We start from the raw sequence: 499,282 nt of genomic DNA, 5'->3' as shown, positions 1-499,282 counted from the left end.
TCTTTGCTTGTATAACACGTATGCTGTGTGGCATGGCAGAAAGGAAACAGCACGCTAGTCATCCCTGGCGCCGGGCAGGATGAGAGGGGCTCCTCAGTGCAATTAGTCAGCCAGTCTTCATGGATGGTGGGAAGGGGTGTCATGTGAACGGCATGATTCTGGTAGGGTGGATCGCAAGGGAAATCAGCAGGTGTGTTGCTGTTTTGGAGAGCTGGGCTGGGTGAAATGGCTGACACAGGTCAGCACGATTCTCACATGATGCGATTGTCGCTCAATAAAGGCCCAACTCTAGGATCTGCCTGAATCAGGAAGCTGACAGGAAACGCAAAAGTAATTTTTGCTACTTAGCAAAATGATTAGCCAATCCTTTTTCCACTTCATTCAGAAAGAGAGGATCAAAATAGATTGATGCCAGCTTAAGACTTTTACAGGAACAAGAGATTTTAAAAGGCAATAGGTACCTTAAGTACCTGCCTGTCCAGCCATCCCCCACTCCAGGTTAGAGGCTCCTAAGTTTCTAAGTTGCCTAGACTCCTTTGGGAGGAACCGCAGGAGATACATTTAATTAATAAAAAAAATGGAAATGTCCTGCCTTCAAGTCGATTCCGACTTATGGCAACCCTATGAAGAGGGTTTTCATGAGGCTGAGGGGCAGGTCACCCAGTGAGCTTCATGGCTATGTGGGGATTTGAACCCTGGTCTCCCAGGTCGTAGTCCAACACCTTAACCACTATACCACACTGGCTCTCAATGAATAAATAATAAATAAATAAATAAATAAAATGCTTTTCTGACTATCCCATCCAAAATCATTATTTAAAGCTCAACAGGTCACAATTCAAAATGTGTAAAAGTTACATATGAACCGGCCATCTGTCGGGAGTGCTTTGATTTGGATTCCTGCATTGAGCAGGGGGTTGGACTTGATGGCCTTAGCCCCTTCCAACTCTACTATTCTATGATTCTAACCAGAGCTTGGAAAAGTTACTTTTTTGAACTACAACTCCCATTAGCCCAATTCAGTGGCCATGCTGGCTTGGGCTGATGGGAGTTGTAGTTCAAAAAAGTAACTTTTCCAAGCTGTGATTCTAACTCATGGAACCTGAAAAAATGCCTTGACTCAGATAAAATCCTGTATTCATAATTCCAGAAAGTTGCAAATCTCGCTCAATACTTATGGAAGTTTTCACAATCACAACCAGCTTTTCTGGCATGTGTTAAAACTTGACCCAGTAAGGTTTTAAAAAAACAAAAAGATGACCAAAGTTCTCCTGGGAATTTATTTCATCCAGTTAGAAGGTAGAACCCCAAACTTCATTGGGGTCTGCCTGCTAGAGGCTACTCTCCTTCTGTGCCGGAGTGGAGTGATGTTAAAGAGGAGAACTTTCTCGCTTGCTGTCTTCCATTGTGAATCACAGCCGCATCTGGCTGTTGGCCTCACCTGTCCCCATAAGGTATGTGTGTGTGTCAGGAGATTTGCTTGAGGACCCTTCCCTGGCAGGTATGTGTGCGTGTGTGTGTGGGAACCAGCTCCACCCTGCCGCTGGTGAGGAATGGAGTGCGGTGGTGGTGGCAGGATTCCTGTTCTGTCTTGCCATTGGCCATTTCCAGATGTCATGCTTGCCCTCTGAGCATGTAATATTTTTGCACTTTGTCCGCAGGATGTATATTCCAGCTTCCGACATATCCCTGTACAAAAACAAAAACCCATCATTGACAACAGCAGCCTCCGAGTACGTAAATGCTCTTTTTATATTTTGTCTGTTTGTTTTTCCTCCTCTATGTATCACTTAATTTTGGTATGGTTCAAAACATCTTTGCAAGATGCCTGCCTTGTTCTTCTTTCTTTACTTTCTTGTTTGGCTTTATTTTTTTCTCTTTCACTTTCCCTGGCAACCCACTGAAAATATGCATTGTTCATTAAAGATGCAGTACCCGTTTTGAGACATCATCGTCCCAACGAGACCCTGGTGTTAGCTCAGTCCAGCTGCATATTGAAGGAAATACACCCACACCCAACCCACAGAGAGAGAGAGAGAGAGATCCAAACACACCACTTTCTTCCTGCCAATCAATCTTGTGTTGCTGATCTGGTGACCAGGTTTCACACATGGTGATTTGATTGCCCTCTCATCCATGTTTATATCTATTGGGACTAATTTCTGCCCTTGGTGTCCTTCACCTTGAACGCACATTTAGGATGTATCCTGTTTATTTCACTGTCTGGCAAAAATCCCACTGCATGGCTCCAACAGACAACCTATGTGGCTCCATCTCCCTTCCAGGCGATGAGATGTAGGGGAACTAGTAGTATGTGCACAGGTTCTACTGTCTACACAGAAAAGTATGGGGCTGACATGAAAATGCTCCACAAGGCCCACTTGCGCTCTGGGATTCCAACTGCAGGCCAGAAGACATCCTGGGGGCCCTGCTTGTGCCTGCACTCTGGCTTGCCAAAGGCAGACAACTTAGGAGGGGAAGAGGCAAGCCCTTTGCAGAACTATCAAGGGCTGCTCTTAGCTGGGAAATGACCATCCATCTGTGTGGACAACTCAACTTCCCGTTGTCTTGCTGCCAGCTTTTGAGTGGGGGTCTTGGGTCTTGAGTGCTGCATTGGATTGCTACATTTTCAACCAGAAATAAACTAAAGATTCGTGCATGTGCCCATTAAATTCAACTCCTTCCCTGCACACCCACCCACAACACATCCCTCCATCTCCAACAACAACACCCTCTCCATGTCCTTCAACAATTGCTGGTCTACTTTTGGGGTTGTGTAATATAGGTAGAGGGAAGAGCAGCTCCCCAGTCACCTCTTGAGACCATTTCACCACCACTCCCAAAATAACAGTTTATGCGCTCCCCACTTTGGATTACCGAACCATTACTGCAGACTGAATGAAAACCAAATGCTGGCCTATCCTTAACTGGAGCACTAGGTCTGCTTCCAGGCCACAATCTGTGTTCTGGCTTTCCCGTTGCAACTCTTTGTTTAAGAAAGAAAAGCAACTAAACGCCAGATAACTGATTTTAGTTTAGTTTCAAAAACAGAAGTACATGTATCAAACAGGAGAACCAGGCCTCGTGCCCATGCACAGCAGACAAGGTTATCCATCTGTGCTCGGACTGCACCACTTCAGAATATGAGGGGGGGAATCACATGATGAAATGCTCCCCCATGCAATACAGTATAGTCCCTGCACATAGAAGACTAGTGTGTCAAGGAGAAAAATTCTTACCAGCCTTCACATTCTGCTTCCTATGTTGAAGAGTCTTTCCCACACCAACCCACAAGAGCATGCTGTCTTCTGAGCCTTCACCTGCATCAGTTCTGTGTTGGAAAAGCAGGCTTTAGTTAAAGGCAAAACATGGGCCAACATTCTGGATACAGTCCCCCAAAGGTTCGCATGATCAAACAAAAGAGCCGTGGCTCCATTGCTAGCTTGTTCAGACTGGTGAATAGGAATTTCGGTTTTTGAGGGAGTTGGAAGGGTCCTGGCCTCCTTCGCTACATTCCATTTTATGGTTCTGGGAGAAGAAATGGGGCTTGGATCCACTTCCAGAGGAGCAGCTGCATTTGTTTTTGTTTCTTATTCCTTTACTGACATGTTTATATACCGACATTTCATAAAACATCAGAACAGTGCACAGCAATATAAAAACATTTTTAAAAAAACCATTCAAAGCAACACAATACACAAAACAAACATTAACGTGCATAAAACAAATCGTTGCTAAAGGAAATGTTTAAACAACCGCATAGGGCTGTCGGCACAGCAGACACAGCCCAAGTTTACATGCAACACTGAGCCAAACCATAGCTTAGCGTGAATGAACAAGCGGGCAGGCTCATCAGGGAGGGGATTCAGATTATGGCTGCTTTGCTCCGCCCTGGTCGTTTTGCTGCTGTGCTGCACCACGTTAAGCCATGGTTTGGCATAGTGTGATGCCTCAGCGTGGGCTTGTGGTTTAGCTCTCTCCCAACAAACCATAAGCTGTAACCAAGAGTTGGCCTATGGTTACGGCTCTTGGTTTGTCCAGTAGAGTTAATCGTAGCCTGCGTTCAGGCAACACGCTAAACAAAACCATGGCTTAAGGCAGTGCGGCAGAGCAGCAAAACAACCACTATCTCCTCTCTGGGAGCACATTTGCGTTAAGCCATGGCTTGGCTGAGCGTTGTGAGCAAAGTAGTCCAAAAAGTCTTCTGGCACCTTGTAGCCTAGCAGAGTTATTTGTAGCTGAGAGCTTTGCAGACTTAAGCCCTCTTCACACATGCATGAAATTGACAGCTATTGTGTTGTTATATATATTAGACATCAATTGTTTGTTATCCAAAGGTCTCAAAGTGACTTGCAACACATTTGTAAACATAAATATAAATACAGAATGCCATAAATATAAATACAGAATGCCATGTGGGAAGCTTTTGCAGCACACGACTGATGCCGTCTCAGTCTGTCAAATGCCTACAATGAAATTGTTAGGCTTTAAAGTGCCACGGGTCTGTCTGATGTTCTAGGGTTTGGATCTATGCATCTTCAGTGCCGCCTCCTTCTTCAAAAGGTGTATCTAATGAACATGTGAACTGGCTCAGTTCTAGCCTGGGGAAGTCAGTAACACAAACAGACTACGAAATCATATTTAGGAGTTAATAAAAGCGAGGAAACCAGTCTGCTAGGAAGCTGCACCCTATGTCTTCAAAGCTTGTAACACTCTCACACATGCCTATTTAACACCTGATGCTGGGCTTCGATGCTTGAACCTGCAACAGAACTGCCGGGCCTCCTGCAGCGACCATAACTCAGATGTGGAGATGTTTTGGCTCTCCAGATATTGCTGGACTGCTGGCCATTAGCCATGCTTGGTGGGGCTAACGGGAGTTGGAGTTCAGCAACATCTGGGGGGGTTAAAAGTCCCCATGCCTGCCAAAATTACAAGGCTCGCCAAGAGCCTGTTCGCACATGCACTTCGCAAATCACCAAGGAGGGCGCATGGAGAGATGAAGCAGCTGTTCAAGCTACTGTTGTTCCATGTTGATGAAATATGTGCTGAATTGCAGCTGACGGATGTGATTATCCATATATGGCCATTTACCTGTGAACAGGGGAACGATACCACTTCAGAAGCCGAGGGGCTGAAAGGTTTCAAAAGGCACCTTCCAAGATGGCCCCTGAATGTGATCAACAATAATGAGTGCTTTGATTCTTCACAGTGCGTTGAGCATGTCTATCTTGTCTCTGCCTTTCTCCATCTCTCCCTCTCTCTCCCCCAGGCACCCAAAAATAGTCTGACGACATTCATCCAGCAATACAAGCAAGGAATTGGCTTCTCATTCCAAAAGGGTCACTTCTTTGTTCTCCCATCTTTTTTCATAGACGTCCTGCATCTGCACAGCTCCTCCCCACTTTCCATTTTGGGGTTGTACACTGACCTATATGGGAACAGCTGCAGCATGCTCCAGTTATCCATCTTGCTGGCTGCATGGTAAGTTTGGTTTCCGCAAGGCCAATAATGCAGCTTTTGAGACATTACTTTTACACCCCACCTTTCATCGTAGAACTCAAGGTGGCATACATGTGGCTCCCAGGCAGTCTCACCTTCTGGCGCTGTCCAAACCCAGACCTGCAAGGTGGTGGCCTCATGTGCCTTCAGACGGTAGCCTGGGACTTGCCCTACTGAAATGCCCACTTCCACTAGAGTAACCACTCTAGCAATTACTGTGTCCACTGAGTGGCCCCACATTTTCTTGCAACAGGGTGGGGCACCTTTGGCCCTTCGGATGTTGCTGAACAATAACTCCCATCATGCCTGGCCGTGCTTGTGGGGGCTGATGGGAGTTATAGCTCAGCAACATCTGGGGAGCCAAAGGTTCCCCCACACCTATTTTATCACCTCGGGCAACCATTCAAGCCAGTTATTGTCTCTTAATACTCTCACTGTGTTTGAACAGGGCACAGCAAAACAGGGAGGCCACCGTCAGAGACTTTGCCTAGGCCTAGGCTATGATGCCTGTTGACTGTAAAGCCTGAGGCTGTAGTTGAGGGATGGGAAACCTGGGGCCCTCCAGCCGGACTCCAGCACCCATCATCCCTGATCATTGGTCACGTTGGCTAGGGTGGGTGGGAGCTGGGAGTCCAACCACTGGTGGTCCACTGGTTCCTCAACCTTACCTTGGACATCCCCTTCATTATGTCCCATTCTGAATTTCTCTAGGCCAGAGGATACTCTTTCATTTGTTCCACCACGGGCCAAAGTTTGGTGGCAAGGGCCCACAGGCATTTTTGCTGGAGGGAAACTGCCTCTCCATCCTGGCGGTCAATGGAGACAAGCAGGAGAGGTTGTGCATTGCTGGGACACTCAGCAGAGTAATTTTTTCCCCTGTTAAGCAAGGGGAAAGAGGGATGCTAAACCAACATGGATTTAAAGCATCAGCATGCAGCCTAAGATGCTCAAAAGTATGGTGGTTTAGTAGCTGCACCAAGTTGTAATCTGTGGGGCTGTAAATTCATATCTCACCATCTTCCCTGCTGGTTTGGGCACAGCAAGTAGGGCCTTGAACCTTCACTCACAGATCCACACTCTGCATTTAAAGCATGTGGCTTTCCCTAAGAATCCTGGGAACCATAGTTTGTGGAGTGCTGGGAATTTTAGCTCTGTGAGTGGTGAACTACAATTCCCAGGATTCTGTGTTTTAGAAGTGTGGTGTGGATGTGACCTAAGACGTTAGAACACCTACTTTGCACATGCAGGATCTCATGTTCAATCCTGGCCCTCTCAAGGGGGTGGGGGGGCACTTTTCAGCCTGAGGGCCACATTCTCTCATGGGCAGCCTTTGAGGAGCACAGGCCAGAGGTGCAAAAGAGGACAGAGCAACAGATATGGCTCTTACCTTTGTACAGCAGGCTACATTCCAGCCATTCAAAAGTCAGTCTTTTTACATGCACATGCACACATGCACACTCTCTCTGTAGGCAATCAAGAGTCATTAGCCCGGGTCAGGGCCACATTCCAACCAGGCAAAAGCACTTGAGGAGGGTAAGGGGGTGTGGCCTGGAGAAAGACCCAAGGGCCAGACAGAGGCCTGGGGGGCCACATTCAGCTCCTGGGCCCCAAGGTTCCTTACCCGTGCGTTAAAAGGCTCTCAGGTAGCAGAGCACGGGGCGGGGGAGAGGACTCCCTGAGGCCTCACAGAGCATCAGTGGAGAGGAGGCAGTCCTATGCTAGACAGTACTTTTGGCCTTAAACCGTTTTTCAACTGGGGGGGGGGAGTCAGGGCCCTGCCACCCATTTTTGAAACAAAGAAATCCCACCCTATTCTTCTCTGAGTGCAAATATTATTTTTTTAAAAAAAAGGTTGACAAAGGGAGTGCAAAAGGGAAGCATTCTGCAGAGGATCAAACAGTTAGCCGTTGTATCTCATGCCACCCACTTCTGCAGGGCAGGGTGCCTTGTTACCAGAACGATCTCCACGGCTGATGGATATCCTGCCAGTCAACAGCCGCCGGCTTCTTTCGGTGCCAGGCCCAGGGCCTGCTCACTCTTCCCTTTCTCACTCTCTCCTTCTGTGGTCAGAGATCTTCCGGCACCACGTGGCATCTCTGGGGTCAACTGCAACACTCGGTTGCAAAGTGAATAAAATTGCTAGGCGAAAATGGGTGGGCTATTTAAGCAGGAACATGCTGACTGGGCGCCCAATTCAAGTTTCAAATTTTGTTTTATTTCCAAAAAATAGTACTGAAATATATTAAACTAGGCTATTAAAAATGATTAAAATTAAGTGTACAGTTCCATGCCAAATGAATTAATATTATCACCTCACCTAGTAAAATGTCAGTTGACACTAGTTCTTTAGGTCTATATATCAATTCCAAAAGTGAGTAAATAAAATCCAGTTTTACTGAAAGGCTTCTGATTTACACAGGCTAACTTGGAAGAAAAGCTCACAGATTTCCATGGAACCTGTTTTGAAATATATATATTAATGGCCAGGGTTCGAATCTCCACACAGCCATGAAGCTCATTACCTTGGGCCAGTTACTGTCTCTCAGCCTAACCTACCTTGCAGGGTTGTTTTGAGAGTAAAATGGGGAGGAGAACCATGTATGCCACCTTGAGTTCCTTGGAGGAAAAGTGGGATATAAATATAATAAATAAATAAATATGAAGCAACCTTAGCCCTGAGCTAGATAACAGATAGGCTTGCATCAGGCTCTGACTGGCAACAGCTCTCAAAGTCTCAGACAGATGGCCTTTCCCAGCTCTATTCCAAAATGTTTTTCTATCTAGGGATGTCAGGGATTGAACTGGACATCTTCCATCTGCAGAGCACACACTGCCCAAGATCTTTCCATCCTGGGGCCTTTTAACAGGAGCTGGGGGGGGCAGAACCTGGGATTTTTTATATGTGAAACAAGAGCCTGTCCACAGAGCTAAGTCCCCTCACTTGAGGTTATGATCCTGAGTGGAGAGCAATTTATCACGTGAGCCACAAAAAAAACCTCTGCAGCCACTCATTCCCATCTGACGTTAACAGGACAAAATCAGCTTAAATCCAAGCATGCAAATCCTTCAGCCAGTCATACCTTAGAGCTCTAGGCTAATACTCATCTATTATTTGATCAGTTACTGAAAAACTACAACTTTGAAAGGGCCAGTTTCTCCTGCTTTAGGGTTGTTCTTGCTTTAAATATCTTTGACAGGGACGGTTTCGCTTTTTCCAACGAGATTTTTTTTTTTAAGTGACATCTTAGGAAAAATGAAACTGTAAATATTTGTAGGAAATGGTTCTCACAACACAGTCAGTCCAAGAAATGCCTTCTGTCTCACTGACACCTTTTTTAAAAATGTGAATGTCATATGAACCAGATGATGGACTTTCCACACTGGGAGGGGTTTGGGTTCAAATCCCTTCCATCCACTCCCACCACCGCCCCCCCGAGATATCTTTCTTCTATGAATCTGCAACCAAGGTAACTAGACTTTATTTCTGCAGTCTGAAATGACAGAGGTTAGGCAGTGATCTTGGGGAAAACTCAGTCCATGCATTTGATATGGTAACCGACAACACTCTAAAGCCAGCACGAGGCAGCTTTCCTAGGGAGGTGGTGGGCTCTCCAACTCTGGAGGCATTCAAGAGGCAGCTAGACAGCCACCTGTTGGGAATGCTTTAACGTGGAATCCTGCACTGAGCATGGGGTTGGACTCAATGGCCTTACAGGACCCCTTCCAACTCTATGGTTCTATGATTCTATAAGCATGGTGAATGGCTGGTTTGATGCTGGCACAACTCTCATGGGCCTAACAAGGTGTGGACTTGATACACCCTGGCTCAAAAGTTTCCCATCTATGAAGCAGTCTGTTAAGGAGAGAGCATCCTAATGAACAAAAGTACTTTTATTTATAAAACCTGCTGAAATGGTAAGTCCTAATTTCTGGTCTGATGGCCAGAGTAGGAAACAGAAGCATCCTCGAACCCTCATACATTTGACTGTATCAAACACAAATCAGCTTCCAACAAGAACAGCCAAGCTTTTAAAAGACCTGCTCCCTCAAATCCAAAGTCCTTCACAGTGTGCCCCCACAGCCTCTACCATTCCCCTCTCCTCGTTCCCCCCTCCCTTTATACCAACAAGTCGCAACCAATCGCAGTATCTGCAGGAAACGTCCTCCAGTCCGGAAGGATCAGCGGCGCATCATAAATGAGCAGGAGGGAGGGAGGGAGAGGTGGTGCAAAGGTACCCTCCTCTACATTGTAACTGCATTCTGCTCCCTTGCAGCCAATTGAAAAACAAGGCAGAAATCCGCACAGTACAGCTTCCCTCAGACGACACCCTTCAGGCTGCCGATGGAGAACGGCATGCTTCAATCCACGTGGGGGAGAAACATATCCCTGGGCAGAGAAGGCTGAGCACACCGAACAGAAAGCTAACCTGCCAAAGCTAATTTTTCTATCTGCAGGGGAGTTTTCCCCTTCCACGGGGGAAGCAGTCAAGACATCACTCCCCCTCACTGTTATAGTCAAGGAAAGTTGTACCATGAGATCACCCAACTGTGCGGGGTGGGTGGGACTGGCTCTTGAATCAATGCAGCCTGTTTAAGAACAAGCTTTCTAACGAATGACCTCCTTGATGGCTCAGGCACACAGAGACCAGCAAGACAACGGATCAACACCCTCACAGCCACGGGGTCTCTGAGCTCCTGCAGCCCACCAGGCAAGCCAGGAAGAGGAGCATCACAACCGTCCCAGTTTGCTTCGAATTACATCCAGTGGCTCCAGCAGGTGTCCGACTCTCATTTAGGGGCAGGGAAGCCTCATCTAGGCAGGCCCTTCATAGAAGGCCTTTGCCATCGCGTGCCCCACTTTTGCCATCTTCTTCTCTTTGGCTTCAGGGCCCATCTTCCGGCGGGCCAATTTCACCCAGTATTGCTCCGTCCTGGAGAGGTAGTCTGTGTACTTTTCATCACACTGCACAGGGGGATGCTCCTCCTCTTCTACAAGGGACAAGAAGAGAAAGAGATGGTTACACATGGGGGATGCACGGGGAATTTGGCGAGTCAGAGCCAGGAGCTCTTTTCTTCAGAGCGCTGACATTTCAGCCGCGGCCTGGGCATAGATCCTGTCTTCCTGTGAGCCTCAACCCTTACCCAAAAACCTTCCTTCTTGTTGATCTATTTTGCGGGGAGCCTAGCTTGAAGCATTGACTCACACACGCACACACACACACACTTAAATTCCAGGCACCAACTCTCTTCTGTAGCCTTGGCTGAATCACTTAACCTCCTCAATCCCAGATCACGTCAGTGTCTACAAAGACAGCATTTGTAAAATGGGTTTGAAAGAGAAAAGCAACCACTTCTTTGAACAGCGTGTGGCATCCTATGGTTCCCCACCAAACCCATCAAAACAATCCCCACTTAATTGACGTGCTGCTTCTTTACGGTGCAGATGCAGCCTGAACAGTGCAATTCATTTCCAAATCCACTTAAGAAAAAGTCAAGCAGATGACATCAGATCCATCACTTGGCCTGCAACGCCAAGACAGGAAACAAAAGCAGCTCCTTCCCAACACACAGCTGACAACCCAGGCATGCTTTTCCAGCCTTTTTCTGTGTTACTACCTTCATCTCCACTCTCCGCATTGTCAGAGTCCTCTTCCTCCTCCTCTTCTTCTTTTTCCTCCTCCTCTCCTCCCTCTGCACCTTCTACATCTCCCTCTTCCTCAGACTCCGATTCTTCAAGCCATTCCTGCGTTTCTGCCACAGCCATTAAAATTCACAGGCATAAAAGGAATCACAAAATTAGCAACAGGAACAGGTTCCCCTCTGGCCACCTTATGCAGCATTTCATCACCAACTGAGTAACTATCAGCAACTTTTTATATGCCTGGGATCACAGAGGTGGTTTTCTAGGGCAACGGGCAAGACGTTAAGGCAAGCTTGAGAGCTGTTCTCTCTCCGTTTAGAAACAAAACGCCGAATCTAGATCTTGGCATTTCACAGCTTTGATCTCGGGGGCAGGGCTGTTTCTGTCAGTGAAACAAGGATGAGGAAGAAGAGAAAGTGATGATGTGAGACAGGCCTCCGGAATGCAGAGGGGGAGAAGCACCTCCTCAAGGCTCAGAGTGAACTGGTTGTGGACAAATTATTCATTGGGGGGGAGGGAAAGGGAATCAACACCTCTCCAGAACACCAACACAGCCAGAAGCCCTGAGAAAGTCCATAGCTCAGTAGCACATCCTTGCATGCAGGAGGTCCCAGGTTCAACCTCTGGAATTGCCAGGGGGGTTGGAATGCCCCATGTTCGAAACCCTGGAGAGCCACTGCCAGCCAGTGCAGACAGTACTGGACTGGATGGGCCCCTGGCCTGACTTTTACTGCCATGGATGATGGGAGAGGCGTTTGAGGGATTGGCTGCTTCAGGTGCCAAAACTCGCTTGACCAGCCTTGGGGAAGGAGCAGCGCTTAGTGGCAGAGCAGCTGCCTTGCATGCACCAGGCCCCAGGGCCAATTCCGGGCGGCGTCTCCAGGTAGAGCTGGGAATATCCAAGTCTAAAATCCTAGGGAGCACTGCCAGTCAGTGTAAGCAATACTGAACTAAATGGACCACTGGTATGGCTGAGTACAAGGCGCTTTCCTACGTTCTACTACGTAGCTTGACTTGGGAGGGAGGGACTTTGGTGGGGTTAAGGCAAAGATTTCAAGGTTGAGACACCAATGAGGGCAGATAGCTTATAGCCACAGAGCATGGAAAAAAGGTTTTCCCAGGGATTAAGCCGGGCTGAGATTAGTCTCTGTGTGTGCATGTGTGAACATGCAAAGAAATCCAATGTTATTCCCAGACCCAATAATAAAAAAAATAACATGAACTTTTCTCCTACAACATTGTTGTTAAAATTAAACATGATTTCATAAAAATTTATAAAACTCATCAAAACTATTAAAAACCGCATACAGCACAGCCCTCCTTTGAATGGAACTTTTCAGACAGCATGCTGGGGACCACTTGAGTTTGAGTGCTCCCTCCTCAAAATGTCCACGCACAAGCAAATATAGCCTGTCAGGGAGAAGGGTTCAAGTCTAGCCTTCTACCCAACCTGCTAGATTTCTATGTATCAGGAAAGAATTTCCAATTCTATCTTCCAGAAAGAAACCCCCAAGAAAATTATGCAACTCAAGCTGGTTTGCAGAGAATTGTACATGTCATTTTGTGTCTACCACCAACTGGGAAGGGCTAGAAGCCATTCAGAACACCAGTGGTGTGGAGTCTGATAACTGGAAATGTTGTCCAGGCTCGAAATGCTTCTGGGATTTCGTCAGGAAGCACCAATAAACATCAGCCATAAGGCCTAGGAACTTGGGTTGTTGGTTTTTTTTAAAGGAAATGGAAGGGATGTTGAATTCCACACATCAGTAACAGTTGCAACTGCACGGTATAATGGCAGAAGTACAGCATACAGCACTGCCTGCAAGAGCTCAAAGGAAAATATGGCCAGCAGCTTCAACTTACTTGGGTCCATCTCCACAAGGACCTTCCATTCTTCCATCTTGTGGAGGTCAATAGCATAGAGGTCGTTGAGAGTGAACTGGCGGTCGCCAACCTCAAACATTCCCCCGTAAACAAAGAGCATCCCGTGCTTCACTGCCAGCATGGCGTTTGAGCGTGGGCACGGCTCCACCTGCTGGCTGGAGGCCTCGTCCCCCACGCCATCCTCTTCGTCCTCTGACTCCGACCTCTGTGGCTCCAGCTCAGGGGCTGAGATCACCTGCTTGATAGTCATGACTGTCCCGTCCTCTGCCACCACCTCCTTCACGATCTCCACGGGCCCTGGAGGAAGCCGTCCCTCACGCTCACCATCTTCACCGCCAGCCTCAACTTGCAGAGCTGCATGAGAATCCTCCATCATGGGGCCTCGACGCCTCTTCTTCTTCTCAGACTTTGGGCCCTGTTCAAGTTGGTGCCGGGGGGTGGGGGGAGAAGGAAAAGATAGATTCTTTACTAGAAACAGATCTAGTAGTGAAGGTCTGCACAACCTTTGAAAGACAAGGTAGGATATAGCAACCACCTTTCTGACAAACCCATGAAATTTGGCCAGAATTTGTTCTTTATCTAGTGTGCTTTTCTACTTACATTTCTCCAGTTCTGGTGACAGGGAGCTGAGTGTTATTTATTTTATTTTATTTATTTATTTTTTAAAACTTATATACCGCCCGACTAGCAATAGCTCTCTGGGCGGTGAACATAGATACAATAAAATACAATATAATACAAAAACATCAGTCTAAAATCAAATTTCACAATCTAAAAACAGCAAAGGCTAAAATCAAATTACAAACATTACAATCATTAACAAAAAATTAAAATGCCTCGGAGTAGAGAAAGGTTTTAACCTGGCGCCGAAAGGATGATAGTGTTGGCGCCAGGCGAACCTCCTCGGGGAGACTATTCCATAGTTCGGGGGCCACCACTGAGAAGGCCCTTGATCTTGTCACTGCCCTCCGGGCCTCCCTATGAGTCGGGACCCGGAGGAGGGCCTTCGTAGCAGACCGTAGTGTACGAGCCGGTTCATAGCGGGAGAGGCGTTCCGACAGATATTGAGGTCCCGCGCCGTATAAGGCTTTATAGGTTAATACCAACACTTTGAATTTGGCCCGGAAGCGTATTGGAAGCCAGTGCAAGTGGGCCAAAACAGGTGTTATATGGTCAGACTGCTTTGTTCTTGTTAGCAGTCTGGCTGCCGCATTTTGCACCAGCTGTAGCTTCCGAACCGTCTTCAGAGGTAGCCCTACGTAGAGCGCATTACAGTAATCCAAACGTGAGGTTACCAGAGCATGTACTACTGATGTAAGATCCTCCTTACTCAGGTAGGGATGTAGCTGGGCTACCAATCGAAGTTGGTAGAACGCATTCCGTGCCACCGAGGCTACATGAGCCTCAAGTGACAGGGAAGAGTCTAGAACGACTCCCAGACTACGAACCTGTTCCTTTAGGGGGAGTGTAACCCCATCCAGGACAGGATATGTATCCACCATCTGATTGGAAAAACCATCCACCAACAGCATCTCAGTCTTATCAGGATTGAGTCTCAGTTTGTTAGCTCTCATCCAGTCCATTATCGCGGCCAGGCAACGGTTCAGCACATTGACCGCCTCACCTGAGGAAGATGAAAAGGAGAAGTAGAGCTGCGTGTCATCAGCGTACTGGTGATGCACTCCAAAACTCCTGATGACCGCACCCAACGGCTTCATATAGATGTTAAAAAGCATGGGAGACAAAACCGAACCCTGCGGGACCCCACATTGGAGAACCCACAGTGTCGAGCAATGTTCCCCAAGCACTATCTTCTGGAGACGGCCTGCCAAGTAGGAGCGGAACCACTGCCACGCAGTGCCTCCAACTCCCAACTCCGTGAGCCTCTCCAGAAGGATACCATGGTCGATGGTATCAAAAGCCGCTGAGAGATCAAGGAGAATCAACAGAGTTACACTCCCTCTGTCTCTCTCCCAGCATAGGTCATCAAACAGGGCGACCAAGGCCGTCTCAGTGCCAAAACCAGGCCTGAAACCCGATTGAAATGGATCTAGATAATCGGTTTCATCCAATAGCGCCTGGAGCTGGACAGCAACCACTCGTTCCAAGATCTTGCCCAGGAAAGGAACGTTCGCCACTGGTCTGTAGCTGCTGAAATCCTCTGGGTCCAGGGAAGGCTTTTTCAGGAGTGGTCTCACTGCTGCCTCCTTCAGACAGCCAGGGACCACTCCCTCTCGCAAGGAGGCATTTATCACTTCCCTGGCCCAGCCAACTGTTCCCTCCTTGCCAGTTTTTATTAGCCAAGAGGGGCAAGGATCTAGTACCGAAGTGGTTGCACGCACCTGTCCAAGCACCTTGTCCACGTCCTCGAACTGAACCGACTGAAACTCATCCAACAAAACATGGTAAGACTGTGCACCAGACACCTCACTAGGGTTAACTTCCAGAACAGTACCACTTTAAAACACAGGTGGAAAATGCATGACTGAAGGATCCCCTGGGTTTTTTGTTTTTAAAGCCTTCCTTTACATAGAAAATGTCCACACTGGGACACAGGCTTGACTAGAAATCTTAACCTGAAAGCCTAATTTCCCTTTCGCAATGGCTCTGTGAAGACACAGGAAGCACTCAAACACGGAACTCCCAACGTGCTTCCTGAAGTGGCGCATTCCAAGTAGGGCTGTATCACATGCCTTTGCAGAATGTGCAGATCAGTTCACAGAGATGATTGCAGGTATCCTTATCTGTTACCTACATTACGGGAGTTCCTTTTTTTTTTTTTTTTTTTTTTTTCAATAATTTTTATTCAAATTTTCATAAAACATACAAGACAAAATCATAAAACATTCAAAGACAAAAAACAAAATCAAAAATAGTTAAACAAAAATAAAAAATAAAAAAAATAAAAATAAAAATAAAAAATAAAGAGTAAAATATTGACTTCCCATTTGTCAAAGATCAGATCAGTTATAAGTCTATAATATATAACAATCCTGTCTCTTAAGTCATATTATAAAATCACTTTCCTCCAATAGTTATCTTACTTAATCATCAAATCTCATAAACATTACTTTATTCTTTCCACAAAAAGTCAAAGAGAGGTTTCAATTCTTTAAGAAATATATCTATCAATTTTTTTTTCCAGATAAGCATATCGATTAACCCATCTCATTACTAATTATGATAATCTTATTGTCATAACCATAGTCAAAATAAACATTTCAATTAATCCATCACATCAGAATCTGTTAGGTTCAGTAATTTCAGTAGCCATTGTTCTATTATCCCTATTAGTTCCATTTTCCATCTTCCATCTTCAGTAGTCTTGTTAAGTCCAGTAATTTCAGTATCCAATCTTCCATTATCAGTATTCCATAATAATCTTGCTGTCAAAGCCATAGTCATATAGTAAGAGTCTGATGGGAATTACCTCTATCCCAAATATTTTCTTGCCATCCATTCTGAATAGGTTGCTGAAATACTGCTGTAAAATCATATCTCTGTTCTTTTTTTCAAAATACACTGGGTCATCTCTTGAAAGTTTTTCCATTGTCACATGGCTGCAGTTAATTCCATAGATTTCCTCTATATTGGGCTCCATCACATCATTCCAGTCCAGAAGATTATCCATGCCATTGATAACTTTATCTCTAGAATCTTCATTAATTTCTTCAGAGATAACATTGAGTTCCAAACAATAGATTTTATTTCTAAAGTCCATAGACTCCAAATCTTTTTCCTGTTCCACGTTTGTTCCAATCTCCGGGGTCTCCTCTCTCACAGGGACCCCTGTTCCAGTCTCCAGGGTCTCCTCTCTCACAGGGACCCCTGTTCCAGTCTCCAGGGTCTCCTCTCTCACAAGGACCCCTATGTCTTTAATCTCCTGTGTCTCCAAACAATAGATTTTATTTCTAAAGTCCATAGACTCCAAATCTTTTTCCTGTTCCACGTTTGTTCCAATCTCCGGGGTCTCCTCTCTCACAGGGACCCCTTCCAGGGTCACCTCTCTCACAGGGACCCCTATATCTTTAATCTCCTGCGTCATTTTACTCAATTCAATTTTCAGCTCCTTACAACCCTGTCGCAGGTTTTGTTTCGTTATCTCAATCTCATCCATTATTTTCTGAAACATAGTTATTTCCAGATTCTCAGCCACTTTCTTAATTGCCATTTTAAAAGAAAAATATAGGAAAACCACTTCTTATTTCAGCAACAATTGGGTTAATACTCCAAACTTGGTGACATCACAGTATAAACAGAGCAGACAGCCTTATCTCTCCATAGTTAAGTAAACAAAATGCAGTTCCCAGGATCGAAACAATTAATGGCAGTCGTCAGAAAACAGATTCGTCAAAATAAAATAGACCAAAAAGAGAGTAGTCTCAGACAATATAATATTCTTCAAAATAAAAATCTGGAATAGAAATCCCTCTTCTGTGTATATCTTTAGAATGCAAATCCAGGACAGCTTTTTGCAACAAAAACAGAGATAAGCTATTAATTAGTGCGTAGCAGAGAGAAGTTATGGCTCCCCAGTGAGATGTCAAAAACCGATCAATCTGGCAAATCTCTTTTAAACAGCAACAATTTAAGTCAAGTAAAAGAAAAATATAGAAAGAAGGGTGCTTGCCTGTTAGTGCGTTCTCTCTTAGAAGATAAGGTGAACGTTCGCTTTATCAGATAGAGCTTGCTGTTGAAAATCCGTCCCACCTTCGTCGGCTGGACCTCGTCCCATAAATTAATGAGATCTGGTCGTCCCAACAAAAATAGGCTTTGAGGTTAATCTCTTCGTTTCTACATTACGGGAGTTCCTAATGAGTTGAATTGAATTGTACCGCAGATGGAAAGATGAAATCTCATAAGAACGTAAGAAGAGCTTGCTGGATCAGGCCAAAGGGGGCCCCTCTAGTCCAGCATATCCTATTCCCAAAATGGCCAGCCAGGGGCTCCAATGGGAAACCCACAAGTAGGACCTGAGTGCAAGAGCACTCTCCCCTCCTGCGGCTACTGGCAACTGCTTTTCGGAAGCATCCTGCCTCTGACAGTGGAGGCAGAACATAGTCATCAAGGCTAGTAGCCACTGATTCTTATTCTTGTCCATTCCTCATTTAGAGCCATCCAAGTCGGTGGCCTCCACTGCCTTTTTCTTCTCCATCACGTGGAATGTTTTTGCATCCTTGCTGCAATTCATGCACACAGCTCCGTCTCCTCAGCAAGACCAGAGTATCCCAATTTGTATCCCAACTGGCTTGTATCCCAATTCACAAAACATTTAGCCTTTATACAGCCTTTTAAAGTATTCAGAGCACTTTCCTCTGCGTTAACTTCCTACAAGACTCACAACTCTGCAAGGTAAAATGGAAATGGACTGCCTTCAAGTCGATCCCGACTTATGGCGACCCTACGAATAGTGTTTTCATGGTAAGCGTTCAGAGGTGGTTTACCATTGCCTCCCTCTGAGGCTGAGAGGCAGTGACTGGCCCAAGGCCACCCAGTGAGCTTCATGGCTGTGTGGAGATTCGAATTCTGGTCTCCCAGGTCCTAGTCCAGCACTCCAACCACTACGCCACACTGGCTCTCTCACTCTGCAGGTAGGGCAGTATTATCATCCCCACATTGCAGAGGCGGATTAAGAGCAACTTGGCTAAAGGCTACTGATAAAAAAAGGGGATCCACTGGGAGTTTTTTTCCAGACCTTTAACTGTCCAGGAAACCACCGGTTCTTTGCCAGGTCGTAGAAATAAATGTCATTGAAGAAGTCTCCCTCAAGCTGCTCCTCCTCTTCCTCATCGTGTACCCCGCCAAACAGAAGAGACCGGTTGCCAGGACCCATCGCCACCGAGAAGCCAGAGCGGGGAGTTGGCTTCACACCGGAAGGATTAATCCGAGCCCATGTCCATTTGTCTGGGAAACAGAAAAGAGCGACAGGCGGCTGGGGTGAAGGCGGGCAGCTGATGCAAGTCCCTGGGAAAAGGCAACCTCTTGAAGTCTAAGCCCTGCTGAACAGGGGCAGCCCCACAGCTCAGGGGCAGCCCCACAGCTCAGGGGCAGAGCATCTGCTTGGCATGCGGAAGACCCCAAAGGTCAATCCCCCGGCATCTCCAGTGAAAAGGAGCAGGTGACAGCAACGATTTCCCTCTGCCAGAGACCCCAAAAAGCCAGAGGAGACAATATTGGCCGAGATGGACCAACAGCCTATGTCATCGATTTCGTCTTTAAATATCAAGCACCCCCAACATTGGCCACGTTTGCTGGGGCATCTCTGGGAGCAGAGCAGGCTGCCTTAGACCATTGGTCCATCTAGGTCAGTAGTGCCTACACTGACTGGCAGTGGCTCTCCAGGGTTTCAGGCAAGGGTTCTCTCCCAGCCCTGGCTGGAGATGCCATTGAAGGCTGAATCTGGGACCTTCTGCATGCAAAGCAGGTGCTCCGCCACTAAACTACAGCCCTGCTTGATCTCTGTCCTTGAAAACATTTCGGGGAACACACACACACACACAGAGTGTTTCATTCTACATGTGGTGAGCACCGCTGCGCACATATTTCTGCTTATTACAAGGTCTTGAATTGCACAGCTTTGTGACACTTTAAAAAGTTTTAATACATCCCAGAACCAGCCTTTAAAAACTTGCCTCCACCCCTCTTGTCCACCCTCCCTGAAACAGCAGCTCTGTCACCCATCCACTAGACTCTCCTGCCAACCTCATTCAACTTACCTGTTGAGGGGCACCTGAAGAGCAAACAGCTGCAAACATCTCATGCAAGTAAGCTGAGCCACTATTACCGTGAATCAAACCCAGGCCAGGACCAGCTTCTCGTTCAAGGACATTAGGTTGATACCAAGCCCCTGGCTTACCTAAGCTTTCGGCCTTCAACAGTGACATGTCCGTATGGAGAGTGCCTCTGTCAACGTCTTTTTTAATCCGCTGGAGAGACAAGAAGCGTCTGAATTATTTTTATTTGTTTATATACCGCTCAATAATAATAATAAAAGGAAGTCCAAACAATTATAATATTTTCATTAAATTAGCAAATAAAAACAGATGCTAAAAGAGTAAACTTAACAAAACAAAAAGCCTAAAAACGACAGATGTTTAAAAACAAATGAACGATAACATTATGTGTCTGGGCAGGCCTGCCAAAACAAAACAAAAAAACATTTTGACTAAAGGCTTTCCCTTCTACACCTGGGACAGAGTTGGAAGAAGAATACAAAGGGTGAAATTTGCACAAGCATCTCCCCAATGCTATTTAACATCTATATAAAGCCGCTGGGGACTATCATCAGGAGATTTGGGCTGCAGTAGCACCAATATGCGGATGACACGCAGCTCTATCTCTCATTTAAATCTTCACCGAGGTTGGCTGTAGAAACCCTGTCCAAGTGCCTGGAGTCAGTGAGTGGCTGGATGGGAAGGAATAAACTGAAACTGAACCCTGACAAAACTGAGGTACTGTTCGTGGGAGACAAGGGAAGGTTAGGGGACTTGGACCTGGTGCTCAATGGGGTACAACTGCCCCTAACAGACCAGGTCCACAGCCTCGGGATCATTCTTGACTCCCAACTGTCCATGGAAGCTCAGGTTTCGGCTGTGAGCTGGACAGCACTGTATCAACTCCATCTGATACGGAGGCTACGCCCCTACCTTCCCAACCATCTGCTCCCACCGGTGGTACATGCCCTGGTCACCTCTCGCCTAGACTACTGTAATGCGCTCTACATGGGGTTACCCTTGAAAACGGTCCGGAAGCTGTAACTGGTACAGAATGCGGCGGCTCATCTGATTAAAGGCAGCCGCCGGCAAGATCACATCACTCCAGTGCTCAAAGAGTTGCACTGGCTACCAGTTGCTTCTTGGGCCCAATTCAAGGTGTTGGTTTTGACCTTTAAATCCCTACACGGTTTCGGCCCAGCCTATCATCAGCAATGCCGCCTAACAAGATCAGCCTCAAAAGACCTTCTCTCTATCCCACCAGTCAAAACAGCTAGACTGGTGAGGACTAGAGAAAGGGCTTTTTCAATTGTGGCCCCCACCCTGTGGAACTCCCTTCCAAATGATCTCCGCCAGGCCCCCTCTACAATGAGTTTCTGCCGGGCCGTGAAGACCTGGCTCTTCAGGCAGGCCTTTGGGGTGGGCTAGATTTTAACATCATTGCTTTTAGATTTTAATGTTATTGTATTGATGTGTAATTTTGTGCTATTTTGCTTATTTTGTACGTCGCCCAGAGTGACTGGTTAGCCAGCCAGATGGGCGACTAAGAAGTCCAATAAATTTAATTTAAATTTAATTTAAATCAATGCTTTGAATTGGATTCCTGCATTGAGCAGGGGGTTGGACTTGATGGCCTTATAGGCCCCTTCCAACTCTACTATTCTATGAATCTATGATTCTATAATGATGAGGGCTAGAAGTGTGGTTTTCAGAATTTAAAAATGGGGGTGTACTTAGACATGTTTCAGATTGTACCACATAAGAACATAAAAAGAGACTGACTGCTAGATCCGGCCGTTGGCCCATCTAGTCCAGCATCCTGATCTCACAGTGGCCAGACAGGTGTCCCAAGGGGAGCCCAAAAGCAGGACCTGAGTGGAACAGCAACTCTCCTCACATCCCCGCCTGCAGTTTCCGGCAACTGGTATTCAGAAGCATTCTGCCTCCAACCATGGAGGGACAGCATAGCCATCATGGCTAGTAGCCCACATAAGTTTTCATTGAGCAAAAATACCCAGCAAGATTTCGGACCTTCTTAAAACTACCCTACACACATCATCGTGCAGAGGCTGTAAACTCTTGCTAGGGCTGTAGACTGCAACTGGGCACCCCCTGCTGCAAAAGCACCTAAAGGGGGGGATGTGCAAGTCCACACACAGCAGGCTGAAATGAGCAATCAGCTTGAAATTAGGCTCATTACATCCTTTCCTGCTCCATGATCAGAGAAGCAGAGAGGAATAGTGGCACTGTTTCCCTCTCAAAACCACATAACCCGTGTAGTAATCACACTGAGTGTGTCTTTTAAAACACACGCACATGCCTTGCAATGCTTTGTGGGTTGCAGGCAGGCAGAGAGGGTGGGGAAAGCGGGAGAAAAGAAGAGAGGGGGAAATAAGCAATGCCTTCCAAGAACGGAGTTCCAATTCCTGCATCCAAGTAGGTCAGGGGTCTCCAACCTTCTTGGGCCAGTCGGCACATTTGGAATTTTGAGAAAGTGCCGTGGGCAGCAGCCACAAAATGGCTAGTAAGGGGGCGTGGCATATTACAAAATGGCTGCAACAGGGGCGTGGCATATCACAAAATGGCTGCCACCTCTAAAAGAGCAGAAAAAATAAGAAGGATCACAAATTGCACAGGCATGCCCCCTATCAATGGAGTAAAGGCACCTGTACCAGCCACTGCCATGCTCACTCACAGGGAGAAGCTCTTTTCAGAAGGAATAGTCCTTTCTCAGGGGACAGATGACAAAGCAATGGAATGTTTCACATAAAGGTGTAAAAGGCACCCCTTACCTGTTTGGAGTAGCCTCCATAGACAAGGATGTTGCCTTCAGGAGTGGTAGCCAGATGGCAACCAGATCTTGGAGCAGGGGCAATCCCAGAGGGAGCCAGCTTGGTCCAGGCAAATGTGTCCAGGTTAAAGGCATAAACATCATTGTAGTAAATGTAATCTCTGGTTGAAACAAAAACAGCAGGCAGAAGCAAAGATAAGGAGTGTGGGTCTGAAGGCACAGGAGGCCAGTATCTTGTGAAGCTAAGCAGGTCTGGGTCTGGTCAGGGCCTGGATGAGAGACCACCATGCTTTGGGTTCCAGGATGGAAGAAGAAATCCATAAACATAAAGGGGGAAATCATGTTTGGAAAGGCCTCAAAAGTAAGATTCCCGGCAAAACTGAGGTATTTCACTAAGAAGTGGGTGACAGGCTTCTGCACCATTACAAGCCTCAACATTTCATCTTGTCATCCAATGATCTCCCAGTGTGATTGTGCACACTGCCAGTCATTTGCAGTGCAGCACATGTGCTTCCTTATTTTGCAACTGCTGCAATCGCCCTGGGCCAAAATAATGTAAAAAAATGGCTGAAGAGGTGGGTGTAAACAGAATATCCCCTCCCTTCCTCGCCCTCGCCCTGCTTAAAAGGAAACAGGGAAGGACCCCATAAGGTAAGGAACTGAATTTTAAAACACTTCCTGGAATGACTGTACGATTCACTGTGGAAAGTTTAATCAGGTACTAACATACTTAGGGAGGGGAATAGCAAGTAGAGCACAGCTCAGGGAGAGTTGGATGGAAAGATGGTGCAGATATACACAAGACCGCAGCCCACAAAATGGCATTATCTTCGTTCCTTCCTACATCCCATTTTTTAATCCAAGACAAAGTGTGAGAGTTTAAGCAAGTAGGAATACTTCATTCAAGTCACACACATTTTGGGTTCCATTTATGCATTTAAGAGACCAAAGCGCCATCTACTCCACCCTTCTGCATCGCAGATAACTCCTGGCAAGTTCCCATGCTGAGCCTGACGGAAAAAAGCAATCCTCTCTTCTTGATTTCCAGCAAGCAGTAATCAGAGCTGTGGATCTCTAAACATGGCTGATCCACTTTTTATTTATTTATCTATTTTATTATTTGATCTACATCTCGTCCTTCCTCCCAGCAGCAGCCTGAGGCGGCAAACAAAAGCAGAAGCAGACACTTTTAGTTACCATTAGTGACAAACTAACTCACAGAGCGTAAATCCAATTCTTTTTTAAAACCCAAAACATTCTAGTGATTATTAAACACCCAACATCTTGCTTGGAGCACTAATCTGGGTATCTGCCCACATCATTGACACTTCCAAGATTTGTGATGTACACATTATCATTTGGAAGGCAAGACAAAAAATTACACAAAAACTGGCTAGGGATTATATTGATTCCTAAAGTCACTGTCCTTGGTGCTGAATGCCCTAAAATCTCTGGTGAGTAGTCAGTGCCAAGACAGAAGAATCACTTCTGGAAGCTGGAGCAACCAGCCTCAATTCTTCTACTGGCATTTTTTAAAAAAGGAATCACAGAGTTGTAAGGGTCCTATAAGGCCATCGAATCCAACTCCCTGTCCAGTCCAACTAGCAATACTTCTAAAAAATACTCAAGCTTGGGCTTAGATGCAACTTGTAAGATCAGAAGAATCCTGCTTGATCAGACCAAAGGCACAACTAGTCCAGCATGCTGTTTCCACAAGCAGGGTGTGAGAACAATCGCTCTCCCACATGGTACGCCTCCACTATCTGACACTTAGTGATACACTGCATCTGAACATGGAAGTTCCATACTGCCATCATGACTGACCGCTACTGATAAACTACCCTCCATGAAACCCATTTTACAGTCATGTAAGCAAGTGGCCACCTCCATATCTTGTGCCAGCGAATTTCGGATGTTTATGGTGTGAAGAAGACATTTCTTTGGTCCCTCCTGAATTTGCAGCTGGTCAATTTCTTTGGATGACTCCAAGGTCTAGCGTTACAGGAAAGGGAGAGAAACTTTTATCATGTCCTGAGCTCCTTCCGCGTCCTCCTTCCCCACCTCCAGTGAAAAGGGATTTCCGTAGCAAACACTTTGCTCACTGTGCCCTTGTCATCAAGATTTGGCACAAGGTGGAGCAAATGAGAGAGTGCCCTCCCTCAGTGACTGGAGACATTCAGCGTGGGGGGCAATAATGAAGGAGATGGTCTGAGGCAGGGATGGGGAACTTGGTGAGACACAATGGCAGCTGGGCTCATCTGCAAAGCCAGAGGTTAGCAACCCTTGGTCTACGGTCTGTGGGACCCAAGCCAAGCGAACTTAAAGCGCAGCAGACTAACCTCGCACTTTCGTGGAACCCTCCGAAGACAATCAGTTGTCTCTTGCACACCACCATGCGGTGCCCACTCCGACCCGAAGGACCCCCGGTGGCCCTGAAACAGAAGCGAACAGACTGAGCGGTAAAGGGGGCTGACGGGAGGAGGCCTGAAGTTCGCCCATCACCAATTCCTGTTCTGTACCATTTGGGGCCAGGGACGGGGAACCTGTGGCAGCTACTCAGGTGCTGTGGGACTCCCAGCAGCCCCCACCAGCAAAGCCAATAGTCACAGGGATGATGGGAGTTGGAGTCCAGCAACATCCAAAGGTCCACACATTCCCCACCCCCAATTCAGGGAACAGCAACATCTGTTCCACTCAAACCCTGCCTGTCTGTTTTCCACAGGGCACACGTTCACCCTCTCCGCTCAAATACTACTCCCCCCTTCACTTTCCCCTCCCTGGTGCTTTTTATCAGAAACAATTCTCCACCCATCCTTGGGAAGAGTTCCAACATCTGTGCTGATGAGAAAATCTGAGGGGGAGGCAGCCTGCCTGTATTTTAATGTTATCCTGACAGAATGTGTGTGCATGTGTGAGAAAGACAGAGAGGGAGAGAGAGACCCATCAGGGCAGGAGGACCACGACAAATCAACCTTTAGCTTCTCCCTCCTTTGGCGTTTTGACTGCAGTTTCTAGAAGGCCACAAGGAGAGTGAGAGAGAGGACAGAAGGGCCAAGGAGGTCCAACTCAGTGGTGGGGCAGAAGCTTTACATGCAGGAAGTCTCAGGTTGAATCTGTGGCGTCTCCAACTGAAAGGCTCTCACCCAAGAGGGCTGGGAAAGAATTTTGCCTGAAACCTTGGAAAGCCTTTGCTGGTCCGAGTGGCAGCTACTGGAGCGAGATGGTTTGATTTGGTAGAGAACAAGAAGACACTGTAGAAGGGCCGGAGCACCCGCTTTGCCCCCCGGTTGAATCAGTGGTATCTCCAGGTAAGGCTGGGAGGGATCCTTGCCTGAAACTCTTGGAAAGCTGCTGCCAGTCAGTGCAGACAATACTAGATGGACCAATGGCCTGACTTAGTATACAGCAGCTTCCTCTATTCCTATTTGTCCATTTGAACACAAAAATGTATTTTTGTGTTTTAACTGTTTCATCCAGGGAGGAAAAGGCAGGTGCATCATCGCTTGATCATGAAACGTACATATCTTGTTGCAATTTCCGTGCAATACATGAAGAAGCTCTTCCTTTCCACTCTTAATTATATTATGAAGCCAGGATCAGAAATCCATGACTCAATGGCTTGCATCTAGTTAAGTTCAACTCAATGTGGACCCTCTGATATTAATGGACCTAAGTTAGCCATGTCCATTAATTTCAGTGGGTTTGCTCTGAGTGGAACTAACATTCGATGCAGGCCAGTGATTCTTCTCCCTTTTCCGCCTTTAGACTGAAACAGGTGTGGGGAACATCTGTGGCTCTCCAGATGTTGCTGGACTCCCACTTCCATCAGCCCCAGCCAACAACATCTGGTGGGCCACAGACTTCCCATCCCTGGATTCTGGCAACCCTCGTGCACACAAGCAGCTTAGGCGTGAAGGGGCACGTTGCTCACTTACTTGATTTGCTCCCAGGTTTTGCTAGCCAAATGCAAAACCCAGAGGTCCTTGTAGTGGTAGAACTGCTCCCCGTCTGGCGAAGCAAACTCCCCGCCGAATACCCACAGCTGTCCACCACCCTGAGCTACCACCACAGCCTGCCAAAGAGAAAGAGAAATATGTATATATAAAAATAAATTAGGGCTGCTTTTGTATCATTTTCGACATGCACTGCACATTACACTCTCTCTCATTCAGCCTTACCAAAAAAGCAGTGAGCTGGGTCACGCTTGCCCTCATTTTACAGTGGGGGAAACTGAGGCTAAGAGAGCATGCACAAGACTCCAGGGCTAGTAGCCCAAAGCTCAGAGATTCAAACCATTTCCAAGCCCAAACTTCCCATCCATTGTTAGGATTTCCAACTCCTTCTCTGGGAAAGGCAATCTTGTGATTTTAACGGGTGGGAGGGGAGAGAGAGAGAGAACAGAGAAAGAGGAGGTGGAAGGCTGTGGGGGTTTCACATTCAGCAACAGCAGGTAAGCTGTGGTGCTCCAAACACTGGGTGTATTGAGGCTACAGCCTTCATTGTCCTTGGTAATTCAGAAATGACTCAGAAGGCCAACCATGTCACAGGGAATGGTGTAGAGAAAGTGACAGCTTCTTTCTCTGCAGCAGTGTACAGGAAAATAATTCAGCAGACAGCCTTTTTCAGTGGTGGCCCCTCATCTATGGAACTCCCTGCCGCAAGAGATACATCTGGCCCCTTTCCTTGTCTTCTTTTAGGCAGACCTTATGGACAGTTCTTTTTCAAAGTGCCTTTCGTTAGGGAGGTTGGAGTTAAGATGTTAATATATTGTTGCACTCGTCTTGTACTGGGGTGACTGGGCTAGATGAAACAATTTCAGATGGAGCAATGTACATACGTGAAAGTCTACTGCAGCTGCAGACCAGGGGTCTTCAGCTGCTGGCTTGTGGCCCACAAATGGATCACAGTTGACCCAAAGGCAGGCAACTGGACCAGAAGCGTTTTCTTCTCTTTCACTTGGTTACGGTTTCAGAGAAGGAGGGCGTTGAGAAAACAAAGGCACACCCAGGAAAACAAAAATAAAATGGGTCCCAGGTTGCAGGACGGGGCTTAAGAGTGGATCTCAGCAGATCTGTACAGGTTAACAGCCTCCTGCTCCAAACAATGCCTTGCTGTGGAAAATTACAGTTTGTTCAAGTGCCACCTGCTGGGCACTGATGACCTGCAGAATTTTGCAGAACACACATCCCCCCCCCTTTCCTAGGCACCAGCATCAAACTGCATGGATTTCTCTAGGGCCATTTGCGCAGATGTGCTTATTTCTACATCTCCTGTAACAACAACAAGAGTGCAACACTATATATGACTAAAATGAGGCAACACAATGAACGATGTGGTGGTGGTGGGGACGTGAGGAGGGGCCTCTGCGTCAGCAGAGTCACTGGGGTCCCTCTGCGCACACGCACCCCGCCTTCTGGAACTGCTTGAGGGAGCTGAGCACGTTACCTGATGAGCACAGCGGCGGGGAGGCGGGTTCGGGATGTCGATTCTGGCCCAGCCGTTCTTCCGAATGCTGTAAACAAGCAGCTCATTGTACAGGAACGTCTAATGGAGAAAGATCAAGGAAGGAGGCGGGGCTGGTGAGAGCATGCAGCTCACTCCAGAAGCAAACAAAAAAGAGAGGGCATTTTGTCTATTCTCCTGTTTCCCAGCCCAACCCATCCTTTAGGTTTGGGCCAGGTAAGGAGAGCAAAGGATTATTTTAAAAGCCATCACCCAGGATTTCTACAGGTCCAGACAGGCGAGCCAGCAAGCTCTTCCAAGAGGGACAGGTGCTCTTCTTCATCCCAGACAGGGACCAGTGCAAAACAGACGCTTATTACGGTACTAAGAGGGTTAGTTACTAAACCAGGAACTTGTGTAGGTATTTGGCATTGGGAGGTGGGGATGCAACTCACAGCAACTTCATCCACCTCAAAAGGAAATCCTGGTATGAAGGGGATAGGCATCTCGGGGGAGGAAATGGCCCAACATTTTTTGGTAAAAGCCAAGCACCCCCCCCATGATAGGACCTTCAAGGGATCTGGTGCCCCACACTGAGAAGCTGGGAATTGAAGGATAGGAAAAGAGGCGGCACCCCTGCTGGATCAGGCCACAGGGCCACCTCCTCCAAGGACAGGGAAGCCCGTGGCCCTCCGGATGGTGCTGGGACTCTCCACTCCCGTCAGCATGGCCAATGGTCAGAGATGGGAGCTAAAGGCCAGCAACACAATGAGGGGGTTGGACTTGATGGCCTTACAGGCCCCTTCCGACTACTATTCTGTGATTCTATGAACACGTCAAGGGCCCTCTCAGCTTCCCTATTCCTGATCTAGCCCAGCACCCTGTATCCCACAGGGGCCTATGAGAGTATCTCTGGGACAGCATGAGGGCAACAGCCGTTATCCCACCCCCAGGGCCCTACTGTTCCTCCCAGGAAACTGGTATTCACTGGCCTTCTGCTGTAGACTATCGGAGCTTCATTGCAAAGCCAGCTAAGTACTGGTGCAACTAGGGCTTGCCCCACAACCCCCCACCCCATAACAACCACCCAGAGAATGGCACATGATGGGTGGAGGGGCAAATAGGCCCCACCATCACCACCCTGGGCCGACTTGGGCATGCCAAGCCCCAACAGGGCGGAATTCTCCATCTGCCTCTTAACTTGAAAAACAATCGTTGTGGGTGGGTGGCCGGGTGGGCACACAGTTGCAGATGCTCCTTTTCTTCTTTTTACTTAAAAAGAGAAAAGTATCTTTCAAACTGTAATGTTCCATTTTAAAGTCATATTTATATTTTATTATATATCTTAAATGTTTTATAGACTGTTTTCTTTTATCTGATGATTTGTCTTATTGGGTCTGTGACCGTACAACAAATTGTTGTTGTTGAAAAGTATCCTTTTCTACAAGAAAATGGAGCTTATAGTAAACATGTTTGGCACCAGGTCAGCAGAACCAAACTCCATTTTATGGGGCTGGATTTTAAGTGAGTTTAAAATGTGAAACTGCGCATGCTCAGAGTTTGTTGTTGTTATTATGTGCCTTCAAGTCAATTATGACTTATGGCGACCCTATGAATCAGTGACCTCCAAGAGCACCTGTTATAAACCATCCTGTTCAGATCTTGTAAGTTCAGGTCTGTGGCTTCCTTTATGGAATCAATCCATCTCTTGTTTGGCCTTCCTCTTTTTCTGCTCTCTTCTGTTTTTCCCAGCATTATTGTCTTTTCTAGTGAATGTCTTCTCATGATGTGTCCAAAGTAGGATAACCTCAGTTTCATCACTTTAGCTTCTAGTGACAGTTCTGGTTTAATTTGTTCTAACACCCAATTATTTTTCTTTTTCGCAGTCCATGGTATGCACAAAGCTCTCCTAGGGATGTTGAATAATCAACAGGGGAACACACTGACTGATGGAGATGCTCAGAGTACTACTTTGAAAAATAAAAATCAGGGTTAGCAAGGTTTGCTTGTTTGTTTTGCTCTGACAGATCGGGAACGTAGAAGCAGTTGTAAAGCATGGAATGAGAGCACTGAAGAAAGGGAGAGATTTTAAGTGCATGTTTCGCAACCAAAGGCATCCTCATGGCCGTTCGAAGAGGGAGGGGGTGTACGACCATTAAGTGACCAAAAACTGGGGATGGGCTGTAACTTGGTGGCAGAAGGTCCATGTTCAGTCCCCGATATGTGCAGGTGGGGCTGTGAGAGACCGCTGCCTGAAACCCTGAAGGAGCCCCTGTCAGTCAGGGTAGACAATAGTAAGTGAGAAGGACCAGGGGTCTGACTCAACACAGCTCAGCTTCCTACATTCCCATCTGAGCCCAGGGCCATCAGCACCTCCCATGCATCAATTATGCGTTGAGTGAAGATGTTCTCTCTCTTGTCTGGCCTGAATCTACTGGATAAACGCTGAATTCAAGTGATCAGACAGGAAGAAAACCTTCTCTCTATCCACCTTTGAACACACGGCATGATTTTATGGACCCCGATCACAGTCCCTCGGTTGCCTTTTTCTCAAAACCAAAGTGCCGCATGGTTGGCAGTTTTTGCAGTGAGTAAAGGATGCAACACCTGACCATTGTTGGTGCTTGCCCCTCTTTTGCAGCTCTACAATATCCTTTTTGAGATGAGAGAGACAGAGCTCGCTGCGGCATTCCTAGTGTACCTGCACCACAGATTTGGAAAAGGCAGCTTTATTTTCAGCCCGTTTCCTAACAACCCCTAAAGTGGAATTTGCCTTCCCTCCACCAAAGCACAGGGAGATGAAGAAAGTCAGCGACTGGCTTGATTTATATCTTGCTAATTTGAGGCTACCATCAGCCTGTTCCCAAATACCTGACTCTGCCTTTGCAAAATTCGTAAGCCGGATGTGCTTAATTTCAACAGAGGAGAGACAAGCTCTTTTTGGACAGCAGGAGGGGGGCTGTTTTGTGCGCACAGGGAATCAGGTGCTGTTCTGAATCCACCTCCAGACATTATGAACTCCTGAAACATTGATGACGGTCAAGCAATCACTCTTGACCCTTTTAATGGAATCTGCCACACCTGCTGGCAGCTGCAACATTATTGCAGTGGGCAGCACAGACAGGCAGTTCATTTACTCTGGGACTAATGCATATCCTCAATGGCCTCAACTTTTCATTTAAAGAAAATAATTCTGCATGAAATCACTGGGAGGCAGAAAGTCCAGGCAGAGTTTATAAGCAGGATAAAAAAAAACCAGAGGTTAGAGCAGGGCTAGAGAATCAGCAGCCCTCCAGGACCACATTCACACCATACATTTATTCCACTACTATTCCACTTTTTACAGTCATGGCTTCCCCAAAGAATCCTGGAAACTGTAGTTTGCATGAAGGGTGCAGAGAGTTGTTGGGCAACTCCCATTCTCATCACAGAGCTACAATTCCCAGAGTAGTTGAACAGTCAGCCCCTCTTCTGGGGCTTGAAGCTCTGTGAGGGAATTAGGAGTCTCCTTCACAAATGACCCTTCCCAGGATTCTTTGGGGGAAGTCATGCTTAAAGTGGAATAAACGTAAGGTGCGAATGTGGCCCAGATGTTGCTGGACTCCAGCATGCATCGCCCCTGACCACTGGTCATGCTGGCTAGGGCTGATGAGAGCTGGAGACCAGCAACATCTGGAGTGATGCCAGAGGTTCCCTATCCTAGGGTTAGGGGAGGATAGAGAAAAAGGATATACTTTACTTTTTGGCCATTGAAATATTCACCTCCGAACAGGATTAGTTCATCTTTTTCGGGATGCGCAGACAGAGATGCGTTGAGCCTGGAGACCAAAAAGAAGGGCAGGGGTTAAACGGGCTGAGACAGGAGGGCAACTGAGGAGCTGTTTGGTGTGGGCTTGTGGTCCAAGGAGCCGGGCTGGCCTTTCAAAGACTTTGCTTTGATTCGAACAGAGACTTTGGGGCCCATCCTGGACGTGATGGAGGCAGAACACCATGGCTTTTGCGTACGCTCGCCTCTTTGCATATGAAGAGGGGTGTGTGTGTGTGTGATGTTCTATTTAAACAGTCAAAGGAGCCTGGTGGGACTTGTGAGCGGGGGAGACACTGAATGGCCCCACCTTCATGCCTTATCTCCTTTTAGTCCAATGTTCCAAGTACTGGAGAAAGGTTCTGTGAGGGAGGAGAAGCAGGAAGACGACAGCTCCTTCAGTTATTATTGTTATTAATTTACTAAATAATAATAATATCTTGCCCTTCCTCCCAGAAGGAGCCTAGGGCAGCAAACAACAAGTGATAAAATACTAAAAACATATTTAAAAACAAAACATCTTTAAAGCAACTTTTAAAAACATATTAAAAAGTAATTCCAATACAGATGCAGACTGGGGTGAGGTCTCTGCTTTTTGTTGAAAGAGGAAGGTCTTCAGCAGGCGCCTAAAAGATGACAGAGATGGTGCCTGACTAATATATTTGGAAATGGACTGCCTGCAAGTCAATCCCGACTTATGGCGACCCTATGAACAGGGATTTCATGGTAAGCAGTATTCAGAGGGGGTTTCCCATTGCCTCCCTCTGAGGCTAGTCCTCCCCAGCTGGCTAGGGCCTGCTCAGCTTGCCACAGTTGCACAAGCCAGCCCCTTCCTTGCCCGCAACTGCCAGCTGGGGGGCAACTGGGCTCCTTGAGACTCTGCTGCTTGCCCATGGCTGCACAGATGGCAGGGCACGCAACCCCTGAGCCACTCCCTGTGGGGGTGATCTTTAGCTGGCCCTTGACGCCTAGGAGGCACGAGCAGGGATTTGAACTCACAGACTCTGGCCTCCCAGCCAGGCTCTGCTCCCCACTGTGCTATACCAGCTGTGACTTATATTTAAGGGGATGAAATTCCAAAGGGTCGGTGCCACTACACTAAAGGTCTGCTTCCTAGGTTGAGCGGAACAGACCTCCTGGCAAGACGGTATCTGCAGGAGGCCCTCACCTGCAGAGGATGACGGCTCCTTTAGGCAGATGGCCCTTTGCACAGCTTTGGGCAAGCTTCTTCTGCCTATTCATTTCTGCATCTCAGGTGAAAGCAGCTTTGCCCACACCGAATCTAGCAGGGTGAAGGGACCAAAAGAGCAAAGCGAAGCCACTTCAGCTGGGATTGCGCACTGGGTGCATCGCTGGACTCAGACCACAGGACGCTCAAATCCCTGCTCAGCCATGAAGCTCACTGGGTGACCTGAGGCTGGTCCTTTCCCAGGGGAAAGGAATCTTTTCCAGACCAAGGGCCACATTCCCTTCTGGACAACCATCCAAGGGCCAGATGCCAGGGATGGCCAGGCACACCCCTCTCTACCCTCCCTCCAGACGAACAAGACGCATCATCAGAGTTTCAGGGCACATCCCAGCCCGGCAGAAGGGCTCAAGGTGCAAAAAGGAGGGCCAGCAAGGGGTGTGGCCTGGGGGGAGTCCCAAGCGCCACAAAGAGAGACCTGGAGGGCTCCATTCAGCCCCCAGGCCTGAAGTTCTTCACTGCTGCCTCAGCCTAACCTACCACATAGGGTTGTGGTGAGGCTAAAAGGCACAGGCCGCCCGTGACGTCTCTGGAGGAAAGTATTGAATAAGAAATTTCAACTGGGCAGGGATTGCCTAATCCGAACCCTGTGTGTGTCCGGCAACGAAGGAATTTGGAAATGAGGACGCAATACCGGGAGCCCCAATGGCTTTGGGGTCCCTCTCCCTTCTGCAGGGGTGAACTGTGGCTCTGTTTAATTATCTATATCTATTTCTTAGCCATTTTATTCTTTGGAGAAGATTGGATGAGCTGTTTGTTCCATTCTATTTAGTTTTGCATTACAGCTATAAAACTGCCAAAAAGAAGCCGTAATTTAAAAACTTTCAAAAGATTTTTTGGATGGGCACTGCCCCCCCCCAAAAGACTAAATATTTAAGGATAAAATAAAACTCCTGAAAATGTCAACTTTTCCCCCCCTCTTCTGTTTTCCAGAAAGCTCTCAAGTTCTGAATGTTGTAACTATCTATAAATTCAGCCTGCACCGCTTACAGTGACACGTGAACGCAGCCACTTTCTGTCATGCACAAGCACAGCCACAGTATTGACAACAGCCTAAGTTCATTCCTGTTGACCATACTGTTTTCCAAATGTACAGTTTAAAATGAACATCGAAAGGATAAGACTATTAAGTAAAAACAAGCTAATTCAAGAAAAAGTTACCAGAGAATCTCTAGATAAGAAAGCAGTACAAGTCAGCTCTGATCTTTTATTGATCCTTAACACAACACAGTCAATGACCGCTCCTTCAAGGGTGGTGAAAATTATGGGGGGTTGTCTGAAGCCCACATTTCCAGAATAATAAGATTCCCGGTGCAGACTCATACCTTGGGGAGGGTGGGGGGCAGGTTGTCTCAACCACCTGAGTCTTTTTAGCATCTAATGTCTGGAATTCAGCGATCAGAGCTTCAAGATCCTCCTATAAACAAAGAGACAACTTATTAACAACCGGGAGAGCCTTCCACCCTTCACCAAGATGGTGCCCTCCAAATGCTACTGGACTACAGCTCCCGTCAGCCTCAGCCAGCCCCGAAGGCATTCCCCATTCCTCACATGATTTGGGGGCTTATTCTATTCTCTCTCTCTCTCTCTCTCTCTGCCACAACCCCCAAATCTTTCTCTACCGAAGGGCTGCAGCTCAGCCGCACAGCATGTGCTGCACAGAAGTTTCCAAGTTCGACCCCGAAGGAATCTCCAGGTAGGCCTGGGAGGGAGATCCCCGAGCCTGAAACCCTGGAGAGCTGCTGCCCGTCAGTGCAGGAGCCACTGAGCTAGCTAGACCAACAGCCCGACTCACTCGGTGCAAGGCAAAATGAATTGCCATCTTTTTTCACTCTCTAACAAAGCTCCCGCATCTTTTTCTGGCTGGAAATTGCCCAGAAATCCAGCCCCAGAGGCTTTCCCCAGGCCAGCATCTGTTGAACTTCTGCCTGCCATGAGCCCTTTTAGAGGCCCAGGAGGAGCCCGCCAGGCCCTTCGGACTCGCCTGCTCTTTCTTGGCCCTCTTGGAGACCTTCTTATCCATCTTGGCCGCGGTTTTCTCCGCGCCCTTCACCTTCCGCTCTTTCTTGCTCTTCTTCCCCATCTTGGCAGCTCGGCAGGCGCGGAAGGGCCCGGGCAGGGCGGCGGCGGAGGCGGCCTTGCGCGCTCTCCCGCTCCCGGCACTCACGAGGCCCGTGCCCGCCACAGCGCGCTCTCCTCCCGGGCGCCCAGACGGCGCTCATTTCCTGCCGCGGGGAGGAGGAAGGGCCAGCCCACGAGTGTTGCCATCTGCTGGGGCGGAGGGCGCCTCACACGGGAGTCCCATAGGAGCCTCTCCGGGGCTGGAGGCGCCGCGCACTGCGCTCTTCGGGGACAGCCGGCGGGCTTCGCGGGGTCACGGCGCGCAAGAAGTGCCGCGAGGGCGCAAACGCGTCCAACGACAAAAGAAAGGCGCAGCAAGAGGCCCCGATGGTTTCCAGAGAGGAGCCGACACGGCCTTCCAGGATGAGGCACTCAGTGGCTACTATTTATTTATTTATTTATTATTTGACTTATATCCGGTCGTTCCTCCCGGCAGGAGCTCAGGGCGGCAAACAAAAGCACTAAAACACTTTAAAACATCGTAAAAACAGACCTTAAAATACATTAAAACAAAACAACTTTAGAAACATTTTTTTAAAGCGTTGAGGACTTTTTTTTTTAAGGTTAAAAAACATATTGCTTTAAAAAACAGGTTTAAAAGCATATTAAAAAGCAATTCCCAGCCAGACGCAGACTAGCGACAATGACCGTACTCTGCCTCCAGTCCACTATCGGAGGCAGGGTGCGTTGGGAGACCAGTGGCCAGTAGCGGCAGGAGGGGAGAGTGCTCTTGCACTCAGGTCCTGCTTGTGGGGTTCTCATGAGGGCACAAGTTGGCCACCGTGAGAACAAGAGGCTGGACTGGAAGGGCCCCCTTTGGCCTGACCCAGCTTCAGATTTCCTGTTAGGTCCTTAACTGGGCAGGTTTGCTCAGCTGCCTGCCAGTGCAGGCCCTGTGCAATCATATTCCAATGAAGTCAGCTGGCATCTCGGTGATGCCTTCAGAGCCCCCCATCCCTGAGTGGGCCTTGATCCTCCTCCTCACTGACTTCCATATTGCCCATTCATCCGCCCTCTCTCGCTGGACCCAACCTCCATTACTGCTCAGTGAGAGAGAGAGCAAGAGGATTCTTCTCTTTCCTCACTCTTTGTGTGCTCTGAAAGGCCAGGAGAAGAGGGAGCGACCGTGAGGAGTTGACAGGGCCTCAGAAAGTGCCGAACAATGCCTGCTTCTGGTGCCGGCTCTGCTAGCCACTATACTGGCTCCCTTCCCAGAGGGGGTCAAATTGACTCCCCCTGATCACATCTTACTTTTTCAAGAAAAGGAGAAGGGTGGTGGAAGATCTCATCCAAAGATTCCTAGCGGAAAACACCCCAGACTTCTTCACTGTAACCAGGCTAGAAAAATGGAAATGGACTGCCTTCGAGTCGATCCCAACTTATGGCAACCCTATGAATAGAGATTTCATGGTAAGCGGCATTCAGAGGGGGTTTACCATTGCCTCCCTCTGAGGCTAGTCCTCCCCAGCTGGCTAAGGCCTGCTCAGCTTGCCACAGCTGCACAAGCCAGCCCCTTCCTTGTCCATAACAGCCAGCTGGGGGGCCACTGGGCTCCTTGGGACTCTGCCGCTTGCCCACGGCTGCACAGGTGGCAGGGCACGTAACCCCTGAGCCACTCACTGTGAGGGTGATCCTTAGCTGACCCTTGACACCCAGGAGACACGAGCAGGGATTTGAACTCACAGACTCCCAACCAGGCTCTCTTCCCCACTGCTACCTAAATTAATTAAGCTGCTGAAAGCTTCTTAAGAAGCATTAAATTTCCACTGCACATTAAGCTGTCGAGGATCAGACAGTCAAGGGGAGATGCACAGCAGGGTTGATAAAATTATTTATTTATTTATTGTTTGATTTATATCCCGCCCTTCCTCCCAGTAGGAGCCCAGGGTGGCAAACAAAAACACTAAAAACACTTTAAAACATCATAAAAACAGGCTTTAAAATACATTAAAACAAAACATCTTTAAAAACATTGTTTTAAACAACTTTCAAAATGTCTTAAAACAAAATTAGCTGTTTTGCTGGAGGTGGGATTTGTTGCTAGAACAAGTTTATTAAAGGGAGGGAGGTGATGAAACCTCTAAATAAGGCTCAACTTCGTCTTTGCAAATTAGCTTCAAAATAGCTAAACATTCAACTAAAATAGATCATCAAACTAAAGAAGGCCTATGCCACCCCCGGTCAATGTAAGTACTTGTATTTTAAAAAATTAAAGCATTTGTTGTTGCAAAATCTGTTCGTCTGGGAGCCACCTTTTTCATCAAGCAACCCTCTGCCACCCTAGTCAGAGGCAGCATGCTTCTGAAAACCAGTTGCCGGAAGCCTCAGGAGGGGAGAGTGTTCTTGCACTCGGGTCCTGCTTGTGGGCTTCCCCCAGGCACCTGGTTGGCCACTGTGAGAACAGGATGCTGGACTAGATGGGCCACTGGCCTGATCCAGCAGGCTCTTCTTATGTTCTTATGTTCTTAAAAGGTTTTGAAGTCAGTTAATCAATCCTGTGAATCAAATACCAGTTGCAGCCCTAAATAGGCAAGTATATAATGGAAAACACATTGTTTATTAATTATAGTCGCCTCCCTCTAGATCAGGGCTGGGCAACCTTTTTTCTGGAGAGTGCAACGTTCCCTCAGGGCAGGGCAATCTGTTGCCGGCTGCATGCCGATTGTGGGTGGGGCCAAGGCCATAGTAGTGCGAGGCCATCCTTCTCCCCACATCTCTCTTTCTGCCCCGCCCCCCATTTCTCTCCGTCTTTCTGACACTCCTCACACTTTCTCTCCACGGTCCTCCCCATCTAGTGGGCTGTATCCCAGTGGGTAGAGCATCCGCCTTGCATGCAGAAGGTCTATGGTTCAATCCCCGACATCTCCAGGTAGGTCTGGGAGAGACTCCCTCTCTGAAATCCTGGAGAGCTGCCGCCAGTCAGTGTAGATGATACTGAGCAAGATGTACAAATGGCCTGACACATATGTTACAAAGCCATTTCCCCTAATGAATGAATTTGTGTATGTTATTTTCACAAATATACACATTTGTATGCAGGCTTTAACCTTGCATATGCATTTTGTAAACATTACTGGGCTGGAGAAATCACTACAAAATTCAGAGAAGTGCCAATTTTGAAGTATGCTATATTTTTGTGTATTGTTTTGGAGAGTGCAGATTAGGTAGATTCACTTTTAAATGCACACTGAATCAGATTTATGCTCCATCCCCAGCACTGGCCCAACATGCATTTATGGATGACTCTCCGGTGTTGACGCAGGAGTTCCGGCTAGAGCCAAGCTTTACCTTTGTGTATTGGCCACAGGGCTGATGCAATTGGGGCTTGGATGTGGTGGACACAGCTTCCTGCAGTGCCTGCCAGTCCACGCCAGGTGTCAGCATTCTGCAGAGGACGGGCCGTTCGGGCTGCACCCCCAGCATAAATCATTCTGCACCTCTGCTGTTGGGATGGTGCAAGGAATGCTGAGGAGTTGCATCATACCAGGGGGGCTGGTTTTGCTGCTGCTGCTTCCTCCTCCTCCTCCTTGCCTCAGAGCCAAACAAAAGCCCTTGAGTGAAACAAAAGCATATCCCTGGCTGCATGAGGCAGAGGGGAGCGCACCCTTCCAGACTCTTTGTCCCCCCAAAAAACGTCCTGGTTTATTGAATCAGCACTTCAATGGCAAATGCTACACAGAGGCCAGGCTGCTCATTCCAGCAGAGACTTGCATCTCAGTTGTGTGTTTTTTATTTTTCAGATGTGCAAACCCCATTTGTTACTAATATGTTAACTGAAATAGGTAATCCACCAGAACAGAACATTGCTTTGGGGCTAAGCTCTCCTCTGCTCGTGGAACGGGGGATTTCTGCCTGCTCGCTTCTGTCTGCCCTCCAGTAAGGTTGGATGACTCTGTGTCTCATTTTTTCACTCTTAAATTCAGTTCTCCATATTTCCGTGAGTTTGCAATTAAAAAAAAAGTCCTCTTGAAAATTAATCAGCATTTTGTGTGAATTGCTCCTAATGCACACATTTTGTTTGCTGTTTTGCCTAATATACACATTTCCCTAATATAATGCATTTTTGTATGTTACTTTCACTGATAAGCACACTTTCCCCCGGTATATGTATTCTTGTACACGTTACTTGGCAGGAGAACTGGCAGTGCACAATTTGGAGAAGTGCAAATTTCAAAGGATGCCTGCACTTTTGGTTTGTGTGTTGTTTTGGAAACTGCAAATCAGGTAGGTTTGCCTTTAAATGTGAACAGAATCAAATTTCTCCCTCATCTCTAGTCTACAGCCCTGTGCACCATAATTCCACACCATTCCCAAGAGTACCTTATCCCCCAGAAGAAGGCTAGGACTGGGGAGGGCAGCTATGAGAGAACTAGAAGAGGTCCTCCAATGCAAAGATGTATCACTGAACACCAAAGTCAGGATCATGCAGACCATGGTATTTCCGATCTCTGTGTATGGATGTGAAAGTTGGACAGTCAAAAAAGCAGATAAGAGAAAAATCAACTCATTTGAAATGTGGTGTTGGAGGAGAGCTTTGCGCATACCATGAACTGCGGAGACAAATAATTGGGTGTTAGAACAAATTAAACCAGAACTATCACTAGAAGCTAAAATGATGAAACTGAGGTTATCATACTTTGGACACATCATGAGAAGTCATGATTCACTAGAAAAGACAATAATGCTGGGGAAAACAGAAGGGAGCAGAAAAAGAGGAAGGCCAAACAAGAGATGGATTGATTCCATAAAGGAAGCCATAGACCTGAACTTACAAGATCTGAGCAGGGTGGTTCACGACAGATGCTCTTGGAGGTCACTGATTCATACGGTCACCATAAGACATAGACTTGAAGGCACATAACAACAACAATAGCTGTGAAGCGAAGAGGGAGCTGTGACTGTTCCATTCAACTGAATTGTGAACATTTGTTTTGTTACATCCCAGTCACTAAGATCTGTAGATGAATGTAGTTGATAGCGCTCCATGCCTCTCTGCTAAAGCATGCTGCTGTGGCTCAAACATGTGCTTTTAGTGTTGTGGCCCCAGTTCTCTGGCATTTTCTTCCCTGGAGAGTGGCGATTTGAACCCTGGTCTCCCCGCTCCTGGCCTGACACTCTAACCACTACGCCACACTGGCTTTTTTTGTCTGTATACTGCCCTGAAATCTTGATATGATGAAGGTCAGCATAAAAAAAACTTTCAGGTGAATAACAACAGCCAAGCAAGTATCCCACTGTTGATGTAGAAGGTGGAGAGGCTTCTACCAGGGCTCACACTGGTCCCTACCATGAGGTCCATCAATGGTGCAGCTTCTCCAGAGCCAGATCAATCCCTGTGTTGCAATGTCAGTGTTCTCTGCCTGTGATCTCTCTGGAGGACCAAACAGCATAACCACATCTCCACAATAATGGCAACACCCTTGTAATAACTTGTCATTAAGCTATTTATAAATGTATTTCAACTTTCAACAGAGAGGAAAGAAGCAGAATTTCCAGAGGCATAAGAGCTCTCTGGGAACATGATCTGAATGCAAAGTTCACTGATTCAGAATGGAACAACATGTGGTCCAGATCACGTTTAAAAACAACCTTGGCACAGGTCAAAAAAGCTAGTCTGAAACTAATATATAGATAGCACTGGACCTCTGTTCATCTTAGCTATATTAATACGCAACTGTCTCCCATGTCTGAAGGCACATGAGGCCAGCTCCCAGCTGAAGCTAAGCAGGGTCAGGCCTGGTCAGTGCCTGCATGGGAGACCGCCTGGGAACCATATGTAAGCCGCCTTGGGTTTCTAGCATGAAAAGAACGGCGGGGTAAAAATGTAATAAATAATAATGTGCTGGAAGGGTTGCCCAGTGAAGGGTATTCTGTTCCATCTTCGGTGGCCTTGTGTTCATGTGAAACTTTTTTGGGTAGCAATTTTTGAATTGATTAGTCAAATCACACAGCAAGTTCTCCTGGTAGATCCAGTGCTAACACTTTCATCTATACATGGAGACGGGCACTGGTGGTCTAGATCACAAAGGTCTGATCCTAAGGTTGTTAATCCCTGCCAGAGTTGAAATTGCTGCAGGTTGGAAGGAGCTAAAATCAATGTCAGTTACCAGTTGGTATGTGAGAATCTGTCAGTCCCCTCTTAATGAGAAACTGACATGGGAATCTAGGAAGACTAGGGGAGCAATTAAAAATTGACAGTTTTCTACTGTGTGGTTCCAATTTATAAAGTACATTATTAACACCATTGATAAGACTGCATTGATAAGATTGATAAGACTACTATTGGTTCAGTACTCCTTTTGGTGACTCGATCAATATGGATGCAACTCCCGGTAGAGAAGATGCTTTGTAATGGAGTTATGTTTTTACATACAGTAACTAAAGTTTAGTGATGTACTTATTGAAGAAGTGACATTACTTGTTTTGTTATTGTTTAAAAATTTAATAAAAACTATTTACAAAAGGAAAGAAAGGAAAGCAGCAGCACTGCGGTGCAATTGGGGCGACCACCCAAAAGCTACTGCGCAAGAATAGGCCCTTTCCCTATGGTTAAAGGAGAGGGCATCGGGAAGGCATTTGGAAGCCAATATTTGCGCTTTCTGGCTGCTGTTGACCCTTGGACAATGGGTCCAGGATGTTCACGCGAGTCAGAGTTCTGCATTAGCTGCTGCTTGTCTCCCATCCAGGTTGAAGCATGACGAGGCCACCCCACAAGCCTTGGGAATAACCGGGCAGGAGGCACAAGATCAAGGGCGCAATTGGGGCAGACGACAGGGATGGGGGGGCAAATGCAGCGGGGCTGGTTTACCACATTCAGAAGGAAGTGGACATAACCAGGACTGGCACCAAGAGTCGGCATGGTCAGGCATCTCCAGATGGTCCACATTCCAGTAAGGGGCCCCGGCTGAAAAGATTTCCTCTTTGGCATTGCAAGGTGGTTGTTTGCCTACCTCTTGCTTTGGCCCAAACAACGTGTGTATGTGCATGTGTGCATGCATGCATGGAGGAAGAAGAAGGAGCAGTAGATGCCATTGCCTGCTGGCAGATTCCCATTCTGCTTGGCAAGCACACACGCATGCACACAAACAAGAGTAGTGACTAGTGCCCATTGGGACTGGTAGGGCAGAAGGCGGAAAGCCCAGCTAGTAGGTGGAGTCAGAGCCAAAGACAGGCAGAGCCAACTCAGTTCTTGTTTTGCCCCCATCCTCCTCCTCCTCCAAGGGGCAACACTGAGACCAGCTGACTTGCTGCACCACCTCCTGAGCTGGTTGTGAGAAGGCAGCAAGGTGGGGGGCTGACTGAGGGCAGAGGGAGGCTGGCAGGGTACTGCCCCAATGGACCAGCCTCTACTGGCAAGCAGGTGGTACCAGTGAGGAGGAACGGCGGCAGCAGCTGATCATAATGGTAATGACAAGGAGGAATCACTGAAGAAGAGGAACACTTAGAGGATGATCTGCCCAAAGCTCTTCCCAGAACCCACAGCCGGCTGTACTCATTTCTAAAGGATTTCCCCTCCCTTGCCTTAAGTCCTGAGTCCAAAATTACTGAACAGCCCCATTGCATAAGAGACAGGAGAGGCAACACGAGGGTAATAGCAGAGGGTGTGCAAGATTAAGGATGCGAGAAGAGAGGCAGGGTCCCCCTGCTAGGCAAGGCCCATCCAGTCCAGCCTCTTGCTTCCTAGAGCGGCCAACCAGATCCTCGGTGGCTGTCATACAAATCCGTGGTGTGGCCATTCTTGGAGTATGGTGTAGACTTCTGGTCCCCTCACCTCCCAAAGGATGCTGCACAGCTGGAAAAGGTTCAGAAAAGGGCAACCAAAAACATAAAAGGAGCTGCAGCAACTCCCCTGTGAAGAAAAGTTAGAACATTTGCAGCTTTCCAGTTTAGAAATAAGGTGGGTGGGCGGGGGAGGGGAGAGGTCTAGAATATTGTGCATGGTGTGGAAAAGGTGAGCGGAGGCCTGGTTCACATGTTATGCTAAGCCAAACTATGGCTAAGCATGAAGAAGCAGGCGTGCGCTTACACAAAGCCAACATCGCAGCCCCTTCGCTCCTTCTCCAGGCCTGCTGCCACTGCGCTAGCAGGGGTGAAGCCATGGTTTGGCTTAGCATGGCATGCATACGCAGGCTAAGGTTTGTCTTGCTTCAAGCAAACCACGCGTTATAGCCAAGGTTTGTCTTTTTGCTCTCTGTGCTGGCACAGGAACCTGTTCACCCTAACCCATGATTTGGCTTCATGCTATGTGTGAGTGCTCTCTCTCTCTCTCTCTCTCTCTCTCTCTCTCTCTCTCTCTCACTCATAATAGGAGAACCTGGGTTCATCCGATGAAGCCGAATGTTGGAAGATTCAGGACAGACAAAAGAAAGGATTTTGGCACACAGCACACGGCAACACTATGGAATTAGCTGCCATAAGATGTGGTGATGGCTACCAACTTGGATGGGATTGATTTATATTTATATCCTACCTTTCTGCCTGAAGGAGCCCAACGTGCCAAACACGTCAATAACAGAATGCAAGTAAAACCTCTAAAAACCACCTTCTAAAAACAGTTAAAAACTTCTTAAAAAAGGTATCACAGCTAATAACTTCAGGGTTGCCAGGAACAGTTCAGTTTCAGCCACCAAATGCCTGGGTAAACAGGAATGTTCTTATATTCTTTCTAAAAGTTAATCATGAGGGAGAGACAGATGCACCTCACTTGTGAGGGCATTCTACAAATGGGGAACCACCACGGAGAAGGCCCTGTCATGAGTCACTGCTAACTGGGCAACACCAAGTGGTGGCTGTTTTTTTTTAAAGGGGGTTTAGAAAGAAATAATGGAGGCTAAGCCTTTGAAAGGCTACTAGCCACTATGGGTACCTCCAGTGTCAGAGGAAGTATGTCTCCGAATATCAGTTGCTGGGGATCACGGGGGCAGGGATAGTGCCGTAGGTGCTCAGGCCCTGATTTCAAGCTTTCCATTGGGGTATCTGGTTCGCCACTGTGAAAAACATGCCGCTGGGCTAGATGACCCTTTGCTCTGATCCAGCAGGGCTCTTCCAACAGAGATCCAGAGGCAGAACATGAAGGCAACCACCGTCTCTCTTGCCTGCCAACAACTGGCATTCTGGCTTTGTACATGGAAGCTCCATTTAGCCATCCTGACTAGCACTGATGGGTCCACCCTCCATGAATTGTCTAATCCACCCTAGCTAGCGACTATCACCCACATCCTGTGGCTGTGAATTCCATAAACTAATTAACTGTTTTAATTTATGGGCTGTGTGAAGAAGGCTTCTTTTGCCAGCCTGGAATCTACTGACAGGCCATTGCACTGAGTTGCAGGATTGATTACAGGAGGGATAAAGAAGAAGAGATCTAGGCCTGCTTACCTTTGCCATGGAGATGCTGCTGGAAGGAAGGATTGCATTGCCAAAAAAGACTGCCTCCCTGTAGCAAGCCCGTCAAGAGTCCCCGCGGCCCCATCCGGCTTTCCCAGCAGCTGAGATTCTTTATGTGACCTCAGTGGCAACCTGCATGTTAAGCAGCGCTGCGGGTGGGGAGGTTCTCCTTTCAGATCACACTGCACTAGAGAGGGAGGCCTTGTGTCTGTGCTGGCACCATCCATCACGGGGGCCCCAGCCATCCTGTATTTCTGTGCATTCATCATGATTTGTGCTCATGATATCATCGTGATTATACGTGATCCTGCTTTCAACGCTGTCTGCAGCTGTAGAAGTTTCAGGGCAGGACAAACTGCTTCGTTTGCAATACGCATCTCCCATGGTTTACTGCTGAACTCTTGTAATTTCTTTTTAACCACAAATGTTCCAGAGTGTGTCTTTTTTGCCCTGCTATAGTGCAGAAGGGAGTAGAAAAAAAGAGGAAGGCCAAACAAGAGATGGATCAATTCCGTAAAGGAAGCCACAGACCTGAACTTACAAGATCTGAACAGGGTGGCTCACGACAGATGCTAGTGGAGGTCGCTGATTCACAGGGTCGCCATAAGTCATGATCGACTTGAAGGCACATAACGACAACGACGACGACAACAGTGCAAGAGTGCCCCTCCAGATGGCAATAACACAGTAATGCTGCATTGCAGAACAGCGAATAAAGCAGAATGATAAGTGGGCTGCCTAGTGTAACTCTGCACTAATGTATTGTTATTGTGTCAATGACATGCCGCAGAATAAACGGACAAGAAACCCAACACCACCACTCTGGTGGGACCCACAGACTGAACATCCACACTGCCTTTCATGCTGCATAGTCTTGAACAAGAGAGGGGTGGAGATTTTAAAGAAAACCCTGTAAAGTTAATTTTTTTTTAAAAAAGGCAAATTAGACTGGACTCATTGAAAACCAAACTGAACAAGCAAGGACAGTTCTCAGAGTTTCCAGGCATCCTCAGATTGTTCACTGCCATTCAGCCTCAGGGATTTCCCACTTATCACTCCCTTCATCCAACTGCCGCCTGGGCCTGCTGAATACAGCCCATTCTTCGCCAGAGGCTCCCCAGCCTAACCTTGTGTTGGCTTGTCCGTTCTCAGCTTGCCTCCCTCTCCCTCCGTTCCCCCAGTCGTGTAGCCACCTGTGTCGCGGCTGAATCATACACCCATCCCTTGCCTTTGAGGATAAAGGGCTGTGTGCCTCGTAAATCCAGCCGTCACCTGCCCCCCCTTTGTTTGTCAAGTGGGTGAAGGAGTTCCCCTTTCCCTTTGTGGTTTTCCTTTCACCTCCTTGACAAGCTGATGGCTTTCTGCACTGCTACAATTAAAAGGCTTGTGGGCTGGTAGAGGTCTCTGATGCAATGCCACGGCGATGTTCAAGTCGCTCTGTGTTCCTTCCCTGGCAGTTGGCCTCTCCAGCAATAACAAGAAGTCTTGCATCATGAGATCCTGGGCCTCAGATTGTGATGGAGCAGCCGTTGCGATTGGAGCAAGATTTCTATGCCCAGAGAAACAACAATGCAGGCACATATGTCTGAGGAAAGGCACTCCAAAAGCAACAAAAACACCAGCCAACTCTACTTTTCTTATTTTAATCCAAGTCCACAGGTGAGCAATGCCTTTATTACAAACCACGTGAATATGTTCCTTATGTCAGGAAATTGTGGCAAGCTTTTGGGTCCTTTAGAATTCTTTACTGGGTAAGATGTTACACAAAGAGTGGAGGGGGCTGTCAGAGAGAGAAAACAAAAAAGTTGGACATCAGGAAAAACTTCCTAACTGTCGGAGCCATACGACGATGGAACCAATGACCTAGAGAGGTAGTGGGCTCTCCGACACTGGAGGCATTCAAGAGGCAGCTGGACAGCCATCTGTCAGGACTGCTTTGATTTGGATTCCTGCATTGAGCAGGGGGTTGGACTTGATGGCCTTATAGGCCCCTTCCAACTCTACTACTACTATGATTCTATGATTCTAAGTACAAAAATTAGACTGAAACTTATAGCCATAAGGAAGAGACTGTAAGAGTTTAAGAAGAGCCTGGCTGCTGGATCAGGCCAAAGGCTATCATCAAAACCAGCATCCTGTTCTCACAGTGGCCAAGCAGATACCTCTGGGAAGCCCGTAAGCAGGACTGGAGCACAACAGCAGCTCTCCCCATTTGTGGTCTCTAGCAACTGACCTTCAGAGGTTTACTGCTCTGCTTCCGACAGTGGAGGCAGACCGTAGAGATGGAGAGTGCAGGCTGAATAAATCTGGTGTTACAGATGTCAGGTTACACACCTAGGATTAATTATCAGATTAAATAAGTAATGACTGCTCCCCATTTCTGAGAAAGTAATGCCTGGTTTTAGTCCAGATCTCTCCTAATGAGGAACATGGAATCATAAGGTGCACACAAGCACACACTCCTTTCCCCCTCTCTATTTCTGAAGTTAGTGAACTTTGCTTCATTTGTTATTAGGCTGAAGTTGATCACTGGCTCCCAGTTCAGCTCCTTATTCTGGAAAGCTAAGAATTTTCTGCACCTGTGTGATGAATTTCCCACCAGGCACTGAAAAAGCTGTCACCCCCTCTCCCCCCCCCCACTTTTGCACACAGCTGCCTACTGTGGTTTTCTGACCACAGGTTGTGTGGTATAACTTGAAGCACATCTTACCAAAACGGGGGTGGGGTGGGCAGAGGGGTTTTGCACACCCACATTTGCAGAGTCTTACCCGTCACTGCACCTGCTGTGGGGATGGGGGGGATGGAAGATCTGTGCAAGCAACTTATGAAGAGCTTGGAGTTGCTCATTCAACAAAAGGCCTCCTATACAACCCCACTCCCATCTTAAATAGGACTATCAGTAGTCCAGCCATTGCTTACCATCTATTAGAAGTGCATGATACATTGGGGCAAAGTGTCAACAGCACGCTGACGATACCCAGCTCTACTTCTCTGTAATATCTGAACTGGGAGAGGCCATGCAAGCCCTGGACTGCTGCCTGGACTTGGTGGTGGGCTGGATGAGGGCCAGGAAACTGAGTCTGAATCCTAGCAAGATGGAGGCACTGTGGGTTGTTGGTTCCCGAGTTCGGATAATTGGATAAGTTGCCTGCTTTGGATGGGGTCGTACTCCCTCTGAAAGATCAGGTCTGTAGTCTGGAGGTGCTCCTGGATCCATATTTGTCGCTAGAGGACCAGGGGACCTCAGTGGCTAAGAGTGCCTTTTACCAGCTTCGGCTGGTAAGACAGCTGCGGCCGTTTCTGGACCAGGAGAGCCTGACCACTGTTCATGCACTGGTAACCTCCAGGCTGGATTACTGTAATGCGCTCTATGTGGGGCTGCCTTTGAGGTTGGTTCGGAAGCTGCAGCTGGTGCAAAATGCAGTGGCATCACTGCTCACTGGGGCAGGGTATCGCCAATATGTCACCCCACTGCTGAAAGAATTGCACTGGCTACCTATTAGCTGCCGGGCTAAGTTCAAGGTTCTAGTTTTGGTGTACAAAGCCCTATACAGTTTGGGACTAGGATACCTGAAATACTGTCTTATCCCTTATATACAGTACCCAGTCGAACACTGCACTCTGCAGATGAGGGCCACCTGCAGGTACCATCTTATCAGGAAGTCTGTTCCGCACAACATAGGAAGTGGGCCTTTAGTGTAGTGGCACCGACCCTTTGGAATTCTCTCCCCTTAAATATTAAACAAGCACCACCTCTGTTATCTTTTCAGCACCTACTGAAGACTTTCCTCTTTCAACAAGGCTTTTAAGTAGAGACCTTGTCCCAATCTGCATCTGGGTTGGAATTGCTTTTTCAGATGTTTTTAAAGCTGTTTTTTTAAAAAAAGAGATGTGTTTAAATAAGTTTTGTTTTAATATGGTTTAAAGCCTTTTGTTTTTAAGATGTTTTAGAATGCTTTTAGTGTTTTTGTTTGCCATCCTGCTCTCCTTCTGGGAGGTAGAGAGCGATATAAATTTATGTGATGTCAGAGATACATGACTGCATCCTGCAGCATGCTTTTTTGAGGGGAAGGGTAACTCAAAAGTAGATGTAGAAGACCAGAGCGGGCGCACAATGTGCATTTATATACCTATATACTCTTATAGGATTGTGGGGTTGGTCTGGATGATATCAGTGAGTCCCCTCCCAGCCTATAATCCTGTGTCTGTAAAGGATTCAGTTTGTATAAGAGGGACTTTCTGGTAGTCAAAACAGTTCCTTTCATAAGGTAATTGTTCTGACCAAGCCAGTTTCTTTGTTCACTTGATGGTCTGATCTACATGCCTAATATGATGTGGTCCAGAGAAGTCCTGTTGCTATAGGAACTCCCCACCCCACCCCTGGATGCAATTTTTGTGTGAGAGAGTTAGTCTGAAGTGGAGAGTCTCCTAGAAACCTACTGGGGAAGCAATATCTGTTGGAGTGTTATTGCGGTGTGAATGGAGTGTTAATCCATCTTATGCTCAGGTTGTGTATATGGGTAAATAAAACTACATATCATAAAAACACCACAGTTTCCACTGACCTTCATTCCAAAGGAAATCTCACGCTGCTCGGAGATTTGGGTGCACACTGCACTACATAATATACACAGTTAACCGCAGCCTCAGTAGTGGGTTGGTTTGTGGTTTGAGGAATCACCATGAGGGGTGTGTTTAATCCATGCCACAGCTGTGATCCTGAGCAACCCCCTCAGAGCTGCTTTTAAACACACACACACAGGTCAGGAGACATCAGCCAACCTACACATTACTTCTGATAAAGTCTTTTTTTAAAAGTACGCTTACATTGGCCACTTTCATTGTGAAGAAAGCGCAGCTGCTGGTTCAGAACTGCTCCCCATGAGGATTGGGACTGGTTTCCTACTGGAAACGCTTATCCCTTCCCCTCTTCCCCAACTGGCCGCTATTTGCTGCTGAAGCTGCTGTTTACTGCAAACCTGAGACAAAAGGAGAGGGGGTCTGCTGTGGGAAGGGGAGGAGAAAACTTTGCACTATCCGGGAGAATAAGGATAGAGACATACTTTGTTATTTAATTTATTTATTATTTGATTTATCTCCCGCCCTTCCTCCCAGCAGGAGCCCAGAAGAATACCTGCTGTTCTGCCAGTTCTACTGCATCTCTGCCTCTTTCTTCTTAAAACGGGGGCACACAACACTAGTCAAACCCTGCCCTTTTTGTTGTAAAAACCTGGTGGGATCAGTTCAAATGCTTTTTTTTTTTAATCACTTCAGGAAGATTTTGCAGCTGATCAGCAGATCAACCTATTGCCCCCACAGGTGTGACCAATGGAAACGCTTTGCTGTAGGCAACAAGTGCGCTCACAGCTTAAGAAGAGGAAAAAGAGTCGAAGGCATCCTAGGAGAGTGATTTTTTAAAGCAATTACAGCTTCAGGGAGGTAAAAGCAAGTAAGAAAATGTGAGATATGAAGAAGATTAAAGGTGGTACTCAGCTAAGTCCTACTTGGAGTAGACCCATTGAAATTAACTTTGTCCTGTGCATCAACTCCAGATGCTTTGCCCATTCCCCATGAAGAGGGCATATGACAAGTGCCACAAAGGGGACAAAGTGAATGCATTCCCTCCTCCCTTCCTGCTCCCCCCTGCCGCTAAAAGGCCCTTCTGCTCCCCTAGGAACAGGAATACTGCGCGGCTAGGAGATGGGTCTTCCTCCTGCCTGGGAACAGGGAGGAGGAAGCAGACAGTACGACAGCTCAGCTCCGTGGTGGTTAGAGACATTTGGAGTCATACGACTCGGGAAAATAAAATCTCCCTAAATATTTGTGATGCCTTTTCTATGTAGCAACTGCAGGGGGTGGGAACGCAGGACAAAGAACCAGGAATAATTGAGGGGAGGAAATGCCTCAAGGTCTCCATTCTGGCCGGCCTGTTATCTTGATGTGCTTTTTATAACATGCACAATCTCTTTTATCTCTGACATTTGTGTTTGCCTTGGCTCCCAGAGAAAGGGACCAGTTGTGGTGACACTGGATGTAATTAACTGATCTGCAGGGAGCACAATATGCGAACGGGCCAAGCGAAACAGGCGCCTGGGACCTCGGGGACAAGCAGTGATGGCCTCACAGCTTGCATGCTCCTTCGTCCAACAACAGGTGCTGCTTGTTTGTTTTTTAAACCCTTATCTCTAAACCCAGACCGTCATCTTCAGGTGGGAAGATGCAGGTGAGTAAACAGTTTGAACTGGACATGCAGGAGAACACAGAATCAAAGAGACACTGAGGGGCTGGAAGGCTTTCCAAGAGAAGCCCTGAGACTATCCTCCCACTGGCCACCTCTCACATTGTTCCCTCTAACAGCAAACTCAAGTAGTTGAGTGACAACAGGACTGAACCAAGAGCTATGGAGGCATAAGAGGGAGGTGTCAGCACATTCAGGCGAACTCTGAGGTACGAAGAAGCACAAAACATTTTTAAAAAACACAAGGGGCACACATACACACAGTTGTACAGTTAGGGAACTTTAGACTTTCTAGAGATGGGGGAGAAATTTGACTCCATTGGCATTTAAAGGTGAACTTACCTCATTCTCACTTTCCAAGTTCCTCTATGTGAACCAAAACTCCTCCCTCCTTTGAATTTCGCCTTCCTTCCAATGCTGCCATGTAGTTCTCCAGCCAAGAAGCAAAAATGTGTACACGAGGTTAAAGTCTGCGTATAAATGCATACCTTCGTGAAAATAACAGAAAAATGCATCATATTGGGAAAACTGCTTTGCAAAAACGTGTACTAGGCAAAATTGCATACAAAAATGTGAATATATTTGGAGAAAAATTGCACTAAAATGCTGGTGAATTTTCATGAAGACATTCTTTTTATTGGAAACTGGTGTGCAAATGCAAAGAGCTGAATCTAAGACTGGAAAAATGGGAAATGGAGAGAAACCAAAATGGACAGATTTGCCATCCCTACTCTGGACTTAATGTGCACGTTTATTACTTCAAAATGAGACCCAGCTGCCTTTGGAGCCGCTCCTGCTCAAACTGCTGAGTGGAACCCTAGACCTCTGCCCCAATGTCCTCCCCTGACAGCACCGCTGGATCTCCAGTGAGAAGTGAGCCATGCTCAGGGGCTGCCAGGAGCCATGGGATGTTGAGCATCTGTTGGAAGAAACAAGCAGAAAATGGTGGTGGGGAAGAGTAGAATGAACTTGTCTGTCTAAGTCTCTTTCAGCTTGTAGTATCTTCGAAGATGGCATGGTTGGATGGGTCATGACATGAGCAGGTGTACTCGTGTTCAGGGGCAAGGCTACGCGGCAACATTTTGCTGCAGGCCCCACTTATAGAACTATATTGCTTCACTAGCCACAAGCTGAGGAGGGGGGCAAGGGAGAAAGTACATTACAGAGCAAATGGCTGGAGGTGACTCATGCAACTGAGCATGGGTCATAATAACCAACATTGTGAATCCTGCCCAGGAACGGATCTGTAGCCAGTTAATCTGTTGTTAACATGGAAATCACACGCTCCCTATAACTGGCTCTAGTGTTCCCAACCAGCTGAAGTTTCTGAACACACCTCAAAAGGCAGCCCTGTGCAGAGAACACCATTGTCTTCCCGAGATGCAAGCAACTAAGGCATGCATCACCATGGATTCGTTTGCAGGAATGGGCACTGTTTGTTGATGCACCTACTGTAGCTTAGCAAAATTCCTGGCCGCTTTTGAAACCTGGGCACCCAGGTGCAAAGCTGAATCTAGGAGTACACCGAAATTGCAAACCAGAGTCCTCAAGGGGAGGGCAATATCCCATTCAAGAGATGTTGAACACCTACTGCCCAAGCGGACTTCCTATTGACCAGGGGCACCCTCTGCCTTGTCCAGATGAATTTCAATTTGTTTGCCCTCATCCAGTCCACAAACAATATCAGACATAGATTCAGAATGTTCAACAGCTTCCTTGGATTTAGATGGTGTGATCAGAATATTGGTGACATTGAATCCTAGGCATTTGATGTTAAACAGCATGGAGGACAAAATCAAACTCAGAGAGACATTATAGTCCCCAAATCCCCCAGTGCGCCCCCTTCCACATTCTCTACCCCCAAATTTCTCCTCAGCTAACTATATACACAGGTGCAGTGATTTCCTAACCACCGTGAAGAGTTCCTTGAAAGAGAGACGTTGTTAACGGGTCGATGTGCTGACCTCACAGGGGATCCTAAAGAAAGGTGAATGATTAGAAGGCAGATCTCCAGCCTCACCCAGCCAGGGGCGAAATTGGGCATTCAGTGTAATTTAAAGTCCACAACAATTCCACGTATTCCAAGCATAGCACATCTCCTTTTCTGGGGATTTCTTTGGAAATATTTATCTTTCATTTTTAATGCTACTACGCCTGCCCTGCCCTTCATGCAGGCATTTCAGCACTAGACAAACCGGATCATGTATGCCAGCCACCAACCGGACACCGCTCCCTCCCCACAGACAGCCACCCAAACATCCCTCCCTCTTAGCAGTTTGCCAGCACCTGGGGCTTCTAAAAGGCAGAGTTGATTGTATCTGTAAGCAAAGCATGGGTTAGGGTGGTGAAGCAGCAGCACCTGTTTGAACCTGCATCTATTTACACATCAGCTAAGTTTCTTCCTACTCTGGAAGTGCAGTTGCATTAAATTATTGGGTTTAAAGCCCACCTTCCTTTATATCTCTTGTCTCCTGCTCCTTCAGCAGAACACAAACTCACCTGAGATGGTTCTTTTCCCTTCATCTCCTCTTTTATTACTATTACTATTGTTGTTGTTGTTGATTTATATCCTGCCCTTCCTCCCAGCAGGAGCTCAGGGCAGCAAACAAAAGCACTAAAAACATTAAAACTTCATAAAAATAAACTTTAAAAAGCATTAAAACAAAGCATCTTCAAAAACATTACTTTAAAAAGCTATTATGCTGACATTGGTTCTCAGTTCGTCATTTGCATGAAAGTTTAAAGCACAGCTACATCGAATTGGAAAACCTTTTTTTAAAAAAAGAACTAAAGTTTGTATGTCCTTGGACATCAAAATATGCCTTAATATAGCTCCATGACTGGGGGAGGGGGTCTGTGCTCTTTGAGATCCATAATAATTTTGTCCAGTCAAAATTATTGTGTTTGTGTGATGTTCATAAATGTGGTGACCCAGATGACAACAGATAAAGAACTGGGGGTGTGCACTCCAAAAGAAACTTTAGATCACCCCAAATCATAGATCTGCACTTTCCCGAGATTTCTGAGACTTTCCTGATTTGCAGGAGGAACTGCTCCTCTTGCATCACTGTCCGTGACCCCAAACAACAGCGAAACCACCACCTAGTTTAAAGCCTGCGCACGTTTGATACGTGTATAGTTATTTCTTGCAAAAGAAGACTGCTGAGTGACAGCAAGGTACTGTTAGATCCGACATATAATTAAGCTACTTGTCATTGTACAGGGCACAACTCTCTTAACAGTGTTGCTAAGACATGCTGGAAGGTTTTGGTCAAACCTATCTTATTATTATGAATAATAATGGCTGTTCATTTTTTCCATCAAAAATGTTTTGCCTGAAAACATTTCTCTTCCTAAAACAAATAATTTTAAAGGCCAAAACATCATTTGATGATTTCCAAAACAAAATTTCCATTCCTCCCCCAAAACACACACTGTGAAACAAAACAGAGTAACGGTCCTCTGTGCACTACCCATCCTTCCTTGTACACATTTTCAAACAAGCAAACCCCACAATTCTGGATTCTTTTCTGATTTAGGGATGGGAAATTGCTTTGTGTGCAGAAGGTCCTAGATTCAATCCATGGCATCTAAACATAGGGGTACGAGAGACCCTCACCTGGAATCCTGAGAGCTGCTGCCGGTCAGTGTTGACAAGACTGAGCTAGATGGACCAAGAGTCTGACTCAATATAAGGCACCTGCCTATGTTTCTATCTGCCCCAGTCAGTATGGCCAATGGTCAGCACCTTGGACAGCTCCTTGAAAGTTCAGCCAAAAACCTGTGGTGGATTCACTGCCCCCCTGGCATGGGCGCCACCAGTCTTCACCGGCTCTGGTGCAGCATCACACGGTGGGTCACAGGTTTCTACCCCCCAGTCCAACATTTGCACTGCTGGAAGTGCTTTTCCAGCTTTTAGAAGCTATCGTAAGGCTGGGGGTGAAGAATCTAAGCTGTGAAGTAGGAGGAGGAGGGCAACAAAGATGATCAGGGGACTGGAAACAAAGCCCTATGAGGAGAGACTGAAAGAACGGAATGTTTAGCCTGGAGAAGAGAAGACTGAGAGGAGATACGATAGCACTCTTCAAGTATATGAAAGGTTGTCACATACAGGAGGGCCAGGATCTCTTCTCGATTGTCCCAGAGTGCAGGACATGGAATAATGGGCTCAAGTTGCAGAAAGCCAGATTTCGACTGGACATCAGGAAAAACTTCCTGTTAGAGCCATACTACAATGGAACCAATTACCTAGAGAGGTAGTGGGCTCCCCGACACTGGAGGCCTTCAAGAGTTAGCTGGACAGCCATCTGTAGGGAATGCTTTGATTTGGATTCCTGCATTGAGCAGGGGGTTGGACTTGATGGCCTTATAGGCCCCTTCCAACTCTACTATTCTATGATTCTAAGTGGCTGGTTCTAAACTCACCTCTACTATAACTATTATTTTAATGAAGTGAGAGCCTCTCTTCAGCCCCCCCCTTTTCGATACGGGGATAATACTGATCCTACTAACAAGGATCTTGCTAACCTCCCTTCCATTACCAATTCCCATGCTATCCCCCTCTAGAAAAGCTCCTTGGTCTTCAGAGCACGGGGCAGATTAGGACCAGCTGTGAGATGATCTGCTGGGGGATGAGTACACACCCAGAACCTCTGGGCGCTTCCAGCCATCCACACCTCATCTCCTCACACACACACACCCTGGAGCATGACCACTTTCCTGTGCTGTTTGTGAGTCAGTTCTGCTTTGCCCTGCTTGCCTGCATCATGGCAACATGTCTCCTACAACCATGGTGGAGGTTGGTGTGTGGGTGTGCAAAGTTTCTCTTTTCCCCTTTGGCCCCATGTGGGGAGGAGAGTCTGGCTGGGTCCAGTCTGTGAGTTCAAATCCCTGCTCGTGTCTCCTGGGTGTCAAGGGCCAGCTAAAGATCACCCCACAAGGAGTGGCTCAGGAGTTACGTGCCCTGCCACCTGTGCAGCCGTGGGCAAGCGGCAGAGTCCCAAGGAGCCCAGTTGCCCCCCAGCTGGCTGTTGTGGACAAGGAAGGGGCTGGCTTGTGCAGCTGTGGCAAGCTGAGCAGGCCTAGCCAGCTGGGGAGGACTAGCCTCAGAGGGAGGCAATGGTAAACCCCCTCTGAATACGGCTTACCATGAAAACCCTATTTATAGGGTCTCCATAAGTTGGGATCAACTTGAAGGCAGTCCATTTCCATGTATTGAGCATTGATATGTGCCCCCCCCACACTCATAAAGAGAAACTCTTTGCACCTCTCTTCTGTTCAGAACAGAAAGGAGAGTGAATGTCCGATCCAGGCATCCAATGACACGTGGGTATGTTTAAGGGGTGGCGTTCAACCTAAGAGAGGCTGATCCAGTGCAAAGAGGAACTGAGTGGAAACAGCGAAGAGTCTCTTGTGCATGATGAATTTTGGAGGACCTATTTACTGAGATGTTTCATGGGCACCACAGGAGGTACTGGCAGGCACAGTAGAGTCCGTGTGCACCATGATGGCAACCTTCACTCTAGGCAATCCCAAGCTAGATGGACAAATGGTCTTAGTATAATGCAGATTCCAATGTTTCTAATTAAGTATGAACTGCAAAGCCCTATTTTGCCAATGCAAAATTTAAATGTTTATTTTAAATCACAGGCAGGGAACATTTTTCAGAATGAAGACCACATTTCCTTCTGGGCACCCTTTGCAGGGGGTGGGTGGGAACACACTTCACGCCAGTGGTGGGTGAGGTCAGAGGCAAAAATGATTGGAGCAACTGATGTTAATTTTAGCTTTGTATAGTGGGCTAGTTTCTACACACACCCTTCTCCATCCAGACAAGCATGAAGCATTATCAGAATTCAAGAGCGCATTCCAGGAAGGCAAAAGCACTTGGTGTGGCTTGCAGGGAGTTCCAAGGGCCACATTTGGACCTCCGTGGCCCGTGGTTCCCCACCCCTCTCCTAAATCAATCTCTATCATTGCAAAGTATTCAGAACCAAGACCCACAGGGTGGGGGATCTTCTTGAGAAGTTTCACGCTTAACCAAGCTCCTGCTAGAGAGAGCAATGAGAGTCTATTCTGCCAGGCCTCACCACCTTGGCACACGGTATTTGAACCACGATTAGACGGGCAGAAGAGCGGAAACTGTGCCTCTCCTCCACCTCTTCCTTGTGGAGTCGGTTGCTTGCTCACTGCACCACAAAAGCCCAGGCATGCCAGCTGATCTGGACAAGCACCTCATTTGTCATAGGCAGGTGGAGTCTTAAGAAAGGCGATTAAGGAATAAACCCAGGATTGGGTAAATTGCTAGCTAAGCGCAAGGCAGAGTTAATTGCAATTTTGGAATCTGTCAGAAAAGAACACTTGCACCTGGAGCTGCCAGGCCACTTTCCCCCCCCCCAAAAAAAACCATGGTGTAATGGAAGAGGCACTACTCTTGCGTAGACAAATAGCAAGTAGCCGAGGCTGTCCAGGACTGTTTGCAATTGCAATTGGAAGGAGACTATTGCAGAGAAAAGCAAGCTGGCACTGACCTGCAAAAAGAACAAAGGGCTCACTCTGGCTTGCGTCTCTTGCCACTATGAAAGCCTGCAGCGTGTAAGGGTTTGTCTGTTCCCTCCCCCTTCCTTGCTTAAGACTGGAATGCTCAATATTTGGCTAAGAACCCAGTGCGATTAGGTGACAAAGCACAGTGACACCAGAGTGAAATCTTCACTCTGGTGGGAAAGGATGCATTTTCTTAGAACCTGTGTTAAAAACTCTGCCAGCTCAGCAGATTCACCCAAATATCTTCAATATACATTTTTGTTAAATAAAAATAAAACACCTATCCATATGTAGAAGCTGAAATTAAAAGATGTCTTTTTAGCTTTTAGTTGATTTTAATTATCTTTTGATGGTTGTTAAACTTACGAGGAAAGGTTGCAGCATTTGGGGCTTTTTAGTTTAGAGAAAAGGCGGGTCAGAGGAGACATGATAGAAGTGTATAAAATTATGCATGGCATTGAGAAAGTGGATAGAGAAAAGTTCTTCTCCCTCTCTCATAATACTAGAACTCGTGGACATTCAAAGAAGCTGAATGTTGGAAGATTCAGGACAGACAAAAGGAAGTACTTCTTTACTCAGCGCATAGTTAAACTATGGAATTTCCTCCCACAAGATGCAGTAATGGCCACCAGCTTGGACGGCTTTAAAAGAAGATTAGACAAATTCATGGAGGACAGGGCTATCAATGGCTACTAGCCGTGATGGCTGTGCTCTGCCACCCTAGTCAGAGGCAGCATGCTTCTGAAAACCAGTTGCCGGAAGCCTCAGGAGGGGAGAGTGTTCTTGCACTCGGGTCCTGCTTGCGGGCTTCCCCCAGGCACCTGGTTGGCCACTGTGAGAACAGGATGCTGGACTAGATGGGCCACTGGCCTGATCCAGCAGGCTCTTCTTATGTTCTTATGTTCTTAAATGCCCATTTTTAACTGTCTTACTGATCACTTTAATGTTTTATATATTTTTGTAAATTGCTCAGAGGTTTTATTACAATCAAACTGTATATAAATTTTGTTAAGTAAAAATACATAATTTTTGACACAAATGCTCCTCCTTTGCCATGATTTCACATTTAAAAAAAGGCTCATGTGTCTTGAGCGGAGTTTTCCCTGGTTTCTATCAACATGGACTTGCTTTCCACTCCAGCAAGGAAGTCAGTCATATCTGCCAGTCTGGTTTGAAGGACCCTTTCAGATTACATGGGAACATAGTTGGCTTTACCACTCCACATAGGAAGCTGCCTTGTACACAAGCAGCCTCTTGGTGCATCTAGTTCAATATTTTCTCCACTGGCTTGTTCTCCGCATAAAGCAAGATACCAGTCCTCATGGTTCTGAATGTAGGGCTGTTGTAAACAGGAATGTAGGAAACTGCCTTATACAGAATTCAGACCTTTGTTGATCAAGCTTAGTGTTGTGCATTTCTGCATCCATCTGTTTTACTGATTGATCAATTGATTTTTAGCTTTTTTTTGTTTTATTGATATTGTACGCCTCTTTGGGATTATTTTATAATGAAAAGCAGGTAACAGGTTGCAGTGGCTCCCCGAGGTTTCAGACAAGCACATTCCCTAGCCTTACCTGGAGATGCTGGGAAGTGAACTTAGAAATTTTTGCCCATAAAGCATGTGTTCTATGTCACACACACGCTCGCTCGCTCTCTCCACAGACAAATGTGGCTCTGGTGAGTGTGCCTGGGATGCACATATTTTTAAACATCAGTCGTATTTTTAGGGGTGTACACTTAAAAACAGTAAGAAGGGGCCTCTGGTAATGGGATCCAATATTTTGTCTGCAAGCCAAACCAGCAGCCCCAAAATGCAAGAATTCTACGCTTTTGTAAGAGGACCACTAACTGTAGCTTGGGATACACAGAGTGTGCATGCAAAAAGGCCCTTTCCATCAGCCTGAACCCCAACAAAAATGGAAATGGGAAGAGAAATTGCTGATATCCGCTTATTCATCCCATGACTAGAACAGAAATCAATCCAGTGACTATGATCAGTATTCACTGCTGTTGTTGCTTTCAGTCTGCAAACGATATTGATTATATCCCATCTCCACACACACACCCCAATTTGCACTGCACTTCCTTTGCACTGCAATGAATGGGGTGGAATAATATAGCAGATAGTGAGATGCATAATGTCGTTTTTGGTAGAAGACGGACTGGAGCAGAACAGAAACAGTGCTGCACGTGACAAATACAGGGAAGCATGATAAACGCTGCCTTCTTACATCGTAGCTGCCACCCAAGTTCTTTGAGAGGAAAGGAGCAGCCAATCACTTTGCACAGGAGATTTTGGGATGGGGCTGAAAAGACCGCTTCTGTGACTACCTAGCAGTAGTTGTCCTAGCCACCTTGATTGCCCTGCTCCTACACCCCCAGTGGAAAAGGCACATGGGATATAAATAACTAACTTAATCAGAAATGAAGACTTGGTTTGTGACAATACCAAAATCAGGATTTAAAAATATAAAAATACAGAGCATCCACACCAAAAGACCAGCAATAGCAGGGTTGCAATTCAGAACACTTTTGTTCAATTAAAAACCAGAAGCATTCGAAAGGTTTCAATCAGAAATGGTTAAGCATGAACAGTCAAAAGAATCCCAAGGAAAAACACAAGGAGAACAAGAGAACATGATATATTGTACATCTTTTTACAAGGCAGAATTGACCAAGTTTACTACAGAATTAAGAGGAGGGAGGCAGGGTGTGTGTGTTGGAAAACAGTACAAATATCAGAACAAAGTTATACGGACAAATGCAAATGCCATAAAAACAGTGCTTTCTGTACTGAAACACTTAAGATATTTATTGTTTACCCATTTAAAATCTAGCATAATCATTAAATTAGTAAAAATATCTTCTTTAAGTGTAACGAAAACTTTTAAAATTATGTTTACATTTTTCTTACTTTTTTTTCAAAAACTATGTTAAAAAAGATTCCTAAGGTGTCAAGATTATATACTCAGTAGGCATAAAGATCACCCCCTTGGTTGAGAGAGCTTGTGCAAGGTTTGTGCAATGAATTTGCTTCTCTATTTTGAGGGATTAAAACAAGAGAGGTGACCTACAATGCCATACATTGCTGAACTGAAGGGCTTTCTACTCTGAAGAAAGCCTGCAAAAGATGAAGACTCTTTGGAGTAAACTTCCTACAAGACATGCTCATAGAGCACCATGCATACTGAGGCTTCGCAATCACTCAAGACAGTAGCATTCCATCTGCACACATGGGGATTCCCAGCTATGTGCATGATGTACCCACAGCTCATATATCAGGGTAGTTGCCTTGCTCTGATTACATCTCGGAGAAGATGGATCATAGCCATGGACTCCAATGGGACTAAGTCAGCCTACAGAGAGACACTCAGCTGCCCCTAAGAATACCCTGATTTCTTGGGAGCCATGTCGATTTCAAGACCCTGCAAGTGTGCAAGCTTCTATATAGAGCAGAACTGACATCTAATGAAGTCATTGTGCAGAAAAGGTTAGTTATATATACTAAAGCATTCCAAAAAGATCCATCAGTGATTTAGCGGGAGCCCTCCAGTTTTGGAAACTGAAAGCAGCCCTCAGCCTAAGCCACTGGGAGCAAACTGTTTTAACAACAATAACGTGGATTTCACCCACTAGGAATAAAGTAATATCAAGTTGCCTGGCTTTAATCATAGTGCTAAAATTAACAGGATTACAGCTGAAGATGGCATCTGTAGGCACACATGCAAGAGACAAGAGGAGCTTGAAAATTTAACGCAGGAGGCGGACTTCCGGGAAGGGTGACTTAGCCTGTGCCTGCTTTTGAGACGGGCTCCTGCCTCAAAAGAAGCTTATTCAGATATATCAGTCAGTTTTTTCTTTTTTTTTTGACTGATTAAACTTCTCCCGGGTAGGGAGAAACGAAGAGATTAACCTCAAAGCCTATTTTTGTTGGGACGACCAGATCTCATTAATTTATGGGACGAGGTCCAGCCGACGAAGGTGGGACGGATTTTTAACAGCAAGCTCTATCTGATAAAGCGAACGTTCACCTTATCTTCTAAGAGAGAACGCACTAACAGGCAAGCACCCTTCTTTCTATATTTTTCTTTTATTTGACTTAAATTGTTGCTGTTTAAAAGAGATTTGCCAGATTGATCAGTTTTTGACATCTCACTGGGGAGCCATAACTTCTCTCTGCTACGCACTAATTAATAGCTTATCTCTGTTTTTGTTGCAAAAAGCTGTCCTGGATTTGCATTCTAAAGATATACACAGAAGAGGGATTTCTATTCCAGATTTTTATTTTGAAAAATATTATACTGTTTTGAGACTACTCTCTTTTTGGTCTATTTTATTTTGACGAATCTGTTTCTTGACGATTGCCATTAATTGTTTCGATCCTGGGAACTGCATTTTGTTTACTTAACTATTGGAGAGATAAGGCTGTCTGCTCTGTTTATACTGTGATGTCACCAAGTTTGGAGTATTAACCCAATTGTTGCTGAAATAAGAAGTGGTTTTCCTATATTTTTCTTTTAAAATGGCAATTAAGAAAGTGGCTGAAAATCTGGAAATAACTATGTTTCAGAAAATAATGGATGAGATTGAGATAATGAAAATTGAATTGAGTAAAATGAAGCAGGAGATTAAAGATATAAGGGTCCCTGTGAGAGAGGTGACCCTGGAAGGGGTCCCTGTGAGAGAGGAGACCCCGGAGATTGGAACAGGGGTCCCTGTGAGAGAGGTGACCCTGGAGACTGGAATAGGGGTCCCTGTGAGAGAGGAGATCCCGGAGATTGGAACCAACGTGGAACAGGAACAAGATTTGGAGTCTATGGACTTTAGAAATAAAATCTATTGTTTGGAATTCAATGTTATCTCTGAAGAAATGAATGAAGATTCTAGAGATAAAGTTATCAATGGCATGGATAATCTTCTGGACTGGAATGATGTGATGGAGCCCAATATAGAGAAAATCTATGGAATTAACTGCAGCCATGTGACAATGGAAAAACTTTTAAGAGATGACCCAGTGTATTTTGAAAAAAAGAACAGAGATATGATTTTACAGCAGTATTTCAGCAACCTATTCAGAATGGATGGCAAGAAAATATTTGGGATAGAGGTAATCCCCATCAGACTCTTACTATATGACTATGGCTTTGACAGCAAGATTATTATGGAATACTGATAATGGAAGATTGGATATTGAAATTACTGGACTTAACAAGACTACTGAAGATGGAAGATGGAAAATGGAACTAATAGAGATAATAGAACAATGGCTACTGAAATTATTGAACCTAACAGATTCTGATGTGATGGATTAATTGAAATGTTTATTTTGACTATGGTTATGACAATAAGATTATCATAATTAGTAATGAGATGGATTAATCGATATGCTTATCTGGAAAAAAAAATTGATAGATATATTTCTTAAAGAATTGAAACCTCTCTTTGACTTTTTGTGGAAAGAATAAAGTAATGTTTATGAGATTTGATGATTAAGTAAGATAACTACTGGAGGAAAGTGATTTTATAATATGACTTAAGAGACAGGATTGTTATATATTATAGACTTATAACTGATTTGATCTTTGACAAATGGGAAGTCAATATTTTACTCTTTATTTTTTATTTTTGTTTTTTTTTTCTTTTTTTCTTTTTGTTTAACTATTTTTGATTTTGTTTTTTGTCTTTGAATGTTTTATGATTTTGTCTTGTATGTTTTATGAAAATCTGAATAAAAATTATTGAAAAAAAAAAAAAGAAAATTTAACGCAGGAAGCATGAAAAAGATGCTTTGCAGAAGATATTCTGGGAATAGGTTTCTGCACCTTGGACAGCTCCTTGAAAATTCAGACTAAAATTTGGAGCAGATTCCACTGCCCGACTAACACGGAGCAGCCAGTTGCCATTGCCTGTGCAAGCCTCAATGGAATGAAGACAAATTGGATATGTGAGTTCCACTGCTGCAATGACGCTCCATTCAGTGACGCTCATGCAGAACTCCTTGGTGAGGAGCTCCCACTCTTAATGGCACCCCAAGTCTCACTTTAGACCCAAAAGCCAGATCTTAACAGCCGTCTTATAGGAGAGAGTGTTAGCAGACTTCAAAGGAAACAGAACAAAACCCACAAGAACAACATTTTCTCTCTGGAGGGGCCTACTAGCGTTATGAAAGCAACCAACTTTAGTCATCAACTCCAGCTCAGATCTTTGAGGAAAGCCATTTCTCTTTGGCTACATTATTTTAATAAAAAAGACGTTCTCTTAAAATGTTGCTCAATTAAGGTGGCTTCACAGTTCGTTAGCTATAACATTTGATGTCCTGGGGGGAAAAAAGGAAGACAACTTACCACAGACTTTTTGTCAGGAATGACAATAATAAGCCCCCAAAGTTAATGAAATATTTCACTACAGACCAGAAACAGCTGTAGTGGCTTGCATAATAATAATAATAATAATAATAATAAAACAAAAACTTATGAGTACCTTTGGAATTACTGGCATATTCTGCAATTAAAAGGGGGAGGATTCTATCAAACTGTCCAGTGGTATTGATCTTGATTCTTTTCCCTTTCTTTTAGACAGATATTTTAGAAAAATTTAAGCTGCCAACAACAGGGATTGAAATATTTTGAATTGTACTTGCATATGATCAAGAGGCAGACACAAACACTGAACTGGACAAAAACAAGCACATTTTCTCAAATCTAAATTTTCAGTGACGGGTTAAAAGGGAAGCCACAAAAGCCTGCTTTTCTCCACAATTTTGATTTTATGCTACATCTTGCTCTCAAAACCAATTTTTCAGTGGGGCACCTGCATTGGGCACTTACTCTAGTAGCTAGTAGTATTCATCAAATATATATTAAGGATGAACATGTCACAAATCACGCTGTAAAAAAATGAACTACCCCCTCCGAAAAGGGTAATCACCCACAGGGCCTTCATATTTCTGACCTGCCCTGCCATTCAGAAACAGAAAATACCGTGTCAACTAATTTCCTTTAAGCTGTTTTTTGGGGGGTGGGGTGGGGGGAAGGACAGAGCCAAGCAATTTTGCAACACAAAACATGGAAAACAGACAGAATGTTTGGTACACAACCACCCACAGAGCTCTATAAACAATTTGCGGCTGTCATAAAGACTTAGAAATACATCCCATGATAATATTCTACATCTGCGGCCCTTCAGTTATTATTAGTCAACCATTCTTGGCAAAACAACAGACAAGAAGCCAAGCCACAATTCTGTGCCCGTACTGCTTTTACAAAATTACTTCACCAATTTGGAAAGAATGGTTACCGTATTTCAACAATACATACATGTTAGTATGTTCCAAGCAACAAGGAAAAGCAATGGGATTGTTCTAGTGTATGTCTGAAGACAGAATAAGGTTGAGGTCACCCTCTCTGACATTACCCCAGAATATACAATGGGGTATTCTTAAGTGCTAAGAAGTTTTCATAGAACCCAGGTCCCTGAAGAGAGTTCAAGAGACATCAAGAGACATCAATTCTTCTGACACCCCAACTTTGGGCCTGAAGAGGTAGCACCTCTTTCCTCATGGAACAAACAAAGGATGATCATTACACTCCTTGGCAATGAGATCCTCAAAAGCATTCGTGGGTGGGCACTGCAACACACACATTCCTTTCATCCAGTGATTTTTTTGGTATTGTCAACATGATTGACTTGTCCAGCACGCTGGCAAACAACAGCTACCGCTGAACTTGGAAAGAAAACAAAGAAACCAAGGCTGTCAGAGCAAACAATCCAGTTAATTGATTAAGCAGCTTGACTAATAAGGTGAAAATCTTTTAAGATCAACTAAAAAGACATCCAATTAATCAGGCAGCACATTTAAAATTATTATATTAAATGCAAATGCAAGTTCTTCTAAGACCTGAAGGTGGCAGGCACCATCTTAGAAAGGGCCAGCATCCATTCTCTTTGCTGTCTCACAAAGACTGTGCTCGTTGGGACATATACATACCCCATCTGGAGCCGGAGAGGCTGGCTAGCCTGTGGTCCTTCAGGGGATGTGGTCCTCCTATCATTCCTGAACCATCAGTCTTCTTGGCTGATGGGGAGTTGGGAGCCCAACATCTCGAGGGCCACAAGTTTCCCACTTCTTCAAAACAATCATGTGATTGTACACAAATGTAACTAAACTACTTTGATTAATCAATTAAGACTTCTAACTGGGTGACAGCCTCAGGAGAAAAACCTACTGGAGTATTCTGCACTGCTAACTTTCCCTATCTCATATTCTCCAAGATTAAGACAACATCATTATTAAAAACATTTAAATACACTAAATGCCTGTTCCTCCTCTACAAGGTCTCCTTGTACAAAGCAGGTACCCAACAGCAAAACCTACAGCTTTAATAGCGCAGACACTGGTACATCAATCTGTGTTTGGGGCATCTTAAATGCCATTATAAAAGGCAGACATTTTATTCCTCTATTGTAACAAAACTGGTAAAAAGCATAAAGTGAGGCTCCTCTAAGATTGTTAATACCTTCTTCCAATTTCCTAGAGGACAACTTGAGTGTTGGGTTCAGTTGCTTGCTGTTTAGCTAAGGAAAAAAGGATACTCAACAAATTGTTTGCATGAGCCACCTGCTGGGTTTACACTTATGCCTCTGAATACCACCAGTTGCTGGAGATCACAAGCGGGACAGCACCGTTGCGCTCATGCCATGCTTGTGGGCTTCCTATTGGGGCATCTGGCTGGCCGCTGTGAGCACAGGATGCTGGGCAGGGGGGAGAGTAGATGATGGCCATGTACTCTGCAATGCCTCTCCCCCCACCCCAATATCCACGTGGTTAAATGGCCTCTTCACAAGGACAATCCCCACCCACTTGCCACAGATGTGGCCAATGCCACAACTTCTCTCTTGTAAAATGTTTGCCACATTTACAGTGAAATGAGACAACAAACTGCGTAGCAGCTCCAACGTCTCAAAAATGGCCCTGTCAGTTGGATCGTAACAGTCCTAGGCCCCGTCTGCACTATACATTTAAAGCAGATCGTAACAGTCATGGTTTCCCCAAAGAATCCTGGGAACTGTAGTTTGTGTAGGTTGCCGAGAGTTGTTAGGAGACCCACAGTGGCTTACCAACCCCTCTCTCCGTGGAATTCTGTGAGGGGGAATAGGAGTCTCCTAACAACTCTCAGCATCCTTCCCAAACGACAGCTCCAGAATTCTTTGGAGGAAGCCATGACGGTTAAAGTGGTATCATATTGCTTAAAATGTATGGTGCAGATGGGTCTGTAGTGCGACAGAACCAATTCTTGGGTTGAGGAATGCAGGAAGTTCTGTTAACCTGGGAGGCGGGACTTCCAGGCATCAAGTTTAATTCCCAACAAGAGAGAGGCTCTCTTTCCAAGACATTCTGTTCCCCCAGGAACAATGGAAGTAAAACATTAACATTGAAATGCGTACAAGCAGATCCCTGGGGAACGGACACACTCCCCCCGACTCCTTGGTCCCTTAAGTAGAGAAGCAACATGGCTGCGGCCAAGACAAAAAAGATTGCAGCATACATCCTAAGCCTCCCTGCTTTAAGTTCACAAGCACTTGCCATTGCCTACTCAGCCACTGGCAAAGCCTGCGCGGGACGCTATGCCCGCTTAACTAGAGCCAGGTACATAAAACTGTCGCAAGCAGCAGCCCGCCCAGAGCTTCTGCTTTTTGCTAATTTTCTTCCCAAGGCAGTGAAAGTCTTCCAGATTCACCACTGTATGGAGCTGTCATTCCCAATGCACTCACCGCCCACCCTAAGAGCTAACGGATGGGGCTGAAACATATTACATTCTGTGCAGAAAGGTGGGAACGATGCAAACTGGCATAACCATCGATGCAGCCGGGAAATGCCAATTTTCTTCTAGAAGGTACAGGATGATGCCAGGCAACCGAGCACCAAAACTGGCAGCGTGTGCCGCCACATCTGCTAACGCAGGCATTTTGGTTTTACAGCAGAGATTTGTTGTCGTGGATTCAGAGAAAAGTCTGGGGCAGGGGTGGGCTTTTGCACCAAAAGCCATCAACTTAAGAGCCGCTCAGAAGGAATGTTGCAAGTGTGACAACATACAAAATGTTTATTGCAAGTCAAATACAAAGCAGAACTACATGGCAATCTTAAAAGGAAAAAATAAAAAGTAGATCCCTTAAAAAAAATAATTAACAAAAATAATTAAAAAGTTCATGTCGGGACAGCCAAGTCTGTTGCGAGTGAAACTAGTTAATATCTGTGCAGGTCCACAGTGATGGATCAGCATCACATTTTTCCTTTGCTTGTGTGTGTGTGAAGCCTCTATTTGCGGTAAGGAGTGTAATGGCTTGGGGGGAGGGAAGCAAACCTTACCCCCAGCCCCGAACGCCTGCATTTCCAGGAGAATTGGTCATGTTGGATTTTCGTTGTTTCTGAAAGAGTGTGGAGTGGCAGTTGTGGGCATGCTGGTGGCTCCTGGCAACTGGTTTTTCTTTTATCAAGGAGCTCAGGGTGCCAAAAGAGAGAGCGCCAAATGACAAACAGACCGCGGAGTTCAGCCCACTGTCGCACACGTCAACGGTGATGTCCTGTTGGCTTCCCTGTTTGTGGACCTTGTCAAGGCCTCCTGAGGTTCCCAGCAGAAGCTTCTCTTCCCGGATTAGATTTGCACCTGGAACTCTTCTCCTCCTGCCTCTGGTCAGCTGCCTAGCTTAGGGGAGGGAAGGAAGTGGAGGGACGGGCCATGCGGGCGGCAGGGGTCTAGGGACTGGTCACTGTCAGGTCCCCAGCTTCGAGGTTTGGCTTTTTAAAATGAGGAATCTGACATAGTCGTGTTTTCAAAATAATATTGTGCGTTGGCTTGAACTGAACGTGGATGCTTTTTCCTTGCTTTAAGACTCCTGTGGAACAACCTCCATCAACTTCTGGCACAGGACCGTGGTGGAGTCTGTTTGAGGAAGTGGGTGGCGGGGGGGGGGAAGGGGAGAGAAGAGAGAGAAAATGAAAAACGGAATTACCAAGCTGCGTTCTGAAATGCCTGGAAATGACAAAAACCTCAAAGGAGCTTTAAGAACACTTAATTGCCCAACTGTTCCTTGTTAAAAGCAGCAAAAGTGTGTTGCTCTCTCAGACCCATGCCTGTCACCTGCCCTAAGTCATCCAAGGTGCCTACAGGCAAAACTGGAAGGTGGGGAGGTGGTTTGAACAAGGGATTGCTGCTCATGGTGCGTGTATGCGCCCTCTGGTCTTGCCTCTGTCCAACAGGGCTTGCAGGCTTTCCTTTTTCAAAAAACCTGTTCCACCTGTTCGCCCAGAGGCAGCAGCGGGACAAAACAGAAACGTGGGTGCATCTCAAGGAACAGGAAGCCTCTCTCAAAGTGTTTTCCATTCACTGCTCCCTGCTTCCAGCTAAAGGGCTGAAGACATGTGTTTCTTGGGCTGCTGGTGGGAGGGCAGACAAAGACTAGGAGGGCAGTAAAACCATCAGTTTCCAATTAAGACGCTTGCAAGATATTCATTCTGTTTGCCTTGGAATATTCCACGGGCCCTCCCCCCAATCTCTGTGGGGGCGGGAAACATTTGTTGAACAGGACACAATTAATATGCTAATTTGTCACCCGGGGCTGTAAAAAAAAAGGTTTTTCTAAGCACTGAGACCAATACTTGGAACAGGAAAAAAGTTGGGGGGTGGGAGAAGAAAGAGAGCAGAACACCCCATAGCCCTGTAGACCCCTGGAAAGCTCTTTCGCTCTCCATCCAAAAGCGCAGAGATAAACCCTTTGGCGCTTCTGCTAGTCTGCATTTCTAGGTCAGCCTGTTGTTGTTGTCATCTCAAATGCTGGAGAGACAGATGGCAGTGTTTAGTTACATGGACACCATCCAGGAAGACTTTTCATGAATCAGCTGTTCAAACAGAACTTTGTTTCTGAGGCTACAGAGAAAGAAGGCAGACTGGGACAGCCAAAATGCCCCTCGACGCTTGCTCTGGAGTGGTTACATTCATCCTGGCTGCGTCCAAGTGCACATGGTCTCCACGGGGCAGCAAGAGAAGAGAGAGTGAGAGAACTGTTACCGGGAGCTAATTAACAGTGCATTTGAGTTGTGTTTATGTAAACTAGATTTTAAGCTTTCTGCTTATACATCCTAAGAACAAGGGAAGCTGGTCCACGTGGCTCAGTTACTGGCTCCCCAGGATGTCAGTTAGGAGATTTTCACAGCTTTACCTGGAGATGCCAGAGGCTGACCCCGAGACCTCTGGCATGCAAAGCGTGTGCTTGGAGGGCATTCTGCCCACCCGTAGCACTGCCAAGCAAGCACAGACTCTGAAAATGTGCAAGCACATGTGAATTTGCTCAATTAGCGTGACGTAACCTACCCACAGAATTCAGGCTTCCTGGGAGCAAAGAGTTGTTGGGAGGTTTTTTGGGGTTTTTTTTGAGGATGCCAAGAGTCCATGCAGCAGAAATACCCAGTGCTTAAAACGTAGAATTCCACCTGCCCACACGGAGCCCGACGGGTCCTCCTTATCCAAGCCGCAGCTATACTACTGCTGCAGAAAGAGCACACCTCTGGGATTCAGGCAGCATCTGGAGCTGGGGTTGTAAATAATGCAGACAGTAAGTGGCTGGACTGGGAAGTTACTGGAATTCTGCATTCTGGACACCTTATTCAGCTACCTGCCTGAGATGTAGAGAGGTGCTGCCCATACACTTTCAAGCATGTCTATAGAATCATAGGGTCTAGGAACTTGGTGTTCTCTCTCTCTCTCTCTCTGTGGAGAGATGGACAAGCAATCAAATCTGATACAAGGCAGCTATCTGTAACTGTCAGCAACCCGCTTCCAATGGAATCACAGCAACACAAAGCCCTGACAAGAGTCTGCTGCACAATAAGGGATGCCTTTTGACAAAAACTAGCAAAGGGGGAAAAAATGTTACTCCATTTAACAAACTTAGCACTGCTAAAACAATAAACATGAATGCTATTACGGTGAGATCAAGAGGCTGGACTACTGCTCTCGCACCCACCTAGGCCCACGCAATACCCTGTTGCCCCACAAGACAGAAACTGTACTCACATATGATCTGAAGAAGCCACTTCGGTTTTTTTTTCCACCAGACACCAAAGTAGTACACTGGGACCCCACTGAGGATGATGGCAAAGCCAATGCCGCACTCCTTTGGGGTCATCCAGAAAGAGACGACGATGAGGAAGATGCAGGCCAGGATGAAGAAGACGGGCAGAGTGAGGTTGACCTGCGCAAGAGAAACCAGGCAGGAAGAGAAATAAGGAAAAAGAGCCCAGCAAGGGTCAGACCATTTCTACACTAAAAGCAGAACAAAAATCCACCAGACTGGATTAGACACTCGTGGCCTCATCTTTTATTTATTTAAAAACCTTTCTAGACAACTTTTTGGTTTTAAAAAATGTATCTCAAAGCAGTTTACAAAGAGGGCAACAAAGCAACATTACAAAATATCATTAAGAATATTCCCAAAGGAAGCTTGGAAACTGTTGATTGTGGGTACTGTAGTTGTTCAGAAGAGGCCAGGAATCAGCTCTCCGCTTCCTGGCCACATCACAGAACTACAGTTTCCAGTTCCTCGTAGGGCAGCCACAATAAATCAGCTTAGCTTTATAGCATCCTAGCAGGGAGTGCCCAGCACTGCTCAGGAATTCTAAGAACCCCACTGACAATCAGTGCAGTTTGGAAAGGTTCAAAATGGCCTCCATTTTGATTCAAAATGGCCTCCAGCGGTATTCAAACACAGACCAAAATCTGCTCCTCAACTTCAGGGACCATCGTGCCAAATTTGGTTACGCTATCAATAAAATCAACAAACAGACTCCTACACTTCCTCCGCCTCTTGCTACCACCACATCACCCTCACCCTTATTGGCCTCTCCAACTCCGGCTTCTTGTACCGCAGCCACAACATGCCAATGATGGCCAGGGCCACGCAGAGCCAGTTGAAGAAACTGAAGAAGTTGATCACCGAGAATATGTCATTGGAGAAGGCGTAGAGCAAAGTCATGAGGCACTGGAGGATTGAGGGGGGAGAGGAGAGGAGAGAAAACAGATCAATACAATTCAGGAGTGACCCAAATAGCAATTATTCCCTTTTAACGCCCACCCCCCACCCTTGCAAACGTGAAAATGTAATTAATGGAGGACATACAATACATGCAGTGGACATTTTGCAATCTTTATTTATTACATTTGTGTCCTGCCCTTCCTTCCAAAGGTGCTCGGGGCAGCAAACATCAATACAGTAAAACAACACAACTTAAAACATTTTGAAACAAGAAGAACCATCCCAAAACCACAATTGAAAACATCTGAGCATCAGCCACTGAAAAATGTGGCTACTGAATAAACAGTTTCAAACCTCTGACCGTGGGGAACAGAGGAAGGTTTGGCAACCAGCACACAGGTGCAGGAAATTCAGAAAGCTACTTCAGACAAGCAAGGCTGCAACTCCTTATCATTTTCCCCAACCCTAAAAATCCCCCCCCCCAACAACATGGCTCTCCATTATCAATGAAATGAACCTTTCTTGCTCAGAGCCACAGGCTACCACAATTAAGCACACGTAAAAGGAAAATACAAAATACATAGTAAAATACAAGTCATATTTCAACCAAACACAGTTCAACAACGTACAGTAAAAGAACACATCTCAAATAAAATTTCCTCTCCCAAGCAAAAGATACCCTGACCCACCCCATGTCTTAGTGTATAAATACTACAGTCATGATAGCTCTGGGCACATTCCACTCACCCCACAAGGTGTTTTTGGTATCTAACTCTTATTTTTCCCGCAGCTAGAGCAAATTTTATTTATTTATTTATTATTTCGATTTATATACCGCCCTTAGCAAAAATAGCTCTCAGGGCGGTGAACAAACAAAGTAAAATACAATATATCATAATAAAAAACCACAAAAACATATATAAACAAACAACAAAAAACACGACAAAAATGAAATACAGCACAAATTAAAGAAAATACAGATTAAAAGATTAGAAAGGTTAAGAAGATTAAAAGATTAAAATGCCTGGGAGCATAGAAAGGTCTTCACCTGGCGCCGAAAAGATAGAAGTGTAGGTGCCAGGCGTACCTCTTCGGGGAGGCTGTTCCACAACTCAGGGGCCACCACAGAAAAGGCCCTAGATCTGGTGACCACCCTCCGGGCTTCCCGATGGGTTGGTACCCGGAGGAGGGCCTTAGATTCTGAACGAAGTGAACGGGTAGGTTCGTAGCGAGAGAGGTGTTCCACAAGGTATTGAGGTCCCACGCCGTGTAAGGCTTTATAGGTCAAAACCAGCACATTTTGCCACCTGAGTAATTATAAATATATCATTCCCTGCTAGCAGAACGCATATCTGCTCCGGGGAGGTCTATTTGACAAGGAGCGGAGGATGTAGGAAAGAAATTTTAACCTTGGGGACTTATGTATTTATTTACTGTAAACCGCCCAGAGAGCTTTGGCTATGGGGCGGTATAGAAAGACAATAAATAAATAAATATATAGGGGGCAGCTTAGTAACTAATGCATAAGGTCCTCAACTTCACCAGACTGACAGATACAAACTTATCAATAAATGAAAGCCACTCTCTGGAAAGAGCTGCCCAAGGGTCAGCCAGGGGGCTTGAACTCCCTTGCTGGGCTCAGTGCTCTGGTCTCTCCTGCAAAAGCTTTGCTTAACACAGTGGGGGGAAGCATCGGTGGCTCTCCAGATGTTGCTGGACTACAACTCCCACCATCACACCAACCACTGGCCACACTGGCATCTGGGGCAAATGGGAACGGGAGCCCAACAACATCTGGAGAACCATGGATGTTCCCTTATCTGTGGCTCAACCTCACACACCCACTTCCTGATTTGTCAGCAGAAAGCCATTCCCCCTGCTGATCAATAATAAATAATAATAAATTTTATTTGTTAGTCGCCTATCTGTTCGACCGAACGAACACTCTAGGCGACTTACATAACATTTTAAAATGCAATATAAAACAACATATTCATCAATCAATCTAACATCATAAAAACAGCAATTTATAGATACAAAAAACTACTCCACCCCAATATTCTTATAGGCCTGCCTGAATAGCCAGGTCTTTAAAGCTCGGCGAAAACTCATCAGGGAGGAGGCATGTCGTAGGTCGTAGGGGAGAGAATTCCAGAGGGTGGGGGTCACCACCGAGAACGCTCTCTCTCTGGTCCGCACCAGCCTAGCTGCTTTGACTGGTGGGACCGAGAGAAAATCCTGCGTGGCTGATCTTGTAAGGCGGCCTATTTGGTGATACTGGAGACGGTCCTTCAGATAAACTGGACCGGAACCGTATAGGGTTTTAAAGGTCAACACCAACACCTTGAATTGGGCTCGGTAGGCCACTGGTAACCAGTGTAGATCTACCAACACCGGAGTGATGTGATCCCGGCAGCGGCTATGCTTAATCAAGCGTGCCGCCGCATTCTGTACCAGCTGCAGTTTCCGGACCGTTTTCAAGGGTAACCCCACACAGAGCGCATTACAATAGTCCAAGCGAGAGGAGACCAGGGCATGTATCACTCGTGGGAGAAGATGTATAGGAAGGTAGGGTTGCAGCCTCCGTATCAGATGTAATTGATACCAAGCTGCCCGACTCACTGCCGAAACCTGAGCCTCCATGGACAGCTGGGAGTCAAGAATGACCCCTAGGCTGCGGACCTGGTCTTTTAGGGGTAATTTCACCCCATTAAGCACCACGTCGATGCCTCCCAACCTTCCCTTATCACCCACGAGTAGCACCTCAGTCTTATCAGGGTTTAGCTGCAGCCTATTCTCGCCCATCCATCCATTCCCCCTGCTGATCAAAGCATGTCCCTTCTCCACCTCCCTCCTGCCGCCTCTGAAAATCATCACAGGCCCTTGCGCTGCACAGCAGGGGACGAGGCTTCTATCTAGCCCTATCCCAATCAAAAGCAGATTCCAAAAGCCCCCACAAACCATGTGCAATTCAGCAGGTGATCTGGTCCCCTGGCCCCGGCCCAAACCCACAGGCACTGAAGACAATACACTGCTGCTCTGAGAGATGCAGCCGGCTTAAGTCAGGGCAGGGGAGAAAGCGGGGCAAGAACAGCTCTGACGGCCTCGTCATCACAGGCTCTGGAACAAGAACTCCGGCATCCTCCTGGGTGTGCCGCTCGAGTCCTCAGAGCAGGAAGAGGCAGCCAGGACTGCTGCAGAGCGCTCTTTCCAGCTGGGCATCTCTCTCTCGAAAAGGAGAGAGACCCTGCTCCCTCCATTGCCTCTCCTGCCTCAGGCACCTGTAACTAACTGCACCTGCTTCCCCAAGCTACTGAGGAGCACTCTGTAAGGAAAAGGGGACCTAAGGCCCTACCTGCACTGCCCATTTCAGGCAGCTATCATACCACTTTAAACAGTCATGGCTTCCCCCAAAGGATCCTGGGAACTGTAGCTTGCTGAGGGTCCTGAGCATGGATAGGAGACCCCTATTCCCCTCTGAGAGCAGAAGTTCCCTGAGTGGTTTAACAGTCAACCTCTCTTCCCAGGAAACTCCAGGAGTTGTAACTCTGTAAGGGGAATAGGGGTTGCCTATCAACTCAGCACCCTCAACAATCTACAGCTTCCAGGATCCTTTGGGGGAAGCTGTGACTGTTTTAAGAGCTGCCCTGCTCGACCAAACCAACGGTTCACCTAGGCCACTGCCTGGATCAACCTGGCCCTGAGAACAGATCTAAAACCAACAGGCAAAATAACATTACTGGAATACCTCCCAAGTGTAAGGGAAGCTTATCCTAGGACAGTAGGAATGATTTACAGTCGTGCCCTGTCAGTTGTCAGATGTATCATTTTACAACACTGGAAAAGTAAACGCCATCCATCAGCGGGCAGAAACCTGTCCTCCTACGCCAAGCAACGTTTGCAAGTAGCATCATATCACAGAGAGCACAGAGCCTGGATGTTTACCACGCTGTATGGCAAGTCTGTCCCAAATTCTACGTCTAGTTGAACACAAAAGGTATTTTCATAGAATCCTAGAATAGCACAGTTAGAAGGGCTTATAAGGCCATCGAGTCCAACCCCCTGCTCAGTGCAGGAAATGCTTGTGACACTCCCATAAATTGAACACTTGGGGAATGAGCAAAACCTGATAAGGTGGACCTGCACCCTCTTCCCTTCCAACACCACCAGCCCTTTTCATTCCGTTTCTGCCTTTTTGGTGCGACTGTGTCGATACAACTATCAGGGGTTGTGATAGTGAATGTGTGCGCATTCCTGTGAACATCCTTACTGTGAAGACGAGGGAAGGCACCGGCGTGAGCAGCCTGGGGTGGATCATGGACAGGACAGAGGGCAGGTGCCCCTCACGAGCACCAACGAAGAAAAGCCTGAAAGAGAGAGCGAGAGAGGAACAACTACAGTTAATCTGCATTGCTTTAAACAGCCTAAGAAGCGTCACGCAGCGATTACGGGCTCCTTTGCAATCGTTCCATCCAAAACGACATGTCGGAATAGAGGAAGCGGCTTCACCAGTCGATTAAGTCCATCTAGCTCAGTACTGTCTACGCTGACTGGCAGCAGCTGAGCTCCAGGTTCTCTTCTAGCCTTACCTGGAGATGCCAGTGGGGGTTGAACCTGGGACCTCCTGCACGCAAGGCAGACGCTCTGCCACAGAGCTACAGCCCTTTCCCAAGCAGTAATCACAGGGCCTCCCTGGGGAGACTTAGAGATATAAGAACCTACCTTATACTGAGCCAGACCACTAGTCTAACTAGCTCAGTATTGCCTGCACTGACTGGGAGCAGCTCTCCAGGGTTTCAGGCAGGAGTCACTCCCAGCCCTACCTAGAGATGCCAGTGGAGGTTGAACCTGGGACCTTCTGCACGCAAGGCAGACGCTCTGCCACGTATGAGCTATGGCCATTCCCAGGCAAAGAAAACTAACCCTTCAGGCCCAACCAGGATGGCTCTGCAGAGGAAGAGAGGCGGACTCGTACGATATTCTCCCACTGGACCCAGGGGCTGTAGCCTGGCATGCAGAAGGTCTGAGAAAGCCACTGTTGGCCAGAGACGACCGCACTGGTCCAGATGGACAAGCCTGACCTGGCTTAAGGCAGTTTCCTACATACAGCCTATCAATACAATCTTCCTTTGAGGAAGAAGGGAGGAAGGTATTCCAGAACCAATGGCCCCACGTGAACGGCCCAGGAGGAGGTGGGCGTGTTCTCCTGTATGATCCCGCAGAAGTGCCTATGGCTGTCTTGCCTCTTATTCGGGGAAATGCCGTCTCTGCACTGAGGTCCCATTTCTACCAGAAGACTCCGCTGTTCCTATAGTGCAGGAAGCAACGCACCTGGAGGAAGTAAAGAGCGACCCGTTGACTGAGCCAAAGCATGACAAGCCGACAAAGACAGGGATGATCCAAGCCATGACACCCAGGTGATAGTTCCCAAAATCCTATTGGCAAACAGGGAGAGAGACACTATCAGAAGTTCACCTAGGAGATGCTGGTAGCTTAGCATGTGAACAAGCAGAAAGCTGGTGGTACGTAGGTGGGGCAGCAGGGTGTGCGGTGTTCTGGACTGGCAAGCTAATGCGATTCACCTACGGCCTTGAATCCAGGAGACCCACAGCCCAGCGAGGCACTCAAGTGATATGGCAAACCGGCCTTGGTTCCCCTGTAGCTGGAAGCCGAGAGTTCCAGGGATCTCTCTCGCAGGGGAACAAACATTAAGATCGTGATGCATTTTGCAAAAAAAAAACAAAAAACACACACCAACAACCACCAGAGAGCTCTCTACCACATTTTTACACCACCCTTCCTCTAAGGACAGTGGGGACCGTTTCTACACAGCCCTCGATTTGAGCCTCAACAACCAAGCTGTGCGAGTGGCAAGGCTACGAGACAGAGACTGCCCTGTAGCCAGCAAATGAGCTTTATGGCCAAGCAGGCATTCAAACCAAGGCCTCTCCAAGCCCTGATCCCAACGCTCTAGCCCGGGGTTCCCATGCACTGTGGTCCATGGCCCATCAGTGGTCTGCAAGCTTCACTCAGGTGGCCCGCAGCAGGTCTACATTAAATACCCATCCTGATTTTCAACTGTATTCTTGTTGCTTGTTTTACTTCTTGTATTATATTGTAATTTGAATTCTATGGAATGCAAACTGAAATACAATAAAATACAATTAATTGTAGTTTACAATACAGTTAATAAAATGCAATTCATAAAATTAATTGATTTAAAAGGACAATTAAGATCATACAGCCTCTAGCACAACATGTTACAGTTGCTAAAACAGGCAGTAAAATTATTAAGTGACCCACCAGGACCATCAGCAATTTTCAAATGGGGCATGGGGGAAAAAGTTGGGGAACCCCTGCTCTAGCCGTTATACCACACTGCCAAATAAATTAGTAACAGCTCCATGCTCTAACAGTTTAAAATTTCAAGCAACAGAAAAAGAGGCCATCTCACATCAATACTGCCAGATCACATTCCCTGAGAGGTGTCACTTTAGCAACTGATCATGAGATTACACAGTCAGCACACGGCATTTATTTGCTTTTATAACAAGTGATGGTTTCTCAGAGAGACATGTAACTGGGATACCTGCCCCCTTATTCCAGCTCATCCTCATATGAGCCATGGGGGCATCTTCCAAAATTGGAGAGAGAGACCAGCACTGGCTGAATGGTGGAGATGGAGCTGCAAGGTAGCACAATGCGCTCAGCCAGCGCACAGGGAAGTGTTTAAGAAACCAGAGCAGTTAGCTAGATAAAGAGCAGCCATTTCAGAGTGAGTCATTTCATATTTTACCACGGCAACAGCTTCGGACACCAACATCTCATTCACTGACAGGGTTGTGAAGTAGGCCAAGTTGGTCAACACGTAAACCAAGGTGACAATAGGCAGGGAGATGATGATGGCCAGAGGCAGGTTTCTAAGGGAAAACCAGACATGTGTTTAACACCCTGGGAAATGGCTAAAGAGTTTTCTTGAGCAATTCTAAGATTGCCTTTTGGTGCCCCGATGTATAGCTTGTGCACCCTCTGACTGCAGCCTTAACAGCAGAAAAGACTTTACATTTAAGTCACATGCATGCTTGACCAACAAGGCTCTCGCATCCAAGTTACAAAGAAAGGAAATTCGAACACAGCGACAGAGCCCCACCGCACTTTGGATAAAGAGACCATGTGCAAGCAAGCAAGCCAGCTATCTCCTTCCCTCCCTGGATCAGAGCAACTCCCTACAAAAATCTATTTGCTAAGAATCTGTCAAAAGCAACCTCATACTTATCATAAGATCCCAAGGAGAGCCCTGCTGGGTCAAACCAAAGGTCAATCTAGCCCTGCACCCTCGTTTCCCACAGTGGTGGATGAGATGCCTGTGGAAAGCCCACAAGCTTTGCCACCCCTGGGAGAAAGGGAGGGATATAAATCGAATAAATAAATAAAGCTGCCCCCCCCGCCCATACCACACTGTTAAAAATCTTCCAATACTTCTAATATTGCCGGTCCCAAGACTGGAGTTTCTTGGAAGAGCCTGCAAGTCCATTCACACGCTACCTTGACACACACATTCTGTATGCTTTCAATGGGGCAAATTCCCAGCTGAGCACGTACAAGCAGGGTGGGCAGAAGGTAGACCAGAGTCTGCTGGTTCCTTTGCAATAGATCAGCGACAGTTTCCGACTCCCAATTGTTTAACAATAGCAACAATGAATTGATTTTTCCTCCCCCAACTAAATTAGGCATGGTTTAGTTCTGGAACTGGAAACAAGTTCAGGATGTGCTCAGGGGCGCCCTGTACTTTAATGCAAACTGTGTGTCTTTTGCACATGGCCCTGGTTGACAGATCTTGGGAGTTCTAGTAAAAAAAACAGAGCAAAGTACACCTGGGTTGGTGTACCGACGTTCAGCCTAAGTGTGACCCGATTCCTGCTGGCTTGGTTTGCAGGGACTGTGCTTAGAGTTATTCAAAAGGGTTCATGGTTGCCTCCACGCTATCTTGTGGAATTAAACCCCGCAAAGCTACCTGGCTCCAAATTAAGAACGTGTCCCAGGTTCTGGTAGGAAACTTTTTAACTCCAAAGGATTGGCCAGGCCAGCTCTGGCACGCGGGGGGAGAAACAAACCCAAGGGGATAGTGTTGCCTTTCCCAACATGGTGCCCTCCAGATGTTTCGGGCTACAACCCCCATCAGACCCAGCATCAACCTGGATGGGGCTGAAAGGAGTTACAGTCCAAAATACCTGGAAAAACAGAAAAGGGAGACGTACTTAACGCTCCACGCAAGCCACCAGCAAACCAGAAAGCCACAAGAGGCTGATGGATTGCTGCTGCGCTGGACAAATTCATTACAGCCGCGACACACATACTTTAAAAGGGATAAAGTTTCCAGGTCAGATGAATTGAACCTCAGCAAAGCTTTGTAGTTCAAGCCAAGCACCGCAAGGGATTTGCGGGTGGGGTGTCAGCTTCCAGGAAGGAACAACAGCACAGACTCCCACAGGCTATCAATGGTTTTGTTCTGCCCCCGCTGTCAGAGACGGTATGCTGGGAATCACAAGTGAGTGTGGGGGGAGTGCTGTCGCACTCAGGTCCTGTTTGCAGGCTTCCCACTGGGGCCTCTGGTTGATCTTTGTGGGGAAACGGGATGCTGCCCTTTGTTGTGATCCAGCAGCCAGGCTCTTCTCCTGTCCTTAAAAAATGCCAACACTCCTCGGGATTTCTTTTTGAAACAATATATGCGGCGCTGCTCATCTAATTCACCTAAACTGCCTGCACAGAATTGTAAGGCTGTTCGTGTTCACGGCGTCTGGTTACACTCCTTCCATGGCATACCGTTGTACAGAATGATGTGGTAACACGGGGGGTTAATATCAGGATTGCCAAGTTTTTTCTGACCGTGCTCCTCTGCTTTTTAACAACTACATGTTTGAGAAGCAGAAACCAGCAGGGTGCTCATTTCCCCATTAAGACCACAGAAGAGGTTTACCAGATGAGTTTCTGCATGCTGCCAAGCTGTCAAGAGGCACAGGAGCATTGCCAGAAACAGAAGCTGGCAGTCAAAAACCCAAAGTTTTAATAAAAACTGAAAACTGATAAATACAAGCCAGTAAAACCCTTAATGAAGCCTCAATGTTAGGATTCTAAAAGCAGGACTTGCCCCAAGTGTTGCAGTCTCGAGCTCTCCTGTCCTTTGATCCTTCCAGCCAGCCATGCCCTCTTTCACAATACTCCATTCCATTCCACATCCTGACCTGATTTTCTGTTCCCCCACCCCCCAACAGTGTCAATCAGCCTTCCGTGGCAGGCTCATTGGGTTGTTCTGGGGATTCTTCTCTTAGATTTATTTTGATCTTCTGCAATATTCCCCCCCCCTGCAAGCTGCCAGATCTCCCTATTGTGTGTGGATTGTTTTGGATGATTAAGGACTGGCAGTGGAAGAATTAAGGTTGATACTTATCAATTTATGGGTGGGTGGGGGAGATACTTAATATATTTAAATCATATTCTTGTGTTTGATTAATTTACTTTATTTTCATTGCCTTATGTTGTATTTTAATGGGGGGGGTTGTGTGCGCTTTGGGGGTTGTCCAGACAAAGACACAGACAGCACAGGACATCCAAGGCTCAGAACATCCTAAGTAGCTGTAGAGACTTCAGGTGTTACTGGGGAATAAAGTGAGTGGCTTCTTTCCATTGATTCTGTCTGAAGAACAAAACTTGCCCTTTTGGGGGGAGGGGGGAAGTATCCCTCAGTTCCCCGTCCTTAAAAAAAACCACTATCAAATATAGGCCTATAGTGGCCCCTTACCTGTAAGGGTTGATCATCTCTTCCGTGACAAAATTCAAGTAATTCCTGAGTTTAAAAAAAAAAAAAGGACAAAGATTTTAAAAAATGATTTAGTTTTAACACAGCAGTAGTTGTACAGCAAAAGAAACGTCCTGACCCAAAGCAGAGCAGGAAGGAGATGTTTGAAAAGTTCTCACCCTTAAGTCTCCTTTGCCCAACGCAGTAAGCCATAGAGATTGATTGTTAAACCACTCTTGGCATTATAGCTCTGTGAGGGGAATGGGAGTCTGCAAACAACTCTCAGCACTCTTAACTAACTACCGTTCCCAGGATTCTTTGGGGGAAGCTATGACTGTTCAAAGTGGCATGGTACTGCTTGCAATGCGCAGCGCAGATCTCAATAGCCAAGCACTGATGCTAACGTCATCCCCACTTTTTAAACAGCCCCCCTCCGCTCACTTCCTCCTGCCCAGTTTTGGAACAGGAGGCAGAACGGAAGCAGAGTGCAAACAGGGTGGAATCTAGTCAGCTCCAAGCACACACAAAATGCCAACAGCAGGACAGGGGACTCAGGTTTTCTCTCGTGCACACACAACTTACCAGCCTCCATAAGCAAAGAGACCGCTATACAAGGCTAGGACTATGTTCCCAACTTCTGTTTTTGTGCCGTCAAAGGAGTGTTTGGGGCTCAGGGTTCCAACATCACCTGCGTAAGATAAAAACAGTTCGGTGGACCCTTCTCAGTGCTGAAGGTGTACGAACACAATTCCTCCGAGATCAAAACCAGCACCTTGGCTGAGCACCGTCTTTCCTAGCTTTTCCTGCAGACATTTGGGATCAAACTAGGGACCTTCTGCATGCAAAGCAAAGTGCAAAGTGGTGGTGTTTTATCTGCAATCGCCTCCTCACGTGCGGAAGTCTTCAAGCGGCGTGGGCCAGGCCTCAGAACCATTGCACATGAGCAATCCAACGGCACTTGGAGCATCACCCTACTCCTTGGTCTGTACCAGGAGTTGAGGGGCCTCAGGCCCAGGGGCCACACGTGGCCCTCCAGGCCTCTGTCTGGCCCTTGGGAGTCTCCCCGGGCCAAGCCCCCTTCACCGGCCCTGCTTTGCACCCTGGCTGCAACACGACCTTGAACTCTCGTGCCAGGGTGTGTAGGAACGAGCCTATTATGCAAGGGTAAAAGGTACATTCGTGGCCTCATCCACTTTTACTATTTATTTATTAATATCCCGCCCTTCCTCCCCGTAGGAGCCCAGCGGCAAACAAAAGCACTAAAAACACTTTAAAACAGCATAAAAACAGATTATATTAACACAAAACATCTTTAAAAATATTTTTTAAAGTTTTTAAAACATATTAAAAAGCAATTCCAATACAGACACAGACTTTTGCCTCTGGCCCTGCCCACCACAGGCATGTGGCCCTCTGAAAGTTGTTCAGGAGGGAACGTGGCCCTCAGGTTGAAAAGCTAGGAGGGGCTCCAGTATCCAAACAGCAAGAGAGCACCTAGCATGGCAGGTCTATTCCAAAACACTGTCCTTCAACCTTGGGTCCCCAGATGTTCTTGGACCACAACTCCCATCATCCCTTTTCTGTTCCATACCAAGGAAACCATTCCCTCTCCCCCTCCCCCCATGACAGAGGAACCCAAATACTTGATCACGTTCGCTAGGTATCTCGAGCGACTGCACCCCAACGTACAGGTGCCCCGAATGCCTGCTACAACCGTAGCCAAGGAGCAATTCCTTCATTCCTCGACTGAACCACCAAGGCAGCTTCTTGTGGAACGACGCAGGGCGCAATTCAGTTCCAAATATCAGCCCCACCATATTCCAAGCAAGGACTTTAGAAGCCACAGAAGCACAGTGATTGCCCCGAGGTTCAACCAAGGCATTGCCTGCCCAGCCCACCACCACTGAGAAAAGGGCTCCTCCCGTTCCAGAGGCGCCCAGAGAGAACCCTCAAGAGTTCGCATCCCTGTGAGCTGTGGGAAGGACCCAAGGATCTGGAGTTCCTGTAATTCACCCGTTCTTGAATGGAAACAGCCCAGGAAAAAATATGCAAGGGGAGGGGGGGTCTTCAACAGTACGCTTGTTGAAGCCATGTCCAGCACATTTGCAGTGTTTATTTTAGTTTTAAAGCAGTTGAAATTTTGTTTCATGCCTTTTGATCTGAAGGCCAAGCCCAGATCAGAGGAGAGGGAGGGACACAGAAGGGGTGGGGGGCTCCCATTTCCTGGCTCTCTTCTGGAGATGGTGCCACAGGTGTGTGCTGGGGGGGCGGAAAGGGGATCTTGGAAGGTCACTGGGAGCCTCCTGACCTCCCCACTGCCTTGCATGTGACTCATCTTAGGGTGCTAAGAGCTCGCAGAGCCCAGCAATCACGTTTGCTTCTGCCCACACTTGGCGCTTTAACTCTTTGCCCTTTCCCAAATGCCACATTCCAGCGGTTCACAATGAGGAAAGGGAAGGGGAAAAAATTCACGACAAAAGCAGCTTTCTCTCACGAATGAGACTGGTTTGCTAGACATTTTCCTACTAAGCAGGCAGCTGCCAGTGTCACTAGTTAGAACAAGAACGCAAGAGAGAGCCACACAAGAGAGCCCAGCAGGAAGACTAAGAAAGCTTTGTTGATGGAGATCTCTGGGAACCTGCCCTCTGCAGACCTTCCACGGGCCCCGCAGGTGCCAATATGGCCCACGGGGGTGAGAAGGAAAACTCACCACCAGTGACTCAACTGTACATCACAGGTTCTGTCCAGTACAGCTTTGCTGCACTTAGTCGGGATCCAGCCTGATGAATTTCGTATTTAGAAGATACTGGCTTCAGTCCCCAATCTCCCCAGGTAGCAGGGCTAGGAAAAACGTCTCCCTGTAGACAAACCTGGTGCCCTCTGGATGTTTTGGACTACAGCTCCCATCAGCCCAGGCCACCACAGGGCACTAGATTGGCAAGGGCTTCCTCCAGAGCACCAGTGCCATCCAGGGAACCAGGGGAGGGGAGGTCGACATCCTGCAAACAGGAAGACAGGACTTCTGCACCTTAAATACTTGTCTTGCAGAAGGAATTTCTGACGGTGCAACTCTGTGGTAGCCCCACAACTTTGGAATTCGCTGCCTGCAGACCTCTGTAACGCTGCTACCACTTCTTATGTGCTGCATCTGTGGGTTGGATGTGGATATTACTATTGCTGGTTTTGTCCATGTTGCGAGTTTGATGGGGGCTTTTGCATTGTCTTCTATTACGCAATTGTTGGAAATTGTGTTATTGTCTCTCATGTGTAAGCTGCCTTGCACTGAGTTTTACTTATGGCAGGGGAGGGGCTGCAATTTTTTAAAATAAATAGGCAACACACGGGCGAGTAGCTGCAGCGGCCAAAAGCCTGTCTTTGATACGCGAGATTTGTGTTCTCCTTGGAATCTCGCTACAGGAACAGAGGAGCTGCCTAACACACAGTCAGGCTACTGGTCCATCTAGCTCAGTATTGTCTCCACTGACCGGCAGCAACTCTCCAGGTTCCAGACAGGGAGTCCTGCTTGCAGTTGCTGTGGATTGAACTTTGGGCCTTTTGCATGCAAACCATGCAGTCCATCACTGAGCCATGACTCTTCCCTCAAATTACTTATAAACCGCTTTTCGGGGCAGCATAAGGAAGCTGCCTTGTACAGAGTCAGACCACTGCACACGGACGGGAAGCAGCTCTCCAGGGTTCCAGGCAGGAGCCTCTTCCAGCCCTCCTGGGAATGCCAGGGATTGAACCTTTCACCGTCTGCATGCAAATCATTTTGAGACAGCTCCCGACACGCCATTTGAAGACAGCGCCTTATGGAAAGCTTTTCAAATATGTCTTGCAACTAGGTACTCAGAGAACACCCCTGATCTAATAAGCATATGCACTCTGCCACTCAAAGACAACAGGATGATGGTTTTTGCAATTGTATTCTTTTTAATTGTATTTTGCCGTTGACCAGCTTGAGCTTTTTGGGTGGGGTAGGCAAGATATAAATGTTTTCAAACAGACCAACAACTTGCTGGGATGTTGCAACCAATCTGGCTTCCCCTTAGACGCCTGCTGCTGGCTCTCATCTACTTTCAGTCAATCGGTTCCTTTGCTGACCAACTTGCTTAGTTATGTTGCCAAAGGAAAAGATGCTAGTGGCACCGCAAACCATAACTGTGGCTAACATGGAAAGCTTAGAGGTTGCTGCTCGCTATGTAGCCATCTGCACTGAAGGCCGTTATGGGCCATGGACACTTGACATGACTCCCAATCATAGGCAAACAATTAAATCCAAGGAGGGTGGCAAGAGGCAGGCGGTGTTTAAATTGCCACAGAATATGATGCCACCAGGTGGGTGTAACCCCCTCCTGGCCACTTGCTGTAGTTCACAATGGTCTTCTCCATTTACACACATCCTAGGCTGTCTCCCCCCCACCCCCGCCGGGGGCCCTCTTCTTAATTCAACCAGCTAACCATAAATGCAACAGCTGCTGGAGCAAGCCCATGTTCCCCGGCCATGGCGCCAGGATCAACATACCTCTTCAACCACACTCAGCTCTAAAATTAACCAAATTAAAATTAACGAGCTCCAACACAGCCTCCAATCCGCAGTTCTTAAGCGGGCAAAATTCCTGGAAAAAGTGGCCTGTCCTTTTTAATCACCACCCCAAGGGCTCATTTTGGAGAAGGATGGGAGGGAAAAAATGAGAAAAGGAATTGTTCATGTTCTGAAGACTTTGTTTTCATGTCGTGCGTGCATCAGGACTGGATAGGACAGGACCAGATAGGTGGCAGAAAGGGGACTGTATTAATGTGGATTATTAAAATGAGCACAGGTACGGCTAAAATGGGAATGTGCAAGGAAAGGAGCAGTCGATATAATAATTCACAGGATAAAAGGCAACAAAGGGGAAGACTCAAAGGGTGAGCTACGGTCTGAAAAAGCCCTTAAGTATTTTAATCTCCGATGCAGGAAGATTGGGGCTGGACCAGTTCTCTGCCCAGGAGCCAGGGTGTATTGGTCTTGAATCCTTGGAGGAATTTTGATGGAATATTAATGCCTCCAGAAAAAATTCCAAGACACCTAGTACTGTATAGCACAGTGGGGAGGAGAGCCTGGCTGGGAGTCCAGAGTCTGTGAGTTCAGATCCCCGCTCGTGTCTCCTGGGCGTCAAGGGCCAGCTAAAGATCACCCCCACAGGGAGTGGCTCAGGAGTTATGTGCCCTGCCACCTGTGCAGCCGTGGGCAAGCTGCATAGTCCCAAGGAGCCCAGTTGCCCCCCAGCTGGCAGTTGCAGACAAGGGGCTGGCTTGTGCAGCTGTGGCAAGCTGAGCAGGCCCTGGTCAGCTGGGGAGGACTAGCCTCAGAGGGAGGCAATGGTGGACCCCCTCTGAATGCCGCTTACCATGAAAACCCTGTTCATAAAACTAGAGACCAACCAATGGCTCCCATGGCACAGTATTACACTACTCTGCACCAGGGGTGGATGGGAGATTTACCAACCAGAGGCAGATGCAAAAAAAGATCTAGCTAGAATTAAAGAACAGAGTCCTTTCATTTGAGGTCTAGAATTTGTTTTCAGTTTAGAGTGTTTCTGTTTGCTGCCTTGGGCTCCTCCTGGGAGGAAGGGCAGGCTACAAATTTAATAAATAATAATACAACCACCAGAAATGAAACAAGGTCACAATCCTTTGGGGCCACAGCTCAGTGGAAGAGCATCTGCTGTGCATGCAAAGGGGCCAGGTTCAATCCCTGCAACTCCACGCAGGGCTGGGAGAGACCCCTATCTGAAACCCTGGAGAGCCGCTGCCAGTCAGTGTAGACAATACTGAGCTAGATGGACACCACTCGTCTGACTCAGTATGAGGCTGCGTCCTCTGTTCCAAAGGCCGCTCGTGGTTAGCTGTCTCCATTTCAGCAGCCTAATTTAGATGAAAATGTCCTTTTGTTGTTGCGGTTATTAAACAAGGAGTCCAAAACTCTGGCGTCAATCTATCGCAAATCAGACTGCGGCCTACCAGTAAGCTGGTCTCTACTTGCTGCCATTTCTGCAGCTCTCCGGAATTTTAGATCCTGAACGGGGGGCTGAAATCAAGACCTTCTGCATGCAAAGCGTGTGGGCTCTCCAACACTGGAGGGCATCCGAGAGGCAGCTGGGCAGCCCCATGGCAGGGATGCTTTAAGTTGGATTCTTGCACTGAGCAGGGGGTTGGGCTCGATGGCCTCACAGGCCCCTTTCCAACTCTACAATCGCAGGATTCCACCACTGAGCTATGGCGTTCCTTTGACGGGACCCAACTGTAATTCACCCGGTACTGCCCAGACTAAAAAGTGGAGAGAAATTCCGGATCCTGATCTATGACTGCCAAGACCACGAATGTAAATTCAGGGGAAGAACAAAAATGGACTCTTCCCCCTCTTCCCTTATACGGAGAGATGACTAATACCTCTCCTCCTGCCTTTCCCTGCAGATTAGGAGTGGTGAGCAAAGTTTGTTAACAAGCAATCATAAAATACTATTATTAAAATTTGGCAAGACAAGCGCCACAAAGAAAAAAAAACCAGAGGGGGGAGAGGCGTTGGCTGCCAGATTTCCTCCTTTCCTGCTGGGCTAAAAATGCACTATTAGCTCAAGTTGAAGAGCTCATGGTGGTTGCACAAGGCCAGTGCCTGTCGGAAGGAAGAGCTGGGGTCCCAATCCCGGGGAGCTGGATCCCGGAGAGTTGGGAGAAGAGTATTCCGATGGATGGCAGAGGGAAGGGGGAGGAACTTCCCCCCTTTGGAGCGAAGACGAAACAGAGGAACTGCCAGTGATAAGGTCGCTTAGCAATGGGGAGCCTGAGCCCTCCCTGGACATTCTCACGCCTCCCCCTCTTTCAGGCTCAGAGCAAGAGGGGGAAGAGGGAGGGCTGCTCACAGCCGAAAAGCGGGGAGGCAGTTTACCATCAGCCCCTCCCCTATCCCCCATCCTGGAATCGGAAACTTCAGAAGAGGAGGGGGTGATGCTTCCCCCCTCACCGCGCACACGCAGACAGCTGAAAAGACAGGAGAGAAGGGGGGGAAGGCGGGCAGTACCTGAGGGGCAGTTAAGGAGGAGCGAAAGATTGCGCGCCCGTTTGGCCCCTTCTTAAAGAACAGGCGGGAAGAAGTCCCTTGCTCTGTCAACTTTCTCCCAATGCCGCAGGACCTGTATCCCTGTATTGATTCATGAGAAAATGCAGTCTTTGTTTGGACATTACCCTAATAAAACACGAATTAACTACAATCGTTGGTCTGGTTCCTGAGAAACATCCTGGGCCTGACAGTGCCTGGGAAAGAACACCGGGCACCTTGCCTCATCCCCACACGAGAGACTTTATCTGGAAGGGTTCTCACCAGCAAGGTGGGGCTGGTCCTGCCCCAGCCCAACTCTCCCAGCCACCACATCAAACCCCCGAAACGAGATTCTTCCTCATCTGATAGCTTTTCCCTCTCTGCCTCAACAAAGCCCAAACCAGGGCACTCCCAGCTTGCCTGGACCCCGTTGCATCATTCTGCCTGCTTGCAAAACATTTGGGGTTGTATGCAATGCCAGTCCTACTCAGAGTAGACCTACTGAAGTCAGTAGATGCAACTAACCGCGGTTCATTCATTTCAGTGGCTCTGCTCTTGGATACACCTCTCTCTCTCTATCCTCCGTCCGGGAAAGCTAGAGGCTTTATTCCAGTTCAAGGACACATTGCAGCCAGGCAAAAGGAGGGTGTGGCCTAGTGAGAATGCCAAGGCCCAAACAGAGAGGCCCCCAGGCCCAAGGTCCCTTACCCCTAGTCTAAGGCTACCACTAGCTCCCTCTTCATCCAGCTCTCAACCCTGCCAGAGAAGCCAAATGTTGAAGGCTTTATCAAGCGTCACGAGGCACCGTTACACAGGAGATTGGGTTGTATAGCCTGCCTGCTCTTTAATTACAGTCCTCAAACCATCCTATCTGAGGAGGAAGAGTGCGCCGTGGGGCCAGGCGTACCCAGTTGGCAAAGGTGGGTGCCCACGGCACCTGAAGCCAGGAGGGCACGGCAGAGAACACGACACAACATGTTGCCCAGCTCAACTTTGCAAATGAGGGATGATTTAGGGCTTGGCGTTGCCAACTCCACCTTATCTCTTACTCTGGGGCTTTTCATTGCAGCTCCAGCTACAGAAGCCAGAGTTTCACCATCACTGAAGGTGGTTGGTTGGCAATCGTTTGTGGACGAGTAAGATTGTCTTCCAAGATAATTTGGTTGGAAGACGCCTGTGCGTGAATTTGTTTTATGTGGGGAGATCAGCGTACAATGATCAACCCACAATCTTGACAAAAAAAGACTCTGATCCAATGGCATGGGTACCACGACGATTGGAAGTCTTTTATCTGCTGCAGCCTTCATCCGCCTTCACAGCCGTTGTAACGTACACATTGTTATCCTCCGCCTGTTCTGCTGTTGAGACACTCTTGGATCGTTCTTTGTCTGGTTCCTCTCTCTTGACCTTACCGCCATGGGTGACCCCGCTGGGAGCACATGACTCCCGACAGCATCGCTCACCGGGTTCATTGGAACACGCAAGCCCACTCACCACTACAAGGTGACGATCCAGCGAAGGACAACCTCAGAAGCAGACACTGTGAGCTTGAGCTTCCAAAACCCTTTTGGTAAAGTTCCTTGCCAAAGACTCCCGTGTAAGCTTAGCAGCCGTGGGTAAGAAGAGAGGCCCTCTTATGGATAAGGTACTGGCAGCAGAGAGCAGGAATGAAGGGACTGGAAGACGTTCTCAGGCTATGGTCTGAAGGCACATGAGGCCAGCACCCTGCTGAAGCTAAGCAGGGTCAGGTCTGGTCAGTGCCTGGATGGGAGACCGCCTGGGAACCATATGTAAGCCGCCTTGGGTTTCCCTCATGGAAAGAAAGGCGGGGTAGAAATGTAATAAATAAATAAAGTTGGGCTCCCCAAAGCATCTGAGGTGGCTCCAGCCTAACATTAATACAAATGAGCTAGCTCTTTGGGAATGTGTGCAAACGTGCGCAAGTCCAGTGGTGAGCTTGTTGTGCAAGAGCGCTCAGCACAGATTGGCCGGATATACCCCCCTCTCTCCCGAACTGAGCTCAAGGAGAACAGGTCCTCCTACTTCACAGGAAAAACCAGCAGTTTGTACAGCGCTGATTAGCTGGAACCAGCGACAACAGTTCTCCTCTAAGCAGTTTGTAAAATGTTTAACTTTGCTTCCCCCCCCAAAAGATAAAAGTACATTCAGAATGAGCAGGTGTACATGTGGATGGTCCGAGTTATTGAAGTAGATATTCTGGCCTATTGTTGTTGTTATCTGCCTTCAAGTCGATTACGACTTATGGCGACCCTATGAATCAGTGACTTCCAAGAGAATCTGTTCTGAACACGGTGGTTCACATCTTGTATGTTCAGGTCTGTGGCTTCCTTTATGGAATCAATCCATCTCTTGTTTGGCCTTCCTCTTTTTCTACTCCCTTCTGTTCTTCCCAGCATTATTGTCTTTTCTAGTGAATCGTGTCTTCTCATTATGTGTCCAAAGCATGATAACCTCAGTTTCATCATTTTAGCTGTACCCGTCAAATGGATTGCACATATGAGAACCGCAGTAGGCCCTGATCGCATATGGCGGCTTCCTGTGTTCTCAAGTCAGACCATCAGCCTGTTTCGCTCAGCATTGTCTGCCCTGACTGGAAGCAACCCTCTAGGGTTTCAGACAGGGGACCTTCCCAGCCCTCCCTGGAGAGACCAGAGACTGAACCTGGGGCCTTCTGTATGCACCTGTACAGAAGGGCCTTAGCGCAGTGCTACAGCATCTGCTTTGCATGGATTTTCTGTATGCACCCTGGCACAGCAATGCATCTTGCAGGTAATACTGAAGGCAACTTATCTGCCCATTTTGGAACTGACCCTCCACCAAATCTACGTGACACGTAACAAGAGCCTGCTGGATAAGGTCAGTGGCCCATCTTGTCCAGCATCCGGTTCGCACGGTGGCCGACTGGTGGAGAGCCCACAGGCCGCACCTGAGTGCAACAGCGCCCTCCTCTCCTGTGGGTTCCAGCAACTGCCCTTCAGAAGCATGCTGCCTCTGACTGTGGAGGCAGAGCATAGCCATTGTGGCTAGTAGTCACTCATAGCCTTCTCCTCCATGATCGTGTCTAATATCCTCTCTTAAAGCCATCCACATTGGTGGCCATCACTGCCTCTTGTGGGAGCAAATTCCGCAGTTTAACTCTGCGCTGTGTGAAGAAGGACTTTCTTTTGTCTGCCCTGAATCTCCTGAGACCCCTCTATGGGACTGCATCCTGAATACAGAGCAAAAGTTCTGGGGCTGCAAAACTTCAGGATGCAGAACTTGTTATCAGGTGCAGATGTCAAAAGCTGGGTTTCCCCAGATGTTGGTTTAGTAGTTAGAAAAAAATAACCAAGTTCCTAGTACTTATGGAGGAACACAAGCAAGTGCTTGGTGAAGTAGGTAGCCGGGGTGGGGGAGGAGATAGAGAAAGAATGAACACCACTGCCAACCGTTTCGAATCCTACACTTGGTTTACAGCTGTCAGTCTTCAGACTTCTTGCTTGCGTAACCATGACCCGAGATGTGGAAGAATCCTTCGAGGCAGATTCCTGTGGATGAAAATGGACTCTCTGGAGATACTAAAGGAGGACTATTATTAGCAAAGAACCAAAGATTTCTTCGCCCCAAATGCAGAGCCTTCATCCCATTGCCATTAACGGGAGCAAACCAGCAAAGCACCCTGTGCAATAGGGAGAGAGAAGGAAAGGTGCGTTTTGCAAGAACAAAAGCCTGCAGGCATGATCTGTGGGTGGAAGATCACCACTGAAAAACTACCTAAAGGTCAAGACAGAATTATGGGGGAAGAGAGGGCAGCAAGAGAAGAGGAGGAGGAAGAGAAATAAGACCTTGCAAGGACCAAAGAGGAGGAAGGGGAGAGGAGGAGCCCTTTGTGGCTAAACAAGGGCTGCTTATTTTGCTCCAAAACTGAAGGGGGGGCTCCTCCACCGCTCTGTCTTGTTTTACAGAAGGAGTTCCTCCCTCAAAACTTCCCGTCTGCTTCTTATCCGTTCATCAAACAGTTTTAAAATGCTGAGTGGAGAGATCTGTGCCGACACCAACCAGCTCCCTGCTGGCAAGGCACTCTGAGCAGTTTGTGTCACGAGGCCCCATCATTAGGAGGAAACAAACACAATTAACAAAGTTAGCTTTATTCTTTAAAAAAGCTGAAACACTGAAAGAAAAAATGAGGGAAATCTTCCAAATGGAAAGAGGGGAACTCAGGAGGACTGAATGAGCCTCCACATCCTCCCTCCCAAGACTTAATCCTTTTGCCTCTTCATTGTGCAAAATGGCTTTGCTGGAGACTCTGCATCACATCCTGAGAATCTGCACCCCATGGGGAGGAAAGGCAGGATACAAACTTAAACAATAAATAAAATTTATTTGTTGACATTTCTAGACTGCTTTCAAGTGCTTGAAAGCAGCTTACGAAGTTAAACACACACAAAAATGAAACAATAAATAAATAAAAGTGTCAAAGGCAGAGAGGGCAGCAAAACAAGCTCTGTTTGTAGAACCCCCCTGGACACTAGGGCTGAATCTCCTACAACAAAATCCATTAAGGCCACTGCAACCCTGATGAACTACGCCCGAGCAATCATGGTTAACTCTGTCTTAGCCAACAGGGGCCAACCAATCAGTTCAGTTTACTGTTATACAGTCACAGACCCAATAAAACAAGGTAAGATACATAATCAATAAAACAAAAACATATTTTTAGTATTTTAGCTTTTCAGCATTTTTAGTATTTTAGCATTCTAGCATTTTTGCATTTTAGTATTTAATATGCATTTAATATGTGTTTAATTATGTCTTAACTTTTGTATAATTAACTTTTTAATTGATGATATGTGGTTTTTAATTGTATGTTTATTTTGTCTGTTGTAAACCGCCCAGAGAGCTTCGGCTACGGGGCGGTATATAAATTTAATAAATAAAATAAATAAATATTTAAAACACAATAAAAATAAAAAGGATAAAATTAGGGTTGCAGTTAGGGGCCATCCAATGAAGCTGACTGATGGGAGATTCAGGACAGACAAAAGAAAGGACTTCTTCATACTGCGCAGAGTGAAACTATGGAATTCGCTCCCACAAGAGACAGTGATGGCCACTTACTTGGATGGATTTAAAAGATGACATTTCATGGAGGATCAGGCTATCGATGGCTCCAGAAGAGCCCCGCTGCATCACACCCCATCTAGCCCAGCATCCTAGCCTTACGGTGGCCAACCAGATGGCTAATCACAGTTAACAGCTGTTGGGACACTTGTCCCACTATGTTGGACTGCCTTCAAGTCGATCCTGACTTATGGCGACCCTGTGAACAGGGTTTTCATGGCAATTGGTATTCAGAGGGGGTTTCCCATTGCCTTCCTCTGAGGCTGAGAGGCAGTGACTGGCCCAAGGTCACCCAGTGAGCTTCATGGCTGTGTGGGGATTCGAACCCTGGTCTCCCAGGCCGTAATCCAACACCTTAACCACTACACTACACCTATGTTAGGAACATGGAAAGCTGCCTTACATCAAGTTGGACCATGGGTCCACCTAGCCCAGGGTAGACTCTACACTGACTGACAGCAGCGCTCCAGTGGGCCAGGCAGGGGGACCCTCCCAGCCCTACCTGGGACTGGAGCAGGTGTTTTGCCAATGAGCTGCAGCGCTTCACCTGGGCCGAGGACTTGCCTCCCTCGTTAAAAATAAGAACACACAGTCCTCTATGTATACTGCTCCGGAAAAACCTTCTGCTCCCTTTCTAGATTTCCCCAAAGAGACGAGAGGGGGCGCAGTCTCATCATGGAGAGCGTTCTGCATTTGCAGCCCATGGATGTCACTCATCTGCCTGCATATCCCTTCCAGGAATCAAACGCCCAGCAAGTGGGAGCGGAAGGGGGGGTGCATATTACTTACTTTGCACCAAGCAAGCCCCTACTCGCTTGCCAAACACACACACACACACACACACACACACACACACACGAGGCAAAAGGGAAATACCACACCAGCATTTGATCTGCTTCCAGACAAGCAGGAGAAACAGAATTGGGCTGCCACAAACCATGTGACCACCCTGGCTGCATCTCTGCTGAATGCAGGGGAGGGCTCAGGTGCCCACGTCCCACCAGGCTATAAACAACGGCAGCAACAACACCACAAGGAAGGGCAGAGGGTACATACAGTCAAGAGGTGGGCCTCAAACAAGATCTCAGCCAGGAAGACTGGGCTTTGTCAAGGGGAGTTCAGCTCCTCACAGGTGTCATAAAAGGCTGATGCGTAGGACGGACCACATCCCAGTTACAAGAGCTTGTGCAGAAGGAAGAATTTGCGGAAGAGAAAGCTGCTAGTCATTAGGGACGTTTGCATTTGAATGAGAAACTACCTAATTCACACATCGCAAAACAATGGGCAAACTGAAAGACACTATGCTTTAAATGTGCATTTCTCCACATTTTGCAATGCAGTTCTCCAGTCAGACAATGTGTGCAGAAATGCATATATCAAGGCAAAGTTTCCATGCATTTGTGAAAATGACATACAAGAATGCATTACATTACGGAGAGTTGCTTCCAAAACGTGGGTGTTTTGTCAAAACAGCACACAAAATGTGTTTATTCGGAGAAATTAGCACTAAAATGCTGGTGAATTTTCATGAGGATTTTTTAAAAGAATAAAACCCACAAATCCCTGTGGAAATGTGCAGAACTGGGAAAATGACAGAGAAACTGAACAGAACAGACTCGTCCATCTCGCTCCGGATCCTGAGCGGGAGGGAGACAGTTGCTCTCCTGCGCTGCTTGCTGCCTTCCCAGAGCAGGATTTGGGCTGATCCAGCAAAGCTCTTGTGATGTTTTTATTTGTGAAGACTGACTTCCTTTTGCTTCTCCTGGGTCTACCGCTGGCCAGTTTCATAGGGGCCTCTTGAGGTCTACCAATGGCTACTGAACCTGATGGCTCTGCTCTGCCTCAATGGTCCGAGGCAGTCTGCTTCTGAATACCAGTTGCTGGAAACAGCAGGAGGGGAGAGTGCTCTTGTGCTCAAGTCCTGCTTGCGGACTTCCCATTGGGGTACCTGGTTGGCCACTGTGAGCACAGGGTGCTGGCCCAAATGGGCCCCTTTGGCCTGACCCAGCTGTAGGGCTCTTTGCATGTTCTTCACTGTCTCCATATTTACACAAAGAAGCAGAACGCAAACTCACCTTTTCCAAGCTGAACAAAGCCAAGGATGATGATCAAGGTGAGGGCCAGGAGCTTTGCAGCCGCAAAGCCATCTTGCACGCGGGTGGCGGCTCTCACACTGTAGCAATTGATGGCCGTGAGCAGCACTGAAAATGAGCAGAGAGGCAGGTTAGATCCCCGCTTGAGCAGGAGCTTTGCAATCCCCCCCTTCAAAAAGACACCAATCTCAAGACTGGAGGAGGGGGCAGCTGCCCTTACGTGGAGTTTGGCACTGAAGGGACGCACCTTAAGCACAACGCTCCTCAAAGTGGCCATTCCACGTACGAGCCACACTTAAAAGGGATCCAGGGCAGTCACACACACCCCATCCCCTGGCCCGCACCAGGAAAAAGACAGAGAGAGGCCAGCATTGCTCTAGCAGCCCAAGATTTTGGAAGCCTACAGTGGCTGGGGCGCCACTTGGCAGGCTCTGTCTTCTGAAACCATCTCTGCTATAAATACACCCAGGCCGCCAGCACACAAACACACCCTCCTTCCAATACACTCTCTCCTCTGCGCAGCCTGATGGAAGAGTTTGAGCTTCTCTGGATGGGCAGCCATGGAGGGAAAGGCATGGAGTCTGGTCTCTTCTCCAACTGGGGAACCCTGGAGCACAGGTCTGGGGGGCTCCTATTTGGATCCCTTTCAGAATTCAGCTTAAGGGAGGCCTTATATTAACGTAGAGAGCCAGTGTGGTGTAGTGGTTAGAGTGTTGGACTACAACCTGGGAGACCAGGGTTCGAATCCCCACACAGCCATGAAGCTCCCTGATAAGAATACATTCACTTCCTAAGGCAGCATCCACAATAGCACTCAAAATACATGCTGAGAACCCCAGGATTTGAAACGGAGGACCAGTGTTGCATCATTCCTAGCTGGGGCATTTTTACTCCAGAAAGAGTGGTCAGAGGCAAGGCGTGTCTTTCTGATGCAGTAACACACGTGGAAAATTCGAGTCCCACTCAAGTGCTTGACATCTAGGAACTCCTGCCTCTTACTGAATGAATGAATCAACTTCCTTTGCAGTTTCCTGGATGATTCAAAGCAGGGCGGCAGTTGCATCATTCACACCTACGCTCACCCTGTTCAGTGGCTGCCACCTCCAGCATCACTGATTGGCCCTCGAGCAGCAACCTGAAAGGCCAAAGCAGGAAGCTCCTTTGCATAATGTCAGCTGCGCACACCTCCCCAAGGACATGACATTTGCGTGCCAGGCTGGCATTGCCTCCCTCCCAAGAGCAGAGGAGCCCAGGGTTAATTTGCATAAGATCATTAACATCTTATCTGGAAGACGCTGGGTACTTTTGGCATCAGGCTTTTATTAAAACATTTGCATGCCATGAGAACTGAAGTGCACCGGTGTGTGAACCCTTCATATGGCTCAACGCCACTCACATTTCCCCATTTAATCTGGATTTGCAGTTTCTATCACCTCTAGGATGCACACCTTAACGTGGTGAGGGGGTTTGAGAGTGTTGAAGAAGCTATCAACAGGGTGGTTCATGACAGATGCTATCTGAGGTCACTGATTCATAGGGGCGCCGTAAGTTGTAATTGACTTGAAGGCACATAACAACAACAACAACAACAGATTCCATGGAAAATTAAAAGGAGAAGGGAGGGGAGTAGGGAGCAGCCTTTTTTATGCGGATGGTGTCATGTGGGTGCTGTGAAAAAGCTTGCCTGCTTGAACAGCACGAGTCCTCAATAAACTGCAGAGTGGAAGCACTTTTACCCCACAGTAAGCATGTGTAAGACTGAAATGAATGAAGACATAAAGGGGACAGGGCACGGCTCAGGTGCAGTTCTGCAGATCACTTTCTACCTATTCACTCCCTCTGGAACTCCAAGAGGGGTTTTTTTGGGGGGGGGTTGGGAGCCTTTAAGTCAATAAGCCAGTGTGGTATAGTGGTTAAGGTGTTGGACTACGACCTGGGAGACCAGGGTTCGAATCCCCACACAGCCATGAAGTGCACTTGGCCAGTCACTGCCTCTCAGCCTCATGAAAACCCTATTCATAGGGTCGCCATAAGTCGGAATCGACTTGAAGGCAGTAATTTACATTTAAGTCAATGACAGACTATCTGCTTTGCAAGCAAAAATGACCTTTACTGAAACCCTGGAGAGTCACTGCCTGTCAGCGTCAACAGTACTGAGCTAGATGGACCAGCAGTCTGACTGGCTACATGGCAGTTTCATGCAGTCTTCTTTTTATTGCACTTCGTATTGAAGGTGTTGTTGCAGTGCAGTTTTATCACTGTTGCAAGCTGCTCTGGGTGATGCATGTTCACTAGCAGGGCAGGATACAAACATAAATAAATAAAACCCTGAGGGGCTTAAAGAGCACCAGGGTTTAGCCCCAGAACCTTTCTCATGAACTCACTAGGCAGCTTGAAGCAAGTAATTCTCTCTCAGCTCAGACTCAACCCTCCTGTTTGCAAACTGGGCGATACTATACTGGCCTACCTTGAGAGTTGTTGTAAAGGACTGCAACAAGGCAATGCGTGTTACTTTGAAGCACTCACAAGTGCTACATCGTTGTCAAGGATTATTATGACAGAGGGCCTCCCGGCACGTGCAGACTGCATCTTTTCCTCACCTGAGTAAACACAGCCCTAGCCATCATAACATTTGAACCATATGGTTCCATATCAAAAGGGTGCCATTCCCAGGCTGGCCTGAGCACCTGTACATCTCAGTACAGAAGACGAGAGCGGCCAGACGGAAGCTTTCGAGGCTCCTATCACAACAGCCACATGTAACCAGGTGCACATTTTTGATAAAGTCTGCCCTCATCCCCTTGCAAGACCTCAGCTGCAGGAAACCAGCTGTGCTGGCTCAACAGCCAAAGAGGACACCACAATTTGTCTTCCCTGGCTGTAAAATCCAGCAGAGAGGCTTGCAAGGGTGAGAGAATCCCACACTTTGGAACTTGGAAGTGCCACACTGGCAAGACACCTTTGTCACTGGCATCATTGCCATTTGGGACACCCTTAACTGGTCTACTGCAGCAGGAGAGGAAGGATGAGGCAGCCGCTTAAGCCTCGCACTCCACTGGGAGTGGCAAGCAGCCCCAAACTGGCTGTTTCATTCCTTCAGCCATCCCCAATCTGGTGCCCTCCAAACGTTTTGAACTACAACTCCCAGCAGCCTCAGCATCATACAGTCCTACCAGCTGGGGCTGATGGGAGCTCTAGTCCAACACGCCTGGAGGCCACCAGTTTGGGGAAAGGCTACGACAATCAATTTGTTTTGCAATAACTTGTGTTGCTCCCATTTGTGCTCTTAGGCATTTGTGTCATTTAAAAAATATTTTTAAAGGTTCAAAGGCGGGGGGGATGGTAGCCTTGGAATCAGAATAAGCAACAAGTTCTTCTTTGATGTTAGAAACCACTTGGGCTATGAGAAGGGGGAGCAAGAACAGATAACTCCCCTCCAAAAAACACAGAAATGCAACAAGAAACGTCCCAATTTTCTATTATATGCAAGACTGCTTTTTAAAAAAAAACTTTTATAGATGCTTGCTAAAAAAATGTTTTAGCTACAAAATTCTGCTGGCAAGGAGAGGGTTGTTCACGGCTTGAGATTTAGACATTCCCACTATGAACAGATAACAGTGAGACCAAGGCACTGTACACAGATCATTTGGATAAGAAAGCAGATAGACGGTTTTTATCTCTCACACAGTAACTTATTTGTCTATCTCTTTGCATGCCTGCACAAGAGGACCCAAATTTGTCACTTTCAAGTCAAACAAGTAGTTTAAAAAATGTCAAGTATTTGGGAGGAAGAGACGAGAGTAGCACTATCAGAGGCTGCTAGCATGATTCTGGGTGGAAGATAGCTGTTATCAGCACAGAACAAACTAGAGGAAGAAAATGCGTCAAGAAAAGGGGCGTGTGTAGTGCATGTGTGTAAACAACTTGACTCCACTTCCCTCCCCAAAATTGTCAAAGCAGAAGTCCGTTTCTCCTACACACGGAAACCCTCACAGAAACAGTCTGTTTCGCTTTTTCTACTACATACACACTTAACTCCATGCTACTTAGAAACATATGGCACTGCCTTGCACAGAGTCAGAGAAAATGGAAATTCCAACTTATGGTGACCCTATGAAGAGGGTCTTCGTGGTAAGCGGTATTCAGAGGGGGTTTACCATTGCCTTCCTCTGAGGCTGAGAGGCAGCGACTGGCCCAAGGCCACCCAGTGAGCTTCATGGCTGTGTGGGGATTCGAACCCTGCTCTCCGAGGTCATAGTCCAACACCTTAACCACTAGACCACACTGGCTCTCACAGAGTCAGAGAACATTGGTCTAAATAGCTTAGTTTCATCTACCGGGCAGAGTTCAAGGTGTTACTATTGGTATATAAAGCTCTTGAACAGCTTGGAACCAGTTTACTTGAGGGATCACCTGCCGCCATTTGTGTCCACTCGAACATTTCGCTCTGTGGAATAGGCACTGTTACAGATGCCACACAATACTCATGCACACTTGTAAGAAATCAATCTTTTAGCGTGGCAGCACCTACTGGAACTCCCTGCCTATTGACATAAGGCAGGAATCTGTTTATTGTAGATTTTAACTTTTTTTATTCCTGTTTTTAACTCTGACTTCTATTGATAATTGTAAATGTTTGTTTTATTTTTTTTTTGTAAATCACTTAGAGGTTCTATTTACAATCAAGCAGTATATAAGTTTTGATAAATAAATAACTAAAGTACTCTGACCACCAGCAGCTCCCCAAGATCTCAAGAAGAGGGAAGTATTCCCCCTGCCCAGTCATACCATCCCACACACCCTTTTAACCGGAGATGCCAGGGGGCAGGAGCTGGGACTATGTGTGCATACAAAAGCAGCAACTCGGCAGGTGACCCTATGGCAGCCCCTCCAGAGGAAAAGAAGTCTTGCCCATTTTTACGCTTTTTCACCCACGGGAGTCACATGCAAGCCAGAAACTCACACAGAACATCAATGCAACAGCCTCCCATTTAGAAAACCCCTGCTTTGCCATACTCAGCACCGAGCAATTAGCAATGTTCATATTCAGATAGCAGCTGCAAAGCGAAACGACCCAAACACAATGTTTGCTAAAACAAGCGACAAGAAGAACCAGAACATTCAAAGCCATGAGCTGCAACTGCACAACGATGTAGTTATACCAAAAATGGTGTCCTGATGGTCAGGTGGCATGGAGCTGCCGGAAGAGGGGCAAAAGTGGGTCTAAAAAACAAATATATTAAAAAAAACACAGCTAGGTTGGAGGCATCTGCTACGCTAGGGACAGCCAAAGTGGTGCCCTCCAGATGTCACCGGACTCTAACTCCCATCCAGAGCTTGGAAAAGTTACTTTTTTTGAACTACACCTCCCATCAGCCTCAGCCAGCATGGCCACTGGATTGGGCTGATGGGAGTTGTAGTTCAAAAAAAGTAACTTTTCCAAGCTCTGCTCAAGAGCCTCCTGAGGAGGCCAAAATAAAAAGGGATGAAAAAGTAGAATTAAAAGAGAAATAACTCTGCTTCCCACTTCAGTTGTAATCCAGTCTGCAAGCCTTCACATTGCACAGGAACAATCTGCCTCTCCATTAAAGGCTTTAAAGCAAGTGACCATCAGAGATCCCTTCCAACTCCTTGCTGCCCTGGGCTCCTTGTGGGAGAAAGGGTGGGATATAAATTATAATAAACTCTGAAGAAAATAAACTCTATGATTCAACCCAAACTGGTCAAATTTGCTAGCTGTCAAAGTTGCTTTTTATTCTCCCAGGCATTTTAATGTTTAATGTTTATTGTTAAGTTAATTTTATGCCAAGTGGTTAAATGCTCAAGCTGTATGTTTTTAGTGATTTTACCTGATTTTATTTCACTGTATTGTATTTTATTCCTTGCTGTGAACCGCCCAGAGAGCCATCAGCTAAGGGCAGTATAGAAATGGAATGAAATAAATAAATAAATAAAGAGAATTCCACAACTGAAGGGCTGCCACAGATTATCCTGGGCCACCACCATCAGCCCTGAACTTGTGAATGGTTATTACACTTATATCCCACTTTCTCTCCAAGAAGCTCAAGATGGCACACACAGTTCTCCCCCTCCTCATTTAATCCCCACAACAACCCTGTGAGGTAGGTTAAGCTGAGAGGCAGTGACTGGCCCAAGATCACCAGTGAGCTTCATGGCTGGGTGGGGATTCAAACCCTGGTCCCCCAGGTCCCAGCCCAACACTCTAGATACTTATCACACAATGACTTAGGCTGCATACGCACCATACATTTAAAGCACATTGTTTTCCCCCAAACAATCTTGGGAATTGTCCTTTGTTAAGCATGCAAGATATTGTACCTCTGTGAGGAGTAAGCTCCCAGGATTCCTTGGGGGAAATAATGGGCTTTAAACACATGGCGTGTACACATCTGAAGCTCTTTTGAGTTCCCTGTTCATTTGGACCCACATCCTTTACAAGGAGCTGCTAATGAGGAACCAAATCAAGAAGAGGTGATGACGCAACAAGGAACAAGGTTCCAAAACCTGCCGCAGAAGCGAGAGAGACGTTCCAGCAGCCAGGAAATGAGCTTCACAAAAACTGAAGAAACAGAATAATCATGCATATCAGAAAGGTGCAAAAAAGAAAATTAACTGGAGAGACAAGCAAGGAGATTAGTGGCAGTGACACCACAAATGAAGGTTGCTGTTCTGTGGCATTTAAAGACCAAGAATGAGTTTAGGCTGCAAAGAGGACTGTCCACCTGCCACAACCCACAAGAATGGGAAACCCACAAAATGTGCACTGGGCATGGGCGGACGCCAACACCTGGAGAATCTCTACTCTCTTTTACACGAAGACGAATGGTTGAGCTGCCACAACTGCAGAGACAGGCTTTGTGGGCAATGGGCTTTGGAAGCTCAATCATTCACAGGAATTTCGGCTGACGACATCTGCATCAAATGGCATATGGGGGAAACCCAAGAGTTCTCAAGAAAGACACACAAAAAGCAAATGGTGGCTCAGGGCAGAGCACCTGCCTTGCATTCAGAAAGTCCCCGAAACTCTGCATAAATAAAGCTGCTTCCTAGGTGCCTACGCTGTTTAAAAAATATATGCAAGCACACGCAAGTCTCTCAGGTGCAATCTCTGAAGCGGGATCACCCTTCATCCCTCACCCCCACACACGAGAATGCAGCCAAGAGTGGTGAGCCAGACCTCCTGGGACGCGGTGCAAGGCAGCCTGAGTGCCCCCGACGAGAGGGGCCTATCCTGCATCCCCTCCCTCCACACCCCACCAGGCTGATGACTGCAGGATGCAAAAAGGTTCATGTGGGAGGAGACCGTCCTTCAGATAGCATGATACCAAACCAAAAAGATTTGTGCCCTACTTCTCTGCCCCCGGAGGCGGGCTGGAAAGCTTCGAAGTGGCCGAAACAGCTCCTCCAATGCCAAGATGCATGTTCTTGGAGAAGGCAAAAGAAGCATCACAAACAAGGATAAAGGCAAGACGAACAAGAGTCAAGTCACCTGCTGCATCAAAAAGCATTCTTAGAGCATAAGTCGGCAACTGTTCCTGGGCAGGAGCTATTTGGCCCCCAGGCCTCTAACCCCTTCTTTGGCCTGCATTGCCACATTTCTTGAAAGGATAGGCAGGGCCTTCTTTCTTCTCACCCATTCCTCTTTTTCCCCAGGCTGGCCATCCTAGAAGATCACTTTATAGGGGGGTCTTGACCAAGCCCACAAAAATAGCCTGCCAGCAAAACTAGTTTAAAGCCAGGACCCTGGGAGGTTACTGGCTTGCAACGCAAAAGTTCACAAGTCCTAGGGTGATGGGAAGCAAATGGGCTCTGCTGCAGGCAGGCTATGTTGATGCAAATCTTTCAGGATCTGGATGGCAAATCTCAATCATGCTGAGTTCCTAATATGGTCAAAGCAGTATTATTGCTCCCTGGAAACGCACAAATATTTATGATCCTTGGCATCGTGGTCCAAGTGCCGACCCACCGCACGAGCCCTGGATTTTGCAAGATGGGAGATTGTGGGTGCGGTTTGTATCCTGCCTCTGCAGAGAACCATGAAAAGCACATCAAAATGGGCCTGGTTAAAAAAGTATTAATGAAGGGGCCTGTTTATTTATTTATTTATTTATTATTTCAATTTATATACCGCCCTTAGCAGAATAGCTCTCAGGGCGGTGAACAAACAAGATAAAATACAATATATCATGGTAAAAAATCACAAAAACATGTACAAACAAACAACAGAAAGCACAACAAAAACGAAATACAACACAAATTAAGAAGGATACATGTTAAAAGTAGAAAGATTAAGAAAATTAAGATTAAAATGCCTGGGACTTCCGGGAAGGGTGACTTAGCCTGTGCCTGCTTTTGAGACGGGCTCCTGCCTCAAAAGAAGCTTATTCAGATATATCAGTCAGTTTTTTTTTTTTTGACTGATTAAACTTCTCCCGGGTAGGGAGAAACGAAGAGATTAACCTCAAAGCCTATTTTTGTTGGGACGACCAGATCTCATTAATTTATGGGACGAGGTCCAGCCGACGAAGGTGGGACGGATTTTCAACAGCAAGCTCTATCTGATAAAGCGAACGTTCATCTTATCTTCTAAGAGAGAACGCACTAACAGGCAAGCACCCTTCTTTCTATATTTTTCTTTTACTTGACTTAAATTGTTGCTGTTTAAAAGAGATTTGCCAGATTGATCGGTTTTTGACATCTCACTGGGGAGCCATAACTTCTCTCTGCTACGCACTAATTAATAGCTTATCTCTGTTTTTGTTGCAAAAAGCTGTCCTGGATTTGCATTCTAAAGATATACACAGAAGAGGGATTTCTATTCCAGATTTTTATTTTGAAGAATATTATATTGTCTGAGACTACTCTCTTTTTGGTCTATTTTATTTTGACGAATCTGTTTTCTGACGACTGCCATTAATTGTTTCGATCCTGGGAACTGCATTTTGTTTACTTAACTATGGAGAGATAAGGCTGTCTGCTCTGTTTATACTGTGATGTCACCAAGTTTGGAGTATTAACCCAATTGTTGCTGAAATAAGAAGTGGTTTTCCTATATTTTTCTTTTAAAATGGCAATTAAGAAAGTGGCTGAGAATCTGGAAATAACTATGTTTCAGAAAATAATGGATGAGATTGAGATAACGAAACAAAACCTGCGACAGGGTTGTAAGGAGTTGAAAATTGAATTGAGTAAAATGACGCAGGAGATTAAAGATATAGGGGTCCCTGTGAGAGAGGTGACCCTGGAAGGGGTCCCTGTGAGAGAGGAGACCCCGGAGATTGGAACAAACGTGGAACAGGAAAAAGATTTGGAGTCTATGGACTTTAGAAATAAAATCTATTGTTTGGAGACACAGGAGATTAAAGACATAGGGGTCCTTGTGAGAGAGGAGACCCTGGAGACTGGAACAGGGGTCCCTGTGAGAGAGGAGACCCTGGAGACTGGAACAGGGGTCCCTGTGAGAGAGGAGACCCCGGAGATTGGAACAAACGTGGAACAGGAAAAAGATTTGGAGTCTATGGACTTTAGAAATAAAATTTATTGTTTGGAACTCAATGTTATCTCTGAAGAAATTAATGAAGATTCTAGAGATAAAGTTATCAATGGCATGGATAATCTTCTGGACTGGAATGATGTGATGGAGCCCAATATAGAGAAAATCTATGGAATTAACTGCAGCCATGTGACAATGGAAAAACTTTCAAGAGATGACCCAGTGTATTTTGAAAAAAAGAACAGAGATATGATTTTACAGCAGTATTTCAGCAACCTATTCAGAATGGATGGCAAGAAAATATTTGGGATAGAGGTAATTCCCATCAGACTCTTACTATATGACTATGGCTTTGACAGCAAGATTATTATGGAATACTGATAATGGAAGATTGGATACTGAAATTACTGGACTTAACAAGACTACTGAAGATGGAAGATGGAAAATGGAACTAATAGGGATAATAGAACAATGGCTACTGAAATTACTGAACCTAACAGATTCTGATGTGATGGATTAATTGAAATGTTTATTTTGACTATGGTTATGACAATAAGATTATCATAATTAGTAATGAGATGGATTAATCGATATGCTTATCTGGAAAAAAAAATTGATAGATATATTTCTTAAAGAATTGAAACCTCTCTTTGACTTTTTGTGGAAAGAATAAAGTAATGTTTATGAGATTTGATGATTAAGTAAGATAACTATTGGAGGAAAGTGATTTTATAATATGACTTAAGAGACAGGATTGTTATATATTATAGACTTATAACTGATCTGATCTTTGACAAATGGGAAGTCAATATTTTACTCTTTATTTTTTATTTTTATTTTTATATATATTTTTTTTTTTGTTTAACTATTTTTGATTTTGTTTTTTGTCTTTGAATGTTTTATGATTTCGTCTTGTATGTTTTATGAAAATTTGAATAAAAATTATTGAAAAAAAAAAAAAGATTAAAATGCCTGGGAGCATAAAAAGGTCTTTACCTGGCGCCGGAAAGATAGAAGTGTAGGCGCCAGGCGTACCTCTTCGGGGAGGCTGTTCCACAACTCAGGGGCCACCACAGAAAAGGCCCTAGATCTAGTAACCACCCTCCGGGCTTCCCGATGAGATGGTACCCGGAGGAGGGCCTTAGATTCTGAACGAAGTGAACGGGTAGGTTCATAGCAGGAGAGGCGTTCCACAAGGTATTGAGGTCCCACGCCGTGTAAGGCTTTATAGGTCAAAACCAGCACCTTGAATCTCACCCGGAAGCAAATAGGGAGCCAGTGCAGACGCGCCAGAATAGGTGTTATATGCGAAGACCGACTGGTCCTCGTCAATAGTCTGGCAGCCGCGTTCTGCACCAGCTGAAGCTTCCGAACTGTCTTCAAGGGCAGCCCTACGTAGAGCGCATTACAGCAATCCAGCCTAGAAGTTACCAGAGCGTGGACAACGGAGGCGAGGTCGTTTAAGAAGTTGGTCTCAGGTACAAAGTGCGTATAAAGAGTGGCTGCAGCGAAGGCCTCCCTTGACAATCCTGCCAGGACAGGGGAAGGGCTGAAGGAGAATATGGGCATGGGGTGGGTCTGCGGAAGGAACTGCAGGAGGTGGAGGGGGGCAAAGCCACAGGGCACCGTGAGCTCCACTTCCAATGCAACCCCTTTCACTGCATTTCCCGGGAAGCCACTTCAAGTTGTGTCTGAGGATTTCAAGAAACTGATGGACGCAGTCAGAAACACCCAGGCCCTTTCATAAGAACAATAAGTAATATTGTCAGCCTGCCTTTCCTCAAAGGAGCTCAGGGTTGCCCTATTTTATCCTTGCAACAACCTTGCAAAGTAGGCTAGGGGCTGAGAGAGACATACCCAAGGCCAGCTGAGAGCTTCCTCGCTAAATAGAGTTGCGAACCCAGCTCCTCCCCCCCCCCCAAAATCAACATTTTGGCAGGCCACATTGTAGAGCATTTTTTAAAATAAATAGTTGGAAGCAACCTTATACTGAGGGAGACCACTGCTCCATCTAGCTCAGTACTGTCCACACTGACTGGCAGCGGCTCTCTGGGGCTTCAGTCAGGAGTCTCTCCCAGCCCTGCTGGGGACTGACCCTCAGACCTTCTGCCTGCACAGCAGATGCTCTGCCACTGGCCTACAGCCCTTCCTCAACACCATCCGCCACACTGCACTGGCTCTTGATCAGATGCATTTGAGTGTTAAAAGTCACTTCTGAAAGATCTACACATCGTTTGCTGCCAGTTTAGCATGCACACACGGCTGGATTGCAATGGCGTCTGCCTCCTTGGATAAAGCCAATCACAGTGAGACAGGCAGGCATCCTTAGGGAGTGCCCTGAGCCTGCTAAGGCAGAAGGGTCCTCACTGCTGCCTCCAAGGGAGCATCGCGCCCACTGAAAGAGCGCGGAGGCGTGTCCCACCATCATGCAGGTTTTCACCCTGAGCTGGCCGGGATGAGACAGGCCTTTGTTTGCGTACAATAAATGGAATGGGCTGGGCCGGGCGAGGCTCAGAATCAGGGCAGTTCCACATTCAAGGTATCAGCGGCTGCCTGTCCCCCCCACTTACACACAAGACAGGGTGTCACGAGGCTTGAGGGGGAACCTCTCTGTGAGGAGTCCCCAAGGGTTGACTTCCAAAGGGGGGCAAGAGAGAGGAGAAGCAACAGGCTGGTCAGGGGCAGGAGCGTGCCAGGAGTGTTGTCTACAACAGCCATCCCATCAGGCTACAGAGGGAGGAAAAAAGAATTAGAAAGACCAGCCACTCCCACCTCCTCTGATAGGCGCCTTTCCATTCCCACTGGCCATTACAAAAACTTCACAGCAAAGAAATAGTGCTTGAGGTCTCTTTTTCCTCATCCCTCACAATCCCTTTTCATTTTGTGCCATGTCTTTTAGTTCGTAAGGTTTAGGGCAGGGACTGTAAAGATAAAAATGCTTTACAAAAAGCAATAAATAAGCGTGCTCAGGACTTTACCCTGGAACCTTTGCGGGGGGAAAGGGAGGACTGAAGGGTGGGGAGGAGGCACCGACAATGACCCCGGCCAGACACAAGAAACCACAGAGAATAAACGAGACTAAATCAGGAACCATGCAAGGAAAGAAACCACCACCCAGTAAGTGAAAACATAATTGTGCAACAATCCCTGCCCTCCATAAAAGCTTCTGGGTCAGGGTCCCTGGCTCTTTAATCTGAGCAAGTGCAACATTTTGCTTACTGTGGTCCCCTCTATCACCACAGAGCAGAGCTCAGCTATGTGATCAAGACCGGTGGAGTTCAAAGAGCCCAGCTGGGCAAGGATGCAGAGATCTACCAGAGCCAGCCTCAGCCACGTGGAAGGGGTGTTGGAAAAATGTAAGCAACAGATCCCAGTGGAGAGGCACATGTTTTACATGCGGAAGGTTTCAGGTTCAAGGGCCTGGCCTCTCCGGTTAGGACCAGGGCCCTTCTCTGCCAGAGACAACAGAGAGACACTGCCAGTCAGAGTAGTCAATACTGGGCTATCCTGGTATAAGGCAGCTTCATAAGACCATCAGAAGACCATGTAACTGGATCAGGGAAAAGGGCTATCTAGTCCAACATCCTCTTCTCACTGTAGCCAGCCAGATGCCTCTGGGAAGCCGGCGAAAAGAACCCAGCGGAATAGCTCACTCCCTATTTGTGTGCCTCAGACAACTGTCCTTGATCCTTAACGTCGGGCTTGCGGCACTGCATTCAGGGACATGCCACCTCCGACACTTCAAGCAGTACACAGTCATGACGACTAGTAGCCACTGCTGGCCTTATCCTCCATGAATATGTCGTCCAAACTGGTGGCCATCACGACATCTTGTGGTAGCGCATGCCAGAGGGTCACTGTGCGTCATGTGTGAAGAAGTTCCTCTAACATGTTGATTTAGAGCCCTGAAGTCATTTCTGTTTTGCTCCTAGGTTCAGGCAAGCTGGCTTGTGATTGATGTATTTACCGCCGGTGCTGAGAGCTCTGGAAGAATGTCCTGGATTTCCAAGTATAAACAGTGCAATCTTTGCTGTCTGCCATTTATTACCGTCCACGCGTCCAATTGGAGCAAGGGAAAGATACAAGTCAATTTAAAGCAGCCAATTCTAAGCTGCTGAAGTAAACATTTCTCAAGCAAGCTCCACTACCACCACCACCCCGGACCAAAATGGTTTCCCTCAAACACTTGGGAGAGGTTCTGAGTAGCAGTGGGAAAAACACACAGCCAAGTGGAGCCACTTGCCTGGGAAGGCAGAAATGGCAGAGGAACAGTTGGGGGGGGGGGGGAAGGAACTGCGCGGGGTTTGCTCTCGATTGCAAAGGAGGAAAAGGCTGGCTGGTACCAGCTGGACAAGGACCTTGGTGATCCCTTTGCCCTGGACCCACTCCCACCTTGGGCACCAGTCAGCTCCGTTATAAGCAGCTGCAGGCAACAAACCAGATTCGGAAGAAGAGTTCACACAAAGCCATCCCAAGCACAGAACGACAATCAAAACACTTCGGAAACCCAGCTTTAAAAGCTGTTTTGCAAAATGCTCTTCTCCCTCTCAAACGTTGTCATGTCTGGGCTGGGTCAGCAACTGGCGGCCTGTGGGCAGAACCTGGCCCCAGAACAGCCACCACCTGGCCCCCTAAACACAGGTAATGTCTCCCTTCCATGCCAGCAGTCCCCCAGGCAGCCGCCTGCCATCTTTATCAAGCCACTGGGGAGGGGGAAAGGCAAAGTAGCCTTGAACCGGAAAGAGATGGGGGAAACAGCAGAGAAGACACATGCACAGTCGCTGGGCAACCACACAATTGTCTCCTCTCAATCATGGGGTTGCCTGGCAACAACATGCGATCTCCACACCTCCCCCCCCCACGTCTCGTTCCCTGTCTCCACTTCCATTTTTCAGCTTACCAAACCCAGCCAGCTTGAAGCCGGCACCTCTTCTTGCTGTCGCTGCAATACCCGACACTAAAATGGCAGAGCTCAGGAAAAAGCCGGCAGCAGCACCACCCACCCCTCGAAAGAAGAACTGGGGCAGTACGACACTGGAGGGGGGCAGGCAGCACCCAGCACAAGACTGGCCTGGGCCACCACCGTGACAGGCACCACCCACAGAAACTCCAACTGGAGCAGGTTTCCTCAATGACACCTGGTGACAAGGGAGATGATTCTCGATGGGGCTGAGCGGGGTGCAGTGGGGTGGGAGAATTAGGAGCCGGTACTCGTAGCTTGATAAACGTGCCAGTATAAAATGGCTGCCATGGGCAGCAAAGGAAAAGGTGCCCGTACTCCATACCGGCGGGCAAGCATCACACACAAAAACACACAACTTGCGTTATTTATGTACTTTAGATTATTTTTTTATCCTTGCTTTTTAAATATTTGTTTTTGTAAGTTGCTTTGAGTTTCACTTTTCTGGGGAAAGAGCAAATAATAATAATAACAACAACAACAGGCTGTTCGCCCAGGAAGCTCTTCCACCATTGCTGATCTCCCCATCTGAAGGGCTTGTGAAGAAGCTCCCTGGAGAAACACAGTTCAGAAACCTCCGGCTGGAGATGGGAGGCCTGCAACGTTCTGTAGGGATTCCTGCATTGCTTCCAACTTGGATGGCTTTAAGAAGGAGGTTACGCAAAATTATGGAGGAAAAGGCTATCAGTGGCTACTGACCCAGATGGATATTCTCTCCCTCCACAGCTGGAGACAGTTTGCCTCTGAATGCAAGTTCCTGGGAATCACAGTTGGGGAGAGCTGTTGCCCCAGATCCTGCTTATGGGCTTCCCATTGGGGCACCTGGCTGGCCACTGTGAGCACACGAGGCTGGTCTAGACGGGCCCCTTCTGGTCTGATCCAGCACCTGGGATTCTTCTTACTTTCTTACACTTGTGTGCTGGATTTAGACCCGATGCCCGGGGAGGTATTTTGCAGGCTACACCGGCAATGGGAGGCAGCAGCAGGAGGAATTAGAGGCTGGCTCCAGCGCTCACAGAAAAACTCAAATTTGGTTTTAACGCCTCCTTTTCCCTCTTGGCTTAGACTCTGGGTTGACACAAAGCAATGTGGTGGCGCATTTGGGGTGGCATAAAGTGGGGCAGGGAAGTGCCAAGGACCTAACCTAGGGGAATAGCCCATGGCACAGTTCTACTGAGCAAGCCTAGCTGAAATTAATGTCGCTTTGTAGGACTACCTCCCAAATGACTGAGCCCTGTGCTAATTAACAGGGGAAGGTGCCTTTTGGATTTTTTCAGGTGGCCTCGCTTCTTTGCACAAAGAATGGGTAAACATTACCCCTACAACAGGAGGAGTTTCTCTATTTGCCTGCTCTGCGTGATCACAGCAATCCCAAGTACACAGGAAAAAGTTACCCCTGGCATGAAACGTCTTGCATCAAGGTGTTAAGACCTGGCCCCAGGACAGCACTGCCTTCCTGCTGAAATTCTTGTGGGGGGGCAGTGGGCCTTGGATCGCTAACCTCAAATGTTCAGCCTAGGAACAGGTAATGATTAGGGTTGAGATAATCCCTGTGAACCACACAAAAGATTTAGCTGTTAACTCAAGGGGGGGGGATATCAAAAGGCACCAATGAGCAAGGATCCAATAATCTCTCAAAGCAAAAGGCAACATATAGAAAGGAATCCAGAGAGCATTTAGGGGTGGCTGTCTGAAAACCCCGCTCCTGATAAAGCAGTGCCATAAAAAAGGGAAGGTATGAGAGCCAGTGTGGCCTAGTGGTTAGAGTGCTGGACTACGACCTGGGAGACCAGGGTTCGAATCCCCACACAGCCATGAAGCTCACTGGGTGACCTTGGGCCAGTCACTGCCTCTCAGCCTCAGAGGAAGGCAATGGCAAACCCCGTCTGAGTACCGCTTACCATGAAAACCCTATTCATAGGGTCACCATAAGTCGGCATCAACTCGAAGGCAGTCCATTTCCATTCCGTGTCACCCACAGAACTCTTGATTATTCCCTCCTGTTGCTTCGAAACACACAGAAAATATATTTTGCATTCGTACAACACTTACAAACATTCCAAGCGCTTCAGATGCATTAGCTTGTTGTGCTCCTTACAACAAGCCTGTAAGGTAGATCAGTGTCATACGGCAGGTGTTGTGTGAATCCGTTAGAACGAAATCCAGAAGCCACGGCTGGGCGACACCTTGTGTGATATTTTGGTTGGTCCTAGTAAAGGTACTGACCTACCATGAATCTTGGAATTCTGCCTCCCAGAGCTGCTGTAGGGTGGGGAGACCCCACGTGCTGCTCTCTGGCACTTGGGGGAATGGAATAAAAAGAGAGCAAATCCTGAAGAGTGGAGCAGGATCTGTTTTACGCAGGGCTGTGGAGTCGGAGTCATGGAGTCAGAAGCAATTTTGGGTGGAATCGGAGTCGGAAGAAATGTACCGACTCCGACTTCCAAATAAATTTTTACTGACAAGAAGCAATTTGGGGTGGAGTCAGAGTCGGACAGTAGAAAAATAGAGGAGTCAGAGTAGAAGGTTTGGCATACCGACTCCACAGCCCTGGTTTTACGCAAGTGCTGCTCCTTCTCCCTGCAACCATACAGAAACCCTGCCTGTTCCCCCCACTTCTTAACCCTCTGCAACTAGAAAATGCCAAGGTAGCCTCCGCCCCACCCCGGCTGCTTTTCCCTCTCCACGCTCTGCCCCTTCGCCCGGCACACTCCAAGAACACCAAACTCAGGCCAAGGGAAGCTAGAAAACTATTCTCCTTAACAAGAATTAAGCATCAGAAAGAGGGTTAAGTCCCCATCCAGAGACAGAGAACAGGGTCTACCTCAATGGAGCAAGCGCAATTCAATCTGAAACTATGAATGTTTAATGCCAGCCACAGCAAGCTGGGTGCAGTACTGCACACATAACCACCTGGGGAAAGTTCTACCCATATGACCACACCCTACAGAATATTACAGGGCAGTGACCCCCAAACAGGCACTTTCTGCTGTTGCCGCTGAATTGTGGAATGCCCTTTCCCTCTGTCACACGTGAAGCAGCCCCCCCCCCCGCTGCTTCAGACACCTTGTAAAGACATACCTTTTTGCCCTGACCCCTAGGATCAGACCCTAACCCTTAATTTTGTTTCAGTGCCCTGAATTCCTCCTTTTATACCACTGTTTTTATTGTGTTTTTGTCTTTAATTATACTGTTTATTATCTTTTATTCTGAACACTGCTGAAGAGGTTTACTAAAATATTAAGTGATTTGTAAATGCTTTTAAATAAAAATAAAATAAGGTAAAGCAAGTGATAGGTATAGCTCTCCCCCTCGACACAGGCCAGGGAGTATGTTTGGAAACATGATTGGGGGGGGGCAGAAAGAGACGTCAGAAACTGACAGATGAGCCAGAGACAATGGAGTCTAGTGGGAGTGGTGATGCCTGCAAGGGATCACTTGAAGCATCACCAACTGTTCTAGCACACACCTACTCAGAACACAATTTGCCCCAGGCTATTTTCAAATGCATTTAAGCCGGAAGAACTGTATGCAACAACAGCCCGGATCCTGCTGAAAATCCTCTGCGGGCTGAAAGGAACATGAACTGAGGCATTCTGCCAGCAGCCAGGTAACCTAGACCTAGTGGAAGGCTGCACTCTCTGCCTCCTAGGAGAATGGGAGGGCAAGGGGGAGGCCACTCTGGCCCCATCCACTGACCAGTGAAGGCTCCGTTGATCCAGTGCTTGCTTTCCTCTTCCCTCCACATTCCATTTTCCTTTTGTATCATGCCTTTGTGAGCCTGCAGGGAGGGGCAACCTCATCTTTAAATATACATACGCTGGACCATAAAAACCTGCTTTATTCCAAGTCAGACCACCGGCCCATCTACCTCAATACTGCCTACACTAACGAGCAGCAATTCCCTATGGTTTCAGGCAGGGGACGTTCCCAGCCCTAGCTGGAGGTGCCGCTGATCGAAGCAAGAACCTTCTGCATGCACAGCGTGACCCACGGCAGCGAAGTTTTAAGGTGCTTAATTAATACGGCTGCTATTGTTCAACACTTTTAAAGGACAGAAAACAATATTGAAACAGCAACATGACCAAGCACACGCCCTCACTGAATATTCTTTGACAGTGGGAAAAGATTGTTTGCTAGGAAGTGGAACAAAGCCAGGGAAGGGGACACCGCAGCCCTCCAGACGTTGTGGGACTCCAACTCCCATCAGCCCCTACTACCCATGGCCAAAGCTCAGGGATGATGGGAGTGGGAGTCTAAGGGCATGTGGAGGGCCAGGCATTCCCCACACCTGAAGCAAAGAATGCATTCAGGAAACAGCTATCCTGATCCGCAAAGCATAGAATCGTAGAGTTGGAAGGGGCCTGCAAGGCCATGGAGTCCAACCCCCTGCTTAATGCAGGAATCCAAATTAAAGCATCCCTGAGAAATGCCTGTCCAGCTGCCTCTTGAAGGCCTCCAGTGCTGGAGAGCCCACTACCTCTCTAGGTCATTGGTTCCATTCTTGTACTGCTCTTAACAGTTAGGGTTTCCTGATTTTCAGCTGAAATCTGGCTTCCTGTAACTTGAGCCCAATTATTCCGTGTCCTGCACTCTGGGACGATTGAGAAGAGATCCTTGCCCTCCTCTGTGTGGCAACCTTTTGAGTACTTGTCGAGTGCTATCCTATCTCCCCTCAAGAGAGGCAGAGTTCTTTAACTCAATGCATTTGCAACAGACTAAAGCACAGGCATCAGTCACATCCAGATTATACCCTTGAAGCACACATATACCACTTTTAACAGTCACGGCTTCCCTCAAAGAATCTTGGGAATAGCTCACAGAGCTACAATTCCCTGCACCCTTACAAGACAGTTCCCAGGATTCTTCAGGGGGGAGCCATGTATTTTCAATGGGCTTTAAAGGTGTGGTGTGGAAGTGATCCACGTTTCTTTAGAGCAACACCCTCCTTCGCCTACCGGAGCCAGACACTTGCCCAATGTACAAGCAGCAGAAAATGTAAAAAGAGAACTTTACAACAGACAAATCACCCACCGGCTGATAAGAGGGTAGCTGGATTAGAATTACACATACTCTTTAAAAAAACAAACCCTACTTTGTTTTTAATGTCAAGGAGATTTGCTCTCTAGAGTGAAGCGGAACCAGGACCACATTCACCCAAGATGAAGGAGCAAGTGCTTTAGGTGCTTGTGCGTCTGCAGAAGTGCTTTACCTGTCCTGACAAGGGAAGAGGCGCTTGTCTTTTCTGTTGCCACAAGGCAGAAGGAAGCGAACGGCGCTGGTGGTTTTCTGTCCTTTGCAAGTTTGGGACATTTCCTCTGCTTGGGGAGCCAACCCTTTCCACAGGAATTTGGGGGGATGTTGCTGTGGCCTCCCAAACGTTGCCAGACTCTGACTCACCATCCCTGACCGCTGGACATACTGGCCACTGAGACAAGTGGAAGCTCCAGTCCAACAACATCTGGCCACAGCAAGATGCCCCCCACCCCTGCTTTAAAAGAAATCCCCCCCAAATCAGGCCACTTTCTCTTTCTTTCCCAGAAAACCCCGACCTCCCACAAAGGCAGCTTCCTTACCCCACCTACCGATTCCTTACAGCGGCATCTCCCGCCCCACCCGCCCCCCAAGGAGGCTCTGCCAGCTCCCCGTGAGTCAGGCTGGACCGGCTCTGCGACTCCCGTGTGGTGCGCTCGCACATGGCCTCCCCACAGGGCGGGTTTCCGAGCACCCCCCATCCCCACGGATGTCTGCCTAGCACGGCTCGCCTTTAAACGGGGGGTAGCTCGTAGGTCGCCTCTTCTTTGCCTTGGAAGCCACCGCGGCTGCTGGCTCGCCTAACTGCTGCATACCCGGGTTTCCTCTTCAACGAATCCGACCAAGGGGGCCGAGTCATGCCCCCAACTCTCTCCCCTTGCCCCTCTCCTCCCCCCGGTCCCAAGAGGCCCCTTTCCCTCGGGCTTCTCCCGCGATGCCCCAGGCGTGGAGGACCCTCGCCGGTGCCCAAGGCGGCCTTACCTCCGCCCGCCATCCCCAGGTTACGCGGCGCCCTGTTGCGGCTGCTCCGCGGCGTCAGAAAAGCACTCTGCACATGCTCCGCGAGGGTATCCGCTGCACGTTGGGGACGGCCAGGGGGAGCGCGTCGCCCGGCGTGCGTCTGAGCGCGTGCAGAGCGCCTTTGACAGCAGCAGCAGCCTTCCCCGCTCTCCAGCTGTCCCCTCAGGCGGGCGCCCCTACTCACTGACGCAAAGGCAGGCGACGACCTTGGCGGCATCGAGGGGCACCGGGCAGGTGGGAAATACGGGCTTGAGGAGGTAGGTGGCGAAGACGAAGGCGACGATGTACTGCGAGGAGGGCCGGATGATGAGCAGCTCGATCCAGAGTTTCAGGAAGGCCGGCAGGGAGCCGTAGACCTCCAGCATGTAGGCGTAGTCGCCGCCGGACTTGGAGATGGTGGTGCCCAGCTCGGCGTAGCAGAGGGCACCCACGATGGAGAAGACGCCGCAGGCCGCCCAGACCACCAGCGAGAGCCCCGGCGAGCCGGCCTCCTTCAGCACGCCCGTCGGCGTCACGAAGATGCCCGAGCCGATGATGGTGCCCACGATGATGGCCACGCCGTTCAGCAGCGTGATGTTGCGCTTCAGCGCCACGCCGCCGCCGGCGCTCCCCTCGGCCTCGCCGCCGGCCACGGGAGAGGGCAGCGGGGCGCAGCCGTTCTCGTGCGCCACCAGGCCCGCGTCGCCTGCCGCCGCCGCCGCCGCCAGCATCTGCTGCTTCTCCTCCGGCGACGAGGCGCCCGAGCCGCGCTTCTTCACCGCGCCGGAGCCCCCGCCGCCGCCAGACATGGCGAGGCCGGCAGCGCGGACCGCCTGGAAGAGAGGGACGCCGACGCCGCTGCTGCCGCGCTACTGCCGGCCGCGCCGCTGGTGAAGAAGGCGGAGGGCCAGCCGGGCCGTTGGAGCTAACCGAAGCGGCAGCTGCTCCTGCTGGCTTTTTCCTGCGCGCGCCCCGGCTCTCTGCGATGCCGCCCCGGCGTGGCGCGCTCCGAGCCGGCGCCCTCTTCGCTCGGCCCTTTTATGGCGCCGGCACCTCCTGCTGGTGGGTGGGGAGAAGGGAGCGGAAGGCCCCTCCGCAGCACGTGCGCGCGCGCCCCTCCCCAAAGCCAGGAGGTGCCAGCTCGCGCCCTTTGGGGGGAGAGGAAGAAGGGGGCCAGTTGGGGGCGCCCCAGTCGCGGAGGGACGCTGGCGGGGGACGCTGCACAGCCTTACAGCGGCTCCCGTGCTGCCTGCCTGCGTGCCTGGAGACTCGCCGCCGCGCAATCCCGGGTAGAAACGGCGGGCGAGGGTGTCTTTGTCGCGTCCCGCCTGCGCACCGGCCCAAGCACAAAGGAGACGCCGCCTGGGGGAGACCCCAGTAGGAACCCTTGTGCCGCCCACGCCCACCTGAGCTGCCCCTTCTCGGCAGAAGACGGAGGTCGCCCCGTCCGACCAAGGGCGGCTTCGGACGGGCGCTCCGGGCCTCCGTTGACGCCTGCCTGGGGCTGGGGGCTTGCGCAAACGTGGTGAAGTGCCTCGTAGCCTCTTGCACAGGGCATCAGGCTGGAAGCGGCTCCTTTCCGACGTGTGTTATTTATACTGATTTATAAACCTATTTATATGTCACCAGGGGTGTAGTCCTGCAGGGTCTCGGGCTCTTAGACCTTTTACTTTTTGGGGAGCAGGGTCCCTAGGCTCCAAGCCAATCAGCACCAAAGAGAGTGTGCTAGCCACTGAGAAGAGTCTTCTAACATGCTTTCCTGCTGAATGGAGCCAATTGGAATGAAAGGAGGCAAGTCAGCCACTGAGAAGAGTCTTCTCGGTGCTAACACTCTCCTTATTCATGCTGATTGGTTCCTAGGCATTAACAAATATCTCATTCTCAACCCCACAGCAAAACAAAAAGCGGGGAGGGGGCATGACTGTGATTAACATGAAGGGACCCTGCACTTCTTAATTTGCCACTACGCTACTGTAAATATCACTCTCCCCCAAAACATCAGGGCAGTGTACAACATAAAAACATTTAAAACTATACAAAGCAATCATTAAAATGACTGGCTACTCAAAAACATTATTATTATTATTATTATTATTATTATTTATATTATTATTCCTCCCAGTAGGGGCCCAGGGTGGCAAATACCTGCCTAGGCGTGACAGCACCAAAAAGTCTTCAAGAGACCCCCGAAGTCAAAAGGTGGATGCCTGGTGAATCTCTGCTGGAAGAGCATTCCCCAGCGTGGTCAAGGCCAGTTAGGCCTCTGCAGCAAGGGTGATGGCAAAGAGCACTCCTCTGGCTGATCTCAGTGATCCGGCTGAGAAAGGAGGACTCAAGCAGCCTAAGAAGGCATCCTGGACCCAAGTGGTTGTGGGTTTGGTATATCAACACAAGATCCTTGGCTGTGGCCCAGTTACACACACACCTGTTACTTGGTGATCATGGTTAACACTTTCTATATGAATCTCACCCAGGTGGAAACTAGACAGACAGAAGAATTATAGCTTCTGTAAGTTAAATATGTGCAATGCCATTCTGACTAAACCAACATGCAGAGAGTGTCCTGGAACAGGGCAGTTTGAAGCACATCATACTTTCTTCATGTAGCTAAGGTTGCAATCCAAGACACACCTGGGAATAAGTCCCATAGAACCCAATGGAGCTTACTTCTGAGTAGACATGTATTGGATTGCACTGTAAGTCCCCAACGGTTCCCTTTTTCAAGTTATATCCTGGGCATGTCTGACAGCTTTTGGGTTTAGCATCTTCACTTCTGAGGAGGGCCCATCCCAGCTTGTAACAGTTGCGCAGTGGAGTTGTGTCATAACACACATTTAACTTACATTAATTCAATTATATGCACTCAGCAAAATAATAATCGTGCCGGCAATTTCGACTGCCATTCCGCTCAGTGAGCGCATGCCCCAGAGTGAGGTGGGAGACCTGAATCTGCTGTTCCCGCAGTCGGTCTCAGTCCTCGCAAGCCTCTCTGAGTATCTCACTGCGCTGAGTGCGATTCTAGTGTTTAAAGAAACGTATTTTTCGTACTATATTAGCGATTTAAGGGATTTTCAAGGGTCATTTTGACTATACGTGATTATCATCTTGCACACTGACTTTAGAACCTAACCCCTGCGTAGGATGAGACTCCACTATACAGCACCTAATGCTTTAACAATCATTGATAATGCTTCTCCCACATTGCAGGTGAGAGCATCCTGGAAATATTCGCCATGTGGCTTGGAATCCCAAGTCACAACCTGGATCCCCAGGCCAGGATCCCCAGGCTAATGTGTCCCAACCTATTTAAAACAAGGGTGGTGAACTTCAGGCTCAGGCCAAATCCAGGCCCCCCTCCCTCACGGACTTTCCTTCCAGGCCACCTCCCTCACCAGTTCCGCTGTGCCCAATGCCTTCCCCCTTATGAAGTGCTTGTGCCTGCATAGAAGGTGGTGGCCTTGAATGGTGATGATGCCTGTTTGCTCAGTACCTGGATGGAAGATGCAAAGAAATGTGTGGACCGTAGCAGCCTCTGGTTTTCATGTGGCCTTCTGCACAAGGCAAGAGTCACCTCTGTGGCTCCACCCACTTCTGCCTCCGCCTACCACTAGCATGTGGTCTCCGGCAGGATGTCCACCAGCGAATGCAGCCCTTGGGCTGGAAAAGGCTCCCCAAACCTGATTTAAAATGTCAACTGCATAAAGTGAAGAATGAAATGAAATGAACTGCCTTCAAGTCAATTTCGACTTATGGTGAACCTTTGAATAGGGTTTTCATGGTAAACGGTATTCAGATTTGGTTTTACCATGGCCTTCCTCTGAGGCTGAGAGGCAGTGACTGGCCCAAGGTCACCACGTGAGCTTCATGGCTGTGTGGGGATTCAAACCCTGGTCTCCCAGGTCAGAGTCCAACACACTAACCACTACACCACACTGGCTCTAAAGTGAATAATACCCCTCCCTCCAGATGCTGTTGGAGGTCACTGATTCATAGGGTCACCATAAGTAGTAATTGACTTGAAGGCACATCACAACCCTCCCTCTACCCGCTTTGTAAATAATTTCTGCCCTGGAGAGTACATCAGCCTTCTTAGTCCTTCTTAGTCTGGGGGCCTGGCTCACTGCTGACACTGTTATACCTGCTAATCAACAATAAGGTTGACAGGCACTGAAGTGTTGTTCTCTCTGCAGTCTCCTTATCTACACTAGAATGGAGGCTACCATTTTGGTACTTGCGAAATCCTCCGGCTGGGCTCAGTTCTTCTACACCCAATGTTCAGGCCACTTGAGTTCATCTCTTACTTCATTTGTTTGGGGGCTTTTCCTTTATCAGCTCCTGCCCCCTAGCGGCCCTTCCTCTAGGCTCTAGGCTCAAGGTTCTAGTATAAACCTAAATATGCTCACATACAGCAAGCTTAGAAGTTTTGCTCTCCACGCACACGCACCCTGGCCTCCTTTTTGGTCTACCCTCCTGCTGGTGTAGCCAGCCACCATAACCACAGCACTCTGCTTCCCAGCTGCTGCAAGGGTGTGAGTGTGTGCGTGTGTTGGCCTGATGATGTATGTTACCTAAGTGCCTGAACTTCATTTTTCCTTCCTTGGAAGCTTTCTGTTATGCAAAGACACACAGCACTAATCTTGGCTAACCTCTGCAGCTTCCATCTAGAGAGGAGAAGGGAAAATGCCTAAGGAAGGAGGAAGGTGCACCAGGCATTGAGGTGGGGAGGTGGGCGTCTCAAGAATGTCGGGCAGGGGGCAAGAGAATAATATTATTCAAGATTGGTCTGGTGGAACATTTATTACTATTACAACAATTTTAAAACACATAATTAAAAACAGTTAAAAGCACCTAAACTGCATCACAGAAAATAGGGTGGGTTCCAAAAATAAACATCTCTCAGCTGTCAAAGGCCAGGATAAAGATGTGTGTCTTCAGCAATCGCTGAAAGTTGCACAACGAAGTTGCCAGGCGCACCTCGGTGGGGAGGGAGTTCCACAGCCTAGGGGCTGCCGCAAAGAATGCCTCTCCTGGGCCACCACCACCCTGAGCTTCTGAGGGTGGCGGAACTACCAAAAGGGCCCCTTCTGCTGATCTCAACACCCCAGAGGGTCAGAAAGGAAGGAGGCAGCCTTTCAGATATTTGGGACCTAAATCGTTTAGGGCTTGATGTGGTTCAAGTAAGGGAGCTGAGCATAACAATGCAAAGTCTGGAGATTAAGGATTGCTAAACGGGCTCGGCAACAGAGTTCCTTCCAGCATAAAGTATACTTCATGGTTTTGTCTAATGATGTAACAAAGTGAGGCTGCCCCAAGGAACTTTTTTTCTTCACCCTCTGCTGCAAGTCTACTTTTCCCATCTCCCACCATCATAGGAAGCTGCCTTATACCAAAGTCAGACCCTTGGGTGCTCTAGCTCATCAGTGCTGTCTCCAACACTGACTGGCAGCAGCTCTCGAATGTTCTTTATCAGCTCATCCCGGAGATGCCGGGGAGTGAATCTGGCAGGGCTGTGGAGTCATGGAGTCGGAGTCGGAAGCAATTTTCGATGGAGTTGGAGTCGGTAGAAATGTGCTGACTCTGACTTAAAAATAAAATTAATATTTTAATATTAATATTAATTTATTAATTTATTAATATTAATACATTAATATACATTTGCCATTTATGAAGGAGTCAGAGTCAGAGTCAGACAGTAGAAAAATTAATATACATTTGCCGTTTATGAAGGAGTTGGAGTCAGACAGCAGAAAAATAGAGGAGTCGGAGTCGAAGGTTTGTCATACCGACTCCACAGCCCTGGAATCTGGGGCCTCCTGCATGCAGATGCCATGCTTCCCCCCCACAATGGTCCATCTCCAGTCACAGGAGCTTCTGATGTGCAGAGACACATTCTGCTCCAAGAGCTGCTTCACGCGTGCACATATGTTGCTTGATGACTGCAGCAATGCATAAATAACTTGCGCCTTGTTCCTTTGGGGGAAAGCATTGCTTAGAAACTCACCCTCAGGGAAAGGATCAAAGTGCAAGATAGCAACTGAGGAAAACTCACAAGCAACACTCCAACAGCACTACACTTGGTGTAATGATAGTGAAAATGGATAAAAACTGAGGGCGATCCCTACATCAAGGTTTGGCACCCTTTTCCGTCAAGTGCAATCTGTTGGGGACTACAAGCTGGCAGGGGCCTGGAGGCAGTGGGTGGCACCAGAGTCGAAAGTAGGTGAGTAACCCTCTTTTCTCCCTCTCTGCCACCCCCTTTCCCCATTTTTAACCTCCTTTTTTAACCACCCACATGAAATTAGGCCAAGGACAGAAGGGTACACTATGAAATTTGGTTCAATACAAGTTCAACTCTACTGAAGACTATGAATGGCTGTATTATAATACCCAGGTCTTGGGAAGAAGCACAACAGCCAAACCAAGTGATGATTGTATGCTATCGACACTTTATAGACCAGGGGGTCACCAACCTGGCACATTTGGGTGCTACAGTAGCCATGAATGCATTCATTGGCACCCCCAGGCAGGGGCCCCAGACGCTGAGCTTTCATTTTTAAAAAATGTAAGTCTCTAGCCCTCCTAAGCAAAATGTGCAGGTACCTTTTTAAAGCTGCAATCCAGTGTGGCGTAGTGGTTAAGGTGTTGGGCTACAAGCATGGAGACCAGGGTTCGAATCCCCACATAGCCATGAAGCTCACTGGGTGACCTTGGGCCAGTCGCTGCCTCTCAGCCTCATTAAAACCATATTCAGAGGGTCGCCATAAGTCGGAATCGACTTGAAGGCAGTACATTTACATTTTCTAATCCAATACATACCTACTCAGAAGTAAGCTCCATTGGGTTCAATGGGACTTACTCCCAGGTAAGTGTGTATTGGATTGCAGCCTAAGTGATTTCTCTGAAGTGAGCCAGCCTGGCTGCTACCACCTGTCAGGTGTTTTAACCAATGAGTGAAGTTAGACCTGTAATTGATAACTGAGTTGTTTGGACACCAGACAACAAGAATCCCTAGGGTCTTAAAGAGCTCCTGTTTTCCTCTCCCCTTTAGAGCACTTTTCCTACTTCTGCCTTATTTTCTAGTATCCCTTTTTCCTAGCAACCAGGATGCATCTTTCCTGTGGTGAGTTCATCTGAGATCAGGTATTCCCTAAAAGTTATTCTCCAAACACAGCTACACAGGAAGTGCAGATGGATGTTAAAGAATCCCCTCCCTACATGGCAAATGCAAAACACGAACACTTTGCAAAGAGGTTTAGGCATGTCTCCGGCTGTGCAGGAGCTGATGTCTAGGCACTCATTAAGAAATTACTGTATAGTTGGCTTACACTATAATGGTATACATGACTACTTCTGAAGTAAGCCTCTTTGTGTTTAATGGGGCTCTCAGGTAAGCGGGAGCCTAGGCTTCGAAAACATTCTAAATATCGAAGGACACTGCTGTTCTTAGATCCTGAGAGAGCATTTGACAGTTGAGTGGTCCTATTTACAGAAAACTTGAGGTATTTGGAATAGAGGTTCAGTTTTTGAGTTGGATTCAAATTATTTACAGGGCCCTTCGACAAGGATTAAAGTTAACTGGAAAATTTCAGAATTATTCTCTAAAATGAGGCATAAGACACAACTGTTCCCTTTCCCCACTCCTATCTGCAATTGCAATGAAACCCCTAACATTAGGACATGTAATGAAATTAAAGAGGCTAGATTGAACTTGCAGAAGTTGAAGATTTGTCACTCACTCCTGACCAGCTGCAAAGGCTAAGACCAAAACAACAGACACCTCTTGGAGGCTTTGACAAGCTGCTGGTCATGTTCAACGCACTCCAGAGAGATAGCTGCCAACACTGAGACCTCCATCCACCGAAGCCAGCCCTCTCAAGTGTCCTGCTTGCTTTGTATCAAGCACAAGCTCCCCCTTGTAGTTTGACTCTGAAGCCACAGCAGAATGCAGCCCGAGGGACCAGGTCCATGCCAACCATTCTTGAAGGCAAAGCTTACCGCTTTTTCTGGATACTCCAATACTTGGTGTATTGTTTATTGTTACTGGCTTTCTTCTTACATGTCCCTGAATGTATTTGTGTGGTGCTTATAGAACTATTTTGGCTAGTCAGTAAATTACTATGTGTAAGAAATAATTCCATTTTTGTATCTAGGAGGTAGCCTGTGGGAATAGCCCTTTGAAAAGAGGCAACATGGCCTGGGGGCCAATATAAGATTTATTTGGACCAGCAACTTTATTTTCATGATTCCAATTTAGTTCCTGCCAGGCTACAGCCAAGACTTGCAAAACAACCATTCAGGTTCTGTTGTGTTTGAAGATGAAATGGTTCAACTAGGTTTAGTGCAGTTCTGCTTACTGTTTTCCATTGTTTAGGAACAGCTCAGATGAACTGCATTTATTTATGTTAACAGCCTACCATAACCCCAAGACTCAGGGTGGGCACAGAGGTTTCCCTTTCTCATTCCTCATCCTGCAAAGGCAACAGTGATTCCCATTTTCCAGATGGAGAGACACAGCCTGAGAGTGTGAAAAATTGCACTATATGCCCTCTGATGTGTCTGTGGTTGGCAGTGATTTGAACTCTGGCCTACCACTCTTTCCACCTGTTCACACGGTAAAATTAGATTATATCCATTACCAACCCTTTCAAATTTGGAAAGGAAGAGGGGGTTGTTTTGGACTCAGAGCTTTGAAGTTATCACACAAAACACAGGAATAACATCTCTTGACTGTTTTACCTATTATCAGTGCCACGGAACCTTTGAAGAAAATTTGATTATAGAATCAGTGCCCCATGTGCTAATGCTCAGACAAGTGGAGTTTGTCACATCAAAGGGACCCCTTTCCCCACATGGCATAATTATACCTGAAGCAAAAGTAAAGTGGCCCCAAGGCCACGAGATAAGGCATAGGCTACATCTAACTCAACTGTCAGGATAACTGCCTTGTTCCAAAATGTAAGCTATTTGCTACACACGCAAGGTCTCGCTTCCTAGCCAATATCTGGAGCAGATTCTAGCCTTCAATAGCTGTATCGTTTCATGCTTTCTTTACGACACAATTCTGCAACAGATGATTTGTACAGAACAAAGAATCTTCACTCGCCCCAGAACATACTGCAGACAAGTTCTGTTCTTGATGCAGCAGCAGCTTCATCACTGGGCAGGATTTGAATGAGAGTCCCACACAGCAGAAGATGCTGTTCCCATAAGATCCTTCTGTACTTCACAGGCATTATGACAACTGGATGGTATAGATTCTTACCAAGCCTCGATTCCTTCCAGCCAGAAGTCGGGCATGCAACAGGTGGAAGATTGGAGGGGAGCATTTTGGTAGGGTTGAGCCCACCAGCAGAGGTGGGAGAAAAGAGGCAGAGAATGTTTTCACTGTTTTATAATAGGAAGCATCCACAGAATGTCTCTTCATGGAGGGACAAGTCAGGAGGAAGTGGAAGAACTGAGTTATGACTATTAAATAGGAATGGGAGGAATGAAAGGTGCCTGAAATTATTAATATTGAGGAGGCATAATTACAAATTCACAACAGCAGTTGACTCCTTTGGCTCATGTGCAATGTGTGTAAACTGGCTACCCCATTAAATCAAAAAGGACAGACCTTTATCTGGTTAAAACAGACAAACTTTTCACTTGCCACGTATTTCATAGCCATTTTATATGAAACCAGTTCTTCCATTCTGAGATGCCAAGCCCAATTTTTTTTTGCACTATTTTTTTTTAACATGGGCTTTTATGTGCTGCTTTCCTGCCACATAAGAGGCCACCAAAGTAGCTTACAAATTAGCGCTGTGCACCTCTCATGTCCTGACAGGTCCAAATACTGCTGGGCCATTTCAGAAATCTCTGCGTTCTGCAAGCATGAAAGGGACTGCTTGGCTTACAGATCCCACAATGCTTCCTTGCCCCAGCACATCCGTGAGCTGCCTGTGGGCCCAACCAAGACATTGCACTGGAAAGAGGGAGGGAGGAGGCCAGGCAAACCCAGCCTCCACCCAGATCTCCCCTGGGAGGCCCCTCACACCTTTGAGAACCAGCAATTTGCAGACTTCGAAGAAGTGCTCAGTAGACAGTTTGCTTGGTATTCTTTATGGTTACTGCTCAAGTGAACAGGCAAATACAATGGTATTCAAAACACACAGTTTGCTTTTGGAGTGCATGTTTCATGCACTCCAAGAGCATAATGAACCGTTACATTATTCTTCAACAAGTACTGTTCTCAACACAGCGGCCTATTGTTCTTCCGTTCAAAGTACAATGCAATTCAGGAGAATTTTTATCTAGTCATAGGCTCTCTCCATGCATTGAAACAGTTTATTTTTTCCCCAAAAGGAGGATAAAACTGAAATAACTTCTGGCAACAGAAGAAGTTTGTAAATATGTATTGTGCTTAACCAATTCACCAGCTCAAGTGTTTGGTGTTTTTTTTAAAAGTGTAACAGCTTATATAAATTCTTTCTGCCTGGTACCTAAGCACCAGGGAGACACGTGTGTGTGTGTCTGTGCGCACACACACAAACATATATACACACACACATACATATATGTATATATATATATATATGTATAGTGTGGTACAGTGATGTATGTTTGTATATATACACACACACACACATCACTATACCGCACTATTACTAATTTGAAAGCAATTCTTTTAGCAAATTAGGAACAGTAACATAGGATATACAGTGGAAGATTTTATCAGTATACAGGCACAAGGACTATCGGGGAAATAAACGCAGTTATCATAAAGATAAGTCACAAAGACAATCCTGAAGTGTTGAAAATGATCCTGTTTCCTAAAAGTTGTGTAAACACTACCTGGGCGCTCTTTTCACCAGTATCACAAGGAGAATCAAAGGGTTGATCTAACTAAGTAGACCCGTTGAAATTAATGAACCTAAGTTATTCACGTCCAGTAATTCCAATGGGTCTAACATTCGATATAACCTCAAAGTAATACAAGGGACAAAATAATTTTGCGTGCCAAGTTGAACTCTTACCTTTACAGTTTCTTAAAATAAATTAGTTTGAAGATATGCGGCTGATGCCATATTCTAATTTTTGCCAAGCTCAAATTATATTTGGCATGCAAGATTGCCAGACTGTGTCTAAAGAGAAGCATGAAACAAACTGTGTGCTTTTCACTATGATGCTGAAGACAGAGCCACTCCCCACGGGTGGGTGGGAGAGTAGGAAAAGTAAAATTAATCATGCTTCTGTGAAGAGTGATAGAACTGCACATAGGTATGTAAACAAAAACTGTGATGCTGGCAGAAAATAGTTTCCAGTTTACCCTGTAATTTAAACAATATGTTTAACTAGACTTTAAAAAAAAACAGTACAATTTATTTCTGCTTCTGAATTTTACACGCTAAAACTGTAACAGAGAACTCCCTACTACTATCATATTTGGAAAAATCTGAACAAGACCTCAGTGCTGAAAGCTGCTGATTAGTTCTGGCACATGGCAGATCTGAAGATAGCCTTAGCGGAAAACAGATCCAGCCTGCAGCTTGCTATCTATATTCCATTTGTACAAAAGCTCTACAAGCTCTGGTTTAAAAATACAATTGGGACTTGAGCTCAGCCCATAGAGTGAAAAGAAAACATATTTACAGGTCTGCTCATAGTGAAGTGTATGCATAAGAATCCCAATCATATATTTATGGCATGTACACTCACAGCCCAGTCCTATGCTGATTTCCCTGGAAGTTGGCCCCACTGATCTTAATTTAACTTGTTTCCAAGAAAGTATACCGAAGATTACAGTCCAGAACCCATTTAAATCCTCGTTTGTGGAAAACCTCATTCCCTGCATCCAAAATAGTGCCAACAAAATACTTCTAGTACAAGATACTAGTAAAACATACAATGAAAAACATCACACAACTGCTATAAATTTTGAGCTTACACATTTCAGAGGCAGACAGGATTGGACCATCTGGACCACGAGAAGGACCAGACCCTTCAGAGAAAGTCATCACCCCACACAAACTATCCATTTCCTTTTCCAAAAACAGCCATACTTTTGCCCAGGGCTGTGGAGTCGGAGTTGTGGAGTCAAAAGCAATTTTGGGTGGAGTTGGAGTCGGAAGAAATGTACCGGCTCCAATTCCGACTCCTTCATAAATGGCAAATGTATATTTACTAGTAATAACAAATTTACTGTGGTAAAATGGTGGCACAAGGCATTTCATCACCAGCGCGTGAATCCAGAGCTTGGAAAAGTTACTTTTTTGAACTACAACTCCCATCAGCCCCAGGGATTGGGCTTGTGGGAGTTGTAGTTCAAAATAAAAACTTTTCCAAGCTCTGGATTCATGTGGTGGTGATGAAATGCCTTGTGCTACCATTTTACTACAGTAAACTTGTTATTACTAGTTAATATACATTTGCAATTTATGAAGGAGTCGGACAGTAGAAAAATAGAGGAGTCGGAGTCGAAGGACTGGCGTACCGACTCCACAGCCCTGCTTTTGCCCTTCTTTCCTTAAATGTATCCTCTCGTGGACATCTTTTGCCACTATACAGCCTTTGGAACCAAGGATCTGCCAAAGAGTAGAAACAGAGAATCCTTGATGATGGGCAGAGCTTGGGATTCTAACTTAAGCATCCTTTGAACTGCTACCTGCAGGAGGGATTTAGCCAAAGCAGGTTCTTATGTTACAGCCCATTAGAAGAGTAAAAGACTAAAACACAAACAAACCCAATACCCTTTAAAGTAACTGACCTCACATCCAGATACATTCTAAACAACACAGAAAGTGCTAATGAACATTTTAGGTTTTTCTCCCCTTAGAGATGCACAGATCCCTTGCGAGGCAAGTGCTGATGGACATGGTGAATCTGTTCCTTTGATCTTGTTTCAAAGGTCAGCTGGTGGTGGCTTGGAAAAGATGAGCGGACAATGCGATCTAATATCGGCTGGAGCGGACGGAAATTGTCCACCATCCTCTTCTCTTCTTCTCCAACGGGGGTGAAGAGCAACATCCGAAACACCTCGAGCTGGGAAGGAGAAATGGCAAAAAACAAAATTGCTCTCCTTCTCTCTCTCTCTCACACACACCCTCTGAGAGCTTTACTACCCAAGTTTGACCATTAATCAACAGCTGCTGACAATGGTTCTCATGCAGAGGTGTGTAAGATGAGATTTGTCTGTCCTTTGCCATCTGGAGACAAAATCTATCTATATCATTTGCAGATTCTCAGCCCTGAGAATGTGATGAGTCCTAGATATTCACAGGATGATGGCATGCCATCTCTCCATCAATCCTTCTGCATTCTTAATTTCAGTTTCCACGATTCAAACACCCAGAAGTTAGAGGCCCAGTTTGGTCATAAAGCTTAAACCATAGTTAGCAGTAACCATGGTTTGTTGCCTTAACCCTGAAGATCCCAAATGTACAGCAAAACCAACCATGGTTTATCTCACCCAGCTAAGCCCTGCCTCACCACCAGAGGCCATGAAAGGCCTGGCTGCTGTATCTTGCAAGTAAGCAGAGGACCAGCTTCAACCATGATTTGCTCAACGGCAGGTATGGTTTTTGTTGTTTTGATTATGTTATACATTTTTAGTTGGTTTCGCACTGGTCTTTCATTTGACTGAAGATACTAAGCTCCTGGAAAGCAACTTCCCGGCTGAGATTGCATCCTTCTTTTTGTTTTCCCATATTCATCCCCAGTAATATACCAGTCACAGGCGGAGAGTTTCCATTTGATCTACCTGATCGTCATCAACCTCTATCGCCTTCTTCTTGATGATCCAGGTGACAGACTCTGAAAGTGGCGGGGTAGTCAAAGATCCTGCATAAGTCCAATAATCAGGACATGATGGCAGCAAGCAGGATGGGTCAAACTCATCAAACTCAACAAGATCATCCTAGCAAATTCAAACATCAGGAGTTATTTGTCATGGCATTACCCGTTTGCAATACCAGCCTCCTGGGCTCCAAGCATGACGGATGGAGAGAGAAGCCACAATTCAGTACAGCCCTGCTCTACCACAGCACCCACACAAGAGATTCCACTACGTGTAGGAGGCCACTGGAAGAAAGACACACACACACACGACTCCCAAACAGGTGATAGTCAGACTGCTCAACTTTCTAAAAGAATCCCTGGCCCACAGTGGGAGTGAGGGCTTGCAAAATTCTTGTGCTCTAGCTGGCTGTGGCATAGGACAGGCATCGTACGGCTGCCGGGGTAAACATAACAAATGAATGCATCATTCAACACGCTGTTGCCAGAAGGGAGTGATTGGCTACAGCTCCCTGTGTGGAGCATAAGCTTCATGGCAAACCTGTTGATTGTTCCCGTATATGGTGTGAAACAGATACTGAATAGTAATTAATGTTAAGATCTATATTACCTTGTGTTTAATTAATGGTAAGGCATCGACTAACTTCTGCAGCCCACTGTGATTGACTCCAAGCTGTTAAGGGAAAAGACAGAAAGAGTAAGTTTTTACTTATTATATCCAGAAATTAAAGGTTTCATGCAAATGCCAATGATGCTAAGCCAGCATGTGCCAGCTGGGGCTGCTGGGAGCTGTAGTGCAAAACATCTGGAGGGCACCGGGTTGGCCAAGGCTGTACTACGCCATTAGTCTCTGAAGAACAAATGTCTGCTGGCATCCTGCACTTGTTTGTTCTTCCCCATTCTCCCCAACAATTGTATCTCACACTGGACCTGTGGGACAGTGCACTGGAAAGTCTAAATAAGTAAAATAATTAACTCTCTACAGAGAGTTTGGTAATCAATGCTGAAAGGTCCTCACTACTTTTCCCCTTTTTTCTTCCCTCCTTCCTAGAACTCCTTTTTGTTCCCCATTTAGTCCTTCCTCCTGCTCGTTTCTGATGTCTGTAGTTAACCAACAGTACATATACTTGCATTACTGCAATACTAAAAAAATGTTACTTACAGTGCACTCCTATAAATGTCTACTCAGAAGTAAGTCCTACTGAGTTCAATTGAACTTACTCCCAGGCAAATGTGCATAGGAGTACAGCTTTAAAAGTGCTTAGCGTGTCAGGGAAGCGTCTCTACACTTTTAAAAATAACAGTTCAGAATGAATTGCTGGAAAATTGTAGTTTTACCACCACTATACCTTCAAAAAGACTCCAATCACAGCCAAACCATTTTCCTCCATTAAAGCTTCTTCAAAACTGTCATATTTGCAAGAATTCCAGTGTACTAAATGCAGCTGAAATGAAATTCAATCAGTATTTAAGAAACATAAAGAAATGAGAAGAAACAATCATAAACTTTTACTTGAAAAAGTCTAGTGAATTGGGTATGAACCTCAAAGATCTTGCAATGGAGTCCTAGGCCTTCTTTCTTGGCTTCCCAAGTGTGCCACCCCACCCCACCCCAGACACATGGCCATGTGGCTACTGGCCAAATCTGTCCACATGTAGACAGAACACAGCACAAGAGTGAACATAGATACAGAGACAAAAATGCCTCTGTGAATACACCCAAGCAAGGCTCATTCGTGCGTAACATCCTAGGATTTTGCCTGCAAAAGCATCACATACACAGCACGATCCTCATTCTTCAACTTACCTCTGCTGGGAAGACCCTACAGTCAACTGTGTGCTCCGAGCCCCATTCGTTTACGGCCCCCCAGTGGAAGTGGAACTGCTTCAGCCTGTAGTTGTTTTCTAAAGGGCCTCCTGTAATAACTTACATACATACAAAAGAAAACGTCAGGAGGCTGACACTTAAGCTGCAAGCCTATATTGGGAATAAGCTCTAATGAAATAAACGGAAATTATTTCTGGACAGACAAGTATGGGATTACACTGTTAAAAGTGCATCTCTCTCATCCCCCTTCTAACATTGCAAGTAGCAAGACCAGAACCAAAGCAACTTTTAGCAAACTGACACCTCAACTTAAAGACACCCAATAAAAGGGAGGCAGGGGACAGAATTTGCCTGGCTTTCCCGAAAATACATGGATGGTGCAAAAACTGCACTAGCACAGAGACAGAAATCAGGTCTGAAGCAGATCTTGGCTTTATATGCAAAGTGCATTGCGCTGGTGGTGGGAGGGAGGAGGGAGGGGTGTTGTGGGATTAGCAAGAATCTTACATCCACATCCTTCTAATGGAAACAAATGTTCACACTTCAGGGAGGAAAACCACTGTGATACTTGCAAAATCACAGTGAGGATACACAGTAGAACTCCTCTGCTTCTGTGAACAAGTGCCTCTGGGCTGGCTCACTGTGGGTGCTTACATCCACAGGGTCCAGACATAGCCTCTGCACTGATCCCATGACCTGCCAGCGATACTTCTAGAATCCTGACAAATATTGCACCATCTGAACAAATGTCTTGCACATTTACAAGGAAGTTAGACTTGCTGATTATGACTGACCTACATCCTATTAAGGGTACTCAGGATCCTAAATTAATTATCTTTCTAATCCATATCTGAATACCAAGAGATTGCTATCAGTATAACACAAGAGTTGTTTGTTTAGGAGAAGTAAAATCCAGTAGAAGGTTTTCAACAGTAACAACTGAGTAATTTACTACTGATTTCCACAATTGTTCTTCTTGGCTAGTTCCTTCTTTCAGACAGAGGCAGATACCACATGCATCTGCTGGATATATATAATGAACGATGAAATATCTAGCCACACCTAACATGTCACCTAAATGTTTTTTCAGTGCAAAACTATTGCCAGATCTGGATAAATCCTTCACCCCCATAGTTTTTTCAACACTAGGATGGCAGCTGAAATTTCTATCGAGCTCACATATGAAGACAACCTAACAGGCAACAGCTAATTTGTAATAAAGCCAAGTCCTCTGTAAGAAATTATAAATTATAAATTGATGACCTGTGGTGCCATGTTTAGTCTGTTACTTGCTAGTGGCTATTCCTTTGGCTGACTAAAAAAAAGGAGCTAATTTATCTATGTGGGCCCAAGCCCGCCTACCCAAGACATTGTCCCTTCTCCCTCCTTGCTCATAATAATTTCACTTCTAGGAGATACAAAGAAAAGAGTTTGAGCGAATCTGCAGAATTATGGAAGACCATAACAAAGGAGGAGGCTGAACATGACTGCCCCCTTGTGGTGAAAAAGCACTGTGTTCCTATGTGCAAGTAATGAAAAAAATCACTGAGCTGTTTCCATTCATGTATGACTACAGAATAAGTGTGTCCTTCGAACAAACATGCATATGCACACGTTAAGCAAAATCCCGAGAAACTTGCTACACCTCCCATGCCATATGCCACTAAATAAGTAGTACCTGAAGTTTTAAATTAAGGGGAGAGGGAGAAAGAGTACCCCTGGACCTAGATGCCAAAGTCCTTAGCCCCTGCATAGTTTCACATTGTAACTGCAGGCAGCGATGTAAGAAGGCCTTGTTTTGCATTCCGCCCTGAATTCTCAGTCTACAGCACTGTCTCCATTCTGCTGCAATTCGCCTTCCTCCAAAAACGTTATTTATCTTGCTGCCCGCTGTGGTGAACTCATATAACTTACATAATTTATGTAATTAATTATGTAAGTTACTTTGTCATTATGTTATTCCACCCCACTCATTTCCATGAACAGGAAACACAACACAAAAGGGGGAAAATGTAATCAATTACTTATCATTTGTGGACTAAAAGCAACACCAGCTGCAAATACAGGTCCTGTTGGCTAGATAGGTTTCCGTTCCAGACACGAGATAAATAAAAACATCAGCAATTTCCACTCCTGTTTTCATTGGAATTCTCTGCAGGTAATCCACAAGGCACAGGTAAATCCTCCTAATTGCCCTTTGGAATTGCAGCCTGACAGCTACAACAGAGGATGCCAATGCCACATGGCAACCAGCAAGTGGCAACAGCATACACACAACCACCATTACATACCTGGGTGTCATGTTCTCTTTTGTTTTGCTTTCATTCTATGTCCAGCAGCGCAACTAGCCTCACTCTTGGCACCAATCTGATTTAGATCTTGTCTTAGATGCTGCCTCCTTTAAAGGCATGCTCCTCTATTCAGTTTCAATCCATTATTTTTCCTCTTCTCTATCTCTGTCTAGTGTTGCTGAATGGCAGAAGCAAGGAGAAAGAAAAGAAAGGAAGAAAGGAGCATCAGAAGCAAGCGAGAAAGAAGAGTAAGTGAGGCATTCAGGAGTCTAAAGCATACAAAGGAAAAAAGCATTATAGTAAAGCAAGAACAAACCTATTGCTTTAGTGCCATCCTAGTCCAACCTCCACTGGAATTAACAGGGTTTGCCATCAGTAGAAAAGACTGAGGACTGAAGCATAAGGAAGATACGTTAAATCAGTTTTTGACTTGAACTTCTAAATAACGTAATTACTTTTGACTGAAGGTTAATCAAGCATGTTGATATTTTTACGTACTAGTGCAAACATGCATTTATTTTACGATCTCCACTTAGCTATTGAGAAAGAGGGAGAAGTCAGAGGCACCACAACATTAGATTTAAGACATGGATCAGAACGACTTCAAAGCAAATCTAGAGAGGTCAGCAGTCAAAAGAGGAAAGCCACAGACAATCTGTGGATGTTTTCAGCTCAAGTTTACAGAGCAAAAGTTTCCCGCATGATGGAAGGCTGGAAAACTTGAGCAAGAGCATCTGGATAGAGAATGCAGAGGAACCTGGACAGCACCTGAAGCCAGCCACAGCTGTGATAATCATCAAATGAGATTTGGTAAGAAAGACCAATGTGCAATTTCTGTTAGCAGAAACCAAAGAACAGTGTGCAAAGGTACAGGATAATAGGAAAATTGAGCAACATCAGGACACTAAGATAGCAGAGATGTATTGCAAATGCAATGCCAGACCATTTCTTTCTCCTGGCAAATCTGTTAGCCTTGCCCAGTATCTCTTTCCAGTTTTAATATATGAGAAGCCTGCTTGAGGAACCCACACGCACACAAACACATAAAGATGTCTTAGACTGAATCAGCCCATCTAGCCCTGTAGTAGCTACTCTGATTGGCAGCAGCTCTCCAAGAGAGTCCGATGGAAGTTTCTCGAGCCCTAACCTCTGAGATGGTTTTCCAGGTGGAGACTGCAGGGAACTAAGCCTGGGAGCATCTACATCCAAAGCATGTTCTTCACCACTGAGTTACAGGCCCGTCACAAAGACGGCAACGCTACTATTACTACACACTCCTACTGCAGCAGAGCGATTACATTTTAATTCTCCTCCACAGAAATTGTACAACAAGCAAAACCTGTAAACAAAAGATCTGCAGTATGTATATAGCTTTCTTTATATACCTACGCATAAGCTTCAGCCCAGGAAGGTCACTACCACATAATTATTATTTTCAAAGAGCTGTGATGGGCAACATCAGGCCCATAAACAGCGGCCAATTAGGATCAAGGTTAGCCCTTATTAGGATGTTGCCTTATACTGAGTCAGACCATTGGCAGTGGCTTTCCAAGGTTGGGGTATTTCTCTACCTGAAGATTGAATCTGGGACCTTTCGCATGCAAGGCATGTGTCCTACCAGAGGACTCTGCCCCTTCTGTAATTCCCACTTCTCTTTGCATAATGGGTACTCAGATAACTGGACTTAATCAAAGTGCTGTGTAACTGACATTTTGGAATTCCCTCCATGTGAATATCAGACAGGTGTCATCTGTTGTTATCTTTTCAGTGCCTACGGAAGACCTTCCTCTTTCAATAAGCCTTTTAAGTAGAGACCTTATCCAGTCTGCGTTGGAATTGCTTTTTAAGATGCTTCTTAAGTTGTTTTTTAAAGATGTTTTGTTTTAAAGTCTTTTGTTTTTAAGATGTTTTAAAGTGCTTTGAGAGAGAGTGAGTGTGTGAGTGTGAGTGTGTGTGTGTGTGGTGGTGGTGTTGTTTCTGCTGCCCTGGGCTCCTTCTGGGAGGAAGGGCGGGACATAAATTTAATTAATAAATAAATAATGTACAATTTACTAAATGAACGCTACTAAATTTTCAAACCACACAAACTATGCAATAAAATTAAAATCACAATTTTAGTTATTGGCTAAACAGATTATCAGTGAAGGGCTTTCAAGGCAATATCTTACCTGTCTAAATGGAAACACCTGCAACAACATTAAGCATAAAATCACTTGGTTTCTGTCAGCTAATAAAGTCTGATCTTTCTTTTAAAGAAAAAACAAAAAGAGCTCTTCCAATGCCAGAGAAGGTAGTTGTTTTCCCTTTACTCAGGAATAAGTAATTCCAAGGAGAATAAGAGAACAACATGCTTTGCTAAAACCAAGCAACTACCTTGACTTCTAGATATTTTCAAGGACATTATTCAAAAGCTTATCTCTTAACACAGCCAAAGAGATAAGTAACCTTTTATTTCATTAATGTTTAATGCTGGCATCATACCATTCATCTGGGGATGCGCAAGCATGAAACATACTCGGTGTATGACTGACATCAAGGGCGTCCTCTCCAAAACGGACAGGTAAAAGCTGAGGGAAAGAGCATCATAAGCAATCCAGTACAAAGGACGCCCACAGCTCCCCAAGTCATGTATGGATTACATTTGGAGCGACTTTTAGCAAGAAGAAAACAATCATGGAAGTCATATTGAAAAGAGAGGGAATTGGGGACTTTCCTCCAGCTGTTGCTGGGCTCCCATCATCTCTGACCCCTGGCCATGCACACTGTGACCCGGTAAGAATTGTAGTCCAAAACCTCCTGGAAGGCCAGAGGTTAGCCACCCCTCTCACAAACCATGACACCACACTTTCTCCTGGTAAGCTAAGTGGGTAACTGTCACTCTTACATTTTAAATAGGTGGCTCAACAATCACAAGTGTATGCAAGCAAGCATAAACACAAGAATGCCCACTCACACAACACATATTTGCCTAGATAGTGAGAAACAGGAAATACCTCGCAGAAGATTTCTTTTAAAGCACTTGTTTTCAAGCTCTGTTTTTGCAATACAGTGGGTGACAAGAGGTACCTGCAAGGGCCAGAACTCAACAGCATTATCTGGGTCTTACTTGATTTGTCTGTGGAATCCTCAAACTCAACCAGGAACGAGTACCCATTGTTCCACATATGGAGGCAAGTGGCTGGATCATAGCGTATTTCAAGAGGTTTAAGATGGGGGTCGTAGATGCTGTCTCTCCACTGGATATTGATTGGAGACTGCCGACTGCCCCCCGGAATTGTAATCGGGCTCTGCCACAGTGGATGCACTGAAAGAAGAGATGGACAGTTTCTTACAAGCTGTATGGAGCTCAAGGGCTGCTTGATCAGTAGGAGATGCTTGGAAACTAGTGCTGCATGCGCAGAGGGCCTTTGGTCGCAAAACAACACTTCCCCAGTTTTGAAAGGAAGGAGAATTTCAAAAGCAGTTTGAAACATGGCATGAAGGGTCTGATATTTAAAAGTTCCAACATTGTTGGGAAGTTCCTGAGCTCGCCTAACGTAGTTCTTTGGTTCGTGGCCATAGCCTTCCAACTAAGAGTAATATTCAAGTCAGCCTGTTAAACAAAAGTTTTCAATCAAAGCAATACAGAGTTGTAATTCGCCTTTACACAGAGCAGCTACAATTAGATTTGCACATTAACAGTATTCTGCATCTGACTCCTTCATGCTGTAATGTGTAATCAACTCTTTTGCACTCTTCAAGAATTTATTAGGTTTCTGTAGTTTCTTTTAACAAAATCAGTTTGATATGCTGTTCTGTCACATTCCTTAATCTGTGCTCATTCCCACCACTGCTAAATACATACCAGCACAATTTCTGAGATAACCTTAATGTTAGTGTAAAGAAATGAAACCTATTTTGGGCAGAAAAGACTTTAAATGGATTTTTACCCTTTTGCCATCCTATTTTTATGTGATATGCAACTGAAAGCAAAGAGGAAGGCAAATCAGCTTGAGAATGCACTGCAAAAAACAACCAAAGGCCACTCACAATCTTGCGGCCTAACCTCCCTCACAGGGTTGCTGTGAGGATAAAACAGAGAGAATCTCTATGCTGATAAAAGTGCCACCTGTTGAATTTCTACTGGTCATATACTCAAGGCAACATGTCATTCTGTCCCAAACATGTGTGCATAGCTAAGAGGATACCCAGGCTTATGACTTATTTTAAAATTCATTAGCAAAGTAAATGCTGGTTGGAGGGATCATATGAAAACATAGTATCCATCAAGATTATTTATTTAAAACATAAATTGCTGCCCTGGGCTCCTACTGGGAAAAAAACTAATTATTTAATCTAATAAATAAATAAATAAATAAAACATTCATACCCCACTTTTCTGTTTTTCAATGTCCAAAGCAGTTTATGTAAAATCATTAAAACATCAACGAATATACAAACCAAAATCAATAGCAGATGAGAGCCAGAGGAGTAGAAAAGGGTTAAGGAAGTGAATGGCTGCCTGAAGGCAGAAATCCCAATTTGGAAGGGGGGCGGTTGATGGTAACTCAAACCTGGGAGACTAGGGTCCCACTCAGCCATGTACCTCAGCGGGTGACCTTAGGCTAGTCACTATGTCTCAGCCTAACCTCCCTCACAGGGTTGTTGTGAGGACAAAATGGAGTGGAGAGCCATGTACACCACTTTGAGCTCCTTGGAGGAAATGAGGGGGGTCTAAAAATGCAATATATTTATACATACATAAAAGAACGGGGTACAAAACACAAAACAAACAATCCACGCCATAATCCACCATACAAGGATAAAAGGATCACCCACCAGGACTGTTGTAGGGAGAACCCAACTAAGGGACCGCACTGGACTGGAAACGGGGTGCAAAGGCTTTGGGGAGTTTTTTTGGATTATTTGGGGAGGGGGCAGAGACCAGAGCAGCAGCGGGCAGGCAGGTGGGAGATGGGGAGGGGAGTCTAGGGCTGGGCTGGGCCAGGGTGGAACTTTAGGCTTACTTGCTGTAGCCAGCCCAAAATCGGGGGGTGGCCTTCTGGACCCCCCCCCAAATATACAGCAGAATTTGGGGTGGGCTCCTGCTCCAACAGAAGGGGAGAGGCTTCGGTTCTCCCTCAGGAAAAGGGGGGCAGAGCAGAGGGGCGTATGTCCCCAGAATGGGGTCTTTTTCCGAGGAGGACCTTCTGTGTCCCCGGGGGGGCCTGCAGCCCTTTTCCCGGGGGGGGCGCAGAGGGCCGGAGGGGGGCCTCGCGGGCCGGTCACTCACCGCCGTCGCGGAGGCGGTAGGAGGCGCAGGCGCCCAAGCTGCACCGCCGCGCCCCGCTGCCGAGGGCGGCCGAGGACGGGGGCGGCGGGTCCCGGCCGAGGAGGCGGAAGCGGCGGCGGAGGAGCTGGCGGGCCATGGCCGAGGAGGAAGAGGGTGGCGCTGGCGGCCCGGGCGGCGGGCGAGCGAAAGGCGCCCTCCGCGCCGGCCCCTTCCGAGGCCTCGCCCACGTCCCGCCCCGGCGGAGGCGAAGCGGTCCCGGCCGAGTAGATGGGGCGCGGTGGGCCGGAGCAGGAGGCTTCCCCCGGGCCCCTCCCGAAAAGGCCCTCCTGCTGCTCCTCCCGAGGAGGCCTCGCTTCGGGGGGGGGGGGTCCGGAGCTTTGCGCCCTACTGCCCTAACCCACCCACCCAGGATTGTGACCCATAATATACTCTGAGCAGGGCTTGTGTGTGTGTGTGTGACAGCATCCACCGGCGTGGAATTCATGTGCATCTCTTTTTTTGCCAGCACCCACAGTACTTTTATCGAGTTACTATTAATATAAGGTTATGAAGATTTGCAAGGAGCCAGTATTCATCTTCATTTTCTATGTCTTTTTATCTTTTCTCATCTATTCCTTTTTTTTAGAAACTACCTAGCTCCTTATTAAACCTCATATGTGAAGCTGCACAGAAACTTACTTCACACTGCCCAAATCTTTTTGACGCTGCACAAAATGTGACTAGCTGCACCTTAGAATAAACTTTGCCTTACTCATCTCCAGCGGTGTAAAACAAAATAAGATACAGGGATTTTATATATAAAGGCAGAAGCCAAAAAGTTTTGGCAGTACAATTAAAAACCTCTGTTCTGTTAATCACAATTACAGCTATCTATCTATCTATCTATCCATCTATCCATGTCATTTGGAACCAAAGCTGGGGGACAGGGTTCTATCCATCAGGCAGACACACTTATTGTTATACAGATATTTGTATAAATAAATAAACCCATGCTGTGGATGCAAATTTAGAAGTTGTTCCAATGATTTTAAAAGGCCTGCAATACATCTCACCATAGTGGGGGATTGTGTGGCCAGGGGAAGCTTCTCTGAGCCTGCACAGTCTGCTGTCCAGGTGCCGATCACTGTTTATGGGCAACTTCAAGCCCCCTCCCCATCACAGGCCTCAATTCTTAAGAGTTCTTTATCTTTAAACCAGATTTTGAGCAACAGCCCTCAAAGAGAGGACGGTCAGCTGAAAAGTAGGTCACATGGCCACTCTATGGAGAGAGAAATCCCACTGAACTCAGTGCAACTTACTTCTGCATAGACATGGCTAGGATTGGACTGGGGTTAATCTACTAAAAACATCCCCCTGATCAAATACTCCTAGGACAAGAGGTTTGTTTTTTTAATCTATCTACCTATAATTTTGCATCAAGAGATCTCCCTTTTTTCAACACACAAGGGAAATGCTGCTCCTAGAATGACACCTTCTTGGACATGTAAATATGCTTGTTCCTTGAAAAAGTGTCCACACAAAGGTAGATCAAGCAATTAAAAAACCTACTGGTATTAAGAATTTAAAGGAGCAAATTACAAATTGTAATATCTCTTTGCTGTCCGAAAAGGCTTGTCCATAAGTGATACAATGGCATCTACAGCTTACTTATTGGAAATTTTTAAAAAGTTTAATTCACTCACATGCATTCACACAGTGCCATACAAAATAAGTGTGCATAAGGCAGAGAGTTTTTTAATGGCCCAGAATGGTCACTGACTGACTGATAGAAGCTTACAGCTAGAGAATACCTGGAGATTTGTTTTGTGCTGAATCTGTCAACTAGGAAAAGCGGATGTGTGCCTGTAAAGTAATGGCAGTTCGCTTTTTTAACAGAGTTATCAAAAGGCAGCATGCAGGTGTCTCTGAGGTAGCTGATGTGGGGTAGCTGATCTTGGTGCTTTGTAGAAATGCAGGCTGCTTGCTTCCACTTTATACTTAAATATATTTATAAATAAATAAATGTTACCAAAAAAAAGTATATAAACATCTAGTGTTTTTGCCAAAACAAACTAAACCCATGGAACATCATTCCAGGAACATTTTACTGCCTAGAGAGACGAGGAACAGTCAACATTAACTTGAAGGCCTTTGCCACCTACAAAACACCTTGCAGAATTTCATGCAGTGGAATCTCCTTGCAACTGGGAACAAAAAGAAACTAGACATTTGAATGGGATAATATGGGAGAAAGAGCAAAGGCAGTTTTAAGTGAAGCATTTTATAGTCTTTCAATTCCATGCTGTGGAAAAACTTCAAACTATGAATGAAACTCTTCTATTAAAGGAAATTCTACCCCTTTCTCCTCTTTCCTGGGAATGAGATTAGGAACATGGTTCCCCACAGAGTTAAATGAAAATTTACAGTGCAATCCTATACACATCTACTCAACAGTGACCCCCTCCAACAAATTCAATGGGACTTACTTCTAGATAAGTACGTATAGGATTGCAGCCTGAAGATGGAAAGTTCCTCTAATGAGGAAGGACTCTTATTAGTAAGCTAATTGCTTACAGGTGTTCTGATGTCAGGATGTATAGCAAGCTATAACATCCAGGCAGGCTGCTTACTGTAGTTTGTTAAGAGTACTGTAGACTGTAGTTCTATTGGGAAAAGTATAGTTCCCAGGATTTTTGGGGGGAAGCCAGGTGCTTTAAATGTATGGTGTGGAGATGCGCTTAGCTTGGATGCTCTATTTCTTCCTTGTGTTTTAACTGTAAGTAAAATATTAGATTAACAATGTAATATGGCTACAGTGATCAAGTTTAGTATCTGACTATTTAGAATGGGGTTTCTTGTACTGTGGGGCAGTCAGTCAAACCCACTCCCATACAGTTATTGTTATAGTATGATTCCAAGTAACTTTACCTAGATGTAAATTCAACTGAGTTCAATTGCCTTTCTCCCAATGCCAAGTAAGTGTATAGGATTACATTCTTAGTGAGTTCTTAATTATTAAACACCTGTACTATAAAATGGAAATGGACTGCCTTCAAGTTGATTCTGACTTATGGCAACCCTACAAATAGGGTTTTCATGGTAAGCAGTATTCAGAGGGGGTTTGCCATGGCCTCTCTGAGGTTGAGAGGCAGTGACTGGCCCAAGGTCACCCAGTGCGCTTCATGGCTTGTGTGGAGGTTTGAATCCTGGTCTCCCAGGTTGTAGTCCAACACTATAGAGGTAGATATTTTTTAACTCTCTAGTCTATGATCATCATTAGAATAATGTTTTAATTCTATGCACACTTACCTAGGAGCAAACTCAAATGCTTATGTCTGAGAAAACACGCAAAGGGCTGGGTTGCTGTTATGAGTTTGACCAAATTCCTACTAAAAAGGATAATATGAAACATTTGTCTTTAGCTTAGCCTATTGGTCTAATGCCTGATTTGTTTAGAATCTTTTAATGGACTCTGTGTTTTCTATATATGTTGGATTCATGGTATAAACTTGAAATATGTGCTGTTTATGATGCATTTGTACAATGACTTCATCAAAAGGCTGCTTGCTTAAAATGTATTGGATGTTAATAGTTTTGGAAGAGTGTGTGCTTTCCACAGTTCAAAACAATGTGGATTTGGACTTTATACTAGAATGAGCCCTTTTTGTTGTGCCTTTTTGAACTTGGAAATTAAGTCAAAACTGCTGTTATTACTCTCCAGGGCAAGGATGGCAACTGAAGGATCCCTCAAGGAGCTCTTTGATGCCATGACTTGTCCCATCTGCCTGGGGCATTTCAAAGATCCTGTGCTGTTAGACTGTGGGCATAATTTCTGCAAAGCCTGCATTGGCCAGCCCTGGGCTGAGTCTGCTTACCCCGAGTGCAGAAGGCTCTTTCAACCAATGGATGGCCGGCCAAACTGGCAAGTGGGGAAAGTGGTCCAGCTTGCCAACAAACTGAGGGAGGAGAAACGACGAGAAAGGAATAGGGATGTGTGCAAAAGGCATCAAAAGCCCCTGAAGTTATTTTGCAAGGACGATGAAGCCCCCCTCTGCGTGGCATGTAAACGAACCAAGGCGCACAAGGGCCATCACATTGCTCTGCTGGAAGAGGTTGGCCGAGAACTCAAGGTAAGCAAATCGGACATAGGAAGCTGCCTTATATTTGCTAGCTCCATATTGCCTACACCGACTGGCAGCAGCTCCCCATGTTTCAAACAGAGGATATTCCCAGACCTACCTGGAGATGCAGGGGATTGAACCTGGGACCTTCTGCATGCAAAGCAGATGCTCTGCCACTGAGCTATGGCCCTTCCCCAGAAAGCTTTTTAGGAGCCTGCATTATACCAAGGTGGACCATTGTTCCATCTAGCTCAGTATTGTCTGCACTGGCTGGGCAGTGGCTCTTCAGCTCTGCCCGGAGAAGCTAGGGATTGAGCCTTGGTGGGGCCTTTTGCATGCAAAACAGGTGTGTTGCCACAGAGCGATGACCCTGTTTATGACTAACTGGTGGGATCTGCTGTCACAAAATAAGATGGAGGGATGGTTACTCACTTGGGTGGCTTTAACAGGGGATTGGACAAGTTAATGAAGCAAAAATGAGGTCTTCCCGCCAGAGCAAAAGCCTGTGTGTGTTTGCTCAGGAGAAAACCCAAGCCCAGCTGAAGGCCATGGAGGAAGGGAAGAAAAACCTTGGGGGCTGCAAAATGACTCAAGAGCCAGAGAGCTCAGAATGGCTGCTGGTAAGTGTTTGATTTGTACAGCTTTCAAAACCTTCATCCTTGACCCGCCTCCCTCTACTCCTCTGGCCCCAGAGAGCGATAACACAGAAGGGGGCTTCTCTTCCTGCTTCTTCCAAGGCTTCCTTCCACTTGGACTCCCTGGCGTCTCGTTTCCCTTTACTCCCAAAGCAGAGTGAAACAAATATGAAATGCACCTTGCTATGCGGTCTTACTTTAAATGTTGCTCTTTAACAAGGGATTTCATGTTAAGTGAGGTCTTCACCCCGCCATTGGTGTACGATGCTGTCAAGTTAATTGTCGTCCTTTCCCCTCTTATTATTTTCATTTTATTTATATCCTGCCCTTCTTCCCAGTAGGAGTCCAGGATGGCAAACAAAAGCACTAAACACACTCTAAAAGATCATATAAAATATATTGCAAAAAAAACCCTTAAAAACATATTAAAACAAAACACATTTTTAAAAAAGCTTTAAAAACTTATTAAAAAGCAATTCCAACACAGAGGCAGACTGGGATAAGGTCTCTACTTAAAAGGCTTGTTGAAAGAGGAAGAGTATTCGTAAGAGTCTTGGGAGGAAAACAGTGGAATAAGGTAATCTTCTGGCATTGACCAAGAAGGGATACATTGATGGGTGATGGTGTCTGGGACAGTGTTGAGGAGGAAACCTCTCTGCAAGTCTTTGGTTACATCCACACCACCCATTTAAAGTATGTGACTTCCCCAAAGAATCCTGAGAACTGTTTGCCATCGTGAGAAAAGGATGCTGGACTAGATTCGGCAGAGCTCTTCCTATGTAGTTTTCCCTGGGCTCTACAGTTCCCAGTACACTTAACAAACTTCAGCTCCCAAGGTTCTTTGGGGGAAGCTATGTGCTTTAAATGAGTGGTGTGGATGTGACCCTTAGCTTATACGTACCCCACCAAACATTAATCCATTCAATCACTTCTCCTAATAGTGAATGCAGGTGGTGAGTGCCAACAGAAATTGAGGCTGTGAGCTCACTAATTTCTTCAAAAGCAGCCGGAATGGTTTTTCTGGCTGTCTTTTGAAGTGACTCTGCCCCCTGCTGGCCATACCTCTCTTCCCCACTGCTTACTTCAGACCTTTCAGGACCCCCACAGCAATTGTTGGGCCATTCATTATCTCTGCCTGAGCCTGCAGGAAAGCGTTTCCATTGACCATACCTGGAGGGGCAACAGGTTGATCTACCAATTGGTTGCGAACAGGGCTGGCACCAAAGGGTGGCCAGGTTGGGCCCTGGCCGAGGGCCTCTGCGGCCCAGAGGGGGCCCTGAAGGGGCCCTCCTTAGGGTGTGGGAGTAGTAGTGCTCCCCTTCCACAAACCTTGGCAGGGTCGAAAGTCGACCCTGCCACAGATTGCAGAGATGGAGCTCACAGCCCCCCCCGACTGTGTGGGCCTGCAGCGTCTGCCTGCTCCACCTACCTGTCCTCTCTTTCTCTGAGTGCCCTGAGCACTGTGCATGCAGCTGCTATCAACCAAGGTAGCAACAAAGGCTTCTCTAAGGGGCTGAGGCCCCTACCGCCATCTTGATTGATGGCAGGCATGTGTGCACATGCAGTGTAGAGTGCATGTGCGCAGCGGCAGAGAAGCCTCCACCACCATCTTGGTTGATGGCAGTGACCTGTGCACCCAGTGCGCAGGGTATTCACAGAAAGAGAGAAGAGGTAGGTGGAGCGGTCCCACATGATCTGGGGGGGTGGTCACTGCGGGCTCAGGACAGGCTGGTGCCAGCCCTGGTTGCAAAATCTGTCTGAAACAGAATTTTTAAAAAGCACTCAAGCTGATCCAACTAGGGTTTTAGGGTAAAAAGGGACAGAGTTTTATTAGTGTCATGTGACCCCATTTTCAGAAAACAGACATGGAGACGCACTGGAACCGGCACAGCAGTAAGTGTGTCTGTACCCTCCCTGAGGCAGTGTAAGGCCACTGAGAAACAAGAGGGAAGAATCGGTTTGCTCCAGGGAACCCCAAGGCTTGCAGAAACTGTGTATGTTTAAAAGGAAGGAGCAAAGATCCCCTCCGCGCTCCAGAACAGCCCCGTGAGCCTGCTATGGAGCCACATAATGTTGCATGGCCATGGAGTGGGGGAAAGTGGAGTGCTTTGCCCCTGGCCCTGGGGGAGGAGATGGGACTATAAATTGCTTTTGGCCTGTCCAGTTCTAGAATTAAACCTGCTTGATATATAGCCTAGTAACTAGCTGACATGCTCCCTTTGTCCTTGAGCTGCCTCTGTTTGCAAGAGTATTTTCTGCCCTTGGCTAGGCCTCTTGCCCATATCCAAGTGAAGCCAGAAGAAGGATGTGCTGCCAATCTGTTTGCTGCAGTTGAATGCTGATCCTTTTCTCTGTCCTGCAGAAAATGTGACTGGATCCAAGTACAGCACCTGATCCCCTTCATTCTGCCTGAGGACCCTAAGAGTGTGAGACGAAAGATATAAAAGACAAGGAGCCTGCCTGACCACCCAAAGACCCTGGATGTTGTGCTGGACACAAATGATGAGCTTCAGGGGGATGCTAATGGGGGCCTAGAGGTGGAAAGGACACACCAGGCTGCAGGTCCTGGGAGACTCTAGTCCCATCCAATCTTCAATGTGCTGTCCAATTAATATGTACGGGGGAGATGGCAGGCTCCATCCCCCGCCTGTAAAGGTTCATCTGAACTCCTAAGTAGAGCCCCATGTACACACAGGTCGGGCTCTGTTCAGGGGTTCAAATGCACCCATTGTGTTACTAAGCCTGTGTACCTGTCTGGGAAGCCATGCTGTTGTTCTAGCCTGGTTGAGTCTGGGTTCTTGTATTCCCCTGCTAAACTGACCCATTTGCTCTGGGGAGAGCTTGCTTTGCCTAGACTGGAATAAAGATTCCTCATACTTTCCTTTCAGCCCTTGATTTCTGAGGTTAGGATCGATCCCTAGAACAAACTGTTGGGAATAATTATTTAACATATCTCTGTGGGGAGGAAAAGAAATATACTCCAAGTTACCCGTGAGGCGTGCTAGTCCTACCCAGAGTAGACCCCTTGAAGTTAATGGCCACGACCCACTTGGGTTCCTTAATTTCAATTGGTTTTCTCTAAGTAGGACTTAGCTGAATGCAAACCAATGTCTCCTCTATGGTTCTTTGAAAGGACGGATAAGTATTATAGTGAGACTTCATCCATGTTCCATTTTGATTGGCTCAATAGAGGCTTCGTTGAAGTGGCATCGTTCTGCTGAATTTTGTTCTTATCTGTTTGTGGGGGGGGTTGGTTACATAGTAGGGTCTTTGTAAAAAAAAACCCTTCAAAATAAAGCTTTTAGCAAAAACAAAAGTGTAGCAAATGGTTGTGTGCTGACGAGAAACCACACCCTTACCACTTTGCCTCTCCGTGCAAGAAGCTAATCCTCCGGCACTCATCATCTACAGCTGCTTGAGAGGTAGGCCATCTTGAGAGGTATCTATGCTCCTGGAGCCATCTCTCCTGATTGTAATCCAAGTGAGAGACCCACTGCAGGGGGGAGGGAGAAGCACTTGGTCAAAACGCTGTGGATTAGACAAGCAAGGAGGCCAGGCTTTTCTAGGGAGGGACAGCAGAGAAGAGCTGTTGCCTTCATGCTGTGCTTGTGAGCTTCCAGTGCTATATAGCACCTGCTCTCTGCATGCAGAAGGTCCCTAGTTCAATCTCCAGGCAGGTCAGGGAGAGACCCTTACCTGGAACCCTGGAGAGGCACTGTTGGGCAGTCTAAACAGTGCTGAGCTAGATCAACCAATGGTCTGACTTGGCAGCTTCTCAAGTTCCTATAAAATAGCCACATGAAAGAAGATTAGGTAGATTTTTGGTTCAATTCTAGTTGGGATCTTTTGTTTCCTGGGAAGTCCTTTTGTAGAGAAATGCCTGCCTGTGAAATCAGCTAAATCCTTTATCTGCGAGATGATACAGTTTACTATGACTTAAACTTCCCTGGACTAGAGGAGGTATAGGGAGCCTGTGGTACTCCAGATGTTGCTGAATGACATCCCATCAGCCCCAGCCAGCCTGGCCAATGGCCAGGAGTGATGGGAGTAGTAGTTCAGCAACAGCTGGAGGGCCGAAGGTTCCCCACACCTGGACTAGAGAGTGTACTTCATCAGAGGCATGAAGTGCAATGCTCAGCTGCGGGTGTACACACTTGCAACAAATCTTTGCATTTACTGCCTTGTTGTTTTCTATGAATGTGCAGTTGATGGTATGTAAATAAAATCCTGCCTTGTTACAGTTCTAGATTCAGCTGGGATGCTAAGCTATCCCCTTCCTGTCTTATTTACCCACTTGCGCCACAAGAGGAGCAAAGTACTGCCAACAGCTCATGCACAGTGCAGTTTATGAAGCCAAACATCTTGGCTTTCCATTATGTGAGAGCCGCAGATCCATGTGATAGCATCCATGAACTTCTACAGTTGTTTTCCATCCTGTGATATGTGGAAATGTCCACGCAATGTCTTTAAAACATGTTGGAGTAATTTCTTAGGATGGAAGCCTGAAAAGGGAGTGACCTCAGTGAAAGAAACACATATAGGCTTAGGAAAGGAGGAACATGTTTGCTTGCTGGGAAGACACAATGTTGTAAAAGCTTGCCTAAGGGTAAAAGTAGGGGAGAGGGCAGGATTGCGCCATTAACGGATAAGAGGAGTTGTGCTCTGTCTGTCCATGTAAATAGCTGAGGACATGGGATCACTCCAGGCATTTTCCTGTCATATTGATATAAAGGAGGTGGATTTGTCCACTCTACTGAAATGAACAAGTGTAGTCATAGAATGGGTCAAAAGTACTTTGGTTTCCCAGTAGGAAGGAATTGGCTGGTTTTCCAAGCTGTCCACAATCTGACAAAGATATCTGTTATGTGGTATATTGCTTACATATATATAATAATTTGCTTTGTTTGTAGGTTGCCTAGTGATAGGAAAAAGTAGAAGCTGACTCAAATAATTTTTCTGTTTACTATTTCCTGAAAGCAGTGGGAAGTGGTTTTATATAGTTATATATATATTGTTATATGCCTTCAAGTCAATTACAACTTATGGTGACCCTATGAATCTTTTTTGGATATATTCATAGGTTTTTCATGGGCAGAGGTGGTGTAAAAGCAAAATGGGAATATGGCAACATATGTTTGGTCACATATCCCCTGAAGCAAAAGGTGCCGTAACATGCAGAAGGGACTGTTCTCCTCCTCAGGGTTTTGAGAAGAATATGCACAGAACAGGCAATCCAGAAGAGCCACATTCTAACACCTGCAGCACACGTCGTTCATTTATTTTCGAAACGCAGGCATTCATATGATGCCAGGAAAAGGTGCTCAATGAAGGGAGTGTTCTAGCGTTAGACCAATAGTCCTGAACAGTGAACACTCTTCCTGAAAGAAGTCTGAGCAGTCAACTAATGGACACCATTATCAGTTCTGATACTCTGGGATAGCCTTGCACAGCAAGTTTCCCTTCTGATGATTTGAACTACAGCTCACATCAGTCCTGGCCCCAGGCTGTCCAGGGCACTTCAGCTGCCTTTGCCTCCAATAATGTAAAGAGAAGCAGATATAAAGCTGACCATAGTGCCAATCCCTTATGGACTCTTTCTAAATCCCTAATTTGCTATTTTTCCAAAAGAGCATTTATATAAAGATGTGCATATCACGTGACTCTCCCTGTCTTGTACACTTTTTATTTACTGTGCAGAAATGAACCGAGGAACTCACAGCTACAGGAAAGGCAGATAGAATAAATTAGTTTGGAAGAAAAGGACTAGCTACATTTATTAGAGTGTTGTTATGTGCCTTCAAGTCGATTACGACTTATGGTAACCCTATGAATCAGTGACCTCCAATACATGAATGACAGACTGATCAAGAAGATGATAAAGACAATGAATCCTCTGTCTTAGGGTTTTTCTACATCTTAACGGCTGTAGGCAAGAAGGAAGCCAGAGGGAACAGGGGTTTCTATGAGGAGCAAGCAAGGTTATGCTGCTGCAGGTTTGCTTGAGAAGCTGTATTCTGTCAGTGCCAAAATTCAAGTGTAACATACAATTAGCCTGACTCATTAAAGGTGTGTTTTAAGTTTTCTGTACTTTTGCATGTTAATGTGAATTCATCTTCACCTAATAGTGTGGGTAGAAAATAATGGAAAGGATATTCACTTTAATCTTCTGCCAGAGCTGAAAGAAATAATCGGAACCAAATGCTAAATTTGGGGGAGGTGAAAAAAGACAGACAAACAAAGGCAGGATTTTTGAAAAGACTTTTCAGATCTTACACCAAAACAAACCCCCGAAAAGGATGTGGGCAAGGCAGCAGGAAACTGCTCCCAGCTGACAAGGAGGCTTTTTGACAGAGGCTGAGTTGCTAAAATTGCCATGGCAATATGTTCAAGTGGACAACAAATGTATAGGACTAAATAAGCTGTTTCTGTGTATTTTTTTCCTCTTCATCTGCATATCCAAATCAAGATATGTATTTTTGTACCTCCCACCTCTGCCCGACTGCCATTAATATCTCAGACCATCCCTTCTCGTCTAATCTGATTGTTTTGTAGAGGCAGATTCTGAGCTAGGTGCCACCCAAATTTAAAAAACGATAATAACAAAATCCAAAAACTAGTGGGTTGGTTGGTAATTAGCTAAGACTGCTATACTAAACACACTTTACTAGGTGTAACTGCCAATGAACACTGAGAATTTGGCTGTGTACATACCATATACTTGAAAATGAAAAATGAAATGGACTGCCTTCAAGTCAATCCTGACTTATGGTGACCCTCTGAATAGGGGTTTCATGGTAAGTGGTATTCAGAGGGGGTTTACCATTGCCTCCCTCTGAGGCTGAGAGGCGGTGAATGGCCCAAGGTCACCCAGTGAGCTTCATGGTTATGTGGGGATTTGAACCCTGGTCTCCCAGGTCATAGTCCAACACCTTAAACGCTACGCCACACTGGCTGTCATACCATATACTTAAAGCATGTAAAAAAACCCACCCACATCTATGAATAGGGTTTTCATGGTAAGCGGTATTTGGAGGTGGTTTGCCATTGCCTTCCTCTGAGGCTGAGAGGTAGTGACTGGCCCAAGGTCACCCAGTGAACTTCATGGCTGTGTGGGGATTCGAACCCTGGTCTTCCAGGTTGTAGTCCAACACTCTAACCACCACACCACATTGGCTAAAATTCCCTGTACCCTTAACAAATGACACTTCCCAGGATTTGGGGATGAGAGGGGAGACATAATTTTGATGTGCATTAAATATATGCTGTGTATACAGCTTTGAGTAAAGATGCATAGGATTCATCCTTTGCTGTTCCTGTCTCTCCCTCCCCTCCCCTCTCCTCCCCTCCCCTCCCCTTGTGTTATATAAGATGTAAGCTCTTTGCAGGCAGGGACCTTTCTATTTTTGCCTATGAAGGTCTGGAAGGTGCCATGTACACTGTATAAATAAATAATAAATACATTTTCTTGCTGAGACACATCTTGCTATAATCAACATCGTATGGTTGCTTGGCAGAGTTCTATTTGGGAGGATGTCACTCTTTTGAACCAGGAAATTGCTTGCTTCAGTTGGCTAAGACTTTAATCCCTTTTATGCCACATAAAAAGGTAAAGGTAGCACGAGTCGTTTCCGACTCTTAGGGTGATGTCTTGCAACGTTTACTAGGCAGACCGTTTATATGGGGTGGGATTGCCAGTTCCTTCCCCGGCCTTTCTTTACCCCCCAGCATACGCCGGGTACTCATTTTACTGACCACGGATGGATGGAAGGCTGAGTGGACCTCGACCCTTTTTACCGGAGATTCGACTTCCTCCTTTCGTTGGAATCGAACTCCGGCCGTGAGCAGAGCTTCCTTCTGAAGGCACACTGGGCTATATCTGGGGGTTCTTATGTGCCTGCATCTCCAATAAAACAGGGAACTAGGAGAGAGGAGGAGGTGAGTCTCTGAAATTAGAAATGATGTGGTATAGGATGACTCAGACTGGTGAGTCAGCAACACTTATGCCATTCCTAACCACCCCGTTCAGAAGCCAACTGTGGGGTGGCATTAAGAAAAAGGGGAGGCTCAGCTACAAGACCTCTAAAGTTCCATGCAAGTGATGTGTGATGCGATGCACATGAAGGACAATGGCTCTGCAGTTTAATTGACACCAGGGTTATTTCTGATTTGTTTTCTCTAGTGCTTTCTGTTGGCATTCTACAAGCTTCCTGTTTACGGTCTGAAACATGGGCTGTGGTTGGGGTGGGAGAATTGTTCACCAGCCATGACTTGGGGAATAAAGGTAGCCCCTTTTCCTAGACACTTCCCACGCTCTAATTTCTGTGTCACAGAAACTGGAGAAGGGACTTAGCTCAGTGGTAGACAGCACACGCTTTGCATACAAAGGTTTCAGGTTCAAGCCCTGACATCTCTTGGTAGGGCTGGGAAAGAGCCTGCCCCTGCTGGGAGGAAGGGCAGGATATAAACCTAATAAATAAATAAATATTGGAGAGTGCTGCCAGTCAGTGCAGACAGTCATGAGCTAGATGGACTAGTGATCTGACGTGGTATAAAACAGCTTTCGGTGTTCCGTCCAAATGGAAGCCAATCTGGGATCTTGTTGTCTGAGCATGTGCAGATAAAGTTGTGCAGGGGTATGCTTCTGGAAGAAGATTGGCAGGGTTGAAAGAAAACTAAGGGGATTTCATGAGCTAATAATCCTTGACATGTATGCCTGGCTTCCAGGATGCCTGCTCCTGAAGGATGGCTCTGGTCATCTCCTGCAGCCCTTCCATCAGGCTATAGGAGAGTGGGAGGGGACTGCAGGGCCACTCCATTGGCTCTGCTGAAACAACAGACACTTCTGGCTCCTCTTCTCTTTGAACTCTTTCCATTCCTGCCAGTCATTACAAGAACTGTGTAGCAAAGAAACAGTGGCTGAGTTTTCTGTTTTCCTCAACTCCCCTCCCCCTTTTGTTTTATGACTTTAAAGATTATATGCCTGATGGCAGGGACTAAAGAATGGTATAAAAATGCTTTCTATAAATGAGTAACAGAGATTCAGCAGGCGCCTTCTGTTTTAACTTTTAAGTGCCTGCTGAAAAACTTTCTGTTCTGCCAGGCTTAAGCAAGTAATTAAGAAGATGTCTTTTTGCAATTGTTGACCTTTGTTTTTATTGCATTTCAAATGTTTTTATCATATGGTTGTTTGTTGCTTTGTTTTAACTTGTAAACCGCTTTGAAGTTTTTATACAGGACTCCAACCTCCATCTGCTCTGCTGAAAGACCAGTTTTGCTTCATCCCTTAAACTGTCACCTGCAGCAGCCATTCCATCAGGCTACAGGAGAGGGAGGGAGGTGTGACCGCAGGGTCTCCTCTGGCCACTCTGCAGAAAGACCAGCCACTTCTGGCTCCTCCCCTCCATGAGCTCTTTCCATTCCAGCTGGTTCTTACAAGAATCAGCCTCGCAAGACCTTCTCTCGGTCCCACCGGTGAGAACAGTTAGCCTGGTACGGACCAGAGAGAGGGCATTCTCTGTTGTGGCCCCCACCCTCTGGAACTCCCTCCCTTTCGATCTCAGACATGCTCCTTCCCTGTCCAGCTATCGCCGAGCCTTGAAGACCTGGCTGTTCAGGCAGGCCTACAAGATTGGGACAGATTAACTTATGTTCTGAATTAAAGGATGGTTTTTTAGCTTAAAATTTGATTATGTTGATGTATATGGATTGTTTTTATTCTTGTTGTTCGTCGCCTAGAGTGTCCCTAACCCGGACAGATAGGCGGCTGAAAAATAAAATTTATTATTATTATTATTATTATTAAGTCTGTAACCAAGAAATAGAGCCTGAGGATGCTTCCAGATGGGAGTTAATTGTGGAATCAGTGCTGCTCATATACACTAGGGTGTTGTTTTTTGCAGTGTCCACACAACATTCATCATCACTGTCATCAAAAAGCCAGCCAATACTCTTTTTTGTTAAAATTTAAAAGGATTTCCTTTTACTGTGAAAAACCTGTTTAAGTCAAAATAACCAGTTACACATTCACAGTCACAGCTGATGTGGAATCTTATTAATGCATAGGGGGGCAGTCTGTCCTGTGTGGGGTGGGGTTTAGGCTGATGGCCTGTAATACCCCCCAATTCTGTTTGCTCCTCTGCTGAGCACAACCTATGCCATTTTTCTTTCCCAGCAGCCCAGACAATCCAAGCATGGCTGTCTCCACCAATTGCCCCATGCAGTCTGCTTCTGTACTGGAATTCTTTTTCAATGTTTGTTTTAATTGTTGCATAGCTTGTGTGTGCACTGCCCCAGGGCCCCTTTGGGAGGAAGGGCAGGATATACATTTAATAATAACATAATGATGAAGGCATGTATGAATTTCAGAAACATAAGAAGAGCTGCTCTCTCAAGTTCTCTTAATACTAAGCTTTTGTGCAAGAATAATATTTATCTCTCTTGTCATGTATTTGTGAAGATCAAATATTATTCTTGCACAAAGACTCAGTATTAATTTAAAACAGTAACATACAAATGGAAATTGATATTGCCTGCTCCAAGCACAAGCCTCACAAAGATGGAACCCTAACCATGTCTACTCAGAAGTGAGTCTTATTGAATTCAATGGACTTACTCACAAGTAGAGATAGAAGGATCAGTCCATTTCAGTTCTCTGTTTTTAATTTTTTAAATCTTAAATTCAGTTCTCCACATTTCTGCAGCAATTTTTTAAAATCCTCATGAATATTCTTCAGCATTTTGGTGTGAATTTCTCCTAATAAACACATTTTTATGCAGCTTTGACTAATGCACACATTTTGCAAGCAATTTTTGCTAATATGCATTTCTGTGCATTATTTTCACAATTGTACTCACTTTTATGCACACTTTCCCATATGCATTTTTGTAAAAATTGTTTGGTTAGAGAATTGCATTGCAAAATTTGGATAAGCGCAAATTTCAAAGGATGGCTGTTTTTCGGTTCTCATGCTGTTTCAGAAAGTGCCGATTTGATAGATTTGGCTTTAAGTGTGAACGGAATCACATTTCTCCCCCATCCGTCCTCCCAGGTAAGTGGGGTTAGGACTGCAGGATAAGTCTGAAAACATTTGTCATCGTACACTTCCTGGGATTTTTAATTTTATTTAGGTTTACACACATAGGTAAATAATACTTGTGCACATAATGACAATTGAAGAAGGTAATGCAGGGTGAGAGCTGTGTTACTGAGGGGAGGTCAAAAATCTAATCTTGATATATTCTGTCAGGCTCTACGGATTGGTAAGTGGCGGAATAGCAATGAGTATCTATGACTGAGAAATGTGTGGAATGTGTGGAAACTAATGTCCCAAATATGCACAGAGAAAAATTAGATCTGAACAACATGTTTGCAATATAAGCACACACACACACACACAGTGTGCAAACACCATGAGTTTGCCCTTTTCCTCCTCCCTGTCAATCCCTTTTCCTTTTGTGTCATGTCTTTTAGTTTGTAAGCCTGGGGCAGGGACTGTCTTATCAAGATATTTGTCATCCAGTCTGGGAGCCTTTTTTGGCTAAAAAGCAGGATTGTAAAAATGCTTCAAATAAGTAAAGTTCCTGTTAGCATTGGGTGACCTCCAGATACCAGAGCAGAGAAGGGATTGTGACATTTTGCAGCGAACTGTGACAGCATCCAGTACTTCCACAGTGCTTTGTGGCCTTTTGTATTCAAAATTTTAGTGCCTCTTTTATTAGGTCGCATAAACAGAGGCCAGCCTTCGCCAACCTGGTGCCCTCCAGATATTTTGGACTACAGCTCCCATCAGCCCCAATGGCATATGGCTGTGGTAATTGGCTTCCTGTAGCTTGAGCCAATTATTTTGTGTCCTGCAATCTGGGACGATGGCGAAGAGATCCTAGCCCTCTTCTGTGTGATACCCGTTCAAGAACCTGAAGAACGCTATCATATCTTCCCTCAATCTTCTCTTCTCAAGGCTACATTAGGTGTAAATGTGGCCTGTGGCTGACATACTGGTCCTTGGAGGCTGCTCAAAGGAAATGAAGGGTGTGTGCGTGTAGAGAACTCTTTGTCTTAGGCACTGTAAGAAAGGGGGAACTGGCCAGGATGGACCCAAAAGTTCAAGCATCTTTGCTAAGTTTCAGGAGTCATGTTCAAATGGTTTTACTCCAGGAGGCCTTTGCACCATGAATGTAGTTCTGTTCTTCCACTTTCTGTTGTTTTGATCTATATTTTTAATTTTCTGTATTGTATGTTCTCTTTTTTCCCTGTACGCTGCTTTGACATGGTGAAAAGTGGGATATAAATTGCTTACATAAATAAGAGAGCCAGAGTGGTGTAGAGTGTTGGACTGGGATCTGGGTGACCAGGGTTCAATCTCCACTTGGCCATGAAGCTCAGCTCAGAAGAATTTCCCCCCCCCCGTAACCAAGCTTAGGATTCTGTGTTCTGTCTCTCCAGCCCCCTGTTTCTCATCTATAAAATGGGAACAAAACAATTACCTACAGCAGGGAATTCCCAAACTTTTTTTCCCCACAGACCAGTTGAATATTGCTGAGGATCTTGGCAGACCATTAATGGTTTTTTTTTGGTCTTATTTGTTTCCTTGGTAATTTGTTATGTATGACTGATTTCACGTTTACTATTGGATAACATATTTTGTTGTTGTTGATTCTATGTGATATAACTGAATAAAAAAATAAATGCAGCCCTCCCATGTGAATATTTAATGTGATAGATGTGCCATCCCCAACCTTCAGCCACAAATCCACAGACACGGTACGGGCCACCTGAATGAAGCTCATGGTGGTTTACAAAACACATCTTGGGGATCCCTGACCTAGAGGGCTTTGTGAAAGCGAATAAGATGTAGACTGCAATGTTCTTGGCTCATTAAGACTGCAATCTGAAGCATGTATATTTAAGTTCCATTTAAATTAGTGGAATATAGTTATGAGTAAACATAAAAAGGATCACGCTGAAATGCATTGTTTTTAATCATTATTATCTGGTCTAATTTAAAACAAAAACGTAGTAACAGAATAGCCCAGGCTTCCTGAACAAAATTCTAGTTTGAGAGAGCAGCAGGGCATGGGAAGTGAGGTTTGTTAGGCTGTTGGCATTGGTTTCAGAAAATATTTGGAAAAGCTAGGAGAGGAGAAAAACACTGTCAGAGATACATATTGAGTCATACAAACTGTATGTACTGCAATGGGAACAAATGAGTAGAAATTTCCTATGGATTCGCTTTAACAGTAAAAAGATCTGGAGGCAATTGTGCCTCTAGAGGGAAACTGAGAAACAGAAAGATGGTGAATGATAGCGAAAGTATGACATGGTATACCTTTTATGGTTAGAAACTGTATACTGTATCATGCTTTTAACTTGTGGGAGGCTTTATAAACCTTGATCTTGTTTTCTAATCAAGAGTAGTTTTTGCAGATTAATCTTTTCCAGGAAACATTCCAAAATCCAGTCAAGCAATACCTTAGGACCAACCCAAGTGTCATGAACTTGCTCACTATTTTGTCCAAAAAGCTTAAAAACTCACTCACTATTTTGTGACATTTTGATTGACCTTAATGCCAGACTGTGGATTTTGGATTTTTTCTTATGGATCAGTACAGCTTGTTTTGTTTTTCAGGCTTCCAAGATATATGTTTTTCTTAATGAGATTCGTTAGTGCAATTTGTTCCACTTCATCAATTGACTTTGTTCTGAAGGGATTTAGTGCAGCTTTGTTCTGTGTTCAGGCTTTTCCTGAAAAATAAGCCTGTCAGTTTTAACTTCTTTCTCTTTCATGGGTTGGCCACAAAAGACCCAAATGTTTGTTGACCTGGCTGCAAATGCAGGTTCCTTAAGTGAACGATGCATCTGCAGATCTTATACAAACTTGGATGAATCATGCTGAGTGAGTAGCAAGAGGTCTTGTTTGTTATTTGGTAGAAAAGATTTCTATCCTGGGGGCAAACTATTCCCTACAATGATGTGGGATAAGGTTCCAAGTGCAGTGACATTTTTATAGGAACTACTATTTATTCATTACATTTATACCTGGCCTTTTTTCATTATAGAAGCCCAAAGAGGCATACATGTGGTTCCCAGGCAGCCTCCTATCCAGGCGCTGACCAGACCCAGGACTGCTTAGGTTCTGTAAGGTGGTGGCCTCATGTGCCTTCAGAGTGTAGCCTGGGACCAATAATGTGTATTGCTGAACATCATCCCATGTCATGGGCCAGAATGCCAGACAGCCAATGGCAAAAGGTTTATTCTGAACACCACAAAATAACCATTGCATTAACAATATGTATGGGAAAGTCCTATCTCAGCCCTGGAACAAGTAAACTAAAGAAGAGGATCCTTCTGAGCATGCACAGAGTGCATTTCTGTCCCAGTGATCAACCATAGCCTGCCCTTGCACATCTAGAATTGGGGAAGAGGTTTTCCAGTGTGTTTTCTAGGTAGTTTCAGCCCCAGCACCCGTTTGTAGAAATCAGGCACTGGAGGGAGTTCCTGTTCCAGAGGCAATTTCAACCGAGCTCTTGCTGGAGCATGAACTCTTTGTTTGCAATGGTACACTAGCCTTTTCCCCTCTCTGATATTCTGAAGAACCTCAGTATTTATGCCATTGGTATTCAGAATGAATTGCAAGAAAAGAGAACTTTTCCTACCCAATTTGGCTCCTATTAAGATAGCTAATGTCTTACATGCATTTTTATACTGCATAACTGTTGCAGATGAAGCTTTCACCAGACTTACAGTTACTAGCTCACACATACCAACAACCTCAAACAGGTGACATTTTATTCCTATGCATCTGGCAATGTTAGAAATCATCTGAACAACAGTAGCCGAAGCACCCAGAAAAATATGAACCTTCATAGTACACAGATATGTTCCTCTGGTTATATGAACCAAAATTTGATGTCTCTAACATATGCACTACGTTCCCTTTTGCAGTCATTTAATGCCTCTTTTTATATCTTCACAACAACCATGTGAGGTAGGTTAAGGCTGAGAGTTGGTGACTGACTCAAATTCGGAAGTGAGAAAAAACAATGAGAAGTGAGATTAAAATAGGAAACAGCATATGCTGCTCAGAATATTTTCTTTTTGTTTATTAATGTTGCCAAAATGTTTTTGTTTGTGTTTTGCTGAGAGTTGTGGAACTACACATGTTCAGAGTATTTTTTGCAGTCCATGAAAGCTTATGTAATAATAAATTGGTTAATCTTTAGGATACCTCAAGATGTATTTTCTGGTACTTTATTTCAAGCATTCCTTTTTTGGGGGGGGGTATTTTGGGAACCTCACCAGGACCCCCAATCCCTGGCCTTGAGTGAATCTTCTTTGCCACTTCCATTCCTCCTCTTTCTATAATCTTCTGAAATTATCTTCTTTTGTTTTCTCAGATCATTCACAGTATAAAATTCCCTCTGCTCATGTGAAAGAAAAACAATCCCCACAATTTTTCTTACATTTCCATAAATGACTTCCACCCTCGTGGTTTCTGCTGATGTGATACCCCACACTCACCCAGATGCCAATGGAGCAGTTTTAATAAGAAGGACAGCAAATAAAGATACTTACACGATGCATATCTGTTTTTATGGATGCAGGTAGCCAAACTGCATGGCCTTGCAGGTATCAGCAGTTGCTGCCCCCAGAGGGTTGTCAGTTGCTTGCTCAGATGTGCCAAATTAATTACCTTCTGGTTGGTCAGAAATACCATTTTGGACCAGCACCCAAGGCCTCCAGTTTGGTTTAAGGCCAAAGGAACAAGCTGTAATAGTACGCTGAGAATGATCAGACTTAAAATAAACCCATTTCTGCTTATGGACTATTCTGATTGCACAGGGGCACACCCTTAAAAAAAAGCCAAACAAATAGTTAAACTTCAACCCATCTGTCGGCAGGATTCTTCATTGCTTCTAAGTTTTGGTGGAGAAGCACCACTGGCTGGCAGTTGCCCGCAACTCTTTGAGCTTTTCACGCAGAGGTGGCCCTGAGAAATTCTCTGCCTCATCCTCATGTAGAACACTCATCTTCTCCTTCCGTTTTGTGTCCTGTGTGATGCTTTTATGTTTTGTGGTACCTTACATTTCTTTTGTTTCTTTTTAAAGATAATTAAGCTTGTTCGGTATCCATCCATGCTATGCAGTTTACAGATGGCAAACAGGCAGATGAAGGACAGCACAGTTGTAAAGAGCAGTGATGATGTGAATGTGGTGAATGCTCTTCTTGGGGAGAGTGGTTGCAATGTCAGTGACAGAAAAAGAGGAAAACAGAAAGGTTGCTCCCTTCCACATCAGTCTCATCATTCTGCTTGTCGCTGCTCTTTCACAATAAGCTGGAAGCAGAACTCAAACAGTTAATTCATGCAGCAATGCCCTCCTCAGGGCTAAGACTCACTCTTCTATAAAGTTTACTCCCAAGTGAAGTCTTCTTCAGCAAAGGTCCCTGGCAACTTTGCTTAATTTTTTTTACTTTTTCTTAATTTTTTGGTGTTCAATGGAGAGTTTGCTTCTCCAGATGGGGAGCAGGCAAGGATCTCTGGGCCTTACATTTCGTCAGCAAGACCTGGGAGCAAATAAAGTATGTGAGGCATTCCTTAATGCATGAACAGCTGGAGTACAAGGGTTGCTAGAGGGCCAGGATGGGAAACCTGTGGCCCTCCAAATGTTGCTGTACTATAACTCTCAGCAACCCGGACCATTGGCCGTACTGGCTGGAGCTGACGGGAGTTTGAGTCCAACAACATCTAGAGGGCCACAGGTTCCCTCCTCGGCCAGAAGCAATTATGTCCCAGATTTCAAAGGGAGCACTGCCAGACTGGGACAAAGCTTTTTCTTCCTTGTCAAAACAAACACCTTTAAAGGTAACTCCACCATTACCACCCAAAAGCTCTTTGATTTTGCGGACTCCCAAAAAGCCAGTGATGTTTCCCCTCTTCCACTTTTTGCCAGGGATGAATGGTCCCATGAAAGTGGTGCGTGTGCAAGGTGGGGGAATGTTTATTCCGGTTTGACTTTATACAGACGGCATTGAAACATCAGCTGAGAAATAAAACCAAATGAGAAACAGGGTATGCTTAGAAAACGAATAATTTTAAAGAGAAAGCAGCTGCTAGCCATACTTGCCAGGAGAATTTGGCTGTGCTTTGGGATTCCAGAGGATTTAAACAAGGTGAGTTGTGAGATGTTTGTGCAGCAACTAAAACATGCTGATACCCTTTCAAGCGGTATTTTTGGAACACGGAAAGCGGCCTTTTGACAGGGCCACTTGATTGGTGAGGAGGTTTTTTTGCAGATGTGTTCTGCAACATGTCATTGACACAATAATAGGCCATTAATGGTGTATTTATACTGGAATGTCTACATATCATTCCACTTTCTTAGTGGTTCTGCAACGCTTCCCCAGTGTAACAGCATTATTGCCATCTGGAGAGGTACTCTTTGTGCCATAGCCCAGCAAATGCAGGACACTCTCCACCCCCACCACTGAACATTTGCACAATGAAAAGTTTCATAGTTTTAGCAGGAAACTACAGGACATGCACCTATTTCCACACCAAAACGATTGCAGGCACAAAGGGTATTAAAAGGGGGATTGTGTATAATCGCCCAGATAACATCATGAGCACAAATCGTGATGAATGTCCAGAGGGGGCCTGTTTATCGATCCAACCCGGTATTGTCTTCTCTGACTGGCTCAAGGCAGGGTTCAGGCACAGAGAAGAGACTTTTTGTCCCCTGCTGCTACCCAACCCTTTTAAGTGGAAATGCCAGGGCTAAGCCTGGGATCTTCTGTAGGCAAAACAGGAACTCTACCGTGGAATATTGGCGCTAAATATCGGCTTGCATGCATTTCACAGAGCTGCCTGTGAGTGTCTTCCGGGTCTCAGTGCAAACATGACCTGGCTGTTGCTCCCAACTTTGGAAACTGACACTGTGCTTTAGTGCTCGACAACACGCAAAAGTCAGAAGTGAACCCTACATGCAACGACTGGGGGGAGGACATTTGCAGTGGGGCATGCATCCATGCCCCACCTCCTTCACACTTGAACAGGGCAAGAATAAGAATCCCTAGGTAACTTTACGAACTGGTGCCCAAATTTGCTTGCTTTTCTGATAATTCTCCCTCTTCCCTTTCATGTCATGTATCTTAAAGTAGAGGGCCGTGGCTCTTTTGTTTTTTAGTCTTTGTACAGTGCCCAAGAAACTTTACGCACTTTATAAATTAATAATAACAGTAATAAGAATGCACATATATGCTTTGGACACATAATCTGCTGTACATTCACTCACGCTGTATATAAATGCTAACTTTTACGACAATACTTTTAAATTTTTCTGGTCTGCGCTCGCAATCTGAAGACACACTATTTGTGTTCCATGGGAAATTACTGCAGACTGTGAACATCTATGATTTCTTGACCTCTTCATGTGGGGCAACCTTTGCTCTGCCCCGTGCAAAATTGTGTGCACAGAGAGTTAATTTTTTACCTTAAATTATACATCAGGTATCTAGAATTTGCCTTGACTAATAATAATAATAATAAACCCACCCTAAGCTGATAAATGAGACTCTGGACAATGTGTGTCAAACACTGATTCAGTTGTAAACAGCAGGGAATCCCATGGCTCTGTTAGGGTAAACAGCCACTTGCAAGACCAACAGAGCAATTTAACTGAGGGGAACTGTATTTTTATTTCTTCTGTTTCTTATTTAGTATTTTATTGTATTATAATTTGAATCATATGGAATATGATAAAATACTGTATTCAGTGATAGTTCATTTAACAAATCCTCCAGGAAAGAAGCTTCTTTTAACAAAGTCTTTTTTGGGTGCGTGGGTGGGGGTGCACACTCTGACATAGTCAGAATATGGCTCCTTGTCTACTGGATTGCTGCTGCTGCAGCCAGCTCACTCACGTGTGGCTGGAATGGCGCTCCTTGCCAGGTGGCGCTGGTGCCTCCGCAGCAAACAGTGCTTTGGGTGCCCTGGAAGTGCTGTTTACTGCAGACATGTCTGCTGGCATGTAGGGGAGGATGGCAGAGAGAGACAGAGAGAGAGAGAGAGAGAGAGACCAAGCACAGACTGCCCCTTGCCTGCCTCCTCGAGTGTAAGGAGAGGAGAACTGTGCCCAAAGCTTTAGATTGCTAGCAAGATGCTCCATGATAAATGACAAAGGCAAGGCAGGCATCCCTGGATGCATTTTGGAAGAAGTCTTCAAGGGGTCCGCATGCAAGGCTGCCCTGACCTAGTCGTTTCATTTCAGACATGCGGATTGTCAGTTTTGAATAAAAAGTTTGCTGAACTGTGTCGAGCTACTCTTCTTTTTTGTGGTGTAGGAACCGATCCCTATTCCTTCCATGTTATCCCTACCTCTGGTACCAAAGTTTCTGTTAAAAAAGTACTGTCCCGGAAGCATCTCCTTCGCTGAGTGAGGCATTACTGTATAAGAAAGAAAAGAAGCAATAAAAATACAATTAAAATCACCTGTCATCTAGGACAGCGCATTCCAATGGCTACAACAGGCAGAGAAATCGGGGCCCCCAAGACCCTCGACCGTTTTCAGGGGGGGCGAGAAAAGCAGCAGGATTTGGGAAGGCCACCCCACTTGCTTTCTGAGGCTTTGAGCAATATTTAAGCACGGACCGATGAAACTTCCTAACCATCTTGCCGCCTAGTGGCCTCGCTGTGACTAAAAAGCTTTCAAAAAGCCTGAAAAGAGAAAAGGCGTCCCTGCCGTTCGAGGACTACACTCCCCAGCGTGCACTGCCTCTTTCCTTGGGTCCTACAACTCCCGGCAAGCTTCGGGGATCAGGCTTCGCGCGCAAGGCCCCACGGGATTCGTAGTCCGGCCCGCTCGCCCGCTTTCACGGCTTTGGCGTTGGGTTGGCTGCCGCGGAGCCAAGGCGGGTGCCTTTCATTGCGCCTGCGCGGCGTCTCGGGGCAGGCAAAGGGGAGCGGCGGGGCTTTGCGGCGCCTGCGCGGTGGCGACTCCGGAGGATCTCTCGCGAGGAAGGACGCCATTATCGCAGCCGCCCGACCAAACACCACGAGAATTCGGCAAGGCAAACGGTAACCTCGCTTCCCCCCGCGGCTGGCCGGCTGGCTGGGGCTGGAGCTCCTCGGCGCGGCGCCCTCACGACGCCGGAAAACCTGCCCGGTTTCCCTCACAGCGCCTCGGCCGCTGGGCCGCCGGAGGGAGGGAGGGAGGGAGGGGCCTCTGCCCCCCGCCCCCCGCCCCCCGCCCCCCGCCCCCCGCGCTGCCGTGAGCCGCTTAGCCCCTCCCGTTCTGGAACGGGAGGGGGAGGAAGGGGATCCCTCCCCCTTCCACGAACGTATATTATGTTCTGTATATTTATTATATATTATAAATGGTTAGGTCTGTGCGTGTGTGTATGTATCTGAGTGTCAGCTTCCTGCTTTGCATATATTTGCATACCTTAATAAATAATTAGCATTTTAAAATTTCTTTAAAAAGTAGGGCTGCAACTTCTTGACCTCTCTTAATAATGTATATTTACTTGATCCATATGGCGCCATCATAGCACGTGGGGTTTGGGTTTTTTTTTATTAAATTGTTAATATTTTTAGGAACCACCCTATTAGTGTGATGTTCTTAAGGTTGTTTTTAACTGTTTTTAATTATGTGTTTTAAAACTTGTAACCTGCCCTGAGACTTTTGGGTGAAAGGTGGGTAATAAATTCTGATAATTCTAATAATAAAATAATTATTTTAACAGAGCGCCAGAAGACATGTCCTTGGCCCGAAGGGCTTACATGCTAAGAGATGGATGCAAGAGAGACAGTAGATTAGATTTTAATTTGTATGCTGCTTTTCCACAGAAGGAATGATGATCAAGGTGGTTTGCCATATAGGACGTGAAAAGCAGTAATGGAGGGAAGGGAGGCAGGAGCAGAATGTGGGGCAAATGTGTGTAATTGATTAATAAGTTTTTTAGTGGATGGAAAACATTCTCCTAATTAGGTGGGCAGAAAGGCCTGCTTCTGTCTCTGTGCCTGCTGTTTATCCTGCCACCTGTTGAGGGGTGGTGGCTGGGGCAATGGGCTTTCTTGGTTGCTGAGCCTGGGCTTTGGATGCAGCCCACCCTCTCTCCCTTCCTGATAACATTTTGTCATCACTTAAAGACTTTTCTTTGTTATTACAAACTTTTGGCCAGCCTGGTGTGTATGATGGGATTACTGTTCTGCTGCTGCTTTGTTAATTACTTGCTGTCTCTGCTTTTGTTGCATTTTTGGTTTAAGTATATATTTTTGAAATCAGCCTTGACTGCTTTAATAAAGTGGAAAGGCAGTTTATTAGTGTTTTAATAAATTTTAATTCAGTATCTGCCATCAACAGTCACTGTATCTTAAAAGAGGCAGTTAGTTGCTCCTCTTGTCTTGCCTGGGAGGAAATGCTTCTGTCAAGATACTTGCTATGGGGGCATGATGAGCCCATTAGCTAAAGAAGGTTCTCTCAAACTGAGTTCTACTCAGAGTAGACCCATTGAAATTAATGGATCTAAGTTAGTCATATCCATACATTTCAGTTGGTCTACTCTGAGTAGAATGACCCTGGATACAACCCAAAGTATGCTGCTTAATTTTTTATCCATGTACAAGGTTATGCAAATGAATAAACAGATTAATTGACTTAAGATTTTTTGAATTGGACAATGGCCCTGATTTTATGAGTAGACTTTCTGCAAAAAAAAAAAAACCTGGCGCTCCTGAGGTGTGATTAAAAGATAGAGAAAAAGATAAAGTGAATTCAACAACATCACAAATAACAACATGGTAAAAGCTCTTTTAAAAAGCAAGCAATAAAGCAACTAGTGGCAAATGGCAAAGAAGGGTTTTGAATTGGTGGCAAAAAATATAAGGGATTTACTTAAACTGACCTCATATTATTTTTACCTATTTTATGCACGTTAAAACACCAATAAGGATGCTTATTCCCCCTTCCTAAAGACTCCTTGAAACATGGCTACCCGTTCTTTAGTATTTGCTCCACCACCACCAACAGAAATGGCCATCAGAAAAACTAGTTTTTGCCAGGTTACTGGGAAGTGTAGGGCATTTCCCCGAAGCCACAGATACCTCTTCCCGTTAAAGAGCGTTGAAAGCATTTTTATAAACTACTATCATGTTGGTAGTTAAAACAAGCCTGGAAGATAGGTCAACAGATGAGTGGGTGGGTAAAGTGAAAGTAGCCTTGGTCAGATATAATCCAGTATCTTGTTTTAATGCCCCAGGAGCACCCCTGCTTCCTCCCTCCCTTCCTCCCTTGATATGCTTGGCTTCTGCAAAGCTGTCTTGGTTTCTTAGACCATAATTTACTGTGACCTCCAAACTGGAACTGGCTTAACGAGGGTTTCATATCCTGGTTTGTTAGGCTCCCTTAAACATCTTTTTCCCAGCTTGGATGTCAGTGGAAAATGTGTTTTTACAAAACCAAGGTAGCTTTATCAAAGCTGGGGGTGTGAGGGAAGGGGGCAATGGGAAAGAGGAAGGGGAACATGCAGGTGCACCACTTCTTCCCATGCAGAAAAAACAAAGGTTATTGACATGGGATTGTTAACATCTGAATCAGCCCAGGGGGTTGTCTAAGAAGCCACCTCATGCATTCATGGCAGAGAGGAGATCGAATGAGGGACTTTAATGGTTCACAGCTCTGTCTCCGAGCCACAACTACGTTATGCACTCTTACTGGGGAGTAAGTCCCATTGAACACAACGGGGTGCTCTTTTGAGTAAACATGTATAGGATTGCCATGTAGCTCTCACTAGTTAAGTGGAGCTTCTAAATTTTAAAAATGATAGTGTTTAAAACTACATAGTTCGTTTATCTGTACTGCCCATTTGTAAAAGAATATAAATCAACAAAGAATAATAATACATGTATTGTGTATAATATACATTGAAACTGACTGGAGAGAGGGGGGTGATCAAGTTGAATCTGTGTCATTGTATGAGGGTGAGAGTCAACATTGTGCCATCAGATGTAACGGGACTTCCCTTTTCCTCCCCCACCCCCAATCTGGTCTGAAGGATCCCCCAACCTTAGGACTTAGTTCATCTGATCTTGATGGTATCAGAGTGGATAACATTTTAGAAACACGGTCAAATTACCTCTGTTTTTAGTCTTAACTCCCAGTTTCTTCCTTGGCTACAAGTGCTTGGCTCGGGGTCTGCAGTGAATAAAAACAAGTTTCATTTATTTTGATCAGATGTCTGACACTTGTTCAAATGTCAAAAACCCGATTGAATGTTAGAGCTTCAGTAACGCACCCATGTCCACATACGTGAAATTTGATTGTGATGTGACACAGAGAAAAACATCTCATGAAAGAATATTTGATAACATATTTATTCTTAGCCAGGTCTGATATTTTTACATAAGTGTCCACTCCTTTTGATATGCTTAGCCTTCTGGATAAAATACATATAAAACTCTTATGTAAAATATATAAGTCAGTATAGCGTTAGGACAGGGATAGGGCCTCTGTTGGCCTCTGGATGTTATTGACCGCCGGCTTCCCTCAGCTCCAGCCAGGGGGCTGTAACAGGCAAGCTCAGCATAGAACAGGGACACGCAACTTGATTATCACTGTTGGGGGGGGGGGGACAGTGGAAGTATACCACAAATGTATTATATGCAATTGACTATTAATGCCATTTTGATGGTTTTGCATGACCTAGTTAAATGCCAGGTATGGTGGTAGATACATTGCATTTCTCTGTTCTTTGATGCAGAATTTGTTTATATGGTTCTGTCAGTAAATTTGATAATAGGATAACAAGAGCAAAAGGCAGCTTACTCTTTAGCCAGCCAGGACAGGAAAAGCAACAGTAGGGTGGAGATGGAAGAGGCAAACCATAGCCTTTATCTTCATAGATCACAATGTGGGATTAGAAGTGGATTCTTGGGACCTTTCACAGATTACCAGATCCCTGAGCACCCTATTTACATGTCTGAAGGGGTAAAGTACATAAAACTGTTACAATTTTTAGCCCAAAGCACAGAACCACCAGCTAGTTGCTGTAATAATGAAATGGGATTAAAAATCAAAATAATTAGTTCAGCTGGCGATACTAAACACCCTTGGAACCAAGGTCTGTGGAAACCAGCGGGGCTTGCAAGTATGCATATATTTATGGTCTGAAGGTACATGAGGCCCCCACCTTGCTGAAGCCAAGCAGGCCTGGGTCTGGTCAGTGCCTCGATGCATGACTGCCTGGGAATTGCATGCACGCTATCTTGGAAGAAAGGTGAGATATAATGTAAGAAAGTCAAGTAAATAGGGGCAAAGAGGCAGACTACTGGTCCTTTAATATGGAAGAGTTGGGAAGGTCCATAGTTCCGTGATTTGCATGCAGAAAGGCCCAGATCCAGTCCTTGGCAGCTCTAATTGAAAGGATCAGGTAGGAAGTGGTGGGGAAGGATTTTCCTGGCCCAAGAAGAACTGCTGCCTGTCATGAGAGACAGTGTTGGTCTCAATGAACAATCTGGCCTGGTATAAGGCAACTTGCTATGTAGACAGTCAGTCAGTCTGTGTGCGCCTCTTGTTGAAAGATGACTGAGCCCATTCTCCCTTTTCCCGCTAGAATCCATTCCACCATTTCCCTGTTGGAGGGTCAGCTGCTTTTATTCACTGCTTCTTTCTGTTCTCATTATTATCCTTTCATTTTTACCATCTTCAACAGAAAAAAACCTATAATGACAAGAGTTTGCTGTTTGGAATTGCAGTGGCATAGCCTTTTGCTTTTGCTGCTCAAGACACTCTTGATTCCTTTTGTGAGGACATATTGGTTTTTCACTAGATGGCGCCCTTCCCTTGAAAATCTTCTAACCATCTTCTGTATTATCTTGATAATGGATACAAGTTTGACATCTTAGCTACTCAATGACTGTAGCAATTGCTTCCAAATAGCTTTTGTCTTGTCGGTTTTTTTTTTTTGGTAAAACTGTTGGAAATCTTCTGAAGGATATCTGAAGTACAACCTTCTTTAAAATAAATATTTAAACTCAGAACTGTTCTGCTGTGTAATTTGTTTTGATGATGTCAATCAAATCAGTTTGGCAAAGTTACACCATAATCTGTGTTCAGATTCCCTGAAGCATATTTACAAGTACAAGCAATCTCTATCTCCCTTGCCCTGTGATCTGTATTGTTAAAATAACCAAGCATAGTCCAAGTGTGACTATGGCAATTGCATTCTGTGCTTGCTTACTTATTCGTAAGTCTTGCTGAGAGAAATGAAAGTTTCTCTCCATAGCTATGTAGAGGATTACAAACTTCATTTCTCTTCTTGGTTTCTTCATTTTGTCCTGTTTATTAACTTGGGGTGAAAAAGAGTTAGACATATGGTTTAAAGTGTTGAAACAGTATATTGGAAATGTAGGAGAGCACGCCCTTGGCAGCCTCATACAGTAACGGCATCTAGTGCTTGGGTTTATTTTAGATGGCTGAGATCTGTGAAGCAGGCTGGAGTGCTGGAGCTTACCTCCCATTTCCCTCCTTTTCCTGTGGGGCTGAGTTCCAGTCCTGCAAGATTCCCTGCACAGGATAGGAGCTCAGCCCCTTTGCCCTGCTTACTGAGGGGTGGGGAAAGGCCATCTGTATTGCTGGCTCCTTTCTCCCAGCCCCATCCATATATGCGGGCCAGGATGTGGCTCAGAGTATGCAAATGCCATTGGGGAAAAGTTCTCTGGCCTGGCTTGCTGTGTGCTTCTCCCAGTCCTTTGGTTTCAGCTTCATACCCAGATGGACAGGGATACTCTCAGTGCACCAAACAAGATACCATCTTTTACTTTTAATCCCTGCCAATTGATAAAGTGTGTCAGGTGAAAATTTATGGAAGTGGATAACTACATCAAATAATACACCCTCCACCCTGAGGAATTCCATCTTAGGTTGGCAGTCTTCCTATATTAGTGTAAGGTTTCTACAGTTCTCTTCCAAGCACCGCCCCCACCCCTTGTATGTGACAAACAGCAGTATTACTTCTCTGTGGTATTCTAAAAACAGCCATCACCTTTATTTTAAGAGTTAGTCTAAATACTTCGGGTAATTCGAGGTAAGATGTGTCCAGGTTGTTTGCTCTTGGATCAGTGTGCACAAACATTTTGACTTACAGACCAGTTTCCTACTGAGAAATGTCTCTCTGCTGTGAATATCTAAATCCTTGGTCAAGAACTTTGGGTAAATACAGATCATTTCGTCCACTGCACCCCTTCCCATTTCCATGCTAGTCATACTATCTTATTTTCTGCTAATATTTTATGGGTGCTCCTGTTGGGAGGCTGTTTGCCTTAGGGGCCAGCGCTGCAGTCTCTGCAAAGAGCTGAAATGGGGCAGAGCTTTTGTCTGGGTTCTTCCCATGTAACTGAGCCAGTGGCTGTGATGATACTGGCTGCTCTTTCCCTGTGTCCATGGGTCAGTGTGGGGAGGGGAGACATATCTAACCATGAGGCCATGTAGATCCATGGTAGACTTTAAAATTGCAGTGAGGATCCTAAGAAAGGGCAAGTGATTGTGAAGTATGTAGACAGGGAACATGTTTGAAAAGGGTGGACAGAGACAACCAGTTGCCAAGCACATTATCTGTGGCATATGCACGTGTAGCAAGGAGAACTTGAGTTCATGTTGGACCCGGCAAGTGGCAAAATTCTTACCATGTGGGCGGATGACTGGTTTCCCCTCTGTATGTGTGCCTTCCATAGTAAGTTCACACCTTCTTTATTGTATTCACTTAAAGTTGAGGATTTGGAGGATGTTTTTGAAATGGTCACTTTGAATGGAAACAACAGCCCGTATTTGTATGGTTAAAAGAATTCCACAGTATTTCGGCCTCAGTTCTTCGCTCATTATTTTAGGTCAGCAATAGCAGTGCTTTTCAATCAGCAGTTCTTGTATCATCTGGCGCAGTATGAAATACCACCAATTGAAAAGTACTGATCTGTGGGTCACTTATCTGTCACAGGAGACCACAAACCCTGTAATTTTCACGTTCTCTTATCTTGGAATGAACTTGTTCATCTTCTGATTCATTCCCTGACCACGTAAAACAATTAGCAGTGGGAGTCAGTCTAGTCTTTGCTATCTCAGTCTTTCTCAGTCTTCCTCAGTCCTCCCCCCAAAAAAGTATTTTTTTAGAACTTAGGGTTGTGGTATGGAATACATAAAAGGTGTGCTCTTTGCCCAGAGTGAAAATAGGCCAATTTGAAATAAACCACCTTCAGACTATGAGTATGAAGCTGGCTTGTTTCAACAAACCATAGTTAAGATTAACCATAGTTTAGGTTTGGGAACCAATGGCAAACTGTGGTTAATCAAAAACAAGCAAAGGCTGCTGATCTAATGGGAACAGGGAGGAGGCAGTGTTCAAGCCCAAGGTTCACCTAAGCTCGTTCTCATCATAAGAAGCTGTAGTTTCCCAAATGCACACACTGATTTGGAAGGGTTTGTGATACCCCATGGCTACTGTGTCCTTTTAGATTGTCCACTTAATAATCCGAGAACTACCCAGACCTAGAGGAAACACACAGTTCTTCATTAAACTTCATTTTCAAACTCAACTGCATTTGATACTTTGTCTTTGCGTAACTGTAATTTTTATCTCTTATTTTTCAGGAGTTAGGGATTTTGTTTGAAGGCTTTCAGCAACCAATGTGATCTGCTGCCTTCCTCTGCTTGGCATCTGAGCTTGGGTCTTTGATCATTGGCTTGTGTGCTTTGGAGGACTGATGTGTGCACTTCGTCTATACCAAGATGCAGCTGGTTTTTGCATTCCCAAGTGACGTGGAATGAGAGCATAAAGGACTCAATAACTTGTTTGTAGGGATAACACACCTTTAGATTTCTTCATAGGACTGAAATGGCATTACTTTTTGCACAAAGAAATGTACAGGGCAAATGTTTTTTGCCCTTAAGGCAAAATAAGGTAAAGACGGCAAAGGATGATTGTTGTTAATAAATGGTTTCTTTTAATCACATGTATCAACTTGGTTGAGAGATACTGACCTCTTCAAGATCCACCAGGGAGCTGAGCTCTGTGGTTGAGGAGAAGCAACATGGAACATTTATCCCATACTCTATCCGCGGCATCATTCTCCTTTAGCCCCCACCCAAGACACCTCTACCTTGGATAGTTGGACATTCAGATAAAGTAGACCATTGTATCCATATATTCCAGAGACTTCATGCAAGATAACACAATAAGAGGCAAGGACAGCATAAATACTGAAAAAGTACAATGCATTTATTTTTAAAGGTTGCCATACAATAGATGTTTTCATTTAGAATAATGTGTCTGCCATTTTAGGGAAGATACCACAGGAAAATGTCTAGAAAAAAGAGCAGCAAAAATCATCAAGGGAGATCAGCAACTTTCCTCTGATAAGAAGCTTAAGAAGTTAAGGATTTGTTTTTGTCTTTCAAAACAAGAAAATAACCAGTTAGGAGATACGTTAAGAGAGTGGGAAAATACTAGAATTCAGAGTAATAAAATGAAAATTGATAGGACAAAAGGAAGTACTGCGCACAATTTATGGTATGGGATATGATTATGAACACTAGCTGACCTTATAAAATAATTTGACAGTTTCATGGTGGGGGAGTCATGCAGCCATTAGTTGAAATAGCTAAATACCCCCTCCATGTTCAGTGGCAGGGTGCTCCAAATACCAGACATGATAAAGAATAGTAGATGGCCGTCATCATTGTGTCCTGCTTGTGAGCTCCCAGGAGCATCTGCCTGGCTGCAGATCAAAACAGAATGCTGGTTTAGATGGACCTTGGTGTAATCTTTCAAGGCAATTCTTGCATTACTGTATTTTGCTGAATGCTCAGTAGCTGTGTAAATGATTTGACCCAGTCTTGTAAATTAGCCCACAAAGGCAAAAATGTTTACTAGACTTTTGTGGTCTGGAAGAGGAGTGATGGAGAGCTCTATCCCTTTCGCAGCTGTCTTGTTGCATTCTGCTTGTTTTTACACTTGGTGCAGAGGAGGGACTCAGCACTCCATCTCACTTGCATGCAGTTCCTTGCCGCTTACCAGGCTAGTGCTTAAATGCAAGAGTGATGTGTATTATAGTAACATTTGGCTATTTGCCTAAAAATTAAACATAGACTTGTTTTGGCTTATTCTGGCCAGGAGATCCCAACAGATTCACTTTAGAAATAACTTGATTGCTGTAAGTCTTGTGCTGAAGTCCTGTGCACACTTACTTGGGAGCAAAGATGTCAGAGAATTCTGTCAAAAAGAGAAAGAGGAGTGGAAATTGTTGATGTTGGCTTATTAATCCATGTCTGGAACAGAAATCAATCCACTGAATATGATTGCTATTTGCTACTGTTGCTTTCAGTCCACAAATGACATGCAATTGATGCTCTCCCCCCCGCCCCCCTTTGCATTGCATTTCCTTTGCATGGAAATGAATGAGGTGGGATAACAACAATTACGTAAATAACAATTTCGCCAAAGCGGACATTGAGATGAACAGTGTAGTTTTGGGTGGAATATGAACTGCCGTGTAACTGAAACAGTGCTGCATGAACAAATGTAGGGTGGAAAGGAAAATTGTGCTGCCTTACATCCCTACTTGGGAGTAGGCACTAACTTCCATGTAGGCTGCATGTATAGGCATTTGTATCTTTCTGGCTAATCAAGGTCTTTGGACTACCTATACATGGAAAGATTCCAAAGAACAGGTCTAGTTTTACATAAGAAGAGCCCTGCCGGATCAGACCAAGGCCCATCCAGTCCTCCATTCTGGTCTCAAACTGAATGATGATTCATGCTCTGGACTATGCAATATTTTGATGATTTTGCGTATTTTTAATTATTACAATTGTTTGTGATTTATGTTAATAAGAATGTAAAGTACACTTCAGATTCCAAAGAAGCAACATCTAGTATTTAGGAAGTTGTGCCATAAGGAACTGAGAAAACACCAACATGGCATATACGGAGTAAAGGAATAAAACTGAGTCAATATCCGTATTTTAGGCTGCCGGGCAGGGGTTGCCAATCTTTTTGGACCGGAGGGTACATTTGGAATTTTGAGAGAGTGCTGGGGGCGCCAGTCACAAAATGACTGCCATGGGGGGAGGGCGCATGGCATAACAGAAAATTACAGAGTAGTCATGGTGAACCTTTTCCTATAATTGTATTTCCATGCTAGAAAAGGCTTGACCTGTTGAATTTCCACCTGCTATACAGCTGTTAAAGGCACAGGAATCCTGTTTCTCCTCAATGTCAACCCTAAATGAAAGCCTGGGCTGCCATCTTGAACCCACTTTACTGGAAGTAAGCCCCATTAAATGCAAAGAGACTTACTTCTGAGTAGATATGTATACTGTTATACTGTAGGTTAACTATATATTGAATTCTTAATGAGTCCCTGGTCTTTAGCTCCTGCAAAGCAGGAGGTACATCCAAGCCTCTGCAAAGTTTTCACATTTGCCTGTTGAGGTGAGAGAGATTCTTTAACATTCACCCACACTTAATGTGTAGTAGTATTTGCAGAAAATAACTTCTAGACATTTCCTGATCTCAGGTGAACCCAGGACGGGAATGATGCATCCTAGTTGCTAGTGAAAAAGGAATGGCAAATTATGGAGATTCCAAGGCCTAGAAAAAAAGACAGAAGCAGGAACAGGACACTAAAAGGGAGGGCAAAACAGCAGCTGTTTAGGACCCCAGGATTCCTGTTGCCTAGTGTCCAAACAATTCACTTATCAATTACAGCTCTGACCTGACTCAGGTAATAAAACTGCAAAAGCAGTGAAGCTGTCCCATTTCACATAAATCACATAGAAGGGTACCCGCATATTTCCTCATAACTTTCTTTCAAGGAGGACTAGAGACTTCCTTTTTAAAAAAAATGAAAGCACAGATTCTGAACTACCTGCTGAGGGCACCACTGAAGGCCTTCACGGACACCATGGTGCCTGTGGGTGACGTGTTGGCAACCCTCATTCCTGGGTGATTAGTTTCCTGGGATTTTCCTAGTCCAGATGCAAGCAGTCTTAAAAATAGCTCTGAAAGGGGCAAGAAGGAAAAGAAAAAGTGACAGAAACTACAGTTAGTAATCTTGGGCTTGAACACATACGGGTTCCTCTTTGTAGTTTTTTGAGGGTGCCTGTGCAGCATGAAATCTCCCTTTCCAGTGAGAATCCTTTTGAGATTTTACATCTTGATGAGATCTAGCTTTAAAAGTGGCACACAAACGATCCTCTGAGAATTGACAGGACTCCTACTTATAACATGGTTGACCTCTTACTAAAGGGCTGTTTTTTATTACATTATGCATATTAATCAATGTTACAACATGTTGACATATGATGTCATGGGTTAGGGAGCATTGGGGTAGCATAAGATGACTAAGATCTAGCTGCCAATGGATCTGTAGATAAGAGCCAAGTTTAGGGCTTTTGAATTTAGAAGAAATCACGGAGGTGGCTGGGTTTGTAAAACCGTTGTTAGTTGTCCACGTCAGAGTTGGATGAAGGGCAAGTGGGCTACTAAAGGATGGGGCTGGAGCTGGCTGCCATTTAGTGCCTGAGAAAAGAAAAATGATGCATTAAATAACTGTGACAACTATGTTGCAGAATGTTCATAATTTTTCACTTTTCTCTAGATTTATTTTACTCTCGTTTTGAAAGCGTTGTTTTCATCCAAAGTCTTTTTTTTAAAATTACTGGAAAAGAATTTGTGTTTGTGCAGTAAATTGCTTCAGTACCACAAACATGCCTGATAGAATAAAATTGGTTCGGAAGGCAGTTCAGTGACTAGAAAAGCCAAGAATTGCACTTCAAATAAATACCCTTTAAGGGTCCTGGAGAAATGTTCTTCGTATCTTGACTGGTACCTTCATTTAAGTAATTTTTACTTTATTTTGTATGTTTTATAATAACTCTGTCAGAATTCACGTGTTGAGTACAGATTTTAGATTAAGATGTTGACGTTTTGGGGTGAAAATGTTACAATTGTATTTTTTACCTATAAAAATGTTTGGGCAGTTCTGTTTTTTAACTGAGATTGCTTTTGAGACCGGGTTCTACTTGGGATTGGAAAACAATTACATATTCTTTGATGCCATTATGAAATATTTAGGTGCCCACCCTGTGAGATGATGGAAGAAACATGTCTGTACTTAGGTGCCTGGGATCTGTCTCCAGGCATGTTATAACCCTTAAATGGCAAAGGGTGCCAATCTTGAAGGATATACAGGGCTTTTGCACTTTTCTATATTTCTATTTCTGTTACAGCTGTCACTTGAAACAAGAGTTAATAGGCAGAGACATTGTTGTAGCTATGCATTCTGAGCCAGAGTTTAAAAGCAGCCAACTACGCAGTAACATTTATAGGGCATGGGCCAGTTTTCAAAAATATGACTGTTTGAGTTTTAATTGACTTTTTCCTGCTTTGTCAGATGTCACATAGGGTTACACCACAATAGCCATGTGATCCTAAACATGCTTCCTCAGAAGTAAATCCCACTGAACTGACTTACTACCTAGTGAGTGTGTTGAGGACTGAAGCCCTAAATCTCTTAAATCTTTGTTTTTCTCTGCAACAGACTAACGTGGCTGCCCCCTGCATTTGCTTTTATTGTTTCTCTTAACTCAGAGGTGGGAAACCTCTGGCTGGCAGACCGGTCTTGGCCCACCATGGGGTCCAATTTGGCCCACAAGGCCATTTCCCCCAAATCATGTCCACCTGTCAATCAGCCGCTATCACTGGGTGTTGCCAGTGGGGGAGGGGGGTTCAGTGCTGCTGGGTGCTGCAGCTCATTCCCTGCAGCAAGTAGGATTGAACCTTCCGCTCATCAGTTTATGAGTGGAGAGTTCAGTCCTGCTGGGTGGTGATGCTTCATCAGCACATGCCTTGTGGGGAACGTGCTGGCAAAGCAGGCACCTCTCCCACCCCATGGGTCAACTGACAGGTGGGTGGGATTACCCATCTATCAGTTACCTGATGTCATGACCAGCTGCCAAAGTTGGCCAGTGGAGTGAGGGAGGTAAAGATGTTGTGCCGGGACAAAAAAGGACCCCTCCCATTGCTTAACTTAACATGTAAGCCGGGAGTGGGAACCCTTTTCAGCCCCAGGGCTGCATTCCCTCCAGGGTGGGGAGAACATGCTAGTGATGGGTGGGGCCAGGGGCAAAAATGGGCAGAGCCATAGACGCAACTCTTCCTTTGTGCAATAGATAATGTTCCAGCCATAAAAAAGCAAGAGATTTCTACCCCCCACCCCCTCCGTCTCAAGAGGTGGCATCACAGTTCAAGGAGGCATTCCAGCTAGGCAAAAGCCCTTAAAGGCTGGAGTGGGGCTGGTGAGGGGAGAGGCCTGAGGGTCCAAGAGGTATGGAGGGTTGCCTGGGCTGAAGGCCCTCGCTCCTCCTGGAAGTGGCCATTTTAGTTTTGCAAAAGGTTCCAAGTAGAGAAGGAATTCCTAGAAGGAATAAATGAATAGAATTCTGTGTTATGAAAAAAAAGGAAATGGACTGCCTTCAAGTTGATCCCGACTTATGGCTACCTATGAATAGGATTTTCGTGGTAAGCGGTATTCAGAGGGGGGTTACCATTGCCTCCCTCTGAGGCTAGTCCTCCACAGCTGGCTAGGGCCTGCTCAGTTGGCCACAGCTGCACAAGCCAGGCTCTTCCTTGTCCGCAGCTGCCAGCTGGGGGGCAACTGGGCTCCTTGGGACCGTGCAGCTTGCTCACGGCTGCACAGGTGGCAGGCACGTAACCCTGAGCCACTCACTGTGGGGGTGATCTTTAGCTGGCCCTTGACGCCCAGGAGACACGAGCGGGGATTGGAACTCACAGACTCTGGACTCTCAGCCGGGCTCTCCTCCCTACTGTGCTATACCCCATTGAAACCATTTGCAGAATACCTGTTTATTTTCACGTATTTCAATTGTTTCGTGTGATCCAAAGCATGCTTGCTTGAAAATCAGTTCAGTTTAAATCAGTGGGGCCTATTTCCAGATCGCATATGTTTTTAAGATTGAGGTTCCAGTAAGGAATGGGTAACTGACAGCTCCCAAATCAACTCTGGCTCAATTTTTCTTGGCCTTTGGATACTTAATGAAATAATTTTTAGTTTTCATTACAATGAAAAGCAAGCACCTTGGTATTGCATAGAATAATAAGCTATTTTTGTGGCTTTGGAGCAAAGCATGGAAAACGCATCCGTGACAAAGCCCAAGGCAAGTTTTTTGGAATTCAGAAAAAGACTCAGCTGAGTGCTATCCACATATGGTACCAAGCTGAACTTGAAATGGATAAACCAATCTAATGCATAAAAATCATCTTACCATGAAAAGGAGGAAAGATGCCTTTCTTACTACTAAACAAACAAAGCCATGCATGGCTAACAAAGGAATGTAGCATTCTCAAAACATTTTGGGAGTTATCCCAAAGCTATTCCATGCATTGCTCCAAGCTACCTCTGTTGGGGGTGGGGTCTGCCAAATGCTCGTTGCCACATTTGGTCCTATGCACTGGGAAGTTAAGCAGGTAATGCCAATGATGGCTATGTAGGAACCTCCTCCATCTTCAGAAGCAGGCGGCCTCGGGTGTGGGCCTTCCCAAGAGGCTTCTGGTTGGACCTAGTGGACCTTTGCTCTGACAGCAGGGCTCTTCTTATTTTCTTTAGTCCTGTACAAGCCCTGCTGAAAAAAGGGAGCTGCACAGGACCCTGGAAATTCCACAAGAGTTCTAAAAGTTCTTCGTTCATATAGGAGATATTTTGAATACACCTGTAAGACTGCAAAGGGTACCTGACATGAAAAAGAGCTTAAACTGAACCATGGAGAAGGGCCAGCTGGTTTTACTGTGGAGTTCAGTAATATGCTGCATATGATTCAGTCTCCCAAATGGCTTTCTTTTTATTTTTAGGAAATGTAGGAGACTAGGCTGAATTCTTCTCCCTTGGCAGGGATCAACATGGATTCCTAAGCTGGATAATTCCCAGCTTCGCTTGAGACCTGACTGCCTATCTCTTTTCTTAGTACGGATGATAAAATCCTAACCTTTGCATTGAATAAGATATTATTCAAACAGATTAAACTTTGTTTTCCAGAGAAGGAACATTTTAAAAAACCATAAAACATTTAGTGGTGTTTGTAGATGCCGAAAAAGCCTTTGATAGGCTGGAATGCAAGTATGTGGGGAATGTAACTGCTTCAAAATGATATCTTGATTATCTTTTAAACATAAACGCCCATGATGAAAGGTAAATTTTCAAAGTGTGGCTAATTTCTAACTAAAAATCCAAGGATAAAGGACATGGCAAAAATGGTTGTGACCTCAAGTTGAGGTTGGCGTGTGCGGTGAATTGCTTGACACATGGAGCAGTCACCACAATGTTATATGATCTTAGAGTTTTTTTATTGGTCACCAGAATACACAGTATGGTGATTGTAAAATACACGTGCATGCATATATCAACATTATTTTCAAGTAGAGGAATTCTATTGAGTTAATCTGTGTGTGAATTTTGATTTGGTTTGGAGAAAAGGAAGAAAAACTGGGGCGGGGGCAGGAGGAGCACTTGGTTTTGTCCTTTTCTAAATGTGTGGATTAAAAGATTCATTCCCTTCAAGCTCAGGGCAGGGCTTTCAATAGCGTTTGCAGTTAGTGACATTATGAAACAGTAATCCCAGCACAGCTGTTTTATTATGTTAAGACTGGCTGGTTCCCAGGACTTCTGAGAAATGGCAAACTTAATTTGCCAAAATGATAGAAATGGCAACCACATGCCCTAAATCTCTCTCTAGGTTGCTTGGGCATGTTGCCACAGTGAATGCAATCATAATAGTTTTCACGGTGATCTGAATTTCAAATGAATCTCTCTTGGCAGCCGAAGTGTTTTGAGTAAACAGCTCCAATACCGTGTGGTGTCCTCATTTGGAAGAATTTAGAATGCTTTTTTTTTTTGTAATGAGAAGCTGCTGCCTTGGCTGGTCTAGAGGCCTCGGCGATGCTGTGGTGTGTGCATGTCAATTGTTCTCCACCTGCCTGTTTCAATTGCGTTCTGATATTCGAGTGGAAGAAGGAAAAGCAGGAAGTAGTGTGCAGTTGGCTTTAATTCAGCTACGGTGCTTAATGATGCATTGCCATTTCTACCGGCAAACCAGATTTATCCTGCCAATGTTCTTTGCTTCAGGTATTAAAGAACACACCCTCAGTCTGCCTACTCTTGTGTCTCTCTGCCCCCTCCTGATTCTCACTCCCCTCTCTAACTGTGGGAAATGCAGATGTGGATTGCTCCAGTGATTTTAATCCAGTTTTTGGAGGCTAGAGATTTCCTTTAATAAGACCTGTAACAATTCCTGACAGGGAACTCCAGAGGGACAGTGCTGAAAAATGTTTGGCTCTAGAACCACCGCCGAGGCTGAGCTTGGAACTGAATATTGCAGGAGCTGAATTGTGGAAACTCTGGAGACTGAAGAGAGAAACCTGATTTAATTCAAACCAAAGGAGCTTCCAAATCCCAATTTGTGCTGACAAAGAGAACCTATAACAGCCTTCCCTGACCTGGTGCCCTCCAGATGTGTTGGACTACAACTCCCATCAGCCCCAGTCAGCACAGCTGTATTATGTTGTAGCTGATGGCAGGTGTGGTCCAAACAATCTGGAGGGCACCAGGTTAGGAAAGCCTGGCCTGTGGGAATGCATCACTCTTGGGCATCATTTCTCCCATCTGTCTATGTAGATTTATTTTATTTTATTATTAAGAAGGCTCTGTGTGAGTTCTAAAACATAAATGTACTGCCTTCAAGTCGATCCCGACTTATGGCGACCCTATGAATAGGGTTTTCATAAGGCTGAGAGGCAGTGACTGGCCCAAGATCACCCAATGCGCTTCATGGCTGTGTGGGGATTCGAACCCTGGTCTTCCAGGTCGTAGTAACCACTACGCCACACTGGCTCTCATGTGTGAGTTCTAAGTACATGTAAATGTCAAGCCTGAATCAAGATGCTTAAAAACAGAGGACACGTCCAGCCCACTTTAAGCACTGCTAAGGCCTGTTGATTTCAGTGTGTATAACTCACTCTAATTGAAATCAGTGGGATCTAAAAGCCAATCAGGTTGACTGGACTGTGTTTATATTTGTGAAGAGTAAGGGCGGGGGGATAGATAACGTCCTTGCCTGCTTACCAGTATTAACTGTGGTCCTGAAAAGCTTTCCTCAAAAGGAATACTTCTGATTCCTCAAAAGGAATTCCAGGGCTTCTGGAAGTGCCGTGAACCGCAATGCATCTCTGGGAGGGAGGTGGCTCTGGAGTTGTGCGATAGCCAACATCTCCTCTCTGTCCTGATCCGTGGGTGGAACAGGCAAGAGGACACCCTGGGTCACCCCAGGAGAAGGAAAGGGACGTGGTGAAGGAGGTGGCGGAGCACCAGCCACCCTGCCAATTTTGGCTGCAGTGTTGACTCCATAAATACTAGGGTTGCAGCACTTAACTGAATAACCTGTTAATTTGATTGAGTAAAACAAACAACCCCCCTTTAGTCAACTTTAAAGGTTTCCCCAATTAATTGGTTAGCAGATATAAGATATATATATTTTAATACAAATGCTTATAAAAACTGCAGATGACAAGCACTGTCTTATTCTCCCTTTCCTCCTCGAGAGGCAAGGCTGGTGTCGACTTGAGGTAGGGCCTGCTTGGTGGTGCCTTGCTGGATGAGATCTGACAGGCCCGATTGCTATATAGCTTCAGGCAATTAAAGAGATCTTTGGTTAATTAAGCAATTTTCACTGGTATAGCTTTATCTTGTGCTGCTATTTTTGTTGTTAAATGTAATTGTACTGCCTTCAAGTCGATTCCGACTTACGGCGACCCTATGAATAGGATTTTCATGAGGCTGAGGGGCAGTGACTGGCCCAAGGTCACCCAGTGAGCTTCATGGCTGTGTGGGGATTCGAACCGTGGTCTCCCGGGTCGTTGTCCAACACCTTAACCGCTATACCACACTGGCTCTGTTGTTGTTATATGCCTTCAAATCTATTATGACTTATGGCAACCCTATGAATCAGCGACCTCCAATAGCATCTGTCATGAACCACCCTGTTCAGATCCTGTAAGTTCAGGTCTGTGGCTTCCTTTAGAGAATCAATCCATCTCTTGTTTGGCCTTCCTCTTTTTCTTCTCCCTTCTGTTTTTCCAAGTATTATTGTCCTTTCTAGTGAATCATGTCTTCTCATGACGTGTCCAAAGTATGATAACCTCAGTTTCATCATTTTAGCTGCTAGTGATAGTTGTGGTTGAATTTGTTCTAACACCCAATTATTTGTCTTTTTCGCAGTCCACAGTATGCGCAAAGCTCTCCTCCAACACCACATTTCAAATGAGTTGATTTTTCTCTTATCTGCCTTTTTCACTGTCCAACTTTCACATCCATACATAGAGATCAGGAATACCATGGTTTGAATGATCCTGACTTTAGTGTTCAGTGATACATCTTTGCATTTGAGGACCTTTTCTAGTTTTCTCATAGCTGCCCTCACCACTCCTAGCCCTCTTCTGATTTCTAGACTATTGGTTGAGATTCAGTGGTGCCTGTGTGTGAGTGGAACAGACTTCCACTCATGCAACAACACCCCCATCCCCTCCTCTCCGCTGCAATCCTCCGCGTCCTCTCAAAAATCTGCTCTAGAGGGATGGTGGACCCTCCAGGACAGCCTGGGAGTGCAGGGATGCATGGGGCAGGAGAAGGAGGGGAAGCCCACTGGTGCGATGTTGGATTTCATCCCTTGCTGGTATCATTGATCTGCTAGCTGCCTTGAGTCTCTTTGGTGGGATGAGGTGGGATAGAATGTTAATAAATAAATAAATATCCTCTCACTTAGAAGAGAATGGCAGTTTTAAGAGTATATCTGTTATAGCGGGCACATAATCTAAAAACATATAAACTTCTTGCTTTAGAACTATTGCTGATTCCCATATACCTCCAATTCTCTAAGTCTCCAGTTCTCTACAGGGAGTAAGTCCTACTGAGCTCAGTGGAACTTAACTTCTGAATAGACAAGTAAAGAATTGCAGTGTTAAATTAAAAAAGAAAAAAAATTAGTCAGCTGAGATTTCTTTAACTGACTAAGAATCCTAATAAATAAGCATTGGAATGGTGGAAAAAATTCATCTTTCTACCACTATTATGTGCCTCTTACGGTTTACATTAGAAGGTGATTGTGCAAGGTTGTAGTGGTAACAATCTAATCTCAAGCTGAAGTGCTTTTGAGTCTGTCCTCAGAATGTGTCATCGAAGAGTTAAAAAGGGTCGTTTTCTTTCTTATGAGTGCAGTGGGGAATTCTAACCTTAGCATTTAGTAACTGTGAAAATCATGTGCAGCAACTTCGGATTGCAATAGTAATATAGTTGTGCATGTACAGCATAAATTAATTGCCTGTTGTTGCTCTCAAGGACAGTGCTATGTTAAATGACCAACGGAAACTTGTGTTGTGAGGATCAAGTGGATGTCTTTTTTGAAAAATGAATCAAAATTATTTTTTAAAAAGCTCATAAATATGATTTGAACATAGTCTTGCCTCCAGTGTGACATGTGGTGAATCTTGCTGCCACTGTATGATTACAATTTCTTCTTCTTGATGTTTTGCAGGATCAGATTTGCATGAGCTGATAGAACGTATTAGGTCCAACGCTGTTGCCTGTTTCTGAATGATGACAGAACAGGATTTAGCTGATGTGGTTCAGATTGCTGTGGAAGACTTGAACCCAGACCATCCAGGTATGTTGTTAGAGGGACACAAAGAAGAATGAATGCAAAGGCATCCTGTGTCTTGCTGTTGGTCGCATGTGTGTTCATGATACGTGTTGTACAAATGCAGAATTATAAAGAACTGCCTTTGGGGCTGAATCAAATAGTGTTGTTGCAGAGATAGGTCACCTCACACCCTGAGTTTCTGTCCTCTTTTCCCAGTCTCTACCTTCCTGTATACCTCCTGGTATTTTACTATCTCCCTAAACGTGGCCTTTGTTAATTTCCGATACTGAAGCATGGCAGCCACCAGGAACAGACTGAGTTTTAGGGAACAGCATGATGGAAGAGGATTGTGCAGGCCTGTTGTAGCCTGTGGTCTGTTCTGTTCAGGAGGCTGAATCTAGAGCTTCTTACCAAGCTTGTTACCGTGAATCAGCTATTGAAACACCCTCAGATAGCCGCTAGTTTCAGTTTTTTAAAGAAATAAGTCTGGGAAAAGGAGTTTCCCTGCACGTTTTCAAGCTAGAACTCTTCCTTGCAAGTCTTGAACATAGTCTTGCCTCCAGTGTGACGTGGTGACATAATTGTATTTGACTGTATTTATGCCATTTCTAGAAACACCAAAAATGGGTTGCTTTGTTTTTGTTCTACAGTTGTGTTGGAAAACCATGAAGTAACAGACGAAGATGTAGACCCACCTTTAAAGCGCCAACGGATAGAAATTAATTGCCAGGATCCCTCAATTAAGGTGGCTATGGACATTTTTGTTTTTCACAAAATGCCATTAGTATTGGATCGACAGGGATGTATTCTGTTACTACAGGAATGGGGGGCCTGTAGCACTCCACGTGGTTATTCTGTTATTTATTTATTTGATTTATTTTCTGCCGTTCCTCCCAGAAGGAGCCCAGGGTGGCAAACAAAAACACTAAAAACACTCTAAAACATATTAAAATAAAGCACCTTTTAAAATAATAATTTTAAAAAGTTTTTAAACATCTTTTAGAAATAATAGCTTTAAAACATCTTGAATAGCAATTCTAGCACAGATGCAGACTGGTATAAGGTGTCTACTTAAAATGTTTGTTGAAAGAAGAAGGTCTTCAGTAGGCATCAAAAAGATAACAGAGATGGCATCTGTCTGATATTTAAGGGGAGGGAATTCCAAAGGGTAGGTGCCACAATACTAAAGGTCTGCTCCCTATGTTGTTCGAAATGGATCTCCTGATAACGTAGTATCTGCAGGAGGCCCTCACCTGCAAAGTGCAGTGATCGACTGGATATATATAGGGTAAGATGATCTTTCAGGGATCCTGGTCCCAAGCTGTGAAGGGCTTTGTATACCAAAAGCAGAACCTTGAACTTGGCCTAGTAGCTAATGGGCAGCCAGTGCAATTTTTTCAGTCATAGGGTATGTTGTTAGACTTCATCTTCCATCAGCCCTAGCCAGCATATCTAATGATGGCAGGACTTGTAGTCCCCCAACAGTTGGAGGGTGTTTGTGAGGATAAATTGGGAGAGGGAGAACCATGTTCATATGCCACCTTGAGCTACTTGGAGGAAAGGTGGGATATAAATGCAGTAATACAATCCAACTCATCATTAGATTAAACTGCGGTTCAAAATTTGAGAGAAGCATTTTGCGTACAGTCCCAATTAATCCTTTCAATAGTAGCTTATAAATTCAGTAGCTTTCCAGGATTTTTTCCCTGTAGCTTTGCTGCCTTTAGATAGGATGACAGTTTTTTAAAAAAAAAAATATTCTTTTTTATCTACTGGATGCAACCATCAATTTAAGTCAGTTTTGAATGTAAAAGACAACAAATCTTTGAGAAAATGAAGTATAAATCAAAACAAAAAATGTTTTTCTTGTAAATAGGAAAGTGTGTGTGTTCTTTTTAATGTTGCTCTTTAGTTATTTCTTTAAGCCTTTAATGGCAATAAGTGCAGAAAATGGGTGTATGTATATATAAACCTTACTTGACTTGCCTTAGAACCCAAAACATTAGGAACTGATTTTAAAATATTTATGTCCCTCTGTTTCCTAAAGCAGCCAAGGTGCCTGATTGCTCAATTTAAAACCTATTAAAATCTAAAAACAGCGAAGAAGAACATCAGATAAAGATTAAGTTTGAGGGGAGGCCCAGGATAGGCCTGTTAGAACAATATGGAATAGATTGTGCCAAATACTAGAATTCATTAAGGAGAGGACTTGCTAGAGTTCCTGGGAACGATCCTGCCACAGCCTGAGCACTACAACTGAAATGGCCTCCCTCCTTGTCTCCACCAATGGTGCCTCTATGCGTAGCCGGACGTGGCCTCCTTGCAATGACAGTGATCTGCCAGGATTCAATGTTTCCTGTGAAAATGAAAAGATTTCAGTGGGAGCAGAAGTGGGTATTGTGACCATGTTTTGGAATCCATTGCACCTGATCTTAGGTGGGTGAGGCATACCCATAGTAAGGGCAAAGTCCTGAAGTTTGAACTCAAATGTTAATCCTCTTGTCTCCATTGTAGCAGTAGTAGCAGTAGTTGTTGTTGTGCAATTTTATACAGAGAGTAGTTTTCTTTTTTTAAAAAATCTAGTTCTTTCTTTTTATTAACCATGGGTAGTACACTTTTATAAATGTCTCATTCTTCTGCCTGCCTAAGCAGCAGCCTGACATTTTAACCCTGCTGCATCTCACCAATGGTGAAAAATAAAAACTAACTATTTGAATTTAGAGCCTTCTAAACTGAGGCTTGCAAGTAAGCCACAATAATGCTGTGATATTCCATCAATTTTTGTGGATGATTGCATTTAGCGACTGGGTGGCCTGATAGTGCTCCTTGAGTACCTGTGGTATTTAGCTGGACCTTGATGTGTGTATGTTCTTGGAAGATACATCTGTAGGGTTTTTTTTACAAAACCACTGGCTTATTTGGCTCCTTCTCTTCCCTAGTCGTTCCTGTATTCCATTAATCAAACAATATGCCTGCGATTGGATAGTATTGAAGCAAAGCTGTTGGCACTAGAAGCTACTTGCAAATCCCTGGAAGAGAAACTGGACCTTGTCATGAACAAGCAACACAGCCCTATCCAAGTCCCCATGGTGGCAGGTTCCCCACTTGGTGCTACGCAGACATGCAACAAAGTGAGATGGTAAGATGAGGGTGTGCGAAGACAGCACTTCCTGTGTCCCAAGCAGCTTTCTGGATAACTGTCAGGGGCCTGGTATGCGGTTTAGGATGACCAGTGAATTGTCTTGAAGGCAATTGCATTGCCACATTCACGGTTTTACTTCCAGTGAGACAGAGATTAAACACATCACCTTGTTTGGTGGATGTCTTGGAACTGTTGCCACCCTTTGCCTTGGCTTTAGTCTGTGTGTGGGGTACTTTACCGATGGCATGGCTTCTCTTTGAGCTGAAGGGCAGCTTGCTCCCCATCTCTAGGACAATGGGCTGGAACATTGTTGTTAACCTTTCAATGAAGAAGAACCCAGTATTTGGATAATGTATTTATTAATTTTTATATAATATAAATATAAAGACCACAGAGCGGGTTGCAACAACAAATACAAATAATCAAGTTGGAAAACCAGTTTAAAATGGTCAATTAACTACATTCTGTAGCCCAGGCATATTATGCATAAAAGGTCTGACATAAAATACATGTCCTCAGAGTCTGAATGCTTGCTTTTTAAAACAAGCTTCTAGCTCTTATGGCTTGACAATGTGTTAGGTTAGGGATGGGGGAACCTGTGGCCCTCCAGATGTTGTTGGACTCCAGCTCTCATCGCTTCTCACCACGGCTGGTGGGAGTTGGAGTCTAACAGCATCTGGAGAGCCAGACAATCCTCATTCTTACTCTAGGTAATGCCTTGTGATCTCTTGGAAGCCAAAGAAAGCCTGAGTGGGGCGTGGTTAAAAGGCATGATTTTTGGTCTCTGTATGGTTTCCGGTAATTCTCCACTGCTAGCAGTAGCAGAATTGAATTTACATAATTATACTTTTCTTGCTGTTGAATTTGGATTCTGTTTGTGCTGACTTGAGCTGCATTTCAGAATGGTACACTGCCCTTGCCTTTAGTCTTGCATATAGCACAGTCCAGCCAGAAAGCATGGTTCTGGGGCGCAGCAGACATAAAACGGAGGCAGAATCTGGGTTAATATGATGGGAGCTTGCCTGCATTCTCATACACAGTCTGATGAGATATGTTAAAAGCAGGTGAGGGGAACCTTCCCTCTCCCCAGATGTTGCAGAACTACAACTCTCATCAGCCCCAGCAAGCGCAGCCAGTGCTGATGGGAGTTCTAGTTCTGCAACATCTGGAGGGCCAAAGGTTCTCTGCACGGGTGTTAAAGCAACCAACGAATTCTTGTTCTCATTGCTTTGTTTCTAGGGTTGTCTTTATTTTAGTAGAACTGATGCTCAAAGAGGTTGTTCCCCTGCCTCCCACAACAATAATAACTCTAGCATTACATCTTGTACTTCATTCTTGGCTACACTGTCCTGAATAGTTGCATTTGAGGAGTTCCTTCTGTCTACACCTGGGTATATTCTCATCAGTCCTTTAAAATTCATTGGCAAGCCCTGCAAGTTTCTGAATATTTTTCTGGTATGTGATGCTAGAGAATGATCTCAGTATTGCAGGTGCCCTGGATACTCACAGAAAGAAACAGTTCCCTTCTGGCTTCATAATGACTGGCTTGCAGCGGCACAGAACATCTTTTGTTGATACACAAATCCCACCCTATCTGATTTGGCATCCATGTTCAGCCCTAACCCTCTACTGGATGGCTTCTTCCTTGGTTTGTCTCCATCTCATGCTCCTCTCATGCCCAGATTTTTCACATTTCTTTCCTTACTGATTGTAGCAGTTCTACACAGTGGAGTCCATTTATTTCACGAATATACAATTCATATCTTTGCTGCTTTTTCATGCATATGTTAAAATGCCACAGGATAGATATTGTGCTGGTAATTTCAATCTATGATTCTGTATCCCAACAATTATATAAAAGTAAGACTAGTACTAGTGTTGTGGCTCCTACCCTTTGGAATTCCCTCCCCTTAAATATTAGACAGGCACCATCTCTGCTATCTTTTCGGTGCCTATTGAAGACTTCCTCTTTCAACAAACCTTTTAAGTAGAGACCTTATCCCAGTTTGTGTCTGCAGAGTTGCTTTTTAATATGTTTTTAAACCTTTTTAAAAAAACAATGTTTTTAACCTTTTTTTCTTTTTTAAGATGCCTTCAAAGCTTTAAAAAATGTTTTAAAAGACATGTTCTTTTAATGTATTTTAAAGTCTGTTTTTATGATGTTTTAAAGTGTTTTTAAGTGCTTTTGTTTGCCGCCCTGGGCTCCTGCTGGGAGGAAGGGCGGGATATAAATCAAATAATAAATAAATAAATAAATAATAAATAGTAATCCTGTATCCCTCCTGTGGAAGGGATATTGGGAACATGTCACTGATGAAAGATTTCCCCTGCATTTGGAACATAGGAAGGTGCCTTATACTTGAGTCAGACCATTGGTCCATCTAACTCAGTATTATTTACAGTGACTTGTAGAAGCTCTCCAGGGTTTCAGGCAGAAATCCTCCCTGCCTTACTTGGAGATGCTGGGGATTGAACTTGGGACCTTATGAATGCAAGGCAGATGCTCTACCACTGAGCGATGGTCCTTTCCTTTACCACATGGCACAGTGTGGCTGAGTTGCTGCTGGGCCATAAACATCAGTATATCTCTGCCTGTCTCCCCTCCTAAGAGGAAGGATGTTTCCAGATGTTTTGGATGTTGAGCAAGATGGTTTCACTAAAAAAACAGAAGTTCTGTATGCATTGCTACTGAAGCTGCATCTGTGAATGCTGGTGTGCCCCAGGTGTTGAGGTATGATTGTTTTTCTGATTTGAATATGAAACAAGAGTGGTTTCCTGAAACCTGGGCATGGAATTTGCTGTCCTTAGAGCTATGTGTTTTGAAGTGTTCAATTTCCCCATTATTACTAGTAGGCAAACTCTAAATTAGCAGTTTTTCTTTTTGGCTTGCGTGGAAAACAGAACTTGGGTTACAGTGACCTAGTTCTCACAAAATGCTAAGCCAAACCATGGCTTAGGGCAGACATTTGGGCTCTCAACAGGAGATTACAGCCTGCTCTGATCATGCTGCTGCAAAGAGGGCTGGAGGAAGAAAACAGCTGCTGTGATCTGCTCTCTAGGAACTCGCATACTTGCATCTTTGCACTAAGCTATTGTTTGGGTTAGCATTATGTGCAAACTGAGCTATTGTCAAATCTGTATCCATAAGCTAGTAAGAAGCAGTCATTTATATGTTATCCATTACTACTGGAGGGTATAATCTTCAGAAAACATTCTGTGAAGGAGATTTCTTGAGGCAAATAACTTTGTTAGGAACCCAATAACGCATGTCCAGCGAATGTCACTCTTCACCAGTTTTTCCTAATTAGACTCTTATGCTTCTCTGACAGATTTAGCATGTGTCCTGAGGCTGTGCTTTGCCTTGTGAAGACTTGAGGGCCTTTGATAGGCATTCTGATTGAGCTTCGCAATTAATATCTCACCTGGGGAAGTACTTTTATTGAAAATGTTTTCCTCCCAGGTAGATAGAACACAGTTTTATTAGATGAGATATATGTTGTATAGCGATGATATGCGGACTTGCTCTGTTTTCTCTTGCCATTAAATGCCGGTGGAATGAGCCTTGTTGTTTTATGGGTTCATCATAAATATCAGTGTCCATAAAAGAAAGTAGAAATTTACACTCTTCGACAGAAGCTGTGCTGTAGGTAGGGAAAAGAGCAGGAGAGAGTTGTTATCACTTGCCTTATCCGTAAGAGCCTTTAATTAGATTTGTATGTTTTGTTAAATTACTTTTTCCTTTGGGCTTAAAGCAAAACAGTTTTTGGATTTTCCCTTCTAAGGGGCATTTTTCTTTCCAGGTAGCAACTGCATTTCTTTTGCTATCTGTATTAATGAAATATGAGTGATAGGCATAGCATAGAACCCCACTTCACCCACCCCACAAACCTAGTGAGTTTGACAGCCCATTAGAAAAAGGGTTGTGTTGTCTTCATTGCTTTGTTACCCTGGGGACATTAACTTCCTCTGGAGTTGAGTTAACTATAGAGGTACTGAAGACTCTGGTACTCCTGTGACAATGATAACTGCAATCCTGTGAGGGGTGTGTGTGTGGTGTTGTGGGAGCCTTTTTACCCCCCCCCCGTCCTGGATGTGCTAGTGACGAACTGGTGTAGAGCAGATGGTTTTAAGCTCAACAACGGTGTCTTGTTGTGTTTTCTTTCGAATGCCTGCAAGCTGTGTTAGTTCCATGTCAGCAAACCACTTACAGTGATGCAACACGGTTTTTCGTAATCAAGGCTTGAGCCAGTTTTACTTCTTTATGCTGCTCTTTTATTACATGTTTTTTTAAAAAGCTGTACTGTTTCAGCATATTGGTTTTGGCATGTTAATTTCAAGCATATCTTGTGACTGCTTCACACAGTGCTGTCCCCCCTGAGGCAGCAGTCTCAGTTTGTGGCTGCAGAGGCCCTTTTTTAGATGCCGTAGTTGAGGCGTAGGAGTTTGTGGTGGGTTGGTCAAAAGTTTAACATACATGATCACATCCCCAGGGCAGGGACTGCTCACATGGGTGAAAAGGTATTATGATGCAGATTGTCTTTAGAATCATAGACTTGGAGGGGGCCCTTCAGGCAATCTGTCCCAACCATCTGCTCCATTCTGCACATGCAGAGCTGGAGCTTCCCCAACAGACAGATGTCTGCCCAGCCTCTGCTTGAAGGCCCCTACTGAAGGAGAACCCCACCCCCACCCCCTTTAGGTAATTTTAGTTTTCTACAAGATCTTGGATTCCAGCATTACATAGTCACTTAACCCCCAAAGGTCCTGCTACTTTAATCTCACTGAGCAACTCTCATTGGTTGAGATCAAGTCAAGGATAGTTGATTCCTTCATTCTGTTCTGCGCTTTCTGAAAGAAGACGTTGTCAGCACGTTGCTATTAACTGATCTGAAACATCTGTCGTTTGCGACAGGAAAGCATCGTTTACATCCTCACCTTGGTTTGGCAGGTTGTAGTAGACTATGACCACAATGTTGTTTTTATTTCTATCTCCGTTTGTTGTACTCAGATGGACTACTTTGTCCGTTCTCTTGTATTTCTGTGAAGCTATATGCATTAGAAACATAGGAAGCTGTGTTACACTGAGTCACACCATTGCTCCATCTAGTTCAGTATTGTCTACAATGACTGGATTGCTCCATCTAGTTCAGTAGCAGCTCTCCAGGGCCTCTCCCAGCCCAACCTGGCAATGCCAGTGGGGACTGAATTTGGGATTTCCTGCATGCAAAGCAGATGCTGTACCACTGAGCTACAGCCCTTCACCACATTTTCATCATATAATGTTCCCCTCCCTTTCGATTTGCATCTATTTTTCCCCTTTTCTTTTTTGGAACAAGTTATATTCTTCAGCTGCTACATTCCAATCACTGGAGTCATCCAGTCAAGTCTCGGCTATACCTATCAAGACATATTTACTGCCCTGAACTAGGCGTTGTCGCTCATGTTGTTTGTTTTCTCCATTCTGTTCATTAGTGTATAGACACAGAGAGTATTGAATATTCTGCTGCACATCTCCCCTACTCTTTTAGTGTTGGGATTTGGCATGTACAGTGCCTCCTGGTTTCTGCTGCAGCACCCAAGTCCCCATCTTTAGTGTTTACCCATGAACTTGCCTTCAGACTACTGCCTCCATCTCCACAGGATTTAGTTTAAAGCACTCTTGAGCAGATTCACCCTGCTTTTGCCAACCATCTTCATGAGGTGCAGCCAATCTCCTGACAACAGTGCTTTGTTAAAGAACCTTAGACCATTTTCTCTGTGGTCATTCATTTGCCTAAAGTATTCTTCTGTCTCTTTGTAGTCTTATATCTTTTGACAGGAAGAATGGATGAGAACACCACTTGAGTGTTGTCCCAGGAGGTTGTTCCAAGTGGTCCGAAGCCTGGTCAGTCCAGTTGCACAGGAACCCATGGAACATTCTAAAGCCTCCTGTGACATATTTGCTAAGCACTTTGCCGATAAAATCGAGCACCTGAAGTGCACGATTCCGCACGCTGTGGGTACAAGAAGTGGGCCAGAGTCGGCCAGTTGCATTCCGGTCTGGTGGGATCGGTTTCAGCCTCTTCTCGCTGAGGAAGTGGACAAGGTGTTCTCTACTGTGAAGCCAACCACTTGTCTGCTCGATCCTTGCCCCTCATGGCTCATTGTGAGCTGCAAGGAGAGACTGGGCGAAGGGATCAAGGCAGTGGTAAATGCATCCTTGGAAGAGGGTGCTATGCCATCAGCCCTCAAGGAGGCAGTGATAAAGCCCATCTTGAAAAAGCCCTCCTTGGATCCCCAAGAGTTGAACAACTTTCGCCCAGTCTCTAACTTACCATTTTTGGGCAAGGTGATAGAGCGAGTGGTGGCTAAACAACTACAGACGCACTTGGATGAAGCGGATTATTTAGATCCATTCCAATCGGGCTTCAGGACTGGACATGGAACTGAAACAGCCTTGGTTGCCCTGGTAGATGATATGAGGAGGGCGTTGGATAGGGGAGAATATACCTTCCTCGTCCTCCTGGATCTCTCAGCGGCTTTTGATACCGTTGACCACGGTATCTTGTTAAATCGCCTAGAGGGATTGGGAATAGGGGGCACTGTTTTACGGTGGTTCCATTCCTATCTCTCAGGCAGGTACCAATGGGTAGCATTGGGGGATGAGGTTTCAGACCCTTGGCCTCTTAATTGCGGAGTGCCACAGGGTTCTATGCTCTCCCCCATGCTATTTAACATCTATGTGAAGCCACTGGGAGCCATCATCAGGAGTTTTGGGTTGCAGTGTCACCAATATGCGGATGACACCCAGCTCTATCTCTCATTTAAGTCCTCACCAGAGTTGGCTGTGAAGACCATGTCCAAGTGCCTGGAGTCCGTCAGTGGATGGATGGGCGAGAACAAGCTGAAGCTAAATCCCGACAAGACCGAGGTGTTACTCGTGGGTGATAAGAGAAGGTTGGGAGACATCGACTTGGTGTTTAACGGGGTGAGATTACCCCTGAAGGACCAGGTCCGCAGCCTAGGGGTCATTCTTGACTCCCAGCTGTCCATGGAGGCTCAGGTCTCGGCAGTGAGCCAGGCAACTTGGTATCAATTACATCTGATACAGAGGCTGCGACCCTACCTTTCTGTACAACTGCTCCCACGAGTGATACATGCCCTGGTCTCCTCTCGCTTAGACTATTGTAATGCGCTCTACGTGGGGTTACCCTTGAAAACGGTCCGGAAACTGCAGCTGGTACAGAATGCGGCGGCACGCTTGATTAAACGTAGCCGGGAACATATCACCCCGGTGTTGATAGATCTTCACTGGCTACCAGTGGTCTGCCGGGCCCAATTCAAGGTGTTGGTACTGACCTTTAAAACCCTATACGGTTTCGGCCCGGTTTATCTGAAGGACCGCCTCCAGTATCACCAATTAGGCTGCCTTACAAGATCAGCCACACAGGACCTCCTGTCGGTCCCACCGGTCAAAACAGCTCAGCTGGTGCGGACCAGAGAGAGGGCGTTCTCGGTAGTGGCTCCCACCCTCTGGAATTCTCTCCCCTACGACCTACGATATGCCTCCTCCCTGATGAGTTTTCGCCGAGCTTTAAAGACCTGGCTATTCAGGCAGGCCTACAGGAACTTCGAGGTGGATTAGTTTTTGATGTATTAAGTGATGTTTTTGATGTTAGCTTAATTGATGAATGTGTTTGAATTGTGTATTGTATTTTATTATGCTGCTGTAAGTCGCCTAGACTATATTAGAAGCTCAACTGGAGTGCACACCGCAGATCAGAAAAGGTACCGCCAGGGCCAAGAAGATGCCAGCATGGTTAACGAGCAAAGTCAAGGAAGCTCTTAGAGGCAAAAAGTCTTCCTTCAGAAAATGGAAGTCTTGTCCGAATGAAGAAAATAAAAAAGAACACAAACTCTGGCAAAAGAAATGCAAGAAGACAATAAGGGATGCTAAAAAAGAATTTGAGGAGCACATTGCTAAGAACATAAAAACCAGCAACAAAAGATTCTATCAATACATTCAAAGCAGGAGACCATCTAGGGAGACAATTGGACCCTTGGATGATAAGGGAGTCAAAGGTGTACTAAAGAACGATAAGGAGATTGCAGAGAAGCTCAATGAATTCTTTGCATCTGTCTTCACAGTGGAAGATATAGGGCAGATCCCTGAACCTGAACTAACATTTGCAGGAAGGGATTCTGAGGAACTGAGACAAATAGTGGTAACGAGAGAGGAAGTTCTAAGCTTAATGGACAATATAAAAACTGACAAATCACCGGGCCCGGATGGCATCCACCCGAGAGTTCTCAAAGAACTCAAAGGTGAAATTGCTGATCTGCTAACTAAAATATGTAACTTGTCCCTCAGGTCCTCCTCCGTGCCTGAGGACTGGAAATGTAACGCCAATCTTCAAAAAGGGATCCAGAGGGGATCCCGGAAATTACAGGCCAGTTAGCTTAACTTCTGTCCCTGGAAAACTGGTAGAAAGTATTATTAAAGCTAGATTAACTAAGCACATAGAAGAACAAGCCTTGCTGAAGCAGAGCCAGCATGGCTTCTGCAAGGGAAAGTCCTGTCTCAGTAACCTATTAGAATTCTTTGAGAGTGTCAACAAGCATATAGATAGAGGTGATCCAGTGGACATAGTGTACTTAGACTTTCAAAAAGCGTTTGACAAGGTACCTCACCAAAGGCTTCTGAGGAAGCTTAGCAGTCATGGAATAAGAGGAGAGGTCCTCTTGTGGATAAGGAATTGGTTAAGAAGCAGAAAGCAGAGAGTAGGAATAAATGGACAGTTCTCCCAATGGAGGGCTGTAGAAAGCGGAGTCCCTCAAGGATCGGTATTGGGACCTGTACTTTTCAACTTGTTCATTAATGACCTAGAATTAGGAGTGAGCAGTGAAGTGGCCAAGTTTGCTGACGACACTAAATTGTTCAGGGTTGTTAAAACAAAAAGGGATTGCGAAGAGCTCCAAAAAGACCTCTCCAAACTGAGTGAATGGGCGGAAAAATGGCAAATGCAATTCAATATAAACAAGTGTAAAATTATGCATATTGGAGCAAAAAATCTGAATTTCACATATACGCTCATGGGGTCTGAACTGGCGGTGACTGACCAGGAGAGAGACCTCGGGGTTGTAGTGGACAGCACGATGAAAATGTCGACCCAGTGTGCGGCAGCTGTGAAAAAGGCAAATTCCATGCTAGCGATAATTAGGAAAGGTATTGAAAATAAAACAGCCGATATCATAATGTCGTTGTATAAATCTATGGTGCGGCCGCATTTGGAATACTGTGTACAGTTCTGGTCGCCTCATCTCAAAAAGGATATGATAGAGTTGGAAAAGGTTCAGAAGAGGGCAACCAGAATGATCAAGGGGATGGAGCGACTCCCTTACGAGGAAAGGTTGCAGCATTTGGGGCTTTTTAGTTTAGAGAAAAGGCGGGTCAGAGGAGACATGATAGAAGTGTATAAAATTATGCATGGCATTGAGAAAGTGGATAGAGAAAAGTTCTTCTCCCTCTCTCATAATACTAGAACTCGTGGACATTCAAAGAAGCTGAATGTTGGAAGATTCAGGAGAGACAAAAGGAAGTACTTCTTTACTCAGCGCATAGTTAAACTATAGAATTTGCTCCCACAAGATGTAGTAATGGCCACCAGCTTGGATGGCTTTAAAAGAAGATTAGACAAATTCATGGAGGACAGGGCTATCAATGGCTACTAGCCGTGATGGCTGTGCTCTGCCACCCTAGTCAGAGGCAGCATGCTTCTGAAAACCAGTTGCCGGAAGCCTCAGGAGGGGAGAGTGTTCTTGCACTCGGGTCCTGCTTGCGGGCTTCCCCCAGGCACCTGGTTGGCCACTGTGAGAACAGGATGCTGGACTAGATGGACCACTGGCCTGATCCAGCAGGCTCTTCTTATGTTCTTAGAGTGTCCGTTAATTCGGACAGATAGGCGATTAACAAATAAAATTTTATTACTATATTATTATTGAGCCCAACCTCATCAATCCTTCCTCAGCTTCCTCTTCCTCTGCTGATCCTGTGCTGGGAATAAGAGCGATTGACATTATTTTTCTTTCATGAATGTGTATCCGTGTTAATCTGCTGTAGCAAAACCAATAAAGAACCTTGGTGGCCCACTTGCAAGCTTTGAGGAGCAAGAGACCACTTTTTCAGATTCAAGAAAGAAAGGGTAACAATAGAATAATATTGTTGATCTTTAAAGTGCTACAGGACACTGATTTCCATTCCACCCTCTCCCCACGTTTCTGAGCCATCTAGTGTTGTGCTATTTTTAGAACAACAGAATGCATATCAAAGCCTTCCAGTCTTTTTGGATTGTGATATAGAATGTTTGCATCTAATGATGCTGCACCTAAAATTTTTACTGTTTCTTTTTGAAATTTGGATCTAGTAATCCTAGGCTGTATTCAGAGGCACTTGGCAGAGAAATGCACATCCTTTCATCCTGTGGTGTATTATGTCACTGTGTAGTGACAGATGGCCAGTTAGTTGCAAGGTTTTGTGTAGAAAACGCATGTTAAGTGGGTAGAATTGCAAAGTACCCATGTGCAAGATTGCCCTGCTTGATTGAGCAGAAAGTGCGAGGTTGACACTCACACACACACACACACAGCGAGAGCGAGAGATGCTCTCCATTCTCATGCAGTTTCTTTTTAAAACAAAGACACTTAATGATACATAACTAAGGAGAGTTGTAATAATGATTAAAAAAATAGGTAGGAAATAAATATGTAGCTTTTAATCTCATCTACCAAGCCAGACCTGTGGCCCTCTAATATTGTATGGAGGTTTATTATGTGCTCTATTTATTTTTATTGCTAAATTAATATAATCTAAAGGGAGCCGTTTTGAGGTTTGTGTTTTACCAGGTAGTCTTAAATCAGCCAAGAACTGTATACCTTTTTCTCGGGGGGGGGGGGATGCAGGGAGTGAGGGAGAAGTGGGGAGATGGAGAGAGATGTGTGTATCAGTGAGAAGAGTAGCCATGTTATTCTTCTGCAGCAAAAACATAGAGTTTTGTGGCATTTGAAAGACTAACATGCTTGTTGTGCCCTAAGCTTTTGTAGGCACAAGCATGTTTCCTGAAGTGTGTATTTTAAATATTTTGAATCTTCTGAACCTTGCCTAGCTTTTTCATCTTTTTATCCTGTCTGTTCTCAACATGCATTCTCTGGCCTTTTGGCCCTGGGCCGCAGTCTCCTTAATTTCCTAACTGTCTGGCTCCAAATTTATTTCACCTTTCAAGGAAATAAGCTGATCAAAACTTGCAGCATGATCATTGGCAAGGGTGCTGTCTTTTCACTGTAGTATGACATCAGATGTCATCGTACTGTAAACATCATGAGACTTGTTCTGCTAGAAAATGTGCAGTGGCATCCAGAGTTAAAGCTCTGGAATTCAAGATTCAATGTGCTGGCCATGATCCATCCAGTTGGTGCCACTAGTTCTGCTTGCTGAGAGCTTGCATTTCACTGAACTGCATGGCAGCTAGGCTTTGAGTCATTACACAGATATCTTTTGCATTTATTAGCTGAATTCATGTTCCCTGCCATAACTTCTGACCATTTTCTTGCCCATCAAAGTCTGTTGCCAGTCTCTATATAGATGAGGAAAGTTTACTGCTTTTTTGGCTGAGGTCAGCAAGGCAGAACTGTTGCATCCACAACCTTGTAAGGCTTGCCAGCATATTTTTTCTAATAAGCTTAATATTGCAATTAAAACTTGTTGTTCTTTTGGTGCTTGGAAGGAGGCTGACAGAACGGATTATTAGGCGATCATTAGGGATCCTGTGTAGTGCCATAACAAACAAAGGGTCAGATTTATATGCAGAACTTGACATCCACCCTAACTCTGAGGTATCTTTACCATCTTTCACAAGCCAAATTCAGTAGATAAAGGAGTAATACAAGCGTTTAAATTTCTTAGAAGAAACTCTGCAAGGTATCTTAGTTTGTTATCCACTTGTCAGCACAACCCTCTGCATGCTTACTTGGATATAATCCCCACTGTGTTCAATAGAACTTAGTGTTTACTTAGGATTTCAGCCTGTATCTTCCATATTTTGAGACCAATATAGCAACCACTGGATCTCTTGGGTTTCACTAGATGACATACAAGAATATTTCAGTCTGGCAAAATATAGGTTGAGGTGATCTGCAAGTACCCAGACTGATTGCAGTTTCCTGTGCATTTGGTACGTCCTCCACAAATCTACTTTTAAAGTCTTTTACTATGCAGTGTATATTCTTTCTCTATTTTAAAATTGGGTGTAAAATACAAAACAGTTAGGAAATGTGGACTTGTCTGTTCTTAGTAATAGTTAACTAACATATTTATTAGGAAGTGGTGGGTGGTATTCAGTGCTAGTCCTGCTCAGAGCAGACCATTGAAGGTAATGGACATGACCAACTTAGGTTCATTAATCTTGATGGGCTGTTGTGAGTAGGACTCAGCTGAATAAAACCCATTGTGTCTCAGATTTGCTTTCATCATGGCAACAAATGAATTCTTGCCTTTTCAGTTGCCAAATGTGCCAAACATACACAGTAATGTATTGTATGTATTGCCCTTAGTGTCTCTGAAGCTATTTTAAGACTTTGTATATCTATCTGAACACTGTCTGTTAGGCTTAGAGCTGGGACACCTGTGTTAACAGTTCAAAATTAGCCATAAAGTTGTCAAGGGGGCTTTAGATGGTCCACCACCCAGTCTCACAGGCCCAGCTGCCAGCATGTGAGCTGTATCACTTTTCAATGTTATTCAGAAGAGACAGCGCTCACCTAGCTTGTCATAGAGTCACATAGAATTTTGTGCTTGGATAACTTCTCTCCCTGTTATCCTTTGGCAAATCAAAGGGGTCAAAATGGGAATCTGGTGACTGTAACAATTTACATCCATGGTGTGTGTGTGTTTGTAGGTGTAGCAGAGTGATATGAGGTGTGCCTTGTTCTCAAGATTCACCAGATTGGGTGTGTTAGGTTTTGATTAATGAGATAACATCCTGTGCTATATTTCTGGCATGCCATCTGGAATGCGTTTTGGCTCTGGACCTTGTGACACGCGTACACACACATGCTCTCCCCCCATCCCCCGGTTATAAAAGTTCAAGAGCTGTGATTCCAGAAGAATGCTAATCTTTTATGATGTACGTTGTTATGGTAGAAACCTTTTTAAAGGTTTCAAAATGAGCTGCACAAAATGGAATTACTGTAGTGCTGTAATTCAATAATGCAGGGTGGAGGAAGGAGACATACTAGAGGAGCCTCTGTATATATTGCCCTTAGGAAAGTAATGTGTGAATATGAGCAAAAATATGTAGACTCAATAAATAAAATAAATGAAAGTTTCGAATCCTAAGGGGAAAGTAATTAAGTTATACATATATACATTTGCATCAACACCAATACATTCGCCAGGCTGTCTTCTGGTTGTCAGCAACAAAGCTTGGTGAGTGTCCTTTCCTCCTTTTTCATGAAGATGTTCATTCATTGTAATAAACTATCCCACAGGCTTGGCCAAGTGTTTTAAAAAGAGGAAAATAGTTTGTCAGTTTTAATCACAAAAGTTTGATGGCTTAGTCTCTGGGGGTATACAGTAATCCTCCTTTTCCTACACTTAGAGTAGCAGATGTGCTAATTCATTGGATAAATGGACTCAGCACTCAAAAGGTTTGGTTTACATCTAAGTTCTTTTCTCTTACCCTTCCTCCATGCTGTAGAGCCCTAATCATGCTGATGATGTCTCTCTGCAGCATTCAGGAAAGGAGTTTGTTCCCATCCTTTGTAAATCAGGGTACTTGAAAAGTCTATGCGTGTCTGTCTGTAGCAATTTCTAATAGTTTTAGTCATTACTAATAGGACTACCTGATGATCAAGGAAAGACTGAGTGAATAAAAACATAATATTACACTTTTCAGTTACCATCCTTATGGCAAGGGCCATTGCTCAGTGGTTGAGCACATGGTTTGCATGCAAAAGGCCCCTGCCTGAATCCTTGGCATCTACAGGTAGGGCTGGGGGGAAATTGCTGTCTGAATCTCTACAGAGCTGCTTCCAGTAACTGCAGACATTACTTAGCTTAATGGTTTGCTTCCGTATAAGGCAGCTTCCTATGTTTCTAGAGGTACCATGGGTTGGGGAGTCATTATTGTTCCAGTTTTACCTATGGAGAAATGAGTCTGCGAGTAACCCGGGAAAGACTATGCTGTAGATCCTTAGGGGTGGGTGTGCATGGGTGGGGATCCTGAGTGAAGATTGTAAGCCTCAGACAAATCAAGAGAAGAATTGTCTCTTTAATAAATCCCAGAGTTTAAGCGCTTGTTCTTGGAATTTCACATTCTGCCATTCTTGCACCTCAAGATGAAAGAGCCAAGGATTCCATAATTGGGTGTAGGTGTATTAAAAGCTCTGGAAAAAAATAGCCCTTTCCAAAATGAACATTTTGTGTTGAATTTTGCAAGGTCAGTTTATGGAATTAAGAATAGCCACTTAAAGCCAAAGCTACTTATGGTACAATCATTCACGCAAACAAATTGCAGAATTACATTTTTCAAACCTTCTTGAATTGACCGAGATCTGAACTGCATTTACTTCTAAGCCAACTGCTATTAGCTAAATGTTTTCTAATAAGCCATTTATTTTTAAATTGTTGAAGGCTTCATGTAACAAGTTGGGTGTTTCAGGCAGTCGATAGATAAATAGTAAGATCAAATACAACTTGCCGGCTTTTTTATATGTGGCTTGAGGGGCTAAAGTGAGTGTGCCTGAATTTTTAATCATGTTTCTTAAGGCAAAGAACAATAACAAGTTTCATGTTGCAAAAGATTATTGTTAAAAGATCTTGTAAAATCTTAAAATCTCTGCAAGCCAAAAACTTTATAAAAGATTTCAAAGAACAAAAATTAACAAGGTGATAACCCTCACCACAAAAGAAGAAATATAAAAGCCTCAAAACAAGAGGACATGTTTGAGTTTTGATGTTCCCCTTGAAGGATTGTGTTCCACTCGAAACAGTCAAAAAAGCAAATGGTAAGGGGGGGGCAGAAAGGGTCCAGCTTTCTTAAATCAGGAGGATTGGTTCTCAGTTTGTGCGATTACCACACTGTAATCCTAAACACTTTCCTTTGAAAGGAGGGCTGATTGACATATTTGGCTCCTAATGAGGGAGCATATGTGTGTTTGAGCCCCCACTCTTGTTTTGAGGTTCCAAAGAAGAGAGCAGATGTTTGCTAATTCAGGTTGAGAGAGTCGGAGGCTGTTTTTGGAGAGGAGATAGTATCTCTGTGTGCAAAGTATGAAGTGCAATGCCATATGTTACATTTTGAAGTGTACACAACATGTGTTTATAGAAGCTTGTCTTTCTGTAGTATATATGAGCAGAGTCTAGTCTCTGCCCAGTTGTCCTGCTTTTGTTTTAAAGAGATCTAACATTTTAGCTACTGGACCATGCTGGCTTCTACAACTACTGAAATTATTGATAATTTTAATGTTTTTTGTAAACAGCTTAGAGGTCTTTACATTCAAATGGTATATAAATTTTGTTAAATAAATAAGTAAAATAAATACATCCTGTGCCCTTTAAAACACAATATGATGTTGTATTATAAGATACTCAGCAGCTTCACTGTCTGTGATTTTGGGCATGCATTCCTAGAAACTGTGTGGGTAAGCCACATTGCTCTTATGGAGCTCACATTCATTTCATTGAGGACTGTAGTCCCAGAAGTTTCCAATGGATCATATGCCTGCTGGATTGGCAAATGTTGCCAAGTTCAAATGGAGAGTTCAGAAATCATCATTTTGGAACTGACCTCTCTGATGGTTGTTCTGCAGAACTTAGTAAATGTTTAAAAGCATTGCTGTCAAATTCAAACAGCTGCATTATATTTTTCTTGGTTTGGTTAACAAACAGAAGGGGGCAGAAAAGCATTATATATAAAACTCAGTCTTTGGCATTAAGAGCTCAAAGTCCTTGGCAAGTATAGTTTTTGCATGTGGGGATCTGCTGAAAACCCAAGCTTTAAAAGCCACCTTCCTTCTGCACGTATGTCTATGACACTAGGGGTGCCCTTTAAAAATATGGTGGAGGAGAGCCTGTATGTAAATTGGGACTGGAAAGGATGGATTTGGAGGGTTACATGTATATACATAACACTGAGTGCTAAATTGTGTCATTGTTAATGAGGCATGCCAGATGACTCTCAATATGTAGTCTATGTCCTCCTTTTAAAAGTCTGATTATTCAGTCAGTTAATTAATTTCAGTAGGTCTACTCTGATATGACTGACATTGGATTCAATCTCCTTGTTGAAAATGGAAATGGACTGCCTTCATGTCGATCCCAATTTATGGCTACCCTATGAATAGGGTTTTCATGGTGAGTGGTATTCAGAGGGGGCTTACCATTGCCTCCCTCTGAGGCTAGTCCTCCCCAGCTGGCTAGGGCCTGCTCAGCTTGCCACAGCTGCACAAGCCAGCCCCTTCCTTGTCCACTACTGCCAGCTGGGGGGCAACTGGGCACCTTGGGACTATGCCAGGCTCTCCTCCCCACTGTGCTATACCAGCTGTGTAATCTCGTTGTTACTCAGGCAATATTTCCAGGGGATCCATGTGCACTGGGAACAGAGTACTGTATTATGTGGCTTGTATACAACAAAGGCTTTGCACTTGCAGAATGACTTTCACTCATGCAGCCAAACTTCCCCTCCCTCTGCCCCCCTAATCTGCTCTGGAGTGTTGGGGATGCCCAAGAGCATATTTGAGGAGGGTATAGGGGGGTTATGCTGGAGGAGAGGAAGGAGAAATTCTGTTGTGTAACTCATTCCGTGAGCGCAGTGACTTTGTTAGATACAACCCAGTGCTCCTAACGTAGCGGTGCAAAAATAAATGTTCTTCAGTTAGAGTAATATTTGATTGTTTTTGTTTAGTTCCGCTCTGAAGGGTTTACATTATTTTACTGTGGGAAGGGAAGTTTGTGTGTGGACAAGGGCAATCTGTGGTGGTGGAGAATAGCTGGACTTCCAGAGCAGAGGTCATGGGGGAAAGGATCAGGAGCCATGCTAAGCCATGATGGGCCCATTTTTTCCTCTCATCTCCCACCCCTCCCCCCAGCTCCTGGGGCTTCTTTGGAGTCATAAACTACTTCTCCTGATTGCTTTAAAATGACCTAGTTTGCCGCTCCGTAGCCTGAATTGGTTCTTGAGAGAGCATTTAGGGCTGTAAATTTCATTATCAAAGCCTTCTGGTCGTGTTTAAAAATAACAGGCCCTAATAAAGGGAATGTATGAGCAGGTTCTTTCTTACCGATGCCCAGGTATTATAAGACGTGTGCTGCAGCAAGCTTTCCCAGTCTTGGCATCTGAGAGTCACTGAGGCATCAGCCTGACAATTGCTCCATAAATGAACCTTTTGCAATTAAATGTGTCCTTTTCAAATAAATGGATACAAAGGGCAATTCCTCTGTGTTAAATGGCATCCCCCAGAGGAGAACAAACCACAACAGACTTTATTTAAACAGGTTTTCCGTTTTGGTTGGTGAAGTTGGACTTGAAGCCATTAAATCATCCCTGCATGCTTGTCTGCCCATTCAAAGGGGCTCTTTGTAGACCTAAGGCTGAGAGGGTAACCCCCAGCATAAATATCTTCTGTAGCTTAGAGAAAGCCACAGTTTTTCCTGCATAGCCGAGTGAAAGGTGTGTGTTTTTAAAACATACTTAGAATGTTTTTGCAGTTTTAATAAATGCTGCTTTTTTACTGTTCATTTTGCAAATTGACCATAACTTCATAAATCTTTCAAGTCCGTGAGTCAAATTGGGAAGACGGCTGGTGTGTTTTGGCTTCTGACCATAAAGGGCATAATAATCACAGAAGCCGTCGTTACGATGTCTGGCTTGTTGTGATGCTCCAGATGCTTGGGATCCAAAGCAGTTTCAAGGTGTGAAATTGAGAGCTGTGTTTGGATGGTGGTGGTGGAGGAAACTGTGCTTGTGTTTCCCAGTCAGCTGCAACCAGGGGGATGAGCCAAGTTAATGAAACGGAGTGCTGCAAAGGTTTTTCTAGTTGTCCTCCCATCGCTCTCTCTCCCCCCCCCCGCTGTTTTATCCTTGCTTTTCAGCTAGTGGCATGTTTTATTTGCTGCTTTACCTTCTCCTTCTTAGGGCTTCAGAGAATTGGACAGAAAGTCTACTGTAATCAGGAATATGTGCTGGCACTTGAAGGTCGCTTTCTTTGTGTGGGGCTTTTGGATTTGTGGTCCTTAAAAGGCAGTTGTCTCCCTCGTCCCTGGTTCTCAAAATCCATCCCCTGGGCATCTCCAAAGCATTGTAGTTTTTCTCTGCCCTGTTTTAGAGTGAGAGCGCTGTCTCCGTGCATGTCAGGTCACAAGGGCCCTAGGGAGTGAGCAGAGGCAGAATCTTTCCCCCTGAGGTGCTTAGTTTCCTACTTATGGGGATCCTTTGCTTTTACTTATTTAATTAATGCAAGCATTCAAAAATAGTTTCTGTTTAAAATTGTGTGGTGTGTTCCTGAGGGCAAGTCTGTAAGAAGAGACCTGCTGCATCAGACAAATGGTCTGTCTAGTCCAGCATCCTGTTACTTAAATGTGGCCACCCAAATGTTTGGGAAGAAGCCCAAAACAGGGCATGGAGGCAATAGCCCTCTCTGGTATTGCAGTTGGTATTAAGTGGCTTGTCTTCTTCTTTTCCCTTAGGTATATATAATAAAATAAATCCCTACCTGCTGTCTCACATTTTCATGCTGGTGTAGCCTAGGCCTTGTGTCAGCATCAGAGCAAACAAAGCTGGTATTCTACAAGCCCAATAGAAACAGTACTGCATACAGTTAGAGGCACCAACAACTGACACCCACACTGAGAAATAATGTAGCAAACATTAATTAGGATTAGCTATAGAGCATGGTGTAAAAGAGATGAAACAGTTTCCCTGGTTACTCTTGAAAACGCACAGTACTCTTAACTGTATTTAAGGAAAGGCATGTATTCACTGCACTGTATTTTTGTTGTGAGTGCATCTAGGATTGTGTTCATAAAGCACAAAGAAATAATATATTTGAAGCCAGGTCCTGGAAATCTCATTGCTCCTCCTTCATCTCTTTCACCCGGTTGAGTATTTCTATAAATAATTGGTCTGAGGCTGTGAGAAGAGTCAACTCCTTGCCCAGAGTGTCCCTGTATTGGTTTCCCCATAGCTCGTTTCCCCATAATACCCGTCTGGCCCAACTCCTTTGATCATTTACCTTGGGAGAGGTGAAATACCAGTTCATTCCTTCTGGTTTCCTCATACCCCACCCAATTCTTCCTCCTCCAGAGTGATGCAGTCTGGAGGGTGCCAAAAGCCCTCTTCTTTTATTGGCTGCCTTCTGAGTGAGTGACAGATTGTTGGCCAAGAAAAGCTAAAAGCTGATGCTGATGGATATGAATCACACACACTCTTTCCATGTTAAAACTTACCTCTGGCAGGACCTTATTTGTGAAGTACAAACACTTTTCCCTTCCCTCAGAACAGAGGCCAATGTATGAGTGCCTGAAAATCCAAGAGCTGTAGCTTTATTAATGACATAAATAACTGTTTGGGTATTTATGCTGTCAGCAAACCTGTGCTTTATTTTGTACCCCTCTGATTGAGACAGAGGATCATATCCAAGGTTGTGCAAATGGAATCATCCCTCGTCTCCTCCTCACTGCAGTTTCCACCCCCAAATCTGATCAGTAGGGTCCTCCAGCTCTCCAGAGCATATTAAGGGAGTACACAGATGGGATGAGAGGAAGGGAAGTCCCATTGTGTGTCCAGAAGTCCATTCCACTTGCACAGTTGTATATCACCCATAAGCAATACAGCTAATTCTAAACGTATTTGAAATTAGCATCTCCAGAGTAAACAGACATCTCCAAATTTTTAATGTATTGGAGGACTGAACGATGTCATCTGTCTGAGTTAGGGATGGGGGAGAATATCTGCTCAAATTGGATTTAGTACCGGATTTCAACATAATATGACAATCTGCTGTCTTTTCGGACCGGCGTTGATTCCTTGTGGCAGGTTGCAGCTGTTATTGGCACAGTTCTTTAAAAAAAATCTGCTCCAAATTTTATGTTATTGTGTTTGTAATTGGTGTTCCTCTAAGCTGATGCATTCTTAACTGCTGTCTAGGTGATAACAATCACCAGTTACATCCATTAACCTGCCTCCAATTTTAGGTCATTATCTGCCTAATTGATATGTAAGTAGAAAAAGCAGGTGGAACAGCATAAGCATTTTCATAACTATTTTTGTTTAAAATTATGTGGGTTTTTTGCTTTAAAAAATCAGCGGATCAGCAATTGCGAAAGCAAACGGGACCAAGAAAGGGTGGATCGGCAATGAAAGCCGGACTCTGGGAATTCAAGCAGATCGGAACTACGCAGCAAACCCCATCCCTAGTCTGAATACAATGTTGTGTCCCTCTCTTCCTCCTTTCTGTAGTTTGCTTCCATTGTTTCCCAATTCCCAAATTATTTTGGTGAAGTTATGCTGGCAGCTATTGAGGAAAGAATCTGCTCAGTTTGGTTCTGTGCAGAAAAAATGTTTTTAGTTATGCTGATTAACTCAGATAGCAAGCTTTCTGGCTGACCTTCCTATGATTGGTGGAATCTTCTTCTTTTCCCCGAGACATGCTTTTAAAAAGATCTGATACCATCTGCAATTAAACTTCATTCTGATTTTTAAATTTTGTTTGGCTTGTTCAGATATTTATTTGTGGTTGTTTTAGGGTCTGTTTTTTTTAAAAAAGGCAGCACTGCTTTCCCCACATCCTGGCCTGTCTGATTTGAGTTGTTCTCCTAAAGATGGGTAATTAACACCCTTAACTATGTACAAGATTTTGTTTAATCGGTAGATTCCTAGTTTTCCTCCAAATGCATTAACGTTGTTGCTTGTGGTATATTCTTTGTAAGATCTATGTTTGACAAAGGAGCCTGTGAATCTGAATTACTTATTTGAGTCAAATTCTTTGTGTCCATCAGATATTAACAATTATATGTACAGGAAAAAGGCTCTTGGCAGAAGCTTGAGACTTGTTTAATAGAGGAATATACTTACCTACCCTAGTTGTGAGCCCAACTTAAGCAACTGGTATGCAGATCTTGTAGACACAGGCATTCCAGTCTTCTTAAAAGCAATACCAAGCCCTGTGCAATTAGTCTACATCTGCATTCAGACAAAATGGTAAATCAAGATTTAAGCATTATGAGCATGAGCAGGTACAACTGTTGGATTCCTTCCTCCTCTGGCAAGCTGTGATTAGAAGCTTTTGATCTTGGCTTGTAGCAAATCGTAGTTTGTCATCTTGTCTGTACATAGGAAACTGTGGCTTGCCAGAAATCAGGATTGGAAGTATCTTTGTGGAGGAGTGCTAGCCCAAAGGTCATGGCTGCTTATGCATGTAACATGGTTAGCGTTATGTCTGAACTACCCCGTTGATTCTGTTGCCTTCATCTTAGATGCTTCCTTCCCAAATGTTTTATTCATAGGCTTTATTCAGGATATACCTTTGGATTCTGCCTCTGACCAGAAAATGAAACCACCTCATACTATCTTACCCTGAACATCTGCTGCTGAGAACTTGGGGGCAATGCCTTCAAAACCACCATGCACATTTCTGATAGGTCAAGACCCGCCATTTGGGAATAGATCAAACCAACTTCACCGCATCTCCTTTTCAGAGAGGCCCTTAACTGATAATTATATGAAGTAATTTTGATCTCTTGTGCTAACCTACTCCTCTTACCTATATCTACCTAACTGTGCATGCCTGAGGTCGCAGAGACGTACACTCTCCCTCTGTATCCCAAAAGCTGCTGCTCAATGTCTCCTGCAGCTTCCCCTTGAATAGCTCATTCAAGCACAGTATGTGAAGAACCATTTCAGCTGAAAGAATTTTCCTCCAGATTTGTTAATGAATCCAGCACATGCAGTATCAATGGCTACATTTAGAAGTTCACCCATTCATGGAGCTTCCACACCAACTTGAATGTTGGCACCTCTGTTTGTACAAATGAAGCTGTGAGTGAATGCATCCTGCACGTAGCTCCAGTCGCTTAAGAAGTTCTTTTTGCCAGAGACTTTGCTGAGCTGAAAAAGGAAATTTGTGGCCTGTTTGGTGTTGCTTTGGAAAGGGCACAGCTAAAGGTGGCTGGGGATGGGAACAAGTGGTGCTGGGTGAAACCGTGTTCTCTGCAGTGCAGAGGATCCATAACCCTTTGTGCTTGTTAAATTAATTACTAATGGCTTACATCAGGGCATTTCTTCTGTTTTCCTTTTTAAGTTGTTTTAAGTTAATTAAATGCCATCAGGCCTTCTTTACAATGGTCTACAAAATGAATTAATTCATCTACTTTTTTAAGGACTTTCCCATTTTATATCAATGTTCATTTTCAAGATGTTTCTATTCAAAGGAAACTACAGAATGAAGCAAAAGCCTGAAGTCTCCATAAATGGAAGCTTAATTTTATTGCATTTATCTCTATTGCTGCAATTAATTATTCAGAGTGTTCATTAAAAATTGCTGCCTTTGGTGACACTTTTAAAACAGGCATTCTGAGTTTATTGAAATTGATAGATGTAGGTGATAAAGAATTGGACGCCCAAAGAAATGGCAATAAAGTGTCTCGAAGAAGGTTCAGAATGTCGTTTACATTTCAGAAGTGGAATTGCAGAGAACCTGAAAAGTTCTGGGGGAACATGAAGTAGAGCAGACAAGCCTGGTGTTGGTTGTGGCCCTTTAAGTCAAGGGGCTTCCTGAGAGCATGCAAAAGAAGATTAGAACTGACCCTCTGTTGAAGTGAAATGGAGAAGGCAGTTCTAGCAGGAGTATCGTATGTGCAACGGAGCACATGTGGGTTACCAGACAGAGTGCATAGTTCATCTTTTATCCAGCATTACCTAGGCTAAAACTACAAATGATTTTCTTCATCTCTCTCTCCCTCTCTCTTCCTCCCCTTATCTAGTTCTGTTAAATAGCCCTACACCTGGAGTTCCCTTGTCAAGTTGAAAGGAGAGCATCAGTTACTCACTTGAATAGGAAATTGAGCCACCCTTGGATTTTGGGTGTTTGCAGACTCCTTTTTTGTTCTGTGTGTACTTGGAGTCAATAACAAAAACTGAATAATTTTGCCAGAGGTCAGGAGACATTGCATAATTCCACTGAAACAGTCAGCTCTTTGAAAGAATTATGAGTTCTAGGAATGGTACAGAGATCAAAATATGATGGATTACAAGCTTTAGTAACTGATACATAGTAAACAGCCTTGAAACCAAAGAAGGGGAAAAACCCAACACATCCACGCTTGCAATGCCTTTCATGGAATAACTTGTTAAAATACCAAGTGTGAGTTAATGAATGGCGGATGAGCTTTTTATCTTTTTTTATTCTGTTTTACTTCCCCCCTGCATTTATTGTCTTTGCAGTGTTGTGCCTCAGACCACAGTAATACTCAACAATGATCGTCAGAATTCGATTGTAGCCAAGATGGTTGGACAGGAAGAGCCACTGAGCAGAGCAGCGGATTCACTGGAAAACATCCTGAGCAAGTCAGTAGCTGAAACTGAGTAACACTCTCCTTCCCTTGGTGCACACCAGAAGCTGCCATATCGAGTCAGGCCTTTGGACCATCCAGCTCAGCACTGTCTTCGCTGGTTGGCACTGGATCTCCAGGGTGCATCATTGTGAGGACAATGGTAGTGAAAGAGACTTGGGGCAGACCCGTGCGCCTCAGTGCCGCAGAGTTATTGCAGTCCCCATTCTTAGTGTTCATTTGCTTAGTATTTTACTGTAGTGCTCATGGTCGTGGACTTTACATGGATGGATTCAGGTCTTGTATATATATGTGTGTGTGTGTGTGTGAGAGAGAGAGAAAATCCACCCCTATAGGGACCAGAGCAGCAACTCAGTCAGCCGAGCCAAGAATGGTGCAGGGAGCAGCTGCTACCAGCTTGGAATAAGGAAGGTCTCTTAGAGCTGCTGGAGCTTAAATAGCCCAGAGCTAGCATGTGTGTGTGTGGGGAGAAGGAGCGCCTGAGTGCCTGCAGTCAGGGGAGTTACACAGGATGAAAGATGAAGGGGACAGCCACAAGGCAGGACACGGAATAAAGGGCTCAAGTTGCAGGAAGCCAGATGTCGACTGGACATCAGGAAAAACTTCCTAACTGTTAGAGCCATAGGACAATGGAACCAATTACCTAGAGAGGTGGTGGGCTGTCTGACACTGGAGGCATTCAAGAGGCAGCTGGACAGCCACCTGTCGAGAATGCTTTGATTTGGATTCCTACATTGAGCAGGGGGTTGGACTGGATGGCCTTACAGGCCCCTTCCAACTCTACGGTTCTATGATTCTAAGGATCTACTGAGGTTTTGGGTAGGGGGATATGCTACTCCAGAGCAATCCTGTATGTCACAGGGGGTAGCAGCAGCCCCAGTGTAATGCCATTTTATGTAAGCTGCCTTGGGTAGCCTTCAAGATCAAAAAGCAGACTAGGAATCAAACAAATTACATTCGAAGTTTATATTTGAGGCCCTCCATATAGTATACAGTGCATCTGTTTTGCACGCCGAAAGGCCCAGGTTCACTCCCCAACATCTCTAGGTAGGGCTGGGAGAGATAGGGTGCTGCCAGTCAGTGTAGACAATACTGAGCTAGATGGACCAGTGGTCTGACTCTGTATAAGGAAGCTTCTTATATTCTTATGTTCCTGTGTATGTTGCTGTCCTCTTGATACAGAGAAAAACCATCAGGTCAGCTGAGTATTGTGTAGCATCATGCTGAAATGAATAAAGGTATATGAATGTGCTTTCTTCGAATTATGTGAATTGCCCCTTCCTCCTAGTGCTGTTCCTGGACGGCGGCAGAATACTATTGTGGTGAAAGTCCCGGGGCATGAAGACAGTCACAATGAAGACGGGGAAAGTGGCTCTGAAGCCAGTGACTCAGTTTCCAACAGTGGCCAGTTAGGAAGCCAGAGTATTGGGAACAACGTTACCCTTATTACACTGAATTCTGAAGGTAAGCAGGTCATAGTTTAAGAACTTGGGCCAAATTTGGGTTAATTTGAATGTTGAAGCCATAAGGATCTTGTACAGTGCAATGATCTCTTTGTCTTCCTAGGAGAGGTATGTACAAAGTACTTCTTCTGTTAAAGAGATCTTAGAGTTATCTTCCCCTCCTCCCTTTTTTTGTTTGTGGTCTGCAGTAATACTGTATTTAACATGCATTTGGTTCTCACTTGTGGTTCTTAAAATGCCATCAGCATCTAATGAACTCTTTGCCCTGGTTTTGTTCAAAGAGCACTGGATTTAACTGAACAGTACTAAAGTGCATTGAAGTGTTCTCTGGTTGTTTCTTAAACTGAGAAATATGTCGCTTTGCTTTCTTCTAAGCAACAAAGAGAGACAGGTCTGGGGTGCCTCCTAAAGTGACAGGGATATGCACCCTTTTCTTGCTATGGTTCAATGTCATTCGTACTCCATGTTCTGTAGTTTTTAAAGTGGCGGACAGTATAAGGAACACAGCATAGTAAGCAATAGCAGACTTAAGCGTCCAGCTTTCTTTCATTACTTGTTCTCATTGGTCCAAACAGCACTTGTGTTCCTGGGACATATCCAGAACAGAATCCTTGTTTCAGGAGACCCTGGTAGTCTAACAGATCAAGAGCACTTGATTTCAATTTTGAAAACTATAAAAGGCTTTCAGAACTGTGACCTAATTCTGCGGTTGCGCCTCAGAGCTGAAACACAGCCCTATGAAAACAACTTCGTTTCTCTAGGAAGCAACATAATGTACCAGCATGTTGCCTCCTGTAACTCATTATGCCTTTCTGTTAATGTGGACCTCTTCTGAAAGTAAACGGTTACTTTGGCAACTCTAAACAATATTTTCAAAAACAGGAAATTCCCATCAAAAATGTATTGTTTATAGGATAGCCTTGTCAGCAATTTTCAGTTTACAAAAAAACAACAACCCTCTGTTCTGCTCCTCAAATCTCTGAAAATCAACATTGCTGGAATGCAACCATTTGGAATATGTCTCTAATAATCCCCCCCTTTTTTTTGCATTGTATACTGAGGCCATATATAATTCAAAATTAAAAGTAGATGCAGCAATACACAGCGTGACAAGTGAGAAGGGGCAGAGGCCTTGTTCAAATTGGGGCGGTCCATCTGTGCCTTGGTTGTGCCTCCTGAGGCTGCAGGCTGGGCAAGGGGGTGTACAGGGTGTTCCTCTTCTATGCACAAATTGTTCCTTCACATAGAAAACTCTTGTGCTGGGAAGAAGCTAGGCTGCTACTGACATGCTAATTTGCTGTATGAAGGAGCTCTCACGGAAGTGGTGCATCCTAGCACAGTTTTGTTTGATAGGCCAGATAATACCTTTTGTGGTAGGAGATATGTCAGGGAATTGGTGAGCCAACCAGCCTTTGGGACTTAATGCACCTGCTCTGTCTCTTGAAGCATTAGGAGGTTGCCAGGAATTGATGCATGAGTGATCTTGTCGGGACTGGGATCAAGAAGTGGCTCTTACAGTATCCTAAACTTAAGATGCAGGCGACAGATAACTGAAGCGAGATGGGTGACAGAGAGAGACAGAGGCAGTTGAGAAAAGAATCCAAATCAGGGGTAAGAGTTGGTTGCAGCTATTAGACAAAGCAGTTAGCAAGGTATTGGATAAGGTCAGTCAAGTCATCAAGGGTGGCTGCTTGCCAACTGGTCTGTGAAATTATGGGATGATCCTGCTATGAATGTGCACCTCCATTACTCCTACACATAACAGGAACTCTTGGCATACATTTGCATCCTGTGTCCTAAACTCGTGCCTTTCCTGGATTAAACAAGGCTCCTGTCCATAGCCAAACGCGGTTTTAGCATTTTCATCAGACAGCATGTTTTGGGGGTCTAGATTTTATTTCAGCTCTGTTTTTAATCTTTTGGCAAGATGAAAATGGTTCAGAATTTGGCATCTCTTTTGCTAAGCTGGATTTATCTGTTGGAGAGCGTTGGACTTTCTTAACATCATTTTCCTGGCTTGGTTGAAGGTGATGTGTGTATTTGAGGCACAGTGCTACAAAGCTGGAGCACTTTCTTCCATATGTGATTAAAAGGGTTTCTGAATTGTGGTGTCTTCCCACTCAACCCCACCGCACCCCCTAAAGAAGGTATAACTGCAGAAGCAAAATTAAAATTCTTCATTCCAGTTCATAGGAACTTTTTTTTAAAAAAACAAACAAACCCTAAGATATGAATAATACTTAAGAGAATTGATGGGGTGTTTATATATGTTTTCCCTATCCTGAAAATGTCTTTTGAGACCTGAAATATTTGTGAAGTTGTAGTCAAATTTTCCTAAGCAGAAGACTACAGTTAAAATTTCCTGCCCCAATATATATTGGACAAGGCAATGATTTTGACTAATTCTCTCAGCTGTTTATTTAAGGGAAGTGTTTTCTAACGGAGTAAAAAGAGGTTGTTGCAGTCCAACCTTTTCAACATGATTCTTTGGCACAGATTTTCATGCAGACAGATGTTGGACTTTTAATAGCATCATTGTATATATAAATGCTGGTGAAACTGCCTTTGGGAGATCCATCCGGTAAAACTCGCACCAAGATTTATGGACGCTTTGAGAACCAAGATTAGTTATAAGAATTGCCCTTCAGGCCCCACCCTTGCATCTCTTGCCTTTAAAAAACTAGGGGTGACTTTGCTCAGCTGTGGGGAATGCTCAGCAGATAAATCCACTGCATGCCAGATTACTGTGAATAGTTTAACCCTTGTAATGTTCAGTGCGCTTTACAGTGTCTGTCACAACAGATCTGTGAGGGAAACATTGGAACAGGCCCATCATTCAGAAGGAAAGCTGAGACTTGAACTGATGGCTGTAGGGAAACATATAACTGAGACCTATCTAGGGCACTCATCCAGGATACTCCATTCATTTCCCTCTCCCATCTGGCTTTCTTGTTTCCTCTCACCAGCAGTCCAATAGTATTCAGGTCCCACTGAGCATGCTCAGTCCTTATTGTGTTTGCGGCCCCCACCCGTAGGTCCCTCCCAATATTGTTTTCACTTCTACAAACCTTGGGATTCTGCTCAAGCCTGCTGAGCCCTCCCTCTTGGGTGTTGGTTGAATGTGACCGCTCCTTTGGGGAAGGGCTGCAGCTCAATGGTGGAGCCATCTGCTTTGCATGCAGAAGGTCCCTGGTTCAGTCCTCACTGGCCTCACCAGGTATGGCTGGGAACCATGGAGAGCAACTGCCAGTAGACAGTATTGAGGTAGATGGGCCAATGGTCTGACTCAGTATAAAATACAGCGTCCTGTACCGGCTATATAAACAACCCCGGTTGTGCCACAGCACTAGAAACAGAAGGAATGGCATGGCAAGTTGTGTGTGTGTGTGCAGTGTGGCCTCCCATACTGCATCATCAGCTGATTTTAAAAGTTAGGGTAGCTGTAAAAAGCTGTTTGCAGAGGGCGCCAAGGTGTGTAGGGAAGAAGGGTATTCGGTTAAAATGACAGCAGGAAGTTCTGAATTGGTCTTAAAATGTTTAGTTTCTTTGCAAACAACAAAAAAAGATGTGGTGGTCTAAGTAAGCGCATCGGGACACAGATCACAGAGCACAGTCTTCACCTCAAAGCAATCAGTTGTGTTACTGTAACAGTAACAGGTTTGAAATCATTTGTCAGAAGTTGAAACAGGTAAAGACATTTGTTAGCTTTGGATTTCTTATACTCATCAAATGGTTGTGTTTATTTTGGGGGCACCATATCCATCAACAACTGCTTATTAAAAAGCAGAGTAATGCTTAACTGAAGAGCTGGAAACAGATGAGAATATACCATTTTCTTACGAACCAATATGAAGCAGTGCTTTTAAAACAAACAATGCTACAGTATGTTTTTTTTACTGCAGGGGGAGCTCTGCGCCAAGTGAAGTTGAAAGCATTCTCATTTGTGTGTATGCCTATGCATGAACACATTTGTGAGCATGATATCGTACCTCACTGAGACTCGGAAAATGATGTCAGCTTATAAGTGTTAGTAGACCCAACCGACTGCTTGATGGCAGGCACAATACAGCTTAATACCTTAAAATAGTTTACCTTTCTTCCTTCCTTCCTTCCTTCCTTCCTTCCTTCCTTCCTTCCTTCCTTCCTTCCTTCCTTCCTTCCTTCCTTCCTTCCTTCCTTCCTTCCTTCCTTCCTTCCTTCCTTCCTTCCTTCCTTCCTTCCCTCTACATATGTTCTGTGAAGTCAGTTATGCTGAGTTCAATGGAGCTTACTCTCAAGTAAATGGGCATGGCATTGCAACCTAAGAAAAGAGAGAGAAATATTTTAAAAATCCATTTTTATCCCTCTTGGCAAAATACTTCAACAACTAAAAAAGCTGTACATTGCTTCTGGAAACTGCTGAACCTCCCCAGGGAATTCCCAAACTCAGAAGCCACCGTTTGTGCTTGGTGCGTAGAGGGGATTGTGGAGAATGCTGACTTTTAGATTTTATCCTCCTCAGGACAGAGACCTGACTGCTTGCCATTTCTGTATAAACCGCCATGCACACTGACAGTCGCATATGAATAAAAATCTAAGAAGACACTGATAGAGAAGAAGGCCGCCTGGGGAGGCCTGGTGGGAGCAGGGGACAGTCTGCCTCTAAGCAGGCCGTGGTCCATCCTTCTCCTCTTCCAGGTGCCAAGAAGCCCACCTCTACTTGATGCGACCAGGGAGCTCAGCTTCTGCACTTTGTGAACGGGTAGCACAGCATCACCTCAGGCAGCCGGGTGATGGACACCGTCACAGCCGGCTGTGTTCTAGAATTCTCCTGGACTCCACACAACAAATTGCAATGAAACTAAAATAAAAACACAAGCTAAAAAGTGAAAGCAACCTTAATAAAAGCAGGGGCAAAAGACTGAAGTTAAAAGGCCTAGCGCCCAAAAGGTAAAAAGCTTAGTACTAGGGCATGCCTCCTTGGGGGCAAAGTTCTAGAAGGGACATGTCACTTTTGATAAGGTCACCCCCCACCTCACTTCAGAAGGTGGGGACACCTGGAAAAGGGCCTTTTAAGATGATCTCCAAATTCAGGCAGATTTCAGGTCCCACTGAACAGGATACCTGCTTTTCATATCTTCTCTAGGGACCAATATTGGAGATTAAACCTTGGTGGTGGTTGTTTTTTTTAAATATGCATAGACTGCCTCTCTCCTCTTCTAAAGATTTGAAATGGTTAACCCTACATAGAATGCTATGAAATTGAAATCTGTTTTTTTTTTTTTTAGCGAAAATGCGTCAGTCTTAAAAAATTAACCTTCTACTGGCTTAACTCCAGTTACTAGTAGCCTCTAGAAATAACAAAATATGAAAGGTCTTTCTAAAAGCAATTTGGACTTTGACAAGTCTTGGTCTGTGTTCTGTGCTTTTGGGGTAGCTACAAGAGTTCCTCTCTATCTCTTTGCTCTCCTTTCATGGTGGATAAAGCGCATTGTTGAGAGGATGCTCTGAGTTAATCTTAAAGAGTGCAGTGGGACAGAGGAGTGAAGTCATCTCTTGCGTGTGTTGGGGCCAAGCTGGAATCCAGTACCTGTGCTAGCATTTCCATGGTGGAAAGCCAATAATGTAATATCCACATCTTCTCCTCTGAAGAGTTTTCAAGTAAGTGACAATGTAATGGTTAGAATATTTTCTAAATTAACCATTGAGTGTTCTTTCAAAGCCGTCCCTTTTGCTGGGAAGAAGAAACTTGACAAATTTCTCAACTATTTCCATGTGCATGGTGCTTCCATCTGCTTTGGTTGTCCTTTGGAAACGACTCATTCTTTGGTTATATAGACATTCTTATTTTATATAAATATTTGCTTTTAAAAATAATACTTACAAGTTATAGCATAACCTGTCAAATATTTAAACAAAGCATTTTGCCATGCCAGCATATAACAATGTGGATAGAGGCTGGGCTTCTCAAATGTTTTGGAGGATGAAAACAGTATAAACATTCAAACAAATCCATGTTTTGTTTTGCTTTTTTTCAGCCAGAGAACATTTTTCTTTACTCTAGAGAAATTAAAGTTCAAGAAGAGAATAGGGATATTTTTCTTCCTGTTAGCCACAATTAATATTAATTTTGTAAAAAAAAAACCATTATGGATGTTGTGTGTGTGTGTGTGTGTGTGTTGCAGACATTTGAAAAGAGACATGGGAGAATGAAGGGCATGTGATGCTAGCCTTGGAAGCTTGTTCCTGTGTGTGGCCTCAAGACCTAGACTTGTAGACAGGAATCACAATTTAGGGGTACAGTTTCAACTAAGTTTCTACTCAGAATAGACACACTAAAATTAATGGACCTAAGTTAGTCATATCCATTAATTTCAATGGGTCTATCTGAGTAGGACTAACATTGGATACAGTCCTAATACCTCATATCTTGAGCACTGGCAGCAAGTCAAATCCAGCTTCCTGAAATACCAGTTTGCATGGTGATGGGAGTCAGGGTGAGACATAAGAACATAAGAAGAGGCTGCTGGATCAGGCCAGTGGCCCATCTAGTCCAGCATCCTGTTCTCACAGTGTCCAACCAGGTGCCTGGGGGAAGCCCGCAAGCAGGACCCGAGTGCAAGAACACTGTCCCCTCCTGAGGCTTCCGGCAACTGGTTTTCAGAAACATGCTGCCTCTGACTAGGGTGCCAGAGCACAGCCATCACGGCAAGTAGCCATTGATAGCCCTGTCCTCCATGAATTTGTCTAATCTTCTTTTAAAGCCATCCAAGCTGGTGGCCATTACTGCTTCTTGTGGGAGCAAATTCCATATTTATTTATATTTATTTATTAATTATATTTCTATACCGCCCAATAGCCGTAGCTCTCTGGATGGTGCACAACATAAAAACATCCAATATACAAGTAAAAACAGATATCAACAACTTAAAAACAATATACCAAAAGTAGTAGAACATAATTAAACATATAAACAACTACAACACAAGCCTAAAAAATATTAAAAACGTATTAAATCAGTTAAAAGTATTAAGATGTTAAGATGTTAAGTAATTAAAATTACTAAAATATTAAGAGTGTAAGTGCAAATGTAGGTGTTACAATAGATGTTAAAAATGTTGTTAAAATGTTGTTAAAAAGCCTGGGAGAACAAAAAGGGTTTTACCTGGTGCCGGAAGGACAGCAATGTTGGCGCCAGGCGTACCTCATCAGGGAGAGAGTTCCATAGTTCGGGGGCCACCACAGAGAAAGCCCGTTTTCTTGTTGTCACCTTCCGGGCTTCTCTCTGGGTGGGCCCCCGAAGGAGGCCCTTCGATGTTGAACGCAGAGTACGGGTAGGTTCATATCGGGAGAGGCGTTCCATAGTTTAACTATGCGCTGAGTAAAGAAGTACTTCCTTTTGTCTGTCCTGAATCTTCCAACATTCAGCTTGTTTGATCAGAGCTATGATCAGAGCTATGGTCTTGCAACTGTATAGCAGTCTAGTTTGGGGGGCTGGAGTAGGGGCATGGCTTACCATCATTCACCCTATCCCCAAAATGGTCTACCAGTAAAACTAGTTGCTGGCCAGGGTTATATAGCTTTTGAAGTATAGGCATGGCCCACAGCAGGCAAATAGCTTCTGGTCTCATCCAATTATATCAAAGTATGTGATGGTGAGATTTTTAAAACAGTGGGTGCTCTGACCTCTCTGCTCTCATTTATTCCTAATAGCAGCCTTCAACATATAATCTCTGTGTTGAATGACTGCAAATATCTTCTATCTACCGGATACTTTAGAAAGCTTAGATTTTCCTGTGCGATGTAGAAATCAGTGCTGTAGCAGTTGCTATGAGCTTCACAGTTTTAATTTAGGTTGTAGTTGCATGTATAAAGCAAATGCTAATTGATCTAATTATTTTTAAAATAAGTGATCAATGAAAAATGTTAACAATCAGGGGAAGGTTATTAGTGTTTGCAGAAACAAACTTGGTGACCATTGTTCATCTAGTTAAATCCGGCAGTTGGACTTTCTGATTGATTCCAGACATAACGGATGACAGACCTAACAATTATATAAGCATGTGTGCTTGAAAGCAGCGTTGTGCAATTTAACAGCCCATCTGTGGAGAATTTTACAAAATTTGAAATAATTCTTCGGTGGCAAAGGGAGAAAATACTCCTATCTCAGTTATGGCGGCTTTCACATTTGGTTGCTAAAATGACAAAGAATATGACCACAGTTTCTGGACATGAGACATCTCGTCAGTAAGCTGAACAGAAGTGCCCAACATTGCTCATGTGATCTGAAGCTTCAAGCCACTAGGAGACAGGGAAAGCTATGGGGGTTCTTGTGTGATTTCTGTTCATTTTACACCTGCTGTGTGAGTCATCTGGAGCAGCAGTTTGGTGAACAGGAGACAAGTAGATCCCTGAATAACAGAAAGGATGGTTATAGGAAGTTCCTATGTGCAAAACTGTATCTATTTACTGTTTCTTTTACTCTGACTCTTGGACTCTGACTGTAGGCACTCCTATATCAATAGGTATTGGAAAGAATAGGGAATAAAGCTGCCTGAACTTGTGTGCATGAATTTATATATTCATATAAATATACTGCTTAATCATTCACATTTCTAAGAGGTGTACACAAGAACAAAAAACCAGTTAAATGAAGCAGTAAAACCATAATATTTTATCATAAAACCGAACATACCTTAAAATGCCTGCTAGAATAAGAAAGCCTTAGTCATGTGCCTGATGTTCAGCAAGGAGGGTGCCAATCAAATCTCAGTTGGGAGGGACTTCCACGGCTTGGGGCCCACAACTCTGAGTGCACATCTTCTAGTTGTTATGAGCTGTACATCTGAGGCATGGGGGACCAACAACAGAGACCCCCCCAAAGATCCCAGTGATTGCGCTGGGATGGAAGGGATCAGGCAGCCCTTAAGATATCCTGGACCCAAGTTATGAAGGGCCTTGTAAATTAACAGAAAGAAAACCTGTCCTCTTTAACATATGGACAGCCGGTGCCAGCTTTTAAGCACCGGAGTTATGTTGGGACTGATGTCTTTGGGTTCTCTTCAAGGGGGGGCCTTCTCTGGCCTTTTATGAGGACTGCATTGCCTTTTCTTCCTATTGACCACTAATATCTGAGTCTCAGGAGCACCCACTAAACAGTGGCTGGCTACAGGATGATAGTCGCAAAAGCCTTCATTACCAGCACTCTTATATAAATGAATAATAAGGCTGATGTTCCAGCCGGCAGGAAACTTCCTTGTGTTTTTGATAGAGGTAAATAATGCTGCCAAACAGAAGCCTTCCAAAACTGAACAATTGAAAACATTGTTATCAGAGAATTACTTACCTCACACTTTCATTCCCTTGGATGCAGTTGTTGGGAAAAATATAGCATTTATCTTTGGACAAATCTACTTATATGTAGTGAGTTAGTGTGTGTTAGTAAAATGGTACGTTGGGGAAAATAAGTAATTCTTAAAAATGAGATTGGTTTTACTAGCAGCACAACTTGCCTCATGTTTGTGTGTGCCTTGAATTTCCCCCTTCCCCAGCTGTGTTCTCTTTCATTTTCTGTCAGGTGAGGCATTTACAGGCATTGGGAAAATGTAGTAAATGAATGTTGTGAGTGGATCCCTGGGCACCCTGGTGGGTTTTTTTCCTGGCCCTGTTATCCCTGTGCATCCTTAAGATGTTTACTGCAAATGAATTCCATTGTCCCAAGAGTGGCATGGTGCTTCTTCCAGTGGACCTTTGGTGGTGACTTATTCCGTATGTTTAGAACCCTTTGAGTTATGCTGTTTTGCCAAAATAATTTGTGTTCCCAGTTTCATAAGGTTGAGATCATTTTCCTTGGATTTGTTTTCTTGATCATTTTTGAAGGGTTTGTCAGTTTCATAAATCTTCTCCACAATATAAGGAAAAAAACAATTAAGTCACCAGCAATCCATTTGTCTTGGCCAAAGATAATACATCGAAGAGACGAGCAGCCAGTGTTACAGTAGAACTTGGAACCGCTGCTTGGTTGGGAATCACGGACGGGCCTGTACACACTGCATTTGGAGGAGCATTTGCACACGTTAGCTGAAGGACGAGACTTCGAAGTTAATTCCTTCAAAGTAGTAGTAGTTGTGCTTTTGCTGGGGCCAGGAATTAAAAGGTGAGCATCTGACTGAGATGGGGGAATGGTAGTTTTGTGCAGATTTGCTCTTGTATTTGGCAGGATGCATTTTAAATCAACCTAATAGTCACAGATTTGTTCACAGTTGGGCTATCCTTCATCTTTAACCTCCAAATTCAGAAGCGGCTTGCCACTGAATACCAGTTGCTAGAGACATAAAACCAAGGAGGGCCTACATTGTCCTCTTGCCCCAATTCCTTGAGGCATCTGGTTGGAGGAAGGATGCAGGGCTGCTATGCGTTTAACATGTGTACATTAACAACAGCACCGATCCAGGTAATTATGCATAAAGTACACAAATTAAATGAGGCAATCCAACAGGAATATGTTTCCAAAATTTCCTTACTAATGGCCTTCATTCCCTTGGATGCAGTTGTTTGCTTAGCACTAGCTATATTTGTTGCTACAAAGCCTTGCTTTTTAGAACTTTGCTGTGTTGGGGGTTTGGCAAACATGATCAGTGGGGTTCTGGGTATGAGGCAGCAGCTAAATCGTAGAGGTTTGTTAGTGGCCAGTTCAAGACTTTGGATATGAATCCTGGGGAAATAGACATTATTTGTGGGCTACTAAATTTATTTGCACTAGATGGACGGCTTGTTTAGACTCCACACCCTTTTTATTCACGTAATAGCATCACAACAATTCTTTTCCACTCACTCTTCAGTGCTGGCTCATAAAATGAGTTCTATCAACTTGTTTGCTAAATGTTTCAGGACACTGGGATGTGTTTGTGGTTGACTTCACAGCCTTGTCTACCCAAAGGCATTTCAAGTATTTATTGATAACATTTTTGGTGGCACTTACATTATTTCTGCCTTTTGTTTACAGATCTTAATTCAAAACGTTATAAAAGGCAGTGTATAGGCAAACACTTTCAGTCATTGCTAGTGGTAGCAGCTGAACACATGCTGGAAACATGAGGTATAGCAACCTGAATTCTAGCACAAGCAATGGCTTGCCCACCAGTTTTGAAGAGGCCCAGGGCACAAGTGTTCCAGGAGGAAGGATACATTTCACCAAGACCTGGGAATCCAAAAAGTCCAGCCCAGCCTGTGTCCCCGTTAACACAGAGGGAAACAAGGCTAAGTTGTAGATCATGCTTGGGGATGTTTATGGAAACTGATTTCCCTGTACCTGTGTGCCTTGTGTCTAGATCTTGTGAGATCTGCTTGAGTCAATCAGAGAAGCAGTTAGAGCAGAGGCAGCAACACTGTGAATGATGAGTTGCTGGCCAAGGTCCTTTTCTGGAACAGAGTGTGTGCAGTTAAACTTGGGCTTATAGTTTGAGTGATTTGTGCTTTCCTATGTGACCTGTGCTCTCAAGTATTACCAGTCCCAGCATTCCTAATGCATAAGCAGTAGGGAGAGGCAGCTGATGCGAGGGTCAACGTACCAAAATAAGCTGGGATATCGATCCTACAGACAGAAGGAGCCAGTGCTGATAGTAGGATTTACAGGGCCAGAATATATGTGAGCAAATGTCACCCCCCAAAATACTGCCATATCTGGCTATAAACAGAAATCCGGAATTCAGCAGCGTAAGCAAATTAATGAAGAGAACTAAAAGAAGCGAAAGGACACCAATTAACTCTCTAGTTTTTCAAAAAGGACAAGGCTTTTCACCAGTCTGGCTCAGGCATCCCTAAAGGTGGGGTGAAATTTTCCCTCCATTGTCACAGGACGTTTTATCCCCTGCAAGACTGAAGTGATCCGGGGATCTTTTGGGGGGATGTGGGCAAATTTCTAAGAAATTTTCAGGGTGCTTTTTTGGCTTACCTTATGTTACTTTATAGGCAAAGTAGCAGAACCCCCCTCCCCTCCCCTCTAGATTTAAGATAAACACTTTGGTAGCAGCTGTAGAAATGTAATTCCAGGATTAACATACCAACTTTACTTTCATGATGAGACTGTATGTAAGGGATGGAATGGTGGTATATGTGTGGGAGGGGCCTGTGTTGCAATTAATTTCCATGTTCAAGTACTTACTTGTTTCCATCTCTCTCTCTCTCCCCCCCTTTTAACTTCCCATAGATTAAATTGTTCTTCCATTCTTTTTTGGTCCTAACTGCAAGCATCTTTCCCTAATTATCTCTTTTGTGTTGTCATTTAGATACTGAAATATTTTGTAATGAGTGGGCTATAACAGAACCCTCTGTGGTTCCTTGAGCGCTCTGCCCCAGGATTGTACTTGTGTTTAGCCTTTTCCTGTAATGAGTTTGTTCTAATGAATGTCCTTCATGCTGTCACAGTTTTCCTGAAATTGTTGTTGTTATGTGCCTTCAAGTTGATTATGACTTATGGCGTCCCTATGAATCAGTGACCTCCAAGAGCATCTGTCGTGAACCACCCTGTTCAGATCTTGTAAGTTCAGGTCTGTGGCTTCCTTTATGGAATCAATCCATCTCTTCTTTGGTCTTCCTCTTTTTCTACTCCCTTCTGTTCTTCCCAGCATTATTGTCTTTTCTAGTGAATCATGTCTTCTCATTACATGTCCAAAGTATGATAACCTCACATCTTGTTTTGGTGTGTGATCAATTTCTTCCTGTACTTCTGCATAAAATCTTTCCAATTCCTCTTCTTCTGCGTTTGCCGTTGGAGCATAGACTTGAATGATGGTTATGTTAATAGGTTTTCTGTTTAATCTCATTGATATCACTCGCTCAGACCTTGTGTTATAGCTCCTAATTGCATTTGCTACATCACTTCTTACTATTAAAGCAATCCTGTTTCTTCTTAATTTCTCATTTCCTGCATAAAATATTTTGTAGTTGCTTGATTGAAAATGTCCCATTCCCATCCATTTTAATTCACTCACACCAAGTATTGTAATGTTGATGCATTCCGTTTCTTGCTTGACAATCCCTAGCTTTCCCTGGTTCATGCTTTTCACATTCCATGTTCCTATTGTGTGCGTTGTACAACTCTGGACTGTCCTTTTGCATCTGTGCGCATCAGCCTCTGGGTTTCCTTTCGGCTTTGACCCAGCTGTGTCATTAGTCACAGCGCTACTCGTACATGTCCTTTGCTCTTCCCCAGTCGCTCGTTGAGTGCCTTTTGACCTGGGGGTCTCATCTTCCAGCACCATCTCGTGTTGCATTTTGGATACTCTGTTCATAGGGTTTTCGTGGTAAGAGGTATTCAAAGGTAGTTCACCGTTGCCTTCCTCTGAGTTTGGATGCCTCTTAGTCTGCTGTCTCAGCTTTGACCATTCCTCCTTGGGTGCCCCTGCTAGGAGTCTTGACTCTTGGTCTAGACTCCTGATGGCATTGCTCTCAGCTTCTTCGACACTCTCAAACCCCCTCACCATGTTAAAGTGTGCATCCTAGAGAGCGTTTCCTAAAATAGAAGGGGCTTAGTGTTGTATTGTTTCCCTTTTTTGTAGTGTCATATTAATTTAGTCACTGGATTAGCTCTTGGTGCATCACACCCCTGCCTTTTATGCAATTTGTTTGGATGTTTTCAGAAGGCTCTTGAAATGTCACTGCTCAGTATCTTTATTCAATAAAGTTGTCTTACAAAGATCCATCAAAACTATTCTCTGAAATGACATGATGGTGTTTGCTGTTCATTTTTTCAGGAGGTTTAATTACTGTGTGACTAAACATAGCCATCTCAGTTTCTCAGAACTGTTGTGGACTGTTACCAATCTGCATCTCTTCTGTTCAGAACCAAACAGGAATCTGTTAACCGTCTCACTTATCAATGTAAGAAAAGGAAAGCAGCCCAATCCTCTGCTGAGGAAGGCACACCTAATCCTCAGGCATGCTTAACCATGTATAGGCAGGGTGGAGAACCTCTGGCCTGCAAGGCCCTTTTCCCCAAATCATGTCCACCTATATCAAGTCAGGTGTGGGGCAGATAGAGATGCGGCTGGATGGGCAGTGCAACCAAGTTCCCTATGGGGGAAGTCACTTGCACAGCTGATTCCTGCAGAAAGCAGCTTTGCCAGACCTCTGCTTGGTTCATTGCCCTTTGTGCTTTGGTTTCCAAGTGCCCAATCAATCCTGGACCACCAGTGGATCACTGACCAATTTCCAATGAATCTCTTTGTGCCTTCTAGTTGCTGGGCTTTGTGCATAGAACATTGGATTTGGTGGCCCTATGTTGAGCCATCAGAGCACTTCTTAAGGAAGAGGGCTTACTCAGGATCAGTTGATATTGATTACTGATGCCTTAATGGTGAAGAATCCTAACTACATGCTCTAGCTTTGTATATTTAAAATATATTGGGAGGCCATAAGAGTTGTTTTTTTTAAATGTAGAACATGTCTTTAAGAAGACTTAAATTAGCCTACTTCTGTACTAGTAAATGCAGCTTGAATTAGGCAGACATATCAATAATACTGGGTATACCCAGAAATGCCTTCCTTCATTCTGAGGCCAGTTTGGAACTCACAGCCCAGTTTTCTGTTGCATCTGTGCCACAGTGCTGGGTGCTCTTATGAAGCAGGCTTCATATTCCAAGTTTCAAGGGAGAGAGCTCCAAACGTCCAGGTTTCATATAGTTCTGAGTGCTTTGGACGATGGTTTCTTTGTCAGATTCAGCTTCCTTTGTATTGTGGAAATAATTTTGATATCCCACCTACCCACCCCTTGATGAGTGAGAATCCATTCTCCATCTTATCTCTCTCTGTGTATATCTAGATATGTATGCACATGTCTACATATCTTTGTCATATCCACTGAAAGATTTTGGCCACAGTGTACAATTTCATGAAACGGTAGTGCTGAATTTGATGCTCTTAAAAAGGCTGGAGTCCATCATGCCTTTTTCAGAATCTATTTCACTGACAGTCAATGGGCTGCTTGTTCCATTGCATACAAGGGATAAAAACCAGCACGAGTGTCCCAAAGGAAAACATCTTTCTGTTAGTTCCATTATGCTTGATTAAAAGCAGTTCTTAAAAAGTCTAAGCAGGTTTTAAAAAAAGAAGCTGAAAGGACTTTCACATTTCAAAGAAAGATGATATTGAACTAAAAAGATTTGTGAAAGTGTGCGGTTTTTTTGAAAAATCGACACTATTTGTGTAGTTAACAAGCTGAGGAAAAATGACTGGGAGTTTAACCTTCAGTTCTATGTGCTTTAAACAGTTTTCAGAGTGAAATGCATTAGAAAAGAGGATATAAGAAGCTAAATAAGTTGTTTCTGAAAAAATGCTTGGTAAACTATTTTTTTTTGCATTTGGCACATTTTATTGTCAGACTGTCAACTTGAAATAATCCTTTGTGACCAAGGCTGGCTTCGTGTGTGTAATTGTTTTGTATAAATCCAAAATCTAAAACAATTTTTGCAGTCTTTGTTTTCTGTGGCCTTGTATCTCCTGCTGCACCTAAAAAAGCACCTGACATCTTAGATATTGGCACGTTGGCCACCTATTGCTTCCCTCCTCAACCCCACCCCAAATTCTTGTGTCTCACAAGTTAAGTTCAAGCTAAATCATAGTTGACATTGCTTTGTGGAATGCAGTAAGAACAGCCTTTATTTAACTCCTCAGTGACATATAAAAGCCAAATAAAACCAAAGAAATGGAATTCTTCTGGCCAGACCGTTTTCTTAAAATTACTTTTTGTTTTGAAATGGTTTCTGTTTTTTTTCAGATCAAGAGGAACAGACAAATTTGTAATTGCTTTAAAGAAGGTTTCCTATTTATTTAATTTATAATAACACCTGGAACAACATCATGTGCAAATGATTGCTATCACGAAACAGGTTAAACTAGAAAGAGTGAAGTGTTTTGTAGCTGCTGTTCTATGGTGATAATCCTTGAGGGTAGAAAGAGCAGGATGAAAATAATTTAAATCAAATCATATTTTTCTTAAGCTAACCTGTGTGCCCCACATTCTGCCCACCCCTTCAATCCTTTTTGCTCTGTTCTCCCCAAACCTGCCAGCTCACCTTTAAACCTGCAGACTCGGGTTATAGACTTTAGAATTCTAGGCTGAGCATCTTCACTGATAACACTGTTAACTCTTTCAGTTCAAGTTTTTGTTGGTCTGATATTAGAAGTTCTTCTCAACTAAGTGTTAACATTTTCAACATTTTCAGTGGCAAAAAACCTGGTTGATTGCTGTTTGTTTTTAGAAAGAATCTCCTACAATTTTACCAAGAGATTATCAATAAAAACTGTTTTGACAAATGGAACCAGTTAATTCTCTACATGTTTACATGGGCAGGTGTTTAGTTGGTTCCCTTTGTTTTAAAGTGTTGATTGATGCACCTATTGGGGAAACAGCTCTGGAATTTTGCTTCTAGACCTTGCTAATGATCATATGTCAGGCTAGTTAAGGGAAAGTTTCCTTGTGGATTAAAGCAAGTAGCAAGTAGCAGTGACAGGTCAAAGATCTCCCTAGAAGAGGAGAGCACATGTAGTCGGAAGAGGCAGCATGCTGATTTATTGGTGGGTTTTGTGACAGAAGGCTTCTACCTGTCCAAAATTTAGATTCTCCCTTGTACTTTGCTTCCACCCCATTACTCCCACCTTTGCCATCATGCTCCACAAATGCAGTTTCCCTCATCTTGGGGTCACAGCAGGTGGCAGCCTGACATGTAAGGTAGAGAACAATAAACTTAATGCCTCTCGGAAGGATTGTTTTTGTGCAAAGCAAATGACTTTCCTCTTTGTGCAGTGGAAGAGGGTCAGAAATAAAATGTCTGACCCAGAATTTAGTTTGAGTGGAACTTGTTTGTGCGGGCAATAGGTGAGCATTAAAAGGATGCTTTATGGGTACTTTCCTCCCTCTTTAGCTAAATGGTTTAAAGATAGCAAAGCCTGCTGGAACGCATTATCCATCTCGTGCTGTTCATGCCTGCCTTGTGTCTTTTGTGCATTTTGGGAGCCCGTACATCCCAAGCCAAGAAGGTCAAGAAATGTGTTCCTTTTACCAAAGGGGAAGAAGATGGCCCCTCTTCTCCTATAATTTGAGCAGAAAGTTCCTGTAGAAGTGGCTGAGGGCTGAAAAGAAAAAGAAAAGAAAAACGGAAAATTGCTTTTCTGTCAGGCTGTATTTTTAACTCTATACATTTTCCAGTACTGAAGCCCTTTGGTATTCTTTCCAGATATCTGTCAGCCACCAGGAAAGACTTCATTTCAAAGGCAGCTTTCTTGACACAGAGAAATTAAATAGTGTGACATGTTCAAGTCAATCTTGTTTTGATTGGGTCAGAGAGAGGCTGTTGAAAGTTTCTGGATAAAGTAACAGAGAAGTAAGGGCAGTGATTGTACGTTATTGAGGTTACACCTATACTACAAATGAATACAGGAATTAATCTGGTTTAACCACTTTGGCCTTCCTCTAAGGAGACACTAGGCAAAAGAAGCCAGTGGAAGCTACCTCTGCGGCCTGCCCAAGTGGTCTGGGTGCTCCTTAATTGGATTAGCACTTACAGTAGTGGTTATTTCTCCTCTGGCTTGGGCTGGGGTGGTGGTGAGCCAGTGGTCTAGATGGCTCCCTCCTAGCCTAAAACATCAGCGATTGGTAATGGTTTTTGGAGTGGTTCTCAATGGTTGAAGTGGTTCTCAGTGGTTGAAGTGGTTCTTAAGTGGTTCTCAATGGTTGAAGTGGTTCTCAATGGTTCTTGGTGTGGTGAACAGAGAATTAAGCAGGGTTGTCTCTCTTCCACCAAAATCAGTAGTATTTAAAATGTGCTTTATCTTTGGCTGGATGGTGCATTATTAAAAAAATATGTCGCAACAACTCTGCAAGGTAGGTTGCAAATTTTCCAGAAGGGCAGTTGATGTTACAAGATTGTACCACTTGGAGATTTGAACCCAATTTCCCCATCCAACATACTCCCTGTGTTGGCTTCCAAAAATTCTTGTGCAGCATGATGTTACTCCTCTACAAAAGGAATGCCTGCAAAAAATCTAGTGGATGGCTTCAAAAGCTATTTAGCATTACATGTTATCACAGTTCACCTGTATTAAGCCTAGAAGTTACGTCAGTGTGCCTTTGATGAGGTCTTCGACAAGTGATCCTGAGCATCAGGGCTGCCTCTTGGGCGAGACTCGACATTTATTGCTTTCTTCTTGGCATGTTATCTAACAGCACACAGGCCATTTAACTCAAGCCAATGGCAGGAAGAAAGATCATGCTTTTCAGGGGTCATGCATGTGCATACAGCTTGGAAAAGGCTCCTCTGTTTGAACTCCACATAGCTTAGAGCCTTCAAATAGAATAGACACGAAAAACAGGATCTTGTGACTTGGCGTCTATGGGGTGGTCTGTCTCTATCTAGCGAGATGAAAACAGTAACCCTTCCTTCCTGTTTGCCTTCCCCTGTGTCCAGCAGCTGGTATTTAGAGGCAAGCTACCTGTAAACTTGCGGGTTCCATTTTCCCATAATCACTGTACAACATTTATAGGGGCATCACACTCCCCTCTTGCATGAATTTGTCTCATCTCTCTCTAAAGCCATGGGCAACCCATCACATTCTGTTGTCAGTGAACCTTATAAGGTAGTTCTGTGTAGTGTGATGAAAAACTTCTTTTTGTCTGTCCTGAATTTCCTGTGACAACAGGATGCTGGACTTGATGGGCCATTGACCTGATCCATCAGGCTGTTTCTGTTCTTACATTATGTTCCTAATACCAGTCAATGTCATTGTGTGACTCTGAATTTTAGTATTATGAGAGAGGGAGAAAAACCTTTGATCCATTTTCTCCATATCATGCATAACTTTATAAAACATGATTTTGTCTCCTTTTAATAATCTCTTCCCCCCAAAAAATCTAAGGGTTGTTGTTGTTGTCATGTGCCTTCAAGTCAATTACAACTTATGGCAACCCTAAATAATATCTCCCCCCCCCACTAAGAGGAACCCCCCCTAAATGCTTTAGCTTTTCCTTGTAGGAAAGATCCTCAATCAATTTATTACAATCAACAGACTAGAAATACGACCAAAACAAAAACCATACAATGCAACATAAACTTAAGTGCAGAAAAAGATACAAAGCAAGGTAACGCATAATTGCTGTTGACTCAAGTACACATTTATACAAGATCCATATATACAAGTTAACAAATGTCCTAAGTAGCTCCTGAAAATGATCCTTCCATCTTCACATAGTTAATTGCTTTCTTATTTTCGCTGTCACTGTTAAAAAAAAGGTGGCTCCTATAAATGACGCCCAACCCAGCAAATGCTTAACATAAAACTGAGCTGACCTTCCTCTTTTCTGCAGTTTTCCTGTCTATACAATATCTTTTTTGAGATGGGGCAACCAGCACAGTATGCAGTATCCCAAGTATGGCAACACCCTAATCTTATAAAACAGGCATTGTAGTGTTTGGGCAGCGGGGTAGGGAGGTGGCAGGAGAATCAAGAAAGTGGTAACAGCAGGAACTGGAGGACAGGGAAAGAAAATGGGAGCCAAGGGATGGGTGTATTGTGGCTCTTGGTCTTAGGAAGACTGTGGTATGTGGTGATATGCCTAGGAGTTTGGCTGTGTCATAGACCTTCATTATAAAATTATGTATGGCAAGGGGAAGGTGGATAGAGAAAAGTCTTTATCCCTCTGTCATAACACTAGAACTCGTAGGCGTCCAATGAAGCTGAATGTTAGAAAATTCAGGACAGACGAAAGAAAGTCCTTCTTCATGCACTGTGGAATTCGCTTCCGCATGAGGCAGTGACGGCCACCAACTTGGATGGCTTTAAAAGAGGCTTAGACAAAGTCATGGAGGATGAAGCTATCGAGCTACTAGCCAGGATGGCTATGTTCTCCCTCCATTGTCGGAGGCAGCATGTTTCCAAACGCCAGTTGCTGGAAACCGCAGGAGGTGAGAGTGCACTCACGTCCTGCTTGTGGCTTTCCCATGGGCAACTGGTTAGCTGCTATGAGAACAAGATGCTGGACTAGATGGGCCTGATCTGGCAGGTTCTTATGTGTTCCAGTCTTGACAGAACATATCAGAGTTTGTGTACGCTGCTTTACGGCTCTGTTTTGTAAAATCATGACAAAAAAATAAGCATAATATTCCTTCAGTTTTGTATTATTATTATTGTTGTTGTTATTATTATTATATATTAAAAGATGTTCAGTTCATGAATTAAATATCAGGACAGTGTGGAAAATAAGACAAAAGCTGGTATTGAATAAAAACCAAGTTACTGTGCCTTTGTAGCTTAAGAAGAGCTCTTCCTCTTCCTCAGCCCCTACCACTGGAAGCCCATTGCAGAGTATTATTTACCAACATAATAAAATATGCATTTGGCTCCTTTTGGTGACCTCAGCCTTGATCAGCAAGAAGATGCGCTTGGGAGACAAACTAGGGTGATTCATTTTCAGTGCTGTGGACTGCTGATTTGGTAAATGACGTGCTTAGGAAATAATGCAGAGTCCCATTCAGTAAGTCAGTAGACAGCTCTGAGCATTGGTGACTTCTGTTATCTCTACAGTGGGTTTTAGTAGCAGGGATGTGCGTTTATTGTGGACTTACTGCACATCATCAAATTGGTTGAAGAATGTTTTTAAAATTCAAAGAATTCTGATCTCTGAAAGAGTTCACAGAGCTCTGCAGATCCACAGAGTTAAAAATAAATGTACTTCTATTCCAACCTGGCTTGTTCTCACTAGTAATGAATAAAACTGCTGCCCTGGGCTCCTACTGGGAGAAAAGGCAGGATATAAATCTAACAAACAAACAAATAGGCCGTTCCCTGAGTTAAGGCATTGCAGGAAATGGTTTTAAAAGTGGAAGTGGAAACTGGCAATCTCTTTGCAGCTACAAAGTGGGGGGGGGGAATGTAAGCTTGCTGTGGTTCTTTCTGTAGCACGGAGCTGGGAACACTGCCCCTACGTAAGTTATGAGAGTACAACTCCTGCCATTCTTGACCATTGGCCATGCTGGCTGGGGCTGGTGAGACCTGAAATCCCACAACATCTGGGGGTCTATCGGTTCTCCAGTGCTGCTGCAGGAAACAGAGGAGTTTTCTTTTAAGTCGGAAGGGAACCAGCAGTGCAAGTCACAAGGAGGAGAGCATTCCATAAAAGGTCTCAGTCCTTGTGCAAAAAGGCAGAGTAATCTGATTGAAATCATAGAAAAATATATATACAAATATAAATCTGTATTAACACATACAACTCACCCACCCCAAAAATAAATTTTAAATACTAAAGGCCTGCATGAAGTGCTGGCCAACAATTTACAAGAGTTCTTCTATCCGCACTCCAGCCTGGTTCAGACAATATAGAAAAACATGGTTTCCCCAGGCCTTTGTGGACTAAGTTTTCAGTTTCTGCTGTGTTACGTGTATTTTGGACATTAAATGTTTTGATTTATAAATAAATAAATAAATGTATGACTGTCCTTCTATCTGGACATTATCCGCAACATAAAACCATGAACAACATTGAAAACAGTACAGAACAATCATTAAAATGACTGGCTCCTCAAGAACATTTTAAACAACTGCATAGGTGCCTGAAAGTCGAAAACAAGGATGTCTGCTGAATCTCTGTGGAAAAAATGCCCCACAGCATAGGACTGGTGACCCTAAATGCCTGACTTGCTGAGGCCAGTTGGGCCTCTGTATCATGTAACACATATTAGGGAACCATGCTTTAATGTGATTTTATATGGTTTTATTTTTTGTTGGCTACTTTGGCAGTCCACAGTTGTGTGGAAAGGAGGGACTAGAAGAAGAAATATAAGTTAATTTTCATGCTACCATAACCTCATCAACATTCTAGGGGGGAAATGGTAATCCTGAAAGTCTGAGTTTATGAGTTACTTCCTGAAAATGTGATATAAAATATCCTTTGTGTGTGTTTTAGAGGATTATCCCAGCGGGACGTGGCTGGGGGATGAAAACAACCCTGAGATGCGGGTGCGTTGCCCCATCACGCCAGCGGACATGCTCCACATTAGCACCAATTGCCGCACTGCTGAGAAGATGGCGCTGACGCTGCTTGATTACCTCTTCCATCGGGAAATCCAGGCCATCTCCAACCTTTCAGGGCAGGGAAAGCATGGGAAGAAACAACTAGATCCTCTCATGATTTATGGCATCCGTTGTGAGTATACATTCTTTTAGGAGTTTGGAGCTCTTGCTATTAGTGCTTTTTAAAAACCTTGTTCTTGGATGGTTCAGAGAGGCAGGTAAAGTTAAATATGTAGCATATATAGATTAGAATGATTTCCCATTTCCTTCTGTGTGTTTGTGTGTGTGTGTGTGAGAGAGAGAGAGAGAGAGAGAGAGAGAGTTATTTGTATTGTTTGATGGGCTCTCGCCAAGTATTACATATAGTCCAGGCTTACAGAGGGCCTTTGCCAGTAGCTCTGTCATGATAGCGTAGCATGGCTATTCTGTCCCAGAACCGTTCTAACATTTCTGCATCAGTCTCACTGAAATCTGTTTAGAACAGCCTTTCCCAACTAGTGGGCCACCAGATGTTGTTGGACCATAATTCCCATCTTTCCTGACCATTGGCAATGCTGGCTGAGGCTGATGGGAGTTGTGGTCCAACAACATCTGGTGGCCCACTAGTTAGGCAAGGCTGGTTTAGAAGATGCATTGACTTGATTAGGAGAAGGTTTGAGGCCAACACTCTCTTACAATGATGTGTGCCATGGGCTTAGCAATTGCATGGCTGAAGTCTAGACCAAAGCCTTCATCAGTCTGGGAAAATTTGGCTTATCAATTTCCCACCTGCTGTAATGGGAGGCATTAGAAATCGGTGGCTCTGCATTGGGTTTGCCTTGTAATTCCTGAAATCAGTTAAAACGACACTTGAAGGATGTTCAGCTGCCACAGATGATCAGATTCAAGCACTGCAGTTCTGCAGATGTTGGAAACTGGTTTATTTCCTCTTACCTCCGGGCAGATGTTTTGCTAGTTTTTTTTTTAAGGCAGGTTCCTTGAGGACCAATTAAGGTTGTAATGCTTTCAATGGCTTCCCTGTAGAAGCATCCCAAGCCCTGTTTTTGGTTCAGGGTGTCACTCTGACTTCATTCCAGCTTTCAGCTAGAGAACATACCCAGGTGTAGTTCACATTCCTGATGGAGAAGGTGATTGTAATCATGAAACCTTGTAGTAATAATAGCTGCATCTCAAAACACAGATGTTGTGGAAGTATTCAGGATAGCCACAGATTGGATCTCTGTTTCTGATCAGCTTGAAACAGAGAGCATATCTGTTTTGGCTGCTTTGGCTGCTGTTTCCAAACAGGACAAGCTCATTTAATTCTTGTTTTCCACGTACGTCATTTCAAAAGACTGAATGTTGCTCATGTGGAAATGCACAGAACTAGAGCAGATTTCACTGCTGCTCGTAAAAGTATATATTCCACCACTGACGGAAAAACTTAAACTGACATACAGCTTCAGTAAAGCCCTCTGAAGAGCTAAAGTCTGTGTTTTCTGACCCACTAGGAATGGATACTTAGGGAGGTGGTTAACTCCTGCTAATTAAAGGGGTTTTTAAAAAAAAGTTTTTAAAGTTGTTCTGTTTTAATGTATTTTAAGGTCTGTTTTTATGATGTTTTAAGTGTTTTTACTGCTTTTGTTTGCCACCCTGGGCTCCTGCTGGGAGGAAGGGCGGGATATAAATCAAATAATAAATTACTAATAAATATAAATAAATGATTAGCAAGAATGCAAAGCCAGGTTTGGAAGGGTTGGGTTCATGTTTTACAGGGATTCCTGGAAGGCTCCCAATCAGTCAAGGGAGGACAAACATTTGGGCTTGCAAAGCATAGCAGCAATAATACCAAGCAATGAGAAAGTGTGTTTCAAGAGCTCAAAGGCCCCACTTCTACCCTACTTATCCCATAATGGTTGTGTGTATTCCTTGCCCCCTATCCACTGTATTTCCTCATTCCTTGGTCCTGCATTTTGAGAAGTGAAGTAAAGGCTGGCCTGCTCTTTCCTTATCCTAGAATGGGGTGGGGCATGATGGGAGCAATTATGGGAATTGTAGTTCAGTGATATTTATTGGGCTGTAGGTTCCCTGGTGAAAGAGAGGCCACTGACTCAATTTACGCATCACACCAAACCATGGTTAAGGAAGTTAACTCTGGTTTGCTGTGATGTCTGAACTGGGAAACAACAGTTTGTAATTGGGCAGCAAACCAGAATAAAAAGACATAGTTTGAGTGGGCTTGCTGTCAGTGGCTTGTGTTAACTAGTGTTTGGTATGATGTCTAATTTGACAAACCATAATTTCGGCCATTGGTCTGCCTCAAGAGGTTGCTGTACCGTGGAAATGGGGAGTGAATTTACAAAGATGATTTCTGAGAGAAGGGAAACTTAAAGCAGGCAAGCAGCTCTAAACCCATGGTTTCTTGCTGTACATTTGAAAGCTCAAAACTGTGTTGAGTTCTAAATCATGGTTAGCACAAACCTTGGCTTAGCATTGTGTCCAAATTGAGCCATTGTGTGGGCTTTGGGCTTTGTCCTCTGCTATTTCCACCTGTCTTGGCCTGGCACCAAGTACTGGAAGACTTCCTCTTGCAACTCTCAGTTGAAATACTTCAGTTTCAGTTGAGTACTGTGTCCAGTTCTGGTCTCCACACTTCAAGAAGGATGCAGATAAACTGGAACAGGTTCAGAGGACGGCAACAAGGTGATCAGGGGATTGGAAACAAAGCTCTATGAGGAAAGACTGAAGGAACTGGGCATGTTTAGCCTGGAGAAGAGAAGACAGAGGGGAGATACGATAGCACTCTTCAAGGACTTGAAAGGTTGTCACACAGAGGAGGGCCAGGATCTCTTTTGATTGTCCCAGAGTGCAGGACATGGAATAATGGGCTCAAGTTACAGGAAGCCAGATTTCAGCTGAACATCAGGAAAAACCTCCTAACTGTTAGAGCGGTACGACAATGGGACCAATTACCTAGAGAGGTGGTGGGCTCTACGACACTGGAGGCATTCAAGAGGCAGCTGGACAGTGTCCTGTTGGGAATGCTTTGATTTGGATTCCTGCATTGAGCAGGGGGTTGGACTTGATGGCCTTATAGGCCCCTTCCAACTCTACTATTTTATGATTCTAATACCTTTGTCAGAGGGAGTGGAAAATCTATCAGTAACCTTGAAAATGCCACTTGAATATTATGGAAGTAGAAGCTTCCTTAGCTTTGCATAATTCCTGGGAACCTCTTTTGTACTGGGCTGCCTCTGGACTCCCAGACACACTAGGGGAATGTTCAAGTTTTATGTCGGTCAATTTGGCCCTACTTTGCACCTCTGCTTAGAACGGCACTCCGTGGTGCTATTTTCAGCTAGGGTGCGGAGGGAACGTCCCCAGATGCCAGCCACACAGTGTGATTGCCAATGTTTCCTTTTAGCTGAGTCTCTTCTTTCAGCTTGTCAGTGGAAACATGTTTGTCCCTTTCCTGATTCTGGGAAAAGAGCCCCCAACCAAATCTGTATTTAATAGAAAATATTTTGAAAAGTATATAGTACTCTGAAGCCACACTTTCCAAACACAGGGAAATATGCTTCTGAAAAATTCTTGATATACTGCATAAGCTTTCCCACAAAGCATTTATCTTTTGAGGTATATGCTTTCATTTGGTTGCTTGCTGTAATGGCAGTGGAGGCCATGGAGAGAAACTTTTGGGCGATTAATTGATGTATGTATGAATCAGGCAAACAGTACGGTTTTAGTAACTCATTTCATCAATGCTACTAAAATAAGGGGATTTTTGGGGGTGAAATCTGATAAGCAGCAGTTAGAAGTTTCTTTGTAATTGAAAATGTAGGCTTGGATATTTTGATATTTTACAATTTTTTAATGTTTTACAATAACAACTGCAAATTTGTGCCTTAAAAATGTCCAGCCTCAATGTTTTAATAAAATGATGCGTTGCCAGTGAAGCTGGTGCTGGAATATCTGAAGCTATGCTCCCAGATTTTTAGCTTTTAGGCATCAGGTGAAGACTGTTTTATTGTGGAAACTGTTTTAATGCTGCACTTGCCATTTTTTGCTGTTTAATTGCTGTTTGCAGATTTTGTGGCTGTTGATTGTTTTATGGTTGATCTTTTTATTGCTGTGTTTTGTGTGCACTATAGGTTTCAATTGACAGTTAATAATACTGTATTTTTGTACTGAAAAAGTGGGATGGCAATGTTTTAAATCAAAATAAATAATGCTCAGAGAAGTATTCCATATTACAGTCAGAAATGTGACTTGCACTAGAGCAAGATGGCTGTATAGGTCTGAGTATCCCTAAAGGGCCAAATTTAAATTAAAAAGCCAACATTTCCAGCAAATATAATCTTTTCTAAATGGATTTGTTCTGAGCATGCAGTCTAGCATTGGAAAACAGAGAAAAAACACAGAAATCTTTACTTCCAGCTCTGCTCATCGATCACTAGAATCTAACCTCTCTAGTGACGATGATACTGACATGGCATGCTAGGGCACTTGTAAAGGTAAGGCCATGAAATTGACAAGAGAACTGTCAGAGGACGGGGAACATGGCCACTCATTTTATTCAAATTGGTCCCAGGCTGTGGTCTGAAGGCACATAAGGCCAGCTCCCTGCTGAAGCTAAGAGGGTCAGGTCTGGTCAGTGCCTGGATGGGAGACCGCCTGGGAACCATATGTTTCATGGAAAGAAAGGTGGGGTATAAATGTAATAAATAAATAAATGTGAAAAGCTTTTGTGGATGATTAGTAATTAATAATAATGACGGATGTAGCACAGACAGCAAATGCTGCTTTTGACATGACCATTAAGAACCAGGTTGTAATTGGCAAGCTCAAAATGGCGACCCGTGAGCTGCATATTAAAGTTGAGGAACAGTAGAATAATGAGTGTAGAATCAATATTTGGATAAGAGGGATCTGAATTTGGGACCAGGGAAAACCACAATGCTAATAAGACAGTGATTCAGAGACTTGGGACTTGAGCGTGGTCTTCAGTGAGCTGATTTTGAGCGACTGTATAGAGCATCCAGGCCAGAGAACCAAAATGGCAGGAAGCGAAGGGATCTTATACTTCACTTAGAGAGTTATAATGTGAAAGAGCATATTTACAAGGCAACTTTGTGAGTTTGAAGTGCTCAAATATTAAGATCACACAATCCAAATATATCAGGACATATGTCCTGACACATTGAAATGAAGGCGTCAGTTTAAACCAGCGATTCCCAACATAGGCAGTAGCGCCCCCCTGGTGGGCGTTACAGCCTTTTGGGGGGGAGTTGGCATGACTACAAACTTTAGGGGGGGCGTTTGGGTTCATTAGGGGGGCATTGACATTTGGCGGTCTGATGCGACAGTTGAAGCATTTCAGTTTAATTTTATTTAATACACAAATCATTAATTTTTAAACTGTTCTGTTCCCAGTTAGAATGTATTTAATAGTCTCAATTCATGGAAATAACACTATAAATACTGTGTGCTCTTTAGTAAAGAAATTCTGAATAGCGGCCAGTATCATATCAAGGAATGGGGATATTAGCCACGCCCCGGCACTAGGTAATGTTCCGATGCTGTCTTGAGGGATGTTGGAACCAATCACGAGAGAGTGTTTGATAAGCTGGGTGTATTGGTGGAGGGCGCATTCTTCCAACGGATGAGTGCCGTGTGCAAACTGGTGACGCAGACAGTCAGTTATTCGCTGGTTTTCTTCAGGAATGGGACACACTCGCTACCCGTTGTTTCTGTGATGTTTAAATGAACTTGTTTAACGAAACAATGCCGGTAAACTGAATGAGTTTGTTGTTAAGTAACACAGTGTATTCTATTGGTTCATACTGTGTGGACTTAATTAGTTTTTGCTTATGTATGTATATTAATAAATCATATAAGAATTCAATGTGTAATCTAAGTGCAATAAAAAGGCATGATAAAAACGATCAGTAATCATTGAAAATACATTTTATGCATTACTCATATTTTAATAAATAATAATAAAATTTTATTTAGCAGACGCCCATCTGTCCGACTGAACGGACACTCTGGGCGACGTACAATATAAAATACAATATAAAATACAATCTGCTCATATACATAATCATCACATTATTAATATGATAACATCTCATCTGAAGACCATCTTACATTAATACAGTGTAAAACCTAACCCACCCCAGAGATCCCATAGGCCTGCCTGAAGAGCCAGGTCTTCAAGGCTCGGCGAAAAGTCAACAGGGAGGGGCCATGCCGAAGGTCAAAGGGAAGTAAGTTCCAGAGGGTGGGGGCCACGATCGAAAAAGCCCTCTCCCTGGTCCACACCAACCTAGCTGTCTTAGTCGGTGGGACCGAGAGAAGGTCCTGTGAGGCTGATCTTGTTTGGCGGCATATTTGGTGATACTGGAGGCGCTCCTTCAGATAAACTGGGCCGGAACCGTATAGAGTTTTAAAGGTTAAGACCAACACCTTGAATTGGGCCCGGTATACAACTGGCAACCAGTGTAATTCAATCAACACTGGGGTGATATGATCGCGGCGGCAGGTTTGCTTTATTAAGCGTGCCGCCGCGTTTTGTACCAGCTGGAGTTTCCGGACCGTCTTCAAGGGTAACCCCACGTAGAGCGCATTACAGTAGTCTAATCGAGAGGAGATCAGGGCATGTATCACTCGTGGGAGCAGATGTATGGGAAGATAGGGTCGCAGCCTCTGTACTAGATGAAGTTGGTACCAAGCTGCCCGGCTCACTGCAGAAACCTGAGCCTCCATAGACAGCTGGGAGTCCAAGATGACCCCAAGACTGCGGACCTGGTCCTTCAGGGGCTAACTCACCCCATTAAGTATCAGGTCAAAATCACCCAACCTTCCCTTGTCCCCCACTAGTAATACCTCAGTCTTATCGGGGTTCAGCTTCAGCCTGTTCTCTCCCATCCATCCACTTACGGACTCCAGGCACTTGGACAAGGTATCCACAGCCAACTCTGGTGAAGATTTAAATGAGAGATAGAGCTGCGTGTCATCCGCATATTGGTGACACTGCAGCCCAAAACTCCTGATGATATAAATGTTAAATAGCATGGGAGAGAGGATAGAACCCTGTGGCACACCACAGTTGAGGGGCCAAGGAAGAATAGGAAGCATTGGCATATACTTAATCTGAGGGGGGCGTTGGGCACAAAAAGATTTTGCAAAGGGGCGTTGGGTTGAAAAAGGTTGAGTTATGCTGGTTTAAACTGATAACAGAGGCCTTGTGTGCAGTGAACCTCCAGTACCACTGGGGATTCCCCTTCAAACTGATTGTTAGAGCAGGAGGCAGTTTGGGTTTCTTCAGCAAGATTGTAACCTCTCTTCTATACAAATAGGGCAAGATCCAGCATTATTTTACAGCCAGACAAAAGCCAAGAAAGACAGCAAAAGAGTGTTTCCACCAGGGAAAAAACCCAAGCCAGGAAATATGAATTCTTCAATTCCGTTTTGCTCCTGTGCTGTTTATCCAAACACCTTTCAGCTGCAAGAGATGTTTTCAGAACTGATAGGCCAGTATTATTAAATGGAACATAAGAAGAGCCTGCTGGATCAGGCCAATGGTCCATCTAGTCCAGGTCCCTGTTCTCACGGTGGCCAACCAGATGCCCCAGTGGGAAGCCCACAAGAAGGCTCTGAGTTCGAGCACTCTCTCCTCCTGTGGTTTCCAGCCACTGATATCCAGAAGCACACTGCCTCCAACCATGGAAAGAGATCATAGCCATCATGGCTAGTAGCCATTGATAGCCTTATCCTCCATTAATCTGTCTAATCCTCTTGTAAAGCCATCCAAGTTGGTGGCCATCACTGCCTCCTGTGGGAGTGAATTCCATAGTAGATGCATTCCACAGTGAATTCCATAGGAAGCTGAATTGTTATGTGCTATGATATCACACACCTTTGATTGCATGCTTAGCTGATGCGCAAGTGGTGTGAACAACTAGGAGGCTAAAAAATCTGAGTCACTTGTTTAATAGCAACAAAAATACACACACACATACAATCCGGTGTTGCCAAGAAGTAGGTGGTATGTGCTTTGGAAGTCAAGGGGATATATTGGTTTTTTCCATGTAAGCTTGTTTGCATGTGTGCATGTAAAATGCAAGCATTATTCTGAGAATTTTTGTAAGAAAGAGTGTATTGAAGGAAGGAGAGGTAGTGGTAAATACTGGGGTGCTAGGAGGAGCAATAAGGGAGAGCTTGATAGCCAAGGTGGGCATCTAAACTTGGATGTCTGACTCTAGAGCCTTTTGCAGAAAGTTGAACTTCTTTGGCAAAGGTGCTGAAAAATGGCAGAAGTGGATACCAGAAGCACAGAATAGCTTTTGACAGCACAGCACAAAGAAATTGCAAAATTTAAAATACATCTTTGTAAAATTATTATTAATAATAATCTTTACAATGTCAAATAGAGTGTAACAGCCTGGCCTGGTAGTATCTTGAACCTGCTATCGGCTTAATTCATCTGCTGTTGGGTGCGTTTCATCTGGAACCCATCAGTGTTTAAAGTAGCCCAGGCAGACTGCTGCAACATAAAACGCAGATTACGCAATCCTATCAAAATAGAACAAAGAAAATAAGCTTCTGCATTCTTCCTGCTAAGTCAGTATGAACTTCATCTTGGGGTGCTTGGCTGGTCTATGACCGTAATAAAATTAAATCAATCGATCAATCATCTTAGGGTGTATGATTTGCAGGTACTATTAAAAAAAAAGTTTTTTCAGAAGCAAAGCCCACTGGATTTTTTTATTTAGTGGATCAGGATAGCAAAAAGAAGAAGCAAGAAAATCTTAGAGGACCAAAGTGTATTGTACAAAGCTGACAATCCAACAGAGAGGGCTTTCACAGATAGGCAACCTGACCTTCAGATATGAAAACAGTGTCAGGTGGATTAGGAATGAGCCTTCCTCAGAACTGATGTGAGCAGCTCCTGTATGATGAAGTTCCTTACTCCTTTGCTACCGAGTTTAAGATGGAGAAACAGACCACCCATATGGATTTAATGGGGAACACATTGGAATCTTGCTTGATTGCTTTATTTTTGATAGCATTTTCACTTCAGTGTTTTCCCAACTTGTGAAATTATTTGCCCACTATCCAGGCTTCTTATGGACCTCTTGCAATACAAGAAGTCAATCAGTCCAAGCTAAGATGGCAATTGGATGGTGAGCTGTGGGCTACGTTTGGTTGTTTTATCAAAGGAATATTCATCTGACCTAACACGGGCTGTTTGTTTGCAGAGTCCCTTACGTGCCCCAGAAGTTCAGTTGGATTTATTTCCAATTAACCGAGTTTGGCCTTACAGTCTCAATACACAAAAATTGTTGAAATCTTGAAAATATCTCTCTTAATGTGGCAACTCAGGTTTTTTCAAAGCTTAGCTGGCCTGAAGAGCTGTGCTTGCTAGGAAAAAGGCAAAGGGCCTGGGCTGTGCTGCCAGTCACCTTGATCAACTCCTAGGCAGTGTAGCACCAGCCATGTTGTTTGTTTGGGAGACATCAGGTTGAAGGCAAAACTGGGGCAGAATTCTCAAAATGGAGGCATATATGTGAAAAATATGTTATCGCCTTTATTCTTATGTCTGGATTCTTTATGTCTGGATTAGCTCAAAGATGGCGACGAGAGAGGATGTTTGATTGGGAGCTCTGCACCTCAGCTCCTAATTTCTTCCCTTTCTACCGCCTGGTATTTATCATCTTACCTTATCATCGATGTCTTTGCTTATGCTTATGCCGGCGTTGGTACGATCTTGGACTGTGGCTGGACTTTACATCTTTGCCTGGACCCAGTTTTGCTGTTTTGGCCTTTGGTTCGGGGCGGAGCCGCGGCTCTTGGGTTGCTCTGACCCGTTGCGGAGTTCCATCTTTGGCGTGCTACGGCTGGAGTGTGTTGGGGGCCGCTGTTGCCGCGGTGTTGCTGCCCTGGCTGCTGCGGTTCTCGAGGAGTCGCTGCCCTCCGGGTGCTTTTGGGCCGTTTGTTTCTGGGCCCGTTGTTTGGTCTCCGGCGTGGCTCTGGCCGTTTCGGATTTACAACTGCTGCTGCCTTGGCTTTTGTTGTTGCTGCCGCTGCTCTCCGGATCTTCTGGACTGCCTGTTGGTCGGTGTTCGGCTTTGTCGTCGGTCGCCGGCTGCGACACGCCTGTGAGTCCTGGATCGATGCTGCTGGGTTCCGCTGCTTCTGCCTGCTGCTCTGTCGTTGTTTCATCGTGGCTTTCTGCCTGCTTGCCGCCACTCCATTCAAGTTCGCTGCTTGGGGCGTGTCTTGTCCTCTGGCTTGCTTACTTGCTGTTTACTGGGTCGCGGGCAGATATTTTACAACTTTATTTGATGACATTACTTATGGATGAAGCTTGATGCGGAGGAGAATTTTAACGTCGGCTGCTATTGTTGCTGTTTGGGTGCATTTTAATTGTCTGTTTGTTTTGTCTGTTGTGTGTATGAATGAGATTGTGTGGACGTGTTTGTGTATATTTATGTGTATTTTTATGCGTTGTTGTGTGAATGTGTTTGTTTGTATTTAAATATTTTTAAAATGTGCCTGGCAGAGCATGCTTTGTATTTAACGGGGGGGCTTCCGGGGGCCCCAATTAGCGTAGTGACGGGTAATGGGAGGTATGGCGTTAGGAGGAGAACATGCCAGGTAAGGGGAACTCGCCCCAGACAAGTTGTGTCTGTGCCTTGTTCCGGTTCTCCTCAAGACCACAGAATTGCTGGTTGTTCTATCAGCCAGCCCTTAGATCTCCAGGTGCTGCTTTTGAATGCCAGGTTGGTATATAATAAAACCTCCCTTGTCCATGATTTAATTGTGGATGAGGGTGCCGACCTGGCGTGTATAACCGAGACCTGGGTGGGTGAGCAGGGAGGAGTTGCCCTCTCTCAGCTTTGCCCACCTGGGTATACGGTGCAGCACTATGGCAGATCTGAGGGCCAGGGAGGCGGGGTCGCTGTGGTCTATAGGAGTATTTTCTCTCTCACCAGGCATCCTGTCCAGATGACGACTGGTCTAGAGTGCCTCCACCTTGTACTGGGCCAAGGAGACAGACTGGGAATCTTGTTGGTGTACCGCCCACCTTGCTGCCCAACAGCTTCCCTAGCTGAGCTGACAGAGATAGTCTCGGAGGTGTTGTTGAGGTCCCCCAAACTTGTGGTGTTGGGGGATATCAACGTTCATGCCGAGACTGTCTTATCTGGAGCGGCTCAGGACTTCATGGCCTCCATGACAACCATGGGGCTGTCTCAATTTGTTGCTGGTCCAACGCATGTGTCGGGTCACACTCTTGATTTGATCTTCGCCACTGGTCATGGAGATGGTGATCTGGAGGTGGGGTATTTTTCATCTACTCCATTGTCATGGACAGATCACCGCCTGCTGCGTTTTAGACTTACGACGACTCTTTCCCTCTGCAAGGGTGGGGGACCTATTAAGTTGGTCCGCTCTCGGAGGCTTATGGATCCTATGGGTTTTCAGAGGGTTCTGGGAGTTTTTCCAGCTGATAGTACTGGCGCTCCTGTCGAGGCCTTGGTTGAACTGTGGAATACAGAGATGGCCCGGGCTATCGACACGATCGCTCTCGCGCGCCCTCTTCGATGCAGAGCTCATACAGCTCTGTGGTATACCCCGGACCTGAGAGTGATGAAGCAAGAGAGAAGGAGGCTGGAGTGCAGATGGAGACGAACTCCAGACGGATGCAATTATGCTTTGGTAAGTGCCTCTACTAAGTCGTACATAAAAGCGGTAAGGGCGGGGAAGAAGTCCTACTTCGCTGCCTCTATCAAGACATCTCTCTGCCGCCCAGCAGAGCTTTTTAGGGTTGTACGAGGACTCTTACATTCTGGTCCTCAAGATACCATTGAAACATCTGAAGCTCGCTGTAACGACATTGCAGGGCACTTCCAAAATAAAATTGCATGCATCCGTAGGGACCTAGACTCTGATGTTACGACAGATGAATCCATTGAAGTGTCCAGAACACGGTCTTGTCTTTCATTATTGGATGAGTTTCCGTTGGTGCAGCTTGAGGAAGTGGACAAGGTGCTTGGAATGGTGCGGGCGACCACGTCTGCTCTAGATCCTTGTCCATCTTGGCTGGTCAAGGCTAGCAGGACTGGTACCACCGGCTGGGCCAAGGAAGTGATAAATGCCTCCTTGAGTGAGGGAGTAGTCCCTAGTAGCCTCAAGGAGGCAGTAGTGAGACCTCTTTTGAAGAAACCTTCCTTAGACCCAGATAACTTGAACAATTATAGACCGGTGGCAAATATCCCGTTTTGGGGCAAGGTTCTGGAGCGGGTGGTTGCCAATCAGCTCCAGGTGCTCTTGGATGAGACCGATTATCTGGATCCGTTTCAATCCGGTTTTAGGCCCGGTTTTGGCACTGAAACAGCCTTGGTCGCCCTGTACGATGACCTCTGTCGGGAGAGGGACAGAGGGAGTGTGACTCTGTTGATTCTCCTTGATCTCTCAGCGGCGTTTGATACCATCGACCATGGTATCCTTCTGGGGAGACTCGCAGAGTTGGGAGTTGGAGGCACTGCTTGGCAGTGGTTCCGCTCCTACTTGGCGGATCGTCGCCAGAAGGTAGTACTTGGGGAACATTGCTCGACACCTTGGACTCTCCATTGTGGAGTCCCTCAGGGGTCGATTTTGTCCCCCATGCTTTTTAACATCTACATGCAGCCTCTGGGTGCCGTCATCAGGAGTTTTGGAGTGCGTTGCCACCAGTACGCTGATGACACGCAGCTCTATTTCTCCTTTTCATCTTCTACAGGTGAGTCTGTGGATGTGCTGAATCATTGCCTGACCGCGATAATGGACTGGATGAGAGCTAATAAACTGAGACTCAATCCAGACAAGACTGAGACACTGTTGGTGAGTGCCTCCTCTGCCCAGATGGTGGATGTTCACCCTGTTCTAGATGGGGTCACACTCCCCTTGAAGGAACAGGTTCGTAGTCTGGGAGTTCTTTTCGATCCTTCCTCGTCTCTTGAGGCGCAAGTGGCCTCGGTGGCAAGGAATGCGTTCTACCACCTTCGGTTGGTAGCCCAGCTACGCCCCTATCTGGACAGGGATGACCTCGCCTCAGTTGTTCATGCTCTGGTAACTTCTAGGCTGGATTACTGTAATGCGCTCTACGTAGGGCTGCCCTTGAAGACAGTTCGGAAGCTTCAGCTAGTGCAAAACGCAGCAGCCAGACTGCTGACGAGGACCAGCTGGTCAGCACATATAACACCTGTTCTGGCCCGTTTGCACTGGCTACCTATTTGTTTCCGAGCCAGATTCAAGGTGCTGGTTTTGACCTATAAAGCCTTACACGGCGTGGGACCGCAATATCTTGTGGAACGCCTCTCCCGCTATGAACCTACCCGGTCACTTCGCTCAGCATCTAAGGCCCTCCTCCGGGTACCAACCCATCGAGAAGCCCGGAGGACAGTTACTCGATCTAGGGCCTTTTCTGTAGTGGCCCCGGAACTGTGGAACAGCCTCCCCGAAGAAGTACGCCTGGCGCCTACGCTTCTATCTTTTCGGCGCCAGGTTAAGACCTGGCTATGCTCCCAGGCATTTTAAGCGTTTATGTTATAATTTAAATTTTTTATTTTTTATTTTTTCTTTAGTTGCTGCTTGTGTTTATTGTTTGTTGTCTGATTTTATTGTTGATATTTTGTATTTTAACCTTTTTGTACACTGCCCAGAGAGCCACTCGCTATGGGCGGTCTATAAATGAAACAAATAAAATAAATAAATAAATTCTTTGCTTTGTCCTTGCTGGTTTTGAATAATAGTCATTTGTATAAAATCCTAAACATTTGTTGCACATTCTGCGCAACCAGAGTACTACTAATAAAAAGCTATTGGTGCACATAGTGTAAATCATAATGCTCATATTGCTGCTATCAATGTGGGGAGTTCTGCCTACTCCCTTACTTTCCAGTAAGCATCCCTGGGCCAGGTGTTAAATCTGGAAACTGATGAGGCTCACCCTAACAGCCTCTGCTTGATGAACTGTAATAACAAGCTGAGCTGAGCCAGAGGAAGCGGCTGTGCCTGCCGTTTCTGAGCCTTACGATTTAGAAAGCTGTGCATGGAATACTTGGATTCTACCTGCAGGAGCAAAAATGAAAGCTGGTCTCCTATTGAACATGCTATCTTGTTTTAGTCAAATGCTCATTAAGCATCGTTAACCAAGTTGCTGAGCAAATCTCTATTTTGCTCACACCGGATGTGCTGTTTAAGGTTACGTCCTGTTGTGCTAGGAAAAACACCCCCCTTTTAAAAACAGAAGCCCATGAAACTGCACTGAGATGCTCAGAGACATGGATATTGAAAGCATACGTAAAATAAATAGTGATTTTTTATTGATGTTGCAAATCTAGCGAGCATGGGTTAGCTTCAAGGATCGGTGCGGACCATTTCTAATATTATAGACTTAATTCTTAATCTGCTTTCTCTCCAATTCCCTGCATATATTTCCAGGGGTCCACAGTTTTGCTCACTTTTTGCAAGTTTGATGTGTTCCATGTTTTCTCCCATCCTTGGGTCACGGGGATGGGGCAGGAATTTCCCCATTGTGCCATTGGCTGTGCTTTGGAGGCACTGGATGCAAGTGTGGAGACAACCCTAGCCCTTCCTGGAAGTCTGGGGTTTGTATTGGCAGCACGTTCCCAAGGCATTTGGAGCTTCGAGCTGGAGAGGGAGGAAGGGCCTGTTTTTCACACTGCATTTCCACGCAGTGCAATTCCAGGAACAAACTCTTGCCATGTTCCCCAGGCCCAAGCTTGGAGCTAGGGATGGTGGCAGGGGATTGTGACTGACTTCTTGCTGCATTTTGGAGAAGCAGACAAGACCTGCCTCTTGTGTTGGGTACAATGTCTACAGCAAGGCTGCTAAGGCCAGCCAAAATTTGAAATAATTTTTTTTGGGGGGGAGGGAGAGTAACATCAGAAGGAGATATAAAACAGCTTAAATATTTTGTAATGGCATCAGAAGTCTCCAAGGCATGCAGGAATTAGCTGGTCTGGAAATCCAGAACTGAAGCATCCAAATTCCCGTCTCCAGCATAAGCACAGCCAACTGCCCTGAGGGAGGAGCCTTGATGGCTGCTGTGGTGCTTCTCTGCAAACACTTTCGCCTCTTTATTGAAGCTGCCAGAACCTGGCTTCAATTTCAAACAGCTCTTTGTAAATCTGCTCAATCTTGCCATATGGAGAGAGGCAGAAACACATTTCAGGGCGAGGCAAAAGATAGATGCAAATGATGGAGGCTGTAGCCCTCTGTGTGCCAAAGCCCTACAGAATCCAGTGGGCTTTACTTATGAAAAATCATGCTCAAGATTGCGCTGCACGTTCTCTCCAGTTGCAGTTCTAAGGAAACTGGCATCTATGGACTGGCATCTTCATCTAAATTGCTTGCATATGGCGTCATTGGCTAGTTGCAGTTTGAAAGCAGTGCAGCAGTATCAGGAAATAAATAATTGGCAGTGGTGCAATGTCCCCCTTCCTCCCCCAGCCCCTCTACCACATGCTGTCTGTCATTCATTAATGCAAAAGCAATTAATATAACCTTCTCGCTTACCAATCACCAACAGAATATTGTTCCACTAAATCATGAAGTATATTATATCAACAAGCCACTCAGTTCTTCGAAAAGCAAGAGATGGAAAGAATCGGACCTCAGCATTGCTCACTCCATAACATTTATTATAGTCTATGTTTATAAAATTTGCTTATTGCTTTTCACCACCCAAAGTGGTTTCATATGCTCATCAGAGCTCTGTCCCAGTTGGTTGTAAATTAGGTTCTTTTTTGCTCCAAGAAAACATTCAGTACAGGATTATTATAAGCCCCAGTACGCTTTTAATAACATAAGAAGAGCCCTTCTGAATCAGATTAGAGTTCATCTAATCCAGTGTTCTGTGGCTAACTAGATGCGTGCAGGAAACCCACAAGCAGGACTTGAAGGCTACAGCCCTCTCTTCTTGTTGCTCCCCAGCAGTTGGTTTCTAGAGTCAGACTGCCTCCAAACTTGGAGGTTCCATTTAACCATTAAAACAAGCATCTGTGGATAGACTTTTCCTCTCCCATCAAATTGTCTAAATTTGGCAGTGCGTTCCATAAGTAAGCTGTATTTCCTTTTCTCTGTCCTGACTCTCCTGTCAATAAGCTTCATTGGATGACCGCCGAGGCCTGCTATTACGAGAGAGGAAGAAAAGCTCTCTTACCCAGCTCCCATTCATTTCAGTGGGCCTTGTGCTGAAGATCTTCCCAGATCTTTAACGCAAAACCCAGCAAAAAACTAGGACCCTACACAGCATTGTCAGGCTTGCATGGATTGGTTCACCACCATCTTCGATTCTCTTGTTTTTCTGGCTGTCCCACTGAATTGGTCCTGCCATAGTTGAGTGCCTGCCCTGCACCCCCTTATGGGGGCTCACAATCCTATTGTTTTGTACTATTTGTACAGCCTTTTCTCTGCATTTGCCGGGATTTCCATTTCCCCTCTTAATCTTTCCAGTGATATGTCTGGGCATCTTCCCCCCCTCTTCCCCCTTTTTTTTTTAGTGGAGGTGTTTGCTGACATGTAGTGCAATTGCGCGTTTCTGTCAAGGATTGAAGACCTGCTGCTTTTCAGTTGTTTTTGCCATATTTGAAACTTTACCCAGCCACTGACTGCCTTTTTATTTACAATGCACATTTGTACTGCCAAGTGGTGAAATGTCCTTGGCAGTGTAGGTTTCGGGATCTCTTAAAAGACACTGAGTGGTTGATGTCTAGTTCAGAGCTGTAGCTGTCTCTTCCCTTGAAGAGGCAAGAGCCCCTCAAGGTATGGGTTCTGCCCAAGAAGCCTTTTTTTTTTTTGGCAGCAGGGGTGATTGTCAAATGCCTTGTATTTAAAGTGATGCACCTACAACAGATGCAAGTGGCTATATGACTCCCAGTTTAAAATGTTCAGCTGCCATTTTTGTGCATGTATGAGCAGGGTTTAGAGCACATGATTAAGAGCAAGTAGCCCAAAGCATCATCCTTCTTCTTCCTTGCCTGTCATGCCTTCTATTGCAGCAGGAGGACAGGGACCGAGCCGCCGTTTTGCGGGGAACCTGAAACAGGATAGGGCTCTTCTTCTTCTTGCAATTCCTGCCTTCCTCTGTGGATGAAAAAGCAGGCAGAGAAGGCGCAGTAGCTGAATTTCTTTGCATCCTGAATGGCTTCAGATCTTTATGACTATAGAGTCTGGCATGTGATTTTTCTCTTACAGGGTTTAGAAGTCAGAAGGCATCCCTGAAATCACTTAATCCCTGTTGTCATTAGAGAGGAAAAACAGTCTTGCTGCTTAATGCGAGCTGTTGCCTTGCATGAGAATTAATGTACCGCTCATCTGGAAAATACATTGTGTGATTCAAGGAAAGTGATGAGTTCATGAATATTCATAAATGGAATTCCAGAAAGTTGCCTTGTCCATTCTTTTCTCTCTCTCTTTGGCACTCTGAAAGAGTTAAACCATCAAAAACTGGCGCTGATGCTGCCATGGTTGGCAAAACGTAAACAAACTTGCGTAGCCATTGGGCTTCTGTCATGCCAGAGCTTTCCGAGCCCACAAGCTCCTTTGGAAGAGGAGACATTTTCGTTGTTGATTCCTAAGTTAGTTTTTCTTGGCGGCACACGGGGTGGCTTTTGCCATCCAGCTGGAATTCTGTGATGCTGTGGAAAAGAGCTTATGTAACAGGATGTCTCAAGAAGGCTCTTACATTTTTAAGATATATATTTATGGAGAGCAAGTGAGAGAGTGAGAGAGAGAGAAAGAGAGAGAGAGAGAGAGAGCACACATACAAATTAGGGGTGGTGGTGGAAATGTCTCCCTCAGCTTTTTCCGTCTGTAATTTTGATATGCTGAAATGGAATCATGCTGCTTTTAAAAATATTTGTTTATTAATTTATTGCTTCAGGCTGGAAGGCTGTCAATGTGTAAGTTACTGACAACACACTTTTGGGATCAGAGGAGGAGCAGCAGCGTTTACTTACAGGTGACCCTGCTAATTTAAGCAGTCAGGCTTCAGTTTCAAGCTGTGGATTGACCCCCCTAAGGAAGAAAGGGGTCAGTGTTGTGGTTTGTTTTGTTTTTTTCCTTAGTGAAGAATGAACTGTGTAGTAAACATTGGTGATAAGGTTGCTGAGATTAGTGAGAAGGTGTTTTACCTTGATTGTGAACATCATAGAGTGCAATTAGACGAGACAGCAGGAGATACATGATAGGGTCTCCTGCAATTTTCTTCTGAAAGAGACAATCAAACTGTGGGAGCCAAATTGGTTTGGGATGGATACACTGGGGAGAAGGCAATTAACCCTTCCCCACCACATGTTTTTCCCCCTATTAAATTAGTCCCCAGTTTCTATTTTTCCTATGGTTGCTTGCATATTTTTCCCTGTGGGGCAGATAGCGGGTTTTGCAGGGTGTGTGTAACTAACTGGTTCAGGAGTGCAGTGGAGGGATGGAGAGGCAGGTTAAATGTGATTTAGTGACCCCCTGTGGCTGTGTGTACCATTAAAACCCCCCACAGAAGATCTTAATCAGGTGTCTCTGGCATTGTGTCCCAGTTTGTCCCACTGCTTCTTTATCATAATGGATAATCTGTATTTCTCACTATTGCTTAGAGTTTTGTTTAAATATAAGGGGCATATACATTGTCCAGATAAAATAAACAAATGTCACTTTTAAGTAGGGGTCTACCCTTTTGCCTTAAAGAGCCAATATTAGGGCATGGCCAGACGTATTCCTGTTCATCCAACTTACTACAATACCGGAAAGTCAAAATTTTATGTTGGGAGGAAGGGCGGGATATAAATTAAACAAACAAACAAACAAATAATCTTTAAGCAGTTTTTAAGCCTGTTAGTTCACTCTGCTAAGTATCCTGGGCTATTTATGTCCATAAGGTTATTTTGTTGCTACTAGGATAATGCCTTTTTATAGTATTATATAATACTTTTAACACAGTGGTTAGAAACTACTGGAAAAGGTGGCTTGCATGGTGTATTGTATGTGCTTCAGCAGAATGCACACTGAAAAATAATATTTGTGGAAAGAAAACCCATTGAAAAATATCTAATGTTAGCCTGCTGACTTTATCTTTAGGTTTTGTTTTGCCAAGTCTTATCACAATTTGGGGTGCAATGCTTTCCAGTTATGTTGCCTCCTAACTGACTGGGACATGCATACACGCTGTTCACAGTTCAGAAATAAACATTACTCTCTTGAGTTTCTGTTTTTAAAAAATGTTGACCACATATTTTTGAATGATAATCCTGACCCTCTGCGTTACTGCGGAGTACTCTTGTGAGATGTTCACAATTTCCATTGTTCTCCTTTATATTTATATTGTGATGGCTGCAGAGATATAAGGCAACACGTCTCTTTTTTGTGCAGTCCCCCCCACCTTTGCCCACTGATCTTCTTGGGTATGCATGGATAGTCTGATATCTTGGATATCTTTGCCTTTCCAAACTAATTTGCCTCACCTCCCTTCCCCGCAAGCAGCTTCTCAAATGGATGCACATTAAAGTGGTGGGATAGCTCATACATGTTTACATCTTTCACACACAAAAACACACAGTATTACTATCACTATCATTCCTTTGGGCTGTTTCCTCCATGTGTCATCACACATGCAATTTGAAAAGGGGTGAAAAGCAAAGTTGGATCTGCAAGTAAGTTCAAAAGAAATAAATAATAGTTTTGCCAGTTTTATATAGCACTTTAGGCTTTGTCTGTATTCATCTAGTTGATCTTATGGATGGAAACACACATTGATATGCACATTCTGTTGAAAATAATAGTGTTGTCCGACATCCATATGCAACGGCGTATTCAGATGCACATACAGCCTCTGTTTTTCTCCCTCTCTGCTTAGCTTTCACAAGTATTTGCACACCTAGTTGTCAATTATTACCTTCCCTTCCTCAGAAAGGAAATTTGGGTAGAATTGGACCGAAGAAAGGCTAGGATAATTACCCATATTAGTAGAGCCACAATATCCATCTCACCAATTGGACCTGATGGATTACCACAGCACGCTTTGTCAGCAGAAGCAGCATGGCTTTGGGCTACACAATAAAAGTTATATCAGCTCTTGAGAACTCTTGCTTCCTTGAGAATGGCGAGTGGAAACAGGATTCCTGACAGGATTTATGAACTTTTCCCTCCACCCACTACCTCGATCCCATTTTGAAATTGCCAAACATAATACTCATTGGTTGCTGATGCTCTTCCTTTTCTGTCTTCTGTTGTTTGGATGTTCCTTCTGTCCTCCTTGGTTCAATGATCCTGTATGCAGCAACATCTGGAATCTCTCTGTGGTTTTGCTGAAACTTGTGGTTCCTTCTCTTTGCCCTGGTCCTTAGGCTGGTGGATATTTTTATCTTCCAAGTACTACAACTTGTTGACATCCCAGTAAAGCCCTAAAGGTAGTTATGGCCAAGCTAGTTTGCTCCACCCCTACTCTCTTGCCTGGTCACTTGGGTCAGCAGCATGTCTTGCAACATGCCTGGTTTATCACAGGCATTTCCTGGGCCACATGGCTGTGCCACGCCAACAGCTGCCCCCTCTTTGGTGTCCCTCTTCTGAAGTAATCTCATACACACATGTGAAGAAATGTTGGTGTTTTCATTCCATTAGACGTGCCCCTCAAAGCCCTTTAAATAGGCTCAGGGCAGGTGGTCTATTTGCATGGGGAGGGTTTCTCTGAATGGAACTGGGCTAGCAATGTGGCACTCCTGTAAACAGGTTGAAAAGCTGGTGCCATCTGCCTGCATATCTGCCTTTTTTTTAAGCAAACGTTTCTGAGTTCAGGACTATAAGTTTTGTAACGAGCTTATGAGAAGCATCAGATTGGCATGAGGGGTATTTTCAATTTAACATTGCGGAATGCAAAAAATCCGTGCTGACTATAGCATACAGCCACTCTTGTGGCTGTATAATTTTAAAATATACTTTGCATTCCCTACATATGGTGCAAAAAAAAAAAATCAGTTCTAGATTCCTGAGTTCCTAGTGTGACCTGGCAATTCCAATGTGTAGCTCTGCCACACACAACTGAGATATGCCCTGTTGTAATTGGCCCACTTGTTGTGGGTACTGTGACATGATGCTTTCATTAAAACAGCAAGATGGGTTTTAACTGGGAACTTCTGAAATGCTGATTATGTCTGACGGATTAGTTTTCCTTTTTTTTTTTTAACCGTACTCCCCTGGAAGCTTAAACCACGGGTTCCTTCCACATTTGAAATGACTCTTATATCTGCTGTGGTTGCTCTCTTTTAAAAGCCAGTCTTCATTTAAACCATTCTCAGCCCTGGTAGAACTTGATGCAATCCCAGCTGAAGCAAGCGTTGCCCAGTTTTGCTGTGCAGTCCTTTCCCTCTCAGTTCCTGGAACCAGGATGGGACAGAGGGAGTCCTGCTTCTGCAAACAAGCAGCACCTCGTCCTCTGCATTTATCAGTGTGCTGACTAGCAAGGAGGGTAAAGTTCTCTTTGTGCTGGTCTACGATGGGATGGATGACTAGTTTGCAGTGGCATGGGGAAAATCCTTCCCTCTCCCATGTGGAGGCAGCTGCAATGAGGAAAAATATAATGTGTCCCACGTATGACAGCTGCTTTACACGCACCAGATAAACTACAAGAGTCTTTTGCGATGGTCAGTATTTGGGTGCAGGGCCTTGCAGAGATGTCTGCCATCTCTTACTCAGTCAGCCTGTGTGCAGATTTGCATCTGCTCTCCAAGTTCTCCTTTAACTGGACTAGAGCCTGGGACGTTATATATGCAAAACAAATGTTCTGTCACCGAGCTATCAAATTTCCCAGAAGAGTTATGACATTTATGTCCCTGGAGATTTTACAGAAGAGACTGCATATGCAGTTCTGACAAGCCTAGTGCATGTCTAAAGCAGTTAAAGGAAAAAAAGGTAAAGGTGTCCCCGCACTTATAGTGCAAGTTGTTTCCGACTCTTAGGGTGACGTCTTGCAACGTTTACTAGGCAGACCATATATATGGGGTGGGATTGCCAGTTCTGTCCCCGGCCTTTCTTTAGCCCCCAGCATATGCCGGGTACTCATTTTACCGACCACGGATGGATGGAAGGCTGAGTGGACCTCGACCCTTTTTACCGGAGATTCGACTTCCTCCTTTCGTTGGAATCGAACTCCGGCTGTGAGCAGAGCTTCAGCTGCGTTACCACCGCTTACCGCTCTGCGCTACGGAGGATCTCTACTGAATTACTGAAGGAAGCTGGATGTAAAAGTCTACGGCCGTCATCACATGTAACCTGGGTTATCAGACATTCCTTCTCTCCAGAGAACTGTAGTTCAATGTGGGGTGTTAGGGTTTTTTTTACAGAGAATTCTAAGGGCCCTCACCAAGCTGTGTTTCCCAGAATTCTTTGTGGGAAGCCATGATAATTGAAACCAATATGAAACAAGCTATGAGTGCCCTTCCAGGCCTGTAATGCTGAGTACGGAGGTGTGTTCCATGTAGTTTTGAAATGGAGATGGCAGGAATTAGTTTAGGTCTTTCTAAATCTGCAGTCCACTTAATTAAAGCCCACAAATTTGAATATGGATTTGACTTTGTGCATTCCCTTTGTTTTGCAGGTCACCTTTTCTATAAGTTTGGAATCACAGAGTCTGACTGGTACCGGATCAAGCAGAGCATAGACTCTAAATGCCGAACAGCTTGGCGGCGAAAACAGCGAGGCCAGAGTCTTGCAGTGAAAAGCTTTTCAAGACGTACACCTTCCTCATCCTCTTACAGCGGCTCAGGTAAGAAGCAGCCTGTGCTTCTGAAAAGAAACTTCTGGTCCTCCTTATATTTAATTTTATTAGGTTTAATATTGTTATTTTTAAAACCATCCCACTTTCAAACAAAACTCAAAGTGGGCAAATAATTAAGAACATTGTCAAAGCACAATAAAGCAGCAGATAAACAACCAATAATACCATTTCCTGGTACAGAAATGCCCATGGCTGAAGTTCGGTAGTATTTGTCTCTACAGAACGCCTTTCTTTTGGAGAAAAAAGATGGAAAGCCTGGCTCTTGAAAGCCACATAAACAAGCACATTCACATGGGTGTCATTTGGGTTTTCTTCATGCCAAGTTTAGGAGCATTTTTTTGGTGTGAACCGTGCCTGCTAATATGCAGAAAAGAAAACTATTACCACTAAAAAAGGGAAATTGCAGCATCTGGTAAATATTGGCTACTAGGTATAGATTGTGAGCAAATAAAGATTTTCATCCTAATTGTGTGTGTTCCTTTTGCCAAAGTTGCCGCTGCCCAGGATTTACTCCTGTGGGTGAGGGTTGCGTGGGGTGATGAGAGATCTGAATAAGGGATCCATTAATGTAGGATTAAGGGAAGCTCAGAGGGTGGCAACAAGGGAGAGGGCCTTCTCAGTGGTGGCCCCCAAATTATGGAATGATCTTCCTGACAAGGTGTGCCTGGCGCCATCACTGTTATCTTTTTGGCTCCAGGTCAAGACTTTCCTCTTCTCCCAGGCATTTTAGCATGTGCTTTTAAATTGTTTTAAATTGTGTTTTAAATTGTTTTTAAAATATGTGTTTTAAATTTGTATATTTGCTTTTAATGTTTTTAGTTACTGTAAACCGCCCAGAGAGCTTCTGCTATGGGGCGGTGTGTGTGTGTGTGTGTGTGTGTGTGTGTATATATATCTATATGTATGTATGTATGTATGTATGTGTATATATATATATATATATGTATGTATATATGTATATGTATGTGTATATATGTATATGTATGTATATATATGTATATGTATGTATATATGTATGTATATGTATGTATATATGTATGTATATGTATGTATATATATGTATGTATATGTATGTATATATATGTATGTATATGTATATGTATGTATATATATATGTATGTATATATATATATATATATAAATAAGAAAAGTCCTGGAGCTGGATCAGGCCAAAGGGAGCCCATCTAGTCCATCCTACTGTTCTCACAGTGACCTATGAGAAGCCTGTAAACAGGACCTGAGTGCAACAGCGCTCTCTTCTGCTGCAGTGTCCAGCAACTGCTATTTGCAAGCATGCTGTCTCTGACTAAGGAGGAACAGCATAACCATCATGGCTTGTAGCACGATTTGTGATTCCATCCCCGATGATTCACTGTGAAGTTGGTTTGTTTATAATATTTCTACCTGCCTTTCACCATCTCGTCCCAGGTTCTGCTATGTGTCTCCACTGTGTCATTCCAATTGTGTATTTGCTTGGGTATTGTTGTAGTATTGCTTGGGTATTGGGTATTGTTTGTTGTTTGCCCACACCTAGTCGACAAATGCTTCTGCTACGAAGATTCTGTTATGCTCTGTGTTACAAGTGTTTCATGGTTTTAGTTCATAATAGGAACTGAGTCGAGCACATTCCATTTATTAGGATATGCTTAATTTCAGGGGGAAAAACATTTTCCATGCACACCCCCTGAAAGAAAAGTACACATTCTCACAAAACTTGGGAGAAATTCTGCTTTCTTCATAAGTTTAGGCACGAATCTGAAATGGCAAAATATTGAACCAAGGAATGTCCTCTTGGGACTCTTCTGGCTCATGCTTATATTAAAAGTTGGGTTGTGGGATGTTTGTATGCTGTGTATTAAAAGCAGGGGGTTGGAAGGGAGCTGAAAGAAGAGGAAATAAGATTATTTGCCCACATGAAGGTTTGGTTTGCATGTTAACGCTAACCGCTGTATCATAGGCAAGGAATGACAAAATCTGCTTTTGGTGGAAAATTTTATATGATCAACCTGATAGCCTTTACGAAAACGACAGCTAATTAGTGCTTTAACTTCACCAGCTATATCTATGGTTGGAATTGTTTGTTTGAGCTTCTCTTAATTGTTTCCTTTATGGATACAGTAGACATGTACTTAGGTATCTGTGCATGCTGGCAGTGTGTACGCTAGAAAGGTCTTTTATCTATAGAATGATGTTGGGTCAGTATACCAGCATGGCCCTGTTGGTAAGTGTCATATCTTCCACTAAGTAAATCACCTAGGGACGCCCTCTCTCCACCTACAAAAACTGTGCCAAAGGGAAAGTTACGGGGATGGGACGCATAGGTTTTTCACCTCTTCTTTCTGCTTTCATGTATTTAATGACCTTAAGGCAGATTAAAAAACTGATATTTTTGTGTGTGCAAAATGTGGTAAAACTGTCAAACACAAAACAGCAGCAGAATTAATACAGCAGCAAGACAGAAATACAATAAAGAGAAAATAAAAAGGTGGAATTTGCACCCCTAAAAACTAGGGATGTGTGTAGGGATGCTGCCACTGGGTTTTCGTTTCACAGCTTTGGGGCTGTAGTAGGAAAGGCCCTGCTCCTTGCTTGAACTCCCCTGTGGCTTGGTCTAAACATGCAGCAAAACGGAGTGGTGAAGTGCTGAGGAGATGGATTAAACTTTCCGACTTCAAGCTCCAGGTGGGGGAGTGCCATTTTTGAATGCTCCTGTTTCTCCCCATACTGAAATCTTCCTGCAAATAGAGAGCCCTCTTCTACAGAAAGTCCGTCTCATATAACACGCAGGAGTCCACTATAGAATCCACTGTTCCCCTGGAATCCACTGCCATGAGATGTGGTGGTGGCCACTAATTTAGATGGCTTTAAGAGGGGATTAGACAAAACTGATGGAGGATGAGAAGGTACTCCATTGATAGCCAGGCTCAGAGGTAGCATGCTACTGAATACCAGTTGCTGTTGGACATGAAGAAAGGCCATGATCTGCTTGTGAGCTTCCCAGCTGCACCTGTTTGGCCACCAGAGGAAGCAGAATGCTGGACTAGGTGGACCTGTGGTCTGATCCAGCAGAGGCTCTTACATTTATTAGGAATACAGGAAGCTGCCTTATTCCAAGTCAGACCATTGGTCCACCTAGCTCAGGAGACAGTATTGGCAGTAGCTCTACGGGGTTTCAGACAGGAATCCTCCCTAACCCCACCTGGAGATACCAGGGATTGAACCTGAGACTTTCTGAATGCAAGGCCGGTGCTCTGCCACCCAACTTCTTGAAGGAAGGGATGGCTGTGTCTTGAAGACCAGGCGTACCCTTCCCATGTGGCAAACCACTTTTGAAACATCAATAGTAGATTGTCCTGTGGCATTTTGGAGTTTATGTGTATTTGTGCTATAGGAAGTCCCACTGGGCATGCCTAAACCCTTGGGTGTACCTAAAATAGGACTGGTTTTTAGGACAGGACTAATTGCTGTTTATCATGTCTTACAATTTGCCACCCAAGCTTATGCAGGGTCAGACCAAGCTGGCGGTTGTAGATTAGGCTTGTAAAGCAGAGGTTTTTAGCAATGAAGCAGAAACTGCATATCTGAGAAGTCATGTGAGGGGCATTCTCTGTATTAAATAATGCATGAGGGGAAGTCACCCACTTGAGTGGAGCATGTTGTTCGTAGGCACAAAGTCCCAGATTCCTTCCCTAGCACCTGCTGTTGGAGGATCCCAGGGTTTCATGAGACCTGGCAAAGCCGCTTCAGTCAGAGTAGACAGTACTAGGCTGGACATACCAACGATCTGACTCAGTATAAGGCAGCTCCTCATGTCAAGGTGCCACTCATCCGTTCTAGGCCGCTTCAGATCAAAATTTGCCTGCCTCACGTGGTTGGTAAGGCTGCTGTGGACTCTCCTCTGGCTACATTTTAGGGCCCATGCTTTTATCTTCCAGCCAATAAACTTGTCTCTCTGATGCACACACAAAATAAGGTGGAGGATGGCTGAGCGCAGTGACCGCATTCATGATCTGTGACCAGTTTTGGTATGGAAGATAGTTGTTGAAACGAGAAATGTTTTGGAAATCTCACTCGGCCCCCCAAAACAAGCTTGCAGGAAAACAAAAGAGCTGGTAGCGATCTAGTCATGAAGCAATTTTAAATAAAATACATAAATAAAAGCAATAAATAAAAATAGATATCCTGACTCGGTTTTCTCTTGATGTGGAGAGATGGTTGGACTGGGCCCCAGCCAAATGGGCCCCCTGCCATAACTCGCATTATCTGTTATTGCCCTGTTATGTAAATGTGGGAAGTAGTTTGCTCTGTCATAGGACTGTCTCTGGTTTGGAACAGTTCCATCCTATTGACTGGCAGAAAGGAGAGTAAGTGTGAGGGGTTGCATTTGTCTGTACCTCTTAAAAAAGGAAGATGGCAAATCTGACAGCACAGAGTTGGAGTCTCAGGCCTATAAGACTTCTCAGTACAGGATCCCCATCTCCTTTAATAACAAATGGTGCCACAAGGCTTCATTTTTACACCCTTGCATCAGGCTCTGGTCCTCATCTGTAGGCTGATCATCCTGTGGCAGAGTGAATAATGAAAGTGTAGAATTGCTTCCATATTCCTATACGAAACTTACGTGGGACCAAATTAGTTCCGGTTGTCAGCCACCATCCACTGAACTGAACGGAACTGAACAAAAGCTAATGTTCCAGCTTTCGCACCCGATGAAAAGAAGAACACAACTCCCTGCCTGCTTTGCTGTTCCATCATTTCTGTCTCGAGTTGTTAATAAAGGTTGTTCTCTGCTTAATTGACTAAGCAAGTTTACAGCTGTCACAAGACTTACTAATTTCTCACACTAACCAGAGCAGATTGCCGGGCTTAGTCCTGCCCCCCTCCCCAAACATTAATTCATTTGGTGTGGTTACTCTTAAGACTGTTGCTTTTTGTGCTGAAGGTATTGATTGCTGCGGTCTGGATTGTGCTTCCCAGAATCGGGCTTCAAGCTCCTGCCTCAGCTTGTGTTTTAGTTTCATGTTTTTCCTGACAAGAGTGGCAAGTGGGACTGCTGTTTCACCGAGCCATCATCTGGTCATCTTTGACCAGCTAAGGGGACATTGTGGCAGGCAGTTGGTGCAACTCTGTTTCCTTCTTTAACTGAGAGGCAGAGTTGCAAACAACACAGTAACCATAGGAAGCTGCCTTACGCTGAGTCAGAGCATTGGTCCATCTAGCTCAGTATTTACACTGACTGGCAGCAGCTCTCCAGGATTTTAGGCAGGGGACATTCCCAGCCTTACCTGGAGATGCCAGGGATTGAACCTGGGATCTTCTGCATGCAAATCACATGCTCTGCCACTGAGCTATGGCCCTTCCCTTAAAGGAGGAAGTGACATCACAGAGTGGAGGAGCTGGGGTACTGGTTGGGAAGGTGGATGAAGGGCAAGCTGGTGGATTCTCTTACAAAACATCTGTGTGAATGCAGCTGAACTGCCAGCTAGGGGTTGTATTTGAAGCTGAAGACACATGACGTGGCCCTTCGTCTGAGAAAGCAGCTTTACCCTTTACTCAAAGGAGGCGTCTTTGAACAGACATGGGGTTTGCCATGTTTTTGAGCGGCTGATGAATATCAGATGGCCTCAGGAAGGCAACTTCTGAACTTTTAGATTTTATGGGAATCTTTCATCCCCTACATAAACTGTAGAAGGGTTAGGTCTAGATTATTTTAAGAGGCAATGAAGAGATATAAAAATGGAAAACGTGATGTGGCAACAGCCAGAGCTTTTGACTGCAGGGAGAAGAATGTTCATTTTTTCACAGTATGAAAGTTAAAAACACCAGCTTTTGAAACAGTTATAAACTACTTTTGTCTGACATATCTTCCTTTTCTGACTTTTCAAGGTGGTGTACGTTTTGGAGACAGGCCTCAGAAGTGTGTCTGTGTCTATACTGGGCATTTTTCCCAAGTGTTTAAAACTAGCTTGATGAGTATCATTTAAAAAAAGAAGAAGCAAGATTTCTTTACCCTGGCTTACTTCTTGTAACACATTGGGGCCCTTGTTTTGAAATGAGAATATTTTAAAAGAAACCTGACTATTGCAATTTTTTCTGTACTTTGTTATCCTCCATCTGTAGAAATTCATACCCGAACTCACTGAAGAGTTGTTTGATTTTGGTTGTCCAACACCTTCCTGGAAAAAAGGATGCTTCAGATTCAAGATTTGGATGCTTCAGATTCAAGATTTGTTACCTGCGTGGCCACAACAGAGTTCAGTCTGTTTTTTTTAGATACTGGCCCAATGAAATCTCTTTTCTAAACAACACAACTCAGCTGTAGACTCTCCTTCCAACTCATGCATTCTCTAGTATATCAAAACTATAAAAAAGAGGCCAGATTGTTTACATTTTGACAATCCATAACTATAGATGCGTCCTCCAAGCTGAATGCAATATTCGTATTCTTTTTTTAATGTTGAAAATGGATAAATATTATTTCTGCCAAGTCCCAGTATTTTTTTTTTTTGTAGGTGGTGGCGCATCCGGCAATTATGTATGAATGATGATTTTGGTGTTTAGATATGGATAAATCCTTTCTTTCCCCTTCCTATCTGGGGCCATGGCATTCCTGCCAGATGCTGAAATTCTGTTTATAAGCAAACTTGCTTCTCAAGAGATTCAGTTGTGAATGCATGACTTTTGTTTTAGTGTTACGTCTGCGGCATTTACCAGTACCCCACTTTAACCCTGGGGAAGTAAAAATAATTTCTAACATCTGTAGAGAAGCAGCTGGCCAGCGACAAATATTGGGTCTCTTTGTGTTGTTCCATTACAAACAACTTATAGCGCTGCTTTAATGTGCTGTAGGTCTTGTTACTCAAGAGCATTCATGGATTAATGGGACATTTTTGGTCAGTAAGTAAACCTGTTTTTTGGGGGGGGGGTTCTCTTTCCAGCACCACCAAGAAATGCAGTTTGAACATGGGGAGGGAGCTAGCTCAGTGCTGAGGACAATACATCACAATAAGAATGCTGGATTCATAATGGCAACGTAGATAAGTCCATTTTAAAAATATGCTACGAAAATGTAATCTCCTATTCTGCCACCACTAGATGTTTGCTCAAACAGGATGCCTGGTCAATGTGGTCTGGATTAAGTGGAGCAGTGGAGCTCCATTGCTTATTTTAATGGCGTCTGTTCAGTGTGTAAATGTCATGTGCATGAGTTAACATACTCTTCTCTATTGTTTTGGCAGGCTACAGGTGGTAGACATGCTTATTTGCAATGTTCATAATCCTGACTCCCCTCCACTTTCTCACTTGCACATTTGTCTACATATATATGCACACACTGACAAAGACGCGCATGTAGAATTATGAAAACTGCTTCTCCGTGGTGTTTGAGAATGTATTTTTGAGGTAGTAACAATCTAATGTGGATAATTTGGATGAGCCGAAACACATTCCTGCATGGACTTAGAAGCACAGGGGATGTGATTGCCTCTCTTTATTTTGGAATCTCTAGCACGGTTAGAACCCCATTTTAATGAAAATGAGGAATCCAATAATATGTCCCACTAGGCTACTTGAAAATTTCTCCTGCTTTACATGTGGGCTGTACTTTTCCTTCCCTTCTCCTCTCCCCAACGTTGTATTGAAGCAATTGGATATTTTAAAAATTGGGTATTTCCAAAATGGCAATAATTTAATGAGTGACACACTTTTTATACATTATACTTCAGTTGTGTTGTGAGTTTGGCGCCTATTGGGAGGAGGGAAAAGTGGGAACATTTGGGATTATAGATTTGGACACGCAAGCTAACCAGCTGTTAAGTTGTAAAGTGGGTTTGAACGGCATATTGGAAACATGAAGTCACAACTGGATGGACTCAAGGTAATCAGTGAATCGAAAAAAAATGAGGGGGGGGGAGAGAGGAAGAAAGCTTGCTTTCCAAATTGGAAACTATGTTAATTAATCTGGAACCATTTATAGGTTAATAAAACAGAGCTGGTGGAAATGAGTTACATGAGTGTATAGAAGGTTTGAGTTCACACAGCTGGGCAAAAAGGTGCCTTACAATTTTTTATCTCCCCAGGAAGTATTTTGCAGTTTAGTTAATTTAATAAGAAGTTGTTATAGCTCAGAAATAAAGAAAGATGTAATTGTAGACCCCACTCACATTTTGGATAGCCCCTTTCATTGCAGACCAGAGATCAATCTTTTTCTCATGACACCTATTGTAGAATGACCCCACCTTCCTCCTCTTTTCTGTTTTCCTGCAGTTTCCAAGTGTTCTTAATGGCCACAAGCAGAGAGATTCCTAATGAATAATGCTGAGTTTTTGTTTGTTTTCCAGAGAGTGCTCAGGGTACATCATCAGCCCCAAATGAAATACAGGCCAGCCAGCCACAAGCGCTTCACTATGCTCTGGCCAATGCCCAGCAAGTCCAGATCCACCAGATAGGAGAAGATGGCCAAGTCCAAGTAGTATGTACTCATTCTTTACAATCTCTTCTATTCTCCTGAGCAGCTTTCAGTTTTATGTACTTGCAGCGTAGGTTCAACCTTTCCTTTCCCCAAAGAATATGACCCACGAAGAGTTCCTTTATTGGTTTTTCAAAAAAATCAAATATTTTGTGATGTTAGAGGTATGCATGCATGCTGAATATAGATGCACCATTGATATGAATAACTATAGTAATTTTGTATGGATGTATGAACTTGCTGTCAAGTGATCACTTACACATTTCAGTTGTTCCTTCCACACACAGGGCACAATCACAGGGGATTAGGCATTTGCACCCCTGCTCCTGAAGAACCAGCAATCTGGAAATCCATTTGTGATTCATTTATCATTTTTTCCAAAGTGCATTCTGAAGCATTTTTCAACATCTGTTAGCTGAATTCCTTACATGTGTATCCATTTAAATGCATGTGTATAAGCAAAGCTTATAAACATTGACATTAAATTCTTTTTTCAAAAAGTTTAAATAAAGTTAACACTTTGACCCAAAACCCACAGAAGACAGGAAGTTTAAAAGTTAAGCATGACACTTTTGCCATTACTCAAGTTTTTGAGTTTCTTTAAAAAAATGATTGCATTGGTGGGCCATGGAAAAGCTTGCATTGGCTTCTGTAACTTTGTTTCATGTCATTAAATCAAAGGCAATGTTGCATGGAACTTAAATATGTTCCCCACAGTTAGGTGGAGGGAATGCATACTTCTCCTACTGATATTTTTCGAGGTTTCCAAGCACTGCAGCTCTCTCCAGCAGTGATGGATATGAGTGAAATCCAGCACATTTTTGGACAACCAAGTTGTATGTGATTGGCAGACAAACTAGATTGCTTTGGCTGGCCAACTTCTGCCCCATTCCAAGTGCAGGAGTGGAGTTCTCAACTCTCAGGCCTTATCACTGCACTTATGTCTGAAGCTAGTCCAGTCCAGTGCCCAGTATGGACTGGGAATAGTTTATCTATTGGTGTGACTTGCGGCCTCATTGTTGTATGAGCCACTATGATTAGACCTGAGGATCATTTTTTTTAAATGACTTACACATTATTTTCTGTTTTGAAATTTGTTCATGCTCAGGCCTGAGATAGCGGGAGCAATTCCACTCAGGGCTGAGATGGCAACTTGTTTTGTGGTGGCATGCAGACAAAGCATGTGGCAATATCTGGACTCAGTGGGAAGGCATAGCACATGAGTAGCTCACAGTGTGTGGAGCATCCATCCCTTAGGTGCACTATTCATGTGCAGCCATTTTGCTTGAGGCCAGGCCTTTTATGTGGAATGAGCTGCTTTAAAGGGCTGTAAATGTTAGCCAGAAATCATTGCAAGTCCACTCAATAGTTGCAATTGGTTGTATCTCATGGCACGATGAATTGGACTGGACCCTCTTCTCTTCCCTCTAATTTTTTCATTTGTACAGAATATTGAAGGTGTCCAAGATAATGACAAAATAATTTCCATATATGAACAAGTGATTTGAAGGTTTCCTTCCTATTTACAGTAGAAACCACACACTTCCGCATGTCCATCACGATCCATCAAGAGTGTCCTTTTGATTATTTCAATACTGTGCCATTTTCACACAGAGGCATTCCTTGGACATCCATAGATGGAAATCTGTTGTATATATTTCCAAAATGATTAAAATAAAATGAAGCAAAATAAATAATAATTTTCCCATAGAAGCCCATTCAGCTCAGGATTACTGCACTGGATGAGGATTTCAAAAAAACAAAAAACAACAGTCACACATTTACCACATATGCTGGTTTCTCAATGAAAACCATCCCTCAAAGTTGCTGTTTGCCTGAGGTGGATAGAGAAAGTGGCATGCAGGTATGGAAACCTGCCTTTTCCTACTGCCTGTTGAAAGACTTGTCTTACTTGCACACAAACTAATCAGTTTCTTAAAAGAAAACTATAAACAAAAGAAAAAACCCAGACATTTTGAATGTTTTCTGCTGGAAGCCAGTAAGAGCATAACATTGTGAAAGGAAGGCGATTTTAATCTTGACATGGATTGGATCTGTGGTCTAATTTTATATACAGTTCCTATTGTCATTTTGATACTTTCGGTATGCCGCTTCTCCCTATAAATAGACAGTTTCCTTCCAAAGGAAATGAAACTGTTTGAAATAGAAGGGTCTGTGTTTCTTTGAAATTCATGTGCAGTTGTTGGTGTGTTATAATATAAGGAAGGCCTTTGATGGAATTCCACTTGGATATCTTTAATCTTGGTTTCATACACAGGCATGTGAAAATGAACACAAAATACTTTTAAAAACCAAAGTAGCAGCCAGTTTGCCAGCAGGTAAATCTCTCTAGCAAAGGGCCAGTCAGGATTTGGGGAGGAAGTTTCTTTGCCTTCCTTTATCACTTTTTCTTTTTAAATCAAGTGATATGCTTGATTTTCTTGCTGAAGTAGTTGTAGGTCAGTGACGTATGGTAGTTTTATTATTATTATTATTATTAAAACTCTTCAGGCTAGGTTCTCCGCAATTGTCAACTGGCACTACTTCAGAGTGATTGGAAAGCTGCCATTCTACACCAGTGGAAATTTTGTCCTTGAGTTGGGGTTAGTGCTCCTGTCCACCAGAGTTGAAATAAAGAGCAAAGGGCATATGCAGTTCATCACCCAAGTATTGTGGCTGTAATTATTCAGTGCCGGTAGAAGTGATCTTAAAAAGGAAGTATTCCAAGTATCATTTTTACCCTGTGGCAAAGCCATGGTATTCTCTGTGAGCAATGCCATCCATTCATTTGTGATATTTATTGGAAAAAAGGCCGGGGGGGGGGGAACCAGTGCATTTGCAACATGGGGTTGAAAATACAGAACATGACAAACTATTTATATATTTATTTATTTAGAATTAGTTGTATCTCACCTTTCAAAGAAATACAAAGATGATCTGCAGAACAGTAAAACAATGACAAAATATAACAATGAAAGCTTTATAAGTAAAACAGCAGTAAAACGTCGCTGTTACAGTAGCCAGAGATGCCAGGAGCCAGTATTAATAGCCAGGAAAATAGTGATACTTTTTTAATTGCATGTAACCGTACATGCTGTGTACATGCTGCAAGGTTGGGATCAAAGATTGGTCTGGATATTTCAAATCAACAGCATACGACCTCTACAGTTCCCTAGACCCATTTGAGCTTTTTCCTAGCCACACCATCTTTCTATTCCTGTACAGAACCTGCCCTGTTTGTCAGCATCCTATTGCACTTTGAATGTTCATAACATTCCATGACACCTTTGTAACTCAGCAAATGCCTAGTGGGTCTTAGTCACAACCATCTGTTTTATGTTTTATGTTTGGCTGGGCAGGTGGCTTTATTGACTCAAGAACTATGTGTGTATTTATTATTTATTTATTTAATTTATTAAAATATTTATAAGCCACACTTTTCATAAAAATATATGAAGGCAGCATTACAACATACAAAAATTTAACAGAATTAAAAAACCAATAAAAACATAATTAAAAACAATGAAAAAGCATCAACAAATACTGCATTGGTTGGGGTGGTGGTGGAATTCATGTTAAAAGGCCTATCTAAAAAGTTCAGTTTTCAGGAGACACCTGAAGGAAAGAAGGGATGGTTCCTGCCAAACCTCTGTTGGTATCGAGTTCCACAGGGCAGGGCTCAGTCCCCGGTGGAGGCCAACCAAACTTCAAGGGCGTGGGGGACCACTCAGAGTGCCCCATCAGAAGATCTCAGCGATCGAGATGGGACGTAGGGAGTCAGGCGGTCCTTAAGGTACTTTGAGCCCAAGCTGTTTAGGGCTTTGTGAATTAAGACAAGAACCCTGCACCTGGCCTGGTAGCAAATTGGCAACCAGCGCAGCTCTTTCAGCAGCAGGGTGACATGTTGCCAGTGATCTGCTCCTGTGAGCAGCCTGGCTGCTGCATTCTGCACTGGTTGCAGCTTCTGGACCAGATACAAGGGCAGCCCCACATAAAGCGTGTTGCGGTAATTGAGTCTCAACGTTACCAATGCATGGACCACTGTGGTCAGGCTATCATGTTCTAGGAACAGTTGCAGTTGGCGTATCAGCCAAAGCTGGTAGAAAGCACTCATGACCACAGAGTGCACTTGAGCCTCTAGTGGCAAAGGTGGATCAAAGAATGGACCTCCAAATGGCGTAGCTGCTCCTTCAGAGGGAGTGCAGCTCCTTCAGAGGGAGTGCAGCTCCATCCTGGAAATGCCGTTGATCTATCTCCTGGACACAGGAACTACCCACCCACAAGACCTGCATCTCTCCAAGATTCAAGCTCAGTTTGTTGACCCTCATCAAGTGTATGTGTGTTCTAGGGGAGAAATTGTTCCAGTATTGTCAAATCCACTGAAGGACTGGGACCTAAAACCTCTTGCTTGATACAGTAATTGATACAGGATGGCTTTATGTTAGAATTCTTGCCCCATATTCACATACTAGGAAGGGTCAGGATGTAGTTTATTCTCTCCCTGGAGAAGGATGAAGCTTTCCTGAAGAGCTTGACCTTGCACTTTCCAAACAAGCCATGCCCCAGTGGATATTTTCCAGGCTGTATACCAGGAGGACAGCTCTAAACTCTCTACAGGAATCTTAATTATACTCTTCCTGTCATCACCAGAGTCAGAAACTCCCCAGATACTAAGAAAAGAAAACCTTGGATAAGTTAGTTATGTACCACCCAGGGTCTAGCAATCCATCTGTACTTGAAATGAAGTGATGTCAAAGTGTAGGTGCAGCAAGAATTCTGAAACGAGAGACACTGACTTCTTCCATGTCTGCTAAGTTGAACTGTTTTGAGCTTGTTATATTCCTCTAGTTTTGACTGATGCTTCTTGTGTTTCCTTCCCCCCCTCCCCCTCACGGATCCCACAGGGTCACCTCCACATAGCCCAGGTGCCACAAGGAGAGCAGGTCCAGATCACGCAAGACAGCGAGGTGAGCTACAAACTGATGGGCCAGCTGGGCAAAAACCTATCCTGTAATTGTAGTGGCCCTACAACTCTTAGCATGCCTCACACGTTAACAGAGAAAACAAGAATAAGGTTAAACCTATGGCACTGTACAGAAAAGCAGTATGTTCCAGTCCTATGCATGCACCACTGAAATGAAGATATGCAGGATATTGCATATCCCCACCCCATTGATTCCCAGCTGTATTAAAAACACAGCAGGATAAACAGGATTGCATCCCGCATTATACTTTTATACATGCAGGGCTACACTTCTTTATGAAGGAGTGTGTGTGTGTGTGTTGTGATGTATGAGTAGCCATGCAGGGATTTCCTTTTCGGCTCATTGCACATGTTTGGAAGCGGATCTGCATTTGCGTCTTCAGCTATTTTTAGTTAAAGGTACAAGGAGAAAAAAATGTAGTGTCAGAACCTGCCCTCAAACGATGCCTATTCTAGACTAGTCTGAAGCTGCGGAGGACCTAGTTACTCTGGATCTCATGTGGTGTTGAGGAAGCTCCAGAGAAGCGTTGCCTCTTGAGGCATTAACAAATTACAGGAAGAGTCTGTCTGGTCTTGCACGCCTGTATGACTTCAGAGGGAGTGACCTTGGACATGAGGGAAAGCAGGATCAGGTCCTTCTTTCATCCATGTGGATAGAAAACATCTGGATTGGAGCTTGTTCCAGTTTATACTCGATTCCTTCAGATGGAAGCAGAATAGTTGTTGACAGCATAAAGAGCATAGAAAGGATGACAATTGGTTTACCCCCCTCTAAAAGGAATACTCATTTTCCCTCTTGTATGTGAAAAGTACATCCCCCCCGGACGCCTCTTGTTGTAACTGCAAATTACATAGAAATTTCTTCCTGTGCTTCATGTCTTCCCAAGGCTTCTTCTAAAATCAGCTATAGCATTGAGAATTTTTTGTAACTGAGGATGTCTTTTGTGACTTCCATAATGGAGCCCTTGTTTGCCAGAGGGACCAAGTTTTGATAAAAGCAAAGAAATCGCTGCTAGCAGAAATGATAGCGCTGGTAAGAGTAGATATTGTACCCATTAGGAAAGTTGCATTTGGTACCAGCCAAAGCTGTGGCATGTTACTCTACTAATTTTAGGCTGACAGACATTTTGATTTTAGGCAGGTCTGTATGTTTGTAAATCTGAGCAAAAAAGTGAAGGGTGCTGTTGTTTAAAAGCTAGAACAAAACTCCCTACAGCATGTTGGTTAGCCATGCCTTCTAGAGAATTTGCACTCCTTGAACAGAGAATTTGCTGTTTGGAACCCTTTATAGCTCCTGAAGATCTTTGCTTTTATTAAAAACAGCAACGAAGTTTCTAGTCCTTATGTATGTAACTACAGGAGCAATGGCAAGTAAAACTTCAGAAAACAGAAGGAGTCTGAGTGGCTGTGGTGTGAGATTGCCCTTCTGTTAGCCTCCCCATAACTAGCAAAAACCGAACACTTTAAAGCAGAATTCAGGCAGTGGCCAAAGGCTGGTGCCTAAGAGTATCAACTGTTTGGGGACATGTATGGGAATAGAGGTTTAGCACTGCGAGGATCATGGTGTGGGTTTTAAATGTTTTTTTTTTAAAGTTTATTGCTTACAAAATGGTATGGAGAGACCCAAAAGAGAATGAGAGGAAGAGAAATGAAAAATTTAAAACTGCATTGAAAAATGTTGTATACCACTGCAAGGACCCGATGGTTTAAAAGTCAGATATGAACCCAATGAACAAGCACATTTGTTTAATTTATTTAGACATCATCATTCTTGGGGCAGAATATGGGCACTTATAGTATAGCTATTAGCCTTGTCCATGGGTAAAATCATTTTTTGTAGATAAAACAAGAGTTTTACATAGTTTTTCTTTTACTGCCAAGCACTATAATCCACTTCTAAAACAGTGAATTTCCTTAAGTAAACCAAAGCAATCGTTCATGAAGAACCCTAATAACAGCCAGACATGTGTGCCTTTGTGCAGTTCCACGTTCCTCTTAATTCCTGGCTGACTTGCATTTAACATATATCTTTTTTTAATTTTACAGGGTAACTTGCAGATACATCAGGTTCATGTTGGACAAGATGGGCAGGTAGGGATTCACCTCTTGTGTTAACTTCTATGGAGTGCTGCAGTCTTGTTGGGGGGAAGCGCACTTTGCTTGCATGCACATGGGACTGGGCAGAGTGTTGGTTTTCATGTGAACAAATCTGAAACTTAATCCAGTTTGTAGCAAATGTGCCTCTCTGACATGCTTGGGTCCATATATCTTAAACTTTTGCTGTCTGCTTTGGTGTTGTGCTAAATGGAAAGAACGTTCCTCTTTCCTTATCGTCGGCTGTCGGCATGGCCAGATGTGGTCAACAAACTTTGCAGACATCAGGATTTTCGATGATAACAGACACTTGACTTAATCATCATCGTGAGAAAGAGCAGCCTTTCCACATCTGCTTTCGTTTATCTCAGCAACTGCAAACTTTTCCTGCTATTTCCAGATGCATGGGGATATGGTTAGGGTTGCTGATCATGAGGCATTCCGCACATGCTCGAAAGGCTCTCTTTTTACTGCCTTAGATGTTCCAGAGCAGGCCCTTGACACCCTTTCCCTGGCTGTGAGTGTGCCTTTTTACTAAGCGAACTTCCAATTGTTTTGGAAACAATAGCGTAAAAATAGGAATGTACCCCACAAAGGCCTTTGAACCTAGTCCATCAAATTATCATGTGCAGAATTGTCTTGAGGTCACACAAATGTATGACACAAAGTACTAGAAAGTCTTACCTATGAAATATTAACCCACAGAAAGAATAGCCAGGCTTCAGCCGGCAGAAAGGCTCATAGCGTCATTTTCTCTTGTGTTATGTCGCTAGTTGTGTGTCTTTCTACCCCACCCCCCACTGAATTTTTTGTCGTGGTAGCTGCATTGGATTTAGGTCTTGTTTTTCTGGCATGATAGTCCATGGAACCAACAAAATCCTGCCAAAAAGAACTCTCTCTACCTCCACATGTGTTCTATTAGCTCAACGTTTCATATTTCAGTGCACGTTTAATAGAAATACCAAACTGCAGAAATAATTAAACGTTCTATTTTAACTAATGGAGTGTCCTCAGAACAATGGGAGGCTTCAATTTTTGGCAATAGGTACAGATTCCCAGGAGTTTCCTCATTATCTGTCTTTGTTCTCGTTTGACCTCCGGCTACTCTCCCCCCCTCCTACCCACACAAGTCTTCCTCCTGTTGCTGAATTTCAGGGAGTGCCCCATCCCCATAGGTATTGGAAATGTCCATTCTACACAAGGCGTGTGGAGATAAGGCCCCAATGTCCTGTGTGAGGAGGGGAGTAGTGCATGCTAATCAAGGCCTTCTGCTCCTTTTCTCTGTGGTTCTTTTGTGCATCCCAGCAACGGCTCGCCTCTCCTAATATAGAACTGGCGAGCTAAAAACTTTGGGTTTTCCAGCCCACTCAGAGTTTGTTCTCAAATTCTGGCTTTCCAGAAGTTCCCAGTCAGAGGTTGGGAGCCTCTGTGGGCTCTGCCCCTTTATTCCCAAGCAAGAGACAGAGCTCACACAGAGCTTCCAAATGGTTCCCTGACAGCAGGGAGAGTGGGAAAGAGAAAAGCGCTTTTAAAGTGTGGGTCCAGCTTTTGGAAGATGTCCCTGCCCAGATGGAAGAGCTTAGTGCTTTGACAAGGTGTTCCTTTTGTGGTGTGTGTGTTTGTACATGGATGGATTTGCCGCCCTGGGCTCCTGCTGGGAGGAAGGGCAGGATATAAATCAAATAATCAAATAAATAAATAATAAATAATGGATAAATAATGGTGAGAGGGTTGGATGGATGAGTGTGTGTGTGGGAGAGGTTTGTGTGTGTATAAGAAAGAGCAAGCGAGCATATGAGGTGGTGATGCATTGCTCACAGTTTCTCAGCATGCACACTGTAGAGTGATTATGATACCAAGAGAATGAGAGAGTGCATGAGAAGGTTGTGGCCCTGTCCACCACCCACATGCAGCCCCCAACGGATCACCTCCGAGGGAATGCAAGCTTGATGGAAAAAAGCTTGCTCTGTTCCTGCTGTAAATGGCATACTGTGTTAGCATGGAGAGAAAATTGGGATCTGGTTGCAGAATCTGAGCGTGGCATTCTCAGAATTTAGACTGCTTTGTTTCTGAATTTGGAAATGATTGGGCACAAATTTCACTGACCTTTGTTACTCTTCAGAAGAAGGGTAATGTGTAAGCTTATCCACCTACTCAAGGCAAGATGTATTGGGAACACCCCCTACGGAAACATTGCTAAACCAGCTGCGCGTAGTGCCCTAACAGCCATATGCTCCTCTGCATTCTTTCTCATTTTAATGGGGTTTCTGCAGGGGAAGTGTCCAGCTGATCATTGCCCCTGAAGTGATGCTGTGAGGTCTGTGACATTTGCATTTCCATGCCCCACAACAGAGCTGGACTTACTGACTCCTGCGCCCAGCATGTCCTGCCCATAGAATGCTGGATGTTGCTCTGTGAAGCACAGTGCGGATGAGATTTGTGTTCCAGTGATCTCACAGCCCTGTCTGGAACATCCCATTGCACTATCTACTGGAGGACAATCTGTACATCTTAGGGGAAGACTAAAGGGAAAAAACAAGGGGCCCTACAAGGATGCCTAATTCATCTGCCAGTCGCTGCACAATCCTCTGTTTATTTCTAATTAGCTTATGCCAAGAGGCAAATGTGCTTGTTCACAGAGACATCCAACTCTTCTTCATGGGAAAATCTCAAACCAGCCCGATTTTAACTTTTAGTTTTTCATGATATATGTTCCCTTCCTTCTCTTCAAATTATACGCTCTGCATCTTGCATTTGATGGTTATGGAGAGGCCCATCTAATTGATTGGAGTCCAATTGAGATCTGGCTTAACCCATAACAGCAAGCTTGTTGCAGTTGTTGAAAAAATAAATGCTCCATCCCTGCTGTCATTTTTTTTAAAGAGCTGCTTTGGTGGAATAGTGAGATTGAGAGAATTTAACATAAGCAATGCATGGGCTAAGAATACCTCCCTCATTCAAAAAGGAAGAAAAAACCTTAGTTTTTCTCACTGAAATAGCTTTCCAGATTAAAATATATGTTTTATTCTTCTGTTTATGCAATATGGGTGGCTTCCAGGATGAAATGCAGTGTCCTACAAGAATGAAAAAAGCCCCCTGTGGTATATGCATATATGCGGAGTTAATTAGCACATGAAACATCCTAGGTATTGCATACTCTGTTTACACTGTCCTTGCTTAATTCAGAGATCACCTTAGTCCACCCCAAACTTCTTCAACTACAGAGCCTGTGATTATTATTTTAAAAAAATGCCTATTATATTACAAAATTCTGCTCCTTTTCTGCCCAATGAGGTAATCATGACCTCTTCTGATGTGGTCCTATGAGACATTAAAAAACATACATGGAGTTTCAGAAAGGTGTCAGCTTACACTGCTATAAACTACAGCACTTTTGCATTTTTTAAAACCTTATTTACAAGCAGAGGGTTCTTTAGGAGAAACACTTATATGGAGGATTCTTGAGTGAGTGTCCAAAATGAAGCTGCCCCAGGCACCTGAGCAGAATGGCTCTAATGGGCAAGAATTTTATTTTATCTAAGGCACTGTGTCCTCCTCCTTCCACATGCCTCAGAGAACAAATGAGTCCCATGTGCATAGCCAGGGTTGAATAAGACACAAACGTATTATCCTTCAGAAAGAGTTTTCAGATCCTTGGCAGCTGGCATTAAATTTTTAGGTGCCAGCTCTGCAATGGGGTGAACAAATATTTGTAATCCCTAGGTGCCAGCCCCAAATCTTCAGGCGTCATGCTCCTGAGTTTTTCCTTCTCTGTCTCAGGAGTTGTTCTACAGCTGGGATTCTTCCAGACCTTTGCTGTCCCTTCTTTCATCTGTTAGGCAGCCACTTTACACCTGCTTTTCTGTAAGCACTCACACAACAAAGCACGAAAACAAGAAATATAAATATAATGGGTTATTAGCCATAACTTCCCCCGTATAAAAGGCAATTCAAAACAGTTTAATCATAAATACCTAACTGAAAACACACACACCTCTGTGTCAAAATAACAAGTGATGATTTATTATTATCAGGGAAACAGCAAATGCACTCTGTGACCTAGGAAGTTGTGTCAGGGAAGAGAGAGCCCTCTCAAAGGACCGCAGAGGGAGGCAGGAGGGGCCCTCAGTCCCAGATAGTGCAGGAACAGGGGAAAGCGCACTCTGGCCTAGATAGTCAGAAGCTCTTTCCGCTGGCGTGCTGGTCAAAGCCAACTTCAGGTTTGCCAAAGCCTGAACATCCTCTAGAACTTATACAAACCTTTTTTATTTGAGCAAGTGTTTTGGTTGCTTGGGAATAAGAGAGGGATTGTTTTTGCAGTATGTTTTTGATAATACGTTTATATTTCTTTGCATGCTTAGGCCATTCTTCTACCAAAGACTTTCAGAGAGGCTTACAGGACCAAAGCAACAAAACTTAGTAACTAAACAATCACATGTGCGCACGCACGCACGCACGCACGCACGCGCGCACACGCGCACACACACACACACGCGCGCACATGCGCACACACACACACGCGCGCGCACACGCGCACACACACACACGCGCGCGCACACGCGCACACACACACACGCGCGCGCACACGCGCACACACACACACGCGCGCGCACACGCGCACACACACAGAGAGAGAGAGAGAGAGAGAGAGAGAGAGAGAGAGACACAAAAGCATAGAACTGTAGAAGAGCAACCTCAGAAAACCAAAATGCCACAACAGACCAGGAGTACGGCAAATCATTCAAATACCCAACAAAATTATCTTTGCAAGAGCATGAGAATGCCTGTCCTATGGAGGGCCTGTACAGATATCCAAGGGGGAGGCAGTTCTACATAGGTGCTGCCACTGAAAAGGTTCTGCCCAGTGCCCCTACCAGCCACTCGCCTGGCAGCTGTAGGACATGAAGCAAAGCTTCTGCAGCTGATCTCAATTCATGCGGCAGAAGGCAGTCCTTAAGGTCTCTTGGTCCAAACCATAAAGCTTGAAAGTTCATGACCAGCACTTTGAGTTATGCTCAGAAACTAATTGGGAGCCCCCTTTCCCCTGCTCACACACATTCTGTAAAGTGATGCTGAACCTACTGAACTCTTGTTAGCATCCAGGAATTGGCTGAAAGATGCTTTCTATTTTTGTGAAATTTGCTTATCTGTTCAGTGAAACATTCTCCCTTGTCAAACATGCAAATTTCAACATAAATATTGAAACTTGTGAAAATTCTGTTCAGCCCTATATAGTCATTGTATAGTTTCAACTTTAAAGATCATTACTTGCTCTGATAACTTGTTGATGGGGCAGTTTAAATAAATGTATTTTTCAGCAGTTGCTCTTTTTTAAATTATAAAAAAATACGGAGGCTAAGCACCCAAATGTAATAGTTTTAATTCTTTTTTCAGACTGCTCAGGTTTGGTTTCTCTCGGGATACAATTAGGTGGGTACTTAAAATGTAAGCCAGTTCAGCAATATTTATTTTGTAAACAATAGTTTGACGCTCACTCATGGGAACAGACTTTTATTGTAATGTAGGAATGTTGTTAATGTTTTGGTTTCTTACGGCATCCATGCCATAGTTCTTTGGTGTTAATAAGAACCGATTCCACTGGAGTCTCTCTCTTCTGGGCCCTTCTGTTTCTTGTGTGTGACCAACAGAGGGCAGTGCTGGTAAGATCTTTGTGGGATACTTTTCCAAAGATTTGAAGAAACAGAGGAAATTTGGAATGTCGATAGTAGACATCTCATGCAACCTCTTTGTGTTATGGGGACACAGGGATTCAGAAGGTGGCTTGTTCAGCCACACCGACAGAGGCTCTTTCTTTCTTTTGTGTACATGAAAAGCCGTAACTTCTGCGCCACATGCATAGTGGACAGCAAAAGGCTGGTTGCCTGTTTCAGCACATCTGCTCTGAATAATGAAGGCAGAGAAACAAACAAGATTGTTAGAAGAAAAACAACAAAATGAAAAACTAAATGCTGTACAGCTGGAAACTAGAAACTGTTAGCCTTTTTAAAGAAAAAAATTTAAATGGAGAGAAATTAGCGTCATAACTGGCAGTTCGTTGATAAATTATTGCAAACAGATCTTGGATATGCCCTAGTTTTCAGAAACTGAAATATTAATGTGAAGTGAAGTGCATTAAAATAGAGCTCATGGGGGTTTGCAGACAATTGTTTTCATATGAAATGCTTTGGAGTTTTTGTTCTTGAAAACAGTTTACCCATAAACAACCTTTATTGGTTTTCAACTTTCCAAAATTGGGAGCCGTCTTCTTCCTCCATTCATCGGATAAACTATTCTAAACGGGCATCTCCTTGGCACTTACTTCTTTGAATTCTGCAGGAATTGCACTCTTGGAACTCTATTTCTTGTCTATTTCTCCAGGAAGGCAGAGCTTAGAGCTCTACGGGAGCACTGAGAGCTTATCATGAGCTAGAAGCTCCACCCCTTCGTGAGTCACAGCCAGGCCTCACATCAGCTAGCCAAGCACTGTGCTAACAGCCCCGATGCTTCTGCCTGACTTGCCATCTCCTCTGTTGCTGCAGCCCTAGAGGTGGTGAGAGTGTGAGAGCCATCCAGGTGATAGGTGTTGAGACTTCCTGTCCTGGAGTGAAGGTGGCTGCCTGCTCAGGGTTGCTCGGGTGTGTGCATGTGTACAAACTAGCCTACTGTGCAAAGGTAACATTTCCATTCATGCTGCACCCAATTTTTTTCTGTCCCTGCCCACCACTGGCCATGTGACCCGTGGCAGGTTGCCCAGAAGGGAATTTGGCCATCATCTGAGAAAGGTTCACTACCCCTGCTTTGTGCTAACATTTGCACACAGGCATTCAACTGAATGGGGGGAATAATACTCATGCAAAGCCCTGCATGTGCCCATAGGGTAAGGGCCATAGCTTAGTGGTAGAGCACCTGCTTTGCATGCAGAAGGTCCTTGGTTCGGTCCTCGGCAGAGCTTGAAAAAGTTACTTTTTTTGAACTACAACTCCCATCAGCCGAATCCAGTGGCCGTGCTGGCTGGGGCTGATGGGAGTTGTAGTTCAAAAACCTGTGTTCTTCCTGTGTTCCATGTTCTTCCATGGGCCACAGAATTGGGGCTGCAGTTCTAAATATTATTCAATGAAGAATGAACACAGTGGGACTTACTTCAAGCTTTATAGCATTGGACTGCATATTTGAGATGCAACAGTTCCATTCCAGTTGAATAGTTTTAATTGATGATCACTCTGTTTTTTCACAGATTAATTAAATAAATATAAATAATCAATTTTGGTGTCTTGCTGGCATATTGAAAGTAATGCAAGAAAGCAACAAACAAAAGGTCACTTCTGATTGTTAGAAGGAAATTTTTTCTTTAACAGGCATTTCCTAAAATACCAGAATCGCAAAAGGCTAAAAAACAGCAGATGGAACAAATTCCCTAGGGAGGTGGCGGGCTTTCCAACACTGGAGGCATTCAAGAGGCAGCTGGACTGTCACCTGGTGGGGTTTGCTTTAATTTGGATTCCTACATTGAGGAGGGGGTTGGATGCAATGGCCTTATAGGTCCCTTCCAACTCTACTGTTATATGATTCTATGAGATGTGCCCTTATTCCACAGCCCCACTAATTCAGATTTGCCTGATTAATTAACTGACCACCTTAGTTGATTCATTTACTGATTAAACTGATATATTGGGGGGATATACATTGCAGTAATGGATTTATTAACTTTAGGTTTTCCCTAAACTGGATATAGCATTGTATAACTGGAAAGGGTGTTAGTAGTAACCTAATGGCTAAAAAATAAATGAATTTAAACAAGGCTTTTACAATGGGGATGTAATCCTGCAAACTGTACTGCTATGCAACCGTCATTCAGTTCAGTGGGTCTTGCTCTGGAGACTGCATGCTGTTCCAGCTAAATAAATAGGGATTGCACAGCAGTGTGCGTTACAGGTAGGTTAGTCCCTGTTTTCCCAGCTCACTAGAACCTAGAAGGATGTGATAAAGATAAGCATTAATATCTTTTCATACTGGGGTTGCCAGGTTCATGGCTTGAGACTGATCCTGTATCTTTAGCAGAAGAGACCGTCAGCCAAGTGCAGGTGTTCTTGCAACTGTGTAATGGGAAAAACCACAAGGTGGAATTCTCCCTTCTCCCTGCACAACTTTTAAAGATGCAGAAGACGGTTGCCAGGCCCTGCCTCCAAGAGGTCTTCTGTATCTTTAAAAGATCAGTCTCAGGCCATGAACCTGGCAACCCTATTTCATACTTCTAAGTTGGGACAGCCATTGCAGAAAGAGCAGCCAGCTTTTAGCCCCAGTGTTTTACAAGTTGCTGAAGCCATTTACAGTTCAGGTTTTATAGGACTCTCGCTAGCAGTTTCTGTTTCAGCATTAAAATAGAACTGTAACTGCCTCAACAACATAAGGTCTTTTGAGTTTTAAATTCTGTTTTTGAAAAGCAAATTAGGAAGGCATTTCAGATGTACGTATTTCTGTCCAATTTTGCATGGGAAAGTTCCCCCCCCTTTATATGCTATTTGTCATGGCAAAAAAACCCTCCCACTATCTTCCAGTGAAGTTACTGTTTTGGAATAACAGGTGCTGTATAATGATGGCTTGTGATACTAAGTTGAATGAAAAATGTCTACTAAAGGTTATTAAATTTGATGGCTGTGCTGCAGAATTCTTCACACTTTAGTGGGAAGGGTAAATGCGTAATACTGTGATTGTTATAGGTGTTCTAACACAAGAGAGTAAACAAATTAGGGCAGGTGCTGGTAGTGAAGAGAATTTCAGCAGCTGGGCATATAAGCTCTCAGAAGCATACAACAGGATTCGGGATACTCTTAAGTCTGGAGTGCAGCTTGCCAACTGTGTTTAACAGAGTCCATCACAGACACAGCTCAAAGTAGGTTAAACGCATTTAAAGCCCCTTGGAAATCAAAGGAGGCTTTCAGCACAAGCACAATGTGCTAGAGCCATAGTGATTGCCATGAGAATTAAATGCACTTAATATTTGTTTATTCATGGGGTTGTCAATTTTTAAAGGAAAATTTGTCAATCGTGTGAAGTTTAGTGAATCAGGGGAGTAATTAAACCTGCCAGTTTGCGCATGGGAAAACCTTACATAGCTTTTGAGAAAAAGTTTCCGAGGTTATTCTTAGGCGATGCATATGTGTGCCATAGCAGGCATTGTCTTAAAAATTCAAGGTTCTGGTTTTGGTGTACAAAGTCCTATGCAGCTTGGGAGCAGGATGCAGGATATACTGTTATATACCCAGTCAATCACTGCGCTCTGCCGGTGAGGGCCTCCTGCAGATACCATCTTATCAGGAAGTGCATTCCGCACAACATAGGAAGTGGCACCTACACTTTCGAATTCCATCCCCTTAAATTTAAAAATCTGTGGAAAGATTAATTGGTGGGTGCCTTTTCAGTCGACCAAATCAGTTTTTAATCTAACTAATTAGTTGACTAAACATCATAGCCATATTTATAGCTTGTCCCATCCTGAAAGTGCAGGGGTGGGTTGCCATTTTTCAAGCATACAGTTCCATTATCAGACTGTCACTCGCTTGAGCTCCACTTCTCCCCTCCCAGTCTGCTGTCTGAGGCCACATTTATGCTGCATTACCAAGAAAATAAATGAGTTCAAATGTACTAAAGCGAGGACTGTACTGCTTCCCATACCCAAAACGGGGTGCACTTCAGCTCATTTTGTACTGGTTGTTGTCTGGCTGCTAGGGATCAAAGCTGGACCAGTGCATTCTTTGCTGTAAGGGGTAAATACCTATCTCTTTATTTATTACATTTATATCCCACCCTTCCTCCCAGTAGGAGCCCAGGGTGGCAAATAAAAGCACTAAAAACATTCTAAAACATAACAGATTTTAAAATATATTAAAACAAAGCATCCTTAAAAAACATATTAAAACAAGACATCTTTAAAAACATATTTTTCAGAAAAGCATTAAAAACACATTTTTTTCTCATTCCAACCCAGACTGGGATAAGGTCTCTACTTAAAAGGCTTGTTGAAAGAGGAAGGTCTTCAGTAGGTGCCAAAAAGATTACAAATATGAGGGTGCACTCTATCCTTTATAAGGATGCCAGCATCTACTTTGGAAAACTTCTCTTAGACATGTCCAGAGTTAATTGTTGCTTCTACAATTGTGGCTGCTACTCAGAATATATCCAATACCTCTTCCTAATCATGCCAGCTTTGTTTTTATCCATCTTTTAATGCCCCAAGTGGCAACATTCTTAGATTAGGGTTTCTGATTTTAATTACTCCAGTTCATGCAGCATTTTCTTCTGAAATCTCTTAAATGAATACTGAGGTTTTCTGCCGTTCCTGTGAGATTAATTTGTTACATTGCTCTTTGTCATCTGAATGATGGCATATTCTCACCCCACCTCTCCTTTCTTGGATTTAAAAAGAACCAAAAGTTTCTAATTTATTTTTTTTGAGGGGGGGAAAGGTAACAGTTCTTCACCATTAATTTAACTGTACTCATTAATTTCAGTTCCTGTTTTTAATCTCATTAATCATTTAAAGATGCTGACGCCATCCTGTTTTTTTGTAAAGAAACTTGACAGATGGTAAGAACCACTTTAGGAAGGAAGATACTGAGCAAATGTTAGTGAGTTGAAAAGAAAAGAAAAAAGAAAAGAAGCGATCTTCTCATCCTTTCCTCTGGTATTATCTTCTTGCCTTTCTTACTACTTTTGTTATACTACTGGAGTAAGTAAGACTTCTGAACCAGGAAGTCCCCAGTTCAAATCTTGCTCCAGCTACAAATCCCCTAAGAAGGACCAAGGCATGCCACTGTGGGAGTTCCTCTGAAATATTTTTTAGGATTGTTTTCCTCCAAAATATCACAGATACAAAGACCTGCAAGTTGGCAGTGCTGGCTTTGGTTCCAGATGCCTATGCACCAAGGAAAGTGCATAGGGGGACAGCTTCTTCCTTTGAAATGAACAAGGAGTTCTCAAGGGCTCTGCCATGTGCTGTGGCCAGTCTCATGGGGATGTACAGCTCATATCCTGCAGGTGGCTTGTTTGGGTGGAGTTCTTGAGTGACAAAGTCCATGGACTAATCTCTGGTGGCCTTAGAATGAGCTTTCTGGAAAAGGATAATTCCTCTGTCATCTTCTTGGCGTTCTCCTAAGAGGATGGGTTGCTCCATTAAAATTCCTCTCATGCAGCCAGGAGTATTTACAGTGCTTTAAAGGATCAGTTCTTTACTTCGAGTATATTATGTTCTTTATTCACCCAAATCTTGTTTTAATATTGCTGTAAACTTAATAAGGAGAGATGCGATAAGACAGGGTAATCTTTTAAAATGAAGGGGAAATAATTTTCTTTCCCTTCAAAGGTGATGTCTGAGCCTAGGCTTCATCTCATTACACTTTTTTTTGTAATAAAAATGGTCCTCTGTGTGGAATAGCAATGATTACAAAGCTATCTTTCTAGGGAAATCTATCCCTAATCTATGGAAATATTTCTCCCCTCTCTCCTCTTTAAAAAGCGTTTTTCTTTTATGATTATTGGTGAGAACTCTCCCTGAACACTTTTGCACTTGGTCAGGCACTGCCTCCTTTTGTGTGCGTTATGTGCCTTCAAGTTGATTTCAACTTGTGGCGACCCTATGAATCAGTGACCTCCGAGTAGCATTTGTTATAAACCACCCTGTTCCGATCTTGTAAGTTCAGGCTTTCCTCTTTTTCTGTTCCCTTCTGTTTTTTCCAGTATTATTGTCTTTTCTAGGGAATAAGAACATAAGAACATAAGAAGAGCCTGCTGGATCAGGCCAGTGGCCCATCTAGTCCACCATCCTGTTCTCACAGTGGCCAACCAGGTGCCTGGGGGAAGCCCGCAAGCAGGACCCGAGTGCAAGAACACTCTCCCCTCCTGAGGCTTCCGGCAACTGGTTTTCAGGAGCATGCTGCCTCTGACTAGGGTGGCAGAGCACAGCCATCATGGCTAGTAGCCATTGATAGCCCTGTCCTCCATGAATTTGTCTAATCTTCTTTTAAAGCCATCCAAGCTGGTGGCCATTACTGCATCTTGTGAGAGCAAATTCTATAGTTTAACTATGCGCTGAGTAAAGAAGTACTTCCTTTTGTCTGTCCTGAATCTTCCAACATTCAGCTTCTTTGAATGTCCACGAGTTCTAGTATTATGAGAGAGGGAGAAGAACTTTTCTCTATCCACTTTCTCAATGCCATGCATAATTTTATACACTTCTATCATGTCTCCTCTGACCCGCCTTTTCTCTAAACTAAAAAGCCCCAAATGCTGCAACCTTTCCTCGTAAGGGAGTCGCTCCATCCCCTTGATCATTCTGGTTGCCCTCTTCTGAACCTATTTCAACTGTATAATATCCTTTTTGAGATGAGGCGACCAGAACTGTACACAGTATTCCAAATGCGGCCGCACCATAGATTTATACAACGGCATTATGATATCGGCTGTTTTATTTTCAATACCTTTCCTAATTATTGCTAGCATGGAATTCGCCTTTTTCACAGCTGCCGCACACTGGGTCGACATTTTCATCGTGCTGTCCACTACAACCCCGAGGTCTCTCTCCTGGTTGGTCACCGCCAGTTCAGACCCCATGAGCGTATATGTGAAATTAAGATTGTTTGCTCCAATATGCATAATTTTACACTTGTTTATATTGAATTGCATTTGCCATTTTTCTGCCCATTCACTCAGTTTGGAGAGGTCTTTTTGGAGCTCTTCGCAATCCCTTTTTGTTTTAACAACCCTGAACAATTTAGTGTCGTCAGCAAAGTTGGCCACTTCACTGCTCACTCCTAATTCTAGGTCATTAATGAACAAGTTGAAAAGTACAGGTCCCAATACCGATCCTTGAGGGACTCCACTTTCTACAGCCCTCCATTGGGAGAACTGTCCGTTTATTCCTACTCTCTGCTTTCTGCTTCTTAACCAATTCCTTATCCACAAGAGGACCTCTCCTCTTATTCCATGACTGCTAAGCTTCCTCAGAAGCCTTTGGTGAGGTACCTTGTCAAACGCTTTTTGAAAGTCTAAGTACACTATGTCCACTGGATCACCTCTATCTATATGCTTGTTGACACTCTCAAAGAATTCTAATAGGTTACTGAGACAGGACTTTCCCTTGCAGAAGCCATGCTGGCTCTGCTTCAGCAAGGCTTGTTCTTCTATGTGCTTAGTTAATCTAGCTTTAATAATACTTTCTACCAGTTTTCCAGGGACAGAAGTTAAGCTAACTGGCCTGTAATTTCCGGGATCCCCTCTGGATCCCTTTTTGAAGATTGGCGTTACATTTGCCACTTTCCAGTCCTCAGGCACGGAGGAGGACCCGAGGGACAAGTTACATATTTTAGTTAGCAGATCAGCAATTTCACCTTTGAGTTCTTTGAGAACTGTCGGGTGGATGCCATCCGGGCCCGGTGATTTGTCAGTTTTTATATTGTCCATTAAGCTTAGAACTTCCTCTCTCGTTACCACTATTTGTCTTAGTTCCTCAGAATCCCTTCCTGCAAATGTTAGTTCAGGTTCAGGGATCTGCCCTATATCTTCCACTGTGAAGACAGATGCAAAGAATTCATTTAGCTTCTCTGCAATCTCCTTATCGTTCTTTAGTACACCTTTGACTCCCTTATCATCCAAGGGTCCAATTGTCTCCCTAGATGGTCTCCTGCTTTGAATGTATTTATAGAATTTTTTGTTGTTGGTTTTTATGTTCTTAGCAATGTGCTCCTCAAATTCTTTTTTAGCATCCCTTATTGTCTTCTTGCATTTCTTTTGCCAGAGTTTGTGTTCTTTTTTATTTTCTTCATTCGGACAAGACTTCCATTTTCTGAAGGAAGGCTTTTTGCCTCTAAGAGCTTCCTTGACTTTGCTCGTTAACCATGCTGGCATCTTCTTGGCCCTGGCAGTACCTTTTCTGATCTGCGGTATGCACTCCAGTTGAGCTTCTAATATAGTGTTTTTAAACAACTTCCAAGCATTTTCGAGTGATGTGACCCTCTGGACTTTGTTTTTCAGCTTTCTTTTTACCAATCCCCTCATTTTTGTGAAGTTTCCTCTTTTGAAGTCAAATGTGACCGTGTTGGATTTTCTTGGCAATTGGCCAGTTACATGTATGTTTAATTTAATAGCACTGTGGTCACTGCTCCCAACTGGTTCAACAACCTTGCTGGTAGAAAACTGGTAGAAAGTATTATTAAAGCTAGAATCATGCCTTCTCATTATGTGTCCAAAGTATGATAACCTCAGTGTCATCATTTTAGCTTCTTGTGATAGTCCTGGTTTAATTTGTTGTAACACCCAATTATTTGTCTTTTTCGCAGTCCATTGTATGCACAAAGCTCTCCTCCAACACCACATTTCAAAGGAGTTGATTTTTCTCATACCGCTTTTTTCACTGTCCAACTTTCACATCTCTGACCTTTAGTCTCTACTCCCCCTGATTCCAACCACCTTTGTAGTTGATCCTGTATTTCTCTGTGTAGCTAGAGCCTCTAGTCTTGTTTCCTTTTATATTGCACATAAGTGTGCCCATTGGATTGTAAGGACCCCGGTTTGCTGGATCCGTGATGCTGGTGGCCTTTCAAGATGCAGAAGCACAGAGCAGGTTCTATCCTCCCCGTCCTGGTGGCCCCGCCGGGACAGAGTACTCTACCACCACACCATGAATTAGTGCTGCATTGGCTTTCTAAGTATATGCAGTGGGACTGGTGTACAAGCTGCTTCTTTCCAACATCCATTGCTGAACAGATCACTCAGTTCCCTCTTTACAAACAGCATTCTCCGTCATTGAGAGTCTTCAGGCTCACACAGCCCCACTCTCATTCACTGAAAAGCAAGTCCAATCCTGATAAAACTGGACTTGCCTTTCATTGACAGTTTTATCAGGATTGGACTTGCTTTTCAGTGAATGAGAGTGGGGCTGTGTGAGCTTGAAGACTTACACCTATATGACAGGGGGAGGTCTAGACAAGCAACAAACCGTCTCACATAGTGAGTGGCCCTTGGTTGGCTTCCAGAGCCCTGTTCATCATCAGGCAGCCTGTGGATATCCACTGGCCCAGCTGAGCCTCTCCAGTTGGCTCTTGGGCAATCAGCCATCTCCACTTCCTTATGCCTGTCTCTCGATGCTTGTTGTGGCTGCTGGCACCCTTTCCCCAACTTAAACATGTTCCTTGTTTTCCTTACGTGTGTATCTGGGGAAGAAGTGTGACCTCAGATGCACACGTAAGGGGAAAAAAATCAAAATTTGATGAGTGCTGCCCTAGAAGGAGAGAACAAAATTATTTCTCTTTTTAGCCAGGCTCAGTCTCTGACTTGAAAGCACAAGGGGACTGCCTATGTATGTTCATTGTTCGCCTCTGTATTTGTTCAGTGCCCTGTGCACAAATCCCCTCAGGGGTGTGCTTGTCTTGCGCATTTACACTGTTGCTCATGTTTTAATATCTCTGAGTGCATTAGAAGAGAGGGTTGAGGGGCTGGTTGCTAACAATTTCCCTAAATGATATTTGATTCGAGGGTTTTGGAGTCCTTGTGTGATACGATTGTTAGGCGATAACTTGAAGAATTGTATTCTGATTAATTTTAATTCACCTATTGAATTGAGCTGGAAGATATAATTCCTGAAATTTATTTAAGATCATTAGAAACTCAACTGGTATCCTTGTCTTTGCATTCCTCACAAAGCCGTTGGGGGCTGGGGGGAGGCACAGGAAATATTTTCTTGTTAATTAAATATAATAGAACATTCTGCAAATGAAGAACACACTTGTCTTAAGAGGAAACAACTGGCTGATGGATGACATTTTTTCAGCTCTTTGCCAAGGCAGGCGCGTTAGGATCAAATTAATTGTCTGCTGTTCATTTGCTTAATTCTTTTTATGACTGCTGGGTTTTTCTTTGTTAAAATTCAGTCAAAAGAGGACAAAGTGACAATATTCTTTTCCTTTTCGTTGTCTTTTCTTCTCATCACTGAACTGTGCATTTAATAATCAATTTTTCACCAGTGCATCTGAAACATAGCAAAATATTTGCGTTTGAAACACCTGTTGCAGAGTAGAACAAAGGGCTAGCTTATACTAAAAAGCCACTTCTTTCCCCCACCTCCTAACCACAGTTATTTTTCAAGTTGGTGTGATGCTTTAGTTAAGTGTTTTGACACACTCTGGTTAGATCTGCAATCGGAGAGTATGCCAGTCTTGAAGAACTTCGACAAAAGTCGGTTTGTTTTCAGTCCCGCTAACCTTTCCTGTCCTGTTTCAAAAGCCTTCCAAGAGTTTGTAAGCTTTATTTAGCTCTTCCTCCAAGTTGGTACAGCCACATGGTTTGCCAAAAATAGCTTATTCTTCCTTGGGATGTGGATGTATAGGTGGAAGTTGTTCCTTTGATCCAAAAGCTTTGGTCTTTGGCTCTGGGTCATTGCTGCCTGGGCAGAGGTAGCATTATTGCTGCAACTCTGAAATTTAGAATGAGAATTGTGCCAGCTACTCCTTTATTTTAAACTAACAAAAAAATCTGTCATAATGGTGGGTGGAGTGTGTATTTGTGTGGCAGAGAGGGAGGTTGGAGAATTCTGATGGAAAAGGAAGCGGAAATTGCTGTCTGATGGTTCGTCTGCGGTCAGAAACAGAAATAAGTTAGGTGAACATGATCAGTACTTGTTTATATTGTTTTTTCATCCGCAAACAATATGTAAACAATTACTTTTTTACAATGTTTGGATGTTTCCTTTACCCTGAAATGAATGTAAATTACATAAATAGTTACGTAAGTTATGTAACTTACGTTAAATAGCAGACAGCAAGACAAATCATGTGGTATTTGGTAAAAACTGAACTGCACTCGAATGGAAATAGTGCTCATTGTGATGAATACATGTTGGAACAGACATTGCTGCCTTCTTGCATCCCTCTCAGTAGGGTGTGCATACAGCAGAGACCCTAGAGGAGCAGAGTGCACCTCTTAGCACTCTGGGTTGTACCCAGATGTTATGCATGTGGAAGGTCACTCATACAAACCCTCCTTCCCAGTGAGAACCTCATAGCCCCACCTCTCTTGGGGGTTAGAGGCCTTCAGGAAAGGCCTGAGATGTGGCATGGGGTCCAGCAGTGAGAGGGGGGTGTCACCGACAAACAGACAAAGGCAGCTTGTGGAAGCAGAACTTTATAGTTCCTTAAATGGGAGGAAGCCAAGAGGTGCACTCAGGGACAAGTGCTGAGGTGGAAGCTAAGTGTACTCTGCACCCATTTTGGCTTAATCATTGTTAACGAATCCTTCTACTTGCGCAGTCCCATTTTGTTTTCTTGAGCTTGACAGAATAGTGGAGATTTCCCCCACCTCCTTACGGGAAATACACCATTCTGATACTGGTCTGTATAAAAAAAAGTCTCAAGTAGTGTTATGGGAAGCCTAAAAATTTAACAATTGTGAGATTAGAGTGAGCCCCCCCCCCAAAAAATCCCAAACAATATTCTCTTTGACCATATTGTTCCTTTCACTCTCAATGACATCTCAGTTTTGTTAAGTCTGTCCTGTACATGGTATGGTGCAGGAATCATATAATAAAATCACAGATTAAACCCATTTTCTCTGTGTGATGTAACTCCAGGACAAATGCAACCTAACTAGTTTGCAGTCATGCTTAGTAATAATGTTGGTGCAGATGTAACTTCGCTACACACAGTTAGTTCCAGTAATGAAAAGTAGGCAAGAGTTTATGCAGAGGAGAAGGAGCATGAGGAAAGGAGTGCTGCGAGTACATGAGATGCTCCTGACTGAGGCTTGATGTGTATGAAGAGCACAAACTGTGTTCAAGATGGTGGCTTGAAAGCCATGTCACACTCCAGTTTCCAAGGTCAAAGTTACATAGATCAGGGAAGCCTTCTGCTAAATGAAAATATTTTGTTAAAATGAACACAAAGTTTTACAGCCTAATAAAAAGAGGGCTCTAGGGCGAAGTTGGGTGGAGAGTCAATTTGGGGAGTTGCACAAAGTTTGCATTCCTCTGTCTTTCATTTAGAAGATTCTGGCTGTGAAATTACTTTTGCTAACCACGAACCATTGTCTCTACATGTTATTATACACACATCTCCGTTCCAAAGTTGTATAACCTTTTGAACTTTAGGAGGAGGTTGAAGTCTAAGAAATATGGACATATCACTTTTTGAAAAGCCAAATGAATGGCCAATTTCATCAGCATCTCCAGCTGTCTGCACAGATGGCCTGAGGTTGCAGAGAGTATCAGGAAGGATATACTTAAGAACTCATGCCTTTCTCTCTTATCTTTTTCTTCACTTGCCTTGAGCATTTTGTCTGTGGTCTGCAGCCTCTTCTGGGACTGAAGTCCTTTCTGCTGGTATCAGCCCCAAACCCTTAGATTTCAGCTGACCAATAGAATCAAGCAAAACTGTGCCTTGTAAATTGCATGTAGTTTTCTGAGCAGTTTAGTCACAGCTCCCAAACTGTACATGAGGGTCAGGAAAGTTAATGTAGAAGCCCCAAGTGCAAATGTGTGCTGGGGAGTACTGGAGAGTTCCTTTTGCCTTCTCTTTGCTGTTGAAGGGGAAAAAGATGGTGGCAGCCATGGCAATTCCAGGACGAGGTCTTGCCCGAGATGGAAAACCCTTGACGCTGCTTCCATGTAGTTATTTGGGCAAAGCTAATGACAGTTGACAGGCCTGGGATAGAAAAGCTGATGGAGCATCATATTTTTCTCATTTCCCATCTGCTCTTTTGGTAATTCTGTGTGAAATGTAATCTGGGTTTGATTGCATTAATCCTGTCCTTTTCCATCATCAGCATTCTCTGTGGGTGTTCTTATAAAGTGTGGGCTAGTCTTGTGCCATATGTTCATGCTTGACATTTGCCTGGAGACAGGGGGCTCTCTGAGCACTTCTACCTTATGAGAGAAGGAATGTAAGATGGCACTGTGCTCCCGACATAACTGCCCACTAGCTTATAAAGGAACGCACTGTTTTAGGATGTCCTGCCACGAGCAAAGGTTGTTTCAGTAAAATAAGCTTGTGACCCCTTCAGGGAGAGAAAGAAAGAGAGTACTAATTAGCTTTCAGACCCTGCCACACAGGCATCCTTCAGGCACTCCTGTTTCTATGGCCCACATTACAGAAAGCGGTGAGATGGCTTGCCATGCCACTGAATCTGGTCCTGCTATAATGCTTCCTCTTTTATATATAGGGTTGTATCCAACACTGTTGTTCTGCTTGTACAAGAGCTCTGCTTGCACAACAGAACTTAAGTGCCTGATGGATCAGGCCAGTGGGGAATCTCGTCCAGCATCCCGTTTTCACAGTGGCCAGCCAAATGCCTATCGGAAGCCCAAAAGCAGGACCTTGAGTGCAAGAGCACTTTCCCCTCCTCCGATTTCCAGCAACTGGTATTCAGAAGCATACTGCTTCCAACAGTGGAGGTAGAGCATATCCATCAGGGTTAGTTGCCATTTATAGCCTTATCTTCCCTTCTTGTCCAGCCTTTTAAAAACTAAATCCTCCAAGGGTGGAGCCATATAAATCTTTAAGTCTGCACCCATTTCAGATGATGTCTTTGAGAGAGTCCCATTACCATTGTTGTTGTTATGTGCCTTCAAGTCGATTTCGACTTATGGTGACCCTATGAATCAGCAGCCTCCAAGAGCATCTGTCATGAATCACCCTGTTCAGAACTTATAAGTTCAGGTCTGTGGCTTCCTTTAGGGAATCAACCCATCTCTTGTTTGGCCTTCCTCTTTTTCTACTCCTTTGCTTCCCTGGGGCTCCTGCTGGGAGGAAGGGCGGGATATAAATCAAATAATAAATAACTAATACTCCCTTCTGTTTTTCCCAGCATTATTGTATTTTCTAGTGAATCGTGTCTTTAAAGTATAATAACCTCAGTTTCATCATTTTACCTTCTAGTGATAGTTCTGGTTTAATTTGTTCTAACACTCAATTATTTATCTTTTTCGCAGTCCATGGTATGCACAAAGCTCTCCTCCAACACTACATTTCAAATGAGTTGATTTTTCTCTTATCCACTTTTTTCACTGTCCAACGTTCACATCCATACATAGAGATTGGGAATACCATGGTCTGAATGATCCTGACTTTGGTGTTCAGTGATACATCTTTGCATTTGAGGACCTTTTCTAGTTCTCTCACAGCTGCCCTCCCCAGTCCTAGCCGCCTTCTGATTTCTTGACTGTTGTCTTCGTTTTGGTTAATGACTGTGCCAAGGTGTTGATAATCCTTGACAAGTTCAAGTCCCATTACTACCAACTGTCATTTAACTTAAAAATGGCTATGTCCAGGATTGTATGCTGCGTCAGCCACATTTATAAGTGCTTTAAAAACTAATCTTCGTGTTATTAGTGAAAATTCCTAGAGGAGGATGGAGGGGATGGTCCAGCAGCAGCAACAACACCTCCAGACAAGCTTGAGCTTATTACTTCTTGAATTGGGGTAAGTTATGTCATTGAAACATATTTACTGAGAATTGTCCTTCCCAAACCTTAATGTTCCAGCCAGTCTCCAGTCGGTTATCTCTTCAGCAGACTTTATTCATTAAGCCATTTTAAGCTGCATAGCTGATCACAGCATATTAAGGCTTGCACAAGAGCATAAACAAAGACAACTCTGCGGTCACAACTATCTGACGTGTTCTCCCAGCAAGGCTGGGAGTTATTGGATTCATGTTCTCATCATTATTGTGGCTTTTAATTCCCATTGCTTGCAGGCTAGTCGGAGCAGCCAACTTTCATATGGAAGACACCATAAATGTCTCAGCATTTAAATGTTGGTGGGAGTGTGTGTGAATCATTTTTTTTTTCAAACCACTTAAAGAAAAACAGGGCCCAAATATGATGTGAAAAATGTGCAAGACCAAATTCTTTTCTTTCTCTTTCCTCCCCTTTTGAAAGTGTCCTCCGGTGCTTTTTTTGGTCATGTTGAGTACACTAGAATGTTTAAATTTCTATTTAACACCTGCAAATCTGTAGAGCGGAGTAACTTTTTAAAATAGAGTTACAAAGAAATATTTCACTAAGCGTGCTTCATAGACAGAATTGAAAGTTCATCCAAGGTACAGTTGAAATGATTGGTTTTTTGGGTATATATTTTGCACAGGCAAACTGGCAAATAGTTGTTGGCCCACTATTCAGCTTTAATGGACGGGAAATCAGACGGCTGTTTTTTGATGCTATAGTGAGAGTCTTCCCAATGTCTGTACTTCCTGGGAGCAACGCAACATGTCAGCCATACATCGAAGACCACAGAACTTATCAAGCTTCCAAGCGATGCGTTATTTCTGTATTAATCAGGTTGTGGGATAGGAAAGCCCAACCCCTGCCTTCATGATCTGAGAACAAAGCACTGGGAATGGTTTCCCCTGTGCTCATGGAGCTCTGATTTTCTGCATAACGAGAATTATGTACCGCTGTCAGACATAAGCCCTGCCCCCCCCCTTGAAGTCCTTGCCAGGATTAGAGCTCCTACAATTCTGGTGGGCTGTGAAAGGAACATCAACAAGAACTAATACATAATTAGTAAATGGGAATCAGAAATCCAAAGGAAAAAACAGCAAGGTAAAATGAGGAGTAGCCAATATTGCAGCAGGGTAGAGAAGCCATAGGAACTGTAGAGCCAGAAAAAGTAAAGGAAGGCCAGGAGGGGAAGGATTTTTTGCGGGCAGAATCTAATGGCACAGACCAGTTGAGCGTTGACTCTGCACAAACGTGGGTGTGTTCTAGAAGGGTTATTGATGTCCATGAGTAGATCTGAACAAGCAGGCCTGGTTGGCTGCTGGAACCAGCAGTAATAGTCCAAGACCCCTTCACTCTCTGCAGACACCCTCACAGCTTTCTGAATGGACCATAAGATGCCAGGGTCAAAGCAAATTCCATCACATTCAGACGGTTCATTACTTTCAGCATGCCAGGAAGTAACATTTAGTGATTCAGTCACAATATGTCCAAAGCTGCTACTTATTTCCTCCTTATCAATACAGCGTCCCCTAACCTGGTGCCCTCCAGAGGTTTTGGACTATAACTTCCATCAGCCACAGCCAGCACAGCCATTGAAGAACTGTATATTTATAAGGTGGTCTTCATGAAGGATCCCAGAGTGCTTTATAATTGATATACAAAAGCCAAATGGTGGACACACCCAGCTGTAAGGGAGATCTGCACCATGTCCTTGAAAAGAATGAAAGACTCTGTCTGGCCTTCTAGGATTTGTTCCCGGTGCTAAAGGCGGCCTGGAGAATGTATGCTTACACTGTGTAATGGGTGGGGCTGTGAGCTGTGGATTCAGATGCTGGTTCTTTTTTAGTGTTAGGGCTTACTTTGTTTCCAAACAAACATTAGAAGGGCTTTATTTTAATTTTTTATGTTAAGTGAATAGCCCACCCTTCTGATACTGTCTAGATTTTTGCCTTGAGGAAAAAAACAACAGTTTTGGCTCATTGTTTGCTTGGATGCGTTTCTGTGAGGGATTCTGTATGCAAACATTGGAGTGAAGTGCAGGCCTTTTCTTGAGGTTATCTGTCATAATGTGCAAAAGGCTAAAAAAGACTACAAAAATAGAATGTCTGCAGGGCCAGAATTATTCTGAGAGTAGACTCTTGGCTTCAGTAAGGCCAGAAAGGGATAAGCTTGAGGCCTCTGATTGCAACATGTTGAATGGAAATGCTGCTGCCTGGGGATGTGGCCTTCCAGCTGTTGTTGGACTCCAGTTCCCATCACCCCAGCTAGTATTGCCAATGGACAGAGATGATGGCAGTTGTAGAACTGGAGGGCGGCCACAGGTTCCTCATCCCTGCTGTAATTTGTACAGTTGTGTACTCTTCATTGTTGACACAATCCATCTGTGCCTTGTACTTGGGGATCTGGAACTGAATACAAGCAGCAGCAGCCCCCGGCTGATAACCCAAATGCGTGAACCAATGGCAGATTTGCTTTCACTAAATCATCCATTAGGAACTGTAGCCCTTCATCATGTCAGGCAGTTTCCTAGTAGGGGGAGTTGACACCTTTTGCAGTATGTGCGTTTTAAATTTTTTTAAAGAATTGTTCAAACAATTTGATGTGGGACCCCTACCCTTGCTTCACCCGCCTATTGAAGACCTTCCTCTTTCAACAAGTCTTTTAAGTAAGACCTTATCGTAGTCTGTGTTAGAATTGCTTTTTAAGAAGTTTTTTAAAGCTTTTTGTTAAAGATGTTTTGTTTTAATATATTTTAAAGTCTGGTTTAAAGATGTTTTAGAGTCTTTTTAGTATTATGTTTGTCACCTTAGATTCCTTCTGGGAGGAAGGGCGGGATATAAATAAAATAAATAAATAAATGTTGGTAGTGGGATAAATTCTGCATGCATGAGGCTCCCCTTCAGTTCATCTAAAAAATCCACACACAGTCCGTTGCTTAATCCCGATCTGCCATTTTTTTGTTCCTGCTTGCTCTCGCACTTGCCAATTCGATCTGCTGTGCGTGTTTTGGGATGATTTGATCCATGGTTTTTTTTTTGTTGGCCAAAATTTCATAGTTATCAACGTCAGGAGCCATGGAGGTCTCAAGGTATTATAATGTATGTTAAATGTCTGCATATATGTTGTTTGTTCATCTGTCCTTTACCAAAGAAGGGCATATCCCGAAGGACCCTCTGGGAAGAGAGGAACAGGTTCCCCTTCTCTTGCAACAAGTGCTTTCTGAGGTTACCCAATTGGAGCCAAATGGTGTCAGGCTTATGAACGGGTTACCCTTTACCCTTAGGATGATATAGATTCAAAATTGGCTTCATTGGGAACATTTCTGTAAAAGACTACGGTTCCTAAAATTTGGGGAAGTGAGGGGGTGTGAGAGCAGAGAAAAACAGGGCTAAAGAACGAACCCAGGAGGCTTCACAGCACAGGCATTTGCAAGTACAATGAAACACAGTTTTAAATTGGCTAATTGAAGCTGCTTTTCCTTGTTAGCGACGCCCAGGGCTTGGCAAGCGATTGATTGACAAGTGACGGAGGTCACAAGGGCATGAAACGCTGGCTTCTTAATGGAAATGTGCCATTTACGGAGTGTTACGAAAATAACTCAATAAAACAGGGGGGAAAGTTTGAAAGAATAAATTCTTGCTGATTTGTAGCCGTGGCCGCAAAATCCATGCCGATTACAGCCGCAGCCTGCACAAGAAATAGGTGCCGGTCCGAAAAGATGATGAACTATCGAATTCAGGTGGAATCCACTGCCAGGTCCAATTTGGCAGATATTCTCCTCCAACCTCAATGAAGAGCCGGCTGAATCTAAGGAGGTGTGGGGCCCAATCAGTGGGAGGCCACTAAGAGCTCTATGTAAACTATTTTCAAAGGAAGAGTGGGATATAGGTGTATTAAATAGATAACTAACAATAAATTAAACTAACACATAATATAATTAAAACACTTCAACAGCATTTTAACCACAATATCCAAAGCAGTAACATAACGGCAGCTACAGTCCAGCCAATCAAATACTAATTTCAGTGGCAATATTTTTTGAGTGGAGCTACTCATGTGCACATCAGAGTGTGCACAGGGCTCTGGATCAGGGTGGCTGTGTGAACTTCTGCTGTACGTTGTTGTTAGCTGATGGTGTGACAATAACAAAAAGTCCTATTTCCTGATGTTTTTCATCCCCCAAATACTCCAGAATGATGATGATCTTCTCCTGTAATCAGTGACGGTTGTATGTTGTCATCATTGGAACCAGCTTGCAGTAGGAAAAAAGAATGGCCCCTTTCTCTTGCCAGTCACTGCCTTGTTTGCATATCTGCCTTAGATCTGTTAACCTGATTAATTCAACCTGCATCACTTAAAATGCGCTCAAATGTTGGACACTGAGTGTGCATGGGGTTTTTTAGAATATGGAAATCTTTACCTATACAATTACATGCATTATTACGTTTGAGCAAAACAAACTGTTGCTTTAAACTTTTTGTGTGGTCTTTAATCAGAGCATCTTCTTTCTCCAGATTTTTGAAATTTTTATTTTTAAAAAACTACTATCCATTGCAAGGTCCTAAACAATTATCCTCTAGCGGCGAAGGCTTCATTTATTTTTAGACAATTGGCATCAACTACTTGCTGGCCTTAGAATGCTTCTTTGAGGACAGTCTGTGATTCAGCTGGGTTTGCTGAACTCCTGAATAAACAAAGGCCAGGGGGAGGGGAAATGGGGGAAAGAAACAGCTTAATTTTTTATGTATTCTAAACGTTGGCTTTTAGGAAGCTATAGGTTTGATTTTTAAATGCCCAGCTTATGCTTATAACTGTCAAGTGGCCTTTGATTTATCATCATGGAGTGCCAAAGGTTATAGGAAGGTTAGACACATTATCCAGAAGATCTACAGGGATGGCGTGCAGTCACACATTCTGTAATTCACACAGACCATCTAAACTCTTGTGCTAATACTTAAGCAGTTTCAAGGATTGGGCTTAAGTGCATTGAAGATCATAGCAAAGGGTTTGGATGATCACAGCCAGTCTATGTATTATAAAACAGTGAGAGGCAGATGCTTTTTTTTCCCTATTGAGAGCCAATCTGTCCAGGCACCGCGTGCTGACAGTGGGTAAAGCCAGAGCCAATGATGGGCAGAGCCAGAGACAAAATAATTTTTTTAAACCTTTTTTTCTGGTTATAACTATTGCAGGAAAGTTGTTTTTCCCACAACTAACGGAGAACAAATTGGTAGACTGTGCGTGTATTTGGAGACGGATGGGGGGGGGGAACCACTAAAATCAGAAATAACTTCCACTTGCTTCCCAGAACAGTAGCTGCATTGATCTATTCTACCTTTAAAAAAAAATCCTCTGTATGTTAATTTGAGAGCAATCCATCAGCCACAGTGGGTTTTACTTTCAGAGTTGACCTGGGAATTCTAATCTAAGGTAGCCATGCTAAAAATTGAAGCCCTGCAGTCATTATTCTGGCTTAGTTAAGAGACAGATGATGGCGCTGTAATGCAGCAGCATCTGCAGGGCCACAGGTTCCCCATCCCTTGCTTTGTTTCATGAAGGAGGCATCTCTGTGCAGGGAGACGTACACATGTCCAAGGGTGAACGAGCAGAAGTTCCGAAGGCAGGAAAAGCTCCAGCTGTCTCTGCCTCTGGCTGAGAATATTTGAAATGTACTAAATTCAAGGGAATTTTCTCACCTGTGCTCTGGTGGTTCTTCCAACCCATGTTAGGTATTTTATTTTGCCTCGCTTTTAGTTTCTGTATACCCTTCAATATAAATGTTCTCAGTGGTGATAACAAAACCACATCATGGAGCTGATAATAACAGAATCACAACAGCCTAGCAAATGAGTCCACTTTAAAAAAATTCTCCAAGGTATTCTGATATATTTGATCTGCAGCCCAGAAAAAAATATACATTTCTGCAAAAATATCTGTGTCAGCTACCCTGGAGACATTTTTTATCGTTGGAAGAGTAAATAACAACAACACTATTTATTTATGTATTCATTTATTTCAAGCCACTTATTTTAAAGAGCACGTTTGAGTGTTCAGACCTTCATATCAATCATCTGGTTGTAATCCTTACAATGTTGTAAGGTAGGCCAGTATTAGTCCCATATTGCTGGTGGGAAAGTGGAGAGAAAGTGGCTTACTTGAGGCAAACTGATGAGATTCAAACCGAGGGCTTAATTAAAAACCTTAATTAAAAAGGTGCAATTTTGCACTGGCTGTCTCTGCCTGTTTTCATGCAGTCATGAAAAGATTAAGAGGGAAGATGTATACAGTTAACAAAGCAAATAATTCTCCTGTCTAGTCCTGCAAAGAGATGCTTGGATCTTGGGAACTCCCCTGGGAAATGGTAGCTTGTTTGCGATGGAGGCCTGCTATAGACCCCGCTTTGAAGGCCTTAGTAGCAGTTAGACCCATGGAAATGCAAACATTTTCACTATAAGAATATTTTTTCAGGTCAGAGTTGCAGCACAAAAGTTGTGCAAATATTTTTACTTTGCAAATAAGTTGGTTCTGCATTGTATTTTATTAGTGATTGCTGGGTGTTCACATGAGAAGACATTTTAAAGTGTACCTAAAGTAGATGGCCCGCTGGGTTCCAGGGTTGAAGTCCAACTGCCTTGTCAACATGAGAGGTTGTTTCTACCACATGGAACAGTTAAGGTGGCTGAAGAAAGCTCTGCAGGAACTGGCTTCTCATAATCATGTTTTTCTTGGATTAGCAGAACTCAGTCCGTTTATTTTGAATCTTTTCTGTTCCTTTCTCATTTAAATGCTGAGAACAGCCTTTTGCAAATCAAATGCTGTACTTGGTCTCCGAAGGTTGCCTGACAAGTTACAGAAAAACTGAGGCCGCTGAATATTTTTGTGCCATGAAACATTTATCTAGAATGTGCTTATTTAACTGCCTTGTCAAAGCCAGCTCTTACCAAGTTGGGTGAAGGTGGAAGTTCATTTGTCCCAGGAAACAGTAGGAGGAGTCCCTTTGGGACTGGTCAAACCTGGGAGCTTTTATAGTAGTCGCAGTACTATGTGACCTTCTCTAGCCTATTGTTACAGAGACTTCCTTGCTGGGCTAGCCCCCTCTTTTTTGGCTAGAGGGTGGGGATGGTGCACAGGATTAATTTCCACCCCACACCTCTTAAGTCCCACATTTATTTATTTATTACATTTATTTATTCCTCCAAGGGGTTCAAGGCAGCATACATGGTTCTCCTCCCTCTCCATGTTACCCTTACATCAACCCTGTGAGGTAGTCTAGGCTAAGAGATAAGTAAGCTTATCCCCAGTAAGCTTCATAGCTGAGTGGGGATTTGAACCCTGGTCTCTCAGGTCCTAATCTAACCATTATGCAACACTGAGTCTCTGTGAGCTGGAGTCATGACATGAGTGTTTACTGTGAAAACACACGCCAGAGAGCCAAAATTGACCTTGGCTCCCCACAGTGGAGTTTCATTGTGAAGTGAATAGGTAAAGTAAATGTGAGTTCGCTATTTCTGTTACCATATGAAGCAGCCCTTTGGATTCTGACAACTGGAAACTACTGCAGCTCAAAACCCATTGAAATGCAAGGCAGTTGCACAGTTTAAAAAGTGATGTTGTGTGACTCTTGTTCATTCCAGTGGGCCTTGAGAAGAGGCAGTTCCCATCTCTGTAACAATAAATTATACTTAGCAAGAGTAAGTTATAAATATTTTAAGAATGCTGTTGACTCTGATAAAGTTTAGATGATTTAGACAGTAATAGCTAGCCAGAGGAATTATAATTTGGGTTGGAGCTCTCCAGCCTTGTGCCAAAATGATTGCTCAGAATGTTGTGCTTTCATATTAATCTTGTTGACTCCAAAATCCCCACCTGTCCCATTTCCAAGGAAAACATCCGGTAATTTAGACCAAACAGTCAGCAAGGGTGTAGTTGATCAGGGCTGTCTAATATTCTAGCCTTACGTTTTCAACTCAAAGGCCCAGATATAAATGTCATGCCCTTCTCTCACGAGTGCCCCAAATTTACTTTTTGATTCTCATCAAATTACAAAACATTTCTGTAGCTAAGACAAGTTTTTTTTAAAAAAGTATTTTTTCCCCTAGAAGGAAAAACTAGTTTGCATTACAAAATATTTGTGATTTTTGTTCATCATAGTAAAATGCACAAGTTTTAACTTTTGGGACCGAAGGAGTTGAGTGACTTCTGCAGTGGTGAATTGAGCATAATTTGCTTTTACTAGTTTTTTTGGGGGTGTGTGTGCATGGGGGATTCTGAATCCCTCTTAATCTTTGCCCAGAAATAAAAACTGAAATGTCACCATAAGTTGGATTACCGTGAGTTAAAGTAAAGTTTATGTTTGTAAAGTTCCCACTGAAAACTTGGAATATATTACTGGTTCTTAGTAACCCTAAGCAAGTCAATGGCTGAAGCCTGAAGCATTTTGTATGAATTAAGGCTTCAGTTCTAAACCATTTCCAAGCCATTGTGTGCAGGATTAGGTTGCCATGGTCCAAACCTCTCCATCCTCAAATCAGGGGGGAACCTTTACGATTGGTTAGCTCACTAAAGATTTAGGAGAATATGTGTTTCTACCCTTAAAAAAAAGTTCTAGTAGTGATCCATGGAAGTCTGGAAACGTTCCTTTCTAAGGTGCAATTCTTACATACATGTTACGCTGGATGGCTGCCTCTTGTACTTGAGATGATACTAACGTTTTGTCAGTGGTGTTAGATGTGTGAAAGTAAGTTGTCATTGAATGTTGGAGCCACCACGTGATGCAATAAATACATGTGAACTAACCATAACATATTGACTTGCCTTATTTTACAGAAGTGATTATAGAAATGTCACAGGCACAGCAGGGGTTTGCTGTATTCCTGAACGGGAGCAGGCCAGAGTTCTGGCTCGTTCAGGACTCTCCTCCCACACTGCTGTCTTCTCTCCTGCCAGTGCACTTGGTGCTGGATCTGTACCTCATTGTGCGCTAGAGTATAGATACTATCTCATATTTCAGACTTGATTTGTGGCAGTTTCCTGCTGTCACTGATCTAGAGGTGAAAGCTGGAGTGTGTGAAACTTGCCTGCTCTCCGCAAGCATGGGCAATCATCCGTCATCTCATCTTTGCAAGAACTCATACAGCATCTGTCTTTGAAGCAGGGAGAAGACAAATGGAATTACCTCTTGTTTTGAACAAGCATAATTCTGCAGAAACCAGAGCAGCTCTTCTAAGACAGGCTTCTTATTCTGTGTGCCCAGATCATTTTGGACAGCATGCCAACAATAGCACTGGCATCCTTAACCTTGTGTCCTTGCACTATTCAAAAAGCATTTTTCATAACTCTTTTAAAACAATCTTTCCCATTAAATAATTCATGGGAAGCATAGAGGAGGAAACTATTAGGACAAGCAGGAATGGTCAGTGATTTCTCATTTTGTGTTGAGTCAGTCTATTCCATTTTTGACTTTGGGAGGAATCCTTCCCCTACCCCCGGTGTCTTTTACCTCTTTGATAGATTGTCACATCAGAGAAAATATGCTTAATTTTACAGACAGCACACTGTGTCACTTTTCTCCTAATAAAAGTGTTCCTTTGTTGGATGCCAAAACAAAAACAGGAATCTTGAAGTGCCTGGGTAGCGGATGGAATCAATTGCACATGAAAAGCCCATTCCCTACCCAGACGAATGGAAAATATCATTGAAGCCATAAAAGTGAGAGGACTCTGGGGCTCACCAATTCCAAGAAGCATCCCGAGAAGTCACAAAAACAACAACTGCACATCAAATGTAGGTTGGCTTGAAAGGGAAGCCTGGCCAAAAGAGGCCCAGGACGGATGGAATGAACTTGACAAATAGACAAGGACCACTGCCGCTTATTGTGCATTGTGTGGGCTCTCTCTCCTTTCAGTGGGAAGAGTGGAGAGAGCCTGCTTGCTGTTGTCTATGAAATCCATGCAGGCTGATACAGTGTTGAGCATTTGAAAATATGGACATTTTCTTATAATCCCCATGTGAGGCAAAAAGCTGCCTCTGATTTGAATACCAGAGAAGCAGCCAAATGATTATGACATCCCTGAAGGCAGTTGGTACATCCTCCATTTAGAGTTTTTTTGGATTCTGAGCTCTCTGCTTCACCTCATCTCTGCTCCTCTTTTGCAGGGGCAAAAGTTCTGAATCCGTGTCTTAAACTAGCTTAGCTGCATTTGAAATATCTCATTTTGCATATTACATAATGAACAGGTTGAAAGGCCAGAATAAAAGTTTATTTTATTTTGGCCGGGACCTTTCTGAATCACAAATAAATTACTTGATGGTGAAACGCAGCATCCTAGGATGGTAGAAAAGATGCTACACCTGTGATATGGTGTTCCTTTAAAAAAGAAAAGAAAAGCTGTAGGGTGGTATATTGAAGTAAGATTAGTCTTTACATTCTATACCCTGGACTGTTTTTAGCTATATCACCGAAGCTTAACCACAGCCTGAAGCGATTTATTGTTTTCACATGCAAACAACCCTTTCCCCCACAAACTCCTGGACCTTTGGAAGGGCATTAACATGCTCAAAGAGAGGGAGGGGGGATCTTTTATTTCAGTACAAAGATTACCAGGGCTATTTGGAGCAAAACAAAACATGAGCAGTCAATGACCTTCTCTAACTATGGATGTGTGTGTGTCTAGTTGTCCATCCTCCCCCTTCTTGCTCCTGGTTCCCGAGACTGTTGAAAACGTGTGGACATGCCTTGACAGATATGTTAAAATATTCACTGCATGCGGCTGTTTAGGTAGCATAAGTGATTTTTAGGTTTGCTTTGGCAGCTTTCCAAGACTTCGTCGTTTGATAAATGGTGAACGTGAGCCAGGTTTGTAACACGCTTTCATCTGTTGCATGAGCGTGTGTGGTTTAAGTGCCTTTGGCATTCTCCTCCTAACCTTTGAGAAGATATATTATCCTTTAGATTATGATAAAGTCATGCGACAATTAAGAACGGAGTGCTTAATATTGCTTTACTGAAAAATATTGATGCATGCGATCTATTGCTTTGCGGAAATTTAAAGACGCCACTTTCAATAGCCAAACTCAGCACTTATTAGTAATGCAGTGCATTTAATCTCTTGGATATTGTTAGCATAAGGGCAGGGGCTGATTAACCCTGAGGCATAGGTGCAGTGGAAACATATGTCCATAAAACTACTGGGCACATATCATTAAGAATGTGTGGCAAGTTTGATGGCTTCCTCTTTACCAAGGGCCCATCTGTCTGATGTTGCTCTGTTACTGAACCACCTCTTTAATTACAGTTATTAACCACTCATAGTTTTGTATTCTCAGATACCAACATGGGATAAGCCTGATTCCTGTGTATCTCTGTGGAATGGCTGCTGTTTCTATGAGATTGGAATATCATGCCGGAGCAGTAATGTCAGGAACTGGGGATCATATGGCTAGTTTTTGCACCAGTGCTCCAGAGAAGTAGGCACATCATCAACCATATGTGCACATCTCCAAATTCAAATGATACCATTTTGACACAGGATCCCAGCCATGCAAAAGCACCATCCATTCCACAGATGTATGAATGAAACAGTCCCTAGAATTCCTGCCTCATTCGTGTATAAATATATTTTCCACTCCTGATTGGGAATACAGTGGTGCACCTATGGCATCTGTCCTCCATATTCAAATGCTCCTAAGATATTGTTCTTTCTATGTTGCCATGATCTTCCAAATAACAATGGGTTAGGAGCAGAGAAACAAGTGAGTGGGACAGAGCAAAGCATACTTCTCCAGGCATGCCTGGCAAACAAGGGGTGAAAGCATTCTGTGAGACACAGATTTTGAAGAAGAAAGCCCTCCAACTGGAAGATAAGTTTCTTGTAAATTCTAAGGAACCACCATTATGTTTGCTCCATCTTGTGGGTACAGGAAAATAGTCATCAGAATATGTAGCCGATACTGTTGTCAAAGTAAGATTGCTCTTTTCAACATGTTGCCAAGAGTTTGTCTAGTCTGTTTTTTAGCTCGTGGTGGCTGTGTTTCAGCCATAATGTGTTCATTTCTGGCAGCAGCTAATGTGTACAAAGCAACAGTGTGGGAAGAACGCAGAGAGACTTCCTTGGATGGAGATAGCAATGTAAATAGGGACACTGGACAGTCCATTGCCAAATCTGAGAAGCTTATAATGTATAGTTGGGCTATTACCAATAAGTCCTGTCTGAAGAGATGTAGTAGGGAAAATAATGGGACTTAAAAACCATACATATATATGCACAATCCATTGGGAAAGTCTCCACTGAAGCCCCATTGAAAAGAATGGTCCTTTCACAGGAGCAGTTTTTAGGCATAATTCCTGCCCATTCTATTGTAGCTTTTATTATGTTGGAGAGGTTCCAGTGGACTAGATTAAATGAATGCAATATCCTCAAAAAAGATGTTGTCGGGTTGGAAAAGGTTTGGAAAAGGGCAACCAAAATGATCAAGGAAGTGGAGCAACTCTCTTAATGAGGAAATTTTGCAGCATTTTCAGTTTAGAGAAAAGGTGAGTGAGAGGTGACATGATAGAAGTGTATAAAAGTGTGCATGGCATGGAGAATGTGGATAGAGAAAAGTTTTTCTCCTTCTCTCATAACACTAGAACTCGTAGGCGTCCAATGAAGCTGAATGTTAGAAAATTCAGGACAGACAAAAGAAAGGACTTCTTCATGCAGCACACTGTGGAATTCGCTTCCGCATGAGGCAGTGACAGCCACCAACTTGGATGGCTTTAAAAGAGGCTTAGACAAAGTCATGGAGGATGAAGCTATCGAGCTACTAGCCAGGATGGCTATGTTCTCCCTCCATTGTCGGAGGCAGCATGCTTCCAAACGCCAGTTGCTGGAAACCGCAGGAGGTGAGAGTGCACTCACGTCCTGCTTGTGGCTTTCCCATGGGCAACTGGTTAGCTGCTATGAGAACAAGATGCTGGACTAGATGGGCCATTGGCCTGATCCAGCAGGCTCTTTCTATGTTCTTATTGTCTGTCAACCAGACTGGTCAAAGCACAGCTTCCCTGTTCTGAGACTGTTGGATCCTGGATGTGAATAGCAGAAGATGGATAAATGTCCCATTTGTGATCTTCTGTTTAGTCACTATTGCTAGATAGGAGGATGAGCTCCACAGGCTACAGGCTAGACGTGGCCTGGCATTTCACACATTAATATCTTCTGAAAATTATGCAAGCTCATGTGTCGCTCATTGTAACAATACTTTGACTCCTGTCTGTTATATACTTGTTCATGCTAGATCAATTTCCCTTCCCAATTTAAAAGAACAAAAGACCGCAAGCATGCCACACTGCAACCCTGCCCGCAGTGCCCACATGAAGTAAACATTTCACTGCAATCTTTTGCATTTCCCCCCAGAAATAAGACGTACATGAAATGCCCCCTGGGCTTTGAGTAGGAAGTGGAAAGTGGCTCTTATGGGCAGAATATGAATACTTGAGAGCATGACTTGAAAAACAAAAGTAACTAAAAGTCATTTAAGGCATCTTGAAGTAACTGGATAAACTAACGGAAAATCTCCGTTATAAACTTCCGGATATAAACTATATCGGAAGGACGTATTGGTGGCAGAGTCGCTCTATACGTGAAAGAAGGCATTGAATCCAGCAAGCTCAAAACCCCAAAAGAGGCAGACTCCTCCACAGAATCGTTGTGGGTGGTGATACCATGCCCCAGGAGGGACTTAATACTGGGAACGATCTATCGTCCCCCTGATCAAAATGCTCAGGGAGACCTTGAGATGAGATATGAAATTGAGGAAGCATCCAAACTAGGAAATGTGGTAGTAATGGGTGACTTCAACTACCCGGACATAGACTGGCTCCATATGTGTTCCAGTCATGACAAAGAAGCAAAGTTTCTAGATATTCTAAATGACTATTCCCTAGACCAGTTGGTCATGGAACCGACCAGAGGGACGGCAACCCTGGACTTAATCCTCAGTGGGGACCGGGACCTGGTGCGAGATGTAAGTGTTGTTGAACCGATTGGGAGCTATTAAATTAACAGTGCTATTAAATTAAACATACATGTAACTGGCCAATTGCCAAGAAAATCCAACACGGTCACATTTGACTTCAAAAGAGGAAACTTCACAAAAATGAGGGGATTGGTAAAAAGAAAGCTGAAAAACAAAGTCCAGAGGGTCACATCACTCGAAAATGCTTGGAAGTTGTTTAAAAACACTATATTAGAAGCTCAACTGGAGTGCATACCGCAGATCAGAAAAGGTACTGCCAGGGCCAAGAAGATGCCAGCATGGTTAACGAGCAAAGTCAAGGAAGCTCTTAGAGGCAAAAAGTCTTCCTTCAGAAAATGGAAGTCTTGTCCGAATGAAGAAAATAAAAAAGAACACAAACTGTGGCAAAAGAAATGCAAGAAGACAATAAGGGATGCTAAAAAAGAATTTGAGGAGCACATTGCTAAGAACATAAAAACCAACAACAAAAAATTCTATAAATACATTCAAAGCAGGAGACCATCTAGGGAGACAATTGGACCCTTGGATGATAAGGGAGTCAAAGGTGTACTAAAGAACGATAAGGAGATTGCAGAGAAGCTAAATGAATTCTTTGCATCTGTCTTCACAGTGGAAGATATAGGGCAGATCCCTGAACCTGAACTAACATTTGCAGGAAGGGATTCTGAGGAACTGAGACAAATAGTGGTAACGAGAGAGGAAGTTCTAAGCTTAATGGACAATATAAAAACTGACAAATCACCGGGCCCGGATGGCATCCACCCGACAGTTCTCAAAGAACTCAAAGGTGAAATTGCTGATCTGCTAACTAAAATATGTAACTTGTCCCTCGGGTCCTCCTCCGTGCCTGAGGACTGGAAAGTGGCAAATGTAACGCCAATCTTCAAAAAGGGATCCAGAGGGGATCCCGGAAATTACAGGCCAGTTAGCTTAACTTCTGTCCCTGGAAAACTGGTAGAAAGTATTATTAAAGCTAGATTAACTAAGCACATAGAAGAACAAGCCTTGCTGAAGCAGAGCCAGCATGGCTTCTGCAAGGGAAAGTCCTGTCTCAGTAACCTATTAGAATTCTTTGAGAGTGTCAACAAGCATATAGATAGAGGTGATCCAGTGGACATAGTGTACTTAGACTTTCAAAAAGCGTTTGACAAGGTACCTCACCAAAGGCTTCTGAGGAAGCTTAGCAATCATGGAGAGGTCCTCTTGTGGATAAGGAATTGGTTAAGAAGCAGAAAGCAGAGAGTAGGAATAAACGGACAGTTCTCCCAATGGAGGGCTGTAGAAAGTGGAGTCCCTCAAGGATCGGTATTGGGACCTGTACTTTTCAACTTGTTCATTAATGACCTAGAATTAGGAGTGAGCAGTGAAGTGGCCAAGTTTGCTGACGACACTAAATTGTTCAGGGTTGTTAAAACAAAAAGGGATTGCGAAGAGCTCCAAAAAGACCTCTCCAAACTGAGTGAATGGGCGGAAAAATGGCAAATGCAATTCAATATAAACAAGTGTAAAATTATGCATATTGGAGCAAAAAATCTTCATTCACATATACGCTCATGGGGTCTGAACTGGCGGTGACCAACCAGGAGAGAGACCTCGGGGTTGTAGTGGACAGCACGATGAAAATGTCGACCCAGTGTGCGGCAGCTGTGAAAAAGGCAAATTCCATGCTAGCAATAATTAGGAAAGGTATTGAAAATAAAACAGCCGATATCATAATGCCGTTGTATAAATCTATGGTGCGGCCGCATTTGGAATACTGTGTACAGTTCTGGTCGCCTCATCTCAAAAAGGATATTATAGAGTTGGAAAAGGTTCAGAAGAGGGCAACCAGAATGATCGAGGGGATGGAGCGACTCCCTTACGAGGAAAGGTTGCAGCATTTGGGGCTTTTTAGTTTAGAGAAAAGGCGGGTCAGAGGAGACATGATAGAAGTGTATAAAATTATGCATGGCATTGAGAAAGTGGATAGAGAAAAGTTCTTCTCCCTCTCTCATAATACTAGAACTCGTGGACATTCAAAGAAGCTGAATGTTGGAAGATTCAGGACAGACAAAAGGAAGTACTTCTTTACTCAGCGCATAGTTAAACTATGGAATTTGCTCCCACAAGATGCAGTAATGGCCACCAGCTTGGATGGCTTTAAAAGAAGATTAGACAAATTCATGGAGGACAGGGCTATCAATGGCTACTAGCCATGATGGCTGTGCTCTGCCACCCTAGTCAGAGGCAGCATGCTTCTGAAAACCAGTTGCTGGAAGCCTCAGGAGGGGAGAGTGTTCTTGCACTCGGGTCCTGCTTGCGGGCTTCCCCCAGGCACCTGTTTGGCCACTGTGAGAACAGGATGCTGGACTAGATGGGCCACTGGCCTGATCCAGCAGGCTCTTCTTATGTTCTTATCTCAGAAATTTCTTTATTGTATAACAAATACAGCCATCTGTTACTCATTTTTCATACTTTTATACTGGACCCCAACAATACATTTATTGTAAACCGCCCAGAGACCTTCGGCTATGGGGTAGTATATAAATACAATAAATAAATAAATAAATCTCAGGACTTCACTATGTACACAATCAGTAACCAACCCCCTTCTCCCTAATGCCCATTTCCTGCTATTGTTTTTCTCTATGAACATTTCCTTACCTCTGCTATAAAAACAGAACACCTTTCAGGTAGCATCATGGAAGCTCCCCCAGCCACACCATTTAGTACAGCATTCACAAGAGGCACAGTAGAGAAGGTGCACTTATTCCCTTTATTCTATTAATTAGGAGCATTTATCTTGTTTATGCAGATGGAGGTGCAAGCACTTAAAATGTGTTGATGATGAATTGGTATGATTTGCCTCCAGTTAAACACATGTAGGATGTGGGCGTGGAGCTACATTGCTTTCAATTTCAGCCTTTCTCTGGGCTGCACCTAAGAGCCAAACTTTTTGTGATAATGGCAGTTCCTTGTGTTTAAACTTGGAGCTGTCCCCATCATGTAGGGAAAAGATGTGAGGAGCTAAATTTAAAAGCAAAAGGGGCGTGCAGGTGAGCAGTGCAGCACCCTCTCTGGTAAGCACAACTCTTCTATTCCCCAAACCCTTTTCTGCCAGCTCCTGGGGCAGTGATCCTGGAGGTGACTTTAGCTGCAGGTGAGGCACTTGGGGAGAGAGATACAGCACTGGAGAGGGAAAGTTTCAGATCCATTCTCCCATGTGCCCCATCAATCCCACCCACTCTTTCTACACAATTAGGGCAATTCTGCATTGGCCTCTGTTACTCTTGTTTGGCTCTCATATATTGGTCTGTGCAGAGAGTGTGGACAAAGTCTCCATTAAAGCCAGCTCCGACAGATATTGGAGAGAAATGGTGCCTGAAAATGGAACAGGGTCTGCGAACTGGGATTTACGAGCCATGAAGATGTGGGAAAGTGCTTTCAGAGGCCAGCTAAGAATAATGGAACAGTAAGAATGAAATGGAGGATGAATGTGCTTTGGAGTTGGTCATATGCTAAAATGAGCAAGGAATTATGTGAAAGAGTTACTTGTATGTATGTATGTATATTAAATTTATATCCTGCCCTTTCTCCCTGAAGGGGCCCAGGGCAGCAAACAAAAACACTGTAAACACTAAAATATCTGAAAAACAGGCTTTCAAATATATTAAAACATTTTTAAAAACATTTTTTTAAAAAGCTTTAAAAGCATCTTAAAAAGCAGTTCCAGCACAGATGCAGACTATCCCATCCCTGGCCCTGTGTGAGAGATCAAGGTTTCTTCTTTAGAAACAATATGCACAATACTCTCCCATCCCCCAAAGTCTCTGTATAAAAAACAACAATCGTACCCAACAAAACAACACTGCTATGCAAATGACTTTGACCACTGGCTTTTCACATAGGCAATTAATTCTAAGCATCATGCATGTGGGTGAGGACCAGCATTTCTAGCCAGTGGGATTTATGAGTATATTTTGATTTATGCAGCTTTCATTTTACAGTTATAATTATAGCCAATGCCAGGGTCGACGCCAAAGGATGGCCAGGTTGGGCCCTGGCTGAAGGCCCCTGAAGGGCACCTCATTAGGGTGGTAGAGTAGCGCGCCCCTTCCATGATCCATGGCAGAGTCCCTGCCACAGATCTCCCGCCTGTTCCCGCGCTCCACCTACCTCTCTCCTGTGTTCTGCTGCTGCACGCACTGCGCATGCGGGGCTACCATCAACCAAGATGGTGGCGGAGGCTTCTTTACGGGGCGAATGCTCCTACCGCCATCTTGGTTGATAGCAGCCATGTGTGCACATGTAGCATACCACGCATGTGTGCCACCAATCAAGATGGCGGTGGGGCATCAGCCCCTTAGAGGAGCCTCCGCCACCACCTTAGTTGATGGTGGCCCTGCATGCGCAGCAGCAGAACACAGGAGAGAGGTAGGTGGAACAGGCAGGAGCCGCACGCCTGGGGCAGGGTGGCCCTGGCCCGTGCGCCATCGTTGCCAGCATTTCCCCAAAGGCATTGGGTCAGTATAACACATCTTGTAAAGTTCAAGTAGCTGTGCAAAATGTCTTGTGCCTATTTTAACAGAATGATGAATAATCCTTGAGAACCAGTGAAAGCAATATCATAACAGTGATTTTAATGCTCAGGTTCTCCTGTGTTTAACTGCCCTTGGTTTAAAAGCCACTGACAAGTCTGCTATAATTCTGCCAGCAACTGCATTCACACTTTTTAAAAAAGCAGCTGCCTAATATACCTGATGTTGACATCTAATAGGCCCAATGCAGAAGGGAGTAAAGAAACTGTTGATGTAGGTGATTTCAACTGGTATCTCTTCTTACACTGTGTGGATGAACAGGAGCTGATCTCATAACTAAAAGTGTGTTAAACAACAATTGAATGCGGTTGGTCTCTCTTGGGGACTGTCTTTTCAACTCAAGTTTAAGAGGTTGATTCCTACCATTGATTGTGTTTAGGGTGCCTTTTGCACAAAATAAGTTTCAGCATACATTCTTGAGTTGCAAACTTCTGAGATTGGTGTCAGGAAGACAAATTTCACAGGAAGGACTGAGCTGTCATTTTCCAAAGTTTTAGCTTTGCATAGAAAATATATAGCCAAAGGACATGTCCGGGCAGTAGATCTCCTCTCCCAAACCTTGTTTCTGTATTGTATAGTTCACAACTGGAATTGAAGGAAGTGTTCTTGGAAAAGGAAGTTGTTTTTAGATATTGCTTTTTTCTGACCTGCTGTCCTAACATGTGGATGACACAATCTTCAGTATGGAGTTAGGAGTATACTGTGAGGCAGAGATCACCGACCGTGGCCCCTGTGAAGGTCTTCATTGGCACCCCCAGGAAGGGCCCCAGACTCCAAGCTTTTATTTTTTTTAAAAGTATATCTCTAAACCTCCTAGGAAAAAAGTTATGAACCAAAATGTGCAGGTACCCTTTTAAGCAATTTCTTTGAAATGAGCCAGCCTGATTGCTCCTGCCTGTCAGTATTTGTACCCAATGAGCGAAGTCAGAGCTGTGATTAATAAGTGGGTTGTTTGGACAGCTGGCAATGGGAATCCCTAGGAACCTAAAGAGCTTTGTTTTCTCCTTCGTTGTAGTGCACTTTTCCTGCTTCAGGCTTCTTTTCTAGTAGTCCATGGAATCTCTTTAGTTTGCTCTTCATTTGTTCCTAGCAACCAGGATGCATCCTTCCTGTGGTCGGTTTGTTTGAGATCAGGTAATCCTTAGAACAGAGGTCACCAACCTTTTTGGACCAGTGGGCACATTTCAAATTCTGAGAGTGTGTTCTTTCTATGGGTGGCCATTCAAAATCCCCTCCCCAAATGGCAAATGCAAAAACTTTGCAAAGATGCTTAGGTATGCCTCTTGCACAGACCTGATGTCCAAGCACTCATTAAGCATTCACAGTATAGCTAACTTACAGTGCAGTGGTAGACATGTCTACTTCAGCTCTTTGTGTTTAATGAGGCTTACGCTCAGTCACGTGGGTACAGGATGGCAGCCTGGACTTTGGCTTAGGACTGGCATTGGGGAAAACTGGATTCTTGTGCTGTACCTCCTGCTGTACCTCCACAATCATGGCCAGCAGGGCATAGCTTGACTTCCCATGGTAAACATGAGGTTGTCCGGCAATGACTGTACTCTCCTTTTGTGTCATGCCTTGACATGTTCCCTGTGGCAGTCATTTTATGACTGACGCCCTCTGGGCTCTTACAAAATTCAAAATGTGTCCACTGATTTGGATTCCTGCATTGAGCAGGGGGTTGGACTTGATGGCCTTATAAGCCCCTTCCAACTCTACTATTCTATGAACTATGAATTCCCCATCCATGCTCTGATGGTTGCCTTTAACTTGATATCAAATTGTTTGCTTCTTTTTGTTTTTAAAAGCAGAGGGTTGTAGAAAAAGACACTGGCTCCTCCTTGTTTTATTGACATTAACTTTTTAAAACGGGAATCATCATCACACTCCAGAACCAGCCATTTTTGCCTTTTCACGTTGGCATTTAATCATCATAACTGAACAAGAAGTACATCTGTCTCCTTTCATGGCTGAAGAAAGAGAAACCATATTCATCAAAGTGCTGTTGGTTTTCAAATTGAATACTATGAAAATATTTTTATTAATAAGAATAGTATAGTAGCTTTGAAATCGCTCCTCTTCTTCCCCTTCTTCATTCCTGGGCAAGTAATTAATTTACTGCCCAATGAAAATCATAAAGCTGTGTGATGTGGGCAATAAATGACTAAATCCATAAACATACTTGTTAACATTCAAGCAGAGGTTGGGCGAGAGAGGATTTTATTTGTTCCTGCCATATTTTTGGAGTTTGAGTCCCTAAAGAGTTTCTCATAGTCTGGGATCTAGATCCCCAAACTGCTGGGAGTGAGGTGGGCAGTGCAAGGAACAGTGGCAAATGTGGGTTCGTCCCCAAACTAGATGGATATACATTGCCATATCCACCAGTTATTGTGATATATATCCTGGATGAGCTCCTAATGGGAGGAAGAGAGGGATATAAAATAAATAAATAGCCTTCCCATTTCATGTTTGAGCAATTGCTATTCCTACTATTGTGAAAAGATGGACAGTGATTTCCAATTTCCTCTCCAGAAATCAATTCTTACTGAAACAGGAAAGTTTACAATAGTTTCCTTGGAGCAGGGGTAAAAGCAAAGAGACTCACTGACCTAAAAATGAAATTGGATATATTTATGATGGGTTCTTATGATTGCTATTTGGATTTCTCCTTTTGTGGCACATTGTGATCAGAAAGCCACTCTTCCTCACACCCCCATAAGATCTTTTAAATTCTGTGCATCTCCTATTTTTCACAACTCAAGGCAGTTTTTTGAACAGTATAAAATGTCGAGAGTGCGCTGCATCCCTTAAATCTTATTTGTGAGCTAAAAGGATTCCTTCTCCCCTCAGTCAGATTGGCAATGATCTGTTGAAAGGAGAGTCACCTTCTCCTTCATGGTGAGGATTTGGTTCACAAGGAATGATTTGTACATCCCCCCCCCCGGCATCTGCCTGGGCATTGTCGTCAGATGACTTTGGCTGATTTGGGCTTGGGCAGTTGGGTTGCCTTACTTGCAGAGGGTTAGACGTAGGTGGCCTGCTTTGGCTGCTGTCCACACTTCCTCTGATCTTTCTGTGTCAACCTCTCAGTTTTGTGCCTTCTCTCAGTTTCTTAGTTGTGGCTAAAAAATAGAAACCAGCCTTGAAGCATTTCTCAGGCATTCCATCTTGCTCTCTCATGATGCATAAATGTGGAGAAATGTGCAACAGCTCTTTGTTTCTTTGCCTTGGCACTTTGGTGGTCCACTCTGGGTGTTACCTAACAGAATTCCAAACAAAACCAACTTAAAAAAAATGCATCTCCTCTTCCATATCAAGTGTGTTTTGGTTACTCCCCATATCAAGTCCTCTTTTAGAGAAGCTGAGTCTGGTAGATGTAATCAACTGGGGGGGAAAGTAATTGAGAAAACTTCTTTAAAAGTCAACACGCCAAATATTTTTCCTGGTTTTTTTCCCTTTCACCCTGATCCTTTATATCTCAGCTTTGCCTAATTCGTATTTCTGAGAAAGTTTAGGACTGTCACGCCCATTGGATGTCTGTTAAATAGCACATCATTTTGCATGAGCTTTCATCCTTCGTAACCCAGACTGGAACTGTGTCTCACTCCTCAGTTTAATGGGTCAGTTTCATTGCTGTGTTTCCCTTGGCTGGAAGCCTCATACTGCAATCAGATCTGTGAATAAACAAAATTTCATCTTTAACATGAACCTCAAAAGGCTTTCCCTCTTGGCCAATAAACTCTTGTTTGCAGGTTCTAGAAGCAGAAGGCGCAAGCTTGCCTGTCATAAGGTAGAACGTCCCACTCCCCTCCCACACAGATAGAAAGGTGTTGTGGTTGAAGTACAGGTGCAAAGCTAATCATTACAAATGAAGTCTGTCAAGATGTCTTTTCAATTTTTTTTATTTGAAACATGTGCATATTGAATTAAGGTTTCAGCATATTCATTTAAAATGTCACCCAACAAGTGAAATCTTATTTTAGTGTTGGCATTGACCTGTAGCTAGTACAGGAGTTGCTTGTTAAAACCTAGGTTTAGCAAACTGACTTTTGGAACAGACTTTAATAAATATGTGTTTCCTAGGATTTTTAAAAATTGTGAGGCTCTCCGATAAGAAGATTGTGGGGATGGAAGAGTGAGGAAGTTAGCATATTCTGCCAAATCAATAAAAATTGTTTTTTAAAAAAATCTACATTAGGTCGGAGGAATGTTTTGATTAATTATTGAAATTGGTTCAAGACACACAAACCCCGAGTGATTTATTTCATGGGTCCAATTTGTGTAGTGAATCCAGTATCTCTTCTTAGCTAATCCAGAATTGATCTTCCCTCAAATGGCATCTTGAACATACGTTTTTAACATAAAAATGACATGTTGGCGTGTTGCAAAAGAGAAGTTAAATACTCTGTACATTTTCTTAATATATCAGATTGATAACATTTTAATTTTGGACTGCTTAATCTGTACCTCTGGCTTCTGCTAAAAGCTCTCTGAATGAGAGACATCAACCTATTTAACATATAATTTAACTGCGATGGCATGTGGTTTTCCACCAGATCTTTACCTTTATTCTGTCTAAAGGCACATTGAATCCTAGGATAGTCATCTGGTAATTCCAGTAAATCAGCTAACTATGTTGGGGTACCCCTCTCAAAATAATGCTTTTTAAGTGTCATCCTCTAGATTACTGTTCTTCAATCTTGGGTCCACCTTGTTGCACTATAGCTCCCATCATCCCCAGACAGCATGGTCAATGATCAGGGATGCTGTGAGTTGTAGTCCATCAACATCTGGGGACCCAAGGTTGAAGAACATTGCTCTAGATCTTCCCATCTGTCTAAAACTACTTGGAATTGCCCATCATAAATTGAAACTTTACTTTACCTCTTCCTTGTCAGGGGGGCTGGAAAAGGGCCTCAGAAGAAGGTCTAAGGGTCTGGGTAGGTTCATTTCGGAAGAGGTGTTCCAGAATTTATCACAGTTTTGCTTCCTAGCCTTAAATAGCCTTTGCAAAATCAGTTATTTTTCTTTCATCTATATTGGTACCTGAACACTGGCATTTTTTCATTGGTTGCTAATTCCTATGTTATGTTCATAAATGTAAAGATTAAAGAAAAATGACACCGTCCTGGAGTTGTGGTGTCCTCGTTCACACATGTGGTGCGACATAGTGGTGCAATAGTACCGCTGACTTCACACAAGGACAATTGGTTGAGTATTTTGCCTAAACACTTATGGTCTATAACATGAAGGGTGAATTCTTTATTGTTGTTTGGCTGTCTCCATCTATTTCCTACAAATCAAATTTTGGAAAGTGCATTCAAGGGAGGAGGGGGGTATGGTTGGGGGGTTGTTGGAGGAGTTAAGTGATTTTAATTGCTGACCATTTTCTGTAAACAAATCTGAAAATTGAATAAAGAAATGTTGTTAAAAAAATAAATGTAAAGATGCATTTGTCTTGAGTGTGGGAAATACAAATGGATAAACAAGAGCTGATGTCCAAAACTCCTTATGGGATCCATATTCCAGACTCAGGAAGCACATAATCGACTGAGCCTTTAAACCGTTTACAATGTTGGCGGTGCTCTTTTACATGCTTTTCACTGTGCATAATGGGTGCTGGTTACATTAAATTTGTACAGTGCATTGGAGCCTGCCTGCCTTTACAGCTTCTTTGGCTGCTACATTACCACTGAAGTCACTGGATGCAAGGTCATTGTTGTCATGTAGAATTAAGAGTTAAGAGAGAAAGCCAGAGAATGTTTGCATTGCAGTGCACGCAAACTGCAGGGATTACATTTCTCTTGCAGGTGGCCAAGGAGCATAATATAAAACTCCAGTGAAGGTGTGTCATAGAATATGGCTGTTCCAAGACATTTTGCGGGAAATGGCTTTGTTTCTGAGAAGCACCCTGTGGTTCCTTTTCCAGACCTGGGAATGAAAGAGTCTTAAGCCTGTGTACTCTCTTGCGGCACCAGCCACTTTGAGCAGTGTGCAACCCAACCAGAATTCCCTTATGACTGGTGAGCTACCTTGTACATGCCTGTAACCTTCTGGCACCCACATGAGCCTTGCATCACTTTTTCTGGCAATTAATCCTTGAATGTCAGAGGCAAGGGGTCCTGCTCTTGCATTGTGAAACCCCGCTGATTTGTAATCATTTCAAGAAGGGCATCAATCTCAGTGGAACTTGGCACTGCAATCAAAAGAATTCTTTGTAAATAAAGCATGTAATGAGTGTAGCGCAGGCCTGTGTGGGCCCCTGAAAAGAACACAGTAAATGCCATTAGGAGCAAAGTACAATTATCTGCACAGAATGACAGTATATTTGTACATCAGTGGGAATTAACACTATGGCAAATTTTGAACCCAGTACAGAAATACCAAAGGTCATCAAAGGTTCATTCCATAGTGTGTGTCTTGTAAACATTACTTATAGCTAGTTTTTTCCACAGAAAGGCATACATTTCATAGCAGAAGTGATGACATATTCTCTGGCTTTCAGAAGAAGAAAATAGGTGCTGTTATTCTGCAGTATGGCTGCATCCAGTGATGTGTTCCAGCGTGCTTTCAGTAGTATCATGCTGGCCAAATGAGTCCAGAAGTCAAGGGAGGTTCATAGCATTGTACCATTTAACTGAAAGAGAAAACTTCAGAAAGTACAGTCAGTGTTTGGGAAAGAGGCAGGTGCCCAGTTAGTGAAGTTCTTCTTGTACCCTTGCCTTGTGGCCTCTGGCTGCATTCTCCTGCTAAAATCCTGATAAGCCTCCCTTTGCTGCCATATTGGCCCCTGCTGAAACTAAAACTCCATATTTGGCAAACTAATATCTTGATTCATTTTAAAACATAAAAATTATGGAGAGTATGCATAGGCATACATTTCTTTAATTTACCAGATTTGTTTAAAACAATGTTTTCTTTTTATATGTGTGTTACCTTTTATTAAAGATACATGTCAAGAAGTTCTCATGCTGAATTTGGTGGAGGGGGTGACAAAACGTATGAACACAAAGGAGGAAGGAGCCAGACGGCAACCATCAATCTGTAGAAAATTCAAGGCAGAAGCCAGAATTGAAGCAGATGAAATGTATTATAAAAATATCAAAATCTCATGGAAAGTTCCATATGTCAAATACTCATAAAAATGTGAGCAGCCTTACTAATGACATAATTGATTGGAGAGAGGGTTTTCATAAACTGAGAATTTCCTAGAGAGTTATATATTTGATTACTAGCATATATAATTCCTACAGTCTTTTATGGTGTGCTGTACTTGTCCTCACAACCCTGTGAGGTGGGTCACTATTTTTCCTTACCAGCTGTCAACTTAAGAGAGTATTAGTTGATTAACTATCTACTTTTAAACTAATAAATTAAATGTACATAATAACAAAAAATTAATATGGACACCTTTTTGATATACTGAAAGGAGGGTGAAGTAGTGTACAATTTAATAAACTAAAGTTATGTATTTGAAGGAAAAGCTCTCCTATGATATTGTCCTTTTCACTCCCTATTATGTGATGCAAGAGAACAATTTTAGTGTCAAAAAATGAACTCTGCTCTTAAATCTCAGACTTACCAATTAATATTTGCTCACTGAGGGAGCAATCCAACTTGTATTTGCACTGGGCTGAGGGGAGTTGGATGTGGCGGACCCCCGGCTGAGTTAGCAGGGTCCTAGTTCTGCCAGCAGAAGCCCCTTGTTGTGGTGGAGCCGGGACCCTACCAGCTCAGCCCCAGGGGTTGCTGGGGAAGCCCCGTCCAGTGGAAGGGTTGCCGGTGGAAGCTGGTGTATGGCCCAAAAAAGGGGCGTTCTGGGACGTACTGGAGGAAGGGCCAGATACGTACGCAACATCCAACTTCCATTCGGTCCCAATCGGGCTGAAGTTACACTGAGACAAAGATCGGTCTAAGAAAATTATAATTATAATGGAAGTCAATGGGGAGCACTTACTCACTGGTAGGGGTATTTGTGAGAGCCGACTTTTTCTTTTCCATTTATACGCGCAGCTCGAGCCCACGTTCTGCCAGCCTGGCAGCTCCCAAACAGCAAATGGATGTCACGGAGCTTCCTGCCAGCACCCCTTCAGCCAGTTTCCCCTGAGTTGGATTGCTCTGTGAGTCATAAATTAAAGCTTAAATTGATTGAGCTATGGATTAAATTGAGCAATTAGTCTCCTGTACAAATGAGGAGCTAAGGCCGGGAGATATGATGGAATAATCAGGCCTGCCAGTTCCAAGTCTAGTTTCCTCTTTCCATTGGATCACGGAGGCTCCCATTTTTAATTTCCTCTGGCTGATGCCCAGTGCAATGCCAAATGTATCTCCAGTTCACATCTCCTTGGATTTTTAAATATTTAAATTTAAAATATTTATTAAATGTCTATGCTACTTCACAACAATGATCTCAGCAGTTGACAATACAAAAGTAAATAATAAGCGCACAATAAAATACCGCTCCCCCGCAACGTCCGATAAAACACATCACCCAGATCAAGAATTAACTCTGGAAACTGAAACAAAAATCTCATCAGCTTTTGTGCGTGAAGCCTGGTGGTGGATTATGCCCATGTTGGCTTTCTTTGAAAAACATAGAAAATTGCTACGATGTAATAACCAGTGAAAAGAGGTGGCCCTCCCTCTCCTTCGGGATAGCTTAGGGATTGTCATGGCCCAGAGAGCTTCGGCTATGGGGCGGTATACAAATGCAATAAATAAATAAATAAATGGTCCTGGCCGGTTGTGATAACAGTCATATTCTGAGTGCAAGTACTGCAAATAAGAACTGAAGTTTGAGCAGATCACATTGTGTAAAGCCATGTAGTATTAAATTTGGAGATCTCTTTTCATGGCTTTCGTGATTTATAGCAAGACATAACCAGACAAAGAATTTCTCCACAGGAAGGCTTTGGGATGCTGGGGTCAGATTTGTTTCTGGGAATTCTGTCTTTATTTGGAAGGAAAGGAAAATACAGTTGGGATTATACCCAAACATCTCTTCTTTGCCTTAACTGCAAATGTATGGCTAGATTCTTCCTGCCTTACCTACCCAAAGGATGGGGTTGGGGCTCACCTTTCTTAATTTAGTGCAGCTACTAGAATGGGACAAATAACCCAGTTTCTGCGCAGGTAGGAGCAACAGTGTCCATCTTTTCTTAGCTTGGAAACTGAAATGACTTTGTGCTTTTTTCCACACAGAGGTAACGTGTTCTGTGCTGCATGTGGAGGAGAAAAAAAAAGTTTGTTTTACTACCACATGCAATATAGAATAATCTTTATATGAATAGCATCTTGGCGTGTTTCGGTCCCAAGGCAGTTGCAGAAACCATATGATAGCTGCAAATCTAATTGTGCTGTAATTTGTAAGAAGACCAGATTTCATTCACTCCAAATGAGTTCCTCCCCATACTGCCGCCCGAAATATTTAATCTGTTTTAAGGAGTTCAGAGCCATGTATATGTTTGCATTGAAAGGATACATGTAGGAGATTAGTTGAAATTGCTTTTTGAGTTTACAAATCTAAATTAGAGTAAATTTAAACTGGAAAGGGGAGTATAAAATATACCAGCTGCAGCGGTTCTTGGGTTTATATACTTCTTTGTGTTTCTTAAACAGAGCTCTCCATCCAACTTAAAATTGGTTTTCTTCTAATTTAAAAGCTTATAAATTGTAAGGGGAGAACATGAGAAGATTGTGAAGCATGTGTTATTCATTGATAATATCAGGATTTTTGTTTTCTAATTTTGACAAAACTTTAGTCTTCTCATAGTTGCAAAAGAAAAGGTACTTTCTGCATTTCCAAAGCCTTCCGGGAGCTCTGTTTGCAGTTTTTATACAAAATGTGGCGCACTTGTATTTATTTCCGTGTATAGGTGAAGAGAAACCTGGTTAGCCCACCTAATTACTTACCAGCATTGATTGAACCCAAGAAGTGCTTCTTGCCTTTATTTTTGGTTCCACACTAGTTTTACATTCTCCCAGTTGGGTATTCAACTGAGTTACAGAACTGGCAGTATATTGGGGAAAGCCAGATGTGTACTCTAAGAAAACAATACTTTTGGGTCCAAAATGTTTATAGAAGTCTGCTTCCAGTTCACACTCCATATTGCTCTCTGCTTCCCTTAAAGAAACTGGGTAGCATTCAAAACAAAATTCCTAAAAAAATAATCATCTGCTGATTAGAAAACTTACCATTACTATTAGGATAAGGCGTCAGAGAGAAGAGGACTTTGGCTGGCCCGGTTCGTCAGCTGGTAGGCAGATATATTGCTGTATTGCGGTGGTGGTGGAGGAACTGTCTCAAGGACAGCCATGGGCCAGGAACAGCTAGCTGGGACTGTCATTTGGGCCAATGCAAAGCTCTACAGCAAAGCAAGGTGGAGATGTACACTTCTCTAACATTTGTGATGGGCCACAAAGGAGCTAATGATGTTGATGAATCTGTTGCAGTTGCAAATAAAGACTGTAACAAGCTGCCTTTAACAAAGTTAATCTTGACCCATGCAGCCCAATTACTGTCTCCCATCATTGGCAGAGGATCTTCAGTAACTTCTTCAGGGCTCTTGAGGAGATTTTTTAAAAACAACAACTACTGAAGCCCCTTAAATGGAACATATGCTACCAGACATACGAAAGGAAATATTCTTCCACAGATAAACTTGCAAAGACCAGTGGCATACGGATAAATATTTATCTTCTCTATGGAGGAATGTTTGTTTCATAAGCTCATGTGTGTGTTTTAATAGGTAAATTCTTTCATTAATGCACAAAGATCTTTCGTACAGCTGTATCTGAGCCTGCTGTCTAATTTATGATGCATTCACTTGAGCTCAGACAGATGCAAGCATACTGTCCCTGTTTTCATGTTCAAGTAGCACAAACCTTTAATAGTAGCTGTGCACGTAAAATGATTTTGTAACTAACACCACACAGTGGGCAGGCTCTAGCAGCAAGGAAATAATTAGAGATAAAGTTTTAAGAGAGAAAATACATGGTTCTGAGATAACAGATGTTGTCACAGTCAGTATTATTCTGGTGTTTATGATATGGCTGCACATGCTCATACTCAGTGACAATGGGATGAAAAATGTTATATAAACCATCTATCCAACTCTTACATTTCAAACATAGTCGCCATGTTGGGACTTGGAGTCCAAAATTACTTGGATAATAGCATAGTTAGCAAGTTAGGAGGTTGCAGAGGATCCAATATGTGACACACTATTCATCCAATTCCAGGCATCCACCTGACCTGTTTTGGTTCCTATTGTTCTCATGCCCTGAACTCTAAAATCCTTAACCAGAACAAAGAAGTTTCCATTTGATTTTCCCAGTGGGAAATTTTAATAGAGTCCCAACTCACATTTTTAAGGGGTTATATAATGTTAACATGTCAGGTTATTGGCACCAAGTTGAACAAGCTTGATATTATGTCTTCCACTATCAATAAATGGGATGCCATCATCTGCATAACCGTAACATTTACAACACAACATGGCGAAACAATCTGACAGCTTGCTTAGGATTCATTCTCTCCTTTAAAATAAGAAATAGCATGTTTGGATCATTAGAAAGTCTGATGCAAAAGAGGCATCTATTCATCCTTCACCAGGAGATAGCATACATTTGTTGAGTCTTTGTTGCAATTAAAGAGAAAGAAAGCAGATGTGAGATCAATTTATAGGAGGCTCTTCCTCTCCCTGTGCAGGGGAACAGCTGGGTGAAAGTGATGATGTTTGTCTACAGTACTTAGGAGTGTAAAACACAGAGAGTCTCAAGCTGGCATCCCAGAGAGAAAGTGTTTCCCCCCCACTGTAGAGCAGATAATATATCAATACCCAAATGAGTTTCAATAAAGACCTTCCTTCCACAGGGGGGGGGAGCAGGGGGGGAATCATACTGCTCTTTCTTTAAACTAAAATAGAGCTGCAACCTTTAATAATTTGATCAGTTAGATCAACTGATTAGAAACCCTTTTAATTGGGCAGGCACAGTCTTAGGGCTTATCTACACGGGAGCCTAACTTCGTTCTAAAGAAGTTGCTTTTACCATTGCAGTTGCTTTTTAAGGTCCACATTCTTGCTTAATGGTAGCTTCTAATCTGCTGTTTTCCATTCACACAAGTAGGTGTTCCTCTGGAAATGTTTAGTGTTGTTATTTCCTTGTGGCCCCACCCCTAATTTTACATGTTTACTCCCTCTGGAGTATCAATATTGCCAATTGGAGAAGGGGGAAGAGGGTTTTTTTTGGTCAGTTTCATTGTTTCTTGTCAATTGCACACCTCTCCCTATTGAAGGAGGAAGAGCCTGGGGTGCAATTGGAACGCTCTTCCCAGAGAGTCATGTCTGGCACCATCATTATCTATCTGTAGACACCAGGGAAAACCATTTCTCTTCTCCTAGGCATTTAGCTCTTAATTTTGGAGGGTTTTTGTAGGACTTTTGATGTTGCAGCCTCTTTTAGAGGAAGGGCTGTTCCACCAATTTCTATGTTTATGTACTGTGTTTTTAATATATATATATTGCTTTAGTTTTTATATTTGTTTTAATTGATTGATTGAAAGTTGCTTTGGGTTCACTTTTGAGAAGAAAAGTGGCTAATAAATTTAATAAATAATATTAAACAATTGAGAAGGTTTCTTTAATCAATTATCATCCCTTGCTAGGACAAAGAGCCACTTCAGGGCTCCACCTCCACCTTCTCCCAGGAAGATCATGGTAAGCAAGGGGACCAACCTGGCCCCATCTGTTGGCCAGAGAAGGAGCAGTTCCCCCCAGAGCTAAGCTCCCACACATACGTAGGAGAAATAATATTTGGCTCCTATTTCCCCACAGAAGCCAGGGGAAAGGACACACTGGTCCCATCCATCAGCCAAATGAAAAAAGAGGCACCAACTGGTCCTCAGTCAAGGGCAGCAGCAAGGGGAGGTCACCCTGGCCCAGACGAGATATACATGCTTGTAGCTTACCACTTTGTCCTGGTCTTGGAGGACTGATCTTCCTCCTTTTCTGTTCTCATCCACTTCTCTTCCCTTATGCGTCTTTGCTCCCACAGGAGGCAGGGATGGCTGCCAACGTGGATGGCTTTAAAAGAGGATTAGACAAATTCATGGAGGAGGAGATGGCTACCTTTGGCTACGAGCCAGGATGGCTATGCTCTGCCTCCACAGTCGGAGGCAGTATGCTTTTGAATGTAGGCTGCTGGAAACCGCAGGAGGGGAAGGCGTTCTTGTGCTCAGGTCATGTGTGTTGTCTTCCCGTTAGGGTATCCTGTTGGCCACAGTGAGAACAAGATGCTGGACTAGGTGGGCCATTGGCTTGATCCAGCAGGCTTTTCTTACTATGTTGTTTTTTCAGTGTGTAAGCCTGATGGCAGTGCCTGTCTCTTTTTTAATTGAAGTGAGCCACTTTAGAAGACTGAAAACTGGAGTAAAAATATAGTAAATAAGAAGAATAATAAAAGCTATTAAGGCTGTCCTGTGCTTTTGTTCACATGAGATTTGAACCACTATCAGCTCCTCCCATTGAATTTTTACCAGCTTTATGCTGCTCTGTAACGTCCTGTTGGAACAATGTTTTGTTACCCTGACAACATAAGCCGTATTTTATATGCTGTTTTGCTTGTAATTCTCTTTTGAAAACTCCTGCTGCCAGTTATGATGTAAATTAAAACATTTGTAAAGTTTACCTACTTTTATGTCTTGTTTCTGCTTTTCCCCCTGGTGGAATTTAGTGTAGACCTGTTGTTTTGAATGTAACCAAAGGACTCATTTAGTTTATCTAAGACTGTGATACTGTGTCCAAGTGGTATTAGCGAACTTTTGAAGATCAATATAACTTTGCAGTGTAAAATTATTAGTGGATTCCAAGTACATTCAGCAAACTACAGTTGCCATAATTCCTTGGTAGGAGTCATGGTAATTACGCATTTAAAAGTTAGTTTAGTTTTGATGTGATCTAGGGCAGAAGATGAGAAATAGGGGCAAAAAGTAAACATGTCTTGATTTGCCCACAAAAGGTCAACAAAAGGTGGCACTGAACCAGATTCAGTGGTTAAATGGCAAACAATTAACAAAGTTCATCCTGCAAAAACTCCTATTTTCTACCACCTTGTCATTGCCATCTTACCATTTGTTTATTTGAATGCACAGCGCACTGCTCCTGCCTGCTGCCTTCTCCTGGACTCCCTCAGTTCCAGCTTGTAGTTACAAGAAACTTCTTCTGAACTACATGGGACTTGCATGTGGGCTTCCACACTATGCTGTAACGTCCTTGAAAAAAACTAAACTTGTCCAAGGCAACCTAGTGAGTTTTGTAGGCTGGTAAGGATTTGAATAAAGATCCTCCACATCCCAATCAAGAACTCTGGTCTGGTCCACAACTGGCCTGTGAGGATGCAAGCTGTAACCTCTATTTGACTGTTAACTTCTCCAGATAGATCTCATGTGTGGGGACCAGCAGTTCCTGGTTGAAAGCCAAGGAACCCTGGTTGTGAGTGTTCCCCCCATCCATCCTTTCATCAGAGTATGTAATCAATTTCTGCTGACAAGATGCTGCACAGAAATAGGTTAGAATCTTATGTCCTCTTGAACTTTGGCAAACAGCCACATCTCTTGCCTTTAAGCCCTTCAACGAGGCTCTTGCACTCTGATTAAACTAATTTTTGTAAGGAATTTCTCAAGGGGCAAATCAGATATGACTGATAGACCTCCTGTTTATATTTATTGATCTAGAAGGTGATTTCATGTAAATTTGTACAAAGGGAATCAATTCCCCTTGACCTTGGAGTATTTGGCAATTGTTTCCCACTTTGGCTACATCATGTCACAACAACCAGATGTTTCCCACCAGCCAGCCAGTTTGGCAAATCACTACCTATTAGTCACTGCAAAGCCCTTATCAGGGGTATATGGAGGAGTGAGGGCAGAATTGTGTCATTGCAATTTAGCTTGGTCCTGTGGTGTAGTGGTTAAGGTGTTGGACTGCGACCTGGGAGACCAAGGTTTGAATCCCCACACAGCCATGAAGCTCACTGGGTGACCTTGGGCCAGTCACTGCCTCTCAGCCTCGGAAGGCAATGGTAAACCCCCTCTGAATACCGCTTACCATGAAAACCCTATTCATAGGTTTGCCAAAAGTTGGAATCGACTTGAAGGCAGTCCATTTTCATTTTAACTCTTTTGTATTTCCAACAGCTGAGTTCTGGTTACCTTTCTCTGAGATTGGTATATCCACTTCAAAGAAATGTCCTTTTATTTATTTATTTTAAGCAAAACTTGGTTGTAGGTTTGAACAAGCCCCCAAAGTAACATTTTGTAGATGAACATTTAAGCTGTATTCTCAGAATAGAGACTAATTATAGACTCTGGCTCAGGTTGTGCTCCAACAGTAGAGGGTTTTTTCCCTTATTTTTCTCTTTCTTTTTTTGCAGCTTCAGGTTTTTGGCTGCTTTTGTTAGAAGCTGTTGGCCAGTCCATGTATAATCTCTGTTGCAAGCACTATTGTTTGGCTCATTTTGGGTAATGGTCTGAGAGCTCAGCGAAAGAGCCTCCTGGGGTAAGAAGTGGTTCATTAAACATCTGTTACTGCTGGTGTATGAGCAAGTCTGCCAGTCTGCTGAAGCCAGTTTATCCAAAGTCTTCTTAACTGCTTAAGCCAACTTGAGCCTGAACTATGACCAGCCAATTAGCTTTTGGCAGTGGCTCCAAAGAAAACAACAAACAGGAGAAGCTGAGGCTTTGCAACCCACACATTCTCCAGTATCCACAATGGCTTGTAGCTGTGTGTATTCTTGAAGAACTTGCCTTCACTGACCCAGAAAGCCGTTATCATTCTGACCTCATTCTCCAATGCTGCCTCGTGTGGAATGCTTACCATAATCAGGGATTAGCGTAGTGAATCTGTGAAAACTGCAGTTGTGGACACTATTAGGAAGGATCCTGATGTTCATGTGCAAAGCTAACCATTATTTGTTTGGTTCAGTGGGGCGTGTGCAAGAAGAGTAGCTCTCAATGGGATAGTGTGCTTTTGTTTTGAGGTACCAAATAGCCTGGCAGGATTTTGCTATTAAAAATCAAATAATTTTCTTACAAGTATAAATCAGAACAATTCTGGGACATAGTTTATATTCACTCTGGGACAACAGTCTTTGACAATAGTGCTCAATAGCTGGCCCGCGTAGCAGCGTTCTTTTAAAAGGCGGCATTGGGGTTGGAACAGTATATAAAATTCTGAGGAGGCTCCACCAAATTTTTGAATAGGAAATCTTGCTTTATATAGCTGTACAGCAAACAGGAGTTTTGTTTTTTTTAATATTTCACATCTTAGAAGTCGGCATCGAATGTTTTTGTGTGCCCAGTCAAACAAATGCCTGGTATTTTCCCATTCTTGACCTCAAATATAGATAGGGCAGTAAATTTGCTACCTTAAAAAATGAAAGAAAAAGGAAGTCAGAGGTATTGGACCTTAGAGACAAGAACTGATTTTCAACATGAAACCCCAAGAAATTATCTTTGATACACAGTAGCACTCTAAATCCTTACCAGAATCAACCACATACAGTAACCGCTTCTGAGCAGATTATCTAGTTGCATAATCTGAAAAAATAAAACTTTCTTGAAATGCTCCATAAGTATCCAAGTAAACTGAGAAGCATAATTAAATGCAAAAAAAATCTATCCCAATTTTTCTGGTGATAAATCTGATGTTGCTAACAACTTGGATGCAAATCACTTAGAATAGCTTCAGTAATGGCTTACAGACAAAGGTCCTAGATGAGGTAACTCTTCCTCCAGCAACAAGATACTTTCCTAAAATTGCATTCCTGCTTTAATCAGTGATTCATTAGAAAGTGTTCCTTTGTATTAGTGCCAGTTTTCCTATCTGATTTCCACCATAAAGTGTTTGCTTTATCTTATTGCTCAGTGCATCACATCTACTAGTTGTCTTATTTTTTGTCTTTTCTTTTAATGTTGTGGGGCCCTGATGATTCCTGCTTAAATAAGAAATAAACCTTCTTTGGATTTCACCAGGACGTGGATCCAGCCCTAAACTATCCACAGTGAGGTGGGAAATGCCTTTTCATCCTTTATTTGGCACTAGGGTTGCCACGTCAGAAGCATTCCAAACCCTGAGATTTCAGGGGCAGGCCCTAGTGATGTCATGGGGGTGTGCCCTGGTGATAGTAAGCATAATACATTAAACATCAACCACAGTTGCTTGGAGTATACTGCTCAAACAAACAAAAATTCTCTGATTGGAAATTAAGATAGAAATCTTAGCTAAATGAGGGTGTTTCCAGGTCCAGCTGAAGTGACAGGATCATTCCTTCTCATCTACTTAGGGAGCCTGGGATGGGAACATTTAATCTAGCTTACTTGCTTCTGGCAAGAAGAGTTTAAGCGCCCTCAGGCCAGCCCAGTCACCAGAAGGCCATTGTAGGAAGAAAGCCTAGCGTTGTGGAGATGTTAGATGGGAGCACTCAGGAGTAAAGATGGATGCCTTTGAAGGTGGCAATTCTAAACCCACTTACTAAGGGACTAAACCCAGAGCTTGGAAAAGTTACTTTTTTGAACTACAACTCCCATCAGCCCAATCCAGTGGCCATGAAGTTGTAGTTCAAAAAAAGTAACTTTTCCAAGCTCTGACTAAACCCCATAGAACTCAACAGGACTTACTTCTGAGTAGATATTGTTAGGATTGTGCTGTTGGTAAGGCTTGACTAGGGATCCTCTGCAAAGATATCCATATCAAAGCAGGGTTGGCAACCCCCTGCCCTGGAATGTGGCTGCTCCAAACTTCTTTACAGACTTGACTCTTCAGTTCAGACAGAGGTTTGAGCAATGAGTAAGAGTTAAGAAGATTCTGTACCCTTTCCTGCCTACCATGTGGGCTGCTATAAACTCTCTTTGACAGCCAACCCAATTCCAGTGAGTAATAATTGACAGAGAGAAAATACACATGGTTTGGTCTACCTTCATAGGCAGTAGCTTGGGAACAACAATTGCAGCCATAGTTCCCATTATGTGAATTCTCTTTTTTCCACTGTTGGGCAAGAAACAAACCGTCATACAAACAACAAGGTGCATCATCAGTGGGTTTAAGGAGGTTGAACTAAGCACATGGAACAACTGACCTGGGGGTGCAGCAGCACTATTGCTGACATGAGTGAGATCCTGTCAGCACATAACACCTCTGCTCTGAAATCTGCACTGGTTATTGATTTGCTACCAGGCTGAGTTGACGGTGTGCTTTCCATGTTACGGGTGCCACATAGTACTTGTTTGGCTCTTGTAAGAAATCGATCCTTTAGTGTGGCAGCACCTACCCTTTGGAACTCCCTGCCTATTGACATTAGGCAGGCATCTTCATTGTATCCTTTTCGGCACCTGCTAAAACTATTTTTTGTTTAGGCAAGCCTACCCAGGCATATAGAAACTATTTTGTTTTTTATCTGTTTTTAACTCATTGTTGGTTTTATTATTTTGAATGTTTTTGAATATCTGTCTTTTTTTGCCAATACTTTTATTGTATATAAATGTTGTAAGTAAAATACATAAATGAATTACAGAGTCACTGTGGCCCTTGGGTCTCTCTCCTCTTTTAGGAACAAAGGAATCTACCTTATACCAACTCACACCATTTGGTACCATCTAGCTCATTATTGATGACATGGACTAGCATTGGCTGTCCAAGTTTCCAGGGAATAGTCTTTTCCAGAGGTTGGATTTTGGACCTTTGCATGCAAACCATGTGCCCTTCCACTGAGCTACAGCCCTTTCCCTGTTTAAAAAAGTGTCTTTTAAAATTGTTCTTTTCAGTTCACTAATGAATGCACAGCATACCTAGGGCAGATCCATACCATGCATTTAAAGCACATTCAACATACATTTGAAGCACATGAATCGCACCACAAAATCATGGGAACTGTAATTTGTAAAGGGTGGTGGGAACAATAACTGTGAGGGGGAAACAACACTTTCCAGGATTCTTTGGGGGAAGTCATGCGCTTTAAATGCAAGTTTGTTGTGCTTTTAATGTATTTTGAGGATCTACTTCATAAACTTTGCCTGCATATAAATCATGTTAATTAATTTTCTAAAATGGAAATCAGCAACAAAGATTACTAGGTGACCATGGGCTTCTCACCATGTCTCAGCCTAATCTGCCCCTCAGGGTGAAAACAACAGAGGGGAGACCATGACCATCCCAAGGAAGAAGGGCACACTTAAAAGGTAGAAGAAATAATAATGTACAACCATAGTGTGAAATCAAATACATCGAGACACAGTATGAAGAAATATTTAGCTAAGCATGAATGTCAAAGGTGTTTATTATTTATACAACCCGTAAAGCTATTTATAGTGCAATCCTTTGCGTGTTCCCTTAGAAGCATACTCAAACAGGGAAGTATGCACAGGACTGCAACCTCAAGTGATAAGGAACTTCACTCACGCAACCCAAAATTCAAAATCATCGCACTTTAAGCTGTTTTGCAACTTTTTAATACTTGTTTTATGGGATTTTAAATGGATTTATTTCTTGTTGTGAGCTGCCTTGGTTTCCAATCCTTCCTCACAGGGTTATTGGAAAGATTCCATATACACACACACTGGAGATGTAAAAATACATGCACCCCATATAATAGTTTATTGGCAAAACCAGTTGGCTATTGCAGAACATTTTTTTTCAGATAATAAGTATTAGTTTCCTGCCAAATAAAAGCAGTGACACCTAAGTAAGCCCTGCCTAACAGCTTAAAAAAAGGATTGGAGGGGGAGAGATTTACAATACAATCCTTTTCTATGTTCACTCAAAAGTCCCATTGATTTTCAGCACAGTCCTAACCATGTCTACTCAAAAGTGAGTCCTGAATTCAGCGGGGTTAGCTCCTGGTATGTGGAATTAGCATGGCAGCTTTACTCCCAGAAAAGCTTCATAGGGCAGGTTTTCAAAATAGGTTATGAATAAGACAAATAGACTGCCCTCTTCAATACTCCAGTAAAATTTAAACTTTTTTAGAAAAGTATAACACTGCAGCATATACACTTTTTAAAATGTCTGTTCAAACATTTTTGAAAGATAAAATGTATAATATGCCATTTTTACAAGTAATTAAAAAACCCTGCATGTACACTTTTATGCCTACCAAGATCCTGCTGTGATCTTCTGTTGTAGTGCAATCCTATGCATGTTTACTCAGAAACAAGTCCCAATCCTGTACAGAGAAAGTACTCTTTATGCTGCTTAAAACTATATATTTACCGAATTCCTGATGTGAGTCAAGCAGGAAAAGGAAACTGTTTTCAGAACTTGAAATGGGGTTTAGGTATTGCCTGGGGGGGGTGTCAACAAATCTTGTCAATCACAACCCTGACTCCCCTTATTGGCTAATAACCTGAAAGGACAGGGATTAGAGCAGTCAGTACTAACAGAAGTTGACGGAGGAGGGGGACTGACATTTTGGTTTATATCTTTTGAACTAGACCCCCTAGAAACTTTTTTTTAATGAAAAGTAAGATCTGGAGAGGACCCCCCAAAAAACTGGAGTCTCCAGGCAAAAACCAGACCCCTGGCAACCCTATTTGGCGCATCTCACTTGCTTAGTCTCTGCTGCCCAATCTGATAAATGTTTACTTGGAAGTAAGTCTGAGTGGGGCTTATTCCCAAATAAATATCCACAAGATAGCCATTCATTTTAATGATTGCTTTGTATTGTTTTCAAAGGTTTTTATGTTGTTGTATACCACCCTGCACAAGGGCAGTATATAAATACTATTTATAAATAAATAAGTGATTGCTTCATTTGTGTGTCATCCCACCGTATTCTCCAGTATTCATTGTGCCAGGAGCAGTGTAATATTTCTGAAGTTTGGGTTCTCAGGGTGATTCTGCTGTCTAGTACATTTTCAAAAGCCAGGGATGTCTTGAGCGAGTCTCACATCTGGATTTCTTAACTGCTGAAGGGAAAAAAGAAGGATCCTCTGTGGGTTTAGAGTGCTTACTGCTAACTGTCCAGGGATTTGGCAAGGAAACAAATAGCCCTTAGTCATCCTGCAGAAAAGAACATCATGCTCTTCCCTTTTGGTAATATCTATGGAGAGACACAGGCAGCCCAGATTACCTTTCAGTAACAGATTTGCAGGTCGTAAAGAAAACAGCCCGCTGCTGTAAGCAAAGATGGTCTCTGGCTCATTGTCTACTAATGGTATCATTTAAAAAAGGCCTTCCTGTGCTGTTATGTACTAGTTAAATACACATTATTTTTATTTATTTATTTATTTATTACATTTATACCCCGCCTTTCTTTTTATGCTTGAAACCCAAGGGTTCCCAGGCGGTCTCCCATCCAGCCACTGACCAGACCTGACCCTGCTTGGCTTTATGTGCCTATGATTGGAGGCAGGTATGTGGAAGAAGGGCTGGTACACTGCAAAGACACATTGCCTTCCTTGGTAGGATCCATTTCAAAAAGGTCTAGGTCAGTGGCTCCCAAATGTCTTCCCCCCCACACACAGGTTTTCAAAGGTGGAGAGAAAAGCAAAGATGGCATTGCCATTTAGAATCAAGAGCAGCAATCTTCAAAACACACAAACGTGGCCAATGATAACGGGATAATGGTGAGTAACAGCCTGAAACATCTGGAGGGCACCAAGTTGGGGGAAGGTTTAGTCATTTATTCATGGCCTTACTAGTGTGGCTGAGTGTCCTACTTTACAGATGTCAGTCCTCTATCTGAAGAGCAGTCCTCATCATTCTCTATTTCAGTGGTTCCCTTTTTCTCATGGACCACTGGAAAATTGCTGATGGCCTTGGCAGACCACTTAATTATTTTTACTTTCTGTTGTAATAATTGTCATCCATCATGCTAGATGTTGTATGATTTTTAATTGTATTTTTATTTTTCTCTTATTTCTTGTATTTTATTGCATTACCATTTGCATGCCATAGAATTAAACAGTAATACAATAAAACACAATATAAGGAATAAAAGCAATAAAAAGGTAATTAAAAATCAATATGAGTATTTAACGAAGACATGCCATGGACCACCTGAACAGAGCTCAGGGACCGCTGGTGGTCCAGAGACCAGTGTGAGAACCCCGATCTAGGAAACTCTGGGTCAGGGATGGAGGGTAGTTTTTTGCCTTCAAGAAATGCAGCAAGGTCGCAATAACAGTGCTTTCCCCCATAGGGTTGAATGGGAGCCATTCCTAATAGAGGTGAAAGTAAAAGAGTGCACATCACTGCGGGAACCAGTTTTCTGTCCTTGAAGCCCCCAAGCTATTGAGAATTAAGCCTGTGATGGAAAGCTGGAACTGACAGAAATAAAGAGCAGATCAGGAAAGTCTCTCCTCTGAAAGGCCCCCACAAACCCCAAACGTCCAGGTTGGCAACGTCCTCAGCTTAGAGGTGCATTTAGAACATGCGTCTTAGGAAGGAGCTGGACATGGGGTAGACAATACACTCTCTGCATTGAGATCCAAAGATAGCACAGCCTGTCAGCCATTGTTTTACTGCAGCTTTGAATCCCTTTCAGCTGAGCTAATAGTTCACAGATTGGTTTTAATTACTGTGGTTATTCTTGTTCCTCAAGAGTTCAGGATCCCCTGGGAGCTGTTTGTCTTTGCATTCAGTTCTCATGATGCTGCTGCTGTTGCTCCTGCCGGTGTACATGTGGTGCATTTTTGGGGTTGCTGATATTCTGCAAACAGGCACAGGAAACATCCTTTGGCTGCTGCATTGTGGCCTTTCTGCATAAGTTTATACTAACAACTAAGCATAACTTGAGAAAGGAGGAGTATATTTTAGTATTCAGGGCACCAGGCTTAATGTAATTATTTATTTGTTTCAAAGTGTATGCTTTCCATCCATTTCAAATGTCAAATTTGAAACGTTACAATGCATCCTTCTGTCCAGCTCATGGGTTGCTTTCAAGAAGCACTGAGCCAAACATGGATTTGAAGAGCCACTGTTCCTCCTTGACCCTAGGGCGGGCTCTGGTTGGCCCTGCATCCTAGCTACAGTCCCGGGAAAAGTAGCCACAGAATAGCTAAGGATCCAGCATCTTTTCCCTGTGCTATAGATCATGAGTATAGAAAGCCACTATGGTGGTATATTGTTGTTCATATAGTGGCTAGTCTAAAAAGATGTAGGCTGTTGCACTGCAGTGTAGTTGATGGCCCACAAAAGTTGCCAGCTCCTGTCCCTGCTGTGTCTGTTCCTTTTCATAGTTCCTAGGCTTCTGGCTAGGAGAAGTTCAGCAAGTTCAGTTTCGCAACATCCTTGGTCAGAGATGCATTTCGACACATCATTCCTAATTTTCATGGGCACAAAAAGGCTCTGATGTACAGTAAAAGGAAAGAGTGTTACTTGAAGGCTGCACTTGGTTTCAATACAATAAGCCATGGCATGCCAGATGCTGTCTATCCCAGGTCAGTCATGGTTGCCCCAAATAGGCATTTCCCATTAGTCTTGTATCATTAACCATAACTCAATGGGCTTCATGTTTCTCAGGCATGTTGAGAGCAATACAGAGTAAAACATTGCCAAATCAGCCACTACTGATGATACATGTGAAAACTAAAAACAGATGATAAACTTGGGGTCGGGTGGTAGTATTTATTAAACCAAGAAATAGTCAAGATAATGAAAGCTCTCTGTGAACTTATTGGTTTCCCTTTCTGCCTCCTGGTAGAGTTTAAATTGGTTTCAGTTTTCATTGCATTTTGGCAAAGGAATTCAGGAAAGGAAATCGAAACTAGATTAGTGCATGCAGAGGTTAAGCAAGTGACATTTTGACAGATTTCAGGGCTGTGTTGAGTTGGGTGGTTGATAGTGGTTGATAGAGGCATCAAGCTCTCCCAGCTGTGCCCACCTGGGTACTCGGTTCAGCATCTGGGTAGATCCGAGGGTCGGGGAGGGGGAATCGCTGTGGTCTATAGAAGTTCCATCCCTCTTGTTAGGCACCCTATCAAGGTGGCTAATGGTCTGGAGTGTCTCCACATTGCATTGGGTCAGCGAGACAGACTGGGAATACTGTTGGTGTACCGTCCACCCTGCTGCCCAACAGCCTCCCTAACTGAGCTGACAGAGGTGGTCTCGGATTTATTGTTGCGATCCCCCAAGCTCTTGGTATTGGGGGATCTCAACATTCATGCCGAGACCGCTTTGTCTGGGGCGGCTCAGGACTTCATGACCTCCATGACAGCCATGGGGCTGTCTCAATTTGTTACTGGCCCTATGCATATCTCGGGGCACACTCTAGACTTAATTTTTGCCACTGGATTAGGGGATGGTGATCTGGGAGTGAGGGATTTTACATCTATTCCTTTGTCATAGACAGATCACTGCCTATTGAGGTTTAGACTCACAATGTTTTCTCCCCTCTGCAAGGGTGGAGGACCAATTAAGATGGTCCGTCCCCGGAGACTAATGAATGCTGAGGGTTTTCAGAAGGCTCTAGGGAGTTTTCCGGCTGATAAAACTGACGCTCCTGTCGAAACCCTGGTCACTCTGTGGAATACGGAAATGACCCGGGCAGCTGATGTGATCACCCTGGTGCGCCCTGTCCTTTGCAGAGCTCAATTGGCTCCTTGGTATACCCCGGAGCTAAGAGTGATGAAGCAAGGAAGGAGACGGCTTGAGTGCAAATGGAGACGAACTCCCGACGGCTGTAACCATGCACTTGTGAAGGTCTCTAACAAGCTCTATGTGAAGGCGGTGAGGGCAGTAAAGAAGCAGTACTTTGCTGCCTCCATTCAGTCATCTTCTAACTGCCCAGCGGAACTTTATAAAGTTGTTCGGGGACTTTTACACTCTGGTCCTCAGAACGCAATAATACCATCAACAGCCCGCTGTAATGAGTTTGCGAGACACTTCCAAGATAAGATCACGAACATCCGTCGGGACCTTGACTTCAACATTGTAGCAGTTGAACCTAATGAGGTGTCCGGAGCACAGTCCTGTCCTGTTTTATTGGATGAATTTCAGTTGGTACAGCTCGAGGATGTGGACAAGGTGCTTGGACAGGTGCGGGCGACCACTTCTGCTCTGGATCCTTGCCCCTCGTGGCTAATAAAAGCTAGCAGGAATGGAACAGCCGGCTGGGCCAAGGAGGTGATTAATGCCTCTTTACGAGAGGGAGTGGTACCACCCTGCCTGAAGCAGGCGGTGGTGAGACCGCTCCTAAAAAAACCCTCCTTGGACCCTGATAACCTTGACAACTATAGACCGGTAGCAAATGTTCCATTCCTGGGCAAGGTCCTAGAGCGTGTGGTCGCTCGCCAGCTCCAGGCTCTCTTGGATGAAACTGATTATCTGGATCCATTTCAATAGGGCTTTCAGCCGGGGTTTGGTACAGAAACAGCCTTGGTCGCCCTGTATGATGACCTCTGTCAGGAGAAAGACAGAGGGAGTGTAACTCTGTTGGTTCTCCTGGATCTCTCAGCGGCTTTTGATACCATCGACTATGGTATCCTTCTGGGGCAACTTGCGGACTTAGGAGTTGGAGGCACTGCTTGGCAGTGGCTGTGCTCCTACCTCGAGAATCGTCTCCAGAAGGTGGTGCTTGGGGAGCATTACTCGAGTCCCTGGGTACTCCAATATGGGGTCCCGCAGGGTTCAGTTCTGTCCCCCATCCTCTTTAATATCTATATGAAGCCTCTGGGTGAGGTCATTAGGAGATTTGGAGTGCGTTTCCAGCAATATGCTGATGATACGCAACTCTACTTCTCCTTTTCATCTTCTTCAGGTGAGGCTGTTAATGTACTAAACCGCTGCCTGGCCGCGATAATGGACTGGATGAGAGCTAATAAACTGAGACTCAATCCTGACAAGACTGAGATGCTGTTGGTGGGGGGGCTCTCTGCCCAGATGGTTGATGTCTGACCTACCCTAGATGGGGTTACACTCCCCCTAAAGGAGCAGGTCCGTAGTTTGGGGGTCTTATTAGATCCGCTCCTGTCACTGGAGGCTCAGGTAGCCTCGGTGGCACGGAATGCGTTCTACCAGCTTCAGCTGGTAGCCCAACTACGACCCTATCTGGACAGGGAGAACCTCGCCACAGTTATCCATGCTCTGGTAACCTCTAGATTGGACTACTGTAATGCACTCTACGTTGGGTTACCTTTGAAGACGGTTCGGAAACTTCAGCTGGTGCAGAATGCTGCGGCCAGAGTTCTTACTTGGACTAAAAAATCTGACCATATAACACCTGTCCTGGCCCAACTGCACTGGCTACCAATATGTTTCCGGGCCAGATTCAAAGTGTTGGTTCTTACCTATAAAGCCCTTAACGGCATCGGACCGCAATACCTGGTGGAATGCCTCTCCCGCTATGTACCTACCCGTTCGCTACGCTCAACGTCGAAGGCCCTTCTCCGGGTTCCAACTCATAGGGAGGCCCGGAGAGCAATAACTAGATCTAGGGCCTTCTCAGTGGTGGCCCCCGAATTATGGAACGCCCTCCCTGATGAGATACGCCTGGCGCCTTCTTTGTTATCTTTTCGGCGCCAGGTAAAGACCTACCTCTTTGCCCAGGCATTTTAATCTTAATTGTAATTGTAATCTTATTTTAATCTTTGTCTTCACCTTGTTTTTAAAATGTTTTTATAGTTGTATTGTACCCACATTCACCTGTATTTTAATGTGGTTTTATTCTGTTGTACACCGCCCTGAGAGCTTGTCGCTAAAGGGCGGTCTAAAAGTACAATAAATAAATAAATAAATAAAATAAGTACACTTTAAGCTACTTAACCATCACTTTGGTGGCATGTCTTCAGTTTTAAATATTAGTTCAAGCTTTAATAGAGTTTGTCCACGCTTAAATGGATTTAAGAGTTGCTTCCCACAAAGACAAGGGTGCTTTCTTGGTAATTTGCACCCTTTGGAAAATGTGAGATCAGATGGGTAACAGGTGTATTTCTTTTGGAAAGGTGCAGAAGTTCCCCAAATATTGTTTAGAAGTAACGGGTCCATTCTATAATATGATGATAACTTATAACTTATTCTCTCCGGTTCTGCTGATCAGCTGCTTCTGTTCCATTGAAATTTCTCCTGAAGAAGGAACTTTAGTTCTGAAACCATGCTGAGCTGCAACAAACTTTAACAGTTGGAACTTCTGAAAGCTAGTTTCTCCTTTTTGTATTCTTTTTGGTAAGGCTGTTTGGCCTGTTGAGTGGCTATAATAAAGGTCAATCAGCAGACTTCTTCATAGGATCCAAAAGTCTACTTGCAGCCCTGGATTTCTTCAACTGTGAGAGGCTTTGCTTGCAGACTTTTAAAGGGTTTGTTTTGTAGCCCACAGAAACTAGTCAGTGGCACCATATTGCTTCCTTTCCTGCCGCCTCCCCCCCCCCCAGTCATTTTATTTTGTTAACGTTCATGCAGAAGTTCTTGAAGCTGTTATTTGTGGTGTAGAATGTTTCAGGTGTGAATGGTTTATAAATAGCCATTCTCTAAATAATTAGGATGTCATGTGTGAAGGATCTTCACAAGCTGGAAGGAGTAATAAGAAGAAACAAATCAATGCAGTCCTGTTGCATGTTGCTGAATTTCTCATTAAAAATAGGAAACAAATTGGGGATTTATTTATTTATTTATTAGATTTATATCTCACCCTTTCTCCCAGTAGGTTCCCAGGGCAACAAACAAAATCACTAAAAACACTTTAATTTTCCCAGCCTAATTAAAATTTAAGATTTGCCCAGCCTAATTAAAAATAACAAAGTAGCAGTAACAAGAAATGTATGCCCCAAGATTGCTTTGGCTGCAAAGAGACTGAAGAATTTGTCCTGCACTGAGAGGAACAGGTTTTTGCTTTTTAAAACCATCCTCCTGCATGGAATTATGTAATGTAACAAATGAACCTATATACGGTGGCTCCCTGAAGAATAATTGTGAGCCATAAATGTTATTGAACCAAGTATGTGATCTGAGCAGTTACTGGGGTTTGGAAGCTGTGCCTTCAGAGTGAAATTGGGAGGCAGGATGGGTGGGTGGCAAGAAGGAAAATGTATTACGTTTTAATACTTTTTTCCTGGTCTGACAGTTAAATGCTAATTGGGAGCTATTGGTTGCAGATGGAAACCGTCTTTAAATGGAATGACATGTGGAGCAGAAGGAGAGAGATGTGCAGCCTGGTTCAGAACATTTATTCCTAATTTTACTGTTTTTCTAGAATGTGTAGCATAGCTGCCCACTTGGTGTCATTGTGGCGAGAGTGTGAAAAAAGCCAGGAGCTGAGCAGCTTTGATCCGTATCTCAGAACTTTGTCTTTGGGTGGTATCCAATGCTAGTCCAACTCGGGATTAGACCCATTGCAGTTAATGAACATGACTATCAGGGTCATTCATTTCAGTGGGTCTACTCTGAGCAAAACCTAGTTGGCTACAACCCATTGTGCAGAAGATGGAGTGATTCACTTTGTACATGCTCCACCAAGCTGTGGGATATGCACACCAGGGTAGAGAGCCTTTAGCTGCACAGAATCCAGCATGCAAAGTTTTGTATAAAAGGCCTCAGAGGAAGGGCCGTTATTCAGCGATCAGGTGCATGCATTGCATGTGAAGGGTCCCAGATTCAATCTCTGGTGTCTCCAGGTAGGGCTGGGACAGGCTCTTGTCTTGAATTTTGAAGTGCTACTGCCAGTCAGAAATGAGGAACTGGTGGCCAGATGTTGCTGTGCATCAACAAAAGTTGACATAAAGCAAAATTAGTTCTAAGGAAGTCACAGGCAAAAGCTGGGCCTAAGAGGTTGGACACTTAAGCCAAGAAACAACAACAAAAAGGAACGTCTTCATAACGCTCTCTCTCGTGTGCACATTGCCTCTAACCATCTGTTCAACTGGAAGGGCACTTCTGTTTTCCTTGGTTTGTTGGCCATCTTCTATTACCTGTTTTGTATCAGCGTGAAAGGATGTCTAAGAACCCCTCTAGAGTTACAAAAGAAAGTTCAGCCTTGGGGCAAGCTGTTTGTTTAGGGTTTCCCATAGAAGGGCTCCTTTTGTTTGTTAAGGTCAGTGGCAGGCAAGGGACACAGAGCTGGACTGGTGGTCTAGAGACCCTGGGAATGGCCAGACAAAGGCAGTATTCTTGCTCAAGAACTACTTGCCAAACTTCTCACATATATCTCCTGACTTTTTGCTGTGGGAGAACAAAGGCTTCCTTGCGTTTTAGCCTCAGCATAATTGTGCCTCGGTTATTTAGTATATTTCTCTGTTTTCTTTTCCTGTCTACTTTAAATGTTTTTGGAAACTTTTGAGTAGGAATGTATTCTTATTCTTTTAACAAAGCTCGTAAACTTCCATAGGCGAGTACAATGGGCGCTTCCCTCTTCGGCGCTCAGCCGCACCCTCTGCACTCCTTCATCCAGATCTAGAGCCATACATAGTATGTGGCTGCAAAGTTCATTTCATTTCCAGAGGGAGCAAATCTAACTGCATCAAGGTCAGCACATGTGAATCTGCTTTGTGCACTGAAATGCACAGGTCAAGACTTTGCAGGCAAGTAGCACCTTCTGCTCACTAGAGATTCTGCACCCTGAGAAACAGCAAAGCTATCCAGGTGGTTAATGGGAGCACCAATGAAACGAGAACGTATTTCCCAGGATCTCTTGCAAAGGGGAAGGGCCAGATGAGAGAGATAGTCCAATGGTCTGACATGGTATAAGGAAACTGCCTATGTACCTAATGCTACAGAGTTACGTGGAGCACAGTGCTTGGATTGTGCACAGCATCCAGTCTGAGTTAGGCTTCCAGTATCTTTGGTAACATTGGAAAGGATCCCGGGGCACACCTCTCAGGCTGGGCAGTGTAGCCACTTGCAAGAGAAGCTGCGCCTGGGCACCTGTAGAGATGCTCGTACTACAACCTGGCAAGTGCCAGTTTGAGAAAGGATGGGATGAGGACTGTGAATCACACTTTGTACGCTAAACATGCTCATAAAGTTGCCAGGGTGGTGCAACAGATCCCTAATGAATTTGGGTTATCCAGTCTTGCTAGAACTATTTCCCCATCCTGCAACAGGGCAAGAAAAATGATAGTATCTGTAAATGGCATTTTTAGCTACCAATCCTTTGTAGCTCTGAGCCAAAAATCCCTGAGGAAATTCCTAGGAACTTAACTGTGTAAGACCCCATATTTGCAAAAACGCACCTCCCACTTTAACTGCCCTGTGATGGGATGATTGTTCTCTGAAGGTGGCCTGCCAGCATCCAGAACCCATTAAAGAAGTATTTAGAGGATGTAGGGATTCAGCACAGCTGTGTTAATATTTTATTGCTTGTAAAAGCACATCTCTAAATATTGTCCGAAGCCCTGATGAGAAATGAGGAGTGTTTGAACATATTCCTTCGTGGAGCTCAGTGGTTATTTGCATTGTCTGCAGAAGACAGTGTGGTTGGTTAGGTAGCAGTGATGCTTTTGGACTACACGGTAGGTCCTCTTTGTCATTTGATAACAAAAAGGAGATTCTGGGCCAGATGGAGAGAAGTCAAATGTACTGAGCTGTGACCAAGTCTGGATTGGCCCATGCTTTGGCTTAGCAAATTCAAAAATAATACACTGCAATGCTATACTGGCTTCATTTCCAAATTCTTCTCCAATAAAAGGACAAACTGGAGGAAAAGACGTCTCTTGTCTACCAGTGTTCTTACCTGGTTCAGTAATAATTCCACAGGCAGGACAGTGGTTTTGAATAGCAGCATTAAAATAAATTAGATTATTATCTGTGCACCCTGAGCTTGCTGCATCACAGTCAGATTGTTTAATTAAGAGGCTTTTCCTTAGGTAGTCCGACATCACGTGTGTCAGCTCCTCACTGAGACAGCAGTGTCGGTGGGGGTGCAGGCAGGGCTGGAGATTCCTTGGTAATTGCCAGGCCGTAAGTCCTCAGCCGGCAGCTTGGCTATAAATCTGCCAGGCTAGCAAGGAGGAAGCAAGTTAAGGGCAGAGGCCGTTCAAAGCTTACGTGCCAAGCCAGAAATCCAGAAGAGACGTCAGTGAAGGTCCGGGTCTAGTTTGCCAAGAGATCAGTCCAAGTCAAGGTTCAGGAGACAGGAAGACACACAGTGGTCACGCCTGACATTGTAGTCAGCAACAAGCTGAACCCAAGGTTTGACTTTTAAGGAGCAGGTTTGTCAGCAGGTGTGAGCCCTCAGCGTTTTGGCCTTAAGTGGACAGGCCTGCCCCTCTTCTGCCTGACCTTCTGTTGTCTACGTTCTGCAGGTGAGGGGGGAGTCTCCTGTTCACCGTCTGCGTCTGGCTGAAGGGCTTCAGCTGTGTCTGGGGTGCTCTGCAGCTGAGGGGGAGAAGGAGCTGGGTTCTCAGGAGTTTTATCCATTTCTCCTTTTGGGTCTGCTGCTGTTACTCCCGAGTCATCCTCGTCTGATGAGTCTTCTGACGGGGCCATGACAGCGTGGGATATAGCTCCATCTAGCGTCCAAGGGCAAGAATGGATCGAGGTCAAGACCTGGGGCATCGAGCCCCTCCCACTCCAGTTCATTCTTGCCTTCCTTCGTTCGAGGCCTTTGGATCTTCTTCTGTAGCTAAGTTTGAGTGTGTGGTACTGTCAAAATTCTTCTTGTTTCTTCTCTCCCTCGCTCTCTTTTTCTATTGTCTGGGACCTTATTTTTGGGGGGGGGGATTTTTATTTTTACCTCACTTTGTTTCCCCCTTTTGGTCCTTTTACTGAGGAATCCAGCGGCTGCTGTTTTCCCTTTTGGCTCCCGTCTCCCAGAGACGAGCCTTCCTTGAGAGCCACGGCTGCGGCTCTCTTTTCGGCCAGTGTTTTAGTATTTTTTCCTTTTTGACGTTTCCCCACCGTAGGTGACGTCTAATTTTATTGGGCTCCCCTCTCTTTTGGGACGAGCCCTGAGAGCTGCAGCCGCGGCTCTCTTGTCAGCCCTTCCCCTGTCTTGCCGCCGCCTTTTCTCGCTTTTTACCTCGCCGGGAGCCGCAGCTGCGGCTCCTTTCATATCTGCTTTTTCGGTGGCGGCTGCTTGGGGCTGCGGCGAAAGGCTGCTGCCTTTTTTGCCTGAGTTTTGCCTAGAGCTTTCACTTGTTTCGTCGGGAGCCGCATCTGCGGCTCCTTTAACTTCTGCTTTTTTGGCGGGGGCTGCTATTGGGCTGAAGTGATAGGCAGCAGCCTCCCTCGGCAAGGGGCGGTTGGAGCTCGCCTTTGCGGCTCCTCTGCTAGCCTCTTTCTGCCTTGAGGCTCTTCAGGTGGCCGTGGGAGAACCCCCCCCCCAGCCTTTTTCACATTTAAAGAGCGTCATCGTTTATACGCTGTGCTTGGAGCTCACCCTTGCTCCTCCTCCCCTATCTGTCTGCCTGACTACTGCCGCGGCCGTTACAGGCCTTCTAAAGCACCAGGAACCCTTGCCTGCCCGCCATTGTGCCTTCTTCCCGGCCGCCATTTTGATTGAAATTCCCACCCTTTTTCACGGGCACCATTTTGATCTGCCCATTTTTCCCGCCCTTTCTGTTCTCCTTCACTTGTTTGTACAGTTATTTAGTCAGGCTATCCAAGTGCCTGTAGGACTTATTTTTACAAGTGCCTCTGCACAGCAACTGCATATTCGGACTGCACCTTGAAATTATCTGTGCCGCAGCTGTGTATTGGAACTGTACGCCACACCGCACCCCCCACCTCTGTGCGTGTGTTCGTATAGCATTGCTGGGCGCTCAGAATGGCGGATCAACACTCAGATGCACATTCAGCAGTGGCTAAGAGACGCTGCAAGTCCTCACATCATAAGTCTGCAAATCAAAAACTGCCCAGGCTGCACTCCAAGGCCGTGGCTAAAACTAAACACCTGTCTTGCCACAGTGCCACCAAAAACACGCGTTACATTTCTGTGCCACAGTGCCACCAAAAACACGCGTTACATTTCTGTGCCACAGTGCCACCAAAAACACGCGTTACATTTCTGTGCCACATTCTCAAGCTGCTAACCAAGAGCACTTGACAGCACTCTTTCACTCTCCAGCTGGGTCATCTGAGGATGACTTCGAGGGTTTTCCTGACCAGCCTGGGGTCTGCCACTCACAATCTAGCCTGCCGCTCCAGCCCAGTGAGCCCACTGTTGCTGTTCCTCCACAAGCACAACCTCCTGCTGGTCCGCTATCAGGGCAACTACCTGCCTCTGTACCAGGACTGCAGTTATCTCCTGAATTCCTGATGCAGTTGAAAGATATACTAAGCCTCTTCTCAGATCAGTCGAGAGTCCAGACAGCTCCATTGACTCAGCACAGCGAACAGCACCCTTCCTGTGCCCCAGCCCCATGTGGCTGTTCTGATGTGGTACCGCTCCCCTCGCCCAACCCATTTGACGTTGCTAGAGGCAGGATTGGAGATGACAGCCCTGGGTTGGAGGACCCAGATTATTCTCTTCAAGCGGAAGGGGATGAGTGGAGTGATGAGGCAGACTTCGAGGAGGATACCTCATATCGCTTATTTGATGCGGCCGACTTTCTTCCGCTATCTTGCAGAGATTTGGGCACATTGGGCCTTCAAACTACACAGCCCGAATCTACCACTCTCCCCATGAAAGGGGCTAAAGTTCTTAAGTCTCCAAAATCTTTGGATCATTACCTTCCTGTGCCGGACCCCATTGGCAAGCTGGCCAAGGAAGAGCTGGATCATCCTCTGCAGGCACGCCGCTTTTCCATTATGGCCAAAAGGCTCTATGCACTGGACCCGGACTTTATGAATCGCTTGCTTGTTCCAGGCATCGACGATCCAGTCTCCAGTTTAGTTTCGCGCTCGCTCCTTCCAAAGCAAGGGGAATCACAACTAAAGGACCCCTTTGAACGCTGCATGGACTACGCCTTGCGTAAAAACCACGAGGCTACTGCCTTTACTATTCAGGCGTCTGCTTCAGCTTCCATATTTTCAAGAGCGGCTATGATGTGGCTAGACGAACTCTTGGATGATCCCGAACCAGACACTGTCAAGCTCTGCAAGGGCCTGGTAAAATTACACAAGACAGCAGCCTTCGTAGCCGACGCCACACTGGATGCCACCCAGCTGGGCGCGCAAGCTCTAGCCTCACAGGTGGTAGCTCGTCGTACCCTTTGGCTCAGGCACTGGGACGCTGATTCTATGGCCAAAGGCAACTTGTCTAGAGCACCCTTTTCTGGGTCTTTACTCTTCGGAGACGAAGCTCTCAAGGCGGTCTTGGTAGACCCTAAAGACAGCCGAAGGCCAGTATTGGCCACTTCTAAGAGAGAGGATCGTAGGGCTTTCAGACGTTTCACCCCATATCGCTCCTTTCAGCCCTTTCGAGGAGCGCGGCCTGCAGGGCGAGGCCGCGACTTTCGATCTTCTGGTTTCCGCTCCTCCAGGGGATCCTGGAACAGGCAACGTTTCCAAGCCAGAGCACAGAACAGGGAAAGTCAAGGGGCCTCAACTTCAACTTATAGCAGGGGAGCTCGTCAGCAAAGACAATACTGACGCTTTCCCTGTGGGGGGCAGATTGCTAATGTTTGCAAGTCACTGGTTATGTCTGACATGGGTCGCTTGGGTCAGAGATCTATTCCTCCATGGTTACGAACTTGAATTTTGGCTGATCCCTCCAGACAGGTTCATTCCATCCACTCTACCCAGAGTTCAAGTCAGGTGCCAGATCATGCGGGAAGCCATAACCCATCTTCTCGACATAGCTGCAATAGAACCTGTACCATCGGAGGAGAGAGCACAAGGGGTTTACTCCCTCCTATTTGCAGTTTCCAAGCGAGATCAGTCATGGAGGGCGGTACTAGATCTCAAATTTGTCAACCGTTTCGTGAAATACTGACGGTTCAAGATGGAGTCCCTGGCATCAATTGTAGAGGCGCTACACAAAGGGGACTTTCTGGCTTCCATAGATCTCAAAGAAGCTTACCTTCATGTGCCCATCTGTCCAACCCACAGGTGTTGCCTGCGATTTGCCTTTGGCCCCCATCACTTCCAATATCGAGCAATGCCTTTCGGTCTCTCGTCGGCCCCGCGAGTATTCACCAAAGTGCTGCTAACCCTGGTGGCTTATCTCCGCCTCCAGGGAGTCCACATTTATCCTTACTTGGACGATCTGTTAATTCAAGCGAGTTCCAGAGATTTGACCCTCTTTCATGTCCACTCTGCTCTTACGGCTCTACGCACCCATGGTTGGCTGGTCAACTACGACAAAAGTCACCTACTACCAACTCAGAGATTACAACATTTGGGTGCAATTCTAGACACCACGCAGGCCATGGTCTTTTTGTCACCAGATCGAATTACGGCCATCACACAGATGGCTCTACACCTCGCATGTCGTTCGAGGGTGGACTTAATGCTTCTGGCAAGGGCTCTGGGAATGTTTGTCTCGACCATTCACATCGTGCCATGGGCTCGGCACCACACTCGACCCTTACAGTGGGCCTTACTCCCTTTCCAACAGGACATTGCCACGTCCAACCTCCGTACGGTCCACCTGCACCCATCTCTGCAGACCTCTTTCCATTGGTGGGCTATGGCCAAAAATCTCAGACTGGGAACCCCGTTCCGAGAACCAGACAGGACCATACTCACCACAGATGCCAGTCTGTCCGGATGGGGGGCCCATTGCAATTCCCAGTATGTTCAGGGAGTGTGGTCCAACACGGAAGCAAGTCACAATATCAACTGGCTAGAACTAAGAGCGGTCCATCTGGCTCTTCGGCATTTTCAACCCTTGTTCCTTCTGGACCACGTATTGATTCGCACTGACAATACTTGTGTGAAATCACATCTGAACAGACAAGGGGGCACCAGGTCACGGTGCCTCCAGGCGGAAGCGTCTCAACTCTTCCAATGGGCCGAAATACATCTACTTTCACTGAGAGCAGAACATCTCCGAGGTTTGTTAAACGTTGCAGCCGACTGGCTCAGCAGACAACAAGTGATCCCGGGAGAATGGAAGCTACACCCCATGGTGTTCAGCCTTCTCCAACGACGGTTCGGCATCCTCTCGGTGGATCTGTTTGCATCCAGTCACAATTACCAGCTACCTCGCTACTTCTCCAGGTATCTGGACAACGACGTGGAATCGATGGATACACTGTTGACTCAGTGGCCAGCAGGCCTCCTATATGTTTTCCCCCCGATACCGCTATTGGGCAGGACCATCAGGAATCTGCGACACGAAAGGGCCCATCTGATCCTGATAGCACCGTACTGGCCTCGTCAGCCGTGGTTCTCCCTTTCAGTGACGGAGTCTTGGAGGTTGCCACTCAGACCAGATCTTCTATCTCAGGGCCCGATTTGGCATCCGGATCCCGAATGGCTCCATCTGACAGCGTGGCATTTGAATGCGGACATTTGATTCATTCAGGACTGTCTAAGGAAGTTGTGGACACAATTCTCGCGTCTCGAAAGCAGTCGACCTCTCGGGTCTACCAGAGCACCTGGACTACCTTCGCTAGTTGGTGTGACTCTCAAAACGTTCTACCATCTCAGGCCAAGGTTCAACATCTACTGCAATTTTTACATAGAGGCCTGAAGATGGGACTGAAACCTAACACCTTACGCCGCCACGCTGCCACCATTTCATCTATTCTCTCCGTCACGTCTCCTACTATTCCTATGGGTTCACACCCACTGGTCAAACGTTTTTTGAAGGGGGCCGTCCTACTGTCGCCAGCAGTTTGCCATTGCTTTCCGTCGTGGAGTTTATCGAAGGTCCTGCAAGCCCTGCAGCGCCCTCCTTTTGAGCCCCTTCAATCTGTGCCTTTACGTCTTTTGGCCTTCAAAGTCCTGTTCCTCGTGGCAATCACCTCGGCGAGAAGAATCTCAGAGTTGGGGGCACTGTCCTCGGCCCGCCATCTCTGTATTTTCCATAAGGACTCAGTGGTACTACGTCTAGATCCTTCCTTCCATCCCAAGGTCATTTTGGCGTTCCACTGTAACCAAGACATTGTTTTGCCTTCATTCTGTCCGGATCCTGTTCATCCACTCGAGAAGGCCTGGCACTCGCTAGATGTCCGGAGGGCCCTCAAGACATACCTGTCTCGCACCCAGGACATATGGTCAACGGATTCCTTATTTGTATCCTTTCACCCGCGTACTCTGGGGCAAAAGGTGTCTAGCTCTACGTTATCTTGTTGGTTGCGTGCCTGTATTGCATTGGCCTATGAGTCCCTTCAGCTGCCAGTGCCTCGTAACATAACGGCACATTTCACTAGGTCAGCTGCCACTACGGCTGCCTTCGCAACCAATTCTCCTCTAGCAGAGATTTGCAGAGTGGCTGTATGGTCTACCCCAAATTCTTTCATAAGACATTATAAGATAGACGGTTACGCTTCTGCTGATGCCTCGTTCGGGAGGCGTGTTTTACAACAGGTTATTTCTGCTAAGTAGCCAAGAGGCGGTCCCTCCCCATTAGGGGCTGCTTTGGTACATCCCACGTGATGTCAGACTACCTAAGGAAAATGTACCATTGGTATCACCTGAAGGGTGATTTTCTTAGGTAGTCCGACATCACGGCCCTCCCTTTTTGGAGGATTTGGGGTTTTTTGCTACCTTACCACTTATTACTCTTCAGTGTTATAATATTTAAACTTTTTTACCAAGTCAAGACCAATTTGGACCTGTTTAATATGCTTGCGATCTTTGGGTCATGTTTTGGGACACTGTTTCCTTGCTGTTAGGCCTGTTAGCCTTTTATGTCTTTTCAGATATGTCTCTCACTTCGGTCTCGTCACGAATGAACTGGAGTGGGAGGGGCTTGATGCCCCAGGTCTTGACTTCGATCCATTCTTGCCTTCGGATGCTAGATGGCGCTATATCCCACGTGATGTTGGACTACCTAAGAAAATCACCCTTCAGGTGATACCAATGGTACAATCTCCTTCCGTGCCATCTCAGTATGGTCAGTGTCTGTTTGCATGCTCCTTTTTAACCTCTTAAGCCACAAGGAACTTGGAAAAAAGGAGGAAAAAAGATACATATCATCCAGAGATTTGGGGCATGGGGGGATGCCCATCAATCATTCTCAGCATTCCACTTATGTTTTCAGTTTACTTACAAACAAGCCTGGTATTTTTATTATAAGCAAAATGTTTAACCAGTTAGATATGGCAGTTCATACACATGTACAAAGAGAGTTCTGCAGTGTTGGAAGCTCTGGAACAACTTGTGTTTTTAAGATACATGAAAATGATCCATTGCTCTGAAAGAATCCATCTGTCTTCAGAATAATACAAAAGTTTACGTAACATGTCGATGCTAGAGTTTGTTCTGTCAGCTATGACTCCAAACCCTCTCATCTGCTTTCCTTCTATAGATCAATCAGAAAATATTAATTTGGTCCTTTTCTCCCAAAGACCAGGCTAGGAATAGAGGTTCTAGGGGTTGGGTGTCACAACAGTATTTTTCAGAGTTTAGTATATTCATATTCTTGTTACATTAAAAAAAATCACAAAAAGAAATCAAACCTATCATTGAACATTTAGTAACCCTCCAAGACTTTGGAATTTTAAAATAGTTAAACGGATAGAATCAAAGCATCTACCCGCAGAGATGTAGTCAGTGGAAAAATTGTGATGCTACTATTTTCTGAAATGCCAGTAAAGCCTGCTTATGCATGTCTTTGAACATTCACTTATTTCATAGTTTGGACCGAGATTTTAGACCTTGGAAACAAAAGGTTTTATGCGAGATGTTTTCTTTTTCTGAAATTCATTTAGATGTTGTGCAACCCATAGTGATAGAAGAGGAGGAGAGAAAGGAAGCAGGGTCAGGTCTGGTCAGTGCCTGGATGGGAGATGCCTGGGAACCATATGTAAGCCGCCTCAATTATGAAAAGAAAGGCAGGGTATAAATGTAAATGTAAATAATATTGGTGCTCCAAATTCCACGACTTTATAAATTGTTATAGGGCTATGATTGTGGCTTTTTTAATAGTAAGAAATACAAAGAATTGGCACATTTTAACAGAAGGATGGTGTGTTCTTTGCATAACTAGCAGCATTGTCAGGATATAAGACGTATTTTATTGGATTAACAGGCCAATCTGTAAAATTAATCTTAATTAGAGTAGGGAGGTATGCTCTTTAAAAATGAGTGTGCGTTCCTTCACCTCACTTTTTTCAGGTCAATGTCACACGATATTACATTTAGCCTGCATGAGTTGTCCTGATATTCCTAAGGAATGGCCAGAGCTTGGCATGTCACCATGCCATTGTGGATATGGCCCCCAGCGATGTCTGTGAAAATACTTAAGAAAAGCGCTGTTGAGACCATGTGGATTTGTGAGAGATCTGTGTTTATACAGTTTGCTTGTTGTGTTTGACCATGAAAATGAGAGCTTAGACTAGAACGCTTGCACGTCTGAAAAAAGTGGTGTGAATGAATTATAGGACTTAAAGAGCATTAATTGTGTTAAACTTGCTATGAATGGTCTAATCATGAGAACCTGGTTAAATTATTACTGTGGTGATGGGAAATGTGATGTGCTTATTGCAAAGAGCTGGAGTTTGACAGCTTGAGCAGAGTTGGTTCCCTGTTGTTCTTAAAGTATTGCTGCTTTACTGGTTGCAGAGATAACATGTTGTCAGATTTGTATAAATCAAGAATAAAATTGACACAATTTTAAGTCCATTGTGTTAAGATAACAGTGAAAATCAAGATTTTTTTCATAAAGTACTGAAAGTTATAGATTTTGGATCATAAAACAACTAAGATTAAATGCCTGTTGAGCTGGGGAGAGTTTATTTTTCATCAAGGTTTAAGAATCTTTCAAACAAGGACACATTTTTTCTCTCCTCCTGGGAACTCTTGTAGTCTAACTTAATAGTTATTGACTAAAGGGTTGATTTAGCTTTTTGGGGCTTGCATGTGTTCTCCGTGTTACAGATGTTTCATGATGCCTTTGCAATGATGTTTGCTTACAGGATCTCTGTCTGTTGGTTGCCTGCAGGTGCTACAGGGTGCTCAGTTGATTGCCGTTGCGTCTTCTGATCATGCAGCTGGTGGCGTTGATGGATCTCCACTCCAGGGGAGTGATATCCAAGTCCAGTATGTGCAGCTGGCGCCAGTGACAGACCACTCAGCTGCTAATCAAGTACGTAGATCTTTTCTCTGTTTGAAAGGGGGTGACGGATGAGAACTGCCTGAGCAGCTACGATGCCATCCACAAGCATTTGATTCCTGCTTGGCCTATAATTCTCAGTTCTTGTGAAAGTGTTGCCTGTGATAAATTCAGTCCTTTTTATTTAATGTTGTAAGGATAAGTCCCCCCACTGCCCCCCACCCATACTTCCAGTATGGTAGACTCACCACATAATGTAATGTGGAGTAGTTAAACAACAAATTATGTGCTTGTAAAAGCTGTAATCTGGAATCCACACCTCAAATACCGCTTGCATGCATTTGTTTATTTTGCACAATTTGTTCTGCTTTTTCTGGCGTCAGGGTGGGAAAAAGCACTGATGTCCCATCCTCGGTTCCTAAGGTTTTAAACAGACACTGCCCTTATGCTTTGAAGCTTGTCTGTGCAATCTTGAGAGTGCTGTGATTGTATTTAAATGGAAGTTACATTTTGTGCTCAGTATGATTGTTCACGTTTTTGAATACATAAGTACGTAAGAAAGGCTCTGCTGGATAAGGCCCATCCTTTTCTCACAGAGGTGAACTCAGGTGCCTTTGGAAAGCCCACAAGACCTGCATACACAGAAGCAGCTTTGTCCCCCCCCCCCGCCCAATCACTATTGGATGGCTTTAAAAGAGGATTGGACAAATTCGTGGAGAATAGTCTATCAGTGCCCACTAGCCATGATGGCTCTGCTCTGCCTCCGCTGTTGATCGCAGTATGCCTCTGAATACCAGCTGCTTGGTAGGTGAAGAAAGGTTGAAGGTGAAGAAAGTGCTTCTGCTTGCTTGCTTCCCTTTGGGGCATCTGGACGGCCACTGTGAGAACAGGATGCGGGATTAGATAGGCCCCTTTTGGCCTGATCTGGCAGCCAGGCTCTTACATTGTTACTGCGAGTAGAAAGAGCAGATATGCCTAAAGGTTTGCATCAGCCCTGAGTGAGGAAGCCCATGGGTTCTAGTCAGAATATGAGGGTCCTTTTGAAAACCCCCAACAATTATGATAATCTGTCGGGTCCGACTTAAGAGTTTTATGTCTTTGTATGTTACTCTTTTAGAACTAAGAAAGTTGGAGCCGTTGATCCAGGAGTGCCTATCCTGCACCACAGGCTCCCTAAGTAGCACAGGCATCCAGGAACATTTATTTATTTATTTATTTATTTATATCCCGCCCTTCCTCCCGGCAGGAGCCCAGGGCGGCGAACAGAAACGCTAAAAACACTGTAAAACATAATAAAAACAGACCTTAAAATACATTAAAACAAAACAATGTTAAAAACATTTTTTTAAAAAGCTTTAAAAACATCTTTTAAAAAAGGGTTAAAACATATTTAAAAAACACATATTAACAAGCAATTCTAACACAGACGCAGACCATTTTGGCACTTTCTGGCAGTGTAGTGAAGGCTGTAACCCTGCTTAAGACATACAGCAGGGGCTCATTTTTGCCTTCCGGCCTGCTGCTGTGATGCTGCTGACTGTTTCGCTTAGTGGACCATGCCCAGGCTGGCCTCTGCTGATCAAGTGAAATATGCCCAGGCGGCTGGCTTTGGCTCTGTATCTTAACAGTGGAAGTGATAATCAAACAGGCAGTTTCAAGTTTTATTTATGTATCTATTATTACATTTATATCCCGCCATTCCTCCAAGGAGCTCAAGGTGGTGTATAAGCATGGATTCCCACCCTCTCCATTTTATCTTCACAACAACCCTGTGAGGTAAGTTAGGCTGAGAGATTGTACTTGGCTCAAGGTGAGCTTCATGACCAAGTGGGGATTTGAACCCTGGTCTCCCAGGTCCTAGTCCAGCACTCTAAGCACTCCACCACACAAAGTGAAGGAGGCCTTTGGTTTCAGGCTAAGTCCCCCAAAGCAGGGGCATGTCAAGGAGAGCTCCAGAGCGGCTTGTCACCCACGGGTGAGCCAGAGGCAGGCTCCAGAGTGCCAGGGGTCAGAGCCAGCAAGCCAAGGTAGCCCAAGGTGAGTCACTCTGGGGCTTGGCAGTTGTTGGGCCCAAGAACCTTCCGTCCTCTTTCCATTGCCAAGTGGGGGAAGGAAGCTCTGGCCTCAGAGCCAAAAGGGTTACGGCTCTGGGCTCCACATCAGCTGTAGCCCTCTGGCTTTCTCTTGGATTGTGATGTGGCCTGAATGAGCTCCCCAGTCACTGTGCAGATGAAATGGCTGGAAAGAACACAAGGACAACCAGTTGTGGATAAGTTGGTAAGCATTCCTTTCACACCCTGCCCAGCAGGATTACTACTGATAGAGTATTGCCATTTCCATTCCTGGAGTCCAGATTCTCAGCTTTTCCATCCCCAGCCCCTGTTCCGTAGCTACTTCTAATCTGGCTGCAACCATTGGCTCAGAACTGTGTGTTCCGCTATTTCAGCTAGAATAGTACTCTTCTGCTTGACACACTTCTGTGCTTTTTTTGCCATCTAGGGGTGCCCCTCTGTATAAGTCACAGCCCTGCAATGGTTTGCACTTTTCTTTCTTCTTTTTTTGCAAGCCAAAGGCCTGATGTTTGGGGCCTCCTTTTGGGAACAACTCCATTCCATTAAGGGAGCAGTAGAGTGGTTTGGAATGGCCAAAACACACCATTTGACTTGCAGCTCTTCTTTAGAGACAAATAGAACAGGTAGAGCGACACATTCAAGCAACAAGGGACTGTCTCATTATTCATTAGACAGAATACAAATACATAGAATTCTTGGTGAAAGGAGGAGCAGGGGAGTGTGTGTGTGTGTGTGTGTGTGTGTGTGTAGCAGGTATTACAAGCATCCTTTGCAATCTTTGTTGCAAAATATTTGACAATATAAACATAGGTTTAAAGCCTGAGAAATGGACACATCTTACATACATTATTATATATCTGCCCACAAATATTCAATCTATGTTCTAGATTGGGGCTCCCCATTGTAAAGGTCAGTTCCCCTTAAAGACACCCTGCCCACCATTCCTCATTTCCTCCTGCAACATGCAACTCTGGGGAGTTTTGAGTGTGCTTGAAGAAGGGATGGGTGAATCTGCCCATTTCAGTTTCTCATTTTCCTACTCTCAAGATCAGTTGTCAACATTTCCATTTTTTAAAAAAAAAGTTCTCATGAAATTTCATCAGCAAATTTCTTCTAATTTGGTCTTTTTGCATGCAGTTTTGCCTAATTTGGACATTTTTGCAAAGCCATTTTCCCTAGTATGATGCATTATTGTACACATGACTTGGCTGGAGAGAGAGAGAGAGGAGTGAATTTCTAAGGATGGCTGTGTTTCTGTTTACATATTGTTTTGGAAAGTGCAAATTAGATAGGTTTGCCTTTAAATATAAAACAAATACAAAATAGGTCATTACGATCAAAACACAGTAATCAAAACTAAAAGTGATCCTATGGTAAGACCATATGACTTGTAATAAAAATTCCCAACCACACAACAGCAGCAAGATCACCATAAAATATCCCAGCAACAAATATCACCAGCATCCAGAAACCTTAACAATCAAATGCCTAAGATAAAAGTCACATCTTTGCCTAGAGCTGAAAAGATAATAATGTTGGCACCAGGCCTGGGGAGATCATCCCCTAAGTGGGATGCTACTATTGAAATGGACCCCTTTCTTGTGACCACCCTCTGCACTTCTGCCAGATGAGGGCAATCAGAGGAGCGCCTCTGTTGGTGACTTTAATGCCTAGGTATGTACATATTAGGAAAAGTGTTCTGGGAGAAAAGGTGTTCAGTGTGATGGCCATTGACTATAAACAATGCAATCTGACTCCCTTTGACCAGATTTTTGTGGAGTTCTGCTGACCCCCCCCCCCGCTCCAAATATCTGTATCCCTGACATAGATTTGTCCTTGGAGAGACAGGCCATCCCAGTGTATCCCACAAGTGTGGTCTGTCCACCTCCTACATGGCTTTGAGTGCCTGCTCTAAAATCTGTCCCAGAGTTCTCTGAGATGAGAATAATCCTGGTCAAAATGGATTTGAGCATTTGCTCAACTATATGCCTCAGAGGTCTCTGTAATGAGTGATGTGGAAAAATTGTTCTCTGAAGGTAAAAAGCAGGAATGGCATTGATGCAACTTGACATTGTTTATCTGACAAAAGACACTGGCCACCACCTTCTATCCCGTTGCTTGTGACGGCTGCTGGCACCTCAGTCTTTGCTGCCATGTCACTTCCTGGCGCTGTTTGTTTCTAAGAGTATGTATCAGTCACAGAACAAAACCCCTCTATCCAGAAGCTGGATGATGCTGTAGCGCTATTGACAATGCACAGGACATGTGCAGTGCTGTAAGTTTCAGAATGTCTGCAAGAGGATAACTAAAATAAATTCTCAGTGAAGAAGGGATATATGGGCTGGCCAATTACTCAAAGCTGGTGTGAAGTTCCAGTCAGTCACCATCCACAACTGGGAATAAACAAAGCTGCCCTTGTTAATCATAAAAAGTCCCCCTCTCCCCCAGTCCCTTCCCAGTCTGAAATGTGCTGCAGAGATGGTCAGGCTGTTACAGAGTAGTGGAATATAACAGCCTTCAGTGCTGATGCCTTGGGGTGGGGGGGAGAGAGCATTCGCAAGCAACCGGAGGGATGGCAGCAAGGACTCAGAGTGTCAGCAGGTCACCTATATATTTATTTAACAAAATTTATATACTGCTTGAATATATAAGCATTTTCCAGAACATTAAAATGATCAATAAAACAATTAAAAACAAGTAATTAAAAACATATTTAAAACAAATAAAACAGGTACTAACAAAAAAAGCTTAAAACAGATCAACATCTATGTGTCTGGAAAGTTTTAAGCAGGCACCAAAAGGAATACAGCAAAGACGCCTGCCTGATGTCAATAGGCAGGGAGTTCCAAAGAGCTGGTGCTGCCATACTAAAGGAATGATTTCTTACAAGTGTGGAATGAGTATTATGTGGCACCTGTAACAGTGCCTGTTTTGCAGAGCGAACTGCTTGACTGAGCACATATGGTGTAAAGTGGTCACAGAAGTAAACTGGTCCCAAGCTGTTAAGGGCTTTATATACCAATAGTAACACCTTGAATTTGGCCCGGTAACAAATTGGCAACCAGTGCAGATCTCTGAGCAGAGGTGTAAAATGCTGGCAGGGTCTCACTCCCGTCAGCAATCTGCACTAATTGCAATTTCCAGGTCAAGTGCAAGGGTAGCCCCGGAGAGAGTGCACTGCAGTAATCAGTCTTAAAGTCTCCAATGCCTGAACTACTGCGGCCGAGCTCTCCCAGCCCAGGAATGGTTGGAGTTGCCTCCCATTGAATCCAACAGGTGGGGGAGGGGAGTCTCTTGTGACTTCATCCTCCCCTCTTGCTGCTCAGATTTGACAGGAGTCGGCCGTTCTGAATCCAGCAATAAATCTTTACATCTGTCTCGCACACCATTGGCAGCGACAGCGGAACTGCTCTCTTTCAAACACTTTGTGCAATGTTAGTTTTTTAATACTGTGGTTAACCACAGAGATTTATACCATGCTGCAGATAAACTGAAAGGAATGTTGAAACTTAAAAGGAGGAGGAGGGGGGCATGTTAAAAGTGCAGACAAGGGTAGAAATGGCTTTGCTCGGGCTGGCTGGGCCATCTGTGGAGCCCACTAAAGGAAGAGAGACCAAGCAATATGGGCAGTTTGATTGTTGAATACAAAGAGAGCATGTTTTGGGGTGGGGGGTGGGGGCACTGGAGTTAAGTCAATGTGGGAAACTTGCACAGCCAGACTCCTTTCTTTGGGGGGAGTATTTCTTTATTATCTGCTTAACTCTACAGCCACAGCCTGGGAGCACATCAAAAAGGGCCATCAAATGCACCCTTTTGGAACAGCTTCAGTTGCTGTGAGAATATAGGTGCTGTTGAGTTATATAGAGCTCTTCACCAGTGATAAAATCTTGCATAACTCCAAGGCTTGCAGTCTTTCACCCTGATGGAGGTTCGCTGACCTGCATCACGTATCTCTTTCTATGATGCAATGGATAGCTCTGTCCAACACGTTCCACGGCAGTTTTGGTTTCACCAGGCACCATTCAGCACTTGTCTGGATCCAATGCAAAACACTGATATGAATAACAGGCCACCTGAGGACTTGTTGCCCACAAATTAAGTACTTAAGCGGGTAACAGGTAACATGTTTGTGGCACAGCGTAAGTAGGACTGCTTTGGACGTGAACAGATGCCAGCTTGCGACCCAGCTCATGTGCGGGCTGCTTGTTTATTTTCATGTACTGATTGCGTTCTTACAGAGGTTCTAATGGCTCCTGACATGTTAAATTACAGGAATAACATTGGAATACCACACAAGAATTGTTTTTCCTTCCCTCCACTGAAATTGGTGCAAGGGGAAATGGCTTCCGCTTAAAAGGCAGTCCATTGAAAAGCCTTTTGCATCTGGCTAAATTTTGGACAATTAACTCTGGACTTGCAAAGTAGCTGCTTTAGAGAGTTCTTTCTTCCAGGTGTTTGGGTGGCCGCTCCAGCTGCAGACAAACTGCTCTTGTGAATGTTCTTATTGATAACTTCTTAGTTTTTAATTAAAGTGAGGAACCCAAATGATGTGTAAAATTGAAAGAGGAGGGGGGGACTGGGGGTTGTGAAGTCTGCAGCCACATGTTGTTACTGGCAGAAGAACAAACAAAAATAGGCAGTAATTGATTTCAAAGTGTCTGATCTTAATTTGAGAACAAAGTGTTGCCATTTTGAACTTCACAGCCCCTTTATTTATAAATAAGCAAATCCTTCACCACTCAGAGGAAAATCATTAGTTGGGCTTCCATCTTTTTTTACTGCACCCACTCCCTTTAGGGCTAAGTTGTTGTTGTTTTTTCCCCAGACATTGCAGAGAGGAGATGGTGGAATTGGCCTGGCCAATGTATTTTAAAACCAAATTGCCAATATGCATTGCTTAGAACTATTATAGTTGAGTTGGAAGGGGCCTATAAGACCATCAAGTCCAACCCCCTGCTCAACTCAGGAATCCAACTTAAAGCATCCCTGACAGGTAGCTGTCCAGCTGCCTCTTGAATGCTTCCAGGTATGGAGAGCCCACCACCTCCCTTGGTCATTGGTTGCACTGGCATACTGTTCTAACAGTTAGGATGTTTTTCCTGATGTTCAGTTGAAATCTGGCTTCCTGTAACTTGAGCCCATTATTCCATGTCCTGCGCTCTGGGATGATCAAGAAGAGATCCTGGCCCTCTTCTGTGAGACAAAATTTCAAGTGCTACTATATCTCCCCTCAATCTTCTCTTCTCAAGGCTAAACATGCCCAGTTCTTTCAGTCTTTCTTCATAAGGCTTTGTTTCCAGTCTCCTGATCATCCTTGGCCGTTGTCCTTCGCTGAACCTGTTCCAGTTTGTCTGCATCCTTCTTAAAGTGCGGTGTCCAGAACTGGATGCAGTACTCAAGATGAGGTCTAACCAGTGCCAAATAGATGGAAACCAATGCTTCATGCAATTTGGAAACTATACTTCTGTTAATGCAGCCTAAAATAGCATTTGCCTTTTTTGCAGCCTCATCACACTGCTGGCTCATATTCAGCTTGTGATCAACAACAATTCCAAGATCCTTCTTGCATGTAGTATTGCTGAGCCTTTGTATCATCTGCACATGTGATAAGCATTCCCTGCACCACCTCATCCATGTCATTAATACACATGTTGAAGAGCACTGGGCCCAGGACTGAGCTTCTAGTAATCACTGCATTGTTTTAAAGGTGCTTACAGACTGACCTTTATAATCTGCTCCAGAATTTTCCCAGGGATTGATGCCACGCTGACTGATCCATAGTTCCCAGGTTCCTCCTTTTTGCCCTCTTTTGAACATAGGGATAACATTAGCCCTCCTACAGTCATCCCGCACTTCACCCATCCTCTGCAATTTCACACTGGCCTCTTGGCCACACAAAACCTGCTTGTGCAAAGCCTAAAGCTTTTATGTCACTTCTGAAAATTCAGATGCTTTGATGTGTGGTTCACGGGGAAAGAGTTTGATTTAATTTAGTATTTTTATTCTGCTTTTCCAACACTAATGTTGACCTCAAAGCATCTCACAATAATAACAATAGCATTAAGAATTAGCAAGACTTTCTGTCAATATAATCACATCAAAGAACACCATACCGTTATAAATAAGGCAAAAACAATTTAAATACAGTTCAGTACAAATTCATAATAATTCAGACATGACCACAAATGGTTGCTGAGCACCTGCTGAGTTCTGGGGACGGCATGGGTTGGGGGATTGACAAAGACTGATCTCTTTATGCGGGATGCAAATGAACATGTTAAGATAGGTCTTCCTGACCGGTTTGCATAGGTGCACAGAACATAGCAAAGAAGGTGTCATCTTAAATTAGGGATGGGCAGAATTAATGTTTGTCAGATTTATTTGGTTTTTTGCTTAAACCCTAAGTTCTGCCAACCACAGCCAGGTAGAAAAGACATACAGATGGAATTAAAGGAGCGGGTGCCTCTGAGCATGTTCTGAACCTGAGGAAGTTGTTTCAGTCTCAGTCCTTTCAAACAATAATCCAGTCTTGGTTGCCCTAAGTGTTCTTCATTTTAGCACCCCAATTTAGGTGGGAAAAGTCATTTTGTTACTGGCTTTTTTAATCAGTTAGGAGCCAGAAACCCTTGCTGGCCTACTCCAGATCACCTACAGATCTACCGGTGGATCCCGATCTATCTTCTGCTATCCAGCATGAAGTCAAGGGAGAGGAGCTGGGTCTGGCTGGTGGGCCAGAGTGTTGTCTCTCTCACCCTGTGCGGGCCATGTTTTGCAGGTGGGCTTCCATCACCTGACATCGCAATAACGTCAGGTGACTTTTTTGCCATGCACTTAGAGACTCTTTCAAAGCACTATCCTGCGGAGCGCTTTGAAGGGGACTTAGTGGTTTTTGGGTCTTGTAAAGCTTCTTTCCATGGCTGATCCTTGGTGATGCCTGCAAAGCCCCTTTTGACTGAGCCAGGATTTTTCCTGTCCTAGAGCTGATGTCATAAGCCAAATGAGGAGGCCAGGAGGGCCTAATTAGGGCCCCCAACCCTGTCTTAAGGGGTCAGTATCAATTATGTGCACACCTTTTCACAAAGCAGTAGTTTCCTCCCAGATTAACTCAGCAGCAAAATACTTCTGTTTGTAAGCAGCCCAGGGCATATTTATTGAATATTTATAGGCCATGTAAATCTAATAGTTGAATCAATAAAAAAACTGATGGGGACGACAGCAGTGGCTATCCCAGTATGTTCCCTTCCACTGGATAAGGAAGTGAAGAGGCTGCTGCTTCTGAAAAGGCCACTCTCCCCAACTATTTCTGCCTTGGAAGACCGAAATAGTTACATCCAACTCCCGAACTACTTGCATTGCCTCTTTCAAGCAGCAATGAAAATAGTTAGCAAATAACCACCAGCTACTCCTAAATCCTCCTTCTGCTGCTTGTGTTGGATCCAAAAAGAACGGAAAACACACCTGTCAGTAGTTCCAGCAGTGAACTCTGTTAAGAAGAATCCGTGCGTGGTCACAGAGTGGTATCTCCTCTTGAAACACTCCTGGGATCTTTTCTGGAACTGATGCATTTGTGTCTATATCACGCTGTAGAGAAGCATCTCTTTAACCAATCTCTGGCTCCTTTCCTACTTGATATGTAGAAGCCACACAGCAAGGTCTCTGGGATCCTCACCAGGGTGCCCCAGGGAGTTGCAAGGCAAACAAAATTAGGTGGGTGCCTAATTGCTCTAGTTTTATTTTTCAGACTAATTACACCACCTGCCAGGTTTAAGGGCAGTAGAACTGTCCTTGGTTACAAGGAAGCCTTAATAAAGCAAGGGCCACAGCTCAGTGGCAGAGCACCTGCCTGGCATGCAAAGGGTCCAGGTTCGATCCCCAGTGGCATCTCCAGGCAGGCTGGGAGAAAACCCTGACCGAAACCCTGGAGAGCACTGCCAGTCAGTGTAGACAAGACTGAGCTAGAGGACCGATGCTCTGTCTCAACAGAAGGCAGCCTTTTATGTTCCTCAGCGATCTCAATGGGGGTACCAAGTTGTAACTCTGCCAGCTTCCAGTCTCCAGTCAGTCAACTCTCCTGGAAGGTTGGTGCGCTCATCCTTAGTAACTTGGCTGAGAGAACTGAGGCAGAATTACATGGTGCGATAAGCAGAGGTAGAATCACGCACCCTTGTGCCCACACAATTGCAACAACAAACTAAGGTTTACATAAGCAAAAAGTTACATTTATCAATAAGAACACAAAGAGCATAGAATTGCAGTCAAGGAAATAAAAAGAGCCAAGTGTTTGTTTTATTTATTAAATTTAAATTTATATCCTGTACTTCCTCCCAGTAGGAGCCCAGAGCCGCAAACAAAAACACCAAAAACAGACTTTAAAATATATTAAAACAAAACATCTTTAAACACAGCTTTAAAAAAAAGCTTTAAAAACATCTTGAAAAGCAATTCCAACACAGACACAGACTGGGTGTTGGTTCTGCTTTGACATACTTGCTCTAACTGATATTGTAGACAGGCAGGTACGTTGCACCTTAATGTGGCTACAGATGTGTCACAGCAAAAAGTAATGGGTTTGAATCAGGAACCAAATGTGTCTCTTTGCTGCAGGGGGCAGACCTGCTGACTCCAGACTGAAGACCCGTAATTAGATATTTGGATGTGGAAACGTGACTCTGAAAGAGGACTTTAGGAATGGTTTTCTGGTTTAGGATACAGGGCAGAGCAAGCCTGGGGTTCATTGCACAATGGTGTGTTGGGCTGATCCAGCGCATGGATTCAAAACCCAGCCCTTTAGAGACAGCGTCCAGGTGTCCCATTTAAGTCTAGGTTCACAAAGGATTGTCTGCAATGCCTATGAACTGTTACATGAGGTGACTAATAGGGAAGTGAATTGCTCAGGAGAGCCTAAAGCAAATGTGGAACAAGTCAGGGCTGTTCTGAAACGCTTCCAGAATGAATAGCCACCAGATTTTGCGGCTTCCAGATTTCAGCCACCAGACAACTGAGGAGGAGGCTCTCCTGCATGGAGGAGGGACAGTGCACCCAGGCCATTAACAGAGAGAGTGCTGGGCCAGGTGGGCTTTGATTCTGACACAGCAGACGAGTCCTTGTCTTAAATGGCAAGAGCGTCAAGAGTTCCTTCTTGTTACCGGCAGTTGCTTGCTCAGGATAGCAGCCTCAACTTGATCACCTTTGAATGAATGGCCAAGCCCTGCTAATAATGGTACACCTGTGGCATCTCTCTCTCTCTCTCTCTCTCTCTCTCTCTCTCTCTCAGAATACAGATTCTCTTCAGTCAGCCATCCAGCCAGAAATGCAGATAGACCATGGAGCCATTCAGATTCAGTGAAACAGAGTCAGTGGGGGGGCGGCAGCAGCAGCAGACTCTGCTCCAGTCACCTTGGCTGGCAGCTGAAGATTCCAGCCAAGGAGCATGTGCATGAGAGCTTCTCAGCCTAGAGGATGTTCTCACCACCCCCTCCTGTGCATAAGAGCGTGAGCCAGCTCCAGTGAACTTGCTGTCAAATGAAGGTGCTCTCCAGAATCCCCAGCGCAGATGAAGAGCTGCCATCATTTTCACTCCAGTACAAAAGACTCCTAATAGATGTGGTTTAGCCATACCTGGAAGAAAAAGAACATTTTGCAGAAGATGAAAGCTAGCTAAACTTAATTAATCAAAAGATAATACATGAATTAATGTACCACCTTTCATCTCTGTCTCATCCTCGTAAACATCTCTAGATACTTTATCAGACACTTGCCTGTCTTGCAGTGCATACTTTACCACACAAAGAATCAAGAGTGCAAATATATTTTGCTGTTGAAAGAAGAATTTTTTTAATTTGCTATGTTTGTAATAAAAAAAGATGTATTTAAGAAAGAAAATGAGGGAAAGGCCCATTTTCACAAATGTTAGCTTTTTTGCTGCCGTTTTTTCTTCTGTTAAAGTGTAATCAAAAAGAATTTGCAGAAAAAGAAAAAGGGGGAAAAACTCACACATACAACCCTTGCCTTTTTTGTTGATATTGTTGCTTAACTACTTTTCTAAAGAGGGAGAAATGACTATCCAACACTGTAATTATGCATTTCTAAAGAAATAAATGTGTATTTATGAAGAGCATCCTTCTCTCCCCGTCTGTGGAGTACAACTCTTCTGACAGACTTACCTTTTTGAGTAGCAACCCTTCACTCCTGCATTAACTTCAGTCTTAAATGACATCACTTTGTACCATTCACAGTTCTTTGCTCTTCAGATTGCAATCCCTTTCTTGCTTTGTCTCCCCACCCCGCAAACTTTGCAGTATCGTGGTACATGTTTGTATTTTAGGGATCTTTATCCTGTCCTTCAAAAGGGCGTCTTCACAAATGCACAAATAGATCATATATACACAGACACACACGCTCCTGCCTCCGTAAGACCAGCATAAAACAAATTCCGTCAATGATTAAGAATGAATTAAAATGCCTTAAAGTAGGCTTTTCCAACATGGTGCCTTCCAGATGCTTTGGACTACATCTCCTATCATCTCTGGCCATTGGCCATTCTGGCTGGGGCTGATGGGAGTTGTCTTAACCATCTGGAGGGTACCATGTTGGGGAAGGCTGTCTCAGAGAATCTAAAGGGTTTCACTTGCTGCTGGAATGACAACAAGGTAGGTGCAGGCAAGCCTCCTGGGTGAGAGCATTCCACAGCCAAGGTGAAAAGCCTCTTCACTCTTGTCTCCCAGCTGCCTCACTGGCAGGGCGTTGCCTAGCCTAGGAGAGTCTCTGGAGATGATCTCAACACACAAGGCTGATACGGAGGCAAGCAATCCTTCAGGTCCAAAGCCTTACAGGGCTTTTAAAAGTAAGTATCAGCATTTTGAATTGTGCTTGGAGCCAGTGCCGTTGCTGCACATGAGGGTGATGTGGTCCCAAGGCTCAGTCCCACAAGCAGTTGTGTTTCGGACTACCTGCCATTTCTGGACAGTCTTCCAAGGCCGAGCCATACACAGCATATTGTAGTCATATGTAAGTATTGGTCCTAGTATTTGTCTTGCAAGTAAAACTGAAAATGAAATTGAGGCTTTGAATTTGAGTGCTGGGATTAGGGCTCTGCACAGAAAAAAAATACTTATCTTGATAAATATTGGCTTGGATAGGAGGTTCCCTTGGCTCAGTGGTATGGAATTAGATCACATTGCACCTCAGATCCATTAGATCACATTGCACCTCAGATTGCCTTTTCCCCTAAATCCTTAGATATCTTCCCTATTGAGGCATAGTATGAGAGGATGAAGCCCACCAAATTTCAGATAAATATATGCAGGGGGGCATCCTATATACCTTTAAAATTTGAGGGGCTTAAAAAACCCAGTTTGATGCCATTCCCTGTAGTTTTGTGCAGAGTTTGCATGAACGTGGCATAGAACTGAGAGGTGTTTCTATGTAAGTCCCTTAATTAAGAATAAAATAGAGTATTTGAGTCTTTTTTAAAAATCACTATTTTGTTTTCAGCTTAAGTCACAGAAACAACGTCTGCTGTGTTATTTTTACATCCCTTCCAAAAACACTGGAATTGAAAGTAAAAGGTGAACCCTGTTAAAGTCATTCCCTGCTTGGAACCTAGACCTATCAGTCACAGAACTCCCCTCTCCCTTCTCCCTTCTCCCTTTCCCTCTGCCCGGCATTTTCCATGAACAGAGAGTTTGAGGGATGTTACAAAAGTGTGTCAAACTAGAAAACAAAAAAGGGTTGCAAGTCCTGCCAAGGGTCTGAACGGGTTCTGAAGCTTCAGAGCTATCCTGCTGAACCTCAGATCTTGGATGATCTAAATATCTCTGAAATGGAGTTACTAGTCTCAAACTAGTGCCTTGTCTAAAGTGAATGAACAGCCCTGGATGGGATGGTGACTAAAAGGGAGCAGCTGGCCATTTCAGGCTGTGCATATCATCATGGCCAGGCCTATGGTTTGTGCTCAGACATCTAAAAGCACCCATTGTAGTTCAGTGTACACCCTGTGGCACATCTTCAGGGGTCAGGTCAAAAAGAAATGCAGCATAGTAAATTCCATTTTGAAAATAACTGCAGGCTGACTGTATGCACATACTTCTTGGCAATCAATTAGATCCTTCTCACTCCCCCCCTTTTTTTTTTGGTTTTATAACCACTGAAAATTTGGGAGCTCTGGCTTTGGCTTCTCATCTCTATTTTGCCATGTGAAAAATAACCATTGTACATTTGTGGAGTGTCTTCCAAATAAGTCCCAAAGCAGTTAGTTGAAATTTCTTTTGTCTGAATGTGTGTCTGTGAGAAAGACATGATCATTCCTAGAAAGTGATGCGGGGGTGTGCCGGAACAAGCAAGGGGGCTTAACTAAGCGGAGCCAAGAGACTGTTTGGTAGCTCAATCAATTAGTGGTACTCGATAGACACAGATCAATTGTGTACAATTCTGCAGGGGAAATTTTGCAGGATGGAATGCAATTAGGCATTTACAACGTGGCAAGAAGTCCAGGGTTAACACCCTTGCTCTTGCAAAATAGCGTTTTGGGAATTTTCGATAGCGTTGTCTTCTGCAGTATGATAAATTTGGCTGGAAGGAAATTTTCAAAAGGAACAGTTTGCTCTTAGCTGCAGATATGCAGGGGAAATTGCAATCAAGGGGGAAATTTATTTAACTGAAGCAAAAATGTGTTCTGGGCTTGACACTTCAGTTGTGGTAGTGTATTTTCCCCCTTGCTGTTCTTAATAATAAATTAAAGGGTGGGTAAATAGAAAGCCAGGCTGAGCACACTTGACAGATTGACAGAAGCCCTAATCTAGGAGAAGGAAGATTAAGAGGTTTGTCTTGCCAGTTTTTCCAGACTTCCTGCTTGACCTTGGACTTCATCAATCCCCTCTGGGACTCAGAATCCTCTTTTGTAAAATGGAAGTAAGAAGGGATTCAGAAATTCCACATCCTGTGCCAAGAGCAGCCAAATCCTGCAACCAGACTAAATTGTGTAAATTAAAACTTTGCATATATTTGCTGATGTGGAGAAATTATAGGAAGAAATTTCTCGCCTTTCAAGGCAAGCAGGCAGGCAGGAAAATATAATTGTTTTCATGTCCAGCAAGATTATAGGGTTCTGGGGTGGGGCAGACTTGATACTATCCACTGCATCATCAAGAAACTACAGTTTAAAAAACTTTTCTAGGTTCTCTCTTTGGGGGGGGGGGAGGCCTTAAAAGAGAATCAACCAGAAAGAATCTTGAAACCAGACTGCTTCCAAAACAAGGTAAGGAAAAGCCTTTTTTAAATATCTGACACAGTCTAGATCTCTTATTTTATTTTAGGAGGGGGGAAATGGGTTTATCCGGTTTTCAAGCAATCCTAAATTGTGCTTGTCTTTCTTTCCCTGAATCACCAGTCACTTGTTTGTCTTTAAGACAGTTGTAGACTGCTTTCCAGAATCTCAAACTGGTTTACACTGAAAAAGAATAAAAGCCAAGGGAGAGGGAGGTGATTTTAGCCAAACAACCACTCCAAACCCATTCTCCTCCTTCTCTTTCCTGTGCCACCTCTTATGCTGGTCCAAAGGGGCACCATAGGGAACAAACCCATCAAGTCAACCAATTATAAACCACAATAAAAGTGCATACAAAACTGTGCAGCCTCAGAAAATTTAAATGCTTGATGAAACAGGAAGGTATCTGAAGCCCTTCTGAAAAGACAGCTGTTCTAGAACCTGCCTGATTTCTTATGGAATGAGGTTCCAAATAGTTTTTTACTGAGAAAGCCGGACCACTGGCCACAGGTCTCCAAACCTGTTGTGTGGAATGGATATAGGATAGATAGCAGAATAGCTGACTGGACCTCAGTGAGTGGGCTCATTCATACGAGGAGAGGCGGGCTTTAAGTCATTGCCAGCATCAAGCAGTCAAAATGTCACTGGCTGTGAGATGATAAACTTCCGGCTTCAAATCTGCTGAAAGCTGGCTCCTCACCTGACATATTCATAGTAACTCAGGTGTTTTCTTAGTGGGGGGAAATGCACCCTGAACACACTCAGAAACACTTCCTATTTATCTGTTTGGATTTATAACCTGATGTTCTACAGATAACAAGGAAACCAGCAACAATGATAACAGAAACACAATAAAACAATTTTTAAAAGTCAACATTTTTGTTTTTGTTTTCAACACATTGCTGGGCTTAATTTGAAGCTGATGGAAGATCATCAGTCCCTGGATCTATTTTGAATGTATAAGGTGAGGAAAAGGAAGAGTGCCCCCCCCCGGTGACATGCATTGCTAAGGATGTGCAGCAAAGAGTACAAGGCTGGCAACATTTTCTGCCTGGAGTGTTTAAAACAAGCGCTGTGTGACTTGAGCCTTAATGAGAGTTGATTTCTATTAAGCCCTCTTGGAAGATTAAAAAAAAAGTTAAGGTCCTCTACTTCTTCCTAAAGCGGAAAAAATCCAGCATCAACCTTATATAATGATAATCTTCAAGATAAAGACTGAAATGTATGGCTGGCTTACTGGAGAGGTAGAGAGAAGTGGGTGCCTAGTGAGGGGCAAAGCCAGCGGGGCCCCAAGCTCTGAGCTTTTATTAGAGAAAAGGAACTCTCTAGCCCTTTTATAATGAAAATAATGAAGCAAAATATGCAGGTGCCCTTCAAAGCAGGTTAAATTTTCTGAGTATATACACATTAAATAAATTAATCTGCTAATGCAAATAAAATCATAGAATCATAGAGTTGGAAGGGGCCTTGTAGGCCATCGAGTCCAACCCCCTGCTCACAGCAGGAAATCCACAGCTAGAGCATCTCCCGCAGATAGCTGTCCAGCCTCTGTTTGAAGACATCCAGCGAAGGGGATCCCACCACCTCCCTAGGCAGTCGGTTCCATTGCCGAACCGCCCTTACTGTCAAGAAGTTCCTTCTAATGTCCAATCTGAATCTAGTATGTCCATATTGCAGTATTATGACTGAGAAAGCAGGGTTACATCAGCCCTGCAAAGTAGCCCATCGTTGCTATGCTAATGTAGCCGTGTGTGTGTGTGACAGTAGGATACGACAGCCCTGCAGTGTAATCCAGTGTTGCTTTCCGGTCTCTTGGTGTGTCGAGTTCATTTTGTTTTATTTAGTTAGGGAAATGCAATTGGGGGAGCTAAGTGAAGCTGACTAGAGCAGCAACATGGGTGGGGTTGATTAATTGCTTTCCTACTCTTGGAGGGGGGAATTCTTAATTGTGGGTTGTTGCTGTTGTATAAATACCTCAATGGGGATATTCATGTAAAAGGCTCAAATTCTTTTTTGCTCAAAAAATAAAAAGGCCTGCAGGCTGGTAACAATGCTGCCGTCGTGATGAGGTATAAACAAATCACTACAAATGCTTTTTGAATACACGGTTTGCTTTTTAACAATTTAATCTTGAATTTATCCAAGCATGGGTACCGGAACCTTGTATCTATGAACTCTAAATCTCGTTTGACCCCTTCCCCCATCTAAAATACTGCACCTAGTCTTGCACTGAGGACTAAATGTGGCATTCCCAGCCTAAGATCAGTTGACAAAGAGTCTGCCATAACATTATATATACATTATACAGTTATAAACACTGTTTATAACACATTAATTTGAGTTCTTTGCATGGTTTAGGGGTGATATTGTGGGAGAGCAGGGCCATTGTGTCTTTAACAACTGTATGGCAGGCAGAGATTCAATAGGTTAAGTCTTTGCGAGTACAGAAATGCAATTACAGGATTAGCTTCACCTACTGCAAAAGAGGATAAAATTTGCATCTGAAACAAATAGTATGCAAAATGTTATGCATTCATTTTATTTTATGCAAATTCATGTCCTCTTTAGAGAATGGAACAGAGGTCCCATTGCATATATAGTGTACTGGACCCAAAAAAAATCCTGTTGGCACCCGTAATGCCAACTAGCCTCCGCTTCTCAAATTCTTCTCTCAACTCACACCTTAACCCCTTTCAATCTCCTTTTTTGCCTGATTTTTGTCAGATCCTGCTTTTCTCCCAACATTCATTTCTGCCCCTTGACCCATTGTTTGCAATATCTTTTCAGCCCAAAATAACAATGCCAGCCACGTTTATTCCTCAGGAGAGACAGCGCATTCAAACAAAAGAATAATAGATGGAAATTCTGCCTGGTGTCGCTCTTCTCCATTTAATGGAAACACCACTAACATCACCTGCCCGTTCTTCCCTCCTTGTCATGATAAAAGGCATATCGATAGGCATGTTTTATTTTATTTTATGTCCCCAAGGACCGTCTCTCTCCACACGAACCAACCCGGACCCTGTGATTGTCATGGGAGGCCCCTGTTGGTGTGCCCTTGCCACAGGAGGTTTGGAGGATGGCAAGGTGAGGAAGGGTCTCCCCAGGGTGGCATGCCTGGCATCATCCGTGTTTTTATCCATCTTTAGGTGCCAGGTAAAGACCTTCTTCTACACCCAGGCCTTTGGCCCTTGACAACCTCTTTTAGTGGGGTAGGATTTGTATTCCTGTCCTTTATTTGTATTGATTGTTTTAATTTGGATTTTAATTGCCAGAGGTTGTTTTAGGCTTTATGGATTATGTTTGTGTTTAACTGCTTATATACGTTGCCTTGGTGTGAAAAGTGACATTATTATTATTATTATTATTATTATTATTATTATTATTATTATTATTATTATTATTATTATTATTATGCTTGCATATCCCACTTTTACTCCAAAGGACTCATTGTGACAAACATGGTTCTCCACACACACCCTTACTACCCTCACAAAAACCCTGCGAGGTAGGTTAGGCTAGGAGGCAGTTGGCCCAAAAGCAAGCAGAGAGCTTCATACCTGAGCAGGGATTTTAGCCTGGGGCTCCTGGGCCCTAGCCTGACACTCTTCACCACTACACCACACTAGCATGAAGTTCCACAAAAGCTGGAAAAACCCTTTCAAAATGGCACACTCCAGCTATAAGTCCTAAACAAACAAAATGAGGGGAACCTATCCCTGTCGCTAGGAATTGAATCAGACTTTGGGATGTGGCCTGAAGGCAGTTTTGAAATAATGTTGACAATCCTACATTTGCTGAATGAAACTGTGTGTGTGTGTTCTTAATGTTCCCCATCCGTGCACCCTCCTCCTTCTCCCCCCCTCGCCTTTGGGAATCTACAGAGGGGATATTTCCTGATTGCGTTTAGGAGGAAGAGGGTTAAAGCACGAGGAAGGAGGGTGGGAAGGGAATCCCTTTGCTTGGAACTTGAGACTTTCCAGCTGAGAGATGAGGGTGCAGACGTCATGCTCCTGACTGCTGCGCTCAGCTCCCATGTCAAGGAAGCGCAGGCGAAGCACATCAAGGACTCCGGCACCACTGGGAATAGAGACATGTAATGCCATCACTTCCGACTGCGGTGAGTAGAGAGAAAAGTGTCAGTCTCTGAAATAGCTTTGCAAAAGTTTTGAAGCTCCCCCTTTTTCGGAGCCGGCCTCAGGAAGCGACGGGGAGTGGATTTCAAAACAGAAGCTTGCTTTGGTACCAGTGGCTCAAGGACAGTCTAATGCAGCTTGTGCAAATGCTGTTAGGATCCGGTGAAATGGCCTGGGATTGTAATCTGTGATACATGCACACCTGCCAAGAATTCAGAATGAAAGACAGAAAATAGACAGTGCTGTTAATCTGTGAATGTCCGGGCAGCTTCTGAAAAAGGTTGCTCTGTGTTTGGTTTGAGTAGCTGACTGCTTTGATGAAATGCCTCCGAGAGTATTGGTCATCCCCTCTGCATTGGGGCTGTGCTGTGCTTATGCTGGTGATCTTGAAACATCTGGGGTTTCCTCAGAAGGTGGGACAATGGCAAGGCATCCAGTTCAACCCATTGTGAGGACACATGGGAAAGGTGATGGTTTGAGTCTTGAAAAGAAGTGCCCATTTGTAGATCCCTTTGCCCTGCTGCATAGAAGGAGAGTGTGCTCATGAATCTCTTCCCCACACAGAGAGTATGGATTTGTCATAAATGAAATGTCTAAAATGTTACAGTTGAATGGTTTTGTTAATCAACAATAATGCTGTGGGTCTGTGTTTGTCCCACAGAATGAGAAAGGCAGCCAATATCTTACCTTTGGATCAAGCTGCATAGGAGTCTTCTTCAGGCTGCATCTTGGAGGGTGTGTGTGTGTGAGCATGCTTGCAAAGGATTTTTTTTTTTTCTGTATCTGGTCATCGATGTTTAATCATCCTATGCCTAATTCTTCAAAAGGACTTTGTGGATTCTGCCATTGCACTGCACAACAAATTGGTTTGGGGAAAACAGAAACAGCATCCTGGGAATATTGGCTTACATTTTATATTATTGTTTTTTAAAAGCAAGTTTCTAGCCCTTAAGTTTGCAAGAGTAGGCTAGAAAGAGAAAGAACTGCCTGGTGAAAGTAGAAATGGGCAGAGGGCAGAGAAAGGAACAGTGGACAGTTTTTGTGCTACTCATGAACAGAAGGAGGCAAAACAAATGATGAGAAATGAATAAGGTTACATAAATTTGTGTAAGCTTTTCAGGTTTTCAGATATTAAGGGTTTTTTAATGTAGGGTATGCACAGCTTTGTTTTTCAGTCCCATGGTGTTGGTGGTATTGGCAGACTAACTTAAATGGGTCACACAGAAAGGCTTTTAGACCCTCTTACCTAATTTGGTGAAGGAAGGATTCCCAACTGTCCAAAGGCCAGCCTCTCTTACCTCACCTGGTGATTTAGCTAAAGGCCTGCAGAGGTCTTGTCTCCACTCATATCCATCTGACATCTCAAATCGGTTTATTTCATACCTCAGTGTTTCAGACATAAACTGTGCAGTCACTGCAGAAATAAATGTGCACTTCATCCAGAAGTTGGTATTCAGTTCCTGAAAACGGAAATGCAGGGCTCATTTTTTTTCTCCCTCACGTGTAAGGTGGTATACAAAAAATAGCTGATTGCATAGTTGTTCCTGGATGTGTCTGCAGAAGTGGAGAAGTGGGGCATCTTGTGTTTCTCTGAGGTCCATTTCAATCCATCATAAACGTCCTGGTGCATTGGCCTCTCAGGTGTGCAGGTTTTGTCAGGCATGGGAACCCTGCAAGCATTCAGATCCGATGGGACTCCAACTGCTGTCAGCCCCAGTCAGCATAGCTAATGGTCTGTGGAGGACCACAGGTTCCCCATTCCTGATTTGATGGGTTTGTCCCTCACCTCTTGAAGAAAAGCCCCACAAGTCTGCTTAAAAATGGGGTGTGTGTGCGATTTCTCCTGCAATATATTTTTAAAAATCATCTCTAAAACCACAAAGCCAAAAAGCCAAGAGGGATCTTCCTGCAAGCAGCCTGTGGAAACAAGGCAAACTTCACCTGGTACCAAAAGGCCTGAGCAGATACGTTAGCTCCATATCTGGGCCCTTAAGTACGGACCCTGACGTGGGGCTTTGTCCCTTTACACAATGCTGTGGCCCCAATCCAGATTGGTCCCCCTGTGCCAGCCATTTGCATTGAGACATAAACTCTCATTTGCTTCAGTGGGAGTTTTCTCCATATAGGAATTTCAGGCATGAGGGGGCCTGATCGGGAATGGTGCCATAGCAAGGAGCAAAGGGTTAAAAACCCCTACCCTCCACTGTAGAGTTCAAGCCTGGATCAGCCCCTTTGCATTGGCAACTGGTTAAAAATATTCCCTGCACTTAGGAGCACAAATGCATAGCTATCATGTTGCCTGGTTTGGCCCTAAAAAGACAGCAAAAGTGGTAGCAGGCAGACATATCTGAGGAGACGGAGAGCCATTGTTTGGGAGCCACCACAGAAAAGGCCTCCCGTCTGGACAGCACCTGCCTGGCCTCAGAAGGTGGGGGTGTAGAAAGGAGGAAGTTATAGGAACTTCAGAAGAGCCTAGCTGCCCAACCGATGCCCCGGTTGGATGCTTGCAAGCAGGACCTTTAGATATCTGGGTGCCAGTCTGTTTGGGACGTTAAAGGTTAAGCCTTTAAACGCTGCCAACCAACCAGGGGGAGAAGAAAAAGAAGAAACTTTATCTGGTTGGTGCTTTTGCATTTTGGCCCCCTTGCCAGGAATGCCAAATGCTCGGTCAAAGAGTTTGAAGGCTGCTAGGTAAGGACGACGCTGGCTGGCTGGCTGGCTGGGATGGATGCCTGGCAGAACTTGTAAAAATTGGGCCTGATGTGGAAGAAGGGAGGTTTTCCCCTCTCTCATAATATTAGAACACTTGGGGTCAGCAAATGAAGGGATTCAGGACAGAGAAAAGTCATTTGACACAAGTCATTGGGCAAGTCCACACCATATGCACATTTAAAGCACACAAAATAATGATGTATGGCGTCTGCTGCCAGTGGGTAGTGATGGCCACTGGCCTAGATGGGCTTTAAAAGAGGCTTTCAGGGGCTGCTACTTACTCATTTTTATGCACACTTTCCCCTAACATACACATATTTGTTAATATTCTGTGGTTGGCGAACTGCATTGCAAAATTCAAATAAATACAAATTTCAAAGGGTGGCTGTGTTTTGGTTCTCCTATCGTTTCAGAAGGTTCAAATTCAATCATTTCAGCTTGAATTTCTCACCTATCCCTAGCTGAGAGAGGCTCTTGCTTGAAACCCTGGGCAGCCACTCCCAGTCAGTATAGATAATACTAGGCCAGATAGATGAGAGTCTTGACTCCATGTAAGGCAGCTTCCTACATCCCTACGTTCCTTTGGTCTGATCTAGGTGGGGCTCCTCTTATTTTCTTGTGGGAACAGCCATTCTACATGCACCCCTGCGCCCCAGCTATAATTGACAAGATTTTGTGTTGGGCTCCTCCCCTAATTTGGAGTCCACCCTTTACCTAAAAACCGCCAGGTACCACTCCCTCTTGCTCGACCCCCACATCCACTCTTGACTTTGGCCCCAAAGGCCACACCTTCAGCCTCGCCCAGATATCATAATTTTTCTGTTTTTGAGGTTTGGCGACTCTCTCTGGGTAGTGTGTGTTTTTTATTTCCATTCTTTCTTTCCCCATGCTGCTTTTTGTTAAGTGCATGTTTTCCATTACAAAGCTTTGAGACAGCCTAATGGGACAGTCACATTTTCCTAGTATAAATGTCTTCCCCCGCCCCATTTCCTTAAAAACCACAAATTCCAGCAATGTGTCAGAAAAAGTCATATCAAGGCAGGTAGATTTATGAGTGGGGGCCTCTCTCAGTGAGGGAGAGGTCTTTGGGGAGTCAAATGAGACATTTGTTGTGGCTGTGGTGATGTGGGAGACACGAGACCTTTCCAGATGATTTTAAAATCTCTTGATTTTTGTTTTCAGCATTGTTTGTATTAAGCCTGGTCCAGAGGAAATTTCAGAGAGATACCATCTTTAAAAACCTACATTATTTGCAAATTTTACAAACTCTCTCTCTCTCTCTCTCTCTCTCTCTCTGTGTGTGTGTGTGTGTAAAAGAAAAAATAAATAAGCCACCATCAGCTCACATTAAGTACATGCATCTTAAGTTAAACATATAAGCTAATATAAACTGTCCAGATAAGTATTCACATGAAATTGGCATCTACAAGATGTCCATATGTAGCAAGAGTGGTGAGGTCCTCAGACCATTGTGTCATAGGCGGTGGGTGTTTATCCTTCCAGGCTCAAAGTATAAGTCTCTTAGCCGCCATAAGTGCTCGCAAAATCCACTTAGGGTGGAAATGCATCACCAGAAGAAAGGATACCAATTTGTATAGAACTTGCATATGCTACTTTATATGTATAGATGTAAATTTAGAGACAATTACTATAATTGTAATAAAAATACAATGCATTTCACCACAGTGGAAACGCCTGGGGCCCAGATGATCTGTGCTTCTGCTCAGTCTGCTATCCAGGTGCTCAGGGCTGATGGTAAAATTCAGGCCCCCCTTCCCCCCTCTTTCTATAGGGGTAAGAACATAAGATTCCTGCACCTGGATCAGGCCTAAGGGGGCCCATCTAGTCCAGCATCCTGTTCTCACAGTGGCCAAGCAGGTGCCTCTGAGAAGCCTGAAAGATCAGCTCTTGTGCATCCCAGTAACTGGTATTCTGAGGCGTCCTGCCTCTAGCACAGGAGGTGATGTTGGCACCCATCCCTGCCTCTTGTGGGATTGAATTCTGTAGTTTAGCCTTGCACTGTGTGGAAGGATATTCACTAATAGGCAAAAAACCTTGCATTTCAAGAACATACCTATAGCCAACAGATATTTCTATCAAACTTTAAAAAGCAGGGAAATTGGGCAGCTATAATTCGGCAGCTATAGTAAATGCACCAGGGGAGCAGGAGACCTGACCTCCTCTCTGAGATATTGTACTGCCGTACAAATTTGCCAAAATGCAAACACAATTTGGGTGGGTCTTTACAGTGCAATCCACTTCCTGTGTACCTTGGAAAAAATTGGTAACATGTGCCTCTGAGCAGTTATTCCAAATCAACAGGTTAAAATCCAGTACAACAACTGTCCACAAACCAAAGCCCTTCTTGAAAAGGAAGCTTTTTTCTAGCTTCCAGAAGGCCATTGAAGAGGGGGCCAAGGGGGCCTTGCCCAGGAAAGAGTTCCAGAGACGCAGCCACAAGAAAGGCTCTTTCCCTGTTCCCAGCTGAGCATGGGCAAGTCCACACCATATGCACATTTAAAGCACACGACGTCCCCTAAAGAGTCTTGGGAAATGTAGTTTGTTAAGGGTGCTGGGAATTTTTAGCTCTGCAAAGGGAAAACTACCATTCCCAGGATGTGCTTTAAATGCATGGTGTGGGGATCTGCCCCATCTCTCAGGGGACGTTTGCACCACAAAGGAATATGGTTCTCAATAGGTGGACAGGCTCATACCCTTTAACCAGACCTGGACCAGGCAGCCCTTCGAATAGAGGACTGTGAAGCAGAACGTATGACCACCCTACCATTGCTCTGGGGTAGGATGTGATGCTTCCATGGATATATTTATGGTGGAGGTTGGAATTAGGTTGTATATGGGAAGTAGTCAGTAAGGAGGAGAAGTGAATGAAAGGGAATGTTGGTGAATGCTGTGTGTTGATTGGCTGATTGAATATTATTATTATTATTAATCTATTGCCTACCCTTCAGCCGAAGGTCCCAGGGCGAATCACAATAGTTTTAAAAAACATAATTAAAAAAGTTAAAAACAACCTAAAATCTCAGCTGGGGGATGGTTGTTAAATGTAAAACAAATGCAGCTTACAGTGGAACCAGTGGACTGGAGATTCCTTCTCTGGTGGTGGTGAAGTGGCCATTTATTGCATTCCACATCCAACAGGAGCCCAGCCATTCAGTGGGGCGTCCATGTGCCCTTCTTTACAGTCCTCGATTCGGAGGGCTCTCTGGACCACATCCCGTTTAAAGAGGAACCCTAAGAAGGGAGGGGAGGTGGGTTGAAATCACCCATCAAAATTTAGCAGCGCGTGGAGAGCAGACAGAGCAGGCACACACAGGTCACCTGGTCACAGACGTCACCACGATGATGATGTGTGCTGTATTTCTATTTAAATTTTACTAATGAGTTCTAAATTTGCATCTATATGTATAAATCAGCATATGCAAATTTTATACAATCACGTGTCCTTTTTTTTGGTGATGTGTTGCAACATGTAAGAGGCCATCCAGCTTCTCAGATACGTTTGGGAGGGAGGGGGAATAGTATACAGTGAGTAGGCACTGAATCTTCCCATGGTATTGCAAATATTCCAAAGAGAGTTAAAGGGCAATGGGTTGTGCTCAGCTAAGTTCTGCTCAAAGTAGACCCAATGAAATTAATAAACCTAAGTTAGCTGTGTTTTAACTTCAGTTGATTTACTCTAAGTAGGACTAGTATTGAAAACATCCAATGTGCAAATCTGAGAACCCATTTACAAGCTACCATTTGGATGGTGGGTTAAATTAAGAACATGAAATGTCCTGCTAGATGAGGCCAGTGGTGGCCCATCTAGTCCAGCATCCTGTTCTGACAGTGGCCAAACCAGATGCCGCTGCTGGGAAGCCCACAAGCAGGAGCACTCTCCCCTCCTGCGCCTACCGGCAACCGGCTCACTGTGACCATCTTTTATCCTTATTAGCTAAGTTGTCATTATACATTTGGTATGGTATGAAAACTTGTTTATTTCTTTCAAGATTTTTTCTCCTGCTCTTCAGAAAGAAATATAAAAAAGAGGGGGAAGAGAGCCTCATTGTGCCTGTGCTGGTTGCAATTTTGATGTGCTTTTGTTGTTGTGTTGTGCCAAAGACACTTGAAGAGAGACACTGCTTACAAGTGCCTGTACGCTAATGCTAGGAGCCTCCGAACCAAGATGGGAGAACTGGAGTGCTTGGTCTTAGAGGAGAGCATTGATATAGTGAGCATAACGGAGACCTGGTGGAATGGAGAAAACCAGTGGGATATGGTTATCCCTGGATATAAACTATATCGGAAGGACGTATTGGTGGCGGAGTCGCTCTATACGTGAAAGAAGGCATTGAATCCAGCAAGCTCGAAACCCCAAAAGAGGCAGACTCCTCCACAGAATCGTTGTGGGTGGTGATACCGTGCCCCAGGAGGGATTTAATACTGGGAACGATCTATCGTCCCCCTGATCAAAATGCTCAGGGAGACCTTGAGATGAGATATGATATTGAGGAAGCATCCAAACTAGGAAATGTGGTAGTAATGGGTGACTTCAACTACCCAGACATAGACTGGCTCCATATGTGTTCCAGTCATGACAAAGAAGCAAAGTTTCTAGATATTCTAAATGACTATTCCCTAGATCAGTTGGTCATGGAACCAACCAGAGGGACGGCAACCCTGGACTTAATCCTCAGTGGGGACCGGGACCTGGTGCGAGATATAAGTGTTGTTGAACCGATTGGGAGCAGTGACCACAGTGCTATTAAATTAAACATACATGTAACTGGCCAATTGCCACGAAAATCCAACACGGTCACATTTGACTTCAAAAGAGGAAACTTCACAAAAATGAGGGGATTGGTAAAAAGAAAGCTGAAAAACAAAGTCCAGAGGGTCACATCGCTCGAAAATGCTTGGAAGTTCTTTAAAAACACTATATTAGAAGCTCAACTGGAGTGCATACCGCAGATCAGAAAAGGTACCGCCAGGGCCAAGAAGATGCCAGCATGGTTAACGAGCAAAGTCAAGGAAGCTCTTAGAGGCAAAAAGTCTTCCTTCAGAAAATGGAAGTCTTGTCCGAATGAAGAAAATAAAAAAGAACACAAACTCTGGCAAAAGAAATGCAAGAAGACAATAAGGGATGCTAAAAAAGAATTTGAGGAGCACATTGCTAAGAACATAAAAACCAACAACAAAAAATTCTATAAATACATTCAAAGCAGGAGACCATCTAGGGAGACAATTGGACCCTTGGATGATAAGGGAGTCAAAGGTGTACTAAAGAACGATAAGGAGATTGCAGAGAAGCTAAATGAATTCTTTGCATCTGTCTTCACAGTGGAAGATATAGGGCAGATCCCTGAACCTGAACTAACATTTGCAGGAAGGGATTCTGAGGAACTGAGACAAATAGTGGTAACGAGAGAGGAAGTTCTAAGCTTAATGGACAATATAAAAACTGACAAATCACCGGGCCCGGATGGCATCCACCCGACAGTTCTCAAAGAACTCAAAGGTGAAATTGCTGATCTGCTAACTAAAATATGTAACTTGTCCCTCGGGTCCTCCTCCGTGCCTGAGGACTGGAAAGTGGCAAATGTAACGCCAATCTTCAAAAAGGGATCCAGAGGGGATCCCGGAAATTACAGGCCAGTTAGCTTAACTTCTGTCCCTGGAAAACTGGTAGAAAGTATTATTAAAGCTAGATTAACTAAGCACATAGAAGAACAAGCCTTGCTGAAGCAGAGCCAGCATGGCTTCTGCAAGGGAAAGTCCTGTCTCAGTAACCTATTAGAATTCTTTGAGAGTGTCAACAAGCATATTAGATAGAGGTGATCCAGTGGACATAGTGTACTTAGACTTTCAAAAAGCGTTTGACAAGGTACCTCACCAAAGGCTTCTGAGGAAGCTTAGCAGTCATGGAATAAGAGGAGAGGTCCTCTTGTGGATAAGGAATTGGTTAAGAAGCAGAAAGCAGAGAGTAGGATTAAACGGACAGTTCTCCCAATGGAGGGCTGTAGAAAGCGGAGTCCCTCAAGGATCGGTATTGGGACCTGTACTTTTCAACTTGTTCATTAATGACCTAGAATTAGGAGTGAGCAGTGAAGTGGCCAAGTTTGTTGACGACACTAAATTGTTCAGGGTTGTTAAAACAAAAAGGGATTGCGAAGAGCTCCAAAAAGACCTCTCCAAACTGAGTGAATGGGCGGAAAAATGGCAAATGCAATTCAATATAAACAAGTGTAAAATTATGCATATTGGAGCAAAAAATCTTCATTTCACATATACGCTCATGGGGTCTGAACTGGCGGTGACTGACCAGGAGAGAGACCTCGGGGTTGTAGTGGACAGCACGATGAAAATGTCGACCCAGTGTGCGGCAGCTGTGAAAAAGGCAAATTCCATGCTAGCGATAATTAGGAAAGGTATTGAAAATAAAACAGCTGATATCATAATGCCGTTGTATAAATCTATGGTGCGGCCGCATTTGGAATACTGTGTACAGTTCTGGTCACCTCATCTCAGAAAGGATATTATAGAGTTGGAAAAGGTTCAGAAGAGGGCAACCAGAATGATCAAGGGGATGGAGCGACTCCCTTACGAGGAAAGGTTGCAGCATTTGGGGCTTTTTAGTTTAGAGAAAAGGCGGGTCAGAGGAGACATGATAGAAGTGTATAAAATTATGCATGGCATTGAGAAAGTGGATAGAGAAAAGTTCTTCTCCCTCTCTCATAATACTAGAACTCGTGGACGTTCAAAGAAGCTGAATGTTGGAAGATTCAGGACAGACAAAAGGAAGTACTTCTTTACTCAGCGCATAGTTAAACTATGGAATTTGCTCCCACAAGATGCAGTAATGGCCACCAGCTTGGATGGCTTTAAAAGAAGATTAGACAAATTCATGGAGGACAGGGCTATCAATGGCTACTAGCCATGATGGCTGTGCTCTGCCACCCTAGTCAGAGGCAGCATGCTTCTGAAAACCAGTTGCCGGAAGCCTCAGGAGGGGAGAGTGTTCTTGCACTCGGGTCCTGCTTGCGGGCTTCCCCCAGGCACCTGGTTGGCCACTGAGAACAGGATGCTGGACTAGATGGGCCACTGGCCTGATCCAGCAGGCTCTTCTTATGTTCTTATGTTCTTATGATTGTTTTGTTCTCATGGGAGGCGTTCAGCTTCCTTACTGGAGGAAAAAAGCAGAGTGCAAATGTGAAGAGAAATGAACTGTTGAGTGCCTAGTGGAGAGATTGGGTGGTTCAACTAATGTGTTCTGTCAGTGCAAGGATTGGCGCTTGTGCAGTGGAACTTCCCCCCTCCTCTCCCTGTGTGCACTCTGTGCACTCCCCAGATCTGCTCCAGTGGGTTGGGGGAACCCCATAGCAGATTTTGGCAGGCACACGCGAGAGGGGGGAAGTTCTGTTGTGCAAGTAGAAATCCTTGCACTGATGGAACACGTTAGTTGGACAGCGCTCATTGCAGGCATATCAGGAAGCAAACTTGTGGCCGTTGGTTGACCACAGGAAAAGCCTGCTGGAAAGAGCCTCCATAGCATCTCTCCTGCCCCACACACAGCATTTGACACGAAACATACATTAGGGATCATCCTTTTCTTCACTCAAAGCTAGGGGCGGAAAGATCTGCCCATTTTGTTTCTCTCAGTTTCTTGTTTTTCCATTCTTAAGTTCAGGTCTTCACATTTCGGCAGCAATATGTGGATTTTTTTTTTTTAAATCCTCATGAAAATCCTTCAGCATTTTAGTGTGAATTTCCTCTAATAAACACAGTTGTGTACACATTTGTGCAAGGAATTTCTCCTAATATATGCATTTTTGTAAACATTGGGGAACTCTATCACAAAATCAGGATAAGTGCAAATTTTGAAGTATGGCTGTGTTTCAGTTTTTGTGTTGTCTCAGAATGTGTCCATTTAATAGCTTTGGCTTAAAAGGCAAACTGAATTGAATTTCTCCTCCATCCCTACTCAAAGCAAATCCTCTACATTGTTGTGACTCGTGCAGAATGGATGGATGGCTTGAAGTGGGCTGGGGAGAGTTATTGTATCACATGCAGCCTTTTCCTGCAACCAGCACATGTCTAGTGGTTGCTGGAGTTCATTCTCAAAGAATCACAATGAGTTGTGAGCACAAGATAAAACCCTGAAGCAGAACTCCTTTGATGAGCCTCTTGTTGGTTGCTGATTGTTTTCCTGGTTCAGTCCAAGGTTTTAATCTCGAAAGCCATCAATGGCATATGATATCTATGGCAGGGGTTGCCAACCTTTTTGGCATGGTGACTCACAAGTCCAAATTTACCTGGTTACAATGACCCATTGATTTATTGTCACATGAATTTTGGACCCGAGGTCTCTGGCAGCCCATCACTTTCTTGCATGTAATTTACCTGCAAATTTGCCTATTTTCTAACCAGGCATTCAAGCAAAAATTTACTTAATCCTAGAGAAAATTTCCTGTGTGTTAAAATGTAAGACTTCAGATCTGCAGGAGAATCTGCAGAGGCCTGTTTGACGGACCCGCATGAAAGGCCTTTCTTGTGTGAGCTCCAGAATCTCATGCCCCTTAGAGCTATGATCGCTCCCCCACTCTCTTTACTTTTAGAAAAGGTATTATGATGCATCTTTGACATTTAGCCATTTCTGTTGTTTTTAGTAGTGTTTCTGTTGGTAATATTGTTATTCTGCTGCTGTTTTTATTGTTCTTGATCGGACGTATGCCACCTTGGTGGTTTACAGAAAGACACCACTATGTTGTTGTTATGTGCCTTCAAGTTGGTTTCAACTTATGGCAACCCTATGAATCAGCGACCTTGAATAGCATCTGCCATAAGCCACCCTGTTCAAATGAAGAAATAAATGTCTCTTTACTCTAATTTTCTACCCTTAATTGGCAAATGTGATTAAGAAAAATACTTCCTAACTTTGCACTTTGAAGAAACAAGGTACGGGAACATCGGAGCATGTTTTTAGGGAGGCTGTCTTGGCAACCTGTTCATTGGATAAGCTGGATAGACAGAGGCATTTGATCTGAAATGTGGTCTTCAGATTTGCAGAGAGCTAAGAATGGGCCTTCTCTAATTATTCTTGTAAACCTTCCGAAAATATGTTTAGATTTCTGCATTTTCTTTCCTTTTTCCATGGTGCCCCAGGCTTGTGTAGATGTGGAAAGGGCAACATAAATCCATTTCATGGGTTAGTCATGGTGGAAATTTCATCAGATTTTATGGTTTCTCATGAATGAGGGGGAAATCGCATTAAAGAGCATGCCTAATGATAATGCAGCATGCAAACGATTTTCAATGGTTGCATATTGAAAGCCGATAAGAAAGCAGTCATGTTGTGATGTACATGTGGGGCAAATGATGAAATGATGCATGGAGTGAGCAGAGTCTTATTGGTAAATGTATCACTGCTTTTCACTGTACCCTGTTTTGCCGTCTCTCAAGTCTAAAAACTATTGTTTCAAGAAACTTTAAAGAAATGAATTGTGGTGTGGAGGTGGGCACTAGTAACAATTATGGTTGCTGACTTAATCCCAAGTGAAAGTAGCACTCAAAGTAGTTCTTTCTTTCTATCAAATTCGTAATTTCCGAAACAGTTTGGGAATTGAAATGCAGCCATGCTTCAAAGTTCACCCTTGTTTGAATTTTGCAATGTGGTTCTCCAACCCAACAAGGTTTACAAAATGCATAGGGGAAAATGTGTATAAATATGCATATATGGGTGAATATAACGTACAAAAATGCATTATATTAGGGAAAACTGCTTGCAAAATGTGTTTGTTAGAAATTTGCACTAAAATGCTGGAGAATTTCCATGAGGATTTTTTTTTAAATGCAACCAGCTACAGAAATGTGGAGAACTTAATTTAAGATTGGAAAAATGACAAACGGAGAGAACCAAAATTGACAATCTTTCCATCCCTAGTGTAGTGCCCACAAGAGTTCCTCTGGTTTGCAAATGTGTCCCCAAAAAGTGGGCAACCTCTGGTCTACAAGGTCTGTTTGTCCATCATGACCATGGGTCCGTCAGAGACCAGTGGCTGGTCCTGAATGGGCTGCCAGGCTCTGGCCCCACCAGTGTGCTGTTTCTGCTGAGCCACTGAGGTCATGGAACCCGCCTGCCCAAGCACTGTCTCCTTCAGCTGACCCCACAAGCCAATCCCTGCCCAGCAAGCCCTAGACAGACTCCTCTTCTTGCTGGCTGCTCGAGAATTCGGCCTCTTTCTGAGCCACAGACCTGCTCTTGGCCCACTTGCACTGCCAGCCACTCTCTTCAGGCCCCGCAACCCGACAGAATCTTAGGATTCTCTCCAATGCCAGTCATATGCAGAGTAGACCCATGCAGATTAATGGTGGACATGACTAATGTAGGCCCATTAATTTAAATGGGCATATTTTGAGTAAAACTTAAGTGGATACAACCCATAAGGTTGTATTCATCTAAGTCCTACTCAGAGTTCACCCACTGAAATTAAAGGGCCTAAGTTAGCCATGTCCATTCACATCAGTGGGTCTACTTGAGTAGGACTAGCATTGACTACCACCCATGGAATTATGGCCATTCTTTGGCAGCCATGACAGATGGTGGCAGCTGTGGGGTCAGCCTTCTCCAATCAATTGTGGGAGGCTTCTGTCTAGGCACAGTTTTTTGCTTTGAGAGACCAGCCAGGTTGGAAAGGTGCTGGTGCCTGAGTGCCCATCCACTCGGGTTGGCTCTGTTTTCTGGCTCAGTACTAAGGGCTTATAAAAGGGCCAGTGTAAACAGAGCTGAGGGGGGCTTCTTTGTGTGAACTTGTCAGGATATTTACCTTCTCGCTGTCTTTAAACACCAAAACCCTCGATCGGTTTCGACACACAATGCGGCTGAAAGCAAAGGAAGCCAGACTCGCGGCCCCAAAAGTTCTTTGGTTGGCTCTGAGCAATTTGGCAGATTTTGGCCTGATGCCCTGTGGCCGGTTCTTCTAACATGCTTCCTGTTTCCTGTGAAATGAAGTTGACATGCTTGGATGGTCTTGCCTCAAAATTGCTTCCTTACCCCCGCCTTCTCTCTTGCTTTCATGCTGACCCAAATGTTGCAGGCATAAAGCACTTTTTTCTGCCTAGCACAGCCTATTCTTTAGAAGCCCTTGGTTTTTCCAAGAGTTAGCGCTCCACTAATGCTCCACTTCAGGGTGCTAAAGAAGGAAGTACTTTTGAGCATGTGCAAAGCGACACTTTTGGGGGGGGGCTTTCATAGATCAGATCAGAGGCTCTAGAAGATATTCTAGAACAGGCTTGCAGGTTCTAGAACAGGCTTGCAGGATCATCTTTGTTTTCTTACTAAAATCCTGAGCCTGCCTCCACACTCCTCTGCAAGCTGGAGCCAGGTGCAAAATCGTGTTTCAGAGAGTGAAGATGATACATCCAAAATGAAGAAATGGGGCACCTCTGCCCGCATGCTCAGCCCAAGAATTTATTTTCAGCCACAGGACTGATTTTGCAATCCTGCAGAAAAAAACCCCTCGCTCCTGGTTTTTCCCAAAATTTTATTACTTTCATCAGCCTAAATATGCAGGTAAGAGCTGTTTTATTTTTTTCGTCATTGAACAATTTGGAGTTGGAGCTGGATTTAGAATTGCTGCAAATCACCCCTGTGATCTACCAGCTCCTGGTCTAGACGAATGGTATATTTATTTATGTCCCTATATGTATATTCTGCCTTTCTTCCGTCATGGAACCCTAGGCCAGGATGCACGTGGTTCCTATCCGGGCATTGACCAGACCCAGACCTGCTTAGCTTCAGCAAAGTGATGGGCTGCATGGGGCTTTGGATCATACTCTAGGACTAAAACTTCATTCCTGGCTCTGTGTCCTACTTGAGGTCCCACTTCAGTCTTGGCTGCTGCGTGAAAGAGGACTGAATCTGAACATCTTGATCTTGCAGGGTTTTCTGACTCTTTCAGGCCTGATTGACCCCTTGAATATACAAGTATTGTGGAGACCAATGTGAGTTTAAGAGCTGTCATTCTACAGTAATGTACACTTGGCATGTGAGAACCTAAAAATTAATAATGGGGGGGCACAGGACCATAATCCCCAGGACATGTTTCCCGCTGAAGTTTCAATGGAAACTTGGCAGGAACATTCACTGGTTAGTCTTCCGGACTCAAGTGCGTGCAAACTGGTTCACGGCGATAGCAATTCTAGGTTAGGTATCTGAAGTGAGACATAAATCTGAATGTGTTTGAGTGTGATGCTACTTTCAGGATGGCTATTTGCAAAGTTGGGCCTGCCCTCTTAGCTGACAGAGTTCCTGTTGTGGACACCCATTAAGCATGAAGCAGATGATGGATGAGTTTGTTCATAGGGTTTTAGGTTTTCACACAGTTGCGTCAGCACCTTCCGCAGGGACTTGTGAGATGGCTGCAGGATTTTAAATGGAAATGACGTCTAAATGTACTGTTAATCGGAGACAGCTGCGAGCAATTCCAAGGCAGCCTTCCTCTTCAGATGAGAAAGCATTAATAGCAGTCAGCAGGGGTACTGCAGCCATGTTTGAGGGGAGGGCTTGAAGTTGCCACCTTGGCAAAGGTTTTCTCCACCCAACACGAAATGTGCCGCTGGCGGAGAGCTCTGAGCAAAGGGCAGGGCCCCCTTAGTGACCCCAGGCGCAGGGGCTGCAGCCAGAAGTGAGTCAGCATCGGTCCTGAGGGTGGGTTTGGACTGGGAGTGCGAGATGCTTGCGCTCTTGTCAAGAAAACAGCGTTGACCCAAACATGACAAGTTCGGCAAAAGGAGCAACCGCTTGGCGCCTGGGTGTGTTTGCTTGCAGAGAGATCTGGGTCTTGACAACATGGCTGGCAAGCAAACGCGAGCTCCCCCCCAGTTTTTTTACATCAGCCTTCCTCTGCTCATCTAAACCTGAGAGCAGGAAAAGGGTTTTATTTGCTCTCCTTTCCAAGTGTTCGCCGGGGGACCCATTCTGACTGCCCGTGCTCTGCACGCAAGATCCCCACCTGCTGCGGCTGCAGCCTGCAGCAGAGCGGCCTGCCTCTCTGAGAAGAGCCAGATGGCTGCAGCTGCCTCTCTCTGGTCTTTTCCAAAGGGGAGGCTGAATGCTCCAAATGGATGTAGCAGGAAGATGGGATGAGGGAAAGCCACCTGTCTGATGGGTCCCTTTTGCAAAACAATCTCTTTTCTCAGAGGAAGAAGATGCTTTGGTATCTAGCGGGGGAAAGGAATGTCATACTTGGAGATTGAAATGGCCTCCGCAGTGCAGATGACATGAAACGTTCACGTGTTTCCAGAGGGGTTCAGCTGACCTGTGGTAGGACTTGTGTCAGGATGCAAAGCCTGGATTACTCTTGTGTGAAACTCTCTCCAGAGGAAGGGAAAAAATTCTGGAGGGTTTCTGCTGACGTTCCTAACCCTTTTGCATTGAAATAGCGAGCTTCAGGCTAAATCATAACAATGCAAAAAGGGCCCTGAAGCTGGATTGGGCCAAAGGGGGGCTGTCTAGTCCAGCCTCCTGTTCTCACAGTGGCCAGCCAGATGCTCTAATGGGAAGCTCACAAGCAGGACCTGAATGCAACAGCAGCTCTTCCCACTTGCGAAGCCTAGCAACTGATATACTGCCTCCGACAGAGAAGGGAAAACCTAGCCATCCTGACTAGTAGCCATTGACAGCCTTATCCTTCCTTAGCTTATCTAATCCTCCTTTGAAGCCATCCAAGATGGTGGCCATCACGACATCTCATGGGAGTGAATTTCCTAGTTGTAACACTGTGTGAAGAAATACTTTCTCTTCTCTGTCCTGAATCTTCCACCATTCAGCTTTGTTGATAAATCGTAAAGGTTTGAACAGCTTCATAAAAGGGAAGAGGCTGTAGCCCAGTAGCAGAGTATCTGTTCTTCATGCAGAAAATGGACTGCCTTCAAGTCGATCCCAACTTATGGCGCCCTATGACTAGGGTTTTCATGGTATTCAGAGGGGGTTTACCATTGCCTCCCTTGAGCTGAGAAGCAGTGACTGTCCCAAGGTCACCCAGTGAGCTTCATGGCTGTGTGGGGATTCGAACCCTGGTCTCCCAGGTTGTAGTCCACCACCTTAACCACTACACCACACTAGCTCTCTCATGCAGAAAAGGAGCACCAAATTAATTTGGCCTCACTTTCTATGAAGCTGCCTTCGACGGAGTCAGGCCACTGGTCTGTCTGCCCAGCTCTTGTCTGCTGCGACTGGCATCGGCTCTCCAAGGGCCCAGGCAGAGAATTGTCATTCTCGGCCCCATCATCTAAGCTCTTTTAACCGGAGATGCCAGGGGCTGAATCTTGGACCATATGGTCTGCCACTGAGTTATGGCATTTCCCACGCCCAGAAGAGAGATGCCTGGACAGCGATTGGATGCTCCGATTTCTTTGGAAGATCATCACATCTGGGAACACAGATCATCTACCACCAAAGCCTGATTTTGCAATGTCCTTAGTTCTGATGCTGATTTACTCCTGGCTTAGTGTAAAGGACTGGGCAGCTAGGCTATTGCTCTCTGGACTTCCAACCCTGAGCACAGTTGCACAGAAAGGCAAAAGCTGTTCCGGCTGCTTGTGTTTTGGTCTACTTTACCTTGGGGGCAGTGCCGAAGAGGAATCATAGAATAGTAGAGTTGGAAGGGGCCTATAGGCCATCAAGTCCAACCCCCTACTCAATGCAGGAATCCAAATCAAAGTATTCCCAACAGATGGCTGTCCAGCTGCCTCTTGAATGCCTCCAGTGTCAGAGAGCCCACTACCTCTCTAGGTAATTGGTTCCATTGTCGTATGGCTCTAACAGGAGGTTTTTCCTGATGTTCAATCAAAATCTGGCTTCCTGCAACTTGAGCCCATTATTCTGTGTCCTGCACTCTGGGATGATCGAGAAGAAATCCCAGCCCTCCTCTATGTGACAACCTTTCATGTACTTGAAGAGTGCTATCATATCTCTCCTCAGTCTTCTCTTCTCAAGGCTAAATGTCCCCAGTTCTTTCAGTCTCTCCTCATAGGGCTTTGTTTCCAGTCCCCTGATCATCCTTGTTGCCCTCCTCTGAACCTGTTCCAGTGGTTTCATAATCTTTGTGGTGTTCCAGCCATAGGGCTTTGTCTGCTCCTGTCCCCCTTCCAAGGTGCTGAGAGCAAAACGTATCAGAGTGAAAAAATAAAGGGCAAATATACTTAATGTTCATAATTTATTCACTGGGCTGGACCTGGGTTTCTGAGGAGCCAAGACAGCCATGTGTAGGTTCTCCGAGGCTGAGCTCTGGCTTCCATTAACCCCTCTGCTTCCACTTTGTCCCTTATTTGCCCACCTCCCCTCCCCATTCCAACAGCAGGTGACCATGTGTTTGGCATAAGGCAGCCTCCCGGCCTACATGTGTTCACCCCTCCGCAGCTGCAGCTTCTGCCACCATCTGGAAGGGCCTCCTCCTGTATCTCTCCATCTCTTTTCAAATCTCGGTCGAAAACATGTCTTTTCTTCTTTGCCTGAGACTCCTAATGTGTCTCTCTTCCTGCTACTATTTGCTCGATCCCTTTTTGCGCTCTCTTCATAGAGGCGAGTGCCAGACAGAGGCACTTTGACAGGCAGTGCTGGCCATGGGAACAGTAAACCAAACTCTGTGCCTCATCATCTAAAGGGTGCAAGGCTGCCGAGCTGCCAGGTCCAGCATGCACACTTTAAAATTAACATTTTCCTAAATTCTGGGTCTTATATTGTGCAAGCAGACTCTACAGGGGTTCTTTGGTTCAAACTGTGCAAACAGAGCAGAAGATTGCTCAGTGTTGAAAGGACTACAAGATGAAGCATCCTAAATGTCCTTTTGTGCAGTATACTCAATCAGAATCTCATCTGAATCAACCCAAATGTTAAAACATCTCCCCTGGCTTTCTTACTTTTTACATTTGTATTGTGGTTCTCACAGATAGGGAAGTGGGTGGCGTGTTTAAAGGCAGAGGGAGGCGTTTAAACCCCTTTGGGCTTTGGAAACAAACAAACCTGGTGGATATTCGAGCCTGCAAAATTTGCACTCTCTGTCCAGGCCAGGCCTTCACTTTACTGGCGTGTTGGAATTTGCTGGGTTCACTCTCTCCGTCTGCTGCCGCCGCCATTGCTACAGAGGCCAATCATTCACTCACACAACTCACTTTCCCTCCTCCTTTGAAATCTCCATTTGCTAGAAGCCAGAACAAAGGAACTGGAAGCTTTCACTCTCTAGAGGCCTTGGGTATTAATCTCATGATGTTGTTTGCACATTAGCAAAGCTTATTTATACAAGCACATTGAGTCATTTAAAGGGGGTGCTGCTGTGTGACCACTGGTTGGAGGTACTGGGCGGGGCTGTTTAGTATAAGAAAAGGTGGCCAGACAATTGTGCTGTGTCTCTTGCTTTTTGTACCTACCTCAAGAAGTGTCCATGCAGTCTTTGAGACACAGTCAACTGGCTCCATCTCCTGAGGCTGAGTTCATGTGTTCGGGTTTAAGACTTGACAGCCAGGTGTCCCCTGACTTGCCATCTTTGTTTGGCAAGAGTTTGAGAGAGTCTTATCTGCTTGCAAAATCCAAAAGAGGGGAATAGCGGCTCTTCTGTTGACCTTGAAGCGCCCACATGCCGATCTCTGTGTGACCAAAAAAGAAAGAAGGAAAAAGAGGGTTTTAAAGTTGTGGTAGAGACTGGCAAGCAGACTTGTGCTTGCCTGAAAAGCACTTTTGATGCCCAAGGGTTGAAGTTGCATGCCTACAGAGCTGTTAGGGGGCTCTTCAAGCATAAATACCAGCCCCCTGCTGGCTGCTATCCCCTTCCTCAAGGACAACACCCCCAAAACCAAGGTAACAGCCAGCAGGCAGCTCCAACTACAATGGGAATCTCTCGGCAAGCTGGCCTTCCCGCAGCAAATGGCGCCAGTGGGTTTTTTTTGTCTTGCTGATGGATCATCTTCATCATCATTTATTAAATGTTTTAGTCACTTGCCACCAAACGTTCTCCAAGTGATTACAATAATACTAAAAACAAAAACATATTATCATACTATAAACACACACAAAATAAAACAATAACACCCCATCATAACCTGACGGGTTCATTTGCAGATTTAACCTGCAGTCTGAGCCTATAGCAGAGATCAGCACTTTCCAGAAACTTCTCCTAGACAGAACAACAGCACAAAGGGCATGGAACAGTACCACCTATTCAGCTGAGTGCTGGGCTTGCATAGCTCCAGGTTTGCAACCCCAACAATCAGCTGATCTTCCGCAGGAGTGAAAAAGGTCACCTGACATCACTGTGACAGATGATTGACAGGTGGGAGGCACCACCCACCCGTCAACCTTTGCCTGCAGGGGGTGAGGGAGATAAGGATCTGCCCCCCACCCGGCTGGATCCAGCACCCCTCCTGTGATATATTGGTTGGATGTATTGCTCATAATCATTACAATATATTTTGAGAATTGTTAAATGTGTTAATGTTGATTGTTCAGTTGACATCTTACAGCGTGATCAAGTGGAGCTTGGGAGAGGGAAAGGAGGCAATTGAAAACTTGCTGTTCTCATTGCCTGGGGAAAGAGAGGCTGTACGTGTGACTGGAGGCCTTGGGGGATTGGCTCGCTGGGCAGGTTAAAAGCCAGATTCTGTGGCCAGCACCAGGGCATCATCCCTTGGGGGCAAAAGGCTAGAGAGGAAGGGAGAACTGCGGGAAAAGGAAGGAAGAAAGAAGCTGCTTGTATCTCAGCAGGACAGGATGGCCAGGTCTGGACAGAGCGAAGGAAGATCCAGAGTTCATATAAAAAGCTTGGATAAAGTTCAGTTACACTAAGGCAAGAATACTATTTCCCCACATCCCTATTTGGCTGAGCTGATTTCTGCTGAAAGATTTCTGCAGAGTTTGAACCTGTTATTAATGAACGCTTATACTTTTGATTCCTTTCCCAGTATGGCTCACAGTTTATATGATCTCTACATTGCAGTTTTCTCTGATTTCATAGGCTAAAGTTCCTTCAGACTATAAACTGGGGATAACTATATAACTACTTTTTTTTAAAAAAAATACCCATGTATATGTTGACCATTGAACCGCACTGTCACTGAGTTTGTTTCCCATCAAGTCTGAAAAACTGTAACTAGGGGGAGTTATGTCTTTGCCCAGTCTGGGAACGGACTGCCAAGGCTGTTGCTATGGTAGCTATCGTGATAAACTGGGAAAAGTTCTAGCAGCTATCTGTGTTAAGCTGAGTCTTCTGAATATTGCCTCTGAACTGTGAGGTTCTCTTCTGTGTTTACCTTTGGAGAGATGTACCAGAAGGGGGGGTGACTGAAGAAACTCTACATGTATTTACTCTTAAGCCTTTGGCCTTAATGTCTTAATAGAGACTCTTAACATGCTCTAATGCTCTGAAGAAGTTTCTTGCTCAACTTAACTCCAACGTAATGTATGCTGTTTCACGCAACAACGCACACACGTCAACAGTATACTTGAGAGTAACTGATGAAAGTGTCTGATGTGGTGGCCGCGGGCCCCTTATATGCGGCAATGGATGTTTCTCCCTCCGAGGAACGCTACAACCTGCTACTCTAGCTGGTCACTATGAGAACTGGATGCTGGACCAGATGAGCCCCCTTTGGCCTGATCCAGCAGGCAGGCTCTTCTTCGGAGTGGGGCATCTCACACTGGGGGGGGAGGGGACTAAATATGGTCCTCCAGACCTCGGTATCTGGCCCTGGGGATCTCCCAAGCCATGCCCCTCTCCACAGGCCATGTTCCCCTCTCACCTCCTCTCCCTGTCCCTGCTCCACACCTTCCTGAAGTGCTTCCTTGAGCAGTGATGATTACCTCTAGCTTCCCTGGATGCGGAATGGAGAGAGAGAGGTGTCTGTGCAGAAACCTCTGCCTTTGGTGTTGCTAGAAAGCACAAAGTCACATTTGTCACTGGCTCTACCAATTCTTTGTCTCAGTTTCCTCCTGCTCACCCCTCTCTCCACCCAGGCAAGTGAGATGCATGATCACAGTTCAAGGACATTTCCAGTCAAGCAACAGCTCGTAAGGAGGAGATGAAGCAGAAACAGTGAGGAGTGCAGCCTAGGGGAAAGGGGTGTGGCCTGGGGGAAAGGGGTGTGGCCTGGGGAAAGGGGTGTGGCCTGGGGGAAACAGGTGTGGCCTGGGGAGGTGCTATTGCTTGAGGAGAGTCCTGAGGGCCAGATAAAGAGAATTAGAGAGCCACATTTGGCCCCTGGGCCTAAGGTTCCTCATCCCTGCACTAGTTGGATGCTTAGGCTCCATTTTGTTTGAGGAACCGGGCAAATCCCGAAGCCGGCTTGACGGAGCAAGCCCTTGCCTGGCACCGTTTCCCCCCATGGTGAGTCGACCATCTGAACTGGGGTCTTGCATGTTGAGGACAACTTCTTTCTGTTGACAGGAGGACATGTACACACCAGGCCGAAAAGTGGTGGCTGTGGCTGACCCGCTCGCCTCCTTCAGCCAGGGCTGTGGAGTCGGTACGCCAGACCTGCGACTCCCACTCCCCTATTTTTCTACTGTCCGACTCCGACTCCTTCATAAATGGCAAATGTATATTAACTAGTAATAACAAGTTTACTGTAGTAAAATGGTAGCACAAGGCATGTCACCACCACCACGTGAATCATCAGGCTAGATTGATAGAACACAAAATATATTTATTTGATTAAAATTTCTGAACAAGAAAACTTTCCTAAATTCCTATGAAAGTTTTTATTTTGAAGCCGGAGTCGGCACATTTCTACCGACTCTGACTCCACCCAAAATTGCTTCCGACTCCAACTCCACGACTCCGACTCCACATCCCTGCCTTCAACCCATATTCCCAGTATGCTTAGACATTCTGGAAAATCATGCAGAGTCCAAGCCATTGCATGAACCAGGGAGTTCAGAAGAGAGAACAACAGCTGATATGTGAAATGTGCATTTCTCCCACCAGCTCTGTGGAATGTTGCACCCTTGTTCCTGTTTCCCTACAAACATCACACACAAATCCCAGGCTCTCCTTCCTATGCCTAAACTGTTCTTAAGGGCCTTTTTCGGAAGTGTATTCTAGACTTTCCCCCTCCCTGAGTGTTATGGAAGAATTTGGCAACTGGAATCTCTTCTTTTTCAGGACCCCATTTAAAGAGCGAATGATTTTTTTTCCCTGTGATGAGGAAACAAACAAATCTTGCTTTCTTGCTTGCTGATATTGTACAAAAAGGCAGTATCTATATGAATGCAATACATCCAGTTGTGGGTTTCTAGTCTTGACACTCTGTTGTTATGTGCCTTCAAGTCGCTTACAACTTATGGCAACCTTATGAATCAGCAGCCTCCAAGAGCATCTGTTATAAACCACCCTGTTCAGATCTTATAAGTTCAGGTCTGTGGCTTCCTTGATGGAATAAATAATAATAAAATTTTATTTTTTGAGTCGCCTATCTGGCCGAATTAACGGCCACTCCAGGCGACGTACAACATACAATAAAATACAATAAAATCAATGCGGATCACAATTCATCTAAAACCCCACTCTTCCAATTAATGACCACCTTAAAAGCTAACCCATCCCAGAGATCCCATAGGCCTGCCTGAACAGCCAGGTCTTCAAGGCCCGGCGGAAACCTATCAGGGAGGGGGCATGGCGAAGGTCGAAAGGAAGGGAATTCCAGAGGGTGGGGGCCACAATCGAGAATGCCCTCTCTCTGGTCCGCACCAGCCTCGCTGTTTTAACTGGTGGGACCGAGAGAAGGTCTTGTGTGGCTGATCTCGTCAGGCGGCATGATTGGTGATGCTGCAGTCTCTCCTTCAGATAAACTGGGCCGAAACCATATAGGGCTTTAAAGGTCAACACCAACACCTTGAATTGGACCCGGTAAACAACTGGTAGCCAGTGTAGGTCTATTAACACTGGCGTAACATGATCACGGCGACGGCTGTTCTTAATCAGCCGTGCCGCCGCGTTCTGTATCAATTGTCATTTCCGGACCGTTTTCAAGGGTAACCCCACGTAGAGCGCATTACAGTAGTCTAAGCGAGAGGAGACCAGGGCATGTATTACCCGTGGGAGCAGATGGGCAGGAAGGTAGGGCCGCAGCTTCCGTATCAGGTGTAATTGATACCAAGCTGCCCGGCTCACTGCCAAAACCTGAGCCTCCATGGACAGCTTGGAATCAAGAATGACCCCGAGGCTGCGGACCTGGTCTTTCAGGGGCAATCTTACCCCATTGAACACCAGGTCTATATCTCCCAATCTTTCCTTGTCTCCCACGAGCAACACCTCGGTCTTGTCGGGGTTTAGCTTCAGCCTATTCCTTCCCATCCATTTACTTACAGATTCCAGGCACTTGGACATGGCATCCACAGCCAACTCTGGTGGGGACTTAAAGGAGAGATAGAGCTGAGTGTCATCTGCATATTGGTGGCACTGCAGCCCAAATCTCCTGACGATGGCCCCCAGCAGCTTTACATAGATGTTAAATAGCATGGGGGAGAGGATAGAACCCCGTGGCACTCCACAAGTGAGAGGCCAAGGGTCTGAAACCTCATCCCCCAATGCCACCCGTTGCTGCCTGTCGGAGAGATAGGAACGGAGCCATCGTAAAACAGTGCCCCCTATTCCTAATCCCTCCAGGCGGTCTAAAAGGATACTGTGGTCAACGATATCGAAAGCCGCTGAGAGATCCAGGAGGACGAGGAGGGTGTATTCACCCCTATCCAACACCCTCCTCATATCATCCACCAGGGCGACCAAGGCTGTTTCAGTTCCATCAATCCATCCCTTGTTTGGTCTTCCTCTTTTTCTACTCCCTTGTTTTTCTCAGTATTGTTGTCTCTTCTAGTGAATCATGTCTTCTCATGATGTGTCCAAAGTATGATAACCTCAGTTTCATCGTTTTAGCTTCTAATGATAGTTCTGGTTTAATTTGTTCTAACACCCAATTATTTGTCTTTTTCGCAGTCCACAGTATGCGCAAAGCTCTCCTCCAACACCACATTTCAAATGAGTTGATTTTTCTCTTATCTGCCTTTTTCACTGTCCAACTTTCACATCCATACATAGAGATCGGGAATACCATGGTCTGCATGATCCTGACTTTAGTGTTCAGTGATACATCTTTACATCTTTGCATATGGGGACCTTTTCTAGTTCTCTCATAGCTGCCCTCCCCAGTCCTAGCCTTCTTGTCATTCCAGAACATTTTGAACAAGTTTGATTTATGCATCATTTTTCTAGAGGTCTGGGTGACTTCACTCACCTATTGAGGATTATGTTTTTCAGCTCTAAATGTTGGTTGTGAGGAATTTGATTCAATTATTCACTGATTGTCATATCAGAGCCCCATAAAGAGGTTTGACTCTTTAGGGTTTAGGTCTGTGAGGGTTCCACAGCCTTCTTCAGGGCCAGTCAAGTCTGGCAATTTCAGTAGCGGTAATTCTGACAGGTGCCGGATACATCTCTGAAGTCTTATGGCATGCCACTTTTCACTTACAGAAGTACCCTACACGCACATTAAGAGGCACTGGAAGGCTGTGCGAGAGCCGGTTGCCCATCCTTGGCCTCTCATGGCACCGGCCTACTCTCTTCTTTGGCTGCTTATATGGAACCTCCATGATCAGAGGCAGCCGGTCTCTAAATGCCAGTTGCTGGAGAGCAACAACAGGGAAGGGCTGTTGCTTCCACTCCTCTTTGCTTATGGGCTTTCCGGAGGTACTGATTGACCACTGTTGGGTGATAGGATGCTGGACTAGATGGACCCTCCCTGGTCTGATCCTGCTGGGGTCCTTGTCTTATGCTCCTCTTGCCTCCACCCAGTAGCTCCTCGCTTGATACTGCCCTCACTGTGTCTGGCCCTGGGTAGGTTCACAGGAGTTTGGTTGAGCACTAGTATGCCTGGGGAGATTGAGGCATGTGAGTCTTGCCTGTGCTAAGAGCCATGTAAGGCTGGTTGCGACCCCTCTCTTAGGCCAGCCCAAGGACGACTAACACTTAATGGATGGAATTATGGAGCCCCTGGGTGGGCATTGCACTGTCTCAGCATGAATCTGTGTTCACTTTACTCAGTGGCAAAGGAAGTATGTTTAGGAGAGGAGCCCTAGCTAGGGATGTCGGAGGATTCTGACAGGAATGGGAGTGGAAATTGCCAATGTCCAAAATGGAAATCAGCCCAGTGGATATAATCAGTACTTGCTGTTGTTGGTTTCAGTAAATAAACAATACACAATTGAAGGTGTGTCCCTCCCATCCCGCTTTGCATTGTGTTTCCTTTGCATTGAAATTAATTGCGTGGAATGACATATTATTCCACCACAGTGGACAGTGAGAAAAATCATGTAGTTTTTGTTGGAAGCTGAACGGCAGCTGAACAGAAACAGTGCTGCATGGAACTGGAACAGAATGGAAATCACTGCCTTCTTACATCCCTAGCCATAGCTTGGTGGCACAGTACTGCCTTTGCATGTGGGAGGGCCCAAGTCCAGCCTCTGGCATCTCCCATTACTTTTCAGGTGGTGGAAAATTCTCTGCCAGAATCCCTTAGAACAGCCTTTCCCAACATTTGAGTACCCAGATCAGAGCTTGGAAAAGTTACTTTTTTGAACTACAACTCCCATCAGCCAATCCAGTGGCCATGCTGGCTGGGGCTGATGGGAGTTGTAGTTTAAAAAAAGTAACATTTCCAAGCTATGACCCAGATATTGCTGGACTATAACTCCCATCAGCCCCAGCCACATGGGAACTGTAGCCCAGCAATATCTGGGGACCCAAAGGTTGGGAAAGGCTGTCCTAGAGAGCTGGTTAAATAATCCTGGGCTAGAGTAGCCTTCTGGCTGGGATTGATGGGAATTTTTGTGCAAAGCATCTGGAGGGCACCAGGTTGGAAAATGTTGGGCTTGAGGGGCAAAGCTGCCTGATCTGGAATATGGTAGCATCCTACGTTGCTAACACACCTGCATCTCAGTGCTGGAACACCGAGGCACCTGGATTTGTTTGCAAAGGGACCACGTTTCGATCCCTGCAACTCCAGTTAAAAAGAATCTTCAGTAACGGGAGAGGCCTTTTCCTGAGACCTTGGAGAACCACTGTCAGCCAGAGTGGACAATACTGGGATAGACTGGGGTACAGCAATTTTATGAGGTGGAGAGTTGCATTCCTTCAGGGGTAATCTGTGGGGGGTGTAGGGTTGGCAACAAGAGGGAGTGGGGCCACCCCCTCTTCTCATTCTTTCTGACATCCCCTTCCCTCCCCCCACCATCCCTTCTCTCTGTCTGCATCACCTGCATGTAATTAGGTTGAGGGCCATTCCTGGGCTAGATTGACAAATACCCTGACCTGATACCTAAGGCCGTCTGTTCTGCGCCTTTGCACACAATTAAAGGCACACAAGGCTTGGGCTCAGCTGAAGTCCTTGGCCTGCAAAGCACTGAAGGGCTGGCTCCAGCTCTCCCCTTGCTCTGACTTTGGATCTGGTCCTTGCTGCCTCTGCCCTTCCTACCAGACCTCCGAACAGATGCTCCACAGGCCCAGCTGATTTGCCCACTCCATGTGCAGCGTGACCTCCGTTAAACAAACAGCCGCTGTAATCGCCTCCAGATCTTCCACTCACTTTGATCAGCTTAAGTATCAGTTTATCTTATGATATAAATATGTAAAATATCCCATTTGTATTTCCTTGCTGGATGCAATAAATCATTGCCTCAATTTATATACAGTAGTGGGGGAGTGCAGAAGGGTGGGGTGATCAGAGAGGGGCCATCACTCAAGAGAGGTGGACGCTTGAAGGTCAATACTTCGTGAATGTTGATGGGTCCCTTTCCAGCATGTCTCCGTGCGGCCTTATTTAGCTGTTTTGCTCTCCATCCTCTGCTCTGACTGCAGGCATTGCAAAGAGAGAGGCATTCTCTGTTGACTTATTGCATTGCATTTGCGTGTGGCATTGCCGTGATAGATTGCACCACTTTGGCAAGTCTCCGCAATGCCTGGCTGGTTGGCAGACTCGGCCCCAGCATGGGCTCATCCTGAAGCAATTCTCCATGTTAACTGTTTCCAGAGGGGCAGCTGCAAAAGCCTGTTGCAACAAAAGCAGCAGAGAGTCTTGTGGCACCTTAAAGACAAACACATTTATTATGGCAGAGGGTTTACCTGCACCAAAAATGATGGTGGTTTGAAGACTGTCTTGGTAAAAGAAGTAGCAGGGGTGTGCATTTGTGTCTGCTTGGACTGATGGGACATCTTCTGCCACTTTGCAGATGCTCAGGTGCATCCTCTTCTTTAGCATTACTTCTCTTCTACTGAGGCTGAGCCTAGCATTGGAAAGAAGCTGTCAGATGGAGCACAGACTCAAGGTAAGTCTTGGCCAGTTCCTGCTGGCTCTGTGAGTAGTGATCATGTTATGTTGGGTGACCAGACACAAAGGACATTGGGGTGCCTCTTTCTTTAATAGCAGCATAGAAGGAGGAACATCAGCAGCACATGCATCTTTTTTCATCGTGATTCTTCACAAGCCACACTGCCCAAATCCTGTTTTTGTTGCAACTTTAAATCTCCAGGAACCCAGATGCCTTCCTTGGCTTCAGCAGAGCTGATGAGTGCTGCAGAGGCAGACCAGTGTTTAATAACAGCTTACCCTTTCCATCAGAGGTGGTTAACTTATTTATTTATTTAATTTATGTCCTGCCCTTCCTCCAAGCAGGAGCCCAGGGCAGCAAACAAAAGCACTAAAAACACTTTAAAAGTCACAAAACAGACTTTAAAATACATTAAAACAAAACAACTTTAAAAACATTTTTTAAAAGCTTTTTTAACTTGCGACCTGCAGGCCATATCCAGCTCCCAAGATGGGTTTTTGTGGCCTCTGAAGAACCCCTCCAGTTTGTAAAGTGATTTTTTTAAAAAAAAAAGCTTATTGACTGTTACTATGATCCCCCCCGCTGTAATGCCATGATGCCAAAAGTTTTTGTTTCCTGTGGCCTTTCAAGACACCTCCAAACTTTTAACATTTTTTAAAAAAAATCTGGGGTGGGGTATTACTGAGAAATATATGATGATGGGACAGTGCCTTAACCCTCACCCTTTGTCAGGATTCAGGTCTAGACTGCAGCTCTCCTTGGAGAAAGAGTAGGACCGTCCAGCAGACCCCCACGCGACCAGTGACCCTGATGAGCGGTCATAAGAACATAAGAACATAAGAAGAGGCTGCTGGATCAGGCCAGTGGCCCATCTAGTCCAGCATCCTGTTCTCACAGTGGCCAACCAGGTGCCTGGGGGAAGCCCGCAAGCAGGACCCGAGTGCAAGAACACTCTCCCCTCCTGAGGCTTCCAGCAACTGGTTTTCAGAAGCATGCTGCCTCTGCCTAGGGTGGCAGAGCACAGCCATCATGGCTAGTAGCCATTGATAGCCCTGTCCTCCATGAATTTGTCTAATCTTCTTTTAAAGCCATCCAAGCTGGTGGCCATTACTGCATCTTGTGGGAGCAAATTCCATAGTTTAACTATGCGCTGAGTAAAGAAGTACTTCCTTTTGTCTGTCCTGAATCTTCCAACATTCAGCTTCTTTGAATGTCCACGAGTTCTAGTATTATGAGAGAGGGAGAAGAACTTTTCTCCATCCACTTTCTCAGTGCCATGCATAATTTTATACACTTCTATCATGTCTCCTCTGACCCGCCTTTTCTCTAAACTAAAAAGCCCCAAATGCTGCAACCTTTCCTCGTAAGGGAGTCGCTCCATCCCCTTGATCATTCTGGTTGCCCTCTTCTGAACCTTTTCCAACTCTATAATATCCTTTCTGAGATGAGGCGACCAGAACTGTACACAGTATTCCAAATGTGGCCGCACCTTGTGTCTATTTACTGTCTTCTCTCTCAATGAAAACAGGAAAGCAACCAATGCTTGTGAAGGGTTTGTTAACTTTCTCTGGGAACATATCCCATAAGAACATAAGAACATAAGAACATAAGAAGAGGCTGCTGGATCAGGCCAGTGGCCCATCTAGTCCAGCATCCTGTTCTCACAGTGGCCAACCAGGTGCCTGGGGGAAGCCCGCAAGCAGGACCCGAGTGCAAGAACACTCTCCCCTCCTGAGGCTTCCGGCAACTGGTTTTCAGAAGCATGCTGCCTCTGACTAGGGTGGCAGAGCACAGCCATCATGGCTAGTAGCCATTGATAGCCCTGTCCTCCATGAATTTGTCTAATCTTCTTTTAAAGCCATCCAAGCTGGTGGCCATTACTGCATCTTGTGGGAGCAAATTCCATAGTTTAACTATGCGCTGAGTAAAGAAGTACTTCCTTTTGTCTGTCCTGAATCTTCCAACATTCAGCTTCTTTGAGTGTCCACGAGTTCTAGTATTATGAGAGAGGGAGAAGAACTTTTCTCTATCCACTTTCTCAATGCCATGCATAATTTTATACACTTCTATCATGTCTCCTCTGACCCGCCTTTTCTCTAAACTAAAAAGCCCCAAATGCTGCAACCTTTCCTCGTAAGGGAGTCGCTCCATCCCCTTGATCATTCTGGTTGCCCTCTTCTGAACCTTTTCCAACTCTATAATATCCTTTCTGAGATGAGGCGACCAGAACTGTACACAGTATTCCAAATGTGGCCGCACCTTGTGTCTATTTACTGTCTTCTCTCTCAATGAAAACAGGAAAGCAACCAATGCTTGTGAAGGGTTTGTTAACTTTCTCTGGGAACATATCCCATAAGAACATAAGAACATAAGAACATAAGAAGAGGCTGCTGGATCAGGCCAGTGGCCCATCTAGTCCAGCATCCTGTTCTCACAGTGGCCAACCAGGTGCCTGGGGGAAGCCCGCAAGCAGGACCCGAGTGCAAGAACACTCTCCCCTCCTGAGGCTTCCGGCAACTGGTTTTCAGAAGCATGCTGCCTCTGACTAGGGTGGCAGAGCACAGCCATCATGGCTAGTAGCCATTGATAGCCCTGTCCTCCATGAATTTGTCTAATCTTCTTTTAAAGCCGTCCAAGCTGGTGGCCATTACTGCATCTTGTGGGAGCAAATTCCATAGTTTAACTATGCGCTGAGTAAAGAAGTACTTCCTTTTGTCTGTCCTGAATCTTCCAACATTCAGCTTCTTTGAATGTCCACGAGTTCTAGTATTATGAGAGAGGGAGAAGAACTTTTCTCTATCCACTTTCTCAATGCCATGCATAATTTTATACACTTCTATCATGTCTCCTCTGACCCGCCTTTTCTCTAAACTAAAAAGCCCCAAATGCTGCAACCTTTCCTCGTAAGGGAGTCGCTCCATCCCCTTGATCATTCTGGTTGCCCTCTTCTGAACCTTTTCCAACTCTATAATATCCTTTTTGAGATGAGGCGACCAGAACTGTACACAGTATTCCAAATGCGGCCTCACCTTGTGTCTATTTACTGTCTTCTCTCTCAATGAAAACAGGAAAGCCACCAATGCTTGTGAAGGGTTTGTTAACTTTCTCTGGGAACATATCCCATAAGAACATAAGAACATAAGAAGAGGCTGCTGGATCAGGCCAGTGGCCCATCTAGTCCAGCATCCTGTTCTCACAGTGGCCAACCAGGTGCCTGGGGGAAGCCCGCAAGCAGGACCCGAGTGTAAGAACACTCTCCTCTCCTGAGGCTTCCGGCAACTGGTTTTCAGAAGCATGCTGCCTCTGACTAGGGTGGCACAGCACAGCCATCATGGCTAGTAGCCATTGATAGCCCTGTCCTCCATGAATTTGTCTAATCTTCTTTTAAAGCCGTCCAAGCTGGTGGCCATTACTGCATCTTGTGGGAGCAAATTCCATAGTTTAACTATGCGCTGAGTAAAGAAGTACTTCCTTTTGTCTGTCCTGAATCTTCCAACATTCAGCTTCTTTGAATGTCCACGAGTTCTAGTATTATGAGAGAGGGAGAAGAACTTTTCTCTATCCACCCTCTCAATGCCATGCATAATTTTATACACTTCTATCATGTCTCCTCTGACCCGCCTTTTCTCTAAACTAAAAAGCCCCAAATGCTGCAACCTTTCCTCGTAAGCTGGTCGCCACCAGCTGCCTGGGCTCCTGGCTAGCTCTCTCCCCATCCCCCCCCGGCTGTCACCCCTCCCGCTGCATGCCACCCTTGGCCACGAGGGTAGAAGAGATGGGGAACCAGGCAGAAGATCCACAGTTGCCAGTAAAGTGTGTGTGTCTACTGAGGAGAAAAGGGGAGTGCTTGTAAACATCTGCCTGGATCAGAGTCATGAAGGGGTGGAGGCTCCTGCTCCTATATAACATCCATTTCATACATTGAAAGCACGTTTACCACACATTTAAAGAACATGTCTTCCTTCAGAGAATCCCATGAATTTGTAAAGGGTGCTGGGAATTGTAGCTCTGTGAAGAGTAAACTATAGTTCCCAGGATTCTTCTGGGGGGCGCTATGTGCTTTAAATGTGTGCTGCATGGATGGTGTGGCTCTGACCTGAGCCACTGCTGTAGCAAGAGCTGTTTTTAGAGTTCCACATGCCAATGCAAAGCCTTCCTGAAGTGGGGAAATGGACGCCTTTCTTGTCCAGGTCAGCCAGTGAGTTCTGTTGCCAAATCACTGCTTTCTCTGCACTGCCTTTGCTTTGCCTCTGAGGTTGGCAACTGGGGAACCTGGCCACACCTCCCAGGGGTCCAGGCTTGGCCCACGATACTCCAGTTGGTGATGGAGTGATGATGGCTGTATGTTTACAAACCAAACAAGAAGGAACAGCGACTCCCCTGAAACGAGTCGGATATTGAAAACAGGCAGGGGCTTGATTATAAGATCATTTCCCCATGTTTATTTTAATAGGGGATTGCTGATGATTTGTGGCCTAACAGTTTATAATAATTATCACAATGTTTTGACAGTTTGAACTGCACACTCTCCTGTCAGTGAAACAATACCAGAGTGGGAAACAACGTGTAGCAAAGAGAGCAGGCTCTGATTTTCTGGGCGTGATTGCAAGTGCACTTAATGGCCACCCAGAAAGGAGGGGAAATCCACAGCATGTAGGAATTCACGTATTTTGTCTTCCAGGTGCAAAACCTGGGTTTGTTCAACCTTCTGTCAGAATGCTGCGTTTGCCATTCTCTCTCTCTCTCCTCTACCCCGCAATCCTCTTCAAAGATTCAGTTTCTTGCTTTAATTTTGCTGATTTCTGAGGAAGTCTTGGCATGCACAGTGCACCTCATGGTAACAGCCATCCTGAAATGCTCTTCCAGGATGCCCTACCTGATTTGTTTGACCAGTTGCGCTTGAGAAGTTCATGAAAACCTTTGCTCAAAAAATCAGGTTTTGCACTCCTGTTTTAAATTATCTATATTTGTTTTATAAGTTATCTATTATGCAGGGCAGGAAATTTGCAGATGTGAAATTTCAGTTACTTTCTGGGGATGGTTGCTTGTGTGATGATGATCGAGGCTTGAGTTTCTGCCAGCTTCTGCTGCTGTTGGTTTGACATTTCAGTGCACAATCAGACTCCTGGGGAAGCATCCGTGGAAAAGTCAAGTAGCTTTTCCCCTCACAGGATATCCCCTAAAGCAAGGATGGGGAATCGGTGGCCCTCCAGATGTTGTTGGACTCCAACCCGCATCAGCCCCCCACCCCACCCCGGTATGATGGCAAATGCTCAGGAATTGTGGAGTCCAGCAACATCTGGTGGGCTCTGTCCTCCCCAGTTGCAATCTGCTTGTAGTTCCCTGCTGCAACAAAGTGGATGGAGAGGGTGACAAGCATTGGAACCCAGAAAGGTGCTGACAACAAAGTCAGGCAATTTGTCTATTTGGCCTGGGGAGGAGCTAACGTAGTGCCCTCTGGTCTTAGACTACAGCTCCCATTAGCCCCATCCAGCCTGGACAATGGTCAGTGGGTGATGGGAGTTGTAGCCCACAACACCTGGAGGGCATCACATTGGCTACCTCTGACCCAGGGCACTATTGTCAACTCTGACTGGCAGTGGCTCTCCAGGCTCTCAGGCACAGAGAGTCCCCCTTCCCATCAGCTGCTGCCTGGTCCTTTCAACTGGAGACCCGGGGAACTGAACCTAGGCTTTCTGCATGCAAAGCAGGGACTCTGCCCCTGACCCTATAGTCCTTTACCCATGGCAGCAGGCCCTGGTGTGGGCTCAGCTGGATGGCATCCACTGAATGTGTTGCTGGCAGGCACACTTCCCAGCATTTATGGTTTTCCTGGACTGAGCCACGTCAGGGTTGGCGCGTTTGGGGATGTTTCTATGGATGTCCTTTGACTTCTCAGGAAAAGAAAAGCCAAAACAGTCAGCCTCCCGCACAGGACTCCAGCAGTGAATTGTTGGCTGGCAGGGGGGAGGCTGAGTAGCTCCCAGATGGGCTTGCTCCCTACAGTCTTCTTCTAACACTAGCTTGGGAGGCTGGTCAGCACAGCAAGGTGGAGGCAGAGCCCAGCTAGTATTTTTTGCTGCGCCATAGCTTCAGTGTCCACAGTATCTTTGCAGGGGAAGAGGAATGGGAGGAAACCAGAGCAAATTGGCCCAGTCTACTCTGCACTCTCCAGTGACCCCCTTGGTGGTTACCAGCCCACCGTGGATTAACAGAAAGAGAGAGAGACTGACTCCTGGCACATGGCAGAACAGCACGCTACAGAGAAACCGTGGAACAACTGTGAACATAAGAAACTCCCTTATCCTGAGTCAGGAAAACATAGTGGGGTGGGGACAGCACCAGAAGACCAAAGGGAGCACAGCGTCAAAAAGAGGCCTGAAGACCAGTCTTTATGAATAGTACTCATCTTAGCAGAACAAACATGCTCTGATGGGCACCAAAGCTCAAGGGTCCCAGACTGGGGTTTGTCTGAGCCCTGAAGCCTAAGGACCATTTTTTATCTGGAAATTCCAAAGATTGACTCGGAGCCTTCTGAATAGAACATATGTGCTCTCCCCTGTTCCCTGACCCACCGCTGACTAAATGTCCCACATTCTGGGTGCCACAGCTGGGATTGTGGAGTGAATTCTGACTTGCAGCTGTGTTTGGAACTGAACAAATTGTGGCAGCAATCCAACCTTCTGGGAACAAGCTTTGTATCCATCTGTATCTGCATAATCTATCTATCTTCCTACAGCACTTCAGACAAGGTTGCTCTGGATCCTGGTTAATCACAAAACAGATGAATTCTTTATAGCAAAACGTTTCGGCTTCCGCCATTTGCAGCTGCTTTGATGAGCATGATTTGCTGTTATGTCTCGTGTGTGTGTGTAATTTATTTTATTTATAGAATTATATTCTGCCCTCATCACAAGTGATCCCTGGACAGATCACAACATAAAAACTACCCAACAATAAAATACAATTAAAACATTCCAAGCACGCATCCATCAGTCACATCTCTTCCAAGAGCCTCACATTCTGCTGAAATGTCTCACATTTTGGGTGTTACAGGTAAGATTAACATAAGAACATAAGAAGAGCCTGCTGGATCAGGCCAGTGGCCCATCTAGTCCAGCATCCTGTTCTCACAGTGGCCAACCAGGTGCCTGGGGATTGGGGAGTGAGCACTTGTGTTTTGAATTTAGCAAAACTGCGGCAGAAATCCAACCCCCAAGGAACATACTTTGAGTCCGTCAGTTAAATATTAATAATGCTTGATCCATATTTTACTGGTGGGACTGTAGCTTTGCGATGTCCTATGGAGTGAGCTTGGGGCGTGATCCCATGATAAGATATCATGCATAAAAGAGCATGAGAAGATTAATGAAACACATTTGCCCTGGTGAGTGAGATATCACAGGCAGTGTCAACAATATTTATATTGTGTTTTAAATATTGTTCTTATTGCAAACAGTATTTTGCTATCTCTTGGTGCTCAAGGACAGATGGCAAAGCTGATGAGAGGAATGCCAAAATTTGAAATCTTCCCTGACTTAATTTTATTCTTTGATCAGAAAGATCCCCCCCTGCCTGCCCGCCCACCTTGCATGGCTTTGTGTCTCTTGTTGCTTCATCTTTGCCCCTTGTGAATTCCAAAATATGGCCAAATTATGCCTTTGCTCTCTTCTGTAAGCTTAAAATATTGGAACAGGGATGACTATTGCTTATATCTCTTTTAACTGTCATAACAGCTCTTTGCAAAGTTGTTTTTTCCTTCTGCTTCTTTGAGAGGCCCCTGTCCTCTATAAATGGCTTGCCTAGGTCTCCCTCCCCACACTCCCATTACCTGCACAGGACAGATGGGGAGGGACTGAGTGCACAGAGGAGCGGCCTCAGCACAGCACTGCAAATGATATGGGGGTGATAATCCTGATCCACTTTACAGGGCTGTTATAAGAAACCCTGAGATAATATATACACAAAAAGTAAAGGTAGCCATGTTGGCCCATAAGATGAATTCCAAAATCCATAGTAGGGCAATACCTTTATTAGGCCAACCAAGATAAGATGCAAACTTTTGAGTTCTCCAGAATTCTTCATCTGGCTAGATGATAAACAGCATGGTGGTGCTGTGAGCTGATGAAGAGTCCTGGAATTTGGGAGAACTGTAGTGAGTGAGCTGAAAGGGGAAGTTCGCATGGAGTGGTGGGAATGGTGAGTTGCAGTGAAGTCTGCTGAAAATGGCATCAACCAAATTTTTGTTTTTTGTGGGGGACAGGAAGCATTCCCCCCTCAAAACAACCTCATGGCTTCACATGAAATCCAAAAGGAGGTGAAGGTGTGTGTTGATGTTAATTAAAATTTATCTCCAAAAGATTTTCACATGGTTGCAAGCAAAAATGAACTGAACATTATTCTTGATGGTCACTTTCAGCTATGAAGAGGGTTTTTTTAAAAAAGTGATTAGTTACAGTTTAATTAATTACCATTTAATTAAGCCACTGGGCTCTCATTTAATTACTCTAAACTGCATGTAGTGACACTGTGCTCCCTGAAAGATGCCTGCTAATCCCATTGGCCCATACAGGGTAAAGTTTGAAACTTTGCCAGCGATTAAAAGCAGTGCTAATCTATGATTGGTAGCTTTAGTAAGTCTGGCACTGGATCTTCCTTCCTTCCTTCCTTCCTTCCTTCCTTCCTTCCTGGCATTCACTGGCTACGTTCCAAAGATCAGTTTGCTCCCAGCTGAAATGAAATATTGTGTGGTGCAGCACAGGCTGATTGACCTTTTCTGGCTTCTCTAGATATTGAGTTCTACACCCCATTGGCCACCCCCATACCCTTAGCAGGGTCTTGACAGATCCTTGCATTTGGTACGAGCCCAGCCCAGAACGCACTGGTGTGGTTTTGTTTTGTTTTTTAATTGTGACTTTTGCCTCCACATCTGCTCTCCACATCACTCTTATTGGCTGGCCTTGCAGAGTTTGGATGCTTCCACATGTGCTGAAAAGTGGAAAGCAGACAGCACACAGGTGGCAGGTTTTCTGGGATCCCCTCTTCCCCACCAGGGAAGTGTTTTATTCCCGCTGTAAAAAAATAGATACTGTTCAGTGATGCTGTTTAAATTATTGACAGTGAGGGAGCCTTCCCAGCGAGTGCTCTTGGCTGGATGTGGAGACCCTGGATGTGGCCCTGAGCCAGCTCCTTCCTCCAGAAAGCAGTCTTGCTAGCCCAGTCTGTTTTCTGAATCTGGTAAAATAAGGCTGCTGGGTTACCTGCAACATTCAGCAGACACGCACATACGGACACATGATGAAACAGACAGCAAGATTTCCTTCTTCCCTGACTTCAGGGATTGCTTCCATGGGAAGTGGTGATCCAGGAGGACGCCAGCTCTGTTGCCCTCCAAGATAGGAATGGTCCTTGCTGCTGCTATACCACATCTCACTGTGGGTATTGGGGAGAAGGTTGTTGCCCCTCCCCAAAGGTTTTCTGACTGCAGCCCCTGTTTCTTGATCCATATGTTAATGGAGTGTGGAGAAGGGGCCGCAGGAGGGAAACATATGGGGCAATGGGACACATTTGCCTTGTGGCATAGTCCCAACTGTTGAAAGGTTCTGGGGTAGGGCAACTCTCTTGAGAGGTTTGCTGTTGTTTGTTACACTTTAATCCCAGACTTTCTTCAAGGGGCTCAAAACCCATACGTGGCTCTTCTTCCCCCACCCATTTTATCCTCACCTCACAGTGGCCCCTGTGAGGTAGGTCAGCTGGGGAGAAATGGACTGGCCCAATGTTGCCCACCCAACTTCAGGGCTGAGTGGGGATTTGAGTCCTAGTCTAGCACTCTGACTTACAAGATCTGAACAGGGCAGTTTACGACAGATGCTATTGGGGGTCGCTGACTCATAGGGTCACCATAAGTCATAATCGACTTGAAGGCACACAACAACAAAACTAGCACTCTTAACAGCTATGCCACACTGAATCTTCCAGAGTAACCTAAAGTCATCTGGATTCTAATGCTTGAGGCATCAGAACATTGATCACTGGTTTGGGCTGATCCTAGTGATGATGGTTTCATTTGAGATAGAGTTTGAAAATCTGTGGAAGTTAAAAGCATCCCATGCTTAATATTCATACGATCATTGTGTTTTCCATTGATGTGACACTTGAGGGCAGAACTCTGCTTGTGGTGAAAAGATCATTGGCTCAATCTGCTGTAAGCAGAGGTGTCAAGGTGTTGGACACCACCTCCAAGCTACTTTCGAAAGTATTGCAGTGGCATGATCCAGAATTTAAGGCCTAAAATATGAACATTGGAATTGGCCTTATACTGACTCAGGCCATTGGTCCATCTAGCTCAGTATTGTCTATGCTGACTGGGAGCAGCTCTCCAGGAGCCGTTCCCAGCCATAACATGGAGTTGCCATCGGGGACTGAATTTGGAACCTTCTGCATGCAAAGCATGTGCTCCACCACTGAGTCATGCCCTTCCCTGTACTGTTGATACAGCTGTTCCAAGTGACAGCTTGATTTGCTTAGGCTCGCCTGGCCCTTCTGTAACCTTCCAGAGTGTTCTGCTGTAGATGGTGGGTTAGGGTGGGGAGCCACAGTATGTTGAGCTATTTGCCTTTTCACATGGAAAGTTCTTGTTTCTTCCAACTTTTCTTCTTATCTTTTAGGCAACGGAAGCCAATCTCTTGTTATTACCAGCCTGCCAGTCCTTGCTTCCTTTCTCACAAGCGTGAGCGCAGACCTACGCCAAGAAACAGCTTTGCCTGCTATTTCCTCTGTCAAGGCTTTGTCCCTCAGCTGCACTAGAAAAGGGCAGGTTGCTTCATCCAAGAATGTCCACTGATTTCCCGGTGGACAAATTGGCTGGGTTGCTTTGGCTGTGAAATGCCAAAGGCTTGGCGTGGAATGCCTATTTCAGCCTGGATGTGCCATTAAGCTCTTGGCTCTGGGCTGCCATTTAAAACAGCAAAGGCATAGAGATCCCGGAGCCATGGCTTGGTAATTTGTCTCCAAGAATGGCTTCTCGTTCCGACACACAGAGTTGGAACTGCAAGCAGCGGTTCCTTATTCTAACACTATATTTTTGCTTGAGTGTGGTGGGGTGTTGGTGGAAGAGAACTTGATCTAAGCAAAAACAAGCAATAAGTATTAACAAATATAAATCATTTTTTGTATGCTATTACACAATCATGTGTCAGAGGAGATGCCAAAAGCAAAGAGCTCTAAATCACATAGACATATGCAAACAGTCTGCTGTCCAGATTTAGATCCAACCCTATATGTTTAATTTGACTGAGAGTAGACCCGCTGAAATCAATGGACTTAAGTTAGTCAAGTCCATTACTTTCAGCAGGTCTACTCTGAGTAGGATGTAGTTGGATCCAACCCAATGGATCCATAGTCATGGTTGGAGGAGATACATTGATTCCAATGGGTCTGCTTTAAACATTACTAAGTCTGGATTCAATGCATCTAATCTAATCCCCCCTCCCCATATAACAACTTGCCTATTGAGAAATTTCATTACAGAAATGCCTTGGACATTGTTCACGATCAGTTTATAGATTAGGGATGGAGAACCTGTTGCCCTCCAGATGTTGTTGGCTCCCCCAGCCGGCATGGCCAATAGTCAGGGATTATGGGAGCTGTAGTCCAGCAATTAAATTCACATCAATAAAGATACACGTTTTATATGTGCCAGTGTAGGCTACTGCCTCCATGTCTGTGGGGCAGTAGAATCCGCTCTGGGTTTTAGTCCAAACTTTCAAGGAGCTGTCCAAGGTGCTGAAGCTCAGAATAAAACCCATAGCAGATTCCACTGCCCCACTGACATGGAAACACCAGCCACCACTGATACGCAATTGTCTAAACTGTTTTTTTATGTACGCTTTTATGTATGTTTTTATTATATTATGAATCACTTTGAATGCCTTATGGGAAGTGATTCATAAATGAAATTAATATTATTAGTATTAATGATGATGATGGTGATGATGATGATTTCTATCTCAGGTGGGGGAGCCTTGTTTGGCACAAACTGGCACCAGCATGGGTGAGAATCCTTCTTTGCTAGCCTCTCTTGTTGACCCTATTAATGCTGTCAGTGTCTCCCCTTCTCTGGTTGCCATTCTTCACTCCCGTCTCCCCATCACTGCTTTTATTTCTTGAACATGTGGGATTCTCACCCATTGCAGTCAGTGAGTGTACAGTCTGTGTACACAAAGAGTTGTGATGTGGTACCTGGCAGCAGCTTTGTGCGAAAAGCAATTTTTATGGCCATTGATTTACGGCCCTGTGAAATTGGCCTTTCATCTTGGAAAATAAAGCCTATGCGGTACGGATCCTGGGATTAGCCCTGTTCACTTTCCATTATCCACTCCAGCATTCCTATACACCACTTCTGGATGGGTGTCATTGCAGCTGCATTTTTCCTCACAACTTTTTTTAAAAAGAAAAAAAAACCCTAAAACCTTGTGCTCAGGAAGCAAGACTTTTGTGGCTTCCATTTCTTTTGTGTCTCTGAAGGTAGGATCGGTATTTTCGATATATGCATTGCATGATCTTGCGGAGGTTGCTGCATGTTGTAAGGCTAAACTGTACATGTGGCATCAGAGAAGGGCTGTCAGCACTTTAAGACCATAACTGCTTATCAATTTCATTGGGTGTATGTGTTCAAAAATATAGCTTTGAGAGAGTTTTTTTTCTCCTTCCTAGAGTGACCCTAGCCAATCAGAGATCACTTAGTAAACATCCTGGTGTGGTGTAGTCCATCAGATTTGGCTAAGTGATGACATCCATGGTGGCAAATGTGATTGAGAATGATTCTTCACATGGGTGGTTCCTGGCAAAATAATTGCTCATCCCCCGTATTCGCCTGGCAAATGTTACTGCTGCCAATCATATTTATCAAAGATGTTCCCCTTCGGCTCAACTCTCCCCTGCCCTTTTTTGTTGGGGCAGGTGGAAAGGCTAGATGAAAGATTATAATGGCATGTTTCTGAAGTTATGTAGTTCTTGGAAAGTCAAAAACATCCCAGCAAAGTGTCTTTTTCCATACAGCCTTTTTGGCAGGGAAGCCGTGCTCTGTACTTAAAAGGTGCTTTACAACAGCTAGTTGTGAGAGGAGCAAGCCAATATGTAGAGAGAAATACAAAGTGACAAATGATGTCAAAGGTTACCTCTCACTGGCTTGCTGCTTAATTTTGCATGTGTCTACAGATGTGTCCAATTTATTTTCATAAGCCTCTTTTGGGGAATTCAAAAGATCTTTGGAAAAGGGTGCAGAAGGGTGACTGCAGACCTCATCCAGCCAGGCAAGTTTGTGCAGACAGGTGCATGGATACAAATCCTCCGCTCTAAAATTCAGAGAGTTGTGTGACCACCAGCTCTTTCAACTTTTCACAGTGCAGAATCAACTATTATCTATAGTTCATTTGAGAATTTTTGCAGTTCCCTGTCTACTGCCTCTGTTTATTTTATTTATTTATTTATTTATTGTACTTATATACCGCCCCATAGCCGAAGCTCTCTGGTTTTTTGGGGGGCGGAGCCATACCTCAGTGGCATGCAAAAGATTTCAGGTGTAACCACCAGCATCTCCAGGTAGGCCTGAGAAAGAACTGCCCTCCCTGAACCTCTGGAGTTGTTGTTCTTCTTATGTGCCTTCAAGTCGACCATGACCTATGGCGACCCTATGAATCAGCGACCTCCAAGAGCATCTGTCGTGAAGCATCCTGTTCAGATCTTGCAAGTTTAGGTCTGTGGCTTCCTTTATGGAATCAACCCACCTCTTCTTTGGTCTTCCTCTTTTTCTACTCCCTTCTGTTTTTCCCAGCATTATTGTCTTTTCTAGTGAATCGTGTCTTCCCATGATGTGTCCAAAGTATGATAACCTCAGTTTCATCATTTTCGCTTCTAGTGACAGTTCTGGTTTAATTTGAACCTCTGGAGAACTGTTGCCAATACTGAGCTAGATAGAGCAATGGCCTGACTTGGTGGTATAAGGCTGCTTCATCTGTACCTAAGAAATCACACTCTCACACAGGCTGCTGTTGAAATCTGAGCAACTGCATCCAAATGGTTTGACCTCAAGGTTTTGCTTAAACACTTTGCTCTTTCTTTTAAAATCCTCTTCAAATGTCAGCCTTGCAGCTGTGAAGTCTCAGTAGGTAGCCACTTGTGCCTTGCCTACAGCGAGGGATACGTTCCCTGTTTTTGTTTTGTGAGCAAAAGATCTATTGTTTTTCCACTGTCCTCCTCTAGGAAGGTCTCCCTATCTGACTAGGATATTAAAGGTGCCTGCAAATATTTTCTCTCTTCTCCAAATGGTCCCTCTTCAATGGCTTCCAGATACTGGCAGGTGGATTTGGTCAAGTGTTTATCATTTATTACTGCCACATGTCCACGGGACTGACAGCAGACTCTGATTGGCTGGAAGTCCAGCGGTGAGTTAACGGTCAGTGGGAGAGAGTTGGTTAGAGTCCCAGTGGGATGTTGAGGGGAGAGGGAGTCAGTTCCTGTGGGGAACTGGGAGGAATAATTCGAGGGAGTAGCTGAGGAGGAAACCAAGGCCTGTACATCAATACCCAGGGTGTAGTTCATAATCGCCTGGTGAAGACCAGAAGGGAGCCGGTGACTGAGTTGGTCTGAGGGGCTGCCCTGTGCAAAGGTCTCGCCAGAGGGAAGCATTGCAAGTGGGTTTTAAAAGTTGGCAAAACTGTCCACGCAGCCAGGAGCACAACCAGAGGAGCTTTGGGGTGCTGAGGCCAAATTCCCCAGTAGCTGGATTGGGGTTGTGGGAGTCGTTGGCTGGGCTGGAGGTTTTGGGAAATTGGCCTGTGGAAAAAGGCACTTTGAGGCTGGCGTCTGCGATGGTGCCTCTGGAGTCTTTCAAAACTGCCAGCAAGCACCTCAGCATTCCCTTTTGTAAATAGTATCCCTTTAATAAACCTACCATCCTAGTTTAAGGTTTATCCTGTTTTCACTGTTGGTCTCCATCTCAAGCCTAACGCCTTCTGTGCATGCTACTAGGAGGTATTCTGGGTGATTTGGAAGCAGCATAAAATGAAGGAATCCTGTGTTTGCATGAAGTGAGGCTGTGAGAGATCTGGGGATCCCTGACACCATCTCAAGACAAAGTAAACAATAGTAGAATACATCCAAAACGTCCAGGTTTTTTAAAAATGTACATAATAGACCAAGTTTTATATTAAGGGTTGTATGATTCATAGGGTCACCATAAGTCGTAATCGCCTTGAAGGCACATAACAACAATTCGACTGAATCCTACTCAGAGGTGACCCTTTGAAATTAATGAACCAAAGTTAGTCAGGTCTATTAACTTTAGTGGGTGAGTAGGACAAGCATGGAATATCACTTTTAAGTTTCTCTACAAAAACCAAAATTAAAATAGAAGAAATACATGTCAGAACAGCTTTGCTTTATATCCGCAAAACTCAGAATCTCCAGAGCAATTAACTGAAATGGACTTCAAATGCCTTTTTTCCCCCTGAGACTGGAGGCTTTCACAACAAAAGTGTCTGCTTTCTAAGTTTGGTATGTTGTTTTATTTTGATGTATTTGTTTTCTGTCTCGGAGATAAGATGGATGGATGGATAGACAGATAGAGAGACAGATGGCATAAAAATGTGATAAATGAATAAAGCCAAAAATGGTTCTTGCATATGAGCAAAAGCCTTTGATGGTTTCAACTGACATTGTCAGCAGCCCTTCTGGGGGCGTGTCTTGTTTTGCACCACCCACTCAGGGTGCATACTGAGCAGCCATTCAATGCCATTGGTCTCTGCAAGCAAATTATTCTGTGACATTAGGTTGGTGTTCTCTGAACCAGAAGGTGCTGAGTGAAAGCTGAAATGAGAGAAGAAGCAGGTTAAAGTGATTAGACTGTGGTGCTAATGCTCAGCATATTTAATGTCTTCTTCTCAACAAAGAGCCGGTTGCTGAGTTGATTATCCAAAGAGCCACTCTAATGGCATCTTTGTAATAAAAGGAAAAATAAGATGAAAACCAGGTGACGTGCAGGGATTCAATACATGTGATTTAATCCTGGTCTGTCTGTGTGTTCTGAGTTCCTTTGCTGCTGATGAAGCAGGATCAGTCAACAGCCAGCCTTGATGGAGGAACCAGCTACAGCATAATTAGGGTCTCCTTCAGTCAGGCAAAGCCCAGCTGCCCCTGCTCCCAAGAGTTCCTTGGGAAGAGAGCATCCGGCTTTGTTGGTGATTACAAATGAATCTGAGCATCTGATACTTTAAACTCCCTTCACTCTGCTGATGAGCTATTCATCATGCAAGGAACATTAAGAGTAAGGGAGGGTCCCCGCCTGTATACAATGCCAAGTTCAAGTTCAATTTTACTTGCTTGTTAATTTTAAGTTCTTAGTTGTTCTAGCAAAGTATTAGCTGCCATTGTGGGTAAGTGCAGCCCCCACCTCGCTCATTATTTGGTTTTGGAAATCGTTAGCTAATTCTACCACTATTGCAGTCTCAGAGCCCCTGGAAAAGATACTTGGGAGCAGAAAGAAATGCACCACAAGAAAAGAAAAAGAAAAATGTAAATGCAAATAACAGAAGAGTTAGGTCAAAGCACAAGAAATCGGATGTGGCTGTTTAAGAATCTGCTTTTTTGTGACAGATTTTTCTGTTGCTTGGTTGTTGATCCGGCCTAGTACTTCCTATTTGTAATTATTTTATGTCTAAAACAAACAAATAAATAATTTTAAAAATAGCTTCCACTGTTATAATTCCAGGGATTTTCAAGGCAGTTTATAACAAATATGCAGGTATTTTTCTTCAAAATAAAAAAAACACTTGGAAACTATCCTTAAAGCAAAGAAAAGCAGCTAAGCAACAGATTGCATTGATAAAATGTGAAATGGATTGTGATTTATATATGGTTTTGTTGTGCTGTGCCCTGACATCCCAGAATAAGAGGTGGGTTGTAAATAATAATTTAAATAAATAAATAAATGAAACTCTCACAGGTGAAACTTAAAACACAAACTTCGTTACATCAGATTATGCAATAAAAGCTGGGCATTTATATCATATTTATTTACAAATATTTATATTCCTCTTGTCATGTAAAACACATCCAAACGGTGTACAAATATAAAAACACTACAAGATATACAATATATGAAACAAGAATAACATAGCACAACCAGTAGCTTAAAATAATAAACATTATGACATAATGGGTGGCATCTTGAACTTGGCGCTGTAGTCTGATACCACTGAGCCAGGGTTCTTAATGCGTCTGTCTCCAGGAAATCATCAATCTTGACACCAGGCCGGCATTCCTGGGGAGACCATTTCAGAACTGGAATGAGACCATGGAAAGGGTCCTCTCCACACTTGCCACCCACCTAACTTCTGATAGTGGGGGCAACTGGAAAAAAAGCCTCCAAGCCTGAAAATAGCAAATGGACAAGTTGTGTGGAGTATCCTTTAGTGTGCTCAGTGATCTCTTAAGCTGCATACAGAGTACACATCATACATTTAAAGCATATTTAAAGCACACAAATTCCCAAGAAGAATACTGGGAACTACAATTTGTTAAGGGTGCTGGGAATTGTAGCTTTTTGAGGGGTAAATTACCATTCCCAGGATTCTTTAAAGCAATGTGCTTTAAATGTATGGTGTGTACCCAGTCTTAGGTACCTGGGTCCCAAGCTCTTCCTGCCTTCCTTCCTTGTTGTTATTTATTAATTGTCTTCCACATATGTCCAGGGGGAGGTACAAAACAGAATGAAAGCAGCTAAAAACAGTTACAAAAATAACAGACAATACAAAATGAACCCCTAGGAAGAGACTTATTTGTTTAAGTCTTTAATGGTTAAAAGCAGCACTTCTGAGGATTTTTAATGTTTTCATCCCTGGACTCATTTATGAAGTGCATTGCGGTGATGAGGATGAAGGCACTCTTCTTTTAAAAAGGGTGATGTATACATAACCAAAATAACGAAATAAAATTAATCTCATGGTACATCCTCCTAGCCAATGGAGCTGCTTTCGCCAGCCTGGTACCCTCCAGATGTTTTGGACTACAACTCTGCCAGTTAGGTATGTCTTTGGTTTCTCACAGAGAGCGAAACCTCAGTGTGTTTCTCGGTCCCAGTGACAGCATCGAATGCAGTTCAATTGTTCTTTTATACTTCCTCACATCACCTCCAGCTAGGAAAGGGAAAGGCCTCCTCCCCTTTAGCTTGCCTTCTAGAAGCTTCTCCTGGTATTTAGTTTCTATGCAACCCTTTGTCCCAAGCTTACCCTAACAAAACCAACACTGGGCGGGATTTAAATCTAACAAATAAATAAATAATAATCATAAATACTTATCAGACCTGGCTAGGGCAATTAAACACAACAAAGAGACTGGTCTGACCACTTTAGCAATTCCTTTTATTTTGCAAACGTTTTATATATATGAAATTACAGGCTGGGAGGGGACCCCAAAGATGACATCTGGACTGGGACCCCAAAGTTACAACGTAAGAGTCATTAGCAGGATCATCCCATTAACCTGGATGAGTTGTGCTGGATCCATGCATGCAGTTTAAAATGGCTCATGGATGGCAAGTCATACCAGCTGGAGCAAATCCCACAAGCCTACAGACAGGGCATCAGTCATTGCTTTGAGAGCTTCTGATACTGCATCATTTACTGAATGGCTTGGAACCTGATCTATGGCTGGATGGGATGGGAAACCACGGGGTGAGTTTTCGAAGGAAGAGCAGAATAGTTGCAAATAATAACTCTTTTGCAATCTGCCCTACCAAAAAAGAGAGAGAGGAAGAAAAGTATCTGTTGCAGGCATACTGTTATTTTTCTCTACAAGCCTGTCATGTTTCATGACTTCCCCCTTGAGGATGGACTTGTGACCTCTTCGAGCGCTGTTCATTTCCCAGCTGCTCTTTATCCTCACACACTAAAGATGCGTAAGAGGAAAAAGCTGCCTCCACCCCCTCCACGTGCTCTGAGGGATCCTGAATTTCTGACATGCTTGCAATGCTTTCTCAGCCCTTGGAATCCCTCCCCCCATCAGTCTTTGCTCACTTTAATGGCTGACAGCTGCCTCACATTCGCAAGTGACCGCAAGGCCTCTGGGAGAAGCGAGAGGTTTTGGCTGCACCAATGATAGAGGCTCAAGCGTTCCCCGTGTGCCTGTGAGACGTGCCATGTTCCTTCCTGGCTGTTTATGGCCTTGAATGTTATTTACAACTCTTCTTGGAGAGGCTCAGTTCCTCTTTGAGAAGAGAGCCAACATTTTAAAAGTATATTGGGTGAAGCCACTTCTCTGGAAAGGGAGCAGGTAGCCAGCATATGACATGTTTGTCACAGGCTCACATCCTTGGGTGAGTTCAAAGCAATGCAAAGGCCCCATATGGGCAGAAAGGTGAAGGGCTGGATTGTTTACAAAGAACACTCACCGTTTGTTTCGTCATTGTTTGTGTTTATTCTGCAGGGCGCTCAGGAAGCTTCCAGTGGCAAAAATATTTGTGGATATTTGGGTTTCATGAAAAGAAAGGCAGGGTATAAATGTAACAAATAAATAAATAAACTAATTAATTAATTAATTAATGTGCCTTGCAAGGCTAGAATACCAGACAACTGGCATTCAACATTACCCACTCCCTGCCGCTAAGCATGTAGGATCATTAGGCCTGCAACATTTAATCAATGAATCAGTTACATCAGATGATTTAAAATGAACATTTAATTGTCTTAGTGAAAATCTTTGGAATCCGTCAGTTTTCTGCTTCACCATTGTCCTATGTGAGAATGAAGGCGGAAATCCTTTTTTAAAAATAGGTTTTTGAAATTTATTTCTTAAAGACATTTATGTAGTGCTTAATCATTCGCTTTTCTAAGTGGTGTACATAAAATTCACTGTGCAGTGGTGGATGGCTTGTTCTTTATTTGCTTAATCTCATTGCATCTTGGCATCTGGATGCTGAGCCTGATGGTGTACGTGATTAGGAAAGAGAGTTCTTCATGAGAATGGTAGTCCTGTTAGCTGAGGTGGCAGCTAGGGCCCCCCAACTCTCTAAAAAATTTCTACCACCTATTTTTTTTTTACAAAAAATAATTAAATTTATTATAGATTTTTTCTCCCCCCCCCCTTTTTGTGTGCCTCCCCCTGAACTTCTAGGCTGTCTTTCTACAGAATCCTGCAAAATGGTGTTAAACAACAGAAATGGAGAGCGTGAATTTATTTAAAAATGAATGGGCAGCAGATTTTTATATAATTATAATTTTTAACGAACGTTTTCATAAAAAATACGAAAGACAATCACAGCCTTAGAAGAGACTCTCCCCCACTTTTTTCTCACATAAGAGGGAAGACCCCTTCTAGGATAGTGCCTGCAACTACACAGATACATCATCCAAAAAGAGAGTGTGTTTCCAACTTCAGAACTATTTTTTCCATATGCAGATCTATGCAAATATAGATCACTGAGCTATGACCCTTCCCCTTAACTAAACAGATATGATTTAATCACCTTAAAATGTCTTTAATTGGATGACAGCCCTGATGATAACTGCATGATGGGATGGCCTGCCCATCTTAAGAACTGCTATGAGGGCCTACAAATGGCCCAAGACTTCACTTTAAACGAGGAGTAGGTAATCAAAGTCTAGATCTCTCCAGAAGCTGCATCCTTTGACCTGGAACATTTCCCTCTAATCTCAGACAAAAAGGAGAGACCAGCTGCCTGTATTTATTATGTACTTTTTTCTTCTTGGTGAAAATCATTGAGATAGTAGATATGGAGCACAGCTTGGGTACCATAGTGTTTTTTAAAAAACAGTGGGGCAGAATTGCCTGGAAGTGTTTGTGTGAGATGGGTCACCTGCAGGGCTGTGCCTGCAAAATCCTAGAGAAGGATGGCATGCTGAGACAGATGGAGCCTTGCTCCCCCACCCCACTAGCCACGACCTGATTGCCCCCTGGCCAAAGACTGTCACTTGTCCCTGCAGGACTTGCAAGGGAGGTATGGTGGCATTCGCATTTGCATCAGCATCCCAACGGTGACTTTGGAAGAGCGAAGTGCTGTACTTGTCTGATAACACTTCCCTGCGCATGGTTCTTTGGGGCATGTGCGTGTCAGAGGTGTTCTGTGCAATTCCACTTTAATAATGCCAGTATTATTAAATGCTGACATGCACAGACACCCTCACCTGCCCGCCTACACATGCACCAACAGACCCTTCCCAAGGAAGGGTGGGATGGCAGTCTCATAAAGAAAGAAAGAAAGAAAGAAAGAAAGAAAGAAAGAAAGAAAGAAAGAAAGAAAGAAAGAAAGAAAGAAAGAAAGCTTTAGGCTGAGAGGGGCACAAGATGCAAGAAGTTAAGAAAAGGGCTCCAGCTAGGGATGGATGAATCTGTCAGTTTCATTTACGCTCAGGTTCTCATTTTTCTTATCTTAAATTCAGTTCTCTACATTTCTGTAGCAATTTGCTATTTTTTTTAAGTCCTCATGAAAATTTGCCAACATTTAAGTGAGATTAGACTAATCTACACGTTTTTGCAAGCAGTTTTCCCGAATACAATGCATTTTTGTATGTTATTTTCACTCATATATGCATATTTCTATGCATATTTCCCTCCTATATGCAGTTCTGTACACATTGTGTGGCTGGAGAACCACATCACAAAATTCTGAGAAGTATTGCGAAGGACAGCTGGATTACGAAGGACAGCTGCTTTTCGGTTTGCGTTTTGGTGAGAGAAGCATGCATGAAAGTGTCATTAAAATGCAGAGTGTGAATAGTTCTACCCCATTCCTCGCTCCAGGTTCAGAAAAATTAACGAATCCCTGCAGTACAGGGAAGGAAAAGTGATGTCACCGCAACAGAAAAGCTAACTTAAGGAACATATTCTATATATAGATCACCCAAACAGACTAAGGAGCAGCTGTGCTTGTTATGTGCTCTGTGCTTTGCCTTTTGTGAGTTGGTTCACCTGTCCCATAGAAAGGGAAAGGGAGCACGGTGGAGCAAGAGTTCCAGCCTTAACCATTCTAGAAGCAAGCTTAAAAGTTAGACGGAATGCTTATTTTCAGCTGATGAGTTCAAACACAAAAATAAACATAGGTGCTTGTTGGGGCAAGCTGGTGGTGACCTCTTACATATGCCATTCATCCTAGCACCAGTCCTGTGAGGTAGGCTTGGCTCATGTTTTATTTATTTAGAAACAATGATTTATTTTAACTGTTTTTAGAATGCTTTTTAAAATACTGTTTTATCATTGATGTGTTTGCCACCTTGGGCTCCTTGGAGAGGAACATCAGGATATAAATGGAATAAATACATTAATAATAATAAAAATGCATACCCTGTTAAAAGTTAAAAGCAATAAAGTAATAACAAACACAAATTTTTATTTATTTATTTTATTAGATTTATATACCGCCCGACTAGCATTAGCTCTCTGGGCGGTGAACAACAGAATACTCCAAGCAACAACAGCAGATAAAACATAAATATAGTAGGAAGGTCCTGACCTGTTACAGATTTTGCAGCCCATGAGTGGCAGCTGACTTGAAGCAAAGGGCACTGGAAAAAGGTGAAGGGGCTGAACACGTTTTCTAGCAGTGGCTATGTTTCAGAACCGTGGCTAGCAGTCCTAAAGATAAGGCAAGATGACATGTTGCCTGAGCACTGGCCTGGAGCAACTCCAAGGAGTCTGTTGTCTGGCCAAGAAAATCAATCTGAAGCCGCCGCCGCCCCCGGTTCATCTGGTCAGTTTAAAGGGCTGGTGCCTCTTTCTTTTTTCTGCATGTTGGCTTCATCTAAGGCTGGGATGGGGGCCCTGTGAGTCTTCAGAGAATGTTGGGCTACTCAGGGGAAGGGCTGTACCTCAGTGGTAGCACATGTGTCATACACAAAGGTTCCCTAGTTCTGTCCCCAGCATCTCCAGATACAGCTGGGGTAGACCCTCTCATTGAAACCCTGGAGAGCCACTGCTGGTCAGTGTTAACAGTACTGAGTAGTTGACCATTGGTCTGACTCAGCATGAAGCAGCTCCCTATGTTTTTAAATTGCTTTTTAAAAATGTGTTTTTAAATTTGTATATTTGTTTTTAATGTTTTAATTGTTGTAAACCACCCAGAGAGCTTCGGCTATGGGGTGGTATACAGATGTAATAAATAAATCTGGAGGAAGGCCACAGGATCCCCATTCCCAGTCTATGATGGGACGTTGGACTAGTGGTAATTGAGCTCCTCAGGGCCTTCTTGCTCCTCAGTGGAGTCTGAAGCCACTCATTTGAGTCTATTTTTGGAACAAGGAATATCTTTAGTTTTCAGCAGAAAGGCTATAAGTGAGGGGAAGAGGTGGTCCTCCCTAGAGGAGAGAGGTCCAGAGCCAAGGTGTGGCCACTTGTTCCTATTCTGTAGATTGTTTATTTATTTATATACCACTTAATTGCCAAAGTGGCTTCTAAGCACTTTGTAAGTATAAAAACAATTACAAAAATAAAAATAAAAACACACTCAGTTAAAATACACAACAAAACAATACCATCAAAACCTTAAGCTAAGCACCCACAATATAAATGTGCAATAAAACAAGCCCATGAAACAGCACAACAGTTAAAACAGCAATTAAAACTATTAAAGCAGGAGGTTCAGGTGAGGAGATTAGGGCAATGCTTGTGTAAACGGGTGCATCTTCAAGAGCTGGATGGATTTGATTGGATGGACGGAGGTTCTGTCCATGATGGCTGTGTGAGACATGGATCCTCCCTTGTTTCAGCACCCCATTCATCAAGTCACAAGGAGTAAAATACATGAAGAGGCGTTGTTCCTAGCACAGTCTCACCTCTCTTACAACTTGTTGGCAGATCACATGTCAATTTGTGGGTGCCGACCACAAAGCCCAATCTGGGATTGAATTTGGCCACGTGGAAGAAAGTGTCCCGGGCATTCAGCCACATGTGATGTGGAAATGGCATATTGGCAGCCAATTAACATTGTCTTGTGACTTCCATCTGTTCCTGTGTTTGGTCTTGGAAGAAAGAGAATAATATGAAATATATAATTCCGTGGGCCTCTCCCTCCTCGCCACCTCCTGCCTCAACTGTTAAATGTAAACAGATGTTTGAGACATCCTTATGATATATACACATGGTGGAATAACAACTCTGTGGTAATTGCTTTAAAGCAGCGGCCAGGGAGATATGAATCTTCCGGTGGATGTGGAATGCAGTGCTGAACCTCTTATTTGTAATCTTGAAAGAGAACATGACATTCACGGGCCCCTTAAGGACAGCCGACTTCCATGGCATGTCCTTATTGACATGCAAACTTTGATGGGGCTGAAAATTGGTTCAAACTAATTATCTTGGAATGAGCTCTTGTAATGACGCGCGAGTGTTGAGTGTTGTTATTTATTTATACACGTTTATGTTGTCTTTGAGGGCAAAAAAGCAGAAGCAGCAGCAATTCAGAATAGCATCATAAGACTTTTTTTTTAAAAATTAAACAAATATATAAAGCACACAAATATATATATGTAAAACAGTCCCATAGACATCCTGGTCTGGCCCAGCAATGCTCATAAAACAAGCAGACAATGTAGTCCGGCATAAAAATAAAAAGCAGCAACAGTTTTGAGAACTCTAGCCCAGCATCATCAATCAAAAGCAGATCCGGTCTTTAAGGCCTCTTGAAAACATCTGACAAGGGAGTCAAATGTGCACTGAGTGAAAGAGTGTTTCATGAGGATAAGGCTACCACTCAAACAGGCTGTCACTCTGGCCCAGATCTGGGCCCTGGGGTCTCCTTGGAGAGGAAAAGGTGGAGGAGCAAGATCCTCCCAGATACAGGCAACCCTCCCCCAGGACCAGAGGTCTCCAGTTGCCTGGATTTGTGGCTTACTCTCTGCCCCTCCCCCACCACCCCCAGGGCTACAGGAAGACAGGAGATGGTGAACCAAGCAGGAGCCAGGAGGAGATGAAACCTCCAGCTTCTACATGCTACTTGATCTGCCACACTGTTAAAGCAACAGGGCGCCCTTAGAGCTCCAGCCTCTGCCTGTCTGCCTGCCTGAACTGGGGAAAGGCCTTGTCACTCATGCCCGCTGTATACTGTGTCTCTTGGAGATGCCCGGGACCTTTTGCATGCAAAGCAAAAGTAAACTAGGGACCCTCCCCTTTTGAACTGGTCTAAGAGAAGACATTGCAGAGTAAATTAATGCTGCACGCAGAAAGCAGAGCTGGTCCTGGGGAATGGCTGCGACTCAGTGCTAGCGCATCTGCTGTGCATGCAGAAGGTCCCAGGTTCATTTCCCAGCACTGCCAGTTTGTGCAGACAATACTGAGCTAGGTGGACCGATGGTCTGAGTCAGCATAAAGCAGTTTCCTATGTGCCTAACCTTCAGCAGGGTACAACAACATGTGTCTGTGTGGCTTGGTGTAGAACCTGGGAGGTCCTTATTTTTATCTGTTGAAGAGTAAATCCTCCCTGGCTATCCTTTTTCTTTTCCTGGCCTCCTGCATCACATTGCTTTTGTCATAAAATAAAATAAAATAAACTACTCCAAAGCCACAAAATACCAAATAATATAAGCATGTAAACAGAGCAATTTTAATCTAATTTTATATAAGCAGCTTATGTCTACATAATCTATTTGGAGGGTTGGATGCTGAGTTGCTAGTGTAGGCTATGGGATCCTTGGTCCAGAGAGAGGGAGGAAAGTTACACATACATAAAAATATATTTTATATTATATGCTCTTGATTCTGGCTCAGCCACGAAATGTCAGCTGAGGACAAATCTACTACAGCTTGGAGGAGACACCTGTATTTTCCTCCCTCCTGCCATCCTGTGGCCTGCGCAGCCCTTCTATGTCAGGCTTGAATCTGACCCAAGACGGTCCGGTTAATCTTCAAATAAGTGCTGAAGCTTTTTGCTGCTTTTTTGAAGTGCATTGAAATCTGGGAGCTTTTAAAACGTCACCACCCACCCACACCAAAAGAACATTTTTAATATCACATATGGATCCTTTTGCTGCTGAATTCTGGATTTTCAGTGTCCTATAGCAGAGAAGCTGTGATGCTGGCTTGTAACTGCTGAGTATCAAGTTTGTTACACCAAGACTAAAGATTAAAAAATGATAATAGCTGATAAAAGTGGTGAGATAAGGCAATTTGGCTTTGCAGATGGAAATGCCTATAGAAAAGCTGGTTATTTGAAGTGGAAGATAATCATCAATGACATGAACATGTAGGACCTGTTGGCTGTTTTGCTCTGGATCGCATCTAATGACTTGGGGCTAGCCATGCACGGGAGTGAGCTATTTGGAGTGTGGGTAACTGATGCCCTTTCTTTCTTTCTCTCCTATTGAGCTTAAAGTATACTGCCCTCTGGTGTATGTATGAATGGTGAGGTCTCATGTGATCATATAGTTTTTCTCTGTTCTGTTGCTTAGGATCATCAATGCAAAGGAAACTGCGTTTAACAGTTGCACAGAAAAGTGGGTTTCATTTTTTTTGTACTTGCAAGGCCAGTTTCACCTGCCAGCTTCTCACCTTCTGCCCACCTACAATCCTGTCCAACTCACTCAACTGCTCTCGGCTTTGGGTTATGGAACCCGGTGAACAGGAATCCTGTTCTTTTTCTTTCCTTTTAAATTAATCACATAAGCAAACTAAGAGTTTTTTGGCCCAGTGGTGTGAGTTGTAAGAACTTTTTAAGAAAGAAAGAAGAGAAATGCTGCTAATACATTTTGGAAATATCTTGGGCAAGCTGTAACGAATAAAAATGAATAATTGTTTTGGGAAGTTGTAGTGCAGGGACTTAGGCAAATAAAACCAGCTATGGAGGGACACATTCCAATGACAAAAGGGTTCTCACATTTTGGAAATATGCTTAATGGCTCTATTCAAGAGGCCCTAGCATGCCTGTTGCAACTAGGACAACTTGTGAGATGTTACCAATTTGGCCACTGCTGAGCGAAACAAAAGTGAAATGCCTTATTGAGAAACTGAGCACTCCCACCCAAGCAGCCTATCCTTTCCAAAAGATCTGCAGGCTGTGCCATACTTATTTATGACTAGTGACAAACTTACAGAACTGTTGAACTTTTCAGGGCTCTCAGAAATGCAGGCTCCGTGTTTTTTATTCTTCAAGAAATGCTGATGTGTGCATGTACCGGTAATATCATAGTGGACTTTGGCTAGTTCTGATTCTAATGTCCTCATGTGTTTTGTGTTTGGGGCCAGAAAAAGCCTGAGACCACCAGGTCTTGGATATAGTTTTGGTTACACCTTGGTGAAATGTAGAGGTGACTCTGTTATGAAGTCTGTTACACAGCCAGGCGGGTGGGCTCCCTTTTCTGTAATCAGAATTGAAAATAATAATTCAAGAAAGGAGAATTGGAACGTTTTCATGAGAATATCCTTGTTTGGAGATATGAAGGCCGACTTTGCTGCTGTGGAAAGAAAGATGGTTGAGCCCTTTGATTTTTGGAATGGGGTTCAGATGCTTATATATCCAGATAGTTTAGTACATTTGCTTATGGTTCATCATGTTTCAAGGATGCTTGAAAACCAGCTTAAGTAAACATGAAGCTAGTAAGGTCTTACTTCTTTGGAAAGGAGAAAACATTCAGAACATCACAGTCAGAACAAAGGCAGTATGCTTCTGAAAACCAGTTGCCAGAAGCCACATGAGGAGAGAGTACTCTTGCACTGAGGTCCTGCTTGGGGGCTTCCCATGGTTGGCCACTGTGAGAACAGGGTGCTGGGCTTGATGGGCCACTGGGAAGTTCTTATGTTCTTATGTTGTTAACAGCGATTATTAATAATCAGCGCAATACAAGCTGAGTATTGCTCAAACTTGGATTGAACTCTATAGTGCTTTTCCTAGATTCAAAGTGAGGCTGTATTTTGGATGGGCAGGCTTGGTGTAGGAGTAGGAATGGACAGATCAGGTCACATCCACACCATACATTTTAAATCACACGGCTTCCCCCAAAGAATCCTGTTTCTTTCTGGGCTGTGTCACTTTCATAAGTGTTTGTTTATAATTCCATTACACCCTATTTCTGCATTAATCTGCATGTTGTTTTGAAAAATCTGCATGAAAGTCTGTATTTAGATCCATACTTAAATATTCATTTTAATACGAAAGATGTATTTTAACTCCATGTATGCATTTCTAAAATCTTTTATCCTAAAAGAACACTTCTTGGTATGCTTCCTGAGACAAGAACTGTATTGCAAAATTCAGAGAAGTGTAAAATCTGGATGGTAATTACATTCTGATCCATGCTGCAGTTAGTGCAAGATGCTAACACGTGCTTCCTGCAAGGTGTGGGGCCCTGCCAGGATATTACACCCCTGCTCAGAGATCTGCACTGGCTGCTGATTTGTTACTGGACCAAGTTCAAAGTATTGCTATTCATATATAAAACCCTAAACAGTTTGGGACCAGTTTATTTGAAGGATCATCTTACTCCATGCATGCCCGCTTGACTGCTTCAGTCTGTGGAACTGGCGCTTTAAGGACTACTTAATGTTAGTCCCACACTTGTAAGGAGCCAATCTTTTGACATGGCAGTACCTACGTTCTGGGACTCCCTGCCTGTTGATATGAAGCAGGTGTCTTCGCTGTACTTTTTTCTTTGCCTGCTAAAAACTTTTCTATTTAAGCAAGCCTGTTCAGACATGTATAGCTGATGTGTATTTTAATCTATAATTTTACTTTATAATCTACATTTTTAACTGTTGATTTTATTCATTTTGCTTTTTTATAAGCTTATTTTAACACTGATTTTTAATCGGCTATTTTAAAGTGTATTTTATATTCTTTGTAAATCACTTAGAGGTTTTATTTACAGTTAAGCAGTTTACCATTTTTGTTAAATTAAAAAAATAGTTTGAAAGATTTGAATTAGGTCAGTCCATTCATAAATGTGGGCCAAAAGCATTTGCCTCCATTCCTTTGCAGGAGCCTTTTAAAAAAAAAGTTTAAATCCTCATCTGTAGCTAGCAAGTGTTGAAATAATTGGCACTCCCTCCCCCCTCGCAAATCAGATTTTCTTTTCAGAGCTGTGTCTTGCCTCCCTTTTACTGTTCTATAACCCTATAATTTCTTCTGTGAGAGATTTCTACCCCATTCAAGTGGATTGAGTTTAGTTGTCCCTTCCCTCCTTCCCCATAGCTGTACTTTCTGTCGGATACTGTCTGTATTGTGTAGGCTTCCTCTAGAGTTTTTTTCCCCACGGAGCGCTTGAAAATTGCTGAGGGACTTTGGTGGAGCACTGCATGATTTTTTTCTGCCTGTCGTAGCAGTTGTAGCATGCTGTGCTAGATGGAGGCTGTATGCTTTTTAATTGTAGTTTTATTGGTTCTTTTACTACTTACATTGTATTTTATTGTATTGCAATTTGAATTCCATAGAATTCTGAAGTATTCACATAGTAAGTGTTCTTCACAGACAGTGGAGGCTGGTCCGCTAAGGCGAACAGGGCACTCCCCCACCAATCTCAGTCTACCTTCTGCTAGCCCACACCTGTTTGCGTTACTTACAACCGGTCCAAGCGGGGGTGGCTCTGGCTTCAGCTACTGTTGGCCTCCCTGCCTTCCGCGCTGCCAGTCCCGATGGGCATCAGCCCTCACTGTTCACAGGCGTGTCACAGACCACCTGAATTAGTGTAATTGAGACTTTTTCCTGTTTCCTCCTTGTGCTTTTAACTGTATGCTTTCATGAACATAAAATAAGTATACAATTTTTAAAGAATGCTAGCAAAAATGCTCTTGGTCTCTTTAGCTGCCAGCTTTGCCCATGGATCACAGTTTTTTGCCCAAGAATTGCACTTTTATTTTCTTCAAATATTATTATAAAAGATTAACAGGAACAATGCTTTTTTGTGATGGTGCTCACAGATTCAGAGTCCCGGCACCTCTTTTTGTTTGAGTGCGTGCTGCCCTTGGAAGATTTTTTGTGCTGGCACCCACTGCACTTTTATCAAGATATGAATACACCCTCCCCACCCCCCAAAAAAGCGCTGAACATGAATATATTAAAATATCTACAACAGTTTTAAAAAGTCAATAAAAAATGAAAGACATTGGACTTACATTGTGGTTCCCTGCCTCTTATGAGACAAGACTGAGCAACACTGGGTTTGTACTTATTGAGCTAAACATAATAATAGAGACAGGATGCTTCAGTTCAGATCAGAATCTCTTAAACAAGCACAAGCTGGATATTTGGGGGGGGGGTTGTTTGTTACCAAAACTTTTTAACTGCGCCTGCAAAAACAAAACAAAACTCTGTCTTTTTGCAGACTAGACTAAATCGAATTTTGTTTCCAATCATGTGAGGACCTATTTAATAGTAAATTACATTAGACACTCACATACAACCTCTCTTTCCTTCACTCCAAGGCTTATTTGAGGCCTGTTGGATTTCAGCTAGGAAAATGAGCTGCAAATTAAGTCCAGGGGCTGGGGGCTCTGGATGGCAGGCTGAATGCATCCAAACGGTGGTTTGTAAACACGGTTTAGATTTAACAAGAGTTTAATTCCAGACTGTATACATTTCTAACATCTGTGCAATTGGAACCAGACATTGGTGCATTATTAAAAGATATCTATAGGGAGAGTTTCTAAAAAATTTTTTTTCCCATAGCTAATTTGCTTGTTTTCAAATTTAGGTTTTGGGCCTCTTTGTTTTGGAATAAATCTCTTCCTTGGTGAGGGACTCCAGAATTTCTTTCTTTAATAGTGCAAGGAAGGAACCGATCCTGAAAATAAAACATTTCTAGGCACCAACCCATTGAACCGTGGAACCCAAAGGACCCCAAAGCAAGGTAGTCTAGCCCCTCTGAAGCTCACCAGACTATCAAATCCATATGTTTAAAGCACTCTTATACCACTTTAACAGTCATGGCTTCCCCCCAAAGAATCTTGGGAACTGTCGTTTGTTAAGGATGCTGAGAGTTGTTAGGAGACTCCTCATAGAGCTACATCTCCCAGCACATTTAACATACTACAGTTGTCAGAATGAGGACCCTAGGAAAGCCGGCTGATACTGAGTCAGGCCATTGGTTCATCTGGCTGAGGACTGTCTACACTGACGGGCAATGGCTCTGCAGCATTTCAGACCGAGGTCTCTCCCGACTCTACCTGGAGATGTCAGGGATTGAACCTGGGACCTTCTGCATGCAAGACAGATGCTCTACCGCTTCTCCTCTTTTGGGGAAGTCATGGTATAAGAGTGCTTTAAATATATGGTGTGGATGTGACCTGAGATTCCAGACTGGTGATGGGATAGCATCTTCCATGGCACCTTGCATTACATGGAAAGACATGTGACACACCGGGCTGTCTTTCAACAGAGGGGAACAGCCAGGGGTCTCCAGAGAAAAGACTGAGGGGGAGCTGCCATTGGCCACTCCACAGCACCAACTACACAGGGCAATTGCTATGCTGAAAGGTCAACTTGGATGGCTTTAAAAGGGGTGTAGACAAATGCAGGGAGGAGAAGGCTATCCGTAGCTGCTGGTCATGATGGCTCTATGCTGTGGCCAGGATCATAGACCACATGACAGGGAAATCTGTAGTTCATTGGACTGGGAAGACACAGGCTTGCAGCAAAAAGGTAGGCCTTTATTGGATGACAAGCGTACTCGTGGTCAGTCTCCCACTGAGTGAATGGAGAACTGCAACATGGTACCTGGAGTTTTTATACACTTCTGGACAAAGAAATTAGCATTAACGAATCAGGAGTTTAGACATCAGTATTACATAGGCATTGCAATAGGCATTGCATAGGCTACATTATGTTCTAGTCAATTTGGCAATGTTTAAAACTTCACATCCCAGTACATTTCCGCCATGAGCCGAGTACTCCAGCTAATGAGCTAAGCATTTTGGTTAATACAATCCTTCCTACGTTTTGGAGAGTACAGAGATGTTCAATGTCTGTTCAGTGTTATCTTATCTTGTAGAGTAGCTATTCCATACAGACCAACACAGTCAGGAAAGACAGCTTCAAGAAGAAAAGGGTTCTGGCTGGCTACTAGACATATTAAAATATAAACCTTTATAGCTTTATAAAATAATATATTTTTATTTATTGTTTGAATATGAGAATTCTCCATCACATGCCTGTGATAACCAGTTGCTAGAGAACATGTGTGGCAGAGAGCTCCTTTGGACATCTGGTTGGCCACTGTGGGAAAAAAGATGCTGGACTAGATGAGCCTTTGGTCTGATTCAGATGGACTCTTCTCATGTTCTTAGGTGCCTTGCAAATGGGGTGAGAAATGCTTGTCTAGAGATTGTACCGCTACAAGCAGTGGATGTGGGGCTTACATAACTGAATGCTCCAACATAAATTCCATGTGCGTTGAAAACCGACATGTCCATGAGAAACATTCTAGCCTAGCCCTTTTTCTGCTAAGAATCTAATTTTCCATATGCAAGGAATTTGAGTTAGATAGAATTCTCTTTATGTGAATCCCTGCCCACAGTCCAAAGTGGTACAGTCCAGACACAGGTGTCAGCGGAGCCCCCCCCCCCCACTTTCTGCATGTGAGAACAAGGCCTGGGCTGCCTTTGCCATGTCTGTGCAGGTCTGTGTTGGGCACAGTGTTCATCCTTGTGTGCTTCCACTTGTAACGATTGGCCCCTTTTTCATTTTCCTCTGGCTTTTAAAAGAACCCAGTCATTTGTCTGTATGTAAATTAGTTTTAAATACATGTGACAGACGCCTGAGACAATGTTGGCAGAAAGAAGCGTGCTGGAAATTGGGCACCTTTGAACTGCATTATATACAAAGGGAAGCCATGCACGGAGCGTGAAATGAAATCCTCTGAACCAGTAACTAGTGATTATGATTTATGTGACGGGGTGTTAAAGAGGGGATTGCTCCTTTCAGCAATGTGAGCCAGAGTTGTTTCTGGTTTCAGCTTGGAATAAATTAAGCTTTGGACATTCAGGTCTCTTTAGCTCAGCTCTGTGATCAGGCTTCAAATGAGCGGAGACTGGTTGTATCCAAATTCAGGACAGTGTCTTCAACTGTGTGTCTATAACCTAGCATCGTGTCTCTGATTTGGATGGTCTGCGATGATGATATAGAAGATTCTGTGATCTGAGGGGAAGGACGGTAGCTCAGTGATGTGGCAAACATTTTTTAATGCAGAATGTCTCAGGTTGAGCCCTGGCATCTCGAGATAAAAAGGATAACGTAGTTTAGCAGATGGTGGGAAAGACCTCTTTCTGCTCAACATCCTAGAGAGCTGCTGCCAGTCAGGGTAGGCAATACTGGGTTAGATGGACAAATTAAAGCAGCTTCTTCTACTCCTAAAATGAATTCTCTAATAGGCAAAGAACCTTCCGGTTTAAGAACGTACCTGTAGCTCACAGATATTTCTACCAAACTTTAACAAGCAGGGAAATTGGGCAGCTACAGTGAATGCACCAGGGGAGCAGGAGACCGGACCTCCTCTCTGAGATATTGTACTGCCCTACAAATTCGTCAAAATGCAAACACAATTTGGGTTGGTCTTTCACAGTCCAATCCACTTCCTGTGTAGCTTGGAAGAATTTGGTAACATGTGGGGAGGGGAGGAGGAGGGGAGGAGGAGGAGGAGGAGGGAGGAGAGGAAGGGCAGAGGGGAGGAGGGGGATGGGAGCAGACAGGAGAGAGAGGGGAGGAGAAGGGCAGGTTTGATCATTTGCATATTGAGTTCAGTGGGATTTACTCCCATGCAATCATGCTTAGGATAGGTAAAACTGAACAGGGAGGGAGGGGGGGCTGGAGTGGGCAAGGGAGGAGGAAGAAGGAACAGGGGAGGGGAGGAGGAAGAGAGAGGAGAGGAGAGGGGAAGGAGGGGAAAGGCAGGTCTGATCATTAGCATGCTTATTGAGTTCTATGGGATTTACTCCTATGCAATCATGGTTAGGATAGGTAAAACTGACCATGGAGAAGGAGGAGGGGGAGAGGAGAGGAGAGGGAAGGAGAAAGAGAGCAGAGAGGGGGAGGGGAAGGATGGGATTGGAGGGGAGGGGCAAAGGAAGGGGGAGGGGAGGGGAGGTTTGATCATTTGCATGCTTATTGAGTTCTATGGAGGAGAATGAGGGGGATTGGAAGGGGATGGGGATGGAGAGGGAGGGGCAAAGGAAGCGGGAAGGAAGGGGCAAGAGGGAGGGGATAGGAGGAAAAGGGAGGATGGGTTTGATCATTTGCATACTTTTTTAATTCAGGGATTTATTTCTGTGTGATCAGTTTAGGATAGGATTTATGTGTAAGTCTTTGGACAAGATATCTGCTAAACAAGGGAAGACTTGCCCACCTCAGGGGCTGAACAAGATCCAGCTGCCAGGCTTCCATCACTCCATGGCCTCTGAGGACCTCAGTGGGTTCTGCTGCCTAGTAGGTAGGCAAAGGGCAATACGAAGGAAGAGGGCAGGAAACGCCACCTGAACAATCTGGGTGCCATATTATTTCTGTTCCTCTCACTACACTGGAATGTGATTTTTATTCAGAGGATATTTTGTAAGTAGGATATAAGCATTCTACATAAATAAATACCCATGAGCATGTAAAACTCAAGTAAGAAATGTATTTCCTCCAAAAACTCTGTAATCCCAGGAAGTGTGCATAGGATAATAAGAACCCATCTTGCTGATGGAGGACGGAGATGGTGAGCAACATTCTTCAGTTCACTGTGAACTGTGATCTTTTAGCCTTTGCACTGGCTCTGTTACTTTGCATATCGCTTTCAAGATCCTAGTCCTTAGTGAGGCGCTCAGACGTTCTCTCCCTACACTCCCATTCTCAAACACCTCCTTTCTCTAAGTTGGTTTTCTGTTCCTGTTCTTCCACAGTCAACAAGAGTGCTTATGGAATGCATGAATTCATTGGAATCCTGTTGGTAAATCCATTTCCATGAAGTAATTTTTTTTCAATGTACCAATAACTCTTCATTACTCGCTGGAACGAACTGCGTTAGTGGGTGCTAGGAGGTTTAGCCCTGCAGCCTAAAGTGGTTTGGGGGGCGGGGTTTGCAAAGGGGACAAGGGTGGGGAACGAAGCCATACAGAAATGTAGCCAACTGTTTTGGCCTCTGTTTACTGTTGTTTATCACCAGACCAGCTCATGGTTTAAGTAACCACCAATAGCTACAATCGCAGTGCACACAAAAAATGTCTGAAAACATCTCACCAAGAAAACATCTGGAAGCAGCAGTGAAAAAATCACATGCCTCCTACCACCAGGGCTTGCAATGTAGAACCACAAGACATGTGAGTGGACAGTGAGCCAGGAACTGGTTTTCTTTGTTTTTCAAAGACAGATTTGGGGAGGGGTGTGTGTGTGTTTGCCATCTCTCTGCAGCCAGAAGAAGGGGATGTTGTTCAGCCTTTCCCAATGATTGGAAATGTGAGGTGAAGCTTGGACAGTCTTTGACAGCATGAGCATAGGAATCTGCTTTATTCCAAGTCACACCATTGGTGTAGCTAGCTCAGTATTGCCTGCGGTGCGCTGGCTGGCTGGCTGGCAGCACCTGTCCAAAGTTTCAGACAAAAGTTTTTCCTAGGCCTACCCACAGATGCTGGGGACTGAAGCTGAGACCTTCTGCACGCAAAACAGATGCTCTACCCCTGAGCTATGGTTAATCTGAACTGAATAGAGAATGTGCATAAGCCTCGGTGACTCTGCATGTTCACATGGGAGCATGGGGAGCATATGCTCGTGTGAGCTAGATCAGCAGGGAGTGTTGTGCTGAATGCAATCAAGTGGGACCTGCTGGAGTGGCAAATGGCAGACAGCCAGTAGGTGCCCTCTGCAGAGTGTGCTGCTGCTTCCCACCGCTGGCAAACTCATTGGGTATTAAGCACTGGTATTAGATGGGCCCACTGAAGGGGACTTTCGTACCCACCTACTCTCCCTCTCCAGGCCAGATGTCTTTGCTAGGATAATGTTAAATGCTGCTCTGTAACTCTACAATGCCAAATGTCAGGACTGCAGAGTTGTAGGATTACAGAGTTGGTGTTAGGACAGCCTTTGCCAACCTGGTGCCCTCCAGTTGTTTTGGACCACAACTCTGATTAGGCCCAGCCTGTCAAAAACATCTGGAGGGCACCAGGTTGGGGATGGCTTCTTTAGGGCTGTGTGTAGAAATCTTCTAGAAGAAAGAAGATGGTGAAGAACAAACGTTGAGTATTCCTTGAAGTCATCAAGAAACTGGGAAAAAAGCAAGCCATGGTGAAAGTGGAAGGGGGAGCCTTTTTCTTCCAAAGGGAAAAAACCGACAACACACAGCTGTCTTGCCTGTAGACAAAACCCAATGGACGACAGAACCAAGTCTAAGAGGATTGTGTGAGCTGGTAATTTAATGGTTCTCAGCTGCAGCAACATCTATGATCTCATTTATGTGCTCTGGAGTACTGGAGGTTATGGAAATCATTCACAATCTACTGGGAAGCATAGTACTTTGTGCCCAAGACTAGATGGTTCACGACGTAAGATATGAATCAACTCTTCAATTGTAGTCCATGTCTGTCTTGCGTGAAGTTGGTCACCTGAAGCGTTTCCTTGTTGAGGTTCCAGATAGATTTCTTTATACGAGGTGGAAGCAGAGAGCCATGATATGTGTGTGTCAGCAGCCTGGGAAAGTGGGACGCGGTCATCACCATGGATCATGTAACAGCCTGTGTTGTAAATCTGATGAACTTTGCATTTTGCTCCAAACAGAGTGGCTTCTGAAGTGTCTCACTGTCACTCCAGAAAATTGGGTCCCTGCTTAAGTGAAACAGTACAGGAGCAACAGACTGTAATATTTCTGTTTATGAAAGTAACAGAATTTCCATTTTTGAGGCTGGCAAGCAAACCTCTGAGAATCTTAGGGCCTGGAGTGTGCACTTCTGCCCCTTTCCAAAAGAAACCTTGCTGTGCGCCAGTTCTCATTATTTATAATGTTCAAAGTGTCTGATCCCTTTAAAAAAGGTATTATTGAGAGCTGGGTTTTGCAGAAGGATCCTTTTCATGGGATTAAGCTGTTCAAAGCAAAGTGGTCCCCTTTTTACAGAGGAAAGCGTCCCTTTGCCTGGATCACATGCTGCAGCTTACTGGAAACTTCCTGGTTTAGAAGAAAAATTCAAATAAGCTTATAATTTTCAAGAAAATAATATCCAGATATGTAACCTCAAACCACAATGGAGAAAAATTCTGACTCAACTTTTTGATTCACCACCTGATTATATTTCGTTTTTGGGTGGTGCATTTTTTTTTTATTGGAAGGTTTTTGCAGATAGCTAGAAGAATTTGGGATGACCTGTACCTAGGAGATGAAATAAGGAATAATAAGCAGAACCTGTAACAAAATCTTGGAGTATGGAGTGCTCCTGTTCAGGGTGCCAGCCAGCCATGCCTTCTTTCAGGATACTCTGTTGTGCCCACTGATTATGTTCTGTCTTCACTGGGCTATTCTGCTCCTCCACGCAATTAAAAAAAAATTTTTTTGCAAACCTTAAGACTCCTGCAAGACTGATGATACCGCCTGTTTGTATGTAGATTGTGCCATTCTGGCTACATAAGGATAGGCAATTGGAGAATAGCTGTCCTCAGGGACTCGCCTAAAGACGTGAGAGTTAAAACTGTGTAGAGTGGCAGGGCATGCATGCAAGCATCGCCCCCAACATCCCCTCTTGTGGAGGTTTCTTTCAGACCTTTGAACATTGAGTGTGAATGTCTGAAAGAACTTCTATTACACAGTTCTGTGGAATGCTCTTAGAAGCCACTGCATGATCAGGAACCCGATTATGCAGAGATTTTCTAAGCACGTTCAGTTGAACACAGGCAGAATCCCCCTTCAGACTTTCATGGTCAACATACAAAGGTCTGGGAGGCCCCCCCCCCCGCTTACATGTGGAAATGTTCCCCATGCCTCTACACAGTTTTTCACCTTTTGTGTGAGGGGGCAAACTCCTGAAGAGGGCTGATGAGTTCTCTGCTTGTGATCCAGTGACTCTCTCCTTCCTCTTCTTATTTGTGTGGCAGGAGGTGATGGGAGGTGGGGGTATTCTGGAATTTGGAAGGTGGTTTGTGGTCCCAGCAGTGACATAATCAGTTGCAAAATCTGGGAAATAACTCAGAAGGAACAAAGAGAATGTCTGCTCAACCCTGTGGGAGCCACTTGGAGGTAAGTCATTGACAGGGAGAGATAAGAGACAGTTTCACCTCTGCGTCTGTGGACAGGCCCCTTAAAGGCTGATGTGTATGTGTATTTTATAGCACTGCACAGTGACGGGGCTGTTTCCTCTGCTGTCTGTCTGCTAGTGTAAGGGCTGGTGAGTTTTAATATTGCACAACAGAGGAATCCAATGCAATAGTTGAGCTAGTGGAAACTTGTTGTGCAACAGATTGCGCAATCCATTGTGCAACGAAGTTACCAGCAATCTGTCCATGCATTCTCTTGTGCAACAACATTCCACTGGTACAAAACATTTCACCAGGGGAACAAGTATACTGCTAAGTGGCATTAGCTTAGCTCAGTGGTAGAGCATCTGCCTTGCATTCAGAAAGTCAGGGCTGGCCTCAGGGCTTGCCCTGGGCCCCGGCATGTGTGTGCACATGCGTGCATGCGCGCACACACACACGCACACTGCGCTCAAAGCACTACCATTAACCAATATGGCAGGCAAGGTTTCCCTAAGGGGCTGAAGCCACCGCTGCCATCTTGGTTGATGGCACTCATGCGTGCTATGCACGTGCATCAAAAGACATTCCAAGCTGAAGGGAGAATGCAGCTGTGATAGAAACCATCCCATTTAAAGACTATGCAGCAGCCATGCACGTGCCCCAACTACCTGTCTCCTGTCTTTTGCGGCTATGTGAGCTGCTCGCAAAGCCATTAACCAATATGGTGGGCAAGGTTTCCCTAAGGGGCTGAAGCCGCCATTGCCATCTTGGTTGATGGCACTCATGCATGCTATGCACGCGCATCTATGTCGTCAACCAGGATAGCGACAGGGGCATCAGCACCTTAGGGAAACCTTGGCTGCCACCCTGGTTAATGGTAGCGTTGCGCGCGCACTGCACACAGCCACAAGAGAAGTCAGTAGAGAAAGGTAGGTGGAGCGAGGGAATGGCGGGCAGCTCAGAAACTTCGTGGATTGCGGAAGCAGAGTGGAGGGGCCCCTCAGGGCCCTTGTAGCTCCAGGGGCCCTCGGCAAGAGCCTCACCTAGCCGCCCTTTGGTGCCGGCCCTGCAGAAAGTCCCAAGTTCTATCCCTGGTTTTTCCAGGTAGTGCTGGGAGAGACTCTGGAACCTGCTGCCAGTCAGTGTAGACAATAATTAGCTAGATGGGCCAATTGTCTGCCTCAGCATAAGGCAGCTTCCAATATTCCTAACTTAACACTATGTTGGATATAATCCAGGCTTTTTATTCTTTCTATTTTTTTAACTGTAAAGAGCACCAAAGCTCCGGAGAGGCAGCCTCCTGGCAGCTGCCATTTTGTGCACTGATGTGAAGTCTGGTGCATTGTCAGAGAAGCAATGATAGGCAGCAGCTCAATGCTGAGCCCAATTTGGCCCCAAAGGTGTGTGATCACTGGTAGTTTACTGTGAACTATTTAAAAAACTAAAATAAGTTGAATGGGCATCATTTATTGTTTATCTCACAGCCCTGTTTGTAAGCTGTTTGGAAATCCCTTAGTCCTTTGATTATCAAAAATAAAGTCTTGCTGCTGCATAGTCCTTAAATGGGATGGTTTCTATCACAGCTGCATTCTCCCTTCAGCTTGGAATGTCTTTTTTGCTTTTGATGGTGGTGGAGGAATCAGAGAGAGGGACGGCGTGAGAAGTTGGGAAAACATCCCTTGCTTGGATGGCTTCTCCGATGATAGAAAATGCAGATAAGGCTGATTGCCCTGTAACTTGTAGATGGAGGATGGCTGAAGCTTTCTTTCAGTTTTCCACATATGTGAATTCTCTTGTGACCTGCGGATAAATAACAAAGATTTCAGCCAAAGGGACTTGGAGTGTTCACGACCATTCCAAGACTGAGAAAGGAGAGCATCTTTAAAACTTTAATGGAGTCCCAAGCAAAGGCTGTTATGATGTAACGCGAGATTGCATATTGCTATCATGTATTCTGTTATTCACACATTATCTCTGATTTCTGTTTTTTGGTAACCTATTGCATTTTCTCCCCTTCCTGTCTTTATGGGCTTATCTACATGGGAGAATTTATTCGTAGGAAATCACTTCTTTTCCCCTCGCTTTTCATTTGCACCATATGCAGTTCCTGCTCAGTGTTAGCTGCCAATCTCTTTTTTCCATTCACACAAGCAGGCATTCCTCTGGGGAGGATTAGTCTCAATTTTTCCTTGTGGCCCCACCCTCTATACATTTCTATTCTTTCTGGTTGCTAAGGTGACTGAGCATGCTCAGTCTGTTCTACTAGCTACAGTAGGTTCCTTTAAAAATAAACTGGAAGTGCGAGTATCTGTGTTTTCCCTGGTAGGATAAAGCTGAAATACAGATATTTGTTTCAGCAGCGTTATGCTTTTGCATAAGTATTATATGGGGTGAATGTATTTTTACATCTTCAGTGTGTATGTGTATATGGAGTCTTTCCAACAACCCTGTGAGGTAGGGTTGGAAACCAAGGCAGCTCACAACAAGAAATAAAGCCATTTAAAATCCAATAACCATAAAACAAGTATAAAACAGTTGTAAAACAGCTTAACGTGGCATGATTCTGAATTTTTGATTGGGTGAGTGAAGTTCCTTATCACTGAATTGCAGTCCTGTGCATGCTTCTCTGTCTGAGTAAGCCCCATGGAATACATTGGGACTTGCTTCTGAGTAATGCATAGGATTGCACCTTGGGGGTGGTCATGGTCCTCGTCTGTTGTTTTCACCCTGAGGGGCAGATTAGGCTGAGAGATGGTCATAGCCCATGGTCACCCAGTAAACTTTGTAGAATCCTGGGAAGTGTAATTTCCCCCTTACAGTTATAGTTCTCACCACCCTTAACAAACTACAGTTCCCATGATTCTGTGATGGGATTCATGTGCTTTAAATGTGTTATGTGGATCTGCCCTAGTATACTATGCATTCATTAGTGAAATGAAAATAAAAAGATCCTTTTTTAAACAGGGCTGTAGCTCAGTGGGCCTTAAATGCAAAGGTCCAAAATTCAATATCTGGAACAGATTATTGCCTGGAATCCTGGAGAGCCAATGCTAATCCATGTCAGCAGTTCTGAGCTAAATGGTACCAAATGGCATGACTCAGTATAAAAGAGGAAAGATACCCAAGGGCCACAGTGACTCAGAAATTTATTTATATATTTTATTTACAACATATACTGATTTATTGTAAAAAACAACAACCCTCAAAGTGGTTTATAAAAGGAATTAATAAAATTATTGGCAAAAACAGTTAAAGACAGGTATTTAAAAACATTCAAAATAATAAAACCAACAATGAGTTAAAAACATAACTCATTAGATGAAAAACATAATAGCTTTTATATGCCTGGCTTGCCTAAACAAAAATGTTTTTAGCAGGTGCCAAAATGAGTACAATGAAGATGCCTGCCTAATGTCAATAGGCAGGGAGTTCCAAAGGGTAGGTGCTGCCACACTAAAGGATCGATTTCTTACAGGAGCAGAACAAGTACTATGTGGCACCCGTAACACGGAAAGCACAGCTTGAACTTGGCCTGGTAGCAAATCAGCAACCAGTGCAGGTTTCAGAGCAGAGATATTATATGCTGATAGGGTCTCACTCATGTCAGCCCCAGGGTCGGGTTGTGCTGCATGGGCATTTCTGTGTCCTTCTCTGACTGGCTGCCAGTTTTTTTTAGTTTTGGTTAGGAACCCTGACTAGTTGTGGGATGCTGAGTTTTCTGTCTTACTCACAGGAATCTTGTTGTGGTTGGTATGGTATTGCATTTAGGAAATCATCACTGTTTTTGTTTTTCTTTTTCTATTTGCATTTCATTTACCTCTGACCTTACTCCCTTACATCCATAGAAGCAACAACAGTGGTTCCATGTGGTCAGCTCAACCCCCTTAAACCCACTGATGATGCACCTTGTTATTTGCATGATGGTTTGTTTCTTGCCCAATAGTGGTAAGAGAGAATTCACATACTGGGAAGTGTGGCTTCAATTGCTGTTGTTCCCAAGCTACTTACTGTCTGTGAAGGTAGACCAAACCATGTGTGTTTTCTTTCTGTCAGTTATTACTCACTGGAATTGGGTTGGCTGTCAGAGTAAGTTTATAGCAGCCCACAGAGTAGGCAGGAAAGAGTAGAGAATCTTCTTAACTCTTACTCATTTCTCAAACCTCTCTCTGCAGTGAAGGGTCAAGTCTGTCAAGAAGTTTGGAGCAGCCACATTAAAAGGCAGGCAGGACATTCCAGGCAGGGGGTTGCCAACCATTTGATATGGATATCATTGCAGAGAATTCCTAGTCAAGCCTTATGAACAGCACAATCCTAACAATATCTGCACAGAAGTAAGTCCTGTTGAGTTCTATGGGGTTTAGTCGCTTAGTAAGTGGGTTTAGAATTGCAGCCTTCAGGGGCATCCATCTTTACTCCTGAATGCTCCCATCTAACATCTCCACAACACTAGGCTTTCTTCCTACCACTGCCTCCTGGTGACCGGGCTGGCCTGAGGGCACTTAAACCCTTCTTGCCAGAAGCAAGCAGGATCTCTAAGCAGGTAAGAAGGAATGATTCCATCACTTCAGCTGGACCTGGAAACACCCTCATTTAGCTAAGATTTCTATCTTAATTTCCAATCAGAGAATTTGTTTTGTTCGGGTGGTATGCTCCAAGCAACTGTGGTTGATGTTTAATGTATCATGCTTAATGACATCACTAGGGCACGCCCTCTATGACATCACTAGGATCTGCCCCTGAAATCTCAGGGTTTTGGATGCTTCTGACCTGGCCGCCCTAAGCAGAAGGGAGGAGTGCAGCTGGAAGTTGCTTGTCAGCCCACAGTAAATAAAATAAATGGAGGAGGAAGTAGGTGTGAAGAGGGGAACGATTGACACACCCACCTAAAAGCACTGGAACAAAGAAAGGGAGTGAAGACTTTTTCCCTTCACTTTTCGTATTATCAGTGGATTGGGTTAGTACAGATTTACAGAGGGAAAACTGTGATAGCTTCTGTTTGCTGGTAACATCATGTGAACCATGCAAATTTAAAGATGTGAGTGGCACCAAACATACAGTAAACCACAGTGTAGATGAGCCCTATATCTCATTGTGCTTAGACAGGCCAGTTTACATAAGCAGTAATCTTGGGATGGTATGTTGTGAACCGATTTCAACTGCTGATTACTTTTTAAACATTTAATATGTGAATAAAAGGTTGAAGTGAGCTGGTTGGGGTGGGGTGTTCAGGCGTAGACATAAGCTGTGTAAACACCATGCCTTTAAAGCCCCCCCCAAGGCTCCTGGGAACTGTAGTTTGTTAAGGGTGCTGGAAATTGTTCTGTGTGGGATAAACTACAGTTCCTAGGATTCTTTTCGGGGGGCAACTGTGCTTTGAATGTGCTTGAAAGGCACGGTGTGTACATGGCCATGCATCACATCATTGATCTGTGTAGCTCAATATTGACTTCACTGACTGAAAGCGGCTTTTGAGAGTTTCTTTTAGAGCCCCACTTGGAGATGTTGGGAATTGAACCTGGGACCTTTCTGCATGCAAAGCAAAGCATATGTTCTGCCACTGACATATGGCCCTGGCTCACTTGACTCCTCATGTGTGACATGTGAGGGGAAAACTAATCCGTCAGGCCTTCAGCAAAAGATTTGTTTTTGCCCTTTAACTGCAAGCACAGCCCACCCATATGCTGGGGGGTAAAGAAAGGCCAGAGACGGAACTGGCAGTCCCACCCCATATATACGGTCTGCCTAGTAAACGTCGCAAGGCGTCATCCTAAGAGTTGGAAACAACTTGCACTACAAGTGCGGGGACACCTTTACTTTAATTGTGCCTCTTTCTCTGGGATCCTATTTTAATTCCCTGATACCAGACAAGTAATTCGTTTGTGAGATTCTCTCCAAAGCACATGCACATTTTGTTGGCAGTACCAGATTGTTTTATCTGAAAGAGAAACCAAATGGTGATTTAAGGAACCAGGGTGGAGAATAAATACATTCTTTGTAGGACAGGCATAAGGGCTGTGGATAAGGAAGTTAGGAGGTGTGTCAATGGAGGAAAAAAACAACACAACAGATACTTTGTTGTTGTTATGTGCCTTCAAGTCGATTACGACTTATGGCGACCTCCAATAGCATCTGTCATGAACCACCCTGTTCAGATCCTGTCAGTTCAAGTCTGTGGCTTCCTTTATGGAATCAATCCATCTCTTGTTTGGCCTTCCTCTTTTTCTACTGTTTTTCCCAGCATTATTGTCTTTTCTAGTGAATCATGTCTTCTCATGATGTGTCCAAAGTATGATATCCTCAGTTTTGGTGTCCATTAATATCTCTTCTTGACTGTAATCCAGAAAAAGCATTGACTGAGTTCCCCATCTGACCACATCAATCCCAACTCTGCTGGTTTTGGTCCCACTTGCCATCTGAGCACAACAGTGGAGCAGCTTTGGAAATCACAGCTGAAAATCCATGGGCAAAACCCATCAAGGCTAGTCATTTCTCCGACTTGGCCCAAAATCAGCCAGACGCTTGAGTACATGTGAAAAACCCAAGCCAACAATGAGGCTGTCCAGCTGAATTTCCCACAAGTTGCTGTCCAGCAGAGGAATGTTTGTGGTCTCCTCAGTGGGTTGCTGTTCTGTCAGGTGAACTGGACAGAAGAAACCCTCCTGCCAAACAGTGTGTGGGATGTTACCGAGCAGACCTCTTCAGGAAGGGTCAGTAACAGCCCAATGCAAAAGATCCCAGGTCCAATCGCTGTGGCATCTCCAGATGTTGGGTAGCAGGGTTAGGGAAGGCCTTGTGCATGAGACCCTGGAGAACCACTGCCTGTATTCATAGGTCACCTCTAGGCTGCCAGCATTTTGTGGAAGGGATTCAGTTGCTCGTCAGAAATTAAGGTTTGTGCAGTTAAGGCCCCATCTGCACTCTTCATTTAAAGCACTACAATTCCCAGCATAATTTAACAATCCATTCCTCTTCCCAGGGAACTCTGGTAATTGTAGTCCTGTGGGGGGGGGATAGGTGTCTCCTATCAACACTTAGTACCCTTAACAAACTACAGTTCCCAAGATTCTTTGGGGGAAGCCATGAACTGTTTAAAGTGGTATAATACTGTACTTACAAGATCTGAACAGGGTGGTTCATGACAGATGCTCTTGGAGGTCACTGATTCATAGGGTCGCCATAAGTCGTAATCGACTTGAAGGCACATAACAACAACAACAACAAAATACTGGTTTAAATGAATAATGCAGACAAGGCCTATAGTAGATTAAAACCCACCATCAAACTGGTACAACAAATCTGTTCTTTTTTGCAGCTGGGAAGGTGATGGGGAAATGCACTAAGAAGGGTAGGATACATTATTGGTTGATGGGAAGATGCATATGTTCTGCACAGCAGGTCAGGATGAATGCTCATTGTCTGATCACCTCCCTGCAAATAAATCAGAATGAATGCTAGATAAGGAGCAGGCATTGTGTAAACTCTGTGTAAGCTTTGGGCAAGCAAATCAGGTTAAATGCTCAATAAACAGGCCACCTCTTGGCCCCATGGCCAAATTATAAAGGAAAGGCAATGGGTCAGAGAGTTGTTTTGGCCAATATCAGAACAGCAACAGCTGTCTTACCAGGTGATGCATCCATCCAAGCATTGAAGGGATTCACCCCGAACCCTGTTCTTTAAACAATGGCAGGAGAGTCAAAATAAAAGTTTCCCTCTGCGACAATTTTTATTTTTCCTTGACTTTGTGGTGTTTTTTTTTTTTAAAAGACTTCATCTTTCATCTAACAGTTTTGTTTTGCTCTGCGTTTTACTCTCCTCTGTGGAAAAATCCTCTCTCCATTAGACCAGATTATCAATGGGGAAAACCGAGGCGGCTTCCAGAGCAGGACTCCCTCTTCCCCCTCATCTCTTGCCAGTTGGCTTTCAGTGCAGAGGACTGCCAGGGCCACTGCTGCAGCAGCATATTTTGGGGGATACTCTGAGGTTTCTACTGTGCCCTGAGATTTGCTGCCCTTTGCTTGAATTTCAATACAGTCTTCAGTATGCACAGCACACCCACATGCAGAGTCATCTTTAATTGGGCCAGCAACTGGGAAACTGTGGACATGGGGCCAAGGAGGCACCTCTGATCTTATTTCCCTGTCCTCCCTCCATTGTTGCTGAGGAAAGCATCCTTTCTTCATTCGCTGGTTTGCTACTATGCTCCTTTGATAAGGCCGCTGATGTTTTGTCTCTTCCACAGCAGCAGACAATGTTGTTTTGTTTAGATTCCTCTTTTTATCTGTGTACCAAAGACCGTACACAGAAAGTGCAAAGGGACCCCAGCACAGTATTAATATTCTCCATATTCTTATTTCCCCCCTTCATTTCCTGACCCAGCTGTGGTTTTGTTCCTGATTGTTGGGACTCCAGATGTGCTCAGAAGTGAAATGTCAGCTGAATTACAATGAAAACAAGGGCACTTTTATGTGACCACTCTTGGTAGCAAAGATGGAAATTATTATGGCCCCTGTGTCTGAAGGATCCTTTGTTTGTCCACCGGAACTGGACCGTCAGGCCACCTCACTGTTTGTGCAGATCTTTCTCTGTCAAGATGTTTTGACCTTGAACATTCTTGCCAGGCCTGTGGATCAGTGTCTTTGCTGTTAGCCATGGTTACTATATATGGAGACTCCAGGTTCAGGGGCACTCTAGCTCTGAATACCAGTTGCTGGAAACTCTTGCTTTCATGCCCTCCTTCTGGATTCCTTTTGCCATTATGAGAAGCATGATGCTGATGTCTTGGAGTTTCCCATTATGTTATTACTTACGTCCCATCAATGAATACCTAATTCAAGGAAGCAGAATAAATGATGCAAATTTGTGCAAATGAATTCCATCGTCATCATGGGGATTTTCTGAATGCACAGGTTTCTCTTTACTTTAATGCAAGAAACACGCAGAACCTGGGAATGATTATTTGGGGAAGTGGTGCAAGAAGGGTAGCAGGGGAGTTTCTACAGGAGTCAGATCATATGTAATTGCTCTGGTGGGATGTGTGTATGTAAGTGATAAGTGGGCTTAGTTTGCACACGTTGTATTCACCAGAGCTGGGATGAAAAACTGGATTTGTTGTCATGTGGGCTTTGGACCAACAGCTGATGGCTGTCCCAACCCCTATTATGTTACTTTCCACAGATCAAGAACAGATTCACTTTAAAAAAACACCGCCCCCCCTACCGGTATCATTTTTCGTGTAAGGTGCCTGAATTAATAACATATTTATTCATAACATACCGATCACATGATCATTATTACATTTGGTGGTGAAACTGAGACCTTTGGAAGGAGCTGACAACCATCATGTGGCTTTTTTATTTGTGGGTGCACCCCATGGATTCATATACTAAGGAGGCTTTAAACAGTTTGCAGTGTTCCATTTGAGCATCTCCTCTTGGCGAGGAGGATGTAACTTTTCACTCTAAATGGAGAGGGGGCTTGCAAAACGACCTTGCTCCCTCAAACCTCAGGAGTGCCTCTCCAGATGTTTCTGGAGTCCAGCTCCCAACATTCCTTCTCTCATTTGATTGGGACCTTTCACTCCAGAGTGCTTAGCAAAAGAGGCAGTCTGATCCCGCCTGACTGCCCCACCTTTGCCTGAAAGGCCCTTTGGGTGAATCTAATCCGCAAATGAGGTGTAGCTGACTCACCCTGGGCTTGTTAAACTTTTCCTCTTATTTTCTAGTGGAGATGTGTGGGCAAAAGTTCAATGGTCAATGCACAGCCGTGCACTTTTGAAGCTCTGCACTCTTCCAGTGGAAACGTCAGCAGTAAAGTTTTGTAAGTGAGGAAGCGATTCTTGCTCTCCTGAACAGTCCACTTTTCTCAAGGAGAACCTTTTAAATAAACCTCTGATTCCAAGCAATAGAAAGAGGTGCGTTTTGGAAAGCACAAACAAATTAAAATTACATGCTGCTGGCTTCTTCCTAAGAATATGTTTGTGAAATGAATTCCCAAGTATTGCTAAAGAAATAACATCCTTGCAGATGTTGTGAATAATTTAAATTTTGAACAAATAAAGCTTTGATTTATGTTGTTGATTGTTCTTCCTTTCTGAGGGATGGGGACACTTACCTTTATGGAATGCCCAGGACAGATTTTGACTGAAGGCTTGAGACTCTCGATGGTGTAGCTGGATGATTTTAGATCAGCCCCTTGAGAATGCCATATGTTTGTATTACTGCAGCTAACACTTTTCTTCTTCTCCTCCCACTCTGTTCCATGCTTCTACATCTATACATATATATTTTGGAAAGTTGTTTGTCTGCTGTACATTTGGGCATGTCATAAGATACCGTAACCAAATTTTGCGTGATGGTTTCTGAGATGAAGGAGCAGGTTTCTGTTTTGGATACAATTGGATGCCATTTTGAATCAAGATGACAGACTGAAGGTTTCAAAACTGCACTGATTTTCTGGTTTTATAGAATTCCCTAGCAGTGCTGGATGCAAGGCTGCTAGAACTTGATATGTTACAGGAAAAAAACGACAACAAAAAAAGTTTGCTAGCTGGGGGTGGGGGGGAAGAGAAATACTCTGTGTATGTGCAATTTAAGCTCACTTAATAGCACCATCATGATGATGGGAATAAAATAGTTTGCTTCAGGTGCCCTGACACATTTACTTGAGAGTAAACACCATTTTGTTGTAGAAAAAGAATACATTTCTAAAGTAAAAAAAAACTTAAATGAGCATCTATACCCATTTACATCCTGAACTGGCTGCTCTCTGACTATAAAAGGTTTACTAAAACAAGAAGAAAGGAAGGGCACTGCAGCATCAGCCCAGAGAAGCCCAGGTAGGGATGTGAACGCTGCTTACCCCAGCCCCCCATCTGCTCATCTCTAGCCTCAAGGTATGCCCTAGCTGCACCGCTTGAGACTCAGGGACGATAATAATCACTTTAGTGAAACCAGGGTCACATCCACATCATATATTTAAAGCACATAGCTTCCCCCAAAGAATCCTGGGAACTATAGTTTGTTAAAAGGTGATGGCAATTGTAATTCTGTGCAGGGTAAACTTCAGCTCCTAGGATTCTTGGGGGGAAGCCGTGTCCTTTAAATCTGCTCTAAACGTATGGTGTGGATGATACCAAGGAAGACATGTTAAAAAGTAATGCTGTCCTTTTTCATTTCATTTCTGCCATAACATCTAAATTAAAGCTGAACTAAATATGTTTCTTTGAATAGAGGCTAGAAATTTTAATAGGGAAGATTTTGTTTATAGAAAAAACGCACCTCCAATTGTGTAAATATTCATATTTTTCTCTCTTGTTCAGCACCATTCCCACCCCCACACCTCCGGCTGCTACTACTTCCTGTATCAGTTACTGTGGTGATCCCACCCAGTCAGTGATTATGACACAGGAAATAGGATGACATCACAACACTACATAGCCCGTCTGTTTTGTCTACTGCCGATATCACTGGGGTCATGTGGGGGCAATGTATATGTGTAAGCAAACATTTTCACAAGGAGTGTCAAAAATCTGTTGAAGGGGAATCTTTTTTTTTTCCTGCCAAAGATGTTCCCTAAAATTGTATGTGGTTTTGGCTTGGCTCCAATCTAATCCAGGAGTAATTAAAAAAAAAAAAAACACCCTGTGTTGAATATTAGACCTAAGAGAGCAGCCAGATGTGCTTCCAAGAAACCTTTAGTGTAACCCTAATAATCTGACATTAGCAGTGTTTATTCTGTTAGTGAGGTCTTTTAAAACATAGTAGGAATCAAAAACATTTTTTTTTACTTCTGTTGAGTCTAATCCCCAATGAGCTTGTTAAGACAAAGATTTGGATTTAGCCAGTTTAGACCCTTAGAGGCCCAGGGGTTCATGTGGGTTCTGCTCTGTGTGTGTGCGTGCGTGCGTGCATGCATAATTCACAGTCTTTGCCTCTGCTGGTTTTGTGGACCTTCAGGTAAAGATATACCCCAATCTTAGGAACGGCTAGTGATTTATTAACAGCACAATCATCTATATGTTTGCTGAGAAACAAGTCCTATTTCAACAAAGCTGATTTACTCCTGGCAAGGGATATAGGATTGCTTCATACCAATTTATCCGAAAGTAAGGATGAGGGAGAAACTTAATTCGGTTCACATTTAAAGGCAAACATTGAATGTGCACTTTTCAAAACAGTATCTGAACTGAAACATACCCATCCCTCAAAATGCACGCTTCTCTGAATTGTGCAGAAAGGGGCTCCAAGTGGGGATGGACAAATCTGTCAATTTCATTTTATCTGTTTCTCATTTTTCCAGTCTTAATTTTGATTTTCCACATTTCTGCAGCAATTTGCATTTTTTTAAAAAAAAACATAGAATTATGAAAATTCCTCAGCATTTTAGTGTAATTTTTTTGCATGCAGTTTGACTAATGTACACATTTTTGCAAGTAATGTCTCCTAGTGTAATGCATTTTAATGTTATTTTCACTAATATATTCGTATGTATGCACCCTTTCCCCTAACATGTGCATTCTTGTAAACCTTGGTTGGTTGGAGAACTACAGTTTCATTTCTCATGCGTTTCAGTTCTCATATTTTTAATTGGTTTTTTAAATTGCAATTTCGTTGAAGAGAAAAGAAATAAAAGTTCTCATATTATTTCAGAATTCAACCGAATTGAATTTCTCCCCCTGCTAGAACAGGGTTGGTGTGTGGATGAAGGTGGGCTCCATCTCCACCTTCCTCTTTGGCTCCCTCTTGCCCTGTGCAGGTGTTCTGCATCTGTATTAAATCACTACATGGTGGGGAAGAGCATGGACATGCACGGTAGTTCTGCCCACCCCTGTTGGAGCGGATAACATCTGCAACAAGGAGCCCTTTCTCCCTGCACAGTGTTGTTCTATGGAAGGTGGGGCTGTAGCTACACTCTGTCCTCTGTGCTTGCTGCCTGGAAGTGGCATTTAGGCCAGGCTTCATTTTTACACATTTCAGTGACTGTTTTAACTGGAGCTGCTCAGAGAATTTTGAAGAAAATAGAAGACAGTTTCCTGGAAAAGAAAAAACCAGAATTTTCCCAGCAATGTTTCCACTTTCCAGTTAGCTGTAATCTTAGTCTCTTTTTTCCAGGGGGGCATCAAGCTGATCCTCTGCACCTCACCTATTCCATTTTCTTTCCTGAATGGTGGCGCATCCTTTGCAAAGGGCAGTGGTGTGTGTGTGCCTTTGTTTTGTTGTTACTGGCCTAAGACATTGTTGTTTTCTGAAAAGGCCTCCTTTCCTTTTTAAGGTTTTGTTGGAGCCAGCAGTTCTGGCTGCTTACACTCTGTATCTACCGATGAAGTTGTCGCAAGCTATCCATGGCTATAATTAAATCTGTTTTCCAATCAGATAAGAGCTGAAACGATTAGGCCTCTTTCGTTTGCTGTGACTTGTGGGGGGTTACAAGAAATAAACAAAGGGGTCTGTGCTAAATATCTATTCATACATTTCCCTCCCTTCCAGAAGATATGAGTGATAAAGATGCAGGGCCAGATGTCCAAAACTGTATGGCAATTAGCATTCCTGTGTGAGGGAGTTAAGCGGGCCGCTGGGGGGAACTTGAGGGAGTTGCATTGTAAAAAGTGGCCCCAGTTATGCCCCAGCATTTATCTCTATGGGGAGGAATTTGAGGAGAACTCTTGAGACAAACACTTCTACGCTGGAACTGGCCATCCCTGTGAATTTCCTAGTTTTCTGCCAACTCTGAAAGCTCAAGGAAAGTGTTACGTAGGGATCAATGATTTTCATTTTTGCTCAAACAGTAATATTCAATTTCTGTCAGTTTTGGTTTCGCTCAGCTTCTCGTTTTTCTAGTCTGAAATTCAGTTCGGTTATCCACATTTCCACATCAGCATTTTAGTGCATTTTTTCTAATACACACATTTTTGCAAAGCAATTATCTCTAATAAAGTGCATATTTACATGTCATGTTCATACATAAGTGTGCATATAAGTGCGCTTATGTGCACATTTCACCCTCCTATGTGCATTTTTGTGCACCTTACTTGGCTAGAAAACTGCAATGCAAAATTGTAAGGACTGTATTTCAAAGGATGCCTATGTTTCAGTCAACATATTGTTCTGGAAAGTGCAAATGAGATCATTTTTATCTAATTCTTTGACAAAAAGGGTCTTAAACAGTGAGATCTCTTAGGGAAGGATCTTGAGTCCATCTGTGTGCCATCAAGCTGTGCCCAAAAGAGCAAATTGCAGGATAACCCATCCTCTTCCTGCCTTCGGATGTGGCTAGCATTGTGTTTACTGTGGCTGTCCCTTGGCTTGCCTTGCCACACCCCCTTGCTGCCCCTACCAAGTCATGTAAAATCTTCTACAATCACAGTCAGTTGCACTATCCTGGGTTCATACCCTGGTGCAGAATTCCACTTTGGTGTTTTGTTGTAGAAGTGGGATGCTACCGCTCCCAAAGGTGCAAGGGATTCTGGCCTGCCAGTTCTTGCCTGCAACTGGTCTTTCCACAGTATGTGATGGGAAATCAGGCGGATAGAACAGAAATTCTCTGGGCAAAGTGACGTGCTGCTTCTTTATGTCATCAGCATGTAGTCAGTATAGCGAGACTGTATAGTGGTAGCAGCAGTGGCTGTAGATGTGTCAGCTAAATTTCACAGATGACCAGTGCAACAGGAGAGCATGGCTCTTGCCACGAAAGCAGGTGTTGTCTTGCTTGCTGCCACCAAGGCATGCCAAAGACCCACTAAGCCGGCATCCCTGCATCCATCCTTCCTCTGCATCTAGTATCACACCCTGTCCTCTGAAACAGTGGGAGCGGAGGAAGCCCAGCCAAGGGTTATTGCACTCCTTGTTTTGGCCAGCGTAATCTGCAAGCCTGGTCTGAAGAGAAAGGAAATTGTGTGGGAGGCTCGAGAAAATTTGGCAGCTTACAGGGATTGTTTTCTCTGTCTCTCTCCCCCCACCCCCCGGCCCTCCAATTTTGTCTTAATTATTTTTCACTCTGCTTCATGAACTGGGATTTTGCCTATAAAGTTTTGGTGGTCTTTTTCTTTTGTTTTCTCACAGTGCACTGCAAGATTGCAAATGTGCATATGGTTTAGAGCAGGGGAGGGGAACCTGCTCCAGAGGTTGCTGGACTCCAACTCCCAGCAGCCCCAGCCAGCACAGCCAATGGTCAGGGATGATGGGGGCGGTAGTCCAGCAACAACTGGAGGGCCATAGGTCCCCCCCTCAAATTTAGAGGTCTGCAAATACCATGCTGGCAGCAATGAATTTGCAATGCACCCAAATCAGGCTGGGTTCTCCTTTCACAGTTGTCTTGAAAAGCGAACTTTTTCTTTAACAAGAATCAATTAACACACTTTTTAAAAAGGGAACTTAAGAATGTAAGAAGAGCCTGCGAGATCAGGCCAGTCCATTCCAGCATCCTGTTCTCACAATGGCCAAACAAATGCCCATGGGAAGCCCGGGACCTGAGCACAAGAGCACTTCTCCCCCCCCCCTCCGCAGTTTCCAGTAACTGGTATTCAGAAGCAGACAGCCTCCGACTTGGAAGAGACATAGGAACTGCTGTGCTCAGTCAAAGAAATCAAGAGTGGCAACTAGGTGCTTCTGGGCAGCTCACAAGGAAGGCATGAAGACAACATCCCTACCGTGTTCTTTGTCCCCAACATCTGGTACACTGCTCCTGTATATTGAAGTTTCATATAGCTATCATGTCTAATAGTCCTCCATGAGCATGTCTGATAATTTTAGGAACCAGCCAAGCTAGTGATCATCAATGCACAGGGCCAGCCTTGCTATGCATAAGGTGGCCAAATGTCCTGCTCTACAGAGTATAGTCCTCTATTTGCAGGGGTCCTCAATTTGAATAGCTGCCCAGTTTAAAGCAGTGGTTCTTAACCTGGGATGCACACACCCCCGGGGGTGCGAGACACTTTTTCTAGGGGTGCGAGGCATTGTTCAAGAGAACAACCAAAGATTTTGGAAAACTCATGTATCTTAGCTAAGTTAGGCTAAAACACACATTAAAATAAAATAAAATTAAAATTAAAAATGAACGGTATTTTTTCAGGGGGTGCGAGAAGTCTGCGGGGTGCTGGCAGTGGAAAAGGTTAAGAACCACTGGTTTAAAGATAAAGAGCCATAAGAAAGAAGGGCACGAGGGGGCCTTGACGTTACCCATCCACTGTGAGCATCTGGACAGCAGATTGAGCAGGCACACGGTCACCTGGCCACTGTGGCGACCTGTACTGCTATTTAAATTATAGTAATTGGGTTGTATTGAACCACATTCTACTCACCCATTGATATTAATGAACCTAAGTTAACAGTGTCAGTTACCTTCAGTGGGTTTGTTCTGAGTAGAATTAGCATGGAATACTACCCATTATTTCCAAATTTGCAGCCTGTACAAATAGTATACAAACCTGTGTGCTCTTTTGGCAATATGTTAATAGCATCTGCTAATCATGTAGCATGATGGAGAGGCCTGCTTAAGAACATAAGAACGTTAAGAAGAGCCCTGAAGCTGGATCAGGCCCAAGGGGGCCCGTCCCATCCAGCATCCTGTCCTCACAGTGGCCAACCAGATGCCCCAATCAGAAGCCTGCAAGCAGACCCAGGGTGCAAGAGCAACTCTTCCCAGCAACTCTGGCAGTGGAGGAAGAATCGTGGTAGAATCCAGTAACATTGCGGAGTAGAGAGAATGGATGGAAGCAGAAATTTATTTATTTATTTATTTCATTTATATCCCGCCTTTTCTCCCAGTAGGGAGATATCTAAATAGTGCGGCAAGACTGAGGGCACTATTTGGGCTCTGCTTCAGAGGCAGCAGAATGATTTGGGATGACACTGTTGTCGCTACATCACATGGTGGTGAATCCCATCTATTATTGTGTGGCGTGCCGAAGGACTTTCTTTTGTTTCTTTTGAACTTGCTTCCGATCAGTTTGCTGTCTACACAATTCTGTGTTTTAAAAAATCTTGTAAATGTCTCTTTTGCATGATTATATGTGCTTGGAAGCCACTGAACTAATTTCTTTCCCTCTGCTAGAGAGAGATGTTTGTTTATTTCATTTTAGTTTGTTGTTGTTGTTATGTGCCTTCAAGCTGATTACGACTTATGGCGACCCTATGAATCAGCGACCTCCAAGAGCATCTGTCATGAACCACCCTGTTCAGATCTTGTAAGTTCAGGTCTGTGGCTTCCTTTATGGAATCAATTCATCTCTTGTTTGGCCTTCCTCTTTTTCTACTCCCTTCTGTTTTTCCAAGCATTATTATCTTTTCTAATGAATCATGTCTTTTCATGATGTGTCCAAAGTATGATAACCTCAGTTTTATCATTTTAGCTTCTAGTGACAGTTCTGGTTTAATTTGTTCTAACACCCAATTATTGGTCTTTTTCGCAGTCCATGGTATCCGCAAAGCTCTCCTCCAACACCACATTTCAAATGAGTTGATTTTTCTCTTATCAGCTTTTTTCACTGTCCAACTTTCACATCCATACATAGAGATCGGGAATACCATGGTCTGAATGATCCTGACTTTAGAGCTACAATTTCCAGCACCCTTAACAAACTTCAGTTCCCAGGATTCTTTGGGCAAGTAATGTGCTTTAAAGGTGCTTTAAATGTATATTGTGTACACAGCCCATTGTCTTGTTGCATTCATTGGGATACAGTTGACTGGGATGGTTGGGTAGCTGACATTTGATAACTAGTAATCCGAAGAAAGTTTAGAAATACACAATTGATCATTAGAAAAATACCACCTTATATATATCTCCAGACTTCCCGTATGTGCACAAAAATAGGTCAGCTCACAATATTTATGCCAAATGATTTACCTCTGGTGACAACACTGAGACTTAGACATTTATTGATCAATGAGAAAGACCCGTTGCGGATCGAAATGTACCTTGCTTTCAGTATTATTCTTGGTCACATGAGCTTGATGTTCAGACATTACCTTATATTGTGTTTATAATTATTGCATTTATATGCCTTGTGCATGTTCATATTGTTGGAAAGATTAAAGTTGAATTATAATTTTATATGTATTTTAGTAGTAGTTCACATATATTTTTACTCATACCCAATTCTGTGCCTTAGTCTACCCTCACAGAGCTACAATTCTCAGCAACCTTAATAAACTACAGTTCCCAGGATTCTTTGGGGAAGTCATGTGCTTTAAATGTATAGTGTAGATTATGTACGCAGCCCATTGTCTTGTTGCACTGTTCACATATACTGATTTTTCTTGCACAAATAATTTGCAAGATCCAGGGTTGAATTTGGGGCTTTGTTTAGAAGAAGAGAATGGTTTTTAGAAAGATTCAGCAGGGTTCTTTTCAAGGTTATGATGGAAACAGATTTTTCTTGGGGGTGGGGTGGGGGAGAAGAAGAAGAAGAAGACTGGGCCATGCCTTAGTTTACTGAGGAGCACAGTGCATGATAGTTGAAGTTAGATAAAGTCACTAAGTGTTCCTTGTTCTCATGAATAAGATGTGAATCAAAGCTTTTTAGAAAAGTAACTACCCAAAAAGTCACCCTTGGGACTTTCTGATAAATCTGACCACCAGGAATGACTAAGCGCCATTTCTTAATGGAATTAAGATGGACTTTTGATTTTTGTGTGGCAGATTCTGTTCTGCCTTCACATGATGAAACCGATTATCTAGATCCATTTCAATCGGGGTTCAGGCCTGGTTTTGGCACTGAGACTGCCTTGGTCGCCCTGTTTGATGACCTATGTCGGGAGAGAGACAGAGGGAGTGTAACTCTGTTGATTCTCCTTGACCTCTCAGCGGCTTTTGATACCATCGACCATGGTATCCTTCTGGAGAGGCTTGCGGAATTGGGAGTTGGAGGCAGTGCTTGGCAGTGGTTCCGCTCCTTCTTAGCGGGTCGTCTCCAGAAGATAGTGCTTGGGGAACATTGCTCGACACCGTGGGTTCTCCAATGTGGGGTCCCGCAGGGTTCGGTTCTGTCTCCCATGCTTTTTAACATTTATATGAAGCCGCTGGGGGCGGTCATCAGGAGTTTTGGAGTGCGTTGTCATCAGTATGCTGATGACACGCAGCTCTACTTCTCCTTTACATCTTCTTCAGGTGAGGCAGTCGATGTGCTGAACCGTTGCCTGGCTGCGACAATGGACTGGATGAGAACTAACAAACTGAGACTCAATCCTGACAAAACTGAGATGCTGTTGGTGGATGGTTTCTCTGATCGGATGGTGGATATATACCCTGTCCTGGATGGGGTTACACTCCCCCTAAAGGAACAGGTGCGTAGTCTGGGAGTCATCTTAGACTCTTCCCTCACACTTGAGGCTCATGTAGCCTCGGTGGCCCAGAATGCGTTCTACCAACTTTGGTTGGTAGCCCAGCTACGTCCCTATCTGAGTAAGGAGGACCTCTCATCAGTGGTACATGCTATGGTAACCTCGCGTCTGGACTACTGCAATGCGCTTTACGTAGGGCTACCTTTGAAGACGATTTGGAAGCTACAGCTAGTGCAAAATGCGGCGGCCAGACTGCTAACAAGAACTAAGCGGTCTGAGCATATAACACCTGTGCTAGCCCGTTTGCACTGGCTTCCAATATGCTTCCGGGCCAGATTCAAAGTGTTGGTACTTACCTATAAAGCCTTATACGGCGCGGGACCACGATATCTGTCGGAACGCCTCTCCCGATATGAACCGGCCCGTACACTACGGTCTGCTACGAAGGCCCTCCTCCGGGTCCCGACTCATAGGGAGGCCCAGAGGGCAGTGACAAGATCTAGGGCCTTCTCAGTGGTGGCCCCCGAACTATGGAATGGTCTCCCCGAGGAGGTGCGCCTGGCGCCGACACTATCATCTTTTCGGCGCCAGGTTAAAACCTTTCTCTTCTCTGAGGCATTTTAATTCCTGTTAATTCTAAATTATTATATTTTGATTTTAGACTGTACAGTTTTGTGTACAGTTTTGTGTTATTTTTATTGTATTTTTAATGTTCACCGCCCAGAGAGCTGTTGCTAGTCGGGCGGTATATAAGCTTAATTAATTAATTAAATAAATAAATAATTCAACCATAGTTTTTCATTGCCTCTCATAACATGAAGGAGACCTGCTGAGGCTTCCTGGAGTGGTCAAGACAGAATAATGCACCTGGAGGGATGTGGCCTCAGGGTGATGAAACATAGCTGGAGTTGTGTGAATGAATGAGAGAGCATCCAGTTTTGCCTTTTTCCAAGCAAGAGTTGGGCCTGATTCATATAAATGAGCGGTGAAGGAATAGCCACTTTCAGTGGAATGGCACAGGCTTGTATAACAAGTGGCTTGTATGCGGTAGGTTGTTTACTTTGAGCAGATAGTTGTATGTAGTTCTTTTCATATTTTAGAGTTTTAGAATGTAATTTATTTTAATGGTGTTTGTATATATACTTTTGCAGATTGCCCTTGACAATGGGTTGTGTCAACACCGGAAATGTGTTGGGCTGCAGTAAAAATTTCTCATACCCAACTGTCTGCTGTTTGCTGGTTTGGCACCTTGAGGGTCTCTCTCTCGTTGGGTGGAGTGTTTCTGGGTGCCTCCCTCCTTGCTTGTTTGCTGCTTTTTTGCAGCCACATCACACTGTTGGCTTACATTCAGCTTGTGATCAACAACAGTCCCAATATCCTCCTCGCGTATAGTATTCCTGAGCCAAGTATCCCCCATCTTATAACTGTGCATATGGTTTCTTTTTCCTAGGTGTAGAACTTTACACTTACTGTGCTGAATTTCATTCAGTTGTCTTCAACCCAATGCTCCCGCCTATCAAGGTCCCTTTGAATGTTGTTTCTGTCTTCCAAGGTATTAGCTACTTCTCCCAATTTTAAATGTTAAACTGTTATATGCACACAAGCTTTTTTTTAATTGGTGGAGGCTGAGGTGGGATTAATAGGGAGCATTTTAGAACTTTATTCCCTGATCAAGTGAGTCTCACTCACAAAAAAGGCTGGAGGCAAATTTTGCTTCTATTCCTGGAAGTGGGGAATATTGTGGGAAGGATGTGTGTACACACATGTGGATATGCATCTCTGCACCACAATGCTTTGAGACAGAACGGGTGATGCCTGTCACGGTATCACTATCGATTTTTAGTCTACTGTAGGACTTAATATGATAAAAAAATCTTTCTATAACTTGGAATTAACTCCCTTTGTGTAGCTCGTGCCAGGGTTTACTCTAACGTGCAGCTAGACACATTTTGTGCAGCATCAAAAATAATTGTGCAATAAGTTTTTGTGCAGTTGAGCATATGGGATTTAATAAGGAGCTAGGTAGTTTCTAAAAGAGAAAGAGATGAGAAAACATTAAAAAAAAGAAATAGACAATGGAGACAATACTGCATCTGTGTTAGAATTGCTTTTAATATGTTTTCTTTAATAATGTTTTTAACCCCCCCTTTTTGTAAAAAAATGTTTTTAAAGCTTTTGAAAAAATGTTCTTAACATTTTGTTTTAATGTATTTTAAGATATTTTATGATGTTTTAAAGTGTTTTTAGTGTTTCTGTTTGCCGCCCTGGGCTCCTGCTAGGAGGAAGGGCGGGATATAAATCAAATAATCAATCAATCAATCAATACTGGTTCCTTCCAAATCTCCATTACCTTATACTAACAGTCAGCACTTTTTTGGTAAAAAATGAGGTATTGGTGCTCATATCTTGATGAGCGTCCTATAGGTGCCAGCACAAAAAGGCTGGCATAGGCAGCAAAATAAGGGGGGCTGGTGCTCCATACTGGTGAGAACTGTCACAAAAAAGACCAGCTAACAGCATATTATGGGACAGCTTCCAAAATTCCTGTGAGTGGCTGTGTGGACACAAACTTTGTCTCTGGAGCCAGCTGTAATCTATTGCTCTTTAGGCTTCATGGGAACATAGGAAGCCGCCCTGAAGTCAGACCCTTCAGGGTTTCAGGCAGAGGTCTCTTTCCTGGCCCTGCCTGGAGACGCCAGGGATTGAACCCGGGACCTTCTGCATGCAAAGCAGGTGCTCGACCTGAGCTGTGCCCTCTGCCAGTCTCCCACTGCTCTCTTCACCTATTCCCCGTCTCTGTCTGCTCTTACTGTGGTGTAAGAATCACAGAGGTCTTTCTCTGAACCAATCAGGGTAACAAAACAAATGTGCCACTTAACTCATTGTGACCTTTATTCAGCTCCCGTGCATATTTTCTCATGGGTCTATCTGCTTTATGCATAAACAAATGTAATTGTCCAGAGTATCTTTTTCTGATGTGGTGGTTCCCCCTTTTTAAAAAGCAAAGGGTGGTGGTGGATGATTTTCGCTGTGCTTTTGCAAAGTAATTATGTAAGTGTATTCTGGGAATGTCTCTGGAGCAAAGGTCTTAAAATAGTGGAAGCAAAGCAGCAATGTGCAGGCTTTGAAACTGGCATCTCTCAATAAATTAAAAAAAGGACAGAAAGGCTTTTAAAAATAAAAAGTGCGACTTCAAAGGGAAACATGTGGTTGCTGTTTTGCCGCTTACTCTTCTGTCAGGCTTGTGATTTATACAGAATCACAGTCATTCCAGAACTTGAGCACAGATTAGCATGTCTTTTGGAACCGATTGGAGATGCATGACGCTCTAATGTGTTTTTCTAAAGGTACAGCATGCCTGCAGTGCCATAATTGGCAGCTTTCCACAAAGTGCACATTCTTGCCCCCATCTTGGTTTTGATGGCAACCCGAATATGCCTGCTTATCCACAATGAGGTACCCTCTTGTGCTGAATGGACAGTGGTCCAGCTAGGTAATTTTAGACTCCTGTCTTAGGCTGCCGCACTAACCTCTTGATTGGCACTGTTGGAGGGGGTTAGGATGGGGGGGCTGTGCTGCCACTGAGGCTGCACTGTGCCAGCTTAATAGTGCAGGCAGTGGGGAAATTACCACTGGAAACAGAATAATGACGATGAACTAATTTATAGACTGCCTAATGCCAAAATAGCTTCTGTGTGGTTTACAAGTAGAAAAACCAATTACACAGGCATTAAAATAAAACATGCATACTTTAAATATGCAATCAAACAATGCCATTAAAATAACACAGCAAGTAAGACAGGAGAGGTTGAGAGATCAAGGGAATGCCTGTGCAAAGAGGAGCATCTTCAGACAGCCACTGGAATGCCGATACAGACAGGGGCCCTCTTCTGTTTTAGCAGGGAGCACGTTTCACAACACCGGTGCCATCAGTGAAAAGGCCTGCCTTCGCATCAACACAAGCTGGTAATCAGTGTTGATCATAATGTCCTTACAGGGCAGTGGAGGGGAAGTGGGTCTTTCAGGTAAGCTGATTCAGAGTTACCCAGCATAAAGCCATTATGGGGGCAAAGTAGGGCCTGCCATAGATGTGTTAGATCCTAACGTGGTCCATTTCCTAGAGAAGGACCTGATCCAGGCCCCTCAGCTGCACTAGCCTGAAGCTGGCCCAGCAACACCCCCCTCCAAAAGCCAACCCCATCTTCCACCCTCGTCAGCAGGAGTCAGCTGGGCTTTGGATGAGATGCAGTGTCTAATGATCTGCACCTCCATGGCCCCTCTTAGGATTATTCTGTTAATGGTCTGACAGGGCCCCCTTTTCTTGATAGTCATGTGTATTACATCACTTAATTTGAAATCTGGTAAGCCAGCCCTGCTGGCGTTTGGGTCTGAGAATTCTCACCTCTCAAAAGTGGCGAGTTTGATTTTAAAAACCAAGGCATTCCCTCTTGTGGCTGAGAAACGCTGTTTCCAAATAACCTGAGAAATCCGTTGGCAGTAGGTTCAGGGCAAGGAAATGGTCAATATTTCTTCACACAGCACCGAATTAACTCATGGAATTCCTGGGTGCAAGAGGTGATGATAGCTGCGCTGCCTGAGATGAGGGATGGACCAATCAGTCTTCTTCTGCTCCAAGTTCATTCTGCATGTATTAATTCATAAATCTGTGCCATTCTGTTTCCACAATAATAAGCTGTATGACCATATGTATTTTATCACACAATAGGTTTTTAACAATGGATTTCATTTTATCTCAATGTATGCTTTCCTAAATCATATTTCATCCTAAAGTATGCATTTAGAACACATTTTGGTACATTTTTTGAGGTGGGAACTGTATCACAAAATCTGGAGAAATACGAAATCCAAAGGATAATTGCATTCCAATCGGCACATTAGTCCAGAAGGTGCAGATCAAGTCAGTTTGCATCAGAATTCACCAACATCTAATTCCTTAAGCATCCCTAGTTTAGTTTGCTTGAACAAGAATTTGGCAACTTCATAAAGATGAAGTCTTTTCGATTAACATCATTATTATTACTACTTCTAAAGCGCCTACAATTTTTAAAGCACTGTACATATATCAAAAGATAAGACAGTCCCTGCCTGCAGGCTCCCAATGAAATAGACATGATACAAAAGGAAAAAGGGATGCAGAGGGGAGAGGAAAGCAAGGATTGGAGCAGCTGCACCTTTACTGGGCAATGGATGGGGCCAGGTTGGTCTGCCTCTTCCCATGTTGGCATTCAGAACTGCACCTCTTCATTCTGAGGCTGCCTACCTGTGATCTGTGTGGCACAGCCAACATAAGAAGAGGAGTGGAAAGAGGGAATGAAGGATTACAGTGAAGGAGCTGGAGCTACACATATGTAAACTTTGTTTCAATTGGGGATTAGGCCTCCAAGATTAATGGATTTAGCCTCTAGGAAAATTTCAATCCAACACTTGACTAATGTGGAATTGCTGGAGGGATGATATTTGAAGCCAAGTTGTGCTCCCCCCAGTTTCCCCGAAAGCAGCCTCCTCCCAAAACAATATTTTGGAGAGCTACATGCTGATGAGTCACCAACCCCACCTCCCTATAAACCAGTCCCCCTAATGGCTCTGCAAAAATGACTTCATTGCTGGATACTTAGCCTGCTTGATAGTTTCATCTCTCTTGTAAAGACAAGAATAATGATTGTGTAAGTTAAATGAGTGGGGCATGGGTTTGTCACAATTCTAGCCCAAGCAGAACTGAGCACCTGGCTGGCATGTATGTACCAGTGTTTTATTTCTGTGCTCTAAAAGAATGCAGTAATCCTGCACATGTCCCATAGAATTGAAATAGGTTATTTTACAGACAAGAGATGGTGTGCATAGAGATGTGGCTACTGTCCAGGGGTCAAAGACCAGGCCTCTGTTGTCTCCCTTATAGGTTCTTGACTCAGGTTTTAAAAAAAGAGAGCCAGGTCTATATTCATTTATTTAAATAATTTCATCCTGCTCATTAGCCAAAACAGGTTTCAATAGCGGCTTAAACATCACTAAATAAATATGGTTGTATCCGACTAAATTCATCTCAGAACAGACCCACTGAAATTAATGAACTTAAGTCAGTCAAGTCCATTAATTGTAATGGGTGCGCTATGAATAGAACTAACATTGGATACAACCCATAGTATTTATATAGCAGTTTACAGATCACTTTTATGATGATGATGATAGTTTCTGCCCTGATGCTTGCAATCTAAAAAGTTATGACACAAAAGGAAGATGGATTGAGAGGGAGGAGGAAATATGCAAAGTTGGGTAACAAGTACTTTGTTCTAATGACCAGCTCAGGGAAAGGAGGTGCCAAAAGTTGCTGGCCTGTCAGCTGTGCCATTGGAGTAGCCCTGTGACCCATCTCTTTTGTTCTCTGCTGCAACCTGATGCAATGGCTGCTGCCAGGTGACAGTCGATGAGAGGCAGGAAACATTCTATTTATATGTGCTACACCAGTTTGTATGGATGTGGCTGACTTTAGTCCATTCTTCTGTTTGTGTAACTCCCCCCACCCCACCGCTGCCAAAATATCCTCTGCAAAATAAAAAATAAAAGTCCTCCAGCTTGCTTGTGTCCTGAAAATTTTGGTCAAACCCATAAAGAGACACAAATCAGAAGCAGCCAATTCACAGCAGGTTACCTGGCTGAGCACTGCCCATGTTCCAGCTCTAAAAACACACCACTTGTTCCATTCACGCAAGATGCGCAGATGCACAGCAAACAGATGCCAAATAGGATTGGGAGAAGAAAGCGCCAACTGGATATGAAAAGAGAGGAACTGTGCATCTCATCCCAAAAAAAAAGGGGGGGGGAAAGAACTTTGCAATGCAGTAAAAAATGCTGCTGGCAGCGAGAGGTGAAGGATGTGAAGCACATTAAGATATTTTCTTGGTTTGGCCCGTGCTGATGTTATTGTGTGCACTGATCCTGGCAGTGATCTGTTGCCATAACTCACCGTGACTCTCATGGAGACCAGTTCTGGATTGAGCATAAAATTGTATTTCCATTGATTTCAGTTTCTGCAGAGGGGATCAAGGATGAGATTGGACACATCCACCTAATCCCAGGAGTAGAATTCTGACCATGAGTCTATAAAATTCTAGATGTGGAACTGAATCAAAATCCCGGCTCTTTAACTCACTGGCAGCTCAGCACCACATGGATGCAATGCCGCATCTCTGCCTCTCCAAGCCCAATAAAATGTTCCATGTGAGCCACTCGCAATTGTAGGAAGTCTTCAGGTCCAAATCATCCTGGAGCTCTGAGATGTGTATATGAAAGTCTCCCTGTGGTAGAGTGAGAATAACATAAGTCAGACCAGATCAGCTATTGAGAATAAACTTGCAGGGTTCTGATCCCAGTGTCAGATACTGTGGCTCATCAATAGAATGCCATGTTTGTATGCAGAAGGTCTTTGGTTTGATCCCTGGCATCTTTGGTTAGAAAAAAAATTGGGTAGTGGGCTCAGAAAGGACCTCTCTGTCTGCCTAAGATCTTGGAGAGCTGATGCTAGTCAGAGTAGACAATACTGGGCTAAGTGGATGATGGTTTGACTCGTGTAAGGTAATAGCTTAGATTATTGCAATACACTCTATGTAGAGATTTATTTATTTATTTATTTATTTTATTAAGCTTATATACCGCCCGACTAGCAACAGCTCTCTGGGCGGTGAACATTAAAAATACAATAAAAATAACACAATACAGTATATCACAATACAAAACTGTACACAAAACTGTACAGTCTAAAATCAAAATATAATCATTTAGAATTCACAGGAATTAAAATGCCTCAGAGAAGAGAAAGGTTTTAACCTGGCGCCGAAAAGATGATAGTGTCGGCGCCAGGCGCACCTCCTTGGGCAGACCATTCCATAGAGATGCCCTTGAAGACAGCTTGGGAACTTCAATGGGTCCAAAATGCAGCAACTAGATTTCTGGCTGGGGTCCCCTTTAGAACTCGTATAATCCCTGCTTTAAAACATCTGCATTGGTTGCCAGTTTGTTTCCAAGCCCAATTCAAGGTCCTCATGCTGGTGTTTAATGCCTTAGATGTAGATGTACTGTCTTCAAGTCGATTCCGACTTATGGCGACCCTACGAAGAGGGTTTTCATGAGGCTGAGAGGCAGTGACTGGCCCAAGGTCACCCAGTGAGCTTCATGGCTGTGTGGAGATCCGAACCCTGGTCTCCCAGGGCCTAGTCCAACACCTTAACCGCTACGCCACACTGGCTCTCACATTTAAAGCCCTAAAGGTCCCAAATATCTGAAAGACTGCCTCCTCCCCTACAGGCCCCCTCGGGCGTTGAGATCAGCAGAGGGGGCCCTTTTGGTAGTTCCACCACCCTCAGGCATTTGGGGGGGTAGTGGCCTGGGAGAAGGCATTCTCTGTAGTGGCCCCCAAGTTGTGGAATCCTTTCCCTATAGAGGTGAACCTGGTGCCTTCATTATCATCGTATACTGAAGATGCATCTCTTTACCTTGGTCATTAATACCTGAGAAATATATTTTATGACCCACCCAATTCTCTTGACTGTAATCTGTCGTAACTGTTTTTAATGTTGTACTTGAAATGATTTTAACCAGCCCTGGGACTTCATTACGAAGGGCGGGTAAGAAATCTAAGAAATAATAACAATTAACAATAATACTATGCGCTAGGAATGGGGGAGAAATTTGGTTCTCTTTCTAAATGCAAACCTACCTAGTTTGCACTTCCTGAAACAATACATAAACTGGATTGCAGGGATCCAAATCAAATCAAATTTTATTGTGCGGTCATGGACCCATTATACAATTGATTTAGCAAGAAAGTTAAAAAAGCATTTACTATAAAATAGGAGGTAACAAAGCTCATAATAGTACAGCGATAAAATAGAGCATGGATGTCTAAAGAAGGATCTTCTTGTGTATAGTTTGGGCAGCAAAGATGAACTTAGCAACAGATAAGGTGGTTAGCTTATCTGTACCGGCCAGGAGATATTTCAGTAGGCAGTCTGTGGGCCTGCCGGGGAAATTTGCAGGTATCCTTCAAAATTTGCAAATCTCTGGATTTTGTGATGCAGTTCTCCCGCCGTAAAATGTGTACAAAAAGCATATATTGGGGAAAGTATGCATAAATCTGCATATATTTGTGAAAATACGTATGATTCATTACATTAGGGGAAAATGTTGATGAATTTTCATGACTTTTTAGAAAAGCACAAATTGATGCACAAATGTGGAGAACTGCAGATTTTAAACATCTGAAAAGCAGTAAATGTAAATGTCCTGCCTTCAAGCTGATTCCAACTTATGGCGACCCTGTGAATAGGGTTTTTCATGAGGCGGAGAGGCAGTGACTGGCCCAAGGTCACCCAAGGAGCATTTGCTGTTATTCCTCAGGCATCAGAACTATTTGGGCTAGCCCTGGCTAATGGCCCACTTACCCAGTAGCCACAGATACATCACTGGTAGGCTTACACTTTACCCCTCGCTGGATCGACACCTTGTAGCGGTGAGTGGGCTTGCATGTTCCAATGAACCCTATGAGCGAAGCCATCGGGAGTCATGTGTTCCCAGCAGGGTCACCCATGGCGGTAAGGTCAAGGGAGAGAAACCAGACAAAGAACGATCCAAGAAAGTCCTCAATGGCAGAACAGGTGGAGGATAACAATGTGTACGTTACAACGGCTGTGAAGGTGGATGAAGGCTGCAGCAGATAAAGGACTTCTAATCGTCATAGTACCCATGCCATTGGATCAAAGCCTTTTTCTGTCAAGATTGTGTGTTGATCGTGGTGCACCGATCTCCCCACATAAAACAAATTCACGCCCAGGCGTCTTCCATAACAAAAGTCCCATGGCAATCAGTGAATGACGACAGGGGCAGGACTGTGAAATCCAGAAACCTCTAGTCATGAACTGGTACATCGGCAGTGGATATAGATTCGGACGATTTTGGAAGACAATCTTACTCGGTCACGAGTGATTGCCAAGAAGGCTTACACTTTGGAAAAAGGTAATCTGTATCTACCCACACCAAATCTGCAAGAGTGAAGGACCCTGGCATGCTAGGAGGCTGATTAATCCTCTCATCCAGTGTTTTACAAGACAGTGGGAAACCGTCTAGCCAAGTCTCTGACCTGGTAACTGTGCAGCATCCAAGTTACATTGCATTAAACTGCCATCTGTCATGCGAGGTCATGCAGTGTATCATCCAAAAACTCCTGCAACTCCAGACACAACATATTATTCCACCTGCCCCTGATTACAGGAGGGAGCATCCAGCTTGGCTTGTCAATCGACTCCATCCTACAATTCCCTAAGAACAATCAGATGACCCTCTGTGGGATATCAAGTTGTGTTTGTGTTGGATTTTCTACCTGCACAGCAGCTTGTCTTGGTTCCTAGTGGTATCTCACTGTGAAGTGACCGGGGCGGGGGTGGGTTGGAATCAGCTTGCATTGAGAGAGAAACAGTGGGGTAAATCTACCCAAGAGTCAAAGGCCAAGAATCCACAGTGCAATTCTTTGATTTCTTTCTCTCCGCGGTCCCCACTAACCTTCAGAGATTTTGTAGGGAGAGAGAGATATATATGTTTCTTTTTCAGTCCCAATATGACAGAAGTAATTGTTCATCTATAGTAGTTTTAAGATGTGCATAGCATTATTCCGAGTACATAAGCACTCTGTGGAATAATATCAACCCAAGGACAGATTCCTGCCCCAGGGAGATTACAATCAGGCCTGGAGTAAAAGTATAAGGGGCCTAAGGCTAATAGGGGAGAAGAGCCTAAGTAATAATAAACTACATATTGCAAAATAAATAAATTTAAAGAAAATAATCAAGTCATCAGACAAATCATCTAAAATTAGCAAATGTATTAATCAGAGAGAAAATCTTCAAACATAAATCATCCCCTGTACTAATCGCTTCAAGCCTTCCTGCTTTTCCTGGCTTGGGCTGGGACAAACTCATGAATAATGTCATTCCTGAAAGTGGCTCAACATGGCATACAGACATCTGGATCCCCCTTCCTTTCCCTATTTTCACAACAGTTGCCCTTCCAGCCATGGGGTGCAGCAGGTAATTGGGACTGAAGAGTAAGTCAGGACTGCAAGGTGAGTGGGTAGATGGGGGTCAATCCAGAGCATGAGGACACAAGGCTGCCTGGGCAGAGGGTACAGCAATTGTGAGGAACCACTGGATCTCCAGATGTTGCTGAACTCCATCAGCCCCAGCAAGCATGGCCAGGGATGATGGGAGTTGTTCGGCAATATCTGGAGGGCCAAAGGTTCCCCACACTTGAGCTACAGCAGGGAGTTCAGTGGCTCAGCATGTGGGACCCCAATGAATAGACCCAAAGGTTCTCAGTTTGATTCCCAACAGCTTATGAATCAGCTTGTTTTCCTTTCCCCTCCTTATTCTTTTTTCCTTGTTGATAATGTCCTCTGAATTTTAAACCAATATTATAAAATGTAAACTATATGGAATGCTTTGGGAGAAAGGTAGCATATACATTCACACTAATAAACAGATAATGCTTATATAGGGGTATAGGAGGCTGTCAGACTATTGGTCTATCTAACTCAGTTCAGAGCTTGGAAAGGTTAATTTTTTGAACTACAACTCCCATCAGCCCAATCCAGTGGCCATGCTGGCTGGGGCTGATGGGAGTTGTAGTTCAAAAAAGTAGCTTTTCCAAGCTCTATATTGTCTACCCTGACTGGCAGCAGCTCTCCAGGGCTTCAGACCTGGAGATATTAAACTTGCGGCTCTATTCATGAAAAGCAGATGCTCTGCCCCTGAGGTACAGCCCTTCACCGATTTGATTTCCAGTGGGGTAGCCCGGGCTATTCCAGGAATAGGTCCAGGACAGGACAGAAAACAGCACAGGGTGAAACCCTTGAAAATGTAACTTCCTGAGAGACTGTTGCTGCGACTGTGTGAATTTGCTTTTGGCTTTATTCAAAGGCAGGCTAGTTGGGTGGGGCAGAGGAGCAATATATGCATTTTATTCCCACAAAATATTGAAAACTAGGAATGAAGCAAACTGGGTTAGAAATAACACAAAATCCCAATGAACTTTGACCCTTTGCTTGATGTGTTTCCAAAGCAAACCATCTGCATGTCAGTTGAGTTGTTCTTCGCCACAACTGGAGGCCACACAGCCTCTCACAAAAAGTGTGGGAATTTTTTAGTGACTGGGCCAGCTTGCTTTGTTACATTGAAACGATCTGGTTCGGTCATGTTGTGTACACTCTTAGAGCTGTTGTGTATGCCAGTGTGAGTTACTGACTGTGCTCCAAAAAGAAAAGAAAACCCCGTATTTTGTGTCCTGGGATAAATGTGCGCATCAGGACTAAATTAACATAGAGATGCTTATCTTGTTTGTTTCATTTGACTTCCAGAATGAAGGTTTCCTGTGAATGTAACAGTTAGGAAGGAGGGCGTGGAGTTCAATTTATTGGCTTAATTCCCAAAGGATGGCGCTGTGATGGCCCCATAGCACAGATGGCCCCATAGCACAGATGAATTTTAAAAGGAGTAGGCCTGCATATGGAGGAAAGGGTTATCAATCGCCATTTAGCATAGCAGTCAAGAATGGCATTTCCATATTTGGAGTAGTAAACCTTGCCTGAGGAAATGTTGGGGACAGATTGCAAGATATGTCCACCTCCGTTGCATTCTGTTTGTGGGATTTCCAGAAGCATCTTAAGAGATTGTTTTACCCTGAACGTTCCTTGTTTGATCACTTTGATTTGCAGAATTTACACTTTTACAAGGGCCACATAATGCTCGTACTGCATTTGCCAGGAGTCAATTCTTTACTGTGGCAGCACCCGTCCTTTGGAAATCCCTACCTGTTGACATTAGGCAGGTGCCCTCACTATTGTTTTAGATGACTGCTGAAAACTTTTTTGTTTCAGCGAGCCTACCCAGACATGTAATTTAGTTACCTATATTTGGTTTGAAAGTTTTGTTGGTTTTTATCTCTCTTTTAATTACTATGGTTTTATGTACATCTGCTTTTAACTAGGGTTTGGATTTGCGCTGCTGTTTATTTAAAATTTATTTGTACTGTGCTTGGAAAGTTCTTTGATCAAGTGGCTTATCACTCTTGTAAATAAATATCTAACTGGGCATTGAGAGACAACTGGACAAGTAAGACACTGGGGGTGAAAATGATTGTACTGTCGTTGGCAACAGAATCTTTGTTTTCTTTTCTAAACAACTTTAAAATATCAAGATGGGGCCACATTTCGTTTTGGCATGCCAAGTCATTTTGTTTTGGTCTGAGTTTTTGACATTTGTCTTTTTCCATGAGAGCTTTCAGCACTTCCTGCTTAGGGGATAAACTAATATATGAAATGTCATTTTTGCATTGCAAATCTGAAAACATTTGGCCAATCCATACTAAAAGCAATAACTTGAGGTTCCTGACATGTTTGGGTGCCCAGGGCAGAGTTTGACTCCATAACTTGGATGATTGCATGGAAGGTTTGGGGGATTTGCTTTCTCTAGGGATCTATCTGGACTGTATAGTTAAAACCATATCATACCACTTTGAATAGTCATGGCTTCCCTCAAAGAATAATGGGAGCTGTCATTTCTTAAGGGTGCTGAGAGTTGTTTGGAGGCCTCCTATTCCCCTCACAGAGCAACAGTTCCCAGAGTTCCCTGAGAAGAGGGTTGATAGTTAAACCACTCTGGGAATTGTAGCTCTGGGAGGGGAATAGGGGTTCTCCTAACAACTCTCAGCACCTTTCTCAAATGACAGTTCCCAGGATTCATTGGGAGAAGCCATGACTGTTTAATGTGGTATGATACTGCTTCAAATGTACAGTACAGATGGGGCCTAGGTGTATACTTGAGTAATTCTGCACCTTCTCTCCAAGCATTGTTCTGCCGGCACTTTTGGCATTCATCTCAACCTCTGCCCTGTGCTGGTTTCTCACACTTGAAGGGAAGCACACATCAGATCCCTGGAACAGCCACGGACTAGGATTGCTTTCTTGATCATGACTTCAGTAGTTCTTGATTCACCAAAGGGCTACATCTTCTCAATGAGTAATCTCAGTTTGTGATCCAGACATTCTCTCTTGTGTTCCAAATGTTGAAACTTAGCTTCAGAATCTTTGTTTCAGTGATCGTGTTAGTCTGATGAATCATATCATTAAAGCTGAGAGAATTATTAAAGCCAAGAACTCACTCACTCCCCCACAACCTGTCTCCCTTTAAGCAAATCTCAGATAGATACAAAACTATATTAGAAATCAATCATCCATCCGTCATGTATTTTTTTTTCCACAAAACAAATAAAGGCATGGCTTTCCAACTTATCTAATGAAATCATAGTAATATGTATTACATTTTCTAGTTTACTTTTAGAAAGCAAGGCTCAACTTGCCCAGATTGAGTTTTTTCCCCTCATCTGGGAAGAATTGATTAATTTCTCCCTCCCTTTCTTGGTGACATGAAAGGTTCATGCAGATACTAAACTTGTTACACTCGGCAGAGGAGGCATCCATTCTGTATAGTAATTAATCTGAAGCCTCAGCAATTTCTGGTAGGGATTTTCCAGGAAGGAATTCCACCCCCCACCCCACCATATCTAGTCTTTTGTGAGTGTAGATGCATCTTGATTTTTATGTTTTAAGATATGTACATTCCTTTGATTTCTTTTGGTATGATTTCTAATTAAGAGAAAGTTCTGTCATGTGGCTAGGTTTTAGTAGTTATTGATACACAAACCTTTGGGATGCAGAATCAGAAGCAGTGTGATGTAGTGGTTAGAGTGTTGGACTAGGATCTGGGAGAGTCAGGTTCAAATCCCTACTCAGCTATGAAGCTTATGTGGTGAACTTGGTCCAGTCAGTCTCCTTCAGCCTAATCTACCACACAGGATAGTTGTGAGGCTAAAATGAGGAGGGAAGAACCGTGTGTGCTCCCTGGAGCTCCTTAAAAGAGAAATGGGATATCAATATTATATGTAAATATGTTTTTATATACTCCAAAGGACCTGGTAATTCGATCTGAAAAAGGAACTGATAGTGGACCTCAATACAGAAGGTGACAGATCCAGGTCTGAAGCTCAGGAATTCAGACAACCTGAATTAAGTGAGCAGCTCAAATTCTCCTGTGGCTTGGCCTATACACTGTTCAAAGCTTCTGTAAATCTTTTCCTGAGACACCAGCAAGCCCTACTTGGAACCTACAAAAGACAGAATGCCAGGTCCAAACACAGCCCCCTCAAGACCTCCATTGGGGTCCACTCTCCATTGAGGGGTGGAGATTGGAACCCTCATCAGAGCTCACTTCCAGGTAAAAGGTCTCTGGTGTGCTTTGAACTGGAGGGCCAAACTGTATGTTAAGTAGGTGAGCCATGATTGAATTCCCAACCTTTTAGACCAACCAACAAAAATAACCCAATGGAGCTCCAAGGGGCTATCAATTTGTTCACAGCATCGGCAGAAAGTACGGCAGGGGAGAAATGTGATTCAGTTCACATTTAAAGCTGAATCAATCAAATTCACACTTTCTGAAACAATGTGAGAACTGAAATATAGCCATCCTTCAAAAACTGAACTTACCTGAATATTGTGATGCAGTTTTCCAACCAGTCAATGTTTATAAATATGTATATATGAGGGGGAAATGTGCAAAATGAATGAATTAGTGGAAATTACATACAAAAATTACATTATATTAGGAGAAATTGCTTGCAAAGATGTGCACATTGCTCAAAGCTACAAAGATATATTTATTAGGAGAAATTCCCACTAAAATGCTGAAGAACTTTCATGAATATTTTTTTTTAAATAGCAAATCATTGTAGAAATGTAGAGAGCTGGAAGAGAAACTGAGAGAGTACCAAAACTGACAGATTCTTCCACCCCTAACAGGAAGTAGATTAGGGAAGAGTGTTTTAACCTCCCCTCCCATGCCATCACCAATTCCCTGATCCAAATTGCCCTTGCCATGCTGGGGGAAGCCGGAGTGTAGGTTTGATCAGGAAAAAGGCAGTCTCTTTCTTTTTCTTTCCCCTCCTTTTGCTGCTGTAAATTGTGAGCATTCCCCTGTGGCTGCCTTTCAGTAAAAACAAACAAATAAGACCCCGCCCATAAGGGACCAGTCCTTTTGGCTCTTGCCAGTGGCTGTCTGTCTTTGGAGCTGTCCAGGGCCTGTCAGAGCCTCTCGCTGACCTCCAAGTCTTCCTCTTGATTGTGCTCTCTGTTTTCCAGCTGACTGCTATCTGTTCCTCTTTCCAATATGCCATTTCTTTTTATTTTATTTTTTTTAAAAAACCTATCCCACCTGTCTCTCTGAAGAGATTCAAGGCTGCTGAGAAACAGTAGTACACACAGGATAAAAATAAACATCAACCCTAAAAGCCCCCAACATGCACAAAAACGTACAAATTAACAATATGCTCGGCTAAGGTCACATTCAAACCATACAGTTAAAGCACTCTTAGTCCACTTTAACAGTCATGGAGAATCCTGGGAACTGTCGTATGTCTTACTATATTGTATTTTTGTAAGCGTCACCTGTGCCTGCCCTGAAGCATTCACAGGTAGCATGATGCCGTGAGGAGAGCAAGGAGAGGCAAGCCTTGGCTGCAGTGGCAGCAACGAGGAGGAGGAGGCAGCAATGATGAGAGGGGGGCCAAGCGGGAGACCCGTGGAGGGGTAGGCGTAGGTTTGGAGACTCATGGGGGCTGAGGGACACTTGGAGACCCATGGAGGAGGAGGGGGGAGGCTCGGAGATCCGTAGATGGTGTAGGTTTGGAGACCCTTGGAGGGGCAGGGGGAGAGTTTCGGCGACCAGTGCACAACATGGAGGGGGAGGCTATGGTCACCCGTATGTGGTGGGGTTGGGTGGGGCTGGTGAGGGGTGGGGGGATGGCTGGGGCACCTGGCAGATGCAGTGAGGGACTGGTAGGGGGCACCATTGCAAAGGGGATGGAGAGATGGTTAGGGGGCACTTGGCAGAGGTGGTGGGGGGAGGACTTGGGGTGCTGTAGGGTGGGGAGTAGGTGCGGTTGGTGAGCGAAGTGAGCAGAATTGGCAGCTCCTAATTTAATAATAAATGTAATAAACCAAGGATAGGGGTAGATAGGGAAGGGCAAATAGCCTGATCTCGTATAAGACAGCTTTCTACATTCCCTAGATTGCCAGTGTGGACTCCTATGTATGAATGCTCCTCTGGTAAAAATAAAACAAAAAACCCTCTGTGTACAGAAATCTAGCATGTCAGGGAGAAGAGTTCCGATCTAGCCTTTTGTGCTACTTTTCCATATATGAGGATATGGGAGGCAGTCATTGTGGAACGCTCATTCAGAATGCCCATGTGCAGTCTGAAGTGGCCCAGTCTAGACAGATATTTGCCACCATCTCTGGTGTCAGTGGCTGCAAGGCCCAAGAGCTGGTGATCTGCTAGTGGAACTCTGCAGCTGAGCACAAATCTCTAGCTCTTTTGATTTTCTTTTCAGTTCTCAGCTGCTGTGGCTGCCGCTGCTTTTTAAAGACTCTTTTTACTCACTGGGTATTTAAAAATGTCATGGCCCCTGGTGGTGGTGGTGCCACCATGTTGCTGCCACTGACTGCTGCCTTTGAGGGCCTGCTGCAGTCTGGTGCCGGCCCTGGGTCCTGTGCTCACGTGCCTGCCTCCCACATTTACGTACCTTGGGAGGCAAGTGAAAAAGACAGATCGAAGAGGGAGGCCTGATTCTCTACCCCCTGTCTCTGAGATGCGCTTTCAGAGAAATTCATGTAAGATCTCTTTAAAAGCACACACACCAAAAGTCCGCAAGGCTAATCCTTCTAGCTGCCAAAAGACGGCATCATGCTGTCATCATCCGTTAATCACAGGCCACCTCAGAGCTGTGGAGTGCTGAGATTTCGTGTCAGATTGCCACGATGCATCAAATCAACAGCTGCATTGGGAAATTTGCAGAACTTGCATGGGAACGAACCAGCAGGGAAGCTTCGTGTACCTTCACCCTTGCCAAAAATCTGCAGTTCTTCAGTATGCACAGCACTGCTTCTTCTTTGCAGGGCTGAGGAAAGCTGGCCCCTTTCTGTGCTCAAGTGTTGCAGTGCTGCCCTTGGCCAAGGAAAATGAGCTGGGCCTCAGGTGGTTTCCTTACAGCACAATGGGCAGAGTGCTGGGGCAGAGGAGGAAGTGGGGTGAGGAAAGAGAGACCTCTCCAGCTATTTATCGGAATATCTTATTTATTTTTTTACATTTATTAGACAGGCTCTGGGTGCAGTAGAAATGAAATGAAATCGACTGGTTTCAAGTTGTTCCCAACTTATGGCGACCCTTTGAATAGGGTTTTCATGGTAAGCGGTATTCAGAGGTGGTTTCCCATGGCCTCCCTCTGAGGCTGAGAGGCAGTGACTGGCCCAAGGTCACCCAGGGAGCTTCATGGCTGTGTGGGGATTCGAACCCTGGTCTCCCAGGTCGTAGTCCAACACAACAGTAAAAGCATTGTGGGAAGGACCATTGTAGTTCAATGGCAGAGCATCTGGTTTGCATGCAGAAGGCCCCGTGTTCAGTCCCCAGTGGCATCATCTGGTAGGGAAGAGGATACCTGCATGGTTAATGAGGCAAGAAACCTTCCTTAAGAAAATAGAATTCTTGTCCAAATGAGGAGAATAAAAAGGAAAACGCTGGCAAAAGAAATGCAAGAAGACAATAAGGGATGCTAAAAAAGAATTAGAGGAACACATTGCTAAAAACATTAAAACCAACAACAAAAAACTATTTAAATACATTGAAAGCAGCAGACCATCTAGGGAGGCGGTTGGACCCTTGGATGACAAAGGTGTGCTGAAGCAGGGTAAGGAGAGTGCAGAGAAGCTGAATGAATGCCTTGCATCTGTCTTCACAGCGGAGGATATAGGGCAGATCCTTGTGCCTGAACTAACTTTTGCAGGAAGGGAGTCTGAAGAACTGAGGCAAATTATGGTGACAAGAGATGAAGTTCTAGGCTTAATAGAAAAAAAACCTGACAAATTGCTGGGTCCAGATGGCATCTAACTGAGAGTTCTCAAAAAACTCAAATGTGAGATTGCTGATCTTCTAACAAGAATCTGTAACTTGTCCCTCAGATCCTCCTCCATATCTAAGGACTGGAAAGTGGCCAATGTAACACCAATCTTTAAAAAGGGATCTGGGGGGATCCTGGAAATTACAGGGTAGTTAGCTTAACTTCTGTCTTGGGAAAACTGGTACAAAGTATTGTTAAAAATAAAATGACCAAGCATATAGGACAACAAGTCTTGCTGAAGAGAACCAGCATGGCTTCTGCAAGAATATGTCCTGTTTCAGTAACATATTAAAATTCTTTGAGAGTGTCGATGAGTATATAAATAAAGGTAATCCAGTGGACATAGTGTACTTAAACTTTCAAAAAACTTTCAGCAAGGTACCTCACCAAAGACTCCTGAGTAAGCTTAACTATAATGGAATAAGAGGAGAGGTCCTCTTGTGGATCAGGAACTGGTTAAGTAGCAGGAAGCAGAGAGCAGGAATAAATGGACAGTTCTCCTAATGGAGGGTTGTAGAAAGTGGAGCCGCCCCACAAGGATTAGTTTTCGGACTGTGCTTTTAAACTTTTTCATAAATGATCTAGTTAGGGGTGAGTAGTGGGGTGGCCAAGTTTGCTGATGATACTAAATTGTTCAGTGTTAAAACAAAAAGGGATTGCGAAGGGCTCCAAAAGGACCTCTCCAAACTGAGTGAATGGGCAGTAAAATGGCAAATGCAATTCAGTGTAAACAAGCATAAAGTTATGCACATTTGAACAAAAAGTCTTAATTTCACATATGCACTCATGGAGTCTGAACTGGTGGTAACTGACCAGGAATGAAATCTTGGGGTCATAGAAGATAGCTCAATGAAGATATTGACCCAGTGTGCAGCAGCTATGAAAAAGGCAAATTCCATGCTAGGAATCATTAGGAAAGGTACTGAAAATAAAACTGTCGGTATCATAATGCCATTATATAAATCTATGATGCAGCCACATTTGGAATACTGTGCACAGTTCTGGTTGCCTCACCTCAAAAAGGATATTGTAGAGCTAGAAAAGGGTCAGAAAAGAGCAACCAAAATGATCTGGGGAATGGAGCAACATCCTGATGAGGAAAGGTTGCAGCATTGGGGGCTTTTTAATATTTTATTTATTTATTGTCATTATTTTTACCCCGCCCTTTTTCCAAAGCTGGAACTCACGGCGGCTTCCAGATAAAAGCACACATATAATTAAAAACATACAAAAGTCTAGATTAAAATCAAATTAAACAATTTACAGTATTAAAACCATTCATACATACAGTTAAAATAATTCAAACTCAGTTTAAAATAGTACAGTTTTTTAGTTTAGTAGGGAAAAGGCGAGTCAGAGGCAACATGATCGAAGTGTTTAAAATTATGCATGGCTTGGAGAAAGTGGACAGGGAAAAGTTTTTCTTCCCCTCTTATAATACTTATTATAAGAGGGAATACTTATTTGTCAAGATTTATATACTGCTTAATCAATAAAAAAAACTCTAAGCAGTTAACATAAAACAATATTAAATAGTCATTTAAAATATTGATAAAATAAAATGTTAAAAACAACTATAAATAAAATATGGTGAACTGAATTTAAGATTGGAAAAAATGAGGAATGGGTAGAAACTGTTTCATCTCTCATGAACCCCTAACTGCAAAAGTGTTTTTCATGTTGGAGATCACTGTCATGTTCTGCATGTGTCCTGGGCGCTGTGTTCCCCATTCCAAAACACAGGCACAGAATAACTTAACACCTCTGTCGCCATTGTCTGCAGCATGTGCATTTGGCTAAATTGCACAACAGCTTGTGCGTGAAGCCTCTGCCTTTAATTTCGCAAATCTGATGCTCAGGATCCTCAAACCTGCAGCCTGTTCAGGAAGCGTATTCACAAGAGCAAATACTCTGTTTCCACATCAGAAGCAAACTAACACCGCCCATGTAGCATTCCTTATGTGGCATCATCCAAGGAAACATCTGATTGGGATTTTATCTGGGGATCTAGAGGTCACACACAGCTCAGGAATGCAATGTAAACTCAGTGCCAGAGCCTCAAAGCTCTGTACAGGTTCTCTGTGCAAGTTTTCCATAGAATTTGACAGCAGCTTGAAAGCTCTGAGAATAAGTAAGAAAGACAAAGCTGCCTTCCTCTTGAGCTTAGTTGCTGGCTCCTGTTTTACTCTGCCAGGAGGCTAGAAAGGAGAGGAATGATGACCTCAGAGGCTGCAAGGCAGGGAGTTATTCCTTTCCTCTAAACCAGCCAGCATTTCTCTTCTAGAAGGAGGGGCTTGAAGATGAGGAAGGGCCATAGGTCAGCAGTAGAGGATTTGCTTTGCATGTAGGTGGTCCCTGGTTCAATCCTTGGCATCTCTGGCTAGGGCAGGGAGAGATTCCTGCCTGAAACCCTGGAGAGCTACCACCACTCAGTGCAAACCAGGGATAGGGAACCTTTGGCCCTCCTGATGTTGCTGAACTACAACTCCTATCAGACCTAGCAAGCATGACCAATGGCTAGGAATTATGAGAGTTGTAGTTTGGTAAAATATGGAGGGCCAAAGGTTCCCCACACCTGTTGTACACAATACTAAGCTAGATGGACTGACTCAGTATGGCAGATTCCCACAAGGAGCTTGTACTAGATCTGAAAGCGGACAGGAAGCCAGCATAGGGAGCCGTTTGTGTTTTGTGCTCTCACCATGTGGTCAGAGTGATGACAGAAGTATATGAGTTTAGCCACAGAGTGCTAGACAGAGGTGAGGAGATGGAGCTGAGACAATGGAAGGCCAAAGAGGAGAGCATGGGGCTAGTCTAGGTGAGAAACAACCAAGTATACAGTTCTGGTCGCCTCACCTCAAAGAGGGTATTGCAGAGTTGGAAAAAGCTGAGAAAGGGGCAACCAAAGTGATCCATGGAATGAGGAAAGATTACAACATTTGGGGCTTTTTAGCTTAGAGAAAAGGCGAGTGAGAGGAGACATGATAGAAGTGTATAAAATTATGCATGGCGTGGAGAAAGCGGATAGGGAGAAGTTTTTCTCCCTCGCTCATAACACTAGAACTTGTGGACATCCAATGAAGCTGAACATTGGAAGATTCAGGACAGACAAATGAAAGGACGTCTTCTTGCAGAGCATAGTTAGAGAATTCGCTCCCACAGGAGGGTGTGATGGCCACCAACTTGGACAGCTTTAAAAGAGGATTAGGCAAATGCATGGAGGAAAAGGTTATCAGTGGCTCCTAGCCATGAGGGCTATTGCTCTGCCTCCACAGTTGAAGGCAGTGTGCCTCTGAATGCCAGTTTCTGGAAACCACAGGAAGGGAGAGTGCACTTGCCCTCCTGTCCTGCTTGCGGGCTTCCCACAGGCATCCGGTTCGCCACTGTGAGAAGAGGATGCTGGCCTAGTTGAGCTGTTGCCTTGATCCATCAGGTTCTTTCCCAGTGGTTCCTGGAAGGCATGATTACATTTTCACAATGTTTTAAAAAGGAGATGACATGACTTGTAGTGTATTGGTTAGTACTGTGCAGACAATTCCTTCTGTGTTTAACCATCTGCCATCAGTTACTGAGAAAAGAAATTGCATCCCATAATTACCAATGGGGAGAGAAAATGTTGGTGAAATTCTCATTGGTGGTATGCAAGGTTTTTATTGTCCTTTATTTTCAAGATGGCCAAAGGGGTTTGTGAGTTCCTTCCTTCCTTCCTTCCTTCCTTCCTTCCTTCCTTCCTTCCTTCCTTCCTTCCTACCTTCCTACCTTCCTTCCTACCTTCCTACCTTCCTTCCTACCTTCCTACCTTCCTTCCTACCTTCCTACCTTCCTTCCTTCCTTCCTTCCTTCCTTCTCTCTCTGCAGTGAGCACCATTCTGCAGAGTTCCTGGGTGCTTATACTTCTTGAAAACCCCACAACATCCTTGGCTGGCCTTTCCTGTAAGTGTGGGAAGTCCAATGGCTGGTTTTCTGTATTCAGAAGTAAGTATGAGAGGATGTCATTCCAGGACTCTTCAGAAGCTGACATCCTTGCGGATGTGTGGCTGCAGGATTGTGGATATGGTGTGATCACATGACTTAACATGGCTTGCACTTTGTTTCAAACTTTTGCCTGCTTCCTTTTTCTAGGATGCATGCTCAGAGGTTTGTGTGTGTACAACACAATCACATGACCTGTCGTGTTTATGGAGCAGGCCTTTCTGTAACATCGGTGACTAATGGGTTTAGGAATGTTTGGCATCCCCAGTCTTGTAATGCTAGTCCCCTTTTGGAGCTCTGTCACTAATATATCCACCAAGCCAGCCAGGGAGACTGGGAAAGTGAAAACAAAACAGCACATTAGCAACCAGGGTGACATCCCAAGTGTTTGTGAGGTTCCTGCTGCTGAAGAAAAGAGTTGAACTTTGCTGGACAGGCGGTTTCCTTTACATCTCTCTCCTAGCCACCTCCCCCTGATACAATTGCAAGTTCAATCATTAGGGACTGTTCCATTTTTTTTGTTTCCAAACCAGCTAATGCATTGGTTCCAGTTTGGAAATAAGATCAAACATTTTGGAACTCCAAAATTCAGAGAGAAATTTGGTTGAGGACAGTTTTGGAAACATCCCTAAGTACAGTAGGTTGGGGAAGGACTGGCCACCGCACTTTAAGAAGGCTGCAGACAAAGTGGAACAGGTTCAGAGGAGGGCAACAAGGATGATCAGGGGACTGGAAACAAAGCCCTATGAGGAGAGACTGAAAGAACTGGGGACATTTAGCCTTGAGAAGAGAAGAGAAGGGGAGATATAATAGCTCTCTTCAAGAACTTGAAAGGTTGCCACTCAGTTGTCCCAGAGTGCAGGACAAGGAATAATGGGCTCAAGTTGTAGGAAGGCAGATTTCAACTGAATATTAGGAAAAACGTCCTTACTATTAGAGCACAATGACAATGGAACCAATGACCTAGAGAGGTAATGCGCTGTCCAACACTGGAGGCATTTAAGAGGCAGCTAGACAGCTGCCTGTCGGGGATGCTTTAAGTTGGATTCCTGCATTGAGCAGGGGGTTGGACTCAATGTCTTTACAGACACCTTGCAACTCCACTATTTTATGATTCTATGAATTATTCATTGATCAAGCATTGCAGAGCTGCTAACATTCAGGAACAAAATAGGTTAGAGCGGTGTCACTTTGATTTTTTTTCTTTGTTTAAGCATTTCATATCTTCCCAGTCTTCAAGATGAAGTGGCACCCTTGCTTTCTCTCTTTCTCCCTAATCACCTTTGCGGAAGGTCCTCTGTTAAGATGGGGAAGTAGAATTCCCTAATTAGGATCTGTTTCCTTTCTTAACAGCCTTCCTATGGCTTTTGTGCAAGCCATATCAGCAGTAGAAATGGGCCAGAGAATCCCACCTTGATGGTACCATTTTGACCATCCATGCAACTGCAGCCAGCCCAGTTCTACCAGGGGGCTTTGAGCAATCTGTGCCAAGAGTTCATAGGAAGGCAAGGCCTTTTCTACTTCTCAGCCTGGAGTGAATTCGCACAGCACTAAAAAAAATCCCCCTCGTGCACACCCCACAGTCCAGGCATAAAAGCCTCCAGTTTGACAAGGTTCAGAGATTCCCGAGCAAAACACCCCTTTCAGTTGAGTGCAAGAGATAAGCTCTTTGGGAGGTCACTGGCACTACATCCCAACTTTGTTCCAAGCAGGTTCCAGGATGCATCAAGGCTTTCCCTTTCAACCCTTGGCTCCCTTGCACTACTGGCCAAACACGCCTGTTCGTTGGCAGCCCAGAGATCCCAGCAGATCTATAAATAATTCTGCAGCTCACAGAGAATGGTGATCAATCACGTTTATGATTCTGAAACACACAGCAAGGAGAAAGGACAAAAGAGAAAAGGAAAGTCAGGAACCTTCTGAGTGCCGGGAACCAGTCCGGAGAAATCAAAGTGGACATAGTAAAAAAAAGCATGGAAAACCCTATCATGGCCGGCTGCAATAATGTTGAGTTGGAAGAAAGCATATCCAATCCATGTGCAAACTCTCAGTTTCCAGACAATGATCTTTCCAAAGTCCCAACCAGCCAGGAATTCCAGCCAGAGTAACTTGATTGTCCAACATCCAGTAGTAAACATAATTAAAAAAAAATACAACAGCAGACTCAATCAGATAAAAGCTTCATTTCATTGGGAAATTCTGCCTTTTTATTTTGAGTAAAGACCCTCCAGGGCCACAATATCCCAGATTCAGAATCCATCTACTCCTGTTACTGTTACTCCCTCTTGGACATGCGGGACCCTAGGCTCAAACCAGCTGTCTCGAAGTTTGCATAAATACATAGTGAAAATAGCACACAAAATGCATTATATTAGGAAAATTGCTTTGCAAAATTGCATACAAAAATGTGCGCATTATGCTGTCAATGTTTCATGAGGGCTTTTCATGAGGGCTTTTTTCATGAACTGAACTCATGATTGGAGCAATGAAAAACGTAGAGAAACCAAAATAAACATCCCTCGTCAGTAGTGGAGGAGGCTGAAGGCGAACGCTGCTGTCCTCTCCAGCTTTCTCCCACAAAGAAAGGTGGGGGGGTTGTCCTAGTTAGGGCATATTATCTGCTCAATAACACCCATCCCCTCCATGCCCCAGGGGACCTACAGAGGGGTGAAAGAAATTGCTGGGGATCTCGGACAGAGATTCCTTCACGCACTCACCAAGCTGGAATGCCTACAGTTCTTTTGGGTGAAGTCTTAACAGCTAACTAGTGTAAGGCCAATCTGTATTGTAGTAAGCCTAGTTTTCTACAGGAGCCGGTAGTGTTAGTGTTAGTTGCAACTGCAGCTCTGGACGCCTTCCTTGTGGATGAAAAATGTGAGGAGCATTTGGAAGTTTCTAGGGCTCTGGTTGCTCTGGCTGAAGATTTATGGAGGGCAAACAACTGAAAGGCAGGTTTGCATGGTTTCCAGCCAGGAGGCTGATATAGCTAGCAGGGGAAAATCTTTGTATCTGTTTGAGAAATTAGTTTTTAAAAAAATGTTTGGATGGTTTGTTGTTTTTTGGTTCGTGTTTTTAAAATGATTTAAAAAACCATCTTTTTTGTTATGAACATCGAACATATAAAAGCTGCCTTATACCATGTCAGACCATTGGTCCATCTGATCTTAATACAGTAGGGCCCCGCTTCTTGGTGCCCCGCTTTTCGGTGTTCCGTTAATATGGCGCTAGCGGGGCGACCAACTGGAGGGGGGCCTGGAGCTCCCTGCACTCCTGCGGATCGTACCGGAGGAGGGGAAGATCAGCTGTAGTGTGACACAGCTGATCTTCTCCTCTTCTGGTGCCATCAGGCTCCCGCTCGAGCTGATCGCGCCCGAGGAGGGGAAGATCTGATCTCCTCCTCTGGTGCAATCAGTGGGTTAGGTTCCAGACCCCCGCGCTACAGCTGATCCGCTTTTTGGTGGTTTTCGCTTTCCTCCGGCGGGGGTCTGGAACCTAACCTGCCGTATGAGTGGGGCCCTGCTGTACTATCTACAATGACTGGCAGCAGCAGTCCAGAGTTTTAAACGGGCCTCTCCCAGCCCTAAGTGGAGTTGCCAGGGATTGAAGTTCAGACCTTCTGCATGCAGTGCAGATGCTCCACCATTGAGCTACAGCCCTTAGCCATCAACGTTGGAATGGTGCTACATCACTTGTTCTTTCCCCATTTCTGGGTATGGGTAAATGAAATTCTGGATTCTGAACTCCTGATCCATTTGTGGTACTGACTAGCCTGATTGTGATGGTGCTTTTCTGCATCCGTTAGAACTCTTCTCCCTCCTCTGCAACATGAAATAACTTTAAATGTCATTCTTCAAGTGGATATTTACTTAAATCATAATTTGAGTGAGGATTTGTGGGACTCTAAGTAAGTCAGCCCATGAGTGCAGCTGAGAGAGGCTCCTGGAGCAGTGCACAAAGATCTATAGTAAGTCAGCCCCTGTCCTCAGGCTTACATACAACCTAAAAGGCATAAAAGAAAAGAAAATGGGCTTGGGAGGGAGGGGGAAGCAAGCAAACCAAGGTACCCTACAATGATCAGCTGGGATGGAAATAGCCATGCATGAAAGCACAGCTCTCATGGGCCATCATAACTAAGGAAAGAAAGGAAAACTTCAAAACAGGGCATTTTCAATTGTGATTGGCTTTGTAAAGTGGAGAAGAAATGCTGGTGGTAGCCATGTTTTCCCTCCGTCAATCTCCTTCAAAAATAATGGCTTCTGAGATTATAATTGTTAAGTAGGACTCCGTCCCTGCTAGGCTATTACAGGTGGGATAAAAGGGCACCGTCCTTCCCCTTCCCAATTTTCTTTGGCTGGACTCAACAGTTGCCAGATGACCTGAGGCCAGTTCTCAATGGCTGCCATTAACCTCAAATGAGTCTCTTGTTGTTGGCTTAATGAGTCACCCTTGTATCAACAGAGAGGCCAGCCAAAGATATCATTTCTTCAAGGGGAAATTACTGGAAAAGACAATCCCTTCTTAAAACCCAGCATCACCTCTAGCGCTGGCACCCAGTAGCCAGCCTCAACTCTGACTTGGCAGCGTACTATGCAGTTAGGCGGGTGTTGTACAAGGGAACAGGAGCAAAGCTTCACGGGGGGGAGGGGATGGGAGTTGGAGACATATGGGTGTCATCCCCCCCCTGCCCAAGTCATGTTCATCCTTAAAATATACTATGATGTCACCCGCTGCTTGGGTGAGGAGCATGGTTGGTGTCTTGAAAGGGAAGGGGGAGGTCAAGGTGACCTACATGCTCCACAGCGATGGCATAAGAACATAAGAACATAAGAAGAGCCTGCTGGATCAGGCCAGTGGCCTATCTAGTCCAGCATCCTGTTCTCACAGTGGCCAACCAGGTGCCTGGGGGAAGCCCGCAAGCAGGACCCGAGTGCGAGAACACTCTCCCCTCCTGAGGCTTCCGGCAACTGGTTTTCAGAAGCATGCTGCCTCTGCCTAGGGTGGCAGAGCACAGCCATCACGGCTAGTAGCCATTGATAGCCCTGTCCTCCATGAATGGCAAGGGCACTCAGGATTGATTGTGTCAGTTGCTCTATGCATCTCACCATTCCACAGTGGGACAAGGGCCTCAACAGGCGCACCAGCCATGTCAGCCAGAAAATCCCCCAGAGCATTTAGGAATCCATCAGATTCCATAAATTTCCAAGGGCAGATCATCTCAATGGATCCCCCACACTTCCAGAGTGGAGTAGGTACATTCACGCCAAACTTTACCAGGGAATGGTCCATCCATGACAACAGACTCACAATGAGTCCCCCAATCAATAGAGGATTACCAATCTGCTCTGTGGCAAAGACCAGGTTGAGGGAATGCCCAGTCACATGCGCTGGGCCATCGAAGTATGGAGACAGCCCCATCATTGTCATGGAAGCTATGAAGTCCTGAGCTGGCCCATTTCAGGCAGCCTCAGCATGGATTTCGAAGTCCCCCAACACTACCATGAAAGGGTTCTTCAATATCACATCCATGATTTATTTTATATATTTATTTAAAGTATTTATAAGCTGCACTTTTCTTAGAAGTCTATCAAGGCAGCTTATAACACACAAGGACACAATAAAATTTAAAAACCAGTAAAAACATAATTAAAAACAGTAATAAAAGCATCAATAAATACTGCATTGGTTAGGTTCTGCACCTGTGAGCTACCAGGTCATAAGGAGATAAGAACATCAGAAGAGCCCTATAGCTGGATCAGGCCAGTGGCCCATCTACTCCAGTATCCTGTTCTCACAATGGCTGATCAGGTGCCCATGGGAAACCCACAAGCAAGACCTGAGTGCAAGGGCAACTTTTCCCTCCACCAACTGGTTTTCAGAAGCAGACTTCCTCTGTAGAGGCAGAACACAGCCATCCTGGCTAGCAGCCATTGATAGCCTTTTCCTCCATGACGTCTAATCCTCTTTAAAAGCCATCTGAGTTGGCCCAATTCAAGGTGCAGGCATTGACATACATAGCCCTAAACAGCCCAGGGCCCAAGTGCTTAAAGGAGTGGCTTCACTTGATACCTATCTGCCCATGCCCTGAGAGCACCAGGTTGTCCTGCACTCTGTGACGATCGAGAAGAGATCCCGGCCCTCCTCTGTGACAAACTTTCATATACTTTTTTTTTTTTTTTTCAATAATTTTTATTCACAAACTTTCATATACTTGAAGAGTGCTATCATATCTCCCCTCAGTCTTCTCTTCTCCAGGCTAAACGTGCCCAGTTCTTTCGGTCTCTTCTTACAGGGCTTTGTTTCCAGTCCCCTGATCATCCTCATTGCCTTCCTTTGAACCTGTTCCAGTTTGTCTGCTTCCTTCTTAAAGTGTGATGTGCAGAACTGGATGCAGTACTCAAGATGAGGCCTAACCAGTGCTGAAACAAGGGGAACTAATACTTCACACAATTTGGAAACTATACTTCTGTTAATTCTAAAACAGCCTAAAAACATAGTTATGGAATTAGCTCTCACAAGATGTAGTGATGGCCCCCAACTTGGATGGCTTAAAAAGAGGAGTAGACAAATTTATGGATGAGGATAAAGGCTATCAATGGCTACCAGCCATAATGGCTATGCTTTTGCACCATGGGTATGGCCCTGAATGCCAGTTGCTGAGAATCACAAATGGGGAGAGTGCTGTTGTGTTCAGGTCCTGCTCCCAGGGTTCCCATTGGAACAACTGGCTAGCCGCTCTGAGAACAAGATGCTGGACTAGATGGGCCCCTTTGGCCTGATTGAGCAGGCAGGCAGGCTCCTCTGATGTTTTCTGGTCTTAATTTTGTGGAACATTCCCATATTAAACGGTATCAGTGAGACAGACCCAGTCAATGAGGTGGCTTAGAGTGGCACTGAATTCCTGCAAGGAACAGAGCTTCTGCACGTCCTCTCGGGGTGACTCATCGTTGTTTATAGCTGTCTCTTTGGAGGACACTAATGGAGTGCAGAATTCTCCTTCTGCAGTCTGGTCTGGTTATTATTATCCCACCAAAGGTGTATTGGGGGGAGGGGAGAGATTGTAATCCCTAATCTTCGTTTATTTATGGAGTTGGCTTTAGCTGCTTAAAAACCCCTATTTCATCTGTGATTATGGCTGTCTTTTGTCAAGAGAAGAACTTTGGCACCGTCTTGCTTCCTTTCTGGATATTACAGTCCTGGCTGTTTTGATCTTTCTGACTCGAAGCCTCATCTTAAGCAATGGACAGCGCTCATCAATTGTCTCTGGCCATTGAGAGAGACCTGCTAATATCCGAAAAGAATTTGCAAATGTTCTCTTCATGTGTCCTTGTTGACATAAGCATATGCTGTGTGTACTAAGGTTTTTTTCAAGTTTTATAAAGGAAGGGCCATATTTTAGTGGCAGAACCCCTGCTTTGAATGAAGAAGATCCCAGGCTCAGTCACCAACATTTCTAGCGCAACAAGGTTCAAGCAGGAGGTGATAGGAAAAGACTCTCAGTCACCCTGGAGAGCTGGACTATGGACCAGAACCTGACTCAACATAAGGCAGCTTCAAAGATTCATTACAAGCATCCATAGCTCAGTAGCAGAGTACCTGCTTTTCCTGCAGAAGGCCCCAGGTGCAAAAGGAACAGGTAGCAAGATTGGGAGCTGTTGTCAGTCAGAGAGAGCAGGCAATCCTGGCTTAAATGGACTGATGATCTGGCTGTGTGGAAGACATCTTCCTGTGTCTACATGAGCTGTGTGGTAGATTGATTTGAGCATGGGAAGTCAATAGCCCATAGACTTTGATTCTGGTCTTGACCGTTCCCATTTTGGTTAAAAATAGAACAGAAAGTTTTCATATGAGGTGACAGCAGTACGCTGGTGATACCCAGCTCTATTTCTCTGTAACATCTGAATCGGGAGAGGCTGTACAAGCCCTGGACCAGTGCCTGGACTTGTTGGTGGGCTGGATGAGGGCCAATCAATTGAGTCTGAATCCTAGCAAAACAGAAGCGCTGTGGGTTGGTGGTTGCCGACTTCGGATAATTGGTCAATTGCCTGCTTGCAATGGGGTCATATTCCCTCTGAAAGAGGAGGTTTGTACTCTGAGGGGGCTCCTGGAATTATGGATCCAACTTTGTTGCTAGAGGCCCAGGTGACCTCAGTGGCTGGGAGTGCCTTTTACCAGTTTTGGTGGCCATTTCTGGACTGGGATAGTCTGACCACTGTTGTCCACGCACCGGTAACCTCCAGGCTGGATTACAGTAATGCTCTTTATGTGGGGCTGCCCTTGAGATTGGTCTGGAAGCTGCTGCTGGTGCAAAAGGTGGTGGTGCAACTGCTCACTGGGGCAGGATATCGCCAACATGTCACCCCACTGCTCAAAGAACTGCACTGCCGGGCAGTGCATTAGCTGCCGGGCAATTTCAAGTTTCTGGTTGTGGTGTACAAAGCCCTATACAGCTTGGGACCAGGATACCTGAAAGAGTGTCTTATCCCTTATATACCCAGTTGATCATTGCACTCTGCAGGTGAGGGACTCCAGCAGATACCACCTTATGTCCGCACAACATAGGAAGCAGACCTTTAGTGTAGTGGCACCTACCCTTTGGAATTCCCTGTAAGTATTAGACAGGCACCATCTCTGTTATCTTTTCAGCACCAACTTAAGACCTTTCACTTTGAACAAGCCTTTTAAGTAGAGACCTTATCCCAGTCTGTGTTGGAATTGCTTTTTAAGATGATTTTACAACTGTTCTTTTAAAAAAAGATGTATTGTTTTAATATGTTTTAAAGTCTTTCGTTTTTAAGATGTTTTAGAGTGCCTAATATCTGGTCCCAACAGCTTTGTCTAGATGTTAAATAGCACTGGGGAGAGAACTGTACCCTGCAGATCCCCATAGCACAAGTGCAAGGTGGTCAAGGAACACTCACCCAGTGCTACTGTCTGTATACAGCCCTGAAGGTAGGAGCAGAACCACCCTAATACGATGCCTCCGATACCCATCCCTTAGAGTTGGTCCAGGGGGATTCTATGGTCTGTAGTATCAGATGTCGTTGAGAGATCGAGAAGTAACAGTGTCACATTCCTCCTGTTTCCCTCATAATAAAGGTCATCCATCAGGGCAACCAAGGCTGATTCTGTTCCGAAACCAGGTCTGAATCTAGATTGTAATGGAGCTAGATAATCAGTCTCATCCAACCACCTTCACCAACACCTTTGTCAAGAAAAATGTGTTGGTGACTGGTCTATAGTTACTACACTCCACTGGGCCGTTTTAAGAAGTGGACACACCACCACCTCTTTAGGAGCAGTAGGCGCCATACAATCACACAAAGATGCATTTACTACACCTGTGACCCATTTTTGTTTTAAGAACCCTGAGCAGTTTAGTATCATCCGCAAACTTGGCTACCTCAGTGCTCACCCCAAACTTTAGATTGTTTATGAACAAGTTAAAAAGCACAGGTCCCAATATCGATCCTTGTGGGACTCCTACACTACTTTGAAGGCTTTTCTAGTGGAAAAAATGGGGGGATATCCTTTGAATGAATGAATGAGTATGCTTCAAGCACGTGACTATAGGAGGTAGATGCCAAATATTTCCTAACCAGAACCCCAGAGGGGCATGCATAAGGGATCAATTTGTGTTAGTGTCAACTGGGCTACTGAATATGTGGAAATAAGAACATAAGAACATAAGAGCCTGCTGGATCAGGCCAGTGGCCCATCTAGTCCAGCATCCTGTTCTCAGTGGCCAACCAGGTGCCTGGGGGAAGCCCGCAAGCAGGACCTGAGTGCAAGAACACTCTCCCCTCCTGAGGCTTCCGGCAACTGGTTTTCAGAAGCATGCTGCCTCTGCCTAGGGTGGCACAGCACAGCCATCATGGCTAGTAGCCATTGATAGCCCTGTCCTCCATGAATTTGTCTAATCTTCTTTTAAAGCCATCCAAGCTGGTGGCCATTACTGCATCTTGTGGGAGCAAATTCCATAGTTTAACTATGCGCTGAGTAAAGAAGTACTTCCTTTTGTCTGTCCTGAATCTTCCAACATTCAGCTTCTTTGAATGTCCACGAGTTCTAGTATTATGAGAGAGGGAGAAGAACTTTTCTCTATCCACTTTCTCAGTGCCATGCATAATTTTATACACTTCTATCATGTCTCCTCTGACCCGCCTTTTCTCTAAACTAAAAAGCCCCAAATGCTGCAACCTTTCCTCGTAAGGGAGTTGCTCCATCCCCTTGATCATTCTGGTTGCCCTCTTCTGAACCTTTTCCAACTCTATAATATCCTTTTTGAGATGAGGCGACCAGAACTGTACACAGTATTCCAAATGCGGCCGCACCATAGATTTATACAACGGCATTATGATATCGGCTGTTTTATTTTCAATACCTTTCCTAATTATTGCTAGCATGGAATTTGCCTTTTTCACAGCTGCCGCACACTGGGTCGACATTTTCATCGTGCTGTCCACTACAACCCCGAGGTCTCTCTCCTGGTCGGTCACCGCCAGTTCAGACCCCATGAGCGTATATGTGAAATTCAGATTTTTTGCTCCAATATGCATAATTTTACACTTGTTTATATTGAATTGCATTTGCCATTTTTCCGCCCATTCACTCAGTTTGGAGAGGTCTTTTTGGAGCTCTTCGCAATCCCTTTTTGTTTTAACAACCCTGAACAATTTAGTGTCGTCAGCAAACTTGGCCACTTCACTGCTCACTCCTAATTCTAGGTCATTAATGAACAAGTTGAAAAGTACAGGTCCCAATACCGATCCTTGAGGGACTCCACTTTCTACAGCCCTCCATTGGGAGAACTGTCCGTTTATTCCTACTCTCTGCTTTCTGCTTCTTAACCAATTCCTTATCCACAAGAGGACCTCTCCTCTTATTCCATGACTGCTAAGCTTCCTCAGAAGCCTTTGGTGAGGTACCTTGTCAAACGCTTTTTGAAAGTCTAAGCACACTATGTCCACTGGATCACCTCTATCTATATGCTTGTTGACACTCTCAAAGAATTCTAATAGGTTACTGAGACAGGACTTTCCCTTGCAGAAGCCATGCTGGCTCTGCTTCAGCAAGGCTTGTTCTTCTATGTGCTTAGTTAATCTAGCTTTAATAATACTTTCTACCAGTTTTCCAGGGACAGAAGTTAAGCTAACCGGCCTGTAATTTCCGGGATCCCCTCTGGATCCCTTTTGAAGATTGGTGTTACATTTGCCACTTTCCAGTCCTCAGGCACGGAGGAGGACCCAAGGGACAAGTTACATATTTTAGTTAGCAGATCAGCAATTTCACATTTGAGTTCTTTGAGAACTCTCGGGTGGATGCCATCCGGGCCCGGTGATTTGTCAGTTTTTATATTGTCCATTAAGCTTAGAACTTCCTCTCTCGTTACCACTATTTGTCTTAGTTCCTCAGAATCCCTTCCTGCAAATGTTAGTTCAGGTTCAGGGATCTGCCCTATATCTTCCACTGTGAAGACAGATGCAAAGAATTCATTTGCAATCTCCTTATCGTTCTTTAGTACACCTTTGACTCCCTTATCATCGAAGGGTCCAATTGTCTCCCTAGATGGTCTCCTGCTTTGAATGTATTTATAGAATTTTTTGTTGTTGGTTTTTATGTTCTTAGCAATGTGCTCCTCAAAATCTTGTTTAGCATCTCTTATTGTCTTCTTGCATTTCTTTTGCCAGAGTTTGTGTTCTTTTTTATTTTCTTCATTCAGACAAGACTTCCATTTTCTGAAGGAAGACTTTTTGCCTCTAAGAGCTTCCTTGACTTTGCTCGTTAACCATGCTGGCATCTTCTTGGCCCTGGCGGTACCTTTTCTGATCTGCGGTATGCACTCCAGTTGAGCTTCTAATATAGTGTTTTTAAACAACTTCCAAGCATTTTCGAGCGATGTGACCCTCTGGACTTTGTTTTTCAGCTTTCTTTTTACCAATCCCCTCATTTTTGTGAAGTTTCCTCTTTTGAAGTCAAATGTGACCGTGTTGGATTTTCTTGGCAATTGGCCAGTTACATGTATGTTTAATTTAATAGCACTGTGGTCACTGCTCCCAATCGGTTCAACAACACTTACATCTCGCACCAGGTCCCGGTCCCCACTGAGGATTAAGTCCAGGGTTGCCGTCCCTCTGGTCGGTTCCATGACCAACTGGTCTAGGGAATAGTCATTTAGAATATCTAGAAACTTTGCTTCTTTGTCATGACTGGAACACATATGGAGCCAGTCTATGTCCGGGTAGTTGAAGTCACCCATTACTACCACATTTCCTAGTTTGGATGCTTCCTCAATTTCATATCTCATCTCAAGGTCTCCCTGAGCATTTTGATCAGGGGGACGATAGATCGTTCCCAGTATTAAGTCCCTCCTGGGGCACGGTATCACCACCCACAACGATTCTGTGGAGGAGTCTGCCTCTTTTGGGGTTTCGAGCTTGCTGGATTCAATGCCTTCTTTCACGTATAGAGCGACTCCGCCACCAATACGTCCTTCCCTGTCCTTCCGATATAGTTTATATCCAGGGATAACCGTATCCCACTGGTTTTCTCCATTCCACCAGGTCTCGGTTATGCTCACTATATCAATGCTCTTCTCTAAGACCAAGCACTCCAGTTCTCCCATCTTGGTTCGGAGGCTCCTAGCATTAGTGTACAGGCACTTGTAAGCAGTGTCTCTCTTCAAGTGTCTTTGGCACTTGTGGTTAGGCCTGTGGTAATTTTGCTCTTCTGAATTTATATCCTGTGCCCCTGCTCTCACAATGCCTACTTCTAGGCCTACCCCTTTTAAAATTTCATCATTTCTTTGGTTTTTATCCCCGGGGGGAGGTTTATTCCGAACCGGACCTTTCTCAGCTCCTGTCGGGTTTCCCCCCTCAGTCAGTTTAAAAGCTGCTCTGCTACCTTTTTAATTTTAAGTGCCAGCAGTCTGGTTCCATTCTGGTCCAAAGCTGTTCAAGGGTGGAGGGAGCAGGGAGGAGCCACCAGATTCTAATACTGTAAATTCCCAGGGGCCATGCTTATAAAGACAGGGGTGTTCTTTAGAGACATCGGAAGCCGCTTTGTACTGAAGCAGATCATTGGGCCATCCAGTTCAGTACTGCCTTCACTGTCTGGCAGTAGCTGTTCAGGGTTTCAATAGGGGCCTCTCCCAGGCCTACCTGGAGATCGACTCTGGGACCTTCTGCATGCCAGGCAGATGCTTTGCCCCTGAGATATGGCCCTTTCCCAAAGGGAAGTGTATTCCATTGATGTACCTTTAACCAGAGCGTGGTGCTTTGCTCTTCAGCTCCCATTTCAAAGTTAAGAAATGCTCACACAGTGCCTCTTTGTTTTTGATCTTTTCTTATTTTCAGTTATAATTCAAAGCAGGAACATTAAGCATGCTTAATGTGTGGGTATGCAAAATAAACACATTCACTTCATGTTAGTTTAGTGACAATTACAATATCATTATTTTTCAATATGAATTAGTGGATAGTTTATTTTGGACAGTTTCTTGGCTACATCTGTCCTTGCCAGAGATTTATGCCAAACACAATCTTTTTGATATCAAATATTACTTGGCAACTGGAGCTCCATATGGGCATAGGCAGGCACTTATCGTGTTCCCTAAATTAATTGGAGAGGCATGCTAACAAATAGCACAAAAACTTCCTCATAAAAGCATATTTAAAACATATAAAAACCATTAAAACCCCCTAAAAACAATCAAGTTGAAGACCAGATGTAACCAAATCACATGATGGATATCTGGAGAGGCCCACCAAAAGAGAAAGATTTCAGTGGTATCTAAAAGTGTACAGTGGTGGTGCCTGTCTAATACTTCCAAAGTACATGTGCTGCCACACTAAATAAAAGACTCCTAACAAACATGAAACCGGCATTGCGTGGCACTTGTAGAAGTGCAAGTTCTGCAGGCTGAAGTGATCGAATCAGCATGTATGGGGTAAGGCAATTACTTAAGTCAGGTGTGGGGAACTTTTGACCCTCCAGGTGTTGCTGAACTAGAACTCACATCATCTCTGGCCATTGGCTATGCTTGCTGGGCTGATGGGAGTTGTAACTCAGCAACATCTGGCCCACACTTACCTTAAGTAAACTGGTCCCAAGCCCTTAAGGGCTTTATATATCAAATAGTAACACCTTGAACTCACCCTTTTAGTGAACTGGTAGCCAGTGCAGATCTTTGAGCACAGGTGTAATATGGTGATAGACACTCACTCCTGTCAACAATTGTCTGTCAAAGGAAAAAAGTAGAATCCAGTATAGTTCAGATACCTTTCAGTTCCCCTTTCCTTATTCCTGCTTAAAGTAATATTCTGTGTGATCCAAAAGCTTGCTGCTATACCTTACCAACACAGTTGCCACAATCTAAGGTATAATTTTGTACCCTACCTGATTTTCTAAAAAGCATGAATATTGCAATAACCTGTGTATAACTGCGGTTAAACTCATAGAATTATAAAGAAGATGGAGACCTCAGCAATAGACAGGTTGTGTAGAAATAAGTTCTATGGAAACAGCATGACCTTTCTGGTGTGTATATGGGGGCTCCAGGGCACACATGTGGAATTCCTGAGCATGGGGAATTTGTAACCCCTGCATGTCTGAATGAACCTCACATAGGCGTGTGCTGAACAGGATCATGTATATGATGATGGCCAGGGTGTAGGATCTAGACTGTAGTGTATGGGAAGGGCCATAGCCCAGAGGTAGAGCATCTGCTTTTCATGCAGAAGGTGCCAGATGCAATCCCTGGCATCATCTCCAGATAGGAGTGGGAGAGATTCCTGCCTGAAACCCAAGAGAGCTGCTGCCAGTCAGTGTAGACAATACTGGGTTAGATCGACCAGTGGTCTGACTCGGTATAAAGATGTTTGATTTAGACTAATTCATATTGGAACATTAGAAGTTGCGTTATACAGAGTCAGACTATTGGTCTCCTGAGCTCATTACTGTCATCAACACAGACTCCCAACAGTTCTCCAGGATTTCAGACAGGACAAGACATAGATCTAGAATTAAATAATGTTGAGCCCAGGAATTTGTTATGAGCACCAGAACTTCCAGACAAAACTTTTCAACCTATCATCATTTCAGCAGTATAATTTAGGGGAGGGGGGTCCTTTTGTTGCTGTTACAACTGGGAGTCAGAAATCCTTCCCAATCTACTGCAAATCACCCAGAGATCTACCAATAAATCCAGATCAACCTTCTGCTCACAAAAGCTTAGATTTTGTAACCCGCCCTGGAACCTATCTGTGAAGGGCAGGCAAATAACAACAATAATAATACTAGTTAAAAAAGCATGAATGGGCAAAACTGCAAGAAAATTGCCACTGAATTGTCTTTAGAGCACAAACTTTATCAGCCTTTGGCAAACAAAAATACAGAAACTGGGTTTTCTTCTCCTCGCCCCCCCTCATCAATTTTTAGCTTGTAAATCTTATTCCCAGTAGGCTCTAAACTAATTAGGTAACTAATAACATTTAGCAAAGCCCAGGCTTATTACAAGCGTGATTGCTTGGTTGCTGAAATATGCCTCATTAACGCCTGGCAGTCACCTCCTTCCTCCATATTTGCTACAAAAATAAGCCATTACAGTAAAGGCTGTGCAAGGGGCTGTATGGACAATTGTCTTTCCTGCCAACGAATGTTAGAGTCCCATTTAACAAATGTTGGATTTAGGGTTGCCAGGCTCAGGGCCTGAGACTGTTCCTGTATCTTTAGGAGAAGAGAAAGTCAGCCAAGTGCAGGTGTTCTTGCAAGCCTGTAATGGGAAAAACCACAAGGTGGAATTCTGCCTTCCCCCTGCGCAACTTGTAAAGATACAGAAGACCTCCTGGAGGCCGGGCCCGGCAACCCTAGTTGGATTACGAGAGCCCTGGATTCTTTGGAGGAGCTGCTGTTCCCCACCCCTACATGCGAGCAGGACCTTCAGACAGCTGCTGGCTACATGTAGTTGTTTAAGGAAGGAGGCAGGGCTGGGAATGTGGCCCCACTCCCATGTAAGCATGGTAGTATTAGTGTCCTCCCTATGTGTGAGTAATAGTTGCATGGGCTTTGGGTTGCCATGCAGACATTTGAGGAGCTTTGCCTCCCTGGGCTGCTGTTTGGATCTTTGGGGTCCTGCTCGTATTTCTAGAACCACTTAGCTCCTTTGATTGACAGGCTCCCACAATGGGAAACCCACTAATAAACAAACCATAGTTTCTGTATTTTCCACCTATCTCTTTTATTTATATATGTATTTAGTTATGATATTTTTAACTGCCTTTTTGTAGAAAATAATACTCAGCATGGCAGGGTGTTGAATCAAGAGCTCCTGATCTTTTTGACATGGATATGTTTTCAGATTATTATTATTTTTTAAATACGCCTGGAAACCTAAAAAAATGTGAAAAGTAATTCCTTGTCAAATATTTGTCCTTGAGCTTATTGATGACACTTTCAGACTTTTGCTAGTGTTGCTCTAAATCAAATTAAAAGAACTGCTAGTGGGGGGGGAACATGAAGGCAGCACTTTTTTTATGGGGATGCTCAACAATTTGTTTAGCAGCTCCACTTTAATTGATGGCCAAAGAAGTTGTCCCTGCAATCCAATTCTCTGATTGTTAATCAGAAAATTACTGATTTGTAGTTTTCCAATGTATTGTTTCACCTTTGAACTCTTATCAGAGAAGGACCAATAGTAGCCGGCCCCCTTAGCCAATCTCTGCCCCACCAGCAACAATGAGTTGAATCTAGACATTCCTACTCCAGGACCATCAGTTGCCTGTGTTCCTTGCTGGCTTTCAGAGGACACCCCTCCCACATATGCACAAATCGCCTCCAGGGCCATAGGAGCAGTGAAGATGATGAGACAGGGAAGAGCTTCAGAGATGCCAGTGAAATGCCTGGCTAGTTGCATGAGAGCCTTCTCAGGAGGAGGAGGAAGCTTGTCTAAGCACCTGCCAGGATTAGGGCCTGGTTGAACACAAGGAAGGGGCAGAACCTCCAGAACCTATACAAGCTCTCAGTCCAAGTTGCACAGTCCAACCTTCCTGAACTTGAGACAATAGCTCAGCATTCTGTAGCCATCAGTAGCTGTTGGCCAGCTAGATACCTCTTTTGGGAAATGACAGTATCAGCCCTTTACTTTAGTTTATCTCTGGTATTTTGCATTCAGAGACAAATTGCTCCTGAATTTGGAGTTTCCATTTAGTTGTTTTGGCCAATAGCTGTTGACAGGCTGTTATTCCATTTTTAAAAAAATTGTCCAAGCTGGTGGTTGTAACCACATTTTGTAAGGTTAGTATGTATTTTGAGAAGTCTTTCCTTGTCTGTCCTGAGCCTAGTACCATTATGCCTTACACAGATTTAATGACACATGGGATGCCTTTCTGGAGCACTTTGTCACTGAGCAGCAATGGTTGTGTCCTGTTAATGGATTGTAACCAACTAAGTCCTACTCATAGACCCATTGAAATTAATGAACCAAAGTTATGTCCATTAGCTTCGATGGGTCTACTCTGAGTTGGAGTAACATTAGACACGACACAATACATCTAATTTCATGTCTAGCTGGCCCACAGTGGGATCTCCAACTCCTCCTTCGCAGCTCATGTTTCTTTAAAAAAATTCTTTTAGCTTTTCCCTTATCCTTCCAGCTTTTCCCTATTCTCTTAGCCTGGAGAAGAGAAGACTGAGGGGAGATATGATAGCACTCTTCAAGTACATGAAAGGTTGTCACATAGAGGAGGGCCAGGATCTCTTCTCGATCATCCCAGAGTGCAGGACACGGAATAATGAGCAAGTTGCAGGAAGCCAGATTTCAACTGGACATCAGGAAAAACTTCCTAACTATTAGAGCCATAGGACAATGGAACCAATGACCTAGAGAGGTAGATAATGTTTGAAACTACAGCAACTTAAATCAGCTTGGAAAATAACTTAAAGTGATGCGATATACATATTTGCGTAAGCTAATTAATTAAAACAACAAAAATATGAACCGACACAATAAATCATATATTTTCCTCCTAAACTCCCTCCAGCCCACTATTTGTATATTATTACTCCAAGTTTCCGATAATATTAGAATAAGAAAAGACATAGTTACATATGAGTGGGCAGGCCTGAAGCCTTCTCATGGCAAAGCATGTGAAAGCAAGGCAGAGCAGATAGCAGCACGAAAAGAAGAAAGAATAATCCAAAGACACCCCCCCCAGAAGAAGCTTTTTTCTAAAGCATAAATACATCCCTTTATATCACCCTGCAAACTTGGATCAGGAGGTTGGAATTATCCAATAATTTAATATGAATTTCAATAGTTGCGGGTGGCACCACACAATGCATAGACCATGAATTACCATCATCTGTATGGGAGGTGGACAGAATGAGTACCTGACACCCTTGCATCAGAGATTTTCCACTGGCACCTTTGACAGAGTTTTAAAACCACATTTGTATTTTTCTTTCCTTAGATATTGTTGTGGCTATCCAGCAGTTTTGTACCAATTACTCATCAAAGGCTCTTCTCAGGCAGTAGAAAGCGCAATGTTCACAAAATTGCAAGCAGCCTTCGGCCAAAAACAGCAGCATAAAATAGTCCTCCATCTTAATTCATCATGGCTTCACTCTGGCTGCTCTGTTCTGTAAATCCGCTTGTGACCTGGCTGCCATGTGTAAATGTATAGGGTCCAGCAACGACCTAATTAACCACACATCAGCACTAGTGCAGTTGGATGACCTCCAGTTCTAGTATTATGAAAAGAGGTGTGTATGTGTGGGTGGGTGAAATCTCTCTCTTTCTCTACATCATCCTTTGCCAATCTGGTACCCTCCATATGTTTTGGACTACTACAGCCAGCTGGCTGGGGCTGATGGGAGTTGTAATCCAAAAACATCTGGTGGTCATCAGGTTGGCAAAGGCTGAAAGGCTGTTCTTACCCCAATCACTGTCAGTTCCTTGTCTTGCTCAGCCCCCCTGGCATGCTGGGTGTGCCTGCCTTGTACGCTGGATGGGCCTTTGATGTGGGCCAGATTTTAAGCAACTGTTCCAACCTTCCAGGCCAGGCGCTCCACTTTGGGAATCATTGGCTTGTGCTGAGCAGGAGGACTACTTGACAGAGCAGCAGGTCTGTCTGTCGCTTTAACTTGCCCAGCTGAACACATTGCCAGAGACGGGAAACACAGAGGAGGGGGGACATGTTGCAATATTTGGACACTCTCCCTACTGAGATGTATGAGGTTTTGCTTTCTTTAGAAGGAGGGTTGCTACTGAATGCATAAGCCAAGCCAATGGATTCTGTGTTTCAGAAGATAACCGGTCGTTGCTGACTAGGGTGGCTCTTTGCCTTGAGGCAAACTCTCCAATGCCAGGCAGATTCCTTGGCAAGCAATGCGCTTGGTTTCTCTCATTCCTTTGGTGAGTGCTCTGCCTTTCCAGTGGTGAGGTGATGACTGACTTACCAGCTGTCGTAGTCCTGCCCTCTCCAAGCTCTTATGAAGCCTTCTTTCTGTTTGCTGGTCTGCTCTCCAAACTCTGTATAACACCTTGTTACAGATGTGACGGGGGGGGGGAGTGGCAGGGAAGCAGTGGGCGGTTTTGGTCCTTGGCTTGTACACTTTCAAACCAAAACCAAAAGCAGCTGGTCCAGGGGTGGGGGAAGTCCTGTGAGTGTTCTCTGGAAACAATGATGATGATAATGTTAAATTGGGGTGGGATGGGGTGGAGAGAACCTACCCTGAGAAGGGTTTTTTTACTGTTTGTTGAGCCAATTGATAGAGGCTTTGAGATGGAGGCACTTTGTTTTGTCAGGATGACTGGCTTTATCCCCTTGCCCTCAATGGAGATATCATGGTGCTGCATCCTTGTGGCTGAGGCTGCGGAGGTGATTGCTCAGGCAGCAGATTTGGGGAGGTGCGAGGCGGAGAGCCCCAGTCTTAGAGCAGGTGTGGGTAATCTCA

At 44.3% G+C, this 499,282-nt stretch overlaps 5 protein-coding genes across 11 annotated transcripts; 2 read left to right on the top strand and 3 right to left on the bottom strand.

Moving 5' to 3' along the window:
• Positions 1 to 9,375: 9,375 nt before the first annotated feature.
• Positions 9,376 to 35,492, bottom strand: KLHDC4 (kelch domain containing 4). Its single transcript, XM_061594232.1, has 12 exons — positions 35,009 to 35,492; positions 34,350 to 34,441; positions 31,713 to 31,791; positions 27,977 to 28,075; positions 26,467 to 26,603; positions 24,871 to 24,963; positions 22,533 to 22,692; positions 19,884 to 19,953; positions 18,723 to 18,931; positions 13,007 to 13,442; positions 11,119 to 11,253; positions 9,376 to 10,491 (listed from the first exon to the last, which is right to left on the bottom strand). Exons 1-12 carry the CDS (start codon positions 35,105 to 35,107, stop codon positions 10,316 to 10,318), a joined length of 1,785 nt encoding a protein of 594 aa, XP_061450216.1. The 5' UTR covers positions 35,108 to 35,492; the 3' UTR covers positions 9,376 to 10,315.
• A 31,903-nt stretch (positions 35,493 to 67,395) lies between these two features.
• SLC7A5 (solute carrier family 7 member 5) lies at positions 67,396 to 116,842 on the bottom strand. Its single transcript, XM_061594697.1, has 10 exons — positions 116,145 to 116,842; positions 95,415 to 95,540; positions 81,720 to 81,825; positions 81,141 to 81,185; positions 78,138 to 78,261; positions 76,673 to 76,776; positions 75,612 to 75,708; positions 71,198 to 71,347; positions 70,384 to 70,561; positions 67,396 to 68,253 (listed from the first exon to the last, which is right to left on the bottom strand). The coding sequence occupies exons 1-10, from the start codon at positions 116,746 to 116,748 to the stop codon at positions 68,198 to 68,200; spliced, it is 1,590 nt and encodes a 529-aa protein (XP_061450681.1). The 5' UTR covers positions 116,749 to 116,842; the 3' UTR covers positions 67,396 to 68,197.
• Positions 116,843 to 128,308: 11,466 nt separating this feature from the next.
• On the bottom strand, positions 128,309 to 141,669 carry CA5A (carbonic anhydrase 5A). 2 transcript variants are annotated; one of them, XM_061594515.1, is made up of 7 exons: positions 141,569 to 141,669; positions 136,938 to 137,135; positions 131,520 to 131,638; positions 131,062 to 131,157; positions 130,323 to 130,385; positions 129,678 to 129,833; positions 128,309 to 128,959 (listed from the first exon to the last, which is right to left on the bottom strand). In XM_061594515.1, coding segments are annotated over exons 1-7 (843 nt in total). In that variant the 5' UTR covers positions 141,570 to 141,669; the 3' UTR covers positions 128,309 to 128,749. The 2 variants fall into 2 exon arrangements, with proteins under 2 accessions (XP_061450499.1, XP_061450498.1); XM_061594514.1 differs by lacking the exon at positions 141,569 to 141,669 and adding an exon at positions 139,104 to 139,443.
• LOC133369323 (E3 ubiquitin-protein ligase TRIM39-like) lies at positions 141,634 to 149,530 on the top strand. Of its 3 annotated transcripts, none has more exons than XM_061594516.1 (4): positions 141,634 to 141,858; positions 142,804 to 143,212; positions 143,653 to 143,823; positions 148,919 to 149,530. In XM_061594516.1, exons 2-4 carry the CDS (start codon positions 142,811 to 142,813, stop codon positions 149,141 to 149,143), a joined length of 798 nt encoding a protein of 265 aa, XP_061450500.1. In that variant the 5' UTR covers positions 141,634 to 141,858; positions 142,804 to 142,810; the 3' UTR covers positions 149,144 to 149,530. The 3 variants fall into 3 exon arrangements, with proteins under 3 accessions (XP_061450500.1, XP_061450501.1, XP_061450502.1); XM_061594517.1 differs by having other exon boundaries at positions 141,645 to 141,858; positions 143,725 to 143,823; positions 148,919 to 149,508; XM_061594518.1 differs by lacking the exon at positions 148,919 to 149,530 and adding an exon at positions 146,201 to 146,719 and having other exon boundaries at positions 141,648 to 141,858.
• A 14,221-nt stretch (positions 149,531 to 163,751) lies between these two features.
• On the top strand, positions 163,752 to 363,472 carry BANP (BTG3 associated nuclear protein). Of its 4 annotated transcripts, none has more exons than XM_061594512.1 (13): positions 163,752 to 163,907; positions 183,481 to 183,609; positions 184,236 to 184,330; positions 186,525 to 186,724; positions 210,199 to 210,321; positions 211,615 to 211,790; positions 233,724 to 233,963; positions 256,464 to 256,631; positions 264,983 to 265,113; positions 270,006 to 270,077; positions 272,141 to 272,185; positions 351,179 to 351,322; positions 361,966 to 362,404. In XM_061594512.1, the coding sequence occupies exons 2-13, from the start codon at positions 183,540 to 183,542 to the stop codon at positions 361,990 to 361,992; spliced, it is 1,491 nt and encodes a 496-aa protein (XP_061450496.1). In that variant the 5' UTR covers positions 163,752 to 163,907; positions 183,481 to 183,539; the 3' UTR covers positions 361,993 to 362,404. The 4 variants fall into 4 exon arrangements, with proteins under 4 accessions (XP_061450496.1, XP_061450493.1, XP_061450497.1 ...); XM_061594509.1 differs by lacking the exon at positions 361,966 to 362,404 and adding an exon at positions 362,636 to 363,472 and having other exon boundaries at positions 163,753 to 163,907; XM_061594510.1 differs by lacking the exon at positions 361,966 to 362,404 and adding an exon at positions 362,636 to 363,472 and having other exon boundaries at positions 163,754 to 163,907; positions 270,015 to 270,077.
• Positions 363,473 to 499,282: the final 135,810 nt, after the last annotated feature.

This window comes from Rhineura floridana, chromosome 13, assembly GCF_030035675.1.
Source record: "Rhineura floridana isolate rRhiFlo1 chromosome 13, rRhiFlo1.hap2, whole genome shotgun sequence".
Lineage (NCBI taxonomy): Eukaryota > Metazoa > Chordata > Lepidosauria > Squamata > Rhineuridae > Rhineura > Rhineura floridana.
The sequence above is the reverse complement of the archived record's forward strand: the minus strand, read 5'-3'. Positions and strand labels throughout refer to the sequence as shown.

Bases quoted from the DNA above. Each gene is read 5' to 3' on its own strand.
- SLC7A5 (XM_061594697.1), bottom strand. From the start codon at position 116,748: ATGTCTGGCGGCGGCGGGGGCTCCGGCGCGGTGAAGAAGCGCGGCTCG. The intron at 78,262-81,140 runs GTAAGGGGCCAC...GTTTTCCCTTAG, and splicing joins GAGATGATCAACCCTTACAG to AAACCTGCCTCTGGCCATCA. The intron at 68,254-70,383 runs GTGAGTACAGTT...TTCCTCAAACAG, and splicing joins GTGGCTTCTTCAGATCATAT to ACTCCACCACGGTCCTGTGC.
- CA5A (XM_061594514.1), bottom strand. From the start codon at position 139,239: ATGGCCCGCCAGCTCCTCCGCCGCCGCTTCCGCCTCCTCGGCCGGGAC. The intron at 129,834-130,322 runs GTAATATAGATC...TGAATTTGCTAG, and splicing joins TACCATTAATTAAACACAAG to GATGATCTTGTTGAGTTTGA. The intron at 128,960-129,677 runs GTAGATCAAATG...TCTCCTTCCCAG, and splicing joins TAGAGGTTGATGACGATCAG to CTCGAGGTGTTTCGGATGTT.
- KLHDC4 (XM_061594232.1), bottom strand. From the start codon at position 35,107: ATGGGGAAGAAGAGCAAGAAAGAGCGGAAGGTGAAGGGCGCGGAGAAA. The intron at 28,076-31,712 runs GTAAAGTATATC...TTTCTCCATTAG, and splicing joins AATATTTCAATGGCCAAAAA to ACGTTCCTGTACAATGAGCT. The intron at 26,604-27,976 runs GTAACGTGCTCA...TCTCTTTGGCAG, and splicing joins CCCGCCGCTGTGCTCATCAG to GCTGTGGTGGTAGCTCAGGG.
- LOC133369323 (XM_061594516.1), top strand. From the start codon at position 142,811: ATGGCAACTGAAGGATCCCTCAAGGAGCTCTTTGATGCCATGACTTGT. The intron at 143,213-143,652 runs GTAAGCAAATCG...TGGCTTTAACAG, and splicing joins AGGTTGGCCGAGAACTCAAG to GGGATTGGACAAGTTAATGA. The intron at 143,824-148,918 runs GTAAGTGTTTGA...ATATATTCATAG, and splicing joins AGAGCTCAGAATGGCTGCTG to GTTTTTCATGGGCAGAGGTG.
- BANP (XM_061594509.1), top strand. From the start codon at position 183,540: ATGATGACAGAACAGGATTTAGCTGATGTGGTTCAGATTGCTGTGGAA. The intron at 265,114-270,005 runs GTATGTACTCAT...TCCCCCTCACGG, and splicing joins AAGATGGCCAAGTCCAAGTA to ATCCCACAGGGTCACCTCCA. The intron at 351,323-362,635 runs GTACGTAGATCT...TCTCTCTCTCAG, and splicing joins ACCACTCAGCTGCTAATCAA to AATACAGATTCTCTTCAGTC.